At 42.0% G+C, this 576,716-nt stretch overlaps 3 protein-coding genes across 3 annotated transcripts; 2 read left to right on the top strand and 1 right to left on the bottom strand.

Moving 5' to 3' along the window:
- The first annotated feature begins 156,962 nt into the window (after positions 1-156,962).
- On the top strand, positions 156,963-473,055 carry KLHL29 (kelch like family member 29). Its single transcript, XM_088520134.1, has 14 exons — positions 156,963-157,143; positions 205,803-205,909; positions 272,572-272,877; positions 362,676-362,817; positions 363,617-364,159; positions 422,587-422,725; positions 434,243-434,442; positions 440,103-440,362; positions 445,010-445,208; positions 446,192-446,374; positions 448,287-448,467; positions 455,404-455,597; positions 464,057-464,201; positions 472,376-473,055. The coding sequence occupies exons 1-14, from the start codon at positions 157,119-157,121 to the stop codon at positions 472,557-472,559; spliced, it is 2,808 nt and encodes a 935-aa protein (XP_088376260.1). The 5' UTR covers positions 156,963-157,118; the 3' UTR covers positions 472,560-473,055.
- Positions 473,056-484,661: 11,606 nt separating this feature from the next.
- On the bottom strand, positions 484,662-553,970 carry ATAD2B (ATPase family AAA domain containing 2B). The gene is made up of 28 exons (XM_088520133.1): positions 553,812-553,970; positions 541,606-541,760; positions 539,684-539,730; positions 538,507-538,660; positions 536,290-536,392; positions 534,405-534,513; positions 532,995-533,111; positions 531,933-532,008; positions 530,616-530,714; positions 529,346-529,457; positions 528,513-528,628; positions 527,673-527,847; positions 526,764-526,852; positions 525,451-525,610; positions 524,480-524,570; positions 518,849-519,160; positions 515,871-516,003; positions 513,823-514,009; positions 512,987-513,172; positions 512,078-512,213; positions 511,564-511,760; positions 509,113-509,272; positions 505,694-505,816; positions 500,953-501,090; positions 490,155-490,850; positions 487,006-487,133; positions 486,041-486,169; positions 484,662-484,949 (listed from the first exon to the last, which is right to left on the bottom strand). The coding sequence occupies exons 1-28, from the start codon at positions 553,968-553,970 to the stop codon at positions 484,908-484,910; spliced, it is 4,329 nt and encodes a 1,442-aa protein (XP_088376259.1). The 3' UTR covers positions 484,662-484,907.
- A 7,102-nt stretch (positions 553,971-561,072) lies between these two features.
- Positions 561,073-575,744, top strand: UBXN2A (UBX domain protein 2A). Its single transcript, XM_088520130.1, is given in 8 exon segments — positions 561,073-561,107; positions 563,534-563,587; positions 565,199-565,334; positions 566,620-566,729; positions 568,288-568,428; positions 571,953-572,117; positions 574,694-574,874; positions 574,877-575,744. Coding segments are annotated over 7 exon segments (882 nt in total). The 5' UTR covers positions 561,073-561,107; positions 563,534-563,546; the 3' UTR covers positions 574,985-575,744.
- The last annotated feature ends 972 nt before the right edge of the window (positions 575,745-576,716 follow it).

The following is a 576,716-nucleotide window of genomic DNA, read 5'->3' as shown; positions in this document are numbered from 1 at the left end:
AGGAAACACATTAACGGATTCAGCCATTAATATTAAATAACAATGTACATGTGATAGATTAACTCTACCAGTCAATATATCAGTGTATTTTAAAAGCACTTTCACCATCTTCAAAGTAGACTCTCATGCTTATTCAAAAATACTCTCAATAAATTAAATATTCTATTATTTAATTTTCTCTTATTAGGCTCTCAGGAGTTCCCATGCCATCAGGGAGTGCACTAATTCATCAACATGACCTCAACACAGTTAGTTTTGTTCATTCTCCTGCTTATTAGATAGCTACATTTTGTCCTCTTTCAAATTAGTGGGGAAAATCTGCACCAGTATAACATCTTTTTCAGCTCCAGTCACTGCCAGAATCCTTACTAAGACCTTCAAACCAATATATTACTACCTCCTATATTATAAGGAAGATCCCAAGAAAACCAAGAGAGATAAAGACTATTATACAATTTTTTTTAGTGACTTTTATGGGCAGAAAGATTGGAGGGTGGAGAGAATGGAGGATCAGAAGAATGGGGAAAGACTGTGATTTCATTCTTGTGATTGTTGTTAGTTATTTTTGTTCACTCTCATCTTATACCATCTCAACAGCCCAGGGTCCAGGATCTACTGCACACACTCAGTGCATTTCCAGAGGCCAGTGCACAGCCTAATTTTACACCAAGCAGTAAAGGAGTACATGCCTTGCCTTTCATAAGCATTAACTGGAGTCTCTTTCTGCTGTATTGCCCTGCCATACTGTTACTCTAATGCAGTTATTTTCCAGCATCCCACAGAGACGGTATGGAGAATAGGACTACTTTCAGCAGTGTGGCACATTAAGTGATCTTTATATATATGAGAAGTGAGTGTAGGGTTTGTCCCTTTCCTGAAGGTGTATTTAAAAGGTACATTTTAAAGGCTACAGAAAGGATTTCTAGTCATTCCTAAGCTGTAGAGTTTCTGGCATAGGCATCCATCTCTCGGATAATATCCTGCTGATGGCTATTATGAAAGGAATACTGACGTCCAAAACACTGCCTTGTAGAACTGGGTCAGCAGTGCTGGCCAAAACAGAAATTGCCCCCATTTCTGGTACCAGACTGGATTTGACTGTTACTGCTCCCGGAAAGATCAAGGTAGATAGTAGATGCTATTCTGGAAAGCTCTAAGGGTCCCAACAGAGATTTTCTATTTATTTCTATAGCTGCTACAGCCTGTGGCCAAACCCTTTACTTCAGTGGCACTTGCAGGCAGCCTGGCTTTCCAGGACACCTAGGAGAGGCAGCGGAATCGTAGCCATCCTGCTGTCCTCCAAAGGTCCATCGTCCTATCAAGCTACACATCTTGGTGTTACCTAATGCCAACATGGCCATCCTGCTTTACACCACCACAGTATCGGGTAGCTGGGGGAGAGATTGTGGGACATGGTAAGTAAAGGCCATGTCTTTGATATTCCTATAAACATTTCATGGGGGTCAGAGAATTGAATTCATTATTTAGAAAAAAATACAGATTGAAAATCTAGTCTCAGAAAAAGAGTTTCCTCATTCATTCCAAAATCAGCAATCAAGAGGCACCACCTCCTAAGGTCTCACCTTCGCTTCTGGTCTCCAGCGCATATAGACTACTTATTGAACCATGACCATCATTCAGTTCTCTTATTTGTTTCACCCTTCTTCACCAATGCCAACTGCAACCTGTTATGACAGACTGTGAACTGGACACCCATCTGCCAGAAGATGTCTTGGTTTATTGCCCTGTTCAGTGGTCACACAGATTAGAGCTATTTAATTGGCATTAAAAACATCTTACACAGGGAATTTCATGCTCAGTCTAATTTTCCCCACAATGTTATTTCCAAAAAACACGTTATGATTCACCTTGACATAGGTTCAGTTTAACCCCTGACATCCCAAAGGTAAAGCACCAATGAAAAAACACAAAAGCAGCCACATATGTCCTTTGATGGGAACACAGAAACTTTTAATTGGGGGAAAATGCTGCTTGTTTGATTTTTTGTTAGTATTTTTGGTTGCACAATTAAAGATTTTTCTTGCTTCAGCAGTTTTCCCTGCTGATTTGTGGGTGCTCATAGAGACTTTGCTGCCTCAGCAGCACCTGAGATCAGAGGTAAATCTGTTTTAAACTATTTGGTCTATAGAAAAGCAATCTGAGCATTGAAGCTGAAATTGTACTAAATTTTCTCAGCTGTCCATAACCACACAGATTAGCTGTATGTGGACTATGCTGTGAAAAAAAAATAAAAAATAAAGAAATAAAGACAAGGGAGAGTGCATTTTGATAGGTTTCTGACTAGCGAGTGCACACGACTGACTTCAAAATGCTGTAACAAGTTATACACTGTTTAATCTTAGACTGATTTTTTGTTGTTGTTTTTCTTCTCTCAGCTCTCACCATACTGCCTAAGAACAGTCTGACACCTTTAAAACCCAATTATCAGTATCTTCCTTCATGATTACCCCCATCTAAACTATAAGACTGCTCTAGGACTCAGATGTTCTCTAGAATAAGTAGCACAGGTTGTCTCTGAGATATTCAGAAGTAAAGAGAAAAAGACAGATGTCTTCTTGTGCAGCAGAATGAGAATGATCTGTTTGACTATACATTTACTTCTGTCAATCTTCATTCTTTCTCTCTGCATTCGAGCCATATTTGTACTCCCTTGGGTGTCCCACATGAAAAATCTCATCTCTTCTGGGAGCACGAAAGAACAGCCTTTGAGTTCCTTCAAATGTGAGGAATCAGCAGCATCTAATCTGAGAAGCCATGGACACATCTCTCCTGGTGCTGGTCCTGCCTCTTGATCAGGACAGGGAGCTGCAGTGCTTCTTACACCAAATTACATTACTTCTTCTGTGGTCCTCAGGATCTAATGAAGGTTTTCAATAAATAACAGTAGGCTTTCAGACCACATAAAATATCTATCATAAATATCTAACCATTAAACAGAGGACTCAGAGAGACTGGGTATTTGGATTAGTTGTCTGAGATCAGAAAATGCCCAGTGCCATAAAAAAAACTACAAATGCTTAGTCATTCTCCAAGACCAACCTTGGTTTTGTTCCATATTCTCCATACCATCTCTGTGAGATGCTGGAAAATAACTGCAATAGAGTAACAATATGGCAGGGCAATACAGCAGAAACAGACTAGTTAATATGCATTTGATCAATAGGCAGTCTTACTAAATTTATACATGCTGCAATAAAGTGTTTCTTAATTTGAATATAACTTGTACAACCTCCCTAAAAAGGAAGGCTTTGAGCCTAAAAAAGGCTTATATGCACAAAATCAAAAATTGAAGTTGCACCTCCAATAGTTACCTTCCTCTTTGCCCTGACATATTTACTGGAGCATCAAATTATAGCAGCACCCACTATATACACAAAATGCAAACCATTAAATGCATTCATCTAAAATTACAAAATGTTCCATTTTGGAAAGATTACTGACTTCCCAGTTTTTAACTTTCAGTGTAGTTTTTAAAGAGAAAAAAATATCATTTCTATTTATGTTTACAAAATCATGACTGACCTCAACACGATGGTTTGGAATCGATTACCTGTTTTCAGTAAAAAAAAATACCGGTTAGAAGAACTAAGAGCCACCAAATGATAACGGTTGGAAACAGGTTCAAATCCAAAAAGCAGAAACACCTGTCTCACAGAATCACAAAATGGTTGAGCTTGGAAGGGACCTCTGGAGATCATCTAGTCCCTCTGAATGGCAGCACAGCCCTCTGGAGTGTGGGCCACTCCACCCAGTTTGGTGTCATCCGCAGACTTGCTCAAGGTGCACTCTGTCCCCTCATCCAAGTCATTGATGAGCAAATTGAACAGCACTGAGCCCAGTACTCATCCCTGGGGGACACCACTGCCACTGGTGTCTCCATTAGTAAAGATAAGATATAGACTAGATGGACCCTTGGTCAGAACCTGTGAGGTTGCCCCTACATTTTTAGGCAGGTTTCCAAGAAAAATTTGAGTACATATGAGTTACATATTACATTAATGCATATGACATATTATGCATATGACAAAATGCAGCTGACATTCTATGAAAAACCTGAATGTATTTCTTGAGTGCCAAGGATTGACTTTCTTGAGCATAAATGTATTGCATCTTCCCTCTATCTTCCCGCTAAGAAGAGCATTTCAGTAAATAGTTGCACCATTAAAAGCAAAAGAATCCTACCAAACCTTCCACATATGTTCTAAGCAAAGCTACCTTTCGCTTAGCATAGCATTAATATTTTTAGACAGTAATATAACCACTTCGCAAGGTAATAGTTGCCAAAATATAATGCATAAAATAAAACATATCCTCTCTGATACAAAATCAATAAAAAATACTTAATATATAAATTTGTATGATAAAAAAAAATTTTTTGATTGATTATGTGGACACACTGCATCCCAGAAGAATTATCCAAGCAAAGAAAAATATTGAACAATTATCTTTAATTAAGAACAAGAACCCTTTCAGCAAGAAGCTGATCCTGTAAAAACAAATAAATAAAAGAGTTTCTCTACTGAACTATGGGGCATTGCAGTTCTTTAGTCATTATTAAAGTTTTGAGGCTTACTTGAGGCCATAAAGATACAGGGTAAAACCCAAGAGCAATGTAGTTCTTCAGACATTGCTTTATTTATTTATTTAATCTTAAATCCATTAATTGAGTGGGTCCAGCTCACCTTTGAAAACATATTAAATCAGGTCAAGGAAAATAAGATCAGTCCCACTTTTCAAGAATATGGCTACTATTCTTTTCAGACTATATTTTGAAATCCTTACTCCACTGGTCTCCAGTTGCCCACAAGCAGTATCAATAGACTCCTTTGAGGTTGTAGGCAGCCTTCAGGAGGCAAATCCTGGAGGGAACAGATAATGTTGCAGACCTCTTGCAGACAAAGACAGCAGGGAATAAGACTCATACGTAAGGGGCCTCTTTCTGAATGTGTTATCATTATTACCTCCACTATTTCAAGGGAAACTTCCTTCTCACACAGCAGAATACACGTTCCTACTTCAAGACTACATGTACACCAAGCTTGATGTTTTTAAACAAGACTGAGTTACCCAAGCATGAAATAGCTGAAACAATTTTCTTAACAGCTGAAAAACACTTGGCTAACTCAAAAATAGCTGAACCAATTTTCTTCAAACTTTCCAATGCAGTACACCTTTGGACTAACACTATGCCTGCTAAATTTCTTCCCTTCACATGCTTCTTTGCTTTTACCTAGTGACTAACAAGAATATAAAATAAGAATTAAAGATCCAGTCTGGCACATACACAAGTACGTGATTAAAACTACTGGTACAATATTGAATCAATGTTGGTAGGATCACACCTAAGAATCTTAGCAACATTTCAGCTTCATAACAGTGCTGTATTGACCCTATAAATATGCAATAAGGTAAAGTACACTATATTTTATAAGACTGTAACTTTTCATGAGGTTCTCATATTACTCTAAATAATACTCTAGGGCAAACTAGTTGGCTGAATTCTCAGCGATTGCTTTCTAAATTTGCTCTTAGTTGCTATTCCACATACAGCTGTGCATGTAAATTGGAAATGGTTTTATGAGAACAAATCATGTGACAAGTACAACTCAAAATGGAACACATTTGTGCATGCAATCATTCTCTAAACTGAACAAAGAATGTTCACAAGTCAAAAAACACTTTTTTTTTTCCCAAATAAAAGGGAACATTTTAATTCACAACCTGTCAAGCTTTCTTCCAAATCAGCACAGGCATGAGACCCATTTTATGTTCATACCTGTGATAACTAAACTATGTATTATGGCTTTATCTTCCCTTTGCTGTTAAAAACAGTCATCTGCTTTGCACAGATCCAGTGACACAAAGTACGCATACACTGTGAAATCCTAATCACTCTATGCTACAGTTTTAAAAGCATCATTAAAAAAAAAGTAAAAATAATGATATTGGATAATTAGAATGAATTTTATTGTATAGACATTATTTTATTCTATGTTCCTTCTCAGTCCCTCTCAGTTTCTAAGACCAATGAAAGTGCATTCAATAATCATGTTAGTAAACCACATCTGGTGTTATAGGTGTAAGAGTGGAAAACTCTAATCAGGTATAGACACACAAATTAATCTTGACTTCCAATATTGTTCTTCCACTAGCTCTGCCAAGCAGGAGTGGCCACCATCCTGGATTACGTGATGTGCATCAGCAGAGCATACAATAAAATAGACATCAACAATAATTCCCAATCACATTGACTTTACTACTAAGTCTGTTTTAATAATTTGCATTAGCTCTCCCCTTGTGTTGTTTAAAGATGTAAACCATTGTGAGGCCATTTTATTCCACATGAATTTACCTTCTTGTGTAGACAGAACTAGACTATGCCTAATCCGGATGGTGAGAACTAATGTAAACCCTTTACTTCTAGGCAATATTCCTCCTTTGGCACTATCTTCCTTTATGCTACTGTGACTCCCATAACAATATGAATTCCTCCTAAGGATTTAACAACAGGGAAATATCCTAGAGATCCAAAAGGAGGCAAGAATTCCATTGATTCTTCTACAAAATAAAGTCAAAATTAAAAAGCCAAGTGAATGTTATATCAAGTATTACATTTTTTTTTTTACACACCTTCTGTAACCGATAAATGTCCCACATAGGCACAAGCATATTCCATTTCTCCCCCAAGCAAAGGTTTGTGCATAAAGTGCAAAGGAAGCTATCATATTTCTAAAATAAAACATATTCCATTGCAAACCTTTCTTGTTTGTCTGTTTGTTTGTTTTCAAATCAGGAAGTTAACATTTCATTTTGGTGCATTTGCTTAAAATGAGAAGTCTCATTTTGTGCCCTAAAAGCCCCATAGTCAGTTCAGGTGACTGTAACATTTATGGGATCTGTTTGGTACTATCTTTCTTTTTTTTTCCAACCTGCTCCTATGAGATAGTTACCCAGATTTATTAACCAAATTTGCATACATTTCTCTATAATCCAGCAAGTACTCCTCTTAAGAGACTGAGATTTAATCATTGCAAGGTCAAGATATACTATTTGTTATCCAATAAGCTGAAATTCAATCTATGATCAGCCACAACTGTTGCAACTATTTTCTTTTTTCAGCTATTGCAAAAATTTCTCAGTAAGCCCTTCACAATGTCATTGCACATAATTCCATATCAACTACTTTCTTTTATTGGCAGTTTCAATAAAATGACTGTTAAGCCTCAAAAAAAAACACCCCACTTACTATTTAGTCTAAAGCCCATTTTCTCTCAAGCACTGGGCCCATTAGAGAAACAGGTCACACTCACTCAAAAAAGTTTGTAGAGCTTATCAGAAATTTCAACAGCAATAGGTCTATTTCAAAGGCATCACAAATTTTGGAACACTGTTTTTTCACACTGATTTGAGATCTAATACCATCATCTTCATTTAACATTACCAGGTATTCCACAGTTTTCAACATTGTATGGAAAAAAATAATAAAAAAAGTTTCAAGCTAAAGTCATTCCTAGTGACATAGCTGTCTGGACATATTTGTAAACATAAATATTTGTAAACATAAATTTTGAAAGTATGCTTTTAATGAAAGCAATTCATAGCTTATCATCTACAGCTTGAACTTGAAGTCTTAGACTAATAAGGCTGGAAGGAACCTGAGTAGATCATGTAATCCTGCTCCCCTTCACAGAGAGGATCAATTAGGTCCATGACCTTACTATCACAAGTAAGTATAGGTTGTTCTATATACAGTGCTGGAAATGCCACAGTTCTCCTGTAATCTCTTTAGCACTCGTCTTTACCAATGGCAAGTCATACTTTCTAACTCAAATTGCCATTCCTGAAACTCAAGTCCATTACATTTCCCTAGTCTCTCTGCAGACTACTCTCTTCAACATCTCCCTGTGTATTTGAAGACTGTTATCAGGGTCTTGCCTCTGCCTGCTCATCTTCAGATGAATCACACCATATTCATTTCTTCTTTCTTCTTTGGTCATGTCCGGAGGCCTCTGATCTCTTCTGGAAGGTGTCCAGTTGCTGCCACTCTTTTTTTGAAAGTCAGTGTTCAGACTGGGCACAGTCTTTCATCTAAAGCTTTAACAAGCTTGAGGAGAGTGGAGAAATAACTTCACACTTTTTCTAGAATGTATTCCGGTTTACACATCTTTTTCATAACGACATGAAATAAACCAAAAATGCACCTTCACCCCTCGATCCTTTTATGCAGATCTGCTAGAAAGAACCTTTCTCTACCCAGACAGTCTACATCTGGTTTTGTGCAACTAATTATTCCTATGCGCAGCACATTTCATTTATTCAGCAAGATCCCATTTTTGAGGACTATGTCACAACTTGCCAGTGCCATTTTCATTTGCAGGCTTATACCATAACATACCAACAGCATGCTACCATCTGAAAATTTAACAAGCATATCTTCTATTCCATCATGTAATTTTTAATAAAGACTGGAGCCAAAGCAGACTCCTATTATTGCAGAAATAATTTGAAAAAACTCTAACTAATTTTTCTTGTGCAGCCCCAGCATTAAAAAGCATTAGCTTCTTTCAGCTAGTGAAGGATAGAAGAGAAAATTAGAGTAATCTAAGCATACACAGGTAGGCTTCTCATCAAACAAAGGTCCAATAATTTAAAGAATCACGAAGAAGCATAAGTTCACCATGTGATATGTTACTCGTCCCATTTTTTTCTCAGTATTCTGAATGCGTAGAAACAAAGCCTGATAAAGTATATCCCAAAGCAGATCTTGTATGACGGTGAGTCAGTCAGTGTTAGATTCATTATTGGACCGAAATTACTTGAAACAGAACGTGCTTTTGAAGAAAGCAAAAAGAATAAGAAAAGCAAATGAATGATTCAGTATATTATCTCCTCAGGCTGTAATATACAAAGCTGGCAGCTTCAGCTTTACAAGCACTTTAATTTCAAGAGACAAAGGTCTCATTTCTATTATTATTATTCCACTCACTAAAATTTACATTTTAACCAAGAAAGACCCTCTGTGCCAACTGATGTCAGAAGTGACCAATTTATATCCATTAAAAAAAAAAAAAAACGTATTAAGAATAACGGTTGAAATCCTGGCCAGTTCAAGTCAAAGGCAGCTTTAGTCTCAATTCCTGCAGAGTGCACACAGAGGATTTGGTATTCTGTGTTGCACAATTAGACCAATTAAATTCTGCTCCTCTGCTAACAGCAGTTAATCTTCTTGTGAATACATAAAGGTAGAGCTACACAAAAACCTATATATATACTGCTCATCCATTAACATGCAGTTCATAATTATTTTAATACCATTTCCCTTAACAAACTATATTCTTACCAGTTTTATCATATCAAGAAATATCTTTTAGAGAAAAAAAGAGAAAAAGAACTAGGTATCTAGTTTTTTTATTTTCATTTAAATAGGACCTCATTTAAATTGTGGCATCAGGCAAATATGAACACAGTATTTAGCATGACTGACAATATCAGACTGGTTTTGTTCCTCAGTTTTGCCGATAGCTAAGATGTAGAAAGTCAGAATACACAGAAGAACCCTTAGCAAAATCATAATACATATGAATTTCTGCAGTTTTGTTGAACCAGCAGATGCTGTCCGTACAATATAAGATAAGATAGAGCACTCCCAAGACAAAGTGCTGTAGGGTTCATATAGGTCCTAATACAATAATCTTGTCCAACTAAACATCAATAACTTACATAGGAAGGTGTTATGGAGCAAGCAGGAACATCTTGTGTCTTTGTGTCTAGCCATTAGCTGCTACATTTTCCATATCACATCACAGAAGCTCAGCTTTAATATTATCTATTGAAATTTTTGAAGATTTCCTTCGTTTTAGACACAAATTCTTCTCTCATATAAACCTGATATCACATCCCACTCCCACTCCAATCACCTACTACGACTGCATGAATGTTGTAACAAATTATGGAATAGCCTAAAGAGTTTGACTTTAGAGTAGTCCTTTGAAATACAGAAGTATTAATTTATATTTTACAATTGAAATACTGAGAACAAACCTGGAGACACTTATCTAGTATGCAGAATGAAAATGCTCCCTTGCCTTCTAGAGCAAACACAAAATTATGATGTTGATGTCATTCAACAGGGCCAAGTGCAAGGTCCTGCACCTGGTGAGGAATAACCTCAGACACCAGTACAGGCTGGGGACCGACCTTCTGGAGAGCAACTCTGCAGAGAGGGACCTGGGTGGACGACAAGTTGACCACGAGGCAGCAGTGTCCCCTCATGGCCAAGAAGGCCAATGGGATCCTGGGGTGCATTAAGAAGAGCGTCTCCAGCAGGTCGAGGGAGGTGATCCTGCCCCTCTACTCAGCCCTAGTGAGGCCACAGCTGGAGTATTGTGTCCAGTTCTGGGCCCCACAGTATAAGAGGGATGTGGAGCTGCTGGAGAGAGTCCAGCGCAGGGCTATGAGGATGATCAGGGGCCTGGAACATCTGCCCTATGAGGAGAGGCTGAGGGAGCTGGGCCTGTTCAGCCTGGAGAAGAGAAGGCTGGGAGGGGATCTAATCAGTGTTTAGAAGTACCTCAAGGGAGGCAGTGAGGAGGATGGTGCTGGCCTCTTTTCACTGGTGGCCACTGACAGAACTAGAGGTAATGGCCACAAACTGAAGCACCAAAAGTTCCGCATGAACTTAAGGAAAAATTTCTCAACAGTGAGGGTGACAGAGCTCTGGAACAGGCTGCCCAGAGAGGTTGTGGAGTCTCCTTCTCTGGAGATCTTCCAAACCCGCTTGGACGCAGTCCTGTGCCACGTGCTCTAGGTGACCCTGCGTGTGCAGGGGGATTGGACTAGATGACCTCTAGGGGTCCCTTCCAACCCTAAGCATTCTGTGATTCTGTGATTCTATGCCATGTAAATCTTCCTCCACTGGGCGTTTCTCACATAATTCAGAATAAAAATATGTTTGCTCATGTTTGCAATTCTACCATCTTTGGGGGAAACCATGATCTGCAAGTAGTATTTAGCCACTTAAATCTCTAAATCTGTCTCCCACTCAGCTGAAGGTAGAAAGTCATAGGGCTGCAAGTAAAGGACAGTATTTGGTATTTCAATTTTGGGATTCAAAAGTCATTCCAGAACTAAGAAACGAATATGAGTGTGAAGCCCACACTGAAACTACTATAGACATTGAGATCTTTCAAAATTTAGCTCCAGGTATAAGTAATACAGTTCAGGCCATACCAGTTTAATAATTCAATGCCTTAGGTATTTCTGTGGTGTAACTAATCATTCAGTTCCATCTGTGGCTCAAACAGAGCATGGTATTGGCATAATACAAACACTTGCGCTGTTACTCTAGATATCCACTCATTTTCAGTCCTGCTAGCACCTAACAAGGATCATAAGAGCCTGGCTAAATCAACTTCGATAAAAGTATTGCATTAAAAAAATAATAGGAAATAAAATCCTCACTGCTTATCCTAACCAAATTATAATACATCATGTTTACATTTTATGCATTTGTGATAACTGGCCAGAAGAGAGCAGAAGGAAAATGAGCTTTCTATGTACAGTATATTTATATTGAAGGAGTTTGCATTATTTATAACAATGGACCTACCAATACTATGAATACAAATCTGTTTGGGTTTGGGTTTCTTTCATAAGGAAAACTTGGATATTGTTTTAAAACACTTTTCCAGTAGCCCTATGAAAATTGTTGAGCATTTCCATTCACAGAATTACATTTGTAAACTTCATATATAGATTGAAAAAGCATTGCTGCTTAGGGCATATGCTATCTGAGGAAGAATCTGTCTTTTTATATCTATTTATACAGTGGTTAGAGCAATGTGGTGAGGAATTGGAGCTCCATAATAATAATAATCATACTTGTAATAACAGGTCAAGACTTTCATTAACTTCTGTGTGTGACTAATCAGTGTTCAGTGTCTTTGAAAGATAAGCCCACTTTTATATCAGCACATAGAAAAAAATGTAGGTCGCTACATTTTAAAATGATGTGTCCAGTCATACACAGCTTATGACTCAGTTATGGCCTGGATTTTCAAGACTCTAAAGAAGTCATGCTTCTTAATCCCATCAAATTTCAATAGATTGGGGTGCCTAATTCCTATGTGGAGACAAGGTAATACTGTGCACGTTTGAAGAGCATCATGTTAATGTGCTATAACTAATAACTAGTTGAGATGCACTCACACAGTCTGACAAACTTCTTAATTGCATATATGACTAAGCAGGCTACTCCACAAAAGATAGCAGGGTCTGACTAATATCGGGCAAAAAAAATGAAGAAAGTATTAGCTAAGAACCATCCAAATACAGATTTTAAAGTTACATGCCTAGTGTACGAACTGAATGCAGGAATTAAATGATGATTAGTTTCATGCTAATGAGTGCATGCTCAGCATTTAAATGAAGCAATTAATCATAGGATGCAGGACAGATGCATGATAAAAGGCTGATAACCAAAGGATTATCATGTGATGGAGTATGTAAAAACAGCAAAAAGTGCAAGGAATGCTGCAGCTTTAAACCACTGAACTTGGATTTCTGGACACTTGGACAAGTGATGTCTTACCACCAATTCATAGATCTCTGGACTGCTGCCTTTTATCCTTAAATCTTGTTTGACATACCAGTTTCTATGTCAAACTATCAGCTACATTTGTGGAATGACAGACAGGCCCATGCTACTGACTGGCATGCTCTAAGCAGGTCACTTTGGTGGACCTCCACTCTATAGTGATCCAAAGCCTTTGTGGAGTCAAGGCACCTTCATCCTGGTTCATACAATTCACTGCTGGATAGGTTTCACAGTGAAACAAATTAAAGAGTTATATGTTTAGATTTAAGGTAAATATGTCAAGATAGTAGCAGAAGTTAGAACCAAGAGATTGAAAATGCAAATATATATATATATATATATGTGTATATGTATATGTGTTTGTGTGTGTATGCATATATGTATGTATGTATGTATTCTAGCCCATTCATAACAGATGATATCTGGCTACCTGTACTAATATATCTCACCTGAGGTCCCTTTTTCAAGTTCGCTAGCCAGAAGGGCTCGGGATAGAGCTTTTCTGAAACAACCCTGCCAGAGCTCATAAATAACTGTTTTGTTCTCTTAATATACTAGTTAATATAGTCCTGCTCTAGTCCTGCTGTAGTGCAAAACAAATGACATGTCAAGGGCCTGCCAGGAGTGACTGCCTCCTTTGTTATTAAAAGACTTTCTGAGTTTCATACTCCTCTCCTTTGCATCACATATTTCTGGCAGAAAGTATTTTTATTTTAGCGCCAGCCAACTCATCCTGGCCCATGCTATGTGATAAACATTTTTAAAAGTGTTTGATTTTTATAATATTCCATATAGCATCCATCACAGAAGCATTACTTCGGCAGGCAGTGTGATGAACCCAAAGCCTCTCGATAGCGATTTGATCTAGATTTGATGGAAATCAGAGCTTTTTGGGACATATTACTAGAAAGACTGCATGCACAAGAATAAAGTATTTTTGCAAGTAGATATTAGAAGACAGGCACCCTTCCCTCATCTTCTTCCATACCTCGTGCTAACCTTGACTCCCAGATGAGTTCATCCGAGGTCTCTGAGGTACATTCAGCCTTTCCAAGGATCAATTTTCTAGAGCAAGTACTCCATTACCAACACCATCTGTCAACACTTTACCACCATCTCTTTTCAATATCTTTCCCTAATTATTTATTCTCCTGTCTTTCAAACTCCTTAAAGAGAGAGGAAACTGAAAGAATGAACTAAAATGGAATTTGGCTGTCTTTTTTTTACCTCCTTTAGCTTTAGGCAGAATGGCTAGGAAAAGCATGCTGACATGGAAAACCAGTGCGTTTTTCAGACAATCTATATAAAAGGTGACTTCTATCATCCTGTGCCACGAATTCTTTGGTCTAATCATATTGAAAGCAATTGACCATGAATACTCTACACAAATCTTATACTCAAAGAGAATTCATTGTTTTAGTAAGCCAACTATGCACAAAAAGATGTAGATCCTGTGGAAATTATATTAGTGTGAGATATGAGTTCATAACAAAATGTGAATAATGACTAGAGAAGTGAGAGTCTATTTTCACTGCTTTCCACAATTGAACTTCAGTAAATCAACTGGAGAAAAAGAGCTACTTCAACTTATTAAGAGTCTTTCAAAAAATTAATGTGAGAGCCCTTGTGTTCTTGTTTTCCACTTTGCATCTTACTTTTTGCATGAATCCTACTGGGGTTTGCCTTTGTGGAACCCCCAGCTCTCTATAGTCATATACATTAGACTTTGATTAAGCTAAAAAAAGGAAGCTATGCACTGGGAGACAATCATGTATTTTTCAAATAACACTGCCCATATACATTAGAGTGTGCAGCACAACTCTATCAAAAATTACCTAGCTATAGGGTGCAGAAGCTATTTGATGGGCTCAGTAAATTTTTATTTTTTATTTGAAGTTTTATGAGAAATTTTAATGGATAGATTTATCTGAAGTGGAATGCAGGAGGTTGGCAAGAGAATCATGGAAAAAAATGCGAGTGGGATCAATGGGAGAACCATGTACATTTCAGGCTCATTGGCTTCTAAGAGCATTGGATTCCAGTAAGTAAACTGCTTTTGGTATATAAAAATGTTTTTCAGTTTTATCTTCTAGAACATAAGGAGGTCTTCAGTATACCGTGTTTGTCTGGGCACAGCATGGTTTATGGACCTAAAGAGGGACAATGTAAAAGATGTTGTCTATGTCACACACCATGTCAGGACCAAAGAGGAAAATGTGTTTGCCAGCCCAAGGATAAGATCAAAAATCTTCAAGTATTAAAGATGTAGTAATTTGGAATCAAGAACAAGAAAACTGAGCTCAAGAATCAAGGCAGATGCTTACCTAGAAAGTTTTACTTGCATCATGTAGATCCGAACCATGCTTCTGCCAGCCTGGAACTGGTCTTGCTTTTCAGACTTGTAGCTGTCCGGAAGACAGGCCACCCAGGATCTAACAAAGGCACAAAACAATCACAGAGACAAAGATTTCAGTGAGCATCACCAGTTGATATAAACTGCATTTTTTGTTTTATTTGTTTATTTTTTGTTCACACTGTCACTTTCCTAGAATGCCTGACAAGCTAGCATGAGTGATAGCACTCTCCTTAATCAAGCAATGGCACCTCAGAGTCATGAAGCTCTTCAAGAGCACTCCTTCACTCACAGTGCCCCTCTTCAGAATTCCCTTTGAAGCAACATACCTTCCACATTCTTAATTAGATGGTGCCTGTGTCTTCATCTTTGTGTAGACGGAAGTCACATGCAATTACAATTTCTGCAACACTTCTCAAAATCTCTACCTACATAGCTGTGTTGTTGCCTGCTGAATGTCAGGAAGACCAGGAAACTGCAAGATTAGTGTTAAAAAAATCTGAAGACCTACAAGAAAGCCTATTATGACAATATGAGGCACGTAAGAAGGAAGTAAACCACACTTGCCTTACTGTTTCAAAAGTCATCACCAACTCCTGTTTTTACAGGAAAAGAAAAAAGAAAGAGACAAAAGAAATAAAAAATATCACAGTAGAAGACAATAGCAATCAACTCATTTTTTTGGTCACCACAAACATACAAGTCCAACAAGCACATCATTAGCTAGAGCCTTTTCCCCAATGTGCTTAGCATCATCACATGGCTTAGCAAGGAATATCCCTGAAAAGACAGGTCACCAGTCCCATCCTCACAGGAGTACTTTAACCTGGATGCTTTTAACAGACAAGCCAGAACATGCTCTGTGTTTACGTTCTCTCAGTTATTCCAGGAAACCTGACACAAACCATTGTATTTAATCTCATTGGATTCAGAGGGATTCCAGATGTCCCTGAGAAACAAGAAAGTCCTGTATGAAAATACATCTTTTTAATGTGGTCTGGGTCCTCTATGAACAGCTGTCCTTCCTGTACAAATTCTTTCCTGTTAATCTCCTAAAATAGTTGGCAGTCCTTGGGGTGCTGTTGGATATAGCCTAGGTTTCAGGGCTCACTTTTAGCCTGCATAACCTGCCTCAACATACAAGTACAACACAGCTTGCTTGCAGTTGCTATCAGTGAATAGTTTTCATGCTCAACAACAGAAAAAAAAATCTCTGCACTTAGGAGTGTGCATATTCTTCGGGCTTTGTATATTAGGAAGGCCCATAGCTCTATCACTCCTGGCTCTCTTTCACCCTTAACGCTGACGGGGTATAAATATCAAGCCATTGTATCTTATATATGCCAGGAAACACTGATCGACAAAAAAAAAAAAAAAAAAAAAAAAAAAAGTAATTTAAGTAATTTACTAGTGAGAGATTGCACATAGAATACAGGCAGAAGCACTGGAACCTGACTCTTGGGTGTAAGGAGCTATGAAGAAGTGGAAGTGTGATTTGGCTATGACAGCTGGTTGTAGTTCCACTTATCATATATTCTGAACAGAATAACACTGAATTCTGTTCTCCCTTTCCCCTCACTGGGAGAAGAGCTGCAGATGAAGCATGATCCCTGACAAGCTACGTAAGAGTGGGATGAAGATTTTGGCATTTACATCCTATGGAGATGTGATCTTACAAGGTAAGTATTCTTCCCACCAGCGGCTCAGGATATGACTAGGTGATTTGTGCATGCCCTTGGACAGCATGTTGTGGAAAGTGGTTTTTTTGAGAGAGGAAGAGGTGTACAGTGCATCTTTGTTTTTCATAGCCTGGAAGAAAAGAGGAAAATCATAAAGATGATCTTAACAGCCTTGAGCCCAAGCAAATTAAATATAAGTCTCAATACTTGGTCAGATGAAAGAAGAAGCTCACTGATACACAAATAAAAGACATTATAAAAAGATCATTTTGTCTGGCAGGTGCATCAGTTATGGAAATGCTATTCCGGATCTCTGTGTCCCTTGTCCTCTTGCAAATGAATTGCAAAACAGGTAATACTCAACTCTACTCTCCATACTAGAGTCAAATCAGTCAAATGAACAGTGTCAGGAGGTCTTAAGACATCTAAAGGCACATGCAGGAGAAACGTGGTTGTCAAAAAATGGTCACGGCATCAAGGCCAGCACCGGTAATAGTGGCAGGTACCTCATGCCATCCACATTCATATCATGCACAAGACTGACAGCAAGTCAGATATCAGAACTGTAAAGCAAGGGCATTTCATGATCATGATATTGCCATGTTATGAATCATTCCTAAAGGAGTAAAGAAACATAGTTCTTCTGGTTATAATGACCATCTTCTGTCCTGAATGTTCTAGTACACCCCTGGTTCTCTCGTGTGGCATAGATGATGATGTTCCAGCCAGTGTGCTTACATATCATGCAGGATTAAAATGACTTGTCATCAGCGACTTGTGCCACTACAGTGACTTGACAGCACACAGCTCAATATGAGGTTAACATAATTAACTCCCAGAAAGCAGTGTCTAGAGGCTGAGCTAAGCTGGGTCCAAAAAAAAAAAAGCTGCTATTCTAGCTACCAGGACTAGCTCCTAGCGTGGGCAATCTTGCATCCAAATAATGCTGAGCCACTGCTGATCACCCCTTGCTACAGACTTGCTAGCAATGGGCACAACAAAGGCAGCATTTGGTAGCAATATCTACCAACAAAATAATCATCTTGCCAATGTATTACAGAACAGGTCACCATATTACAGAGCTTGTGAGCTGTGGGGTGATGAATGGATAAGACTGAAGAACCCTTATATGGGCCTGGAAGCTACAGATGCTCTAGTTGAAGGAATTTACTCATTGAGACTACTGCATAACCAAGCATAAGCCAAGCATGTAATATACTAGGCAAGTTATAAAATTTTCATGTGTTTTCCAAGAAATTCTTCAGTAATCTGTATGTGAGACTTGACTGGAGAATACTATAAACAGGGAACCTTTTATGCTAGGTTTTGTATGTAATGGCCCCTGTGTTGATTCTTTAGTTTGTTGAAAAGACAGAAGGTCCTTTTAGTGTTTTTGTGCAGCCATAAACTGAAGACAGAAAACAACACTATGAGAGTATTATTGTGACATCTTCCCTAGTAGCACAGTCATAGCATAAGAAATCACAGCCAATTCCTGCCTCAGAGAACAGCAGCATATGCTCTGTGGAAAGAGCTAGCCAAAGGCCAACAGAAATGTTTGAGAAGGCAGAAAAGGAATTCCAGGTGTTTGCCTGAAATTTTAAGGTAGCCCCCTGCTACCAATCATTTGCAAGAGACCTTTTGTTGGTACCTGCTGGAGGGAACTCTTCCTTAAAATTCAGTACATAGGGCTGTCAGCTTCACTTCCAATGCTTGTAGCTGCTCAACAAGAGACATCCACCATCCTCTCAGTTCCTGCAGGTAGTGCTTTCATAAACTGCTTTATCGCTAAAGGTTTGCCACCTGGACCTAACAGTAGTGACAAGGTCAAAACGTATTCAGCAAAGCACTAAGATGGTCTTCTAAGGTTCCAGCTCCAGGGTTACACACAAACCACAATCCTTTCCACTTTTTTTTTCTTTTCTGTATCTATCTTTCTATTTTTATTCAATACAAATGCAATTTCCTTTGTATCATCATTTGTGCCTGCCTTGTCTTTGGGAATTGGACTTTGAGGTACAACTATAAATGGCATGTTATCCAAGAGTTCTTTGCTATTCAGGGAATTTTGGAGGTAATTAGAACATTGTTAAGGTTCTCATAATTGAAGTACAAGAAATATTAAGCATTCGTACATTTCACCATGCTTGTGACCTTCATAATGCTTAACATTTGCTGACACACAAAATCCCACTTCATTTTTAGTGTAGAAGGCCATCCCAGTACAAAATTCTTTATCTTTTTTTTTTTTTCATCTTACTATTAGGAACATTATCCTTTTTTTGCCTTTGAAATTTTCTCCTTTTCATCAATTTCAAATGTTTTATTTAATAACAAGTTTTAAAAAAAAGCAAGAGAAAGCAGTGAAAAATAAGCCTCATGTTGAGGAATTAGGATTAGAATTTGAACTTCTTAACATTAGAAAATAAAAGCTGATTTTGGCTTTTTTAGCTGGTTTGAAAAAGTTTGTACAACATAAATAATATTCTTGTTATACCAATAATCACACGATTACTGATGTTTTGCCTTTATATTTAGGGCATCAAGTCTGACTGAGAATATTTTGCAGTCTGCCTTCTAAACTACTTTCTTGTGGCTACTCCTTCATCTTGGTATGTACTTGGCATTATTTGTCTTAATTGTGATGTAGACTGTTTTGTTCAACATTCCTACATTTTTTGCCCAGTGCTGTCATCACTGTTGACATGCTTTACATGTAACTCTCAATTTTTCCTTTCCGCCCTCCAGTGTCAGAGGGAATGATGCCATCAGTATGACAGCTGTCCTTTCCCATCTGGAATTCATAAATGGATAATAGTCTATTTCCGCAAAATTAGTTCAGTGTTGCCTGATTGGTTGGGTTTGTGCAAAAGTCAGAGGGTTTTGCCCCAGTAGATGTTCCAGTGGGCCTTTGAGGAGTTCCATAGTGTCAGCCTTGTGAAATGCCCTTTCCTAGCCCTGTCTGCAGAAAACATTCAGTACAGTGATCTGCCACTTTGCTGGTGTTTTCTTGCTAGCTGGGATGGAGTGCCAATATTTTGACTTTATGGATGAATAAGTCCTAAATCTGAGTTTTCTTCTGCGTTAGTAATGGAGTGATGACGATGGCTGTGTGTTCGACTTTGTGCATGAGCAGCGTGCTTTGCTTTGCCTCTGGCACTCAGGTCTCTGGGAAGGACACAGCTTAGGAATAACGTGACAACTGCGCATTCTGTACCTGGCATTCTGTACCTTTATTTTAACTGCAAGGCCCCTTCTTTTATACAGAATCAGGTTTTGTTATATTTTAATGAGGTCAAGCCTGTTTGGGGGTAATTGTATCAACAGTTTGAATATTTTTTAGATTTATAATCTTTTCCCATAGTAATTACATTATTCACAATTTCTAAAGCAGATGTAGACACTTGGTTTAACAATTGGTGCCTATATTTGTCATATCTGAGACAACTGGAGTCTCTGAAGCTAAGCTCACAACAAGGATATACACATACTAGGCAATACTCTATTGCATTTCAGTGCTCTTTTCCTACTGGAAACAGGCAGGTCACAGAATCACCATGAAAAATGGAATTGTTTGCTTACCTCAGGAACATGAATTCAATAGGACAGAATTCAAGAGGAGACCGCATTAATATCTTTTCATGACTGGCCATCGTTCTAACATAGGTATAAGTCAGAATTGTAGAGCAAGGTGTGAGAAAACTTAGGCTGTCATTGCCTTTTGTCATTGCGTCTTTCAAAAAAAAAAAGTTAACAAAGAAAATTGTAGCGTACAGAAATAAAAATAGCAGTTCATATATATATATGTATATATAAATATATACATATATATATAAAATGTAAAAGAAATATAAGCTCTGGAATAAGACCACCCCCAAAAATATAGTGCATAGCACAACTATAACTTTAAACAAGTGAGGAAATGCTCACATTTTTAAGAGCTACATTGAACCAAAGCCTGAGTTATTATGTGAATTGGATGGAAATGCACTCCATATTTTGGAAGGCTTTGAACTTAGACACAGTTCATAAGCTGCCTCACTTAGGTGTTAAAAAATTGCTCTTCCACATCTGTGCTTCTCCCAAAGGAAACAGCAAAGTCAATAGCTTTCTTGTACTTTTTTCCCCCAAGTGATTGAGATAACAGACCAGGATTTTAATGGATATAGCACTTATTTCATTTTTCTATCTCCCTAAATGAGCAGCTGAAATTGGTATAAAATGACCTATCCCTTCTCTCTGTGTTTATAATGCTTGTTTATAAAATGATGCCAAATCGCCTGTCCTTGAACAGAACACTGTTTCCATACATGTAGAAAAAGTAAATCATAGGCAGCAGCAACGAAAGATTCCACAAATGTCTTCACCAAAATGCTATAATCTTGACATAAAGGAACAATTTACAAGGATGGGGACCTAATACATTATCCAGACCAGCTGCAACTACATTTTTGTTTTTGTTTTTTTTTCCGTTATGAAGTTTTTTCTGCTAATCATCAGGCAAATATCAAGAATTGCAAAAAATATTAGATCTTTACAAGTTTAGCTTACTTCTGACTTGAATAGCTGCAATTGAGACAATGTCTAGCCAAGGGTAATAACTTACATTTTTAAATGTTTCAGTACCAGTCCAGCTAATTGGAAATAAGACTTTGCATCGACAGGGGAAGCTGTGAGCACTGGCTGTGCTCAAGTCTAAATTTTAGCCTCATTATGTTTTGTAGTCCAGATTCATCCAAAGAGACAGAAGAAAAGTATCTAAAATATGTGGGACAAGCAGCACTTCTGTCTGGCTACTCAAAATTATTTTGACTGTCACCACAGGGGAAAAGGGAAAGCAAAGAGGAATTTTCCCTCTTTTGATATATTTAAAGAAATATAAATCTGAGATTTTTTGAATTGTACATTATGTGATTTTAAGTTTTTATTAGCTTCAAGAGAATATGGACATGTTGCATAACTACATAAACAAACATTGATATATGTCATATTAGCATGTATATTTAAAAGTTAATTTTTCCAATTTCTTTTCATACCATAACTTCCCTTGCTAACACCTGACCACTTAATCTTTCTAGTCTGTTTTTCACAATACACCCTAAAAGCATTACAGAGACCTGCTCCCAAGCAGATGGCACAAGTATTCCAGAAGAGCATACTTCTTTTTCTTTCCAATAAATTGATAACATGTTGAGCTTTATTTTGTTGTCACAGGAGAATTAAATATTTCCATTTTAAGCAGCTGCAGCACCTTCTCCATTTACAGTCCTATTTCACTAATGGTCTAAGGTAGCCTACCAGCTCAGCTCCAGCTACAAGGCTCTTTATAAATGTTAAGGAAACTAATTAAACCTAATGAAAGCAATCGGGTGGCAAGTGTGCGAATGTTCTCCTTTCCATTTGTGAATATAGGTTTAATGTTACTGACATTACTGGTGGTGGCAAGGCAGTCAAACATTGTGCTAATATATAAACTGAACAAGATGTGAGCTGTAGAAAAAAAACATTAAGTGCCAACTCCAAGTCAGCACCATAGACCTGCCAACTTTCTATTTCTGGCATAAAAGCTTACTATTTCCTCTTAAATTTTTATTTCAAGGTATGAAATCTATACTATGAAGAGGTTAAATCTTTTCACATGGCTATAGCCCCTCCGAGATTAATTATGTTAATTTAACACAAAAAGCCACAGAAAGCACTATATTCTTTTTTTTATCTTTAATAATTTAAGACTAGATTTTCAAATATTATATTTGAAATATATTACTAAGTAGTGTAGTATGGAAAATGCCTGTGTGGATCTTTGTATTCTGTTCCATATGATAGTATGACCCTTCCCTGTATGAATACAGCTGCTAGGTGATTTTTAGGAGGTCATATTGTTTCAGTTAGCAGAAATTATACAATCTATCTTTGTGAACTTGAAAATGTTATATACATGTGCAATAAGATATTTGTTGCATCAGTCACTTTGCCAAATGACCATTAATGGGCACTTTTCAAACAAAGAAAAAAAATATAATAAAAAGATTATGATGACATTTTGTTTGGTTTTAAATTATGGAAATTTTAGGTTTAAATTGAAAAGAAAAGACATGCCATGATTTTATTCACCATCTTTCATATAAAACAGGGGGTCCTTTCCATGTTTAAGCCCTTTGCCTCAAAAAATATTCACCCTCAGAATAATGAAAGTCTAGGCTGATTGCACTAATTGATTTTCTTGGAACAAGTGATTGCATAACATGGCTATCTGCTAAGAAAAAAAAATCAAAAAATACCAAAGCCATGTGCTTTAGTTACAAAAGCAGATTTATGGAAGCAAATATCCAAGTCCCTTATTGCCATGTAACATTCCAGGCATGTCAGGAAAATTCAGTGTCTGTGCTTCCTGATGTTTTCTGGCTGGTTCAACACATCCTAATGTGTACTGGTGACTGGGATGGAACACTGGAACATCAGAGGAACGTTGATCCAAGGAGCACCTCAGATTGGATTCTGTAGTAATAAAAACAGCAGGAGGACAGATAGAAATAAAACTGTGGAAATTTTAAGAAGTGACAATGGCTTAGCTCATACCTCCAGAGATCAGAGCACAATGGGACGGTTGCTGCATTATAAATATACATGTTGTCACTCCAGCCTTTCGTCACTTCAGTTTGATTCACTTCGATTTCATCACTCCAGTGTTCAAAAAAGACAAGACGGAGGACCAGGGAAACTACAGGCCGGTCAGCCTCATCTCCATCCCTGGAAAGGTGTTGGAGCAGCTCATCCTAGAGGCCATCTCTAGGTATGTCAAGGAAAAGAAGGTGAACAGGAGTAGTCAGCATGGATTCACCAAGGAAAAGTCATGTCTGATGAACCTGTTAGCCTTCTATGATGAGGTGACTGGCTGGATGGACAATGGGAGAGCTGTGGATGTTGTCTACCTTGACTTCAGGAACTTTCAACACAGTCTCCCATGACATCCTCATAGGGAAGCTCAGGAAGTGTGAACTGGATGAGTGGCCTGTGAAGTGCATTGAGGACTGACTGGATGGCAGAGCCCAGAGGGTTGTGATAATTGGGGCCAAGTCTGGTTGGAGACCTGTGGCCAGTGGTGTCATGCAGGGGTCAGTACTGGGCCCGGTGCTCTTCAACTTGTTCATCAATGACTTAGACGAGGGCACAGAGTACACCCTCAGCAAGTTTGCAAATGATTCCAAACTGGGTGGAGTGGTCGACACTTCCGAGGGCTGTGTTGCCATTGAGAGAGACCTAGAGAGGATGGAGAGCTGGGCAGAGAGGAACCTCAAGAGGTTCAACAAGGCAAAGTGCAGGGTCCTGCACCTGGGGAGGAATAAGCCCAGGGACCAATACAACTTAGGGGCTGACCTGCTGGAAAGCAGCTCCACGAGAAGGAGAAGGATTTGGGAGTCCTGATTGACAAGAGGTTAACCATGAGGTAGCACTGTGCCCTCATGGCCAAGAAGGCCAGTGGGATCCCAGCCTGCATCAGGAGGAGCGTTGCCAGCAGGGTGAGGGAGGGAATCCTGCTCCTCTGCTCAGCTCTAGAGAGGCCGCACCTGGAGTATTGGGTGCAGTTCTGGGCTCCCCAGGACAAGAAAGACATTGAGCTTCAGAGAGTGTCCAGCGGAGAGCCACGAAGATGATTAAGGAACTGGAGCGTTTGTCATACAAGGAAAGAATAAGCGAGCTGGGCCTGTTTAGTTTGGGGAAAAGAAGGCTGAGAGGAGATTTGATTAACATGTTCAAGTATCTGAGAGGTGACTGTAGGGAGGATGGGGCCAGCCTCTTCTCCGTGGTGGCCAGTGACGGGACAAGGGGTAACAGGTGTAAGTTGAAACACAGGCAGTTCCACCTCCAAATGAGGCAGAACTTGTTTACTGTGAGGGTGACAGACCCCTGGCACAGGCTTCCCAAAGAGGTTGTGGAGTCTCCTTCTCTGGAGATCTTCCAAACCCGCCTGGATGCCACCATGTGCCCCGTGCTCTAGGTGTCCCTGCTGGAGCAGGGGGTTGGACTAGATGATCTCTAGAGGTCCCTTCCAACCCTAAGCATTCTGTGATTCTGTGATTCTATGTGTGGTGTTGGCGTTGTCTGTGTTAGTCTGACTTTACCTCATGCGAGGCAGTATGAGAACTCAGGCCCTAGAGAAATGCTAATTCTAGTGCTGCTTGGTAAAGACTTTCCTTTAAATAGATTTTGTGCTTAATGTTCACACTCTCTTCAGAAATTTATTTACTGCCTTCAAAATCATTCTCGTTGCTCAGTCTAACAGGTTGTATCCTGCTGACCAAAAATGAAGTTCATTATAGAGTATAATGAATACAGAGTATAATATCCTTACAGAAAATAAAAATATCGCATTTTTTTAACTGCTGTCTGTGCAGCTCAACTCCTGAGGAAATGAGGAACTGACATAGGAAGTGCTGCAGGATACTTTCAGCATACTATGAGTTACTTCACTTTTGCTAAATGACCAAGATTGCAGGCCAGAATTATATAGTTTCACCTTACGTCTCTATCAGAAGTATTCTGTGATTTTATTTCAAAAGTAAATATCAGCCATCTCACTAATTTAGATTTTCTAGAGTTATATATGGAGGTCATCCACCTCTAGGTTATGCATTCTTGTGATGGCGAGTACTTCTTTGGTCACCAGGGAAATGCCAACAGCAGATATGTCACATCTTGTGCATAAGCGCAACATTACCGCATTTGGTTTCACAAAATTCAGTGAGCACACTTAATACTTAAAGTATTCCAGTTTAAACATTTTAAATATATGGTCCACTATTAAAGGCTCAACTTATCTGTAAAGGCTCTATTAAAAACCTCTAATGGCACAAGGACAATAATTGAAACTACTGGAAAACTGTAATGCTGACTTAACTGATTCTAGCTGAGTTATGTAGAAATAAGCTAAATATAAAAAGGGGGAAAAAAACTATAAAAGTGAATATTTTTAGTCTTCTTCAATGCTCTGAACATGACTATATACAAGAGTAGATTAAATTTTCCAATGAAAATTCCTGGGGTTTTTCTCAGAATTCTAGATAAAGAATAAATAAGAAATAAATGTACACAGTTCTAAATCTGTAGCTCCTGAAGCACAGAAAACACACTAAAAAGGACAGGCCTACTGGATCCATCCATCTGAGAAGAAGAAAGCTAGTGGAACTATTTTCACAATGAACACTTCAGGTCCTATGACTACTTGGTTCTTTCACACATATAGAGATAATTTGAGGGAGAAGGAAAAGAAGGGAATATTTTTAGACAGCAATTGTGCAATCAGTTGGTTATGGAGGCCAGAAAGCCCCCAGGTACGGGCAATCGCTTCACTGTACGCACCCAGCGTCACCCCATTAACATTAAGGCATGTAGCAGAGCTGGGGCGGTGGGATGCTGCTTCCTCTGGACTCTCTCTAAGGTCGATATAAAACGACTTCTCCAGAGAGCAATTTGGCTGATAGCTGACTCATACCTCACGTGACAGCTTCTCTTCCTTAACAGTCAAAAAGATAAGACAGGCATGACTAGTACATGCCTAAAGTTAAGTGGGTCAACAGTATCTAAAAAGACCTAATTCTAATCTTTCAATAGTTTTTCAGCTTTGTGACTGGCAGCAGAAGGCATGCAGAATTGATAGACATAAGAACAACATTCAGGACTTTATTTTACTGAGTAAAGCTAAATCTGTAAAACTGACTCTTCTAAGTAAATTTCACATATATTTTGGAGAAGTACCTTCAAGGAACACTTTTTGTTTATCATTAGAAAGAATCAAACATTTATTTCCTGTTAAGAATGATAGAATTTATAGTCACATTCATTTTAGTTTCATTCCTTGTCTTTAAAAAAAAATCAAAAACATCTGAAATGCTAGTAGCTTGTAAAAAAACATATCATTGTTTGGGTCACATATCCTGCTATCATTAAGCGTGGTGTCATAGGCAGAATACTTTGAAACCGTAATAAACCACTCCATAATCTTTAGGAAACTGAGAAGGAAAAAAAGTTTCAGGGCAAATGAGAATTCAAGATTATAATGGGTCTAATCCTTTCACATATAATTTGCAAAAATTCTCATCATAATGTTGCTAATTCAAATGCTTTGTAAATATCTTGACATCTGGAAGAGATGAACAACAAGAGGAAAGCAGCCTTTTCACTATAATGCTCAATAAAGTAATTATGATGGAGGAAAAGAAGATGAGTTCTCACTGGTAGATAAGTCAAATAATTATGGTGAGTATGACAGGTGAAAGAAGGTCACAGAAACAAAGAACAGAAAACTGCACAAACAAAAAAATTCAGATTAGAGGTTCAATGCGGAAGAAAAGACAATTCATTCATTTGGAATATGAACCCAGGAATCTTTTGAATTAAAAGTTCAGTCTGAGTTACAATTTATACCCTCCTATTAAAAAAAAAAAAAAAAGTGACTGAAGAATTTACTCTATCTATCTCAAACAAAATGGAATATCAAAGGCAGCATACTACAGTGTTGACTATAGTGAACATGATACTGTTAGCTTATTGACTCTATTAACTGATTTAGACACAGCAAAATATCGCAGAAATAAATACCAATACCTTGAAATGACATCAAGAAAGAAGTTTTTCTATTTGGTTATCTGTTCCAGGCATATTCTCTTGCAGAAACTAGACTGTGAAACAAAAATGCTATCATGAAACAACTTCACCTATTTGAAGGTCTGAGATAATACAATAGTGCTACGTGGTTTTAAGCCCTGGGACTTGGTTTAAATATTATTGCAATCAAAATTTTCGTCATTTACAACACCTGGTATTAATTCAGTCCCTGTGTGGTTTAAGAAAAATGTGGAAGTATTTGGATTGTTTTCCTTCAGATCGCTAGATCTGATTAACCATTGTTCATCCTTAGATCTGAACACTGATGAAATTTATTGCTCCAAATGTACAGGCATTCTACATAATCTAGAGGTTCATAGAAAAAAAAAAAGCCAATGGGAACCATTAGGTCATCGAATCTGACTTCAGGTCTATCCAATAAAATTATATTTCATCTTGATAACCTACATATTTAATCATAACACATTTCTATCCTCAAAAATCTAAAAATTGTGACCCTGCAGAGATCAAGGTGTTCGGTGTTCATATGAAGGAAGAAAACTGATTATATGAGAAAAAGAGACTTGCAACTGCAGAAGAAAGTGGAAAATAAAAGATCTTTTCAGTGTAATCTGGGAGAAAATTCCTTTTCAACTACATTATCTCAAAACAAATACGACTCTAAGTATGTGAGAGAATAAAACCCTCAGACACCTGTGAGAATTCTCTGTACCAAATCAGTGACCTGTCCAATATCCAGCTGCTGCTTATTTCTGATATTTCTGAGGAAAAAAAAAAAAGAAAAAGACACTAAAAACTTGGCAGCAGAGTAAAATTTCCTCTTTGACTCTTATAGATAATCACATAAAGTCCAAAAGTCATTAGCTTTGGTTGTAATCACTGGCTTAATACACTTCTACACAGACCTACAAATAAAAATATGATCAGGGAATGCATATCCTTCTCCAAAATGTCACTCACCCAAGACAAAGAACTTTTCCAAGCAGCTAGAACAAAACATATTTTTTCAGAAAGCCATTCAGTTTTGCTTAGCAACTCTTGAGAACTCTTCCCTGTTATTTTGTATATCATATGTATGTGCATAGCATATATTTCATGTTATATTCCATATAATGAATTAAAAGATACTCTTTTAGCAAAAGATGCATTTTGGAGCCATCCAACAAAATCAACTCTTTTCACAAATATCTCCCTATGAGTGAGATAGTGAGAGATGTCAGGGACAACAGCAAGGGCTTCTACAAATACATCAGCAGCAAGAGGAAGACTAGGGAAAATGTTAGTCCTCTGCCAAATGGGGTGGGTGCCTTAGTGATGGAGGATGCAGAGAAGGCAGAGTTGATCAACATGTTCAAGTACTCCCCTGGAGTAGGGGGTTGGACTAGATGATCTCTAGAGGTCCCTTCCAACCTTAACCATTCTGTGATTCTATGATTCTGTGAGTGATTGTATTGTTAGATTTCACTGATCCAGAGTTTAACCTAGCTCATGTATGCTAGCGCATTACTACCACATAATGTAAACTTTTGAATCAAAATATCATGAGGTTTATTCAAAAGCCTTAGAGAAGAAATATTACAGATATGATTGAAGAATATTTAAAAGCATTACCAGGGTTATTTCTGTATCTTTCTGCAGAACCGCATTGCCAAAACATTTAAATGTCTGGAAGAAATGTTTTGCAGGGGGAAGCTCAGTTTCTTCTCCCTCCATTATCCCACTGAAAAATATTTAGATTTTCCATTTTTGTTTTTACCAAGAAAGCTCATCTTGCGACAAAGTCTAGTCACCAGCCAGGTGTTCCTTACTCAGTCCTATAACCAACTAAACTAAAGAATATTGAAAGTAGTTGGGGAACTAGAGAGACCTCACAGTTCTTTATTTGGGGTGACAGGAGAGCAGAGGGACCTGCAGAGACCCCAGGGACCTTATAATTACACATCAGAGACTTCAATATTTGTATTTTACCCCATCGATACTGTCTCCAGCAGATGCATGTACGGACTGTGTGCATAAGTTATCTTTTCAGTCAATGGATCACCCCCCCCGTGGATTCTTTAATCTCTTACAAGCTATGAACTTTGACTGAAGCCTTTCTGCAAATGGGGCATTTACAGTGATTCCCACCTCTATGCATTTGCTCCTGTCTAATAAGAGTTGAGGCCATATTACAGGCCTTTTCTCAGAAGAGAGATGACCTTTTTATTCACACAAAATTTTCAGGAAGGTGAAAATCAGTCTAGACATCCACACTTGAACCAGACATCTAGTCGAATTCTCTATATAGCCAATGGAGAAAAGTAGACACTTCCAGTGCATGATTTGTCTCATCCTAAAATAAATATCTAAAATAGGTTACATAAATTGTAATTTGCAATAACTATTTTTTTTTTACATTGTTTATGAAGGAGAGGGAGCCTGCAGTGCTGAGTTCAAATAGACATCCACATTTTTAGTTGTCCAAAGTTATGTGGAATAATTCACATTCTTTGTAACTATGAGATTTCTTTCCACCCAAGTGTGGTTGAAATTGGCCAGTGATCTCAATTTAATACCTACACACACACACTCAGCATGACTGCATAAGCATTGATTTCTTAGGGAACTGGGTTAAAAATAGGAGGCAATAAATCAGTGCCAAATTGTGTTCTTTCCTTATACTAAGTCCCATTATTTCTTTATCTTCTCTGAGGCTACATGGACTAAAAATCAGTGTTGCATAGAATAAAAAGTTATCTTGGATACTGTTGAATATTATATTATTTAAAGATAATCATGAAAATATTTGGAACCTGCAAGCATTTGTTTGTGTATGTGGAGCACTTATAGGTTGAAATATTTGGCTAAACAAAAGATACGACACTGTAGTTTGATAAATGACTCGTTTGCATGTAATAACAAAAGACAACTGTAATTTGCTGAACATATTTGGACACTTATGAGTCTTGATATTCTCTTCACAGCTACTTGTTCATTCATAGTTTCAAGTAAGCCTATTATTTGGGAAGTAGAAAAGCCCAATGTCAAAAAAGCTAATTGACACCATCTTGGTAATTAATGGGAACTAGGTTGAATTACATCTACTATAAGGCTCCTCCACACTTCAAATGTGATATAAAGTATTTTTGTATAATAGAGAATCAGTCCTGAAGTGTTCCAGTTCTGGAGATTTTTTCTGGAGTTCTTCTAGGACACCATTCTTTTGGAATTTAAATCTCTTACTAATGTTAGATTTCCCAGAATAGAAAGCAGCTTCTCTTCTAGAAGCTGAATACTTATGACCTCTTCTTGAATATTTTCCCAGGTGGCAGCACTTATTTTTAATTATTTTTAGGTTTATTCTGGCATTTTCACATCATCTGCAATACAGCATCTTTTACACTTCCTTCTCTTTTCACTCTGTCACCAGCTACTTTCATTATTTGGGTTAAATGCAGCAGTTGGCAGAGCTTTACCTCACCCAAGACAGACAAAGAAAAATGTCTGAATAGAAGTCTTCAGAGACAGGCATCTCCAGAAGGTGATTCATCCACCCTATCTCAGATACCTCTCTTAGGAAAAGATGAATAGACTTTTGACTAGAATTCTGTCAGTGAGAAGTTTCATATAAATATCTTGCAGAAGTGGTTTGAACAGAAGACTTTTTATCTAAGGAATATAAATTGCTCCTCTTCTTACCAATGTATCTTTGCCTGGCTATGAAAAGTGAGTTTACTGATCTCGGTCCAGTAATCAATACATACAAATGCTACCGCTGTCATTGGTTCATAGTACACCTACCTCATTAACACATTCCATGAAAATGTAAAGGATGGAGGAATCGCCGTCTGGGACTGCATCCATGTCAAAGATGAAGAATTGCAAATGGAGAGTTAAGGAAAGCTATTGCATTCTATTCCTTTTTGTCACCTAAATGTTAGTGTTTCTGAACTTCCACCTCCACCAAGGTCTAATGATTTAATTAAAATCTGTTACCCAAGTTGTTTCAATGGTCACCAAAGTTAGATTTGCATCTTCATGATCATCTTCATCCATCGAAGGAACCTTTTTTTAAGACAACCTGAACTGGCATATAGAGTTAATTCTCCTTATTGACTAGGCAACAGCTTAGACATCTAAATTACAATAGATACCTCAGTTTTAAACAGTTAAAGTTAATTTAGGGCAGCCTGACATAAAATTCACTGTCCATTTTATGGAGTTAAAGAGAATCATGTGACAATAATTAAATCCTGATACCACTGAAGTTAATGGGAGTATTGAAGCAGATTTAAATGGTTCTGGCAGAACAGTCCCCAGTTTTTGGCCAGTTTCAGGTGACTGAGATGTCATATCACTTTATTCAGGTCTGCCAAGGATATGAAATTCAGTCCAAAATAAATTAACAAAATGAACTAGCAAAAATGCAAGCAACATTTTAGCTTTATTTCCAGCCACACCTAAAGTAAAAACGTCCTTTTGGCTAACCTGATCTATTATATGTTGAAGGGAGGAAGAGGCATGGAAATTTCTGGCAGGAATCCACACAGTCCAGGGGCTGCAGGTGCTAGGTGGGGCTCTTGCTCAGCATTCCTCACTCAAGGAACTATCAGCCTCAATGAGAGATTCAGGCTAACACTATTGAAAACTGCATTATACACTGCAGAATTAGACCAAATAGCCTATTCAATATACTTTGAGGGCACCTCTCAAATAGATGCTTTTACAATAAGAGTCTCCTCTCATGACCCAGGGGATATATCTATCAAGTTGGGTAACATGAAGGCCCTAGTTATAGAAAAGAGACACTCTAGATATTGATACACTCTTGTATTCGGGGACCACAGATAAAGCTCCAAGTGTGTACCCCCAAAAGGCATAATGCCATAGCCTCTCCCTGTCCTGATGCCTGTGGTGGACAATATGGAGCTGAGGAGTAGCAGAGGCAGGACACTGATGCATGAATCAGAGAGACTGATGCTGTGGGATATCCTGTAAGGTTCTCTGGTGAGTCCCTCTGCTTTACGGAATGGGGCTTTAGGGATTTTCTGTGAGAATGCTTGGAAGTAGGCAAGCAGCAAACGTGGTTGTTTTGTATCTGTTTATTTCACGTGCTCTTACTTTTTTAACTCTGCAAGCACACGTCCTTGTTTCACAAGCACATGCACACACACGAAAGATACTCTGTCCGTTTACTGAACTTCCAGCCCCACCAAGGCCTAATGATTTATACCAACAACTCTGTCTCCTCAAGGGCACTACTTAGACTTAAGCGCCAACATTAGTTTAAAAACAGTGTCAGACTCTGCATAATTATGAGAATATCTACTGACCCCAGTGTTAAGGATATTTATGAAAAACTAAAACCAGTGGGCTGAGGGAGGAGATAGCAGGAATTAAATGGTGAACTGTAAGGTCAGACTCACAGTATTTGTGTGGGCTGGGTGTGCTAAGTCTAGTGTTTGTCCATGAATAATCACAGTGTTTCCAGACCTACACAGCATAGGAAAGACTTGACAGATGTTGTGTGCATTCTCCCCAAATACCCTGACTGGTAAGCGCAAAGCAAGCAAGAAGAGGTAGATCTCCAATTAGCACAGCAGACTTCACCAGGGACTTGCTTCTGCTTCATGTTAGGAGCTCCTCTTTTTTTTTCTAACACTTGTATCTACTGCTTGAGGCTTTTCCCACCAGCACAGGCAGAGGGGTAAGGTCCTGTGAAGCCCATACAGCCCCTCAGCAGCCCGTCCTCCAACCTTGTCTCCCAAAGCTGAGCCACGCATCATGTGCTCTTGGGAGCAAAGGCTTGAAGGGAAGAAGGGTTGAGGGAAGAAGGTTGTTTCCCAGTTTATTCAAACTTGGTTCACAAGGAAACAAAGTAAAGAATACTACAAAGTGCTGACAAATTACCAGAGAGTAAAACCAGTTAATTTCACCTGCCCCTAAGTCTGATACCTCACAACAGCATGTTTCAGCTCTTTACATTTCTTTCCACATTATCTCATGCAAACGTCCTGAAAATGGCATAATATGGCATGACAGAGTGCAACATCCTATAATGTGTCACACCTGAGTACAGAGGAATATATTAAAATGATGTAAAATATCATCCCTACTAGCAAAAAGACACTGAATCATCAGCCACAATTTCTGATCTGTGGATAATTCCCAACCACAACTTAAGTTTAATCAGCCTCATAACTTCCCCAGTTTTCTTCCACAGAGACAACCCAATGCATAAACATAAAGTACCTCCTCCTGTTTTTCCTCCTCAAGGGTATCTTTACATGTGAGCAGACATTACATGCTCAGCTCCATGAAAAGTACTAGAATTAGATTTCTACAATATTTTTTTATGGCTGAATCTGCCCTTGCATTCTGAAAGTTTCTGGGCTTTTATTTTTATCAGTATAATAGAAGCTTTTTGTGTTGGCTGTGTTACTCTAATTTAATTCCCCATCATAGTCATTGCTCCATAGTGGCAATCATCATCTAACTGAAGGCAATGATTTTTAATTCATTACATGTGTTCTTTTAACTTGCGTGCATGTATTGCTAACTTTCCTTTTTGACTGTTTCTCAAGAGCAGAAATTAAATCATCAGTTAGATGCATAAAAATGCTCTTATATGGTTCTATGTTTCAGATTAATTTGCAAGTCAGAAGTTTCCAGTACATTGTGCTAAACAACAAACACGTATTTATCTTGACAAATCATGCAGGAAAAACTAATAATGATGAGGCATATAGAGATCTTTTCATCCAGAGATCCCAGGACACACGACAAACTTTACATGCTGATTATCTACAATCAGTATTGTGCAAGTTTCTCATTGGTTTTAACAGGCATAAGAATAAATAGAGAACTATGCACAGATAACTTCAGTCACTGATATGGAGCTATGTCTGGGGTAAGAAATGCAAACAAGAAAGCAGTTCTTCCCCAGAGTATGATGAAGAACACGGTGCACAGGTAAAAATGATGCTGTATCATTAATAAATCAGTGCAAACCATGAGTTGCTTTCTCACTTTCCACTCAACATCACTCTGAGTAACACCTGAGCAAAAAGTGGAGAGCTGGAAATACTTGGAAGGAAATCTAACTTCTGTTTTGTCCTTAAGATTCAAGCTTGTCTTTCTTTTATACTCTTGGCAGAGAAGGAAGGGAGGAGGTGGTTGCAAGAAGGAGAATAACTACCCTGCCCCAGCAGTGTCTTCAAAGAAGAGCTCTTTCAGTGTGAATGGGAGCCGTAACCAGATAGCGCATACCTGGGCATGGTACCATTGCAAACTCATGATGGTGATGCTGAGAGAAGCTGGCTTAAGCCTGTTATTTTTTTAATATATGAGCTTCAGCTGCACCTCTTTCTCACATTTCTTCCTGCTGCACTCCAAGTAATGGATTATCCCTCACCAGTTCTCAGTATAATAAAATGCAATATAATAAGTAAGTGGCTGGTTATATTGTATAATACCATATTATTAGATATATACAATGTATATATATAAAATTTAATATAATATATTAGATGAGTAGAACTCAGCTGACCTGAGTCTACCTGACTAGCACGTTTGATCTATTGCTTATTTAAACCATACAGAAATCATCCCCTGTCTTAACTATGTATAAACCAGCTACCTATTTCTTTAGCTGCAGAAAGAGTCTGTAGCAACTGTTTAAAATTCTCATATTTATTTACAGTTTGGTCACTTCTAGAGCAGGAACACTTTGAGAAGTCCCTGGGATGGCCAGATTCTTCACCCGTGTTGTGAACAGTCACACTTAAGCACAGGAACATCTCTAAGCCCAGCAAGAATTGCCAGGAGAAATCTTCAGGACATGCTGAAATGCACACCCAGAGACCTTCCACACCAGACAATCCCATGGTTTGTCGTGAAGGCAGCTTGGAGCTCAGCCAAACTTGTCTAAAGTCCCTCTGCAGCTTCAAATCACTCTATACTCATCTGTGCAGCTGAATGAGGATCCTGGCACACCCAGGGAACTCAGACGAAAGGATATCACAACTACAGCTATAGAACAAACTTGATTTTAACTCAAATTCTAGGTGCTCCTACCACACAGTGCTTTTAAAAAATGTTGAAAAAAAAAAAGCAAATTTATGTCTTTAAAAAAAAATTAAATATTTTTTTAAAAAAGGGGGAGGGGGGAATTTTCACAGGGTTTTATTTTCTCCATTTTATTTGAAGATACTCAACTAATTCTCTCTGATAGTTACCTAAATATTATATCCAAATATATATATTATATTATATATACCTGAATATTAATAATATACCTGAATTATCAGTCTCTCTCAAATATCATTTTTTCACCAAATTTACTATTCATTGAAAAAAAAAATTGCCCAGTTCTCTCCAGAATGACTTTTCTTTGTCATATCATCCAAATCATCCAAAACTGCCTGAGAAGTAGATCACGTACTGTTGGTCTAAGTTTTTCAAGTGTCAGGAAATACAGTGCTTTAAATAAACTGTTCATCTGTTATCGCTAGATCAAGAATTTATGGTGTGGAGTCTTTCTCTAACCACCTCATTTCTCTGCCCCAGACTTTCTAGAAACACATCTACAGCATATAACCACACTGCTTCCTGCAATTTGTACTACAGGGAGCTATTGAAACTACTCTACCAGTGCTGTGAGGATTCTGACACCAGAAAAGCCCTGTAATGATAGAGTATCTGTTAATATTGTATGTGCTTTCTGGCTTGAGTAACCCTCCATTTTGTTTATAGCCAGTGTACTTGCTGTATTACTCAACCTCTTTTTTCTTGTGTGTCTTTTTTTCCTTATTTTTTCTTTTCATTTACATGTTTCCATATTCCCATTTTATTAATTAGAGGATTTCAGTGTCCTCAAGAATTGCCTTAAGCTTTCAAGTCTTAAAATGAAATGATTCATATCTCCTCCACACTTTGCCCGTGTACAAAATATATATGACAAGGAAGAGAGATGCATGTTTCCCCTTTCCTGAGGCTTCAACTGCAGGCTACATCTTACTGCAACCTAGTTGTTCGTGCTGCAAGTGCCACTCAGCTAGGAGAGGAGGATAGGATGCTCTCCTGTTACCATGTGTGAGTTTTTTTCAAACGATATATGCAGATGCACACCCTGAAAACAGGCTTGTGCACAGGCTACCTCCCACTTCTCCTCCTTAGCTGCTCCCTTTGCAAAAGTTGTACTTTCCACAGCCAAGACCTATTCCTGCTACTTAAGCTAATCTGACTTAGTGTAAGTAAAATGGATGAAGAAGCACTCACACGATCAGTTCTGCTGGAAAATATGAGCAAGTCAGCACTGCTGCGCAGTAATCTTCTCATAAGTAGAGCCAGGCTGAGAAAAGCACATCTGTTCTCAGACTGAGTTATTCTGTGAGACAGGGTCCAAAACTGTGCAAAGCCACGTCTGCAAAATTAGCCATGCTCTGCTATACATTGCTATACAAGAGTCTGCGATTACTTTTGTATAATAATGAAACTAGGAATCATCATGAAAGCATGAATGTGGGAAATGCGGGACCATTGCAAATATACACACTCGAAATTGCAGCTCTGAGATTATGGCTTTTCCCTTACTCTCCAAAGAGAAGTTAAACCTGAATTTTAACTACCATCATTTCAAGGATGGCGTTGTTAGCTCTTTCATTGCTCAACCTTTTAGCAAATCCAGCTAACTCATGTGCTAAAATTCCAGAGATGCTCAGAATCAACTATGTCCTAACATGGTTGTTACGGTAAGACCAGCGGGGTATGAGAGTGTTGCATTATGTCCTTGGCTTTGCTAAAATGGGAAATGGGCCGAGCATAAAATAAATAGACTTCTTCAAGAAGGGAAGTGATACTTATTTGGAGTTGTGCCTATGAGTATTTGTCTTCCTACTTAAGTTATTGCAACCTGATCTTAAATGTAATTTCTGTTAAGTATCATAAAGTTTTATACCAGCAGAACCATATCCAAGTATCCTACTACAGATAGGGAGCCAGCTGGTCAAAGAGTACATAAAAAGTTGATCTGACGCCTGCACTTTTAGCAGTTACCTCCTCTTGCTCTGGGTACAATCTTCATCCAGCAAGATTTGCAAGAGCAACTAATTGAGGAAATAACTAATTCTACCATTTTGCATTATGTTTGTACCAGGAGGAATACAGAGGCCAGGGGCAGCCAAAGAATGGTCTCTTTGGGCCACATCCCAATTTGAGCTATCACTCTGCCTTGCAGCACCAGAAGGAGGATATGGAATAAAACAGATTTAGGACTTCAGATTTACCAGCTCTAAATACATTATTTATTGGGGATGTACTTTAGAAGGAGTTAATAATCACTTGCCTGTTAGATAGATGTTGCCTTGTGTTTGTGCTGCATAGGAATAGAGAAAGAGAAAATGGAAAAAGAGGTCTTTTTCCACACAGAAATGCAATCTAAAATGTTCTGATTGTAACAGCTTTTTCAATTAATGCTAGTTTCATACTGCCCATATTAGCACAAGCCATTTTACTTGTTCATTCTGCTAGCTTAATGAAACTAATGGGTACACCACAGTGGGAACACTCTCAAAAATTCAATTTCTAAGCAGTGAGTGAGTGCATAATGGAGTTACAGCTTAGAGGTTTTAGGGAGAACATGGAACATTGTGTTTTGGAGAAGTCACTGAGTAGGTAAAAATATGGCCCACGACCAGGGGTATTTTTCAGATAAGCCTACTCTTAACACATACTGCATTTTGAGTCCCTGAAAGGAAAAGGTCTGATTTTAAATGGGAAAAAGTGAGCAATCCAGTGAGCATAAGCTAAGTGGCTCTTCCTAGATGATTTTAAGACTTTTCTGAGTTATGACACTGGAAATGAGTCCTCATCAATACTCCATGAAAAAAGCTCATAGTCATTACGTCTTCTCTCCTTCCTTCTCCACATGTTATGTCGCTTAATGGAGACCTCAAAGCTCATTCTGTGTAGAGGAAATGACTTCCACATACAGTGCAAGAAGATACTTTCCCTAAATTTCTAAAACGGATGTAGGAACAAGCTGTACAGCTGCAAGCCCGTGTTAGACCAATGTGAGTGACTATAAACAGATTATCAATGACTTAATCTAAGCATTGGAAAATCTGTTCTATTTGCCTTTTATCAGCTTTGTATAACCCAGGCCATGTCTGGGAATGGAGTAGGATCAAAGGTAGAGAAACACATGCAGACAAAAGAAAACATGGACTTACTTAAAGAAAATCACAGGCTTGCTAACAAATCGCTTTGTAACCTGTTCTCTTCTTAGGCCAAATGAGAGCTAAATATCAGAACTGGCTTTGGACTTCTGCACATTTTCAATGGCTGTTTTATTTCATGTGCCTTGCCTGTGTGCCATTGTGAACCTCTGCAGATACATGTATGAAAAATTATTCAATGAAAATATGTTATATTTTTATAAGGGAAAAACCTCCATCAGTCAGTATGCTCTCTGGTGCTGCTTGGTATAAATGTTTTAGCAAACAGAAAATAAACAATTTACTGTTCATTCATTTTAAGAAACCTTAAAGTATGTGCTATAGCTTTCTACTAGTCTAAAAAGTATGTTTAGAAGACTGAAAATGTAAAACATGCATTTAGAAGACTAATTAACTTCCTTTAACTAAAAGCTAAGAAAATTACCAAATTTTCCACTAAGCAGGAAAGTTTTATATCATCTTAATAATGAAAACTTATCAATAGGAATATATATTGATATTTCTCTTTAAATCTTTCTTTCAGATTAACCTTCCTTACAAAAACAGCTCAGAGGATTGCAGTTCTCATCCCTGGGCTAAAACAGGTCTGATTTTGCTGTGCTGTGCACAAAGTGGGAGGGTTTTGAACAGGAGCCACCTATATTATTTCTGATATTTGCAAATCTTAGAAATAGTGAACTTAGATTATACTCTAAAAAAAAATCAAAATTCTCAGAATCTAATCACTGAGGCTTGAATCTGGTTGACAAAGTTACTGGAATTCATAGAAGAGTTCAATTAACATGGCTTAAAGATGAGGAAAAAGCAAGTTTTAATGTCAGAGAAGGAGGGCATTGAAGGGAACCTCACAGTCAACTGGTCCAGTGCCTTCCAACTTTTTTAGCTCACATTTATTTTATTCTATGCCTGGTTTCAAGTATGTGACTTCTGGGACAGCAAGGTGCTTCATGCCTCATTTGTTATTGTAGCACTTTCACCAAAGGGACCGTATCTCTTGCTGAAAATTCCCTCTAGCCCAACACTGGCCCACAGTCAGGATCAGCTGTATCTATATCATCACAGACACTTGTTCTATCATTAAAGTTAGATGTTTTTCTCTAATGTCTGGCTCAAATTGCCCAAGCTGCATTTTAGACTGTTATTTCTTCTTGTGGCTTTGGGCACAAGGAACAGATTTCCCTTTCCTTCCTCTGGCAACCTTTTTTAACTCTATTCCCATGTCCACCTCAGCCTTCTCGTCTTTAGGCTAAGTAAACCAAATTCCTCCAATCTTGCCTTAAAGGTCATGTTTCCTGCATCTTTGGATGATCTGCACTGTCTCTGCTGGACTCCTTCCAGTTGGCCCATCTGTTACTGTGCCCTGCCCAAAACTGGGAAGAGGACAAGGTCTGCTGAGTAAAACAGGAGGATTGCAACTTACAGCGCTTCTGCTATGTACCCTAGTATGGGGTTTACTTTTCACAGCATGGCTTTCTTCAGTTAGTGAATCAGTGGCGTCTGTTTAACTTCTGCCTTGCCAAGAGTGCTCTTTCTCTTACATGTATGCAATTAATTATTCCGCAGGGTAGTGTTCTGCATCTCTCTTTACTGAGTTGCCTCCCATTTTCCCCCAGGTCTTCTCTTCAACTTGTCAAGGTAACTGTGAATCTTTTTAACTCTTTTTAAATTGTTTTCAGTCTTCAAGGTTTTTCATATCAAGAGCTTGCAACCTCCTTCCAGGATGTTTTTGTCTGCAAATATTAAACCTGTACTCCCTATTCCATCTTCCAAGGTCATTAATGAAAATGTGCCATGCAGTCCTTGCCAGGATAATCCCTGCAGCAAGCACTCTCTCTTTCACTTTGAGAATGAGCCGTTAGTCCCCTTTGTAGATTTTTCCCAGTAGTTTTGCACTCACCTTATGATGGTTTTATATCTCCCCTGCTTCCCAAGTTTGCTAATAAGAACTTCTTAAGAGACAAGGTCAGTACTTTACATGAATCAAGATATGTGACATCTTCTGCTCTTTCACTGGTCACTGCTTCTTTGCTAGTTATAGGAGAAAAGTAGGCTGATTTGACAAAATTTTAGTGTAAGAAGCCATATAGATGCTCATTACCTTGTTATATCTTAGGTGCCTAGCTTTTTTATTTGCAATAGCATCTTTCTGGTAATGGAAGACGGTCTGACTGGCTTATATATCCCTTGGGCCCTTTTCTCCCCAGATCTAAGGACAGGCACCAGTTTATCACTTTTTTGCCTTTCAGAACCTCATCCACCCTTCAGCAGCTCTTGGAGGTCAAACTTTGTCACAGCCATTTCGTTAGACATTCATCAAGAAAAGCTGATTTGGAAATATCTAACTTAAATGGCCACTAACCAGTCCCTTTCCATGAGCACAGGGACTGTGGGCTTTAGACACTGTGTTAATTTATTTCTGATCACACTCAACCTTATTAATGAAGATTGATGGAAAAAAATGCGCAGAGCACCTACTAAGTCTTTTTAGCTCATATTGTTCTGTGTGTCTACATATTCATGAATAGATCAAAGCCTGTTGTCTTTAACTCTGCAGAAGTCTTGAAAATTCAAATCGCATCTGAGATTTCTATCCATGTTGAGAAGTTATACCTTGCCGGTATATAGAAGGGTCAATTAGAGAGCTTTGAAGACATTATAGGAGCATGCAAACTTGAAAGACTGCACAAGACCTCTTAAATGACATAAAGCCTGGAAATGGAAAGGAAAAATTTGGACTGTCTTTCAACAGGAACACCAGCAGTAACAGCTCTCTTGAAGAACATAGAGAGTTGGCTGGGAATCACCAGTGCAGATAAATGATACAGATTTATTACTTGGTTCATAATTCAAGTAGAATAAACTAAATTACAAAATTAATGCCTCAAAAGACTGTTCTCTACCCAGCCATTGTAAATGCAGAGCATGTACACCAAGGAATAAGCACATTTATGGTTGACAGAACATGGCTTACAGCTTTGAAGGTATGAGAAAATGGCTAATGTGGAAATGTAGTTCTTTGTGCTCTGACAAACTGCATAAATGGCCATAAATATTATAAATTCAGCTATCCCCTGAGATGAAAATACTGATCATTTTAAGAGGAACATTTAGAAGGCATAATGTAGAGGACAACAGAAGACAAATTAATCAGACCATTACTGTCATTGGTTGAGGAGCCAAAGAACTACTGTATGAAGAACATTAAGTTGTTGGCAAAATATCCTTTGATGGTATCTATCTGGAACTAATATCTGAGATAGCAGTAGAAGACAGGTCTTTAGAATGAAAAATCACATCCTATCAGACAAGTTTTCATTCTTTCTGGATCCAGATAAACATTTTTGCCAAATGGTTTGAACTATTAGGATAGCATCCAAACACTTAATTTTGGGCACCCTTATGTTATCTTTCCACCAATAAAACTTGATGTACTTCCCCCAGGGGCATAATTCTGATTAACTCCCAATGTAGCCAGACGTGAAGTAACTTTCAAAAAAAAAGGCTCAGAAGTGCCAAACAGAACTCTGAGTGAAAACTCCAGTTTTCAAGAGGAATACAGGCAAACAGGAGATTGTGCCTCACACATTCTCAGGGAAACTTCCATTCCAAAATTTCTACCATGAAACAGAAGCTCCAAGGTCACTGGAGTCTGCCTAGTAGTGAAGATGATTGTTCAGTGAGAGATTCTTCCCTTTTGGCTGAGTTGCGGCTGCCCAGTTTCTCGCTCCTAGAGCTGGATCCAGCCCCAGGGTGAGTCAGGATCCATCCTCATGCTCACACGAGCCCACTGCCTTCCTTTGTGCTCACACTGATCTGAGGAGAAAAATGACTGGCGTACGGGGGAGTCCCACAAGTAGCATTTGCTCACAAATTCTGAACGTTTGAGTGGTTCTGATTTCAAACCCCGAGACAAGCAACTCTAAGGAGAGGTAAATTGCACTCACCCAAATTAATTCAAATATAAGAAAATTATATTTCCCTAAGGGATTGTGTTCATAACAGCTACAGTAATTAAAATTCTTAAGAGCTGAGGTGATAACAACTGACCAAGCAAAGCAACCTGACATGCATCAAAAGTACTATTTTTAAGAAATCCCTCATCTCTGCCTTGATTAGATGTCAGCAAACACTTTTGACAGTAATTTTTCAGCAGCAGAGGAATGCAGTCAATGGCTGTTCTCAGCCCACCAGAGAATGAATCTATTTCGAGGAAAAAAACAAGACTGCAAAGATCTATAGACTTCCCTAGGAAGTTTGCTTAAGTGAATACATTAGAGTCATTGCATGCACCACAGAGCACTGCTGAACATAAGGCAAACAGACGAGATCTCGTCCTCTCCCCAGAATGAAGTGTGTCCCCTGGCTGCCAATAATGTGGCTGAGGAAAAGCGCAGACATAAATAGCCAAAAAGGCTAAATTGTTCCATCACTAAGTGAAAAGTAAAAACTGCTACCAAGACTCTGTGAAATGAAGCTGATATTCTGCTATTTAATGTCTCCACTTCAACTAAGAGGGTATTTCCAAATTTCCATACTTCACGTCCAAAATAGTACACCAGTTCAAATTCAGGGAACTCATTGACTGGAGTTGGTTTGCCCCAGCTCTACACCACCCTACTGAGTACAGCAATGTTAAATGTTTGAGGTTCTAGTCATTTCATACAGCACTTCAAGAAATTTTGATGAAGTGCCCCTAGGCAAAGACCGTAGTCGTGTTGAAAGAGAGAGATACAGAAAACACATCATAAGCTTTACACGTACATGAACTTTGGAAATAGCAACTTGCAAAGAGCCAAACAGCCAAACATCACTGTGCACTGAGGAACTAGGCAATCTGGTTTTTCATTTCAGAACTCAGAAGAATAAAAAGAGATATGAAATATAAAATGTTCAGCTTTGTCATCAAAATTAAAGAATCAATCTTTGTTTCAAACAATTTATATCCTTTGGTTTGGAGTAGGGCTTTATTTTTGATTTTATACAAATTTAAATAATAAAATGTTGCTACTTTTGGAACTAAAATGTCACTTCAAAATGAAAAATTGAAATTTTTTAAAGTATAAAATAATTTTACTCTTTCAAAAAGCACTTTTTCAGCTGGACTTAAGTTTGCAAATACTTCTGGGTGATCCACGCATCATTTACCACCAAATGGCACAATTTTGATAGAAGAAAATGGTCCATTTGCATTAGTTTGCCTTATGTGCACTCCAGGGACACAAAGAGGCAGTTTGTACAAGCACTAAGAGAGAAGACTCCCAGGTTGATGGGGTTATCCCATTACTCAAGCAAAGAACAGTTTATATAAACAGCAGATGCTGAGTTTTTCACTCAGCAAGAGGGAGATTCATCTCCATCTCAGCTGGTCACTCTGGCTCCATTTATACTCAATGGAGACAAATGGGCAGTTTTAGGACACAATTCACCTAATCTCTTTCAAACATCTACATTAGGGTGAGATGAACAGCATGCTAAAATAAGCTGCTTTTCCCCACTGTCTGTAAAAAGAAACTAGGATAAGCTACAACTCAGAAGTAGGCACCTACATTTAGATGTAGGAGTCCCTCCTGCAAAGCTGATCCCAAGCTCATTGAAATCAGTGGCTCTCCAATGGACTCCATGTCCCCCAAAAGAGAATCAGGTCACATTAGGGATTTATTTAACTGTTTTTGTTGCTCACAGATCACCAGTGCATTTATTTTATTTTGCTTTTAATTAATCAGGTCACTAGGTCTTATATATTGATAGTTGCATAGCATTACTTCTTAGCCGGATTTGCATAAATATAATACCGAAGCAGCAAGTAGAAAGAGATCACACATATTTTGTTACTGCTCTGAAGAACAAATAATTTCCATTAATAACTGCAAGGGGACGATGGACCTGATCCAGTACCCTGCAAATTCAATAGTATAATCCCTTATGATTTCAGCCAGTGTTGCAGTAGACTTTAAAACTTTGGGAGAAAAAAAAAACCCACAAATTTTCTGTTTTACAAAGTATCCTAGATAAAATTCACTACTTGCATTCAAATCTTATGTTTTCCCCGGAGTTCCGACATCCCTCCCACTCAGAAATAATTATTAGCTGGAAGCACATTCTGGCTTTTACCATTCCAAATGAACATGACAAGTAATTTCCAAAGGAATTTATGTGCTGGTGTATTTCCCAAAGCTGTGTTTTAAAAGTGTGATCCCCTTTATTGACATTAGAGAGAGATTAAGCAACTTTACCATTCCCCTTAGGGAATGTTGGAGGACACTGCGAAAAGAGCAAGAAGTGACACCACCTTTTCTGCAGGAATTCTCATGACTTTGCATTGCTTATTAGAGCAGTGAAAAAAAAAAAAGATTTTGTGAAAGTTCTTTTGAATAATCACTGAATTATCTTAGCAAGATTACATTTGCTTTCTGCTGAGAGATAAGATCTTATTTAAAATATTGGCATTGTGAGAGTAACATGAAGACTTGTGAAACATATATAACACAATTCAACACACTAAAAATACAGCCAAAATTCCTTGTATGACACTTTCTATTTTGTTTCTGTTTGATTCATGCAAATACAAAGTAGAAATAAAGGCATGTAACACAAGTGATAAGACTATCCAAATATCTAAATGCTGACTCTTATTCGAACAGTTCAGAAGGAAACATATAGGTGCATGTTTGTCCACATAAAACCTTCACTAAATATTTTCAGTTAAAGAAAAATATATCTTGGCCTCTTCAAAGATAAAACAAAAGTAGAGATAAAATGCTAAACTGATTGAATGAGTTCTCAAGTTATGCCTTGAGAACTATTCACCCCAGGTAGTGTGAATGACATTTGGTTCTATTCCACTGGCATCTCTACGTAACACAGAAAAGGGTGCTTAAAATAAGTGATTGGAGCACTGAGCTTGTATGTCTAGAGACAACACATTCCAGGCATTCTGTGTGCCTTCATCTGTGTGCTTCATTTATACCTGTGGTATAGTGGTATACATTAGTTATCAAAAATTTGCAAAAGAGGTCAACTGGTAAAGAGAGTTGAGGCGATCTGGCCAGAGCCAAATGCAACAAAAAGTTCAGTTAAAACGACAATTCAGACCCTATAGGTGAATTCTAAGCCCTAAATGAAATTCACCACAATATTTCTATCTATTTCAATGGCTATATATATTCTTACTAACCTCTATTAAAACAGGTGCTAGAGGCCAGCTGGTAAAGTCTGGCCATCTCTATACCATGCAACTCTCTTACTTACCAAAATACAATAGAAAAATCCATACCATTCAGACATTTATTGCTTGGCTTGTTCTCACAACTGAACTGTGTCCAAAATAACTGTTTGCAAAAGCCTGTTCAGGCCAAAGTAGTCCAGGGGCCATTTAACAGCATGGACAACCAAGTTTTAGTGCTCTGGTTTGTGCTTGACAGTGTTTAATTAGCTAGTAAAGAAATAATCAATAGGGCTAGGATACATCTCCATGAGTTCCAGCCTTGAACTCAGCCTCCAGCCATTCTGTTCTGCCTTTTTTTTTTTCTTTTTGTGTGTTATCTTCCATCCAGGAGATGTTATTTGTTTCTATTTGATCCACAGAACGTATTTTGTTCTACAGCTGCCTCCAGGAGGCTTAGTCCTTTAACTCAAGCAGCAGAAGTTCTGTCTCTCACATTTGACATCCTAGGCACAATCTCCAGTGATGACCTAGATAACGGGGTTACACAAAGATGAGGCTTCCGTGCTGGAGTTTGGCACCCTATGGAGACATGATTTGTTTCCCCAGGCAAGAATATAAGCCAAAAATGCCTTCAATTGAAAAGACATTACAGAGTTTTCCCAAGTGCATAAGGGACACAACTCACAGAAACATAATTTAACAGGGTTTTTTAATGAGTCCTATGATAAATGTTTTATGGCCAAAAGAGAAAGAGAAAGTGCATTGTACTTTCCAGTAAGGCCAAAGTACGTATGAGTTCCCAAATTAATTCATAGGTCTCCCTTGAAGAGCAGTTCTTAATGCCCTCTATTAAATTACATCTCTTTATTTTGAGAAAATGGATTTACTTATTCCATTGCAAGAAACCTGAGAATAGCATCACCAATCACTTTGTGTGACATCTACACGCAAGTGACTTCAGGTTATGTAGTGACTGACAAGTGAGACTTCTGCTATACCTAGGAAGAATTTAATAAAACTGACTTTAACTGTTTTTTTTTATTATTATTATTCCCAGGAACAGAGTTGATAATGAGATTTTTTAGTTAACCATATTTCTCTTGACAAATTATGAAGAGATCAATCTTTTTCCCATTAGCCTCACACTCATCAATGGCTTAGCTGAGGTCAACTAGCCCTTTGCTTGTAGTTAATGGTACACAACCTTTGTCTACTGATTTTTCTTTGTCAAAGAGTAACAGAACAAAAATCAATGGCCCTTATTTAAAGTCAAAAAGGAAATATTTTGCTTTAAATTAAAAAGTCCCTTCACTTAACGGACATAAAGAAGATTCTTGAGAGAGTGTGTACTAGTCTAGGATGATTCCAGCTCAATGTAAAGGCTGAAGGCCACAAATTGAGTGCTGCTGGACACAAGGATATCCCATAGCAGAAACTCTTAGAGAAGTCTCTGAGAATATTATTGTTAACTTGAATGAATCCTCCAAGTCTTTTACCAGGAGAAGTTTCTTTTAACTTATTGGAGTTTAGAAGAGACATTTCCAAAGGTAGAACATTTCAAATTATGATTACTTTGTTGTCTTTTTCTATTGGTTCATAAAGTACAGCAAGTGCATTTAATGTTCCCTGAACTGCCTGGAAGCTCGCCATCACAACAGTGTGGATTGTGATTTTTTTATAGAAATACATACATGCAAGCTAAGGGCAAGTCCTGCATACTGTTTACTGCTGCAAAGAAGCACATACTTAGCCACTCTCTTTCTATTATGTATAGGTAAGCCACCAATATAAGACACATTAGTATAAAAATAGGTTATAAAAATATTATAATGTTGTAATAATGATCTCCTTCTTCTGGGAAGGTAATCATGTAAATTTGCACTCTCTTTGGCTAATGAGATAATCTGACTGTCTCTTTGTAGAAAACTTTTAGCCACTAGTTCATCATGCCGATCATGATTCAGGACAGTCAAGCTTCCAAACTGCTGCCATACAGCTCAGGCATTCATGTTGTGGGCCCATCTGTAGTCCACAGCAACTTAAAAGACCAGTTTGAATCTCTGATGGGCTGGATCAGCCATACAGAGTTGTTCTTTCCATTGACCATAATTGACACCTAAGGCAACCCCTAAGGTTCCCAAATAGTCATCAAAGGTTAGATAAGATGGATGAATGCTGGATGGCTCTGACAGCAGCCTAGACTCATTTTGTCTGATTTAAGGTTAGGTGTCTACATTGCCAAATAAGGGTCATAGACCCCCTCCGCTACCAACAGAGGACTACAAGCATTTCCACCAGCCATTTAATGGACCCAAGTGTGCTCCTTGCATCTCTTTATGGCCTATACAAGGGCAGCAGTGAAAAAAACCTTCTATTCTTCCTAGCTGAGGCTATAGTCTCCTCTCTGCAACCCTTTTTTACCAAGCAAATAGGTCCTCATGCTGGGACAAATCCTAAAAAATGAAGGCGCTAATATAGGATTGCAAATTTATTTTTCTGAGATTGCAGTGTGATTTGTATGTTCAGTCTGAACATCTTTGCAGTTCTAGCCAAAGGGTGAATTCTTTTAATGCCACTATCTACTGGAATCAAATAAAACCAAGACCCAAGGGTTTCTTCTCTGGAGTTTTACTTAGCTCCATCCATTTAAGCTCACACTTTCTATCTGCAGGATTTTTTTCAGACTTTAAAAGGTGCAGAAACTTTAACTGATAATTTTTGTTATGTTAATGCACAACACAAGACAGCTGTAAAAGACCTGCATGTAATAAGGCCAATGCAGACATGAAACCCATAGCAAAAATGTTGGCAGCCAAATTAACAAATGGCGAAAATCTTCAAAAATGCCTAAGGCATTTTAGGACCTCAATTCCCTTTCCAAGGTTTGTCCTTTAAATTTCCTCCCTGCATCAAGACTAAAGAGGATAAATTATAGATAGAATTTAGCTAGTAATGCCCATACGCTCCTTTGGCCACAATGAAAAATAATCTCTTTTTTATCAATGGATGCCAGAAAGATATTTGTTTGGGCTAAATGAACGGATCTTTTTAGTTTCTTTGATTTGGGAAGCATGTTTTGGTTTGATTACAGTCTTTTGTGTTAATCTTCTTTCAAAGATACTTAAGACATTACAGCACCCATTCTTCTGAAAAGAAGCAGTGAGGACAGCTGACCATCAAGCCGGTTATTCCGGACAGTTTGCACTGAGTTGTTGGATCAGATTTCCCTTTTATTTCCAAACACAGGAAATGTGTTTGTCCTTCTTCAAAATAATTTAAAGTCTAAAGTTCATATCCAGAAAGTTATTTAGGTTATCTTGCTTTTGGTGAAATCATTAGGAGTTACAAACCTAAATGCCTTTGTAGATCAGTTCTCATGTAATTAAAATGCTCCATCAGGAATCAGGTGCAATGTAAATAGGAGACTATTAATTGTTGTCTAACAGATCTTACTCTATTTTACTTATTTTTTTTTTCTCAACTTAAAATTATCTTGAAATATTGCATTCATTATTCCTCATCCCAAATATTCCCAATATTAATACTTGATCTTTTCAGAAAGATCTGGATGGATGGATGTTACATCTCTTTTTAATGGACTACAATTACATTGAATGCTTAGGGATTTGTTTAACATCAGATGATCACTACATGCATAAAGCAAATTTTGTAGAGATAATTAATCAGCTTCAGAGAAACACTTGCAAATGGACACCTTTATTCATTAGCTGGCTGGAAAGAGCCAATGAAGCATGAATTGATTACCTGGAATACATTATCTTTTCTAGATGCTGCCAACTGTGGTTCCTTCTTCCTTTCTGCAGTACATTAAGTAGAATCATGACTTCTGTTATTTGGACTAAAAAGACATTGAGTTTGCATTCCAAATTCATGCATAAATCAATACAACCGAAGGACTGCCTAACTCCTTATTTCAAACTTATTATCATCTAGCTGTAGTTTGCAACAGAGAAATAGCCAGTACAAGAACAAGAATAAGGTAAAAAATCTTCAGTCTGGGAAATAAATCTTGGTGAATTATTGGAATTTCCTCTGCAATCCTGTATCCATGAAAAAAATACATAAAATCTAAGCCGAAGTTTCACACATGGATATGTCAGATATGCATTTCCCTGAACTGCAAATTTAAAATCTATAAAATAAAAACTTCATCCCCAGGCTGTGATGGATTAGTCTCACAGTGGAAGATGCCTGAGCTGTCAAGGCTTACAATTCTCTACAGACATGTTGCCTTTTGAAACCATTCTTCCTGGTCCAGATTCAAATCTCACTTTCCAATTGTTTCAGTATAATAGCCCCTATATTTTCACTCATCAACAACCTGTGTAAAACTTTTTTCTTCTTTTTTGCTAAAATAGCTGCAAAATGGAGGCACAGAGACATTACCAGGAAATAGAAGGAAGAACAAGGTGACATACCACGCCACAGCAAGCTGTGAAAGACCATGGCCAGCAGTCCCAGTAGCAAGAGAGACAGAATCAACCACCCATTCCCAAACTGGGGTGGCTTTTTGTCTTTCTTGGACCCAGAGAAAACCGTTGTAAATCACAGCACTGTAAAACAGTCATGGCTGCCAATACAATACCAGGGGAAAGCAAAGGGGCTAGTGGTAGAATTGAAACTATTGATCATCTTTCTTTCCTTGTTAAATCAGCATCTGTGGGTAAAAATTAATATGGGTGTATGCTGTGGGTGTACAAAAAACTAGTCATCTTACAAAATGGCTAAAACATTCATTCATTTAATGAAATGGCTATTTTAATCTTGGAAATAACTTAAATTTTCCATTATTTCAGAAAATGATCAGATATCATCCATAGGCACTATGGGAAATCACTAAATCTGGTTTATCTTAGATCACAAGGCAAGTGAAAAAAATGTTCCTATTACATTTATTTTTAAAATATATACTCATATTTATATCTAAAACTACATATCATTACACTTCACAAAGCTAACATTTCTCTACAAAACTGAGACTGTTTCACAAAATGAATAAAAATTTTTGTCCTTTCACAAAATGGCTGGTTCCAAAAAACAACCAAAAAAAAATTACAGGGACTCTGATAAGAGAGGAAGGGTGAGAACTGAATGTATATATCCCCAGGCAATATCACAGACAACATAATCTTTTCCTACTGTTTGAATTCCTGTCCGTCTATGCATTCAGGATTCAGTGCTCTCGTTCTGTTGGGCTCGGGCCTTTCTGCCGAATGAGGTCAGGTGCTTTTCTGCCAATGACTACTGGGACACTTACAGCCATGGGAAATAAACAGAGTTGTGCCCACATGCACTAGGCTTTTGCAGACAAGCACTGCTCATGGTTGGTAGGTGCCCTGGAATGAGGATGACCTCCTCATGCACCCGTTCATGTTGCTTGTTACACTCGGCATCCATCCCCACTACTGCTATAGAGGTCTGCAGGAATTCATACAGGAATTTCCCCCCAGAGATAATCAGATGGAGGAACTATTTCAGAAGTGCTAGGACTAGTGCTAGGATTCAGGACTCAAACTTACTTCTTCAGGGTAACTTACCTCCAATTTGGTCAATGTCAGAAGTACACAAGTGAAGGAACCACAGTAGCAGCTGACACTGTGGTAGATGATCAAGTGCCATTAGATAGAGATCGTGGTTCCAGACGATTAATCCCAGCTGCAAAAACTCTGATGTGTGCTAGTTCTCATGAGAAATTACCCTCTGCCTGCTGAATGGGAGCAGAGGAAAAGCAAAGTTGTGATAGGAGAGGGAACATCTGCCCTATGAGGAGAGACCGAGAGAGCTGGGCCTGTTCAGCCTGGAGAAGAGAAGGCTGAGAGGGGATCAAATCAGTGTCTATAAGTACCTCAAGGGAGGGAGTGCAGAGGATGGTGCTGGTCTCTTTTCACTGGTGGCCACCGACAGAACTAGAGCAAACGGCCGGAAACTGAAGCATCAAAAATTCCACAGGAACTTAAGGAAAAATTTCTTAACAGTGAAGGTGACAGAGCACTGCAACAGGCTGCCCAGAGAGGCTGTGGAGTCTCCTTCTCTGGAAATCTTCAAAACCCACTTGAATGCACCCTGTGCCACGTGCTTTAGGTGACCCTGTGTGTGCAGGGGGGTTGGACTAGATGACCTCTAGGGGTCCCTTCCAATTCTATGATTCTATGAAGGAAAACAGATGTAGATCCAGGACAGTACCATCAATGGCAGAGGCAAAACAGAAGATTGCTGGGGCTCTCCGGCCTTCTGATTACACTTTTTTGGGAGGTGGGAATTGGTTTTGCTTGGCCAGAAGATAGGACAAGCTTCAGATTTCAGATGTGCCTCAAGATCCTACTGCATGCTTGGAAAGCGAAGAGTGAACTAGTTTCACTCACTGAAAGAGTAAACTCTCTTCCAAATAACTAACTTGAAAGCAATATCTAGCATCCTGCTTCATTACCAGAACAGCAAAAGTCCTGGGTCCCTTAAATGCCAGCCCTCTCAGGAATTTTTGAATGTGCCTGGATAATTTGAACCTGAAAATGAAGCCTCTAACTTTCTGAAATACCACTGGAGATAAGTATGATTTAGGTGCTGTGCAGGGGCAAAACTGAAAAGGCTCCCACCCCAAGAACAACATTTTCTCCTTCACACTCTAGTGAACAAATTAAATGAAATAACCAAATAGGAATAAAAATGTTAAAAAGGAGACAACCTCCTTGGAAAATTCTGAGTGCAAGAGGGTTCCCAGAAGAAGGGTCAGCAAAAGGGCATGTTGTCCCAGGGCGAAGGCATTTCAGAAGGACTGCAGAATGCATGATTGGCCTTTTGCTTTGCAACAATGCTGCTGCTTAGTAATTCCCTGAATAGTAAGAAGTGGCTAGAGACATTATTTCCCGCATGTCCTCAGTGTGATAGCATGTGGATAATGCCAGGATTCACCTTCTGTCAGCTTATACAGGCAAGTGAAGTACACGTATCATTCACAACACATGTAGTGACAGTCAGTTGGCAAAAATGCCTGAAACCTCTAATTATTTCATGAAAGAACTGATTTCACAAGATCACTGTAATGAGCACAGACACAGAGACAAGCTTACATTTAAAATAAAATATTCCAGTATATGCTTATGTATATATATGCCTAACAAAATACCCAGTAGCCAGTTAAAGGAATTAGTTGATTTTTTCTCTTTGACACCAGCTGTCTGCTGCTTTTGCAATGATCACTTGATATCACTTGATAAAGAAAGGACTTTTGTCCTGTAAAGAGCAATTTGTCTTTCAAAATTTCATTTGCTAGTTAGAATATCACTTTAGCCTTTGCACTGTCCTCCTTTCTTTTCCTGTAGGGCTCCAGAGCAATGAATCAAAATCATCCAAATCCCACTGGCAGCACATTACGGAAATGATGTTTTGGCTGTTGTTATTTTTTTAAGTGTCATTTTAAACTAAAGAGAAAAAAAAAAGTTTCAGAAATTTTCAATTTATTTTTCCAATTCTTCCCTGAATGAAGTTGACAGCTCCAGATTCCTCATCTTGCACTTCACAATTTAAATACAACAAAATGATGTGAGCCTTTCAATTTAGGAAGAGCAGAATATCATTTACAGTTTTATTTGTTTATTTTATTTTCACTTGAGTCACAACTTCCTGCATTTCCTCTTGTTGCATTTTAGGCTAGAAGAGATGATCTAAGACGATTGTGCTGATCTCCCGAGCCATGGCATGTCAGACTGTTGAATTACCAGTATCTAGTCAAGCAGCACAGCAGAAACAGATCCCATAACCAATTGCTCCCACTTGGTGACCATTTTCCAGTCACTGAAGGAAAGTGTACAGACCAATCTCTCCTTTGCATGATGGAAGTGAGTTCAACTCTATAGTACAACAAATGTGCTTGGGCATCAGGTGGTCCAGTGATTTATATCAAAGAAACCAATCAGTTGTGTATTATTCTGGAGACTCCCAGCCATCTAACTTGTTAAAAGAATATCTTTCCTTTTTTCATTTCTTTTTTTTTCTTTCTTTAATGATTTTTTGTCAAGAGTCCAACTTACTTTTTTTTTTTTTTCAAAACTAAAAAAGTCCCTAAGAAAATACAGCAATAAAATTGCTTTATAATAATATTTAGAAATCTCACATCTCCTGATGATCCCTGGAAACAAAATGTGGGATTAAATATATATGGCAAATACCCTGCAGATAGTGAGAGCATTGATACCCCTTGATTTAAGCTATTTTGAACCGTAACTCTTCTGACTTACGGCAGCCAGAAATCCTCCTCAGTTTTTTCATGTCAACGCAAATGAGAGGGAAGCACAACCTGGACTGTCAAGGGCACTTAGAAAAATCCTAAAAACAACGACCATGAAAGTCACGTCACATAACTACGCAGAGCAGCCATAAATCCTAGATGCGTTGTCACTTTTTCTTTTTTTATCTATTGAGAAATGAAACAAATGTCAACCAATATTTTAGCCATATCTGCCTACTTCACAGTATAAACTATTATTCATATTCACTTCTATTTCAACCTCAGAGTACGTATTAACAATCATGCCTCCAGGCAGAAGTATTGTTTTATGTATAACGAAGTGAACTGGGAGTCAGAGCATTTCCATGATTTCCTGTTTCTCCAAGACTTTCTCTGTAGACTTAGCAAGTTTCCTATCTTCTGCGTGTCTCCGTTATCCCACATGCAAGATCAGGATAATAATCTTTCCTTCGCTCACTAGTACACTGAGCAGATTAATTTGTAAATGTTTACAGAGTGTTCTAAGGTGTTTTGATGGAAAGGAGTGTATATATAAATGATTCCCTATCCATACTGGGGTACCACTGATGCTGAGTAACATAATAATATGTACACAGCTGATATATATATATATATATGTGTGTATATATATATATATATCTTTTTTTTTTGATGTATGGCACTGTAGTGTCCAAATTGTAGAGTTGAGCTTAGTAAATTAATAGAAGAAAGAATGAGTGATCTGCATTTTCTTCTGTAAGGAAAAGTCTGTATATTACAGTCTACTTTAATCGATAGCAGCATCATGCTACTAAAAATGAGCTAGCAAGTGATTTAGGAAGGCAAAGAGATGGAGTCAACACTCTTCTTCCACAATATAACTTCTCTGTATTTTGGCTTTGGACATGCTTTAGATAAAAAGAGCAAAAAGGTTAAAAAAAAAAAAAAAACCTCTGGCTATTCAGATAGAATTAAGTCTATGGGTTCTAAGTGGAGTTTAGGGAGGATGGCAGTAGTTTTTTATATGGTAGCAGGTTTTTCAAATCTCATGATAGTTGGCTGTGATCTGCTGCAAAGAACAAACTGAAGTGCAGAAGTGCTTCCTCATCAGTTATTTTCCTGAGTACGTTCAGAGATTATTCATTTACTTGTTGGCAAAAGTAAGTTACTGCTTTTCAATCCTCTTAGTTTTGCAGAGCCAGTGCAGTAAAGGGAACGTGAATGAATCTATTAGCAGTTATACATCATCAATACATTTGTTTACGAAGTTGCTAATGCTTTTCAAGACAATGCTATTGCATGATTGAATGTAGAGGTAGCTCTGGGGAGGAGGAGAAGTCAGATACTCAATTGCATTGCTCTTTTCTCCTCCATTCCAGGAAAACTGTGCACAAAAAAACTCCTGAGTAAATATTTGCCATTCACAAACACAGGTCAGAGAAGAGTTTTACAGTCACTCTTCACATGAGTATAAATGGCTGCATAACATTTAAAGCAGTGGTGAGTGCATTGTGCTATCAGGTAATGTGTCCTCCAGCGCTGTTATTGCTTTCGATGATGCTCAAGAAACAAAGGAAGCGGCTTCATTCTGAGAACTCGAGCAGAATCTGCAGTGCTGGTACACAGTGGGGAAGAAGAAGGCAGGATGAACTTTGAGCCCTGGGATATTTCTGAAGAGCCATTTTCCTAGAATGGTTGCATTTTAAGGACTTAATTACAGTTGTTGAGCATCATCAGCACCCAAGAACCGTGTCTGGAGATGCCGTGCATGCAAAATGAAACACTCCCACGGCGCTGCATGTGCATGTTTCACCTGCCAAGTACGTACTGCTGGTGCTCCAACTCCGGAGTGTCCCCAAGGGCAAGGGAAAGGACAGATGCCCAGATGTGACCTTCATTTTGCCATTTTATCCACACCTGCTGCCGCTGGGGCCAAGCATGTTCACACTGGTTCATTTATAGCATGCACAGCAAGGCTATGAGATATTGACAGCTTGAAAAGACCACAGACCCCTGGGATTAAACCCTAGATGTTTCCTTGGATTGTAAGCATCTTTCTACATCTTTATGCCCTGTGTATAGAGCAGCCCACAGGGAAAGGTTTTGAAATATAGAGACTAAATTGAAGAGGTCATTCATGCCAGAGGGGGATTCCTTTCCATTTCAAGAGGCCACTCTGCCCTATGATGTTCGAGTGGAAATCTGGTTAGTAGCAGATGAGTCTCTGCCTTGAAATTATGAGTCTTATGGCTATTTTCCCTTTCTACTCAGCAGCACAGGAACTTTCTGTGAATTCTGAATTGGCTTTCAGAGCCAATTTCTGCTCATAGATCTACACACATGTAGCCTGGTATTTACTTCAGTCCAATGGGAGAATTATCAGCTCATATTTATGATCAAAATTTCAGCAAGTCCTCACCAAAAAAAAAAAAAACTTCACAGGGTCCCTGTGACCACAAAAATGTCTAAACACTTAGCTTGCATTGTCATCTTGAAGCATGAGGAACTGTGTTTTTCACCTTAATCATGGGTATTTTCTGACCTTAGAATCAATACTAAAAAAATCCTTGAATTCCCTAGAATCTGATTCAGAAACTGCTGCAAAACAATTCAAAGTGTTTTGGCTACCTCATCACAGATGTTCTAGATTGTCTGAGGGACTTTCAGAGAGTAGCAGGTATGACTGACACAGGACTAAAAGGAGAAGCTTTCAGGACCAGGTGTACAACCTTGCCGAGCAGCAAATGGAGGAGAAGTACAATGTCCCAGGTCATCTAAAACACACCTGGATTTAGGCAATTGAATTTCATTCAATCTTTGCACTGATTTCTTCAGTGAGAACTGGATTGGGTACCTGGGGCTTTATTTTGTGATGTATTTAGTAAATTTAAAATGCAGACAAGAGTCAAATGGCATTTTCAAAAACACAGAAGGACATTAGTGAAAATCCCACTCACTAGTTCTCATTTGCACCATTAGATACCCCCCACCTAAACCATAGATCTTACTCTGCAACCTCTTGCACAGAAAGCAAGAGTCTGTTTTTTATTTGATGAGAAAGCTGTTTCTTTTCTGTGGTTTTATACAGCAATAAAAATAATTAATAATTAGTGCTATCTCTACATCTATGTTTCCAATTCTATATCAATATTATCTTACTATAGATGAAAATACATTAGTAAAGACAACACAGGTTGTCTTAAAATGCTTTGCAATTCAAGGCAAGATGGTGTTGCTTTATTTCAAAGTAGATGGGCAGAAATTCTACAGTGGGAAATTTAAAGAGATACTTTTGGTTTATCATTTTCATCAAATGGTCTAACAAATGATCAAAACAAGAAGTTCTGAACAAAGAAAACTTTTAGTAAGCTACACCAAAGCTGAGGGGGAATGATAATGTGATATGCCATTGCAGTCACAGAATTGTATAGTTTTAGCAGAAAGATCCAAACTGAGTATTCAAAAGCATCAGAACAGTAGCACGAAGGGGACCAGAAAGTACCTGTTAAATTACCCTTACCCAAATGTGATCAGATTGCTGCAGAAAAGAAAATGGAGCTGAAGGTAGTTCAATTACAGCATTGAAAATACAGTAAATAGGGTTACTCGAGTTCTTGGCTTTTAAAGGCTATTAGAAATGTTCAACAGAGTTCTGAAATTCTACACTGCTGAAGGATGGATGAATGGATGTAAAACTAGATAAGTAAATTCGTACTCAGAGAAGAAGCATTATTTGGCCTAATAAAAGAGACAGAGTTTAGAACTGGGCTCAGTGCCCTGATTTTAAGACAGATTGATCTAGACTTCGAGATTTTCCACTATGTCAGAGAAAATAGAAAAGGCTATGACTCTCTAAAAATAAATGTGCTGCAGATAATATATATTGTTGGTACCTTTCTATAGAAAAAAAATCAGACAGTAGCATATTTCATGACTTAGGAAAGTCAGTGGAGCAATTATGTCTGCAATTATATAAGTCTGTTCTATTTTGACTTTAGCCCAGTTTCATTATATTTTAGGTTTTAACTCAAATCTTTATAGGTTTTAATGACTTTAACAGAGATCCTTCTAATTTAAACCAATGTCAGCAAAGCAAGAGCTAAATCAGGTGCTTTGTGCTCGTAGATTAAAAATAGATTTCTCAGAGCCAAGCAAGTATCTTACCTTTATAGCTGAGAAGGAATAGAATCAACAACTTATAGTAGACATGCAAGATAAATTAATTCACTGGGAAGATATTCTTATCTCATTTTGGATGATTATTCATAACAAAAATGTACATAAGCTTCTCACTTTCTAGCACTTCAGTTGCTACACGTGAGACAGCTCCCGAAAAGGCAAGGATAGTTGGACTGTTTATTATATCTTGAAGTCCAACCACATGACATGTATTGCCCATGAACTAAGATTACGGAAATTACATGCCTATCATATAAGTAAGTATGATAAAAAATCCACCAGCTGCATTAGTACCAGGATTACTATGTCCAGAGACATTTAATTAAATGACTTCTAGGCCATTAGCTTGTAAGTAGAATAATCACTAGGTTCAATTAAATGAGGAATGAATCTCTTATACCAGTGAGCTGCTGGATTTGCTCAGCCCTGTTCACACCCACTTCTGAGCTACTACTTTTGACATTCATCCAAAGAAAGCAGTTTCTGCAGCAGACATAGCTTTATTCTATATATATATTTAGCATCCAGCACACTGGTCCGTGGTGGAAGTCCCTGAACCTTATTATGATCATAATCTTCAAGTTTTCCAACAAGTCGGTGATTTTCAGGTGCAGCTTCCATAAGCATGTAATGCCACCATCAATTTTATGCAGTCATCATATATCCAAATATATGATATCCTATAATATAAAATCAGCAGGCAGCTGCAACAAAGGTCACCTGCAGCAGAACCACCTGCACCTGGATAACCTGTGGATGATTAGTGATCACAAGGCATACATCATCTCAATCTCATTTAATGGTGAGGATGTACCATATAACATATTTTGGCCAATGCAGAGTCCAAAAGTATTTGAAAATGGCTTGAAGTATGCAGACAGGAGCTAAGGCTATCTACATGCACTAAACAGAGCTGAAAAGTTAGAGGGAAACTAGATATTCAGCTTGGCAAGTGTTTAGACAGGTGAAACTACACCCGTGTGAATGAATATCAGTGTGCTAGCATTTCAGAAAAAAAAAATCCAATTTTTTTTTTTAAAACTCCTATAAATTTCCAAACATGAAGCTACTCCTAATCGATGATAAATGAACTAAGATCCAACTGTCCATGGGACAATTCAGTGAAGAAGTGAAGAATAGAAATGAGACATGGTTGAAAATGATGGTGCAAAGTAATTCTCTGGGACATCCCAGGATGACCCAGTGGTCCTCTGCCCTGGAAAACTGGAATTAGACTTGATAGTCTAATGGGGGAAGGAAGATGTCGCTATTCCCATTTAAAAAAAATCACTTAATAACTCTTCTGTGTCTCTGCAGTACATTTTGCAGATCTAATGCTATGATGTATTGAGGTAAAACACTTTATTGATTCATTTTTAAGCTTCCATTTTAAGCCCCTAGTTTCCATACTCAGTTAAGTTCACAGACTCTTACTGGTGCTTTTACATTCGTTTAATCTCTTACCCCTGTATCACATGCTAGGCCCATATTCTATGACTTTTCTCGCTTTGGTGTCCACACAAGACAAAGATTGGCACTAAAGACATATTTCAGCAGATATCATCCCCGTGCTCTAAGAACAACTTGCATTGCCCTTTCACTTGCCTATGCAATACCCATGGCAGGCCAAGATGAAAAGCAGAAAATGCTCTGTGTTCACCTCCTCCCTTCCCACTTTTCAGCTTTTTCTTCCCTGAGGCAAGCAGGAGTTAGCAGTGACCCTCAAAGTAGAGATGGTACCAAGACAACCATATCCAGCATAGGAAACAAAGCGTAATTTAGTCTGCGTAACAAGTAACAGGGCCATACCTACTTCATTCACAGGGCCCAGTGCTTAAAGTATTAACCAAAAATTTGCATGTTTTTGAACTGAGAGTGTTTGAATTGCCAATATTTCATAGTCATTCCGTGGCAACCTTTGTAAGTCCCTTAGGATGAGTTCTAATCTGCCTTAGACATACGACTCAGTAGGCACAGCTATCTAAAATGTCAGTAGTTGGTAGCAGCAGAAGGGTCCATGAGGGTGTCTGATCTCTGTGGAGCTCTTGCAGGGGAGCCTAGGAGCCTCAGCAGGGCTGTCCACTGGGACCAGAGCCCATTTCATTAGGTTTAGGCAGCAAAAACTTGTCTTCTGTGTTCAGGCTGGTCACCATAGACTCCTTGTTTACTGAATGCACCCAGAATGAGTGGTATCAACATTTGTCTTTGCAAAACATTGTCGAACATTTTTAAATACCAAACAAATGTTTAAACATCACCATCTGGTTGTAGATATATCAATACAAACAACCAAATATGATGCAACTAAGTGTGTTAATCAGTGCCTGATGATTAATTCCCACACCATTTCTGTGTTTCCCTACTGCCTTGTTGTTCTCGCATCTTTCAGAGAACAGCTTATCCATCCAGGCTCTGTTTCCATATACTCAAGTGCTTTCACACATGTATATACATACACACCCCTACTCAGCACTAGGTATAGCAGGATTCTAGTGCTGACCACAGCCTTTGATGCACTCATTCTAAATTATGAATGATGAAAATAATGGAAAATTCACACACAGAAGAAAAAAAGTTACCCAGATGCAGTTTTCCCCCAGCTCTGATTGGAAACTAGGAGCTCTGCTGCAGGTTTCATCCATCAGACTGTGCTACCTCTCACTGTAATTAAGATAAGACTGGATGAATACACAAGTTGGATGAATACACAAGACCATTTTGACTTTCCACAGTCCTGTTGATTGGCTTAGTCATGCTTTGCCAAATGCAGTAAACCTATGAATGACCAGGCCTTAAGAAAATAATAATAATAATAATAATATATTTCAGGGTGCCAAGAATCAGGTGACCCAAAGAAAAAAACCTCTTTCTGTGAGACTTTGTTATCCCTATTTCCTTCCATGACATGTTTTATAGGCAGCAGAGGGGCTAGATTTCAAAGGATGGGTTTCTCATTATCTCATCCCACCCTGAGAAATAAAGGGAGAAAGAAGTCAGCTACAGAAGTGTTTTTCTCATTTTCCTCAACTGCCCTTTTATGATTTTGTTTCTCCTCTTCCCACTTCTCTGTCGGCTGACACTTCTATTTTTGGCAGAAAAGTTGCCTATATGAGGATCCAGAACTCAAACCGAATCCCTCCCTAATTTTTTGTATTTCTTATTTGTAATAGGGACTAGGAAAGACATCCTTCTTGCATAAACCCGACAGTCACAGATTTTTTGGAATCTGTGGTTCTTTTTCTCCCCTTTTCCACAATCTTCCAAGTATCTTCCAGGTGAATTGTATGGGAAATGATAAAGAGCAAGGCTTTGATAATGGTGAAATGTTTCTATGCAGCGTATGTCTCAAATAAATATAAAGGCATAGACTCTTCCATAAATACTAATAAGAAAAGTATTCTATCTAATGCTAAGTGAATTTGCTAGGAACAACAGCAATAAAATATATATGCACCACTCTAATATCATCCTAACGATGAAAAAGTACTCATGTAAGAACAAAAGATATTTCTATGGTTTACAGCTATCATATTTGAATTTGGTTTTGAATAAGGATAATTATTTCAAACAAATTTAAAGGTGAGAATTGTCATTTAAATATCTAAGTTAAGTATCTTATGTAAGCTCATTTTCCAACTTTTCTCTATAGTCAGTAGAGAAAGATAGATGCCTTTACTGCAATTACCTTAGTCACCTATATTAGAACTCCACTCTTGAAAAACTTTATTTAAAATTCTAAAAAAAAAAAACTTCAAGAGCCTTTGTATATAAACTTTATTGTGCCAGCAAGACTGAAAAGATGATACAAAGTAGGTGAAATTTTTATTTTTATTTTTAAGAGAAGGCTTAGACTAGTGATCAAATTTTCCAGATACTCTGCCCTTAACTTCACCTCTAAAAATGGGAGAGTGTTTTCTGCAGTATCATTTCCAAGAAAAGTGAAGCAATTACATCTGAATTACTATCATACCCCTGGCATGTTTAGCTTATCCTCAGTTTTACAGCTCACTCTTCTCTTGAGGATCCATCAAGAGGAGGTGTTCTTCTGCCTTATAAATGTATGTGCTACATAATAGACTTCAATACTGAGTGATTGCACTGTCTAATTTAATGGATGACAGATGTTCTGAGGTGGCCAGGTTGTCTTCTCTGAACCTCCCTTTTGCACACAAAAAAGTAGTAGTATAACTACACCTGAAAAAGGAGGAATGACAAAGAAGCCAGACATATAGCATCTTTAAGTTGCCTTCCGTGGTGTCATCAAATAGCAAATGCAGGTGGAAAGTAAGAAGAAAAAGAAACCATCTTGAGAATCTGTTCAGATACAAAGAAGTCAAATATAAATAGAGTTAATCCGGAATCCTACACATGCACGCCATTACAAGAAATGGAAATCCATTACCTCTAAATGTAAATGTCAGCCCTGCAGGTGACAATGACAACACTCTAAGCTTCTCTTTTACTCATCAAAGCATTTTAAATATGTTAAGATATTTTCTCAACAAGCAATACTTGCATAGTGGAGCCTCATATCACTGCTACTTCAAAGCAGAGAGTCTTGAAGCGTGTTCCTGGCTCTCACTGGGAGAAATCACTCATGTAACAAGGATGCAAGGTGCAGTTGCAGCAGGTGTCTACACTGTGCCATATATATTCAAATGAATTCAACACCCGCTGAATTACCTTGCATATTAAGTGAATAAGGTTGTCAGTTTTATTTTCCTTTAGCTTTCCTTTGCAGATGATCTAGGGCATTTTCTATGACCCTTTTTACAAAAGCACAATATGGACCGATGCAGGGAGTCCAGAGCCTTCTGCATGCCTCAGGGATAAGGAGTGGGAGCATGCAGTGCCTATGCTTGAAGGCGTTTAAACCATGTTCCTTCCATGTGCCTCTTGGTCAGTGAAGAGGTTGCTTTCCTCTAAGCCACTCTGAAGAAGTTTCCATAGCTAAGAAGAAGCAATCTTCAGCTTCACTTAGGGCAGTACATCCAACACTACTTTCATACAGCTCCACGTCTCCAGAGCAGACACCTGGCATGTGGCTTCATCGAACCAATACATCTGTGCCGGACACACCACATCCAGTCAATGAGGATACCATTTGCTCAGTGGTCCTGACATCCTGCTGTTTATATGAGTGTGTGTGGAGTGGCTAATGGTTTCTCATGCTTTCAGCTACTTATTTTTGGAACACTTTATTACTCCATGTATGGAGTCTCTTCATCCATTGGGAAAACATGCACACACACACACACGCACACACACACGCACACACACACACACACAAAAAAAAAAAAAAAAAAAAAAAAACAGGTTTGGTTTCTGGCCTGACTCAAGAATCTAGGGGATCAGAGAATCAGAGAAATCAGGTCTTGAGAATATTACAAAAACTGCTAGCTGAAAGGCCTTCATTTTGTGAGCGAAGCCAACAAATGGATTTTTAATCCGATTTGACAAATCTATACACAAAAATGCGTTCTATGTGTAAACATTTTGTCTTTAAATGCTAGAAAATGAAAGGATGGTGCAGAGAATAGGATTTATTTTACAACCCAAGCTGCCTAAAGATCTGAATATCCTATCTAAACTATCCCTTTGGGTTGCCCCTTTGGCCAGTATAGAGACTGGCACTGCCAGAAGACATTTCACTTCTATCAAATGCCTCCTCCCTGTGAAGGTGTCTATCCCTCTCCAGTGGCTCCAAGGATAAGCTAGGGTAAGCCTAGGCAAAACTCCTTGGACAGTTGGTCCTAGGAGTCCTGGATCCTCGGTCCTAGGTCTTGAACAGTTGAAGGTAGGCAGGTGCCTGGATTCTTAACCGCACTTATGGAACATCATGGGAAACAATCTCTGAAAACAGAGGTCTAGTGCGGAAGTCATTCTGGAACTCTCATTACAGCAATTATCATCTCTGTTTCCACTGGGGAGACCAATTTTCAAATGATATATACATACCCAGCTCCCCCGGATCCAGTGGCACTTATCCAGTTAGCAGCAGCTGAGGATATGAGGCCTGTGGATTTTACGTGAGCACTAGTTAGTTAAAAAAAAAAAAAAGTATTATTTTTATAGAAAAAGCATTAACCTTTCTTTCAAATGAAATATTTTGAAGCATTAGAAGGAGCCTGTGGTTGCTGATTTTTGGCAGTGGAGCCTCTCTTGTGGATTTTGGAATAAAAGTCTCTTTGCCAAGTATACAAATGACCTTCAATTCTGTAAGAAAACACCTATGGATTTCACTGTAATGTTTGCCTTACTACCATAATTGGACTACGAATGTGATGACGCATACACACAAGAAAGGTACTCATCCGTGTATACATATTAACCCACTTCCTATATAATGGTATTATGTTGCACTTTCAGCTTTTGAACTAACAGAGAAATTGAGAACCTGTCTTTAAGCTGTATAGAAAAATAGACCAAACATCCTTTTGGAAATGAAGGATAAAAAGTGCACAGAATTCAAGGAAACTGTATATGATTAATGCATTCTGAGAAATTCATTGTTGATGTAGGTCAGGCAAGATGGTCTATGGATTCTGTAGGAAGAGTTTTGAATACACTATTAAATACAAATCAGATAACTTAAAAAATCAATTTTGTTCAGGAAAATAGTTCTCTCAAGCCAAAAGAGACTCAACTAATTATATCAAGAAAGTGCATGTAATACACTGTACATGCACTACTATAGATTTTTTGTCTGTTCACAGAAACAGGCAAGTGGAAAACTATGGGAGATGAACACAGCCCTGCTCACAAAAGTGAATTTTACTGCCTTTACTGCAGATATATGATGCTGAGCTAAACTGGGGTTTGATCAATTTCCATATTATCAGCTTTTTCCAAAAAATATGAGAGTAACTATAACCCATAAGCACAGCTCAAAGCAGAGAGGTATCCCATATCAGATGGAATGGGAACAGCTCAAAAGTGAAACCTCATCCTGGAATGAGAGAAATGATATGTACTTAAGCCTTTAATATTAGATCTGTTAATTTAAGACATAGCATATCACATTTTCTTAAATGTTGCAGTCTAATCTAAAGCACACTGTGCTGAGTTTGGGTCCACGTGAGCAAAATGGGAGGAAGAGGAATCATTTATAAGTAAACTCTCCTATCAGGATTTCTTTGTCACTAATGATCACCAAGGCCACTTTAGGGAAGTCACCTGTAGCTTTATATCATTAAATATTTACTAAGTATGATATCGGCAAATTGCAACCTAAAAGGTACAGCATTAGTTGCTGTTTCGTAGGATTGGTGCCTGTAAACTGCAGATGTTTCTGCAGTCTGCACTTTATCCCAATCATAAGTGTCCCACTGCATTCCTTAGTCCACATAGAAAACAGATGATCTTTTGAAATTGTGAGGACACTCACATTTCCACAAAATTCAAAATTTTCTGATGCTGCCTTGATTTTCAGTACCAAAGAGACTGAAATGCTGAAATGAAAATTCAGTTCTACATCTGGAACAAGAACGATGTCTTATCTTTTAATGTCTAAACTGCTTAAACGTCTAATGACTTCCCTTTAATGTCTAAACCATGTAAAATAGGAATAAGATTGGGATTTAACATTTCCTATGGATTTCAGAATTTAGAAATCTGAGGGTAAGGGCTCCAGAAATACTGTAATGAATAGTTATTTCATTTATTAAGATAAAAAGACTTGGGTTAAATCTCCTTGCCTCTCCTATGTCTTGGTATTAAAGTGACACTATGATTGAATGGAGTCTACTATGTATTCTGGATAGCAGACATATTGATCCATCAGAGACACCTTGCTATTGCAATGTAATAATATTTTAAATCTCTTTGTTTCCTTCTTAGGATTCAGCCCAACATATAAGAGAATATACCTCTAAGGACTGGACAACATCTGGTGTATATAGGGATGAATCACAAGATGGATATAAAGAAAGAAAGATCTTAAATCCCTTGACAAAGTAGCAGCTTCAATCCTTTTAGAAGCCTACTGAAAGTTTATCTTAAATGTGATTTCAGGAGCCAAAAAAAGTTTTCTACACAATTTATTTTCTTCACAAAAGAGTAATGTTTTTTAAAAACAGAGCTGCCATGTGGATCCCCACAGCAATGTAGCTATTTTCTTTCAAGTTATGGCTGCTTCTTAACATTGTAATTAAGTTTGAATAATGCTGCCAAAGTAAATCATGCACTTTACACAATTACTGTACAGAATGTAAGAGGGAAATAAAATATGATGTGAGCTTTGTTAAACTTAAAATACACTTGACAATCACTTAACTTAATTAGACACTCTCCTCCTCAAGAAGTTACTGCACAAAAGAGGATGCTCACCTTTCCAAAGAAAAATTATCCTCTTCCTGATCCAAAGATACATATCTCACATACATATCACGTTATTTAACTATTTTTTTCATGTTTCAGCAGCATTTTTGTATGAAGTGTAGCTACTCCTACAGCCAGGGAACATCCTCCTACTCCCAGCTCTGCCAGTGACCTACTCCATGTTCCTGGAGCTCCAAGTTCTCAGAGCCTCTCTTTCCAATTCCATTGTTTGCAAGTCTTTTCATTTGGGGAATTATTATAACACTATGTGCAGCACAATAGCTAATAATAATTACTGTAATATACGTTATTATGTGTACAACGTAGAGAAAAATAGCCATAGTAAGAAATCCCTAATACTTTAAGGAAATTAAGGCTTTGTGGTTATAAACTAATCTATTTTTGCTCTCTCTCCGGTTTCATGAGGTTCCTTTAATATTTTTAAATAGCATTTCTTTTAAAGGACACCCAAGTCTTAATTTTCTCTCTTTATGTACCTTTGCAAGCAGGTGGGAATATGCATAGGATTTAGAAAATATTTTCTTTTGGTAGAACTTGGCAAAGCTGCATTTATTTCCATGGTGTTGCATCAATTTACCTCAGATGAGGATCGAGCTTCTTTTCCTTTCAATCTGTTTTCCTCTACCTTTTACAGACTGATTTATTTAAACCATCTTTAGAGCTTAGTGATAAAACAGAAAGACTCATCCATTATGGCTTTATACCTGTTAAGCCTATTATTCATTGGGGGCAACCACTGAGAGGAGCTTGTGTCTTGGATATCTGCCAACGCAGTCGAAGGCTGACATGGGTTTGAACATGATGTAGGGTGCAATTGCCCACATTCTGCACAGCTAAGGAGAACCATGGAGAAAGATGCCTCTTGTCTATTTTTCTCTCCCACAAACCCAAGATCTACTGAATTTGAGGTGGCTCTGAATGTATATTTAAAGCGTATTTAAAGCAGTGTCCTGTGCTGGTGAGCACGTTCCTCATCTCTCTCCATAGGCCTCTCTGGCTGCTCATCTCAGGTCATCTTAGGATGGCCAAGGACTGAATTTCAGAAATATTTTCACTATTATTCATGCCTGTCATAGACCCCATTAATGTAAGCTGATCATAGTCATAAATAGGGGCCAGAAAAAAATAGCAAAAAAAAAAATTTGAACTTATATGTGGATTACAAACCAATGGAATTATCCATACTCTTAAGGTTAATTGCTCAAAAAGTTATTTTCAATTAAAGGGTCATCTGAAAAAAAATCATAAAAAACCCTAATGTTATTCTGCTTTACCCCATTTTTATCCAGATTTGTGACTTTGACAAATAGTTCCCTCAGGCTATGTAATCTATGTCTAACAATCTTCCATTAGCTATTGCCTCCAAGAAACACCATTTCATTACATTATTTATTATTTAATAATCTAATTTAATAATTAGCAATTGTCTTTAATGTTAGTTATTAATATTATGAGTACTAGAACTAATAAAGTCTATTTTCTTAAGGAATCATATCTTGTGGCTGGATCTGCTGATATGAAATAAATCAGTTTCAGTTAAGATCTTTCTTCTCTTTTAGAGCATAGAGGACAGTATGTGGCTTCTCCAGCATCTACAATAACAGCTGTACAAACTTTAGAGCTTTTCCATCATTCAAACATTAATCAAGTCTTGTCTTTTTTGAAATTCCCACCACGCTGTAAAATGTGTTTGACACAGGGCAGCTTGTTCAGAAATTGCAGAGGACACTCGCAGGCAGACACTCGCACAAATACAACAGAAAATCAGGATAAAGACAGACAAATAAATGACATATCGTAGTAACTGGGGGATCTCTTTTCCCAAGCAAGCCCGTTCCTCCCTGTGGAACGTCAGTGTGAAAAGGAAGGGAATGAAGAACCAGTTCAGTTCAGGTTAATACACAATTTTTCATACCAGAAGGTAAATCAATAAATGGTTGCCTAGATCAATTTTCTGTCATGTCTATTCAACATACTGAAGAAATGTAGCAAGGGAAGCATTTGAGGATGTGGCGGGTAGCTGTAGAACTGGCATTTTGATTATTATATCTGGAGAGTTTTGAATTACTAAATTTGGGGGGGTGATTTTTTGTCACATGAGACTGAGCTTGGTAATCAGTACACGTGCACACTGCTGCATCGCTTGTTTATGTTCACTGATTAACCGTAAAAAATGTTATACCATTTAAGTGTGAAGGTCCTGAGCTATATTATAGAAATGTATTTATGGGAGACGCAAAATGTACAGCAGTTGTTCATTAAGGTCACAGGTATAAAATATATGATTGATGCAATAACCATGCATCATTACAGCACCGATCATAAAAATACACCGAGGGCACCTTGCCAGATGCAGACGGGCTCTCCCAAACAGAGCCGGCCCCCGATGCTCTGGCATCCTGACGTGCCGCAGCCTCGTCCCAGGTGGTACCTTACTGGGAAGAGGAGATCACCAGAGCAGGGCTCTGCCTGCGCTGAATTCCCTGGGAGATGCCCCAGCATTGCCGAGGGCAGGCTGGGCTCATAAACCCGCCTGGTGCAAATCCAGCACACCCAGCAAACTTTATGCCAGTGCTTATTGGTGAGTGTGGGATGATGAATGCCCGACTGACAATAAGTTGGGAGCTACCAGACCGGGGTCACTGCCTGCTTCTGATCCCTGCTTCCCAGGGTAAGAAAAGAAAACAGGAGTGAGACTAAAAGAAGGTTTGTGTTTAGGCAGATTCAGGCTCAGTTTCCCTAGAACTCTCCATACTCTTTGATCAATTGGGGTGATGACTGTGGGTGCTTCTTAATAAATATAAGTTTACATTTAAAAAAGACGTTCTAATCAGCTTCTAAAGCAGCTGGTAGTAAAGCCGAAGAGAAAAGGGATCCTGGTTTTATTTGTGCGCTGTGTGGAGCAGCTGTTTCAAATTGCCGTTAAATCCATACGAAACAATCCTGCAATCTGAAATAAAAGCAGACATTCTTGGGTCTTTTTTTTTCCTCTAGAGTTAAGTAAGAGGAAAAGTCCATATGACCGTAGTCTAGGCAAGCTGTTGAAAGTTAAGAACTCCTGGAAAAAAAAAAAACACAATTCTACTTGCAATCCCATGCCAAATTTTGCAAGCATCCTGTTTACTGACTGGGACATTCAAGTGAAATCAGGCCAGCGGGCCATGACCAAAGCTAAAAATAAAATAATTGCAAGAAGATTCTCTATAGCTACAGTAGCTACAGCTCTAATCCCTCCAGCAGAAGGGATGGCACCTTTTTCAATTTCATAAGGATTTTAAGAACCCTTCCCTCCTTGCACAGCTCAGGACTTAAAAGAAAAGCACATCTGTAAGGAAACGGTCCCGCAGGAACTTGGGCCAGGTTCAGATGCAGAGCACAACCCCAACTTTCCCTGGCTTGTCACCAGAGAGAATGAGTTTACAGCAGCACGGAGAGGTTTGACAGACAGCTGGCCATCCGAGCACTCTGTTATTAAAGCCTCTGTTCAGCAGGATGCAGTGTTTGAAAGTCGTGTTTGCAAAAGCGGTCTCCTACCACTAGCGTCTGCATTAAGTATTAGTTTTACGAAGCACAAACCGCTTTGCAATGTCACTGACACAAAACAAGCTTAGCCCCATGCCTACTCGAAGGAGAAAGAAATAATGTCTCCTGGGGTTATTTAATTTTTTTTCCAAACATATGTCGTGAAAGGCCTCATGGCAGCTTAAAGGAACTCTTGGAGCTACAGCTAGAGGCATGCTGAGACCTTCTCTTTTGCAAAGAGAATATAGCAAGTAGGCTTTTCACTTTAATTAGGAGAAACAATGAGAATGGAGCAGGCTGAGGTACCGGTAAATCTTATTTTGTCTGTACTCCAGTGAAGGTAGGACCAAAGGTGGCCTTAATATCCTGATAGGAAATTGACTTGTAGTAGTAAATCCTGGTATGACAAACATGTAGCTGGGTTATTTTTAAAATTTATTTTATTTACACTTTCATTACCAGAGCTCTGGGAGTTTACTCTGCAATCCAACAGCTGGACTAATCCCCAGATGCTCTAGAGCTGTCAGGATGCAATAGAGCAGCTATGAAGGTAAGGGCCATTACAAAGAAGGGAGGAATACTAAAAAAAAAAAAAAAAGGTGATTTGGTAATTTCAACCAAAGCTTGTATTTCCTTATTTTCCAAATCTGTTGGTTGTTCTGTTTCCACAACGTAGACAGTCCTGAGCGTGCTAAGTTAGGGATCTCTTTTTTTTTTCCTTCTCTAAATAGATACATTTTGAAAAATCTTATTAGTTTTCTCATGCTTAAATCTAGAAATTTCTCTGATCCACAGGAAGACTTATAAATCGTTTGTAAAGCATTCCCAAATATCTTCATCCTCTTTGGAAAGGGTATGTTTACTTACCCCTATGCACCAATATACAGAGACACGCACACACTACATACAACAGGAGGACATAAACATGCACAGATACACTCATCGGATAAGATGGGTCTGAAAATACGTGGTTGTTTGGGAGAAAAGAGTCTGCACCACTTGGGAGCTACTCACTGTTAAGCAGAAACATGAAGCAGATGATGGACTGCCAGGAAAGAGCCACCAGGCTGGGGAGCTGGCACTGACACCACTGCTGCTGCTGCAGAGGAGCAAGATGTGGCCATCACAGCCTCATTCCCATCGGGGCATTTAGGCTCTCTTGTAGACTACGTTTACCACCCCTCTGGAGATAACGAAGAAACAGAAGCTCTAGTGAAACTGGAAGATCCACAAGTTCTTCACAGCTTGGTACATGCAACAGCTGTGCCATGACTGAAATCTGGGAATTTCCCTCTCCATCCTCTGGCTTCCACTGGAGAGAAACTTTTGCTGCAGGTTAGACACACCTGAGGGCACCTCGAGAGCCAAATCCATCTCATTTATCCTAGACATCTATTTTATGGGATGAAACACCCACCTGAATTTCTGTTGCCTAAAGATGACTCGCTCGGACAACTAAAATCAGATTAAATGAATTCCATCTGAAATGTTCAGTAGGATCAGACTCCATTTTATGATTATATGGGTAGGACTTTGAAGAGTTCTATTTAAAATAAAAAATAATAAAAAAACTCAAAGAACAAAAGCTGGAATTTATGCTTCTAAGCTCAACATCCTATACATACCAAAACTGTGATTGTTTTCAGTAATTCATTTTCTGCAGTGGTAGGAACTTGTTGATTTTCTCTATTAACCATTGTAATTGGTAAAAAAAAAAAAAATCTCAGAACAGAACACAGTCGTTAGCTGCTGCATTAGCTATCACCTCCAAGAATAATTTTGTTCTCGCAATTGTAATAGCCAATCTATTGCATAGAATTATATAAGACATTTTTGGCTGGTTTATGAGAGAAAAATCTTGGCTCTCTCATAAAACATCAATGTATGTGTCTTAAAAGTTATGTTTATAATTTACATAAACTAAACATGACAAATTGCAAATTCCAGCTCTCAGGCAAAAAGTGTGTCTAAAAGGCGATTTCAGGCTGAATTAAGTGCTAGAAGGATGGAAGTCTATTAAAATATTGGCCTTTTCCTCAAAACGATAATGCCCCACAACTGGGCTTGCAAGTGAACACATGTATGTACACAAACTCCCCTACCTGCTGGATCCTCTGGTTTGGATCCAGAGAATTTTGCGCCATCGTATTAGCCCTCCTGCAGCATAAGCACTTTGTTTATCCTAAAAGTGAGATCTCCTCACTTTTCCTCCACTCCATCTGAATTTCAGTACTACACATTGTCAAGCAGGCCTGTGTTGGAGAGTCACACTGCCCGGTCACAGCCAAAATGCTCCCAGCTCTGTCTCCCCTCTGGTGAGCACTCAACTGCATTGCTCTAATGTGGTCCAGCATCTTCTCTCAAGCCAAAACCAAAGGCAGTGATTTCTCATCCCCGGTCTCACATCCCACACGCAGAAGGCCATGTTACAGCAGTACTCATGTATGTAGAATTTCATACACATTTCACTTAGTTTAATTTGTGGGGGTTTTGTCAAACATCAAAATAAAAAGTCAAAGAGTAATGAATATTCTACATTAGGGAGTTAACAAAACATTACACGGTTTCTTTAAATTCAATCAGTTTTTCACTGCTGTGTTATTATTCTAAATATTATTGTCCATGATCATTAAAGGTTTGTGCATGTAAAACTCAGAATAAATTGTTTTGAACGTAATAATCCTGTGTCCAGGATTATCCTTGTACCTTGTCTGTGCATTTACAGACAGAAAAAAAATGCAGCCAAACTGGATCAAAAAGATGATTAAACCAAAAGAAATGTTTCACATCTAGCCTTCCATCTATTTGAAGGAACATAAATTAGCAGACAGAGGATTCAGTATTTGAGAACTGACAATTAAAGAACCAGTATTTAGGTTTCTCAGGTGCCCAAGCCAGTTCATATTTCACAAGGGAGAATTAGAGAAATTCACAAAGAAAGTCAAGATTTTTTAGGATCATCCATAGGATATTTTATTATGTATTTGTAACTCACACTGATTCCTGCAAAAATACATGGTCAGAAGTTAGAGGGTCTTTGCAGCTGTTCACACCAACAGAATAACCTCTGCCATAGCTGTTGCATCAGCAAAATATGCAAATGAAATATACAAGTATCTCCAAGAGGATATTTAGTATGTCGAAAATAATAAGTAAAAGTGGGTCATAATGGATCTTCTTTCCTTCATATCTCCATGCTTATAAAAGCATTTTTTAAAAAATGAGAGCAAAGGTGTGTTTTAAGACTATAAGTAGCTTAAAATAAAGCTGAACTTTGCTAGTTTCCTCAGAGGGGCACCATGAGACGGTTGCTTAGATCATCCACTCCATGCTAAGAAGCATAAAATCCCAAGTCTTAAAAAAAAAAAAAAAAAAAAAGCTTTTCATACAGTAAGAATCTTCCATGAATCAAATGCATTTCAAATTGAAGGTGAGCAAATGGCAGAAGGTTAAATTTTACATACGCTTTCAAACTTCCCCTATCAAGACCAAATATTGAGACATTGCATCCCAACAAACAGCTATTTGGAAAGAAAGGGAAAAAGAAACGATAACAAGATCTCTACAGTAGTCTCAGTCCTTGTGGTCTTTGTTCAATTGCTTATTTTTACCAGAGGTTTCCCATAAATAAAGCAGTACCTAATCCCATCTGATTTATGAGAGCTTTTGTGTTCATAAAACAGTTAGAAGGTCAATCAATCAGGAACGTTGTAGGAATGCCAGCCATTATTAGGGGGAACCTGAAGAATGAGTAGGGGAGGAAAAAAAAAAAAACAGCTTCTAAAGAAACTTGGGTTCTCTTTGGCTTCCACCAATTTTTGAAATTCAGAGTTAGTGGAAATAAGTCGTCCAGCTCAGTTAATAAAAATATTGCCTTTTTCCTGATTTCACTTCTAATATCATGAATGCCATTCAGGAAGGAATGAGACCAGCTGGGTAGGAACCAGCTTGCAGTACACAGAGGTCTCCTTGCAAAAGCAGATTCTGCCAGTCTCCACAGAAAAGAAGGGAGCAGAAAAGTGCTGAAGTTCTTGTGTTTAGGAAACATTGTCCCTTGACCAACCGTTTAAAATAAAATAAAACACCTACTTTTGAAGATATGTGGGGAAAACGCACACCTGTTTTAGAGATGGGAGACAGAATTTTCATATGGAAAATGAGAAAAAAAATGCTTAAGAGGTCTGATGGCAATTCCCCCAGGTGGCTGCGAACAACTGACTTGTGACAGGCAGCCGAATGCCCCACCACAGCTGCTCAGGATGAAACTTCTCACACAGCGTGGTGAGGAAGCTATAATGTTTTGAGAATTCAAGTCATAGGGGAATGCAAAAGATGTGGAACATTTGCGGAGAGAATAATGTATAGCATGTTCAATGCCAGCAACAAGAGAGTGCTAGGGAAAGGATAACCAAGTGGGACCTGCGTGCCTGGTGTGTTTTCTCCTTAGGGAACAGAAGTGGTGGGAGCAGATGTCTCAGCCAGTAAAAAATATATATATATATTATTATTATGAAAGGAAGTTCTTAAAGATTTCACCTTATAATGTGGAGAGAAACCTCTGCCAGAGCAACAAAAAGACTGGTGTTTCCTAAGACTTCCTGCAACCACAAGTCATTAATATAGTCACTTAGAAAAAATGTAAGTTTGGACACCTAGTGCCACTTGAGATATTCCTGGCTGTGCATGGCATGCCCAGGACCTACAGGACACTTGTATCTTCCAGACCATCAGCTGAAGGTGAGGACAGGTATATCAGGCATCTCAAATAGCACTAGATATTTACATTTAGGCAATGCCTTCATAGTGGACAAAGCAATTCGTGAAAAAATTGTGACTGAATAAAGTTAAAGAGTTACTGGAGAGAAAATACTAAGGTAATATCAATCATTTTAGGAGCTTGGTGCCTCAGTCCAAGTCCACCATAATTACCATTAGCAATTTCCATCAGACTAAGGGTCTTCTAAAGAATGTTTTTAAAGACTTTTTTCATGTTCCCAACCTAACTTCATGTGTAAATCTGCTTGATCCTAAGTTGAAGTTGAAACATACTCAAAATAGCTACCTAACTATGATATAATGATAAAAAAAACTTAATAATCATTTTTTTGTGGAATACTCATAGACAAGAAGAACATCATTGTGCTATATAATTTAAAAGAGAGAAAAAGACAGCTCATTTGTTAAAAAGCTTACAATCAAAATATAAAACAGGAAAGAGCAGGTGGGTATGTTCTGAGAGGAGATGAGGAGGTAAAAAGTGGCCTGTATAGGAGGGCATGGAGTCAGTTAATAAGTAGCTAAACCATCATCTCATTCTTTGAGGGTAACAAAAAAAAAAAAAAAATTGAAAGCAACAGTTCAATAATTTTAGAGGTGTTTCGGGAGGCTTCTGTTACTCTACATAAGGTAATGGGAAAAAGCATGAGTACACGTGAAAACTTATCAAGTAGAGGATGAAGATTAGGATGAAGGGCCAATTAAGAGTGGTATTTCAAATACCTGCGCTAATAGTAATAGTATCCCACCCACAGATGGGATAAGGATGAACACAACCAGTAAGATCTGCTAGCTTGTATTTGTTCTGACAAAGGGGTTCTAGTGGAAATCGTTTTAAACATGACACAGTTTTACATGTTAATGTAGAAATGAACATTCACTTTTAAATTATTGTTTACGGTAAACAAACTTTGGTCTCATATATGATCCTCTTCCTACAACTTCCTTTCTGTACCTAGGCAACAAAATGGACATATGTACTTATAGGCACTTGACTATTTTTAATATATTTAGGTCTAATGCTAATGAAGCCAAGAGAATCCTTTCTATTTATCCTTTCTCTTTATTCCAGGACTAGAGTTATGCTTTATTAAAGCATTTTAAAATCATTTTTATTCTATAAATTGCTTTACTTTATTTTTTATTTTTACAAAGGAAAGGACAACAGGGCATAAAAAAGTCAAGAAGGTAACTTTTTGCCTCAAAATTGCAGGGACTTCCAAAAAGAGCAAATATTTATATAATATTCTTTTTTTTTTTACAAAAAATATTATTTGCATTGTAATGTCAAACTACTTTGAAGCGTTGAATTCTTGTGGTAAAACAGTGGCCCTGATGGAAGTTGGCATGGATTTTGCACATAGAGTATAGCCTTTCTCCTTGCTTGTCTTTGTTCCTTAATATTCCGTAGTTGTCAAAGGAAAAATAAATCCCACAATTATACTCTATCCATTCTTGGAGTTCTTCCCAGAATGAAACTGTTGGGTAGATCTTGCAGTTTTCTTAGTCCTTTTAAGCAGATGTGAGGCTCTCTACAGAATCCACCTGATCCATCCAGTCTGTAAAGAGCTGGGAGGTTTGCAAGGACTGCAAAAGTGCAAGTCTGCAAAAATTGGATGCACCTGGTTTAAAAAGTGTTAAGCCTTGTATTTCAAAAGCTTGCAGTAAACTTCCCTGACACGTTAACAAAACTGGAGACTATCACAAATTCCCACATATCTTAAGGGAGTTGTTCTTCTGCCAAGTCAGCAGTGTGAATCCCAATGCTTGGGATAGCATTTCTTCTTTATTGCTATTATCACAACTATTAAAATCATCAGGGGCATATTAAAGTAGCGTCCAGAGAACAGTCCTGAGTATGAAATGTAAACTGAAAAAAAAAAGAAAAGAAAGAAAGAAACACCCTTAACCTGGATAGAAAAGATATCTAAATAGTGAGAAAGAGTGATTCTGAGGATGAGGAACTGACACAAGGAGAGATTAACTCTCTCACCCAAAGTGGCAGAGCTTGGAAGGCAAGACAAAATTCCTAATTCTCACTTGGCTTTAACCATATAGCTAATCCTCTGCAAAGGTCTAATTTTATGCTTTATAGCTTTCTAAAAAATGTTCCTATACAGCTGCATTTTCTCACTGTTTTGCCTTTGCACAAGGGTGAAATACTGCCAGAGAGGCAGGGAGATGAATAATACTTGAGCTACACTACAGTAGAAAAATATGTTTGTCCTTTAGCAACGAGAGATGCATTTTTCATTCAGGTACCTCAAAACCAAAATTATTTTTTATTGCATGCTGAATTTAGCTAAAAGTGAGCATATTTCCTTATACACCTGTACTCACAGAACACAAAGTAATATGCCTAGTCAATTCATCTTATGTAACCATGAGAAGCTGCAGCTTCTGGTGAGACAGATTTCTTCTAACCTGAGGGAGACACTCGTCCTCCTGGAGAAGAGAGGCCAGCCTGGAAATGCACTGCCTGGAAAGACAAGTTTGTACTGTGTCTTCCAAATGTAACAACACTGAAGTATTAAATATCCCTGAAATGCAGGGTTTCTCACAGCACATTATTAAAAGCAATTTTGTCATAAACTGACAAGCAAATGTTTTATTAAACTTGTTGGAATTCATTGTTAAATAACAACAATGTTCAACATTTATGTCCCTAAATCTCGGCACATCCATAAACCACCAAATTTTGCAACACAAGTGGATCAATTCTTCTTTTATTATTATTACTAAATCTGCTTTACGACATGCAGCACAGAGGCTCAATTTTCTACCATCCAGGTTTCTCTCATGTGTGCTCATTTACATCTGTGAAAATGAGTTTAAAATGAGTAAACATAGCAGTTTTCACCCACACTGAACTCACTATGCTGCAGTGTAAATGACACCATAAAGTAGTGAATTGTGATTTCCATTCCCGCAGGTTGGGAAGCCGGTAGAGGAGCGATGTTCAGAGCAGACTAACAAGACTGTGGGGTGACACAGTTGGGAGCAGTCTCTGAGGCCTCCGTGTGCTCGTCCTGCCAGGCCAACAGCTCTGCTTGTTCCTGCCGGCTGACTTTGCAAACAGGTGCAGATATATTGGATGAAACAAAATTAAAAGCACTTTAATTTAAACAGAAGGAGCCCCAAATGTCATGTATGTGCTCCTTTGTCACGTGTCAAGCACATAATTTACAGCTTCTCCCTTCTCCCCCAGGCTATTTCCCCACTGACAAAATCTACAAAACAGTGGGGACATTTGCTGTGAAGATAGAATTATTTTATTTCCTTCTCCCGTGCACATCTAGCACGCGCTGCTTGGTAAAGCTCAGATGACTTTGTTGGGGACAGGATGTGATCATCCCAGATAAAACTCAGGGGAGTGTTCAGCCAGTGCAGTGGTCGTATTTTTTGTGAGGATGATGCAAGAGGTGAATTTTAGGTGATACATTTCTGCAAGTCTGGCAAAAAAATAGCTAAGACCCAGGATATCATTAATTATGTGCTGCCACACTGTTTGGTTCATTCTGCTTTTGATCATGCCAGGAACAGAAGGAACCAGATTCTGTGAAAGCCTTGCAGCAAGGGAATGGGGAAAATTATTTTGTATCCAAGCAGTTCACATTTCAGGGCATATGGGCCAGTTCCTTGAGAAGAAAAGTGATGGTAAATCACGTATTGTTTATGCACTCACATTTTGTGTTTTTTTTTTTTTTCCAGAGCCTGCACACAACATCCTGCTTCCCTGAACAATTATGCTGCTCAAATTTCCAAATATTCTTCCAGATTCTGCCCACAAGGGCATAATTTCTTGTTGTTTTATTTTCTTTATTTTTATTTCAAGCCCTTGTTGCAAATTCTTTGCATAATGACTTTGGCTCTTCTTCAGTATCTTTTCTGGATTCGTCTTTACCCCTTCACATGAGCAATTTTGAGTTTGCCTAGAACTGTAAGCTAACTTCTGATTATTGGAAACTGCTGCTTTCCTCCTAGGTGGTCCCTGCTTTGAGTTCAATAATGAGAAATCTATTTCAAGGCAGCCTGAGGCAGAATTGGCCTCGCTGATCCTTACAGTTTGCAGAAGACATTCCCGTGTCCCTTAAAGTCATATTGGGCTTCAATGGCATAGGAGTTACTCAAATACTACTACATGTTTGAGTTTAGAACTCAAGAAAGACGCCCACACCTGGCTGGATTTCCTCCAGCACAAAGCAAGCATCTGGGTGTGGACATTACAGCTTTACCTTGCAAATTGGGAATTACAGTCGGATTAGAGTCTGGGTTGTTAAATGCTAGTGAGGTCCCTGGCGTGGTCCCAGCTCTCCGAGCAGTTTGGAGACACTGCACAGGAGATAGCCCCAGCCATGGAGCTTTTCTCCGAGGCTCTGTGTACATAACCATCCTCTTTTGGGGGAAGAGTCTGCAGAGGCTAAAGCACAATATGGACGTGGCCACAGGGGACAGCTGGCCGCAGGGCTCTGGCACTTGGGGGATAACTAGTAGAGATGTAGTTTGTGTATTTATTCTAGGAAAGCAAACAACAAAGCTCTCAGCAAAGCTGGGAGCAAGGTTACAAAATAAAATGAAGCATAAATATTAGCTGAGGTATCTTCTATGCCATCCCTGTGAGACTGCTCCTTTTTTATCTTCAATTTTCCTCTTTCTGCAAGATTTGTTCCATCATTCCTCTTCATTTTGCTCTTATCTTCCTGACAGGCTCCTTCCTTGCTGAATGCAGCCTCGAAGATTTACATACCTTTCTAGCAGGTATGGCCACCACCTTCCCTTTGGAAGTGACCCTTTCTTTCCTTTCACTGAGTGAAGCTTTCAGTGTTGCAGTGGGGTGGTATTAGAAGTGCCCTGTTAGAAAGCTGACTTAAACCAGTCTTTTCATTATTTCTTGGGGTTTTCTACATGAAAGCTAATTTAACTTCAGCTTTGGCTGTGCCATTCTTTTTCCCAACAGCTTAATATGTTATTAATATGCTATTTCAGCTTATATAAAGCCTTCTCTTGATTTTTGCAGTATTTTGTAAATATGATAAAAGTTTTCAATTATATAATACTCCTGTTAATCTCCCAGACCAGAATATGGACCTAGCATTTTGAGAACCACAGATTAACAGTGCATACAGAAAGCTCATCAGCAAAATACTTTTCTTTCCAAACCAGAATGTTGACCATTTAGGGAGGTCTTCATGAACAGAGCACTGTTAGCCCAGTTGCTCATCTCTAATATGTGAGCTGCTCCCCACTGATTCTGCACAGTGTCGGTTTGTGGGTTTCCTTTGTTTGTTTGTATTTTGAAGTGATTCTACTATGTATTTTGAGATAGGGCCAGTTATTCTTTCTAGCTTCAAAAGATTTATCCCAATCTTTCACATAATATCATCATTTTTTGTTATCATTATTGCTGTCCTAGAACAGGACTTACCTCATATGATCTGGCTTCTGAAAGTGTAAATCTGAGACAGTCGTCCCAAAAGTAGCTGAAGTGATACACCAGTAGAAAAAATATATATATGGCGAACACCCCCACAATGATTTATCCCAAGGGGAGATATGTTTCTAACGCAGGTGAGAGGGCTTGCCCTCTGTCCATGCATATCTCTCCTTTGAGCTATGACAAGAGCCTAGCATGGTGTTCCTATTTCACTGTTCAGTTTTCAGATAACTTTTTAAAGTTAGGTGAAATGAGCCAAAAGCTTATAGTGCAGGAGCCACAATAGCAGAGTAGGACTCTGCAATACAGTCCAAAAATATTCTAGCCAGCCCAGAAAATCCCTCATTTAAACCTCTGAATTTTGAGGCATCACTTCTCCTTTCCTGCTTGGTTTACCTGAGGTTTTTGTCTAACAGGAAAACAGCCTTGTTGGCTGCATAAATGGGGGCAATTAGGAACATAAAAACACTGGAGAATTAATTAACAAAAGAGCAGCCTTGTGGGGAGGATGGGAATACAATGAGAAACAACCTCGCTTTTAACCAACATGAAAAATGATGGGATACTCAGTGTGTCCCGAAGATGCAGGTTTGCTCACCAGAAGACTAGAGCCATTGACCCCAAAGAGAACCTTCGACCTTGAGAGCAAAGCTTTCCCTGTGGTAGAGTGTTTTTCATCATGATCCACCTGCACCCTTGCTGCAATTCATGCCTCAGGCTCTGAGGCTATGATTAGTATTCCCTTAATTTTGTTTATCTTAGGATAGATTGAGCTGTAAGTGCAAATGGCAAGAACAGAAGAGCAAGCAACGAGACACTACAGCCTTCTGAGAAAGAGATCAAAACCTAAGTGATAAGTGAAGAGACTAAGACTGTTGTTTAGGAAATAATCACAGAGAATGGAGGTGTCCTTCAGAGATACATATAGGTGGGTAGAAATAAATGGCCACTAAGCAGCAGTGGGGCAAGGATTGCAGAAGTAGCTCCCTACAAGAAGGAAAGAAGATGAGGAGACCTCAGAGTGTGCAGAGAAGCAAAAAGAAAGGCCTTTGGAGAAATAATGAGCTAGGAAGAGATCAGGGAGGCTAATTTTATATATATATATATACACATATACATACATATATATATATATATATATATAAAGAAACAGAAAAAGCAAAAGAAAAAGAAATTTCACACTACTGATCTATGTTAGTCTGATATATATTGCTCATTGTACCATAGCAGCTCTGTAGCTCTCTCTGGTCTGGAGCACAGCTGTCATAGAATAGAAAAGAACGGAATAGGAAAAAAAAATGTGCAGACTCAAACTAGTGTCTGGCCTGTACACGCTGCCATTGACGCCAGTCAATAGCTGGTCTGGGTACCACCTAGCATCTGCACAAGCAGACTTATATCAGATAGAAACGTGATGCTTCAACCCTGCGTGTGGAGGGGGGTTGGACTAGATGACCTCTAGAGGTCCCTTCCAACCTTAAGCATTCTGTGTTTTTACTAGTACGATTTCCTGATAAAGCCCTAGAATATGTCCTACCACCACAGTTTTTAGTGGCCTCTTGGAGCAAAACAGTCTTTAGCCCTGCCGGGCTGTGAACTGTCACGTTCAAGCTGAGGACAGGGGTCTCTGATGGCCCCTTTGCTCTCGGGTGGGAACGTCCCTGCCCGCGTGGCGGCTCGGCGGGAGGCAGTTGTCCTGTGCAGTCAGTCATTGCTAAGGCTGCTCCAGTCCATCGGTATGGAGAAACCCAAGCGGGGCTGCAGGTGGCCTGGCAGCAGGGATGGCTCCAGAGGGACTGCCTGGCAGAGGTCAAACAGAAGACATGGAGAAGATTACAGTGACCATGAGAAAACATTCCAAAGTCTTCTCCCATTTTCAAGAGTTTTATCTTCCTATTTCTCCTTCACAAGGGCAATTTTCTCAAGTTACCCATTTCTTCAAATTATTTACATCAATAAAAACAAGTGACAGCATCTGCATGGACACAACATGCACAAAACCAGTAAAAGCCCTTTTATCGCATTCCACATTGTAGGCAGCACTCTGAGATTGCTGGACTGGCCAGTAAGATTCGCTGTGTAGGATGGGATTTTAGAAAGACTATTTTTCAGAGGGAGCCTAGTCTAATGGTTTAGATACTATACAATACTATAGTATACCATACAATACTATACTATACCACAACATACTATATACTCACTAGAATACAATTAATTCCTATCTTGTCTCAGGTTTTCTGGCAATCTGAGGGGCTTCCCTCCCTCAGTTTCCTGTCTGTAAAGCAGGGATAAAAATACATCTTCCCTCTGATCAAGATATATCTTTTCTGCACTCCTTTTGTTTGAGGCACCTAGTACCATGGGACTACCAATTGCAAGAAGGGCCCTTTGCAAAGTTCACACAATAAAGATAATATGCCCTAGATGAAATTATTTGCGGAAAAGGGGTTTAATTGTGCCAAGATTTCAAAAAACTATGTATGCACAAAAGCCTTTTAAAAATAATTGTGTTTATTTTTAATCTTATTTGCCATTCTTATCTTTCAACCAGTCTGAGATAGCACCAATATAATCTGGAAAAAGCAACAGTAATTTAATGGAAGCAGTAGATAAAGTGTCCAGATGCATGTCCAGCATGTAAATTAAAGGAATTGCTTCATTGTACTTGCTGAATTTACTGGAGAAAAGTGTGAAATCTCTTAATGAGACAATTGTTAAAACTTAGAGACATAAGGTATATCTCCTGCATGGTTAGAAAAATCAAAAGACATGGAAAATAAAGGTCTATATTATTCTAAAGTAATATAGCGACAGGGAGACTCAGGCTCATAAACACTCTGAACTAAGAATGACATGAGCATCATAAATAAGTCATTGTCCAGAGAGTGCTCCCAAAGTTTGTAATACATATTCTAAATCAACAAGTTCATAAAAAAAGCTCTGAGAGACAATTCTACTGGGACAGAGAAATCATGAGGGGCCTGTGGAGCCATCATAAATACAACTGTTATGGATAGATCAGAAATAAACAGCCTCCATGTACAGTTCAAGAGCAAGTGCATTAAAAGAAAGACCTATTTGGGGTAGAAATCCAGAAGTAAGAGCAGACATATAGGAGCCAGTATTTATTTCCTGCTCTGCTGTCTGCTCATTCTGACCTTGGAAAAGTCATTTCAGGCTCAGTACTGAAAAGTGCAGACCATTCTTCTGAACTAAAAAAGCCTTCAGACAGATGCCTTGCTAACTCTATAGTTTCTCATGAGCTGGGGAGAAGGAGCTCCTCATCCATGGCACAGCCTGCCAAGTACTCCAGTGCAAACCGTAAGGGCAGTATCTGTTCTCCAAGTGGGATTTGCTGTGAATCACACCACCAGAATGGGTAGGTACCCACTGACCACGATCTCATCTCACCACACATGCAGCACTGAAGCCCTGGATGAAGAACAGGCTCCCACTGTATCTCTCCACCTGAGTAATTTCTACTTCTCTGCACTCAGCTTGTGGTTCTTCCATCCCAGCTCCTGCTACCTTCTGGAGAGCTGCAAGTCCATTTCCAGGATCATATTCCTCTCTGACTCATACCAATTCTGCTACAGGGTAATGCTACTGATTTGGGTGGAGGTACTGCTGATTCACACAAGGTTGAATAAGAGGGAAGCGTTTGCGACCCATGTAAGATGGGGATAATAATCTTCACCCATCACCCAGGGGAAATGTGAGACTTAATTAATTACTATTGTAAAACTCTGTGAGATCCTAGAAGTCTATAAATGAATTAAAATGGTGCCAGAGAGAGGGGACATAAAATTCATCTTCTGAAAGTCAAAATATACAGACTAAGGGGTACAAGTGGAGTATAGATTCAAACATTCAAACATTTAGCCGGGTGAGTGAGTTTGAACTCCCATTTCAGTAAAAAAGGGTTAAGAAAATTATAAAACATATGATGATTTTACTCCTGAAAGCAAGAATTTGTCATTTTCTTCTAAAGAAAGTGCTGTCAGTACAGCCCAAAGAAGTTCACAAAAGGGCCTGTTTTAAGTTTAGTCAATTAAAGATGCGAATAAAAGAACTTTAGACATCATTGACCCAGATATTCTGTGGCATTTATATTCATAAAAGAACAGAATATGGACACAATGAATTGCAAGAAAAATTCCCAGTACAGATGGTTAACTTGCCTTTCTGCCCTTCAATAGTGCAGAAGTCAGAAAGGTGATGGAATTAGATGTAGAGGGCTATTCCCTGATCAAGAGAGCAAAGTGTGCTATTTAATAATAATGAAAAAGGAAAGGAGGATTTTTTTTCTTTTAAGATGGTGATCATCAAAATGATGCTCCAACAGAGAAATATCTCTTCCAAAACTTGGGTTCTGTACAAAAAAAATTAATCCCATTTCCAAAACTTTAATAAGACACCCCCATGTATGTACTTCAAATGGAATGAGGCTCCATTTTTAATACACTTGAGACCTTTTAAATACAGACCAAATGGCAGGCAGAGACAAAAAGTTTGTACTGTCCTCTTTCCAAGAGAGACTCAGAGTGTGTTTGGTCACACTCTAGAGTCTGCTTCTCTCCATTGACTACAAAAAAAAAAAAAAGCCCTAGGATACTTGTTGAATGATCTTAGCATCCAAACGATGTCCCTGAAACTGGGTCCCTACCGACATCTTATTACAGAATCACAGAACAGTTGCAGTTGAAGGGGCCTCTGAACATCATTCCAACCCCACTCCTCAAAGCAGTGTCAGCTAGAGCAGGTTGTTCAGGTCCTATTCAGATGTGGAAGATCTCCAAAGATGGAGATTGTGCAACATCTCCAGAACCTGTACCAGCTCCCCTGGAGGACTAAATAATAAAAAGAGGCATGGCTAGCACATTTTACAGGATCAAGCTGATCCGCTAATGTTTTTGCAGCTGAACTGGAATGCATTTCCCACCTTGGGACATATGATTTTTCTTTGAAGTGATCTGTGCTTCCTTCACCCTGATTACTGCTTATTTGCAGCTAAGAGCTCAGTGAATTACACAATTACAAGTGTAAGGGTGTTACTTCTGTAGTCATCTACTCATCCTGTAATTGTAATTGTTTCTTTAACTTCACAAGTGACCTGGTCAATCTGATCATGGTCCCTTATACATATACAAAATCTTTGTTGCTGAGGTCTTTTAACTATGGTAAAGAATCATTCCTGGGTGTATGATACTCAGGCAGTGTTGAAAGAAAGCAGCAGCTGAAAGCAGCATTAGGTATAACCCTGGAGAAAAAACAAGCAAGCCATGTGATAGCTGGAATTTTTTCTCAAAAGTCTTTACAACAAATAAGCTCAAAAGATTTTTGCAACTGACAAAAAATACATTGAGAATAGAGCTGGATCCCAACACCAAAAGTCCAGGGATCTGTGGGTTCCTTCCACCTTAAGAAAGAAGTTCCTTTGCAAAGCAGCAGAAGGAAGCTTCTCAATCAGATATTGGTCTATCTGTGTAATTGTACAGACCAGACTGGACTCTGGACTGTGAATCAAGCAACCTTCTCTCTGTGCCCTGCCTGGGCATCTGAAGCCAAACATCTCTTGATACTAGTCTAGGTGGCAAAATAACAAAGGAATCTTTTTTTACACACTGGGCCCAGCATAACTGCAAAAACAAAAGACATTGATGCTGCTTGGTTTTAATGCGATTTACATATTAAAAATAGATTTTTCAGTTTCCCAGTTCAGTTTCAGTTTCCAAAGGTCCAAAGATCTTCCTGACAGAGGGCAAAGGACACTGATGAGTTAAAATAAATGAGAGACAGTTGTATGCAAAAGTTACATAGATGCTTGAAAGTAGTATAATGACCCAGGCTAAGAGAGTCCTTTTTTAGTTTATACACTGCTACTGCAGTAGAAAAAGTATACCATTAGATGTCAAATACTGTTTCTTCTCCTTATATGTGTCATATTTAAAGCTTAGAATTTGTGAAGACCCAGATTCGAAAATTTCCCCTGCTATCCAAGAGGTACCTCAGGTTCTTCCTCTGTAAACTATTGGCATGTTATTGTTTCTTATATAGCAATAGTGCCTAGAGGCCAACCAGCTCAGCATCCCATTGTGCTTTGGTAAGATATGGAAAATTACAGTCTCTGCCCCAGAGCGTAAAATTGTTTATCTTCATTATAGGCCTCTTATGGAGTTTAATGCTTCTGAAGTGCTTGAAGGCCTGCAGTGAAAGGTAGGTTATAAATGCAAAGTAGTAGTACCAATGATAATAGATTTTTGTGATTGAGGGAAAGTCACAAATGAATATACAGTGTGGTGCATTAACAATAAAGAAAAAAAGGGATTTTATAATCAGCTATCATCAAGCTAAAAAACTATCTTTGTCATCAGGATTGTGGCTAGAAAGTGATGGGTGGGCTTAAGTTCAAAAGTTCAATTATACAATTTTAGATTCAAAGGAAACTTCAACTCAGCTATTGCCTAGCGATACGATTACTGAAACCTTGAAGGAATGAAATTGAGTTTGAACTGAGTGCAGAAGTCATAATTTAGCAGGTAGTGTATTCGGGAAACATTAACAGTATAAATGCGATTGATAATGTACTATTGATTAAAGCAATAGTGACCTATCTCTGAAAATGATATCAGCTGATATGCACCTTCCAAAAAAAAAAGAAGTGTGGTTTTAACATAATCATCACTCAGAAGCAAGAGTGAATTCTGCTAAGATCAAAGGAAAATTTCTCTGTCTTGAATTTGGTAAAAGAATTGCTTTCCTGATTTATTCAGGGTTCTATCTAATCCTGGATCTGATCCCTGCTGACAGTAAACAATATCATCTGCTTAGAAGGAAATTTAAGAATCTGTGTAATAGATGTGATGCAATAACCTGCCCCAGTGAATTCTCTTCTTGGGTAGGTTATAGGTTGATTTATGCTTCAAAGCACCAAAATGTTAGCATTGTCAAAATGTCTTTTTTTTTTAATTATTGTTCAGGGGAGCTAATGTATGTGTTTTCTATTATACTCTATTATACTCATGGATAGTCTTCTTGTCTTTCTTGGTAATATCTTTCCTTAATATTTAACAGTGACTCTTGACATAAACACATGATTAAAATACTGATGGTTTCATTTTGCACTTACATGGAAGATTTCAACCCGCAATGTTAAAAAGCCCTATATTAGCATCAGTCCTGTCCTTGAAGAACTATTAAAGCTATAGCAGACAATTGCAATAATCTGGTCTGAAACCCCACTTAAGCTAATGCAGAGGATTTTAACCTGCAAGTCCTGCTCCCAGTCCAGTAACTTGTGGCTAAACCAAGGCATATATTTCAGAAAGAGATTCAGTCAAAAGTCATTCCTAATTTATGTATTTCAAGGACAAGAAAGATTCTCAACCCCAACAGTATCCTTTTCCAATGACTACAAACAACTCTGATACACAGCTCGCAGTTGACAGCTCTCCAGTTACAGTAGGGGAGAGCTGTTAGTGAGGTCACATTTTGGAGGACTCTGAGGCCAGGGTCCTGTGCAGGTACTGAAATTTCTTGGCTAAGTCCCACTTTTGAGTCTCCTCACTATAGTCTGTAGAAAAGAAATTACAGACATGATGCTGCTTTCCATGTGACTTGCAAGAGCCCCATGCTTCAGGAGGAACAGTTGGTAATCAGGCAGGACATGCTGTATTCTCCCAAAATGTCTTTAGATGCCCTGTTTAGGCAGCTGAACCACACTGCTACTAAGTTCAGTGTGAGGAGTCTAAAAAGATATTTAAATTCCAGTTTCTGGTCCAGGATTCATTGCCTAAACATGAATATCTTGAGCTGTTTAAGGCATTGTCAAGTGTCCTCGCCAGGGCCCAGCTACCACATCAGACAGGCACAGGTCTCCTGCAGGTTGCATCTGCGCAGCCTGCACAGTCACTGCAGATGCTCTGAGGTATCTGTGATGGCCCGAGGTGCCTCTTTTAAGGCAACTGAAGGTTGCCCAACTCCATAGGTCAAGATTCAAGCACATCGTGTGAAACATCTGCAAAGGTCAACAGACCTGCCTGGCCATTGACCTAGTCCCCGCTTTTGTGGGTGTTAGATCCCAACTGGAGCTGGATCCCAACTGAGCTCTCCCCAAACAACTCTTCCTATACTGAGGAGAAGGGGTTGTTCCCATGGGTAGCATCTGGGTGACCCCATGAGGATGACAGCTTGGAGCAATGACCGCACCCTCGATGCGAGAGGAGCTGCCATCGCAAATAAATCCCGGGCTGCTGGCAAGCATGGCACTCAAGGAGAAAAGCTCTTAATCTTGCTAGACAGCTGGGATAAACATTTATATAGGAAACATTTTCAAAAGACTAGGCAGATTATAAAGGCACCAGGAGTCACTGAAATCTTGTTAAACATTGTTCACCGCATTACTTTAGATTTTAGCTTGAACTTACACTGTCAGATAAATTCCATTTATCTCCTGAATGCTTTTCTCGCCGTGAGTGTTTGTTGCTATGAATTCACACCTTCAGTAAAGATTTACATTTTGTCCTTGATCGAGACAAAGATAATGCTCAGTTTCAATCATTCTGAGGCTTTTTTTTTTTTTTTTTCCACTGGGTCAGTGTTTCTTAGCGTGCCAAGGAAAACACAAGTTAGGGTGTTGCACCACCAGTGCAGGAGAGGATTGTATTACAGGTAAGGGGCTGAATTGACCCTGGGAGATAAAAAGTTATTCAAACACTGCCACAGACCTGCCCTGACGTTGGAAAAAAATGCCTTAGTCCCTCTATGCATCTGTAAAACGGGCAAATACATGCTTTCTCTTTTCCCTTTGCTGAACTTGCCTTTCACTGCACATGAGACCAAGCACACGGGCAACAAATTTAATTGACGTTCCTGGTCATTCTTTTAATACAGCTAAAGATGCAGCATCAACATCACAGCAAATTTGGTGATTTAACCAATATATTCATTCCACTGTAATTCAGAAATATAAAGACTTAAATGATATTTTTAGAAGAGCTGTACAAGAATTCCCATGAGCACTCCCACACTTCCATTTGCTATTCTATCTCACTTGTCATTAATTACAACCTAATGAGTGCCATTTTCTATTCTGCATCGATACTTTACTTTTTTCCTCCTGTGGGGCTATCAACCAGTGCTGAAGGACATGTCCAGAAAGCAAGCATTTATCTATCCTATCTCACAAAATTCAGCATTTCAGATAAAACGAGTCTTCTTTTGAAGACTTTAATATTAAACATTTCCCCTTTCCAAAAACTAATTTCACTGATAGTCCCTCCAGTTTGGCTCTGTTAGTACTCATTACAGTAGAAATTACTTTTTCCCATACTTTTACTTGGATGGCTGTAGAAATAAAAACATGTCCCTTGACAATTCCCACCTCCTCCTATACTCTGATTGGTTAATATCCCAGCATGACCCAGGGTGCAAAGCCTTAGCAACTCAGTTTTGTTCCTGCCCATTTCAATGTGCAGAAGAAGACACTTCTGAATTCCCTGTTATAAACTGTGCTCAAGGCAATGCAGTTATTCATGATTTATACTAATAAACCTGGATTGTTGTCTATGTACTTAAATGACTATATCTTTAATAATTAAATAACAGGACAGTGGATCATTCCAGGCATTGAATTTTTATCATCTATTATTGAAGTGTTATAATAGACACTGAAAAGATTTGTCTTGGAACAAGTAGCTCAAACTCGTAGGCACATTAGCAGAGTCTAAGAACCGCTCCTAGAAAGCTGTTTGGACACAGCCGTTTTATTATGGGTGGGGAGAGGATCTAACAGTGCAATGAAGGTCTGACCTGCGCTAGATGGCTCCTGTCTAGCCATCAGGCCAGAAAATGGTGCTGGGTATGTAACATAGACATAGCCAATAAAGACCATCAAAGAAGGAACTGAAAAGGTCTCTAGAAGGGCAGAATTACATAATTCTCATTAAACATGCCACAGAAGTAGGTTTAGACATTTCAGTATGACACTCAATGAAAGAGAAAGACCAAAGATGGCATCTTGCTAGCACCTGTAGTCAGGACTTTAAAAGGGAAATGAATGATCTCAAGTGCAATTCAAAATAGTTCCATGACTATCTGGGATGTCAAGTGCTCCTTGTAACCTACTTTGAAGCCCCAGGTCTTGATGACTGCCTGACATTATCGTCATCCTTGAGAAGGTGAGAAGCATAAGCACTTCCTGCTCTGACACTAGAAAAATTTCTCACTGCCCTTTTTGTGGCTTGCTGAAAGATGTCAAGCTATTTCTAGGGCTCAGACCACATTCTTTTCCTTACAGTCATTATGACAAAGCCAATCTTTAAAAAAGAGTTTTCTGTGTGTGTGTGGTTTTGTTTGTTTGTTTGTTTGTTTGTTTTCCTGTGGCTACAGAATCACAGAATGGTTTAGGTTGGAAGGAACATCTGGAGATCGCCTAGTCCAACTCCCCCTACTCAAGCATGGCCACCTAGAGTTTGTTGCCCAAGATTACATCTAGGCAGGATATTTCTAAGGATGGAGACTCTGGGCAGCCTGGTTACCCTCACAGTTAAAAAAAACTTTTTTCTTAAGAGTCATACAAAATTGCCTGTGTTTCAGTTTGTGTCCATTGCCTCTTGTCCCAACTGAGAAGAATCTGGCTCTGTCATCTTTACACTCTCCCTTCAGATATCTACACACTGATAGATATCTGAACCTTTTTTCTTCCCTAGACAACATCTTAATCATCTTTTTGACCCTTTTTACTTTCCTCACTCAATATGTCCACGTCTGTCTTGTATTGAGGAACTTGGCAATGGACTCAGCACTCCAGGTGTGGCTTCATCGGGGCTGAACAGAAGGATCAGCTCCCTCAACCTGCTGGCAATGGTCTTCCTAATGCACCCCAAGAGATGATTGGCTGCTTTAGCCTCAAGGGCACATTGCTGGCCCATGGTTAGCTTGTTGTCCACTAGGACCTCCAGGTTCTTCTCTGCAAAACTGCTCTCCAGCAGGTCAACTCTCAGCCTGTAGTGGTGCATGAGGCTATTCTTCCCCCAGTGCAAACTTAGTAGTTTGCTTTGCTGTGCTTCATGAGGTTCCCATCTCTTCATATTAAAAAAGGAAAAGGAGAAAATCCCTGTAGCTAATAGTGACTGAAAACTCAGAGTCATAATTTACCATCCCAGCAGTAGACATCCTGACGTTATTGGTAAAAACACTAATTAATCACCCAACTTTAAAGATCTGTGTCACTTACAGCAGCGAAATAAAAACAGGATAGTGCAGTCAGACTACTCCTACATATTGTATGTTATTACAATAATTAAGATGACTAGTGATTACCTGTCTTCCTTGCTGATATTTTCTTGGTCAGATAGCTATAGTGACATTAAACAACAATTTAAATATATGTTTGGATCGCCAGTCACTGGCACATTAACACCTTTTATGTGGCAGGCATAAGTTTTAGATATGGAGAGTTAAGGTGCAGTAATTCGTACTGGAGCTCAAAGGACTGGTAGTGAGAAGGAAATTGTTTGCAAACTATGGAGTGAAATTGAGTCAAACTGTATTGTGATACTTTTGTTACTTTTCTGTGAGCACAGGAGCTCACCCAAATTCTGAAATAGGAATTTGCTTTGTAAAAAAAACAGAGTATTGACAGACTGAATTTAGGCACCAGCAGGCTGCGTACAGTTAGTATCTGGCAATGCAAAAGATCAGACAAGAAGAAAAAATGAGCAATTTACATTTCCCCAAGGAAAGAGGGAAATTACTGTTGGAGCCAATTTTAACAAAAATGGACTTTAGTCCTTAACCTAGAGAACGAATACCTCAATTAACTATTCACAATTACCCAAGTCAAGTGGATCTTCCCATTATCAAACACTGCTTCAGAAAAATGGGAACTTGGTACCACACCAGATTCAGCTCCTGCTTCCCATTGCTGCAGGATATCAGCTTTGCCTCTGCATCTCCCATCCTGCTCCAGAGCTTCTCTGGCCTCTTCCTTCCTCCTGCAGCAACAACTCTCTGCATCAATAGTTCCCAAATATCTGCTGTTTTCCTGCATGGCTTTGTACTCCCCATCTAAAGAGAGGAATGAGCGTATGGCAATTCTTTCTCCTGATCCAGAGTTTTCAGCTCAGACTCTGGAGTAGCATCTTTCTGTGTTTTTAGACAGCCACTCCTTGCTATCCTAAAGGAATTTACAGTTTAGCACTGGGAGAAGAGAGAGATTAGATGAGACTGAGTTTGCAAATGTCCTAGTATCCCTTGGAAAGCAAATCATTATAAAAATACGAGGTACTGTATTATCATTAAAGTGATTAACAAACTGAGTTATCATTAAAATGCCAAAATAACTGACAGCTGGGAGATGGCATGTTTTTTTGCCAATTAGTAGCATCCCCATTTTATGGACACTGACTTTAGGCCAGTTTTTAAATGCACAGCTTTGAATGTCCAGCATACAACAATGAAGGGTGCAGATGTCCCTGCCCAGATCTAGTACAGCAGAAGCATGAAGGACCTAACTGCTTTCTGCGCTGGGAGGAGCACTTAGGTTATATCAATTTTTTATAACAGAGAGAAGTGGGATCCCAGAACATAAATGCTAAAGAGGGTAGGGCCAAGTGTGGAGAGTGGAGAACACCACAGTTTATCTCATTGGGCTCTAGCAGAACATTATCTAACAAGAGACTCTGAGCGTAGAGAGGAAAGGTTTAAACCACTCAAGTGGAGTAGCAGAAAACCCTATGTACACCTCAAGTTGCTCAAGATCATGATCTTGAGAGGCCAGAACAATTTAAACCATTAGCAATAAGAGCAGTGAGACAGCAGACTGCAGCAGGATAAGAATGGCAATGCATTGGAGACTCCTTCATAGCAGCTGTCAGCAGTGAGGACTTCGTATGGCACCGGGCACGATGGTACTAATGCAGGATATGGGCATTGGGAGAATCCTGCAGCATAGAAATTCCTGTATTTTTAGCAAGCAGAAACAAACTGAAGAAAGGCATATATCATACCATGTACTGCTAAATCAAGTTAACACAAAAGGGAGTAAGGACAGCTTTGTGGTTAAGGCAGAAGTGAAAACAAAACCAGAGAAAATATACGCCAGAGTGTATATTAAGAAAGCCCTGTGGGGTCAGGCCAGTCATTAGAGGGCTCGCTTGGGACTGCAGCTGGAGTTCATCATCCTGGTTGGCTTGTACATGACTTTGGGCAATGATTTTAGATCCTCCAAGGAACATGGCACCTAATTCCTGCTAATATAATTAGGAGGTGAGTACCTTAATATATATTTTTAAAAAAACAAAACAACTGTAATCTTTCTGAACTTCATTTCACCCTCTATAAAGCAGGGGTAACAGCACTCTACTCTGCCTGTTTTTGAGAGGACAAATATATTTAAGCCAACGAAAAGCTTGCCTGCCACTGTAACAAGGGACATAAAAGCAGCTAAGGTAAGGCAGGCAATCAGATATTAATTACTCATCTGTCTTTCTGTCTTAGTTGTTTGTAAGCACTATAGACTTTTGAGTCCAGTTCATTCTTGATACAATCTCATTAATGAGGCCACATTTTGCATTGTCTGTCTTTATCTTTCTGATGATCCCATGTGTGTGGCAAACTGAGGTAGAGAAAATGAGAAACTTTATTGTGCTTAATATCCAAAGTGACAAGTCTTCTGTAAGTGGTGAAATGAGATTCTTCTATATAGGATATAGTGATTAGGCTTGAAAGAAGCCACTTGCTGGATTAAATGGGGTAATTGCTGAACAATTAGGTACAAGCACTTAACTCCCCTCTTCCAAATTCTCGATTATAGTAATAAAAATGCTTTTGTTTTGCCTTTTGTGCTTCGTGGCTTACAAATGCTCCTGTCTTCTGCCACTTAGGAGAAAAAAGCGAGAGAGAGAAAGAGCTTTGACACATTTCCAATGCAAGTGGTACAGTGCTCTTCTTGATACATTTTTCTGATGCTTAAACCATGGCAGCCTTAGTCTAATGGCACAGATGAGTCTACCACTGTACTTCCCTGGCTTGTGAAAAGAGCTTGGGCTAAGATGCAAAGGGATGTTCCTGGAAAACCTTTCATTGGCTTTCCAGAACTATCCTTTGGACTCATCTGGTAAATTTTTCACCCTGAGCAGTGTAGGGATTCATGTCATGACCCTATCATCATTATTAACTTGAGCACACATTGCTTGTGCATCAGGAGATGACTGGTAACTGTAGTAAGCAAACAGAAAAAAAGTCTTACACTTGGGTTTTTTTTAAGAGTTAACCTAACCCCACAGTACTAATAGCTGAAATTCTTGCATAATTGTGGACATGCCCAGATAAAACTTTGCGCAGTTAAATAGATTGTTTCAGATTTTAAACAAATTCCATTTTAGATATGTTAACATCGGCATCTTTATTCTCTAAACACAGCCTTTGGGTCAGATGCTTAATTTGGTTTCCAAAATACTACACTAAATCTGAAACAATAATGTCAGTTAAATATACTGAGGCAAAGAAGTTTTATAAAGAAAAAGTTGGCCCTATGTATCCAGCTGACAATCACTTCAAGTGATCACCTAATCGTATCCATTCACAGTTTAACGTTGGGAATTCTGTAAATTCAAAACAGTATTAACTTCAATAACCAAAGCAACATCCTTCCTTCCCTTAAGTGTCCCACCATCTATGCCTATGTCAATTACTGTTGAAGGGTCAGTCTATCCTGCAACAAATATGCTGAATATAACCTAAAAAGGTGAGACCTTTTTTATCAAGAGACATAGGACCTGACTAGGTGTGGTCTGTGCACAAGGCAAATGATGGCAATGGAAGCAGGTACACATCAGTCTGGCCTCCTTTCCACCAGGCCACTTGCAAGCCATACCCCAGGAAAAACCAAGCACATAGTCATGCTGGTGTAGCACACAGCTGACCCTACAGGTCCAAGAATACCCCAGTTCAGGCACAGCATCAGGCTTGCAGCATCCAGGTACACCTGAAAGTGTGGCTAGGCTTGTGTCCACCCATATAAATCACATACATACAGAGTGCACTCTTCTAGAAGTCCTACTCTGGATAGACTCTAGCTCACTATTACTCACCTTTGCCTCTGTTCCATTATTGTCTGATCATATCTGTTCCATATCATACTAGAAATACATGTTAGAATCAGGTAGATTTGATACTCTGGGCCTCAATCCATCATTAAAACAAATGGAATACAAGCAAAGATTTAGTTCTGTTCTTGGTCTTGGAATTGTTGACAGTGAAATCGTGATCCATGACTTTTAATTAAATTGTAACCATAAGTCTATATTAAAGAAACCAACAGCTAGAATAAACTTCACTCTAACCATTCCCTTACTGCAAGGGAGATCAAGTACATTTAATCCTTACCTCAACCTAATTCTTCCCTGGCATAGCTTCCTTAGCCCTAAGGCAGTTTATTGATCTCTCTGGTCAGCCTAAAACTAACATGAGGATTCTATACCCTACTTACTTCTGAAGTTATGAACTAAGAGCAGAAATTGAATAAAATTCTATGGTCTGTGTTATGACAGTCAGATTAGACACTAACAGTCCTTTGCAATCTGATGACCTTCATAGTGTGCTGGACACAGCCTGTCCACAAACTAAGAACAGTATCTTCACTATTCAATGATTCAAGAGCAGCCTTCCTAACTCTGCAAATGATCCTGGATTCCTGCAACATACCCCTGACAAATATTCACTTAGTTATCTCCGCAAACAAAATTCCCCAAGATGGGAAAGCTGATTTAGCTCTTTCATTATTTCCAGTTCTTTCCTCAGAGGATTTGAACGGCACTTATGTCACTTGTGTCACTTGACACTGTTTCTTGACTGGATGACTTGACCTTGCTTAAAAAAATAATTAGACCAACAAAAAGAACCACTGGTGAATAGTAGGCATGTTTCTATGTGATTATCTTTCTTTGCATGTGGATGCCTCAGGGCTTTTTATGGTTTCCCTCTAATCTCTTTAGGAGTGGTGTATGGGGAAGATACGAAGCATAATATGGCAGATCTGTGTTTGTGCCTCAGACAAGCTCACCTTTCAGCTGCACCAAAGCCTCTGGTCTTACACAGGAGTGCTCCAAGTGCATGGTCATTCAAAAGCTGTTTGGAAACAGGTTTGGATAACCTGTTTAGTTATCAAGAATAAAATGGATTCCTTGCTCCTAAAGAAAAAGTATTTATCTTCCAAATGCTTTAGAAAACAAAATCCCCTTCCAACAAACAGTGATGCTATGCCCAAGCAGAGTAGATGCTCAATATCAAAACAAGCATTCATGTATATTAAGTTTGTACTATGGAAGCCTCAGTCTTGTATAACACTTAGATACTCAATTTTATTCATGTGAGTAGCCTTAATGACATTAATAAGCGTAAGGTTTAAATAATTGCTGGATAAGTGTCCCAAACTACAGAGAGAGAGAGAGAGAGAGAGAGAGAGAGAAAGAGAAGGAAGGAAGGAAGGAAGGAAGGAAGGAAGGAAGGAAGGAAGGAAGGAAGGAAGGAAGGAAAAGAAAAACAATAGAATTTAACTGGTTATGTATCATCTCATTGGAATTTTTCTTTTGTACATCATTATGCTAAAAAACCTACGCATGCATATGTATGCCTGAAGTTTCATTAGGACTTTTTAATCCTGCATTTTATTACCTAGCAAATTTCAGATAAGTAGGGGGAAAGATTTTTTTGACCCAAAGGAAAAATAATTTTGCTATAATTTATTGAAAGTTTTGGCATATCTCCTAGATACATCACAAGAGACGAAAAGATTTTAATTAATTTTAAAGTCTTCTCAAAAATGTTCACTCAGTTTATCTCTTAGGGAGTGAATTTCTAAGATTCTCCTGTTTGTGACCTTTCAGACATTCCCAAATTCTTATCTCTTCTACCCCCTACTAGAGACAAACTAGCATAATTTCAGCCCTTCCTCTCACTGGGCATTGTAGATTCCTTTCAGTTGTTCACAAATAGATACTTAATCCCACCGGAGATCCAGTCCCACTGGAGGTTTTCCAAGTGCAGTTCCAGAAGGCATGATCAGTGCTCTTACCTGCCAATGCCATTTGGATGTTTCAGATACTTTATTATAGGACACAACACACCTATATTTAGGCAACTAAATTGAGCATTCACCATCTATAATAATAGCATCTATGATGTTACTGTAGGCAATAGAAAACTATGTCAGCATTTCTTGCCTAAACATAATCATCTGGAGTAATGCTGGCGCTGTTATGAGTGCCAGCTCCAGAAGAATGCAAGTATCTTGTAAGTCCCATGCTATATCCTATGCCCGTGCTATATCTTATATTCTTAGAAATCCCAATCAGCAAGTAGTACATTTCTTTAGACACTTGCATTCCACCTTAGTCAATACCGACCGTGACACCTGGACAGTGAATCAGCGCACCCTGAAGTAGACACAGGTCCATCTGAGTTGTCTAAACAAAATGCCATGTGAGATGCCTGGAATGGATCCAATGCTTTCCCACACACCAGGGAGCAGCAATGGCTGGTGCTGTCTCAGGAACCAGGAGCAAGGGTGACAGCAGGACAGGCAGCACAGTCACCTCACTAGCACTTGATCACTGCACTGATCAAATGGGCACGGTCCCATCATACCCCTGCAGAGTGAGCAAAGTTGGTCCAGTGAAGCTAACCAGGTTTAGCCAAAACTCAAGATTGCCAGAGAAGGCTATAATGATGAGGCAGACCCAACAAGAACCAGGGGTCTGGGATACTCCACAATACCTGAGATGATTCTAAACACTGAGAGGACACTATCCTCAGTCATCTGAATGTACAAATATACATGAGCTACAGGAAAGGTCCTTATAGAGCTGGCAATGGACCCAAAGCACTACCATGACCGTCTTGCAAAGGCATACTACCTTTGGGCATTTTGGATGTCACTGCATGACTGTGTAGGACAACCAAATCCGTCTTCACCTGCTGGCTTGCTCGGTGGCTCTGTTGACTGCACTGACTCTATTGATTAGTTCTCCACTGATCATAAGGAATGGCCTAGTACCTGTAGTTATCTACCTACAGAGGCACAAATTTAGATTCTTAATCTGGAATTGAATCCTGCTTCAAATATTCAATGCAGTTTGAGGGATTTGTTGGGAGAGTGGCAGATAATTGGAGAAAATGGTCTGTAGTCAAAGTGGATCCTGTACTCTAACAGAGACATAAGGCTTTTGCTATTATCATTCTTGTGATCCTGGCTGTTATGAAACAGAGCCATCTGCATTGATCAAATTAAAATCAAAATTAAATTATATATTTCATATTTTAGATGTGTATATGCATGTATGTTTAAAAAGGCAGTTAACTATAAAGGCAAGAGTAGAAAAGCTTTACTGAATTGCTGGGAGGACTGAAAGCTGTTGTTCATGCAACTCCCATCTCATTTTACAATAATCCTTTCCAGAGTTCTGCTGCAAAAAAAATCTTTTGTGCATATGCACAGCCCCAACAGGCTCAGAAGCAGACTTGCTGTGTCCTTTCTGGTTTGAAGCTTAAAGGTACTGGGCTAAAGCTCTGTTTGAAAAATACAGATGACCTCCTAAGAGGGTTTTCTATTGTGCAAATCCTGCTATGGCTACATGAGAAAGTGTCGACACACTAAGAGGAGCACTAGGACCTCAAGAGGAGCATGAATGAGGAACAAGGGGAAAGAAATATCGGACACCCCATCTGAAGTCACTTGCAGAAAGTCACTTGCAGAAATAGGCTTTTCTGTCTCTGCACTTCCATCCTTCATCTACAGGGATGAGGACAAAAACGTTTCCCTGTTTTGAAAAGGAAACAAAATTTAGGATTATAAAATGCTAATATACTTTGGTAATGTGGGTTGTATAAGCCATAAACAGAAGCTTTCTCATCAGAAGTCATTTCAAACTGATACTTTCTCTGTTCTATAATATAATGTTATTGTTTTGAAGGACTGTATTTGCTGGAAGGAAGGAACCAAGCAGTCAAACACTTTTTTTTCTTCCAACATCACATATTCTTTCTTCCTTTAAGGTCACATATTATTTCTCCTCCATGCTCTCATCCCTCCCAGCTTCTAGCCATAAATCAGAAAGAGCTATGCTTGTTTTTCCTTAATATGCAAGCAAATAACCCTAGCATGTGGTTGTGCCAACTGCGATGCCTCCTCCTGTCCAGCACCTCAGTCCTTTTGGAGTCCATTGTTAAATTTTCTAGAAGATATAGAAAGCTCCTGTATTTTTCTGGCCCAAGTACACTATATAAAAACTTGTTCTCCCAGACACACAGTTAGTGCTGTGTATTGGATCATAAATATGTATTTACATGAGGCTGATGCTGATAACGGCTATGAAACTAATAGAAAATTTTGCATTCAACAAGAGAAAAGATTTTCCTTTTTCATCAGCCTGTAAGTCTTGCTCTCAAATTCATTTCTTTCCGCTGGATACAATCTAATATGGTTTGAGAGTATCATAGCAATCTTGATGCAGCACCTGTTGAAATATACATGGCCACCTCCTGGGGTGTGGATAAAACCTCAAAATGGAGAATAAATAACTTATTATAAAGAACTAGATTCCCAGTTGTTATTCACAGTAATATAAAAGAACTCCTGCTTTATAATTTAGAAACTCCATCAGGTTCATATCTTTATAGTATTTTGAAGGCATGTATCAGGTAGAAGGAAAGAATAAGCATTTACTTTTCCATTAGGAGGAGTGGAAGGAGGGGAATGCAGTGCTGCTTTAGATATAAAGCTACTAGCCATAGCTGAAAACCTCAAGGTGAAAAAACTACATACATTGCCATAAGAATAAATCAGGAATTCATTTCCCTCAGATCTGAAAGAAATATATTAAGGAAGGTTCCCCAGACATTAAAACTTTAAGAAAAAAAAAAAAGAAAGAAAAGAAAATGTACTAAGTCTTTGGGTCACAGAGCTAGAAGACATCAGTGTGAGAACAGATTTGTACTCATGGCCCCAAACCAAGTGGAGAATGAGTTCCTAGTGGGGGTTACAGGCCCCTATTGCAAGCAAGGTAGGACACTGGTCGCATCAATCATCCACAGCATCTCGGTGGCAAATCCACAGACCAATGAGACAGCTGACACTGAATTGAGCTTTTGGCTTCTTGTCCAGAACAAAATCAAATGCCATGATATTACAGCAAGTGGAAATGAAAAATACAATAAAGTGAACAATAGCACATTAAAAAAAATCAGAAAAGGGTTTGAAGATATCCATAGTAGACTGACATTTGGATGTTGTATTTCAGTTTCAAAAAAGATGGCTATTATGTGAAAGTTATGAAATGTGACATTTTTCACTAGCTAGCACTAGGATTCTTGTTATATCTGTTACATACCTTCTCTGCATGAATCCATGCCTGTGTATGAGCACAAGAGAATGTAGTTTTTCATTACAACTTTGCACTGCTTGAAGCAATCATAGTGCTTAAAGTATAAAATTATTTCATATTCTTCCTCTTTAGATTGTTTTTTTCTGTCCTAAGAATTGGGCTGGATTTTTCAAAGCCACCTAGGGAATATGGATGAATTTGAGCATTGACCCTTCAGCCATTATCTCTATCTAAAATAAAGAAATCCAACAGGAGTTGTCTGAGGACAGGTATGTGCAGGAAAAAAAATGAATCTAGATTTGAGATATTTAAACTTACTTTACCAGCTATGTAGGTACTTACAAATTAAGCAGTGCCAGGGAATAAACCCAGGAATGCGACTGCATTCCCTGTCAAATGGTTAGAACAGTGTGTGGCATGGTTTTACCCAAAGTTAACTTGTATTCGCCCCCCAGAAAACTTGTAGATACAATTTTGGATGTAGCATGAGCTTAGGGTGCATTCCCAACAGACATGCTGGATGCAAGCATCCTGTTTAGATAGCTGGTACAATCTGGCCACGTCCAGATTGCTCTATAGAGGCAGCTACTTCAGTGACTAAGGCATAACTATGGGCTACAGATACCCCAGACAAAAGAACCAGTAATATGCAGTGAAAAACAATGAACAATTATGCATTCTCTTCAAAACAGCTGGGAGCAATTGGAATTCAGCCTTTATTTATTTTCATTTTAATAAACTGAGATGGTACAGGTTGGATAGTTCTGTGCCTGACTGTGGTTCTGGCACAGAGGTGAAATGGATTCAAGCTCTTGCTGTGCAGCCTGGGAGTTAGCCTTCATATTTCGAACCCTCAGCTCATCAATAAACTGCAGTGACAAAAACATCCTCAAATCTTTGCTTGTATAGGAAGCTTATCAGGGTAGTGGGTGCATACTTTAATATCATTTTGGACAGCGTGAAGCTCTATGGGGCCTTGCTCTCAATTTGGGCCTCTCGGCTTCTGGAACATACCACAGAATAAAGCTGCATATTTTAAATAACCTTAAAAATAATCTATAAAAAAAGTTTGCACTGAGCTCACAGTGTACCACCTCATCACTGCCAAAGTCGTAACAATTATCTGTCTATCTTAGGTAGCTCTGTGGCTCCCAGAACCACAGTATATCATCATTTGACAAACTTTAATGGATTTATCCTCCCCATATAGCTATGAGACAGAGAGGAAGGTGCTTGCTTCCCCCTTTTGCAGCAGCTGATACCCAGTGTCTGTACTGAGGCACCTGCCTTAGACAGCAGCCACGCTCAGGACATAGGAAGTCCCTTTGCCACTGCTCTTTCCTTGTCACACTAAGGAAATTCCAGACTGGAAGCTGGAAGGGTTAGGGCGTGCCCTAGGGCGTAGGACAGAGGTGGATTTTGGGGGATCAGAATTTCAGGATGCACTGCAGAGCAGGTTTCTCCCCTGGCTTGGGCTCGCCAAGGGGCAATGCTGTTTGGAAATCTGAATCCCACCATTTTTACTTAGGCTGATTTTAAATTCACGTATGAATCCAGGCCTACTGACACATCTGGCATCTTTGAGTACAGTCAGATCTGTTGTAGGTAGATGATATGCTCAAGATAGCTACAAATTGTGCAAGTTTAAGTAAAATTGTCTGCATGAGTTGCAAGGTGGACAAAGTCTACAGGAGTTGACCAAGGCTACAGAGGACACTGTTGACTGGAAAGTCCCTTTTTCCTATACAAAATATAAAGCCCAAGGCAGCCACTGCAACCTCTATGCCACTTTTCCTTTTTGATGTAATTTCCTTGTGGTGGGGTGCTGGATTTAATTTTCAAAATATGCACTTTTCATCTTGAACATAATTGACCAGATAGATCATCTTGCAGATTCCAGAAATGAAGTGGTTATCACAGATCAGGTGGTTATCCAAGCCAGGAATGTGTCTTATTCAACTCTCTTTTGAACCTAGTCCTGTAAGTGTTGCCTCAGTTGCACAGAGGCAGGAGATTGGAGGGGAATCCTCTCCGGGTAGTGCATCTGCCAGGAAAAAAGAAACATGGTCAATAATTTCTTACCACTAGAACTTGAAACTCTCGGCAAGATCTTTGAGCAGCTACTGGTCATGGAGAGGGCAAGCAGCAACTAATGTTTTCAAACTTGTTTTGGATTTAAATAAAGATGCAAAAGTAATCTGCATTTTGAAAGAGAATTAAAGATCAATTGAGAGATAGGTATTTTGTTTTTAAGCAGTATACACAAAGAAAAACATTGCAAACTTAGTTGCTGCGCAAGGACTGTAGCTTTCCTGGTTATTTTGGGACATATGTCATTGCTGTCATTATTTTGCTAAGGGGATGCACTTGGTGAGCAAGGCAGAGGTTGAAGCAAAGAAAATAGGTGGCTGGTTGAACAAAAGCATTCTTTCTTTTTCTGCTGTTAGGCAACGCTTAAAAGAAACTGAGGTGGAAGTTAGTTTTCTTTTCAGCATGAGGCTGGAGAATACCCAAGATCTTTAAATGCAGGTCAGCACCTTAGCCAGTGAGGAAGAAGTAATTAAATTACATTTGTCCAGGCTGGTTGTTAAGTTGTCCTGGGTGGCTGAACAATAGGCTTTTCTGAGCTTGGAGAAAATACATGTTTTTCCAATTAGATGAAGTGACAACAAGACAAAGAGAAATAGGAAGGATGCTCTAAATGACAGGAGCTACAGAGACAGAAAATCTCATGTTTGCCTTGCCCAGATAGCACGAAAGGAGTTTGAGAAGTCTGTGAAGAAGGACACAAGAAAGGCAGAAAATCAGATATTAATGCATAGCAGTATGTAAGAAAGTTCACACTTTTGTTATTATCTTAATATAATATTTTCCCCAGTCTGTGACGAAGTTATAGAAATCTAACAACAGTAATTGTAATATCAATTCAAAGAGAAACTGCAAACATTTTCTACTCCATCTGCATCTAGTCCATGCATTCCACAAGTTTTAGCTTCTCAGGCTACTTGTAGAGCTCAGTGTGATAATCTGGAGGAACTGCTCTGAGAGGACAGAATCTGAGATATTGACTTCTCTCACCACAGAACATGGTTTTCTTTTTTTTTGGCTCTGCTGTACCTTTTGGGAACACACACTTCAGAAAGTGTGTTATATTTTCAACAAAAATTGAAAAACAAGCTATTTAATTTTCTAAAAATGGGTTTATGTGATCATTTCAGACACTGAGATACGAACGTTTTTAAAGAAGGTATTGTTTAGCAATAGTAACTCCAATGACCACTGCCTTTTATTTTGGATGTTCAAAGCTTGCATTCCACTGTCTTTAAAATGAGCATTGCTTTAACTTGGGATAGGAAGATTCACAATTTATGTTGTTGCAAAACAGCTTTCACAATATGTTCTGCAAACCTTATGTTGCTGTTTGTGGTGTTAGTGATTTTTCTAAGCGTCTTTTTCAGCATCCCATCGCTGGTAGCCGGTGACACTGTGAGGGATCATTTGTGTGCTGGCGTGTCTGTGTGGGTTAAGGTCTGTGTAAAAGGGAGAAGCAATCCCCTAGCACACATACTTCATACAGAAGGTTTGCTATTTTTATATAATCTTTTGTTCCACTCTTTTACTTCAGGTCCCCCCTCTTCAAGTCAGGAACAACTGTTTGCTTCAATAGCATTTAGGGTCCAAAAGGACAAATAAGTGTCTGTAATGGATGTTCTTTTTCACATAGGATGACCTAATCAAGTGAGAAAGACTCTTTTCGTACACATAAGGGTGCCCTTTGGACTGAAAGCAGTATTATTTGTGCCAAAATAAATCATCAGAAGAACAAAACAAAACTCCAAGAAAATAAACAGTGTGACATATTTAAAACACATCTGTATCATTTTTTTACAGCTGGAGAAAGTCATGATTAGTTAGTTTAATTTGGCTATGGAACGAGCACAGAATAGGGGTGTTCTGCATTTTTGAATAAGATTAACAGAGTTTCAAAATAAATTTGAAATTGGGCATAGACTTAGCACTCTTATATATGATAGGAGAAAGCCAAGAAGAGTGTGATATATTTCAGTCCTTATGCTTCTGATTTATTTCCTGTCTTCTCCCGTAGTTTTTTTATTACTATTAATTTCAATTTAATTGGAAGGGCCTGGCCTCCTTAGCTCTAGGCACCGTATACATTAATTAAAATGCAGAAAGAAAGATTAAAAAGTCATGCAACAATTTTTTCTTTTATTAGGCCAGATATCTGTGTCCAGTAGGCCATCAAAAAGCACTCCTCAAAAACACCATTTATAACAACTCAGATTTAGGTTTTCAGCATCTCCATGAGAAAAAAAAAATAGCAGGTCCAACAGATTAGGATATTGGATCTGAAGAGATCAGGGTTCCTCTGACAAGAACCATCCTGCACATCACCCCATCAGATATCAAATGGTGAGGTCCAGGTGGAATATGACCACTAACCTCCATCGCCCCTGCTTAGGCGCAGGTGAGTGGAGAACAGTCTCCCAAGGAAACAGGTTAGAGCTTCGCTGTTACAACTGGCTTTTGGAATTCACCTCGGCAGTTAGTAGGTAGCCTTGGCAGATTGCAGGGCAGCAACATTACATGCTTTCAGCTCAGGGTGTTGCTTAATAAGTGGATGGCTGCATCCCAGCCAGTCTCTCGCTTCCCAACACTCCCACGGGAGATGTTACAATAGCTCATTCTTTAGGTGACTAAGGCACAGGACATATCAGAGAAATGATCACCTTGATCTCATCAGGAAGAGATTTTATTATCTTGGGCTCTGCACAAGGACTCGGCTTTATTGTAGGTGCACTTTGCTTTTGGGGGACTAGTGTTGTAAACTCGTTTTTGTACTGACTCTCTCTTTGTACTGATTGACTTCTCGGACAAAGCAGGTTATAGTTCAAGTCTTCCAAAGGATTTTAAGAATAAAGTAGCTGAGCTGATAGCAAAATATACAATCTCTTTTTCAAGGCAGCTAGTCCATTACTGCTTTGGAGGACTGCAGACACTGCCCCTATACTTTTAAAAAGGCTAAGGACTGGAACTTACATGCTAGGAGGTGTGATATCTTTACTTGATAAATGGTTTGAAATACTCATTACATATAGAATAGTAGGCTACCTGATAAATCATTATAGGATAGTGTCTAATTAGCATAGCTTCTCCAAAGAGAAACCGTGCCTCACTACTCCATTAATATTCTTTGAATGTGTCGATAAATTAGCAGATAAAGGAGAATAGATTCCTTTGATTACTCAAAGTTTTTGACAAGGTTGCTAACAACAGGTTACTAGAAAAATTAAAAAGTCATACAGAGGTAAAGGGCTGGTGTGAACTGAGAAACGACTAAGAGAGAAAACAAAGCAAGGATTAATGGTCAAGTTAAAAAATTAACAGCAGAATGCCTTCAGATTTTACATTGTGTCTGCCATTGTTTAACATACCTATTAAAATTTGGAAGATCAACAGCGAAGCATCTCAGTTTTCAGATGGCAACATGTTATTTACATTACTGAGGACCAGGAACCATTGCTAGGAATGTCAAAGAAATGTAACCTACACAAATCTTAGCTTAATGAGTCCGGTGGTAGATAAAAGCTCAGTGCTGAAAAATGGAAAGCAATACACATTAGACTGAAAGCAACTGAGCAACACATACAACTCACAATGCTTTCAGCTATCTCAGGAAAGACATTGGGTACAATTGTGACCATGTAACAAAGACAGAAATTGCAATTAAACAAATAGACACATTTTATGAATACAAAAAAAATACCAAAGAAACTCATATGGCAAAACATGAAATAATGATGTGCCATTATAATATTGTATCCAAATCAGATCCCGACATCTCAAAAAGTTATTAAAAATTACATGTTCAGAGACAGGTTGAAAATCATTAAGAGTAAGAGGTCAGTTACGTAAAACCAAAATGAAAAGACTGGGATTGTTGACTTTGTAAATTAGAAGACCCAGACAGTGTACATAAAAGTGTATAAAATAATGAATTGCTCAAAAAGGCAGATTGCTGGTTCTGTTCTCCTTTGTCAAGGAGACATTCAATGAAAATGAAAGATAATCAATTCAAAGCTGATAGAAAGTAATCATTTTTCATCTAGTACATGATAAGGCTGTGGAACTCAGTGCAGCAAAGCTGTCTTGAGATCAATAGTTTAGTGAAATCCAAAGAGAGACCTGCTTTTTTATTGACAGCAAAAATATCTTACCTTTTAACAAAAATGTAAAAAAAGTATACTGGAAGGAATAAATACTCTAAGGTTTAAGTCAAAATCTAGTGATTCTGAACTTCCTTGGGCATTTTGCCTCCTATCAGTCTCCCAGGGAAATTCTGCATATTCATTTGGACATTGATTTGAGAATCCTGGTTGACACCAGGTTAACCATGAGGCAGCAATGTGCCCTCGTGGCCAAGGCGGCCAATGGGATCCTGGCAGCATCAGGAGGAGCGTTGCCAGCAGGGCGAGGGAGGGGATCCTGCCCCTCTGCTCAGCTCTGGTGAGGCCGCACCTGGAGTATTGGGTGCAGTTCTGGGCTCCCCAGTGCAAGAGGGACGTGGAGCTTCTAGAGAGGGTCCAGCATAGAGCAACAAAGATGGTTAAGGGACTGGAGCATCTATCGTATGAGGAAAAGACTAAGTGAGCTGGGCCTGTTTAGCCTGGAGAAGAGAAGATTGAGAGGGGAGCTGATCAATATGTGTGAGTACCTAAGGGGTGAATGTAGGCAGGATGGGGCCAAACTCTTCTCCGTGGTGGCCAGTGACAGGACAAGGGGTAGTGGGTATAAATTAAAACACAGGAAGTTCCATCTCCATGTCAGAAAGAACTTCTTTCCTGTGAGGATCTTCTTTCCAGAGAGGCTGTGGAGTCTCCTTCTCTGGAGATCTTCGAAACCCACCTGGATGCCACCCTGTGCCACGTGCTCTAGGTGTCCCTGCTGGAGCAGGGGGCTGGACCAGATGATCTCTAGAGGTCCCTTCTAACCTCAACCATTCTGTGATTTTTTGATCTGCTTCTGGCTCTTGCAAAACACAGGTAAACAGGCCTGAATGGACCACAGGTCTGATCCAATATGGCAAGTCCTTATATTTCTATTATTTTATATACAAGTTTCAAGGTCAGGCATGTAGATATAACCCTCAACAGGTGTGACCGACCGAATGAATATTTTCTATTGTGTAGACTCTGACATCAGCGTTTCATGAAGGATTCACTTTGGTTACTTCCCAAGGCAGCATGTCTGCCTAGTACTTTAGCAATAGCAACAACTGAGTTAATCTGGGGGGAGTTTCCATTAAATGGCTGCTCAAATAGCTCTTCTTGTATGCATCTTTCTTTACGTATAACGCTACAGAACCTAATGATGGCAGAAGCTTATGTATTGTCAAATAGTCCATAAAGTGGATTTTCTATCTATTTTTTCCCACTGTGATAGATAGCACAACTCTCTTTCCTCTCATTTACAAAGATTTTTCTCAAATGAACTATGAATAATTAAAATCTAACTCCATTTGTTCTTTTTTTTCTTAATTGAAGAAATTAAAGATGTATGCAGTGTGACTTCAAGGACTGCATATGAAAAGATATACATTATTTTATTCAAGTATAGCACTTTAAATAGTGCAGTGCATTTTTTTACTAATTCATGCCTCATTCAAGTTACATATTTTCTCTATATGTGGAAGATTAAGCTAATAAAAGCAATTTTATTAGATCCTGGTGTTTTTGTCACATCTGCAAACTCTGATTTTTCCATCTTTGTGCTCATTGAGCAGTAACAGTTTCTCTCCTGCACTTTCTTCTCCTTTTAAAAAAAAAACAAAAAAACAAAAAAAAAGAGTTATTGCAATTATATTATTAATAAGAGTGTCCACTGCTAAATGACTAGAATATGGATTTATCAGGGACACTAGCCCTTTTGCTGCTTGGCATGAGCATGCCACTGAATGGGCTTAAGAAGAAATCTCCCGAAGGTCCAGTTGTTAGAGTAGATTGGTTGCTTAGTCTTTAAATGTATCTCCTTATGATGACTATTGGATACTGAATACTGGATCCTGGAATAAACTCACAATTTGACCAGTTCTGTGCTACAGTTCCTCTGATCCTTATGTCATTGTTATAAAACTTAGAAGATTATTGCTAAAGGCTAGAGAATAAGTAAACCTAATGGAGAATATTTTCTGTCTAAAACATTAACTAATCAATTGCATCTATGGCTAATGTGAAGATAGCAAACCAGTAGATCACCATATTTATTCATTCACCATGAATGACCTTTTTTTTTTTTACAAAAAATGGTGGTGTTAGTTTTTTGCCTCAAGAGATTTATTATACCTTCAAATGTCAAAAAGACAAAACATAGAAGAATGGGAGAAAGTTTATTCTATCAATCAAGGAATCACGGATTTCTTTATATTTTGTTTGCAAAATCCTTCTTATCAAATTCTTGCAGTTCCCCACCATGGTCTGATTCATACGATTATTGTAACTCCCCACGGTCTTCTCTCTGGCACAAAATCCTTCTCAAGTTCTTAAAGCCACCTCCAGACCCTTGTTCTCCAGAAGACTTGTGTTGTGGTCGGTTCATCACTACTTACTGCTTACTGACTGGCTGGCATATGCGTACAGAATGGCAGGTTGACCATTGCCAAGCAGAGTAAATAAGGACTGTCCTTCACTTGATTTTAGCAGGAGCAATGATATATTCGCTCATCTACCAAGTTGTTGATTTTCACAAAACTTGTAGGAATGCAATATCTTTTAAACTTTTACTCCTCTGCCAAATAGATCTGAAATTGTCCCCCAGGTTCAGAAGTTATAAGGAGCGAGCTGATGGACAGCATGACTGTGAAAGCTTTGTTTCCTTAGGAAACCTGGCTAAAAATACCTAACCTTAAAAACAAGAAAATGAAGAATAAAAAACATCATAAATTCTACAGTACTCCCATGGTAGGCAAAAGTACATTATCTTTGCCAAGTACAATGGAATGATATTTCACAAACACATAATAGCCTGTGAAATGCTGACTGCTTGTTGAAGTCAATGGTGCAACAAGAAAACTGACATACCGTGGTATTAGCAACACGTAACTCTATTCATTTCTCTCAATTAGAAGTTGTGGAATAGCATGTCATAAATTAGTATCTATGCTATCTGACAGGAATTATTGTCCTGTTATTCCACTATCTACTCTCTCAAATGGGAAATGTGAGCTCATAGTTCTTCTCTGGTCTGGGCCCTAAACAGCTGAAGTCCTCAGTGATATTCACGTGGTGTGACATTAGGAACCTCGCCTGAGGTGTCCAAACTGAAAGGGTGGTCTTCTTAGCTACTCGCTGAAAACACTGGAGAAAGACAGGCTCTTCTGAGGAGAATGATCTGCTGTTCTGATCTATCCTCTAAAGTTCTGAGCTTTCTGTTGATCAAAGATATCAGTCTCTAACGGACTCAAAAGATTGATCTCTAGATCTACAAAAAAAAAAAAATAGTCTCATCTCCCCTTAAAATTCTTGCAAAAACATTTTCCAGATTCACATTCCATTTCTTCCTCTTTTTAATGGCACAAAAAAATCAAACCAAAAAAATCTTTTCCAACCATACTGATTCTAACAGCCACAACATCCCCCACAGCAAGCTTAGGAAATGTGAGCTAAATGAGCATACTGTGAAATGTCTTGAGACACGGCAAAAAGGCAGGGCTCAGAGTTTTGCTCAGCACACAGTTCTGTGCAATATGTTGTAGGTGACCCTGCTTGAGCAATGGGGGACCGCATCTCCAGAGATCCCTTCCAACCTCAACCATTCTCTGATTCAGTGATTCTGTGAACATGCTCACTCTAATTATTGGGCTAGGGAGGATCAGGTGGATATTGGGCCCATCGTTCTCCTGCCCAAATCTCCTTCCTTAGATGGAGTCTCCACACATGTACTTGGGCTAATTGGCATGGGACCTTTTTGGGAAAGAAAGCATTTGGGGACACAACCCTTGTGGCCTTCCCTACACGGCCCAGGGTTGTTGCCATATCACCATCGCATCACAATCCCGGTTCTGGGGTGTCACAAAGCCCAGGGATGTCATCATGGTGTCACCATCGCATCACAATCCCGGTTCCGGGGTGTCACAAAGCCCAGAGATGTCATCATGGTGTCGCCATCGCATCACAATCCTGGTTCTGGGGTGTCACAAAGCCAAGGGATGTCATCACAGTGTCGCCATCGCATCACAAACCCAGGCCCGTTATAAAGGTGGCAGTGGCGGAGCCTCGGGCGTCACTTTGTCCGTGAGCAAGCCAGTGTGCAAGCGAGCGGACAAAGAGCCTGACCGCCAAACGAAGGAGCGAGGCCGCGGGGTAAGAGCAGGCTCCTGAGCTCTCTCCCCAGCCTCTCTCCCTTCGTGGCTCTCCCTGTCCTCAGTGGCCTCCCGAGAGCCACCAACTGCTGCTCACTGCTCCGGAGCAGCACCTGCCCCAGTAGCGAGAGCAGGAGCCAGAGGATGCACTAGCACTTGGACTGCAGCCATGCATCATGGGCTGTCCCTGCCTCGAGATGTCCCGGGCAAGGGCCAGAGTCACGGGAAGGTCCCCACAGCAAAGACCCACAGCCTTGGGGTCAAGTCTGGTACTTGGAGTGAGTGTGCACGGCGCCCTTCTCTTTCCAGATTTCTTCTCGTCAGCCTTCAGCTCCTTTCTTGGTGTGGCAGATTGCCGGGTTTCTCTTCCGGCGCGGACGCTAGTGCAAAGGGTGAGCCCCAGAGCAGAGCAGAGGGGCCAGGAGTGGGGTTCAGCGAGTGGGAAGGGAGCTGAGCAAGATTGTGACTGCTGCTGCCCAGCATGGGGCTGGCAGGGTGAGGGTCGCTGTCAGGGAGTCACTAACATGAGCTGGGGGCTGTGTTTGCTCTCTACAAACAGGACTCGGGCACAGAGCTCGCACACGGCTGCGTGCCGAGGGCCCATCGCCTCGGCGACATGGACCCTCGTGTGCGAGCCGTGTGCGAGCTCATGGCGGTATTTATTGTCACCTGCTGCCTGCTCGATGTCCCTGCAGCACTCAGCGTCCTCACGACCTTTTATATGGTCGTGGTGCTCGTGCCGGGGATGAGGCTGCGCTGGCCCCAGGTAGGCATGCGGGACGTGCGGGCTGCCTCCTGCCCACGCTCTTCCTCCCTGTGCAGCCCTGCCCAGCGCAGGCCCTGGCTGTCCTGGGGCTGCTCCCCACTAACTCCCTGGTCCTCCGCAGGATCCCTCGGGCTCTTCTGGTGGCCAGGGCAGCAGTGGCGCCATGGAGCAGCCCCGAGGTGAGCAGCCCCATCCCCAAGCGCAGCCGCAGCAGCGGCTCCCTGCCAGCACCCCCGCCGCCAGCGCCCACCTCACTGCCGGCCGGGGCTGCACAGGGGCTGCTGCAGGGCACTCACGGCCTCTCGCCTCCTCTCCCGCAGCCTTCTTGCTCCCCACGGTGCCGGAGGAGCCTGCAGGGAGGGAGCCGGCAGGGTAAGTGGAGCCCAGTCCTGAAAGGGGCTGTCCAAGGGAGCTGGTTTGGCCCTAGGGGCAGGAGCAGGATGAGCTGGGAGGCCGAGAGCTGGACCAGGTCCCCTTGGGCCTGCCAGCACCAAGGTCTCCTGCTGGGGACACCGGGCAGCCCCAGGCTCCTTCCTAACCTCCCTTCTCCCTCCCAGGTGCCCAGGCACGGACGGCGAGGTGGCTGGAGAGCCTCACGGCGCATCCCCACCTCGCCGTCGCGTGCGGTTCGGGGCCAACCAGGTGGTGCTCCTGGGGGAAGGCGAGGAGCACGAGCTCCTCGACTGCCTCCCTAAGCAGCCCCACCTGGACTGGCCCCCGAACCTGGTGCGCAGATCCATCTTGCAGCGCACCCGGGCACCCGCGCTGCTGGCCGCTCGGGCCCCGTCATCGCCTGAGCTGACCAGCAGCACCGGCAGCGAGGAGCCCTCCAGCGCCCCGGGCCTGCAGAGCCAGGGTACCATCGGGCTCTGCTCCGGGGACGCTGAGTCTCCTCCACCTCCCGCACCCGGCACCGTCACCGGCTGGAGAGCGGCGCTGGGCTCCCTGCTCCGCCCCGGCTGCGCCTGCGGGGGCTGGCGGGCGCTGCGCAGGGGGCTCCGGCGATGCGTGGCTGGGCTCCAGAGGAGGCGGCGGCGCCTGGAACGCCGGGCCAGGAGAGTCGCCCGCGGGACACTGTGAAGCGCAGCCCCTGCATAGAGGCTGCGCTGAGCAGTGTCCCGCTGACCCGGCGCCCCTGTCCCCTTGGGGTGGTGCAAAAAACATCTGTACCACCAGGATGGAGGATGTGAGGCCACCGTCACTGGGCAGAGGCACAGGACATCAGTGCCTCCCCCTGGGCGTTTTGGTCTCCTGTCCCCTGGCAGTGCAATAGACATCTGTGCATTGCACTGGGGGACTTGAGGCCACTGTCATCGGGTGCAGGACATCAGCGCCTCTCCCTGGGCCTCTCCTCTGCCCACAAAAACTCTCACCTTCACCAGACAGCCAGGCAGGCAGGGACAAACAGGATGGAGCTGCAGGCAGCCCTGCTTCTGGCCCTGTTCCTGGTAGACACTTTCCTGAGCACTGTCTACCATAACAAAATCCTTGGCCAACTCGGGAAGTGCGGGTGAGACGAGCAGCCAGAAGGTGGCCTGAGAAGTGGCAGAACGGCAGAGTTCAGAGTTGTGCTCAGGCTGCAGAGACTCAAGGGGAGGCCTGGAGCTACTGGGGCCTCCCACGCTCCTCTTGGCCTTAGTCTAATTGAACTCAATGGAGCTGCCTGGCCAAGAGGAGCTGCAGGAAACCGGAGAGCTCGGCGCCAGGACAGAGTCTCCGCTAACCAGCACCCTGCTGAGCCTTGTGTATTGGTGCAATAAATCTCTGTGCAAGATGCAGTGGGAGTTGAGTGATTCTTCTTCCCCAGTCTCACCCTCCCCTTGATCACAGCCATTCCCACCAGCACTGGACACCAGTGCCTCTCCCTGGACCTCTCCTCTCAACTTCACCAAACAGCCAGGCAGGCAGGGACCGCCAGCATGGAGCCACAGGAATCCTGGCTAATGGCACTGTTCCTAACAACAGTGACGTCTCCCTGGCCATTTTCCCCAGCTCACTAGATGATGCCAGGCACCTTAGTCATGGCCAGGCTCCTCCAGTGGTTCTGGGCCACAGGAAGAGTCTCCTTTGCATCTGTGTGAAGCTGCCAGGACCCTGGGCTGGATGGAGAGACAGGCCCTGTCCCTGGAGGTCGCCAGATGTCTGGAGAGGCAGCAGTGTGCATAGGGCTAAGATCTCTCCTCAGCCTTCTCTTCGCCTGCTCTCTCTACCTTTCCGCATATCAGAGATCATCTCAGTCACCTCTGTAGCCCTTTGCTGGGCTCTCTCCAGGAGCCCCATTTCTGGGATTCCCTGGAGAACTGGGAACAGGAGAGGAGCAGGTTCAGCACCTTCAACCTGCTGGCAATGCTCTGACTAATGCACCCCAGGAAACCACTGGCTTCCTTGGCCACAAGGGCATCTTGCTGGCTCATGGTCACCTTGTTGGCCACCAGGATGGCCCAGGTCCTTCTCTGCAGAGCTGCTCTCCAGCAAGTCAGCCCCCAGCCTGCCCTGGTGCTGGACTCTGCAGTTCCCTTCCTTGAACTTGATGAGGTTCTTCTGAAGGGCAGGACACACCTCTAGGGTATGGGCCACTCCTCCTAGTTTTGGATCATAGCAAGCTTGTTGAAAAAGCTGCAGGACAAAGTCCTGGAGAACCTTCCCATCCCTCAGAGAAACCTGAGGTGGGAGAATTGGAATCTGGACAGAAGCGAGGAAGCAGCCCCATGGTGCACATGAATGTGTGGTGCAGGGAGGAGAAGCCAGCTGGGCATACAAGGTGGTAGCAGGTCCTGCTTGATGCAATATGATTGCAATATGCAATATGTCAATATGAAGACAGAAGTATCTCCTTCTTGCCACAGGGTCTGTATAGTGCTCATGCAATCAAAGTGCTCTGTGGAAACAAGGGCAAGAGCAGGACAGGTAGGCATGGGCTGCAAGTCCTCAGTCGTCCTTCCTGGGCTGTTTCTGTCAGCACCTAGCAGCTACCAGCCCAGCAAATCCCCCGTCTGCTGCATGCAGGAGTTTTGCTATGGATGGGACTGTGCTGGAGACTTCTGGCATTGCCACTGTGGCAGTGAGGAAGGACACTCCTTTTCTGCCTCAGCTTCCCTCACTGTATGAAGGAGAGTCAGGGTACAACCCCTACCCATGTCATCTCAACCAGTGCCAGCGGTGCCTTCCAGCAGTGATCCAAATGAGTGGCTGGGTAGATGAAGGGAGAGCAGAGCACGTAGTCTACCTCAACTTCAGCAAGGCTTTGGACTCTGTCTCCTTGGCCTGCGAAGTGGCAAAAGGCAGAGCTCTGGGTTGTGCTGGAGGGCACTAAGTCTATCTGGAGGCCTGTGTCCCATCGGGTCACTCCTGGTTTTTTTCTTATTCAAATTATTCCTCAAGGAGCTGGATGAAGGGACAAAGAGCCCCCTCAGCAAGTTTGCTGATGATCCCAAACTGGGAGCAGTGGATCAGACCCCAGAGGGCTGTGCTGCCCTTCAGCAGGACCTGGACAAGCTTGAGAGGTTGGCTGAGAGGACTCCCACAGCGTTCAAAGAAGGGACGTGCTGGGTCCTGCGCCAGGGGGAAACAACCCCATGCACCAGGGCAGGCTGGGAGCCGACCTGCTGAATTGTAGCTCTGTACAAGAGGAAGAGGAGCTGGGGGTCCTTCTGGAGAACAACTTGTAGCCAGAACTAGAGGACCTCCCTCAGCCTTGCACAAACTCCAAAGCCAGGGTGATGCGGAAGGAAAGGCCGAATTGCGCATCCAGGGAGGAATAACTCCATGCACCTGCAAAGTCTGAGACCAGCTGGCTTGAAAACTGAAAAGTTGAACCGCATCACGAGAGGCATTAGGAAGGGTGTCACTAGCAGGTCGAGGAGCTGATCCTGGCCCTTGACACAGCCCTGGTGAGGCCACAGCTGGAATACTGTGTCCAGCTCTGAGCTCCCCTGTACAAAGAGACATGGAGTTACTGGAGCAAATCCAGTGCAAGGCTACTAAGATGATTGACTGGAGCATCCATGATACAAAGAGAACTGTCTGTCCAAGTGAATCCTCTGGCTCGCTGCAGCCTGTTCTCACCTTGACACAGTCCTGCCTTTTCTCTTACAAGCCCAGGTGGCAATGGAGGGAATCCTGATGTCCTCCCCCGGACTTCCCTTTGTGGAATGAGAGCCTGAGCTTGAGGATCAGGAAGCTTTCCAAGAGAAGCCAGCAGATTTTGTGCCAGAAAGAGCCATGCAGGTACTTGAGGGGGTCTACTTATATAGCATACTCTTGCATATCATATGGATGTAGTTTGTTCTACAGGATTTATTCACAAATCACAGAAACCCAGAATGGTTAAGACTGGAAGAGACCTCTAGAGATTATCTGGTCCAACCCCTCTGCTCAAGCAGGCCACCTAAATCATAGGCAGATCATTTCTTTTTCTTGTATGTTGTAATGTTCACAAGACAATTTAGTCTGGGGACTGGAAAACATCCTCATATGCAAATCTGCATGTAAAGAATACTTTTTAATTTATTGTTTGGATATTAGGTGCTGCGACAAGATAAGTCATATGATGTGTAATTGGCCCAGTGAGGATTTATTGGTGTGTATAATGTATACACTTTTATTAAAGTACAAGAAGAAAATTAGTTTGTCAATCATTTCTATGAAAAAAAAAAAGCCTGGAGAAAGCATTACTTCTCCTGCTGTCACTTTTGGCACTGTAGTCCTCTATGCAAAGCTACACTTTTAAAAACATTGCTACTCTAGTTCAGTCATAAATGCAGAAGTTGCATTTATGAGTTAATGCAAAAAAGTGGTCAGGTGTGCTCACACATGCATGTGCATGCACACACACACACACACACACATCAGGCAACTAACACAGGAGTTAATCGTTTATGACTAAAAAATCCAAATAGATTAAAATAAAAAAGATAGGAATTACATTGTTGTCCCTGATTTATCAAAGGAGAGGTAAATCCCCTGCAGAGGTATACATTAATCTGAGGCAATTCTAGCAGATAGGTGTTATGAGTATGCAGCCCTTTCTATATATATATTGATCTTTTCCCACCTTGTCAGAAATTAGTAGCCTTTACAGAATCATCATAGGACATAAGTGTTTTCTTACCTTTGTATTTTGGCTTGATCCACAACAGTGTTAACTGAGTGGACAGACATCTGAGGGAAGCATGGAAAAAGTGAGGTCTTTCTTCCTGGAGAGCACATTGGCCGTCCAAACCCTTGCAGTTCCCCCCATTGCTGCAAGCCACAGGGTCAAGGCTCCCTGTGCTCCTGTCTTTGTTGTTTCAGCTCTGTGTCAGCTCTCATTTCATCGGACACTGTTCTTGGGATAGCAGGTTTTGTCACAGACCATCCACAAGATAGGCTTATGCAGCAGAATGAAATAGGGTCTGTGTTTGGCTTGCCAAAAACAGATTTTCCCAGGACTTGACTGGAGTATTTGTGGCTTTTTAAAGGAAACGACGAGTAACTTGCACCTAAGCAGAGCTGTACTTCATGTCTAGCTTCACAAGCACTTTATAGTTAGGGAGGCTAACAAAATACTGATTAACAGGACCCCATCCATAACCTATTTGGGACTCAGAGCTAGTTCTCTTTAATCTTTAATCTAAATCCATTTGGACTGTTCAGAGGATTTTAAATGTAGTATTCCTCCTCAGAGTCTGCATTTCAGGTATATACCCCAGGAGATCCCTGGGACACATATATGCTATTGGTTACAAATGGTTTTGAGGCTAGGCTCGCTTCCCATCCCATGCATTCGCATGTATGTGCCTATTCAGTTGTGCATTCAAGTCAAGTCTGGAAGAGGAAAGCTTCTCAGAGAAGGAGATGACATCATTTAGCATACATATACAACCCACTCTTTTATTTATCGTAAAATATTTATTATATTTTACAAGTCATGCCCCTGATTTGCAGTTGATCCATTGGGCCACCTGGGCCCAGCTTTGCACCCACATCTCCACTTCATAAGGTAGGTGTTGAATTGGGATGCAGTGGCAGATCCTCCCTACCCAACTATCTCCCCAGGCCAGCAACTTGCAAAAATTCAAGCATAGGCTGAATTAACACAGGAGGACAATTTTCTCCTCTTTCTTCAAACCACACACCCATTTCTGAGCCCCTCTCCCCAACCCTTATGGTCTTATCCATAGGAGTGAGGAGTAGCAGGAGCAGAGGAGAAGGTCCCCATTGTTAGTCCCCGTGATTTGCACTACAGTAGTCGCCAGCTCTTTCTACCTCCTCAGCCTAGGAGGGAACATGCCTGCTGGATGCAAAACCCTTAGGAGCTGGAATAAGTCTCTGGTGACAAAAACACACACAAAGATATTTCAGAAACTAACAATTTGGCTGAATGGCAGTAGCTGTTTGCAAGGACAGTAGGTCCCTGATGCACAGACAAGCTATCTGCCAAATTTCAAGCCTGAAATAACAGTTAAAAGCAGAATGAGCAAAAACTTGTTAATAAAACATTTGTAAGATTTTTTTTTTAATATTGGCATAAAAACACATTTTCGCTGACCTACTGGTCAAAACCTGACCCAGGTTTGAAAAGTGCTGACTCCTTCCTCCTGAGAACTTCCTAAAGTATTCAACAAAATGCAGACACTTTTCGTGTTTTGGAAAGTTTTAATATAAATTCTTACAGGCTGGCAAAGTTATAACCCACTGAAAAGAGAGTTCGGCAATGATAAGGGCTGGTAACCTTAATCATGGGCTTTACTACTGCAGCTGATCCCCGAAGTGGGTTATTACACCAATAATAATTTCAAAAAAATATGGAATTGCCTAATTTTTGATTACTTGACTTGGAGAGATTTCTAATCTAAACTTTTTTTGATGTCCAATTATGATAGGGGAATACAGCTCTAGTAAAATCACAGGAGCACACACATCGCTTAGACTGCTAGAGTTTGCTAACATAAAAAGTTTTGTGTTATGACACAACACAAAGTGTGACAAAGGGGACAACAGAATGGTTAAAGGGACCTTGGAGCTTTTCCTAAGCTTGGATTTTATTCCACGGGATACTACAGTCAAAACTGGGTTGGGAATATATTCAGTCTCCTGAAAATGCATGTTATTATGCATTCTTTATATAAGATAGATAGTGAAAATTTAGAAAAATATGTACCTATACATTAATTTTATTGATTTTTAGGTACCATAGTATTGCGAGCATCATCCCTAAATTGGCAGAAAGATGGATCTCCCTGTACTATTTCTAAAGAACACACATTTCAGATTAGAATGCAAAAAAAAAAGTGGTAAATCTCCCTCTTTAACATCAGTCACTGTTTTTAGCATCACTTCATCAGGCAAATGATTTTTTTATAGCTTCAAATTATCAACTAGGAACAGTCACTTTTTACTTTGCTTAAAAGCTGCCTGATATTGTATTTGCTTATTTAAGCTTCATTTAATTTGGGTCCCCATCTGCCCTTCTTCTATAACATTTGCAAATCCTAAATAAAAGCATTAGTCCTCCCTGATATTTCTAACAAACCATTCTTGTCAGTTATTGCTGTCCTGGATAAAAAGCCTTAGAAACTTAGCTGATAGCTCTATATGAAAAGCTACACCACGACCAAAACCAAAAGAAAAGCCAAAAACTCCTGGCCTTTCAAAATGGGCCGATATATTTGTAACAACCTCTTTACCGAGTTCATGTATCTTCTTTATTGTTCCTCATAAACAGGCTATTGGATCTTTCGAACTTCCAACGTGAAAAATGAAAGAATTTCCTCCCATTCTTGCCTCTCTTATCTCATAATTGTTTTGTTCAGAGCAGTAGGAGAGACCAATATAAATGTCTCTGCTGTTTTATTTGTCCTTTTCAAGCTCATTCATACTTTTCTCCAGGGCATTTTTTTTCCTTGCCTTTCCTTTTGAATCTGTATCTGTTTACTGTTCTGTATATCAAGCAAGCTAAATTGTTTGAGATTTTATTCCACAGCATTATGTAACATAGATAACAACACAAAAAAAAATTAAAAGCGAGATTTTGCAGTGCCTTGTAATGATGGCAAGAGGTAAAAACATTTAGGATACATTGTGCCCCGAGTAATACCCCTACAACTGGAACTTAATAGGTATGAACATGCCTAGACCTGTTAATCTTCTGAGCATGCAACCTCAGCCATCCTTTCTCCTAGACATTTCAGGCTAGGTTGTTACAGCCCTTGTTCTGTGCTCGTAAGTTAAGGGATACAGGAAACAGCTGGATATAAACAGCTGAAAGCTCTATTCCTGCATAATAGGGTTCACAGCTAGTGCACGTTTTGAAGTATGGCAAGTACGACTGGAGAAAGGAAGCGCAGGTTTCAGGAAAGATTTTATTTCTCATGACTGTAGCATCCAGGAATATAAATTGCAGTGAGGAGCTTCAGAGAAATCCCAGGATGTGATCCAGGCTTTCTGGAGCACTCCGTAAAGATCCACTCCCTGCAATTGAGCCTTTTTGCCGTGTAACTGCTAATCAAACAGGGAGGATATGTGCTGCTCCTGCCTTCCTCTACCTTCTTACCTGCAGCTTAGGGGAAGAGGAAGGTGCACTGCCCTTCGACTGGCTCTAGCGGGCAAAGCTTAGGGAGGGCTACGGGCCAATTTAATCCGTGCCTATACATGCAGGTGAACAGGCTGGAATTAAAAGTTTTATAACCAACTTTGTTATTACATTTTTTCCCAAAAGCTTTTGCTAGCTGAAATCTGGCACAGCACAATCTATGCCTGTGATTTTTTTTTTTTTCTGTTTCTTTTTTTCATGACAGCCTGTGAGGCTTAAGACTGGTATGGGAATAAAGGTGATATGTTATTAATTATGCAACAGAACCTGTATTGCGAATCTAGACAAGGAACTGCAGAAACGATCTCTTAAGGGAAACTGTCATTTGGTGTTTTTTTCCTGTCCCCTTCTTTCCTCTGCAGGTTCTTGTACCAAGCTCACATCTGTAGCATCCAGTAGAGCATTAAGTGATGTGACTAACATCTGTCAAATGTGTGGTGTCTGCATATGCGAATTCTTACTTGGAGAGTTCCCGAGACTTGGCAGCTGGGTATCTTTTATGATCGGGAAATCAATCGAGGAGGACTTCTGCCAAATCAGGGAGATTTCTCCACTTTTCTCCCTACTAATTGGAACAGACAATCCCTTTGCTGAGGTAAAGGCCAGTAAGTTGTGTGACTGGCAAATGGAAGCGCACACAGACACACAGATAAGCCTTGTCCTAGATGGCTGGGCAAGCTACATGCTCTGGTGATGGGTGGAGCTTCCTCATATGCTCCTCCTGTGCTTCCTCATGAGTTGGGGTAGACCTTCAGCTTCAGTGCTGGTCAGCCACAATGCAAGGGTCTAAGGGCGCTTTATGCAGCATCTGGGAAGGACTTTTGAAACACTTTACTGCAGAAATCATCCAAAGCTGACGGCTCTGCCAGTGTGTGAGGTGGGTGAAAGCTCTCTTCTCCATGGGCAGATCTTCTCCTATGACTCCCAGGCTGCTGGGAAAGGCAGACTACTGCCCTCCTTGCTGTAGCTATAAGATCCTGGAGCTACGAAATGGTGGAATAAAGCCAGGATATGACCCAGCACTACAAGGTGCAGGTCACTGAGGTGCTTATGAAGATGATGGCAGAGTTGCGGAAGGAAGCAGGGGATTTGGCAGTTGTGTGTACCTGCCACCCCAGAGCACAGGAACTACTTCTAGCCCCTTTACTCCTTCATGATCTACTTCTCAAGCACTTCTTGAGTTACAGATCAGCTCCCATTACTCCAGACCTGCCTCATGCCATTGACAGCATCAGGATACCTAACTCCTCCTTTAAGTCACACAATATCCTTCTTTCTGGTGTACAAACAACCTCATCCTGACAACATGATCTTGTCAGCATTTCAGGAGATCATTCAAATAGTGCCTTGTTTCTGCATTTACCACAGCCTGATAGGGGCCACTATTTGTGCTCAGTGACCTCTTTGCTCCCCGTGTTCCATATTACTCAGCAGAAGTAGAGCCACTAGCTACAAGTTCAAGGTCTTTTTGTAAAGAGATTTCGGCCTCCCCAGTTAGGGTAAAAGGAAGTTGAACTACGCAGGATGAGGACAGCCATGTCAGGTGCTTCTCCTCACATCTCCAGGGAAAAGGCCATATTTATTAGGGGAAAGGCTACATGTCTTAACCTAAGTAGATCCCTAAATTCTACCGACTTCCCGGTATTGAGCCAAACTGTACACAAAGGGGATCTGTGCGGGATTCTACTGGTGAGAGGTCTCCTGAGGGCCGTGCTGCTTCCTGTCACTGCCTGCTGCAACTACACCTTGGAGCAGGTCTCACACCATTTAAGATCGTTACCCTGGAGCTCACTACCTTCCTGAGACAAGAAAACATAGCTTGTGGCCAGCAATGTCAAACATGACAGAGCGATCCGAGGGTATGGGAACAGATGTTTGCCCTCTGTGATGTCTGAGAAATTTATTTCAAATGCTCAGCTAAACATTATATCAAATAAACTTTGTTCTATCATCTATAAAAAAGTAGTTACTGAAGTACAGTTATTTAATACAATACTGAAATAAAATACCTAATAAAAAATTAGCTCAATTAGCAGAAACATTTTTCTTTCTACCACTAACCTAAGACATATGTAAAATTTTATTATGGTTAATGGCTGTCTGGGCTGCTAGTGTAATGACTTCAAGCAGCTTACTGAGCTATGATGTTTTGGCCATGTGAAGTTTAAATAGAGGGCAAGACATTCAGAAGGAAATTTCAGAGAGAGACAAGACAAGCTGCTGGTCTTGATGGAGACAAAGAGGTCAGAAGTGAACAGGTAGATTTGTAAGTCGTTGATGCAAAGCAGATAGCTGAAGCCATGTGAGGCAGCAAGCTCACCGAGAAGGCTTAAAATGAGAAAAGTGAGCCAAGGACAGTATCAATAATCTGCAAGTAATTGCCTGGTTCTGCACAGAATGTCAGAGATTGCAGGAAGTGGTTTCCAAGATTCACCTTAAATATGGTACAGGAGTCAAGCCTGGAAGGAGACAGTGGGTGTCTCCATTAGTGCTTTATAGTTCCGGGCAGGACTGTGCTTTGGAAGCAAGTCTGATAGGTTCCTATAACTGTACTGAGATTCATACCACGAGTGGAATAAAAATGAGACTCCTTTGAGTTAAATTAAACCAAAGGATGTGTGCCCAGGCACACCTAATGCACTCCAGCTATTATGGGGTGCTCAGTTCACCAGACAAGGCTAAAGCCAGTCCAAAGACCCCAGGATGGCCCTAGGGCAGGTGACTGGTCCTCATCACCACCCGGGTTGCTCGGCAGCTCCCCTCCCTGCACTGAAACACTATCTGCTAGCGTGAACACAGCCGTGGTGTCATTTTTTTCAGCTTTGCTGCAGACCTGCTGTATGCTTTTGCATAAATCACTTCATTTCTCTATATCTGTCCTTCATGTATGAAATAGACTTAACACCACATCCTGAGCACACCAGGACATGGGAAGAATAAATTTGTCAGCGTATATCAGGCACTCAGATACCAGAGTGATAAGCACCCCTCTACAGAGAAAGGGAAAACATCTGTTCAAAACAAGATTTGACTGGGTTTCATTGCATGAGATGTGGACATATCCTGAGCACAGAGGATAAATGTATGGAGTAGATTTCATAGTTCAGGGAGTCGTGTCCATTCCTGTACATCCCAAAAATGGGTCCTGCACTCCCAGCACGGAGCTGTGGGTCCCTCACCTTGCTGTCTTAGTGTGCTTTTTGATAGCCTGGGATGTTACTTCGGTATGAAATTGCCTGATATTGTGGCATTGTTTCATTCAGATATATAGATAGCAATACAAAGAAACTCACAGTGCCACAACAGCAAGGGAAGTCTCTCAACACGTTTGTCAGGTGTCTCATAACTGATCTCTTTGCTTGAAAATTAGTCATCATTTTTGGTAATGTTCTTCAGCTTGATTCATTCCTACATTTAACCCAACTGGGCTCACTTGCAGAATCTGTTGAATTCACACTGTACCGATACCTCCTAACCTTGAAAGCTTTTGCTAATTAATTCTATCTTTAGCATAACCACTACATCTAACTATGTTGTGTTGTAATCATCAGTGTGATGGTTGCTGACTTAAATCTAAATCAGCTTTTTCACAAAGGGAATGCTGTTCCCTCTTACTCTTGGTGTAGTTCTTCCTCAAAACCCCAAATCATATAAACCCTCTAATACTATTTCTTCTTCTTGCTGTGCGTAACTCACTCAAAGCTGCAAATGCCTGCAAAACATCATGTAGAAAACTGCGAAAGTCTCATATTAAAAGTCCATGTTCTACCTGTATAGATGGATCAATGGAGTTCCTGAATTAAGTGTAATAGGACAGTTAGATTTTTGGAGCAGTCACTTTTCAGGGAAAACAGTAAAACAGCCATAGCATTCCAAAGATTTCCTCAGCTGTTGAATTTGTGTTTGTTTGTTCATTTCTGTTATTTGCACACAAATCTCTTTCCACTGCACTTGAATCCCTGAGAAGGGAAGATCCATGCTCCCAACACCAGGCTGTAAACACATAAAGCATTTTTCTGCTTTGCTGGCACATCACATTATAGAGGCTGTCCGTAATCTTAGTAGAACAGACAATGTAAAAAGCCTTTCTGCTTATATCAGAGTTGTTATTAAATTTATATCCATTTCTCATAATAACCTACATTTCTCTTTATCGGAACTCTGAAAAATAACTCCTCGTGCGGGACTTCAGCGCGGCGCTCGATACATTCGCTGGAGGAATCCTGATGTCCCGTCTCGGAGACACAGCAGGGGATTAGCGGGATTGCAAGTAGATGGCTTCAATCATTCCTCACAGACAATACTCAGTGAGTCATGAAGACTTTCTGCTAGCAGGGCTATCACCCATGAAGTTTTGAAAGAGTCCGTCTAATTCACTGTTTATAAGAGAATCCTCAGCGTGAAACAGGCTGGACTAAAACACAGCCCATCCGCAGTCGGCCTCCAGGGTTATCTGGAATTATCTCCGCGCTCCAGCTGCCTGAGGCCCTGCACAGCTGGCGACAGTGCCCATGCCCAAGGGAGTCAGCCTGGCCACAAAGACCACTGCAGGTCCCGAAGGGGCCGGGACAGCCGGCCTTTGCGTGGCTCTCGGGCCCACAGGCTGGCCACAATGACAAATAGAGCCTGCACTTACTCCAGAACCATGGCTGGAGGTGAATGGTAGGTGATAACAACAAATCTCCAACTAAAACTGCAACTGTGACCTGAAGATGCCTCCTGCAAGCAAACTACCCTTTCCCGACATGCTACCTTCTTTGTGTACCACGTGCGGGGCGCACAAGGTGTCCTCTGCCTCATGACCGTGAAATGTCATAAATGCAATTAATTATAAATAACATAACTGAAATAAAGATCTGTTCTGCCAGGATCAGATGCATCAATGTCGGAGAGAGAGAAAAAGAAATTTCATTGCGTCTGCCTAGGGAAAGGTGGCCAGACTATCTGCAGTCTGTGTTATTGACCCTTTTTTTATCCAGTTGTCCAGTCTATTGACAAATTAAATCTGGGATGACATTTCTCTTCTGATGTGGCTCTAAGATAAATGTTTTGAAATATTTTTTCTTTGCCTAGACCTCATTATTCATCCCTCTCACCTTTTTATCTAGCGCGGCTATTTTAGAAACCGTTATTAGGAGTGCCACATATAATGTTAAATCTACCAACACTAGAAAAATAAAAAAGAATTCTTTCCTTCAAACAATTTGCATCAGGGATAATACATTTGTGTATTTCACAGAGATCACACAGAAGTACTCATTTTGGAAAGCTGGGCAGTAAAGTGCAGAGTCAAGGTTAAATACCAAAGGGACACAAAGCACTTATTTCACATTATTTTAACAAAGCTATTTTTATATATATATATATATGTATATGTATATATTAAGGAAATGTTCCAAGAAATAACATACTAGGCTAGTCTTTCCCATCAGCCTTCAGAGTACATTCTTGCAGAAGCTCTCTGGTGGCATAGAAATTATTTTTATTAGAGAACTCCTTGAGAGGAAAAAGAAGAATGAATGCTCCAGCATTCAGCTTGGCTTTCTGCAACACTTTTAGCCATCCTGAATGCCAGACAGAGTCCACCTGCCTTTTGGTTTTTCCCATGTGGCTAAGATCTGAACCTTGAGCTCCTGGTTCATGTTCTGCCTCTATCTATAAGCTGAAGGCATCTTATTCCTTCAGAAGCCTGAGCCTAAGCAAGCCATCTGGAATCCTTCTGGAGGATATTCCTGATGTTTAATATCAGTCCTGCCAGGCAGCTCCAAAACAGGATAATGGGTTGTGTCCCTCTGACTTAACCTTGTCACAATACGTATTGAGTAAAAGCTTATTTCTCCACCTATCTCCCCATTCACATCTACTAAGGCTTTCATTAATCTCCAGCTACTCCATTTCTAGATGAATCAGAGCAATTGAGACACATCCCCTCTCCACTTCCCACTAGGCTTAAGGTTTTAAAGTGGGAATCTGCTCTGTAGGATCAGGATATTGAGTCAGGTGTAAGATGATGTCACTGGCATCAGGGTGGCTAAACCAACATTTGCACGCTGAGGATCTGCAGAGGGCCTCAGTAAGCCTAAATAAACCATTATCTTTACTACTCTAGTTAACACCTTCATTAATTTAAAGGTAGCAACATAAATAGCTCCCAAGACTCTAATAAAACTGCAGTCCATTGACAAAGAAGGTTTTACAGATAATGTCAGAAGCAGCAACTAATTTACAATGTCATCTCATTTGCCTTTCTGACTGTCCAGTGCAGACCTCTAAACGATTCAGGCAAAGTGATTATCACATCCTAAAATTGTTTATGGTTGGCATGATTTTTCAAGAAAGGGTCCCTTGCAGTTAGGACTGGCTTCAGCTCAGGCAGATGCAAAGAGGTGATCTCTGTTCTTTGCATTTCCAATCTAAGTAGGCCAGATGGGCAAGAAAAGTGTTATTCTCTGCTATTCACCAAACAGGAAACTAAGTCCTGGCTAGACAAGCTGACATACTCACAGGGACAGGAAGGATTTTTCAGAGCCAGGAATTTAATAAGAACTTGCAAGGTCCAGCTCGGCATCATAATTACTGGATCATCTTTCTTTACCTTTCCTTCGAAGCAAAGGTTTTCCCATAACATTAAATTCTTCCTATAGGTTTCAAAGGTTAAGGCATTTCAGAAATTTGACTTGTTCAGCCGGATAAGATTTGCCCAAATAACAAAAATAACAGTAATAAAACATAAGTAGTTTCTTTGTGTCTTCAAAGCCAGGCACAAATATTAGCTAATTCAACCTTGCAAGACCCCTACGAGTTAAGTACAGACTTCGCTCCGCAAACACACTCTCTTCCCCTCCCTCTCTCCTTCTCCAAGCATGTAACCAAAATAACAACAAAGGTGCATAACATTTCTGTGTGGTAACCATGGTAATCAGCTGTATCAACTACTGTAAATGGCAATATATCCACTAAGTCTCCTCAAAGCAGACCGATTGCACTTTCACGTAAAAAACCCATGTGCCGGCCACGATGATCTAAAACAGACTTGAATATTTTTGCTGTGCTGCCAGTTCGGGCAATACTCAGGCACAGCCCCTTGTAAACCTGTTTTAAGGCTGGACATGCAAACACAAATGACTCTGGAAAAATTCTAGCCCAATGCCTACCCCTTCTTGACAAACTCTCTGGCCAAAATAGTCCTTGTCTCTATTATTCTGTATTCTGCCCACCGCATAGTCACTCTGTTCCAGGACAACTCCCGTCCTGATAAAGCTGGCATCTGGGCTGCTAATAAAGATTGTGGCACGGGGAAGGGAGCATATTCTTCAAAAGATTTAAGTGAATGGGCCCAGATGCGCAATATTCTGGCTTTATTTACCAAACAATATTTTGCCTTTAATTGCTTTAAGCAAATATGGTTGCAGCATTGCGCGGGAAGTTGCGACCCAAACGTGAGCAAGACGAGAGCCTCCTCCAGCTGTAAGTGAGACTGCGTGAATGCAGACAGAGGTGCCTGGTGCTTTCTGGTCACTTCAGTGGAAGAAACCAGAAAGCTCTACTCCTGAGTAAAGCAGAAATACTTTACGCTGAAAACACTGAGATTACAGCCACTGCTAACTAGCACAGCTGGTAATCTCCCATATGCACCACCTCAGCCATTGCTTTTATTAACCTTATTTTGCTTCAAAACTTTATTGCTTTGACTTCTGTGCTGCTACCTGACTCCTGAGGCTGCTTGTTTAGCACAGCCGAGTTCAATACTCTCTGCATCCTTTCAGCCCAACGAGGCTCAAGCTCCTTTTACCCGGGGATGTGATTTTTCACCCTCGCATCCAGCTAAAATGGGGACACCAGCAGGTTGAGGAGGGAAGGGAGCAAGCTAAAAAGGAATCTGCAGACAAAGCAAGACCTGTTGGGATAGACAGGATGTGCTGACAATTTGTTCTGCCAAAATTGTACCTTTTGGTCTCCAAACGCTTGCGCAACTAAATGCAGCTTATCTATCTGCCTGACTCTGCAAAATGTTATTATGTTATTAGCTGTTATGCAGACGAACTCGTTCAGAAAATAAATGCACTAACTGGCCCAGGAATCCTGAAAGGTTCAAAACCTGAATTAAAGCTATTAAATTAATACCTGCGATGCTAACGATTATTTGCACCTGGATTCTTCAAACCTTCCCCAGCATCTCCCCCAGCTGGATACTGTCCTCTAAAGAAAGACAGGCAAATCCACACATTTTAATCCTGTTCCATTCAGTGTGTTTTTCAGTCCCTCTTTCTCACCAGCAGTGCTATCGGGGACACGGTGAACACCTCTCAGGTATCACTCGTTTTCCCCTTCTTGTTATCACAGTGAGCTGTAATAACAGTGCGGGTCTGATGTACGTGTGAAAGAAGTCGCGGGTCTGGGATGACAGAGAAAATAAAGTGCATCTCCCTCTGGTGGCCAAAACTCTGAATTGAAAACGAGCAGCACTGACCTCCCGACCTGCCAGAAAATTCCGATTTACACAGGCAAAAAAAAAAGAAAAAAAAAAAAAAAAGGCAAAAAAAGACGAGTATCACTGAGAGACATTTTATCATTTTTTAAGCTAAAATATTAGCTGGAAAGGCATTATAAAAAGACACTTGAATTTGTAAAAAAAAAGAAAAAAAGAAAAACACTCTAACACTCTCATTTTCATGTTTCTGTACGACTGCAAGACTTTACTGATGCGCTTAAGTTAGGCCAAACAATGTTCAATGTTTGGCCAAAAAAATGATTACTGGATGTTTAGTGTTTTGAATATGAAGTCTTTGGCTGGACTGGGTCTTAAAACGAACAGGTACTATGTGAAATAGCAGGGAATGTGCCAAGGCAAAGCAGGCAAAGCTAAGAGGCTGACAGGAGTGATCGTGGCACAAAACCAGGCAGCTGCAAAGGAGAGGGAAAGGGTGAGCACTGTGTTCCACACAGGCAAGCAGCCAGGAAGCCTCTCAAGAGTAGTGTATGGAAAGATCTTGGGTGGTTTCATCCCAAAACACAGTAACATTTAATTGTTTATAAAAAGGAACTGATAACTGATTCCCTAATTTTTCTTCTATGTTGAGAAATGTTTGAAACCTGAAGATCATGTTTATGAAACTGGAGGGTGGAACTTAGTTATGGAACTAAATCAGAAGCACCATTTTATAAGGAATACCCTCTTCTAGAGAGAATGTAAATTACCCAAAACAAAATTACTCACAATAAATAATGAGTAGTTACCAGACAAGCATGTGAACCATACTGTAATATTTTGCGTTGCTTTCTGCAATTCAAATAGGAAGTATTTATAAATACATCATAAAATCAGTCATGTTTTGTTGAACATCAAGACCAGTTCTGTGCCAGCCCTTTGCTGACCTTTAAAAATTTAGAGATGGAGAAATAACAATAAATAAATAAATAAATAAACAGCAAAAATATAGTCCCTTAACTTCAATTTACTCGCATCCTGTTCCTGCATCTGCACACATGTATACAAGAAAGTTTTCATTTCAGGGCTGTAAATATTCCAGTGCGTCTCCTGCAGCAACCACATCTCAAAAGTAAATAAGGAAAGTTCTTAAAAATTTCAAAGCCCAGGAGACAATGGGCAAAACCATGTCATAGATTGTGCATACAAAAAAGGTTGCATGTTAATGCACAATTAAGGAGCATTTCTAATAAAAGGACAGTTTTCCCCATCACACTCCTTTGTACAGCATGTGCCCATTAGAAATCTTGGATTCTTTCAAATTGAATCTTTCCCATCTTCAGCCCTTGCTTCATCCTCCCACCTTTCAACCAACGGCATCTGGTGTTAGAACATAATTGCTGTCCTCTTTAAGAGCACAAAAGAATAATCCCACTATTGACATTTGCAACTTTACATAAAAGCATCCAAATCAAGGCATATGGGCAAAGCATGACAGGTAAATAAAGGCGGCAACGTAACAAAGATGCACACACCGTTTAAAGGAAAAGCTGGAAAAAGAGCTTCCCACTGTCTGTTGATCAGATTAAATGTCCTCCTCTTAAGGGAGGAAGCGAACCATAACTGATGGGCGCTCGATTCGGCGGGGAGGTGCGTGGCTCTGGAAGAGGGCCACTCTATTTCTTTTGGAAATCGACTGCATCCTCCAGCTCCCTACTGCTATATTGCACGGGGATATTAGTGCACAGCCCAGCTACTGAGTCCTCTGTTAGCCAGCAGCTCTGTCGGCATGTCAATGCTCAACAACGGCCAGAAATGCCACCGAGTTTTCAATTAGAGAAAACTCAACATGAAAATGAAAAAGAAATTAGGGTTGGGTTGAAAGTTTCCATCAAAGTTGTTTATGGCTGACTGTTATTCTCTCTCTCCTCTTCTCTGCCTATAAATATTAGAAAGTGTCTATGAGCGTCCTTAGAAAGAACAGAAATGGCATTGCCATACTGGGGTAGCAATAAATAAAAGGAAGATACACTTACCCACTTGGTGTAAACCTAATAACACCAAGTTCAAGGGGGGCAAATGCCATTTATTTGTATTCGCCCTTGGCTGCATCACTGCAGAATGCTACTAGGACATATCAAAAGTTGTTATGCAGTCTTTAACAAATAGTAATTGCTATTTTTCCCTACCCCTAGTCTGGTTAAAACACCCTAGTCTCATCAAAACATAGGCACGTGGTGATTCCCTGTACCGTGCCCTAACATAAACATCATTTACCCATCACTTTGCACATAAAAAGCCACAAAACGCGATGTTTGCACCCATTAAGCTCCGATTTTAAAAATGTTTTATATTTGGTCTGAATGGTCTGAGCAAATTGAGTTAATTGTTTTGCTGGCTATAACAAGACCCTATATTTGAATTATAGATTTATGTAGCAGCCAGTTTCTAAGGTAATGACCATTTAATCATTGTATATGTAGAACTGATTAATGAAATGCCAAAAAAAAAAAAAAAAGAAAGGAAAAAAGTCTAGTTAAAACCTCAAAACAAGTGGGGCCTGCAAAAGGTAAACATAAGCCTAAAAAATATTTGGAGAAAATGGGAGCTCCTATCCAGAATTTGCTTTAACTCCCTGACATAATTTTATGCCAAGAATATGATATTTCCAATGAGTTTACAAATCTTTAGTGTATTTTTGCTGTTCAGCTGTAGTCCGTAAAACTTTGCCCAAGATCCATCTAGAATGAGAAGGTGTCGCTGAGGGCAGCATCATTTCGGAGAGGGTTTTATACATGTAGGTCTTTTGCTAATCCTTATTTTTACATCTTGATTGCATTTCACAATAGCAACCAGGCACTCCAGGCAGTGTTTTTAGGGCAATTACCACAATTCTCGGTGGTCACTCTGCATTAGATTTCATGCCTTATAAAACAACATGAGGTGTACTATAATCACTCAGAAATACACAGCCTTTCATGTCCTATTGCTTAATTAAGGAGGGTGTTTTGCCGCACAGATATTATTGCTAGTCTGTGGTTTTTAATTTTACTATACAGTAAAAGCACCCTAATTCATATTAGTAACGGGCAGACCTGCAAATTAGTGCATTTTCTGAATTAGAAAATAAGTGAATATACTGCGGGAAGAAAATCCAAATGTGAACGCCACACTATTAAAGCAAATGCACTCATTTATCCTGGGAAATACAACGGCGTTTCATTCAGGGGATATTTGATAGCATAACACCTTGGATTTTTTTAAATAGAATGAGTCTTCAGACCCCAGCCCTACAATGAGCTCCCTGTGCATGGAGCCCTGGGCAAACACAGCTTCCAACGGGGCATCCCGTGGGACCCCCTGAGTAACACTCAGAGCAGTGTTGAGACCAGGGTAACAAGATACCCGAGCGACTTGTTGAGACAGCAGCATTTTCGGGAGGATTATCGTTTTGGGGAGTTAGTGGAATAGAAGCCCATGATCTTCTAATGACTTTTACATTATCATAAATTATCATACCGTAACTTTTAAAGCTATGCTTGATTTTTTCGGGAGACACTGAGAAGTAGAGAAGTCACAAAATTTGACCTACTTGGATAAAATAACTATAATCTGACCAAATGTGCCACAATTTCCACCTCTCTCTCTATATATGCACATATATATATATGAATCCACTGTTTTTTGCTAGGATATGCAAAATGGGTATCCTCACTGACAAATGCTGGTTTACAGAGAGTGCCCATCTCTGCCATCACCCTTCCTTCCTGCACAAATGAACCAAGCCTGCTGCCCCTACCCCTCACCCCAACCATTTTGATGTTATGAATTCTCCACACACAGAGGATCAGATTTTTCCAGACCACACAAGTGCTCCATTACATTTATTGCAGTCATCGCTTCCAGCAATACCCTGTGCCTCGAGCCTGTAGTTGAAAGCTTTAGGACATCCAGCAATGGCTGTCCCTGACAATGTAGATTTGCTAGGAGAACTAAGGAAGCAGTAGGCTGTATCCATACCCATAAACCAAAAACAAAATACAAAAACAAAGCAAAAAAAAAAAAAACAACAAGGAACAGCCTTGACTTTTGCAACTTTATTGACAGTTCTGTCGAACTGTTGGAAGAAGCCCTCAAGTGGTTTCCAGCTGAGCCGAATAATACCCCACTGGGGAGAGGCTGGACAGTTTTTAACAAATCCTGACCATGCTGATGCTCCAGGTTCAAAGTCTGGTCGTTCCAGAGTGTGGGGCAGTATATAACACACACGGGCTTTGACAGGAGCATCAGACTGGTGGGCTTGATTCAAACATCCTCTTCCAGTTGCTGCAGTCCCTACTGCAGAGCTTATTGCCTCCAGCTTGCTGCATCTCTCTGCTCTCCACCTGCCTCACCAGGGACTATACACCCTCGGATCTGCCCCAGACCACAGCAACCATGAGCTAAATGAGCAAGGACTACGGCTAAGCCACCTTTTGCATCAAGACTATGGGCATCTCTTGTTGACCTACTCCAGCAGCTAAGCCAGAACAGCAGTTTTCATCCTGTGTTTGTAGATTTTCTGCTCTCCAAAATCCCATCTGCACCTGTCTGGCAGTCATTAAGGTTTAACAGTTACTGTTACCAGCCTGGTGAAGGTGTGTGTAGTCAGCAAACAGCTAATTGCCCATTTACTGGGGCCATCCGTGAGGTCCTCTGCATAGCTTCAGATGGAAATCATATATCATCTGTAGCCAGACTCCCCAAACTTTTGCAGTGGTAAGTCCGTAACTGCCTATCTTATGGTGTTCTGATGCTTCTTTCCAGGCAGTTGGTGCAAGTCATGTTATTGGTGCTCTCTGCCCCATATGGCAACTCCTGGACGTGGAAGCATGGAGATGGAGAAAAGGTCTGACTGGCACCGGACATGGGTTTCACCTCAGGTTCCCAGGAGAAAAATGTATAGCATCCTTCCCAAATGTGAGGAAACGCTGTGCTTCTATCACAGGATTTAGCCAGTGCTCAGCAGCCGGAGACCTGACTATTTGTTATCATAAACCACAAAATTATTGAGTCCATTTGAAATTCTTCTGGGGCCATGACCCACCGCAGCACTGATCTCACAGATTGCCTACAGGATGGGGGCAGAAATTTTTTTCTCCTGTTGACTTATACGCAGCCTACTTCAGTGAAGCACTCCTCTTTCCATTTTCCTTTGCGAAAACAGGAGGGAAAAAAGAATAGTTTTATCTATGTTCTCTGCAATCTCTGCAAAGTATCTGCATTTAGTCTTCCTTTCACAAGCAAAACAATCCAATGTTGCAGTTTCTTCTGCCTGTGCTCCTTGTAGTCACTGGCCAAAATCCATATGGATGTCACAGGAAACAAGAGGAGACTCTATATACAAGCTCTCCCTATACTTCTCACCATCTGTGCTGAAGTAAACAAAAAAAGCCATATTAAAATCAAGCTCAGCTGGAAACAGAAGGAAAGGAGGAAATACCAGCAATTGCTAAGTACGAAGCAATAAACAGTTTTAAAAGGTGTTACAAATAATGGAGGACTTTAAAAAAAAATCAATTGCATTATATGTGATTTTCTTAAACATGACCATCTTGATGACCTTTCTTGTATTCAGTGCTCATTTCACTACTTGTATAATACAGAAAATAATCTACAGTCCTCGTTAACAGTGTACACAGTAATACAGAATGTTCTAAGCTATCAATTGCTACTCAGTCCTGCAAGGAGGGAGATTTCGTCGTGATGACCCCAGGTCTGGCACATGCTGTGTGTTTGCTCAGACTTGCCCTGTTGCGTTTAGCAGAGCACCCAGAGTCCATCCCCAAAGATGATGCTCAGGAGCCACGAGGTGAGAGTCCCGTCCGACAAAATGTGCTGGCAGGGCACAGCCTTCAAATCAGTAGAGCATCCCGGGTTAGGAAAATATCCCTAAGTCTTAGTGCTTATGTGCTTCTTTGAGCCAGTCTGATTGCTCCAAGTCCTCTCCCTGAGGCAGACATAAGGTTTACAGAGCCGGGTCCCAAATTTGGCCAGCCCAAGGATCATTTAAATGTATCTCTCTCCTCTCCGTCCTTTCTCTGCTGAAAGAGCTGGGTTGGCTGCACATCTTATTCCTATCGGCCTTTATTAAGTTTCTTATAAAAGGTGCAAAGAAAAAAAAAAATCAGCATCCCAGACGTCTTCTTGGATTTAAGATCTTAACAAATGAGGACACAGCTGGGCTACTTGGTCTGTGGATTTGCTAGCTGCAGGATTAAGTTCAGCTGAGCTGAAGTTCATAAACCAAGTTATTGACTTTAAAAATTCTCATACCGCTTATCTAAACATAGCACATTGAAAGAGCACCCTCCCCAGAAGCAAATGCAGTAAAGCTTTCTCAATTATAGGCAGCCTCCTCCTATACAGCAGCCCTTACCATCACCCAACTAGACTGCTACATCTACTTTATTTCAGGACTCAACCTCAAGTTGCTCTAAAAATATAAAAAATATAGCCTTTTCTACTTTCTGTTCCACATAAGCATGATTTAGACAGCAAAAGGTTGGCTTCATATAGCCCAGTGCCAGCATGGGAAACAAATAGTGACACACCAGGCATCGCTGTCCCTCCACAAAGCCCCGGCTTCCATTAGGCACCGCGCGCCTAAAAGGATTTGTTTCTGGTCTGAAGTTAGCAAGGTGCCTTTGTACGCTGCCTTTCACTAAAGGTCTGAGCCAGCTGCCATTAAAATCAATGAAAAGACTCCCATTGACTTCAAAGGAATCAAGATACGCCATATAGTGCAGCAGGCAAAAAAAAAAAAAAACAAAGGGAAAGAAAACCTCCGTCTCCTAGTCTACACTTTAGAGTTTTCTATAGTCTTCATCAGAACAATGTTCTAAAAGAAAGGGCTGGAAAATTGTCTAAAAAGCAAATAAGTCAATGCTGAAAACTGTGAAAAGTGAAAGTTTGTGGGAAAAACAGGCACTTTCCCATTTTAGTCAAAACATGCTCTTTTTTTTTCTGTCAAAAAAATGTTTTCAATATCAAATATATGACTAGTTTAAATTCAGAACAACCAATACATCCAAAAGAGTGTTTTAACATATATAACCCTTTAAGGCATACGCACTCTTGCTTGTCAGTCACCAGACTTCCAGCTCTGCATTTCTGTGACATTGGAGCCCTAAAAAAGCTGTTGGATATTAATGCTTTTATTGTCTATGTTTGCAGGGGGGACCCCAGCGCCTGCCTCTCAGCCCTGGGCTCTGTGACAGACATGAGATGGGATAACGCAGATAAGAAAGAAAAGGATTTATTGAGTAGAAAAGAAGGCTAGGCTAGAAATCCAGGCATGCAGCTTTGTAAATGCATATATTTAAAACACCTTTCAGCAGCTTTATATACCATTACAGTTATTGGATTTTTCATCTTTGCCTTAGACATGAATTATTTAATTAGAAATTTCAATACCTATATAACTGTGAAACCCTTCTGCTATTATCCCTTTTTGAAAAAAGTATTTGCACCTGGGCGAATTGCCCAGCAGAGAGAATTCTTATTGAAATCAGGACAACTACTGAGGTAGGCTTGGTTATTCAGGTAGAGTGGATCAGGGCACATTTGGGTTCATATTCCTTTGAATGTAGTGACTCAAGTTTTGGTTACTGCCTGAGGAATGCCATTTGCTACCAAATTATTCCTTTTGCATTCCGCGGAATTCAACAGAACAAATCTTGAAAGCATCCAGATGTCTCTATTTTTTTTAAAAAAAACATCAATTTTAATTAATTCTCAGGTCTTAAAATATTTTATAATTTCATATCCCCATCAGGTTTTTCTTCCCCCAGTAGACTACTTTGAAGGAATCGCAAGCTGCAGACACTTTATGCAAAGCACTTGTTCTTTATGCAAAAGAAGATCACATAGGCAGTTCACATCCTGCTATTTACAGTAAGAACAAGTGTGTTTTTACCTCCTGTGGCAGGGTCAAGTGTGTGGTATGTTCAAGGAAGGAAAGGAAAGGTACTTTGTACATTGTATGCAATTATACAATATGTAAAATTGACTCTAAATACTTAATTTATCTAATGGATCCTTGCTGATCCATCTGTGGAGTGGCTCCATGCAAGGAATTCCCATGGGCTTTCCCTGTGGTTCTGCACATGAACATTGCAGCCCGAGGGTCTGGTCTGTCCTCTCCATTTGACTCACTCCACACGTTGGAAATACAGATTCAAAGCACACACCCCCCAAGGGACCCAGGCACAATCCCGGGGGTCTGTGCTATAAATCTTAATGTGCCATTAAGAGGAATGACTTAGTCCTTAAATAAAAGTAAAGGTCATCCAAATTAGCAACAAAAATGAAGCAGCATGTGTTTCCCAGCAGGTTATGTGCATTGCATCACTCCACCAGCCAGAGGTTTTGCCATCCATTCTCCTGCACCATCCCTGGTGTTGCAGGGCATAGGCAGCTTTCACAAATGAAAGAGCAGAAGTTGATATGTTTTTTTGAGGAGTATTTAGATTATTACAGGGTGGACAGGCTGGTTCATAAACCAAAGAGCTATGCTGAAAGCACTGTGCAAAGAGGGTGTTTGTCTTTTTATTTCCTGGTGCCTTCTCCTTCTCCCATGTAGACAGCACCATTGTGTAGGAGTGCTGGTAGAATAGCAACCATGCCAATGTACAGGAAGAAATTATTGCAAATAAATGGTCTTCTTGCAACCATCATCTCATAGTTCTGTGTCAGAAATCCACTTGGAGCAAAGGGACCAGATACAGCAGAATCACAGATCTGTTGAGGTTGGAAGGGATCTCTGGAGACCATCTAGTCCTACCACCTGCTCAAGGGACACCTAGAACACTTTGTCCAGGACCATGCCCAGACCTTCTCACTATGCTCCTCATGTGAGCACAGGACTGGCGTGAAATCACAGTGCAAATGTTCTGCACTTGTTTGGAAAACATTCCTGTTGGTATCTATGAACGTATTATTGTGACCTGGAGAATATTCTGGAGTTTGGGGATTTGGTATCATGAGTCAGGGGCTGATTTTGATGGTGAGGAACCCCCATATTACCTGGAAATGCACTAGTTCATATACCCAAGTGAAAGCTGGGCTTTCAGGTACTCAACAGCTCAGGGTTCCAGCTCACGCATTTCGCCTGGCAATAACTGCTGATACCAGGCAGGGAGCAAAGTACTGCATCAAAAGGAAAGATGATTCGATTTTGAGTTGCAATAAATAGTGAATATGAATCCCAAGGGTGGACAGCAGTAATTTTTGCTGACCCTAATGTCACAATGTTTCCTATTCCCTTTGATCCATGTTCAAGAGAGCTCTGCCACTATCTTGCTCTTGAGCCCTGCATGATGCCTTGACTCCATGAATGGTAGCTCCGATGTTTGGAGATTTCTGCCCAGAATGCCCTAACCCAAGGGTCTGACTTTGCACGAGCAGCTGAGGACAAAGGGATTCCTCGGGGGAGCAAAGTTAAGCACAGACACGTCTCTGGCTGGTGATTTCTGAAACAAAGCAGTCCAGTTCCCCACGACACGAGGATTAGTTTTTATCCCCAGCGCCTAACAAGATACTGCTCTTTAAAACAGTCATTGGTACGCTGGAACAGGAAATATAAATGCCATTTCCAAGAGAGAGGAAAATGTTTTCAGTGTAATAACAAATATCCTGGAACAGCCTGCGCTGGTGAGTGAGCAGAGGATTACATTTGAATTCAACATTCTTAATGTACATTTCTAATCTTAAATTTCTAAATAGATTAGCCATTTACAGGATGAATAACAGCTTCTGCAGTCATTCCAGCTAGTATAAAAATCATAAAGGTTAGCAAACTGCGTGCATCAGAATATAAACTAATCGGCATCTGGGATTAAGAAGAAATCTCCTCCGATTCATTGGAAGAGGCTTACTCAAATACGAAACGGAGCCCATTATTCTGTTTTGCTGTTAATAACTCAGGTGATATTTGCCATATGACATCAAAGAGCCTAGGGTCAATATGAATTTTATCTCTGTTAAGGCCTGCAGGTTCAGCCTCAAATTGTGAGTCCACAATTCAATGTCAAGTTGGGCTTTCCAGTCTTTAAATAATTTTTTGAAAGCAAATTATTTAGGAATTGAGTGATGTAAAGTGAAGGGGAGCAAAAATAGGAGAGGTAGAAAATAATGGAAATAAGATTTTAACAAAGAACAAATATTAAAGTAGGTTTTTTTTGCTTTTTTTGTTTACTGTGCTAAAGCTATCGCTTTAAATTGGAATCACTGTGTACCTCCGATCAAAGCACATTCAAAAAATTTATTCTAGTATGTCCCTAGCCACATCTACACAGTAATTTAGGAACATTATTCATATGCTGAGTTTCTTCCAGAAAGGGAAATAAACAAAACAAAACAAAAAAAGTCACACTTAAAACATAGCTAAGGATGGCATTAAAACAAGGATAAGAATGAACATTGTCCTCTCTGTCTTTTTTCTACAGCAAAGTTTGACAGCCTTATGTAGGAGGAATTACAATTCACTTCTTTGCCCTACAAAACCTCTAGAAAAGTTGCTCCATAGACTTGGTGCAAGATCTGGAAGATCATTTCAAGGTCTCTTTTTTCTAGGGTCACTTTAACTAGGTTTCTGGTCACACGAGAGGTTTGCACCCTGAACGCATAACGCCAAGTGAAGGTCTACAAGCCAGGAACACGTTCCCGAGTGTGCTGAGGGACCAGTGTGTCCGGGGCTGTTGTTCACTTCACAAACTATATATTTACTTTGCTCACGTGTCTCTGGGAAAACTGTAAAGCAATGGCTGAGGATGGAAATTACAAGGAATTTTAACCACTATCAATGAGTGATAATTCATGGCACTTTGAATATCTTATATGCTTCTAAATTGAAGTTCAAATTAAAGGTAACTTACACTAGTGTGATTTCTTGTCCTCTGAGTACTTTCCAGATCTATCCTCTGAGCAAGGAAGATTTTTAGCTGCAATAAATAATAACATAAGACACTAAAATAATGCCATAAGACACTAAAACCACTGAACTGTCGTAACCAACTGATGTTGAGGCTTCTCTGCCTTGGTTTTATATCTACATGCACTCACTGCCTGAAATTAAGGTGGGTGTTCACAGGTAAGTGATTTCTGAAAAATCATTAAGTTAAGTAGCATAAAAAGCAAAGCCCTCATTGAAAATGACAGATGATTAGAGAAGTGAAAAGACAGCTCTATATTAAACACTCTCTCTGAAATAGTTAAACTGGTAGCAAACTGTCTTTTGGAGAAACTGCTACAGAGGGAAACTTGGCACCTCCCAAAGTACCCAGGCATAGCGCAAGACATGAAGAAATTTAGTCTGCAGACCTGTAACTGCTTCTCCTATGAAAAAAAATGATGGGGAATTTGCTATTTTCAAATAGCAGAGGAAGAATATTCTTCTCTTCCCCTTGAAAAGCCTACGGGGTTTCTTGCGTTGCTTTGTTTCAGATCAAAATCATTGCAAAAGTTTGACGTCAAGTATAAAAACCGCCCACTCACTTTGCAGCAGCACACCAGCGAATGGCCTCTTGATGTCCTTTAAAATGCAATGACCTGTTGCCAGCAGGAGGAATTTGGCAGCCTTTCCCTTGCTACGCAGATGGGGCCATCCCACCACCCTCCTGCCATCTCCGAGGTCAGTACACAGCGTCTTCAAGGCAATGCAGCTGCTTATGAAAAACCAAATCAACAACTGGGATCAACTTCAAGAAAGAAGCCTTGGGCTAGCAAATAATAAATAAATATTTTTTAAAAAAAACTTTTTTCCCCCCACAGTGAACAAAATCTATACAGTCACCACGTAAGGACTTTCCTTGCCTTGGGCACAGAAGGCACCAGCATTTAGAGAGCGCAGCCTAAACAGTTTCACTCCAGCATCTCCTCATTTAGCTCAGGGTCAAGCTTCCCTACATGAGATAACCTCAGATGCAATGCGAGGGGTGTCTGGACTCCTACTCGTGCAAGGCAGAGGTACCAATATGCCCCAAATTGACAATCTAGCCATTCCTCAAAGGAAGGGAATTTAGAACATCCCACTTCCCAAATCCTGCAGCCTGGGTGCAATGGTTCAGAAATTGGCATTGGCCATGAGGAAGGCTGAGATTGAGGCTGAATTATTCAGGGAATTAAGTGGCAAGTACAACCATGCAAATTATTACCCTAGGGTGGAGGGAAAGGGGAGCAAAAGGAGAGAAACCCAGGAAACCTCAGGAAAAACTGTACACATGGCAGCCCAGCCATAACCCTGCCTCTTCCCATTTTTTGCAGCTGACAGTCACAGAAAAGTACTTTCCTCCACGAGAACGCTCCAGAAAGCACAACACATACTTGCTTGAACACACATCTGTGTGGGTTTTCATTCCTAGTGCTTACCAGGGCTTTGGTTACCTTCAACAGCCAATTTGCTCATCTAATATGTTTTTTTTCCCCTCTGGCTACCACAAAACAAAGCTTCAAAGGAGACGGGCAGGAAAAAGAAAAAAAAAAGAAATAAAAGACAATTCTTTTCCCTAATGTTTTTCTCTCCTATATATCCTAATATATACTCACCTATACATTTCTAAGTCTGCTTCCCCAGAAGAGTTCTCACTATTTATGTGTGTGCAACTGCACACATACCCAAGCTCCCTAAGCCCTGTGCGTGGCGCAGAGCAGGGTTATTTGCACCAAACCTTTATGTAGTGTGGGCAGTGCTTGGATATTAGTCTGTGCTCACAGCACTTTGATTACTCTTAGGAAACATTATGAAAATCAATTGGGATAATTACTAATTCAAATCACCAAGAAGGAATGCAATTCTTTTGCTAGCAAGGGAATCAAGATTTGGGGGGTTTGCATTTGTTTTGTTGATGGGTTTTTTTGTATATATTCCCATCAGCTCATGCATAAGATCTGTGCTCCGTACAGGATTTACCGGATGAAATCCTAAGGACCATTCAATCAAAGAAGTCAGATAGATTGGCACTGTGCTCCTTTTGAGTAAAAAAGCATCTATATTTCCAAATACAACAATTTTGTTTGGAATATTCATCACGGCTTTGTTAATCAGATCCTTATCTATTTCATAAACAAATTTCAGAAATTTTCACAGAATTCAAAAACAGAGCAGAGAGTCTGGTTTATCACAAAGCAACATGTTTTATCCCTATTAAGGGAAATTAAAATTAATGAAAATTAAGTTGCAGCATTTTTGTCCACAGGAGAGCAGATTTGTGTGCAAGGGGAAAAGGGGCCCTGTCCTCAAGCCCAGGACCTCTGCAGAAGAATGAATGCATGGAGCAAGAAACATTGTGATGATCCCAGGATGGAAATCATCCCCAATGCTGTGATGCTTTTGTGCAGGAAAAAGAACTTGCTGTTCGCTCCCAGGTATCTTTTCCCTGGGTCGGTACCTCCATGTGGTGACCAAGTCACTTCTCAGCTGCTTCCTTGATGAGCTAAGTAGGCTGAGCTGCTTATGCCTCGTGTTGTCACGCTTGCCTTCCGAATCCTTTTTCATAGCTTTCCTTTGAACTAACCTTTGCATGGCCCGTGTTGCTTTTGAACCGTGAACACCCAAACCGGACACGGTGCCTAACAGCGGTCTTACCACCGCTGCGCACGCAGGCGACATCAAATCCTCTTATCTGCTCCACGTTGCTCCTTTTTTTTTTTTTTTTTCTTATTCACATCTCAGGTCTGCACTGGCCTTTTAGACACAGAGCTACAGCAAGATTTCGTTTTGAGGCGTTTATCCAAAAAGGAATCCTAAATCTTTCTCAAAGTCCCTGCTTTCCAAGAAATCCTCCTGCTCCTTGTATCTTTTATTCACCCTTACATTGCCTTGCACCTAGCTATGCTCAAACTCTGTATTATTATTTTTGGCCTCTCAATTAAGCAATACAGGTCATACAGCAATAATAATTTGCCTCTCATCACTTACTCTTCCACTTCCCACTGCTAATCTGTGCCAACTGTAAACCTTACCAGCAAAGATGCTGCAGTGCTTCTTAGAGCGGCAATAAAACTATCTGGCCTTTAGCCAAAAATGAATTCCTAGAGGAATCCAAAAGAAAAAAAAAAGTTTTATGTAACATTCAGGATGTGTGCAAAGCATTAGCCGAATCAAATCCAGGAGCACCAGCACCATTTTCATCCTGTTACCAGGCATCAGGTAGACAGGAGAAGTTACACAGCTCTGGAATTCAGAAGGTTTGAGGCTGAATCTGCTATGGGATTCCTGGAAGACATCAGGCAGGTAACTAAATCCCTCCTTTGTCTCTCTGTGCAGTAAGAAAAGCAATACCACTGCATCCCGTGGTGTTGCAATGCTGAACTCTCCAATGCCTCTTAACACTGGTGGAGCAGTCACCTACACCTTCATGAATCATCTTTAGGCATCAGCCTCATGCGCAGGCTTTGGGATAAACTAGTCCTCCTAGGCTGGATGCCTCCAGGGGATGCTTACTTAGGTGGATCAGCTCTCTCTGGGGGCACCCGCTTGTCTCCAGCTCCTTGCTGTGATCCTAATCCTGTTTTCTTCCAGCAGCCCAACTCAACAGATACTTAACATTTACACAAAAACGATGTTGAACTAGAATTAATTAAAGTGAATTAGATTCCGGTATTGATGGAGATCATTTTTGGAGGCCATCTAAATATATAGAAAAATGATGTGTAGCTGCTTAGCCAAAATATTATAGCATAAATGGGGATCTCTACTGAATGACAGGATGGCATCATGTCATCTCCATGCCCAGGGTGTCACAACACTGTCACTCCAAGATGAAGTGAATTGTTTGACAAGAATGGGGTGCATGATGTGTCTCCTAAAGTAACTGTGACTGAGTCATTTATATTTCTTGTTCTCGCTCTCTCTTCTAGTCACAGATGGCAGGAAATAGAAGTCAAACTAATTTAATAGAGGCAGTCAGTTCACAGTGGCACGTATTTTTGTTTTCTCCGTATCACCATGAGGAATAGGTGAAAACATATTGTTACTCTTTCAGACAAACAAACCAAACAAGATAACTTCCTCCAAAATAACCCTGAAAGCCCAATTCTTCCCACTCTCCATCCAAAAGAAATGGCATATTGGAGTTAATTCACCCAAACTCATAAAGTGAGGCAATTACTTCAGTGACAGTGCAAATGCTTCTCCATGTGGTCAAGCGGGGCTTGAGGTGACTTGAAATGACTTGAAAATAAAGCTGTTAAACAGACTCTTCATAAGCTTTTGGAAAAAGGTCTAGCAAACTCCTGATTTTTCTACTGCCTCCAACCATTGGAGCTTTTCCTATAACTCAGGAGGAAACTCTGGACTTTGCCAACACAGTAAAAGAGATTTTACTGGTACCACTGCCCATCAGAAGCCAAAATCATGACTTGAGCAGAACCCATGTCTGTCTTTTGGGGGAAGTATTATCAAAAAGTTCTGCCATATCTAAAAGAAATCAACTAAATATACTGCTGTTCTTATAGATCAAACTCTCTTCTTCCCTCAGTAAGTCAGGGACAGGTATTTTCTTGACTTCCACCTACTTTCAGAACTCTGAAACCCCAAATATCTATTGCCACGATTTCAGGCAGCAGCAAATTAAACCATTGACATTAGTAGCCAAGATGTAAACACGTAATTAAGGAGATTTGCTCAAAGTAGGACTTGCTGAAAGCAGGAGTCAAATCATATAGCCAGAGCTTGGAGAGGAGACATTCCCCTTTGGCTAAGAAAGACCTCACAGAGATCTCATACAACGCAAAAAAAGAGCTCGAAAAGTTCTCACACAACAGTTTTGGAGATGAACGTTCATTACCTTTGAAGTGGCTTGATCTGCATCAGAAGACAGGAATTTTCAGCACCAAACTAAAGAACTGTATGTTTTAATCCCTTCAAATAAACATAGATCTGTCTCTGTGAAGCATATCTGAGCCTAGGAACATGGTGTCTTGCGTAGTAAATGGAAAATGTTCATAGGAAACTCTTCATAAAATCTCGGTACCTGATTACTACCCAGATGCCTCCCATGTGCCAATAGCTCAAGAAATTCTCAATCTATCAAATACAAGTCTGCAACTCATTCTATTAGAAATAACACTCTAACCAAACAACAACAAAAATCCAAACCAGAACATTTATTTTTCTGAAAATACACCACTTGTTCAATGAACATCTTGAATATCCTAATTTTCACAGCTATCGTGTAGACTTTAGTTAGCCTCCCTTCAAACAGATGCTACATGAGGGGACAGCATTTCCTGAGTTCTGAGGAAGGACGTTGGTGGCCGTGCATCATTCCCAGTGTCAGGAATAGCATGCCAAGCTCTGAGCAATGTCTCCACACTCAGATATTAACCTTAATTTTTAAACTACTTTTGCTTGGTGACTTCATTGAACCATAAGTGGGATGCCCAAAATCATGTTTCATCCACTGGCCCCTATCTACAAAGCTCAGGTACTTCCATTTCATGGTGAAACTGAGAAGAAAACAAGGAATGCCAAATATTAATGAACCAAGTGAAGCGCTTCCAACAGACATTATTCAAGTTACTAAAAAAAGGAAATCCAAGCATGAAAATTTATTTAAAATATTGCATTTAATGTAAATAATCTCTTTTCATGAAAACTATGGCTCAAATTTCTGAGTTTAGATCTGGAATAAAGTTGCTGAGGATCAATAAATTCTTTGAAATTTATAGCTATACATAAAATCTGACCCTATGTCAGCATTTGTAAACCAGGTATTTAATAAAATCTGAGGGAAAGATTTAAACTCTGTCTCCTGAAGTGAAAGAATCTGAAAGCACATCCCTAAAATGAAGAACTCAGGAAAAAAAATGGTCAGTATAATAGACCTATAGAGCTTTATAGCTTAAAAGTGCTGTCCAAATATTAGCTAAATCCTTACTATAAACCTGCAAGGCAGATAAGATGGAAGCACTTATGCTAAAAATAAATAAAACCGAGAACTGTCTCATATAACTGTAAGATTTTATTAAAAATAAACAGGGCTGGTTGGTCTCCTTAACCTCAAGGTCACAAAACAAAGTGCCAGGCTCTGGAGGAGAGCAGCAGCAAGGAGCCCTCCGAAATCACTGTGTCTAATTAGGGATTGCAGTGAATCTCCCTCCACGTTGCACTCGCCCCTGCCTTGGGGCAGTGGTGACAAGAACCTCGAAATGCCACCGGGAGAATGACATGCTACTTGTTAGGTCAACAGTCCCATCGAGGCTTCTTCTCATCGGCTTCATCACATTCGGGTCAAGCTATATATGCTGGGCAAATAACAGCACAGCAGGGCAAATAACACCGAGCAAGGCTCTCGTGTTTGAGAAGGAGAAAACTTTAAAAAAAAAAAGAAAAAAAAAAAAAGATGAAATTTGGGTGGAAATCAGAAGAGCGCGTCATGTGGGTGCTTGCGAAATAATTCAGATCGAAGCCGGGCTGACCTCCTGAGCCTCCCATCACACCGCAGCAAAACGCATGTGGTTTTGGTGTTAATACGGGCGATATCAGGAACGTACGGAGCCTTTGCGGTTCCAAGCGAGGCCACATTCTGCTAAAAGGCTTCTAACATTAACACCGACGACGGCCGTTTTGCTGCAAGCGCCTTAGTCCTTTGCAAGGCGGGTTGTTTTTTCCTGTGGTTTAGGGATGCTGGGGAGGGAAGAAGGGGGATCGCTCTGAACTTAGGGAGCAGAGAGCAGGAGCGGGCGGGCGGCTGCAGCCCATTCCTGGCGCTCGCAGGAAGCGCAGGAGACAAAGTGCTCAGTGTTGGAACGGGCGGCCTGTGCCCAGGAGGAGCCGCCGAGGCGGCCGCGCAGCGCGGAGCGCCGGGCTGCCATGCGGAGGGTCTGGCGCTGGCGCCCACATGGTGGCTGAACACATACACACACCTATAGACATACAGACGGACGGACGGAATACGTACATAGAACGTGCGCATAAAACAAGTGCGTAGAACGTATGTATAACACATATAATGTATGTATAGAACAAGTACATATAACGTGCATATAAACAAGTATGTATAACGAATGTACCAAAAAAGTATGTATATATAAATGCATAGTATGTTATTTTAGTAGTTGCGTGGAGAGAAATGTGCCGGCCGATTCCGACTCCTGGTGACTCCCAGCGGCCCCCAGGGGAGGTATTATTTAATAAACCTTTTTTTTTTTTTTTGGAGGGGGGTGATGTCTATTTAAGCGCAGGCTGCGCGGTGGGGGGTGACCTTCGGCGGAGGGAAGCGGCGCGGCTCGGCTCGGCGCGGATCGGCTCGGCGCGGCTCGCGGATCGGCGCGGCTCGCGGCTCGGCTCGGCTCGGCTCGGCTCGGCTCGGATCGGCGCGGCTCGCGGCGCGGAGCGCGGAGCGCGGGGGCGGCCCCGCGGGGGCGGAGCGGCGCGGGCCCCGCCGCCCCCCCCCGTCCCCCCTCCCGCGCCGCCGCCGCCGCGGCCGTTGGCTCCGCCCGCCGCCGGCCCCGGCGCCGCGGCCGCCTCCCGCGGGCGCCGTCTAAAGCGGGCGGGAGGCGCCGGGCGCGCAGACGGGCAGCGCGCGCGCGGCTCCGCCGCAGCCTCCGCGCCCCCCGCCCCCCGTTTCCCCCCGCCTCCGGTCCGCGCGGGGCGGCTCTGCCCGAGGCGGGGAGGCTGCGATGCACGAGCCGCCGCCCGACGCGCATCCCCATCCTCCTCCTCCTCCTCCTCCTCCTGCTGCTGCTGCCCGCGCCTGAGCGAGCGGCCGCGCAGCGCAGCGCAGCAAGGTAAGCGGCGGCTCCGCGCAGCGCCCGCGGGCAGCGCGCTGCGCCTGCGCCCGCGTTGAAAACTTCCTGCGCGTCTCTCCGCGGCAGGAGGGTGCGGGCGCCGGGCGGGGGGAGCGGGAAGGGGTTATTTTTATTACTATTTCCCCCATCTGTCCCTGTTTTTATTTATCTTAAAAGGTGGCGCGGCCGGTGCCCTCCGCAACTTCTTCCTGCGCTCGCCGCGGAGCAGCCCCGCGGCCGCGTGTCCCCCCGCTGCCCTCCCCGGGGGCACCTGCCGCCCCCCCGGGGCGCTGGAGGCAGCGGCGAGCGCGGCCCGGCCGCCCCCTCCGCGGGAGCGGATCCCGCGCGCCCCGCTGCCCCCGCGCCCTGCACGGAGAACTTGTGTCCGAGACCATCTATATGTACGCATATATATATATATATGTTTAAAAAAAAAGCTCTTGCAGAGCCTTTCCCACTCCGTGCCTTATGACATTCCCCACTGGAGTGAGGTTTGGTTAAGCTGCTGCTATTTTTCTCTTTTTGCTTTATTTTTTTCTCCCCTTTTATATTTTTCCTCTACCCTGTTTCCCCTTAACTTATCTCTCAGCCCAAGTGCTGCCTGGTGCCGCGGCGAGCACGGAGAGACGCATCCCCCGGGTCCCTTAATTTATTTTTATTTATATATCATATGTATATATTTCCTCCCTGTCCCCTCGGAAGGGCTTGCTCAGCATGGGGAGGCTCAAGCGACTTTCCTGGCTGCTGTACTGGGGATTTCTGCTTCCCCACGAAGGTGGGGAAAGGGCTGGAGGAGACGAGAGCTGGTGATGGATGGTGGTGGTTTTCAGGCACTTTGCAAATTCTTCCTGTTTATAATCCTTTTTTTTTTTTTTTTTTCCTCTCCCTTCTCTGGCTTCATTTATGAAGCTAAAAACAGTGCTAGGATATTTAGGATTTTTTAAGCTGTTTTTTCCCCCTCCCCATCATAAACCGCGGCACCCTGGCTGTGTAGCCGCCTGCATTTGTTTATCATACGTGAAAACCGCTCGGAGAAACGCAGCGTTCTGGTGGCTGGACTGAGGGGATTTTAATCACTTTTCCATCAATGAAGGAAATGACTGTGTATGTTTGCTCTAGGCTCATAATTTTTTTTTAACAGATGCTTGCAGGGCTCTCTCTGCTGCATGAAGAAACTTTTATTTCCCCCCCTCCCCTTGCCATATTTCTTTAAAACAACAGAGTGAGTGTGTGTACGTGCAGGCACGTGCGAGCCCTTTACCAATGATTTAAACACATTTATTGGGCTGTCCTTTTGAGGTCAATTTTGAGGTGCTTAAAAACCAAACTCCTGTAGCTTTAAGGTGACTGCAGATAACAGTATTACTGTCTCTTATAATTAGCAATCTGCTGAAACTTTAAATCCCCCTTGATAGATGTTATGATCAGTGTGAGAGAAGGAATAGTACTGTAGCAAGTGTAAGGTTTCTTTTTTTATTTTCTTTCCTCCCATTGAAGCAAAGCAACAGTGTGGCTTTCCCCTATTATTGTTATATTCTAGATTAAACTGCTAATGGCTTTATTTTTTCCTCTGTGGGGGGGAGGGGGAATAATAAAGTACAGCCATATTTTACCCTGACATTTATCTGCGTCAAACTTTAGTTATGCTTAGTCGGTTGTTTAATCTTCGAGGCAGAGCATAGAGGGTTTTTGTTCTCCTAACCTGTCCTCGCCGTGGGTATTTATGGAAGTTGTCTTCAATTGAGGATGAAATATGGAAGCTATGCGAGTAATTTAGTGACCTATCCAGAATAATACTTAGGCGGCGTATGTAAACGGCATCTCTCTCTGCCTCTCTTCATATGGATCTCCTATAGCATCTATTTTGATACCTCTTAACAGGAGCTAAATAATGCACGCGACGTTTTAGTTGAAAACTGAAGTTCAGGGTTTAGGTTGCGATGCACAGAAGTATCGTTGCGGGTTAATCACAAGCCCCAAACCCACCCAGCCGTACGGGGTAGCCGCCCTGCACGTGATGCCCGTTAACACTTGATTTTGGTAGGCAATCATCCACGTTCGCTCGCTGTCCTGCCGCGGGTCTGAAACGCGCCTTCGCTTCCCGATCTTCTTGTGAGCAGCCCGAGTTTCCTGCGTTTGCTGTCCCCAGGAGCGTGTGAGACACGTGCGCGCCGTGTCAGCCCCTTCCCTTAACAACAAAACCTCGGAGCGAGCGTTCGCGGTGAATTATATTACTGAAATAAAATATTCTATAGTTGTCATGGTTACAAATAGAGGCCGGGTTACTGGTTTTCATCTGCATGCTTGGGGGGGAGGGGGGGAAGAGGAAAAAAAAAATCTAGTTTTGTCACTTTTTAATTACATTTCTAATGAGCGACGGTCCCGCTCCAGGCACCCAATGTGCCGGGTGTGTGGAGCAGCACGCGAGCTTGGGCAGAAGCGGTGTTGAACGAAGGGGTAGCATGATGGAGCGGCCCCGTCCCTGCTCGCTTGGGGTTTTTAGGAGCAGAAATCCTGTGTGAGGAATTCCTGTGTTTTTCCAGATCAGTGTTCTCGGAGCGCTGCTGCTCTTGCTCTCCCGACAATAATAAAAAGTGCATCGGGAGGACGTGTCGCCTGGAAAGCTGCTTGCAGAAGGGAGAGGGTCGCTCGCTCCAGCCTTGCGTGTCTAGAAACGGGATGCGATTTTGGGGGTTTGCTGCAGACTGTGTCGCTTCTAACATCCAATTCATCCTTTGTGGTTCCCCAGGTTGGCTGTGCTGGTCCTGCCAGTGATACTGCTCTCACTCACGCGTAGCTCTTTGCCCCTGTTTCAGTCAATTGCTGCCCTTGGAGTCGCTCCGGCTCAGCACCATTCTATCCACATGCAAAATTGGGGCCGTAACTACTTTATTTTTTCCTTTTTCAGCTATCAGGGTTGATGCTGTTCCCTCGTGCTGGTCCTGATGCTGTTTCTCTTCCCTGCTGTGTGCTGCACATCTGCAGTTCAGTCCTGGATGTGCTTACTTGCTTCCCGGACCTTTTAATTGAGTTCCCAAACTCCCAAACCAGTGTCCACAGCTCTTCTCAAGCACAGTAAAACTGAAGGGGGATTCAAACCCCTCTCCTTCTTGCACATGCAGAGACTTTGTGCCCTACGAGGGACATTCACAACCTATTTTGGGGGAGCTGATATCACTAGATATGTACATGGAGAGAGAAATTCTCATCTCTCATGCCTTGTCTAACTGCTGTGCTTACCATCATAACATATTGTAGGGTGATTTTATTTTTTATTTATTTTTAACCTGAATCAAAACAGTTGTGCAGGATTTTTTTTTCCCATTCTCTTAATGCTGAAAATGGCCAAAGACTTAGTTGCTTTAAATTATTTAGCATCCCAGCCCTGATCTTCGGTCTGCAAGTGCAGCCTTACGGAAGCTCTTGCAAGAGCGCCCACTAAGTGCGCCAGTCCCCTTGGATTTGCTGCCGTGCGGTGCCGGAGCCGGGAATCGGGAAAGCCGGAGGCCTGATCCTGGAGCTTCTCCATTTGCAGACTCATCAGCTCCATGGCACACCACCGAGGTCTGCGCAGTGCTCTGATAATTGCTGCTTTGTGCTGTAATCAAGGCTCGCGAAAAATTCAGCTTGGGTTAGCAAATTATTTGGCCCTTCAGGTTTGGGATTTCTTTTTTTTAATTCTTCCAGTTGCAGTGTTTAGTAGTCAGCACAGTGCCCTGAGTTGAAAACCTTTGATATGACACAGTACTTTTAGATTTTTACCATTCCTTTATGAACTTAATGACACAGTTGCCTCTCCATGGAAGTAACATGATATTAGAACGTTTCCCACTTATTTCCCAAAGCCAATAAGCATGCAAAATGCTGGCCTTTGCAGATAACACAATTTGTCTTAAATAAACACTGAGGAAAAAATACTCAAAACTGCTTTATTGACCCCATATCTTATGTGTTTTATTCCCTTTCTGGTTTTGTGGTAGTTTACCCCGCTTGGGGCAAGAGGAGGGCCAGCTTCTCCTAAGGATGCTTTAAGATGATGACTGGTCATGGTCTTCTCCAAGCAATGTGGCACCAGCAGCTCCGTGTACGAGTGGTAAACAGCTCTGACGTGCTGCTGTCACTTCTCTTGCTGCTGTTATTACGAGTACAAAGCATCCTTCCTCTGCTATAAGAAAAGAGATTAAAAGAAAAGAGATTGGGAATCTCTTCGAGGATTACCTTTCTCTTATTTTTCAATTTATTATTATTATTTTTTTAAGACTTAATGTATGTCACAGCCTTCAAATATGCACAGTTTTTCTGTTCCGGTTAAAACAGATATGGTTAAAATCCCTGCCAGAGGTACCCCGAGCAGGCTTTGCAGTGTGCTGTTATTATGCAGCCGGTTACCTCTGTGCTGTCTTGACCACCTGATAAATGACAGTAACTAAATTCCAAGTCACACTCTTCCATAAATAATTTTATGTTGTGGATTAGACTACCTGGAGCATGGGACTATTTTCCTTACTTTTCTGTTTTTTTTTTTTTTTAAATCTGTGTTGCTTAGGTCTAGGTTTTTCATGTAGTCTAAACTTGGATTTTTGCTGTAATCAGCATTAATGTCAAATAAACCACAGCTCTTTGGTAGTCTTAAACTTCAGGTAACTTGTAATGCTTGCTCACAAATAGTAATATCAATTCACCAAAGCCGTCTGCTTGAATACGGGCAGAGACAGACTTTGTCTTTAGGATGAATTCAACATTGCTTCTGCGACAGCGCTGTATGTTTTGGAATAAAGTCCTTGCCCTCCGATACAGTATAGCACAGGTGACTTGAAACACTAGAGCTTTTGTTCAGCTTTTTGTTTCGGGTGCTTTTGCTTACTGGAAGGTGGAAGCATAAATGTGGCTGAAATGCAATTTTGAAAATTCTGACTGTTTCTGGGACTGTGTTTGGGGGCTTTCTTGGCAAGGAGATCTCCCCCATACGAGTACTGTCATGGGGAAGCTGTCAAACAGGCACGGCATGGGAGTGTTTCATGAGCTGCATGGGTAGCCAAGAAACACTCTAAAAAATAATAAAAAAAAACCCTATAAAACCAAAATCCCTCAAGTTTGTGCACAGCTATCTGAGGTGACACTACTCTCCTGTAGTTGATTTCTTAAATTCAAGATGCTCCTAATATGTTGAGCTAGACTTTAATCATACCTCTATTGATATTTTTGAACTGTGAGAGAGACTCATTATGTGTGTTCATTCTTTTAAAAGAAAAAATAAATAAAGAGAAAGAAAAGAGAAAAGGGACGGAAAAAAAGGCAGCATGGTTTGCATCACAATGCAGACAGGAGAAATCCGGGACTTAAAGTGTGATTTAAGAGCTTTTGCTTCAGACGCTTCTTAAAGTCCATGCTGATGAGTAATTAATATTTAAATCAGATAATTCTGCTCTGAGATGTGCTTTGTCAGACCTTGTTAGAGGTTTTGATTTTGTTTTTGGCCTGTGAACGCTCTACCAGTGGCTTTGCAGATCACAGCATTCACTAACTACTCAAAGAAAAGTTTCTTGTCTCAGGCAGTCTTAAAGATACTGATTTCCTTAATTAGAGAGAAGGGAATTTAAATATCATTAGATTTTTTTTTTTTCCAGCCACAGGTAAACTGGAAGAAGGGAGGGCAGAGTCTTCAGAAGTTTATAAAGCAACTTCAAAGTGGGTGCAAGTGTGGTTACCTATGCTTAGAAATATGTGTGTGTATATACATACACACATATATACATATATAGCACATATATATATACACACACACATATATACATATAAAATTATCATTTTTTTGACTTGTCACTTGCTAACACACGATTTCCTTAAATGGTTCCTAACATTTGTTAAAAACAAAAACTTTGTTTTTAACTTTCCATCAACTCTCTTGCGTCTTTCTTCCAAAAGTGAAAAATGCCAAGTTGCATCACTTTGTACGGCAGTGTCGCCGGGTGTGTAAGTGGTTGTAAAACGCTGCAGAAAAACCTTGCACTTGGATGTCATCCTACCAAGCCTTCTCCTTAACCCTCGTAAGGTCTAGGCAAGAAAGGAAAGAAGTTGCTAACTCAAGATGAAACTTCTTATGTTTTGGAACAAATGGCAGAACGTAATGGCGTGTGCGAGTGCGTAATATATACACTTGAGTCTGCTGTCTCAGCCGATCTACTATGAAGCAGCCCCTTGGCTGCACTTGTATTCTTATCTATAGGCTTAATATAGTGGTAGAGGGATAGATTAGCAGAGCTGTTGAGTGTGATGCTGTTGCTGCTTGGTGTATCAAGACTAGGCGCTCCGATGGTAATGTAGGTTGGTTCTTTGGGTTTTTTTGCATTGCTTTGCTTGAATGGCTTGTGTTAATAAAATATGCTGGAGACTATAAGGGCTGTCTCCAAATGATGCTATGAAGGACAGAAGAACCTGTTCTCCTTAAAACCATGCAGATGCTCGGTGCTGCTGAGGTAGATCAGAGATTTCTGGGAGGTGGGATTAAGGGGGGTTGTCATGTGCGTGTACCCTCAGCATAAAAGCAAGGAGCTTGACTGTAAATGTATCTCAACTGTATGACACTGATTGTATTTTGAGGGATTTGTTTAAGGAATGGAAGATTCATATAAATCGTAACTGCTACAAAAATACCACTATTTCTTCTTTCTCTTCCATCTTCAGTGCCTCCTACCTGGAGACAGGAGTAGAACAACAAAGCCCATCCTAATGTTCTCCCCCAGGGCTGTGGACTGCTCCTCTTCCCTCCAGACCAGTCCCTCACTGTAGGAAACATTATGCTGAAGTTCATACTGCTCCCTTAGGTATCTCTACAGCAGTTTTAAGGCTTACTGCTCTTTGACTGTGGCTATGGCTGGGAGGTGATGCCCGGCTTTCCAACATGCCCTTTGTGCCTAGACATATGCAAAGCCCTCCAACATAACTGATGTGTTTGCTGAAGGAAAACAGAACCTGCCATATGTTTTTCCTCCGTTTTAAACTGATCTGCATAACTTAAAGAGCTCCCCTCTCCCCCAAACATTGTTTCCCTTCCTCCCAGCTTCATAAACAGCTTGACATATTGCGTCTCAAAAGCTCAGATACTACCAAGGACACTTTGTAATCTGTCCTCTTGGGAGCAGAGAGATACCAGAATACCAATACATGTTGTATATCGAGGAGCTATAAAAAATGCTGTACTTTGCTTCTTTAGGAGAAGGGTGAAGGAAGTGTGTGGTTAATATATCCAGGTCATCTTTGGCAGATTTGCTAATATAATGCAAGGCAAAATGTTAACTGCACTGCCCTCTTTCTTATGCTATTTTTGGCTGATTATGAGGAAAGTATTTAAACCAAGAAAAAAAAAAAAGCTCTTAGTGTCTCTGCCTCCTCCTTTCCCCCTGATTATTTCACATTTCTAAACACTGAGCATACCAATCAATATTCCATTAAGAGGAGAATTAACTTGGGAGAAGCTTGCATGTATTTGCATGTAGTAGTTTATTTCTTGGTTTGTGGGTTTGTGTCCCCTTTCCCCCATGTCATCTGTTTAAATATATATATATATATATATATACACATATATATGTATATATATATATTTGGACAATTGCATCCAATATCCAGGCTTGTCCTGCCTCATCTCTGTCTATATGAGTTACTGGGGCAGCCTTCTGGAAGGTCCTGCTTGCAGGCAGCATTGATGGATCAGGCAAATGTTGATAGCCACTATTTTTTGTAGTAGTTGAACTTCGAGATATTTGTCTTCAGATCAAGTGTTGCTCATTGTTACACACGTGCAGTTCACAGAAATCAATGTTGCATACGTATGAGAGTTGAATTTGAGCTTTAGTGAGTTAACTCTCATCTTATTTACACTAACGCTAGGCTGGATGTTCTGCAGGCTGGATTGGCACATTGAGTCTGGAAAAGCCAGGAATCATGAGATTTCTTTGCTTTCCAAGCCAGTGTTTCCCTTCTCATGGGGTCTGTGTGAGCCAAAGCGTGGAGAACAGGAGAAGACCCTCTTGCTTTCTGAAGTCTAAGCCTTGAGACAACAAACAAGTGTAATAAAGTTTGATTAAAAACTGCATGTAGCACATGGAAGGGTGGAACATGACGCTATGGGACCTTCAGGAGAACCTCGCAGTTGATTTTGATGGTTGAATTGTCAGAAGAGCCACTGAACAAACCCTAACCTGGTTGACACATGTGGAGCTGCCATGTTGTCATGTCCACATGATGCTGCCTAAGGCTGCTGTACCCTGAGAAGCAAATCACTTGGGAAGATCTTGAGGTCAAAGTAACAACTAGCAAACCTCCATAGACTCCCAAGAGAAGGGGAGCCCAGATGAAGGCAGGCTGCATTTTCTGGCTTCTTTGGCTGGTATGGTCCAGGTTCTTCAGCACATTCCCTCTCTCTGTAGTTCTGTATAATGTAGTGGGCAACGGTGGGCAACAAATCAGTTGAGTTAAATGAAGTTACATTTGGTACCAGGAAAATCTTAGGCAAATATTCAGCCTGTTCTTTTAAACTATCAAATACCCACAGTAAAGTTTATTTTCTAGTATATTTTCTTTTTTGGAGTGAAAAGAAGAAATTGTAATTTTATGATTAAACTTATGGGCCGTTCTGGCCCTGCAGTGTTGCAACTTTATCTCTCTGGGGACTAAATGGCAAAGGGAGGTTGTGGCTGATATTTGAGTTGTTATTTATAGGACGAAAAACAGAGGGTATAGGAATGGCATAGCAAGTAAAGAGGCAAAAAGGCCTGCCTGAAATGCGCTAAATATGGGGCTGGCTTTAAAAGTGGTAGATACAGAAACAGAAATTTAGTTAAAGATGAAGAAAATTGTGGTTCACCCTAATACCCTTTATTTTGGATTGTTTTTTTACCTTGGAGAGATGAAAGTTTTGAAAGTGCATGTGGGGAGGGGAGGGAGCGATCTTGCTAAAAGAGAAATTGCAGCGAGTTTTCCTGGAACTCACTGTTTCAATATCACACTTGAACAGTTCACAGCAGCATCCTTCAAGCCTTCTAAAAAACTGTTCTTAGACAAATCTTGTGGCTGCAATAGCTAAGTTACTGAAGTATTGTGTTTCAAGAATAATAGAAATTAAAAAAAAATCCACTCTGTGCAACGCTGCCTCCTTTATTTGGAGAACTTTTTTTGGCTGCGGTTCTTCAGAGGCACAACTAGGGTGGTCTTGGTTGGAGATCAAGAATGACACTCAGTTGGATCAGCTGGAGAAGCTTAACAAACCAGAATTTATGATAGAAAAGTGGGTACAGCCTCAAATATGAGGCACTGACTGCTTCTCCTTAATGCTCATGTGGTAAGGGCCAGGATTCACCCCTGAACTTGCTTTCAGCATCTCTGCATCATTTTGCAGCAGCTTCTCATAGGTCTTAGTGCCAGGAGGGAGGGGAGGTTGGTCAATGCGTCCGCAGGTGTCCTCTCCTTTTACTGTGACAGTCAGAGGCGCCAAGGTAAAAGGTTAATCAGCACATTAGTTATCTTTGTATTTTTGATCTTAAAAGCTAGTAGGCTGGGCGAACTGCTTGAACTTTTGCTGCACGTGATCTAAATAGTATTTCTGGCTAACTCTTTCCTTCCTCTTCTTTTCAGGCCTCACTGTTTATCCTGCAGTTACTCATCTCTATCAAACCATGAACGGGCTCAGATTTCCTCAAGGTACTTATAAAAATGACTTTGCAGTAGATTATAGAAACCGTCCCACTTTCTGAACATCACATTGTAAAATTAAGAACATACCAGTTTTTGAGTATGTTTTTAACCTCCTGGATTTGGCTGTAGCCTGTCCTAAATTTGCTTACACAAATGTACAGCTTTGGGCTCTTACTCTTGTGTTGTTTAGAAAAATTAACAGATACAAAAAAAACAACCAAACAAATCTAAACCCAAATAACAACAACAATAAATAAATAAAAAAAAAAGGTGGGACGGTTGTGTGTGTTTCTTCTTTCTTTCTTGCTGTCTTTTCTGTGATTTTCCCCTGTGCTTGCTAGACATGCTAGCATGTATATCTAAGATATGTTACTGTTTTTAAAGGTTGAGGGGAGGTGAGGAAGGAAAATTAGCAAAACTTACACTTGTAGTTGCTACTCTAAAGCAAAACTTATTTGAGGAAAAAAACTAACCATTAGGAGCTCATTAGGATTCAAGAAATGCTGATATTAATCTTGCCTAGATAATCTCATTATTTTTAATTTTAGACAAAATTTAGGAGTGCGGTCATCGCACATGCATAGTCATTACGTGCACAAATGCAGTATTTAATTTTGGCTTGTTGTCTCTAATAAGTGGATATGATGGACTGCGGTTATGATCAGTGCAGAACGTCAAGAGGGGGCTGCAAGAGTGCTGGTCACAGAGCTCATGCAGTGCAACGAGCGGGAGCTTTGCTCTGCAAAAACGGTAGCTTCCATCTTCACAGAGAAAACTGAAAATACGATTCTGGGCCTCTGGGTGGGCTGTTGACAAAGAGAAATAAATGTGTGATCTTTGATTTTTCCAGTAAAAGTCTCCTAGCTAAAAAACATCTCTTAGCCAAGCCTGCTTGCTTATCAATTGGTATGTGACCTGGCTGCCACTAGAGAGGGACGGAGCTCTGTACTGAGCAGGGGTGCGTTACTTATAGAAAGGGCAGTTTTCATATAAATCAAATTGACTGTTTTGCTTTTGCTTTTTGAGAGTAGAAAAGGTGAATTCTAACTCTTGCTATTATTTATACCTAAGAACATCCTTGCAAGAGAAATTATGTTGATGAGAAACGTTTAAAAGGACGGAGATGCTTCACCTCTTCCATATGTATCATGCTGGCAAATATTGCCAGTGCAAAGCAACTGCAAGTTTTGTTGTGGAACCTTTAAACCAGTTTTCTAACTGCAGAGTGGCTGGCAGAGGTGTTGTATCCAGTATGAAATGGAAGTGCGACCGTTCTGCAAGGAGCGCGACAAAGTAGTAAGCATTTTCTTGCCTGGGACACAAGTATATTATGCTGCTTGGCCTTATTTAGCAGCAGCTCTGGAGCTTCACTGTGGCAACAAATGAAAAATTGAGGAAAAAATCCCAGGAAACTTTGGGGGATCAACTGTTACAGTTCTGAGTCCTGTTGCAATTTGTTTTGGCCATTCCCCGGGTGGTTGGACATTGAGGCTAGACCAGCCTGGTGGCTCTCCAGCTCCAGGTCAGGCATTCATCCCCAGCGTTTCTTTTTCTCAATGTCTTTGACATCTTTGTCCTCAGATTGTTGCCTTTACCTTCTTCAGTCAGTATATGCTAAGCCTTCAGTTCTTTTCTTTCTAAATGTTTTGGGCAATTTAATGGTGGAACGCATTCTGTTAAGGTCAGTTTAATTTTGAGAGGTCTCCTTCCTCGTCCTTTCCTTCTCTGTCCTTAGACAGTATATTCTTCTGGAGGTTTTTTTTTTGTGTGTGTGTGTGTGTGCATGCACAATTTGGCCTCTTTCCTAAGCGAGCCTTGTGCTCTGTCAGGGCAAGCACGATACATGCACTGTAGAAAAACGCGAATCTTCTGCAGGTTGCTCTGCAAACACTCTGCTAATTTTTCCTTTTGCCTCAGCATAACAGAACTTTCCTCTTGAGTTCCTTCTGGGGGGGAAAAAGTATCCTCGAGAAGGCGAAATGAACATTACATATTAATTCCAGGAACCATGGATTTATTTTTTTAATTTATTATTATTTTACTTCTCTGGGTGAGCAGCCTAACATGCATATGGGTTAGGGATTTAGCAGGAAAACACAGGCTTGCTAGGCAGTGGAGTATCTGCTTCTTCTGGAAAGCAAGCCTGGGCTTTGTCTCACTCCATTAAAAATAGCAATCCTGGGAATATGCTGAAGCCTCTGAACTATTTAGGAGGTGGTTGTTGCTGTAGAGGTCCACAGTCACGCCCACCAGAGGGCATTTTATCACCAATTTCTTGGGGAGAATGTTGTTTTTTTTTATTTTTTCCTAAAGTGCTGGTTAAAGTAATAAATATTGGGGGGGAAAGCAGCATCTGAAACACTACACATATAGCTTTGTTGTTGTTGTTGTTGTTTATATGTAAATACATATGCTTATTTGCTGGCTGTATTTATATGTAAATAAGTGATGATGTCAGCTCGACTAGTTGGGTTTCCCCTCTATTTGTTCGGAAAATCATTTCAGGTTTTACTTAGGGATAAATGTGAGGAAAAGGATGATTCTTTTAAGGATCTCCTCCGCTGGCCTCGCTGCCGGGCCTCAGGACACTCGCTGCGAGCACGGGCAGCGGGTCAGGGCCGTGCAGCCCCGCTCGCGGAAGGGAAGGCGTCTCCTCGGCCCGCAGTCCCGCTAGCAAAGCCCTCGGATCTCACGGAGACGTTTGGCAGCCCGGGAAGCGCGTGTCTGCCGGGTGGACCTGGCGTCTGGCGCTTGGCAGCAGCCAACCAAAGGCCTGATATCATGTGTGCCCTGAGAGCGGCGGCTAGGGAGGGAGCTCCTGGGGTTTTTTTGAGAACTGTACTTTGTTTGCATTTTATTTTCTCTTTTGTCACCCTTTTTTGTCTTTATGGAAAGAGGGTGTGCGTAGAAAACACACTGCTGAAAATGGCTCATCCCTCCTGCGGATGGTGGCCTTGCTGAGGGCCAGGCCACTTGGTGACCTCTGCCAGGTGCACGTAAGGGGAACTCCTCCATGGACACTTGTCCCGAGAGGGGATGTGCAGGTGAATGCCATGTGGTGTGAGGGATCCTTTGAGAAGAGGTGAGAATACCCCAAAGCCACGTCAAAGGAAGCATCACTTTTCCTGCTCTCCACGTTGTCTTGACATATGCTCGTGCAGGCCTACACACACCTCCAGCAAAATACAGGCAGAGGTTTTGTGATTCCTTAAGGATTTGGTCCTCGCCTACAGGAATTAGGGGGATCTTGGTAGGAAGCAGAAGCGCATGCCAGCGCTAGAGGACTTCCTCGTGGAGAGGAGCTCCTTGTGGAGGGGGCCTCCCCATGGATGGACGCTCCGGGCAGTGTCGGTGGTGGGGGACAGAAGGTGTCATAGCCCCCTCCATTCAGGACTATTCCCCCAGCGAGGAAAAACGAGCGTGGGAGCCATGCTAGGTGTGGAGAGCTCCTCTCCAAAGCAGAGCTCACCCCTCTGCAAGTGGGTGTTGGGGAGCTGCATGGAAACCAGCGCTCACACCCTAAAAATAAGTGTGTGCGGGAAAGAAGTGAGGTGGAGAATTACTCAAGGCTCACTCCTGCACGCTCTGCAGCGGGCAGTCCCCTGGTAAAATGTCTGAATATTTTTCAACCTCTTTATTCGGATGATAGATGCTTTGGCCAGGAAACATTTTTCCAGACGTATTAGTGGCTGTGCAAAATAAACGACTTGTAAAAGAATCTTATTAACCCTGAGGGACAAAAACATTGAATAAAACTTTCGAGCGAGAGAGAGTTGCTCTCAGGGACTGTGCTACAGATTTGATACGTCCTGTGTCTTTGCCACCTTGTCATCTCTGTCTTTACTACCTTAATGTCAGCGAGAGCTGTGAAAGATGTTGTGGTAAAGAGTTGAGAGTAAGCTTTTTATTTTTATTTTTTTCTAACCTTTGCTCGTCTTTGAGGGCTGAAATGCAAATCGGCATTAAAAGAATATAGGTGCCTATATGTTTTTGGATCCAATTCTGCGTGTCACCCTCTTTCCCTTTAGCTTTACCTGTGGCAACTCATTGTAAGCAGTGAGCCTCTGCTGTGGCCAGGGCTGCATCAGTCTGCTAGGAACTTCGCTGGGATTAAAAAGAAGTAGATGGCAGCACTAAGCTATAGCGAGAGAAAGAGGATGAGAAGGTGAGAAGGATGAAAAAGTCCTGTTAAATCTGCGATTATTGCAATGGTGCAAAGTTCCAGCAATATTACAGTAACTCATATTAGTGGAAGAACCTTGTGTTTCGGCTTCCCTGCTGCTACACTGGGAAGAGACGCTACTGCTGCCTCTCATTTCATTAGTAAGGACCATATGCGGTTCTCCGTGCAAATCAGAGCTAAAGCAGGCTCACACCTGGGTTTCCTACAGAGTGACTTAAGGATTTGACCTGACTGCTCTATGCATCTCGGTTTGGACTTATTAGCACTGTAGCTAGCATGTCAGAAGTAATTCTGTGGTTTCCAAAATGCATGTAAGAAGAAACACACCTCATTTCAGGGGATTCTCATTCTGGAGTGTAACAATACCCGAGTGCTGGTAGTTCCTGGCAAAAGTAACTGAGGGCCTTTCCAGACAAGGCAGAACTCCTTTTACAAACCTGTTGATTACCCGATGTCTGAATCTGTGTCTCAGTTTGCTTCAGCAGAAGCTTTACATATTGAAAACAAGTACTTAGCACCTTTTGCTACCTTCCTTACTTCACTTCAGGCTGGTATGGAGCCGCAAGTGATTTAAGGAATGTTTCTAATCTCCCTCTGGAGGGAGGAGAAAAATTTCCCCACTACGGCTGCATTGGAGCCAGGTGATGGACTTGCTTGTAAAATATTTTGGAGTAGAAAATGCTGGTGTTCCCATACTTTGAGCTCAAAAATAAAACAAAGGCATTGGTGATTTTGCTGTTTTCCTGCCCTTTGGGGCGATTTGACCAGCGATATTCAGAGGAATTGGCTGAAGGGATAAGGCAACGCTCAGGTACCTTAATGATGGGCATAACATCTGCTTTTGAGCAGAATAGGACAGAGGAAAATCCACTTGGTTTCATTCTGATAAAAGCACCAAGCCTGGGGCACGAAGCTGTGTTTGACTTCTTGTCCTACCCATGCTCTCATTAGCTAACAGGAATGCCCACTGAAGACCCCAAAAGGCACCTTCCCCAACCACGTCTGTGGGGTGCTTAGAGTTTAGGGGAATTGCCCTTTTTCTCCCAGCTGGAAGGGCAGATGGAAAGGGCATCGTGCAGCTCAAAGTCCCCGTTGTACTGATAAATCGAGTAACTTGGTGTGGCATGTAGTCTGCAAAACAAAATAAAAGCTTTGCATTTTGCATGCATTTTTGCCATGTTCTCAGTGTTAATGTTGTTCTCCAATTTGATAATTGTGTCCTGCCAGTTTGTTTTGCATCTGTTCTTAGTACATAAACAGCAACAGCCGCTAGCAAGAACCGTTGCTTAAAGGGCATCAGCTCTGCCGCGGGGTGCAGCTCTCATGGCAATCAGGCGCAAAATAATTATGTGTCTTTGATTAATCAATTGCAGATATAGATTGTATGGTTGGATATTTGATTAATTAAAGCAAGTGACTTAAAAAAAAATCTGAAAAACAACACCCAGCAACTTTATATGTAAGGTGTGCCAGCAGCCTGCAGTTTTTCCTTCGGGACTGCAGGTTAAGAAAGGTAACTAACTTCATGTGATGCTAATTGCATGCAGTGTTATTATACTCACTGCAGGAATTTGGAGTGTTTTAACTGATGGAAAAAGTCTATGCTAAAACAAAATAGCCATTGAGACAGCAAGATGATGTGACTTCTGGAAAACTGGGCATGTTTTGAAAAAATGTGGGTTTTAATATTCTCTGTTTTTATGCTCTCTTGAAAAGCTGAGGTTGTTAACTGCTAGACATTGAAAAAGGAGGTCCTGGTTGCTGTTGTTATATTGCCCTTTCAGAGAGAAGATGAGATATGACTCAAACAAAACAAAAAATTGCATATGTGAAGGATTATATTGTTCCTCTTAAAATGAGCATTCATTGAATTTGATGGTGGTTTTCAGGAAAAAAAATGCTCATTCATGAGTTAGATCCTTACTGCAATGTATCCAAATGAAGTTTAAAAAGAGTTAGGCTGACTGCAGAGCTGTCAGAGTTTTGCTTCATTTGGTCAAGCATCTCCTGCCAGCAGCAGTGCTTTGCTTTGGACAACGCAACCACCTCTGTCTCTCACAAAATTTTAGAGATTATTTTGAAGTTAAGTAAGTACTTTGCTCCACGATTGTCATGGATCTTTGAAGCTCTAGGAACTTTGAAACTCTTAACCATGTAAAGATGTCTAGTTTCTTTGGGGCAATTCTTGTTTTTTTGGTCTCGACAGTTTCTTTTGGCTTCAAGTTCTGCCGTCTAGTCAGGCATTTTGAAACTCTCTTATTTTTATCTGTTCTATAACTTACTGCTTTTATTGAATTCCTCTTTGTTACAAGACCAAGAGGAGAGAAACTCAAGTTATGACTTTTCTGTGCTAGTCATGATTTTACATTTTTATTTTGTCTCAAGTCAGCTATTGTGTCTTCAGTCTGCCTTCAAATAAGAGTCTTCACATCCAAAATACTGCTGTTATGGTCCTCTGAGCCCCCTCTCGGTTTGCAGTATCTCCCCTGAATTTGGGTGTCTCGTGTGAGGAGCAAGGAAGTAATGCTATTGATTTGATGGTGGCACTTCAGAACTGCTTTTATTGTTCAAGCTAACTCAGTGAGGGTTTTTTGGTTTTATTTTCCCTGTCTCGGTGACGGTTGAGTTGCAATCCTTTTGCTGTTGCTTCAGGATTTTCCATGACCTCTCCAGAATGATGCCCATGTGTAGCTATTTAGCTTGCTCTCCCTGGTATATGAACGGTGTCAATCTATTCTGCATATTTCAATACAGATGTTCCTAGATATTTTTAAAGATGGGAGTTTCCCTTTTGCTTAGATCAATGCCTTCCCCGAGTGTGTCCCTGAAACTGCTAACCTAAAGAAAATTGTGTATGGATGCTGATTTCTTGTGTGGATTATATATTAATCAAGGCTCCAGCTCTGTGGGTGCATAGGTTTAGATTTTTTGCAAGTGTTACATTAGTAGAAGGAAGTGATTTGCTAAAAGTTTACCCATTCTTTTCATTCTCAGAGTTAGATCATATTCTCCTTTCTTTCTTGCGGTGCTCCTCTCAAGATGAATTTATTCTATTTTTTTTTTAAAAAAGGTTGCACAACCTTCCTCAACAAATGTGGTTTTAACACCTACTTGTCACTGCTCATGAGTCTTCTGCTTTTCTCTTTGATTGTGCTGAGTTAGACTGAACAGCACCAATTATGAAATGCATCCTAAACGAAGTTGGATAACTAGGAAGGTTTTCAGTTTGTGGAAACTTAATTACAGGGAAGTAGGAAGTATTTGGGTAGTTAACGTTGCTCTGTTTTTATTCACTTTGATGAAAACTAGATCCAAACATAAGTACCGGAAACATTTCTTCACGCTTCAAATTCTTGGAAAATGTCATTTATAAATATGGAAACAAATAAAATGTATCATTTATTTGTTTGCTTGGAAATAGTACTTGGATGTAATCAAATGACTCGAAGCTGGTAAACCACTCTAAGAAAAACATCAAATATGATTAAAGAAAACACCAAGTTGGCAACCGTTGGACGTTTATGGTGGTTAAGGCTTCTCAGTGCTCCTGAAATAATGTGAGAATAAATAACGACTGACTCATTTTCTTGCGAAAACCGAGGGCATCTGCATTGGAGCTGCAACCCTTCCCCTCTGCTCAGTGACTTCCTTTGGTGACTTCAGCTCTCAACGCGTGTCCGTTTCCCGCAGGCTCCTGCGGATGAAGAGAGGAGACGGGAGGTTTGCCCGGGGCGGCTGGGTCAATCGTATCCCTGCTCTGGCAGCAGCGTCGCGGGCAGCGCGTTGCTCTCAACGTTCACATGATCTCCTGTCCTGCAGGTGCCCGGGAGGTCTCCAAAGTGACCTGCCTTCAGAGGTGGATTGGTGGCTGCAGGGAAGGGGCACCTGATTAAAAACAAACCACATCTACCCAGCTGCAAAGGGCTCGATTGGTCTTTTAAAAATCCCATTCTGCTCTGAGTCCCAACCCAGTCCTTATATGGGAGAAAGAGACAAGATATTTGGAGATTCTTTTTTCTTTCCCTGAAGGTTAAGTGCTCCTTCACCTCCAAAAGATTGAGAAATCTTCTTCATGTGCTGCCTAAGCGGTGCGTGTGGCTTTCAGTGCTCTGATTTTTTTTTTCCACTTTATTTCATGAAATATCTGTTCTCCTCCTTTTCACATGGACATGGAAGCACAGCTAGGCCGGGGATATTGCGTAGCCTCCTCAACAGACCCCCGAGTGCATCAGCTCAGCATCTGCCGATGGCCCAGAGGCCTCAACAGGGAGCTGAGGTCCATGTGTGAGCAGAGGTGTGACTGGGAGATGCAGTGGGCAGAAGGATGCACTTTTGGGGCTGGGACTGACAGGCTGAGTGCAGCTTCTTGAGCCTAGCAGAGGTGGCCAGCAGTGATGGGAGCCTCGGGAGCAAAGCTGGAGGAGAAAAACAAAACTGTCCATGACTTAAAACAGCCTTCTTGGAGTTTCAAGGTCTGTAGGGTGGCGTGAGGTCCTCAGGCAATGCCAAAAAAAAAGCCATTGCCCCGGAAGGAAATACTCGTTTAGTGACTGTGGGATGCTCAGACTGGAAGCCCAGCATCCTAAGCAGCAGGGTAATCCACGCTGCATTCTGCTGAGGGGACCTCATCGAATCAAGGCAGCTCATCCTAACTGAGATGAGGTCTCCCTTGCAAGTGTGGGTAATAGGGGTGAGCAGTTTGATGTTGCCCAGAGGAACCTATGTTCTTCTAGCCTGTAATGCTCTCCAAAGTCGTCCCTGCTGTCAGATGTTGTGCAGTAAAGCTCTGCATTGATGTAGCAACAAGCAGGGTGAGCAGGCTTCTCTTTAAGGCTGAGATGTGGGCAGACGGACCATCCCCTAGAGCTGCAGGATGCTCTGGGGCTCACTCTACCATGAACTGCGTGTGGGTAGTTTTTACAGCTTTCCGAAAAGATGAGTAAGGAGGTAGGAAGGCCATCTTAAGGGCTTCTTCCCCCTTTCTGGGGGTGGAAGCCCAGTCACACGCAGTGGCAGTCGAGTTATCTCTTTCCTCGTAGCAACGGGAAGCCAGAGCAATGGGCTGCAGAACCTGAGAAGAGGGTAGGAGAGAAGCTCTTCAGCAGGAGGGTGTCCTGGGAGCACAGAGCCAGCATCAGAGCAGCAGCAGCAGCGATGACGAGTGGTGTAAGCGGCAGGTATCAGAGCATGAAGGGTGTCGGAAATCCGAAGCACCCTCCAGAAGGGAGGTGTCCATGCCGGGGGAAAAAATTGTGAGATGTGCAGGCAGGAGACGATGAGAGCTGTTCTTACTTGAGCTTAAAGGAGAATTAGGAGGAGGATAATCTGCTGTGACAGCTGGCAGGTAGCTGCTGTGCTGCTGTGTCAGCAATGCAGGAGTCCTCTCCCAGCACCGGTGGCTGCTGGCTGCTGATAGAGGAACGCAGCCACGGATGGGCTAAGCAGGGACCTTCCCTTCATGCAGCACAAAGGAGGATGTTGGCTTGTGGGGATGGAGAGAGAAAAACACCTCCTTTCTCCTTGGAGCAGAAGACCAGTTAAAGTGACTGCGTAGGATGGAGAGCTTGAGAGGGATAAGCTTTGCTGCCGCTTACATGATTCTGGAGACTTTCAGTTACTTTTTGCTTTTTTTTCATGAAGATACAGGAGTTTCGCTGCTGAAAGCTGCTAGGTGCTCAAGTCATTGGATTATTCAAATTTTTCCCAGTGGCTTGTTTCCATGTTTGAAAACTATTTGAGAAGGAAATTACTTATCTAATTATCTGTCGCTCAACTGTGTTCACATAGAGATTGGCCACATATCCAGCCTGAGAACGTGCTGCCAGATACCTCCCTTCTTTAAAATTATTTTTAATTGCCTTAATTGCCTTTTTCCTTAATTTTTGTCTCCATGGGGTTTCTTCCCATCAGTCATTAACGTACCAACGTGGATGATAGGACAAATCTTTAAGTTTTAAATGACGGTTGTGGCAGAAGCCTTCAGCGCTCTGAGGAGCATGCTGCTCCCTAGCCAAGTGGCTGGCCACATGCTTTTCCTTTTCTGAAAGCAAACCAGCTCTGCTGTGGTCTCAGGGGACCTACTCTGACCTGAAGATCAGGAGGCCATGAGTTTCCATTTCACTTTTTGGCTCTTTGTAGCATTCCTATTTTAGGGGAGCGTCTGCTGCTTTAGGTATCTGCCTGCGACTCGAGAAATAAGCTGAGAGGCCTCACACGGTCCTGGGGCAGCTTTTTGTGAAGTGACCCATTTCTTTCATCTGGCATCTTGGTAGCTCCAGAGTCTAGAGCAAAATCCCCATGCAAGGTGAGGAGTTTGCTTGAAGGAACTGATCACTTCAACTAGTCAAATCCAGGATAGGTACAAAGCATCTAAATTATACCTTAGAATGAATAAAAGAATGCATCAGAATAAAATGTCAAAATGCTTTAGTTTGTAGATGTTCTGTAGAAGGAGATATTCTTTTAACCCATCTGGCTGTCTTTACCTAGCAAAGCAAACCTGCACGGAGGACTGAATCTGAATCCGTTAACATAGTCCATCCCCCTGGAGTGCTCCCTGCCCCACAGGCTCTTGTTGGGCACCTCTGGCAGCTCCAGGAAGGCTCAGGAGCAGAAAACACAGATCATCTATCACACAAGCCTCTTGAGCGCTCTTTACTGCTTTTCCCTCATTTCTAGGGACAGAGGACAGGTAGTGCCTGCTATCTTGTTTGTTTAAAAGCTTTTTTTTTTTTTTTCCCTAAAACAAAAAGTAGCATTGGGAAGAGTTTAGTACTTCTGCAAAATAGGACAGCAAGCTAGTCTGCTAGGAAGCATCATAATTAGAAGCAAACTACAGTTGTCAAAATAAATGAGCAAAGCACAGTTTATGATGCATTACCTTGTTTGCTCGCTTGCACATTACCAAGATTTTTGGATTAGCAATTGGTATCCTGCTCGTTAGTGAGCATTAATTGGATCCTATTGTGATACTTATTGGCAAATTGAAGGCTAGGGAGAGAAGAACAAATGTTGAGATCTCCGATATCCTTGGCCGGATCTAGGCGTAGAGGCATAATTAAAATCCACTGTCCAGCACTGCAGCCCACATGCCGTTGTGTCTTCAGTCACCTGGGATTCAAGAGTGAGTTTTGGAAAATGCCAGAGGTGCCGCCGAGCCCAGGCCACTTTTGCCTGTGACAAAGCCCTGCTCTGGTCTTGCCTCTTCCACCCGCGAGCAGCTGCCTCTGCGGTTCCTCCAGCCTTCCCAGAAGGGACGTGCTAGGATCAGCGGGACTCCTGCCAGCTCCTCTGCTGCCCCGAGGCTGCGAGTAACAAACTGATCCTAGGGCAGATTGTTTGAGCAAATGCATCAGTTATTGGAGAACAGTCGTAGGGGAGTGGTTCCTGCCCCTTTCAAACCAAAGAAGGACCGATTTTTTATTATTATTATTACATATACATATACATACATATACATATATATATATATATATATATATATAACAGTTAGAAGTACGTAAAAGTTAGGAAATAAAGTATTAAATTCCTTGACCTGCGCTTTAATTGGATTTCAAGCACTTTGTGGTCCTATACCTGTGCCCTTCTTACTAAGTGTTCTGGATAACAGTCAACTCCAGTGGGTCTTGCCTTGCAAGGCAGTTGTGGCAATGCAGAGCCATCGAGCCATGGAGCATTTTAGCAGGGAAAAGTGGTGTTGCAGGAGCAGCAGATAAGGATGTCCCAACAACGTGAGGTAGACAGACAAGCTGCCAGGGTTTCTAGTAGCCAAGAAGCCAAGGAAAAAGTCGTGTTTTTCAGTATCCGAATGTTACTCCTCAATCTTGGTAATACCTGTGATAGCTGCATCTGACCTGCAGCTCAAGGGCCCTCCATGGGGCTTGTCCGTGCTTGATGCAGGTGTTTGCAAAACCCATGCTTGGAGCTATGTTCCTCTGCATTGCCTGGTGAGCTTGGCCGAAGGTGGTGCTTCCTTGCTTCTATTGCTCTGGGCCACATCTTGGCTGGCATTTGCTTCCAATAAGTTTGTTCTGAGTTTTGTCCCCATACTCTTTTGGTTCTATTAGGAATGCCATTGCCATATACATTTAGCAGTCTTATTTCTTTTTTTTGTTTTAAAGTTTCTTTATCCCAAGCAATACAGTAAGCAAAGCCAGACTGAATGAGCTGGTTGTGCTAAGTCCCTTGTGCTCCATTAGGTACATATTGCTGGCAAGTTATAGGGCTTACAAATAGCTCTCTTTCATGCTGAACTTTTTATTTGCAGGGTATTACAACTTCACTCTAAAATGCTGAAGTCCTTCCAGTATTTTTAGGAGAAGCACAAGTTAATTTTAGAAGCTGTGGTAAAGCAGATTGATTAGCGACTGGGGATGGCTCGAGCACAGAGAGCAATGGGGTGTCATAACTCTCTGAAAGAGTCATGGGTGTCTCGCTGAGCCCCGGAGGATGCAGTGTCGCTCAAGTCGCTGAAGGCTACGGAGATGGATGTCCCCGTTGTTGTGGAGGGGGAGGCATCTGGACCGGCTCCAGGGTGGGACATGCTCTGCCCTCTTGGTCTCTGGCTGAGATTCCTTGAGGCATGCTGGAAAAACAGTTCATTTAACAAGGTTTCTCAGGAAAGCCAAGGGCTGCATTATGGTTAATATCGCTGCGTAAGAGGAGCTTTTTCCACATTATTTCCAGGTGTGCGTTTTCGTTGTGTCTCGCTGCGATGGGTGGTCAGCAAGACACCACATGCGGAATTGCCAGCTCAGCTAAGCCAGGCTTGAGAAGCCTCCTTGCTTGGGGACTGCCACATGCGCCCCCACTGAGCTGGCAGGGGGACTGCCAGCCCCTAAAATACAGAGATCCAAATTAGACACCTTGGTCGCACATAAAGTTCACTCAGAGGGAGAATTTAATGTGAAGTTTCTCACATTGAACTGTGAAAATACTAAATGGGAAATGGCAGCTTCCCGTTTTTGTCCAATGCGTAAGGGAAAGAGTAGTGCAGTTTTAGATTAACCTTTTGGTGATATCTGGACCCAGCTGTGCTCTTAATTTTATGCCTATCACTGGAAACTTAAATAACATACAAGGACATAGTCATGAGAAAATTAGATTCGGATTTTTTATGAATGTCACTGTGTCTGAATTACTAAAACTTCTTCCCTAAGGTGTCTCTGTTCATATCTTGATCTAGTCTTTAGATTTTTATTTTATTTTATTCTATTTTTGATGAGCTGTATTTATTCTGCATAAATTAAAATCTGCAGAAATCAAACCAGTCTGGAAATGGTTTGATCTGTAGAATTGAGCACAGTTCTGCTCTTCTAAAATGGTCCTTTTCAGCCTCTTTCCCAGTATTAGGAAGGTAGGGGCTTTTCCATAGTGATGGGGAGCTTGCTGCGCGCATGTGGCACGTTCTTCTCCTGCTACCCTTCTCCCACAACTTCTTATTTCCATGTGATTGTGCCCTATTGGATAGAAAATAAACGTACTTGTTCCAGAAGAGTCTGCAATGGAAAGAAAAATAGAGTTCTGCCTTCCCCGTGGGGCCAGAATGCCTAAATAGATAGTTACCAGTGTGAGCAAAGAAGTTACAGAAATAGCAGTTTAACTACTAGAAAATATATTCTAAGAGCTATTTGTATTCGAAGAAAATGGGCTAAAAATAAGCCCATCCCTTATTAATGTTGCATGGCAGTAGAAGGGAAATATTTATCATTTTCCACTTGGATTTTTTTTTCCTTTCTTCAGTTTTTCAATTCCTATTGGAAGGTATATAGGGATTTTCGGCAGCTGGGATATGCAGCTATTTTTTTTTCCACCCGCTTTTATAATTGTCTGTCCTAAGACTTTCTGGTACTGAAAACAGCCTTTTCCTGCAGAGGGGTGGAAAGGAGAGCGCTGCGATATGAGATCCAGCTTGTCGAAAATGTGTGCCCTTTGTTTTCAAGACAGCAGTAAAAGGATTTGTTTTGGGTGCTAAATGTGTCAGCATCGTAAAAAGCCAGCATCCCACTTTGATTTAAAGCGTTTAAATAAATTGTTCATATGCTCTGCCTGCTTGAATTACGATTAATTATATAAGTCACAACTGGGTAAGAAGCGGCACTGGAATGAAATACTGTATTTAGGGGGTGCTTTGCTTAAATTTGTGTTTAAAGAAAGAAAAAGCAATAGGAAAAAAAAAAAAAAAAAAAAAAGGAAAGAAAAGGCCTGGCTAGGAAGGGCCAGCTGGCTTTAGTGCGGCGTACCGGGAGCATCGCGGAGGCACAGCCGGCAGGATTAAGGTATCTGAGAACTTCTTTGCCGCAGGCTTAGGCTGGTGGCGGAGGGAACACGTAATTCCCCTCCTCGCTTAGTCATTTCATCAGCAGTGAGACCTTTTGTGGGACGGGGTTAAAGCAGGAGGGCTGGTTTGCGGGGGATCTTTGGTTTGAAGAGCATGCGCTGCCCGCACCTCGCACTGGCTTGGCAGGACTCTGCAAGTATTTTATTGTATTTTCATTGGACCTTATGGGATCACTGTTGCCTCATATTTTAGACAAACGTCCCATTTAAGCTATAATTAAGCCATAATGCATTTTGTTAGATGCCTTTTTTTAAATATAAAATAATTACAATATGATGTTCATAATGCATTCATTTTGAAGTTGTTTTCGTGGAAATTCTGCAAGGACTAACTTGTTCTGGTTGAGAATCAAACCCCAGTAATGTCGCTCTGCTTCAGGACTTGGCTTCACGTTGCTGACATCAGTGCAATTAACTTGTGTGGGTGTATGTATTTATATACTTAAAACACTTCACAAAATTAAAAAAAAAAAAAGGAAATACTCTTTAGCCCAAAGGTTTTCAGTCTTACTCTAACGCAAGGTTGACAGTATCTCTTCAATACTTGCACTGACAGTATCTCCTAACTACTTCCATTATTCAGGTTTAAGACATAAGTACTTGTGCCTCTTATCTTCTGCGACCACTGTTCTAGGAGAGAAAATCAACATTCGCTGGGGCTTTTTTAACTCTCAAGGTATTGAGCCCTGGTGCCCTAATCTTTCCTGGAAAGGATTGTGAGGAGCGAAGCTCTGACTCACTGTCTGTATTTAAATCCTCTTTAAGAACTTTTCTCCCTTTTTTTTTTCTTTTTTTTTTTCCTTTTTCTTTTCCTTTTTTCTATTCTTTTTTTCCTTTTTTTTTTTTTTTTTGGATTTACAACTTAGAAGTCTCCCTTCATCCAAGCGCTGCTGAATTGCTGGTGTTTTGAGGTGGCAACTGCAACCGGCTTCCTGATGATTGACCCTGCATGCTGGCATCTTTAGGAAGCCCTAGGGTCCCAGGTTGGCTGGATCTTCGGAACAGCCCTTAAATACACATAGCCCCTTGGCTAAAGCCTGCTCATGCTTCTGGAAATACCTCCTTCACCGAGGGTACGCCCAAAGGCTCAATGTGGGTGTTGCATGCAGCAGTGTTGACTAACGCCTCAGCTGGGCCAAGGTGCACTAAGCTCAGTGCTGCCCGACCCTTCTGGCACTATTTGCAGAAGTAATTTGAGAAAACTTGTCAGAGAGCGAGCAGGCGCTGGGCACATCTCACATCGGTGGCAGGCCACTATGGTCACGGGCAGAGGGGTCAGTTCTTCGCATTTCTGACTTCTGTGGGCCACTATTTTTCACCTCACTAGAATTATGCTCGTCTAAGATGTTCTTTCGCTTCTCCCATGTTTCTGGGATGTGTTTTATTAAGCATGCATATACTTAGCCGCTACGTCAGATTGAGGAATTTGCGTTGCCAGGTACTTTTTGTGCTTTCAATCATTTTAATCATATGTCATTACCGCATGTTAAAGCCCTGGCCCAAAGCAGCAGTGGGGAAGGCACCGCCTATGTGGCTCGTCACGTCCGCATTGCTGAGCGCTTCCGTGGCCCTGTGGTGCTCCCAGCGCTGCCATAGATTAGATTAGCCGCACACTGCATCAAATAGACAGCGTGCGAGGACCCAAGTGTCAAATGATACAGCCAGTAAAAAAAAAAAAGATTGAAAAATGCATCTCCCTCTCTCTTTCCTCTCTGGTTTACCCACATCTATAGCCTGTCTCCAAGGGGACATTTAAACTCAGTAGGGTCAACAGCTCAGTAGGGACGATCAAAAAAGCTGGTCTGAAAATATGTTTTCTCTGCAGTGGTGAAGAAGGTCTGATTTGCTTATAGAGCAATATTAATGTCCAAAACGGCCACATGCCAAACTTTGCCTTTTATGATGGGAGCACTTTGTCATCACTGCGTTGCGCAGCAGTGCACAGCCCTGCCTGAGTCTAAAATATGCAAGCAGTTTACCAGCAGAACTGCTTTTCTTGCATCCATGCCAAGGTCCTAATTAGTGTTTGTAGGTTTTGTTTGCTTGTTTTATAAATAATAGCTGGAAGGAAGGTGGTGCAATGTTGACAAGTTAACCATGAAGCAGCAATGTGCCCTCGTGGCCAAGAAGGTCAGTGGGATTCTGGCTGCATCAGGAGGAGCGTTGCCAGCAGGTCGAGGGAGGGGATCCTGCCCCTCTGCTCAGCTCTGGTGAGGCCGCACCTGGAGTATTGGGTGCAGTTCTGGGCTCCCCAGTGCAAGAGGGAGGTGGAGCTTCTTGAGAGGGTCCAGCGTAGAGCAACAAAGATGATTAAGGGACTGGAGCATCTATCGTATGAGGAAAGACTAAGCGAGCTGGGCCTGTTTAGCCTGGAGAAGAGAAGGCTGAGAGGGATCTTATCGACATGTACAAATATCCAAAGGAAGAAGATAAAGAGGATGAGGCTAAACTCTTCTTGGTGGTGGCTAGTGACGTGACAAGGGATTTTGGGTACAAATTGAAACACAGGCAGTTCCATCTTCATGTGAGAAAGAACTTCTCTCCTGTGAGGGTGACAGAGCCCTGGCACAGGCTGCCCAGAGAGGTTGTGGAGTCTCCTTCTCTGGAGATCTTCCAAACCCACCTGGATGCCACCCTGTGCCACGTGCTCTAGGTGTCCCTGCTGGAGCAGGGGGTTGGACTAGATGATCTGTAGAAGCCCCTTCCAACCTCAACCATTCTGTGAGTCTCTGATGTGAGCAGAAGGTGCCCTGTCTGTTCACACAGCAGTGGGACCTGCTCCTGCAGGTCTGGTTTTCCTATATGAGAGACACTGGAATGTCACTTCTTTTGCAAATGAAGTTAGCAGTCTTCGGAGTACATCTGATATCTCTGAGGGTTGTCAGTAGCTGTTCAGAGGCAAAGACAAATACCTAGTTGCGTTTGTGTGTGTTGTTACACCACTCATGTTCGTTTGAAAACACAAGGGTCATGCACTTCTTATTTCCCTCCACCAAAAAACGCTAAAATTGTGGTTTGGAGGAACCAATATCTTGTGGGCAATAGCTTTTCTGTAATTGCTCTTCCGAGATGGATGGCCGCCACAGTTTTTTTTGCACGTTCTTCTTAGTAGGTTTACAGTGTCGTGACTCAGACAAGCAAATGCTCAATTATTAATGACTTATCTACAAAGAAAAATAATTAAAAAGAAAACAAACAAAGCAATAGAGCACTTAATTAGGAGTTGGTGGTGGAATTTCTGCCGTCTGATGGAAAGCTTCCAAGAGCAATTATACCTTTCCAAAGGAGTACCTGCTTCAGCCTGCCTGATTAGGAATGCTTCTCACATAAATACAAGTTGGATAATACTTTAAGGCATGCAAATAAACTTATTGATTAGATGTTAATTGGAGTTATGCAAACTGGAAAGGACCATGTACATATTTGAGAGGCTTCAGGTATAAACCTGCATTAGTGTTGTGTTGTCGAAGATCCCACGGGCTGCTTATAGGAAAGCTAAAGAAGCTTTGTCCTAGAAACAAGTTACGACAGTTTGGTCCTCTATCTGTTTTGGCATCTCTTGGTATCCTGTTGACTCAGGAGCTCCCACAAGCACTTTGGCATCAGCCGTGTTGCCATCCTTGCTGTAGGACCCTGGAGTTTGCTGTAGCTTGTCAGAAGTCCCTTTTCCAAGTCTCCAGAAAGGATGTGTAGCAGCTGTCTTCAAAAAGAGAAGAGGAAGCCAAGTGGATTTGGTGAAAACGAGGATTTGTTTGAGAACTGGGAGGTAGGTTAACGGTCAGTACTTCTAAGGTAGGGTCTGAAGGGTTGGCCATGTGTGCGGTACCTACCTGGTCTGCTGGGTCTGCTCTTCCCGTGCTTGACCTCCCCAGCTCTTTGCATCAGGTTTCTCTGTGCACTAGCAGGTCTCTGACATTCCTCTGGAGCAGACTGCCTGGTCATACCAGGTCTTGTCACTGAACCTCCATGAAGAAAAAGATGGCTGGGTCTCTGGAGTTAACTTGTCTCTGTTCATGTGCTCAGGGGACATGGTCAGCTTCTTAAAACGAAACAAAACAAAAGAGCACAAACCCAAAAATAATCAACAGCTGAACGGGAATTCCAGAGCTGATGATTTTCTAGCTCACGCCTCTTGCTTGCTGATTTTGTGAGTTTCTGTAAGCTCTCTTCTTCCTTCCTGTCTTATGTTTCTGTAGTTATTTTTTTCTTCATTTTTTCCCCCTTCCAATCTAGTGCACATTGCAGACTAAGCTCCCTTAGCTCTGTTCGCTTTTGCTGTCATTTTATTCTATTTGTCTTTCATCCATGAATATGTATCTGTAGTTATTAGAGATGCTTAAACAGAAAGCTCGCTAAGTAAATGCCTAAATGCAATTTGGTGGCTTGAAAGCAGGAACAGAAGCAGCACTATGTGACCAACGAGTGCTTTGCACACCAAAGTGAGGATTGCTGGAGTAGACAAAGTCGTTCTCTTTTAGTCTCGGCTTTGAAATGTTGGTAGTTTCAGTACTTATATTTTTCCCACGCAATCCCTTGTCTGCTCCATTAGCCATCAATAACTAGACCATCAGATAAGTGATCTTGGGTCCTGTGCTCCTGTCACTACTATGTGTTTTTTTTTTTTTTTTTAACTCAAGAAATAATGCACAGGAGGAGGGCTTTAATTTAATTTCTGGAAAGGGCTGTCTAAGAGTGATCACTTCAGATCCTGCAGTGGGTTTTAATCCCCAACCCGTTATCGTGGTCTGTGACTGAGTGATCAGTGAAAACCAAGCAGACTGCATTTTACAATCAGTGCAATCATCTTCTTTAATTGTGTTACTTTATGTTCCCTATACAGAAGTAAGTAGCCAAAATTAAATTTTATAAGGAAGTTGTTAATGAATCTTAAGTCACTCAGTCTTTTCAGCTAAATTAGAGATAATAAATAGGCTAAACCTTGGCAGTGCCTGCTCTGAAACTCATCTCTGGCTGAACTGTGCTATCTGGGGGAATAAATCTGCAGAAAAATTATTCAGGATGCACGTTTTCTCTTCTAGTTTAAGCCTTAGGGGCTAAACAGTGGCATGACTCCCCTTTTGACAGACAGATAGAGAGAAGGCTGTTTTTCCTAGATGTTGGGCTCCTAACGGATTGTATCAGTGATAGGGCCATGATCAGCAACAGAGAGAAGAAAACTTGCAAAAGAGTGTTTGAAGAGTGAGTAACTAAAAGTATGCTTGAAGTTGTGTCCTTACCCAAAAAGGTAATTTTTGACAGATTTTGATGTATGGTTCATGCCTGTGTTGTCTTTCTGATTCCCAAGTCTGCATAGTTCATAATGATCTTGGCTTTTCCTCATGCACCTCTCTGGAAACAGCAGCTCATGCTCATTTTTTGGCACATCTGGACAATGCCATCAAAAGCTATTGATTGCCAAAGATGGTGAAGAAAAGCCCATGTTTCACTGGCTTTCAGAAGGCAAAGATATCTTGATTTTTGCTTTTTGTGCTAACTGTTCTTTGAAACTTCATGTATTGATCTATCAAGACCTATATGCTCTAACCTCTTAGTTTCTATAAACTGCCTTTGATAGTGAAGTTGAGCAGGTTGGCTGTTGCCAGTACATCCATCTTGTCAGCTAAAATGTGGCCTGCTATTGAGAGCAGCATTTACATAAATGTCTTTTTGAGAGTTAACTTTTAATTGTGCATTTGTGCCTTGTCCTGTAAACTTCTCCTGTGTTAACTTGGACAAAACCATTTTGTTGCTGTCTTGATTTCTAAGAATGCGGCATTTTGGAGATGTTTCTGAGCAAACACATTGCCTGACTGTAGCTGTATGGTTTGTAATCTCCCTGGAGGGGTTTGCTGGTTATATTACCTAAAAGCTGCACGACAAATTTTGGCCCATTTAAGAAACGTGGCATACACAGAAAGCTGTCCAGCTGAAGCTGTGCCGTGTGCCTGCTCCTTTTCCTACCTAGTGCATTTATTGGCACGGTCGGGGCTTCCGCTGGGGCTTCCTTATTTTTGTATGCGTCTCAGTGCTTCTGCTACCGAATGCGATGAAGCTTAAGGGAAATATCACCTGCATTTTTAACCTCGCTGAGCAGTCAGGCTGCCTGTATGTTTTTCTTTTTCTTTTTTTTTCTTTTTGTGTATTTTTTTTTCCTAAGCTCCTGGTTATTGCTGAATTTGATCAAAAAGCGTGATTGAAAGGAGCAGCTTGGCACTGCACGTGCTTAATGACAGTCCCACCTGCTACCAAGCTCCCTGTGTGGCAGCAGTTCCACCCTCCAGCCGTCCCGAGCCAAAAGAAATGGTCAGAAATACCCGTAAATATTTAGCTGGTGGGGTGAAGTGCGCTGGCAGAGAGAGCGGTGCAGATTTATTTGTGCTTTGGTTGCATGCAGGTAGAATATATAAGTACGAGAGGGCCTTGCTACTCCCCAAACAGGTCCTTTACAGTCAGATACTGCATGCAGTTTCTTCGAGGCAGGTGGTCACCTGGGCTTTCCAGGCTGCTCTGACTGGATGGTCTCTTCTCAGCCATTTTTCGGTCTAGGTTTGGCCTAGTCCTCAATGAGAGCTCTTATTCTCTCTCTATATATATATGTTTTTTTTTTTTAATCTGCTTTTCAATTCTGAGGTCAAAATTCAACAGCCGAGTGTCCTGCTGAGCTCCTGCTTGCCTTACACTGACCAAAACCAGACAAGAAGTAGCAGCAAGCCTCTATGCCCTCCTTGGAGCTTTAGAGCCAACCAGCCTGGCCCTTTATCTGAAGAAATAAAGGCACAGAACAACATGTCCCTTAGTGGGAGGTGGTTTCTCCATGAGTGAAGCCTTGCAGACTCATGGTCTCCTGCCGCTCTGGAGGTCCAGCCATGAAGAATCATTTCTTGTGGTGGCCGGGTCAGGAGGGTTACTTGAGCACATGCTAGCATTGATCGCCTTTCCTAAAATAAAAGCTATTTGCATCTGTGGCAGCGAGGGTGGGATTCCTGTCTCCTGACTTCAAACATCTGCTTAAGCTCCTTGCCCCAGGGCGCCTGCATAATCAGGAGAGAGAAATAGATTGATCTGTGCATGGGCTGATTTCAAATATTGCGGGTGCTAAATTCTGCCTGCGGTTAGCTTTTCTCTTGGCCTGTTTACACTCAAGACCTGCTGCTGGACACCAGAGTTTGGTGGAATGAAGTTCTCCAGTTGCTGCTGTGATGCTGATTCCTAGCAAGCTTCCCCAGCATGTTGAGCCCTCAGCGCTCGCCGCTTCATTTTAAGCAAACGCAGGACTTTCCAGTGCTTCTCTCCTAAATGTTGACGGAGAGACTCTAAAAATATCTTCTGCAGCTTGTGCCTCTGTCTGCAGCGTGGATTAACATCGGTGTCTTCAAAAGGCATGGCCAGCCTCACAGGGCCACTGCATCCAGCTCCATTCCTGCAGGAAATGCTCTCAATTTAGCTAATGAGGAAAGCAAACGCAGGAGCTCGTGGGTAGTCTTATTCAGGCAGGCTGGCGTCTCTAATATGTCTCTCCTGCTCCACCGTTTTAAGGAGGTGACACGCTAGTTATTTCCATTTCCCATCCTTACCGGAGTCTGAAGAGCCTTTTAAAGGCACGACGTAACGTCTGGAGAAATACTCAATCTGCTCTTGCCTTCCAGATTTACGTTTCTGAGGAAAGGAAGGCTCGATAATGTTTGGGTGATGGGGACTTCTGTGGTGCTTTTATGTGTGGGTTGACATTACTAAGTATATGAGCCCGTTAGCCTGTGCTTTGTTAACTGGAGGTGTTAAGGAAGGATTTCTGTCCCTGATTCAGTTTGGGGTCTGCGATGAGGTTGTGACGTGGCCCCAGATCACCTCAAACTTGGCCAAAGAAGCAGTGAGAACCCAGCCCTGCTGCATCCCAGTCTTGGTCCCTCGCACGCTCTTTGTTTGGAAGTGTGGCTTATGGATTTCTCCAGTCTGCAGAAGGGCAGGAATTCAGGAATCTGAAACCCAGAACACAGCGTGCAGCTCATGCTTGCAGCGAATACAAGGGAGTTAAGCTCAGATAAAAGCAGTTTAAAGAATTCCCTTTCCCCCAGACTTAAGACCGTACACCTGGTTACTTGGTCTTGCTGACACATAGGTCATACTCGGTGTGCGGTCATAACTTGCTCGTGAATCTGAGCATTTGGAGAAATTACGGCATTTATACCGCAAGACTAATAATACATTTTTACAAGTGTTGTAAAGATGCTGGTTGTGGGTTTTTTATTCCTTTTTGAGTACTTCTGTTTGAGCAGTTGTATAAAATGAATGGTATTTATTTAGTGATATTGAAATATATGTTCTTGGTCTGTAGTTATGAAAAATCTCTCTTTTCATACATAAATCTGTTACTGCCTCAAATGGAGCATGAGCTTAAAGTGTAGTCTCATATTCTTCTCTGGGAGCAGAATTTTACCTGCTGACCTCTGAACGTCTCCTTAAGATAAACCCATTTTTGCCGTGCATAAAATGCCGCTAAACATAGATAAGTCCAAACAAAATAAATCTGTAGGTTGTGAAACACAAGTGATGTGCAGAAAACATAGCATAAGCGTATACTTAATTTGCAAAATAACAAATAAAAGATCTTAGTAAAGTTATGTAACCTTCAATTTAGTAGCTGTGTCCTTAAGTTGTTTATAAGCTAAAGCTAACACTGGTTTCTAGAGAGCGGAAAATCGGTATTAGCCTAAGCCCACTTCAGAAAAGCAACTGCAGAAAGATGTCATCTTGCTCAGCAGAGCCTGTGTGTGTTTCGGGGTCTATCTTGCCTTTTTTCCCCCTTTTTTTTTTTAATCCCTGCCTGACTGGCTGGATGCTGGCAGAACTACGCACACCAATGCCAACAAAATGTGCCATAAATCACAGCACCTCTTAAAGTCTTCCCCCTCCATGTCCTCCCCAGTTTAAGTTCTCCTAGAGGAGAGCTGCTTGTGGAGACTATGAGAAGGAACAAATCAACAGGAAAGTGAAAGCTCTGTTTTCCTCTATATGGAATGTTTCACTTTGTGAGAATCACCATAAAGCGGTAAGGTTGTGAAATGAGTACCCTATGAGTTCCAGCTAGTTTGTGTCTTAAAGGCTTCTCCCTTGAGAAGCAAAGAATAAAAAACGCCCAAACCTCCAGCCATCCAATTAAATATTGTAGTTTTGAAAACTTAAGAAGAGCAATTAAGCAGAGTCCCTTCCTCTTTTTATTTTATTTTTTATTTTTCCACCTCTTCTAAGGAAGCCCAGAGCACTTTGTAAGCGCAGATGGAGGTCGCAGCGCGCAATCCGGTCCCCATGGTCATTATCCAGAAAACCGAAACGCAGCTGTCTCTGGGGCAAAACAAAGTAGCTTTTTAAATAGGACACAATTGGAGGACAAGGAAAGGATGTCATCAAGCTGAGCTGAGATTTTTTTTCCTAAACTCGCTGAGGAAGTTGAGTCCTTAGGTGGCAATTGGAAGGGTCCGCATGGGCTGCTGAAACAGGCGTGGGGTTGGTGGCATCTCCCATTCTTGGCCCCTTTCCCTCTCCCACTTGGTATAAGACTTCAAGTTGCAGCAACCCACTTCAAGTTTGTTATTCAGAAAGGTGCTTTTTTTCTGTAAAAATGTCAGGGGAACGTGGGAAGGACATTCTCTGCAGTCAAAAGCCTAGGAAACTCTTTTTTTTTCCCTAACCTTGAATGCTTTCACTCCTTGGGTAACTGGGGAAATAGAATAACCCCACAGAACTTGTCAAGACGGAGGCATAAACAGCAGCTTCGAGAGCCTGCTCTTCAGGCGGAAAAGAAAGCATTTTCTCAAGCAGTGGCAGGTGATGAGTTTTTAGAGCATTTTGACAACTAATGCTGAAAATTGTATAGAAATACTACAGCAATAGGTTGAATATTTTTCATTTTTTTTTAACAAAAATGCTAACTACTTTGCTACATTCCACCATCTTTCATGTGGTTCTATATAATTGTCAATGTTCAGTTGTAGCTGTTGCAAAGAGTTTTCATTTTATTAGTTTTCACCCATGGGAATGGTGGCCTCCAAGCTGCAGAACGGCCCTGAATACGTGATGGGGCTGTTTCTAGTTGGAGATTCAGGCAAGGGAGAGCCATTGCCTTGCTGCAAATATGGAATTTCCAACCATCTACTGCTTAAGTTATGGGGTTGTTAGTGCTGTTGATTATCCCACCAGCTTGGGAAATGCAATAATTTTAGAAGAGAGCATGAGGCTGTGACGTTAGTTCACAAGCGTTAACCCACTGCTGTCTTTACCAATTCGTTGAGTTTTTCAGTCTGTTTGTCTGTCTGTCTGCCTTGGATGCCTGAGAAGGGTCAATTCCTAATCCCTTCCTCAGGAAATTCTGGGGAGGGTTGCAGGTTATCCAGTGCCACCTCTGTGAAGGTCACAGATAAGGAACTGCTTTTTGCAGGGAAGTTATGGAAATCCTGTTTTTTCCCCAAGCACTGGGAATTGCTGCCTTTTTAGGGGAGGGAAAAAAAGGGACCAAGAGCAATGTGAGATTGACGGTCTACTAAAGAAGGTTGGAAGTTGTGGGAAAAGAGATATCCCGGGGGAATATCCCAGCTGGAGCAGACGGGCACGTGTCGGGGCTCCATGGGGGACAGGGACATTGGCCGCCGCTCCCGCCGAGCGGGCCGGGAGTCCTTTCTCCTCGCACAATATCCATCCCTGGTCTTACCACAGCTTTGAGGCCTGCCCTCGTCCCTCCTGCTGGGCCATTTTGTCCCCTTCTTTTATCCAACCCTGAAAAAAACAAAATAAAATTAAGCAGGGAAATAACCCTTAAGGGAGCAGCGTGGGGCTTGCTGCCATTTCACTGTGCTGGGTCCCTTTTCCCCATGCTGGGACATATCTGTTATTTTGCTGGCTTTTTAGAGAGGGAAGCATTGTGAGCTGTGTATAGACCAGAGACGGCGGTTGGTCCCAAGCGATTAACATAAAAATAATAAGTGCGGGCTGCTAGCGAAAATCTGAATTTCCCGAGGATTAAAAAGCTACCACCTTTTGTCCAAAAGCAGAGCTGTTCCCCTTGTTCCGTTTTGTCACTGCTCTCTCCAACCTCTCCAAACCACCCATCAGTCCTTAAGGGGGTGCTGCAATTCCTAGGCTCCATTTGATGCTTTAACTTTATCCGGATGTTTCTGCTTTGGGTGGTGGTGCTGCTGCCGAGAGTCATCCCGGTGTGTCCTTGAGCTCCCCGTCTGCCTGGAATAGGATCTGAATAGGAACGTAGGGGGAAAATGTACTGTAATTCCAGTTGATCGCTGGATACATGTTGCTTTTTTGCCATTGTTTTATGCACAATTATATTGCGGCAAAATTGCTGGGGCTCCGGAAGGCCCTTGTTCTTGGACAGTGTTTTTTTTGACAAGTGCTATTTTATGGGTGTTTTCTTGCTGATATTCTTGCTGTTGTTGATACAAATTGTGCTAATTTAAATAAATGATAGATTGTATATATTTTATATACATATAAATATATGCACATATAAAATGTATGATATGAAAAGATATAAACTTCTTACCAGAATAGCAAATTGAAATGATTGCGTTACACTGGAAAAATATGCAGGTTAATTTCGTTTCTTAAGATATTTTCAAATCTCACTTTCACAGACAGAGTCTGGGTAATGTAATGTCTGGACTTCTTTATTTTCTCTTTTTTTTTGTTTTTTTTTTTTTAATTGGGAGACTATTCTTTCCTCCAGCTATTTTCAGTGAGCTAGTTCCTACAGTTTTATAGAGAAAGGATAATATTTAGGTCACATGAAGTAGGCTGTTGGAGGCTTACTTCAAATATACTGTAAATATCATAGCAACAGTTACAAAAGAGGGAAAACAGTCCCCTCTTGCAGTATTAAACATGAAGTGGCTGAGCTAAGCTAGTAATTAAAACTATATGAGATGTCGTGCAGTGCCTCATTAGGCTGTGTGAACCAATAGGATGTTCTGCCAAACTCTTTCTAAAAATTAGTGTTTACTGGGATCCTTTGATGGGCCAGAAAAAAAAAAGAGCTGATGGTTGACTGGTTTTGTTTATATTTTTCCCCATTTGCTGTGTTGAGGAAGAGGTAGTGACTATTCACAAAAAAAAATGTGGGAAGGTTATTCCATTTATAAATATACAGGTTTTAACCTGAAGAGGAAAAACAGTTGTCCCTTGTCCATCAGAAGAGTCTCTATAGCACTTTGATGGCGAAAATTTGGGGGTAAGTAGAGACATGGCAGTTCTATATATACAATCCTATACATACAGCCTGACCATAGCCACTTCTCAATACAGTGAAAGATACAGTGACTAGTAAAAATTCAGGATCTGTGGCCATGAAAATCTTCCTAAATGTAATATTTTTCCCATAGCTGAAAAGAAATGCAGTAATTTTCTTAGAAGCCTGTAGAATGATTTGACAGAAACAGGTAAAATTAATAAGTAGCTTTTGCATTTAAAGTGGAATACGGTGAAAACATGTGAAATAACAGAAAATGCAGAAAAATACCGTGGGAAAGATAAGATGGTATGAAAATCCGTGTCACCACCAGGTGTGCAGCTGGGGCTCACCTTTCCATTCGCACCCTAAAAACACTGCCGTGTTTTACAGGCACTTTTATAGTGCCTTTTACAGAGGCAGTGTAAGTGCCTCTCCGCTACATGTATGCAGAGCAGATCGTGCACAGCCGTGATTTGAACAACAGCAGTCCTACCTCTTTGGAGAAACCAGCAAATATTGTCAAACCTAAATTGTCTGGAAGAAGTGGTTTGTCTTTCGATGTGTTCTCCAGCTGAAATGTATAAATGCACTTCATTCTGCCTTTTTGAGCCTTGCTTTAATGAGATGCTCAGAGGGAAATGTTTGGCCTGGCTTACATACGTTGTAGAAATGGACAACTGTACTGTCGCAGAGGGCTGTTTTTCTACTTGAGATCCATTTGGTAAGTAATCATTTTATCAGCCGACACCTGGGCCTGCTCTTTACCTGTCCTTTTGCAAATAATTTTGCACGGTAACGTATAATCATTGGATGGAAATGTTCTATCATCACCAATGCTCCTAAATAGCAGTTGATGAGCATCGAGCTGCGTGAACCAGCAGGATGCAGGATCCAACCATCCTCCTTCAGTGCTTCCTTCAGCTCGGAGATGAGGGACATTATCCCATTGCAGCATCTTCCATTTAGATAAGAAATGAATGGGGGCGTGCTTAAAAAGAAAGGCTTTCCTGCACTAATGTGGGGGCAAAAATGTCTTTTGGCAACGATAGCCTCATATAAAGTAAAACAACCATTTATTTGAGTTGCATCAGATCTTCAAAAGTTGTTCAATTTGATCTGTCATCCACTTAATAATTTGGATCTGAAATGACAGGAAGGAAAGGAATGATCTGTAAGTGTGCCCTGTTGTTAAGAGCCTAAAATACATTATTCTAAAATGTTTGCGCCCTTGATTGTTTCTCTAGCGTGATGGTGAGCTACAGGTCACTGGAGGCTTCAGCTCTTTGGCAAGTGGCTAATGTTCCAATGCATATTACAAGAGCAATTTGGAAACAGCAAATATGGATTTCAGTTTTGTTTCAGATGTTGTTCAAGCTCCCGAAGACAGTCCTTCTGAATGACCAAATTAAATGCACAGAAAAGGAAACAGAGATGGACCTAAAATTCCAGAATCGTCTTTTCAACCTGAAGCTAAAGCCATGCTTACTAGGTTAGATAACCTAGTCTTCTTGTCTGTACCATCAAAATGACAGTCCTTGGTGTCGTCTAGGTTGTGTTGTCTGAATCTGGAGCAGTCCGCTCTGCGTGAATCTCCTCACTTCTCAAGTACCACAGGATTATTTTTTTTTGTCATGCTTTTCTGCATATTTCTCCAATGGTTTAACTATGGGAATAGATGTTGGCGGATGTTTTGGCTTTGTCAATATGACAGATTTCACATATTTTCATCTTTCTTTTTTTCATCTGGAAAACCTTAAAAAGAATAAATTGTTCAATTTTGATTTCTTTTGGTGTTTATTCAGTGAATTCACTTATTTCCCAGAAAATTTGTTTTGAAGGCATTCAGATGTCTAACAGTGGTTTCAGATTTTAATTTTTTTATTGCCAAACACTAAGCTAAAAATATTCTTGAGTCATCACCTGTACCCTATCTTCTATGACCAAATCTTGCCAACATGTGTCCCTTCTGTGTCAATTGGTTTGGTTTTACTGAAAAAAAAAGTTTGTTTTTTTTCACATCTTTGTATTCCTGTCCCTTTTTATGAAATGTTCTAACTTGGGACTGTTGAGCTTTGGATTTTATAGCCACTCTGAGAAGATAGATATATCAACAAACTGCACTCGTTTGATGTCCACTTATATTGTTCAGCAACAGTAGATTATTCTTCATGTAGCTCACAGAGGAGTCCTTTCTAGTGTCTTCGGAGGCCAAAAAGTGCCTCCCTGTTGGGCAGGGGTACTAGTTTTAAGATCAGTTGCTCAAATCTGTTTAGCTTAGTTTAACTAAACTTTTTAGTTTAATTTTGATGTTTTATTTTGGTTGCTGCTGCAACATTTCAGAAGGCTCCAGTGGGAGCAGTACTGCAGGTTATCCCACTAGAATGGCTAAGGAAGAGAGATTGAGAGAGCGTTTTCTGTTAGATCTGGTAGATTTTGCTATGGTTGGATGTTGACCTGGAAAACCATGGGTTAACTCTAGGTTTGCTGCTTCCTTTTTCCATGGTAAAGCTGATGCTAGAGAAGACTTTTTGTTTACCATTGAAAGGAGATGATGTCTTCTTAAATCATCCTTATCTGCTATTTTTAGCCTAAGCTAATTTTTCTTTTGTACTGTATGCTTTTGTTGGCCTGGGAAGAATTTGGGGATTTTTATCAGTCATCTCTTTGTTCCCAAGTTGCAACATTTTCTCTGAGATGGTTTTTGCTGGCAGTGTTCCCTCGAGCTGCATCTTTCAGGCCACTGTCTGCGATGCAAGATGTTAATAAGCTGAGCTCGGACTGTTTAATTTCTCTGCTAAAGGCAACATTTTTCAATAGCGTTGGTCCACTTAGCACCTCTGAAAGTTTGGGATGTTCCTGTATCTGTCTTCCCATACAGGCTTTTCCTTCATCATTATAGTGCGCAGCAGCTTTCTGAGCAGGGCCTATGAGCTTGGAAGGTATTTTACTTCAGCTTTTTTCAAAAACTACATATTTCATATCATTAACTGCTTAATTTCCTTTTTCACACCGCTTTTTTCTCCTTTATATTTTATTTCTGATGCCAGTTGCTTATCTCCTGGAAGATGCTTATGGGAAGTTCATATATATATATATATGTAATATATATATATTTTTTCCTTTTTCCCCCTTCAGAGAATCTCCCCCACCTCCAGTTTTGGCTCCTCTAGTTAACTTGCCCATGGGAAGCAGCTGTTAGATAGTCAGCCAGCCTATAACATGTCAATTGTGAATTGCTGGATAGGCATCTCGGCGTCCATGAAATCTATTATTGATATTGATCTGAAATTGCCACCACAATTGTGTTTAGTCTCCGACATGGATTTTTCTCGGTACCCTTTGTTTTGCCTGTTTTTTTTTTCCCTAAATTTGCTCTTTGTTCCCGACGCACGTGAGGAGTGATCAAATCAGGCATCAGCCGCACTACATGCTTTAATATCCTGCGTAAGCTGAGCTCGGTTTTCATTCCAAGGGACAGGATTTTAATCTGATCGATGGATTGATATCTTACTAGGGGAATGAATATTCCACCTGGAGCGATTCTGTCAGGCTTTCGCCACCCCAATATTTTCATTTTATCTTTTCTGCACTGGGCTGACCAGTTGCCTCCCCTCTCTAGCTGCTGCCCCTGGGCACCAGGGCTGCAGGCAGGTGTCAGGGCTGAGGATACTGTCACGGTCTGGAGCAAGCGGCGAGTTCGTCATCGCATCTGTCTGCTGGGATGCGCTCCTATAATTGTCATTCCCCAGGATCACACTGGAAACGCAGCTCGGAGAAATTGCCTGTTAATTGGCTCCCGGTCCTTCAGCGGGTTTGCAGCATTAGGAATCCTAATTTAATGTCGCTCTTTGTGCAGGGAGGGAGAACCAGTTTCCCTCCTTGGTTCAGTGTGCCTGCGATGAATTTTTATGTTTGGTTATGTATTTTAACCCACCCCTCAATATAGCTTATCGGCATAAGCTATAGATTTGGGGAACATACTCATCTGCTGCTTGCATAGTTTTTGACCTTTCTGTTTGCTCATATCCCAGAGATCTGTAGCATGTGGCATTTAACATGTAACATAGCAAATGGATTGCTTTTCAAGTGGCTCTCTTTGGTGTGCCTGTCTTGGGATAACCCTGGTTGCAAGTTGCATCTCTTAGGGTAGCCCACAAGGTTTCCCATCGTGCTCCTAAGCCACTTCACCTATTTCATGGTGTGGAGCCTAAAGAAGATACCACTGTCCAGACTACCTGAAATGTTAAATCATATCTCCCCTTACTTAATATTTTAGAAATGGATGTCTTACAATTCCCAGTTCTAGTGCCCAGTTCTAGTACACAATATCTACTTTTGCTTGCAAGAGTTGCAATGATGATGAATGGTTGTGGTTCCTTTTTTGTTGTTTTTTTTTTACTGTCTCCTAGATGCAGCTTTCTGTGCATGGTGGGGAAGTATCCTTTCCCATCGAGATGATGAACTGCTTCTGTGTGGAAAATCCCTAATGATAGTGACTTGCTATCCTATAGTATGGCATACTGATCTGTAATTTTCAGTCTGGTACCACATGTAGTTTCTTGCTTTTCCTATAGTCTGATTCCCCCCTGCCATTGAATATTTTTTCTTTTCTTTATCTTTTTTCACTTAAGGGTGTGTTCTGAGTGTAGCATGTACTGTTTGAGCCTCCCCTTCACTTATGTGGCATAGTATTACTGTAAAAAAATGTACCAGCATCTCCAGCTTTGTCTGGGATCTTGGGCAGTGTTACTCATTGCTGCCAAAGCATATAATCACAGGTGGAAAAGGTGCTTCAAGGGATAATCTCTTGCTGTCTGCTATGTTGAGTGCTTTTCCTTTTCTTCTCCGGTGTTTAAATGAGTCTCTTTCTGAAGCAGGCTAAACCTAGTCGTCCTTTTATCAAATCCCAGTTGGTGTTTGCTATTAGCGACAAGATAACACATTTTCACAAGCTTGTATCTGTTTTTTTTTTTATTTATTTATTAAAAAAAAAAGGTGAGTGTGTGCTGCTTTGCACATTAGCTTTGTCTCTTAGGCTGTAAGCGTTCAGTTTGAATAGCTGATTTGGGTTATGCACTTAAGTATCTATTTGTGAGAAGCTGCATTGTGTTTTTTGGCCTTGCACTTAACAAAACTGAGTTGCCTGGAGAAGTTTTAAATGCAGATTTTTTCTTCTCTGCTAAAAACAGTAATCATTCACAACCAGAAGAAACAAATGGAGGGCAGAGGTTCTGTTCCCATTGCAGGTGTGAACTGAGGAGTCTTTTCTTAAAAAAATGAAGCATACTCAGTGGAGGATGTTTTGAACCTTAATCAGTCAATAGCTTGCTTTGAACTTGAATTATTAGATAACTGTGCGAATATCCATAAAGCAGTTACTGAGGTGTGTTCAGGTTCTCCCAATACCTGTTCCTCTACTTGGTTTGAACCATCTTCATGTTATTAATAGGAACTGTTGTCTTTATGTGCAGTCATGGCTTAATAACAAAGTGTATCCGTGGTAGTATCCCCACGATGTTTTAAGGGTGCAGGGGACTCTCTCATGCTGCTAACTGATATAATGAGGAGAAAACATTTACTTTCTGACGCACAATCCCTGAAATTGCAATGTCATCAGCAGAACACCTAGATCTCCAATGTTTACATCCTTGGTTTTGTGCTTCGTCCTCCCATGGACAATAAATTACATCTCCCTATACCAGCACAGTTCCATGTAAATACATTTTTAGGAAGCCAAGTGTATCGGTTCTGCCTGAGGAATATGCAGATGTGGTTGTGCTATGTGAGTTGTTCAGATTAAGCTGTTTTTACCAGCTCTGTGAAGAACACACCTCAATAGTTAAGCACATAAAGATATGAAGGGTCAATATCCTTCATGTGATAGGCAACATCTTTTAACAGTTACCTGCATTAAATTATGGATGAACCATTCAGCAAAAGGAACACAACAGGCTTTTTCTGTTTTCCACTCGTTTTTTTTTTCCCCCAGCATTGTGTGCCTCAGTTGCATTCCTCTGTAGATACCGCTCTGATTTTATCACGGGACAAGCAAAACTATACCCTGGTTCAGCCAAGCACTTGACATTGTTTGAATTTCCACGAAGCGAGTGGGAGTGAAGCGCTCTGAATCAGAGCTTTGGGCCGCAGCCCTCCACGCAACCTTGCGAAAGACTTCCGAGCACCTCCTCGGCTTCCTGAAAGCTTCGGTGTGGGAATTAACTCCCCGATTTGTCTCCATGCACGATCCAGCTGGGAGCCTGCTGTGGGCACACCTTGCTCCCTCAGGGCCACCCTTTTGCAGCTTGGTGGCCATGCCAAGAAGAAAACAAGACCAGCGCTAAGTAGTTCCCCAAGGAGCTCGCGTGGTTCCCTGCGTTGAGTCAGTGGCTGCCATGAAACCAAGTCTTCTGGGGGCAGAAGGAGCAAGCCCTGAGGTCTGCAGGAGCAAGCCCTGAGGTCTGCACGCGCTGAGAGCTCCTCACTCGAGGGCTCTTCAACTTCAAAGCAGAAATGTCATTTGGTAGTTAACTAGCAAAGTAGTTTCTCTTCCTTGATACAGGTCACAAGAAGTGGAAATGTCTCATTTGTAACAGAGCAGCTGACTGGGACAAATGCAGCTTGTCGAGGGTCTTTTTTTTGTCCCCCCACTAGTGCATTGAGTTATATGTTGAAGCACTACAGTCTGAAGTCATCACTGTGGATGAGACCATTGCAGCCCTTCCTGCTTACTGAAGTCCCTTTTAGCCTCTGTGTAACTGCAGTTGTTTGAAATGCTATAAAGATGTCTTTAAGGACTTAACATTTAAATTTAGACAGTTCAATCTTGTAGATTACACCTGGAGCAGTAAACTAAGTAGGACTATGGCATGGACTTGAGCGTGACTCTGCTAGCATAATCTTAGCAGGTTCGTGAATGTGGTTTTTGGCCAAGAGCTTTCCCTTGTCTTGGTTTGGGCTGCTGTAGCACGGACCAGGGACTGTCTCTGCTAGGCAGTGTAGATCAAAATCCATCCGGGATGGAGGACAATTTGGCCATGCAAATGGCAGCCGAGACAGTGTTTAAATGATGTAGTATAACTGCCTGTCCATGAGATATTTTGATGTACTCTTTACGAAGTTAGCATTAATTTCTCCTTCATACACATGAATTTGAGGCTGAACAGATTCTGTCACTTGGTCAGGTCTAGTGCAGGAGGCTTAGAGGCACTTTTTGATAATGTTTGTGGGTTTTCTGCCCTTTTTGGGGTACTGTATTTATCTCTGAAACTTTTAGTTCCATGAAATATAGCCTTGAATTGACTAAATTAACTTTTCTTGATCCAAGAGATTAAACGTGGCTGTAAATTTTTAAGTAGAACCAGTTGCTGCAATTCCCCATCAAAGAAAATCTTGTGAACTTGAACGAGTAAGATTTAAAGAAAGCGTTCTCCTGGGGAAACTGATTAGTTAATACTTAAGTAATATCCTTCTCTCTCCTCTCCCTCTGCATCTCCAGACCCGAAACAACACAAACGATTCCTAGATCAAAAGAATGCTCGGGTCCTTTTTACTAACAAATACTGCAAAACGGTAGACTCTTATTTTTGGCTTAAGTAATGGTCCAAGCTTTCACGATTCCTTTAATAAACGTAAAGTAGGTCATAATCCCCACCACTGCATCCTTAAAGTGGCATAAATCTGGGTTTCCCGAGTTTTAATTACAGTGGCTGCTCCCATTAGGTGGTCTTGTTTCATGGCAGGATGCTAGACAGCTCTCTTGCTCGAAGTCATTGCTGTGGACTGCGGCTACGTCTGTCAAACCATAATGAGCAATGAAAGAATGAAGAATGTTAATTTAACCGATGCTGCTTTTGCTGTTAACGTAAGTACCACCAGCTGCACCTCATAAACATTGCTGTTTGCTTGCCGGAGCTTTGCTATTCTGCGAGGCCCAGCTTGATTGATAGAGGCAGAATTAGAATGATGGGTTGCGTGCAGCAACTTTTCTGTAATGCTACTTCAGTGAATGCTTTTTTTGTTGCAAGAGACAGCTCCGAAATTTTAATTGCTTTTCAAACTAGCAAGTGCTGCTCGTGTCAAATGCTGATAATTGGTTTATGACATAGAGGTATTATAAATTAAGGAGAGGTCAGCATAGATAATGCGCGTATTACCTTCCGGAGGAAAAATGGTTCTGTAGAAGTGACACTTCGGAGAACCTCACTTTCACGTGCTGGAGTTCTCATTGCTTATACACGGTTTCTTAAACAATGCTCCTCTTAGGAAAGGACTGTCTCGAACAATAGCGATGTTCAAAGTCACTTTATAATTAGTGAAATTACTGAATAATGCAAAACTCCGTGAATGGCTTTTTTTTTTCCAGCCCATTAAGTGTGTTCCTGTAAATCTTCAAAAATAAAGCTGCATAACTGCCTTTCATCCATCAGCCGTCATGTGCACTGAGCAAAAGCATATTTTCTTCTTCTTGCATGTGTCATTGGGAAGGGGATTAGCCCTGAGAACTTGACATGGCCACATCTGCTCCAGAAGCATCTCTCTATATATATTGCTTTCCTTCTTGCCCTTGGTCCACTGATTAAGATGCTCCTGTATCTCTTAGAATGAAGCTTCACGTCATTAACATCCACTCCAGTGTCTTTTTTCTTTGCCTTGACTATTTTGTGAAGTGTTTCTCATTTCTCATATAGCTCCAGTCTCAATCTGTCTCACTATATCGTGTTATCTTTGAGGGTGATTTACTACAAGCTTGTGTTCTTATCCTGAATGTGTGACAGGATGAAATGCTATAAAGCCTAATAATATAGGTCATTTTGCTTTAAATCATTTAGAAATCAAAGCAAGGAATAATTATTTAAATAACTGATTCACTCTTGCCCTTTATTGTCTCTGCTTTACTCATTTCCATAATACTCTTTTGGTTACTAATAATTCAAGCATTATGACTTGCAACTAAATAGCTTAAATCTATACCAGTTTTTGCCAATCATAATGACATACTTCATCTCTGACCATTATTAGGCTTTAGAGCTTTTTATGCTTTGTTAAGTAATAAAGATTGTAAATTTATTAATTTTTAAGATAGATTACTTGTGGTTCAGGATAAGCCATACTTGCATAATTTTTCTGAACAGTAAGAGTGAATGAACTTGCTTGGATTGAGGGGGTAGTTATGAAAAGGAGCAGAAGTAGTGGTTACCACTAGCAAAACGTAGTGGTTCTAGCACCAAGCTGCAAATGTGGGGTCTGGTCCATGCTCTGTGGTCACGGTGCAAGGCAGTGATGACCACCTGGAGCGCTTCTCATTTTCTGCTATGTGCCCTGTCAATGGGCAATAGCTTGGACTATCCCTTTTGTGAGTTTTTTGGGTTTTGTTCAGAGCAAAGTGAATTGAATTTGCAGAATTGGGGTGTTGCTGTGTTTAGTTTCTGGGTTACAAAACACAGGATCCTAGCAGCTCCGAGGAACGGGATTTTGGTATGTATAGAAAGACAGATGTCTTGGAAGCTTTCAGGCCGAATACAACCAGCCCAGAGAGAAATGGCTCTTAAGTCATACCAATACCAGTGGTGTCAATTCATAAAGCTTGCTGAAGCCCTGCGTTAGATACTGGGTCCTCCTTTTGCCGCAGCCTCTACCCATAGCCCGTGTGTCTCTGAGGGAGTTGGCTTCTTTGGTTTTATTGGTTTCAAAGATAATCATGTACATCTAAATTTTGACTGTCCCTGCACTTAGGTGCTCTAATGGGATTTTTCAAGAACAGTTATAGATACCTGGGGACGTAAACTGGTTATAATATGGCCTCATGCCTTTAGGACTCTCTGTATGTTATATATCTTCCTCTCCCACTCGTTTCTCTTCTCCTAGTCCATGGCTAATAAATTAAATTTTCCTGGCCTTATTTTCAGTGGACTAATCCCAGTAAAGAGAATCTCTGAGGAACTGCTGACTGTATTGAAACTGAAAAACCAAAAACGTTTAAGTAGTGCTGTACAACCAAAATGGAAAGATGTGACTTCCTAGGAAAGGTTACAGAAGGCAAAGAAAGCATTTATGCATTATAGAGATTGGCAATAGTATAGGTATGTACTTAAGCTTTGCTGTGTTGAAACACAGACATGCTTGAATTCACAGCAGATGGCAGGGATATGTTCCATGGAATATTGTGTTATCCTTTTACTCACTAAATCTTGAAGAAAATTAACAGATAACATTTAACAAGATTAAGTTTTAGTATAAATTGTTAGGTTTTTCAAAATTAAATTTGAACTTAATATATTTTACAGTTGAACCATTTAAAAAAACTCCCATAGCTAAAAAATATTTATTTTAATACAATTTGGTTATGCCTGCTTTTTCGTGAAATACTTTGGCTGGAATGTTTCTTAAGGAAATGGAAAAAAAAAAGTGCTTTTGTCTCTTGCAAGAGTATTTCCATTTTAATGGGTATCTAGAACTATTTCACTTACAACCACTAAAAGCAAAAGAATTTATTCCATAAATCAAAGAACCATTTTAATGGGCCAACATTAGCAAACAAAATTCCATTAGGATTTCATATAATCTTTATGAAATTTCCATTTGCTATCTAGTTCTTTTTTTCTTTGGTTCCTTTTTTTTTTCCCCCCTTTTGAATATGCTATGAGCAAACTGAAGTAAAGACAATAAAGAAGTGGTTCAGATGATAGTGCCATCATCTGTCACTTCCACAGAAGTCCCATCATTCCCTAAATTTGACATTCACTTCCTTTGGCTGACATGAGCTTTTAGACAGATCCAGTGAAGCAAATCAGCTCCTTGGCACGCAGGAGCTTTGCCTGAAGAGCAGGACCTCTTCTTTTGGTCAGTGGGGCTGAAGGCACCTCGGCCAAGGCCTGCTTTGTGGTCTCAAAGTGTCACCCACAGCCAAAGGACGATGTGGTCAATAATGTGACACAATCCAAGTTTACCTTTAGGAAGTAAATCTGAAACTGAATACAGTTTTGGAGAAAGAAAAAGGGATAGGAGGTGTGTTATGGAGAGCCTTATCACCAGGAGTTTGTTCTGCTCAGTTTCAGAAGAAACTCCTTCTGTATTCAGAAGCACTGAGGTTACGGGGGTAAAGGACTACAAGTCGTGTTTTATTCCATTTCCAGAACAGGAAAGACTTTCCTTGCGTACTTTAGGTCAAGGAAGACCTTAGGGCTCGATGTCTCTCTGGGTTTTTTTCATTTCAATGTGTAGCCCAGAGACTAGAAAATGAACATGGAGATACGACAGCATGTCCACTCTTTGTGGACAGGTATCCCGATAAAGGGTAGCAGAAGTGTCCACCTGGACATCCACAGTGAGGACTGAACGAGGGGAAGCCCTGGCTTCTGGGCCTCTCCTGTGAGTTGGCAACACACCCTGTTCTCTGTTGTTTCTGGCAGATATTGCCAAATTTTGCCTTGAACAGATTACTGCAAGAGGAGTGTCCCCGTGCTTTCAATATTCCACTCTTAAAAAGGAATGGGTGGAAAGAGGTAGTATTTTTCTTTTTAAACAAACAAACAACAACAAAAAAGCAACAAATTCTGATATCTCCCCGGAAGCAGCTTTTAAGTCAAGGCAGGCTGCATTAGGCAATCAACAAATCACACTTCTGTTTTCAACAGCTCCAATTGCCTTGTGTTAATTTTCTTCTGGATTCCGCGTAGATTCCTTAATGTACTACTAACCATTATTTTCTCACCTAGTTTGCTCAGTACTGACAGATAATAGATGATCCTATTACAAATAAATTTGACACTGCATCCATGAAGATGTGAAAATTGGAGTCGCTCATCATTATTTAAAATGTGTGCTCACTCACTCAAATGAGGTATAAGAGTCTACTTTGGAGATAAAGGAGACCAGATTGCTGCAAAGGCTGCCTCAGTGTCACACAGGTTAATGTAGATGTATTATGTATTTATATAGCCTATAGGAGGATAACTTTTTAGCGAATGATTTAGGCTGAATGTGCACTTGATCAGGACCCTCATTAATAACCCATGGCCACATGAGTCTCATGGTATGACGTTACACTTGCAATCATAAAGATTAATTCTAGAGCTGACTCTTGGAGTTTGGGAGAAGGAGTCTGAAGAAATGGATGAGCTTTGTCAGAAGATGCTGAGCAGAGATCCAGGTAGACTGAGATTCAGACTGAGATTCTGTGCTGTCACTGACATTTTGATTAAAATCGTGTCAGTCTTTGCAGCCATAGTCCCTAAGATGGGGACAAGGCTGCTTTTCTCTGAAGCTGAGGGTGTGTGTTGCTTTTTGCTTTGGTGGTGTGTTTTTCATTAAAGACTGTCAGCTATGCAGAAAATGAGCTTTCTGCAATGCGTGCTCACTAGGTACAGCTCGGCAGGGACCCAATGCCAGGCTGAGACCTCCAGGCAGCAGAAACTACAAATAAGTAATTTTTTTCCCACTAGCCTTTACCTCATGCACACGTTTCCATGTGAATTGCAGTAATCTACTTAGAGATAGTAACTAATCCCATGAGACACACGGTGGGATTCACGACAGAGGAGGTTGGTTAACACATGAAAACAGGCATATTCTTCTACACTGAAAATATAATTTCCGTGTTTGATGGGCCATCGGAGACAGATGCACAGGAAACTCTTCAGAACATGGATCTCTGTCCCATTTGTCCAACTATTTCAACTGAGGCCTGTAAAATTCGCACAGGTCTTACGTCTCTGAGTCTCAGCAGTTGCAAACACCTTGCGCTCCAGTAAGGGCCCAAATCAACACTGGGTGCCAGTTGTGTGGTGTGCAAGTTGTGTTGCTCCTCATGGAAATGAAAGCAGTGTGGGACCAAACACTTGCCCAGGCAGTCATGTGAGTGCAGATGGTGCTTTGAGAACCTTTGAATTTCACACATGGCCAAAGGGGAGCAGCGACACTGAATGAGGAGAACCTGAATGAAAGTTTTAATTGAGATGCAGCGTGTTGCGCTGAGATGTCGTTCCCAGACAGCTGGAACTATGGAGGCTCATTTCCTTCTACTGGCATTGCTATTAGGGTTTGAAATGAAAACAAAGGACATAACTAGCAGCATCCTTTCCACTGGAGCATGTCCCTCGTTGCAGCGTGTTTGTTGTATTTACAACATATCCTCAATGTCAAGAAATGGGTGCATGATAGGTTTATTAAAAGCCTTTGATGACAGCATGCAGGTCGTTGCCTGGGGCTATAAAACAAATAACAGTAGTCTTCTCCATGGGTGCTATCAGCCTTCCTTTAAAAATGAATACATTCTTGACTATACCAGTGCTGGTTTGTTAGACACGAGAGCTCTCCCCCCTTGATGGGGCTGCCGAACCTGGTCATGTTTTAGCTGTGAACAAGTCTGTCAAGGGAAACCTTGTCATTCTTCAAGGGGAGGGTTAGTGGCTCGCCAGATAAGCAATGCACTGAGATAACCTGCTTTAAAACTACGTTTGGAAGAGTTATGAAGACTCCACCAAGCTTAAGGAGAAGCTTGCCCACCAAGGGGAGAGTGAGAGGCAGCACTGGTGCAGCACCACCAAGCCTGTGTCTGAAAACATCGTCCTGAAATATGAAATCTCTAGGAAAATCCACGTATTTCATGTGCAGGACATCTAGACTATTGCCAGTTGATACTGGGAATTGTGAGCTCTCACATTACCCACTGCGGAAAGTTTCTTGGCACTGCGTGAAAAGGGCCTGTAACCTATGCTTTTGTATAACCTAATTCTTAAATTAAATCTAGCAGTTCAATTTTAACAGCACGATCTCCTCAGCTCCATTGAACGAATCTCACACTAGTCATACATGCTAAAATCAACAATTTACATCAGGAGAAGAAATTCTGGCTGTGAAGAAATTATTCTGTTTCTAATTATTCTCGTGGAATCAAAAGTTTGATTGACTCTAACCTGCTCACCTCCCACACTTACTCTTCTGTCTTCACTTGCTTTTTTCCCTTTCACCAAGGGGGATCTTTTGTAATGTATCTGTTTATTCGGCTATTTCTTTAGGGCTGACAAATTAAGCTACAGTTTTTTGGTTTTTTTAGTGTTGTAATTGGGAGGTGGAGAGAGGAGATTAAGAGCTCCATTAACATGCCAGTATGCTGCAGGCAGGCAGCTTTGGAAATTTGGTCATTGCTTTGGAAAGCCAGCCAAGATCTGTGCCTCAAAGGTGTGAGTTTTTGAGTCTTGTCATTCTAATATTGATTTGTGGTATAATAAATGGGATGGTTGATAAAGAATTGAGTGGGAGAAATATAATTAGTGCCAATCAACATGAGCTTATAGAAAATAGATCCTGTCAAGCCAGCCTGGCATCTATGAAGTGTTTTTAATGCAACTGCAAGCTTAGATGATAAAGTTAAGATAAGAGGTTAGGTAGTTAGGGCTTCTGCACGGCATTTGAATTAGTTAACACCATTCTGATGAAAAAATAGAGCAAAATAAATCAGTATGGCATTATGTGAGGGACAGTACTGAGCTTGCCTGACTTCAGCCATTTATGAGCTGGTGATCTACTCCAAACTAGTTGTCCTCAGCTCCCTGCAAAGTCATTGGAGAGGAGGGGGGACAATGCTTGCTCTCCTTGTTTGACACAAGGGGACATGAGCTGGTAGGATAGAGCTGTGGCCTGGCCTGTACCTGCAGGAGACCTTCATCAGCGTCGAGCTAGATCCGGGTCTGACTCTACTGTACCCTCTCCCAGAATATTCTGCTCCCGTGTGCCTGCAAGAAAGAGATTAACTAGAATGGGTGAGATGGTAGGAGAGCAATGAGACCCACTAACGGGCAGAAGAACACGTCTTGGAGCTTCTTCCTCTTGTCTACTACCCTAATCTGAGAGAAGGCAAAGCTTCATTAGCCTTTGTATACAGGAAATAAATTTTTTATAAAAGAAGGTTCTTCAGTCTGTTGAGCAAAAGTGTAACACGATTTATTGCCTGAAAATGAAAGCCAAGAAAATCTACAACAGAAAAAAAAAACAAATAGTTTCTGACACCAGGAATAATTAAACACTTAAAACCTTTTTGCCAGCACCTCCAAGACATCACTAGAAATTTGGTAATCATGATGGCATATTCTTCTTTTTTTACCCCTCAAGGAGTCACAAAATTGGGTCCTATGGTGTGTGGTGTACAAGAGAATTGGACTGTAAGGCCAGGAAGGGACTGTTAGGGTTATTGAGACTATAAATAGTTCTCTTGTGGGGGAAAAAAATAGCTTCTCACTCTGTTATCAACTTGTCAGCCCCAAGTATGTCTGTCAGGAAGAACATGGAGACTGTGCTGGGGAATGGAGGTGGAGGTGACCTCTGCCAGCCCGACACCTCCAGGTAGACACTCGGAGCTTTGAACACCTTCTCGGGTGACTAGACTAGTACAAGCCATAACATGCTGGAGTGGTGCCATCACCCTGGACGTAGTTTTCTTCCCTTTCGTACTATTTTGCTCTTAGATGTCACGTAAGGATGTTGCCTTCTCCTGGGGTTTGTTGTCGTTTGTTCAGTTTGTAAGAAAAGCGGTTGCTGTCACCCCTTGGAGCACAGACTCTTCTTTCCAAAGGGGCTATATTGTATCTTCCCTTTCCATTTTGTCGTATTAATCCAACAGAATGAGCTGTTAGGTTTTTCCTTGGTCCCTGCTGTCCTTGGTACCTTGTGAACCAGGTGTGGTTTTTGGTGTCTGCTCAGCCAGGCTTTGCTTGGTGCCAGGTTTCAGGTAGGAGCAGGATCTTCTGCAGCCCTCCTTGCTGGGTGCAAGTGTTTTGCCTCCTCCTCCAGGTTCTTCACAGCATTCTTGTACTGTTAAAAAATGTGACCATTGTCACATCACCTGGAACGGGTTATGTTATTGGGTTACCCCCGATAGTACCTGACAATCATAGTCAGAGGGTAGCACTTTCTGTTTAAAAAGAAGGAAAACTGGTGGTTTTTTTTTAAGTGTTTTCTCTTTGTTTTTTGATAAGAATCTAGAAAAGATCTTGCAGCACAGAAAGTCTCTTCATGATGTCTGCCAAAGAAAATTGAGGTTTCTTCAGCCGTAAATGCTTCAGCAACGGAACTGAGACATATTTGGTAGTTAAACTGTCCAAAACCACTCTAATCTTTTAAATCCAGAGCTTAAAACCATCGTAGAAAAAAAGATACCTTTGCTAGTCTTTCTTCTGGGTAAAGACACAAAAGACATTTCTGTGCAAGTAGTTGTCTGTTGTCTTCAACAACTTCTCCAGCAAGGGGAAGTTAATGGACTTTGACCACTTTTGTTTGTTTGTTTGTTTTGACATGTATGTGTGTCTTCAAAGAAACCTCACAGTTTCGGTGAATATTTTTGAACTGAAGGCTGTGGATCCTCTGCCTCCGTTTGAATAAGCAGTCTTGTTTTATGCAGTCTTATACATGCAAGGATTCTGCACATCCCTTTTGAACTCCACATGTCTCATTTAGCTTTTTCTTGAGCTTTCCCTGCGGAATAAAAATTAAATAAACTTAGAATGAGTAAGAAATTCCTATTTGCATCATCGCAGTCATCTGGTTATGCTTCTTGCTACAGAATATCACATAAATTAATGTTGTCTGGATAATGTAATCTATGTATAATGTGGTTCAGGAGAAGGATAATCAGATATATTCTTCAAGGATGGGCTTCGAAAGTGTCTACACTGCAGCTTTGTTCAGCTAAGCAAGAATATGCATTTTAACTTCTCTTAAAGTATCAACGAAAGACTACTTGAAGGAAAAGATGAGACTTTACAGGCTACTAATGCTATTCAACTTATTCTACTAATGATCTTCTATGGCTATAAATGCATTTACCAGTTACTTATCTGTAATCTCTGTACATCTTGCGGCATGGTTTAAAATATTCTTTGAAAAAAAAAAGGGTAGAAGATCATGGCAAACTTTGCCATAGTTGCTCATTGCGTTTGGGTTTTCAAAAAATAGCTTTGTTTATGATCTGATGTTTTTAATAGCATATTTCTCTGTTTCCATTTAAACTTCAAGTGACATCTTTGTTTTTCCCTTTTAAAGAGCAGCATAATCCAGATGCCTGTCAAAAGAGTTGTTGATGTAGCATTTTATGAGTAATCCTTCTGTTTGAGTTTTTGTTTTGTCAGAAACGTTTGCCAAGCTCTTATAAACTCACCATGAATATTATTGATGTATACTTCCTTTTAAAGAAGTGATTATCCATGCAGGAATACAAACTAAACAGTCAGTTCTAAACCGCAACCGTCTTCTCAAAAGCTGCGTAATGCCATAGGAGGAGGTCAATTCCTCTATGCTATGAAATAAAGGGGTGCTGAGCTAAAATTATATTCCCCTTCGTTTTTCCTCTCAGCTTAACTCTGCTGAAGTACAGGCCAGCATTCTGGTTTGAGAACTTTGGAAAAAGCACTGCACGGAATAACTGCAGGGTTACTGTCAGTCTGTCTAAATCTTTGATGAGGAAATGTTAATAGTTCCCAGCCTGCTTTCAGCGAGATGAGCACAACTGCAAGAAACATTATAAATAGAGCAAAACCTACCGAGTAGTCTTAGGAATTCAGCAATTATATTTCACACCCGGAGCTGTTAGGCACTGAATGGAGTGATGTTCTCATTTGTTGCTCTTAAAATATTTATATATTTTAGGCAACACAGACATGCTCTTCAGTGGACATCTTTCTCGGGTGACTTCTCGGCCTCAGTGGCCATTACCTAAATTCTTCCCGTTACCCTAAATTCTTGACAAGAAGGCAGCATTGGTGGGCTTTTCCCAAGCATTTCAGAAACCCCTTGGCAAGCAAAATGTGCCCTGGCCTGATGACCTATCAGCATTTTAGCCTGCAGGTTTGCAGCTTGCTTGTCATAGGTTGGGGAAATGGAGATCTGTGGATTAAATAATAGAGTTTAGGGTCAACATATGAAATAGCCTTGTCTGGCTGGCACTGCACAGAGTAGTTGCATTTTTTTTTTAAATCTGCTTTGCTTTGCCTTATTTATTTGCAAAGGGAGTCTGTTCCAGCTGTGTCTCTGCCCACTGTTTCTTCCTTTCTTTGCCCCTTGCCCCAAACTGTGGTGTGTGACATGAAGGAGGTTGTATTTGCAGTGCATAGCAGCTTATGAAGGGCATTTTTAAAGCGCTTTCTGTTTCACAGTTGATTTATAGCTTGTCTGCATGGGGAGGCTTTTGCAGAATATTTTTGCATAAAACTTTTTTTTCCCCCAATTAGTTAATCTAAAATAGCTGTCTCCATGCCTCCTTGGTTTTATCATCATTCCTTTCTGAATACTCCTAAAAACACAGGCAGGCCCCGCTGGGCCGGCGCTGCGTGCTGCGTTGCGTCCTTGCACTCACTGCCCTGCAGACTCGCTTGAACTCCGCCGCGGGAAGGCAGAACCGCAGAGCTCGGAAACAGGCTGCAAAACATGGGCCCCTTTCTCATCTTCCAGAAGTTTGCACAATGCAGAAGAACAACCACTAGCCATTCCCATAGGCAGTGTCCAACACAGAGGTTTAGTCTCTTTTCTTTCCTCCTCCCCGCACTTCTCACATTCTGGGTAGCTCTGGTAGCTCTTGGTAGAGGAGCTGGTCAGGCTAATTGATTCTGGGAGCTTCATCTATAACAGACAAGCTCTGAAAGACAATCTTGCTGCATAAGTGGATTATGGTTTTGACTTGACATCATATGAAATGATTCTTTCCCCTGCCTTTGGGAGACCTCTCTTCTAATTCACTTCTTGGAGCTGAAGCATGGTGAGCACCATGACGCACCATCTGAGGTAGATGCTTTTTTCCCAGTGGGTTCATTGAAGTCATTTAAGTTAGAAGCTTAGATGGTATATAGAATACCTGACCTGCCTTTATTGAAGCTGGTAGAGGAGAGAACTGGCTGTTGCTGTGAACCTCTGCAACGTACCTCCAGTTTCGTAAAGCTTTGGTGTTGGAGAGAACTCAGGCTTTTCTTTGGGCAACACAGGGCTTCCTCCATAACCTCATGGAGGAGCTGCACAAGCTTGTCAGTGGGGAAACCATAAGCAAAATTCTTCTGATTTTATGTTTTAAAGGGAAGGAACATCACCCCTGGGAGCGTTCGCATGAAACACTATTTTGTGGCATTGCCATGGGACACATCCAGGGGCCAGAGTGTTTAATTTGAAGTGATGTGTCCAAGCTGACCTTGCTCTTGACTGTCTTTTCTTGAGTCTGCTGTTACCTTGGACTACATGGATTGCAGAAAGGGGCAAGAAAACCTGAAAAACCTTCCCCATAATAAAAATTATAGTTAAATTTTGCTAAGATCAAAATCATTTCCTATAAAATTTGTGTGTTCCTTTTCTTTGGTTTTATTAAGCAAAGGAACTCCTCCTTGAAAATAATCTAAATAGCAGTAAGTTAAACAGTAAAGGCTATTAACACTATCATTGTGTTGCCCCACATAGTAATTTTGACTCTTCTTTAGGACTCCAAGTGCTGGAAAGAGGAAGCAAGCAAACTTTGAACTTGAGCCCCTTTTTTGTGTGCCATTTTCATGGTGAAGGATTATTGCTTTTCTGGCTCCCTTTTTCCTTCTTATCCCCCTTTCTGCAAATGTCCTGTATCCAGCCGTGATGTCTATTTTGCCTTTCCCTCTGGCGCTGCCATCTAGAGTCTGAAATAATAGTTTGCAAATATGCTTCATATTTTTTCATATTTGAGGTAGGGAAGAAAAAGATTTCCTTCATGTGAAAGTGTCACCTTTTTATTATTATTATTATTGTTGCTGTCAAAGACTCCTTTTCCATTCTGCAAGGTCTCTATTTGCCCTGGAACAAGAGTCCTGAGATGATTTTGAAAAATGTATGTGTCCCAAGGGCAGATTTCCAGTGCAGCTTTGGCCTAGTGTTGCCCTTGGAGATCATGGGGTAACTATGATATGATGATTCGCTATACATAGGAGAAATGGCTCCCTTGAGTTTTTTTTTTCTCTTTGCATAAACTCCTCCATGAAAATAGAGTGCTTTCTGAAAGAACTAAAAAAGAAAAAAGAGGCTTTCTATTTTTGTTTGAGCTTTTTCATACACACCACGCTAAATTCTTTAGATGTCGCAAAAGTCAGAAATGCTCAGTTGAAATATCTCAATAGCACATTCGAGAAGCATTCGATAGATAAATAGACCATCTATTCCAAAACGCTCGACTACAAAACGAGTCACATTCTGTAAACAAAGCAGGATACGGAGGAGAATATGGTTCCAAATCACAGAGAAAACAGGCGTGATGGGGCATAGACAAGATGTTTATTTACATGTACATGCACCATTCCCCAGACATTTCGTTTGCTCATTACTTGTATTATCTTCCCTTAAATTTTCAAGAAATTAACCTCCAGCTGGCTAGTGCTTGGAGGTGGATCTGATTTTCTGCATGAAATGAGGATTAAAACTTATAAATGTTTTGTCTGTCTTCTTAATGGTATTCCTTTTGGGATGTCAACTCTCCTTAATCCCATCCCTTCAAACCACTTTTTTAATGGTGTGATCTCTCTTTTTTCTTTCCCCGTGGGTAACGGCACCTCTTGCCTTGCAGTCAGCTCTTATTAGCGATCATTCACTGCAGCATGAGCCATTTGATCAGCTCATCAAGCTAAAGTTGCTGTATGCTTCATTTGCAGAATAATAGCAAGAATTTATCAGTTTCATTAAACTGTCTTAAAGGAATATAGTACGGCTCAGTGGAGCTCATGGCAGGACAGACCTGTTGGCTGACCTTGGAAACATTATTTAGATCTTCTGTGGGCTGCTGTTTCTCTTCCTTTCTGTTGCCATCCTGACCTTCAGAACGCATCAAACCATTCCCATGTGGCCTGAGAGCTCTCCAGCACCTTATCGGTTTTGTGCTTTCACAGCAGAAGGGATTTTTATATTTGGTCAGGCTCCTCAAACACAGCAAACATCCTACAAATAATTGCTGACACTGAGCTCATGGTGCACAGAGATACCTTCCACCAAGATGCTTTGCTTTGTAAAATTTCTACAGCTTATAGGTAGAACTAGCAAACTTATTCTACCAGTTCAAAATATTATAATTAAAATAAAGTATATTTTAGATAAAATGAAAGACTAGGTTGAAGCAAAGACAGAGAAGTCTTGGTTGCGTTATTCAAGAGAAGTGCCCTATAAATTTTGAGTTAATTTATATCAGCTCTCTTATTCAACTGAAGCTCTCTTGTTGTTGTAAGAATCTCCTTTGTAGAGCCTCAAAGTCCCATGCTGAAAATGTGAAATCAATAGGTACTGTTACAGGCACTTTAAAAAAAATGGTATTGATTCTCAGATAATGACAGCAGTTCATTCTTGCAGGATTACATGCCACTTCCTGTCATAAAGATTACTTTCATATATATTAAATCTGAGATGGAGAACATAGGTATAAAACTGCTTTGCTTTAATGAATAGTCACTTTACTCTGGGCATTAAAATGAGATATATTTCCTTAAATTTATCTCCAGGGATTATTTTTATTTCATGGGAAAACCCTGTGCTACCAATGACTTCTATAACACTATTAAACTTTCAAATAATCTTGGATTGCTTCTTTTTGTGCAAATACTTGAACTAGTCCTCTCATTGTTAGCAACTAATTAAGCAAAATATGCTTTTTTGGTCTCCTCCACATCCTTGATTAGAGGGCTAACACCGTGTTATCTTGGGTATTAGATGTTCTTTGCCAAACCCTAAGAGTCTACCAGTGTCTAACTGTACATACTTCGTCGCAAAATTTTGTCTCCTTCAGTGGATTAAATTCGTCATGCTGATCATGGTGATATATAGCATCTCCCATCATGGAATTATTTTCCTTGTGCCATGGCATTTGGAGGCTATTTTTATTAAGTATAGGTGACTCTGTCTTCACCTACCAAAATAATTCTTTTCAACTCTTTCTAGGTAATCTGGCTTCCCAGAAACCCCCTGCTAAATGCAAGGGTTTGCTGTCCTGTTTGCTGACTGTTACACCTGAGCCTGGTTTTAATACAGACTCTGGACATCATAAGGTAAGTTTGCGGATATCTGTTCCGGTTGTGTTTTCATTTTCCTTTTATGACCTCTTGTCCACTTACACAAACGCAATTTGGGTTACGCTTTCCCTTTCAGTGACTGCGGTAAATCCATATCAGAGCACATGTTACTGAGCCTCGGAGTTGCAATACAAAGATAAGGTAGCCATGCTAGTGCTGTAAATCAGCAGTAGCCTCTGCATTTGGTGGTACAGCTCCAGGACAGAGCAAAGGTTGTATCTCAACAGCCTCACTGGAGGCTCGTGGGTATATATTCTATAAACCTGTAAAAGGCTGTAAGCTGGTTGTTCTGGTATAGTCATTTTTTGAGTTTTAAACTGAGAAAAGAGTGCATGTTTTTGTATCAAAAATGAGAATATTCTGTAAGAAAATAATCCTTTTCCCCCCACAACCCAAATTCTTTTATGTGGTATCAGAGTGGAAACTTGATTTAAATACTTGATTTCATCTCTGAAGGAATCACGTGGATTTTCAGCTTCCAGGTATTGAAGGAAAATGCAATTTGGTGGACACAGATTTGATTTTTGGGTCTTTTCTTCCCCCCCTGTTTCTCACAACCTTGATCTCTGTTGCCCTCTTTTCTTTCAGCTGGTTGTTATTTTACTTCCCTCATCCCCATTCATTGCTTTTTACTCAGTCCGCTTCTTTTTTTTTTCCCTTGTGGGGCATTCTTCTCCTCTGACCAGCTTTCTTGCTTATCCCAACCAATTATTTAGAATCATAGCATAATTCAGGTTGGAAAGGACCACTGGAAATTCTTGATTCCAGCCTCTTGCTCAAAGCAGAGCCAACTAAATCGGGTTGTTCAGGACTGCGTCCAGGCAGGTTCTGAATATCCCCAAGAACAGAAACTCCACGATCTCTCCGGGACCCAGTTCCCTTGTCTGACCGCCTTCCTGAGGAACCTTTTCCCCTTCTCTAATCTGAATTTCCATTGCTGCAGCTTGTGTCCTCTTGTACAGCCACTGTGCAGGTCTGAGGATAGACTCACACCCACTAGGTAGCTGGAAACCAACTGAGGCCTCCCCTGGGCCTTCGCTTCATCAGGCTGAGCTCACCCACCTCCCTCATCTTCTCCTTGTACATCCTGTGCCCCAGCCTTCAGTGGCCTCCTCTACACTGCTCCTATATGTCCGTGTCTTGTTTTCCTGGAGAGGACAAGTACCAAGGGAGGGGAAGAATCTCTTCCCTCTGCCAGCTGACTTTGCCCTTGCTGATGCAACCCAGGGTGGATGCGTTGACCTTCTTTGCAAGAGCACAGTGTTGGCTCAGGTTCATCTTACTCGACGTACCCTCTGCCAAGACCATTAAGTCTTTTTAGTCTTCTCTTTTTTCTCTCTATTTGCTGTTTCTCCACACTGTTACACGATCTACAAGCATGCTCAGATTGATTTCCAGTGCTCCCTCGTTGGACACCTTGGTATCCCCAACAAATCCTCCTCATAATCTTCCTGGCAGTCTCTTCCCGTATTTGCAAATGTAAGTAAAAATACTATGCTTTGGGAATGATCTCCACGGGTGCATTTCCCTGAGCAACTAGCTTACAGCTTTCCGTGTACCTTGGTAATTTAAAAACCTTTATTCAATTCCTATCATTAGAATGTTCATGATAAAACAGGAAAATGTGTGTATGCACAAGGGTAGATAGGAAGGTGTATGTAATCTTTTTCTCTATGCTGCCAATATAAAAATCATAAATAGCATGTATAATAACGCATATATGAAACCATTGCTGGAAATGGAGTCTAAATTTTGAATAAGGCTTTTATTTTACATTTTTCTTTTATGTTTGTTCCCGCATGTGTATATAATGTTGTAAATTGCAGATACCAACAACTGTAATTGTACTGTGGTGTAGTGAAATTAAATATTCACCAATATATTTTTTTTAAGTAGCTCTCCCAGTGAATAACATGTCTGTTTTTCCTATGCTGGAACAGAATATATATGGTAGGAGGCATTCCCCAGGATGGGTGCTTGGGAAAACCGTCTCAGCCTTAGCTTGCCAAGCTGGTGGGGTGGCCCTTGGGCAGAGGAGACACCCTGCTCTGTGCCTTGCTGCCTTCCTCATGTGTAGGTTGGATATAAGGAAAGGACCCATGGCATCAGCATTTCAGTGCTCACACCAAAATTAGTGGCTTGGCCAGGATGGCTGAAATTCAGGTGCAAGTTCCTTGCTTTGGTATCTATCACCTCATATGTGGGTGTGGAAGGGAGAGCTGTGGCCACGTTGCAGTTATTGCAATAGCAGCAGTGCTCGGGGCCTGGTGGACTGATTGCTTTTTGGAGTGTTTTTTGCGGGGAGAAGGGGTTGAGGCGTGTGTGTAAACCCAAAGCGAGACCTCAAATGACCACCCGCACTGAGGTGCTTGAAGAGAATGATTGAGTTTTGCTTTTCATTTCAGTGCTTTTTTACGTGCATTAAAGCAAAGATTTGGGCTTGCTCCATTTCATTCTCCTGAGGAGAAGGAGCGGGTAAAATGAAGCAGAACATGTTAGTCACAGACGTCGGGGGTCATGGTTTCTGTATGAATCTGTGATGAGCTTTGGGATGCGGCAGGGAAACCACCGCGTGACCTTGCTCGTGTTTGGCAGGAAAGCCGCTGGCTCCGGCCGCTCGGGAAGGACCTCAGGAGGTCACCTTGTGGGCTGGAGCAGGCGGTGGCCGTGTCCCACCGAACCTTTGAGCATCTCCAAGGATGGTGCTTAAGGTCATTGAATCCCATGTGTCTGAGTCCCTCCAAGAGCCTCCGCGTTGGCGAGTCCCTTCAAATGAGATGTGCTATCGCTTACCACCGGTGGAGCAGGGAGTGGGGTCCAGTGAGACACAGGCGACGTTAATGCTAACGTCTCCATGGGTGTAAAACTACCCGTTTTGCTTTCTTGCTGTAGATAACCCATCTTATCTCGGATTGAGTCCCTGAGCTCAGAGCTGTGCGTGGAGCCTCGCTCCTAACGCTGCCCCAGCCGCCTTGGCAGTCGCTGCGCCGTGGCTCCCGTGCCATTAAAGTGCAGGTTATATACTCGTATTCACAGAGTGCTGCGAGCCCTACGGTAGCTGTTAAATGCTTTCAGTTCCTCGGGAGAAAACAGCTATATTAAAAGAAAAAAAAAAAAAGGGCAAAATATGTATGTTGATAGTATAAAATGCCTGCTTGCAGTCGTGCAGTGATATGTTAACTCCCTACCCTTACGGGGTTGCTTTTAAGGCAGGGAAGTATACTTTGGAGCGTTTTGTGTTGCTGTACAAATTAGATGCTTTTATCCAAATTACTCGCTGGAAATCAGAGGAGAGGCACGCGAGGGTTGCTAGGATGCCCTTATTTTTCGCATTCAAGATTTGGAAGCAGAACTAAAGCTTTGGAGCATCTGATTCTTCTAAAAATTAAGTCCTTTCACGGAAGCAGTTAAATATTTTTTTGTCAGCTCTAATAATAATGAGTTTTCGGTGCTGGGATGAGCAATAATTGCAAATGGCAAAAAGTCATCAGAACATTGTTACTCAGATTGCAGATTTTATTAATCGTAAAAGAAATTATTCACCTAGAAAGGCTATTTTATAAGTGCTCATTTACATGGAGACTTGCTGCCTAATTTATTTTGTTTCAAAAGCAAAAACAAAAAATAACAAGTCTGCCCTCTCCTTCAAAGCCTTTGATTATTGTGACCTTCCATCTGGTTTGTTGTAATGTCATGTACGTCCTGCTTATTCAGGGGACCCATCTCTTTTTTGCTCCTTCCGTCTCACACATGTATCGTCTTATTCCTGGGTTTATTCCATCAGGGGACCCGTCTGTTTTTTGCTCCTTCCCTCTCACAAATGCATGGTCTTGTTCCTGGATTTATTCCATAGACTGATATTACTTCGTATCTCTCCACTGCTTGCATTTCTTCTGCAATTAAGCGGATTGTCGGCCTCACTATGAATGACTTCTCAGGTAGAGCTGCTGTTTGGCCTTTTCCTTTACATGTTTCTGACCTAATGAGGTGCTGGAAATGGCAGCCATAAATTAAATTTTCATCTTTTTCTCCCATTTCTTTCATATTGTTTTGAACCCGAGTCCTGATTAAGTAAGGAAGCAGAGCACATTCCTCACTTGAGGAATGCAATTAGTCAACGCGACTGCCCCGCATGCTCCAAACAGGGTACATACTTAAGTACCTCTTTAATTGAGGCTTTGGCTGGTAAACTCTTCAGGGTATGGGTACAGACTTTGCATGTTTCTGCTAAAGAATTCACATAGAGAGCATTGCAACAGCAATGAACAGCATGAATATTCAACAACCGTGTGGCCCTTAGTCTTTATGCTGAAATATTAATACAGGCAGTGATTCTGCACCTAATCCTGAAGAGATCGGCTGCATCTAAGTAATCCTATTGACAACATCCCTCATGCTTCCAGGTCTTTTTGCAGGATCATGCCCTCCTGGGCAATGCTGCATACCAATTTCTTTCAGTGATGCAGTAGATCTACAGCTGCTGTTGCTAAAATGATGATGGGCTATCGAGCTGAAGGCAGGAAGGACGAGCTCCGCTCCTTGCTGTGCCACCGGGTCACCATTTCAGCCCGCAGAACGACACGAACGCCGAGGGGGGAATAAAGCCACTACTCATCTCCACAGAAGTAATTTCAGGCGCGGGGATGGAGACGTGCTTTTCTGTAATGCCCATTGTGGCAAAGCTTGCTTTGAACTTTGTCGGTGCCAAATTGAGACCCTTCAGCTGGCGGTTTTGTCACAGCGCAGCTTTCAGCATCACATTGCAGATGACTCGGTGGCAAAACAGCTTCAGGGGGCAGGATGCCTGATCTCAGCTCTGCCCCAGACTATAACTTTAAAATACGTGTTTCAAAATTGGTCCTGGAGGCTCACAAGTCCATTTTCTAAACTGATCCGCAAAGCATGCCCCACCAATTCCGGTCTCAGCATTAGTTGTTTAAACTCTAATGTATTTCAACACAAAGTTATACAGGCTAAAGTGAAGACGGGTATGGCACTGGAGCAGATTCTTCTGTTTCATGTATATTTGAAAGCTGAGAAAGCTTCTGCTGAAGTCAGACGCCACAGGCTTGTCAGAGTGTTCACGAAAGGAAAGATCGCTCTTGGATGGAATTAATTTGCAGTATCTCATTTACCATCTTGAGTTTTGTCATGAATTTCCCCTACTAGGCAGTCTGAAATGCCAAGTGAAAAAGTGTTTCAGTGAGAGATAATATAATATATTAAGAAAATGTTATTGATCACATTATGCTTTTACTGGAAGATGACTTTTTCTGACCGGAACACAAGGGACTTTGCCTTGTTAAGATAGGAAAATATATTGTAATATGCAAACAGGATTATTGTTAAGGTCATAGCATCTGTTTTTACATCCCATTTCCCCTGGAAGTGAGCTTCTGCACAACCGACACTGTCAGCCAGGCTGCGATAAGAACAATTTCAGTTTTAAACTTTAAAAGCAGTTGCAGAAAGTATTTGTTTCACGAAGGAAGAAAGTAAATGCTGTCTTCCACATCAGCAAAGGTCAGACCGTGCCATTCGATAGGCATTGCCATAAGCACGATGGGGACTCTGTGGGGTTCTCATTTGTGTGTTGTTGGTTTTGTCTTTTTTTATTTTAACAGCGCTTGCTTGGAATCAGTTGGCTTGTGTTTTCTCATTGTACATGCATTTATATGTATGCATTGTAGGCAGAAAAAATTGTACGTTTTGGGTTAGAATGGCTTCCACACATGAGGACTAAGGCACTTACTTAACTTTTATGTGGGAAGATCATCCAAGTGGAAGAGTCTGTGTTGCTCACAGCAAGCTGATGTGAGTAAATGAACATCATTATTCAACAAAGTGCGGGGACATAAATTTGTGATGGGATGCCCGGTACATTCAGGACATTTTTAGACATGTTTGATTTAAAGAGGGCTCCCACTGCATAAGCAACAGCAACTTTCTGCTTGCTCAGATTTATCCTTAAGGGTAAACATATCATTAGTATGATGCTTCATAAAGGTATTTTCACCTTTATCTAATGAAACTCACCCAAAACACTGTGCCTGAAACTGAAATCTTCCCCAAATCTCTTGTTTGTATGTTTTAGATACTAGTATTAGCAGCCACATTAATTTAGACTGAAACATAGACTCATTTTACATAAGCCAGTGAGGGCTGTGCTGTGAATCCAACAAAATGATATTTTTTCTGTTTGTTTTTCTTTTGTCCCGCTCCACTTCCAACACATCCCTCCAGTGGTTTTCTCTGTCTTTGTTGCAATAAATCTCCACTTCAGTGAATTTGAAGAATAAACCCGACTTCAAAAATTCATCTCTAGTACTGTAGTGAGTTACTAACCCACTGAAGGTTTCCACATTGCAGAATGTTTTCTTCACTTCAGCAAGCCAGTTCCTACATAGACAAAACAGCTAAAATTGTTGTCAATTCTCATGTCTCCTCTAATTTAATTATTCCTTCTTTGCTGCTTGTCCAGTTCAAGGAAAGGTGGTGGTGGTTTTGGCTTTGAGATATTAAAAAAAAAAAAAAATCAAGGAACAGATCTAAATTGCATGAAGGAAAGACCTATTTTCCTTGCTGCTTTTGTAGACTGCTCCTCCAGCACGTTGCTAGCCATGTGCAGGAGAGAGACCATTTGTGTTCTTACAGTGAGCATTCAACATTAAGAATTAAAAGTTTTAGATTCTGGCTTTTAAAGGAGTCCAAAAAAAAAAAGCCAAGTTCATAGATTTATTTTCCTCTTTAACTGCATGAATTTGTTCTTCCTTAGCTTACTTAGTGTAATAAACATGACCCGAAGTGCAAGTATAGCAAACGTTATGCAGGAATATTGCTGCAAGGCATTTTCCATCCTCTTTGTTTCTCAGGATGTTCAAAACAAAGCAAGGCTCTAACAAATAAAAAAAAAAAAACAACCAAAATCCTCCACTCTTAACTGATTTAAACTTGATTACACCAAAGACACTATACTCTATCATGAATGTGAGTTTTGTAGAGGTCTGTGCTCTGTCATCTTTCTACTTTAAGAAGCTTATACGGAGGAGTTGGAGATTAAACTGAAAGGGAGTAGCAGTCAGTAGTTGTTGCTGGCATTAATATATAGGAATTTTTTTCTTATGGATCCCTCTTGGTTGCTTTCAGAGAATGAGGGTCACTACCATTGCTACACTCCAGAATCCCCATGAGATCATGGTTCAGGGTGCCCTGTCTCGTAGGATCTGCATGTCTGTTTGGGTTTCTACCATGGAGGACTCGCTCTCCTAAAGACACGTTATGTCGCTGCCTATTTTCCTACCACTCGACAGGAAAAAGATCCTCAGCCTGTATAGTTGTCTGAGCCTTCCCTGTTCCATGGTTCACCTCTGTCATGGAGCATCTTTTGGGCAAGTCTGCGTGTTTGGATGAAGAGAGCGGGTAGGTCTGGCCAGGAGCAGGTCCCCTTCTCTTCTCCAAGACTAAGCACAGTTATGTCGCACGTCACAGCTCCATCAACACAGCTGTTCGGCGTTTCCTCTCAACCTTTTGTGACTAGCTCCCCAGACTGCTGTTTAAAATACCATTTGAATCAGCTAAATCTGGCTAGCCCTGTGGATGAACTTTAGTACTTAGTTTGATGCGAGTGAAAAGATGAATTATTTAAGCGTAAATCCATTTAGTTTTCATGTTCCTGTCCTCATGAACCGAAAAACTGGGGGAAGGGGAGAGAAGGAAGAAAACCCACGGGAGAACAGATTGCACTGCTTAAATCATAGCTAAGTTGGTTTATTTGTTTTTGAAATAGCACTTGGTGGGTACTGTAAACACAGGGAAGGTATCTCTCACTCTTACTGTTATTTTGCACTGAACGTGAAAATTTGTTGATAAGCCGAAAAGACAGTCTATAAAATCCCCATGTATATGTGTAGAAGAGTTGGGTGCAATGACATGAAAAATACCTCTTTATTTATATACTTAGTTGGAGTGCAGCAAAGAACAGTACGTCTCCTTACCAGTATGTGGGCAAAAACATTTCCCTAAGCAATTACAGTGACACGAAGATCCAGCCCTTCAAGAATGCAAAAGGCTTGATTATATTCTTTTAATGCTTATAAGACTCTCTTAGAAAGCCTTTGGCAGAGATCACCTAAATTGCAAGATGCAGAACATCTAATCTCCGACGGCGGCGAAAATTGCAGTTGGGAGATGGGGGCAAGAGGAGAATTTCCCCTTGCTTAGTCATAACCTGCCCGTGTGCTGTTTTACATCCCCGTGCAAGGCAAATCCGCGCAGGCTGGCCTTGAATAACGGAGCTGCCATTAATATGTAGCGTGGCAAGAAGATTGGTTGTGTACGCTTGATTTAGGGGGGAGCCAGGACTGGTGAGCTCTGCCGTGCACCAGGGGATATTTATGCTGCTAATGTTTAAAACACAGCTGAGTGTGCCATGCGCTGCAGACGTTTGCAGTGGCGAAAGCAAAGGTGTGTGTCGCAGTAAATCCAGTTATCCCGATGCTGGAATGGCCCCGGCTCCATATATAACCGTGCGGGCTCTTCAACATGCACAGTAAGCCTGGCAAGCCACTATTTAGTTGCTGCCTGTTACAGGATTATCAGCTTTGAATCAAAGAAAATAATTTCAAATATGTTAGGATTTAGGGTATATTGTTTCTCCTTCATCAGTTTCTAATGCCAGAATTGTTTTTTTTCCAATTTATGTGCAAATAGGCTTCCAAAATCTGTTGCTGTGAACAGAAATTTTGTCAGTTTTTTTTTCCTCATCAAATTACTCCTGTTTTGCTAATAACTGTCAAATTGCACCTCAACTCAGCATTTTCTTGATTTATCTTGCCTGCAGTAGCTAGCAGTAACTCTCTGAGGTGTATCACTTGGCTGCTCTGCAAACAGGGTGCTCTTCAGATATTCAGCTGCGCATTTAGTTTTTTTGAAATGTTATGGCAATTATATTTGATTTTTAGGAGAATAATTCATTGTCAATTCAAACTGGATGAATTTTTCAAAAGTGTAGAGGGGCTTTTTCTCATATGTTCATAAGCTGAGCAGATACATCCCATTCATCATTCTGCAGTATCTATCTAAAACATATATTAGCTCCATGTTTTTTATGGTGTGGTTATTTTACAAATAAAATCCTCACTGGATTTTTGTGGTAAATAGTCTTCTCTTGCATTTGCACAAGTCTGTCTTTTTCCACATTTCTCCATCAAAATACTTTACAGGAATGAGTTACTGGAGAGTCCTCAGATTGGGACTGGTTAGTAGCTAACCCTGGTTAGTTGTTCCCATCATCTAATATTGTTAATGGTAATTCCTTCTGGCTGGTTCCTTTCTGGGGCAGAACCATGTTATTAATTAAAGGGCAGTTTTGGTGCGTTAGAGATGTATTTTGTCCGATACAGAAGACTTTCCTGCATTCCCTAAAATACCTTTTCTAATCCACGCTCTGCATGTGGTGCAGTTTATTTCTCTCAACCTGCCATTTGGGAAAAACAACAACAAATAAGCCTACTTGGCTGCTAAACCTTTCCAAGCAAAGCATATGTTAGTCAAACTTAACTCACTAAACAACTTTTGTATCATTTGAGAGAAGATTTTAATATTAAGAAAATGTAGATGAATACCTGTCCCGGTGTGCTGTGTAGGCTTGAGCCAACAAGATTGATGCATCCAAATTACAGCTGCTTTATCTGGTGTGAATGAGATGCTACTTACATTTTCAGGTAAAAGAAATCAACAACTATTAATTTGGCGGAATTATTTATTTCTTACTGATGATATTTTTGGTGTATCTAATCAGAGGACTCATGAATAGAAATGAAACAATTTAAATAGAGGCGCTGTACATTGTATGATCTTGTTTTCTCAAACTGTTCCATAATGCAGTGAATAAATTTATCTGTTCTTCTGAAAAGAGTTCTGCAGAAATCATACACACTGCTTTCACCTCTATTATTTAATACGACTGTTTTATAACTCTTGGAAGATGGTGATTTCTGCTTCTACTACAAGCGTCTGGAGAAAATGTTCATTTTGGGGAACAAAAGGAAAGTGAAATCTTACAGATTCTAAAAAATCCAGGCTTGAGTGAAGAAAAGTACTACAAAATGATGAAATGGTCTTATTCCAAACCATTTTTTAACCCCCCAAGTAACAATACTCAGATTAATTTATAGGAGGTAAATTAATAAGTGAAAAGAGATGGGATTGAATCAATATTTGGACTTGTTGGAGATCCAGTAGGAAAAGGAGCTGTGATCAGCTACTTCAATCAGTCACCCCTTCCTTTTATTCTGAAGCTTCAAATAAATTTAGGATGGTCATTGGAGGACTGAGGCAACTTGTGGATGGCATTTTTGCTAAACAACCACTGACCTCCCTTCAGGTACAGGGGAACCATCGCACCATGTCCTTCCTTGTTGTTCTTGAGGTGGTCTAGTGCTGTGCTGGGGTTGGTGCTGCCCAAGGTCTCCATCCTCGCCGACCAACACATCCCTGTCCTAGCCAAAGTGAGCCAGGGAGCCCAAACGTCTGGTGTCATCTCATCGTGCATAAAGATGGGCATAAAGATAGAGAAGTCACCGTATTATTGCTGCCACAAAACGCAGACACGATGCAGACAGGAGGTGCCATCGTGCTTCATGTTACGATGCCTTTTCAAAGCTGTGATCCCAGCTGTGCAGGCTGTGTTAAGGCAGGCAGTAAGGAACCAGAATCTCTTTCCTCACTGTTTTTTTTTTAAAAAAAAAAGGTTACAGTTGTTAATTCCTAGGTTCTATAAAAGCAAATATTTACATCCTTTCACAAAAACTCTGGTAGGTGACTTCAGTGTAAGATATGACATATGTTTTGCTTCTGAAATCTGTGTAGGTCTGTGATCCTTGAGCATCACTTGTGGACAGTGCAAGGTAAACTGCTGATGTTTATGTTCTGTGTTTTTTCTTTGTTTCTTTCTCCCTTCCCTCCCCTTTTCTTTTGACTTGAGGAATTTTAATCCCAAAATGAATTTCAGCACTTAAATGCTCTTAAAAACCTTACTGGCAGCCATCGCTTCCTAATCTTTTACATTTCTTGTGATTAGCAGTGCTTTCTAATCCTAATACCAGACCCAACACCAACTGTTAACTGTTCTCCTTGTTTTACTGCTAAATGTAATCCTTGCAGCAGTCTGAGACCAGCATTATATTTATCACTCTGAAATTACCAGTTGTAAAATGTTGTGGCAGTCCTTGACTTGTGTTTTATTTCCCCCCCCCCACTTTCTCTTTTCTTGTCATGGATTGATAAATGCAGCGATTAGTATAAGGTTATTTTTTGTATGATGAGTTCTAGAAAAAGATGAAAATAGGTGCTTTTTTCAGTGCTTATTTCCTTTTCTCTCTCTCTCTTCTTTTCTGCTCTGGTCCAGGAGAAGTAATTTGCTTTCTACCTGAGTTTATGATTAGTAGCGAGGTGTGTAGGTGGAATGTGCTTTCGTTGCCTGTTCTTTGCTTTCCCTCCCCGCACACCCATTAATCTGTTAGTAAGCTAATGCTCTGAGGTTACACAGGCTCCGCTGCACGCACAAAGATGCGACAGCCACCAAATCCTGGCAGTGCCCCCCAAACCTGGCCCTTCTGCCAGGAGCTCCGTGTGTGTCCGTCCGTGAAGCCGCAGCAAATTTTGTATCCACTCACTTAGCAAAGACAAGGGTAGAGGCGTTGCTTTCGTATATTTACTTTCTTCTTTTTTCCACCTGGAGAGTTGTGTGGGTGGGTACGTTCTATACGGGAATTGCTCTGCATTAGGAAAGGGGGAGAGGAAGCAATGAACAACTGCAAACTTGTTTCTTTGTTGCTGCTTGATTTTTTTTTTTTAATATTTATTTTTCCTCCTCAGGAAGGGGCCCCAAATGCCCCTGTTTGCCTCAAATTAAGGTGGATGCAAAGAATGTCAGAGAGCAGCCGGCACAGAATAAGAAATCGCACTTGTGTGTAGTCACAGGAGGTAGTAGCTGCTGTGTCTTCTGCCGCTCTGGTCTTTCCACCACCCCTTTTCCCAGCTGTGATCCCCCTCAGCAAAAAGATAAAACTAATAATAATCTAATAATAATAATAATAATAATAATCATAAGGTATTTTTTTACAGGAAGTACAAGCTTGAGAAAATCTTTCTGATTTTAAAGCAAGATTGGAAGTGTTTGTTTTTATGCATATATGTGTGTGTTTGTATATATATGTATATATGTATATTTAAAGAGCAATGGTATTCACCTTGTGAAGATGTCTACAGACATCAGTATGTGAAAGCTTGTTTGTTTTGCTTCCTCACAGTTGGATTAACAGAAGGTGGTAGCGCTCCCTCCCTTATATTCTTAGGCCAGGTCATATATAGCAAAAAGGCTCCTTTCCTGTTTAAAGTAGAAAAAAAAATGCAAAACTCTATGGAATTAAAACAGTGAAAATTTAATTATGTCCTTGCCCTTCTGGATGTATTAAATGTTTTGCTGCTTAAACACAAACACTCCAACTCCTACAAGGAAGATGAGCAGGGCAGGCTGGAGCAAGACCCTGAATTTCCTCCCTGCTCCTACAGAGCAGCTCCCCTCCTGCCCTTCATCGCTCCCTCCTCCTCCTCCGTAACTTGCTTCTCTATATTTTTCTCTCTTTGCCTGAATTCAGGGTCCTGGGCGAGCTGCTACAAGCTCATAACACCTTTTCACCAACACAGGCTGCGATTATGTAGAGCTGACTTTCCAAAGCGGGAAGAAGAGTCTGTAAAGTGGGATAAAATGGGAACACTGCCCTTTTTAGTTATTTCCCTGCCAGGCACCATTGAGGTCTGTCCTCTGGATAACTTTAAAAACTCTTGATGGGGGAAAGAATTAAAAAAAAAAAAAAAGGAAGAACCTGCAGGAGTTGATAGGAAGCTTTGGATCCTCTCCTCTTGCTGGATTGCTAAAACACAGGAATTTCCTGAGCCCAGCCCAGCATCTCTGTAATGCTTCGTGACTGCTTCCTTTCCTTGTAGCAGGCAGCTGTTTCTTGCACAGCATCATACCTGCGTACAGTAAGGAAATCACTTGAGATGATAAAGATAAAAAGGAAAACATATTTATCAGGCATTTCTCTACTTGAGCAAAGTGGGAGTATCTGTTCCTTTGAAGTCTCGTGGCTGAAAACCATGCTGAGAGTTGATTAATATAAAAGAAGTCGGATCTTCCACCACTTCTTCCTTTTAGTGCCGGCTTTGAGCTGCAACTACAGCACACGCATACTGGGTGGCAGGTGATCCCATTACCATGCTTTTCCTTTAGGATACCTGTTGAAAACGTTTTCACGGTGCGCGCTGTAAAAAAATCAATATTCCAGTGTCTGGGAAGGAAGAAGCAATATGCAGGTTGATATGGAGGGATCTGCAAACTGTTGGGCATGAGATTGCTTTATCTCTGTGATGGTTACGTTCTTGCTCATGTAGACTGCCTACAGATGTTGGTTTTATAGACATAGGGAATGACACACTTGCTCTTTGTGGCAAATTTCCAAGGGACAGGATTGATCAAGGCTGACACTGTGAATAGCTGATGCTCGCTCCCATAAAAAATTGCTCGTATGAGTAAATAGTGTTCCAGAAAGTGACACTCCTAATCCCTTCATTTCTTCTGTTCATTTTGGACTTCTATTCATTCGTGTGCCTCTGTAAATGTAATATCCTGAGTAGTTTTGAAGCTTGGGAAGTGCCAGCCTTCAGGCTACTCTGTACCTTAGAAACCTCTTCACGTCCCTCAAAATAGCATCAGTAGTGACCAGTGAAGCTGAAAGAGAAGCTACTGATTAAAAACTTAATATAAACGTGTGGGAAACACGGAAAGAATCTCAAGTTCAAAAGACACTAACGTTCAGGAATAAGAAATTTTAACACTGATATAGCCCTGAATCCTAGCCAGGTAGCAGTAATTTTCAGTCATTACAGACACCAGCAATTTTGAACTTAGAAATGCATTTCCTTACCAATTCCGTGTGCGATTTGTTGATGGCAGTTCGGGTATTTGTCTGACTGCAGGAAGGGGTTGGCTGCTGAGCAGCAGCTCATCGGGCCTGTCCGTAGTACCAGGAATAGAGCTGTGAGCCACGTTTTAGTGTTTGAAACCCTGGAACATATAGTACCGGATCACAGTCTATTTCAAGGTCCATCAGCCTTGAGGATTGAGCAAGCTGGCACTGTTTCTTTTGGAAGATGCCTGTGAAAATAATTGTAAATGATTAATTTTAATTACTCCTGGCTCCGTGCAGGTCTTTGGCTGTGTGGATGGGTTTCTGTTACGGCAGGTCTAAGACTTGTCCAGAGCGGGAAACTCTCAAACATCTGCAATATGATGGGTGCAGTCAGGAAAGAGCAGGAGGGTCTCTGCCAACATCCATGAGCACTTCATAATGTCATAGCAGCAACAGCAGCTGCCTCACTGTGGGTGCATTAATGCAGAAATCACTCAAAATTTGGGGGGAGAGCAGGGCTAGAGGTGAGGAAGGTGGTCACCTCCATTGTCTCTTTTTCACTTGTCACCTTCTTCTAAACTGGAAATGAGTTGAGAGTGTGAGCGTGTCCAAATGGTGTTTCTAATCTACAGTGGTTGTCCTTCTATTTTAGCTTTAAAATGCATTCATTCTGCTTTACACTATAATAACTGTGTGGTGCTGTTCTTAACTTCCAGCTGCCCTCCAAAACAATCATGTTGGACTTGCTCATATACCTTCAGTAAAACCTAATCCATGGGTAGCGGGCTATTATCTCTGTTTTAGAGAAATCTCTTGGATACCTAACTTCCTATAATTTGCCTAGTGTCCCAGAGGCTGTTGGAAAAAGACTAGTTTTGAGCCTCATCTTACTTACAGTAAGCTGATTTTCTACTTATTGGGCCACTTCCCTCCTCAGAGATTGAACTTGAATGTCTTCGATTCTAATTTAGAAAGATTTGTTTGTTTTAAGGAATGGAGTGTCTATACGGAAAGGTAAATACCCAAGAGATAGAAATCGTACGAGTCATGGGCTTCCAACTCTGGAATGCACAGGTGAAACCATGTGCTTGACTTTACTCCTGACTTTACCACTGGTTTGCTGTTTTGACCTTGGTCAAATCATTTGCTCTCTTCACTTTTTTTTTTTTTTTTTTTTCCTGTTAAGAACATTTATCTGCTGGACAGAAGCTCAATTTGTTTGTTTATTCTCTTTCTTTCTGTATTCTTCCATGGTACTATTACAAAAACTTTTCTGGCTGTGTAGAATCAGGCCTCAAATTGCATGAGAAAATACCTTTCAATCATAAAAATAAAATGATAAAAAAATCATCCTAGTTTAGAAACATCTGCTTATGGAAATACTTGTTCTCAACCAGTGAAATTCAGTTAGTAGCGTTCATACTATGAAGAATGTACAGATCAGCAGCATAGATTTATGTTCCTACAGAGTTTTAAGAAATATTCTTAATCCAACAGTGGCTTTCAGGCAGGTTCCTGCTTCTGATTTGAGAGTGAAGCTTCGCAGGGAGCTGAACTTCAAGCCCTGAACTGCTTTTTCAGTATAGTCCTTAAAACTGTATCATTTTATTCTACCTAGATATTTATATACTCCCTATCAAGTTGGTATGACAGTGTGGCAAGCACTATATTTCCCTAGGACATTTTATGTTGGTGTTAGGGATGGAGCTGAGACCTCCTGAGCCCCAGCCTGGTGTTTGGATCGTAAAACAATTCATCCTTCAGTAGCTAGGGAAGGTCTAAGCTGTCCCTATAGCACACTGTGGTGGTAAATTTTCTCGCTCTGACTCACGTGTGACTCACGTTCACAGAACTGAGTTGATACTGCCAAAAGTTGCAGACATGTGTCTCATAACTAGCCAGTAAAAATGGTTGGAAGAAGTCAACTTTTTTCATGGTCAGTTTAGGGGGTTTAAGTATGTTTTTTAGTTTAGAGGTAATCAGAGGAGAAGAGGCAGAAAAGTCTGCCTTTATAGCTGTCAATACAAACTAGTTTTGCCCCACTAATAATATGTGGACCCTCTTTCAGTGCAATTAGCCCAAACAACAAACCTTCACAGTACTGCTTTGGGACTGATACAACTGATGCAGTCTTTGGCGTAGACTTTTGTTGTATTATGTTTGGTTTGGAGTCTAATGAAGAGCAGGGAATTGTTGGGGCTGGGGAGTGAGAGAGATTTCTTTATAGGTTTTTTTTTTTTTAAGACCAACATCTTAAAATTGGCAATGTGAACAGGAGTAGGCCTTTAAATCAACTACCTGTTTTTAGAGTTTCTAGAAGGAAATATAGCTTGAACAAAATGTGCTTTCATTTGAACATTTTTTCTGCTATTTTTCTGCCCTTGTTTTATCTTCTTTTTCTTCTTATATATGTAAAAAGAATGAATAAAATTGCTTGTTATTACCATAATTGCTTAGGACATAACTGGTCAGCGGGAAATCTTCTATTAATTACTGACTTCTTTGCTGATCTTCTTTAAAGTTTTTCTTAGCTCACTTTTTTTTTTTTTTTTTTTTGCAGTGGTTAGTACATGTTTTATCTTTTCTCTCCACCAGTCTATCGTAGCACCCTGCGCTTATCATATATCTTATAGTTAAAATAAAGATCAAAATACACGCTTACAGCATACAAGCTAACACACAGGAGGAATCACAGAAGAGAAAAAGGTCCCAGGTAGGCTCAGAGTGTGTGATCTTCTCCTGCTTTTCTCTAGACCGTCCTGATGTGACCTATGGAATCTCCTGTGATTGCAAAAAACAGCGTTCCTTTTTCGAGTGTTCTCGTGAATGGAAGTTAAGTAAATAATAGTCTTTGGAGTGTCAAACAGGCTGAAAGGTCCTTCCATGCAGAGGGAGCGTGTTCCTGTGCTTGCACTGCTGGGAGCTGGCTGGACGGGAATGTGGGGGCCAACCATGGTAGATGGACTGAGAAGGTCTTCCCTGGCACGCTATGAGGGAAATATTTGTCCCCAGAGAATCTAAGCACTTTCGCAGCTACCAAGAACCCCTCCTGGGTTGGCAAGACATTTACAGAGGCAGTTTCCCAATAAGTTGCCAGCCTTGGCAGGAGGTGGTAGAGAAGATGTGGGAGGATCTTTCCTTGTGCATAGACTATGCTGAAGCCCCATTTGCTGGTTGATTTTTGTCCACGTGCATTTTATGTGGATGCGTGAGTCAGAAGATACTGCATAGACCAATCTTGTCTGAAGGATTTTCCGAGACAGCAAATCCTGTTTTCTCTGTAGCTATGGATTGTTAAGGGCATTGGTGGCTTGGAATATGCAGAGGACAGTGTTGCTGGCCCATGCTCAGGCAATAGCAGCATCTCCATGCAATGAGTTGCCTCAGTCACCATGGCCATGAGGCTGTAGCTCGGCTCCGAGGCGCAGTGAGCATGGCCTGTTATTCCTCATCTCTAGCCATTCCCTGACTCTTTCTGAGCAAGCTATGTGGTAGCACTTGGGATTTTTTTTTTTTCTTTTCTTTGGCTAATTTAAATTACTCACCTTTTCCCTGTTGTTGGATTTTGCAAACTACTGGGTGCATATCAATGTGAAAATTATGCAGGTTTTGTACAGTTCCCGTCCATCTCTTTATTGTGCCATTTTCTTTTAATTAATCTGCAACAGAGTCAAACTAGAACAGATAATTCGATGCTCATCAGAGCAGGGGAAGGTAGTTTGGCACACAAGGCACTTCAGCAACATGTGGAAAAGCTTGTTTGTTAATTGGATTTCAGTACGTGTGCTGCTGCCCACTCTAACCTGACAGGATCTTTTAAATCTGATTTTCTCTCTGGTACTTTACACCTTTTTTGTAAGAAATAAATATTATTAAATTATTACAGAGCCACAGAATGGCTGAGTTTGGAAGGCACCTCTGGAGACTGCCTAGTGCAACCCCCCTGCTCCAGGTCAGGAGGAGACATGGAGATGTCCCTCAGCCTCTGCTTGATCTGATACTCAGGTTGTTAAGCAGTTGGGAAAATCCAGAATTCAGAGTTCTTAGTGGGAGAGCATTACTTAAGGTTAAGAAAACAAAACAAAACACCCAAGCTGCTGGTTTATGTACACAAGTGCTCCTGCTGAGTTTAATGAAAGTGTGTGTTTATTCCTCTGACCTAGGACTCCGTTTAGTCACCGTCTTTGTACATCTATAAATGTAGAGTGTGTCTTGACTTAAATAGAACTATTTATGTTGCCTTTTTCTCTTTCTCATTGCTGATGCCTTTTCTGCTCCGAAGAGAAATTACATTTCCTACCTGTGAACTCTGCTGCTGCTGGAAGTTGGGAGGCAGAATGCTAAATGTGTTTGTTGTTGCTTGTTGAGAATGTCTACGTTGTAGTCGCAGAAATAATTGCAGTATAATGCAAATATACCCAATTGAGCTTCTTAAACCACTAGTTGTTCACATTCTAATGATACTCCAGCCGAAGTCTGATGGGGTTCATAATAAGCTAGTTTATCCTTGTGCTTCTTGAACTAATTTATGGTGCTTATGTCTACATTGCAATCAAAGGACTATTGTCCTTTACTCCTGCTTGACATGCTTGTAGATCCGTTTTTTATTACTTCCTTGAAAAAAAAAAGGCCATCTTAATACTCTGCACTTCAGAAGCCCTCCTCTCCAAGGAACTTCAGTCAGGTTGCAGGAAAGTGAGTTGAAATGGTGACCTCATCCACTCTTGGCTGCAGGCACTTGGGCATGGTTCTCATCACCCCACTGGTGCCAAGCAGAAGGTGACTGTCTTTCAGGAGAGCCTCGTCCTTTATTTCAGTTTACTCTGCGTAACCCAGAAGGACTTAGGTGTGTGTCTGAGGTCAGGGAAAGCACAGCCACTTTTTTGAGCCATAACCACAGCGATGCACGGATGTCATGTGGAGGAAATGAGAAAAAGAGGTGCTTGGTCTAGAATTATCCAGGAATTTAACTACACAGAAGTGCCAACTTACATTGTAGGTGATATTTGGACTTATGCGTGCAGCAAAAGAATGTGCTTTCAGCAGCCTCATAACAGCAGACTCGGGAAGTGGCTTCTGTATTTTCTGATTAAGCAAACTGCGACACAAAATGCCGTGAGTGGTGGCTCTCATAGCTGGTAAGCAGTTAGTGCTTCTTAAAAACGACTTCATGCACAGGATTTGATGGCCTCACAATCTGCTGTAGTATTTGTGCAAACCAGGATTTCTTCTTATGCAGCACAATGCACTCTTTACATGCCACATCACGAGGACTTGTAGCTGTTGTTTCAATTAATATTACACTTGTAAGTAAATACACAGTGCAGCATCTTTTGTCTTGTGCAAAAATAGCGGCTGCTGTGTGGTGAATTGTTTTGACGGTTGGCTTTCCATTAGCAGCGGGGAGGACGGTGAAGAGCTACCGTCTAGACCTACTTGCAGAACTATTATGGTGAGAAGAATAATCTTACAGGAGAAGTTCCTATTTCCAAGACCTATTTGTACATTCTGACTCCTCTCCATATAATAGGATTACACATTTCTTATCACAACCGCAAACTGGATGTGTGCCAGCCATAAACTGTGCACGGTGTAACAATGTGATTGCAGGCAATTTCTTCCCCTTCTCTTCTTCTTTCTCTCATTCCTTCCTATTTTTGTTAAGAAAAAAAAAACATATTAGACTGTATAGGATGAATCATAGAGCATCTCTTAAAACACTGCTGTAGCCTGGTATATAGAAGCAAAACCACTTGACCAATGGAAATTAATTACAGACAAGAAGTGTGCCATAGGAGAGCAGACTTGGGTGTTTGAAGTGTTCCCTTAACGCGTATGTTTGAAATCGGGAGCGGGGATTGGGGTTCAGTTGCTTGGAGGGAATGTTCATCTCTTCATGTGGTCAACGTGGAGTGACACCTATGGCTGAAGGACTGGGGCAGGACACGCATTGCATCGGGTCACTGTTCTGCTTAACGTGGGGTTCGATTTGCACAGTGCTGTTTGCTCTGCAGTGCCCTGGTCTGCAATGCGTTAAACAGGTAAAACATTTCTGGCCTGAGGTAGCACAAAACTAAGCATATGCAGGATGGCGGAAGTCTAAGCATCTGACTACCTTTAGATAGGTTAAAAAAGAAAAATAAAAGTCAGATGGTCTCCCCACCCTCAAAATATTGATAATAGGCATGATCAGAAGCGAGTCTTTATTGCTCCTACCACTAATGTTCATGCAGCCACCTGCAGTCACGCGTGCTCCTGAAATGTGGCAAAGTTTCAGCATGGTTTAGTGAGAAGACCCAGATTGCCCTTCTGTGTCTTCCATACTGGGTGAATTCCCGACAGCTATTCCATGATTTTTGACGTCTGGGGAAGTGCAGTGCAGCTGCCAGGGGACCTGCCACGGCTTCTTGGAAGCATCAGCCGTACTGAGCATGGTCTGGGCTGTGGAGGCATGTGGCAATGCTAATGGCATTTGAGATCTGCTCTGCATCTGCATGCTGAAAAAATAAAAATATCTTTGTGGTTTGCTAGCTTCCATTTCTGAAATAAGTTCTTACGGTGTAAGAGGTGAGACGGTCTTCTTCCTCTTGCTGTTTGGTCTGGCTTATAAATTACAGGCAGAAAAAGAGAGTATTTCTAAATAGGTCTGTTCCTCCATCCAATTACGGACGTTTTGGAATGCGAAGGCTTTGAAAATGACTGCTGCATTACGTCAGCGATGAGGCAGCGTGTTTGTCCTGGATCCCTCTTGCCTTGCGTCTCTTCCTGAAGCGAACGGGAGCTCGGGAGACACGTGTGCAGGACTGCTGCCTGCTGCAGGGCTGCTCTGCTCTCCTGCCTCGTGCTGCAATAGCCGAATCCGTCTAAAACGTCTGAATCCGGGAATGCTTTCTGCGTAGAAATGCCTTCGTAGGTGGGTCAGGGAAAGCTCCGGTCACAGCTCTGCTCACTACAGGCATAGGGCACTTCTTGGCTGGGCCTTCTCTCCATTCTTGAGCATATTAACGTTGGTTAAGGGAGGGATGGGGAATGCCTCAGAGACTCAAATACCCCCTTCCCCATCCAAGCTTTAACCACATTTTATCTTTTTGAGCTATTTGAGTCTGCATGTAGTTGAAATTCTAGTCACGCGCACATAAGGTTTCTCCAAACTTTTAATGTGCTAGGCTCCAATTATATATGCTGTTGAGTTCTGCACACTAAATATGCTTATTTCAGTAATTGATTCTAAAGGTATAGGTGTGAGATGGATAGATATATTTAGTCCGTAAATTGTATGTAGAAATTGGCAAAAGTCATCTGCATTTATTTCAGTATTCAAATGCTGTTTCATTCATTTATTTTTAAAGCATGGGAGATGAGTGTTTAAAACCCACCACCACCAGCAGAAAACAGTTAATACAAAATTATATTGTGAATTGAATGTACAAGTTAGGAAATTAAAAGTCCCTGCAACAAATGCAACTCTTTTCGTGTTATAGGTATACTGCAGCATAAATTTTTCAGCCTGTACAACAATATTGAATTCTGCATAAGCGCAAGATGGTTGGCTTAGTGTGGCTATGAGAATTACAGCCTTGTTTTTCATGACTAGTTCATTTGAATTCTCAGCCTTAATGTTCTGTGAACCTTCCACTTTCTTGCTAATCTACATTTAGAAAATAAACAAATTACAAACCTGAGGTATTTTATAACTTGAAGTTAATGTATGCCTGAAAAGGGAGGACAGAACCTAAAATTGTGTCTTTTTTAAATACATATATATATATATATACACACATATAGGTGTTTCATTGCTGCCAAATCCTTGGCTGCTGGTATTAATGTGAAGCCAGTCCTTGCCTTCATGGAAGCCAGCAATGAACCTGCTGGATCTGTTCTCCTGGAGATGGCAAAGGGAATCTTTTTGAAGCTCTCTGTGAAGAGGTTGCTCCTTGGGGGGCGGGAGTCTAGAAGAAGCTGGATGGATGGAGAAGATGAGTCTGTAGCATCCTTGGGAGGTGAATCCATGCAGGGTCCCATATGGGAGGCCAAGGTGCTTTTGGTCTGAATCTTTGCTGCAGATAGATACCCTCGTGTCTCATTTAAACCAAACATCTGCTGGAATAGCTGTCTGTGCCACTGCAGGTTTTCCCAGCTGTGGTACTCACTCCAAATAGGATGTGAACATTTCCGATGACTTCTTCCCTAGTGCCCAGAGCTTCAGTAGATCAATCCACTGTGAATATCGTTGCAGCAAAGGTAGCCCCTCTTTCTGGGCACGTGTCTGGAAGTAGTGCTTGCTTTGGTGATCGTATCAAAGCCTGCAAGCAGAACTGAGGTAGGGCAAGGCTTGGAAATGGTTCTGAACATTGCTTTTCTTTTGTGTGGTATCAAGCTGTGGGCAGCTTAGGAGCAAAGGAAGAGAAAATATTGCAAGCAGCTGCTGCAACTAATAGTTGTAGATACTGGGAAGTGGAAAAATGATCTTGCAAAGTACTTTTTAGCTGTATTTTGTATGCAATGTAACCTCGGTGCCTCTTCTAAAAATTCTTTTGGCTCTTCTGGTTAAATACTTTCATCCTGACTTAGCCAACTGCTGGAAAGCCTACGTAAAAACAAAACAAAACAAAATAATAACCAAATCTTAAGTTGTAGCAGCTGAACCTGTTTCAAATCACAAAAAACTATTGTTTACTGTAAGTGTTATCTGATTGCTGGCAGAACCTATGTTTACTACTTTTGTGTATTACAGTCTCTGTAATTTGGACAGCCAAAAATTGCATTCCTTTTTCTATTGTATGGAGAGGTATGTAAGTAGTCAGGCATCTGTAATTACACTGAGTGGGATTGGAGAGCATGCAAAGCAAAAAATAAAATTGCTTGTTTTTAATCTGAAGTACCATTGCATCAAATTCCACCCCCCCGCCTTTTTTTTTTCATTTATTGGAACAAATACTTTTCCCTTTCTTTGACTAATAGTGGAGGCCATTTAGGGATCGCCACAAAGGTACTCTTTGTGCGGGCAGACTGTTCTCAGGTACCAGATGTTTTGAAAGTCATTGGGTACCTATTGTACTGGTGATCATGAAGGGAAGCTATTGAGCACACTCTGACACGTGTCAATGAGTGTCTGGAGTGACTTTCATTTCAGTACAGTAATTGGGTCCTTTTTGTGCTCCCATTAAAAACTCAACACGCTAACTGTGTGTGGATCTTTCTTACACTTAATTTTCCTGATTTCTGTCACTGTTCCTTAGAGCCAATTCACAGAATCACAGAATGGTTAAGGTTGGAAGGGACCTCTAGAGATCATCTAGTCCAATCCCCCTGCATAAGCAGGGACACCCAGAGCACGTGGCACAGGGTAGTGTCCAGGCGGGTTCCATTCTTTTCAATATACTTTCAATATTCAATATTCTTTCAAAAATTCCAATTCCATTCTTTCCATATGTGTAAAGAAAAACAGAAAACCTCAAATTTTGTCAAAAGTTGTGAACTGCAGCTATATTCCTCCATATATTTTGGCTCTTGACTTCATGCCTTTATTGCTTATTTATATGTTATAATTCACCATTTCTCTGCAGTTAGAGTAATATTTTAGGTGCATTATATTAGTATATTTATATATATAATTTATTATATTAAAATATTATTCATATCTTCTGATTTGTCAAGTAATATCATGTTTATGCTGTCTAGGCCCAGTGGAGTGAAACCAGGAGAATTTGAGATGAAACTCAGAAATGAGACTTCCCTGGTATTGGCTGGTTAAAATCACTTTAGATCTCGGCAGTCCTCTCCGTGTTGCAATTCCTGCAATACCAGGAAGCAGGGAGCAGCTGCTCAGGGTTACTAACCAGAAGAGGTTTTCATTTGTGATTTTCATGTTTTAAAGCCATATCTGCACTGGAGATATTTCCAAGAGTCAAGATCTTCCTCTTTGTACGTTCAGGACCCATTTTTGACTCCAAATACTTCACTGCAGCATGAGCTTTGTGCCATTGTCACTGCAGCTCTTCAAAGGACGGATTTTTATGGAACTTTATCTGATTGCATACTGTTTTATGGATGTTGATGTAGAAGGAGAGTGTCTGATAAGAGTTGACTGAATGCTGCATCCGTGAAAAGTTTTTTTCTGATGTTCTACAGACTCACCCTTTCCTTGTAGTAACAAAGATAATATTCAATAAATGGAACAACTCTGCAGAATCACACAAAATGTCCTAGGATGTCCATGGACAAAAGGAGTAAGCTGAGACTCTTAACTAACAAGGAATACTAGCCTACTTATGTCTTTAGAAATTGCAACTGCTTCTCTTCCAACCCAAAATGATGGTCTAGGATAGATACATGATACAATGATATTATCCCTTCAACTGGAGGGAATTCACTTTACAGATGCTTATACAGCTTGTCATGCCACAAAAGTGAGACAGTGTTTGGCAGATAAGATTTAGAAAATGACACACTTCTCTAAAGGGAAGCCAAGAAATGTAGTCTTGCAAGGGACGATGTATATTCAGAATCTTACAGATGTGGTCCAGAAAAGCCCCCACATCCACTGTATTCCTCTCTCCACACCACACTCTACTGGGTACCTCCATGTGCTCTGTATGAATATGAAGCCTGGAAGCTGAATTCCAGTGTGCTCTAGGGGAAGACAAGCAGGATTCATGGGCATTTTGCATTGCCGGGTCTTGGGGGTCCTGTAGTGGCAGGGAGCTGAGCAGAGGTTCCCCAGGGAATACCTGGGCTGCTGTAAGCTGCTTTACTTTTTGTCTTCTGGTGAACTGAAGAGCAGGCTGCCACCTCTACTCTGCTTTAAGTATTAAGAACAGATATTCCTTCGCTTTTCAATTTATATTAGAAGCCTTGCATAATTTCTGAGGATTTAAGAAAATGTCTGTTTTCCACTTTGAAAGGCTAGATGAAAAAAGTCGTTTAAAAACTCCTCCTATGTCACGTTGCCTAAAATAGTTCTTCCACCATTTGTTTGCTCCAGGACTTCTGCATCTGTGCTTCTACTTCTGATTTGTGTAACTGAGCTGCAAGGGTGCAATTCAGCCATAGCTTTAAGTGTCTCACCATGCCAGGGTGCTTAACACTGACAGTTCCCTGTGTGAAACCTGTAGCAGCAATTCCTCACTCTGTAGACAAAGAGTAAACAACTGAAAAGCCAATAGAGTAGCAAAACACAGTGAAAGAAACTCTAATTTCGTCTGTCTGAAATCTCATCATCATTCCCTCTTCACAGATAAGGGAGAACAGATGCTCACTGTCTGTAGAAAACACAACCATCTATTTAATTGTCTTACTGTTGGGAGCTTTGGAAATGTTGGCCATTTGTGACGTATTTCAGAGGCCAAAGAAGGACTTGTTTCATAGATGGCCACGGATCAGCAACTCCCTGATGCTTTAGTGCCTTGCAGAGTCCTGCTGGTTGAGCCTAGTAAGATCTACCTGCTGGGCTATTCTGGAGCTAGTCCATGATGCACTTGTTGACTAGTCTGAAATCTAGGCATTGGTAAAAATATAAATATTCCTGGGATTCTACATGGCCTTTTAGACTGCACTGTGTATTAGACCATTTTTCTAAGCTATTTCCATTACTTATGTATTCCTCAGTCACCAAAGTTATGACGTTTTTTGAGCTGAAAAAAGAAAGTTCACCCAATGCATATGGTTGCTCTATGCATGTATACTTGGGAAAAACAAAACAAAACAAAACAAAACACTCTGCTTTTACTGCTAGGACAGCTGGAAGTTTAGAAAAGGCAGACGTGTAAAAGTCATGACGAATGGGATACCAGGTTATGTGGCACGCCTAGAATCCTTGTCCGACACATGGAGAGATTTAGGTTTCATGGAATGAGATCCAGGCAGCCGGCGTGTGGAGCGGAGGAAGTCAGCGTGCAGGATAAGCAGCTGCCTTTCACAAGCTGATAGGAAAGTCTGAATATAGCATTAAGTCTACTCATCCTGTCCTGCCCACACCTCAGCTCAAGGCTTCAGGGCCTCACCTCCATCTAAACCTTATTTTAGCTCCTCTTCCTCTTAGGTTTCTGTGCTCCCTTGATCAAAACTCTGAACTGGGGCATGATTTTGTTTTTTATTGTTAGAACAGCAACAGTTGAAGTGAAGAAGCTGACTGATAGATTGATGAATAAAGGAGGCGGCAGTGGAGTCTGGTCCAGAAAAGTTCTGTTTTGTGGTACCTGTTGGGGTTACAGATGGAGAGTGGAGAACCTCCACTCTTTCCAAGCCCAGCATTAAAGATTGACCGTGAGTCAAGGAAAACTCAGAGCAGGGCTGGGAATGCCAAGGTGACCTGGCCCATCCCCTCCGGGTGGGCAGAGGGAAGCTCTGCGTGTGCCGCAGCCACTGGCGTCCAGGCAAGGCTGGGGTGTCCCCAGATCCCCCGCGCTGCTCCCAGCCCCGTCGCCGACTGCCAGGCATCCAGAACAGCCCTTTGAGTGTTTTTCATGATCTGAGGCAGCATTTTCCCTAGGCCCGTGTGTTTTCCCTTTTGCACGGGTCTGTGCTTCCTTGCCTGAGGAGCAATCGCAGACATCTCTTTTCCTCATCCTTTCTGAGCCCTCTTCTAAGCTTCCTTCCCTTCGCAAGTCTTTGATATATTCCCTTCCCTTCCGCTCCGGAGCTGGGCGAGCACAGCGGGTGAGGAGAGTCAGCGCTGCCTCTGCTGCTAATTGGGCTCTCAGGCTCATCCGCAGAGCGCTGGCAAGGGATGCACGGAGCTAATCAGGAGCCGGGCTTTGCCGAGGCGCATCGGATGATGAAGGGTAAGCAGAGATTTGCATGTTGGCTTCTCAAGGTGCAGCTGGCCAAAATGAGCCTTTCTGTGGCCAGGCTCCCTGTGGCCCTGGTTTACCCAGGGTGTCTTGGTGACTCCATCCGGCCTTGCAGCGCCGTATGAGCTGCGACACGGCGGCTGTGTGTCCTGTTGGAGCGGGCAGCAGTGCTGGCTTAAGTGGATTCCCGGCCGTAGGTTGCCCCGATCAGCAGCAGGTGAAGTGCTGACATATGTTTCCTTCTGCTCCTCCTGCTATGAGGACTGTAATCCCTGCAAAAAGGAGGCTGGAGAGGGAGCTGGAAAGGGAAGTGGCATCTTAAATAGCGTTGTCTCACTCTTGCGGAGCTCAGCTCTTGAAGCTGCTCTTCCACGTGGCTTTGACGGCAATGTTGGCTTTGAAACCTTGCACCCAGCCCCTGTGCCACCACAGCCCTCCTGGTCCTCCCCTTGCTCCATCATTTTTGCTGCTGGAGTTGGTTATGGATCCTTTAAGCAAGCCATGGTAAAAAAGAACCCCCTCACACACACAACTTGCTGTTAACCCCTTTCAGTTCAGTAATTCACTTTATAACATGGTGCCAGGGGCTGCCAGGGCCACCAAGTGTGGAGCAGCCAGCGGCAGGCAGGGGGAAGGCAAGAACTTCCCAGGCCAGCCTTGCTCCGGAGGCATCGCGTCAGTGTCGGGTGACTCCGGCTCAAGTGTTTTCGACTAAGGTCATGCGAGAACACGTGGCAAAGTGAAGAGCTGAGCTGGGTCTCCCCTGATCCAGGTTGCCACTCTAACCCCAACTCTGGTTTCCTTCCAGCACTTGAAAATGGTGCGAATCTCCCCCGAGGTACCTTGAGAGAGCTTTTTAGGCAAAGGTTTAGCTCTACAAAAGTGCAGCTGCTTTGTAAGGGAAAGCTCTTGTTCCTTTTGCCTTTCTGATGTCTCCGGTCTGTTCTTGGCTTGCTGTCTTGATGATATCACTCCCCATGCATCGGGCGAAAGCTGCTTTCCCTGTGCTCCGGGAGCCAGGAGGAGCAGCTGCTGCACTGACACTGATCTCCCGTTCTTCCCACACTCCTGGGGCACGCGGCTGGCAGCGAGGACCGGGCGCACCCGCGGAGAACGCGCCCTAAAAAGCAACTTTGCTGTGTCATTCTTGGGTCCTGCAAGCCAAGAAGTGGCTCACGGGTGTTTATTGAGAAAGAGTCCAGAGTTTGTACGGCGTCTCCTGGGAATTGATGGTAATTGGGTATCGAGTACACCTAGGCTATTTGTCAAAACCACCTGCTCCAGAGAAGATGGAAGTCTTTGCTAGCTGGTGACTTGCCTGTGACATGGTACAGGAATGAGTTGTTAATACGTCCTACCTTCTACCACACAACATGCTCGTATTGTAAGTACGGCAATGACTGCACTGTAGTGGTTATCTTCATGCAATGCATGCAAGAGCACTTCATTTCCAGTGCCTTCCCTATAGGCAGGTACCTTCAGTCAGGTATGAACTAGGAGGAACCTCTGTCTGTTTGTGTCTTCTCTGCTTAACTCTTAAATTGTGTGTGGAGGTGCATAGGCTTGCTCATCTCCCCCTCTTTTATGATCTCTTCCAGCGATGATATCTCATTCCTGTAAAAAGTATCGTAATTGCTTCTGCACTGTCCACAACTCAATCGTGCAGGCGCCTTGGTAATTTATCCCATGCATGCATCTAGTATTCACTCCAGCGGTCTTCCATAATTGACAATTAATTTGTGAATCCTTTTCCATGCTGTTCTTTCACCTTGAGTGCTAGCTGTACTGGATCTCTGCCATCTCATATTTCTTGCAGAAAGTGACTGTGCCTTCTTGTCTACAATATCTGACTTGAAATCAGTGCAACTTGTTGAAAATACCTGAAAAAACCCACCCTGTATGCACTGGAGATTCATTTAAAAAAAAAAAAAAAAAGTGGAATAATTGTTGGAGGATGGTCTCTTTAAAACAAAGAGAAAGTAAAAAATCTTAATCTTTCTAGGGAAATTCTGAAGGGAGGTACTTGAATGACATAATTAGTCATTGCCTTTGTCACAGCCACACCATTCGTCATTCTTTCACTGCATAAAATGGGAATGATATAAACCATTTTCAGGGGTGCCTTTATGTCCATCCCATTCACATGTATGAAATTCCATTCCAGTGGTGCTTTGATTTCTAACCTTTAAAAGTTATGAGCTGTGACAGAGAAAATCATAAACTCCCATTTGTTTTGTATGCTTGTATGGGGAAATTCTGTCTCAGTCTAAGCACTGTCAAGCCTACTGTGCCTTAAACTGATTTATGAAGCCTTTTCTTTGATTTGCTAGCAGCTGGTATGTGTAAGTCCAAATTCAGTTACCACACCTGCAGTAAATCAGGAATATATAAATATTTCCTAACTTGGGAGAAAGTCCATTAGTGGTTGAATTAAACCTTTAAAAGACTCTTATTTCCTGAGTGTTATAACTCTTAGGTGTGATTTTAACATGTCCTGAAGTGTTAGGCCAACTACAAAGAGCCAGTGAGTGTGCAGGCGACAGTTGTTAATGTATTTTAAGAACAGTTTGCTCCTAATAAAAAGGGCTCTGTCATGTAAATGTTGATATATCAGCTCTAATGAGAGATTTTAAAGGAGTAAGAAGTCAGTGACTTGGTATGTTTAGTTGTTTTCTTCACGTAAGAGACCGTCTCTACTTTTGCAATACCATTTAGACTGTATTTCATCAGGAACAAGGAAGAAAAAAAGAACTTGGAGAATGACAGGAGAAATGAGCGTGTATATGTTAATAAATGTTCACCTCCTTGGTTTCTTACTCCAAGGCTATCAGGGATCATACCAGGGGCTATAGGATGATCTATAGGTCATGAGGTTTGCCCAGCCTCAAGCTGGGTTGATGCTCACGTGCAGGGCCAGATGCTGATCCAGATCACCCAGGCGCTCCGCAGCCTCTCACCGCAGCAGAGGACACCGTCCCGTTAGATCTGCCACCTCAGCTGCTCATTCAGGCATTGACTTTGATTAAAATGAGCCAGTCGGCTTAAAGAGTTGGAGCTCAGGAAGCCTTGGGCAGCCTGTGTGGTTTTGCAGTTTGGGCCATATGGATACAGTTTGGGTAACCCCTGGGGCCATGGTCAGATTAGGAGAGTTTTGTCTTCTTTATGCTCCTGTAACACCCTCTTTCTTTCTCACCCTCTCTCCTGCATTTCCCAAAATACCTTTCAGCCATCAGATTGGAGCGGTATGGAGAGCTAAACACGTTGCATCACGGCACTGAATTGCTTTGGCTCCCCTTTCCTCCCCGAAAGCTCAGGAGGGAATAGCAAGGGCAGATCAGTTGTGCTGGAGCTCTGTCCTGGTGCCATCCCCATGCCGGGTATTGCTCCGAGCTGAGCAGGTACCCTGTGTCTGGGGTAAATGAGAGGGAAACTCTGTCTCGGTTTGCTCTGGAGTTTCTCCCATTTGCATTCGTCTTAAAAAATCATTTTTCACTTTCATTTCTGGGAGGTTGGCTGTTCAGTGCCCAGGAGAGTCAGGAAAACACTTTTAATTACTTTTGGTTTGGTTCCACCTTCAACTTTTTCTTGTCTTCAAGTTTGTTTTATTCTGTTTTGCAGTGACTTTAGGAGAGTGGATGGGGAGGGGAGAGGCCACGGGACATTTTTACCATGTGTGAAACTCCTTCAAATGTAAATCCATCTTCTTCAGCTTTAGGCTCATGATTATTCCACTGCAAAGCCACAATGTTTTGTGCTTGCTCTCTTCACTTCTAGTTTTATCCTGCATCTCAAAATCATTTAAATGGAAAGAAGCATACTAAGGGTTGCAAAAGTTTCTGAAATTTGGCAAAATTTATTACTTGGCAATTCGAGGACATCAATCAAGCCAAAGACTCTAGAAGCAGTAGTAGCTTAAAGACCCTGACCGTTTTCCTTTGCTTTCGCCATCCCTGCAGCCATAGCAGAAGGCAGTTTTCGGTTGTGCTCATACTGTAGTTCGAGGGATGTACCATGAGCCAAATTATCCACTGATCTGTGCTAAAAATAATCCTACAATCCTAAACAACGGAGGGAGGAGTGATGGGTTATTCTTCTAACTGTCTTTGTTCACCGCTTTGTGAGGTGGCTCCACCAAGGGCCACAGCAAGGGCTCAGGGCCATGGACAAAGTGCTGATGGGCAAGGACGGCCCATCAAACAGGAGCAGAAGAAATGACCTCCAACCTTGCGGGTGAGTCCTGAGACATCTTGCCACAGAGGTCTTCAGATGTGTTCACCATTGCTTGTAGGGTGATTTCTGATCTCGTAGCAGTGCCTGTCGTGGTATCTCGGTGCCTGCACGCTCCTGGCTGGTACGTTAACATAAGCCCATCCTTTCTTGCACAAGCAGTCCACCCTTGAGTGGTGGTGGCTGTGGCTTGGGCACACGTCCCATCCCACCTTATCACCGCCGAGCCGAGCGCGGTGACCTTCGCAGAAGGGCAGAGCAGGAATGTACTAAACCGCAGCCATTAAATCAGCAAGAGCACATCTGTCAAAACACCCAAACGGCACAGGCAATATAGTTTCCCCTTGTGCAATGTTACTCAGAAGGCACATTGAGTACTACAGACGGCACATGGTGCCTTTCAAGCCCGTAACTAAAAGGGGATGGGTAAGGAGAAGATGAGTTTGCAGAAGAGGCTCATGAAAGCGAGATGCAGCCATGGGCAAAACAGATGCCCAGGGTTAGGAGACCACTGGACGGTCTAAACACTCTAAGGGGCAAAGTTCAATCAGCTTTCCCTCCAAAGAGCATTATCAGTATATAATACTAATCCTGTGTAACGTTACTCCAGCCTGACACAGGTACTGGGAAGGAGATTCTAGTGCCTTGGGTTGCCCGTGCCAGTTTAGCAAAGCCAGTGAGATGCTGTTAAAGCAGACAGGCCAAAATACTTCCCCAAAATCATACCCGTTGCAATTGTGTTTCTCTTCTGATTCATAGAAAGTCCTTTCGCTCTCTGCGGGTATCAATAGTCAACATGCAGTGAGGTCTGATAAAGTCAAGCCTGGCCATTTTTGGACCTATTGACCCTTTTAAGTATTTGATTTTTGCATTTCAGATAGGGTGGGGTGTTTTAGACGTGACCATTGTGCTTTGAACTTGCAAGTACTCTTCTTAGCCCTGGCTAGTTTGTGCCTTTTTGTGTTTGGTGCCAGACTCAGCTGTAGGGGATGATATATAAGCATGCAGTCAAACCACAGTAAGCCAAATTTCAGCTCTTCCAGCCTCTGCAGTGTCATTTTATTTTTAATTTTAAAGCACATGGGAGAGGAGGGAGGAACTCCTCTTAAAATATTCACAGATACTTAGACGCACAGTAGGGTGGTAGCAGAGATTTGCCTTATTGCTCCCTTTCTAAGCGAAGGAATAGAAAGATTCTGCGGGTCTCTCAAATCCTCACTCGGAAAACAGCAGATTGACGGTGGCTGCAGACATCCTGCTGTTGGGGTTGCTTGCAAGTCAGAGGCCCGCAGTTCTATTCATACACGGTCTTTTCTTCTATTTTTCTCCTTCTTCTTTTCCTCCCTTTTATATTTTATATTCTTTTATATGCCGCGTTCTTGGCCCTGCTCCCACGTGGGTTTTCCCCCGCTGTGCTACTCTGTGCAGCGGCCAAGAGGAACGACCGAAATGCTGCTCTGTGCAGCCTGGGCACGTGGTGCTTTAGGGATTAGGATTTGAGTGCATTATCCTCGGCCGCGAGCGGAACGAGCCGTGTGACGGGGCAGCCCAACGCGGGAGTCCGGGCTTGCGGCTCCAGCCCCCGTCCCTCTGGGATGAGCACTTGACACTTCTCTTTCTGCAGACAATTTATTATTATTATTATTATTTTTATTGCAAGACTTTTCTAACCTATCCTCCTTTTATGTGCATCCTCAGCCTTTCTTTCCCCTGGCTGTATTTAGCATTTTTATTTTTTATAAACATTTTTATTTTATTTTATTTTCGCTCTTCCCCGAATAGACTGGCAGTCACCTTTCTTTTGCACATTGCTGCTGCAACGTGCAATTTGCCTGAGATCCTAGGCCCTTCTCAGGTTTGTGGCCGATGCGTTTTGGGATGCGCATTCCCAGAACAGCCTTCCCGCCTGTGCAGTTTCCCGGCGAGCCTGATGGGCTTTGCCGCGTGTTTGCCGATTGCCGCTGGAGTTACCGCGGGTGTGCGGATGAGCGTGCCGGTCCCCGCAGCCCGTTTGCTAAGGTTGGGGGGATTTTTTTATACTTCAAATAAAGCAATGCTAATTAAAGCCCTCAGCTAGTGTCTCCTCTTCATTGATTTTCAAAGGATCATTACTTAACAACTTGATGTCCTTTTAAAAACTTGGTAACCTCTAATATCTTTATCAAATATGAGATAATCACTTTTTTTTTTTTCCACTGTATAGTTTTCCCGTTGGCTTAAGGCCACTTAGCTATATAAATATTAACATTTCCTATTACTGGGTTTAAATCCTATTTAAAAATGTTTCTCTTCTATATTCAGTAGGGAAAGAAATAATATCAGGTACTAGAATAAATCCTCTCTTCCGGAACAATGAAATATTTCTCCAGCACAGCTGAGGTTTGTGCTGCATGCAGATGTCAGTGAGCATCTGTCTCTCTCTAGGTCTTGCTCTGTTTGGAGGAAAGTCTTACTGCTGTTTTGTCCCTGCATCCCATTTTTTGTCCTCCTCAGCGCTATTCTTGGTTCTTCCTCACTCTCATTTTCTTGTAACTACGTCTGTTAGCACTGCTTCCCTTTCTGACTTTCTTATTTTTCGCTATGTCCTTTCTCCCTGTAGGCCTTCTGTTTTATTCTTTGGCCTTGACCTGACCTTGAAGACAGAAAGAGTTTTCTTGCCTTTGAAAATGGCCACTTCTCGGACCCGGCTGTTTTAGCATGGATTCTTCTCTGACCTTTCTTTCATAAGACATTCTCTGATCACTGTTTTGCTGAGGATTGTGCGTTCTTTTCCTGCATATTTTGTTATTTCAACTTCCCTTGCATCTTCTGTTCCATTTTTCTCCTTTTTGCTTGACATACCTTCCCCTTCACAGTCATCTCTAACCTGGTTTATGTCTTTTTTCTTTCCTTCTACTGTACTGCTGAAGCCACAAGACACAAACCTCAGATCCCTCATTAGGTTCTTGCTCTTCATATTCCTTGAATCTACTCAGTGTCCCCTAAAAACTAACTTCTCTGTGGCTGAGAGCTTCCAGTGGTCTCTGGTCACCTCTCTCAAATTCAAGATCTAACCTGCTTCACTGATGGATCCAGACAGGATTTACCCAACTCTCCACCATCGTCTCTCAGGGCTTTTTCCTTCTCTCTCCACTTCTGAATTTCACAGAATCACAGGAAGGTTGATGTTGGAAGGGACCTCTAGAGATCATCTAGTCCAACCCCCCTGCTCCAGCAGGGACACCCAGAGCACGTGGCACAGGGTGGCATCCAGGCAGGGTCTTTTGTCTCAGAAATCCATCTCATAATTTGACAGCTTTCATGTATTGCCCTCTTTGAGCCTCTGTCTTCTTTCTGTATTCTGCCTATATAAATGCTGTCTGTTGGTTTTGCAGCATCCCACACATTCGTACCTCGGTTGTTCCTTCGCTGTCTCTTAAATGCGAAATGTCAGCAGCCAGCAAGAGCCAAATTAACTTTGTCACTGGAGATTTGCCTTTGGGTGCACGCTGGGTGGCATTTCTGCCCAACTAGAGCCTTCCTCACCAAAATCCTCTGGGGGGGGAGAAAGCCAGATCTCTGAGAGATTCCTGAAGAGCCACGTGACCCGTTGCATCCCCCGTGCATGAGGGGGGGATGCTCCACACATCCCCTCTTCAACGATTTGGAGCCTGGGAGCCAACCTGCTTCACGTAGGGCTGCTCCCAAGCTGCTGTCACTGTCCCTGATCTGCTCTCGGTCCCCTCCCGCCTGCTGGACTCTGGCTATGCATGGCCTCATCTCCTCTGCTTGAGGACGTACTGAAAGAGCCGTCATAGGAGGGAAAGCAAGGCAAGTGAGAGCAAAATACCAGCTGTTCTAGGTAAGGAGGAGCCATGGTAGAGGTTGGGAGATGGTTGCTCCCTGCAATGTGCACAGAGGCATGGAGAAGATAGAGCACCAGCTCACCTGCCCTCCGATGCAGGTTCCCCTTAGGCTTTTGCTCTGTGTCGGATTTTTCCAGCCAGGCTAGAAAGCACCAGACCACAAGCATGTGCTGTGCTGGTGTGAGCATCCCGGGAGACCTTCTCCTTACTCGGGAGCTGACGGGCCAGCCGAGCTCTGGAGCGAGGCGACTGCAGATCATATCTGCAAGCTGTCGTTTGTGTTTATTCACATACATGGAGTCATCCTTTTTATTGACCTTCCTTTTTTTTTTCTTTTATTTTCCTCCCCGAAAACAAAGTCTCTGCTCTGCATCTGATACTGTCACCATGTAGCAGCACTGGTTTGATGGAGGGAAGCTGTCAGGTCCCAGGTGATGCCTTACTGCAGGATTCTATAGCCCTAGGCAGTGGTCATGCACGTGAAGGTGTTAATATACCCCCATGAAGCAAATTTATGTTTTTTCATAACTGATTCCACTTGTATGAATAACTATTTTTATTATTTTTAGCTTGATTCATGTCATATATATATACACACTTGCACATGTACAGGGAAATCATCTCTGCCTGGAAAATTGCATTGCAGAGAGCGTCTCCAGTGTTTAAATGGTTATTTTTCTTCTGCATCTTAAAAAAACGCTTTAGGCTGCCAGCCCTTGTTGGAAAACCCCATGAACATCGAGTGCAGATTAAGGTATCCCGTCTCCACTAAGTCACTGTCTTCACTTGCTTTAGCTGTGGGGGCCGCAGTTGTGGCAGCTTCTGGTCTCACCACTTGTTTTCTCACATATTGGTGCTTCGAAGTTACAGATATGTATTTTTTTTTCTTTTGGAAGAGACTGTTTTGCTGCTGTTAAGGACTTATTGCAGTGGATGATGAGCACAAGCGTGTTAAATAATGAAATACGAGATTCCCTATCAGGTAACCTCGCACTGCTAATTCTGGGGCGAGTGAGACGGTGAGGTCAGGAGCGTGGATTATAAGAAGATGCCAGGGTATATGCAGGGAGGCAGCTTCGGGCAGCCCTGGGGTTTGCTCTCGAACAAAATGTACAGACAGAAACTAACATTTTTTCGGGACTGCTATAAAATTAAGAGAAAACAAAAAGGAAAAATAGCTACAAGGTGGAAAGCTGGCTACCCGCAAGCCTCCCAATACAGCCTGGAGGGAATCAAATCCAGGCGACGTGGATGGGGTCAGAGCTGCTCTTAATGTCATTTTTTCCCTTCGTAGCTTCTGAGAGTTGGACATTTTTTAAAACTGTTTTTTATGTTTCTGTGCAGACACTACATTACATTGGCATTGATTCACTGAGTTTATTTGTCAGCAGTAAAATGAATGAAATTCTAGAGGTACAATTTCAACCAGCTGCTGCTGTTTACTGGTGAGACTACCAGTGACCCTTAACATCTATAAATACTTTACAGTGAATTAAAAGCAGTGAACTGTCCAGTAGTTTTTCTCTTATTTAGATTCTTTTTGCTCTTTGTTTTTTAATTTTTCTTTTTTTTTTTCTTAATTTTCATGGTTTCTCCTCCACAGCTTTAAATACAGCCAAACATTAAGAGGGAAATATAATTTCTAGTGCACTGTAGACCTGGCTCTTTGTTAAAGGACTCGCCAAGTTGCTGGACCATATCATGATTTTTGTGTGTGGGTCGTGCTGCCTTTTGGCAGTAGCCTTGCAAAATGAAAATTGAGATTTACAAATATCTGATCATTATTTCTAGCTCCCCCCTGTTACCAAAATAATAGTTGTTTGTCATTATCAAATAGCTACAATTGTAACTGAGGTTTGGTATGGACCAATAAGTGTGGTTTTTTTTGTTTTTGTTGTGGCTGTTTTATCACAAGACATGAGCACCAATGATCTTTGTTTCCAAGGCTAGTTCCACATTACAAACCACCATGAAGGGATTTGGCCCTCTCTATTCATGCCTGTCGCCAACTACAATTCACCCAGACGCTCTCTGATGTTGAGCATCTCATTGAGTGTCTACCTCCCATATCTACCATATCGTTGCCGCCACATCCTTCAGGATCACTCGGGGCCCAACTATTCTCATTAAAGATTTGTGCTTGGTTTAACATTCAGCTTTTTTGCCCATTCCTCGGCTACGTGGAGCTCAGGTCTCCAAGGCCTTGCTGCGAGCGGCCAGGTGGCAAATGTCACCTTCTCACTGCGGAGAACCGTGACAGCTCGTCCAGCCCCGCACTGCTAAAAAATGGTTTCTGGTGCTAGAAGTGTTGTGGGGTGGAGGGAAATCTCTGGCAAAAAGACAGTCGTGTTGCCGTTCCTGAAAAACAAAAGCACCTGTATGGAGGCGGTTGCTCTGCATGGAAGGGGATTAGAAGGGAGAGATGTCCTACCTCTTGGGTAGGACAACTGAAAGCACCAGCCTCTGTCCATCTCTCCTTGAAAACATGGATGTTTCAGGCTTTTCCAGCTCCGAGACCCCCCTGCCCAGCCATCAGAAGCAGCCACGTTGGGGCTTCAGCCAGTTTTTGTTCCTCAGCAGCGGAGCTGGTATCACCAAGCTGATTCCTGTTTTTCCAGGTGGTGATGCTTTTGTTTTTCTCTCCTTACCTTCCTCGAGGGAGATTTACCCAGCTTCAGCTTTTCTTTCCCCAAAACACACGTGCTTGGCCAGGTGGGAATCTTGTTTCTGCAGCTGGATGTTGGTGGGCGCTGAACTTGAGCTTGGCATCTGCAGGCAGCCGCATGGAGCTGTGAAACTGCTGGATTTTTAGCTTTGCTTTACAGCCACTCTTCCTAGTTGCATGTGTTAAGAAATATCAAAATGACTTCCAAAGTTCACCTTAAGTCTCACAACCGTGTCCTCAGTGCCATGAAAAGATTTTGCTTTTGAGGATGATTTTAACAGTGTTGCAGAGAGCACAACGACACGGTGGCTCCCGCTACCTTGGTGAAGACGCTTATTGCTGTTTGCGGATGTTGTTTTAAAATAGGAAATTAATTCTGAGTTATTTTGCCTAAATGGCTGAGCTTTGTCTTTTTACCTGCAATTAAAAAAAAAAATCAACATTTGTTGAAGGGAAAGAAGATAATTGCATAGTAAAATTGTTGCTATTCTCTTCTTTTAAAGACAAAGAAAAATCCAGCCGAACAGATGTGAATCTGCAGACCTGTAGTATTTAAGAATAATTGCTGTACTCAGTAAAAGCTATTTTTTTTTCTCCCTGTAATTTCAGTGTAGTTTTGCTTGCGCTTTCCCAGGGCTGCAGTGCTTTTTCATAGCCTAGGCCTTGTTTACCGGGCTCGATTAATCCTTTTTTTTGGGGGGGGGGGAGGAAGTGGCACGCTTTTATTCCCTGTGTTGTTATCGCAGCAGGAGGACGAGGAAATGTGCGATGATTGAGGAATTTGAGCGTTTATGTATGCCACACGTGAAGTTAGGGATCCCGTGGGATTTGTTTGTGTTCTTGTATACGTGTGGATGAACATCTGTGGAATGACAGCCTAACAACTTCCTTCTGACATTATAAAGGGGCTGTAATGGTGCTTATACGATCTTTGTTTTTTGGTTTTTGGTTTTTGTTTGTTAGCTTTTTTGCATTAACTCTTTCGTTTCCCTGTTGATGTCAAGCCCCATTCTGGCCGTTGCTCAACAAGAAGGCTGCACAACGTCCAGCCCTTTAATGAACTGCTCAAATTCCATTTTGCAGCTTCATTTGTTCTTCAGCTCGTCTAGTTTTCTGCCATGTGAATAAAGAGTGTGTTAGTTGTACTCTAGTTGTACTCAGACGGGCATGAATGTATCGTGTATAAGTCTCAAAGAGGGAATGTGAAGTAGGGATGTAAGCCAGCAGGTAGCAGGTCTCTGCACTAATTTCCCAATAGGAACAGCAAAGACCAAAAAAATCACAATAAACCCAACAACAAAAACCCCAGCAACCACAGCAAAGAACCTCACAAACTACGATTGAGGCCTGATACAAATCCCAGGCAAGAAACCTAATGATTAACCAACTTCCTAATGATTAGGAAGTCTAATGGACCTGGTAATTTTGACCTTAAGCCTTTAATTTATCTCTGGACTATAGCAGATCTCTTTCAACGTTAACTAATGTGGATTTATAAATTCAGAGTGATCAAAACTCCGCACCATCCTTATGCTTTTTTTAATTATTATTATTATTTTTCCAGTGGTTAATTACCCTTGGAAACCAACCAGTGGTTAACGTGCTTTTCTGAGCAATGTTGTATTGATTTCATTAGCCTGTTCTAAGGGGAAAAAAAGAAAAAGTAGCTTAAATATTAGAAATCTGCTACCATGATAGCTCTGTTTAATATTGATTAGCATAATGAATAAGCTCTTAAGATCTGTCTGATAAAAAGTTGGTAGAAACTTTGAAAAACACATAATAGCTTCCAAGTAAATAGCAGAATCCACAGAACTGTTCCTTCTTAGATTAGGCAGTTTGGCTCCTGCATTTGAGAAATATGTGTTTATACTAAAAATCCTACCGTGATTTTCTGCTTGGGGAATTGAGACTTGCTAACAAAGTTTAATATGCAAAGCCGAAAATCTACATTTAAAAGCCCCTTTTTATGCTAAGACACAAAAAAAAATCAGCAATTCTTGATCAGTGGGTGTATAATTTTAACTAAACAAAAAATAGCACAGACTGTATAAATGCTATATGCAGTAATCATTCTCCTTAACTGTACAACAGACAATCCGAGGGTCTCTTTGAGGATGGACATAGCTGTCCCTGGAAGGTCACCCATCAAGCCAATGTGACCCATGGGACGGGCGCTGCAGGCAGCTTACCTAACTAACTGAAACACTCTGGGGAATAAAGGTGGGCAATGTGCTGTTATGTACATCAAAATTTGGCCAGGATGCCCAGGGGACCTGCTGCTGCTGGGGTAGGTGGTGAGGATGGATCTCTGCGTGGCCGCTCATTTGACAGCAGTCGGTAGCCAAGCGCTTGCTAGGTCGAAGTGCCGTGGTGGGACCCTGCATGCTCCTCCTTAAAGCTTCCCCTGGGAAGCTCTTCTCTTGTCTCGTAGTACCACCAAACTCCACATTTACATATTTGCACCAATGTTTGGCAAAGTTATTTTTCAGTATTGCTTGTAAATTAGTGCTGTTTGTACTCCATCCTATTATTTGCCTCAGTTATGAAGTAAAATATTTGCTCTTAGGCAGAAAATAGAGCCTAATCCTCAGTTTAATAATGAAAACCTTGAGTTTTTGTTAGTGGAAGTGGCTACAGCTTTAGGTAACAGTGGTGGCATCACAAATGCAATAGTATCTTTTCAGTAAAATAAACCAGGTGTTCAACACTTAACCCTGAAAATATGTGCATCAAAGCATCCTATGGGGTAGACACTCATCTTTTTTTGTGATTAACACAAATGCTGACCTAGCCCAGTTAGGATTGGATTCAACCTTGAAATTTGGTGCTGGGTGCTAGTTTCACATGTATTTTTTTCCCCTTGAAATTCAGTGCTAGGTGCAAGTTTCACCTTTTTTTTTTTTTTTTTCCCCAGAATTTTGGCTTTGCCCTTCCCTGCTCAGTGCTATCCCAGAAGTTTTTATTGTGCAATTACACCAGAATATTATTTAAGGATAGTCCTGGCCTCAGCTGATTTCCTTAGCCACTAATTTTGTGTGCTTTGCTGTGCTCCAGCAATTTCCATAGGCTCTCAGATGAAATACTAAAAAGGATCGCATCAGCTCTGCCCCTCCTGGTAACATTTAGCCTGCCTATTCCATTATAGCAAAATATTGCATTTGGCGTGCCAAGCCTTAAAACCTTCTTTCTAAAAATGGTAACTGTATTTAATAACTAATTACTCTAATGATCCTACAGAAAGTGCTCAAGACCTGTTTTAGTCGTGGTGTCAATTGCAACCATCTGCACGCTGAATAAAGGCACCGCGGCCCAGCTGTAGAGTTGAAGCATGTTGGCATTTTCCTATGGGTGGCCATATGGTACTTAACGCAAGCGAATTGTTCACACTGCAAACAGCTCTGCTCCTGATGAATGGTAACGTTTTGTTCTGCAAAATAGTCCCGCAAACACGGGGAATATTTTTAAATGCTGGAAGTGTGTCTCCAAGTGACGGGCTATAAATGGGAAGGTCTTTGAAAGGAGGAGAAGGGGGGATGAGGCAGTCGCTGCTTCGCTTCAGGGCATTCCAGCACTGCCTTCCTGTCTCTTCATAGCATTATCCTTTTTGGAGCATACATAGCTCCCAATCTGTAGATTTTATTTATTTTGGTAAGGAAGAAGATAATTAGAAATGCAACTCTGAATTGCCATCAGCATGCCCAAGCTTGAAGCTGATGTGAGCTTTGCAACAGTGAAGTTGAAGCTGTTGAGAATTAATAACTCTTTGCCTTGCATGTGTCCTGCCTTGTTTTCTTGCAGGCTACCAAAGACAGCTTTGGCATTGAGCAGTAGCCGCCGTAAGGATGTGAACAGACACAAGTGATGGTTGGAAGCAGGTCTTGGCTTCCCGGCTCTTCGCCTTAGACAGGGTGGAATGAGGCTTAGATCAAATCAACTCCAGAAAATGTCTTCTAGACTTTTTTACTAGAAAACAGATTTTTTTTTTCTCCTCAACACATGCCTATCAGGGTGGCTCAATGGACTCATCGGGAGATTGATATCGCTGCACACCCAAGCCATTAGCCCCAGCTCTGAACTGGATCAACAGTAGCCTGCTGCTGTTTCATGGTTGATGAGCACCCATTTGGATAATGAGTTTGGTCTCAGTTCAATTCCTAATGTCTGTCTTAAAGAAACAACTGTTGCTAATGACCCGAATTGATCATTTTATTAATCTCCAAAATCAGCTTTTTCCATATGGCTTATTGCTTCTGTACAGGAACGGTAATCAGAAATCTTGCATAGTCTGAATTCCTGTGTGGCTGATTAGTAAATACCCTTGTTTGGAGAATTTTTCATGTTGCATGTTTCAGGTTTCGATGACTATTTTTGTTTTTTGGGGGTACAGATCTCAGTGCTCCTTGTACAAGGTGCCTTCTGCCTTTTGCCCGCTGCGGGCTCCTTGCCCCTGGCCATGCTCCTCTATATTTGCAGGCACTGGAGTAACCCAATAATTGTGTGGCTCAAAAACACCATCGTGCCTGTGTAATACATAGGGCTGTGATTTAAGAGGCATTAGGCAGCTAATTACAGCACACTATACTCTGTATCCTTCTTGATACTTGATCTGTTACCACAGTATAGTCTGATGCCATAAATCTTCCTCACTTTTAATTAATAGCAGTTCATCTGTACTGCAATAATTTCAACTAATGTTTACATTAAAATGAAAGCACAGGGCGGGAGGGAAAAATATCTCCAGGCAAGAACATAGTAAAAGGCATTTTTTAATCCAACTGAGAAGCAAATACTGAAGTGTTGGGAGCGAAGCGTTTTTGTGCATGTGTGCAGAGCTCCGACATCCGTGCGCTGTGTCTTACAGAAGAATTGCAAGAGGAACATGGCATTTTTATTTTCTAGGAGCAGTGCTGGTTTAAGAGGTAACTGCTGTTCCTGCCTTGCTGTGTACAGTCTGCCCTGCGCCCTCCTCTGCCCTCCTCTCCCTCCGAGCATCTTTATCCCTTTGGTAGCACTGGTATCAGCGAGATAGCAAAATCAATTTGAATTAAAACATAAAAACCCAAAGCAAGCAAAGGTAGACCCATGCTTTCTAAAAGCAGAGACATGAATTATCTGGAAGGTGGGGTCATGATGCTTAGAAATATTACTTACCGGGCATGTAGCACGCTCATCATATTACAGAATGCCATGATGTTTGCTCCTGAGAAGAATGGGGGAAAAAATCATAAACCAATGACTCTTACAGTCTGGGCTACTGAGCTGGGCTGCTACTGGCAGCCCACGGTGCTTGCTTGAAAGGCAACCTGAAGAAAGGGGAATGTAGCAGTTATGAAATGGAGTCAGCAATTGCATTAAAGTAAAAGATATCACAGGACTCAGCTCATGATTCCATGAGCTCCAAATACGCTCAGGATTTGGTGTATTTGTTGTTGTTGCCGTTCATTCTCCTAGATTCCTGGGACCTGGTGCTAAAAATACATTTGTGAAAGCTGAGCCTTGGTTTGTAGCCCACATGGTCATGGAGTGGAACTTAAAAATGTAACCCCCGGGGCACTATAAGTAAGGAGGGCTCTTGAAATACATATGTGAGTATGAAGTTTCTGAATCTGAATCCATAAATCTCAATTTCATTGCCTAAAGCATCTAGGGCCATATAAGATACCTGACGGTATCTTTAGTGTCTTGTCATGCTGGGTGGGTAGGGGTCTCCTGTAGGTCTTTGACATGTTTGTGAGCTTCATGAAGATGTCCCATATATCCTAGGGCATCTCAAATTGTGCTTGATGCCTGTATTTAGGTGTCTGAATTGGGCCCTCATATTGGACAGCCTCTGCTATTTGGAGAAACCAAACTCCAAAGAAATTTCCAATTCTAGTCTCCCATCAGCATTACTAGCAGCTTGAATCTTTTCCAGTGAAATGTTCTCTGTTTTGGAGGATTTCCATTGGGAGGAATGGCCAAGCCATGGCCAGTCAGCAGTGGCTACATCTGTACAGAAAGCTGAGCCATGCCAGGACCTGGGCTTAAGCCCTGTCCTACAATCATCCACGCTGCTTAAACACTGGCATGGCTCTGCTCGTGGTTTTGGCCCATGTCCTGATCACTTTTCCAGACAACACCTGTGTAGCTTGGATCAGCACAGCCCGAGGACCAGTCTCAGCAGGCCGCAAGCTGGAGTAACCCCACGTGTGTAGCAGTTTTCTGCTTCCCACCACGGCAAAGGAATGCAGAAAATGGGGTTTAGACATAGGAAGAAACTTTCTTTTTACTTTGAGGGTGACTGAGCATTTGAATAGCTTGCCCACAGAAGTTGTGGAGTCTCCAAACTTGCAGATATTCAGAAGCCATCTGGATTTGGCCTTTGGGCAAAGTGTTCTAGGTAGCCCTGTTTGAGCAGGCGGGTTGGACGAGGCAATCCCCTGAGGCCCCTTCCAGGCCCAGTGACTAAAAGGTCTCGGCCAAACGAAGAACTTGGAGTTGTAGAGCCGCTGCTGGTGGCAGAGTTTGGTTTAGTGACTGGCAGCAGCTCCAGCTTTTCCACATCCAAGTGCATGGAGTTGGGTTCCTGTCAGCGATGCCGTGATCTTTGGTGCAGTTCTTTAGTTCTTTCCCAGCGTCTGCTCTGTGCGTCAGGGTCTGTGATGGTCCTCCCAACCTCTGCAAGCTTCTCCGGAAAGGCATTCTAGGTCTCATGTTCAGGAGTGATTCCTTAACATGTAACACTCCAAAGGCTCCCTTCGTATTTAGTTAGAAGGACTATAATTGCAGGAAAAAAAAAATGCCTACACTGCGGTGCTGAAGAAGTCCTGTTCAGTATTTTGGCCTCCAAATTTAGATTTAGTCACTGAAAGTTCCTCTTCGCACCCACACTTTAAAACCCTCAATGTTTAACAAAACGGAAAAAAAAATACCAATGGAAAGTGTTTTATTTGGACTTAAATATTGTTTTCCACATACTGAAGAAATGTCTTCTCTAATTACAAGCCAGTTCCTCCATTTTCCTTTAGGAAAATCTTTACAAGTGTTGTTTTCTTTGAAAACTTCTTTTGTGTTATGGCACTTCAGTTGTATTAAATATTTTAAAATTTTATGACTCTCTATCTATTCCATGCCACAGCATGGAAGACAGAAATGGAAAGCACGTATGAGTAGAACTGAAGCAGTCTAGTTTACCTAGTTTACTTTCCAAGCAGAGTAAAACGCAGAAATAAATCACCTAATCAGTAATTATCTTAAATTCATGCTTGTTTTTAATAGCCTTTGTGTGTGTATACACATCTAGCATTGTACAACGGGAAAGAAATAGATGATTAAATTTACATGATTAAATCAGAGAGTTTATTTGAAATGCCATGGTATATTACTAAAATGGACAGCCTTCCACTAACTTCATATGAGTTTCTGGTCCTTTTTTTTATTATTTTTTAACTTCATTTCAACAACAGAAGCTTAGATACTTTCATCACTTGACAGTGCAATAAATGATTCCTGATTTTGCGATGTTCTCCTGGAAGCTGGGCGCCACCTTCACTGCAGGAAGCCTCAGAAGTGGCGCACGGTCACGTTCTTCTTGGGAGCCCGTCACTGAGAAGCGCCTCCACTGCAGCATCATCCCCGATGTGACAGAATTGAATTTAGCATGTGGCAGGTGATAGTCAGTGTTCTGAACGTTTCATAGGCTCAGTCCTTACTCTGCTTTAATCTGGCATGCTAGACATGGATGAAAGTGGAGTTGTCCCCGTGTTGCTGATGGGGGATGGCCATTCTTCATCACAAGATACTTAGATAGGTTTAGAAAGCCAGGACCTCTGTGTTGTTAGGGCAAAGCTGTGTAGGATTTGCTGCCATTACTCAGCAATGTAAAGATGAGTGTATATATATATTTGCAGCAGCATAAAACACAGCTTTTACTGAAGAAGGCAGCAATGCGTGGTTGCCTTCAAGTTTCAGTGCTGGTGATAGCCGCTGGCACTGGAGCTGACTTCTCACAGCGCCCATAGACAGCGTCACGATGACTCTTCACTGAGCTCTTTAGGCACCACGCTGTCACATCCCAAAGGACCCCACTTCCCATGTGTTTTAGAGGCTGGAGCTGCCCATGGAGGCGGCCCATGGGCTGTCAGCTCCTGGGTTGTCCCACACCAACACACTTGGGGTTCACCACTCTCCCCACTCCCCAGCTTTTCTCCTATGCCAGGTTTCACCAGTGTTAGCTGAGAAATCAGGGTAAAATTACTTGGAAGAGAAGAAATCAAAAATCACTTTCAGCAGATCAGAAATAACAGCGTCGCTTTCACAACCTGAGGACAAAATGTGTGTGATCAGCGTGGTGCAGAGGTGGAATTTTCCCCTTTCTCGTTTTTACTGCACTTACGGGAAGAACCGTGAGATACCCTGCTTTATTATGGAAAGATAAGTAGGCTTGTCGTAACTAAAGCTGCATCCAGCTTCCACAGACCAAGTCTAATCCTCTCCCAATGCCACTTCGCAGAATTTTTACTAAGAAAAATTGATTATTCTGAAAACTATTCTGCTCCCTTTGAAAATTACTGGGACTCTCCTTCTGATTTCAAAGAAAATTAATCAAATTGGTTTTTATATGCTGGTTATCAAGAGAGGCCTGGGAGAAGGATAGAAGGGGATCTGTGTTATATTTTTGCATCTCTATTTGCGTATTATTTAGCTTTCAGTCTCATGCAGGTGTCACGGCAAAATTGCCATCCCAAAGGTCCACGTGTCCTTGATAGATATGGTAATATGTGGGAATATCATAGATATAGAGTAAAACCGGGTGGTTTCACAAAAATCCTGCGAAAAGACTCAGGAGCCTATAAGAATTATTTGGGGGAAGTTATATTTTTGTTTAAAGCAGATTTTTTTAGGTCTTTTAACAGCAGAAACTGAGAGCTAACCCATACTGGAAGAGCCTGATGTAGATGCAAACTACTTCAAAGAAAGAGCTTTTTTAAAGCTTATATTTTTCATTTTTTAAGTGGTTATAAAACTAAAAGCTGATGTGAATTTATTGGCACCAGTGTAATTAAACTGGACTTCAAAAATGAGTTCAGTTGTTGTCTGGCAAGTTTGTGTGTAGACAGTCTTAATTCCAGAATAAAAAGAGTTTATATCGAGGCAGCAAAAACCTATTGTCCAAGCAAGGAAATGTAAACAGTTTTGTTTGGAAATCTCATCATCAAAATGTGTTTGTACTGAATTAATAAGGGAAAGGCTTTTTAAATTTATTTATTTTCAAACAAGTCTGTTTCTAGGCTAGTTCTAATATATTAACTGAAAAAAAAAAAAAGCTGTCTCAAAGATTTGCAGTTTCGCTCCCTCAGGTAAATTGTTAGAAATGCATAAGAAACATCCTTGGACCTCTTAGACATTTTCCCATGGTAATAATTTTCCTCTGCTTGTCACAATAAAAAAGGGGAAAAAAAAACAGAGGCAAGGGAAGTTACTAAAATTTAAAGAGAAGTTGACTTCAGTGTAAGACACAGGTCCAATTTTGATCAAATCTCAAGCTTCTGTTCAGCAAAAATATCATTAGCAGCCCATGAATGTGTCTGCTGACTCTGCAGGTTTTGCCAGCGTCTCTTCTTTCCAGACCCGGAGGATCTTTTCCCACCGCCCCCGTGCACGAAGGTTTCTGCCTCTCGTTGGTCATGTCAAGAACTTCATAACACTCGAACACGGCTGGTTTGATTTCTTTTTTTCCCCTGGAGATGGAAAGTATCCTCTGCTTGCTGTGAACCTCCTGAAACCTCTGAAAATGATATTATTTGGTCTGGCTGCCTGTATTGTAATTCATCGCAGTATTTAGCCATAACCATCCCTATGGATGGTGCTTTGAAAAAGTAGCCAAGTAATTCAAGTTAAAGCTCTGTTTTAAAATAGACCATTTACTTTAGTACACTGGGTTTGCAGGGTTATAGAATATGACTAGGAGTTTATGCTTGCAAGCTGCTTTATTTTTTCATCAAAATAATTCCTCAAATATTCATGTTCACTATAAATACTTCGCAGTTCAGTTTTTCTCCTTGCTGGTGGGAGACGTTTTGGGGCCGGCAAAAAAGCCTAAGCTGTGTGAAATGTGCTACCATGCGATTTACCATTGAGTTACACTGGATTTCTTGGCTGCATCTGAACATTGGATAGGAGATGAAAAATTATTGCCTGCTTTTTAAAATAATAAAATAATCTTATTTATTTTAATTTCATTTATTTTTTATTTTAATATTACTGCCTGATAAAATACTACTACTACTACTAATAAAAGCTATCTTAGATAAGAGCTGGAGAAGCAACATCACTCGGTGGTGAGAGCACAGACCTGCTGCACTGGCACCTTTGACGTTTCTTTCACTCTGCGACTTAGTGGTGTTGGGCAGGTCACTTGCTGATTTCTCCATCTGACCAAAGGTATAATTTACTCTGCTTTTGTGTAAAATCTCCATCTCTCGAGCAGAAACGCTTGCATTTGTACTTTTACTTGGAAGAAACGTGGAAAGGGAGTGGAGTGACCGTATTTATTTTCAAAGAATTGATAGAGAACTGCAATAGAGATAGCTGGGAGTGGAAACGTCCTGGTTTCTGTGCCTCTTCCGTGAGATGGCATCGCTTGTGGAGGAATGTTTGTATAATAAAATACTGCGAAATGACACTATTGCCAAATGAGATTGTGATGAATACAGCATTTGTAGTATTAAATCCACGGTACTTCAGAGTGTTATGACAATAATAGTTTGCATTGTTGTAGTAAGCTGCACTTCTTCTTCTTCTTTAAAAAAATAAATTTAGTTATACCGTAATGCATCATGGAAAACATATCCTCCCCTGAAATCATCTGTGCATCTCTTGGAATAAAATGGCTTTAAACATATGTAAAGGCACCTTGTAAGGCATATCCTAGGTAATTGCAAGATAAGAAAATGATGTTTTTCAGTGTGCCTTATGTAAAAGTACTGGAAACGATGTGGTCCTCTGTATATTTTGGTTTGATGTAATCATTGCCATAACTCTTCTGCTTTTAATAAACAAAATTATGTTGCTATGGAACCTCAAACACTTGCACTGGAGAGACCCAGAGACAAGGCCTGGTGGGGGGGGTTTAAACCTTGTGACTTTTTATTCCCTTGTCCCTAATTAAAGATACAGGGGTGCTCTAGTTAAAGATTTAGGGGTCCCTTCACTGTTGGGCCTCAGAGACCCGTGAAGGCTTTTATGGCCCTGCAATCCCCACTGCAGTTGGTTTAAAAACTCCCATAACAGGAGCTGAGTTAAGGCTGCATCCCAGAAGTGGCAGGAAGAAGGTGCTTTAACAGGTGCTATCCATGTTAAAAGGATGATTTTGAAGGTTATTAGCTTGCATGGCTAAGATTTATGATGTATTTTTTTTGTCTTCCTTTTCCTTACAGATAAGAGGCTTTATTATTGTTAGCAGAAATACCTATTAAAATAAAGCATTTTTCAAGGAGTTGAAAAAAATGAATATAACATTGAAGCTCTCACCTTATCTTTAATGATGTGAGTGATTTTCATAGGGCTATAACTCTTCTGGTGGGGCATGAGGAAGCAGACTCTTTATAACTTTTTTTTTTCTATGTTATATAGAGAAAATATATAGAGAAAAACAGAATAAACTTTGTATTTCATTTATTGCCACATTGCTGCTCTAATTTGTCTAATGGTGTTGAGACACTTGGTCCTATCAGTAGTTTTAAGCCAAGGATGAGTTGTTCCAGCCAGGGGTGGATTGCAGTGAGCCTGTGTCTGGGATTCCCAATCTGCTCTTCCTACTTTTTGCTGCCTTCTGGCCTCTCCAGACTGCATCAAGTGGAAATTTTGACAAGTCTGTGTGATTTTGTCTTTCTTGGCAAGTGTGCGCCCATCTATCCCAGGCAGGATGCAGCTGAATGAGGCTGAACAATAAAATTAGTTCTTTTTCCCCTTTCTTTTTCTTGTTTACCCCTATATTTTGGGGTCTTCTTCTTTTAAATTACAAAGCCATACAAGAAACTTTTCATATTGCCTTTTTTTTTCTTTTTTTTTTTTTTTTTTTGGTGTTGGTGTTGTTTTGGTTGGCTTTGCTGTTGCTAAATTTGTGTCACTCATAACTCTGTATTCTGGAAGTTTTGCACTATTACATTTTGCATTATGTTTAACTAAAAGCCAAAAATTAATTAGAGAACATGGGAAAAAGATATCACAGTTGAATATTAAGGGAATTGATGCTTATTATTTGTGGGTTTAAGAAATTTCCTTCCTCATTTAGTACCTACATTTGTTTACTTTTTTAAATTAGATCTTTTAAATTTGTGGGACTTTGAGGAATTTTTCTTGTTGTGTTTTTGTGGAGCGATTTGTGGAACCTTTTTGTGCCATCTTTGCAACCCAGGTTTTAAATGCTACCGGCTTGGACAATTGCATTAGTTTTGGTTTGAGTTGTAGTGTTCTGCAGACTCCAGGAGCATCCCCCCCGCTTCCTGTTCACAGGATTTAACCAATACGATTTTATTTGACAATATGTGTTTTGTTTAGTAGGGGATTTCATCTCGAGCCTTCAGTGTTGAGTGCGCTGCTCTCCCTCAACTGTGTGAGGTGAACAAGCTGCTGTTCTTCCGAGGAACAGGAGATTTTGCATTAGCAGGGCAGCGCAGAGGTCACCCCTCAGCAAGTTCAAATACTCGCTGAGAGAGAAGGGAATGTTATTAAAATTGTAATTTTAGGTGGTGTTCCCATCCAGATGGACCTCCGGGAGCTTGGGAAAAGGAAGCACTGAAGCCCTTGCTGGAGTTGCTTCTCAAAAGCCTTCCTGGGCTTTAGGAATTGCTAGCTTAGCTCCAGGTGTTTGGTTTGAGACTGGTTTCTGCTGGGAAGTTTGTGGTCTCAAGCAGCCGAATACCGAGACGTTTCCATTCTCGCTTCCCTCATGTTCATAAAAGAAAATGTTCCAATCTTTTGTCTCTGATATACGTCGTATCTATTATGGTATCAGGTGCCTAAGAAAAAAGTAACTGGCTAATGAGTCCTAATTGTAACAAAACATCAAATCATTGTCATATCCGCTGTTCATTAAATTAATCCACTCCATCGCAGAAGTATTTTGCAGCGAACACCATGACCCTGCCGCTTCCGTAGGAGTGACAGGCTGAGCGTTTCAGCACGGCCCTGGGAGGTGCATGGAGGTAGTTTGAAGCGCGTTGCATGACCTGAAGCAACATCAGCGGGTCTCAGGTAGCACGTTTCGAAAAATAAATTGCCCTAATTAGAGACGGGACTGATGCCGACCCTCGATCTGAACGCTCCTCTCGCTTAGACCTGCATGAAATGAAAATCAGGATCAAGGAGTGTTTGTGGCTCCATCAGCAGAGCGGCTCAAGCCAAAGCAAAATGTGCAATTTGACACAGGATGGGGAATTCTGAGATCTGGATATTGCTTTCTTTCAGCTGTTGTTCCAGCTTTACAATTCTCTTTTAATGTCAGAACTATGAACCACATTTACCCTACCACATTCCTCCTTCCTTTTCCCCCTCAGCGCTTCCCAACAGCACCGTCGTCACAAATTTCCCGTCGGGATTCGATGTGACTTTCAGCGGTGTCGCGTTTCATGCCATATGTGCCTATATGGCAAGCGATGCTATCCTGCAGCTGGGGAATGGCCTGCTCTGTTAAACACCCCTCTTGCAACAGGCGAAGTGACAGGCGCGGTGAGGGACGAACAGTCGTTGCCGCACGTTGTACCGACATCCGCAGCCGTCACCCTAATTGGCTCTGATGGGAGCTCATCTCCGCAGCAAAGCCAGCTGCCAAAAGCACCTTGTCCTGGTGCTCCGTGCTGCATCCCGGGGAAATCCAGGCAATCGGGAGGCTTCAGCCTTCCTTCCCCTCCCGAAGTCTCCAGCCAAAAGCTGCCTCCGGGAGAGCCTCGCTGCCTGGAATAGAACCCTCCTGAGGACGCAGTCCCACCGGGACCTCCTCAGCACCTGGGCTCTTCCCAGCTCTGCTCCAGCCGGGAAGCAAACTGCAGGAGGACGGCTGGGTTTGGGTGGGAGGGGGATTTCTTTTTCTTTTCTTCTTTTTCCCTCTTTTTAAACACTTTCAGGGCCAGGCAGGAGCAGCAAAATGGAAACGTGTCTCGTGGCTCTTAAGCCGCTAAGTGGGGAAATTCAGCGCTCAGACGCTGCCATGTTGCCAGCCGTGGGTGTGTGGAGGCAGCATAGAAAAGAAGAAATTAATGTATGCCGTCCTCCAAAATACCCTATGGAGAGCCAGTGCTTTGTTGTTCCTTACAAAAGGGTAATCACTGCTTTTGGCCCAACTTTTGCCCCCGAGGGCTCAGCCGTGGCGGGGAATGAATTGGACTGTGGCAGCCCAGCACCGTGAGCCCCGTAGCACATGGTAATGGTTAGTTGCTGGTTGGTTTCCTGCTGGTCACCGAAATGTTCTCTTGTAAGCCAATAAAATAAAGTGTGCGAAGCTGAAACTCCCCACAGGTGGATAGCAGCGCCAGGAGAGGAAGTTGCTGGGGGTTGTTATTGAGGTTTCTGCCAAATCACTTCTTTGGAAGGGAGCGTCTCTTTTTTCATTGTTGTTTTTTGTGGACTGTGGGATAAAACGAGACTTAGCAGCTTAACAAATTATGAATTTATCCCTCTGGGGACAAATCGGGTTGGGATCTGCGTCATGAACAGGGAAGGAGGTGGAGTGTGATCAGGTGTTTTGGGGAAGGAGCACATGGAGACAAAAAAAACCACTTGCAAGGACAGGCTGAGCTTCGTGCTTTCCAGGAAAGCGCTTCGGAGCAGCGCTGGTGGGGATTTCCGGGGCTGTGGCACACCTGCATTGTCATATTTCTCCTTTTCTATTTTTTTTAATAGGGTTTGGCTCCCCTGCAGCTAAAGGAATTTAATTTTGGCTATTTTGCTAAGTGTATTAAAATCCACAGGGAAATTGATGTTTTTTACTCCCTCTTCCCCCAGCCATATGCATATTACTGGCACACCATGAGTTGTGCAGGTTTTACTGTAACCTGTACTTTAGCTGGTCAATGTAATTTATAGCCAAGAAGCTGCGTATTATAATGACACAGCTTCCATAACGCTGGTGTGTTGCCTCCACTCCGCTGTTTTACGGCACTGCTACAAAATATTTTACCAGCGTCTGTGTAAATGCTGTAATTTCTGAAACTGAAAAAGGGGAAAAGAAAAAGAAAAGAAACATCTGAGCAGGAACATTGTGCAGTAGTGAGTGTGTCAGCGCCTAGGGAAGCTATTGGCTTGGTTGCTCAGTGATCCTGCTGGGGGGGACCTGGCGTCTCTGGTGGCTTCGTTGCTAAAAGCAGCAGTGGTGGGAACAGCCAGGTCGTCCCTTGCAGGTTTGGCAGCTCGATGTCCACCCGCAATCTCTTGGCAGAGTGGGAGCAGCCAAGTCCTCGGTGGGCACAAGTCCTTGCTGCTTTTCCTGGCTATCCCCCTTGAGCACCAGCACGTTGCAAACTCCTGAGCTGAGCTGAGCCAAAGGGATTTGCCCAAACTCACAAGAGACGTCCTGGAGGGAGCAGAAGTGTCAGTCTATCCCTTGTCTTTTGACCAAGAGGGTTAAAAAGTTTGTACCACTTAAAAGCCAATATCGTGTTCGTGTGGGCACCCAGCATCTTGGCACGCCAAAATGATGTCCCCTTTGGCTTGTGTAAAGCAGAACTTTAAGCACGTATAAATAATGTACTAGCCAAAGGGTCATGTCCTACAGACTCTTAAGGACATGAGCCTTGCAGGTGTTTGTACCTTTTTGAGGTGATTTTGCACCTGGGTTCAGCTTTTCCTACTGAAGGGCTTCTTGTAGCCGTGGTCCATCTTCTCTCCATCCTCACTTCATCAGCTGTGAAGCACGGACGATCACAGCTCTTGACCTCAGAAGCTTTTGTTCAGGTTAAACAGCTCTCTGAGGAGTTCGGATATGGTGGAGCCACAGTAGCACAAGTATAATTTATATTTAGTCTTTAAGTGGGTTGTCATTGTGCTCGTCTTAGACATTTGCAGATCCCAGGAGAAATCTTTTTACACCTGACCCGGCCGTAATCCCACACTAACACTCACACGGGTGACCTGCTCCTGGGTTATAGCCGGGTTCAGCCAGAGGGTGATGTTTCCAAAGAGAAGCTTCTATAAAACAAGGAGCCTTTGGAAGATAACAAGGTGGTTGTGTAAATAGGGAAGTTGGGCTAGATACTGTGCTCTGCTTGTATGATTGTAGACATGGGGAGAAGAGACGAGCTTTCTCCTGGGGCAGGAGCCCTCCCTCAGCTCAGTTACATGGATGTCTAGGACCAGCCTGACACGCAGCATTTGTTCCCAGAAGGGAAATGCAGTTAATGCCGCATGCAGTCTCTGTTTAGGCCGTCCGCTTGGATTATGAAAAATGGTAAAGCTAAAAAACCCACTCGTTATTTGAGTTACGGAATGGGCCCAGCTCCTGCCCGCTCTCGGCAGCAGGACGCACCTTTTGCGCGGGCCGATTAGCTCCTTGTTATCGTGATGCAAATGCCTGACTTTGGGATTCCTGTGCTTTATTTTAAAAGGCTTTTGCTGTGAGCAATTGAATATATTGTAATCTTCTTATCAAACACTAAAGCTCTTTAGCGATGCCATTTTGGAACGTACTTCAGTTTTTAAATTGAAAATTCCTCTCCGTTTGGAAGGTCTCTGCTCTCAACTTAGATGGTGGTTGAACATATATACATGTATGTGTACACATATATGTGTGTGCATGCTGTCAAGTAATAACATAGATTATAAAGCTGGTAGATGTCCCCCTGGACCAGTTTGGGGTGTTTTTTCTTTTCTGTGTGTGGTAGGGGGCGGGGAGGGTTGTTGTTTTGTTTTGTTTTGAGCTGTTTCTGGAACTCTGTTTTTCTTTAGTTCCAGAACTTCCAAACAGAAGGAATTCTCCCTGAACAAGAGTAAGGCTTTTCATTATTATTGCTGTTATTATTGTTTAAGTGAAAGGACAAGGCTGGTCTAGTTTTGAGAGCAGAAGTGAAAATCCAGAGCTCATGTTTTTGTGTCTTGCATCTGTCCGTATTTTGTGATGTGACTTGAGACAAAACCACTTAACCCATGATTCTGTTTCCCTGCCTGTAAAATGGGGCTGTGAGTAAGAAGGATACTCTGAGCATTAAATATTTAATGTTTGTAAAGGGCTCTGAAGACCAGGAGTGCTACATACATGCTTAGCATTGTATTAAAATGCAAAGAACTGGATACCCTCGTGTAGGGTTGCTAGAAACTGTGACTGTAAGGATGAAGACCAAAGCAACAGAAGAAAACACATCTGACCAAATTATGTGTATGGAGAGTTTTGAATGAAACTTGTCACTTGAGCATCCATCTCTAAAAAATTAGTAATATGTGACCTCTGAAATTAACCTTCAGAAAATGATAGGATTCAGTAAAATGAAAAACTAAGGACCATCTGCTAAAAGAATATCAGTGAAAAACAAGGAAACTTTCTAAATCAATTAATCCGTTTAGGCTGGCCATGTTCCTCAAGCATGTCATGGGGCCATCCTGGCAATGCTGGGAAATGAGAGGGCTAGACACAGGCAGGAGTTATTTCCAAATGCATGTCTAATGAAGGGGATGTTACTGTTTACTCACAAGCTCCGGAAAATCCAGTGGATTCAGGAAAATTATGGATTGATACTGCACTCCATGTGAATGAGGGCTGTTTCACCACACAGCTTATACACTTACAGCAGCCCAGAAAGTGTTTAGAAGTGGAGACACAAAAGTACATGGAGCAAAAAAAAATGACAATAAACTGAGAATAAAGTGTCTTTAAAGTGAGTAATTAAACAAAAGAAGAGCCTTTGTAATAGGAGGTTTCCCTTATGGTGTCTATCATAAATGATTCATCCTTTCTGTCCCTCTTCTGGACTATGGCAGAGGAGCAGAGTGCACAGACTACCTTGGGAGCCTGATTGTAGACTTTCAAGGATCTGTAGGATTTCAAGGAGAGATATTCCTTCTTTTTCTCAGAAGGTTCTTGCTCACTCCTGGTTTCCCAAGCTGCTGTGGAATCTAGTCCTAGAGAAAGGCATCAGGGAGGAACCGTTCTGGGAGTGAGTGGGTTATTTTGTGTCCAGAGGCTTGGACACTGAGTGGTTTCAAGATGAAGGAAGATTGATTTTGATAAAATATTGAGGAAAAAAAGGTGATGAAATCAGTTTGGAGGTCCATGGCAATAACCAGGGTTTGTTTTGAGGGAGAAACCCTTTGGGTGTGTAGATTAGGCCCCTTCAGGCCCCCCTTGTGTGATAATTTTGTGTGTAATCCATCTTGGTCGCGCGCACGGTCTCCTGTCAGACACGCGGGTTTCTGGCCACGGGGGCTGTGTTATTTGCAGCGTCGCAGCGGGATGATCACAGCAGCCTCCTGTGCATTTTACCCTTAAAAATCCATAAATTCGTAAAGCGGAGAGAAACGGTGCTGTGAGTCATCTGCGCAGCAATCAAGGTGTCACAGCAAATCAGAAGTTTTCGCTATTTCTTTGAGACCGAGATTCAAAGGAAACATTGACAATAATTAAAAGAATTGCTCCTGCTGACTCCTGTTGATGCCCAAGAATTGCTCAGATTGTGCTAATTCACAACATCTGCCTTTGACCATTGATTCTGCATCCCCAGAGATCTGGCGTTTCAGCCGGAACTGATTACATAAGCCACAACTACACCATTACTGCTGTATGGATAGATGTTCTCTTAAGAACAGTCAGATTTATATATAAGAAATAGCCTTAGAAGCTCTGTTTCTGTGCCCAAGTGCCAAGTCTTCGGAGTAAATGTATTTATTTAGTTCTGGAAATTTTTTAGCTCTCGGTGGAAGTGAACTGCTTAGTAAGCTGGGTAGCAATAATGAAGTAGCTTGTTTTAATGTGTCACTGGTAGATGTCACAACATACTTTTGGTTTTCATCCTAATGTTTATGGGGGAAGGAAGAGAAAATGGCAACGCGAGGAAAGATTAATCAATCAGGAAAATGATCCATTATTTCCTTCTCTTTTTGTCTATCCAGAAATAAAAAAAAATCCTGATGGGCTCTGGTGTAAAGTGTCTCTAAGCAGTGCATATAATGTATGTGATTACTGCACGCTCAGCAGCCAAGTGCAAACACTGCAGAGTAGAAACACAAGGTTTATCTAAAAATAAACAAAAAGGAAACAGAAATCTGCGCTTCAGATTCTGCGCGCAAGCTGTGCAAACAGTCGGATCTTAATAGTAGATGTAAAAGTGTCAACAGCGGTGGCCTTGGGTTTATTTATTTTATTTTATTTTTTTTTTTGCGTGGTTAAAAGTTGTCAGCAAATTCAGCCGTTTGAGTGATAACAACACGGAAAGGCCTAGGGCCCCCTGTCCTTGGTGCGTTACAGCACAGAGAAAACCTTGCAGTAACAACAAGTGTCTGCTGGCCCGAGGTCAGCATGGCAAGCGCCGCTCACCGGAGATGCCCCTGGAAGAATGAGCAAAATCCATGCGATCGCCATGCAGGGAGAGGTCAAAAGGGGACAGGTCTCCTCACATGTTGTGTAGGAGCTAGGAAGATCTTGGCTTGGAGGACCCGCTTTGCAGCACGTGTTTTCCCCACCCTTGCTGCTCCCCAGAAAAATTTGCTCCTATCTCCTGTGATCAGCTGCTGCTTTTACTTTTTTCCAGAAAAAAAATTCAAAAAGAAAGAAATATGTTATTTCAGGTCGTGTGTGCTTTTTGACAGGTGGGTCAGGTCAGATGTGCGTCGGGATGGGGCAGCAGCCCAGCAGTACGTGCTGCTTCCAGATATTAAGCTCTCTGACGCACTCCTGTAAGCGGCAGGCGCTGCTGCTGCTGCGCAGGGCGGATTTACACATATTTTTTGCCAGTGTTGACATCTACTGGATAAATTTGCTACTGGCAGGATGAATGGAGCGAGGCTCTTCCCCTCCTGTTGGGAAGCCGCTGCTCGGCGCGGCTCCGTACTGCAGAATCACAGACCCTCCGCATCTCCTCTTCTGTTGTTGCCCTTTTGTTTTGCTTCCAGAATTGTCCTGTGAGCAAAAATGGCATTTAGAGAGAGCAGATTGCAAGCGGGTTTTGATGAGGCATCTGCTGTCTTGCTTTCCTGAGACTTGAATGTCTCTCTCCTTGCCCAAGGCAGCAAAGTGAAATGAGTTTCTTAGTTTCACTTTGGTCACGGGTGAATATCTTGTCCCCCCCTCCCTCACCTTAGCAGTGCATTAATTCACCTCAATTTGCAGTAATTTGGCTGATGAGGAAGGGGCAGGTGGAGAGGAGCCACTGCTGCCACGTTACAGCGAATTCAAAATACGGGAGCAGCAGTTTTTTTTTTTTTTAATGTTAATACACTTTGCATTGATATTGAAGATGCTGGAGTAGACGGAGCTTCTCATTTATAGAACAGCATATCTGCGCTTTGCTAGATGTAGGGTTTTTTTTCTTTTTTCTTTTTTTTTTCTTTCCTTTTTCCCCTGCTTTTCTCCTTCCTTTTTTCAATAACTCTCCTAATGATTGACTAGTCGCGGCAGCACAAATTCTTAGCAACATCAGTCCCACTGGAAAATTACTCAGAGGCTCCATCGCTTCCTCTTACTCCTCCTTCCTCCGCTCCTTCTCCCCGTTTTAATGATTTCATTTTAAGGAAAACAACCTGAGGCACAGCAGAGAGGGGGGAAAAAGAAAAAAGAAAAAGCAACAACACGGAAACCTGTCAGACTCGCTTTTTGGCAAATCCATGGAACAGAAGCGAGGCCAGATGTTTGCTATAGTGGCGCTTGGCGGGGGTTTAAGGCTCTCGCTACATGGCTGCGTGGAGAGTTTTTGACAGCTTTGGTTGAACGGAAATGAATGACGGTTACACGGGATAAAATCAAACACTCCGGCCAGTGCTTGCAAATCTGGAAGTCTCCAAGTTACGTTCGTACCTCGGTCTGTGGTGTTCTTAAATCCGTGTTTAAGCAGGTGCTTAGCAAACGTGATTTGCTTCCTCCCCCTGAGTTTTAAAGGCTTTCAGGCACCTAACTTATCTTGAGGGTTTCTTGGAGTGGCCTCTGCCTTTGAGAAATTAACTCTTTCTATTTAATTACATTATCCCTGAAGCAGCTGATTAAAAGCTTCAGACCTCTAGCTTAGAAAAGGTCGGTGGCTGATTTACTCCGTTCAGCAAGCGGCCGTCCTCCGGCAGCTGAAAAGATAAAACGTGAGTCACTAGTGGCAATTTTAAGCAAGAAAGAGCAAGAAGGGATGGTGGAAGAAGTGATGCCGTGATAGCTTGCAAGAGGCACAGGAGCGAGGTGAAAGGAGTTAATTTTGATACTGGGAGTGGTATTAATTCACTCTTGATACTGCAAGTGGTAACAGGCACTGTCCTTGTTCTTCAAGCATCATCTTTCAAAAAACAAAATAAAATAAAATAAAATAAAATAAAATAAAATAAAATAAACCAAGAAGATGTAAATTATGCTAGTTAGTCTGTGAAGAGGTGATGAGCTGTGACTGTAACTCCACTTTGGACATGCTAACGTGGTGTGCACCAGGAAGGGAACCCACAGCATTTAGACGTGATGGCCCCAATCATCCGCTTGATGATGAGAAAAACCCAGCGCCTCCAGCCACGGAAAAGGCCACCCAGTCCTCACGTGTGTCCCCAGAGCAAGCAAACATCTCATGGGAATGCACAGAGAACATATACGGGCCGGGTACTTCGTGACTCGTGCTGATGTGTCCGTGTGGGTTTCATTGGGAGGGGTGATCAATGTCTCCTTGGAAGAGGACGGGTCAGAAAGCTGCGTGTGGTCATAGGGCAGCTGGCCTGAAAGAGAAAATTTTCTACTCTACCCTGGTGCTAGCTGAACCTTTTTAAATGTGAACTCTTCATTATACAGGTTTGCAGCAATATTATCCTGGTATTTCGCCTGGCTTTTGCTGTGAATACGCTATATTTAACCCCTTCCATGATGGAGAGCTGGCCTTGTGGCTCTCACTGTTGTACCAATCGAGCAGCCGTCCCCGAGGGCTGGAAAATTGAGGATGACAGTAAATCAAAGGGAATTTCTCCTGCCTTGTCCAAATGTAATCTGAAGATGTAGCTCCCCCGTCCCTCTTCCTCCCCAGGAAACCGTCTCCAAAAGAGCCAAGATCTTGTTAATTAAATTTTGCGAGATTTAATTTGTGACATTTGGCAACACTGACAGTAGCTTATTCTACATTTCTGCTTTATTAACTATGAAGTCTGAGGCAAGATTCTGTATGTCAGGTGCTGGCAGCCACTTCATGCATCCTGCGAGCGTGGCCTGTTTGCCCAGGAGGAACGTAGCCGTGTCCCAGTCTTGCCTCCTCTGCCGGTCCCCAACGGGAGCCGTCGTGAGGCCGTGGGTCAGACAGTGCTGGATGTCCAGGAGCCTCTCTACACATTGGTGGAAGATAAAATTACTTCGGGTAAAGGTCTGGGGAATTTCCATTTTGGTAATTATTGTGCAAAATTCCAGTCGTGTCACTCCAGAAGGACTTTGCAAAGCCCCAGGATCTGCAACAAGTGGCTGCTAAAATGGGTTTTTCGAAACAGAGAGGCTGCTTGGAGCTTTCTGGGGGGAATTCTGTGACAGTAGGGGACAGCCAGATCCAATGAGAGGAAACCCCTGGGACTGATAATTTATAATAACCCAATAATTTTGTGTGCCCCTGATTTGGCACATTGCACTGCTTAGGGTAGGAGGTGCCTTCATCTTCTGTTCCATCAGCATGAGCACGAAGGGTGCAGATGGCTCCAGACCACTGTGAATTGTTGTCACCCTGCCGCTGCTCCGGATCAGTAAATTGCAGGATTTAGTGGTGTTATCTCCCCTGCTCAGGTTGTAAAGGAATTGGCATCTGACAGCAAATGATGGAATATGGGAAATGATCATATTAATGATAAATTTCCACTTGCAGTTTCCAAGAACCTTAGTAAGAAAACATATACATGCACATATATATAGATTTTAAGTAAGACATTAAATGAATTCAATAATGCATTTTAAATTATATTTTGGAAGGCCACACTCACCAAACTTGGGGGGGAAGAAACCCAAACTGGAAAAGTAGGGATGCACTCGCAATGTGGCTGGCTTTGCTCATTTGGATAGTCAAGTTTCTCTGTGTTTTCGCTTATCTAAAGGGAAAATTTCCGTAGTTAAAAGTATTTGCACTTTTCTACAATGTTTGCAATCAGAATATCTATTTTATGGTTCTTACATAGTGAACTCTATCCTGAGAAGACTGTTGTGTTGCTGCTTCGGTTCTCCTTTTAATATGTCCCAAAGCATTGCCTCCTCCTGCATATATTTGGAAAATTAAATCCTATATAATCTCTTAAATCTTGTGCTCTGTTATCACTTACAGGGTTGGGATTTGGGCATTTCCCCCCACACACACTTTTTTTTTTTTTTTTTATTCAGAGATCTGATTTTAGCAAAGCAGCTCAAGTCCCTCTGCCTTGTCTTGGATTTTACAAGAGCTTTACAACTGTTTACAAGACTAAATCAGGGGTTTACAAAAGTAGACCTTGTTGGATAATCAAGTTGTTTCCTTGCCCCTCAAATATTTCTTGGTCTTATCTTTCTACACAGCTGCTTGTGAGTTCGGCTTTACGGAATCTCTTGATTGGATTCCTACTGCCTTCATCTAACAAAGAAGCCTTTCAATGAAGTTACCCAAATGGAAAAAAAAAGGAACTTCAGTCAAAATTGTGAAAATGGATTAGTCAGATCCATGTAGGCTTATAACAACGATGCTACATGTTTCTAAGAAAGACTTCATAGGCTATAAAGAACATTGAGCTCGAATAAAACATTCATGTTAGTCACATTTCTAAAGCAAGAACTGGCTCCTAGAGGTGCCAGGTCTACCCACACGCTATATTATTGTAACATTTTTAGGTCGCATTTACATGTGTGTAATTTATGTCAATCTGCAACCTTACCATGAAATTTTGTCCAGAATTCATTGCAGCATTGATATTTTTTCATGTCTTATACGTGAATGGGTGTCTCCGGCCGTGTGCCTCAGGAAGAGGCTCCTGTGTTGGCATGCTCTGATAAAACTGCATCCCCGAACATTCCCCCTGCAGCATATATCTGAAATCATTCAAGCTTAGGCACTTAGACCTCTTCTTCTTTATCAGTTACAGTTCTTCATGCTAGATCTGATTACGGCAAATCTCTCCCTTCTTACTCATCCCTGTGTTTTTTTTGTGTGGATCTCATAAAATACTTATGCTTTGCATGCACTTAACTGATTGTGAAGCTTTCTAATAAGCTGTTTTATCTGGGCTTCTGTTCATCCAGTCTGGAAATGCATAAGGCTATTTAGCTGCTTATTTTAATGTTTCAGGCTCTTTCTCGCTTATTTTCTTCCATTTCCCTAATGACTGTGTATCTACTTCCGTAGCTATGTCTCTCAGCCTCTCTTACCGATCATATTTCTCTAATGTTATTATTTAAAAAGGTAAATTTAGAAACAAATGCTTACCCAGGAAAAATTTAAATTAAAAGCTTGACCTTTATTTTTGAAGTCACTTAATGAAGTTGACTATAGTCTAAGAAATCTGATTCTCTAGCTCTCAGACTGGCTGAAAGCCTGTTTTTCCTTGTATTTATATCTGCGAGGACAGACATTTTAAGGAGACCTTGACTAGATAAGCGTGGAGAGCCAGGGAAGAGCTGCTCCAAGGCTCAAGACGGGCTCTCATTTAGGGGAACGTAAATAGGAATATTTTTTTCTGCGAAACAGTGAGTGCTTTGGGCTTGGGGGAGGAAGGGCTGCGTTAAATGTATTGGGCATAAAATGAAATGGTAATCACTTAAGCTTAATAATTTGGCAGCCGTGATCTGTTTGAACCCGGTAAGAGGCTCGTAGTTAGCACACTGCTATCTCAAATGCCTCTAGACCTCTTCTCGTGTCGGTGTGTATGTGTGGAAACAGGGAGCAAATGGCTGTGCAGAAGAGAGGTGGTACAAAATGAGTACCATGGGAAGGCGAGGACGGGAGGAAAATTTCAATATTGTCAAAGTGCTTTAGGGAAATTTGGAGAATTAGTCACACCTATATATAGGTGTCCCTTAGTGTAGTCCCCAAGATGCTTACATTCTGCAGAAGCTGTTTGCTGATTTCATCATTGAAAAGTTATTTATATGAGAATTTCTAAAGCTCCGGGTTGTAGAAAAAGTTATTTTCACTAGCAAGAGAACTCCCACATTTCAGTTTTCGTCAAGAGTAACGGTTATGGTCTTTCTCACCTTCTGCATTGCATGTTATATTCTTGGAGGGCCAGGAAAGACAACCCCTCAGAAGGGCTCTCAGAATTGCATCATTCCCCTGTTAGTCTCTCCCAAGCCCATCCTGCTGTGAAAGTAAATTATGGAGGAAAGGGTCACATTTTGGTATAATCATCATACCGGGCTCCTGAGAGCCTTGTGTGACCTTTCTCTGAAACCCTGAGGGCTCTCTCAGCTTGGTGCGATCTTTCCAAACCATACTCAGTGATGCATTTTTTCAGGGACTGAGAGAGGCATTTGGTTGCTTTGCCATATCCCTAAACCTCATTTCAGATTTTTCATTGGATTTTATTTTCCTCTGGTTGCTCAGTGACAGTTCTTTAGTGTATAGCTTTTCCACAGCTCTCCCATAATACCAATTTGATCATTTTGCTTTGAGTTTATCAGCTCATCCAGTAACAGCTGTGGGTTTCTCTCTTCTCTCCTCCTCTGGTAAGTGGTGTCCCTCCCCAAGAGAATTTTTGTTCTTTTTGGTTGCACACTAAAATCCTTTGATTCTATGTGACATTTCCTTTCCAGTCAAGATTAAAGACGCCCAGCTATTCGAGTGATTACATCTTGAGTAGAGAGTGGGGAAAGCCTGTCTCATTGACTTTACCACCTTCGCTAGATAGTATGTCAGCTGAATTAGCTGCACGGAGATTTTCAGCAGTAACCACATGTAGCATCCCCTCCCATGGACTGTTGTACTGAGATGCGCAAAGCAGATGTTCTTTTTATTGCTGGCTCTGTCTACATTGCGATTTTATGGCTCTGAGGTAGCACAGACATATCTGAGATAGCTTGAAGCTGATCTGATGGGGAACTAACTTCCAGATATGGTAGTGTGCAGCTTAGTGCTAGCTGAAAAATCGGCCCCAAAACTGAGGTCAGTGGATTTATGATCAGCCAAGGCCTGACCCGAGGCAGTGACTGCAGTGTTGGTTCTCCAAAACTGAAAAACAAGGTAACAAACTTCTCTTCCACAGCGGTGTTTGGGGACCTCGAGCTATTTGAAGGACCTAGAAGAGAAAAACATGCATACACAGTTGGAGTGTTGAGATAAGCATGCTTTATAAAGGGGAAACTAGAGGAGAGATTTGTAGATTATTGGTCTTTCTCCTTTCTCCCTTTCTCCCTAGCCAGAGGGCTTGCTCTTAAGAAAAATAAAATAAATCTTCTAAACAAACCCATGCTTGGAAAATTGTAGCCTAAAATTGGTTGTTTTGGAACCACTCAAAACTGCATTGGGATGAAAATGCTTGTACATCCTTGCTGCAGGATTTCTGTCCTCCCTGTTCTTGCTGCACATGTTTTTATGGACCTCCTTAGGATGGTTTCTTGGGATGTGCTGTGCTGTCCTGTGTCAAATCCTGTGTGGAAGAAAACGATGCTTGTGCTTGGCTCAGGAAAGTTTGTTGGATAAGCTTGTCTTGTGAGTACCAAGTACATTTTCGGCATTGTTATTATTATTCTGATCCCTGACAAAAATAGCCTAGACAAAGCATAAACTCTGGATCCAAAAATATATTTTAAAAATTAGCCAGCCTGCTCACAAACTGTTTCTTACCTCAGCCAGCAGCTATTTATGAGAACATTTTATATTGTTTCTAATTTTAAACAATTAATAACAAGCACTAGCAATTGAATACTCATTTATTAGCTAGTTATACCCCCAGGTTTTTCTGCACATCTTGTTGCTGTCAAAAATCTCTGTACCCAGCCAGAAATGACACGTTAAAGCGAGGAGCATATACTTAATGGCGCACACAGAGAAAATAGGATTTTAAGCTGTCGCTTTTCTTTTTTTTTTTTTTATTGGGAACATCATAAAATATGCTAGCTGGACAAAGAAGTGGATTTTCCACTGCTCTCTGCTGAACTAAATGTAAATGTTTAAATATTATCTCACTATCTTGAGATCCCGGGTTTATTCTCAGATAGTGGCCACTAGAAGGAAAACATTTTACTTTTTTTTTTTTTTTCACACTCTACTAAATCAAAAGTGTCTGTTATCAGTGAGGCATCTGGACACCTCTGTGCCCCAGGGTCTTGCTGTGGTCCGTGTGTATCTGTGGCTTTGCCATGAGATCCTCCAGGAAGTGCAGATACAGGATTCTGAACATAAGCATCAGAAGAATACAAAAAAAAATAAAAGAAAGAAAAAATCTTAAGTGAGCAACAATGACCGCTGTTCCTTGTAGTCATCAAATCAAATCTTGTATCAGGTTCCCAAGGACAAAAACAAGACAAACCAAAGGTTCTTTTGCATTGAGAGGAATGTTAGTTTGCTAGTTTGTTGTTGGCATCTTCTTGAGCCCCAGCACGAGATCCGGCCTGCGAAGCAGAGCAAGGCCCTTTGCAAGTGCAGGTCTGGGGGAGAGCTTTATTTTGGTTGAAGATTGTGGGAACCACATGAGCCTTTAATAGGACAGATTTGGTCATAACAGGGGGGTTATTTGCCTTTTAGAAATACTGACATTGTTGGTAGGACCATTATTTTATACCACTGCTAAGTAATACCTCTCTGAAGTAGCTTGTTATCTTTAAGTTTCTGGGTGAGCTTAGTGCCAGCTCCCCTCCTCAGCCATTATAAACAGACACTTTTATTATCCAGTTTTGTGTTAAAGAATCTGTGAAGCAAAACTGCTTCAACTGACCTGATGTTATTATTACAAATAATTTATTAGGTTGTGTGATGCAAATAAAATAATTGAGATGCTGCAGTGACCTAGATATTCATTATTTATTCATGTGAATAAATATATTTAGTGTTTTTTTTTCCAGTCCTGTTCTTCAATTCTAAATGCTGCAAACTCCTCAGAACTAGGAAAACTGCATTATTCCAACTGCTTTGCAGGTTAGGAAACTGCCAGAAGGAACTGCATAGTGGCTTCAGGTGATGCGACATCACCGAAATGAGGGGTAGAAGTTGAGAGTCTCAACTCACAGGGGTTCAGACGTCTTGATCGTGGCCGATAAAAGACAATAGCGAGACTGGCAGGAGGCGATAAGGACAGGGCGATCACACAAGATGATTTGGTCATTTGATCGTCTTGGGTGCATTAAGTACTTTAAATCTAGCCAAAAGCAGAGGAGAAGGCGGGTTTTGTTAGCTTGTCCGGGCAACCAGTGACTCCAGGAGTGGCCCCAGATGCTTTGGAGCGAAGTCTTCCAGGAGGGGTTTCCAAAGAGGTGGTCTAGCAGGAAGGAGCATGGGGGGAAGGTGAAGTGGCATTTGACTTTGAAAAATAGAAAAGGAATGAATAGATTTAGCAGGTAGATTTAGCTCTGTCTGAGCTTTAGGATTAATATTTGCTGACATATCAGGAGCTGCAGAAATGATCTAAGGGCTATTGAGAGACCTGCCAGAGTACGCTGCTGAGAATATTTTCCTGCTCTCAGAGGGCTTGACAGATGATTGTTTCTGGCTTGATTTTTCTTTATTTGGGTGCTATTGCTTGCTACTCAGCAGCAATATTTGGGCAAATGATGTTGGGCAGCCTCAGGGTAGGCCCTGAGTGATGGTCTCTCCACCACATGCTTGTGGTTGTCCACAGGTGCTTGTGTGAGTTCTTGAGGAAATCTTGAGGAATTTTTGAGGAAGATTTACTTCCACTCTGCTCTCTTCCCCCAGAAGTTTAGCTCAGTGAAGGGGAAGGAAACTCCAGTGCCTCTTAGTGCAGGCTGGGCTTGTCAGGGACTTGCCATGATGGGAATGGGGCAAGAGCGTCGCAGCGGGGCCTCCCTGCTGACGTTTGCAACATGGTCTCTTTGCTTTCCGTCTTGCAGGCGAGCTCTCGACTGCCCTTCGAGAAGCAGCCGCCCTCCAGTGAGATGTCCCGGCACCACAGTCGCTTCGAAAGAGACTATCGCGCCGGCTGGGACCGCCGGGAATGGAGCGCCAACGGCAACCACGTGGGCAGCGGGAGCTGCAGCGGCGGCGCCGGCGGCACCGGCAGCGCCCGGCCCGGCCTGCTGCCCCTGCCCATCGTGCCCTCCCGGCTGCCCACACCGGCCACGGCGCCGGGCACCACCGGCAGCAGCGAGGCCATCACCAGCCTGGTGGCCAACTCTTCCGCGGCAGCCACTACCAAAGTAAGGATTTATCTTTTATTTTATTTGCGGTGACACCAGGCGCAGGGAAGGCAGTGGCACCCGTCCCCTCGTGAAAGCCATGTTTGCCATGTACGAAAAGCAAGTGTCCGCAAATATTTTGTCTTTTGCTCTTTCCGGTGTTATGTGCGTGTCCAAGCAGATGGTTCTTCCTCCGTGACAGAGGTTTCCCATGTCTGTGTCCCTGAGTGGCTGAGCAGAGTGGAGGCTTCTCTCCCATCAGCCCTGCCCATGTCCAGGCTGTCTGTGCCAGCCTGAGGAACCCAGTGTCCTTCTGCTTGGCCATCTTGGGGATGGTCTTCTCATCTGTTGAACAAGTTCACAACAGGTTCACCTCAGGTGACTGCAGTCTTCACCCGGAGGGCTGGAGTCTTCTCCCCAAAGGGTGTCTTTTTTAAGTCCGCAAAGTACAAATTGTTATTGCAGCAGAAATTTGAAGGAAGTTAGGATAGGGGGGTTCTGCATACAAATGCAGGTAGGATATCCGGGGAACTCCAACCTCTGGCAAACTGTGAAGGTGGCCATAGCATTATCAGCTTGAGCCAGAAGCACTGCTGGGTTTCCTTTTGAGATGCTTAATGTTTTCTTTCAACTTAGTTTCATTTTAATAACTGCAAGCACCCGATACAGCAGGCACAAACAGGGGGAAAGGAGACAGTGAAGTTATTTAAAGTCAAGAGCAAGCTGGATTCTTACTGCAGTGCCATTATTATATTGATTCTTTTTTCACACTGTAGCAAAACAAGGTCAGTGCTGCAGAAAGAAGCATTAGGCTGCAGTTTGCAGTGTAACTGATATAAAAAATTTGCCATGGTGCTTTCAAATTATTTTCATTTAAATGAAGCCAGTCAGATCCTGATCAAAACATATTTAGGGTTCTCCAGATGTTAGGCCCAGAGAGATACATTTCAATCATGCCTTGTCAGGAGAAGATTGGCACAAATTTGGAGCCAACACAGTTGTTTCATTTGTCATGACCTTCGTTCCTGGGTCTACACCTTAGGGACCAACTGTTGTCTGCAGTTGATCAGCCCTTCTCCCAGATGTTCAAAAGCCTGTGGAGGCAGAGCAGTGCCATTAAGCCATGTGTTTACTAGGGAAAGGAGGCAGGAACAGCGAGTTAAATGCCTTTTGATCATATGTTCAGTGTGAATTGTTTTCTAAATTACCTTATTAGGCAATTTTCTGATGGCTTTCATTAGTAACAATGTTTTGGCATGAATAGATCAAAAGCAATAAATAGGCAAGAGTAGGGGTGGCATGAGACAGTTTTTACTCAGAGAGCTGTTAATCAGCTCTGTAATCTCCCATAAAGTTCATGTGCAAAAATCCTTACAGTCTTTGCCCCTGCCTTTTCTGCTGTGGTTCAGCTAAACAGCTCTAAATATTCCAAATTCCATGTGCTGGAGAAGAAAAAAAACTTTGAAAGAGAAGTGAGGTAGGATGAACAGAGATGTAAAGGTATGGTGGCAAACTTCAACTAATGATGTGGAACGGTGTCAGAGAAAAACATCAGGTGCTCATACAAACTCCTGTTCACCCTGCCTGGCTCTGTGTCTCTGCCTAGCACACAGTGGATTTACACTTGTGGTTTTAATTCAGATGGTTAGCAATTTCCCTAGCTGGTGACTTTCGCTTGTAGAATTGAGATAATGATTAACTATAAAAAATTAAACCTATATAATGGGAAATCTCGAGTCAGAAGGATATGCAATTACAGGAATATGCTAAGTTGCCTTGAGCTGCGGAGAGGTCACAGTCTACCTTCTAGTGCCTTTTGTGAGCATGTTTATGGAGTAGCAGCTTGTGGGAGGCGAGTATCATCTTAAGCTGAATTTGTTGGCACTGTGTTGTGGTTGGGAACAGGATTTGATTCATTAGTTCCTTTTCTAAAACCTGAACCTTCCTCAACATTAGAACACTTGTCATTGATCTAGGTGACAAGGGGGTACCCCAAACAGGTAGCGACATTGTGCACAAATAAATTAAATTCTGGTGTTTTGGAGAAAGACATTTAGAACCCCTTTCTCCTTGTTTGATAGTCCTAAGTTAAGAGTGGTTCTGAAAGCTGAGGATAGAAAGGACCCACATCATTAGATCATGTCACCTAAGTTCTTGTCTGTTCAGTTGTTTTAGCTTCACCCAGCAATCAGTTTTAACTTTAGCGTATCTTCTTAAACAGATTTGAAGATGTCCAAACATGGAGGCCAGCCAGCCATTTCCCGTGATTGTATGTTCCCACTGATTAATTATCCTCCCAGTTAGAAATGTCTTTTCCTTTTTTGTTGTTGTTGTTTGGAAATTCTTTAGTCTGGCTTTACACTTCTGCTCCTTGGTTCCTGTGGTTCCCTGCTGCATACCAGTTTTGGTGGCTTCCCAATAATTGTGTATCGTTTGCAGGTCTTCATTTCTTCATCTTCCTTTTTAAAAGATGCAGTTGTTCAGCATCAGCCCCACCATTTGCATATGCAGAGATACAACTGCTTCCTTCTTCCATTCCTATTCAGCTAATAATTGCTTCAAAGCTTCTGCCAGAGTGCTAGAAGTACACATGGCATTTCTCACTTGGATCCTTATGTTGCTTCCAGGTTAATTGCTTTCCTGGATAGTTACCTGTCTGTTAGGGATGTCCTTTTTTTCCTTTTCCTAAATGTGTTACTTTGCTGTTCATTGTGCAAAAGCTCATCATTTTGCACAAAAGCCCGATTCTCCTTACTCACTGCTCATTTTAATGTTTATTTTATCCACAAATGTTGCAGTGTTTTTCATGGTTGCTTCAAAATCTCAGTTGAAAAGTTGTATAACATTTGCTTCCTATCAATTCTTGTCACATGTGTTGAATGGCTTCCCGTTAGCAGCTATTTTTAGAAGAAAATTGTCAGTTGACTAGTTCTTAATCCTTTGACACCACCATTGCAAAGTGCAAAGTTCTTAATCCAAAACGTTGTGCAGTGCTAAGTCTATGGTTTTTAAAAATACCTGCCATCTTCCACCATTACATATTATCAAACCAAGTTACAATTTTGTGAAAGACTGAAATGAATTTTTCTAGCAGTATTGACTCTCACTGATCATATTCCTGTCCTTCAGCTTTTGAGTAATTGAATGCTAACATAACAAATGCATTAAGGGGGAAAAAAATCTTAATGGGACTGTGAAACCCTCTGTTTTGGTGATGGAACTGGTCAAGGAATTTAGAGATAAAAGGATTTTAGGACCACTGGACTATCTACTTTGGCTGGACCGTTTGGTCTTTTCCAAACAAGATTATACAAGACTGTATATCCCAAGTTGTAATACTTGTATGAAGAGAAAAAGCATGGGAAGGGAAAGAGAAAGGGATGATCTAATGAACTGTTAAAGAAAGAGAGGTGAAACACTCATCAGAGGGAAGTTTAACATATATAATACCACCTGTGAGGGGCCTGGGTTCGCTCTGTGCTTTTATGTTTTGGGAGGAGGTTTTTACACCTTTCTGTGGAGGACTTTAGGAGGAATTTATGACTAATTATTAATGTGAAGGAGAACTCGAGAACTAATTATACTTTGCAGATCTTTGAAATTTATTCTCAAAGCATCTCTGTAACCTTCTTACTGCAGATGCTTTTGTACAAATCACACTTACTAGATCTGGCACATTTAAGTACTTAAAGATGCTTAGTCTGGATTATTTAAACAGGCAAACAAATAAAAAAGCCATATTTTCCATAGCTGTATTTTTGCTAACCAAAATAACTATGATATTTCATGCTGCTGTAAATCCATCTCACCTGAGGCAATCAGAACACATCAGGAATATTATTTAAATCTCAACAACCAATAAAAAATAGTTTCATGTGCTCCCAGGATGCCAACAGGGAAACCCAAGCGGCCGCAGGGTCGAGATTATTGGGTTTTCTGCCCGGCCCGTGCAGCTGTGAGCAGAGACCCCCAGATTTTTCACTCAAATTGGCTCCAAATTTCAGGGCCACAGAGCAAATTCCCACAGCTGGCTCAGTTTGAAGGAAAGGGTTGGAGACCTTCCCTGCAGACGCTTCCTGAAGCACCAGGATGCCCATGGTGGTCAACAGGAGAGATGAAGAGGACAATTCCTGCCATTGAGCTCCACGTGACTCCCGAATTTGTTTCTTCTTGGAATGCAACCACATATGATGACTGAGTCCAGCTTCGTCTTTGTGTGTATGTGGTAGATTCTTACTTTTTTTTTTCCTGCAATGAGATTATCTGTTGGTAAAAGGAAGCTGTCAAAGAAATCCATATAAGACTGCAGCGCCACTTAAGCTATTGGCAACAAAACACTCTCAAATTCATTTAAGGATGCGGCACAACATTCCAGCTATGTTTGCTGTTCACTGCAGCAGCACCTTCATTCTTTGTTGCTTTTCCGAATTACTTTGCGAGTTACTTGTACAATTTTCTCCATCAAAGCTCCTGTATCACAGCTTCAATTTAGAAGTGTTGTCATGGGCTGTAATTTGAAATTTTATTACCAAGAGATTTTTTGGTTATAGAACATTTACTTTTATCATCTCTATATTATTTTTAAATGCCTGAAAAGATTGATACATCAACAGAATCTGTGCAAAACCAGGCAAGATCTAATTTTTTTTTTTACCCTTAATTTTAAAAGCCCTTTGCTTGGAACACAAATTGATTCTTAAGCCCCCACACACTTAATGATTTGTTATTCTCAAGGTTAAACCTATGACAAATCTTATAAAAAAGCCAGCCTTCGGTTTTGATAGGATTTTCTCCAGCCGAGCTCAGGGATAACTATATAGTCTCCAGTCTTTAAATAGCATAACTGAGATGTGATCCTGGCCTCCTGCTATACTTATTGCCCTGCCTATAACGTTTCAGATTGGAGTGCTCGTGCTGCCAAAGCACTGATCCCACTGTGGTCAGCCACAGTGAAGATGTGGGAGAGGAGATGAAGATTGGGAAACTTCTGTTTGCCTTTCTGGAAAGCCAAGCAAGGAAAAAGCAGCCCTCACTGTCATTGCCTCCATGCATCACTCCAGGTCCCATTAAAAAAAAAAAGAAAGTGTTGGGATGGAAGAAATTTTTATTTTAAAGCAAGAAATGGTATGCGTAGGCGTGCAAAGAGATAAACTGGACTGCATGGAAGTAAAATTCTGCGTGTTTTCTGTCCTTCAAGGCTCAAAACAATTCAGCTGCCCCCACAGCTGCCTGCTGCCAGTTTGCAGCACGTGGCAGCACTGGGGTTGCCTGCTCCCTTCCTCTCCCTTCTGCGGAGAGGATTTGCTAAGCTGCTGCACGGCTTCCACAAATATTTAAAATATTGATTAAGCAGAGGAAAAATAAACACAAATTGTTTCTCCAAGTTACGCCTTATGTTGTACATGATTAATTACATGCAACAATTTGCGCTGCGACGGTAACTGAAATTTATGTACTCTTTTTATTATAAAACATAAGAGGCTTGCATAAAGAGAGAGATTATAAATATTGGAATACACGGTTGCTAGAAAACACTCAGAACATGCAGGGATGAAGTGCATAGGGTTTGCTGTTCCACTGGCTCTGTGCAAAAAGTCCCCCGAAGGCTTGTTTTGGTAGTTGACATATTTTGGTCACCCTTTCAGGGGGTAGCTGGTCAATGCTTTGATCTGGGCGCCGTGTGACAGCGCAGACCAAGCGCAATCACAGGGCAAAAGGCCCTGTTACAGATCCTCCCGATTTCCTCTGGCAAATTGCTGTGATTAGATGTCAGACCTCCGAGGCTGGATGTCAAAAAGCGCGAGTCGGTTGTTCCGGGGGAATGTGTCTACCTGTGGATAACCGTGGAAAATTGAGCGGCGTCCAGTTTTCCTAGTCTGTGAGATGCGAGACCTTTCCCAGCTGTGCAGGGACTTCTGCTGTAGGTGAAGCTCTGATGATAGCAGGATATTAAATTGATTGTATGGGAAATAGAGCAATGTCCCCAAGCGCATGACATGCAGTGATTTGTAACAGCAGGTAAGGACAGGATCTTGCTGGCCCCAGGCCACATCCTCCTGGCTCCCAGGTCTGAACGTTCATTAGGCTTTGCACAATTTACCTTGGGATTGACCCAACGTGGACCTGGACCCCAGTAGCCGAACTGGGCCACCTGTATGGGGTCCATGCAAGGAGGTGTCCTGTAACCCTGGGGAGGGCTTAAACTGTGCTGATGATATATCATTTTTTTCTTCTCATCTATATTTTTATACATGCTTGATAGCATAGAAATCAAAACCGACAAAACGTGCGTTTAGTTTGTCAACTTCCATGGACAGTTGATTGGACTGGAATGGGTCTGAAAGTCCTGGCATCCTAATTAAGCTGCCAAGTCATAAAAATCTGCTTGGATTTTTCTTTTTTTTTTTTTGACTTGCAATGTGTTTATCATGTGTTGAAAGAGCTAAGAGGTCTGGCCGGTTTCTAGTCCCAGCTCCATTTGAAGATGAAAGGCGGCACGTTTGAAGCACTAATTGACACAGCCAAGTACTTACAAGGTCACAAACATGACAGCTTTGGATTAAAAAAAAAGGGGGGCTATTTCTGGGCTTTGCCACTTTGATCAAAAAGTATCTTGACTTCCAAAAGGGATAAGTATCAGTAATATCCAATAACCTAAGTAAAATTTCTTACTTAGGAATTGGCCGAGATGTAACTGTTTCAGAATTCTTTTTATTTTTGCTTCTCCTCTCATCATTATTGTGTTTCCTTATGTATTAATTGCAGGTCATCCATTAAAATGCAACAGGATAGGTGCCTGCCAGCATGTGTGCTTCATAAGAAAATTTTCAACCATACACTTATCTACAGAAAATAATTTTACGACTAATGACTTTGCAGTTTCCTGTAATTTTTGCTGTCAGTGCCTACTTTACCAGCAGAAATAACTTTCAAACAAGCTGGTCTTTTCTCAACAAGGTGATTTTTTATTTTGATGTTGTATGAAGTGGATAATGTCAGAGAAAATCACTGAGGGAAGGGACAAGTAGATTAAGTTGCACATTGGGTACAAAGGAGCCTGATGCAAACAGAGTTTGTGCAAAGCTGAACAAGTGGTTGGGTGGGGTGTCCAAATACTATAATTTCTGTTAGAAGTAACAGCAAAAACGCTGCTCATTTTTCAAAGCACAAGTTTAATGCATATCAGAAAGCAAATAAACTGTTTGCTGAACAGGTAATATTTTCTTGATGGCATTGGTTTCCTGAAATTGCTGATTGATTTGCAGTCTTGGGCTTAGAAATTGTTGCAAAACAAATGAACCAAATGAAAAGAAAAGAAGAAACAGAAGTGCACAGGGCTTCGCTGCTCCTTGTTATTTCTAGGGAGCTCGAGTATCTGCTTGATACCGCAGTAGTCGATGAAGCTGGCAGACATAAAAATTAATTTGGCCCAGAGAGTGATAAACAGAATATTAAGCTCTGCTGCTCGAGGTCCTGCTGAACGTTGCACCTGCAAATGCTGGCGCGGGCAGAGGCGCCGTCGGCGTCGCGGGGCGCTCGGCTCTGTCACTGCCCGCTGTCGTGAACGTGGCACCACCTCCCTGCCCGCCGTGCCAGCGCTTCTCTTGAAACGGGGCCCTGAAGAGCAGCACCGGGAGCTTGTGACTCCATGGGTGACTCTCGTGCTCTCTGAGGATGCCACATCCCGTGGGTAGCCCTTGGTCCCACGTGAGCAGCTCGCAGAAGGTGCAAATACCTTGTGGGCCTGTGGAAACGCAGCCACTCGCTGTTTTGAGAGTGTGGCAAAACTTATTGTAAGGGAAGCAATGGCAGGAATTCCTCACCCTGGTTCCCGACGCCGGTTTCACTCTCTAGAGGCAGCTCTGTTGTGGATTTAAGATCAGCCACTAGCTTTCAAAGTGGAAACCAGAGTAGGGAGCAACTTGCTGGGACCCAAGTTGCTTTGTTGAGTTTTCTCTGCTCTTGAAATGTTAAGCCTTGCTAAACATCCAAGTGTTGGGTTAAGGGCTGAAACACTCTATTCTTGGACAGGACAGGCACTTTTCAGCAAATAAAATGCACGTTTTCCTTTGGTTTGGAGGAACTGTCTGTTCTGAGTTCTCCCACAAGTCTGCCTGCCTTTCTTGTTGCCTGCTGCTGTCAAGCTGGAATATATGTGGTTGATCTGCGCTACAATTTAGCGTCTCCAAACCGCTTCGCTTTGGAAAACAAAGCTTGTAGGAGTTCTGCTGAGAAATATAGGCTGTCTGTAAAGTGGTGTTTGTGTGCAGAGTGAGATGCACCCGCTGTATAAATAATGAATAATAACTAGTAATAAATTCTTCATATCGCAGGGTTATTTCTTAGTGTTTATGATCCCAGGTCTTTTATGGTAATCCTGAAACAAAGCACAGAGAAGTATGTGAATAACATTTACTCCTGCTAAGTTGTTGCACAAACATGTCAAGAAAGAGAAGCCTTTTTGGCTGTATAATCTGAATGTTGAAGACTATATACTGTTTATATGATAATATTCTATATAATTAAAGTTACCCTTTCATCCCAGGGGAACTCAATGTGTTATACAAAGTATGTGCATCCCAAACCACTGAAATCATGCTCTGAGATGCATTTGTCTTCATGCATGACCAAAGAGCAATGTGGGGCGTAATTGGCCTATGTGTTCTCCTGCAAATGCATTTTCTTTTCATGCGATGCCCTGGGACACGGCCTTGTAGAACAAGCCCCAGCGGTGCCCCCCCAGCGGCAGAAGGGTCCAATAACTCAGCCATGAAAACGTCCTCAGGGCACAGGAGTCGCTCAGAGGTGTAAGGGAAGTCAAGCAGGACTGGCTGGAGGCCATCCAGGCTGAACAGGGAAATCCTGGCGGAGCCCGAATGCAGAAAGGAGGTGTGCGGGAGCAGGGACAGGCTGCCCTGGAGGCACAAGGAAGAAGCTGAACTATACGATGCCTTCTCTGTCTTGGCCTTGCTGGCAAGATCTGCTGCTGCTGCCAGAGTCCTCCACATCCCCTTGCCTGGTGGCACAACCTGGGAGAGTGAAGCACAACCCATAAGAGAGAAAGAGTCACTTACAGACCATTTCAGCCAACTGGGAATGTACAAGTCTATAGGACCAAACTGGATGTACCCAAGGATCTCGAAGGAGACAGCTAATGTCTTTTTGAAGCCACTCTCTATCATCCTTGAAAGGCCATGGTGACCAGGAGAGGGTCCTCATAATGACAAAAAGACACGTGTCATGCCTGTCTTCCAGAAAGACAAGAAGAATCCAGGAGTTGGTCAGCCTAACCACGGTGTCTAGGAAGCTTGTAGAGCAAATCTTGCTAGAAGGTGCGTCCAGGCACATGAAGGACCAGAAAGTCCTGTGAGCAACCACACCAGTCCAATCTACTTGCCTTGTGATGAGATGATTGACTTGGTGGCCAAAGGAGACCTCTGAGGCTTTTATTTACTTTAACTTTAGCAATTCTTTGGACATGGTCCCATAGCACCCTTTGGAGTAAACTGGAGGGCTGTGTTATTATAGGTCAGCTGCAAAATGGATGGAAATGTGGCTCATGGAGAGTAGCAGGCAACAGTTCAAAGTCCAACTGGCAGCCAGTTAGTTACTTTTCATCGATACTGGGATTGTTAGCATTTAATACCTTTATTAGTCATATGGAAAATGGGAAGAATGCAGAAATAACAACCAAATAAGTGGCAGGGAGCTGCCAGGATGCTAAAGAGGAGGGTGACTGTTTGAAGGGACCTAGATAGACTGGAAAAAATGGTCTGATAGGAGCCCAGGAACTTCAGTGAAGGCAAATACAGAGTCCTGCACTTGACTTGAAATAATCCCATGCAGCTGGAGAGTAGCCAGCAGTTCAAGGGCCAGGATCGTTCCCCTCTGCGTGTCACTGCTCCTCAAGTGCCTCGTCCCGTTGGAGATCTTTAGTGCAAGAAAGACACTGAGCTACAGGAGCAGGAGCAGCAGAGAGCCACCAAGATGAATATACCCAGAGTCCTCATGGGCTGGTAAATACTAGAATTTCAGATTTATTTTACATTTTCTGAGCCCAACTCCTGTCTTGGCATAATCATCACAGTTTTGTTTTTGAACAGCTTGTTTCCTTTAGAATTCCTACCTCATGCTGGGACGGCGTAAGACTGAATAATTTATCTTCCTTTTCCTCAAAAGCTGAGCAGTAGCGATATCCCACATAGGTTGGATGCTGTTATTCTGTTTCTAAGCTTCCTTTAATTATCATTATCCCTTCTGCTTTTAAAGGTCTAGTAGTTATCTTTGTAAGGCTCTTCAAGCTAGATGCTACAGGAAAAAATGAGTGTATTTAATCGCATTCTTGCTCATGAAGTTTTTAACTCCATCACATTTATTTTTCTGCTATTTGTGATAATTCTTCCGGTAGGTTTTGTGTGATCAGAGCCCTTCGTGTGTAAAACTGAAGGCTTTTAAGGTCATATGCATTCATAATTCTCTCAAAAACGTAGCCACTTTAATTAAGGAAGACAAACGTGCAGGTCCAATTGCTGAAGACAAGGGTCACACGCCCTTTTTGCCACATACAAAGCTGCGCTCACCTGCTTCTCTCAGCCTGCTTAGAAATACCAAGTGATTTGCAATAACATTTAACTCTAGGGGGAAAATGTTCTTTCAAGATATTTTAGAATTCATCTAAGTTCTGACTTTTACAACCAACGTCGAAGAAAATTTGTCTCCATTTCTATCTTTATGGTATGTAGGTAATTCCTGAGTTTTCCCATAAATTGCCTTTGGTTTCATCACTGCTAAAGGGGCAGGTCAGCTAAGCTAAGCTTGAGTGCTCAAAAAAACGGAGCCTGCTCTTCTGTGAAATGATCTGTGTGGACAGGGGGGATCCTTTCAAAACAGCCAAAATTAGAAGCATACATCAAGACCCCTAGAAATTCAATTATCTTTAATTATTTTGAATAATCAATCTTTAATTTGTCCTCACTAACCTTCCAGACTCAAGCGGACAAGTCTCCACACCATCTCGTACAACATTAGCTGCTAGAAAACGGAGTGGTGGCTTCTGCAGTTTGGAGGTGGTCATGGAAGGTACCTTGTCCCCAGGAAGAGCTCTGCAAAAGCCATCTTGCTTAGGTCACCTCAGCAGGCTTTGGCAAGGAGATGGCTTCGCTCTGTGCTGATGACCCTTTGGGTCCTTCTTCTGTGTCCCTCCTTTGGGGACACAGAAGATATTTCCAAAGCTGAGCGAGACGCAGCAGTTGTGGAGCTGTGTGCAGTTCTGCATCCAGCTCTTTGAGCCAGGAGATGAAACACAGAAATTAAGCAATGCTGCAAAGCTCTCATTCGTTTTACTTTTTGCCTTTCTACTCTTCTCCTGACTTCTTTGACCTTCTCCCCATGTTCCATCAGACATTTGATTTAAATTCTTCTGACATTTCCCAAAGCTTATCTGGCTTTACTGGAATCACCATAGCTTGCTGGCAACTGCCATTGATTCATGGGGAAAAAATGAAATACAACTGGCACCCACCACAGCCACTCTGACCTTCTGTTGTTTCAATCGATACAACACTGCCATGGAAATAAGGCTGATTGGAAAATAAAATTTTGAAAAAGAAATAAAAAAGAAATGAGGAAGGGAATCGTGAAAATGCACACCAAATTTAATTTTAATTTTGGTCAGATATGCTTATTTCTGTTTTGTGTCCATTTTGCAGCCAGCTCTGCTCGCGGTACAACTGCATTTGGCTAAGTCTCTCCTAGTAGCTTAAGCAGTGCCAGGCAGAGGCCCAAGAGCTGGAACGGGACCATCTATACCATTAAATTGTTAGCACAGCTCTGCCTGCAGTCTGGTCTCCACCAGCAAGCACTGTCATAAACAATTCTCAGGCACGGACTGGGGATTAGCAAGGGCCAGGAGCCATTCCCAATCGGCTCTTTGGATACAGCTACCCTATTTTGGAGGATAAGCAGGTATAATATGTGAATGTGGCCAGGTCGTACCATTTGGCCTCAGAGCCATAGAACAGGTCCTGGCCCGGTTTAGTTCCCTAGCTCCTTGGAAGCCTTTGCGTTGAGGCAAGTCTGGATGTGCTCATTGCACTCCCCAGTTTCCGACCTCGCTGAGTTGTTCCTGAACACTAAGGATCACAATCATCTCATTTATCCACGTTATCCATTCCTTTTCCTGGGGACCTGTGCTGTAAGACGGTGTGGTCCACACTGTTGCAGTTGTCATAGGATGGTTGCTGAACTCCTTCTCCTATTGCAGAAAGAAGTACATATTCTAAGGGAGTCTAGAAATACATAATTTAGGAAGCTGTTGCATAGAACCCACCTATTGCTAGTGAATTTAGCTCCTGCATCAGAATGAAAAGCATGGTCTGTAGATGTTCCTAATGGCAGAGAGTTTTTATCCTTTTTTGGGATCTGGAAATAAGAGATTGTGTTAGACACTGGCTGGACGTTGGCATATAGCTGGTATGAAAGATCATGTTATCCATTAAGCGTTGAAGTAGAAATGCCTCTCGCTACCTGCACAATTGATTTTTCACTAAGTAGGCTGTCTGCTCTCTCTGTCTTGCACTGCATCATTGAATAGAAAATAATACTGCTTTCTGCCAATGAAGGCCCAATAAACCCGTGACAGTTGCCAGGCCTGGGGGAAGTCCAAGGCTGTGGTTATATCCTCTTGCCCGGCCCCATTTTCACCTGCACACTTCCATTTCCAGCCCTCCACGGAACGCTTATCCATACACCTTGTTTTTTGGAAATAGTTTGCAAATGCCTTCTATGACCAGAAATGGCCCAGTTCTGTGAGCAAAGAGCATTGAAGAGCCCCACACGGGGCTGCAAGGAAACACCCCCTTTCACGTGGAGCAGCCAGTGCAAAAACCACTGAAGAAGCGGAGTTAACATCGCGGTGTGCGGGGGATTTGGCCTCGATTGCCGGCCAGAGCTGATAAACTGTGAAATGCCCGGGAGACTTTGCAGGGCCAGATAGTGTATCTGAAGCATTTGTCACCACACGTGTCCAGTGGCCGGTTTGTGACAGAGCCTAGACGGAAAAGCAGGAGCATGTTTTGGTTGACCTCTCTTCCAAGGGGGATGTGGGAGCAGCGCTTTGCTTTGCTTGCCTGGGGTGTTACCTCTGGTGCCTCGCTTTCCTCAACCTGTTAACCCCAAATATCTGCCAAATTTGCCACAGATTTGCAGAAACACAGTTTATGAGTCTATCTGATGAGCAGCTTAGGCCTTAATAGACCCGAGTTTCATATTTTGTGCCCTGACCTTTGCTTTGGAGATGACTGCTCTTGGAGAGAAGAACAGAGATGGGTAGTGTCAGTGCCCATGACGGTTCCGTCCTGTCTCTTCGCACTCGGCATGAGCACAGAGGAGGCGGTGTCAGCATGGAAACCTTCCTGCGAGAGCTCAGCTGACCTGGAGAAATAAATAAAGAAATGCCTTTGCAGGCAGGGAATCAAAATGAGCTCCCACTCTACCTTTTTCAATTTACGGGAGGAAATATGTTTCTTCATATCATTTGACTTTTTGATTGTTAGATCAAATTGAGTCAGTGGGAATGAGACTTGGTGATCGGAATAGGAGTCTTGAAAACCTCTGTTTAGCTGCTGTCTGGTGTTGGTGCAATTGGTTCACTTAAATTTGCTGTAATAACCTTTGAAGAGTCCTGTACCCATTCTTCATGGAGGACCCTGCTGTGCATTGTGATTATGTTATCTGCTGAATGCTTAACACGATCCAAGCGTTGCCGAGTTGGGTATATATATTTTTGGCTAGGTCTTTTTCTTTTCCTCCCGATTGCAAGCATTTACTTTCAAAATATAAACTTACACTGATTGATTGCTCTTTGTGTCGGTCCTCTATTTTTCTTTCTTTATTCCTTTTTTCTTTTTCTTTTCCCTCCTCTTTAAACTTTCTCCTGAGCTAGTATTGATCAAGCAAGCTGAGGAGCCCCGGATTCGAACTTGGGGATGGATGGGAGACGTTGAGTCGTGGATTGGAGGCCGGTGGGATGGCAAAGCAGCGGGTGCCATCTCGGGTGGCAGAGAGAGACGTGCCCTGCAGAGCATCACGGCCCGGGGCGCACGAGGACATAAATGCAGTCGCTTGGTCCCGCTCACCCTCCCGTGCAGGGAAAGCAGCACATGTTGACAGTGAACATAGTGCAGCACGAACGGGCAAAATCATGACCCGCCGTGGCAGCCTGATGGAATTATTGATGGGGTTTGTGTTCAAATTGCGAAGAAGGGCTGATCTCTATTAAAACAGGTCTTACACATGGGAAGTTCTGCAGAAGTCTATCCCGCTCTCTCCTTGCTCTGCTGAAGAGTATATCGAGGTGTGCAGAGTTCCCCAACTTCCTTAAATATCCTCCTTTCTCCCAGGGATCGTGTGGTGCTGGTGGGGGGTGCCATGGTGGGCGACACCTAAACCCAAGTGAGGCACCAAGGATTCAACTGCATGGAAGAAACCTTGAAATCAAAGCCCAAGCAGGAGGTGTTTGGTGGGGGCTGGCGTTTGCTTACTCCTTCTCGTCAGAATAGGATGTGAGAACTTGATGGATAATCCCAAACGCTGGAAGTGGCTGTGTGTGCACACTGCATCCTCCGCTGGAGGTGGCCGGGCCCCGCGCAGCCGCCACGAGATGTCAGAGTGACAAACTGGCATTTAAAGCAATGTCAGGAGTGCTCAGACAAACCCCGCGCGCCTTCCGCCCGTGGCTCTCTTCGTGTCCCTGCTCTCCTGCCATCCCTCATCCCAAGGACTGTGGTTTAGAGTACCATTTTGCTTGCTTTTCTGGCAAATATTTTGCCATTTGACAAGTGGTTTGCGAGCCCCTCGCCCCCCGTTGCATGTGGATTGCTCATGAAGAGCAAAGCTTCACTGGTACTTGCTGGCAGAACCTCTTCCTCTGCCTGTGGGTGGGCAGCAAGCGTCTCTCCATGCATCAGGATTCGGCCAAAAACCCGTGCTGAGCCTGTGCACAAGAGGACCACACTTGTTCTTATTCAACATTGCTACCTGTCATCCACCTTCCCAACTCGTTGCTGGTGTAATTTTCTTCACATGTTGTTTCCTTGTCATTTTTGAGTGTGCGCTCTTGGGGGCAGGGGCCGTGTCGTTGCTGACATTTGGGCAGCTCGTCTTCCATTTAGCAGATTTCTTCGCTACATATCGACGACCAGAGAGAAATGTCGTATCGGCTTTCTTGCCAGCTGCCCCAGGGTCAATGCAAAGTTCATTGGGGACCATGAAAAATAAATGTTTTCCAGGGCAGCTGCTGCATTACTACTATTAGCAACAACATAAACGTGTTTGATGCTGCTAATCCTCGCTCAGTCCATAAAACGTAAGAACAGGCCTAGCAGGCTGCGCTGCGTTCATAAAACTCAATATTTATGGCTCTGTTGGGAGGCTACATGGCAAGCACGCTATAAGGAGGCTTCTCCAGCAAACACTTGCATCAACCTGCAGCTTGGGAATGTCCTCAGCCACCTTCATCTTTTAAGAGTCTTGCAAAATGCAAAGCATATCGTAGCTCCAGGCATACAAGTAGCCCCATTGACCTCAGGAAGACTGTTTTCATGTCTGCCGTTGAGTATGCAGATGGTCAGAGATGTTATTATGGGGCAGGTAGCTACAGGTGAGTGAAACCAAAGAGATAAAGTCTGCTCAAGTCTCCCTGGTCCTTCAGAGCCTGTGACAGCAGTCGGCTCCCCTCCATCCATCTCGTGCTCCCAGCCAACATCACCGAGCAGCTCACAGCCAGCCAGGAGTAGTTAGGCACTTATCTAAGCATTGGCATTTAATGACTGGAAAAGTGCATGGAAACTGTTGCTGGTTCTGTGGAGTCAGAAAAGCATAAGGTCATGGTGAGAAGCTAATCAGGTCAAGGCTAATTTCCAATGACTCTTAGAGCTTTCTATTTATGAGAAAATTGCTGACCATGTGGTTTCTTTCTGTAGAGTCACGTTAGTCCTGGGGTAGAAAATATTGGGCAAAATATATTGTACCCATAATTCATATTAATGGAAATTCAATAATGGCAACCTGTCATCCACCGAGATTAGAAATGAGTCCAAATGTTGTGCTATAAAAGCATTAAAAAGGCATTACGAATTAGAATCTATTGCACCGTGTTTTGCTCCTTATAAATAATGAAGGGAAAAACTAGACCTTGAAGTTTTTGGATTGTCCATTTTGAGAGAAGCCAGCAATTACTTTGCAGAGCTGACTGTGCACCATTGATCTGACTTATGGATTTCATAAATGCAGTGGTCTGCTAATTTAATAAACTTACTCAATCTGTTTTTAAACAGAGTACAGAACTTTGAAAAATGATTTCCTTTCAAACTAAAATTAACTCCTATGGCTTTTAAACGTTAGATTGTGATATTTGCTTCCAGTTTTTCATTAAAATACCTTCTGGTTTCACATTTTTCCTGGGATGGACTAGACGCTTGCAGTTCATGTTTTATTATATTAAATACTCATATTTCATTTATGCTAATTTGGAATCGAGCTGTGAATTGGAGTTCTTAGACAAACCTTTATTTGTCTCTATATTGTCAATAAAATTTACAGCTGCCTACGAAGCTTACCACTGCCAAGAGCTTAGATAAAATTGTTCAGTAAACTAGGACTTGTCATATCCTGGACAGAACTATTGACACAGTAAATGTATTATCTTGTCTCGGTAGCCTGTGTGTGAGGCTGCACATTTGGGGGGAAAATCCCACTGCGTTTTCAATAAATTTGCAGCACACTGACTGAAGGAATAATTTCTTTTCAACTTACTTTGTACTCTCAAGCAAGAGATTCAATTATTTCTCCCTTAGTCCATTTTATCTTTTGTAACCACAGTAAATCATAAAACTATTCAGCTGCTCTTCAAATCTGGCTGCATGTGTAAATCTATAACCTAGGTGTTGAACTTTCCGCTTTTGGGGACCAGGGAAAATGTTGTCAACTGGATTTCAAGATTCAGTGTTAAAATATCCGTTAATCTCCAGGGATTTACTCACTGGATTCTTGCCCCCACCGTCTGAAAACATAAGCATATATAACTGATCACGATGCCTTTTGGACCACGTAAGGTATTTTGGGACCAAAGTTTGCTATCGTGAACAAATTCTGAACTTTATACAGTATAGATTCCTCCTTCCTCCCCGAATCTATGTATTGTATCATGAATCAACATTGACAGGGCAGTGGTAGGATCTTTGGTCAGATGCCAGGTTTAATTCATTTGTTATCAAGACTTATAAATGACTGTGACAGTGACAGTAATAATTACGTTCTTCCATGAAGAAATGGAGTATGAGCTTATACTTTTTGGATAAAGGTGAAGATAAAGGATAGTCAGGTAATTATACATATCATATACTTCTGACCTGTGTTTTTATCATTTTTGACAAGCTTTGAAGGCATGATGGTATATCCTGGTAAAAGAAAAAAAAAATAATTTCAAGTAAAGTAATATGAAACTGCTGCCATATTTGTACTGCAGGTTGATAAACTGCTTTTTCAGACATCAGCTCTGCTGCGTTTTTTACTAAAGTTAATGGACTGGGACAGACAATAGTGAGTTGCTGCCTGCTTAGCGTATTCTGAATGCAAAATAAAATTCCCTCAATCATATTTAATAATACAGGTTTGAGTTTTCAGATGAAAAAAAAAATGAAAAATCAATGACATTTGCAACACAGCACGGTATTGGAGCAGCAGGATACAGAAAATCTATCTGGGGACAGGCCTTGAGGACTCCTGAGCTGTTCTTAGTTTCAGAACCTCACGCTATTTTTTTTCTCTTCCACCTCCTGCAAATATGGGACTGATATTTCTTATTTCCCTTTATTCTGAGTCTGTTATGTGAATTCCTTGAACAGTTTTTATGAAGTACTTGAAGACAGACACCTTTGACATTCCTGCCTACACAGAGGCCTCTTCTTGCTGTTGTTCAGACAAGTTTGAGGTGTTTCCATCATGGATGGTCCTTTGAAAGAACCTCATTCTAGAGAGGAGTAAGCACAAACACGAGTGTTTTGAGAAATAGACTTGAGGAAGAAGCAACCTTCAGCTTCACACAGAGCAGGACCGTGGTCACAGAATTTTGGATATTTGGCTGAGTATTTAGGTACAGTTCCAGGCTCTGGAGATGACCTTTGAAAAAATATTATCCAAAATTAAGTGGAGATGCTTCAGGGAGAGGTACTGTGAAAGTGCAAGTTGCAGCAAGCCTTGGATTTGTCCCTAAACGGGGACAAACACTGATGTCAGGCCGGTGGCAAAGCAGCAGGCCTCTGTGCTGTTAGCTGCTTCGAGAGCTGAGCTTGTCAGCCCTTGGCCACGCTGAGGAGCTGACAGTGTCATGAAGAGATGGCCCTGCCGCTGGGCCTAGAAGCTGCGGCCGTCTCCTGAATGTCCATCCCATGGACTGTAGCTAGCGGTGAGAGCCATAGGTCAGACCTAATAAATGCTGCCCTTGGCAGAGTGGTCTTCCGAGGACAGTGATCTTCCTCAGTGGGCTGCTCTGCAGCTCTTGTCCTCTCTCCCACATCAATAAAATGTTCCTTTGCTTCTGCTGATTTTTTTTCCTGACTCATCAAGGCCTTCAACTTTATTTGCTCTATTCCTAATGACAAAGAAAAACTGAGTTTCTTTTTAATGAGATTTCTTTTATGAAAACAAAAGAAATCTCCAATTATCTCATTGATTTCTTTGTTTTGCTTTATTACTTATGCATTACAAATGAAATAGATGAGACATAAAGGAGCCTGCTCATCTTTTGCTTCTCAGCTGTTCTTGGGTGGCCTAATTTCTTTTGCCTCTATACAGTTTGGTCTTACATACTATACTTTCTTTGTTCCATATCTATTTCTTATCCATTTTAATACACTTTTGTTTAGTTCTGCCATCACTGGTGCTGCAGCCGTGATGAAAGAAGAAGTGCAAGGAAACCTAGGAGCTGTTACTATTTTGCTTGGCAGCTTCTGATGAATCATTGTAGCTTGAATTCACCTCTTTTTTTTAATCTGTAGTCATCCAAATTTTAGGCACCTATTTAAAGGGAGCTTGTAGCTGGCTTTTCATTCAGCAAGGAGAAATAGCACTCTCCAAATATGACTTATCTCCTCCCCGAAAGAGTTGGTTGAAGCACTCCTTTGGCATGCTTGTCTATTCCCATGCTGTTGAGGGATCCTCAGCAGATCACTTTTGGATGTAGGATATTCAAGAAAAACCTGTGCTCACGCTGTGTGTCATTTGCTCCATCTGCATCAGCAAAAGCTAGACGAGTGCTTAAAGATCTAAATGTGAAAAAATACCTGTTCTGCAAATGGTTATTGATATTGTAAGTACTATTATTATTATTATTATGCACCTGCTGAGGGAAAACAGTCACATCTTGCTTCGACTGTATAGTTCTAGTGGCAGAAACTTTGCCCAATGTTTCACTGCATATGTTTATTTCCCCTTTTTATCTTGCTTTCCATTTTGCTGCTCTTCATTAATGCAAATGTTTCTCATTTCTGACACTAGTAGGAAGTGCTTGGCCCATTACCCATAACGTAGTCATAAACAAGATATTTTCTCTTTCTCATGAACAGAAAAGTATCAGGAAAATTTGTTCTGGATTGTCAGCAATTTTATCACACTGGAATTTACTGTTACTGAAAATTATTTTCTTTGAAGAGACTACACTCAAGTTTTAGATTTTCAGGTAAATCGCACAAATAAAGCAGCTTACCCTCTCCAATCAAATTGTTAATTTTCAATTATGTGGGAAGAGTATAACAGAGTGTGGTGGAGTATTTGTGTATGCCATAGAGAGACGGAAAATGAAGGTTTTGAGCTTACTGTGGAGACAGGGCACCATGTTCAACCCAAGAAAGTCCTGATTTGGCTCCAGCTTCAAGGGTCAACACGGGTAAGGAAGGGCTCATTCCTTGTAGACCTTTTGGAGATGGGTGCCCTACTGTTGCATTGTCCATACTTGCATTTATTAATGCAAACATGATCCAAAATACTGGAGTAAGGGGAGTTTAAAGCATACAAGGTCTAAAAGAAAAATAATGGAATAGAAGGAAGGAGTTTAATAGTCTCCATAAAAGAGAAAATGATCTGAATATTTGAGAGGAGAAAATGATCTGAATATTTTTTCGTGTTCTTTCATAACTTACGTGTTTGGGAAGGGTTCTCTGCAGTTGTGAGTTGAAACCATCTCACCTCCACAAGCTGTTACCTGGAAGGTAAAATCTAAGAAACCTTTTATGTCTAGGACTTTATACTTAACTCTGTTTTATAGACTCAGTGGAGCTGTATTTCCAAACAGCCATGGTAAGCCACATTTTAAAATTCCTGGACTGATCTAACAGCAAATTGCACTGGGCAACATAAAGGTAAATTGCTTTAAAATCTACTGAAACGTTATCAAATGAGAGTATATCATCACTGCTAGTAAAATTTACAGCTGACTAAAGGGATTGGAGGTGGGGATAAATAATGGGGATTTGGAAAACTAGCCATAGGCCAGGAAAATGCAGAATAAGACAGCAAGAAACCAAGACAACTGTGGCATGCCTACAGGATGGATTCTGGTTTGGAAAGCCGTGTGTCCAGCCTGTAGAGACTTTGGAAAGAGTTTCTAAAAATCGGGAAGAATGAAAAGCATTGCTTTAAAATGTTACCGCATCAGCTGGCTACCCTTTGCCACAGATTTGTTCATAGCAAAGTCAGCCAGAGGAAGATGTGTATCTGCACCTCACTTGACCAAGCGATTGGTTTAGGTTTATTAATAGAAATCTGACTCTCTGCATAAAGCTGATATGCTGCTGATGTCCAATGGAGGCTTGGATGCATCTTCTCTTCTTCTGCCCCATGGGATGGGCTTCTGGAGCCAGCAATGGTCTCACAGCTTAAGCCATCAGCACTTATTTCTTAAGACCTCAGGAAAGGCATCAGAATATCCTAGTTAATCACCTCAACCTTCATTGAATGTATTACATTCTCTGTATAATAGTGTAATTAAAAGGACCAGTATAGTCCTTGGTTGTATAAAAGGAGAAATGACCAATAGAAGTCAAGAAAGTATCTTGATTTTGTCTATTCTATTAGTAGGTTTTTTGATAGAATGCTCTGCCCAGTTCTAAAATCCATGGTTCAAGAATATGAAGAAATGATAAAGAGGATCTTAAGCAGGATCATAAAAATCATCCAGCCTGGAGAATAAGACATAAAATGTAGATCAGTCTATTGAATTTGTTGAAGGTGGAAGGTGATTGCTTAGGTATTGATATATTGAAAAGCAGCTGAAGCAGAGAACATCTAAATCTCACAAAGGTGTAACAATGCTGAGTGACAGGCAGCATCAGGACATCAGTCCAAAGCCAAAAGATCCTGAGTTTCTTTCCGCTTTAGATTCTCTGAATTGAAATGAACCAGAACTCTAGATAAAAAGAAAGGACCATAATCTTCCTGTTAGGTATTGTGGTGTATTGCAATACCCTCTTGAAAGACTTGTGCTTGAGTAGGTCTTGACTCTCAACTTTACTTTGCAGTTGCCGTAACCATTTACCTGATTCATTTGGAATACTCCCCTTACTTGCAGAAATGGGGGAAAACCAGGCAACAAGCATTTTTCTTTCATGAGGATTCTTGATTTTAAACATGTTACTTCTAGTGATTTCAGCATATTCATTATCTGTCCTTCTGATGCAAAATAATTGGATGGATGTACTACAGAAAAGTTTTTGTGAGGGAAATGACTGGAAACAAAACTCCTGAGGCTACAATACTGTTTTGGATCTAAAAAAAATGGTTAGAGGAGATGCTAGATACGTCAATCCTGCTTATGACTTCACCTCAGATTTTATCAGATCTACTACAAATCTCAGATCCTCAGCTGGGTTTGTCCTTAGTGGCCCCTCCTCTCCTCTCCTCTCCTCTCCTCTCCTCTCCTCTCCTCTCCTCTCCTCTCCTCTCCTCTCCTCTCCTCTCCTCTCCTCTCCTCTCCTCTCCTCTCCTCTCCTCTCCTCTCCCCTCCCCTCCCCTCCCCTCCCTTTTCCCCTTCCCCTTCCCCTTCTTCTCCTTGTTCCACAATTTTTATTTTAATAATACCACTTTCTGCTCAGGACAAGATTTGTTTCTTCCTTCATAGTTCTTAAATTCTCCTTTAATCATATGACGGGAATGACATGGTCATTTGCATTACCCTGAACTGTTGCCGTAATATAGAGTTGAATCAGTTTGCACTGAGTAGTTTTGGATTGTTCAATAACGGGGCATCAGGAAGACCATTCTGGTCTTCACAGCAATCTGTAACCCCACATAGGTGTTTCTGTAAGTCTTGGGCACAGAAACAAACTGTGCGTGACAGATGTTGGCCACTTGTCACATCGCTGAGGGCTGCAGTTCAAGGCGTTCCGTGACGTTGCTGAGCTGCTGATGAGCAGGATGTAGTAATCTGTACCACATAGTCCAGCTTGGGGCTTGTGCACTTGGTTCAGTTTTTTGTTCTTTACCTTATTGCCTCTCTGGTTTTGGGCTGGCATTTCTCAAGCCCTAGGTTTTGAGAGCTTGCTGGGTAGGTATGCACTGGTGGTATTAAAATTATGTACTTTAAATCCATGACAAATTCAAATTAGTCTCATAACGAAATCTTTATATAGTTCTGAAATATTCTAGCATCTGTCTTATTGTAGTACAAGTTGCTTATCTATTTTATCAGATTTTTTATCCAGTTAATATTACTGACTCCCAGTGTTACCATCCCCAGATGTTCAACCGTCATGACTCAGTCCCTGAAATCATGAGACTTTTATTACACGATAAATTAGAGATTGCTCGGGTTTCTTTGCCTGAGCTTTTGGAGCATGGTCAGGTGGCATTTCACATCATTTCCCAAAGCTGGCCCACGTGAATCATTTGTCTCTTGTAGATGGAGCCAAGTGACTTTGAGTCAGACCTAAAACAGAGTGCTCCCAAGGGGCGAAGGAAATAAGCAAAATTCAAGCATCTACATCCAGAGTTGTAAACCTTAAAAAAAAGCCCCTGACATCTAACTCTGGGGGCGCCTAAAAGCTCCACGGGGTCCTGATGTTTTGACCCTTGAGAATACCCCGGGCGTTTCAAGCTGTGTCCCTGCGCATGCCAGAGCCGTCCCTTACTTACAGGGGTTGTAACCTGGCAGGGCTGCAGAAGCCAACTATTCCTTAGCTAGCTACACCAAGGGGCATTTTGTATTTTTATTTAATAGCCACAAAACATGGCTTCTTAAAAGTTTTCGTACAAGCCCGCTGGATTCTTCAGCCCTCTTTCCTTCTGATGTGGCCACTACCATGAAATGAATTGAATAATAAGTACTAATGAATTACCTGTTGACTGATAGGAAATCACTGTTGACTAGTAGAAAAACACGCTCTAACCCCTCCCTGACTTTCCATTTGTGTTGTAAAGGATAATGTAAAAGTGAAGTCCTGACTATTCCTTTCTACTGCCTTCTCGCAATTTTAGTACTTGTCTCTCCTGAGAGAAGTATTAAACTGAAGCAACCATCAGTCCTTTTCTAACAGGAGATGAACACACAGATTGGCAAAGCAACCCGTATACAGCAGGCTGTCAGGTAGTAAAATTCTGATGCAAACTGGTAGCAGCATCACATGGGACAAGCATCTTGTCTAGAGTACGTATCGCAGCTAGTACGGTTGAGGGAGGTGGGCAGGATTTGGTGGTGGCCAGTGACAGGACAAGGGGTAATGGGTACAAGTTGAAACACAGGAATTTCCCTCTCCATGTGAGGAAGAACTTCTCTCCTGTGAGGGTGACAGAGCCCTGGCACAGGCTGCCCAGAGAGGCTGTGGAGTCTCCTTTTCTGAAGATCTTCCAAACCCCCCTGGATGCCACCCTGTGCCACGTGCTCTGGGTGTCCCTGCTGGAGCAGGGGGGTTGGACTAGATGATCTCTAGAGGTCCCTTCCAACCTCAACCATTCTGGGATTCTCTGATTTCATAAATGGAATATTCTCCAAGTAGCATGTAGCTAGACAAAAGATTTTACTGCAGCTGAAATAAAGGAACATTTAGTGGAGGGAAGGGCAAAGCTCAGAGGAAGCCTTGGGTGTCTTGCTGAGATAAAAGTCCACACTGTAAGAACATGAAACTGGGTTTGATGCATCCCGCTCTGGCTGTGCTATATGTTACGGGATAGCAATGGGGGAGTGCTGTTTTATTTAGGCAATAAAATCTGATTTCAGGTTCTTTATGGATCCAGGTATTAATTATTGTAAATTAACAACTCACTGTGGTCTTCATTGAGTCACCAGTGCCAAAGGCACCCAAGCAGTGAGACCTGCATGACGTTTCAGATGGTGGCACCGAAGGAGCTGATAACACAAATCCATCAAATAATTCGAAATATTCCAGGACAGAGCAGAAAGTGCATGGAAACACAAGGGTCTTTAAATGCATGTGAATATAGAAAAAGCCCCACAAACCACATGAAAGGAAAGCGTGTACAGCTGTGAGGAGTATCCGACCCGAAAACGGCCCTCGCTGAGGAGGAGGAGGCTCTCCCCGCAGGCGAAGGGATTTGAAGGACTCAAGACCACTCAAAAGCAGAGCACGAGCAGAGAAGCAGCAAGCGTCAGACTGGGGGAAAGCTGCTAATAATGAGGTTTACTGTCTTGCTAAGTGAGGTGGAGGAAGCCCTATTACTCTTGACTGCATAATTGGATGGGATATAGCCGGAGAAACCGTATTAGGGAGCAATCCTGCGCTATCAGCAGGAACTGGGTGAGCTAATGGCTGTTTTTCCTATGCGGTGCCTGTGATCAAATCAGAGTGGCAATCTAGCTGCAATGTGCAAAAAGAAATTACACAGTGGATTTCATGGAAAATAAAGGCTTTGAGTTGCAGTATATGGCTTGAGTGTTGAGTAAATCTAAACCTGTGTAAACTTCCCAGCATTTTTTTTTGCTTGCTCTTAATCTCCAGCCCATTGTAGTTTCTTCAGTGATTAGATACACTTTTTTTAGATGCACTTTTTTTTTATTTCATTTTTATTGTACAGTTGAGGCAAATATTTAAGGAAAAGAAGTGGGGGGTTGGGAGAGGACCAAAAGCTAATGTTATAGCTTTTTAATTAGAACTCTTTTAAATTACAGTAATTTTATACTGTAGTAAGTTTTCAGGGCCATTTAGATTTTAAAATACCTGCCAACTGGGGAAGCCAGTAGTTCAGTTGTTTTATTTTTCTTCCATTACTTTTCAGGCAGAATGCGGCTTTTATAGACACTTGCTTTTCCCCCAGTGCTTCCTGCTGATGTGTTTGTTTGTGCCGTTGCTGTCTTCAAAGATTCCTGTGCAATCCTGGCTTTTCTTTAATTGCCTTTCTTGGTGTATAAGTAGGGAGTTGGTTATTCTTCTGGGTGATGCTGTTTAAGGTGAACTGTTGCTCACCCATCGGAGGAGACATCCATTAAGAAGGAAGAGTCATCTGGACCTGATGAGTCACCTGGAAGCGATGACTTTGCTATCAGAACACTGTAGCGGAGTGGGAAATGAGAGGCAAGTGATGTTAGTCTTGCTCAACCCAACGTTTCAGGGGTAGTTTAATTTACCAGAAGAATATAATTGGTGAATGGAGAGCAAAACGGTGTTTTGTATTTGGAGTTTTGTATTATTCTCCACAATTTCCCTGGCAAATTAATGTTGCATTGACAGGGAAATCCAAGGGGACAGTTTCCCAGTAGGCGAGATTTGTAGAGCACCAAGTAGGGTTTGATATTCGAGTAGGTCAGCTCTGCAGTGAGATATCAAATAGCCAAAACAAATCAAAGAGTGGGAAACATTAAAAATCAGAGCGAGCTCTTCCCGTCCTTCCATTTGATGAAGAAAAGCATGTTCAAAAGCAAACAAGTAGAAAGCGTCCTCAACAATTTGCTGTGTGAGTTTTTTTCTCCTTAAGCTTCGCAATAGTGCAAGAATCTGTTCTCTTGAGGGGCAGGGGTGTTTGTTTGCTTTTTCTCCTTAATCTTCATAAAGTGCAGGCGAGACAACGCAAAGTAATAACCGGAGCGCAGAACGCTGATCTAAGTAGACTAGACGTTCCAAAAAGCCTCTCATTGCATTCGGCAAATGCCTACACTATCTGTCAGTACCGTTTTATATGAAACCCCTGGCTGACGTGGCTGGGATGGGACGTCAGAGAAGGTTTGCAGGACTTCAGATGATGTGTGGGAGGCCACCTGATGAACATGGACAAAATAAGATATGGCTTGCAAGATGGCTAGAGGCATTCCTGTTATTTTCTGAGACTTCAATATCGTTCTTTTAATGTGGTCATATTTTCCTATAAATGTGTGTGTGTGTATCTACATATACACATATGTGTATCTATATACATAGACAGAGAAATAAGATAGAGAGGGAGAGAGAGATTCAGGTGTTGCCTTAGCATTTTCTTTCCCAAGTGACTTGCATGTGCATGTGCATGTGAGCAAGCCCCATATTCTTCATTTCATTCTTTTATTTGTAGCTTGCTGGCTTAGCGTTGTTGCCGTTGATTATTCATAAAGACTTATTTTATCCCACAGTTTTCACAACAGCTAGGTAAAACTGGAGAGGGGGATATCTATATTTAATTATTAATGCGCCCAGTGTGATAGGTAGTAGATGCTGTTGATGTATTTTACAGCACACAGAGGGAAAAAAAGAAAGAAAACTATATTTCAGTTCTTTTTATTCAGTTCCTTAGATGTGTTCTCAAAATAGGTCCTTTTTTGGGTGTCTTACTTCTGGGGTAAGTGTGAGAACCCAGCTCAAAGGGTAGCTGTGTAGCTCAGCCACATCTAACAGGTGGGAATGTTTGGGAAGCAAGACCCTAACAGGGTCTTTAGGGAAGAAGGCCCCACAGATGCTCCATGCACCATCCCAAAACCTTTTACTTGGTCCATGAATGTCTGCCCGAAGCCTCAGCTGGTGGCTTGGCCCAAGGCTCTCCTACCGCACTGCTGTTTTCCCGGGAATGCACCTGAATCGCTGACGGTGCGAAAACTCGAGTCCTGCAGTCCTGGTAGGTATAAAGTTTCTTCCATGCTAAAAAATCAGTCAGAATTCCTGCTAAGAAGAACCAAAGAGCACTGCATGAGTGCAAGAGCAGAAGGATTTCATTTGAACACGGTAGAGAGGAATATTTGTTGCTTGAAAATAAACACTGGACAAAGGCAAAGCTAATTTTGATGCTTTGTGGGTCAGCAAACCAGAGATTTATTTGCCCCAGATCAAAGAACTGTTCTCAACTGTAGCTGGTCAATTACTGCATTACACGTTTCTGTGTATGTGCCAATTTGGTAACGATTACAATTTTTTGCACAGGAAAATGAAAATGGGCCAGGTGAGCATAGCAGGACCAATCCCATTAGGCACTGCTGAATTCATGTGCATGAAAATCTTTATTATAGCGAGCAGGAGTCACATCTGGTATCCTAAGATTCATCATCTTTAGCTGGCGGAGAAAGATAGGAAGTGTAAAGAGCAGAGAGAGGTTTCCCCTCCAACCAGGGCTATGTGTCTGCAGTAACCACAGCCAAGTCCTTGAGTGTTCCCAGGTGCTCAGGTGAGTTTTGTGGCCTCGGGAGAGCCGGGTTCTAGAGAGCATCCAGGTTGTGCGTTGGCTGTGCAGTCACACCAGGCAGTGAATCCCAGAATCCCAGAATGGCTGAGGTTGGCAGGGACCTCTAGAGATCATCTAGTCCAACCTCCCCTGCCCCAGCAGGGACACCCAGAGCACGTGGCACAGGGTCCTTCCTTGGGCAACGGGTCCTTCTCCATCATGTTGATTGAGAGAGGCCGGGCTGCTCCCAGAACCAAGCGAACTGATTTAAAGACTCAACAGCTGCATCGGAGCCGTGGCTTTCGTTTGCCCCAGCAGATCATCGGACATTAAATATCAGAGAGGCAGTTGCTAGCCTGAGCGGAGGCTGTAGCGGGCGCGTGAGTCAGCGAGCTGACACATAATCATTTTTAATCGCTGCCGCTGTTCCTTTTGGAAAGAAGATGCATTTTTCTGCCTGCCTTGTGTATTATAAACAATGCCACATGTTATCCCGGTGAAACAAAAGTAATATATCTGCCAGACAAAGTGTCTCGAAATTGAAGCTTGACAAATGCAGACAAATTCAGAAATTAAGCCGGGCTTTTGAACAGGGAGGGCAGTTAACCAGGAGGTCAGTTCGGTGGGAGATTCTCGCATTAAATCACCACTACTGTTGATTTTTATATGAAGATTAGATGCTTCTTTACAAGATACGCTATAGATCAAATTATAATCAATTCAAGGAAGTTCTGTGGCTTCTATTATTCAAGAGGTCAGGCTGGATAATTTCAAAAGGTCCCTTCTGGCCTTATCTATGAGAAAAGAGCATTACACAAAAATCACAGTTATAAAATAATAGTTATAGCAAATGAATTGCAAAAGCACGTTTGAAAAGAAGGGATTTGACAGATTGTTTGGAGCTCTGATAAGAAATTCCGCTAGTCTGGAGACTGGAACACGCTGCATTTAAAGGTTAAGCAAATAACATTTGATACTAGTAGCACAAATACATTTTTGTGGATAGAATTTATACCCTTCCTCCATCTACATCTCTGAGAACTGAGTTTTAGAACAGGGAGTCTAGGTCTGGAGTCACTTAATCTGTGTGTGTGTTGCTCTTTGCTGTGCTACACTGAGCCCGTGATTGCGCAGCGTGTGCAGCAGACTAGGGCATTGGAGACCATGTACCGTGCAATGCTGTGGGTTTTGTTGGGTTTCTTTTACTTTGGCATTTTTGGTGTCCTCTCCGTTGGCTCTAGCAAGACCAACATCATTTGCTTTCCATTTGGAGCACCCAGCAGGGCTGGCCATGGCAAGAGAATCGCCTTGTTGGCCATGATCTTCACTGAAAGCAACTTTTCCAACACCCAGGACCACAGATCCGCAGAAGTGAGACAGAGGCCAAGAGCACGAGTTAGAAGCAGAGTGAATAGGAACAAGAAATGGGAAGCAGAGGAAGGAGAAGGCACCTCTGCTCCGTACATCGCGTGACACACGTCTCAGCATCTCTCCCCTTCCTCCAGCCTCCTTCCATCGTCTGTCCTTTTCCATCACTTTTCTGGAGATGGAGGCTCTCTCCTGAGGCAGGTGCTCCTTCGTATGCATTCCTGCCATGCCTAGCCCCAGCTGGAATGGTAAGATGCCGTGGCAATGCAAACAAACAAATAATAGCTGGAGATAAGAGGGAAGAGAGTATCCCGCTTGGAACACAGACCCCAGGGCGCCCGGCGGAGAGGAAGCTCAGCAAGGCTTACGCAGAGGTCGCGGGAGGAAAACAAACAAGAACACTCTGCTCTCGGATTTACAGGCTCCTGGGAGAGCAGCAATTAATAAAATGCATTAATTGAGGAGCGCGGAGAAAGTCTTGCAGCTTAACACATGGGAGACATGGGGACGTCCCACGAATAAACATCACCTTGAAAACGGGCAGAGTTCATATCGTGGAGCACAGCGGGGCGAGCAGAGGGGTGCAGCTTCTTGTATTTGCACCCATGGACATTCTGAAAATGGGCATTTTACTTTCTCGTTATTTCTAATAGCTGCGGGATTTTGTTTTCTGCTTTTTTTCCCAGCAAGCATAGGTGTCTTGCTGCAGAGGAGCATTTAAATTGTAGCTTTCCCTGCATTTCCGACAGAAGGAGAGAAGAGGTGTTGGTGTGACCTGAACTTTGCATTTTCTTTCAGTCAGTCACAATTTCTTTATGTTTCCTTGACTTAAAAGGGCAAAAAAAAGGTATTTTATGCTTGCCACAGTTCTGTTTATCACTAGGTCGATTGCTCCTTGTGGCGTTATCTTGCAAGGGCCTTGCAGTGGTTCAGGCTTGTGATTGAAGACTTTTTAATTAAGTAGATTTTTTTTTGCCCATTTATTTCCTCAGCTACATAAATTAGGCTTCTTGGAGTGATTTTCATAGATTCTGCTCTTTAATCCCGAAAGCACCTTTGTTCTCCACCACACCGCAGCTTTGGATGCAACATTTCCAGGAGGCAGAAGAGTGAAGTTTCCGCCTGAAAACAAGGCTAGAATTTAGTAGGCAGAGGATGATACCCGACTGGGAGGTCTTGTCTTGATACCGTAACATTGCAGGAGACAGATGCCCTCCTTAGAAAAATAAATAAATCAGCGATAGAAACTATTAGGTCATACAGATAAGGTGTCCATCAGCGTTGCCACCATGGAACTCGCTTCTCGGGGCTATATATCTTACCTCTTCTTGTCCACAAACTACTGGCTTAAGAAGTAAGGCACAGAGCTGATTAGGGAGCAAGAATATCAGCCGTAACTCTGAACTTCTTGCATTTTATATCCACCCTGCAGTGTGACATAGATGAGCCTTTTTTTTGTGATACAGCAGTTCCTACCCTTTTATTTTGCTGTTGACTTTGCTGCCCAAGCTCCTCACTCTGCTGTGTGACTGCTCCCTAACATTGCTGGGGCATTTTTAAGAGCGAATTCCATCATTAACTCCATGTGTTTTTCAAAATCCTCTTTGTGGTCAAGCTCAATCCCATTTATTTTTGACATGTATTTCCTACTTCAGAGACCACAGTGCATTGCTTTATGTTTCTGTCAAACTTTCTTTGACATATTTCAGTCCATCAGTCCACAAAGACTTTCTGGACCTTCATCATGGTCTCTCTTTCTGCTGCCAAGCACCACAGATTCTAATTCTGTTTCATATGGGATCTGTCAAAGACTTAGGATACAGAGCCAGGTTGAAAAGCCACCATCCCATGTTATCCTGGTGATAAGTAATTGTTTCTGTTTTATTTTTTATTCTTTGTCTAGATTCATAGCATATTGCAATGTGAATTTCTATACTGCAATATGCTAAAAGAACCCAGATTTGCACCATCCAACTTTAGACTCTTAAGTGAGACAGTGAAGTTAGGGTGGTCACCTCTGGGTCGCTGTATAGCCAGTGGAGCAGAGAGGAGGGTGCTCCTAGGGCATTTTGGTGCCCTGAAGGTCTGACACATCTCTCTCTACTGACAGCAGAAGAAGTTGGATCAGCAAAGTCCCTGAGATACCTTATTTAAGGTCCTGAAAGAAAAATCTAGGCCAAAGGTCCCCATTTCCAAATGCTGGAATACGTGAAGTTGTTGGGAGGCTGTTGATCCTCCACGTCAGCACCTCTAGGGCCTTTTAAATTACTGTGTCTCAGCTTAACTCCACACGAGTTTTGCTGTTGGCTTCCATGAGTGAAGCAAGTGCATCTTTCCTCCCACTAGAACTGTGAGTGCTCTGTGTTGTTCAAGAGTTTGCCCTTATTGGAAAAATAATTGGTCTATACCAGATACCATGGAAGGTCATGAGTGGAAGGAGATGAACCCAGGAAAGAAAGAGAGAAAGCCAGCAGGGAAAAGAGAAATAAGCAGATTTATTGGAATGGACTATTTTGCAAGGGAAAAAAAAAGGGGGAATCTTCCATCTCATCCATGTAGGACAGAAGGTCACGGGAGCAGAGCTGCTTTCTATAGCATTGACCACTGCCCGGCACAGTTGTCCTCTTGTTTGCACCCCTAGATGTATTAAAAGCAATAATACTTTAATATGCTGCCAGCCTTGGAGGGGAGATCGGGAACTGCTGTGCGAAAAGTCTGAGCAAAATCACAGCTTTTCTCCCAGCAAACCACCTGGGATATTTGTTTTGTTTTGCTTTGATAGCTCCTGACACCACGTCTTACGTTGCGACTTGTCACATTGTGTCAAAATTGTGATAGGCTGCCACGTTGCAAATGGTATTTATTGCTAATTTCACACTAAAAATGTTATTTCCTATCACGTCGTAATCTGGTGCCATATTTACTGATTCCTGTATTCCATCTGGAACTTATCAGCCTTTCCATGATGTCTGCCAGTAGCCCGAAAGTTTCTTTCTTGATCTTCTCTAATACCCAGGGATAACTTCCATCTGGTCCTAGAGATTTGTTACTTTTAAGTTTCTCTAGATTATTTTCTTGTCTCGCCAGCACTGAAATCAGCTAGGATTGTGGTTATGACATGGGCATTTTCCCTCTTTTTAGAAATGTCTTTAGAATATACAAATTTATTTTTAGCTTTCTGGGTATCCTGCAGTTTTCTTCAATTTTCTCTCTCATTCCTTCCCATGATTCCAATTTATGTGATTGAAATTCTTTTGTAATTCTCCATTAGGAATTAGTAAAACAGCAAAAGCAAGAAATTAATGTCCCTAGCCCATGGGGCTTTTCACAAAGTTAGATGAAATTAAAGCAAAATAATGAGTAGAGATACGACTGAGTTTTTTGCATTCTTTGATTTTCCTTTCATAATTTATGTAGTAAATATTTTCCTCTTTCTCTGTTTTCCTTTTTTCTTTTCTTTCTTCAGATATGTGACTCGTTATCATTTGAGCAAATTTACATACCAAATGGATTTTAATGTTGTTTTGCTGCTTAGGGTCATGACACGTATTTATTATTTTTGAAACACAAGTAGTTTTAATTATTTTGGTGCTACTCGTGTAATTCTGGATAGCTGCTAGCAACTGAACCCTTCCATTTATTGCCTGTGTTTATTAACAAAGTATTGTTTTGAATTCTGCGAAGATTTACTGCTCGTCCATGTAAATTAAAGCAATCATTTACCGCGGGAGTGAGACCCTCAGGGATGCTCAGGGAGAATCTGCTCCATGTTTGCTCCGGGTGAGGTGTCCCTCCTCCACTTTGGCCACCCCTTGTATCTACCACAGCAAGGTTACCTGTTCCCATGTGTCACGAGGTAGCAGGACAAGATTTGCATTGCCTAACCATTAGCAGTCTTGATAGACCCCACTTGTCTTTTTACTGATGATGCCAGAAGAATCTCCAGTCCACATCATAAGCTAGAGGGGATTTTCAGGTAATATGAGGCTGAGTCTAGTGGTGTCCCGCAGGGATCAGTACTGGGCCCGGTGCTCTTCAACTTGTTCATCAGTGCCTTGGAGGAGGGCACAGAGTGCACCCTCAGCCGGTTTGTGGACCATACCAAACTGGGTGGAGTGGCTGACACTCCGGAGGGCTGTGCTGCCATTCAGAGAGACCTAGACAGGATGAAGAGTTGGGCAGAGTGAAACCTCCTGAGCTTCAGCAGGGACAAGTGCAGGGTCCTGCACCTGGGGAGGAATAACCCCAGGCACCAGTACAGATTAGGGGATGACCTGCTGGAAAGCAGCTCCACGGAGAGGGATTTGGCTAACCTGGTTGACAACAGGTTACCCATGAGGCAGCACTGTGCCCTCGTGGCCAAGAAGGCCAATGGGATCCTGGCGGCATCAGGAGGAGCGTTGCCAGCAGGGCGAGGGAGGGGATCCTGCCCCTCTGCTCAGCTCTGGTGAGGCCGCATCTGGAGTATTGGGTGCAGTTCTGGGCTCCCCAGTAGAAGAGGGACATTGAGCTTCTAGAGAGGGTCCAGCGTAGAGCGACAAAGATGATTAAGGGACTAGAGCATCTATCTTACAAGGAAAGACTAAGCGAGCTGGGCCTGTTTAGCCTGGAGAAGAGAAGACTGGGAGGGGATCTGATCAATATGTATAAATACCTGAGGGAAGAACGTAGAGAAGATGGGGCCAAACTCTTCTCGGTGGTGGCCAGTGGCAGAATGAGGAGTAATGGGTACAAGTTGAAACACAAGCAGTTCCATCTCCATGTGAGGAAGAACTTCTTTCCCATGAGGGTGTCAGAGCCCTGGAACAGGCTGCCCAGAGAGGCTGTGGAGTCTCCTTCTCTGGAGATCTTCCAAACCCGCCTGGATGCCACCCTGTGCCACGTGCTCTGGGTGTCCCTGCTGGAGCAGGGGGTTGGACTAGGTGATCTCTAGAGGTCCCTTCCAACCTCAGCCATTCTGTGTGATTCTGTGTGTGTGAATATTCAGTCCCCTCAACCCCGAGGGCCAACCTGGTGCTCTGCCTCTTCAGAAATGCACGTTTAGCATAATGTATCGACTCTATTGCGTTCACCAAGGAGTAGCCCTTGCAGCCATCTCTCTTCAGGCACGACGGCCGAGGCACCAATGTTCTCTTTGAAAACTGTATTTTTGCTATTGATCGCGAAGCTGCTCCAGCTAATGTCCCCTCTGCTCTTTTCCCTCTAGAGGGAGAGTGGAGTGAGGCATTAAGAGCTGCTCCGGTGTTGAGTGCTCCATAATTGTATCCCTCCAATTACCGCGCATTTGTAGTCCAGAGGCAGAGTCATAGTCCGCTCAGTGCTAATAATTATCTCGATTAATGCCAATTAAGAGATGCGATTCATACTGTTTGTCACTCACACTTCTCTTTATCCTTCGGGGACTCGCTGACCGAGGACGACAAATTGATCACGGCAGAAACTGCGGCTCTTTATTATTAAAAGAGAAAAGAAAGTACATTTTAGAAGCAAGATCAGATGGCTACTTCATTATAGCCAGTTCCTGGCAGTCACTTCTCTATGTATCTTTACAGAAATTTGCCAACACAAATTGCACCTTAAACACAGTCTATCTTAAATTGAAGTATGTCATTTCCAAAAACCAGTAGGCTTTTAGTACCATCTCAGAAAAGTTAGTGTTGCTGAGTCTTAAGAACGCCTTCGCTATGTTTTCTCTTTGGGGAAATATTTTCTAAATTGAATTTGGTTTAATCCGGATTGGTTTCATCTGGGATCATTTCTTTTAAACAAGTTATATACGTACAGATTTAATCTAAAGAAACTGAAGACATTTTTTCAAGCAAAAGGTTATGTGAAGCCTTTGAGAGAGTCTCTGTGTGAACACCAGTAATTTGGTGTTTCCAATAGGTCCTGGTCTTTCTTTCTGAGAACCAACAGTCTGTATCCTGGTGTTTGGCAGAGAACCCCCTTCCATAACATCATCTTTCTAGGAGGCTGTTGGATTGAGGCACCTGCCGTGTGCCTTCCTGGTGTGCTGTGACTCTCTGGGTCGCTTTTCTTGGCGTCTTCCTCTCCTGAATGTGAATTTTGATTTTGCAGAGTGGGTGTGCGGCAGGGCTGGATTTCTTTGTGTTGAGATGATGGAAAACTTCCCAAGTTTGCTTTGCCTCAACCTGGGTCATTTCAGTTCTACCAGGGCTAGCTAAAAACATAAGCCATTCCTTTTTTCTTTTTTTTTTCTAGAATTAAGGAACTGATCCTGAAAGTCAGTTTTTATATTTTCCAAATTCTTTAAAGGAGTTGCCTGGAAAAGCATATCACTATAATGTGGAAAGCCCATATTTTAATCAAAAATATTTGCAAATATGCATCTCAGAGAGGACTTGTATAATCCTAAGAAGTGTAGGCACTTGAGAAGTAGTTGGGATCATCTGAGAAGTATTTTACACATGTAAATGTTTCTCCTAATAATTGTGGAAACACTTCTGAGTGCTTATAGTGGATATTTCAGCCTTTTTTTCTGCAAGGTTTTAAGTTTTAAGAGTTTTTTTTTTCTTTCTGAAAGAACAGACAAAAACAACCAAAAAGCAGTTTGTATTTTTAATAGTGTATCTATCTTGTGCATTACCGCAGTCTGGAATCATTTTGAATAAAGAAGATTCTTGGAGAGCACCAGCCGTTTTCCAGGGATGCAGCTGCCTTACAAGGAATGTGTTTTTATGCTCATCCCCACCAAGCTGGGGTGCTGCACACAGCAGAAGTTGCCCCTCCTTGTAGCTTCGGTTGCCTGTTGACCAAAGGAGCTCTGAGTCGGCTGTGGAGCGCAGTGAGTAATGAGAGCTGCCTCCTGTGAAGCACTCCATGCAAAGCACCACGGTAACTGAGAAGACAAAGAGGAGTTTTAAGGTCAGGTGTAAAAAGATACAGCCTATTAACTATTAATTCCAAACTGGCATTTTGGATTCTCTGTGATCGCATGTTGTAGTAAGAAACCTGTTTTATGGCTAAGGGGATTTTATCCCCTTAGACACTTACGGCCTTGCTCTTACTTGGGAGATTGCTTAATTAATTGCTTAACAGTTAAAGAGAGCCAGTGTGCATGAGTCCAGCTACGTGCAAGAATGGAAAACACCCAATATTATATATTTGTGGTGGGTATATCTTGAAACTCAGTGGAAGTGCTAATGCAGTGTCATTTATCTTAGAATGTAAGAATATATTAAAATAATTTTCTTAAGAAGTATATTTGTTTGAACGCCACATATTTCCACCAGCTTAGAGATAGAGGGGTTTAATGCATGTGCATTGTCCTTGTGGAATTTTTGGTTTCCTTTGTGAGTATTTAGCTTTTTTGCTCACAGAATGATCAGTATTTAAGCAAATACCTTTCTGTCCTGGAGTACAAGTTTATGCTCTCTGCTGCTTTCTATTTTGCCAAAATACAGTGTGAACAGAAATGTTAGAAAGAAAGATGCCCCACAAGCTTGGCGTTTGTGCCAAAATCTCAATGATTAGTGTAGCCATTTGCCCGGCCTTTTTGGAAAAGCTCTTGCATAGCAATATCAGCATCCTGTGAACCCCTGTAAAGGGTATACGCTTGTTTGGGCCTATCTTCTCAAATGCAAAAAGCAAACAGATAAAGAAGATATTCCTTGTTTACCAGAATCATATTGGGCACATTGTACCACAAATGTGCAGAAAACTTTTGCCTTGCATATTTAGCAGTGCTTTGCCTTCCCTTTGGTACTAGTCAAAGTTAAAGGTCATCAGATGTGGATTTAGCAGGGCAGGAGGGAGATTTGGATACGCATTTGCAGACTTAATCCACCTGTGAGTCTCCTCAGGCTCTAAAGTCCTCCTGACATGCATGGAGTTAAAAGTTTAAGGTAGCCCTAAAGGCTGTTTCTTCTAATGAGTCATTAAGGATCCTTTGGTGGTTTTGGTGGCACTAATAGGGGAAAGATCTCTCCCCAGTATATGTCACACAGAGATGTTAAGCCATTGTGACTTTAAGTGCAGGTGCTTCTTCTTGCATTTTCTAACATGGCAATGAAAATAATTCTCTCATCCCAACCAAAAAATCCCAAACCAAATAAATTCCTCTCACAAATCTTTCACCCAAGTAAAAGATTTTACCCGAGATGGGAACAGCCAACTGGTAACAAATCATGAGTCACTTCATGTGCTACCAGGAGGCGCTCAGATGTGGTACAGATAGGCACAGTCTGAGAATTATTAGTGAATATTCAGGATGGCATTTAGTTGGATTGCAAAGTGCAAAATGTTGTTTGGTCATTTTTGTCATGCCTTGTTTAGACTACCACAAAAGGAGACAAATAGGAGTAAAATCCCAGCCGAAGTCCATGGCAGGATGCCCATTTGATTCGGTACAAGTCAGAATTTGCTCCCACATCTCTGGGTGAGCAGAGATCCCTCAATGTGTGAGTGGGAAGCAACCTTCCTGTTATGCCTCATGTCCCCACTGCACAAAACAGATCTGTTCAGAGACGTACAAGAGGTACATTTACATGGTCTTTAGCAAGGTTCTTGAAGAGCATTTCTACAATAACAACACTGTAGCATCCACTGCGGAGAATGAAAGTTGGGATTGTGTCGGGTAAAAAACAGTAACTCAGCAAATCATTTAATTCTTTGAATGTGAACATTTTTCTTCCAACTTCAGGCTACAAAGAGTTCTTTTTAGAGGAATTCTGTAAGCGGCAGCAAAATGACTTCAAACAATAGGAAAAATGTTGATATTTATACCGTCAGCTTCAGATGATTCACTTTTGGGGAACTGCAGAAAGTAGTAACTCAGCAGCTATTGTCTGTTCCACCTGTCTTATTTTCTTCCTCATTTGCTATTGTTCTTACCCAGATAATCCTCCAGCTTGATCGATGTCCTCATACACGCTTTGTTTGATTGCACCTACTTAGAATACTTAAAAAATCTCCGTGATACTGAAAGGATAGAAAGGGAGTTAATTTGATTAGAGTGTTTTTAACATGTCGCAATTAAGTGCAATCATTTTTTAACTATTATTATTTTATAAACATTGTATAAACATAATGTAATCTGTAGATTTCTACCACCTCTGTATAGTAAATAGTTTCATTCTAAGTCTTCACAAACAAGACATACAAGCTTCTGGGAGCTTGAAGTATTAATTTAGATTTTTATAGAATTCATTGCTCATAGCCATGAGTGCTTCATGCTTGTTTAAGAGTATATGTTTAAGGCAACAGAGTGAGTGTTTTGAGGAAGCTTTAGCTTCAGGATTCTTAAGCACAGTCTAGCAGCTCAGCTATGGGTGAAATTTTGTGGCTTCATAAAGAAATGAAAAAATGTTCAAGACTGACCATAAACAGTCGTCTCAGTAACAGAACCTTAAAAATAAATGCACTCTCCAAAGAGTTTTTAAGGAGACTTGCTGCCTGTAGTTAGATTCAAGGAGGAGGGCCTGGTTCTTCAAGGGGATAGAAAGAAATCATCAGTTTGGCACTTAGAGCAAGTGGGAAAGGAGCTCCTGCATTACGGAGGCCCTGTTTTAATTATTTGGCCTGTACGTTTTGTTTACTTGAGACCATTTTTTTTAGCTATCCTTGTCCCAGCTGGAAAGACCCTTCCATTCAAAGACAAGCAGATCCTTTGCTAGGGACACTCGTCTCCATTGGTTTCATGCCGTAAGTCCATGCTAACATATCAAAAAATCACAGTTCCTCTAAGGCAAAGAGCTTCTGAATCAAAGAGTACAAATAAATGATTTTTTTTTAATAAATATATTGTGCAATACCAAAGCTTCCTAACTCAGCAGTTAAGTGGCCTTAAGTCCAGGTTAGTTTAACCCCCTTTGGAATGTAAAGCCTCGAGTTCTGCATAACACTGGGGATCAGTGACTGCAAACGACACGTTTTCACGGCGTAAGGAGTTATTTTCTGGCTGTTCAGCTGCAGTAGCAAACTGTGTGTTTTCTTCTAACCTATCCCACTTATGAAGAAAAACATGTTAGCTTAAGTCCCAGAATGTACACATGTGGCTTAAGCTTGTGCATTTTATTTCTCCGTAGGGGCGCACTGAGAGTAAACACACAGTCCGTTACCGCAGCCCTGTTATTGCTTGTTATTTTGCAGTGACTCAATTGTGTGTGGTCATCTGTTCGTAACCTTACTCCCATGTACAAGAATTTAATACAGTTCTAAAAATCTCCTTTAAACTCTCGTTTCTGCTCAGTCTTTGTAGATCTGGTTATGATTCTGGTTTGCTTGTGTTTGGTGTCACTCGAAAGGTTTTCCCCTTAGTAGATTTTAGTGTACTCCTCTGTTGCCAGTAGCATAAGAAACCGGAGGACTGATGTGGAAAATTACACCGGAATGACAAGTGCTGGTTAATGTATATCAAGCATAACTCAAATAATTGTTATAAGGGTAAAAAATCCTTGTTATTGGAAGTTGAGTGCCATAAAATCTACATTACATGTCATAAAAGATATGTTAACCAAAAACTTAATGCACAATTTAATAAATAAAAAAAGTTATAACAGCCTACAGCTATCAAACAGAGGGATGCTTTCATTTCATGTCACTGACTCTTTAAATCCTCTTCAGCTTAACCCGTGTTGCGAGCAAATAAACAAGCCTCCCTGAACGAGGTGCAGTAGAAGGCTAGTAGCAAGAGGCTCTTTTTACTTCTGACATGGATTTCTCTGTAGGTTTGAAGTGCTAATCCCAGGTATAGAATTCAGAAAACTATGTTGAATAACTCTTTATCAAATGAAGCAGTGATATTCTATATCACCGTTATATCAGAGGGCTTTTGAAGGCAGCATCTCCATGTGCTGGTTGGCCTATCTTGCCCTCGGTTCCCCAAGGACACTGTCCTGTGAATGCCTTGACTACCTGCGTAAAGGCATAAGCAAAAAGGGGCCTCAGGGCTCAGTTTCCTTTCCATCATATATAACAAGACTAAATTTTGACTTCTGCAGATCACCTTCACAGTATAAATGAAAAATCAAATTTGTTTTCCCCTTTTATTTCTCTGGTTTCCTTGCAATGGGTCATTGAAAGAAAGCCTGAAGGGAGATTTGGGAAAGCATTTTTCCTCCTCCTGTCTTATTTTGAACATTAGAACTACTTCAGCAATTTCTCTCTTTTTGCTGGACAACTCCTTGGAGAAATTAAAGAATTATTTATTTATGATTATTAGTTTCCTTTCAGCATTTTAAAAAATGTCTTCAATGTCTGAAGCACCCAGCAGGCATTGCAAGCAGAAATCTGTAGCAGAGAAAACAACAATAAAGCAAAAGCAATGACAAATTCCATCCAAATGGGAGAAGGGAAGAGAGTTGTTCAGCAGGAATAATTAACAAAGTTTCAACACGCCTAAGATGCCTGTGGAATCTACCTGAAAAATTGATGGGCTTTATGGTGTGCCTGAAAATGTGAGCTGTTTCAGGCAGAACTGGAGAAGGAGAGCGGTTAGCTTGTTGTAGATCTCAGTGGAAAGTATTTCTTTTCATAAATGCCTCTATAGTAGTAAAAATACTGATAATCATGTTTATTACATGATTCTCCTGGGAAGTTTCTTGCGAGAGGGAAGGAAGGAATGCATCTGCTCTGAAAATGCAGGATATGTTCCCATTTCAAAGAAGTTTCTACTGGACAATTTGGGGGTTTTTGGTTCAGATGTTTTTTGATTTCAGTACAGAGTGGGATGCTCTGGTGTTCTGCCATCGAGTAGATGAAGGTTTGAATTATACCAAAGCCTCCTTGGTATAACCTAACCCTTTGAGCAGGAAAATGGGAAAAGAGGTACCCAAGTTACTTCTGCTTTTTGGGGAAAAAGACAAGGGAAATCTGCCCTTACTCTGAAGGTGTCAAACATTTGTATCAACTTGGGAATCTCTTCCCAAGCTGTCTGACACATTTACTATCTGACTATTGTTATCCTACTGCTCCACCTCACAGAATTTCACTTTGAGTGTCTTTCAAGCCTCCTTTGAACTAGATGAAATTTGCAGCTAGCTCTTGCCAGATTCCCAAAACCACTCTGCTCCTGTCTCCTAATTAAATCTTGTAGCTTTTTCCCTTGCATGAGAATGAAGTGGGGTTATGCTTAATCATGAGAGATTTTCAAGCAGAAGGTTTACCTTCTGGACTCCCTCTGCAGTTAATGCATCCTGATCCAATTGGCTGGAAGCAGCCGATTTCAGCTACCTGACTGCAATGGGGATTGCAAAGGACTGGATTGAAACACAGGGCAACGAAGGACGATGGATGCTGGCAAAGCCCAGGTATTTCATCATATTCTATTCTGCAATCTTAATCAAGAAAAAATAAAAGGTTAGATTTTTGGTCATTGAAGTTGCTGCTTCCTATAAGCCTTGCTTACCCTGATCTTACTCAAATCCAAAGGGTTTTTGACATATTCTGACTGTCAAAGGATCTTAGTCGTCTCCAGCCTTCATCAGCCACTAAAGACAAGATCCAAGGAAAAAAAAACTGCAACTAATGTTCTCTTAAAACATTCAGCTGTAGCAAGAAACCAGTGCTATTAATACTGCAATTCATCCCCTTTAATTCAGCAGTCATATCTCCTAACATCCACCATACTTGTGAGAACCAGAGCTGTAGCTGGTAGTTGTAGAGTTCACTGAGGACCCTCTCAAACCAAGTGCCCAAGAAAACCATCCATTTTATTACAGACCCTTCATGTTTTACAGACCACCTGAATTGCCAGGAGAGTGGGAATCGCTTTCGGCAGCAGCAGAAGCTCCCACTGCAGCTCCCAGCCTTCCACGTGGTCCTCCTGAAGGATCTCACTGCTTCTGGTCTTCCCGTTATTGTGGCAGGAGAAAATAATTCTTCAAATCTTTCTATTTTACTCTCCTGTGAAGATGTCCTTAGTTATTCAACATAATCATGTGTGTTTGGAGATAAGATTGCTCTGCTGAGCCTGCTGTGGGTGGTGGCTTCCTCACACTTTGAGGTCTTGATCTTTTTGCCTTTTTTAAGTTAGTTTCTCAGAAAGGCTCTTCCCACTGAGAGCAAATGTACCTTCTCTGTTGGGCTTTTTTTCTTTATATTCTTGTAAAAAGTCTGCATATCCTTTAGAAACCTGTGGGTTTTGTGGTCGCAGAACATCGGTTACCCTAATTAAAAGATTCTTGTAAAGTCCTTTTATTTTAAATCATGCAAAAATTCTTGTGGAGCAAGAAAAGCCTGGAGGACTCATCTGAGGAGACTTGAGTCACCAGCCCACAGCCCCGTTGCTCCCAACCGGAGGCCCCAGGCAGCAAGGCGGCTGAGAGGAGTGACACCTCCATGTCACACCTGCCGTTATTTATACAGAAAGGGGTCTAAACGTCTTGTAAAAGATGAGCTTTTTATCCCCCTGTGAGATACAGACCTGGAAAGGCCCCTTTAGCCCCTTGAGTCTAAACTCTTGACCTTGCATGTAGTCACATGATTTGCGTTGTGTTCATGAACATATGAAGCACCGCCCGAAACGCAGCCAGACCTTAGATGCTCCTCACTTCTTGGGGAGGCTCTTTTTCTGCTGGTTAGGAGTCTTCTAAAAGGGTTCAGCAAGGCGTCGTGGCCCCTCGTTATCGAGCGGAGCTTGTTTTGTGTTTACCCCCTGTATTAACAGGCAGCAATTATGCGGCTCCCGCTGCTGCCTCCGTAGCGCCGCCTCTCCCGCCGCCATCCCCCTTCCATGGTGCCAGGCCGAACCCTGAATTACCTGCGGCTGAGAACACAGTTTGCAGCTTTTAAATTGGAATCATACCTGTTACAAAACACTGCTATTTCCGACCTGGTGAGCTCACCGGGAGGATATTAAAGAGATGATCTGATCTGTTTGTTTCTCTTCCTCCCGTCGGCCTCCTCTCACATTTGTTGTTAGGGAGGGTTATTAAAAACGGCCCTGAGAGGAGCCCCTGGTATGCGGCGTGTCAAGGAGAAGGGAGGAAAACTGCTCAGAAGATCCTCCACAGAGATACCTCTACATTAAGACAGAAGAAGAACAATTTTACTTGTGCCACTTTGTTCTCTGTCTGAAATACAGTATGACTAAAAGGAGAATGGATTTTTAGGATTAAAGTAGGAGCCGTTCAGTCCCAACAACAGGGCTCGGGAGGATGAGCTATCAGGATAACTGATTTTTTCTCCTTTCCCTATTCCTGCTCCTTTTGATGCAGAAACCCAGCAGACCTGTGGCACATGAGGTGCCAGCATCTAAAGCACACAGGGAGACCGTGGCCAGCTGGAGATGTGTTGGGAGGCCAGAAGGTGTACGTGCACGTTGGCAGTACGCGCACGATTAAAAGGACAATCCCACTTTGTTTTTCCATAGCTGAATTAATCCTTGAAGCGGGAGCTCGAGGTTCTGCATTTCAAGCTGTTCCAAAAACAAGGCAATTAAGCCCGAGTCAGCCTGTGGTGCAAGGCTGTTCAGCATGAAGTCAACGCCATGGCAAGCGCAGGATGCTGTTAGCTCTGATTTAAGGAGCTCCGTTCCCATTTTGGTAAAATGAAGCTCTTTGGCGTTGGTGTGGAATGGTTTTAATAACATGAGAATCATTGGGTTTTAGTCTTTTCATTGCAGCCTTGCACAGCTGCAGAGCTGTTGGAGAAGGCAATGCCATTAAAAGCCTCCCTCCCTTTCCATTCCAGCTCATGGCTAGGACACACTGCAGCCTTCTCGTGGTGGATCTGTGTAGGACTGTGCACCGAGACCTCACCCCAGAGCTTGCAAGGCAGTGGTACAGCTCCAAACTGCCATGCTCCAGCAGGAAACTACAGTATTACAGCATGAAACTGCACTCAGATAGTCTCAGGAACATAAAACCCGTCAGCAAGTGCCTTTACTCCATCTGTCTCCTCTCCCCACCCAAACATGCATGCTTCTACCAAAGCAATAAAACCTTAAATTACTTGTATGGTCTGCAGTCGAGCCACCAGCAGAACATACATCCCCAGCACGTGCCAAGCGCTGCTGCTGCTGCTCAGCTCAGCTTCTCTCCTTAATTTCAATTAGGCATTTTGCGTTGGGGGAGATGAGTCAGGCTCGTGCGTTTTGGCCCCGCTCTGCTTCAGCGCTCAGGCGTCGTGCTGTATTTTGCTGCTTGCCAGATACACCATATTGGAGCCGAGCGGATCCGCGTAGCTTCCCAAACTGACACTTCCTTTTCCAGTCCTGCCTTTGAAACGGTTGCAGTTGGACAGCACTGAGCTTTTTAAAAGTGCTGATGCTTTATTCTCCCTTTTCAAGTAGTGCTTTAATTCAAGGGTGCAGCCAAAGCTGTAATTTTACTGATCCAACTGTGCCAGTTCTGGTTGCGGTTTTTATTGCTTTAACAACGTATTTGTGCTGGTATAAAGCCATAAAAATGCAGATACACCCCTGGCTAATTTTGTGATAGAATGACAGGCAAAAAACTATATTCTAGCCATCATCTCTCTTTCTGTGTTGTTTATGCCTTTTGGGTGTTAGCATTCTGGCCTTCACTGTGGAATGAGTCGTGGTCACATCAGTATCGCTTATGCCACTACAACCCTCTAGAAGGGACACGGACTATAATCTTCTGCAAAGCCCTGATGCAAGGTCAGGAGAAGGTGGTCTGGAGGACTTGGTAGGCTTTTGGGAGCATGGCCATGTCCTAATCCCCAAGATCTCAGGCTGAAGGCGCTCCAGCTCCTTTCAGGTTGGCCAGAATTAGGATGGTTTTGATTCCTTGCGTAGTTGGTTTTTTAATCTCCTTTTACATATCAGGTGGGTCTGGTAGAGGATGGAGTTTTGGAAGGAAAGCACTTCTGTCTATAAATTACAGCTTGAGACAAATGGCACAGCAGCTGCTGTTAGTCTTTGACCTTGCTAGCTGTTTCTTTTGCTGTATCTGCCACTTGGACTATGTGGAATTTGCACGGGTATATGCCTTTTTCCATTAAAACAAAATGCTGAAAAGCCCGTTTTTTTTTTTTTTTTCTCATTGAGAAAGCTGCTATTTTACAAGCCCTCTTTCTTTCTAATGTAGGCTGTTGCATTTATTTATGATTGTTTCATTTTGGGGGGGTTGGAATCAATAAATGTCACTGGTTTGGGGGTCCACTGAGATGTCTGCATGAAACTCTGCCTCACCCTGTGCAGCTCTTGTTAAGAAACAACGCCGTGTTTATTTTCAGCGGGAACACAGGCTGAGGGACAGGTTTATCCCAGTGTATTTTCTAAATGCTGCATTACCTAAAGGCCGATGATACAGAAATAATTGAAAGTAAGTACTGCAAAATTGTTGAGATAAATTTTGACATAAAAATGTAGGTTGGTTCATAAAAAGTTGCGGTGACAATAGGTTATGCTGACAGCTTTTCAACAACTGCATAAGCCTCCAGATGGAAGGGGATTTGGCTTAATGAATTATAGGCAGTCTGTGTAACACAAGCTCCTTTTATAGGAGCAGATCAGAAGAAAGAATAAACTTATTCATACTGGCATGTGTTAAATAACATCATTGTTACAAACACGGGTTTGAAAAGAGAGGTAAAAAATGCGGGAATTAAAAAAGAGAAAAAAATCAGCTGTTAATATCTAAAGACCCTTGAGTTCCTGGTCAGGACACTACCCAGGCTCCGTTCTCGCTCCCTCCCCATGGATTCACTGGCGCTAACGGAGGCTGTGCTGGTCTTAGGGCCGGAGACGCAGGGCTCCCGGGAGCACATTTGCTCCTCACTGTGACACAGCCGGGTGGCGTGACCTTGGTAAATTACTTAATATCTGCTTTCCCATCCAGAAAATGATGATGATACTTACCTGCCTCCCAGGAGAAGCGTTTTGACTTCATTAAAGGCTAGAACATGCCCTTAGTTTAGTTTAGTTGTGCCGAAACGTGCTTGGTCAGCAGAAGCTATTATTAAAAGGCGAGCAAGGGAAAACGCTGTCAAAGTAATATAGAGGGTTGAAGTGATGCTAAGAGCAATAGCAAAACACAGGTCACATGTGCCGTGACGTCAGGACGGAGCAGGATGACTGAAGACCAAGAATAAGCAGCAGATGTCGGTGACTCATTAAAATAACAAACTTGCATTTCTAATTTTGTCAGCGGCCCTTTTGATAGGGCAGATTAAGCACTGATGCACTCGTGGGATCTCTGATGCGCGCGGAGGTGAGGTAAGGACACAGCCTCCCAACAGCGTTTCTGCGTCCCTGCCTGTTGTTTGACTAGGCAGTATTAAAATCTGCAGATTTTAGATACATACGTCCGACAAATTCCTGTGAAACTGTTGCTCATGGACTAGTAATACAGTAAGTCATTTTGGTTGGCATTTTTTTCCCTTGATAGGGAATGTTTTTCCAGTAAGTCTGTGGCCTAGGACATTTTCAGATGCCTGCCTTTACCAAGGCTGTGGTACCCAAACGGAGTGATGGGGATTTCGTAGGGATTTACTCATAGAAGTAGCTGGAGAGAGGAAGAGCCAAGACCTTCTCGCTGTTGCCTGTTCCATGAGCGGCGGCGTCTTCATTGTACGGGCAACACGGCGTGGGTAACTTCTCTCTTCCAAGACAGTGAAGGTTTTGGTCTTCTCCTTAGTACATCACACTTAACAGCACCTGGATTTTTACCCCCATGGTCCATACACCCCTTTTTCTTACTCATTTTCCTACTTGGGGCTTGCCCAAGCGAGCGCGGTCCCAGCAACCACGGCCACCTTCCCTCGCTCCTCAGGCCTCCGGCGCGCACAGAGCAAAGACATCTTGTATGGCACCAAGAGGCGAGCTGGTCTATATTAAGAAAAACATGAAAATGCAGCTTATTAGAAGCCACGGGATGGATGGGAAGCAGAGTAAATGGCAGCCTCCCAACACAGATTGTTGCTCCGGGTAGATAATCTGATTAGTAAATATTTAGTGCATTACAAAGTTGTTTTTTATGGTTTGATCCAAGTTCAGCCACCAATTTCTAGGTGACCTCTGCAGTGTTTTAATTTGGATGCAGAGATTCTGCCATTTGAACCAGGGATACCATAAACAAATAAGAGATTCAGAGCGATGGGAGCAGGAGGAATGAAATGCAATAGTTATTTATTTAGTGAGTCCTCATGGGGCACTTGCTGTTTGATAAGGCAGTTTGCTTGCTTTGAGCTCCTAACTCATTTAATCTTAAACTTCTAAAAGATGCAGAAATATTGCACCTATTCTGTGGCACCTAAAAAGAAATATATATATATATTAACTCTTTCCTTTCTACTCCAATCCAAGTGCCCATTTCTCTAGGGCATCTCACCAACATATTTCATAAATTAATGGGCAGTAATTAAACTGTGTATGGATTTGTCAGGGCAATCAGCAAACGCTTTTGCCCAGGCTTAGCTGGTACAATCAGCTACTCAGAAGAAAGAGAAATCATATGATTTATATCCTCTTTGCAGGTGTGCAAGAACTGACAGAGTGGAGCAAACAAATTGGAACACCTTAACGGTTGCATTATAAATATATATTGCACCGTCACCGCTGCCAGCCTCTGTGAACCCGTCAGTGTAACGTTCAAGGTCTACGGAAATAAGAGAAGCATTTTTACTTTGTCCGGTGGCAATGTTTCAGATAAATGAATGCAGATTTAAGGCGGGAGAGTACAGTACCTTCTCCCACTGGAGGCTGTGGTTTTAGCTTTAAATTCAGAAAATGCTTGAGAACCTTATGAAATGTAATAAAGTTCTCCATCCCTGAGCTCACGCTCTCCGTCTGAAATTGTATTGAGGGAATTTGAGTTTCAATAGTGTCCTTACAGAGCAGCTATACTTATTACTTAGATATTAGAGGTGCCCTGTTGATGTACAAGCATTTGAATTCCAAAGGGAAATAAAGTCTGTATTTTCAGCTTATTATTGTACAATATTGCCAATGCTCGGCAGTAAGCTGTCTGGTAAAGAGAAAAAAAATATATTGCTCTTTTTCCCTTCTAACTTTCAGTGCATAACGTGCTGCCTTGGCTGCATACCTGAGCCGTGTGAGAGCATCAGCTTCAATTCCCAGCCCCCTGTGAGAAGTTGCGTGTGGTCAAGCACCACGGTGTGGTTTACAAACCCTATTCTTTGTGGTGGTTCAAAGTTCTCAGGCCACTTGAGGCGCTCGAGGAAGGTAGGGAAGGCCTCAAAGGGCAAGTGACAGAGGGTCCTCTCCAGCCTGGTCTCCTCAACAAACGTTCATTGAATGCTGCCTTTTGCCTTCCTGCAGAATTGCCCTGTGAACCTGAATTTGGAGCTCCTGGCTCATTGGGTTCCCTGCAGGAAATGTGGGCGAGCGCTCCAGGCTCCTCTTCCAACCTCCCTCCAAAAAGTGTGGCTATCTCGATGCCAAATAAAAAGTGGGGGCAGAATTTCCTTCTTTTGGGAGCTCAAATTTTCGTTGGCAATCAGACAGCTCTGGCACTGGCTCTGGTGGGGTCGGGAAGGGTTGAACATGATGGTGGGTCTTGTTTCATGCCTCCTAAGGCCAGTGTTGGCACCTTACTACTACCTACCTAGGTTCTTACCTACCTAGCCTGCTTGGCGTTTCAACACATCTGTTTAAGTTCAATTTTAACTGTATTTTCTAAGCAGGTTTAGCCCTGAGGATTGTTTAAGAGGTTTTGACAAAAGCCATTCTATTTGCACTTTTTTTTTCTCTAAAAGTGGTGATGTTGGCCCAGTTACACGACTTGCGGCAAATCTTAAAATAGGCATTTTCCCTCCATCTTCTGAAGGTTTAACAAAAGCAAAAAGAGTCCCTCTTGAGGAAAAACAGAGTCTAAACAACGTGTAGGAACCATACATTAATTCTTAGCAAAAATCAGTAAGAAAGTTCTAACAAATGCCACGTTCTTCCCTAGTCCTGGTAACACCAGGAGCCAGGGCTCGCTGGAAATAACAAACTGTCACAAGACGGGAGATGCGCAGGAGATTATTACAGTTAGCAATATGATGATTTCATATTTTTTTTTGGACCTCATATTTGACCAATCTTTTGAGAGTATGAAAAAGCACTGCATTTTTTTTTTATTATTTAAAAGAGTTTTTTTTTTTTAGCAAACGTAAAGCTGGCAGGACAGTAGAAGTCCAATTTTATCACTGCCGTACCAGCTGTGCAATGTTGGGATTCAGCGATTGCATTTTGAGGAAGGGAGGAGGTTTTATGGATTTGGGGCAGGCTACTCCTTGCAGACGTCCCCCCACGAGGTGACCTGCGCTCCCTGCAATGTCTTTGCCATTTCCTTCAAATTAATGTTGCACTCTGGGAAGAGGGAAGGACGTGTCCAACCTTGTCTTGGGTGGAATTAAAAACACAAGCAGCTCTTGTGTGACCCCTTCAGAAAGATGCCTCACCTGAGCCCTTCTTGTTTTAGCATGTGTGCATAGTCTAGGGTTCACTTTTTTAGCTGTTTTTTTTTGTTGTTGTTGTTGTTTTAGCTGATGGAAGGCCCTGTTGAATGTATTGAATAGTATGTTTGAATCTGCTTGTCAAAGGAAATGTAGGATCCTGCCTGTATCTTCATTTTTGTTCTTTCTCTGCTTTGCCCTCCGCTACGGAGATTTTTTAACCCGGAAGGTGCAATTTTTACAGCTCAGTTTTACCAACTTGCAGTTTCCTGGAAGAAGCTGCAAACAGATCCAGGCCTCCTCCTTGCTTCCTGCCCTCCCAAAGGATATGCATGTCTCCTGCCCTTTCCAGAAGCTTTCCTCTCCTCCTGCCTCCAGTCCTGCCTCCACCGGGACAGGAGAATCACTCCCAAGCTGTGAGGCCTCATGCATCTCCCCATAATAATTTCTCTCCGTGATGAATATTGATTTATTGCTCCCCACGTCACGTTTATTCAAAGCTTTGCACAGCCAGGTTTGCACCCCCGCTCGGGGTGCCTATGTCGATACTCATGAATATGGGATGTCCTGCGAGGTGGCCGCATCCGCACACAAGTGGGCCCTGCGTTTGAGGTTGTATATCGACAGTTAGGAATCGCCCGTATCAACCGTCAAAGATTTCTCCTCTCATACAGAAAGGAAAAGCCCAGCCAAATAAATGAAAAGTCCCTTGTGTAGCCAGAGCTGTTGAAACAGACAGGAAAGAACATACACTTCTTTTTCTTCTTCTTTTTTTTTTTTTAACCCTAAATAGCAGTTCCTTTAGCAAGGCTTGCAGTATACAAATCACTGAGATGGACTGATGGCTGGAGGTCAGGTTTTTCCTGCTTGATTTCATGGATCGTTTAAAAGAAACCAAGCCCAGTTCCCTGGGCTGAAATCTTCAGAGCCCCGGGGATGCTTGGGCAGGTTGGAGGAGGCAGCAGCGCGGGCAGAGCAGGGCTGCAGGGAAAGACCTGGTGCCGTTGACACCAACTCGGAGCCTCTCAGGCATCCGAGTCGTTCTGGGAGCTGCTTTCGAGGGGGCTGGCATGCAGTTTGCTGAAAAGAAGCAATTGCACAAGGAGCTTCTTTGGGGAAGAAGTGGGTGTCTGACCATGGGCCAAGGAGCCAGGAAGCGATTTCTAGTGGGGAGCACTGCTGACCCGCTCTGCGGCCCCGGCAGGATAGAGCAACCCCGCACGGTGTTCGCTTCTGCTTTCACAATGTCACGTGCTTTGCTGTCTTCATACGGACCTGATCCCGGCATGACCATCAGGAGTCGAGGTCTCCATCTCCCTCTAAGGCTGATGGCCATGCTGGCCATGCCTGTTTTAGCATCCAGTGCAGATCAGGAGTTGTGCTGAGGCTTTTCATTTTTTTGTGAATTCTTGCTTTGTTTTGGGCTGTGTTTTGTAGCACTTCCTTGGAGTCCTTGCCACTGTGCTTGCTTTGCCCACAGTTCATCAGAAGTTGTGGGCTTGGGCACAAGCCCAAGCAGGTGGACCTGCATCTCAGCTGGGACATGGGGTGGCCAGCAGTTGACACAGAGCCAAGCGGTGATGGAGGCCTCTCAAACCCTGCTTAAATAGGCACGATTTTGGTGAAAACCCAGTCTCCAGGGATTCCTGGACTGTCCTGGGTTTCTTAAACTCACATTCCCATGTGGTGCCAAGGCCATGGCAGTTACAGCCTCACAAATAGCAAAGCCTCCAGCCGGTTGTTGGGGTGTTTTTCACATACCCCACACTCAGCTCGCGGGTGGCAGTGGATATGAATCAAGTTCCATGGTCAACATTGGCTGCCTCCTCAGTCCTGTCACGCCGGCTTCCCCAGTGTCCCCTTCAACTCTGCCCTCTGCAGAGAGTTTAATTTAGAGTTGCTTTCCTGTTTTCCCTCTGTTAATAATTCATATTCACCCTCTACTTTCTTTTCCCCAAATCTACCTTCTCCCTGCCCATTGTGTGTCCTGTTTATTGTTGAAGCTCCTTTACGTTATGTATTCAGGAAGAAATGCTTCTCTCTATGAAACGCCTCCTGCCTGCAAAGACCCTGTTTCCCTTAAGACTTCCAGCAATGATCTCTCAAAATATCCACACCACTTCACGGAGAGTTCGTCTCCGGTGTATTCAGATGTCAAACTGTTTGCGTCTCGGCTTGGAGCAGGCACGGTCTCGTTTGTGTGCAAAGCCCTGCCGTGCACATGGGACACTTCTCAATAAATAATAGACCTGCATTCATCTGCTGCATGCTATAGGAAAAATGGAAAATAACCCCAAACTTTGCACAGTGGAGGACTTTCTCTCCTAGTCATCTTCCCTGCATTTTAAATTGTTTTTTTCCCTGAGTTCCCATTAAGGTTTGGTGACCAGCTTTCCAGTCCCTGAAAGCTCCCCCCTTGCAGAAAAAGGTGCTCAAATCGGCTAACAATTTCTTGTGGAGCATCTTCCTGGGAAAAGTGGGATTTCTTTGGACAGAGATGGCGTTATGGTGGCTAATGTCAGTGTCTTCCTCGCATCCTGAGCCTCAAGAGAAGGGAGAGCTCAGGAGCATCTTCTCCAGACCTGAGCCGCCATGGACCCCAGTGGATTTTAGGAGCTGGGAATTTAGCAAGGCGTCCGTGTTTGTAAGGAAGGAGGGAAGCAGGGAGGGAGGTTTGGGGTGTTCAGAGCAGGGCTGCTGCAAACCCCCGCAGCATTTTGCCATCCCCTTCTGCCGGTCGGCCCCATTTTTCTTGAATGTGCTGGATATTTGGATGCACAAAAATTCATCTGTCCTAGACACATCAAACAGGTGATCGGAGCCTGTGTCCCATCCCTCTCCAGACGGCTGTACTCAAGTTGGCTTCTTTTAATCTGTCCTGGTTCACCTCGGTCCCGCTATGCATCAAATACTCTGCCCGGGTATATACAGCAAATAGAAATGAATACAAGCCTGTATTGCAGCAGATATTCTAGTGAGTCACCGGAATGGAACAGGGGGACATTAATGAAGAAGGAAAATTAGAGTAGTTGGGAATAGCCTGGCCAGCCTGATCTTATCCTGAAGGGTTGAAGGAGTGGGAAGCCGGGAAGCGCTGCCGGGAACCTTGAAGCGAGGAGACCTGAGCTCAATCAGAATGAAACCGCGGGCCAGCAGGCATGGGCAACCCGCTCGCCTTGGCAGGATGTAAAATGAGAGATGGCCAGTGAGGTATCTTGGGCATAAATTGTAGTTGGCACTTTAATAATCTTGCAGCCCTCGCTTTGGCAGCCTGATAGATTTTTTCAGAATCAGGAGGACATTTGAAAAATGTATTTTCTCGAGTGGATTTTAATTTGGGGGCCTGTCAACCTTGGCATTGTCCTTTCCTTTAAAGTAAGGTCACTGTGGCTCCGCTAGCCTGTCGGACGTGTGCGTCTCGCAGGGATTTAGATCCATGGGATGCAGCAGGATGCAGGACGCTGTGAGGAGCCCCAGGTCTGGTGGGACATGTGGGCTTGGTGCAAGTTCTGCAGCACGGTGGGATTTGGGAGCGCTTGCTGTCTACCCCCGGTGTTTCAGCCACGTATTTTCCCCGTTTCATCTCAGCGCTGCAGCTGTACATGGTGAGGAGACCAGACAGGGTGTCTGGTGTCCATGTGGGATGCAGGGTCCTTTCCTTGAACCTTTTTCCCAGGCAATAAGTAGGATCCTGCCTTGGCTGTGCATGGAGCTCCCTTTGCCCAGGAGTTTGATTCATCTCCATCCTGCAGCGCCTATAATTCCCTCTGCATCTCACATAGCGTCCCCGGCAAAATTAGAGCACTCCATACTAATAAAAACGGCTCGCAGCAATAATAAAAATAGCACCAATGGTAAGTGTTGGTGCTTCTGCTGATGTTCTGCAAGGGCTTTTCCTCCCTGGGTAAGTATCCACTTGAGACTGCCCTTTGTCTTTTACCTTTCGGCTTTTATAGAAGCCTGTCGATTTGCTTCCTCTCCTAGACATTAACCTTTAGTGAGGAGCAAGGGCACGGGGTTTTGGAAATCCAGATAGCTAATCTTTGCTGTTCTTCCCTTGTCAAACAAGGCTGTAATATCCTCCAAGAAATCCGGCGCGCGGAGCGCGAGCTCTCCTGCGCTTTCTCGCCTTTGTCTCTTTTGTCTCTGCCTGAAGTCAGATTAAAAAAATAAATTAATAAATAGGCCCTGCTTGGCGGGCTGCGCGCAGCATCTTTACATTTCGTCTTGTAATCATTTCTTTCTTCCCATCCCCTCATCTGCTGTTTTGGTCTTTTATTGGGGAAAATTGTCGCCATCGTGTCTTACAAAGCCGTTTTAGCAGCTGCTTTTTTTTTTCTTTCTCTCTCTCTCTTTTTTTTTCACTGACTCCTGTGAGCAGAACAAAAGAGGTTAATGCTGTTAACTTCTGCTTTATCTCAGATTTTATGTATAGTTCACAGTGGAATATTTATGCATTTCTGCAAAACGGAATAATTTCCCATTCCAGGCGCGTATGGATTTCTTAAAGGCACATGAATGCTATAGGGCTCTGCAAGGTACCAAGTGCTCTGCCAGGGCAGTTCCATAAAATGGGTTTCTTCTTTTATGCCAATTCTAAAATCCCACCAGTTCAACAAACTCGCCATGCTATAAATATTACCTGGTCATTTTTCAAATAATATCCGATCTAATAGATGCTATTTAAAGTTACTCAACATTAGGCAGTGTGGTATTCAACTGATCTTCTGAAAATACATTCTTCTTTTCTTGTAATTAATCTCATTAAAAAGTCTTTAGTCGGTATGGCGAAATAATGGCTCTTTAATGTTTTGTTTGATATTGAAAGCGAGTTTTATAGCGAGACATTAAAAAGTAGTTCTAATGTGTACTCAGCATGCCTGGGTACTCACAATTGGTGATTCCTGATGGAAATAACGATCAAAACAGCAGCTTAAGCCAGAAAACTGCACAAGGAACGTGCTGAGGGGAGACACGGGAACTTGCCCCCTAGTAATGCACATCCTGCTCTGTGCAGAACTGCCCCCGGGGAAGAACAGGGCTTTTAATTTTAGTAGTTGTTAGTTCAAGAGGCCACCTGCCTCATGCTACCAACGTGTGATCTTTCCCTGTGAAAAGACTCTATAGCCCCGGCCTTTCTTTTCTCCAGCGTTTCTTAGACTTCAACAATGCTCTAAAAATGCAGGTGGTCTTAACTCTTCCTGTTTAAAAAGCAGAAGTTGAGCCACAAGCCGGATAAAAGTGGCCACTGAATGTCCCTGAGATACCTTCCAACCGCTTGAAACAGCTCTGCTGGACCTCGGCCTGGCTCTTCTATCCATCTGCTCCCCTACGGATCTTGTTCACACAGTTTCCTTTTCTATCCCCATGGTGAGAACCACCCATGATGGGTATGTAGAGGTTCACGGCATCCTTGTAGGCAAACGGTTGGCCATCGGTTCCCTGAAGAGGTGACATTAGCAAGTAATAAATTTGCATGCAGGCAAATTAAGCTGAAAAATGCAGCTATTCAGTGTGGTAGGAAAGCTTTCATGGGACGCATTTAGACTTACTCCATTGGTATTCATATTGTCATGGGCTTTACAAAATAAAACATTAGTTTTGCTTGCATGTAGCAGAGCATCCCAAACAGAGACAGTCCAACTGTGGAAGGAAACGGTGAAACGGAAACGGTGGCGCGGAAGGAAACGGTGCCATCTTGCGAACCGAACATGGTTTGTGATCCCTAATGTTATCCAAAGGAGGGATGCTGCTGAATTCACAGTTTTTACAATACCAAGGCGAGAGGGCCGCTTGCTTCATCCCGTGCCCAGGGCTGTTCCCGGCTTTCCTAATGGCAGGTGCAAGGTCTGTGTCCTGAGAACACCCGAGCAGGGACAACTTGACTAGAGCTGAGGCTGCTTTCACACCCATGTTGGCTTGGGTTGATTTGCTTTAGCAGTGCAATGCAATTCTGTAGGAAGGAAAACAAAACCCAAACCCAACTGCACAAATGTGAGGGGAGCAAGCTGTGTGGAAAGCGATTTTGAAAGAGGAGCTTGAAGTCAGCTGGTAGGAAAATCCTAGTGACAGATACAGCTAAGCACTGGATTGGGCTCTTTGGCAGCGCTCTGAACCTTCTTCTCAGGAGACTTGTAAGAACTAATGAGACGTACGCACAACACGGACAGGCTCTGTTGTATGCGCTGCCTTCGGGGGGACTTGTACAGTTCCTCCCAGCTTTGTATTTTTTCAGCCTCCTGATAAGGCTTTAGAATCCTCGTATCTTCCCGAATCAATATCCTGTAATGGAGGAGCGGTGGCATTGTGCGGGCGCCGTCCTCCTCCTCCTCATTTCCTGCTGGATACGTCGGCTCGCGATGCCGAGCAGCGGGCTCGGCAAACGCTCTCTGAACGCTGAATAAAGAAATCTACCTGGCAATTATTCGGAGGGGATTTTTATACTTGTAGAACTGCTCTGACAATGTCTGCTTTTTTGAACCTTTTAAATTCCCTTACACAAAAAAAAAAAGAAAGAAAAAAAAACACTCTGGGCTTTCATTTCTAATAGCTGGGAGTTCAGGATGGATGACCTGGTATCTTCTGTGCCCGTGACTGAAAACACAAAGAGGGTTTGGCAGGGCAGGAATACGTTTAATATTAAGAAATAGATCTTAACGTCCACGTGTTCTTCACTGTGCTATGACAGTCACTCAGCTCTCTTCCCTCCACTTTCCTTTAGCCGTGTGGAGGCTCAAGTTGTTCTGTTTCAACAAATCTTGGAGTAATATTAAGGGAAGGAATGATCTAAGTGCTAAATATTACTGTTACAGTCGTTTTCTTCTGTGAACAGCTTTTTATTACAATCCTAACATTTTTGTATCTCTGTCAAGAGGATTTCAGAGAGGATTTCATTCATTTTTTTCCCTTTAGTTCAGGGCAGAAGTTCATCAAAGTAGTTTGTTGGTACAAACTGGAACTTCACAGATTTCCAGTTGCCGATAGATAAATTGCTACTTTACATTGCCTACATGCTTCTAAAAAGAACTTTGGTGTATAAAACATGCAGATAAAACATGTGGGGCCAGGAAAATGCCCTAGTCTGTGTGGTTAGACAGCAGGCGGTGGTCTAAAAAAATATTAACGTGCTGCCAAGTTGCTGAACAGAAAGGGATAACTTCCTCCTTTTTTTTTATTATTTTTATTTTTGTGGCAGAAAATCAATGTATAGCGTCAAGGCTGTATATTGACAACTTGATTATAAAGGATGGTGAATAGGCTTGACCCTGGAGTAGCACCAGAATGCTACAGAACAAGACATTTATACGGCATCAACGAGCCTCGCATGCATCAGATCCTTCTTGCTCTTCTCAGTTACATGCGATATTTTTATATCAGCGTGCTATTATTATTATTGTGTCTTTTTTTGATCTCTTTGCCCTGTTAGCCTGCCTTTAGTTCTTTGGCATCCATGCTTCATAGTGGATGTGCTGCTTACCCTGCTCACTCCCAGATGGAATGTAAGGCAGAGAAGGGATGTGGAAGACCCTAGTAAAGAGCAGGATTCATTTCATCCAAGAGGACAAAATGCTAAGAAAAGTTAAAAAAAAAAAAGGGGGGGGGGGGGCAAACAAAAAAAAAATCCTCTTCTTTTTTTTACTATTTTAAATCAGGGATGTCTGAATTTACTAAAGGCACACAAGGCCGTTGCAAGGAAGGAGCCTGCAGGCTAATTGCTGGAAGCCTCTTCAACATCACTAAATTGCTGTTTGTTTGCTTGTTTTCACGGGACCATATGATCTCCTTGGCCGTGAGTCACTCCTGCTGCTTTGCTTCCTACCCCACGGCACAGCCTGCTCCTGAGCGCCAAGCCTGGTCCCTCCTAGGTCACCAAACCGCTCCAGTGGCTTCAAGTTTTGGTCCTTCTTGCCTTTCTCCCCCTCCCAGAGCTGATTTCTCTTGGATTTTTCCCCCTCTACTTCCATTCTTCCAAGCTCCAGTCATTACTCCTGGGCAAAGTTAAGCAGGAAGTTAGATGACTTTTTTATGCTCTTGCAGGAATCTCAGGTAAATTTGACCGCACTTCTGTCGTGCACTTTTTTTGGTCCGTTTTCTTTATTTTTAAAGAAGAGAGCATCAGTGACTTTGCTATGGCAAGTCACTCGAGGGGGCAAAAAATTCAGTGTGCTTGGAGTCTGCTTACCAGGTCACCCTCCCCCTGAGAGCAGCTGGTGTCCTAGAGAAGTCTGCAGTCCTAGGATGTTCCTAGGAAACAGCTATATAAATTAGGACACTGAAAAGTGCTTCTTGGGTGTATGTTCCTGTACCGTGCACTGTAAAACGTGTGGTCTTACCATCTGCCTAACAGCTCCTAAGTGTTTTGTGGTCAAAATCTTGCACCATTTGGGGTTAAAACACCCCAAATTTGGGGAACAGTACCATCAAGTCTTTACCAATCACAGGGAATCAGGCTTTTGCATTCTGTTCCTAGAGGCATGATAGAAAGTGGCTTTTTGAAATAATTTAACCATGGTTTGGGTCTAGAAATACTCCCGCCTGTGCTGATGGGTGCACGCAGTTATTAGAGCTTATTTTTGCACTCTTGCTTGATGTTGTAATTTGTGGAGAAAGGCCATAAATTAAATCTCTAATTCATAACAAGTTTTAATGTAAATCATATCCCATTACAGTACATCATGGTGATATAATACAATATGTTAGTTTGCCCTAAGTGGATGTATTTGTCTCTATTTTCTGGCTCAGATAATAGTTACCATCTGGGTGTGTGTTTATTTTTTGTTGTTGTTGTTTCTTTTAATCATTTGTGGCACTTGTTGTTTTAAAGCTGGAAATGAGTAAAATTTGAAGCTGATTTAGGAAATTGCCTGGAGAATATCAAAGAGAATATCAGACACTTTAAATGTTTTACATTTTTAACCTATTACCAAGAATACTTCAGTAGCCTTGAGGCATGTTCCTCCTTCCTACTCTCGTATCCATCTTTGGAGATCTTGTAAAATCAGCGGCACTTGGATTGAGCATCAGAGAGCAGGACGGAGTCCCAAACTTCAAATCCTTCTCTTTTATCTGGACTTAGCAAATATCAGATAGCACTGGGAAGGATTTGGGTTTTACCCATCCACATGTGCCAGGGTGTAAAAAGATACATCCATCTGAGCATTCATATTTCTGGCTACCGGGAGCATTAGAGTTATAGCCAGTTCTGTCATAACACTCATATCTGTATGTTTTTATCTGTAGATTTTATATGTAGATTTTTATATGTCTATGTCCTTACATTCTTTGGGCTGTTTTAATCAAAGCCTTGCAAGTCTTCTCATTCTGAACAAGTCACCACTACAGTATGTAGGAAAGTAGGCACCTAATTTGCACCTAAATTTGAGGTGCCTGGTGAAGCTGCCCTCTTAAGTGCATAAATTCTCCATGGAATCACCAGGGAGAAACCCTTTGAAGCCTCCCCGAGAGAGATCCTGTCTACTTTGTCTACTTGATTTTGACAGTGAAGTTGCTCTCAGGAACTTGGCAATTTTTGTCTTTCTGCTGAAATCTCATGGGTTTGAAGTATGATACCTTTTTTTTTTTTTTTTCGTGCCATTTTGGTGCAAGACTTCTGTGGCATTCAGTGGTTTTCTCCAGGAAGAACAGAGCAGACCTTCATTCTAGTGCACGAGTATCCGTCGGAAATGCGTTAGCTGTTCCAGATACCCGGCCCTAGGTGTGCGTTTAGAACAGAGGTCCTCCTGCCTCCCATCTGCTACTGGGCTTTGCAGCACCTGAGGATGCCAAAGGAATCCCTGTTCACTCCATAATGAACCCGGATCAACTCCTTGGCATCCAGATGCAAAGGCATCTATACCTGTCAGCATTTTGGATGGGGCCCTTTCTCTGCTTGTCTTCTGCCATACCCAAAAATCTTATCTTTCCATGCCCCAAGTCCATGTACAATTTTGGGGAGAGCGAACTGCTTTTGAACCCTTTATCCAATTTAATTTTCCTCACCTCATGCAGAGAAAGGCCCAATTTATCCCAGCATCTTCTCCTGACAAAAAACACTTTAATCATATTTCCTAATTATTTCAATCAGACATGGAAATCAAAATCTCACAGGCCCTAATGTTATACACGATGAAAGGAAGTGTCTTTGTCTCAAATACTTGACTTTTTTTGTGTCTTGATTAGAGGCAGCGAGTAAATGAGAGGAAGCAAGGTTTTAGTTGAACAAAACATCCATGGCTATTTTCTTTGTTCACACTGTTTTTATATCATAAACTAGGGAAAAATAAATTACACATGAAAAAACACTTGAAATTATCATTGATATAGTTAAAAAGTACCCTTTGCTTGAAAATATCTGACATTCTCTTCTTCAGAAGCCGTGTTGAGACGAAATCCTCTGGGGTTGGCTTGAAATGCGTTTGAGCAGCATCTTCCTCTGCTCTGTAATTCCGTTAGTGCTAATTATGCCTCTCATGAAGGTTTTCAGGTGCAGCAGGATTTATCTAGGCCAAATGTATGGCCACATGATAGATGCTTATTCTGCACCACCGCCACAGATTAGCATCCTAACAGGGAAAAAAAAAGGAAAATAAATTGAAAACCAAATGACTGGGTTTTCTGTATACACAAGTCCAATATTTGTTTGTTTGTTGTACACCCTAGAATTAAGCATGCCTTTTTGCATGCTTTAGGCTCCATCTTTTTTTATATTTTTTTTCTGAATGCGACTGTATGAAATATATCAGATAGCATAGTCTTGTTTATTCAGAGAATTCAAAGGTGGGGCACAGAAGCTTCATATTTCCGCATAGAGAAACTTTTATTAAGTGGAACGAGCTCTACTCCAACGGAAAAAAACGGCCAAAGGCCTTAAAGGAAATTAAAATGAGGCATAACAATTGGAATTCACACAGGAGCATAAAGGACCTTCCTAAGATAAATAATACATGCATTAAAAAACATTGAACAGGAAAGAATGTGATAATGGAGATTATCTCTCAAACACAAAAAGTAAATAAAAAATACCTTTGGATGAACAACAAAACTCTGTGTCACCATGCCTACAAGGACTTCAAAGAGCGTGTGCAGCCTGCAGCTCCTGCAGCCTTTTCTCACAGGTAGTTGCAATGAAATGGAGCTGTGCAGCCCTTGCAAAGGAAAAGGGGGTTCAAGAGCCAGGCAAAGATTTCCTAGTAACTGGGGCCTGAAAGCTGAATCTGGAGTGAATTTGTCTAGAAATTCCATGTATTTCATTTGCACAAGCCATTAGTATGTGGGGGAGAATTTACCAAGAGTTGTGGCAGATTCATGGCATTGGAAGACAGCAAGAATTGGGAAGGTTTGTGTTAAAATAAATGCTACTCTTGCCACCGTTGAGGAAAGGCCTCTTAGCTGTGTTGCACAGGACATCGGAGCAGATAAGGTAGTGCTCTCTCTGCCTCCATAGTCACTGCAATAGTCTAAAAGCCCAATGACTTGGAGAAGGCAATGTCCAGCAGTTGAATTCCTGGCATTACAGATTGAAAATCAGTGCCAGAGGGATCAGGCTTGCCTGTCAGAAAGCAAATGGCTGGAAGGAATGCAGAGAAAGGAGAGGACAGCAGGGTGGCTTGGGAAGTCTTTGAGTTGTTCTTGCTCTCACCTTCCATGTCAGCTCCTGCAGCTCTGCCCTTCCTGCCCTTTCCATGGACACGAGTGCAATTTGGGCCCGCTGCCAACACGGCCATGTTTACTCCATAGGCAATACCCTATACAAATTCTATGTAACTCTATACAAACTAACGTCTTTTCTGCACAGGAACCAAAACCATAAAGCTTTGATGCAGGAGCACATCATCAGTGTCCTGGGTTTTTGCAGCAGCAGGACATTTGATAGGTGCAAATGTGTTGTATTCCTGCAATAGACTTTGTGCTGTGCTAGCAAGAACGGGAAAAACCATCCCTGACATTCTGCCTGGAGGAAAGTTGTTTTCTAATGGATCATACTCCATAAACGGAGCTCAGGTCTGCGTTCCAATCCCCCTTCCAGTACCCCCACCTGGAAGATTATCTAAGTGATGTTGCAAAAGCTCTAACTCATTAGTACTAAAAGTCTTTGAGGACTTAGCCACAGCTCATTTGAAGTCAAAGGGCATGTTTACATTGACTTGATGAGTTTGGGATCAGACACCTCTGCTCCTCACACATGTGACATCCAGCTCTCTAATTGTGTGACACATGAAAAGGGAGAACATGAAAGCTGTCGAGTTTGCCTGCCCTGTGCTTGTCCTCAGTGATGCTTGGTGCTCTTTTCCAGAAGGCTTCTACTACCTTCTCACTCCAGGCTGTTTTGATGACTTAATAAGGAAAAGCTCTTGCCATCAAACAAATCTCATCCAAATACACATCTTTCTTTGATGCATCCCAGGTCTTGGACTGAATTTCCTCAGAAGCAATAAGCAGAAGAAAACAATTATCAACTTAGTGTTTAGGCATCTGAGCTTCTAAAACAAAGCTGGCTTTCATGTCTTCCAAGTGTTAAAGGCCAGAGGTGGGTTTTTGACCCGATTCTCAGGGGAAATGCCTTTATAAAATAACTTCTTCTTTGATTGCTTGTCAAGGTTTTATTTCATGCCAGTCTTACTGCACTAACGTTATAAAAGGGACAATTCAAGGAAACAGACTTGAAGCCATAGAGAGGATACTAAAAAAATGAGTAAGCAAGATGTAGGAAGACTGGAAATGCAGAATTAGTTGTAAAGTTGCACATCACCAACATTAATCCAACATTTCTCCAGCTCAAAGCACTTGGAGATGAGTCCTCTTCAAGACAGTCATTGCGCTTTCTTAGTCTGGTCCTTTCCTTTTACTGTTTCTTTATGTGACACATCTCCTTTTATTTCTTCATAACCACTTTGGCCACATAAAAGGGATTTTTTTTTTCTCCATATAATCACAGAGCATAAAGCCAGAAATGATGCCTCCCATTACCTTCAAGGCCATCAAATTTCACCCTGCAATCATGGAAGAGATCCCGTGCTTCATGATTGAGCAAGAGCAGGGAGCAAAGACCGCTTTCAACCTTCAGCTCGATTCACGATGGGAAATCCTCCTTCCTCCTTGGCAGTATTTTTTGAGTGGTTAATTAACAAAAAACATGAAAAACCTTCACCGTATTTCTCATCTGAATGTGTACTGCTCCACCCGTGAGCAATTGGAGGCCTTATTTCTTTATAATGTTAAAGAATGAGGAATCTTCTCCCTTTGTAGAGTAGAGATAGATGCTCATGAAGTCACCTCTTTGCCTTTGGCTTTTCAGTGGTGGGCATGAAAGAGAAATGATTTAAAGGGTCAGGAACCAAAGTGTAGCCTCTGCAAACAGCAGTGTTGCAGTCTGATCAGCTGAAGGACTGAAGTCCCTCCTTGAGCAGATGGATAGTTACAAGGAACTGGTTCTGCGATGCCATTGCAGGGATACAGCAGCCCTAGGAACGTCACACTAAAGATTCTTACTATATCTTGGAGTAAGGCCTTGCAAAAATAATTTTAAAAGTAGAAGGAAGTTATTAGGAACAAATCTGTTTGTTCATTTGTTTTTCATTTGGAGAAGAAAATCATGTAAAAAAAAAAAAGCAATAAAACAGTGTTAGTTCTGTGTTCCTTAGGGAAGCAGCTCTGCTGCAAACCGCATTATCCCTGCAAGTCGTACGTACTTTTGTTGCAGGATGTCCCTTTTTCGGCAAATTGAAATAGGGCATCAGATGGAGCACATCTGATTATCATAGGTAATCCTGCCATTTCTAATCACAAGTCCATTTAAAAAGGTGAGTCTTTCCTTTATATTATGCAGCACAACTAGAAATGTTTGTAAGCAGAGCAAAGTAAATCCCAGGAAGCTTTATAACTGAAGGAAAGCTTTAATTCAATTACTTGATTAAGCGGCTCTAGAAGTATACACTTCAAATCTCAATGTCATTTAACTTCCAATTTGTTTAAAGAATAATTTGAGACAGAAAGTTTAATGAAAATTAAGCATCTTAAATTCAAGTTAAATCCCTCGCAGACTCTGTGTCCTGCCTTAGTCGGCTTACATTGCCTAGCTGTTTGGAGTTTAATGGGATGAGCTTTGAATAAAACGAAGGCTGCAACAACATTTCAAAGTTCAAATAAAAGCAGCATCAATAACAAGTAAACTTCTGCAGGAGCCTGCTGAGGAACTTCTCTCACCTGGTTGTGTTTGAGGCTTGGTGAGAACTTCCTCTCCAAATGCTACAGGATTTCTTTGGGGCTCCTGGGGATCCTCCTTTTGCTCTTGTTTTTACAATTGGTGGGGAGCTCCTCAGCTTGCAGTGAGGTTTCTGAGTTGGTGCTTTCCGTGCTTAATGCGGCAGGTTCTGTATTTGAAATTTTACCTGGAAACCTTGCATGTGGTCTGTTTGCAATGTCGTTGCTGCCCTGCAAATTCATACCCTTTCACATCCTTAAATGTGCTTAAACGTTATTGCAGTTGCATTATAGATTTGTGTATATTAAAGTCTGCTGCCTCTATAGACAAAAAGTGCTTTGAAAGTTCTTGATAGGAGTATAGCACACTGGCTTGAAGTATCAAAACAGTCTCTCCAAATGTAGTTTCTTCCATTAAATACTTCTGTAGGCATCTTGCAACTTAAAATTGTAATTAACCTGTTTCATAGGCCTGCCAAATAATTAATTTCTCAGTCATCTATTCAAGCAATTTCCTAGTTATTAAACAAAATATTGATTACTTGTAACAGAACCTTTGTTCTTTCATAAAAGCAAGTACATGTCATCATTCAGTTCAAAATAACATTGGGAAGAACAGTGAGCAAGGCTTGGAGCTAAATAAATTGCTTTCTGTTGTTTGCATTTCTTCATAAACTTTAAAGGAAAGCATAAGTCTTACAGTGTCTAAATGCAGATAAATAAGCAGGTTTTCGCCTTGAAAAGAAGTAACAAATTGACAGCTATCCAGAGAGCTTTTCTTGAAGTTCCTCAGATGTAATGTTCTTTTGACATTGAAGTCTTACTTTTAACTCCTTATATGTTTGCATGAGACACCAGCGGTTAACATGACCATTTATAATAAGACCTGTCCCAAGACGAAAAACTTTGGTACGGTTTAAAATTACATTATCCAGTAATGTGGTGGTTTATTTTTATGGCTAGACCTATGGCTTGCAATAACTGAGACTGCTGCATCCTTAGAGCATTCATGTGAGGAGTTAATTTGTCAGGGTGCTTTAGGAGAATCTTTTTTTTTGGAATAGGAGAGGCAAAATTTGTCTTCACAGATTCACTATGATCACACACTCCTCTAAGGGAAGCTCTTTGTTTATTTGACTTTGAAAACAAGCTCTTTAATTATTAAATCCAAGCTTACAGTTAAAAATCTCATCATATATATCCTATATACAGCAAGAAAATTCTTAATATACTCAGAGTGACGGGGAGTTTCACGGGACGTCTGTGGCAGATGGGCACGTGCGATCCAGGCTTCAAGGACTCCAACTCATCTGTTTCTCTATTTTACTCCTCTTTCGCTTTTGTTCGCTGGAGGTTCTAATTCTTCCCAAATTGCTGTATTGGAATCTAATTCCCTCATATTGCTGTGCTTTGAGACTCTTTATGTTGATGAACAGAATTAGTCTTTTTAGCAAGTAATTACTTAAATTACCTTAATTATATAATAATGTAAGGTCAGCAACAAAATTATATATGCTCTAGCTGAATCATTATGATGCTGATGACATTAAGAGCCAAGCACTAACTTCCATCCTGTCTCTCCCAAAGCCAAGGTTTTGTACAATCCCGCTGCAGTTTACTCAGTATAATTTAGTTTGAGGTGTTTATCGTAGTGGAGATGGCCAAAAAGGTGTTTGAGATAATTAGTTAAGTGATTTTGTAATTGCTAAAACATCTGTCAGAATTAATTCTAGCAAGGTAGCCATTTTATCCGAATAAAAATATTCTCATAATACCTTTGGCAAAATCGCTCCCTTGAAGTCATTGAAATGGCAACAGGGAGGGATTTGCCCGTTGAATTGGTCTTCAGCTGCGTTCTGCATAAACTCAACGCCCTTCTGTCGTTTCAGCTTGAGAAGACATTGTCAGGCTCAGTTCAATAAGTCTTTAGCTGCTTATAATAAAACTCTTTTAGCTTCTTCAGCGCTGCGGTTGTTCTGAAGGGCCTGAGCAGCTCCTGTGCTCGCTGGATGTTTCCTTTGTGCATTCCCTACCTAAGATGTTCCTCCGTTACAGCCTTTTCACTCGTTAGGGCTCTAATGAGAATCCACGGATGTGTTTGTTTCAGGATTTTATCTGATTTTTTCCCATTTCAGAGAGCAATAAGCCCACACTTCATGTTTTCAGAGCCCAGAAATGAAGCTGAATTTCTATAAACAGAGATATTATTTAAAGCACTTTTTGGAATTTAACAGCAGCTAACATTTTGAGAGCTAACGTTTTGGAAAATGGCAGTGATTCTGCAATTGAAATTTGCAGCACAAAAATCAGTCTTATGCTAAAGCTGTGCATAGAGACTAAAACTGCTCCTTTATAATGGCACTCCATTAAGTGCAGGCTCCATTTACACCCTTAAATTAAGTGGGGTCTGTGCATGGACACAAGCAGGGGCTCTAGGCCTTATGCTCACTTGTGAGGAAGGGTTTTGGCACAATTTTGCCTTGACCCAATTAACTGTCCCCCAAATAGTTCCCAGTCACACTGCAGAAGTTGGCATGGGCCAAGGACTGTTCCAGATATCAATCCAAATGCAGCCACCGCATTACGGGCAATAACAGATTTATGATATGAACATGTGAGATGATGGCAAAGTGGCCTCAGAGCTTCAAATCCCTGCTGTAAATTTTGCTTAACGGTGTGACTTTGCTATTCTGATGAGCAGAGGGTTAGTAACTGTCATCCATGACTTTTTTGCATTAAGTGGACTAGTGATCTTCATCTTCTGCATGCTGATAAGGGACATCATCATGACATGGAGTTATCAAACGTTGACATGAAGCTTGGTGCTGCTGTGATGCAGGGAATTTGCACTGCCAGGGTTGAATCTGGTTTATGCACAAAATGAGCCCTAATGTGGCAAAGCAGCAGTATGATGCTGAGTACAGCATGCGAGTAAAGGATCAAAAAACAGTAATGGAATATATTGTCCATAATTCCTTCATAAATATATTGACAAGATGTGGCAATCAATGGGAACCAATGCCAAGAGTAGGGAACCGAAAGAACTCAAGCGAGAAACGAAGAATATCCAGAGAGGTCAGGTGAGTATCCGTGGTGATGGGAAGGATGAAGAGTGGAAGTGGTAAAGGAGAAAGTAGATCAGAGGAAGTTTGTGCTTACAGTCATGGAGATCAAAAATAACTGCTCTTCCTCACTAGTTCAGAGTATGTGTCCCCGTGATGAGCTTTTAGTCCAGACAGATTAAATAAAAACTGCTTTCTTCAAAGGTAGCTTCAAGTCATTCATGAACAAATGCTTCTGCTGTATCTGAAGTTTGCTCACTTCCATGGGAAAAAAAAAAAAAAGAGAGAGAGAAGATGCAGCTCCGGGTCATTTTGCACTGCGATTCCCAGTCAGGTTGGCTGGGAAGGGATGATGATCATGGCTCATCATCAGTGCAGCTCAAGAACACGTGTCTCAGGAGAGACCACAGGACCTGGGCTACTGTTGGCTCCCTGCTTTGAACCCGAGCCTCTCTGCTGGGCCTGAGGGCTCCAAGCCTGTTTGGAGAGAGAGAGCCTCACTTTGGTGTAGGGTTAGGACTCCCAAAATGGCTTAATCGGCAAATATGTCCCACTGCACCTTTTTTCCAAACAAATCAGAACAATAAAATGACCTTCATGCACACATGTAAATCCCCCTGCTCTCTGCCAGGCTTCAGCAGCGTGAGGAAAAGAGGAGAGGGGTGGTGGGATGTTTGTGTGCAGTGAGCAAGACCTGGTCTAAGGCAACTTACTGGGTCCGGTGGGACGAAATGTGTTTGATGGAACTGGTGTGAAAGGCATTCAAAGAAAAATCACAGGGTATTTTGGCATAAGTGCTGGGTGCTTTCTCTCTCTTCCTACATCACAGGCATCGCCGCTGAGCAAGACATCCGTGTTCCTGGATAGCTTTCTTTAGAAAAAGGGATAATATACGAAAATACATTGGATATAAGGACCTTTCTTTCCTTTTTCAAAGAGCACTAAGGTTTCTTTTTCTTTGTATGTGTAGCTGATCTTATTTCAAAGCCACTTTGAAATTTTTGGGGGGTTGTGGTGGATGAAAAGTTCTTGGGAAGGAAGAGAGGCTTTAAGTTTTTAAAGAACGGAAAGAAATGCTGAGTGGCACTGCAACCACAAGTTTATTCCTCAGCATTTTCATTTATATTACTGTTAAAATAGAGATGCTTTTGTGGTGGCAAATGTTGCAGTTTATGACATAACTAAAAACCATTTAGGAATTTAGGCATCTTTAGCTAAACTTTTTTTGGTAATAATGTGTGTCAAAACACTAATGTCTGAAAAGCTGAAGCTTTCCCCTGTGTAAATTTTTGGTGTTTAACAGGTGGTAAAGCACACGCTTAAACCTGGTGCATCATCCTCCAGCAACAATCAGCATTGCCTTCCTTTCTGGAAGAAGTCAAGTTATTTCCTGGTGACATATTCAGAAAAAGAAAGACAAGAAAATACTAAGTGCAATAAGACTTTACGGGAATTGACTGTGTTTTTGACTTCTCTGTTTCTTACATTTCCAAAGAAAGATTAGGCGGTTGATAAATACGGTACAGTCAGCACAAACGTTGTGTTGCACGAGCAGAAATTGGTAAGGAGTGGATGCTTCGGTAGCTGCAAGTTTGTCATTGGGAAAGACAGAATGTGTGCTGAATAGAAGCAGTTTTATCAAGGTTCATCTACATGTATAAAAAGAGATGTGTGAGCATAAACACAGTAACAAATGGCGCAGAGAACTAAATCAGATGTCCTTTTAAAAGCAGCCGGGGGACCTTCGGTGAAATTGCGGAATAGCTAAAACTCGTAAGAGATCAGGTAGGTTCACCTAACACATAACTCATCTGTGAAATTCATAACCACAAGTTATCTCAGCTTTAAGAGCCTATTACACGGCTTCTCCTTCTCAGGTTTACTAGCAGGTTTTTTTTCCACATTCCCCTACAGTGTAGACATAGTCGAGCGACCAGGAGCTTTCATGTCAAGTAGTTAAATGGAAGAACGGAGGTGATATGGGTCACAAAGTGCCTATTTCTCTTCAGCACCCAGTGCTGACTTCCGTAGCTGTAAACACCCGTATTTTCCGTCTGTATAGCCAGGTCATAGGAAGCCATGTCCTTAAAAGTCAAGGAACTTTTCTGTGATGAGATACAGCCTCTGTAGACAAGGAGAGACCACTGGATGTTCTTCTGTCCATTGAACATGAAGGAAACTCCATAGTGGCTGTATTAATTCATTGGAGCGTGGCCAGCAGGTCTAGGGAAATGACGTTTCCTCTCTTGTTTTGCATCCTTGGAGATACTCCAGGCTCCACTGGAGAAATTCCCAGGCAACTCAATCTAACTTTGAAGCTGATTCGACTTTGAGCAAAGTCTTAGGCCAAATGATCCTTCCAACTTAAATTATCCTGTGATTTTATAGCTGTGGAACAAAAAACTATTTGGAAAAGGCTGCAGTAGCTCCAGACCATCATTTCCATAGAATCATAGAATCATTATGGTTGGAAAAGACCTTCAAGATCATTAAGTCCAACCGTAAACCCATGACCGCCATGGCATGTAATGCCCTACTACTTTTTGAGCAATGCAGGTAAAATATAGCATCTTCTGGGCTTTTTCGTGTGTGTCTGCTGGGCCAGAGTGCCCGCAGATTCTGTCTTGCAGGAAACTGGGCTATTTTAGTGGTGTTTCCAGCAGTTTGGGGGATCAATGGCTAATCATTGCCTGTAGGGTAGACGGGGAAAATAGTATTGCAGGAAAGTTTGTTAAATGTCATTTCCTTAGGGCTAATTGAGTCGTTAGCTCCTTCTATTTGCAAATGAGGTCTAAGATCTTTACTTTGTTCGTGTTTCTCTCTGCTGTGCACTGAATTTGGCACGGAAGAAGATGCTAAATGAGCCAGTAGTCCCAGTGTGATGATATCCATCCAACGGAAGAACAGTAGCAGGATGCTGATGGAAAAGGTATCTTTCTCGCTTTCCCCTGATATAGAAACTCACATTTAATTGTTGCAACTGCTGTTGCCGCAGGCCCTGATGTTGGGCAATTATCTGTGAGGTTATCATTTTTTAACCTTGCATCCAAACTCTGAGGATCAGATCTATATTCAGTAGAGCTGCTGCTTCTCACTGGGTTGACAGGGATCAGTTTGACCTGAGCTAAGCTCCACTGTCATCCAGGAGCAGAGTCTGAAATTTTGGAAATAGCTTAAACGTGTAACTATTGCAAAAGATTTGTAATGATTCTGGTGTATTTTGCTTTGCTGAGGGCCACATCTAAGCAGGCTAAGTGACAGTTTAATCACAAAGCTGATTTTAAATGTTTGCTTTTCCCTTCAAGCTGTGACTTTATACTTGTCCTGGAAGCTTGCTGGAGAGAGGGAGGATGTGGCAAAGATTTTTAGGGACTTCAGAGAACCCCCTGAGATCTAGACCAAAAAGTGCTCTCAAAATTATTCCAGGCACTAGACTATTTGACGTCAGGGTGATTCATGCAAGGTCGTTGCAATTTATCCTTGTATCTGAGAAGCAAGTGGGAACAGGATGCTGGGGAAAAAATGCTAAATGTCTGATTTTGGTATAAAGTGCAGTCAAAGAGAATAATAAATAAATGACTAGATGCCTTCTTGAAGAAGAATGGGGGTGAAATAAGGTGGAAGGCACATTTAGAAGAAGGAAAAAAAACACACACTTGTAAGACATTCAAGAGCCCTTTAAAAGATGCGGGGAGTAAAACTACCATATGATGATAACCAGCACAATAGCAAAACCACGTAATAAATACGAAACAAGGTATGTCAAGTTTAGTACAGTTGAAATATGCAATCATTTTGCAGCCTAAAATGTTGTTAATGCTTCTCCATCTCCTAAAAGGGGTAGTGAGGGTTGCTGCTTAGTTCTAAATCCCAGTATTTTGCAAAGTGCTTCTGAATCTCAATATTTTGCAAAGTGATTTCTTTTTGCTTGCTCCCCCTGCAAGCACTTCTGATGCAGTCTCTTATCCCTCCTGAATTACTGTTTTGCATTTTGATCAAGAAACAGCATTTGAGTATATATTTATAATGGTCACGATTGGTATTAAAAATTAAATAAAATATTACTTTTTCTCCTTTTTTTTGTAATTGCTCCAATGGTGTCAAATTAACAGTAAATTGACAGAGAAAGGTAAGCAGAGATCCTTTAAATCATAGCGAAGTTTTTTGGCATTCAAGCTAGAAGTGTCTCAATTTAACACATCATTGGTTTGTATTATTAGAAATTTCATTGGTTTGTGGAGCGTATGATGGTTATGCTCTAAAATTGAAAGTACATAGACGCAGGACTTCTCCAGGAGACTGAGCTGCTCTGCGGTTGCTGATCAGTGTGCAGCAGCTGACACGGCTTGTTAATAAGCACAGGCAAACCACCAGTCAAACCCTACTTGCCACTGCATAGAAAGATTTTTAACAGTACTTATTTTCTTGTTTATAGTTCTATATCAATCACGAAATGGGAACTGAGAGACCAGTAAATGTCATTTGCTCCTGTTCGGGTGGCATGAATTTATCATCCGCGTTGCATTTCGTCACATTCATCTATTTCCTTCCAAACAGGAGAAGGGATTAGTGTAGAAAGTGTGTCTTGAATCATTAAAAAAAAAAAAAAAAAAAGCTTAAAGCAGTAACGTATATTAAGCTAGCAAAGTAGTTTCAGTTCATACTTAGTCAATGTGGTCCAACTTCTTTTTTGCTGTTTTGAACTTTATTGCCTGGAAATAAACTTAGAATTCCCTCAAAAGAAGGGAAAAGGATTTTGCTTAAATAATAACATTTTTAAAAAGCTTGCTCAACTTTACGGGGATCTTTGTCTGCTAGCCATTTTGGCTGCCGTTCCCACAGTACTTGACAGTAACATAACGTGTGTTTATGATATCTGTAAAGCCCTAGCATGATATTTATTCTCTGTTGTGTGCGGGCTGTGCTAACTGTGCCTTCTGCCGCCGGGCTTTATTGGGATGGTGCTTCCCGTGCTGGGGGGACAGTGGCTGTGACACGGCCTGGTAACGAGCACGGCTCGATTCTGCGTGCTGCTAGAAGGTTGCTTAAGAAGAAGGTTATTTGAGAAATGGTCTTTGCCTTTTCCTAGGTGGGCCAGACTTTCCTATTATCAACCTCTTGCTTTTAAAGCCTGGTGTTCCTCGTAAAGTCCTTACTAAGTAAAAAAAATAAATAAATAATAAGGGAAAACTTTTGCACTAAAGTAGCATATTAGATGTTGGAAGTGGCTATTTCTGGAAGCCGGGTTCTTTCTCCAGGTGGTGCCAGGGGTGGCTAAGGAAGCACTTGCACTTTTGTCACGGAAGGATGGTTTGAATGAGGGGCTGGATGGAAGCAGAGGCAAAAGGGCTTGGGAAGCAGAGGAGCAGCAAAGATGCTCGGTGAGTCTTGCTGGGGGCAGTTAGGAAATTGGAACCACCTTGAAAATTATAAACTAAATACATATCCTAAACATATGATATAAACTATTGATGTAAATTAACAGTACAAACTATTGATATAAATTAAACATACCCGTTCAATCCATTCCATACACCAAACACCCTTTCTGTTGAAAATGCTGCAGTCCAGCCCCAGTAGCAGGGGGTAGCACAGTGCAGTACGTTGCAGCTCATTAAAACCCTACCACCATCACACAGATGCACTTGGTTGAGAAAATTATTGTGCAGAATAGGCCCCTTAATTCAGAGAATATGCAATGTGGGTATCATCTCCACTTGTGCTGAGACAAACATCTAGGCTGCTTTCTTAATGGAGCCAAAACTGGGATCGGAGTGAACTGTGCATGAAAGCAGTTGCTCCTCTGCTTTTAATTAGTACTGGTTGAATACTATTAGTTGAATAATGTAGTTGATGAATAATGCTGTTGTCCATCAAATAAATTATTCAATTAATCTCTTTTTTTTTCATTATCCAAACAGCTCTATAGATGGCTGCAAATATCCATTGAATAATCTATTAGAATGATGCATGGCTTTTCAAATGTACTGTACAACAAATAATTTTATCTAGGATTCAGCCAAGTTTTCTCTTAATTAAAATTTGCATGTATGTAACAACTGTGTCAGAAGAATCACAAAGAATTTAGGTAGCAGCAGGGGCGAGGCGGAAAGTAGTGTTTCTGTTATTACGGATGATTTATGTTTTCCAACTGCCGTAGTCTTGTGTCAGAAGAGTATGTCAGGGATGCCAGAAGCCTTGAAGAATCTATTTTCTTCTTTTTTTTTTTCTAAAAAATAAAGAGTTGCTTTTAGAGTGATCTCCAAATAAATCATTTCCATCGCTGCTATTATTTGCACTGGGAAGGGATCGCATCCTCACTTTCCCAAACAATTCGGAGGTGCCTCAATGCCCCTGAACCAGGTGTTCAAAAGGAGACACAAGTCCTTCACTCTTGCCATTGCATTGCTCTTTAGCTGGCAGTTAGTAGAATTTTAAAGGTTAATTTAGATGTTCAAAGGGTCTTCATGAGGTATGAATTAAGGCGGACACCTTGGAAGGGTGGGAGCTTGGAAGACAGTCGGAGAAGTGGGATTGAGACCTACTAAGGTCATCTGGTTTTGTCTCACCAAAATCAAGTGTCATTGAGGCCAGGTTATTCAGTCAAAATCATTTTTTAAAAGAAGCAAAGGAAGAGACTATCTTCACTTATTCAGGAATTTAAGTCCTGGCTTTTTTTTATGACCTCATAGAAATATTTTGGCAACGACTGACTATTCCCTTCGTTTGGAGTATTTATCTCAAAATAACAGAGGCTCCTGATCTAGCTAACTCGGCTATATCTTTTTATAAAAATCACACTTCCTGTGACGGCGGATTTAATTTAATGCAAACAAAATTGTGTCTAGGTGATACAATCAGACTCTGTTATGGGAACTCGTATATAATGGCATTCCTTTCCCAGTAACAAAAAGCTTTGCTGCAATGTATTAATATAGAAAAGATTATTTGTTTCACGAATCATTCAGGCCATCTATTTGCTGTTTAGACCTAGTAAGAGGGCTGACACAACCCTGGGGAGAAGGATACTTTATTTATTTATTTTTGAAGAGTTAAAAAATTAAAAATGCATTTTGCATATCTTAAGTGAGAAGGAGAGGACATATCAATCCCATCAAATACCATTAGCATAATCAGGGGCTGGATAAGAGCAGCAAGCATCGTACCGGGGGAAAAAAATAGTTCCCGAGGTCTTGATACATTGCCTGAAGCTGAGCAGGATACAAAGCGGCACGAACTACTTTTACCCGTGGGCAATTTTTACTGAGACTGCCCTTGCGAGCAGCTCTTATTTTATTATTTTTACAGATTCTTTTTCCTGCTTGAATTGTTTATACTGAATTATCTGTGAGGATAAATGTCAGAGTGGATTAAGATTGAATTTGGAATTACAAACTCAAAAAAAAATCTTCCTTTGCACTCCCTTTTTTTTGAGGATTTTTTTTTTTTTTTGCTTTTGACCTATTAGATGCATGAGGGTACAGCTCCATAGACTGTATTTTCTTTTCAATCTCTTATCATTGCATTTTCTGCACAGGTAATTTAACTGCCAGTATTGGATCTTCTTCAGTTTCAGTCATCACTCTCTTTGTGGAGTTCCCGAGTTCCTCTTTTCTGCTCGTAATACAGCTGGATGATGTTCTTCATCTTTTTGTCCCTCATTTTTTCATTCTGGTTCTCCTACCTTCCAGAGAGCAATGAGTAATTTAGGCCACTTGTTATCCAAGGCTGGATAACTCCAGACTCCAGCTGCGAACGCAGCCCATGGAGAGAAGCAGGTAGGACACCTAAATTAGGTGCCTGCCTTACACTCCTTAACTGCTGCCTCTACATCTTATTGTGTTAGTTATTACAGCCCCACTGATGTTAGTAAGTAAAAATAGAGCATGTAAAAATCCCCCACCACCCCCAAGTTAGATGCAGCTTCTTTGCTTATCTGCAAGATAGTCTTTTCCCTGCCTGCTTCTTTTATTTCCTGAACTGGGGCTTTTTGCTGTCATTTTCTGTCTCATCTCCTATTTTCTCATCTTGCTCTCACCTCCCTTCCACCCCCTCTGACATATGCAAATCCTCCGAGTACTTCCCTGCTCTCGCGTTTTATTAAGTCTGTCGTATACACGTGTTTTTCTGCTGCCGTTTCTCGCTGGCCTTGTTCTCTTTCTTAATCCCTTTGCACTGTGATTTAACATAGGCTTAATGGGGTCTGTTTAAAATGGCAAAGTTGTTTAAACACTGAAAATGGTCCCTTGGGAGAGCGGGAAGGATTCAGGGAGTCTGGCCAGAGATGTCTCGTGATGATTTGTATTTCACACATTTTTCTCTCCCCACAAAACCATCTTTATGTAGCTTATTTGAGCAGATCCTATATCCAAGCAGCTTCCAGCAGAAAAAAATAAAAATAAGAACCTCAAACTTTAAAGGTTTTTACTGTGTTTTAGTTCTATGCTGCTTTCTTGGAGATCCTGTCAGTGGGGCTGATGCTGCTAAGGCCGACGGGCTTTTGGCTGCCCTGTGCTGGGCAAGTGACAGCTTTTCTAGGTGTGGAAATGTCACAGGTTTAAAACCTCCTATTTTCCTGTCCTATCCAGCTGTAAACAGCAGGTTTATTCCACTGAGAAGGGGAGATTTTTAGTCTCCCAGCAGACTTAGCACTCAGAGATGGATCGGAAGGGCCTTAAGCTCTGTGAAGCTGTGTATTGAAAAGCTATATATATATATTTATACACACACACACACACACACATATATATATTTAAAGGTTTTTTATAGATGTTTTAATGTTATTAATGAAATAGAAAACGTCAAACTGAGCCTGACTTAGCTCAACCTTTAGTGAAGAGTTTAAATGTATACATTGGCTCATGAAAGAAGGATACTAAAGGATAGCTCAAGAAAACTGGTTCCAGAGGCAGATAAATCCTGTTTTCCCAACCACATCCTATACTTCTCAGCTCTAAGAACCGCAGAGCTTTGTACATATTAGCTGCCATGCAAATTGTATCCAGGGAAAGCTGTGCCCGTGCTGACGCGCGGCTGGGTTTGCGCTGCGGCCTCCCATGATGGAGCACGATGAACAACACGGGATGGGTCGGGAGGGCCCTGGCGTGTCTGCCGAGCCACAGGGAGGGTGTGGGGCAGGCAAAAATGTAATTACTGCCATTGAAACCAGGCCAAGCAAACAGGACTGAGGGCGTCTTCTCACAAAAGGTGTCTTTTGATCCTAAATATCCATAAAGCAACCTTGCCAGCGGTGTTGATTTTGGCGAGGATTCTCGCCTGCAGCCCGGCTCTGCTGCCCTCCTGCTGTCACAGTGATCCGCTAGGTTTCTCGGCGTGTGTACAGAGCAGCTCTCCGGGGTGTGCTTGGCACATCAGAGGTCCCCGAATTCATCAAACTAGCTGCACATTCAATACCTTGACATGATCGGTACGGGGCCTGGGGTGCTCGGGGCCTACCAGCCTTGCTGCGGCTGAGCAGACCAGTTGCAGCTGTCCCATATCCAACCCAACAACGCTGGTGGGTCTGGGAAAGTGCTGTGGATTTGACCACTGTGTTTTGCTCTAAGGAGAAGGAAGTGTTTCTGCCAGCTCCATCATGAACTGCTTTCTCTTTGCTAGCCCAAAGTAGAAGGGCCACATCCTCAGCAACCTCTCCCAGGCCTTTCTCAGGAGTTTCCCATCCCTACACTGAGTCTGGTCTTGATTGAGCCCCAGATCATGAGGTTTGACTAAAGCAAAGCACCAGCAAAGTTAACCTTCATGAAAGCTTTTTTTTCATTCCAAATCTACACCTGTTGGCTTAGCAAATTGAAGAGCTAGGTTTCAATGGCAGACACACCATGCTGGCTAGCTGGTGGCACTTTTATTTTACTTTTATTTTAAAGTGAAGTTGAGCAAAACTGAGGAGGATGTTGGTTAAAAAAAATGAGAAAAAACTTGAGAAAGTGCAAAATAGTCCCTGCGTATCAGCCAAGTGATCTCTGTCTTTTGTGTGCAAAGTGTGTAATGCACTGAAATTGTGCCGTGATCCTCACTGGCAATTCTAAGTCTTACTGTAATACAAATAATAACTGGATATTTAGAGTAGATTAGAATTTACTTTTGGATCCATTAGCATTTCTGTTAAACCTGACAAATGATTTAGAGAATCTATATGAATACAAAGTGCCTGCTCATCATATTTTGTGACAGCTGGGTGAATACTTGACATCTTTGTGCTCTTAAAAGAACATATGCAAAGACTCAATTTAATTTGTAGGGTTGAAGGAATTTATTTGCCTAATTTTGAGCCCACTAGCACATGATGGATTTGAAAGTTCAGTTGTAACAGGAATATAATTGGGTTCTCATTCCGCTTAGGAGGAAGTGTGATAGAAAGGATGAGGAGAAAGACAGAGACATGGGGAAAATGAGGTAAGAAAATGAAACTGAGAATACTCATAGAAAAAAAAAACTCAGTAAGACTGAAAAATCTTAGCAGAGAGCACAATGAAAGTATTGCACATACAAAAAGAATACTCTTTTCAGAACAGGAAGGGGGAAGACAGAAAAAATAATGTATTATTCTTCTTAATGCCAAATGTCTCTTGGCTAGAAAGACTTGAGGCTTTAAAATATACTCACCATGGTAGCTGAAACCAGAGATAAAATATTTAGGCTTCAGTTGTGGGAGGGGAAAGAAAGCAATATTTCTCAAAATAGTTTTTCAAGCTTGGTATGTAAAGGAGCTTGTCAAATGCTAAATCCCACAAGGGTCCTTTGCTATTAATGTCTGCATTGCAAACCACAAGCTGTCACGATAGGATGCGCAGACATGGGCTACCAGCTAGGTCCCATGGGGGAACCTGGTCAAGTTAGTGTCTCTGTCTCCAGTAGTGTCACTGGGGACAGATCTATAACCCATAGAACAGGTACCACATGGCCTATGTGCTAGAGAAGTCCCGGGGTGACCCAAAGGACCAGGTCCTGCCAAATGGCAGATACCTGGTCACAGGACAGACATACACATCTGATTACAGTTGCTGGACAAAGTATATCCTTATGTTCAGGTTACACTCCTGGACTTGGAGAGAGCTGAGAGAAATCTTCTGCTTCTGCATCTTTCAAGTTTATCTTCTGAAGACTTCTGTTAGTAGAGGGAAAAAATAATAAAAAGGCAGGAATCTGGGTTTCCTTTCTACCTCTCAGAATTTATATTTTCCTGATTTCTTCTAAACGAGCGAATTTCTGTTGTCCCTGGCTCTTCTATGCCTGGAGTTTTTGACAAGTCCCTTTGCAGCAGCCCCTTAATGAGTTCAGCTGAACCTGATCTTGGCTTCCAGGCAGCTCTCCTGCTCAGTGCTGAAGGACTCTGTTGACTTGCCAAGGTGTAGGTCAGTGCACAGCACAAGGAAGTACTTTCAGTGTGATACTTGCATTTACTTTGATTTATAGGTAAGAACTGCGTTTGCAGCTGTGTCACTGGCAAGTTGCATTAATGCTTCTTGTTGAACGGTAGCTTTTTCATCTTTGAGCTTTGCTAACATTGTTGAATTAAATGGGGTTTTCGGTGCTTTCAGTTGTATCCTGATACTGTGTCACCTTTGATCTCTCTGTCCTGTTCATATGCTGTAAGCTCCTTGAGGGACAGACTCTCCTCTGTGTGTGTGTGTGTGTGTGTACATGCATATTTTTTTCCTTTATATGACACCTACTACCTCCTGGATATGGTGGTATTGTGGAATACAGAAGATAAAACTAATTTCCATGTTCTCCTCATGACATTTAGGAAACCATATTAAGAATTTTTGAAAGAAAAGCAATTTAGTTTAAAGTTTGTTTAAAACACACTAACCTTACAGATAGAGCAAATCGCCCGAAGTACTGATACGTTTCATACCTTATACAACAACTTTTGCTTAATCCGATCACTGGTTAATTTAATCCTGTTTTATTTGATTGGATCCCCTGGAACCAAATAATTTGTATTGTGTTTTCTCTGGTATTTCTGATCATTGTCATTGTTAATTTGATCAGGATTGATTGAACCAGTCATTGAAAATAAATCACATAATTAATCACATGCAGCATTAGAAAAAAACAGCTGGTTTGTTGGTTTTTACCTGTTGTCTTTCTTCTTCAGTACATGCTGTTTGGACTTTCTTTGGAAAGAAGAAATGATGAACATTTCAATGCCGTCCATGTTTTAGTTGTCCGTGGAGGGGAGATTTATTTGCTTTATATACACATATACATCCATTTAAAGTGTCTTCATCTTGCAAATGCTGTGGTCTCTTCAGAGGCAGGAGGGTTGGAGCTGGTAGGGTAGCCTGGACTGAGTCTTTCTTTGGCTGGACCTAATGACTCAATGAATTTAAGGGCTTCAGCCTGTCATCCACCTCTGGGTTTGGTACAGAATCATCACTACATATAAAAACTAGTCTCTATTTGTTGTTCTAGTCAGATCTGGATATTCTGGTGTACAGTTAGCACTTGCCTGAAGCTAGCAGTTACCCCAACAACTGTCTCGGTGTGTGGAGGTGGGACAGGAGCTCTCATATTGCAACAAAAATTATTTTGATCACTATCTGGTGTGTGGAAATTAAATTATTTGGCTTTTAATTAAAAAAAGGAAGTAGGTATTTATTTCTGTTTTGACTGTCCTTTCATTCCGCTCAATCCTATGACCACAGATGGTCATTCTGACAGGCAGGGTTAGATATTTATAGTCCCGGGCTCCAATCCGGGCTGCACTGCAGCAAACCAAGGCTCCTCCTGCCTTCCGGAGCTGATGGTTGCACAAAGCACACCTAAAACTACCTTTAGATCTCCTGAAAGCCACAGCAAGTTCAGAGGGGGACATGTTGCCTCTTAAGTGGCATTATGTGCCCCGGGCACGGGACGCCGCTGGCCGCGCTCATCCCGGCGCGTCGCGAGGCCACTGCCCGCCCTGCACCCGGCGCTGCAGACGCGGCAGCTCCTGCTCCACCTCCTGCACACGCGGAGGAGGAGAATTAGGGAGATCAGGCTGTAACTTGCTCTTAAAGGTTAGGTATCCCTGCTGAAGGTTATTTAATTATAACTCATCCCTCCCTCCATGGCTTGCAGAACCGAGCAAGGCTCAGGCTCACGATAACCAGTCTCTTTTTCTTGAGTTTTCTTGAGAGTTATCTTCTTTTTCTTGAGAGTTTTCTTGAGCAAATGGGAGGTATTTTTAGAGGTGTTTTTTCTTTCTGTCAACTTCCTTGGAGGACAGAGAAAGAAGCCTTTATGCCTTTACTACTGTGGTAAATTTTTATTAAAAAGATATAAAACAGGATTTTCAGAAGTACTGCGTCTCTAGTCAGACTCCTTTGCTGGTCGTTCTACCCCTATGGAGTCATAGAATCATAGAATGCTTAGGGTTGGCAGGGACCTCTAGAGATCATCTAGTCCAAACCCCCCTCACATGCAGCGTCACCTACAGCACGTGGCACAGGGTGGCATCCAGGCGGGTTTGGAAGATCTCCAGAGAAGGAGACTCCACAGCCTCTCTGGGCAGCCTGTTCCAGGGCTCTGTCACCCTCACAGGAAAGAAATTTTTCCTTCAGTTCCTGTGGAACTTTTGGTGTTTCAGTTTGTGGCCATTACCTCTAGTTCTGTCGGTGGCCACCACTGAAAAGAGACCAGCACCATCCTCCTCACTGCCTCCCTTGAGGTACTTATAGACACTGCTCAGGTCCCCTCTCAGCCTTCTCCAGGCTGAACAGGCCCAGCTCCCTCAGCCTCTCCTCATAGGGCAGATGTTCCAGGCCCCTGATCATCCTTGTGGCCCTTGTGGCCATTTTGGTCAATGGCCAAAACTGGACACCAAGCAAAAAATTCATCCCTAAAGGAATAAACACTAAAGTAATGTAGAACAATTTGTCACTGGAAAAAATTTAAGTAGAACCAATTATTAAAGGTACTGATTTATCTTTGCATGACCAAGGTCTTTAAGGCATCACAAGTTGCCATAATAAACATGGTATTGAAGGTTTGAGTGAGGTACTGGGAAAAAAGTGTGTGTCAATATAATAAAATTTTGGCAGGCTGGCCAGTAACACTAGCCACAGCTGAACCATTATCTGTTTTGGTATAAATTGTGTGGCTGTGGACAGCAAAATATGTCTAATAGCTGTTTGCTAGATTTACGGCATGGTGTGCGGTGTGTTTGCCGTAAATCTTTTAGAAGGATGGTAGTTGAGGCAGCTGTAGCATTCGTGTCAATCTGCAGATCAGTCCTGCCAAAGGAAAACAGAAGAACCAGGCAACTTCCAATCCATAGCTCAGAGATAGGGAAGCAAAAATAAGCAGGAGTGCCTGGATGTAAAAAAAAAAAAAAAAAAAAAAAAGGAAAAAACAGTGCTGGCCATCCATCTGCCTGATCCTGCACTGAACTTCATGTGCTCGTCAAGCCATGGATCTGAATGTAAGCGAGGTCGTGCCAGGAGACCTGCTCCCAGAGAGGACCTCACAGCCACGTCAGGGCAAGCAACATGACGAGGCTTTAGCTTCCTTTAAGAACCACCTGGGAAATCGAGCTGGGTTCGAGCTGTTTTGCACAGACTTGTTGGAATCTTAAAATATATTTTCATCTATCTGGTCAGAAAAAAAAAGAATAATTTTTAACAAGAAACTTGAGATTTCAGATTAAAAAGAAATCAAGGTTACTATTCTAGGGTTTTGGCTGTGCAACATGTTTATGTTTCTCCTGCATTGCCCAAATTTTTAGTGTGACCTGACCAATTACAGGAAGAGGCAGATTTTAGATGTTGTCTTGCATGTGAGAAAATGGATGGATTATTAAAATGTTTATCGTCTATGAGAGATGCCGCTCTCTACTCCTGTTTTTCACATCTTAATTTTAGTGACTACATAGCTTACCTTTATAAGATGCTTTTATTTGAACACTTGAATAAAATTTGAATAAAGTTTAGTATATTTGGGATTCCTCCCCCACTCCCTCAAAATAGGATGTGAAATTTATTAAGCTTAATGTACATATCCCAAAGCTAATTGCTTTATCTTGTATATCAGTTTCTCTTCATCTTTCATATGGCTTTTACTTTCAGATTTGAAGAATAAATAAATTCTTGAAAGGAAAGTCTGTGTTGCATTACAGTGGGAAGGGGGGCAGCTTTATAAACGTAAAAGCTTTTTTACTTCGTTTTGAATTATTTACAAATGCTGAGTTAAAGGACAGTGGAGTTTAAATTATGCATTAAATTAGTATCTTACTGATGGACGACTCTCAAAGAAAGCTGACATTTTTAAATTGCTATGAGCCAAATTCAGCCACGATTAAACATCTCAACTGATGCTGATGAACTTAAGGCAGTGATAAATTTGGACCTATAGGCTTATTTCTCTTTCTGCTGTGAAAGGTAAGCATGCTGTTTCTACAGTGCTGCCTCTCCTTTTGTTTGAGAGTTGACTGAATATACTTTGATCCTTTTTATAGAAAAAGATTTCTCTGTTCTCTCTTAAAGAAAGCTTCCCGAGACCTGGATCAGATTATGGAAACTAAAGTGAACACACAAAAGTGCTTGTTAGGAAGTGAAATTTATGTGCAAGCTAAATGTGCCCTTGATAATAGCGGTATTGATCAAGCCAAGTTAATAAATCAGCAATATCATGCAGTACTATTCAACAGTCACACTCTTTTTTCTTTTTTTTATTTTTTTAATGTGCCTGCTGTGTAGGCAGAGAACATGCACTCTTCTGCCAAGGAGTGTATTCTGCAACTGAAACATTGAATTCAGAGGGTTTTAATGTAAAATGTCGACACCCAGTACAACAAAAAGGAACTTCTGTAGACGTAACTTAAAGCAAACTTTGGAATTTGAAGTGACATAGCTTTTAGTTTTTAAATCATTTCTTATTTTATTTCTGATGTTTGAGACCCTGATCCAGAAAGAAACGGAAAGTCCTGTTTAACTATCTAAATAAAATTCATGGAAGACTGGGAGTTCCATCTCCATGTGAGGAAGAACTTCTTTCCCATGAGGGTGACAGAGCCCTGGCACAGGCTGCCCAGAGAGGCTGTGGAGTCTCCTTCTCTGGAGATCTTCCAAACCCTCCTGGATGCCACCCTGTGCCACGTGCTCTAGGTGTCCCTGCTGGAGCAGGGGGGTTGGACTAGATGATCTCTAGAGGTCCCTTCCAACCTTGACCATTCTGTGATTCTGTGAGTGAGTCTGTGAACTGGATATTGGTGCCTCTGCTGTAAGATCCCTGCAGAACCTCCACTGAACCTGCGCCCAGCAGTGCTCATTCTCCATTGCCTCCTTGGCACTTCTGCACTGATTGGGAGTTGATTTGGGGACACAAATGAGAATGAAGGGGTTGAGTGAAGACTGGGTTGATGTTGGTGGGGAGAAGACAGTCCGGATGGCATCACCCCCATGCACAGCAGCAGGGATCGGGGCAGCGTACAGGCCATGTGCCTCTCTGGGAGATGGGCCTGGCTGCACTCATCAGTTCCTTCAGGGCTGCACTATTAAATTCAAAGTGAGGGGTGTCTTTAAGTCATCAGGAATACTGGAATTGATGCAGACGGCACCCCACTGCTAAGTGATGTGTCTTGCCGGAGGCTACACCTCGCGCTCCAGAGCCTGCGCTGCCTGGTTGGCTCCTTGCTGGATGGAGTTTAAGACGCCAGTATTGAATTATTCTCTCAACTCGAGAGGGAACTAAGACTTCTTTTGTCTGCTGTGCTGGCCTTCAACATTTTTCCTATGAGTTAACTATATTATTCTCTTTCTTGCTGCTCCCACATTAGCTTTGGAAGGAGAAAAACAACGCTGTGTCATAGCAGAATTGCCTGGTAATGGGAACTGTAAGGTAGATGAGTTCTTCTCTCCACCCATGAGCAAGTTCTTGAATGAGGTTTTACTGCAGGACAGCTCCCTCTGTTTCTCTGGCACGCAGGCCTGTCCATATCTTTTAGGTTTTTAATACATTACGTTACCTTCCTCCCTTAAAACAACAGTATTTCCTTTCTGCAGCTCAGCCCAGCAAGCCGGCGCTAGGGACATATTTCTGTCATCATTGTATCTTGAAAAGCGGTTCATCTATCTTCACCAGCTTGTTTGGCCACTGACCTACATTCTGAAATAAACTTGGGATCATGGCCAACATAGTAGGGGAATTTACTCCACTTCTGAGGACCTATCCCTGTGTGGTTTTGATTTCACGTGCATGCCTCGTGCATACACATACCTGCTTCATATAATATTTTGCTGTGTGTGAAATCCGGGGTCTCCTTGGGGCAGAGACCATTTGGCTTTTTAGACCCATTCTCACTGAAATCCTCACCGGAGCAAACAGCAATGACCTGGTAGAGCGAGTCATACCTACGAGTTTTAAAAGGAATTCCCTCATTAAATTGAAGTTGCTTTTACCCATGACAAGCTGCAAAACCTGAAGCTGTGGGAGGGAGTATTTCCCTCTATGCATGCATACGCCTCAGCCTTTTTATTTTCAATGGGGAAAGAAAATAGAGTGGGCTGCATATTGGATACATTATCTTAGTATTAAGCTGCCATTCCCAATCTCTTTTGGATAATTGGAACAGAGAATCGCTACTTCTCATCCATCACTTTAAATGAAGGCCTTAGTAAAATAATTTTGGTTGCCGGGAACCACAAATAGGATCCCTCTATCCAGATTAGTTCTTTTTTGTTCATGAAACTGTTTGAAGAGGCTTTAGCTCTCTGAGCTTACCAGGATATATGTCAGGACTTTTACAAGCCTCCTGGGAAATGGCTCAAATGGGTTTGTAAGGACCTCCCAGGAAGTGTTGTGTGTTACACAGTCTGGGGAAATTTTTTTTGGAATTTTTGTTGTTGTATTTTGTTAGTGGTGGGCATTTTTTTAATTCCATCGACATTACTTGTAGTGCTTGTAGTAGCATGGTTAATTATATGTTTCTATTCATGTGGAGGTCTTACTTAAATATTAGGTCTTATTTTATCCATGATTCAGAAAACTTGAATTTAAAGGCAGACTTAGTTGCAACTATGCTCCCAAGCAACTAGTAGTAACCATCTTACCTTCTGCAGTGTGGACTAAATCATTGATTCGGTCTCTAGTACCAGCTGATTGCTGTGAACTCACAAAGTTTGAGCATATTTTGCATAGCCCCATGAACCTGAAGGCTTTGAGTGCTTTAATTTAATAAGGTTCAGCCTACCACCTGTACGCCAATTACTGCTGACTTTGGGACATTGTTTATGACTCTCTGAGCAAAAATAAAAAATTGTCAACCCCACGACTTGTCTCTGCTAGCCTTGCACGACTCAAAAATGGTTCCACCTTGCTCTGTTCAGCCCTTACATCTGCATTTCAGCTAATTTCTTTAGGACTGGGAGACTGCTACCATCAGCGTCTGCTTGTTGTTGTTTAAAAGAGCTTGATGAAAGGACACTCAGTTTTGCTTCAGAGGATCAGGCTAGTCCCAGCTTTCTGTATGTCTTTGAGGGAAGTAACAGAGTTCCTGTGGAAAGTAGAAAGGAAGAACAGTCAGGTCTGAGCCGGTGGTGTGGAGAGGTCCAAGCAGAAGGGTGGTCTGTGTCCTCCAAGGGCTTGAAGTGTTCCCAGCTAGTTCCACAATAGAGCAAGGAGCCCATGAGGAGGCTTTGAAGTTCATCACCAATGACCTGGGGTCTTCAAGTACTGCAGATGTGCCTGGCACGTGCTCATTTATAAGCTCTACAAGTTATTTTGATGGTGGAAGGTCTAAGATGTAGTTGACACAAGAGCTCCCAAGTGATGGTTAACACACGGGGTTTAGCACTAGGCTACTCATCACCTATTGCTTCTGTGTTGACCACAGAAGCCTAAATTGGCTGATTTGTAGAAAACAATAAACATGAAGAAAAAAGCCTTTTGATGAGGGCTTCGGTGCACTTATAAAATCTGAGCACCCGTTTAGTGTTCTGCATCAATCGTCCTTCATAAATATGGGATGCTTTGCCCCATGCAAAATGGCTTTTTTAGTTCAAGATGTACTCTCCCATGGTGAAGGGCCTTTTGAATTATTTTGAATTGCTATGGTGGTGTTTAGTAGTTGATTAATAACTTCAAGGTGTTAACCTCAGGTAAATTAATTATGTTCTCAAGTGGATAGGAAAAAATCTACTCTTGTTGGCGGATGCAGTTTTTATTTATATTTGTTCTGTCAATCAGTTGCATTGTGGCTACGTGTGTCTGCCTTTTGTTAGTCACCTCTCTGCCTGCTTGTCAGGGGGTCTTCTTTAGAGAGCTGTGATGAAGAGGCAAAACGGACCGGTGAGAAAGAGGAACGAGGTCAAAATGAGAATTATTAATTTTAAAAAGTAAAGTGATTTTGCTTTTCTTAAACCATATCAACTAGAAATGAGAGAACCAAGCACTACTGCAGGAAAATCTTAATTTTAATAGTTGTTTTAACTGAGTATCAAACACATTAACTATTAAGAAATTCAAAACATAAGCTAGGACAGCTTCCAAAACTCTCTTCTGTTGAGGGAATTTCTGCTTATTACCACAATTCGAAGTTGCAGGCATGTCATGAAATGTAAGCTACAGCTGAAAATTAAGATTTCCTTCTAACGGTTATTTCAAATAAAGGGGAGAAATCCTCAAATTTGAATTTTGTACGCTTTATCTGCAACCCAAAATACAGATTAAACACTTTAGGGTCACTAAAAAGACTCACATAATTGATTTTGTAATCTTTGTAGTCTTTGTAGTTGTGAATTTTGAGCACTGAAGTAGCCAGTGCTGCTATTGACTAGGTAGGCTTCAAAAGACCTTTCAGAAACCTTCTTGTCTTATCATGTAAATAGACATTTGGCAGTATTTTAAAATGTATACCCAGTAGATCTTTTTAATGTTTTTCCTTTTTCATGTGTTTCTTGTTTAATTCAAACAAGCATCTGACATGAAAGCTGAAGATAAAAGTGTAACAGTACAATTAGTTTGTGTGAAGTCTGCTGATCACTAATGGAGCACATCTCTTCGTCTTACACAACTAGCATAATACAGGCCATTTTTTGGTCATTTGTGTGGTACGTTAAAAGCATCAAATAGACTGCTATCACGTGCCAGGGCTCGTGGACATGAAGTTCTCCTGTTTGATAATGCTGGAAATAATTTTACTTTCCAAATACGCAAATCAGTAATTGCTGCAATCGGATCAGAGGCATGCAACACTTGCAGTGTTACTCTTTATATATTAAGAAAAATAATGCAAAAATAGATCAGAGTGAATAGATATAAAAATACAAGGGGTTTAGTAAGATGATTTTCTGTTTCTTTCACATCGTAGTCTAGATTTTGCTTTATTAATCAGCATTGTGATTTCGTACCAACTGATCGATAGCTCTTCTTGATCAAATAAACACAAGTTACAGTTTGAAAGCAATGGGCTGGACTTCTGCATTTAAATCCAATGATATAAATTTCCAGTTAAGAAACAGGATTTGTGAGTATTTTTGGTGAAAATGTTCTCACAGAAAAACTAGTACATTGTGGACGCAGGCTAAAAGTATCTATTTACTGATAGCAAATCATTTATATATTTTTATATTATTATTATTAGTTTTTTATTTTTAAGTGATCAATATTACATTGTTTCATATTATTTTTATTTTTCTTTATTATTGCTCAGAGTACAGAATTGAGGGTGCAATCTGGGTGCGAACTCCACCAGTTTTATATGCATCTGATGTGTTGTTCCAGTCTGTTGGAAAGGTAGTTTTAAGTTGCAAAAAAGGAAACTGTATTTTTGTAGGATTTCGGAGAGCTGTAAGTCATACTCCCTTTCTTACCCGTTCTGTGCAGAACATATGGGCTGTTTTAAAATGATAGCGTGTGCATGGTTCTATATTATTTAAGCTGCAGGAATAATGTTTTCTTATTTTAGACTGACACCACTTTGGGGATGTAACAAAGTTATACAAGATGCTGCACGTCTTGACAGTGCCGCACAGTAGTGTGAAATGCATATTCCAAGCCCACTTGTAAGGTTCAGTTCATACAGCAAAGAAATGCAACATGCAGATGCTGCACATGGATCGTGGTGTGTTGGGGGGTATGACTGGAGTTAGGCATCCTCTTGTCCTTGGATGATTGAGAAAAAGTGTCCAGTTCAACATGTTACACTGGGATAAATTAAAGGGTTTCTGAGGAAAGTATCATAGCTGATTTATAGGCAGAGAGTGATGGAGCTGCTTTTCCTTCCTTTCTTGTATGTCTTGACTTTCAGCCATGTAGAAGGGAGAAGATGCCTGAGAGGAGGCAGTGGCTTTGGCCACTGTTGAGCAGTTTAACTACACTCAAAGTAATATTGCTACCATAGACCAGTAAACAAACAACAGCAATATTTCCTCCTCTGTCAAAGACTCTGTGCGATGTTAAAGTGAAAAGTGTTCAGTCTTTGCACAGGACAATTTATAAGCATAAAGCATTTCAAAATTGAGATTTATTTCTTCTGCTTCTGCCTTTCTTCGCCACTGAGCGCAGCAGAAGGAATCTTAAAGCTCTTGCTTGTTGGTGTGTGCTCTCATTTTTCCTTTCCCAAGTGTTGTTCTTGCTTCTGTTGAACATGCTGTAGAAGGTTTGAAAAGCTAAAAGTGGAATGGAAAAGGGGAGGGGAGAAGGAAATGTGAATATAAAACCTGGTATCATTTTCCTTGGTATCAGCAGAGAAAAAAAAAGAAAGAAAAAGAAAAAAGAAGTAAAAGTTTTTTTAAAAAAAAAATGGAAATGGTTAATGACTTTTTTTTTGAAAAAGATTTTTTTTTAAAAAGCAGCGAATCCACTTGGATATGAATGGAAAATTCATACTTCAAGATTCCCTAGTAGGAAGTAGTGAAGAGCTACCTCTTGTTGCACACATCCGTATAGTGTAGAGCATTTTGATGGGGAGAGCATTGCAGTGCTGGGTAAATCTCATCCATCGATGGAGTTTGGGCTCAAGACCCCCGGCTCCCACCACCTAAGGGCATAATCTCAGGAGGAAAAGGGGATTATCTCCGGGGAAAAAGCGATATCAGAGAACCTTGGATGAGGGGAGAGGGAGAAAATGAAAGAGGAACTTTGGAAATTGGGTTCAGTGAGCATTGAAGCAGGTAAAGCAGGGCAGGGATACCCACCAGGGTGTTAATGGGGACAATTCATGGGTGACTGTGGTACCCACAATGGGGAAGATGCCCGTGGTGTTGACAGAGCTGCCGCCGGTACAGCCTGACCCCACGTGTTTATGGAGTCAGGCTCTGTGTCCACCTTGGACCTAAATTACTCCCAAGCAGCAGCTGAGGCCGGTCGCTTCCTTATGGCTTTAATCCTCAGGCCTCACTCAGTAACAGGCAGCTGGTTTTGTTTTCTCATTTTAAAGGTTCTGACACCAGTAAAAAGAAAGCAAAAAAAAAGAAAAGAAAAAAAATTAAAAAAAAAAACAGCTTTTAATCTTCCAGCAATGAAATCGGTTATGGAGTTAACTAAACGAGAGCTGGTGGAGCACCTGCACTTGCTACAAGCTTCTTCTCAGCAAAGACACACGTGACTCTTTGGAACGAATATACAAAACAGCAGAGGTGCCTGGCTTAGCAGTGACACCCCTGCAATCCAGTATTTATCTGGAAATCCTCAGCTCGCATCTCCCTGGGTGATTAGTCAACCCCAATCCTTCCCCTACTTTGCGGTTATTTTAACGTGCCTGAGGAGGGGCCAGCATAGCTACTTTAGCAGCCAATGACTGTTATGCTGCCTTTTTTTATTGGCATTCGATTTTAAGGGCTGACAGACAGTAAATAGTAAGACTTCTCTTTACTGTTCTACAATAATTTGTCCTACAGTTGTAAATAAGTGTCTCTTCCTGCCTTGTGCTAAACAATACTCACCGTTTTGGAAGAGACTGAGTAAACAGAAAATTGTCCCATTTTTTTATAAGCTGTGCCTGAACAGAACTGAACAGATATTACTGTAATTGTTTATTATTTTCACATTGAGAGAAGCAACTTACTTTCTGAAAAGGCTAGGTTTTTTTAATGATGACTTTATTAAATTTCCAGAAGTATATTCCAGTGTATTCTCCATGCAGACGTTTTGTGCCAGTCTGGAGAAAAGTGGCACCTTCCGATATCCTTTTGGAGCGAGCAACAGGCCATCAAGCAAAAAGGATCTGTGAAGAAGGTTTAATTATTCCATCCACTCTTAACATTTTTATTCTGTGTTTTCCTCCCTCTCTGGCAGACCCCATGCATTGCCAAGACTGAGAACCAGCCTCAAGGACTCGCCACTAGCGTTCGGTGGGGACAGACCCCCATCAATCAGTCGACCCCCTGGGACACCGATGAGCCGCCCTCCAAGCAGATGAGGGAGAACGAAAACCCAGGTATGTTGTTCAACCCATTTGTAATTCTGTGGGGGGAAAATCCTTCGGGACAAATTCAATGCTCCATTGACCTCTCTAAATTAGGCATCATTATGGGCCCTTTCTCATTCTTTAGCTGTTTTTTCCTTTTTTCCTCCCATTGTAAAGACCCCTCAAGTTGCTTCTGTGCTGGGCCTAATATAAATCTATTGAGAGGCCGGCAAGTTCATTAAAGGATTTTTCTCCTTTTTTTCCTCCCCTTCTCTACCCTCACTAAAGGAAAAAGGCCCCTGGTGATACTTAAGACCTCTTTTATGCCCAGAACTGCCTAAAATGGTTTCCAGCTCCCAGACGCGCACTGTACATTGTGCCGCTCCGTCGGGGTCCTCATTACAAAAAAAAATATATAAAATTGTGTAAACATGCTGCATGTCACCCCGTGGGGGTTTTAACAACAGTGGTGGCATCGCAGTGGTGCTTTGCAGTGGGTTGGAGGGGCTTTTGAGCAGTTTTGGTGGTGGGGAGGAAGCAGCAGCCGCTGGGGCTGCCGTGAGGCGGCGCGGGGCGTTTGGCGGCTGTTTGCGGGGCGTTTGGTGGCTGTTTGCAGGGCACTTCGGGGGCTGTTTGCGGGGCGTTTCGGGGGCTGTTTGCGGGGCGTTTCGGGGGCTGTTGCGGGGCATTTCAGGGGCTGTTTGCGGGGCATTTGGCGGCTGTTTGCGGGGCGTTTCGGGGGCTGTTGCGGGGCGTTTCAGGGGCTGTTGCGGGGCGTTTCGGGGGCTGTTTGTGCCTCGCCTGACGCCAGCCTCCCTCCGCGCGGCAGGTGCAGCGCCCTGGGTGACGCCGGTGGCGGCGGGCAGCCAGCCGCCCCTCATCCCGCACTCGTACGGCATGACGCAGCCGCCCAGCTTCAGCCCGGCCGCCAGCGCCCAGGCGCCCGTCATCGGCGTGACGCCCTCGCTGCCGCCGCACGTGGGGCCCCAGCTGCCGCTGCTGCCCGCGCACTACCAGCTGCCGCAGCAGCCCTCGCAGCCCCTCAGCAACATGGTGGTGAACCTGCAGAGCCAGCCCCTCTACACCAACAGCCAGCCGCTCAGCATGGCCTCCCTGCCCGGCGCCGTGGGCCCCGCCGCGCACCCGGCCCACGGCGCCGTGGCCAACGGCCACCTGGCCTGCCCGCTGCTGCCGCCGCCGCCGCTGCCCTCGGCCGCGCTGCCCAGCGCCGGGCCGGCCGCCACCAACGGGCAGGCCGCGCCGCCGCTGCCGCCGGCGCCCGCCGCCGCGCAGGAGGCCGCCGCCGGGCTGCAGATGCTGCGCACCATCGGCGTGGGCAAGTACGAGTTCACCGACCCCTGGCACCCCAAAGGTAAGCGGGGCCCGCGCCGGCGCGCGGCGCCTCCTCCTGCGCCGGGACCGGGGCGCGAAGCGGCTCTGGGGAGGGTGGCAAGCGGCCGACATCCTTTACCGCCGGCATCTGTCAAGCCGGTGGTCCCTTTGGAAATCCATGTTCTCCTCCTTGGCTTTCCTCTTGGAGCCCTCCCTCTCGTTCAGCTAGTTTCCGGCTTCATTGGTGGAGTTTTCCCTCAAAAAAAGCAGGAACACGCCACGTGCTGCAAGGGCAGAGCGAAAGGCGGCTCCCAAGAATATAAATGCAGACCTATCAGCAAAATCAATTGCATTGATTTAAAAGAAAAAGGAAAAAAAACAACTCGATGGCTTCATTAAGTCAGTGATATTTTACGTGTACATCTGTATTCAGGCACAGCCCACGTGTAAATTATTTACTTGCCACAAGCTATTAAGTCTATAGCTCTGTACAGAGACGAGGAATCTCTATTAAAAATGATTAGGCCAATAAGTCTCCCTGCTTGTTACATAAATTGTGCCTCGGTATTTGCCAGACATCTCTCTTCAAAAGGACTTAAGGCACAAGCTCAGCTGAGCGTTCGGGCTGCTTTTACTTTACTAAGTCCAAACTCTTATATCAGATGCCATTGCTTGCAGCATGGTGCTCCTCTGAATTTGTCTTTCCTTTGCAATCTAGATGGACTTTAAGTGATACAAACCTGGGCAGGTAGCTGAAAATTCAGGCAGCTGCTCTGTAAGGTTTTTGTTATTTTTCCCTTCAGAAAAAAAAACAAAATCTCTGCTCCTTGCAGCCACCCATCCCCGTTCCCAGCGCTGGATGCTCAGACATATGATCAAGTTAACGCAATTTAAAGGCTTATGTGGTGCCATGTGCAAATATACAATACAAGGGAAAACGCATAAGCTTAAACCACTTTCGCTGTGGTAATTTGATCACAAATCTGAGCCCTACTGACACTAACCTAGTGAGACAAATGAGCGTGTCAGTGACTGCACACTGGAGGTTAGGAAGACTCTTCAGTGCCTCGCATGCTCAGGGCCGGTAGCATCAGCTGTTATTTACTCTTCCTCCGTCAATTAACCTTGAGCATATCTCAGGCTACCAGGTGAAGCAGACTTCAAATCGGCGCCTGAGCAAAAAGAGCGTAAAATCAGCCTGTGAATATTTGATTTGCAAAGTCTTAATCAGCGCTGTGGCGTAAACCGCTGCGAACCGTGCTCTAATTGTCCAAGCTCTGCCGAGCGTTCAGGAGATCCAAGTTTGCTTGACAGCTTAAGAGGCAGCAAGTTCTTCATTAAGGTGAGGGAGAGAGTTCCTGGAATATGCCAGGCACATCAAAGCAGGCTCCGGTCTGGTGCTTGGAGACCTTTGTACCTAGGAAAGGCTCATCAGCAGAATATTGAAACAAGCAGTATTTCTAACTGCTGACACATTAACCATGTCAAACCTTCCATGTTGCAGCTCGAGAGCTGTTTTTGCCAGGGAATAGCTAGCTTCTCTATTTATGATCATCAGGTTTTGACTTTTTCAAGTTCCTGCAAGGGTGAAAAAACAAACACATATGAGATAATGAAATGTGGGTGTACAAGTGTCTCATCAGCAGGACTTGTTTTACAGGGAAAAAAAGTCATCTCTTCCTCCATCTCTTCCTACTCTTAAAAGCTCTTACTTCCAAAGCTATAAGTCTTCTTGTCAAAGCTAATGTCAGACAGGATATGCATTATTAACTGTTGGGTTTGCTTGTGTTTAGTTTGTTTTTTGAAGGAGAGAGGAAAAATCAGGAAAGAGAAAGCAACTGAGTTTGGAAACCAGATCTTAAAACCTAGCTAGAATAAGATTCGTTATGTAAAACTTACGGATTTCAGTGTGGCTCAATTTCCAAATTATTTTTTGGTTTAATTTCTGCCCTTAGGGATGTCAGTCTCTAAAGGCTAGCTCATTTCACAGTCTTACATGACAGACATATTTCTCCAGGAACGAATAGGAACTCTGAGACAATACTGAGCTCTTCAAATATACAAGTTGAAACTAGTTCTCTACTAGTTTTATTTAAATTTTCTCTCTCTCTCAGGGAACTGTGACCAGTATTAGAATAAGAGCCACTGCTAATGGCCTTAAGATCTATCTCATTATCCTGAGATACTCTGTATTATTATTTCACTTGACAATCCAGTCTTGTACAGGTTTGAATAATTACCCAGCTATCCCCTAAGTGAAAGAGCACTTCTTGATGGTTAATATGATAGGGTTTCGTATATTTTTAGACTTTATTAGTGAGCTGATTTGAAATGTCATGTTTTATTTCCCATAATTATGTTTCATTTGGCTGTGTATATGCTGGGGCGATATTCTAATGTGTTCATTCAGTACTCGGTTTCTTATCTGGCTGCTTCCAAATAAAAGTAAACAAGCAAGTCACCAAAAGGTAAAGAAACTGCTGCTATGTGGTTTCACTTGCAACAGGTCAAGAGATCTCACTTACATGACTGAAGGAGTCTTTGCAAATTTTTGCATGGATTAGAGATATTCTTTGTGTGGATGGGTAATATTCTATGAAGGGACTTTTAATTGTTTCTGTAATATATTAACTATGAGGGTTAAGTTTAGCTTCACAATCCATTTACTTAGTGAATTTATAAAGCAGTCACATTATGGGAGACATAAATAACATTTCAAAGTAATTATTGCTTTTAGCAATGTGTGAAGACTTGTAGAGCTGCATTATGAAATGGATGGGATTTCTTACCTTACACAATCAACAGTAGGTTTGAAATACTTCTGGTTTGAGCTGTAGTTGCCCTTTGGATAGTTTTTACAGCAAATATCCCTAGTTATCATCAAAAGCCATGACACTTTAACACAAAAATATCAAATTAATATTTTAGAATAGAATCACCCATTGTTTTCTATCCGTATCCTAAGTCTTGCTCTGCAATGTACAGATAAGCGCCACAGGAATCAACACAGCTGCATATTCAGGGCAATGAAATCCAATTCAGTTAAGGCAACGTGGAGAAAATTTGATCTGGGTGATGAAGGGCTGGAAGAGATTGGTTCCCTTGCAGAAATAATTGTGTAACTGAGATTTAGCCCTTGGTTTTTTCACAGGGCACTGTGCTTCTGTATGTTCAAGGCTCATAGTGAATACAAAACTGAACCCTTGGTGGATAGCCCTACCATACATAGGGCATAAGAACTCCATCCTGAACTTTGAGATCTGGTGCACATTTAAAAAGAAGCTTTCTTCATAAATCCAGTCTGCCTTCAAGCATGGGCGCTAACCTAAAAGAATGAGGAAAGCCGAGTTCTTTATTGTAGTACTTTCTCCTGCAACATAAAATTAGCTATGGAAGTTAAGGGTTTTAATTTGTGAATGTTGATGGATAACACTGATGTTTGTTTCCGTAGTATTTTTGTTCTATAATTTTTCGGTTTGCAATCTCTAACTAGTGAGAAAAGAAATCGGATGCTAATTAGTGTTCCGAATGTAATGACTGTGGCATCATAACAGTATCAGAAATAAAATCTGAATGTTAATCCTTGTAACACTAATTTCTTAACACTTCATTTTCAAGCATCACCAAATACCATGAACTAAACAATAAGAAAACTACAAATGAATACTCTTGCATCATCACTTATTGATTGTACCTTTCACACTTGACTTTATTGCATTGGAATTCTCATTAGGCCTCAGACAATATTTACTTTCCTTAATCATGAATTGTAACAAGGTAGACTACAGCATTTTGTCAATAATCATCAACTTTTTCTTTTCAAAAGTGATGCTCACTTATTTAAGGCAGAAATTTCAAAGGGACTTCAACTTGACCTGGATTCTGTGCGTGTGCTTGGCTTTAAACAGTATTTTGAGGCAGAAAGGGATAAATTCCAAGTTTAAACTAGTATTTGGAATTCTAATAACGTTAATGAAAGGACACTGTGTGATAAAGACTCTAGAAATCTCTGCTCTTTACCTTGCACCAAAGTGCCTGGGTAACCCTGGGAATATTTCTTCTATTTTTATATCCACATGCATGTGTGTATGTATATATATTTATATATTTATGTATATATATTTACATATATAAAGAGAACTTGCAAGTGATCGTGGGTCTAGAAGTCTACAGTAGAAATAATAATGCATTCTAGCTTCTTTTTCTTGTAGAAGAGTTAGGTTAGCACGTAAACCTGTCAACATGGTACATGTTCCTTCCTCTGTTTCCTTAAGACAGTCTTGATCTTATATCTATGCCAATAACCAGTGATGCTTCATAGGCTCCTCATCACCCAATGCTGAACTTAAACTGAACTGCCTGAACAGGTCTTCTAAAATCAAATCTTTTCCAAAATTAATTACAGTTTTCTGTTATCAGAGTAAACGCGGGGGAATTGCAAAGTCGATGAGGTTAGCTAAGACATCAGCTGAGCGGGATTGAAATACGCTTCATCTTTCGGTGTTCCAGCTGGAGTGTTCTCAGGAATTCCCGCCCTGTCTTTTAATGCCACCGTTGGTCGGGTCACGACAAAAAGAGATTTAGTGCATTGAAGAGTCAAAAGAGAGCTTGTAATAGCCCGAGAACATTACCTCGCTCAACGCACAGTGTAAGGAAGGTCACCGAATTCTCCTTTGACTGACAGCTCTCAGTATGCGAGTGACTTACGATTTCGTAGCTGCGGCTGGAACAGGAGCTTCTCGTATCTACCAATATTTTATGTGTGATATTGTAGAAAAATTATGGGGTTGCTAAAATGCATTAAAACACTATGAACCAGCTCTGAAAACTCATCTACTCCCTGCTATTTATTTTAGTAGCTTTTTTTAAAAAATAAGCACCAGATTTGCAACTTTAGTTAATCTGCTCCTGAAAGCACAGAGCTAATAATTTTGATTTTATTCAAGGAAGTGATACTCTGTCATCACTTTCCTGTCCCCTGAGGTAGTTAGACAATGATACAATTAAAAATGTTTTAAACATCTCATATAGTTCCTTCCCACCCTAGTTCTAAGACCTAGCTCCCTTACAATGTGGTTTCTTAACAAATTTTGTCCGTTTTAGTGGCTGCTAAATGCACTTAAATAAGTCTCAGAGGAGACATATCTGAGTTCTGCTTAATTACTGTTTATTCTCCCTTCCCTGCAGCACTACATGCACAGAGAGCAAAATGTTTCGGGGCCAGATGATACCCTAAATCTAGGCTCCCCTTTGGCTCTGAATGCATAAGCAGGTAATTTTCATAAATATGAACCAAACAGTTGCTGAACTGATGTAACCCGTGGCATCGTTAAAGCAACTTCTTTCTCTCACATTTTCCGGACAACTTCATACTGGGCTGCCTATCCATCCAGGCAAAGCCTGTTCCAAAAATCCCTTACGGAGAGCTGGAACGTGTTGGCTGTTCATGGTATATCCTTCCAAAACACTCCAGAGTCTCTGCTCTCCTTTCAGGACTCCTTATGTTTGATTTCTGCCTTCTCTGACCTTGTCTTCCCTTGGTCCTCTGCCTTGTGCATTTTTTGATGCGTATTTGGATGCATCCCCAGTGTGTTCTCCCAGGCTCACACACCCGTTTCCTTTCAAGCTGTCCTCACATGGGCTGCATTTCCTGAGCACCCAGATTTCTCCCCGAGTTTGGCCTTCCCTTGACTTTCCCATGAAGACTTCCCCCCTCCTTGCACTGGGATATTTCCACTTCTTTCGCTTAAAAAGTAGAGAGTCAAGTTACAGCTGCTGCAAAGAGTCAGCAGGGGTTGAAGGCTTCATGCTAGGTTAGAAAAAGTCTAAATAGATTTGTGAAACAGGAGCGTTCCCAAATAGTAACTTTTCTTACCCTGCTGTGCTTTGAGGTTGCAGATGAGAAGCTCTTCTATCCCACAGCGAGGCCGGACCTTGAGCCGCAGTCAATAATAATAATAATAACATGAGCCTTACATTACACCTCATATCCTAAAAGTGCCAAACCATTTTGTGCAAACTGTTTGTCTTGAAATCTTGAAAATAATTTGTAATACAGAAGACAAAAGGACTTTGGCTGAAGCAAAAGCTGGAATGCTTGCCATGAAATGAGGTTTGGAGTAATGTCCAACACAACTGCTTATTTCAGCCGTCTTGTATGTTCACAGGACAAACAGTATGAGGAAATGAAATATTTTCATTTTCTGTGTTCACAAACATTTGTTATAATGTTTTTTGCTTCCCTCCTTTTTTTTTTTTTCTTTTTTTTAAGTACGAAAAAATTTGGAGAGTAATGTGGAGATCTTCCAAACCCGCTTGGACACAGTGCTGTGCCACGTGCTCTAGGTGACCCTGTGTGTGCAGGGGGGTTGGACTAGATGATCTCTAGAGGTCCCTTCCAACCTTAACAATTCTGTGATTCAAGGAGAAAGACTCTTCCAGCAATGGACCTAGCTGTGTATTTCTGTACATAGTCACAACAATTTGCTACTTAGTTCTCTCTGCACAGTAGGTTGCTGAAGCTTCTTTTATTCAGTCTGAGTTTTGTTCCATGCGTATTCAGGTTTCTAGTAGCAAGGATTTGGTATGTAACTCCCATCTGAACATTTACAAATCATGGCATTTGATTTCCTGACTAGATATCCTGGAAAGTGTCACCCAATGCAGTCATGATTAGGCAAACGTAAGTTTGCAGGAATAATCACTTATGGACAAAATTCCATGATTTAGATATGCAAACAAAGGCAGCCTAATGTTTTGTCAGTAGTTCAGAAAATTGCAACATAACAAAAGTATTTACTCTTTAAAACCCTCCATTGGAAAAATCCCTGGAATATGAACAGAATGAGGAGATTCAAGATTTGTCCAGGAGTACAGACAATGTCACAGACACGTGTACACATGATTAAGTGTGAATTTCACTACCAAGATACAAAATACCTAGCGAAATTTGCACAGTATGACAGGATAATACTTTCCAAGGAGCTACATTTGAGATTTGCAGGTTTAATTAAAGATTTTAGACAGATCTGCTTATTGGTATTGCAACACTAAGGCACAAGAATGTAGGATTCAACAAATATTATATTTCATTTGATGTTCCTCTGATTTTTTAGATGAAAGCAAAATGTGTTTTGTCCATCAGTTGGCACACTGAAGTATTTGGGTAAGGAGAGGACGATGGTATGAAAACTACAGAATTGGCTAAAATAGAAAGGATCTTAGGAGAATTTTGGACCGATACTCTTGTTAGACTTGACTGATTGACAGAAGATCAATACGCAACGTCAGGCTCAGTCCTTCTGCATGCTCCTTTTCTTGTGGCAAAAAATGAAACGTGCCTCGTGTTCCTGAGCTGAAGATGCTTTTTAAAACCAGGAACATTTTGCACAAAACACTACCATCCTGTGGAAAGCAGGCTGAGGAGCAGTGGCAGCAGCTTCCTATTGCTGGTAACCCAGGAAATAGGTGATGCTGCTCTCTGCCTTTTCCTACATTCTGTGTGGACTTGGTTAGAGATGTGAATTTTCTATAGATGATTGAATTTGCTGGAATTTAGATGCTTTTCCACTACAAGTACTCTTCCCATAGCCAAACCATGCTATTTTAGGAACCGTCAGCTTTGTGGGGTTTTTTTGATATTTTTGTAGAATGGTTAGAGCTCTGATTTGGGAGCCACATGGAACGTCCAAATACAAAGGCACTTGTAGGAGTATTTCAGAAAAACTTGGATAGCAGTTACCTTTGGTAAGAATCACTCGAATAATTTAAGTTTCAGACAGATCCAGATTTTCAGCCATCAGTGGGTATAGAATCCGTGTGCTATGCATGTGATAAGAAATACAGAAATACTTCTTGGATAATTGCAGTAGGAACAGGGTTTGATGTTTCTTCAGCGTCAGAATAACCAGGTTCCACGTGGATTTTATTTGCTAGCATAGGGGAAAGGCAAATTTGACATTCTGTGCAAAGATCAGTTATTCAAGGACAGTCAAATTTACTTATGGACAGAAACAGAGTACATGACAAGAACAGTCCGTAGGTTAAAGCTTTACACCAACAAGACTTCCTTCTGTGAGAACGGCAATGAGTTCCACAGCCCTTCCCTGGAAGCACCATTTAGCTTTGTATAACCAATCATTATTTTACTATTTTTCTTTCTCTCAAGACTGCCATGTAGACATACATAAATGGCTGGAAATAATGTGTTAACCTATTAGAAAGTGTGTTATAAATATCAAGCTATATTTTAATGGACTGTTAAGGGAGGGAGCCTATTTCAGAAATACAAAGAGTTTTTGCACTTATTCGGTGAGCTAATAACATGGGCTGGTTTTTATCCCTTTTTCATTGAGAGTTTTACTGAGTTTTTGAGATTGCTTCACACTGCAGGAGAAGGCGCCCATCCCTGCAGCAGACTGGGACCATATTGTGTGTTTATGACAGCAAAGATATAGCCATTTTGCATCCAAAAGAAATAAGAGAGATGTTGTAAAGGTTATAAATCTAATTAACCAGTTTGGAACTAGATTATAATTATGTAGTCTGGAAGTAGGCCAAGACACTGAGATTAATATTTTAATTTTGGAGGGAAGAAAAATTAGATAGTGTTTGGTTGGGTTGATAGATATCTATCAATCAGACATGAACTCAGAATCAAGATAGTTTAAGGAACTTACCTCCCAAAAACCTATAAAAACAGCTTTACTTAAAAGCCAAAATGCACAATAGAATAATTAAAAAAGAACATAGTGATAAGGAAGAGACATGATGACATTTTTGAATGTTATTATGTGGGTTGTAAATGAGAAAGAACCATTTATATTCAAAGCTGAACCTCATTTTAAAGACTCTTATTTTAAAGAATCCCAGCTGGTGGTCAGGTCTGTCAGGTAAGACTTTTTTTCCGAGTTTGCCTAAATTTAGAAAGTAAGGGTGAAGTAAGGGTAAAGTAAGGGTAGCAAGTATGTAAGTAATATAGAAAGTAATTTGCTTACTTGCACATGGGCAGCTAGGGCCATGTTTATCTTAGGGTTGTATCTGTATGGCCCCTAGCTACTGGCAGGGCAGAGGCCTCCCGTAAGTGCTGGCTAAATGCAGATGTCTTGGATAACCCAAAACATCTCAGCTGGCATCAGACCCCAGCATGTGAGTGACTGAATCAAGCTCCCGTGACTGCTCAGTTGAATCACTCCTGGCTCCATTTGCTCTGTTGATTAAAATTCCATTAACATTATAGGAGCTTAGGCCCTAACGCACTTAATACATTTAAATTTAGCTATCTTAAGCACAAACTGAGTCTCATCTTAAGTTTCAGAAACAAGGTCAAGAGTCTCAGCAGATGGACACGTGAGGATGAGCACAGATTCCCCGTCAGAAATGCAGGATCACAAAGGACCGTCGGCAGTTGTGATTCATGGTTTGTTAAACTGCTACGAATACGTTATCTCATATTATTTCCATTGCCACCTTACAGCATTTAATGTATTAAGACCTACAAGGCAGGTTAAGATGAAGGGAGAGGTTTCCATGCATCATTCCAGAGAGATCACTTGCAGCAGAGCAGTGTCCCGCAGGATACCTGAGGTTTGGTTCAATAGTGGTTAGACTCAGAGGAGCGCCGTGTGTTGAAGAGCTATTTCCACCAGTGCTTGGTCTTTTCTCACAGGTTTCCTCACTAATTCCCAGCTCATCATGGTCCTCATCAGCCTGGGTAATGTGCTCATCACACACTCATTTTCAGCTTTTGATTTGTCCAGGCTGTCTGCTGGGGAAGGTTTCCTCTGGTAGAAGTCTCCAGGTACCTGATCAAGTGAGCTGGAAGTGTTACTAATAAAAAATCCTTTAATCCACTTTAACAATGATAAATTGGAGCTGAGAACTCCTCCTTACTTCACAGATAAATTTAGTTCAGAATTTAGCCTAAGTCAGGAAGTCATTTTACTGGCAGGAGAGAAAGTCCTTAAGCACCCTGATGTGGCTAGTGGCCAGATATTCCCTGGCTCTTACTGGCTCCCTGGGGCACCTACTGATGACTGAAACAGCAGCTGACAAGGCTAGTTAAGAGTAAATTCACTCATCGTTGCCATTGTTTTTATTTTTATTTTCCACATGCCATCATATAAGCATAAGGAAAAAAATGGCTGAAAGGTACCTGTCGGGATTTAAACATATTTGCTATATTGCCCTGGTAGTCAGTGCATCAAAAATCTTTATTATAATCTACCTACTATCCTACATTTTATTTCTACTTTATGTTCAAGAAGGTAGGGTGGTTAATTCCAGAAAAATATATAGTCACACATTCTCGAACCTGGTTTCCTGCTCTCTATCATTAAGCAGAACCAAATCACACTGATATGGATGGCAATGACCCTGCACCAATTTCCAAATGGATGATGGGGCTCTTGGTAAATTAGATAGTTGGGGAAATTCTCAGACTCACTTCCTTTTCGTGATATACCAGTGCATAAAATTGAGAGGAACGCAGAAAACAAACTAATGGGAATGTAATTCCCAAATTTCAGTCTTCTATATATTATGGGTCATTACCCGTTAATTTGCTAAATGGCAGTTTTCTATGAAAGGAAAGTTATGTTTAGCTGTGTAATGATGACAGATGATGTAATTAGTATCATCCTCACATTGAAAATGATAAAAGCATTTCTTTTGTATGTCACTGCTCTTAGACAGTATAATATCAAAAATGATAACAGTATGAAAATTGCACCGGCCACTTTCAGATCGCAGATGTAGAATATCTCAGGGACATGATACAAGTAATGACAGGTACTTTGCCATGTATTCATTTTCTCCACTCGCTGGCCTTTGTATTCCAGTGAAATTAAAGCAGGGCGCTAAGCCAGCCAAACGTGACATCTTTTGAGACTGTGAATGGCTGGAGCCCCTTTGCTATTGCTGCTTATGATAATTAAGTGATTATAAACAGCATTTTTGAGGGGAACACTGCATCATTTTTCAGCTAAAGAAGTTGGGGGGATTTTAATTTCAGGCCACATTTGTTGCTTGAATTACTTTTAATTATATTCTGTATCAGTATTTGCCCCATATCCTGGTCTCGATAGTGGTAGATATTCTCATTTAAATATAAATAAATGCCAAACTTATTTAACATGGAAAAGTGACTGCTGTGACTGTGTAGTAACAATTTTCTTTGTTGCCATGGTTTGAAGTTTTATATAAGCTTTGCAAATATAATAAAGCTAATGGAGCTCTTCATCCAAGGAAATGGGTATATTCAAGAAAATAAATTACATTTTGCAAGCTAATGAGCTCTACTAATTGTGTTTATCCTTGTGAATTAATACAATTTAGGCAAATCTACCCCCAAAATCAAGCATTTGATTGCATTTTAGCTGCGTGGAAATCAGAACATCCGAATCAAATCTGGGTTTACTGGATATCCAAGAGGTGGGGGGGAAGGTTAATTTTCATTGACTTGTACAGCTGGTGCTAGCTCCTAATAAAGCAGCAAAAGTTAGACCTTGAGATTTGAGACTATTTTACTTTTTTTATTCAACGCCTTCCCTCACAGACAGAATTTTCACCAGAGTTGTGTGTAACAAATCCTGTGTAATGCTATGGCAAGCATGTATGAGTCATGCCAATTAGCCCACGTGCCCAGAGGACAGGATAAGTATGGAAAGAAAAGGGAATAACAGTTGTACTTTTGAAAAGACAAGTTGTCTTCATGCAGTTCCCTCTCCTCCCTCCCTTTTCTCACTCTGCCCTTTGCCAATATTTGTTTTTTTAATTCTTATTAGCAGGTTTTCCATTCAGTGAGGCATCTGGGGAGACGTGGGACCGATACGAATCCTCTGTCTGTATTTTGGCAGGTTGGGGATTGTTTCCCACTTCAGCTTTCTGGAATTGGAGAGAAAATGAGCAGCTTTTCCAAAATGCTTGGGTGACCACAGGGGAGATCCTAGACCAGAAAGCAATATGAAAAACTCTCATCATTCCCTTCTCCTTCGAGCCCTCTTTTTGCCTCTGGTCAGACACAAGGTACAATACATGGTTGAGCTGAAGTCTCAGGCTAAACGACTGTTTTTTGCTGGTCCTGACCGCACATTTTATCCTGCCAGCTCATTTTCAGTGCCAGCACAGGAGTCCCAGCCGTTAAAAGCAGGCAGATTCCTTGGACAGAGCAGGCACCGGATCAGAGAGCTCCTGTTTCGGAGCTACGGGCCCTTCTTCATGTAAAACAGAAGGTTGGGAAGCAGAGCCAAGCAGCTTTTGCTGAAAAGGGAGCATCTTAAAGATGGGTGTCAGACAGACAAAAAGGGAAGAAACTGGACACAGAACTGAAATTTAGAGGATTTTTTTTTTCCTGTAATTTAAGAGCTTCCATAATCTTTCCCATCATCTCCACTCAGAACACTGCATTCCCTGCCTTTCCAGTGCTTCCAAGGGCTGTTAGGACTTGCCACATAGACACAGTTGTTTTAACTGAGTTTGTGCAGCGAGAAGAATACAGCTTCGCAGTAACATTTAGAATGGTGTTTATAGCCACACAGCGGCTTCTGGAAGGAGTAAAGAAGTAAAATAAAGCGCAATAATGCGCTTAAACCTGTAAGCGGTATCATCATGTCCAAACTAGGAATTGTATTGAAATAATTAATTTTTTTATTTAAAATATCAATCTTGAAACTGAAATATTTGTGGAAGGAGAGGTCTTAATGCAGGCACCGACACGTCTGACTAGAAGCACTTGTGCCACGGATGTGTCTGTTGAGGCTCCCAAAGTACCCACCAGTGAAATCACTATCCCGGCAGCAATACGCAGCTTAGAGCCGTCTTTGGCAGGCGCTGCTGTGATTTTCCATAGCAGAACACACAGAATTTCAGTGACCACGTTATTATTTAATATCGCACCACCATTAAAAAGTAAAAAAGAAGAAGCCAGTGAAGATAAAGAGCAAAAAAAAAATCCATTAATAACGATGCTCCCACCTGAACGAAGCTATTGGCAGCTGGGAGAAAAGCATGTGGGGTCTGTTCGGTCCTTGATGTTGGGTGACTTTGATAAGAGCAGTTATCAGTTGGCCGGAGCGAGCCTGGATCCCAGGACTCCTTCATTCTGGCCATGTCCGTGTGGCAGTTTTGGGCTGCTGAGTTCCTGCACAAACCCACAAGAGTTAAAATCAAAGCAGAGCCTCGGGTTTGAAGTTCCTTCTTTCACAGTGTCTGAGTCAGATGTTCAGGTTTTCATGTTTCACCACGAGGGGTTGCAGGGGTCACTTCTCAGGCCCCGCTGACCCCATGCAGATTTATTGTAGAATTGTATCAGTGAAAACACAGCTTTGATATGTCAAGCAGGTTGCTTAGTGACTCCTGCAAAGCGCTGACCACCCCAAGTCTGAGAGAGCTGAGCTCTATAACGGGTTCTAAAGCTGGGACTAGTCTGAGCGGTAGCAAGAACTGGCAGACCGCTCGCCCTCATCAGCGGGAAAATGGAAATGTTTATTAATAAGAACCTCTGATATAAAATGCACGATATGTCCCCCCTGCATGAGGCCCATGATTGATAGCATTAATTACAGGGGGGTTCGTTATAGTCTCAGGGGGATATGATGTGCAATTCAGCCAGCATTTCATTGTAAATTAGCATTAATGTCCACCTTAAGTGCCTCGCTATCTATGGCAGCATGCAAGGAGAGCTACAGCCAGTCTGTGCAGTAACATCATCTTCCCATTAAAGGGAGATATTCTTTTACCTGAAAATAATATGGACTTATTAGCATCCCCCCTACATTAAATCTTTCCTGTGGCTGGCATTGTAGTATCTCTTGCGACTCATTTACTGGTGCTATAAAAACTTTCCTCAGTGGCGTTATGAGAGATTCAAGCTCCTTGCTGATTTTAAACAGGAGCTAGATCATTTCAAAATTTGGTTGAGAGTAGTTGTGATTGCTGTTTCATTAGCAATTAAAAGAGCATGTAACCTAATGGCTTTTTCACCCCGGCCCAGAGGAATTAAGCTCAGTGGGCAGCTCTTCAGCTGGTGCAACCATCAGCGATGCAGTGAGAGCAATGAACCCTCCCCGATTTGCGCTGAGAATCTCGCCTGCTCCAAATTGTTCAAACACGCGCTCTCCTAAGGCTATGCTTTATTATAAACTTGTTTAACAGCAACAAAATATTTAGCTTTACGTGAAATTCTTTCTCCGTAGCTTAGCTTCCAGGAATCCCTCATGAAACCTGCTCCATCTCTGATCTGAATTTCTTCTGACTCACGTATGCTGATTCAGTTGCCTTCATACAAATGACCCTTCTTTGCATCCTCACCTTGGGATGCAGGGATCTGAGGGATGAAGAAGAAATCCAAGGCGCTGCCTTCCTGTTGTGGATCCTGGAAATCACAGAATCCCAGAATGGCTGAGGTTGAAAGGGACCTCTAGACATCATCTAGTCCAACCCCCTGCTCCAGCAGGGACACCCAGAGCACGTGGCACAGGGTGGCATCCAGGTGGGTTTGGAAGATCTCCAGAGAAGGAGACTCCACAACCTCTCTGGGCAGCCTGTTCCAGGGCTCTGTCACCCTCACAGGAAGGAAGTTCTTCCTCACATACAGATGGAACTGCCTGTGTTTTAATTTATACCCATTACCCGTCACCCTGTCACTGGCCACCACTGAGAAGACTTTGGCCTCATCCTCTTTACGTTCTCCCCTCAGGTACTTAAATATATTCATCACAAATATCATATTATACATATTGATCAGAAATGGCCATGAGGAACATACCCATGGTAGCCCCAAATAAACATGCTTTAAAACAGTTTGGGAAGCAGCTGGTGACACTGCCACGAATATCATGCAAGTGCTGGAGATCAGCTTCCATTAAAAACACTATGTTGCTTGTGTGCATAGAGTAAAGCAGTAGTGGGAGCGTGAGGGTGCAAGAACCAGATATATTTTTATATTTTGAAGGCAGCTGCAAGACTCCCAAGTTACTCTATACGTTTATTTGTTTGAATTGCAGCAGGGTTTAGAATTGTAGTGGGTTTTAGAGGCCTCCTCGGTCACTGTGCTCCATCCTCTGCAACCAAGTGCCAGACGTCTAGGTCAGAGGCGTCCAAGGAGCGCTCGCCTGGCGCTCCACCGCATCCCGGGGCCACCCGACACTTACTGGCGCTCTGCAAAATTTATGGGCTGTAGCAAAAGCCCGAAAGTCAGAGATCCAGCACCTGTTGGGCCCTAAACACTTTTCTGAGCATTCACTCAGCTGCCCGGCTCCGGGGGTAACACGCTGCAGCTGTCGGGTACCAGCAGCTAAATTTAGGAAATAGAGAATGCCTCGTGCTACTGGAAATGGAAAGCGGGGGATAGGAATTCAGCTGTAATGAAAATTCTTCTTAGGGAAAAGGGCTTTTACACCCTTTGCTTTCCCTCTTAGCCCTGATGGCACCTCCAGTCACAAGCCTCAGCCCTGGCTATTGCAGGACACTTGGCTGCTGGTGGCACTAGTGAGTGTCACTTCGGTGCGTCTCGCTGCAGGTCATGTGTAGCTGCTGAGATGTGTGGCCCTTCGTTTGGCTTGATTTTTTGGGTTCATTTTAATAATGAAAATGCTGGGAAGTGTTTAAAAATGAAGCAGTACGGCCACAGCGCAGCTAGAGCTGAGAAGGACATTCGACCTGCAATCTTCTACTGAGATCAACGAGTAAAGCTACAGGAAGGGCAACCTAAGGGAGAGTATTTGCCTTCTGCTAATTTGCAGTACCTTAATTTCACTCAGGCATTTACATGGTCCCTTTACTGCAGGATCTGAGTATTCCTTTAGCTTTAGCTGGAGGACTCCTTAAAAGCAACAAAAAGCCCTTTGCTTCAGCACCTTTCAGGCAGTGCCAGACATGGTCAGGAGGGAGAAAAATGCCAGACTGAGGAGACTCAGCTGCAGATGGTAAAATGGTTCCTGTCCTTTAGGCAAAAACACAACGAAAGAAGGCAAGGTGAGAAGCGGGGGGGAAGAAAGAAACTCCCGTTTCACTGCTGATGCCGGCATTCCCATGCTGCACGCGTGCAGACGGAGCCGGGCTCGTGGCACCGGGGTGTGCGGCAGCCTCGGGACCTCGCGTGGCCTCCCCGTGCAGGGAGGCCGTGTGGGCCGCGCGCTCGGAGCTCGTCCCAGCCCTTCTCCTTCACGCGGGGCCGCGGCAGCTCCCGCTGTCGGAGCCTGTCGTGCTCGTCACGGCGATGAGATCACGCAGTTAAATTAATTCCAAAGCTGGTCGAGCTTGGAATCAATTAGACAGGAGGAGAGAAAAAAAAAAAAAAAGGAAGCTGGGAAGGAAAACACACCAGGTGCAGAACAGTGTAGGAGGAGAGGGAACAGCGGAGATGGTCCCAAGGGTGGCTTGAGGTTGAGGTCTGCGGGGAGCCGCGGGTGCTGGAGCATCTCAGCGCCAGACCTGAATCTCCCATCTCCAGGCCGTCCAAGTGACATGAACCTCATGGTCCCTCTATCCTGGCAGCCAGGACAGCATCCCATGCTCAAAAGGGGGCTGTTCCTTTTGGTTTCAAGGACAGCGCTCGCTCTGACAGATGTACGGAGGACACCTCGGGTTAATAAGCAGCAGGCGCCTCGCTTTGCCTCTGCCTTATTCTGCATGTCTTGACCTTGCTGTTGTGCAGAACCCGGGCCCTGGAACAGGCAGCGCTTCGCTCTCGGTTGACAACCTCAGCATCTGCTCCAAGTTCGGGCCAATAAATCACAAACGTTGGGAGGAAAGGACGGCCTTCCAAATGCATGTCCTGACAGCAGGGCCCGCAGTGGGCATCTGATCCTTGAGTGAAACTCAAGGCACTCCATATGCAAGCAGGAGTAATCTCTGGTTTGTTGTTTCTCCAAAGTCGTACGTGCCTGCGTGTGTCCACTTGGAAGCTTAAATAAACCCAGACTTATTTGCTTTTTTAATTCATCAGCTTGATTTCCAGAGTATCTAAAATGCATGCTAACCGGTCAGAATGGTTGGCTATCTCATACCAAGTCTGCTTTTTAAAAATATGTGTGTTAAATCTTTTGATACCTGGGATGCTGACCTGTAGGCCTGTAAAACACCTGCCTTTTAACTCCGAGATTTGTACCATTTCCCATTTTCTCCAGCGTAATCAACACGGAGAGCCCATGAACAACTTTAGAAAGAGTTAGGTTATAATTTTACTTTTCAAGCCAGGCATGAGGAAAGGAGTAAAGACTTTAGTGAAGCTTAGCATTTTAGGAGCTTGTTTCTGAAGTCACTCAGACATGTTTCTGCATCATAATCCCTAGAAGGACCATCAGAATTGCAGCCACTACCAACTCTCACACCTTGACTACACATTACTTTGGTTTATTTTGTACAGCGGCTGCATTGCACTGTTGCTGTTACACTATTTTATTTACATACAGGTACTTTACAGATAACAGTTGCAACAAGCTAAAAAGTAAAAAGCAGTCAGCATTTTCCCACTCTTGCAGCCAAGAACAGCGCTTTTCACTAAAATCAGTGGGACTAGATCTTTCCTAAAGTGCCATGCTTGATCAAAAGCTTTTGCAGAGCAAGGCCCCACACTGTTATGTGAGACTTCAACTACTTCAGCTGCAGCAGGGAAAATCATGATTAGGTTCTTGAATCTCTTTGAGTGCTGGTCCACGCTTTTCCACATATACTCCAAGCCCTTGAAGAGCTCAGCAGCCAGTCTCCAACTATCATCAGTGGAGAAGGAGGCATTTCTAGGGGGTTGGCCTTCTTTTCTGCTGATTTTATTTCAAACATTAGCAGCTGGCTTGGGATAGGTGTCTGACTTCTGGAGGCTGAGCTATTACCCTGGTGCTTCTTGCTGATTGCCTTGTGGATCTCTGTTTCTTCATACATCTTATTCATGATTAAAGGGAAGAGGTGGTTTATGGTTATTTCTGATCTCAAGTTCTTCTTCCAAAATGCAAGGCCTGGGCTTCTATATTTCTGTTAGAAGTTATTCGAACAGTCCAGAGGTCCCTTCCAACCTAAATTATTCTATGATCCTATGATTCTAAATTTTTGAACAGTTCCTTAAAATTAAAATCAGGTGGGGAAAAGCGTAACTTTTAACTAGTAGCAGAGCTACTTAGAATCTCTTCTTTGAAAGTTTCCCTTTGGCTGCTGTCTGAATTGTGTGCAGCTCGGCATCCAGGACCCATTTGCTCTCAGTTTTCAAATCGGATCTTAGAAAGATGGGGAAAAAATGCTAGGGATAATTTTTCTTGTGTCTCATGTCCAGAAAACAATCTAATAGAGGCCCTCGTCCGGTACAAATGCAAGCTAGTTAAGTATCCTGTATATTGCCTTGCATTTGGTATTTGCCATGTATCTGGTATTTTTGATGCTGAATTCAGTTCTATGGGAATACATAGGGGGAATTGAGCCTCTTGGACCATGTCTACGCTTAATAAAGTGCAGATGAGGCTGCTCCAAGGCAGAGAGTCCAACGGGCACACAACAACCTGCCTCCTTCTTGTTAAGCCCTCTTGCTCATGGATGCATGGGTCTGAACTGACTGCTGGGAGCAGTTCCTGTCCGGTCAGGATGACACTAGTTGGCCTGGGCCAAACCTGCTTGGGTGACAATTTAGTAGCAGAGACAGTGGTGTCCATGTGCACCTTGGCAGTGGCTAAATTACAAGTGTTATAATGTATCCTCTGGGAACGTTGGCATGCAGAGGTGCTCTATATGAGCTCCAAAATAAATGCAGAGCCTTGTGCATTTATTTATCTTCCTGTTCTATCTAGATTTTTTGTTGTTGTTGTTTTCTCCTATACTCTTCAAATGATTCATTTTTCACTTCAGGACAAAGTCTGATGATTGCCCTCCCTTCATGGGTTCCCTGTGATGCTTCCCATCCAATCTTTCGGATCCATGAGCACTAGCACCAGCAGCATCCTGGCTCTTCAGGCCACATACAGACAGCATCAGGAGACAAGATACTCGGTAGTATCATCCGCCAGGGAGAAGTTGAACCGTCAACTTCCAATCCTGGCTCTTTTCCCAATGTCAGTCGCTGGACTGGCTGCCATGGTCTCAGGGAATTACCCGCCAGAGGGAGACATGGCAGACTTAGCTTATCTTATTTTTACAGCCCTTGGACTTTACATGATTTTCTATGCTTTGTACGTCCATTTTTTCAAGTCCTTCTCTTTTCCATAAGGTCAAGCCGGTTTGGGTGCAACCCTCACTTGTTGCATTCCTATTTTGGGGTTGTTTACAGGCCCTTCAACACGGGCACTGCCTCATTGCTTTTTTTTTATGAGGTACCTAGTGAACTGCTTGCAAAATACATCCCACTATTCCTGTAGTCTAAAAATAGTGGTTTCTGTTGTTCATTTTAGTATCCAGAATTCTCCAAACGTTTCCCTGTGGTTTAAGTGCAACAGAAGCAGGCAGTCAAACACTGCAATGGCATGTTATTTCATGTAAGAATATCTTTTTTTTTTTCCTACTTTCGAGACTAAAAAGCCAGCGCCAGCAGTGGGAATTGATCAAACCGGAACATCGGTGTGTGACGCCCTAATAGATCCTATAATGCAGTTAGCCTGGCTTACAACATGGCAGCTAGACAGGCACATTAGCCCCATCCTTTTACATGCAGACCTTGCTGTTAAATCGCGTTTGGCTAATCTGCCCTCAGGGGAAATTGGATTTTGGTCCCTCTCCCACCCCGAAACCCTCTGTAAGATATAAAATTGGTTTTTGGAAGTCTTTTTTTTTTTTTTTTTTTTTTTTTTTTTTGCTCTGAGGCTCTTTAATTGGCATAAGGTAGTTGCTCCTATACAGAGTCTATTGATTAGCATTTTTATTTTGCTATACTTTTAAAAACACTGCTTTCAAAAGCATTTCATGAAATACCAAGGCGATAAACCCGACTATAAAAGGGCAGAACGTGGACTCATTGACTTGCTACCTGCCCTATTTCTCTTTTCTTAGATATATACGCATATATTTTTTATATAGTCAAAGCGCTGCGGCTGTTTCTCCCTCTCCTCCCCATCCCTTGACGTGGCCGGAGGTGTCTGGTGCAGCAGATGTTGGTTTACCCGCGGGACGGAGGCCTGTGCTGGCCTGGCCTCGCGGAGCGGAGCCGCACGGCCCGCGTGGAGCCTTCCCCTCCTTCCCCAGCGCTGGGGCCGCTCGCGGCATCGTCCTTGGGGAAGTAGGACAGCGTCATTAGAGAAAATAGGTCGGGGGGATTTTTTTTTGCGAGAAAGTTTGGATCTTAGGATGTCATTTGCTATTTTACAGCATGCTTTGTCAGACTTCTTAAAAAGTCTTTGACGCATCGCTTTGTCTTTGAAAAGATGTTGAAGCTCCTCTTTGAGACTTCAACACCTATTTTCAGCGTGAATACGTTGGTGGCCACACTCAGGGCTTTGTTCCTTTGGGCCTTCTTTCCTTCCAGGAATTAAAAAAGTTACGGTTACAGTTTTGAATGTGACAGTCCCTGGAGTGCAGTCCATCTTACGCTTGTGTCAGGTTCAGTTTTCTTGTAGTTAATGGGTGACTGACAGCCCGAAGTTAGGAAGTCATATATGTTCTCGCTATAGAGCATCTCCTGAATGCAACGTTCTTTCAATATATCTGCTGTCTTCTCCTCCTGGTTGTATTCGAAAAGCAAAAATGACACCCTGGCCTCTTTCTGTCTGCCAGCGCTAGTGAAAAATGAAATTGTTTGTTTACAGTATGTAGATGGCAACGCTAGGTGTCTGGAAACTTGTATATTTAATAAAGTAAACACTCAAGTTGCCAGACCTTTGTCGCAGTGGAATACATGAGTACTCAAGAGCAAAAATGTTGCGTGAAAACAACTTAGTGATCCCAGTCCAATCTCGTTACATTACTTATCATCAAAATCCAGTGCTTAGAGGCAGAATAATTTTGACCTAAGGCCAACCATTTGCGCATTTGCTCTCCACTTTCTTTTATAGAAAGCATTATAGGGGTGCACTGCTATGCCTGGATCTTGTGCTTAATGGTGCTTTGCATCCATCTAGGCCACTGTGACATATTTAATTTTAGGATGTCACAGAAGCGTCTTTTTGCCAATCAGGCATTAGCTGTAAGAAATCACCATGAACTGCTTTGCTTTCTCAGCATGGCTCGGCTTTATCCTCAGTCAATAGACATCTTATCAATCCTTGTTCAAAGACATTCCCCTGCTTCCCCAGGGCTGGTGCTGGTGCTAGATAAAAAGTCTGCAAGCTTGGGTTGTGATGTGTCAGTCCCCAGTTATTTGAGGCAAATGGATAATAAACAAATTTTGAAAGTCCACCCAGTTCATTAAACCTCGAAGCAGTCATTTGAAAGTGTGGTGTGGTTTCAGAGGGCTCTCTCCTTCACAGCATGGCCCATGACGATGCATGTACAAACCAAAATGCAATAGAAAGAACACTTCTTTCATCTTCACAAAGAGGTTTTGCAGCCTTAAAGAACTTCAGATCTTTCCACATTGAAAGGAAGATCCAGCATCTCTTGGAATTTCTCAGTATAAATTTAAAAGCCCTTTAGTGAATATTTCTTTGAATCTCTGGGTTAAAACTCATTTTTATTTTGTATGAACGTTTCTTTTCTTTTATTACCTTTATACTTACAAGGGTCATTAGAGGATTATCTCTAAAATTCTGAATATTAGCAGTTTCTGACAGCTCCCGCTATTCTCCCTCGTATGGTTAACTTGACTTTTCACTTGAACCAAAAAAAAATAATTCTTACCATTGCTTTATCTTAATTCTAAAAATTTCCCTGAAGAACAGCTTCAATTTTCTTCGGTGTCAGTGTGATAGTCTTCCACCTCATATCAAACAAATGAAAGGTTTCATAAGAACAATTTTCCCCTGTTAATGTTAAGAACATTCTGTGACTACGGATCAAGACTACTGTTTTAGAACCAAATTTCTTGATACCTCTGTAGCAATTAGAGGTTATTAAAGAATAACTTTATTTCTTACTGATGTATCCTTGGATACATGGGAAAAAAACATATGCAAAGCTTCTACTTTAATGTCCATTCAATAAAATATCCTGTAGTCAAAGCATACTCTGCGAATAACTAATCATAAACCCTGCATCTGTCCTGCCAGATTGCTTACCCCATCCAATTGCTTACCCTTCAACATGGCCATTAGTCTAAAATAAACAGCCTTTCTGACTGGGAAAGAAACTTTGAGAAGGCTGAGCCATCTGAGCACATTCTAGTAAGAGAAGGCCACCCTAAAGGCATTTAAAAGACACAAAGATTTACTCTGATGGGCCACATGCTAGGGACTTGAGAGAAAACGAAGGGACAACAGTAATGGTATCCATTAAGGCTCATTATAGCAATATAATGAGTGAGAAAGTACAGGAAAATGGTAAAATTGGGTACATCTGCCATCCATATTTGTCTATCTGATTCTTAGAAATCTCAATACTCTGTTGCTGCTACTGCTGGAGACAGACATCTCAAATCAGCTTCTTACTGTGAGGGTGGCTGAGCACTAAAACAGATTCCCCAAAGAAGTGAAGTCTCCTTTGTTGGAGATACTCAAAAGACATCTGGATCCGATCCAGGACAACGTGCTCTAGGTGACCCTCGCTTGCTCTAGATGATCCCTAGAAATGTTCTCCAACCTCAAACACGCTGTTTGTGTGAGAGGTCATCATACAGCCCTAGATGCCTTATGCAGGGTTTGGGAAAAGAAAATTCACCCCAAAGTTCCTGAAGAACAGCAGCGGAGGAGCACCAGGATTTTCCCTGAATTAACTGGGAAGGTTCTGACAGTGGATTCCCTTGCCTTGTTTCGCATTCACTTCCTTTGCCTTCCCTTCTCCTTCTTTACCTCACTCTTGCTTTGGTAAACAAATCATGGACCCTCGAAGAGATCTGGAAGAGAACCAGAGCTCTCGGACTAGAGTTTCCATCCAGATCCATCCTCTCCAGACTAGGGTGTTGCTGTTTATCAAGGCTTGCAATAAAAAGCTGTGGAAGTGGATTAATAGGGACAGGTTTCTGGAGGGACCTGAGTTCACCATCCAGAGGCTTAGGAATGCCAGTAGGATATAAGCAGGTCACAACAACATGATGGAAACTAGACATGAAACACTGGCCTTTTAGCTGAGTGAGTAAGATACTGTCTTTCTGCCAAATTATTTATGGTTATTGAAACAAAGGGATCAGTTACCATGGATAAATTACTTTAAAAGGTTTAGTATTATTATAGCCCTATCTAATTGTGCAGGTGAACACATTTATGACTGTGAGAGGGAGAGAGAAACTACAGCCACAAAAACACTTTATTTATGGTTTTAGCTGAAGAAAGCAAGGTATATATGGGTATGGGTTTCAGAAACAGATGTGCGCAAAAACTTATGCATGATTTAGAGCAATTATGGAGATAAACTTGATCATAATGCATGCGGCAGATGACTAAAGACCTTAAGGGGGTCGCTTGCATATGCAAAATTATCCACTGATCCTTTGGACCTTGTTCTCACACTGTTGTGTGACCAGATGAATTCCCAGCCCTGTGGAGTTAAGTTGCTTATAGGAAACTCTAAGGTTTTTCTCCCATCTCTTTAAGCAGCATTCTGTTTCATCAACCCATTTTACAAAAAAAAATGTGACGGAAAATAATATGGATATACTGGAGCAATCCTCTGAGCCGCCTGCCTTGCCAGCATGGATTGCACAACAGCTAGATATGATTTTCAGAAGGAAATTCTGGAGGAAATTCTGCAGGATACAGTTGCAAGACCTAAGCTTCTACGGCCCATGATTTTGATCTGAAATCTGCTATTTTCATTGCATAGTTTCAGTGTAGGAAGAAAGGCGATTCTATCCACACAGTAGAAAGATGGGAATAACAGGATTTTATCTTTGTTTGTTTACATGTAATGTAGCTGAACAGGTAGGCAGAATTTCTTTGGCAGGAGGGAGGGCCTGGTTGCTTTTTCTCACAGGTTTTCTGTGTTGCTGTCACTTCAGTGTATTCACTTTCACCCAAAATCAGTTCAGCTTGCCAAAGAAGATGGGAAGAGATTTCTAAGATTCCTCTAAGAACCTGAAGCTTATATGATCGTAATATTTTGTGAGATTTGTAATTTTGTTTTAATTTGATTTGCACATCCAAGCCAAATTTCACAAAGTGCTCCTGGTCTCAGTAGTTTTCTCCACTGGAGAAGTGTGGAACATCCCAAAATACTAGGCATGCCCCACCGTCCCTACCAGAGCTCGCCCTTGCTGAGCACCAGTAAATGCAGCCATCAAACTCCCTTGGAAACCATCCTCGGCTGCGCACAGAATTGCCTGTTTTTCTTGGACAAGTGTCCGCTACAAATGTTGCTGCCCTGTCCATTTTACTGCTGTGACTGAGTGAGGTTTTTGGGCTCATTGCTTAATAAGTCTAAAATATGATTAATTAAAAGGTTCAAAGAAATCTCAGCTAAGGAAGCTCTTAGAGCCGTGCAGCTACTTACAGCTAAGCACCTGTGGAGGAAATGTTTGCTCACCGCGTGGGCCATCAGGCTCTCAGGTGGCACGTGGTTAGACAGGGCTGACACTGCACATGGTGCCGCCACGTTCGCTGCCTGGAACGGAGCCCTCTCCTCATCCCCAGCCTTTGGAGGAGGAGCCGGGACGCGGGGTGGCGGTGACATGCTGGGGTTCACACGGCGTGTCTGTCACGCAGCGCTGAATCCCAGCGCCTGGCTTCAGTAATCTGCTCCCCTTTGGAAGTGAGAGTAACACATGCCAGCAGGCACTTTCATTCAGACTCCTTTTAGATCCCAGCCGCCAATGTTCATTTACCAAGATGACACTAACAGGGTTAGTGTCTCCTGCCCATTATTCCACCCATACACACACTTTTTCCCCCCATATTCTATATTATCACAGAATCACAGAATGGGTGAGGTTGGAAGGGACTTCTAGAGAACATCTGGTCCAACTCCCATGCTCAAGTAGACCTAGAGCACGTGGCACAGGGTGGCATCCAGGCGGGTTTGGAAGATCTCCGGAGAAGGAGACTCCACAACCTCCCTGGACAGCCTGTGCCAGGGCCCTGTCACCCTCACAGGAAAGATTACCCCTTGTCCTGTCACTGGCTACCACCAAGAGTTTTGCCTCATCCTCCCTGCGTTCTCCCCTCAGGTACTTATATATATTGATCAGATCTCCTCTCAGTCTTCTCTTCTCCAGACTAAACAGTCCCAACTTGCTTAGTATTTCCTCATACGATAGATGCTCTAGTCCCTTAATCATCTTTGTTGCTCTATGCTGGACCCTCTCTAGAAGCTCCATGTCCCTCTTGTACTGGGGAGCCCAGAACTGCACCCAATACTCCAGGTGCGGCCTCACCAGAGCTGAGCAGAGGGGCAGGATCCCCTACCTCACCCTACTGGCAACGCTCCTCCTGATGCAGCCAGGATCCCATTGACCTTCTGGGCCACGAGGGCACATTGCTGCCTCATGGTTAACCTGTTGTCAGCTAGGACTCCCAAATCCCTCTCTGCAGAGTTGCTTTCCAGCAGGTCAACCCCTAATCTGTACTGGTGCCTGGGGTTATTCCTCCCCAGGTGCAGGACCCTGCACTTGTCCTTGTAAAGGACAGTCAATTATAGGACAGTCACACGCCAGCCCAGCCCTGCATCGCACCCTGCATAGCTCTACTCGTGCCTGGCTTGGTATGTGAGTCCTACAGTGAATGTATTTTTATGTAAGATTAGAGACTTGGAGTAAATATAAAGCTCTTCCACTGGCCAAATGATGCCAGCCACTGTGCAGGGTATCTATGGGGACTGCACTTGTCTGGAGGTTGCACTGGTCCTGAATGTGGAATGAGCTCTTGTTATCCTGACTCGCGATCGTTTTTCCAAGGTTTCATATAGCAATTTCAGCTGGCGTGTGATGCTAGTGTATTATGCTGTTAGCATGTGCTTGTATTCTTAAAACCATATTAAAGAAAAAAAAAAACCTCAGTGTAGAGAAAGAGGAAGAGCTGAACAAGTCTGCCCACTAAATTACTTTCCATTCCTGTGCTGGTTTCCCTGTTATTGGATTAAAAGAGTTTGTCAGTGCGTGCTCATCCTGTAACTGCCTCCCCTGTCCCCTGGCTAAGTATAAATAAAGATGTGGCAGGTTCTAGTAGAGCATGTTGTTTAACCTCGACAAGCACCAATATTTACTCAGAAATTTAAAGCAATGCATTGAGCCTTCTCTTACTGCAGAGCAACGCAAAGTGGCCGGACGTGTCCATGGCGCATCTGCTGTCCCCATTGGGTTTCCCTCTCCTTATCTAAATCCAAATTTAAACAAAAGGCCATCTCCTTTTTTTTAAATCTGAATTATTAACTGAATTGTGGACTGAATTATAAATTCCCAAATTCCAGACCCATTGCCAGCGTGTGGTTTTGCAGGGAGGTTGCTGTTCGTTATGCAGCATTTGCCTGGCTTTTACCCAGCAGAATAGGACTGGAAATGAGAGGTTTGCTGTGCTGTATTTTGCAGCACAGGAATTGAATGAATATCGTGATGGCCACACTGGCAAAGCTGCAGTCAAAGTTGTATCCAGACTTGCATTATGGAAAGCCTTTTCCCTGCTTCCTCTCGCTTCTGTTGTTGAGAACACAAAGGTTTAATAATATGTATGGGCAAAAGAACATAGAAGGAAAAGCTTGAAAGTGCTACATTTTCAAAACCCAGTGTATGCAGTATTGAATTAAAAATCATAAGAACGAAAATAATAACAAAACAATAATAAGAAAATAATGTTGCACTATATTTCCACCACATTTTCCTGTTAGAGCCAGGGATTCAAATTCTCTCTAAAAAATGCATTTTTTTCCCAAATAAAAAAGAAATCTTCACGTTTGCAAGGGTCTTCATCAGACATGCCACCTGGAATGGAAATACCTAATTTTGACAAAGCCAATGAATTTGCAGCAGCAAGAAACAAACTGTAATTCCTCTGCAGGGTCTGCAGGTGTAATTCCTCCGCGCTAGAAGTGAACCCCTCTGCCCAGCCCTTTCTTCTTCTGGGCCCTCGAGCAATCCCACCCCTTTCTCCATGACATTTCAGTCAGCTCTGTCTTGGCGATGGTCACAGCTCGGGCACTGTCCTCCGATGCTGGAGTTGGCAGTTTAGGACTGAGTATTTCACAATAGAGCTCAAGGGGAGCAGCCAACCTTGTGGGTCATCACCCACAAGGATAGATAACAGAAGAAAGCAAAGAGCTTGATATGTCTAAAATCCTACCTCTCTTTGGGACTTATGTTCCCTTTGGAAACTTGGATTCCCTCCCTCAGACTCCATCATTTAGACCGTTAATTTTTGTATGACTATGCAAAAATGGAGTGGCAAGGGAGAATGGTCTCCAAGTAGGAAACCCAAATTCAGTTCCTTCCTCCATGTTAAGGGCCCAAACTTGCGTCTCCCGCCTTTCAGGAGAGCACCCGACCTTCATGACTGTGTTGTGGACACACCTGGTGAGCTAGATTGTTCAACATGGCAGCCATGGAGGTAGAGAAAACCAAGCAATGCTAGTAAGTCATCTGAGAGGATGGGAAGGGGTCTGAATTTCCATTCTGCTTTGGAGCCGTTGCACAACAAATACCCGCTTTACAACAAGCAGGTGCTAAAAGGCAGCTTGAACGCTGGGTCATCCCTTATGGGGAGGTCAGCAAGGCAATGGCAAGGGTGTGCTCCTAGGGATCACGATTCGCGACACGTTGTGGGGCCTTCGGTGGCATTTCAGCTCTTCCACCTCCCTAGTGACTCGCGGCCTCGGCACGCGCCTGCCCCCAGCTGGGCTGTCCTTGAGTCCGGGTCTCGCTGGGGCCCCTCGCCACAAGATGGAGGCGGTTGGCACGGCCATGTCCGTGAAGGGCCTAGATATCGCTCTCCGGTTCTCTCAGCTGAATTTCTCAGATCGGTGATGGTCTCAGCATGCGCTTAAGGAGGATTTGACGCAAAGGCTGTGGATATCTTGAAGATGAAACAGGCTCCTGGGTGACTGGCTGCAATCCTGGAGGACTGGCAGTTTTGAGGCTGCCAAGATTTACTTTAATTGTATATGTTGTATAATTAATATAATGTGAGATATGTGTATATAATTAATAATGCTAGGGTGCCTGGAGTCTCGCATAAGATAATAAATAATCCAAATTAATAAATAAAGCAAACACATGGGGCTACTCGTAAACAGAACAGAGAAGCAGCACAAGGAGGGATATGCAGCTGCCTGCACTTGCAGTTGGAAGAATCAGATTTTATAAGTTCCCTGAAAAATTCCATGGCTTTCCCTTTGCTGCTGGAGGCAAGTTCAGGCTTTCGTTTTGCTCTGTAACGCCCTGCCGGGGTTGGGTTCTACATGTCTAAAGGAGGCTTTTCTTTTATGTGTGGGCACAGCAGCTGAAATTAGCTGAAATGCTTCTGAGGGAGGATTTAGGAGGCAGCAGATTTGGACGTTGCCTCAGCCAGTGAATTCTGGAATGTGTCAGCGGGACATGAGATGCCAAAGTCACTGCTCTGTGTCATGGGCTGCTGGCCATAGGTGCCAGACAGGGTCTAGGACAGCACTTTCTGGACAACTGCATGGCAATCAGAGAGCACATATAAATTAATTTGTGAAAAACAATCTGACTTGCATACTGTCTGTAAAATACTCAGAAGTCTTTTTTTTTTTAACATAATTTAATCTTTTTTTTTAAGGCTAGATTCAGGATAGATTAATGACAAATAATGAACAGCCTACCTGAATGAGCTAATCCACAATATTGCTCTCTTTATTCCACAAATTCTCAGTCCTGACTGGCTGCTTTTAAATATCCCTTTAGTTTTTGTGCTGGAAAACTGTAACTTTAAATTGTATCATTGTTATTGAGAAGTTATTCTACTCAGGCTGGCAAAGCCAGGAGCAAAAAAAAAGTTATGCAGAGATTGCTAGACCCTTTTGAATATTTGCGTGTCCTCAGGTCATGGAATAAGACTGAATCAGTGTAGATTCAAAGGGAATTTTCAGTATCATCAATAAATAGTCATAGGCAGCTTTGCATAATTAAGATTCTGGAGGGATGGCTGCAGAGCAGTGAGGGGAGGTCCTCCAGATCCACCTTCATGCCTAAGGAAAGAGAGATTGACCCCAGTGCCCCTAAACCAGAAAGAGGGTGACAGGAGCAAGCGAGCAGAAATACATTTTAAAAACAAAGGAGAGATTTAGATAGAAGAGGGGGGGAAAAAAGGAGACCACGGGGTTACAAAAGACCTTCGCTAAGTGGAGCAAGAAAAGAACAAAAATAGATATATTCTTTTAAATCCGCAATGAGTCACCACAGGTCATGTTTTATGGGGATTTTATTGCGTGTCTTATGTGTACCTTGGAGAATAAAACCATATGCATCTGATTAGATTACTTAGTGCTGGGAGTGTAAGGTAGGAGCATAAAGCGAATGCAATTATTTCTCAAGGAAATGCTGTTCCTGCTCCCTTCTGTCTGCTGTCTTCTCTCCTTTTATTGTCCCCTTTGTCGTGGTCTGCGGTGGCTTTCACGCCAGATCCCCCTCGCAACCCTCCTGTTTGCATGAAGCCAGTTCGCAGCTCAGCGCGTTGCCTGTCGTCCCTGGTCGCCTACAACTGCTTTATTACCCAGGCTTTGTCTTGTGCTATCTTTGCTGCGTCGGGAAGCAGGGGGAGCAGAGCTCTTTTTGCATTAAGCACGTGTGCTGATGTGGAAATGGCTCGCCATACCCCTCAGCGCAGATAGCTGTGTTCAAATGAAACCAAATTTTATGGAGAAAAAATTAATTTATTACCAATGCAAGGTTATTACTTGGACCATATAATCCCGTGTAAGTATGTGATATTGCATCCACCTAAGAGTCCTGTATTCCTGATTAAAAAGTGCCAGAGGGGAGTATATGCCTTGCAACCACTTATCTGTCCCGTTTTCAATTTCACCTGCTACAATATTCCATTTGAACTCTTTCTTAGAATTTTCCAGCTGAAGTGAAATATTTGACTTTCACTTTGGGCTGCAATTTTGGGGTGAGAGGGCAGGGGCTTGAGAATTTTTTTCCCTTTCCATGCTGCCTTCCTAGTCCCTTCCCCTAGAAATATGTTGCTGTAAGTGCCTTTGGCAAAATAGTGATTAGCTATAATGAAGATCTGTCTGAGAGAGATTACTGCCTTTATGAGGTGGCATTTTTCAATGTGACTGCCTGTACCTTCCAGGCAGTTAGCTTTCTATGTCCACAGTTATATTTATTTATTTTGCTTTATAGTTTTAAATATCTGGGTTCGGCAAGCCTGATTTATTCCTATTATTTAAGTAGACACAACATGTAATGTATTGAATCACATCTAACAGTGTATTATCGTCTTTGCCCTCTACAGTAATGAACCCATGTATAACCATCCACTTGCTCCCCAGATTCCTAAGAACAGATTTGCTCTTTGCAGCAAAGCTGAAAAACTATGGAGAGAGACATATTTATTCTAATACTTTGGGGTCTTTCCTGTGCTCCAGACCCGTCTTCTGGGTAAGATTTATCTCACCTTACTGTAGGCAGTCTGCAGCATAGGTATCAACATCTCAGGGTAGTAGAGGTCTAAACTACAGTCAAAGGAATCTGGGGGTAATTTATGTGATCCCCAAAATACAAATTGTGCCTTTCTTGACTCCTTGCCGTTCCAGCTCTTATTTCCTACAAAAACTGCAGCCTTTACTTGCTTTTCATGGATGTCTTATCGTCATCTCAAGCTTCTCTTACTCAAACCTGTTGACTCACTGCTTCCTTTGCTCGCTTGCTGTGAGCAGCGCCCTTCTCTGAGCTGCCCTCACCAGGGATCGTATTCAACATGAACATCTCTGTTGTCACAGCCGGATTGTGTGCAGGTTGTGCAGATTTTTTTCTGTCTTTCCAACATTTCCAGGCTTTCCAGGCCATTCTCACAGCCAAAAGTCTTTTCCCATCTCTCTCTATCTCATCTCTCAATCATTACAGCTTTGCTTTCTTTGGCTTTGATGCATGTAGTCTTGTTCCTCACAAAGCCCTTTAGGAAGCTGCTGGAAAGATTACAGACCAACTCCAGGTTGCCCAAGTCTGTCCCATGGCAAGGGGAATGCCTTGGTGATCTCCCCGCATGCGCTACCTCGCATTTTGCTTGTAGGCAGTGGTCCTCATCCGTGGTCCTCATCCATTTCCATTTGGACTGATGTCCTGTAGGAACCTTCTACAGGCCCAGCGTTCAAGTTTCCTCTTGCTCAGATGACCTTTCATCCATCTGGGTTGGGCTGGCTTTTCCCTTCCCTGTGCTCACCCATTCCTCATGCATACACTGCAAAATCAAGGAAAAACAAGGGGAAAAAAATCGATTTTTCCTTTAAAACATGGGATTGATGACTTCTTCACAGTTTCATGCCTTTAGAGAGTATTGCTTTGTTAACATCTTCTTCAGTAGGAGTCTTTTCCTGCGCTTTTATAGGACTAGCCTTTTTCACCTTCTGCAGTATATTCCCAGACTTTACAATTTTAACGGGATCCGTTATTATCTAAATACCGGGGAAGCAGGCAGGGGAGGGGAGAGAGGCTGACAAGCGCGCCCTCAAAGTGCTGCTCTCGCCAGCTCTTCACAATATACATTAGTAACAGCAGGGAGAACAGCTTTCATGGTAAGATCTGAGCCGCAGGAAAAAAAAAATGCGGTGCATAGTGTGAAAAATAAAATAAAATAAAAATGGGGGGTTGTTCAAATCCATCCTGGCATGTGGTGTTTGCGCGCGGCGGTCTGACGGCCTAGACAGAGCGGTGTCACAGTCGCGCCGGCTGTAGTTGCTCCCAAACAGAATCTCTTTAGGTGTTTCGGGATGCAGGAGGCTGACAGTCGGAAAATGCTGCTCTCTGGAGTGTGCGCTCCCATTAATGGGCCCATAAAGATCCTCTTATTTATTATGGTTTAATTATATGCAACCTGTTGCTGCGAAATAGCTGTGCGTAATTGGTGTTTATTTGTGGGCTGGGTGGTATGTAAACTTATTTAAAAGATACATCTTGGTTTTAGTAAATTCTGTGGCACTGATTGTTCAAAGTGGCGTTATTTTACGTTGTCTTTTCCCTAAATGCTCCTTTGATATTTAAAGTGTTAGTGATGATATTATTACATTGCTGTTAGCTATTGAATGAATGATTGCTGTTGTATTCTGAATGTGCTGATGCTGAAAATCTGCGATATAAATAAACTTCCTCTGGTAACATCATTATAATAGCACAAGCAGCAGAAATTTATGGAAAGAACAGATTAAATGCTTAGACTTAAATTCTTCAGTGTGCAACTCTGCTTAAACTGCTGTGTCTGAATTTTGGGTTGCTGAATCAGGTGGAAAAAATCAAACTGACACATCGCTTGTCTGTGCATTTTTACTATGATATATTATGTTACTAAAAGAAAAAGCTCAAAAGCTACCATTGATAATCCTGGTTAAAACTTGGAACATAAATTATTAAGATCTGTAGTTTCTTTTCAAAGTGGCCTGGGACTTAATGCATATATCACAGCTAGGAAATGTAACATCAATATGTACTTATGCATTATAACATGAGACATTTTTATGTATGGAATAAAGCATTCACCATACAACTGTGTTTATCTAAGCAACAGTTAGGAAGGTTGAGGAATTCACACAGTTAATCATATTTATTTAGCTAATTAACAGCTAATAGCATTAATCATAACATGCATGAGCATTTGGAAACTAATTTATTATAGAATATGAAAACTATTATCAAACTTGGTTTGCAAAGTATATTTTGTTTGTTTAAATTCATAAAACTTCCCAAGATACCCAGGCTCAATATTTCACATTCTTATCCTGTAAATTGAAGAGGTGGGATGCAAAGTGCCATGTCAAGGCTTTACCAGAGATAAATAGACCTCCACTAAACATCTCCAATTATCCTGTGTAATCACTTCCAGGCCAGGCAAGTGAGATTCCCCAGGTCAGCACTGCTTATCTATGGGTGTCTTATAGTCCCCTCCGCTTTGTCCAGAGCTTCGGGATTTCCCAGGAATAGGCGGAAAGGTAATATTATAAACATGCAATAACATTAGCGCATTGGTCCCTGGCCTTTCCTGCCCCTTGCCAACAAACCTGAGGCTCTAGTGTTGTACAAGGGGATCGTAATTTGTTCTCCCAGTCGGCCTTAAGCATTAACTCCTTAATTCCTTGTAGCCAGGAGCAATGCTGTCCATTCACCAGCTGTTGGGAACGACTGCAAAAGCCGAAGACATCTCCAACGTCTGCTTTTCTACTTCAGTAGGTTTGTTCTCTTCCTTTCGGTAACTTTCTTACCACAAATCTAATAGTGCCCAGTGAGACTCACTAATAAATGAATGAGGATTCATTTCCTGCACAGGTTTTGTCAAATTTGCCCTATTATCTCGCAGGTTCAGAGTGAGAGTAATAGAGCGACCCAGCTCGTCTTTAAAAATTGAGGAGACCAAGATGTGTCTCCCCAGGGAAAGAGGAGAAAGAAGGGAAGACCTGCAAGCTTAAAGCACGGGCTTAAGAAATAAAATAAAATCACAAAAATACCTGTATTTTTCTACGGCTTATTTGCAAGTCAGTTTGAATTAATGGAAGTCAATGGCTGAACTCGGTGGGTATGTGAGAGCTACGTGTGTAATCAGTGGCAGAAGGCAGTACAGCTACACATTAGCAGTTCTGGGGAGATGCTTCTGTGTGGGAGGCTTTTTCATACCAAATCCTTTTTTCTTTAGATATTTAAAATTGTTTCAGGGAAAACCAAAACCAACAAAAAATCATCCCTTTAGGGCTTTACGGCAGTGCATTTTAAAATTAGCAATGTTCTCTATGGCCGTTTTGGGGTTACCATACTGTGGTACAGCTGTTTTTCAGCGGCTGAATTGGTTCAAAATGTGCTTTTGTCTGTTTGGGGGTTCATTTACTTTGAGCTGAGTTTGGTTTATTGGATAAAGTAAAGCGTTCTGTTTCAGTCAGTAACGCCAGACTGACTTGGACCTTTATACTGCAATGATTTATGCACATTTTTAATGTGTCCCGAAGAGCAGCCAGCGGGCCTGGAATCTGTTTTTTTTAATAGCACTGCCTTCCTTTGGAAATTGGAGTGAGATCTGCTGATCTCACTAGCAAAGAGTAGCCACAATTATTGTTATTAACCTAAAATGCTCAGTTAAAGTGGGCCTGCAATCCACTAATTTAAATAGATGCGTGAGTCTTGTCCTGTTAGGACATTATTTCCAGTTATTTAGCACTTACCTGGCAATATTTAGCAAATAAACCTCAGACTTATAGATGCTTTTAAATATGAAGAAATTAAAGCTAAATATAATGAAGCCGCATATATTAGTTTGCATGTGTGCATATGTAGTATTTGGTTATTTCAACATTGCACTCACATTTGAACGTAAGATACATAAATCTTTTAATCTTGATGTGCATATGTTATATGCACCCCAAAAGCAACTGCTGTTCAGGCATTTGCCAAGCTGGTCATATACAAATACATTGTAATCTGGGAGCTCCAAATGGTTATTTTAACTTCAGACTATTTGTGCTTTTAAAATTATGCATAGGCTATTATAGGTAGAACCTGTAAAACTCTAAATGATTGTAGAGCTATTGAATTGTAAGAATAAAATTATTCTCAAAATTTGTATGATTTTGTGAACTAATCTAGATATCTAATTTAATATATAATAGCATCCTTTTGTTGATTTTGGGGGCGGGAAGAGAAAAGGGGGGAGGTTTTGATCCTTCCTATAGAATTCCGTAGAGGGATTTTAAAGAAAGGGGAGTTAGTTATTATGTAAAGGAATTCAAACTATATAGAAAGGCTATAATTTTCTCTGAAGTCCTAAGGAACGTAGCACATCGTGCTGATGACTTATTTTCATGTAAATTCTTCATCTTGAGGTAATTCATATGTCATCAGCGCTGATAAGTAATCAGACCCTCGTGATAAAATCTAAAGAACAGAAGAATAAATGAATGTGGTGCCATTAACTCTTAGCTGTGAGGCCCTAACGTAGCTTTCGACTGCATCCTCCATCCCAAATGGACGTTGTGGTTGTGCGTGTCCGTGTTTCCTGCTAGACAGGGACAAGGACATATTGACACTTATTCAGTCTTTTGTAATATCCAGGGTGATCTTAAAATTAAGGTGCCATGTAAGCATGTCGCCGTGTTGTCGGCTGTTCTTGTTATTAATCCTGAAATAATAAAATGTGTATTAGATAGAATCAGGGCAGCTCAACGGTATATTGCAGGCTATAAGCTTTCATTAACAGCTACGGGAAGTTTTTTGTTAGCTCAGTGTGTGGAGAGGCGGGGAGGGAGAAGAACTAGAGTGTGATTTGGGCTTGATAAGGAGAGATGGACAAAACGGGGTAGGATTTCGATTCTGGATGCCCTTCTGCTTTGTCCATCAGTTGTTTTCTGGCAACATATTGTGCTACATATTAAAACATAGTAGAAATCCTTCATAATGGTCATTTAAATACATATTTTCTGGATCAGGTAGGTTATTATGGAGTAGTTTTTATGTTCTTGCTATTTTTTGCATTGCCCCCAGAAAACAGGGGAACACAGAGTGCTACAGAACATAGCAACTTCAGGGAGGCTTTTCCCTATGATTAAGGAATAGTTCATCTATACCCAGAGCAGATCTCCGTCACCAGGAGGCTGCGGTGACAAGAAGGGGATATTTAATCATTTGGCTAGGACAGGACCAGAAAAAGAAAGCGTGTTGTCATTGCTGCAGCCCAATTACAGGGGAGAAGCAGCCAGAGGAGAGCCACCAGCTTCCACTTCCATCCATCTGCTCCCTCCCTTCCCCAGTTTTCTGATTTTTTCCTTTTTTTTTTTTTTTCCCATGCCGCTGTAATTACGAGAAGCAGAGGCGCTTGACAGGAGCTCTTTGTTCTGACAGGCGAGGTGGGTCCCTCGGTTTGGAATTCGTGCTCGATTCCAGCGCTGCTGTAACGGAGAGGGGATGGATCCTCTCCGGAGCTTGGACACGCTCGCGCTTGGAAGCGCAGGCGTGTGTTTATTCTCAGCTGGAATACTGCGGAGCGGAGCGCTGCAAGGCGGCTCACGTGTTAATACGCCACGTCTGCTGCTTTCATGTTCCTCAAAGGCATCTGATGCTGCTGGAGCATCGTGACAACTCGGCTGTCTTCGGGATCAGAGGGTCGGCATCTCTTGGGCCCGCCGCATCTGCCGGTTCGTTTGGCAAGAAAAGCCCCCTGGTTCGTAGTCCTGCCTTCCACCTCCCAAGTTAAGCAGAAGAATATATTAATTGCAGAGTGTGTGTTGTCATCTGCACACTCGGGAAACAATTAGGGAAAACTTTCCTAATTTTCTGTGCAAGCTGAGCCTCGGGTGCTCTGCGATAAACCAGCAAGCTGTGACTCCGGCGCTCGCCTGCGTTTGAACCTTGAAAGGCAGCTGAGCTAAAATCGAAGCAGTGTTTTTTTTCTCATCCTCGCTTCAGATCTTAATGCATTACTGGCATAGTTTTTGGGATTTCCATTTTCTTTTCCGAAAGTGGCTTTGTTATATGATTTTATGCAATCTTGTGTGGGTGATTATAGGTGTATCAGGAGTCGGCTAATTCCCATACCTGAATAGTCCTGCATTTCTTCACCAGCCTTTCCTTCAGGTTCCATCATTTTTCTCCCCAGATTGCGAAGAGAAATTGAGTCCAAAAAGACCTAACCAGTGCAATGCATCGAAACAGGGTAAGGCTTGAGATACAAAGTGAGAGCTCGGTGTCTTCTGCTTTGCCACGTCCCTTTTCTGGATCAAGGGAGTCTGCGGGGGGTTGTGCCAGCACCCGGCAGGGTACAGAGAAGAGCTTGTTAATGCCCTAGAGAGAGTAGTAAAGAGGAGTTAAGCTCTGCCAGTTTAAGCAATCAATCAAACCAATCTGCCTCCTTCATCAGTTAATGCAATGAATGAGACTCATAATGCGCCATGAAATGAGAAGCTTTTCTGCGGAGGTTTAAAAACAGAAATATGACTGCTCGGATGAACAGCACGCAATGGCTCTCAGTTCCTCCTCATGTGCTATCCAGTTCCATTAGCCCAAAAACTGTCGTGGGAAGTGACCCCCGCGTCGGGGCAGCCTCTTCATTTGGGGTGTTGGTCACAGGTAAATACAATCTGACCACTGAAAACGGAAGGAAAAAAAACAGTAAGAGACTCTATGGACATGGCAGCATCCTGGAGCTGTAAGTTCGTCATGTTCTTGTAAATCAACTTCTGCAACATATTTTAGGCATTAGAAAATCTTAGCACACAGCTCTAGTTCAAAACTGTGCTGCAAATGGCAACTGCAGCGTGTTTGAGGTCTCAAACGCTGATGTTTCCCTGGTTTAAGTGTTAATATAACCCAGAGAGTATTAATTAAAATGGGCCATCCAACAGATGAAGTGGCTTATCTAAGCGTATCATCCAGTTGTCATATGCTCACTAGAGAAGTACAGTGTCTTATTTTCCAAAAAGTTGATGATTTTAGTGCCAGCATGGTATAAAAGGAGGTGCCATAGAGGAAAAATTACCTAATACCTTTATTTTTTCTTGATGAGTTTAAACTCATCTGTCAACACTCTTGGTAATAATAGAAGTCTTTGTGTAGAGAGGACTATAATTTAATTTACTACAGTGAATATTGATTCCTGGATAGCACAGTTGTTATCCTGTAGATGACCTAGATCTTTCGTTCCCTAAAGATTTGGAGTAATAACAGTAGCAAAAAGGTCTGGATTACATAAGAGACCTGGTGGAGGTTAGTTACTTTCTCTGGTGACATTTTAATTTTATTCATTTAATTTATTCCTTGAATTCCATGTCTTTCTTTGTGAGCCAGAAATTGTCGATTGGGTTGATGTTGATGAGCATGGAAGGTTTTGAAAATCACTTCCCAGTCATGATAAACCTTAAGTTCAAAGGGATCTTCCAAACCTGCCTGGATGCCACCCTGTGCCACGTGCTCTGGGTGTCCCTGCTGGGGCAGGGGGTTTGATCTCTAGAGGTCCCTTCCAACCTCAACCATTCTGGGATTCTGTGTAAATATTTATCCCTTCCCACTCCCCCAAAAAAGAAAAAATGTTCAGTGAGGCACCTGATTCTGCTGCTCACTAATGGAAATGATTCTCACTGAGAGGTTTCAGTCCAAGCGTCTCAGCTAGGAGGCCAGGAGACATTGGTTTCCTTGCAGAACCTCCTTGTCGAGGTCATCATGATCTTTGTTGTAGGTTCCTTATAACAAACAGGGAGTATTCCAAAAATTTTCCCCAAAAATATTCACGGAATTCTCCATAGGAATCCACAGAATCCGCTACTGACAATGCTGCTCACATAATGAATGTATAGGCCCTCCAAAACGGATATGGCATCCTTGCAAAAACAGCAAATGGCAAGAAAGGGAGGAGAGGAGGGAGGGAGGAAAGAAGGAAAGACGTTATCATCACCTGTGGTTTTCCACTGCTTTCTGAATTCCAAGTATTGTGGATGCCCGTGGACCAAAGAGGTTTTTGAAGGCTCTGTAGCCATAACGACCGGCAATTTGTCAGGGTAGTGGGAGCTAAAGGAAATTACTGCATCCCTGCAAATGCTCCGTGCCCCCGGTGCAGGATTGCGCCTGGAAAGCCGCGGCACAGAATGACAAAACAGCAGCGTTTCGGTGCAAAACACAGGGCGACTCCAGCAATCCTTTTGAGGAGCATTTCCTCTGCCCGGTTATTTCGAGCCGCTCTAAGGCGATTAGGACGGCTCATTACCGGAGCTGCCGAGCTGAGCAGGCAACTCGTGTTCCCTTTTGAGAAAACTGTCACTGTCTCTGCGTGAGCTCCGCTGGAAGTGAATAACAGTCCGTTTCATGCTCGGGAATACGGAGCGAGTCCTCTCCGTGCTTCGGGGGGCTGCAAGTTAATACGGGCGGGTTGCGCATCGGCTGCCGGCTCCCTCCGCCTTGCCGCCGGGGGCTCTATCTCTGCAGAAAATATTGTGCTTATATATTAGAGACATTGTCTTTCCTGCCCCCTAAGCACTTCTACGCTCCCCTCTCACCCCCCCAAAATTTACCAAATTTAATAAACTTTTTTTTTTCTCTCAGTCTAGGCAAGGACTTAAGCAACTCGTACTTCTAAACTTAATGAAAATCGTTCACTATCCTTATTAGGAAGATGGAGAAAAGAGGTAATTACCCGTTGCCGATAAACGGTGGCAGGCACATTTGTTAGCATAGATAATTTCCTAAATATAATAGATGCATAAAATTGCTTTTATATGAAAAAAGAATTCTCAAAATATCATTAAGGACCTAAAAAATATATGCTTTAAGATGAAGCAACAAATCTGACAGAAAACCTCTGTATCTGTCATGGACATAAAAGGAGAAAATTATTGTATGTGGGAAGTGATAAAGCCTCTCAACCCATCTCTGTCTAGCATCAGCAAGGAAATATGAGATTCTTTGAATAACTGGATGATATTTTTGTTGAAAATAAAAGTCTTAAGTTTTTAATAACAGACTGATGGAGCAGAAGGTTATGTGGTTAGTCAGCTTGTTTATGTACCAGGAAAACCAGTGTACTTGACCACGGGTTCAGTTTCCAACAGGATAATGATCCCAAGCATTCTTACAAACAGCGTAAACATTGAAGAAATGGTATAATGAAATCAGAAGAGAAAAGCAGGATGGAGCAGCCTAGTTTTGAGTCATAACCTTAGCAATCTGGACCAAATGCAGTTTTTATTTCACTCAATACAGTAGCTGCTGTTCATTAAAGATTTCTAGGGCTTCTATTTGCAGAGTGTATCCATAAAATCTTCTGGACATGGAGACAGCAAGCCGAGTGCTTTTGAGCTTTTAGATAGGTGTGGTTTGTTATGCAATTTGCTGTTGCCCTTCGAATCATCAATTATATTTAAATATCAGTCTTGACAGTACTGATGTTACTGTTGGAGTCAAAATCTAGGTCAACCTCTTTAAAAGACTGTGGGACAGGGGACATGTCATCTCTGAGCAAAAACATTATCAGGTCAGGCTGCCTGTGAATATGCAGAGCTTCATATGGATTTTTATTGCATGAAAGAAAAGGGTTAAGGGAAGAGCCAGAACGGCTTGGAAGGGAAAAAAAAAACACATTTTTAAGTAACAGAGTTCTGTTAATTTAGCCCATATGTTAATGGCAAAATGAGCACTTAAAAGTATTCTTTTCTGCAGTGCTTCATTAACGGTTGCTGGTTAAGAAGGCTACTCTGATTTCAATAGTTGCCTTAATTTAAAAGGCTACCTTGATTTTCACAGGAATGGCCCTTATTCCATGAATAAATTATTACTTTGTCACTGTTTTTGTCAGCACTATTAACTATGGAATATATTCTAGCTGGTCATTTTAAGTGTCTTCCTTATCAGTATTGTGCCTGGCATTCATTATCCTCTTATCTCGCTGCCATTTCTCTCACTAGAGAGGTAATGGATTGATTACTTTCACTGCTATATTGGCCAGGATGTACAACAAATTCTCTTCAGCTTTACAGCTCATTCATCATGGATATCCTTTAATCCCCCATCCCTGAGTTTAAACGTTTCATTCTCTTCGTATATATTGGAAATTATTAGCAAAGCCCAGAGTCCAAGCAGTGCATCTTTTATCACTCATTTATTGTAAAACACGGTCGCTGGAAATGCTGGTGGGGATCCGCTCAGTGGTGCTGCCAGGAGGAATTTGGGTACTGCAGAATCGTTAACACCGCTGGCGTTTTCTGAGCCACGGGCTGCTTTATTGCAACAAAAAATTACCAAAAAGTAAAACCAAATGCTCTCAGTGCTGAACTGCTCACCTGTTTGCTGCAGCTGGGTATGGAGATAAACAGGATCTCTGCCGGATGAGTGGGTATTCGCTCTTGAACTCGTAGATGGCATTTGAAAATAAAGACATTTTTGTGATGAAAAAATTAGGTGCGGTCCATAGTACATACATATCATATGGAAAATTGTTAGAGTGGGTTGAGTGGGAATCAGAAACTAGATTTCTTCATCTGGCAGCCCTCTAGCAAGCAGCAAATGTAGAGTAGGAAAATCGCCCTTGTGGGTTTGTGTTTTTTCCTGACAAACTTGTTTTTGGCAATGCAGAAGAGTCCAACAGACATCAACATTTTCTCTGGAAGGGCAAGGGCAGCAGAAACTCTATAGGACAAGCTGAAATCAAAAATTATACAAAAAGACCCTTTTAGAGATAGGGGGAAGGACAGAGAATTCCTGCATTAGGTGTATCAAGGACACTCAAAGGAGCTGTATTTCAAAGGGAGTCCCATTAAATATAGCCTTGCAGAAGATGTAGCTCTATATCACTGAGTGCTCATCCTACAGCAGGTACATTTGCTTCCCTTGTCATTGGCACTGTTTCTGATCCTGATGCTTATCACTCCAGGCTTCAGACAAATGCTGATGCGACGTCTCCGCGGTTATATTAGCACCTCTTGTGCAGAAAGTGCTTAAACGGGAGCTTTTTGAGGCCCGCTACATGCATCAGCATCATCCAGAGAACAGATACACCACAGAAACCTGACCCCAGAACCAACACACCGAAGCAATATTCCAAGCAAGTATTAATCAAATATGCAGAAAGGAACTAGTTACTATAAAGCACTTGGCTCTAAGGAGCAAAAGCAGAAATCTCCGGTAGTCCCGTGGCTCGGTCTCCACTTCAGTCAAGCCCTTGGTGAGTCTCTTGGTTAATTTGTTGATAATCTTGATAATCTGAGATCCACAGAAGGTCTCCCTAGCATTTTGCCTACATGACCATGCCCTGGCTTCTCTGTCCTGGCTGTGGGACAGTCCTCCAGATGAAGATCCTTTCAGAGCCCATGGTGCTATCAAGCATATGATTTCAAATGGAAGAGACAATTAATTGATTAATTAGAATGATGAGCCACCAAAAGGCCATCAGGATTCAAGTGACAACAGCCCTGATGTCTCTGAGTAGGAAAGAATAGAGAAGGAACTCGCTCACTCTTGAGGGCTATTAAAGACCTGTGTTTGGGCAGGTATCATACAGGGATTGAATGGACTGCAAGTGCATCCAGGGAAAAGCCCAAGCATGCCTGACCACAGCATCTAAGTATATGAAGAAGACAGAAACTGACCTTTTTGATTTAAGGCATTAATAATAAAGTAAATAATTTCCACCAATGCCTCTTCCCACTGTAAAACATAAAACTGCTGCAAAGAGAAGTGGGAGAAGTGGTTGCTTCTAATGGCAGCCTACTTCCTAAAATGGGCTTTTACAACAAAAAATGTATTCTAGATCAAAATCTGTTAAAAGTGTCTTGTCTTCTCAATGAAAAAAGATAAAAATGGTATCGTTATATTTGTATTCAGTACCCAGTCAGTCGGGGACAAAGTCCAGAAGGAAGGTTGTATCACTTAAGCCAGATCCCAAAATCTCTGTAAACAAGAGAGTCCAATGGAGAGAGAAAAAGAAAAAAAAAGAAAAAAGAAGGAATATTTCTCTCTACACTTTTTTAATTTATACTGAAACTATTATTAAGCAGTATGTTCTCCTTTCCTGCACTTTTCACAGTGCCCTGTCCCTTTTGCTTCGGCTGGCCCGGGATAAGGAGTTAGTCACCTGTTTTCTTTGGGAATGTCGCTGGTCCTACACCAGGGCGTTGATCCCGGGCTCACCGTGCGGGTCCCTCGTCCCGCCGCGGGACACTGCAATCCCTGCAGCTCCGCGGGCCCGAGGGAGAGTCCAGCGCTGCTCTCCCCCCTCCAAGAGTGCTAAGGGTGTCGGACAACCATTTATTTAACGTCTGACAGCCTCGGAAAGCAAGGGTGGGTTTCCGTGGCACATCCAGCCTTTATTACTGTCAGGCAATCTCAGCGCACATCTCGTTCGGCCGAGTTCTGCTCCCGCTTTAAAGCCGTTTCCGAAGCAGCCCCTGTAGAAGTTCCCCTTTCGGCCGCCCTGCCTTTGAAGGCAGCTCTCAGGCTGCATCTTTCAGGCAGAAATTAATAATTTACAGTCCTTAGAGAAGGTCACCTCCATGCTGGGCTGCTCTGGACATTATCAGTCCCTCGCTCGGGGCTCTGAGCAGTTTGACGTGGGCTGGGGTAGCTGGAGCTGGGCTTGGACCCGCGGGGTCAAATTGGACAAATTTACTGGACAAATTTTATCCCAGATACATAATACTGAAACAGATTATTTTATGAAAGATTTCTTTATCGGCATTTGCATTAAAATATATGATTTCATTTCTGATTGTTTTAATTGGTATTGGAAATATTTATTCAAATAAATTCAAGCCCAGAAAACATTTGGGGAAATCTGCAATTGAAGAGAGATCTGCAGCCTTCTAACAGGAGGCGGGAGAATAAAAGCAATCCTTCGGAAAGCACATGGAAAATGCAAAGCTGCACCTAGCAGCACCCAGAATTAGCCCTGCTCTCTAAAACATTGCAATTCATTAGTCACTAACTAGGTTTTTGGTCATATGTTTTACAATTGTGGTTTTGTTTTCTCTTTTTTTTCCTTTTTTTAATCAACGGGTTTTGCTATTGTGGGAATTTAAGTGGGAAGGGATTTCTTGTGCTCTCTGCGCAGGCTGGTGTTTCCTTTGAGACGCTGACCCCTTAACTTAGGAGCTTAGCTTTGAGATTTGGGTTTGGGGGAGCAGTCTGGGCACCCACATTCCCCGGAACAAGAGCCGCACGGAGCGTGGCCGCGCGCGGAGCCGGCTCTCATCAGACCAGGCCAGGAATGTGAACTCCTGCTTTATAACAACTCCCTAATACACCATCAGTACGATGCAAAAGATCTTCCCGGAGACTCACGTTGTGCTTTTGTGCTCCTTTAATTCAAGTGACAGCTCCTGCGGGCGGGCCAGGGCGAGGTGCAGAATCCCCTTATTCCAAGTTGTCAGCACTTTGGTTTAATTAACTCCGGTTCCGTGCAGCCTCCCCGTAGCTGCACGGTCTCCCTGCCGCCTGCTCCCTGTCTTTTCCTCCTGCAGCCCTGGAAAGGCTCGGCAGCGCCTGTCAGGAGGACGGAGTGATTCCCGAAGCCTCCGAGCCCGTAGCAAGGAGATGGCAGAGCAGCACCTACCTCTATGTCTGCTCTCCTATGTATGGGATATATGGGGATAGAGGGATGTATGAATTGTTACCGTGTTGCATCAGTGTGATTTTGGGTGGCAAATATTCCCGGGCTCTGAATGATGAGGCTGTATCGAAAGCTGTGCTAGCATAGGCCTGTTATATGTCCAATTTTAAAGTGCAAATAGCAGGAGTGCCAATTAAGGCTTGCTTTTATGTTTTATTAAACCCTAAACTTCCATTGCTTTCGATTCACATTTCCTTTTCCTCTTTACAGTCCATTCATGCACTTTCTCTCATAGTCTCCAGAGCTTTTAAAGCTCCAGAAGCTTCTTCATTCCTCCCCGTGACTTCTCCCGTAGGCACAAAGTCTTGGGAAGATCCATTTCCTGGGTGCTGGGGTGGCCCTGAGTGATCTCTAATGGAGACATGGGCAATCCAGATGAGAATCCAGCTGTGCTGAAGCAGGTGTCCAGCAAGTTGGAAGAATCACCCACTGGAGGTGCCTGTTGAACTATGGAAAGAGCCTGGATAACTAAGTTCAAACTTGACTCTTTTTACGCAGCTGGATGTAGGTTTGATGATTGATCCCAGCCAAAAATAAGCATCCTGCATAAAAGGATGCGAGTGTGTTTGCTCCAATGCAATTTTAATAAGTGATATTTGGAGCAGTCTTCTGCAGTCCTCTCCAAGGGACCAGCAGGAAGGACAAGCCGAGCCTCTGCTGTCGGCTGTAACGCTAACGGAGCTGGACTGAGACAACTGCCAGAGCTGACACATCAAAGGTCTTCACAGGCATTTCTCAACTTTGAGGGGAAAAAAGGCAAGAAAAACAACCTGCTCAGATGTTTCCCTTAAATATTTTGTAGGTTTTCCAAGAGTGCCCCACTTCTGGATTAAAAAAAATAATAAAGGTTGTAATTAAGATAGCTGAGTTCTTTCTCAGTCAGTTAAGGACAGCGGTGGTTCCACTTACTAAAATGTCGATCCACATATGTGATACCATTAACACTGGAAAATAAGATTAAATTAGCAGTATGTATTTCCAGTATATATTTATATTCAGTATTACATATGTAAAGGTATATATGTAAATGGACAAACAGGCATACAAAATAAATACTTCTAGAAATTGGTACCAAGGGCAAGAGCTGTGTAGCAAAAATAAATAGATATGCAGAGTGTGGTGCTTCCCTTTGCTAGTTTTTAAGGCATGAAAAGCAATTTGAAATGCCACTTTCACTTCCCAGCACCTGTGTGCGTGTCCGAGTGCCTACGTAAGTCTGTGTTTATCAAAAGAAACTTAATTTCCAGCAAAAGAAGTTTTGTAGTCATAGAATCATAGAATGCTAAAGGTTGGAAGGGAGCTCTAGAGATCATCTAGTCCAACCCCCCTGCACACGCAGGGTCACCTAGAGCACGTGGCACAGGGTGGCATCCAAGCGGGTTTTGAAGATCTCCAGAGAAGGAGACTCCACAACCTCTCTGGGCAGCCTGTGCCAGGGCTCTGTCACCCTCACTGTGAAGAAATTTTTCCTTAACTTCCTGTGGAACTTATGATGCTTCAGTTTGTGGCCATTTTCTCTAGTTATGTTGGTGGCCACCACTGAAAAGAGGCCAGCACCATCCTCCTCACTGCCTCCCTTGAGGAGCTTATAGACACTGCTCAGGTCCCCTCTCAGCCTTCTCTTCTCCAGGCTGAACAGGCCCAGCTCCCTCAGCCTCTCCTCATAGGGCAGATGTTCCAGGCCCCTGATCATCCTTGTAGCCCTGCGCTGGACTCTCTCCAGCAGCTCCACATCCCTCTGGTACTGGGGGACCCAGAGCTGGACACAATACTCCAGATGTGGCCTCACCAGGGCTGAGTGCAGGAGCAGTGTTACTGTTCATGCCAACCCCACGCTCGGTTTCGTGGCGGGGACGAGACGGTGCCAGCACCGAACGCGTTTGGTGCTGGATGCAGCAAGAGGAGCCGGTTCGGACTCCGGACCTGACCCGCTCTGTGAGGAGCTGAGGGGGCAGCTTGTCCCTGCTGCGTGAACGCAGCACTTTGATTAATCTAGTCAAATATTAACATTCCTGGTGAGGTGGCCCAAAATATCCTCCGGATGTATAAATATTCATATCCTAACATCTGCCACAGCTGCAGAGTTGTGAGTCCCATTTAATGGGAGGAAAAAAGTCTCTTTGAGGAAGGTCCAACGCAGCAGAGGGTTTCTCTCTCCATACCTGTCATGTAGGAAGTTGTGCAACTTTTTTTTTCCATATACTCCCATTATTTCAACTGAGGATTTAACCCCAGCATAACCACTAGCAACATTTCTGTGTCACTTTTAGTATGTGCGAGTGAGGTAGTATATTTTTCCACTAAAAACAACCTCTTTGATCGTTTGCACTCTGCTTTCTGTCACTGACCCAGTCTGACAGCAAACCTGCTTTGCACAGGGAAGAGCTTCAGCGTTTCCTTAAGCCCCTGCCCTCTACATTTGACACTTAAGAGGACACCTTCCATCTCCCATGGCTTGGCACAGCCCCTTGCAGCTCCAGGTCCTTGCTCATACCTTATTTATGGCTGCACGATGCACGTCCTGCTGCACGATGTCTTCTCACTGGGTTCGCTCCTAGCCTCTCATCTCTGGATTTGGCATGTGAGCCTCCTTGTCCCCCTCCTTCCAGGCAAATAAATAAATAATAACCCAACGATGCAATCAGCAGCCTTGTTTCTTGCTTGGCCCCATATAAATCTACACATTTAATGCCAGCAAGCTGATTACTCCAGCCTAGCACCTTGTCGGTTGTTGCATTTATTTTTTCATATTTGACACACTAGAAATTCTTGTGTATTTGTATTTTTTGGCATAGGGGAGGCATTTTTTGTGGTGCATCACCAGACGTGTGAGTGAACAGCAAATCTATTCTCTAATTTCAAAAAGACCTTGAGAAGGATTGCTTTGCGTGTAAAGTCCAGCCTAGTCTTGGTGACAGCATCACTTTGGTACTGTCAGGTCTTTCCTCTGCTTGGATAGAGCACCGCAAATTGCTTGACATTATTTTGGGCATTTTGCACAATTTCATCTCAATCTTCTGGATTTTTTTTGTTTTGTTGGTTTTTTTTTTTTTCACTTATTGGAGTTCTTGCAGGTAGGGACCTCAAAGCAGCTACTTAATTTTCAGTTTTATTTAGCACTCACAGCATTATATATGTATTTTTAAAAGAGTTGCAGCCGACCCAAATTACACTTCAGTCTAGTAACTTAATGCCCTTACGAATGCACCAAATTATCTTAATCACATTCTGCAACAATCTATTACTACCTTTAAAAATTACTGCCAGGAGAAAATCGCAAGTATACCACAGGGAGCTGAAGAATAAAGATGTAATACATAAGGGGAAAAAAGGGAAAGCTAAACAAAACCCAGACATAAGCTAAGCTGACTAGAAAATTATCATTAAAAACTGTCAGGAAATCAAGAAACAATGCTTCTTTGGTAGTATTTTAAGTGTGTATCAGTGTAATTATTCATTTTTCAATTCAGTAGCAGGAACAAATTCCATTCTCAATTAAATTGGCTCATTTAAATGTATAAATCTTAAGATCGACTAAGAGGCTATTGCATCAGTTTAACTATACTTATTACTCCACAGATACAATCAAAGCAACCTCTAATTATAGGTAAATGGCTACTGCCTGATGTAATATTTGACAGTGGCATCAGTGACACAAATTTTCATTGCAGCTATTTTCTATTGTAAGACATCATTTCAACGAGGCACTTTTTTTTCCATATGGCACTTTTAAAAGACACTTAATCACTTTCAGTGAAAAGATACATATTTTCAGAATTTTGTTACCAGAGATGCTTTTGTTCTAAAATACATTTTATATGTACTATCTATCTTTGATAAAATTTCAATGACAAGAGACCTGTTCGTTCACTAAGATGTAAAATGATCTCATTGTCTCTTTTCGTTTTACAATGTCAGGCTTTTAATTGTGCTTTTCCTATTTAGTACCAGAGCAACGTCTTATTTTCTAGGTCAACATTTCTTATTAGTGTTGTGATTAAAAGAGTTTGACATTTTGAATAGAAATATAGTAATTCGTTGTATTAATTAAAAATAATGACCTAGAAAAATGCTTCCAAACTAACCTAAAGACATCAGTGTAGAGCGACATGACAATTGTACTACATTACTGTACTTAATGAAATGCCAGTAAGAGCAATAAAAATATGCATGCAAAATGAAAAAAAAAAAAAAAAGATTAAGAGTGATAAAATTAAGAATGATTTTCACTGTTAAAACACTGCAAATTGAATCTTCAGTCCACAGGAACGTTCACATATATTTGGGGAAACAAAAGCAATTTTTGAAATAATGGCATTTCTTATGAAATGTGAAAAGCGGCTTTTGCTCAGGTTGGTATTTGTTCCTTTTAACTGCATGATAGTTTTCAGAGAGCGGAGAGGGAAGGATGTGAGAGGTGAAATCCTGAAGCCTTTGAAGTTTAGCCGTGGATTTTTAATGAGTCTGTTCCCAGGGTTGTTCATTTGTACGTATAAACTGCTAATACCATATAGTTAATTAAAAGCACAATAATTTTTATAAATATGTATATAAAATGTGAAAATTAATAGTCCAGAGAAGAAAGGAATATTAAACTAAATTATAATAATTATCTCGCTTGAAACCAGCTCAGGCACACAACTCCCACTGTTCAGTGACACCAGCTTCCACTCGAAGCCATAGGGTAAAATAGCATTGAAGACAAAGTAAATAATTATCAAGTATTCTATTCCTAAATAATGCAAAAGACAAATTTAAAAACAGAAAGCACTGGCAATAGATAGTGCTTATTTCACATACAGCTCGATATGTTCATTCCCCTTTGGAGAGCTCATCACTGAGATTAAGACCTCAAGAAAGAGCCTGCCCTTGGAGAGGACCTCAAAGGAGCTTTCTTCTCCAAATTAGTAGTAAACCCTGCCTTACTGTGTCACAGGTCATTAAAATAGCTTATAGGTGGACCCTGAGTTCTGTTTTAAGTTTGGCATCCTAGCTCATATCCTGGTTTAATCAGCAAATAGCAATCAATGGGAATACTGACGTGCCTTGCCCCAAGTCCCGCGTGCCCAGGACGGGTATGGACACCAGCTGCATGAGGACCTTCATGGTTTTCAGCGTAAGGCAGGTAAAGCCACACACAGCAAGGCTTTTGGGCAGCTCAGTCTAAATTAAGCCCTGGTATTTTCAATGTACCCAAAGCTGTAGGATGTTTCTTCTGCTGAACCCTGTTTTTTCAACAGTGTCTTCCAAAGAGGTCTCTTGGCCCTCACAAGCTCTTTAACAGTCCATTTCAACTGGAAACAGTGAATGCTTTACTTTTAAAGCATTTTTAAGCATTTTTAAGCATTTTAAAGTCTTTTCAGAGCACTGCAAGTGGCTCTATGGACCACGTCTGCAGCAGCTCTCACCAGCCTCCTCCATTCCTTGAAAGCCGTCAGCTTTCCAACGGGCTGTGCCAGCTTGCTTAGTTCTTAGAGCGTCTATACATTTAAGGAGTCATTAAATAACTCGTTGTCCTTTAATCTGCAGGAACTTCTGCAAAGTGTCCTTCTCTGTGCAGAATTTGGTGAGGCGGCTACACAGACACTTCCTGATAACTTCTTCCTCTGTGAATATAAACAGCATTTGCAGCTAAATGCTTTCTGGCATTATCAGCCAGTCACAGCCCATATTATCTCTCCATACGGCACAAATGACAATTCATGCAACACAGATACCAGGGAGTGTCACGCTTTATATTAAAACATTTCATACTTACAAGAATACCTTCAAAAAGAAGTTTGTTTCTTTTTTTTTAACTGAGAGCGAGGTTTAAAAAATTAGGTTTTCCCTATTGAGGGGAAACATGTGCAATGTGCAAGCGAGGAGCACATTTTACAAAACCTTTCAAGCAGCTACAGCACTGCCAAACACTGAAAACTTTCTAGTGCTTGTGGAAGAATTTTTTTTTGGATTATAAAATCCTTCACATCTCTAAGACGGTTCTAGCCAAGACACAAGAAAATGCAGTAAGTAGGGAGATATTCAAACAAATGTGACACAAACTGTGGCTTTTTTAACACGGAATATCATGTTCCTGAAGTTAAAAACATAATAAAAATGTTTCTTTTACATAGAGCCCCTCCCCGAGGACTCATTCCAGCTCTGTCCTGCCACTCTCTCCTACTACCATTCCCAAGTTTTCTGAGACACAAAATGGGGCAAAAAAATAATATTTCCTCCAAACCTGTTGTCATTTATGATTATGAGGGAACAATAGCCTTGCATTTGATTATTGTTATTACTTCTGTAGCCATGGGTGGCTGTGAGTGCTGTCACTTCGCACATGCCGAAGTTGTGGAGCAGCAAAGCAGCCGTTGCAGAGCTGTGCGGTTGCAGAATACCCCGAGGGAGGTCCTGGAGGTGCTGGGCAGTGTTTTCCTTTTGCCTTTTGCCTCCTTTGATTGCAGTGTCCCTTCCGACAGCGTATTGAGTCACCAGGACTCCCAGCAGAGACGCTGTGTGCGCTAACAGACCAGGCACGTGCACTGCCCGCTAGGTCAGGAGATGCTGCCACGCGCATTCAAGCCAATACATAACGTATGCAGGGTACTAAGCTGGCTATATAAGCCTAAATATTTGGGTCTAATGCTTTACGTGGTGGATAATACCTTCTCAAAGTGTGAGGTTGCAAGGCCAAAGCTTTAAATTGTTTTTATTTGCCTTCATTGAGCATCGTATGCTGCAGTAGCGTGAAATGGTAGGAGACGGTTGTGTTACTGCTGGTCAGTAAAGACGGGCTCATCTCAGGGAGCTGCTTTACTTGCATTTACCTACAGATTAAGGAAAAACTAAGTCCTGTCCCTGGGGGGTTTGGGTAGAGTGCTTTCATTTAAAAGGATCATGTGGGACGCTTTGAAAACCTTGACTGGCAGGTATTAACGCCTTTCAACCGTATTATGTTATTTACTTCACTTTATTCATTACTAATACATTAATACATAATTATATACATAATTAGTGGCAATATATTAATATATTACCACCAATACCTGCAATTTGTGTTGGATGCATCACCACATTGTTCTACCAAATCTATCTTTCGTTCTTTCCATATTTTGGGGAGCAAGGCTGCAATGTGTGTGCACATCCGCATGCCTGCTTGCCCTTAATTCACATTTTTTTGTTCTTATCCCACCAAAACTGGTCCGTGCCTGACTGCTGCTGCCTGTTGATTGCACTGTCAGTCTCTCAGATGGGTGCTTCTTGTTCAAAGCTTTCAAAACTGGGAAACGTTTAGCTAATGCCTTGCACTACATAAAGAGATCAAAAAGGTCTAAAAGCTATCTGCGAGGCTTCTGCTACAAGCAATTAGGATAATACAGAATCCATCCCAAATCACATAGTAATAAATATTTTAGCCATCCCTAAAGCGTGTATTGACATTTAGGGCTGTCTGCTGGTAAATAAAACAATCAGAACTAAATTTCTGCTTGAATCTGGGCTATTCAGAGTCTCCAGTGAGCAAAGATTTTTTTTTCTTTCTCCTCTTTTCTTTCGCTCTCTCTTTCTTTGTCTCCTGAGAAAATTACTGCCTGTCTGGAAACCAAGTTACAGTGCTAACTGAAATAGTGACATGTTGGTATGGAGCAGGGGCCACGCTAGCAATTTTGCAGGGTCCCCCGGGGTGTCTTTGCCTTGTCCGATACGGAGCAGAGCGCAGGTAACTGTACATTTGATCAGAGGTGAATCCTGAAAAAGAAAAAAAAGGCCAGTCCGCATATAGGAAGCTCCAACTTCATCTGGACACCTCAGCTGTTATCTGGTCTTGCTGGTTCACTGGGTCACGATCACAGTTTGTGTTGGAAAAGTCAAGAGATCAAATTGTCTCTATGGTGGGTTTTTTGGTTTTTTTTTTTTCATTTTTCCTGTCCTTCCATATAGAATCTAATTGCAGTTCACTTTCAAAGCCAGTCAGATGTGTCCTCTGTGCAATTATAAATAAGCAAGCCTGGACACCAGAGAGGGCTTTACAAATCAAAGCACCTGGGTCATCCCAGCTTCCAAACTCCCTTTTTAAAACAATTTTCCATGCATGAATTGTGACACTAATGTCTCTCCAAGTTACGTTTAAAATAGATTTTCTAGAAATGAGGTGTGTGGTTCACCTCTGAATGCAAATGGAAGAGGTATCGGATCAGCTCTACGGCATAACATGGGGAAATATCAAGCGTGCAAGGTGTGAAGAGGCCCTTCAGGTACCTCCCAATGTCAGTCCTAGTGATGACTGCGGCATGGAAGTTGGTTTCAGAACATGCTACCGCGGCTTCTCTGAGTTTTTAACATACTTGGGAAAAGCTCCGTTTCCATGTGCAGTTGTACTCGTGTCCCTCGAGTGGGTAATCACTGCAGCCGGCCCTTTCTCACCATACTCAGGTGAGAAGGGTTTGTCTGCCGAACAACGAAGATTTGTTTTGCACGATGGGGCGTCTCACTGCCAGCAGTCCTTCGAGCAGACTGATCATACCCCGTCACATACGCGCTGTTCAGTGTGGGATTTCAAAATATTTTCCCACTCTTCAGCATCTGTTACTGTTTTCTGTAGCAGCACAGGTGCGTAACAGTGTCAGTGAGATGAAGCAGATCTAGACAGGTTGGTCTACACCCCAAAGTCCTACTGCCATGGTCGTATCAGCTCAGAGTATGAAAAATTCACACCCGCTCGCGTCTCACGTTGCTGTGCTGACAAAACCCAGCAGACATCCATGCCAGCAGACATGACTCCTGTTGGCTTTTGTTCAGAGCGCTCGGTGAGGCCGCCCCAGCAGCGCTACCTCTCCGTCAGCATATGCTGCATCCTCTCCGCGGAGCCAAGCTGTGGTAGCAGCAGCTCGGCGGTGCTCGGCCTCGCTGAGCCCACAGCCGGTGCTGAGCTTTTGTCAGCCCATCATTCTAGGGGCTTGTGAGAGCAAAACGTTCAAGAGAGCGGCCAGAAGCTACAGGGGCCTTTGGAGCCGGCTGGTCTCCTGCACAGTCACAGAATCACAGAATGCTTAGGATTGGAAGGGACCTCTAGAGAGCATCTAGTCCAACTCCCCAGCTCCAGCAGGGACACCCAGAGCACATGGCACAGGGTGGCATCCAGGCGGGTTTGGAAGATCTCCAGAGAAGGAGACTCCACAACCTCTCTGGGCAGCCTGTGCCAGGGCTCTGTCACCCTCACAGGAAAGAGTCCATAATCAATAATCTTCTTAGCGGGCACAAGTGGATGGGTTGTGTGTGAGGCTGGCCTATGACTCTCTTTTGACTACAGAGGCAGCCTGAACAACTGGACATATCATTTTTAGGGTCCAGGAAGGAAACTCGAGGTACCAGGATAGTATCTGAGACATCCTCCAATTGTTAATGATTGCCACCAACTCTCACTCTTTCTGTTCCATTTTCATTAATGTTTCATTTCAGGACAAAAGAGAGTAAGGGACCTATTTCTTTTCCTCTGTCACGAGTAGGAAGCTGCTCTGCAGAGGTACGTGCTTTCTCCACACCACGTGGAAGCTGCTATAGCCAACAGTCTATTTGTCAACTGGGACATAATTAACCTGCTGCTTGATGATCATGGGAAACCCTCAGGGATCTTGCTCAGTGATGGCTGGGTCTGCAGTGTGAGAAGGTCCCCATGGAACAAACAACATCAGCATCTGCACAGCCAAGTGTGTCTAGGTAGACTGCCCAAATAATGTGACTAGGCACTGAGTTGCTAACTCCCTGGGCAGCTACATCAAACTATAGATCAACAGCAGGAGGGTAGATAGAGCAACTTATTATGACCTTCCCTAGATGTAAGAGGAAAACACTCTTCTTTCCCTTCTTCTTCTTCCTCTTCTTCTTCTTCTTCTTCTTCTTCTTCTTCTTCTTCTTCTTCTTCTTCTTCTTCTTCTTCTTCTTCTCTTTGGAACCACGTAAATGACATACAGGTTCACCACAGCACAGACTTCCCTGACACCTTTACCTTCTTAGTTGACCATTAGCTCTTGTGCTTCATAACTTAACTTCTTGTGGCTACGTAAAAGCTACTACTTTCTGTCCATAAGGGCAATTGTGCATGCTGACACTGAAGGGTTAAAAAGCTTGTTGTGCATAACTGCAACATAACCTTGAGAATTAATCTTCTCATTAAGGCAAAAAAAATAGTAATTGGATTTTTCCTTCTTATAACATTTCTTGGCTTTCCCGCATTCTTTTACCTAATCATGAAAGAATTAAGCTATCTGGGCTAGCACTGGTCTCTTGCATGTCCTTCACAGTAATAATTAGTGAAGTTTCACCAATTACCCTTTGCGGTTTTATAACAGTTTAGTTATTCCAAACAATTCTCAAGAAACTTGAGAATTTCTGTTGTGCCACTGGAACTTGCATTAGAAAGGATCTTTGACTGGGTACCCGATATCCACCACACTTGAAATACAAAATAAATGATGTCAGGCAATGTTACTTGTTCTTTTTATAGTCAGATCATGGGTAATTAAAAAAAAATCGATTTACTGTATCACTTCCCTTTACTTGATCTACAATATTGTACAGTTGCTCTTGGTCCATTATTTGACCCAAGGCTTATGGGCTCTTTGGTTTAATTTGAAATTTGTCCATTAATTAAGAGGAAGATAATGCAGCATAACGGGCAGAGCTGGGGACCGGGAATCAAAGCTTCTGAGTTCTTCCGGGCTCTGTTACTGGCTGAGGAAAGTCATTTATATCTTCTGTCCCATGTTGTCCCTGGGACTCACAATATAATTATGCTGAAATACCCCCAAGCAATACTGGGAAGGCTGATAATGGTGAAAAAGAAAGTGCTAGCTCCTAAACCTCCGTAAAGATGTTTGGTTGTGGGTTTCAGGTCAAGTCCTTTTAGCTTCTACTGCTGTGCAGCTCATGTGATTATGGAAGAAGATGTCTGTTATTTGCATCTTTTTGAAGAAAATGTTCAATCAGTCTTTCAGAATGATATAACATCAATATTGATGGAAAAGACCAAAAGGAACGGCTTGATTCCTGGGATCCCAAAGTAGGGGGGTCCCTAAGAGGGGGAAGGCAAATGCTTTGCACCGTGGAAGTGAGTAGAGTCCCTGAAACCTCCAGACAACTTCGTTTTAACAGGATTTCTTTCAAAAAAAGAAATCAAATAAGCAAAAAAAAAATACCCTGTTTAAGAGCAAAGAAAGCAGGGGAATAAATAAGTAATAAGGAATACTCAGCTCATCCCTGTCAGAGTCTTTCAGGGAACTCCAGCTGTTGGAGGAAAAGCTGCAAATCAGGAGTACCCCCAGAAACGGGCGCTGGTGGCAGAGGGGCGGCATCGTTTCTCCCTGCCAGGCTGGCGCGGTGCCGCCGCTGCTGTTCCAGCCCGTCGGCGGGCGTTATTACCTGGTGAAAAAATCTGGTTTGCAGCTGATCCGGAGGCCTCATAAATCATTAATGTCTGCCTAGGCACAGTGTGAGCCCCGCGAGCACCGCGAGGACGGGAGCCTGCTCTGACGTAACCTTGGGCCCGATGCTAATGCCTGCCAATTATTTAGGAATACAAAGGGGATCGGCTACGGAGATCGATGGATCGGTGCAGCTTCCCGACTTCCTTCTCTTCTCCACCTGCCTCTTTGATTTATGATTCAAAAACTGAGCTAAATATGCAAATAAATATACATATATATATATAGGGCTGGTCGTAGTCATGTTTCTGTGGAGGGGAGAATACAACTTGGAGGATGAGGAGGGAATTACCTCCTCCAGACGGCTGTGGGAGAAGAAGCTTCAGTTCAGAAGAGTAGGACTCACTCTAGTTTCTTCGTGCTGTGCATCCCTTAATGCATGTATGTAGCATAAAGTACATTGAGGTGTGCAAAGACCAGAAGCAGAAACTGCCCCCCGGGAGCTGCAGGATCGGGTGCAATTAAAGGTTGGTCCGTGATGTCCAAATAATGGAGGAAAGCAAGTGGGAAAATCTGAGCACAGGATTGTCAGAAAACAGGGAGGTGGGGAGGAAAAAAAGTGAAATTAAATAGAGGATAACAGAGAGCATCCAAAATTTTAGAGGAAAGAGTAGCTGTCTTTAAGGCATGAAATGATAGAAAATTGGTCTGAAGGAAAATGTAGTTGCTGTAAGCGAAAGTGGAAAAGTGGGCCAAGACAGATAAAAAATAAGCAGCACATATGTGGAAAGGGAGAGAAAAATATTTCCTGCTCAGTCTCCTCCAGAAGATGCATCTAGGAGAGATCCAGTGCTGTGCCCGCGAAGCCCAAGGTGTTGGGAATCTCACCCTAAACACCCGCTGCCTCCGAATTTCCCTTGCCCTTAGCTGAGGCCTGAAACGTTCCCGGCCGAGCCAGGCGGCCGCGCAGGCTCGACGCTCTTCTCAAGCGGAGGGAACATTTAGATCCCATTTTAAGGTCTGTATTTGCTGGAGGTCTGTCACTGTATTTCAGCTCAAACAGGTGCTTGAAAAGCAGCCCGGGCAATAGCACCCACAGGACAGCGTGGCTTGTTTTCCTCCACTACAGATCTGACACGAGCCCTGACCCGTTTCGGCACAGAATAATTAGCCTTTCCGACACCACTGTGTTTCCATTAAATAGACATAAATGTGCAAGGTGACATTTATTTACTTAGGCCTGAAAAATGTGCTACGGGGATGTCGGGCTTTGGGTGAACTTCCGTGTCTTTCAGTGCAGCGTGGTGTTTTTGCAAGGTTTCTTGCTGTTTAACCACCAGGTCTTCACTGAACTGATTCTTGCCAAGCTTCACTGGAGGAGCAGGGGGAGTAAAAAGAGCTTATTTGGGTCTAATTCGATTTTACCAGCAGGCCCTTTGGCCCTGCTTTGGCAATACAGTGCCGAAGCCCGGCAGTGCCTTTAAATGCAGTTATAGGTGCACACTCTGCAGCTCCTTTTACTTTGTGTAAAAAGGGCCTGCACCTAAAGAAATGCTGCTGATTTACAGATCTGTCTGAGGAGGAATGTGTTCAGGGTGTTTTATGGAGAAAATGAGAACCTTGACCTATTGCAAGCATAAAATAAAACCAAAATCCTTTAGTATTTAAAATCAGCTCTTTCATCATCTTGATTCCTGACTTCGGAGCCGCCAGACTATTGCCCAGGTGAAAAGTATATTATTCATCTTGATAGCCACTTTGGTCTGCAAACCTGGAGAGAAGGCTTACCCTTAAAAGTCCAGCCAGTATATAAAACATATAGGTTGCCTAGTAGTACACATCCAGACATGAGGACGTGGCACACTCTTATTTCACTCAGTACCTATAGGCTGTGTAACAGGAGGCATCGCGCAAGGTAGGTGCTTTATTGCAGGATGGAAACACTTTCATAGGTTATTTTAATCATTATGATTCTTTCATGGTGTGTGAAAGTTGATTGTTGCTGTAAATGAAGCCATTGAAGGCTGAAAAATAAGAATGCTGTGATAGTAAAAATCCTCAGAGTGCAAAAAATGGGAGCTGCTGCAAAGGGCAGAAATTTATTCTCGGTATGAGATTATTTTGTATCATGACGATGCTTTTAAGCTAATTCTGGGAAATTCACAGTTGTAGTCTGTACAGCTAAAGTATATTGGAAGGTGCATTGATAATTTGGTTATTTTTTGTTCACTATAATATGTTATGTATGGAGTACTTTTGCATTCTTTTAACTGAGAGTACTTTAGTTCTTTTAACTATTAACACTTCTTCACTATGTATAAGTTAGGATGTTATTTTTGCAGGTCTTGTGGTTTTATTATTTTGACCCATATCCAGTTCATATTGCATCATAGTACCATATTTTCACTAATATTATTCCAGTATGTTCAAAACTTATTTGCATTTGGATAGAAGTTCATTAGCTCTTGATTTTCTTATAACAAATTATTTTCAATTTTTCTGTGATAATGCATTCTCTGTGGTTCTAATTTGCTGATGCTGATTTTTTTTGGTTTTGTTTTTAACCCTTCCAAATTTAGGATTTTTTTTTGCCTTTTTTTTCTGTATATATATTTCTGTTGTTTAGACCTACTGGTTCCTGCTTTTTCGTTGTTTTTTCTTTTCTTTTCTTTTCTTTTTAATGTGTTATGTTTGTAACTTCTGACTGTCTGTGTTGAGCCAATCTTACCAACAAAAGTATCAGTTGTTTCCTGTTTCTCTACTTCTTTACAAAAAAAAAAAAAAAAGTAAAAAGTTAAAAACTCTTAATGGGAACCCTGGCACTGTCTGTCTTCTCTGTTCTGCAGAAATGTTGAAGGAGTTGAACCAGCAACGCAGAGCGAAAGAGTTTACAGACCTGAAAATTATTGTTGAAGGCAAAGAGTTTGAAGTCCACCAAAATGTTCTAGCTTCCTGCAGCTTGTATTTCAAGGACCTGATTAAAAGGTTTGCCTTCCTTCCAGCTGTGATCTGCTCTGTTCTTTTGTAGGGCGCATTTGTGTCGCTTTTTTTTCCTCCCCTCTCTTGCAGGTTTATGAAGATTGAATCTCCTGTCACAGAGCCAGTAGCCATTCTTTCCACCTCCTCTGAATGTATTTCCAAACCGAGCCTCAGATCCATTCGTTACACATCTGACTCGTACAACGTAATTATTTCTGACCGGTAGCGGCCTGTTTTGGCCGAAGAAACTGTTCCACCACTGAGAGATTTAAGATTAAAACAAAACTGCGGAAAGTGGTTCAGGCCACAGCCGAGAATTACGGCTGCCCCTGTTTCCAAGGGGCTTGTCACGTAGCACAAAAGTTTGTCCTTTGGGCCACAATAAGCCATCGTGGTGATGGTGGACGATGCTGGGCCCTCATGCTGAGGAAATATTCCGAGTATGTTAATCCCTTCAGCCTGAACTCTTTGTTACATGCTATGTGTGGCTTTTATGGGCAAAGGGATTGATATTTTTATTATTTGGGGACTTTTAAATGACGAAAAGGCCATGGGTGAATTTGTCTAGGGAATACTGGAAATAAGACAATTTGGGGGAAATATGTAGCTCAGTCTGCCTGTTAGAAGAACAGTTATCTCCTACAAACACTTTGCTTTAGCTCAGGGTAGGTGTAATATGTACATTTTCTGAACGTCGTGTCTCTGCCTTCGCATTTTGCCCCCTCTGTTTCTAGCCGATTGATTCTAAACAGTGCATGATAATCTTTTCTTTCCATTACATTGATTTTTCAATTTGTATGCTTCATATACCCGCATAGGAATAAATTGGTACTCTCGTATTATTAGTAAGTTAGAGTAGCAAGTAGGGAGAAAAAAAAAAAAACATGAGGATAACTTTCATTTTTCTCTCAATCATCAGCAAATTAATGCAGCTGCTGATTTTGCCTTGCAGTATTTTCCTGAGCAGACTGAGCCTGGACTGTGCTAAAAAATGGGATTAAAGAACATTTTGCTTGCTTCAAATCCTGTATTTAAATTTTGCCAACTAACACAATAGTGACTGTATTTTATTTCAGGATGGCATATTGGCTGGTATCTCCTTTCAGTGTATTATGTCCTTTTGCACAAAGCTGTTTTTATAATTATGGATATATATTACATTTCTATGATATAACTGTGCTGACTGCCTTATCAATTATTCATAAAAAATATGTTGGCTTAGGAAGCATGTCTTTTCCCCTCTGTAAATCTAATGATTGCTAGCTGTAGCTATGCCAGATCTCTCCTGTCCCTTCTCTTCTGTCTGCTCATTATTATTTAATAGTTAAGGCTACAGTATAGGCTTTTTAGAGTGATAAGGTAAAGAGTCTGTGGGGAAAGGAGCTCTTAGAGTCAATTTATAGAAATCCAATAACTGACTGGCCAAAGACTGTCATTTGGCTACAAAGACATCTGTGTGTGTGCAGAAGCCACCAGGCAGCATCTATTTTGAGATGCACACTGAGAGGATTATTGCTGCTTGATTATTTAATTATTGAATGGAAATGTGCTTCAAATTGAGCACTTTAGTTTGAGAACCCCAAGAAAACTTTTAAAATGCACTGAAAAGGGGCTCTATGAAATCATATCCCTTTATTTCAGCATTTATTTTCTTTCAGTAGCTCACATTCATGCGCGGTGCAAGAAAAAAGTAGGGGGAGGGTTTTCTCATTTGCCGACTCCACCACTTTTTGCCTTCTCTCACATCATCATCAGCAATAAATATTGCAGAGGTCAATTTGTGTCCACAATCGGATCTCGTCATCCCAGTTGTCCTCCATGCACAGCCTCCGTGGCGCACATGTAACCTTGATGAAGGCTAATGGAGTTGCACAGGTGTATTCGAGGCAAAAACACCTTTATTGCTGCTGATGATGCTTGAATAGGGAAAAATCCAGCATGATGTCTAGTTGAGTTTGCAAAGCTGTCAGGTGGGAAAAATAAATATTCATCTATAAACTAAGCAAATGTGTTCTAGTGTCATTGCAAGATGATAAGCGTGGGGCCATGGGGTGGAATTTCTAAAGTCTTGCTTTTTAGAGGATACTGGTCATTTTAGAAACCCCATCAAGTCAATGACAGTCAAGGTGCTTAACTTGCAGTGGGCACTCAGTTTGGTAGGATCGTGCCCTTAATAAGGCAAAGTCATTATAGTTCACATATAGTTCATATTATATATATAACATATCAAGAATCCTCCTCAGGTATTTGTTAATAGCTCTTTTGAGAGAGTGCTTAAGTTAAATGTGATTTACATTGCACTCTGCATTAGCATAGAAATCAAAACAAGAAATAGCATTCTTTCAGCTGAAGAATAAAGGAGATGTCTCTATGTTAGATGCAGTATAAATGACATTTTAACCAGTATATTCTAGGGTTAAACTCTAATGTCATTACAACTGAAAGCAGAAATCATTTGTCCATCAATGGGAAGACTGTCTAGTCATAAAGATGCTATATGCATCCATATAACATGCAGAAGAACTGTATGTTTTCAGTGCGTTAGCCTCATCTGTTCTTTGCTATAGGCTAATTATCCTTAGCTCATGTTCTGCCATTGATTCCTCTGCATGTGGCACTTGGTACTGGAAGCAGAATAGCAAGTGGTGTCTCAAAAGGACGGAAATTAAATGCTCAAAAACAAGTGAGATCAATTATCCCCTCCTCAAAGAACAAAATATAGACAAAAAGCATAAGAGAAATAGAGTTATTACCCATCATGAGTGAGGCTATTTGAAGACAATTACTCCTTGCATTAGCAGGGAGAAAAAAAAAAAAAACATGTTCCTATTGCTCTGTAGTGAAAAGGTAATTGGTTTTGACTGACCAAAACAATTTCAAAATTACTTCTTGTTTAGGAAGGGCAAGGAGAGAGCACTCTGGGACCCCTTGGTTTCTCAGAAAGAGGTTAATCCTACAGCGTGCTGGTCCAGATCCAGGAAAACTCTTGGGCCATGTGCTTTATCCTAAACTTCAAGGGCCCGGCCCTGCTGAGGTCAGACCAGCCCAAGCCCGAGATCTCAAACATGTTTGAGGAGCCTTCCTAAAGCAAGGGCCTGTCTTCTGGAGCCACCAAAGACAAGGCTTCCAGGAAGAGATCTATTCCCCAAAGTCAACTAACATAACGCTCTCAAGTTTGGCAGCTAAGGCAAGTCCAAACTAGCCATGTAGACTCCTGCTGTGTTCAGCAGAGAGAAAGGCAGACGTCCTCCAGGAGGCAAGCCAGCTCCCCAGAGCCCAAGTGCCTAAGATGGAGGTGGAGAAGGGGTTCTTGGGCCATTTACCCTGCGTAGGCTGGGCGCTGCTTTGCTTACTGCAGGTGTCCAGCCTCAGGTGGCACCCGAGCTTCCTCGGCAGGCGTGGAGGGAGGTGGGAGCATCCCGAGGATGATGCATCCCACCATAAAATGAGGAGCAGGAACTGCCCACTGGATGTGCTCACCGTGCATTGCCCACAGAGGGTGGTCACCCTGCCTCAACTGGACACCTAAACCGTAGCCAGCTAAAACTACTGGAACAATTCCTTCCTAAAACTAGTGTTTGTCTGAACATCACATGCTCGCGATGTTCAGAAGTAGGTCAAGATTTGTCTGAAACCCAGTGTCCCACATGAGTTCTCTCAGAACTCCGGTTTCCCAGTTTAGGCCAGTCGTGTAGCTACAGCTCCAGTTTGGGAAGGAGAGCAATGAGCTCCATGGATCGTATCTGCCCTGGAAGGAAGGGCTGGAATTTGTGCGCGTTCAGGAAGGAAGGGAGCAGTGGGAAATCCCATGAGGAGGCATCATTTTCCTCATGCATTTGGGATAGACAAGCACAGCTGCTGGCAAAAGGGAATGCCAGATATTCCTGTAACAGTATGAGTCGCACCGGAACATTTTAACTCAGTGCTTTCTCCTTCTTAATCCAGTCCAAAGTGCTGGAAACTGTACCAAAAATGTCATTAATAATAGGAAGCACTTGACATTAAAGTCTCTTCTTGGCCCAAATGCTGACTCTTTTAAGCAGGCCCCAGCTTGCTTTCTCCGTGGCCAGTTCCTGAAGTCACTCAAACCCCATCCTGTAACCTTTCTCAAGACTGGCTTTTCATGATGCTTTCCAACCTTGGAGCCCCAGTGGGCAGCTTATTCCAGCCGTGCCGAGCTGTAGGACACATCCACGGAGAGATTCGGTCGCAAAGCAAACAGTCTCCATGCAGGGCAATCCGGCCTTCTTTCCTTATGGAGCAGAGCCAGTGAGTTCCTGGCCAAATTGCTTTTCCAGGATAGCTTGCCTCTTTTTGCAAGTGTTCAGGCATTTGTTTTTTCCCTGTAAAATGAAAAAGAGGATGCAGTCCTTTCTTAGGGCTTGAAGGCAGGACAAGGAGGTAGGAGGAGAGGGCCGCATTTCTTTTGCTTCACACCCACGCCGAAGCCAGAGATGTCACCCTGCATTTTACACCGCTGTGAAGAGAGGGAGCATTTGGATGCGAGACAGAGAAACCTGCCTCTATCCATCTGAAACAGCCTGACAAAACTGCGAAAGCATTTAGGTGTCTGGAAAACAGACTGTCTGGTTTGTGTTTACGTTGTAAAAAGCCCAAAATGAGAAATAGCAGATGAAAGAAAAAGCTACTCTTAGTGACCCCTTCGTGTTTTCCTGCTTATTAAGAACCTCTCTTTTAACTCCAGTGGAGACGGAGGCATCGTTTCTCCATCTGCATTCCCCAGTGCCAGGGTAAAACCAGAATAAATCGGGAAACAAATTAATATATTTCTCTAAAAAACAGAGGAAAAGGGAAGTAAAAATGCAGCGTTTGTTCCAAGTACCAGGAGAGGTAGATTGTACACAGGCAGCGGCAGCGGTTTCTGCTACAGTGTTTAAAGGGGTCTAGGAGGCTGCATTGGGACATAAAATACTCTGTTCCCTTTGCCGCTGTGGCAGGGGTGTAAATTACGCCGGGGTGACATTTTTCTCTTAAGCAAGGGACTGCAAATTGCCAGGCATGAAAGGCTGGCATGGGCAGCAGCGTGCCGCTCTCGCTCGCTCGAGCGCAGGCCGCTGGCGCTCACGCTTTGCCGCTGGACAGCAGGTTTCCATCGAGCAGGAACGTCGTTCCTCTTCCCCACGCACCGTTCCTAGGTCCAACCGTGGAGCTTGCGGCGTCCAGGCGGCCTGCGGGGCAATCCCACCGCCGACATGGCCGCCGTCATCACGCGTGTCCGTGGTAACCGCCCCGTGGGGCCGCTTCCAAAACCGGAGTTGCCCTGAAGTGAGAGTAGTCAAATCTGGGCGTCCCAGGCTGCCCCAGGGGTCAGCAGCTCGTCCTCTTGCATTCACATCTCCGAGGAGTAGCCAGGTTGGGGTGATGGATGGGAACTCATAGGCCCGGGTTGGTGTCCTGGCCCAAGAACCTGGACGGCTGTACTCATGTTAGAGAAATATCAACACCCCATAAAGGAGACACACAGAACCAACGCCTTAAAAATTAATTCTATTTACCAAGATGCTGACTGGGATCTTTGGGCGCTACCATCATCATAATAGTAGTAATAAATAATAATGGGGTTATCATTATTTTAGTATTGTTTCCCTGTAGACATTGCAGTGGTGAGAAGGAGCCTTGGACAGACTTATCTAGATAATTACTTGTATAAATTCCACCACATTCCCAATAAACAGATTTATTATCTGCCTAATACCAGCTCACTGCTAAGCCGGTTTTTGAGGACGTAATAATATCATTAAAACAAGTCAGATGGGGGTGGTTAAGGGGGTGATCTTTCAGTTTGATGAGAGAAGAATTTTGTTTATTCTGTCTTTTTTTTTAAAGCTCCCATCCCTTCTAATCCACCAGAGCCTGTTTGCATCTTTTATTTACTTTTATCAAATATTTCCCACCTCAGGCTATTTTCCCACTTTCGTTTTGGCTGAAACAGGCTGCTGGAGACACCTGTGAATGAGCAAGCTCCCACGCTCTTCATAGGGCGGCCCCTGTTTTCTGCTTCTCCAGCTGCATCTCATGAGCTTCACTTCATCCCCCATCACCTCTTTGCTGGCTTGGCTTTACTCTGCCCTGGTTTGTTAACCAGGGCTTTTTCTGCCAATCCCCAGGCTTACGTGGTGGCAAATGAGCCCAAAGTGCTAATAATTACCCCTGTAAATGCAAGTGGTCCTGCCAAATTTGGCTTGCCTGGGACAGGGGATGTTGCTTGTATCAGCATCCCGGTATAAAAGTGAGCAGATGGATTTGTTGGTCAGGTAAATTGTTGTGGCAAATTTGCAGGGCTGTGTTTAAACAATGTAATTTATTTAATCTTGTGATTTTTACTAGTCCTTTACCATAATCGTACAATAGCATCATTACACTACATGTTTTCTTCTCTCATGAGACAGATGGATAGTGGCTGAGGCTCAAAGATAATATTTATCTACAAGATAGTAAAACGAAGGCAGAGATTTGCAAGTTAATACATTCAGAGCCGATAAAATAATTCCAAAAGGAAAAGCAATGCTAGGATATAATTTATTTTTTTTTAAATCCTGTTTAATAGAACATTCAGTGCCTTATGACATACGTATTGCGATGATGGTGCTCTATAAATGTCCCCTGCTGTCACCATTTACATGATTGATCACCTTGCAGCTGCAGGAACGCGAATAACCCGGTAAATAATGTGCTGCCAGGGCCTGGGCAGGCAGTGTGGGGTGCGTGTTGTGGAAGCGCGTGCGGGTGTTTGTGCCTCGCTGCGTTTCGACCCTCGGGGCCTGCAATTACGCAGGGTGATAGATCAGGTTTGTAGGTACGAAAAGGCCCTTTCCCCACGGAGCGCGGTGGCTCTGCTGCAGGTTGGCCGTGATGCAACCAGGTTTCTCGGTTGCTTCTCCCAAGATAAACACACGTGTGGTTTCCGAGCCGTTTAATAACTTTGATGACGATGAAAAATCAAATAGTGGCCGGTTGCGCCGCAGCGACACTGTGCTCTGCTCTTTGCCTGGGGTTTCACTGCCTTGAGGATTATGTTCCACAGTAAACAAGATATTCGGTCCAAATTGTACAGGCTTGAGCAGCAGTTTTTAATGAATCCACAGCTAACAGACTCTTAGACCTCATGGGAAGCTGCCAATTCCAGCCTGGAGTCCCAATCAGAGTAATCTGAGGGAGGTAAAAAGTAGCTTCCTTTCATTTAAGTGCTCCATCTTACATAAAACTCTCGGCTTCCCTGTTTTCCATAGACCAAGCGCTGCTCAGGAGGCAAAGCCATTTAGTTTGGACCGAAGCCTGCAGAGAGGCTTTGCTCCACGTGGGAAGGGAGCAGCACCAAAACACGGCTCGGGATGTTCTGCATGGGGCATCCAGCATCGGTTTTGATGTGGAGGCCCCAAAATGGGGGGGAAGGTCTGAGGCAGAGCTGGTGGCAACGTCCCTAAAGTCTTGCAGGCGAGGCACATTTCACCTCTTTTTCTGTATATTACCTTAAAAAAGGGACATTACTTTTGTTTTTGTCGTTGCTTTAAGAGGCTCCCTGTGCCTTTGTCTTCTCTAGTTTAAGCAATTAAGCTGAAGGCTAAGTAGGCAGAACAGGCTCGGAGGCCTTGCCTTTAATTTATCAGCCCTAATTATGCTGGAAAATACACAAGTATTTTTGAGGAATCCCACCGTATCCATCCAGAGTGCCCGCGTGCTTCCGGCTTATCTGGCGGTTCAGCTCTGCACGTTGCCCAGGTCTATCACCTTGCCAGGGAAAGGCAGGATTTGTAAATCTGAAAGAATTCCCCAACAGCTACCATAAAATTAAGCTGTTAAAGAGCTCTTGTACCTTGTTCCGATGCAGACCTAAACAAACCCCTTTGCTGTTCAGCCCAAGATAAATCTTTTAAAACTCCTGCTCTAAATCACTCCCTAATTTTAATGAGTTTATATATATCAGCCTTTGCCAGATTTTTGCTGTAGCCATTCTCTAAGATTACAGCAATGATAAAGTAAGGGCGAAAATTGTTTATTACATGTTATTCTTTGGAAGCAAACTTTCCCCCCCAGAGGCTGTTGGGAGAGTTATCGATTTTCTGCCACCGAGTGAAACGTGTGACCTTTATAATATGAGCAATGATTAGAAGGCCAATAAAATGACATCATTCCGTTTAAACCTGGGGAGTTCACACAGCAAATAACAAAATGTGCCACATTTCATGGTGTCCATGGACAGGAAGGGAACGTTGCCTGGATTCAAGAGCAGCGGAAGCACCAGGGCTACCAGCTCCCCAAAATACCTGTTCAAATATTTGGGGCATACATGTCTTCATCATGCCTGTTTTCCCCTAATCGACAGCAGGTCCCTTCCTAAATCGAATGGAATATTCAATTCTAAATAGAATAATTTAGAGTTTAGGTCTTATTGTAAGACAGCCTTGGCCAATGTGCTGCAGTTGCTCCAGAGCAACTGAGACAGATATATTTAAATATGTGAAGTATAACTGCACAGAGGATATTGATTTTATCATGCACATTAAAATAAGGAGTGCAGAAAACTGCTTTAGTGAGGCTGAGAAGGGGCTTCTGCAACCTGATTTACTGAAATCATTTCAGGGAAGAAATTTGTGGAATTTCTCTATTTCCCTGTTCAGTCACATAAGTGTGTTCCCACACGTATCTTCTTTTCCCTCTGTTCCATCCAAATCTCATCTTTTGCCCCGTTACGACCTGCTGCACCAGGTCTCCAGCCCTTAAGCGTTTGCTGCTTAGAAAGCTCAAGCGAAACAGCTCTCACAGCACCACCGAGGGCGACAATTCTCTCTCCTATTTCTGGCTCATTGCGTAATATCAATAATCTCAGTGGCTTTGTATTATACTTGCCATAAGTGGCTCTCGTGATTGATTAAACGCCTTAGCTTTTCTTTGGCGTTTAATCAATTGCAGCAGCAGTTTATTGCTTGGCGCATTACAGAGTAAAAGAGATTATTACTTAATTATTCTGAAAAAAACAGCAGCTCGCCGGCGTTGCTGACAGCGGAGCGTGGCCAGGGGGCCCAGGCATCCTGGCATGGGCGGCCACCAGTGCGAAGGAATTAGTGCCATAAATAAGGAATTTCATGCCCTGCAATGATCCCAGGTCCATCACTTGCCGGGTGCCTCCAAATTTGCCTTAAATTATTGCCTTTATTGCTCAGCCCCATGTGCACGTGGACTCGCTGTCAGGTGCTCCGGCAGCCCTGGGTGCAGCGCCAGATGTGCGCACGGCTGGAGATGATCAACCAACCACCGGGAAAAGCTGCAGAAACACCAGGGTGAGGGGGAGAAAACAGCATTTGGTGACATCCTCTGGGAGATGTAGTGACTCCTGTCGTCACACCTGAGCTCCTCTGCCTGGAGCACTCGGTCAAATCTGTGTGCAAGGAAAGCGCAGCAGGACGGGGGTTTGGGGTGACATACACATGTATGCATGCTGGGGCACCACAATATTCAATATTCAGAATATATCGGCGTATATTCACAGAATCACAGAATGGCTGAAATTGGAAGGGACCTCTAGAGATCATCCAGTCCAACCCCGCTGCTGCAGCAGGGACATTTTTATTTCTGCTTTTATGCTTTTATTTCTGCTTGTAGAATAGGATCTAACCCAAGGGCATGCCCATGCAAAGGGACAGGCCAAAATTTAGGATAAAAAAAAAATGGGTTTTGGTTTCTTGCTTTGCCACTGACTTTCTGTACGATCGTAGGCAAGTGTTTTGGTCGCCCCATGCCTCAGTTTCCCTTTGGGAAATGGGAGCCGCAGTTGTTCTCTCCCTTAGGGAAGCACATGAAATTAAGGATTGCTAGCCGCTCCTTCATTGTGGTAACGGAGATCATATCGATCCTTTAAAGAGCAAAATTAAACCTCTTTAAGGTCTTTATCCACCAAAGGTTCATTTTAACTAAAAACAGAGCCCTTGGGGGCTAAACAGGGCTAATGCATGGAAGATCAGTGCCAAAGCATCCACTGGGAAATGAGGGAAATATAAGTATTTCCCCAAATGATGTTGTTAGAGAGGTGGGCGATTCATCCCCCATTTTCATACGGGCACAACCCCGAGCCTCGCGCGCTGTTTCCCCTTGCTCCGTTGCAGCCGTCGAGGTCCCAGCACGTCCTTTCTAGGCAGCTCCGCGCACCCGGGCGCTCGGGAACGGCTCTTGCTCCCGTGCGGCCGCGCGCAGGGCCGCGCGGGCCGGCCCCGGCCGTCGTGCCGACGCTGCGGGGCCGGCGCGTCCGTCGCGCGCTGGCTCTTACGCGTGCTCCAGCAGAACCGCGGCGATGCCCCGGGGCGTAGGAGAAGCTCATGTATCTTTGAGAAGCTGCTGGATGGTCCTAACCATTAAAAGAGTTTGTTTTCTTGCTCCAACAGATCTCCCCTCCCTTCCTTGACATTACCAAATTTCTTATCGTTTTTGTCTTTCAGGTGTAACCTGCCTTTAGTGTTGCAGACACATCAGCCAACCATGCTTTAGGAACGGGGCCCTTTTTATTTACTTATTTATTTTTAACTCAGTATGATTTTTTTTTGTCCAATATTTCACAAGCACTAATCCACACTTCAAATGCAGGAGATACTTTGATTCCCCAAATTGTTCAGCACGTCATGCAGGAAAAACCGTAGGCCACAGTCATGAAACTCCTAGAGGATGGCTGCTGGCTTCCTGTGGCAGAGCTGGTTGTTGTCTTCCCCCTCTCCCTTCTCCGCTCTAACCATTTTGTCTGTCTATCTTGTCTTGTATTCAGTTCTCAAAGCAATTGCCATGAGGGGCTTCCTTTTTTTAGTGCCTAAAAGGGAACAATAGATTTTGAGAATAAGTATATATATTTTATATGGCTGTGTGTACACCTATATCATATATATCATATATATACTTCAATGTAACATGTCGAGAAAACCAAGCCAAACAGAAATTAATACTTATTATTGTTATTTCTGATGAAAAGGTCTTAAAATGTATCCTTAAAGGCATATGACATTTAAAATTATTCTCATGCTGGATTCCTGAAAAACTAGATGACCTTTTCTCTTGAAATTGAAGGGTTTTTTTTCCTTAACAGTTATATTATGCACAGAAGATGAGATGTTAACCAAGGTGTTAAAATGTATTGTTTCCCTTTGAAAGCTAATCCTGTTTCTCATTTTCATTAATGTTGGCTCATTCTTTTTTCTTTTTTCTTTCTTTCCTTTCCTTTTCTTTTGCAACTGTTTTTGCATGAAAATGCAGAGTAGCAATAAACAGATTTTTCGTAAAACTTCCTTTAAGACTCTTCTCTTTCAGATCCAGTAAAAGTCTTTAAATTCAGTTAATTTAAAATTCATATTCTTCAGTCCCATAATCAAAACCAAAAAAGAAAACTAAAAACAAACAAACAAAACAAAAATAAAAAGGAGAAATGTAATGAGGCAAAGCGATTTCCTAGCCCTCACTAATCAGTAAGTGCCAACAAGCTGGGGATGGCGTAATGTCCGTAATTTCACTGTCTGCTGTTGCCAGGTCGCCTCGAGATGGTAGCCGAAGCGGGGAGAAGCTGGAACTGGCCATGTCAAACCTCACTGCGGATGTCCTGGAGCTGCTCCTGGAGTTCGTTTATACAGGTTCTCTGATCATCGATTCGGCCAATGCAAAAACTCTACTGGAAGCTGCCAGCAAGTTCCAGTTTCACACCTTTTGTAAAGTCTGCGTTTCGTTTCTAGGTAAGAACCCTTGCATCTCGTCAGAGTTTGAGGTCACATGCTAAGGTTTTTAAAGCTTTATTATAATGCCTATTAAAAGGGAATGAGGAAATGGAATATTAAATATAATGCAAAGCATGATTTCTTTGGGTTGAGAGTTGAGTTTGAAATGCTGGCATGGGGGCTGTTGGAAAGGGATCTAAAGAAGTGGAGCCTGTTATTTGAGCAGCAGCTGCATTCACATCTCAGCTAGACTGTTGTGGTATTTTTATACTTCGGATCACGGTGACATTTCATTTCACAGAGGTTGATCAGGCTGGAAAGCACAGGCTGCTTCTGACATGACATCCAGCGCTGGGTGCTCTGGCAGATGGATGGGCCACGCGCTGAAGGAGGTGGAGGTGGCCTCCCCCGGAGGAATCATGTTCTGCGATTTTCTTCCATCCCTGAGAAATTCCTTCCACGCACTGTATTCCCTTAGACACAATCTGCTTTGTCTGCCACAGACTGAGTGGTCACAGGGTTCGTTTTTACACAGAGCAAGAGGCCTTCTCCTCATGGCCACATGTCTGATCTCCCAACCCACAGCATGGTGTAGTCTTGCTCCATGCAGCTTCCACCACAAAAGCCATGTCTGTGGTTTTCAAACCATGTCTGTGGTTAACAGCTTAGTTAACTAAGCGTTTCTGGTCTGACCTGGAACCAACCTGCCCCATTTTTGTCGTGAGAGAAGAGGAACCAGAACTGGAACTCAGCTGGAAAACGTGTTAGTCCCAATTCCTGTCTGTGTCACCTGCCACTTCTTCACTGGCAGCTGTGAATTATTGATTAACCTAATCTTATTAATACAAAAAATGTGAGCTTGACTTTGTATGAATTACTCAAGTTTGAAATATTTTTGAACACCTGATTTCTAGTCAGGCTTTAAAATATCTCCCTCAATTCCTAGCTTTTTGTCGGCAGTGTTACCACCACGTTTCTCAGGGTAACTTCTCATTTTACATCAACATTTAAAAATGCAGTGAGTAGAAGATGAGAGTGAAGAAAATGCTGCAGTCATTAAAAAAAAGGGGAAAAAAAATCAAGTGAGTCTGATTTACTAGTGTTAATTCCCACTACAAGGCAGGCCTGCGAGTGAGATTAGTGATGTAACTAGGCTGGTGCAACTGCAGTAGATCAGTAAAGGATCTGTAGTATTACATCCATCAATTCTTTCCAATTTTATATGTTTCACTTGTTTACAAGTCTTTTCTTGAATGTGTGGGCAGTGGCAAAGCACAAACTATTCCTTGCGGTCCCAGTCTGTTGGTTGTGCAACTTGAATGAGGGCTCTTGCTCTGGCATTGCTTTTCCCCAGCTTCCCTTCACCACCTTTTAAAAATGATTAGATCTTATGGCCTTTCCAGGAACAGAAGATGTATTTAAGTTGCACTATCTCTAAAGATTCAGCCACAGAAACAAAATACATTTATTTCACTAAATCAATGTGAGATTTCCCTTTTCCGATATTTAATATTTGAATTCAGTGAACCATGTTATGGTATGAAATAGCAGAGTTGGCTATAAGTTAAGTGATATATGGGGAGCCACTGGAATTTTGTATTCTCATTTGGAGAATTCATGGAGTGTAATTGCTTATTTTTATTTATAGCTGCGACTGGATTGCTCTACAGAGATAGTAGAGCATTTGCCATCTAAAAAGTTCAGGAAAAGGTATTTTGTCTTCTTTTGGGCTGTTTTTTTAATTATTTTTTTTTCTTTTCAATGCAGCCCCCAAAGCAAAAACCAAGGATATTGTAAAAATACTTTTTGTTTTATTCCTCTGGGGTTTGTGGAGGATTCACCAATATGAGCAGTGCTTCCCTCCCATCAATGGGCATGTACAAATTGTAAGAGAAACAGAAGGAAGTGAAAAGAGGCCAGAACAAGTGAAAGCCCAAAATATAATAGGTCTGTTGAGCACAGGAGGGCACCACCTCAGATCTAATGCAGACGATGCCTGTTAGCTGTGAAGCTCCACGTGGCTGGTGTCCAGCCAGCCCAGGTGTCTCTGCCCAGGCCCTCTCCAGTGGGGTGGCCATGGGCAGGGGCATCAGGACCTACCTGCCCTTTCTGGTGAAGACCTGCCAAAAACGTGTTGGGAAAATTGTTCCCCTTCAAAGGGAGATTTCCAAGCCAACGTCACTGGGGTGTCTATAGCCACGTTCTCTCTTCCCCACATGCTGTCTGAGCTGCTTTTGTCTGGAGCGTGACAAATGACAACAGTTTCCTGCTGGCTGGTGCAGCAATGCTGACAAGTTAGTTTAGGTGCCATATGATAACCAGGGAAATGTTTGCAAACGGGTCAGGATTTCATAGGTATTTCCTCCATCCAGATGGCTTAAGCATTGTGGGGTTTTTTTTCCTCTTTTTCGTGTTTGTTTTCCAAAGAAGCTACAGTACCGACACAGTCATGCCTTAAATCACAACTCAGGAGATTCATCAGTGTCACGGTTTGGGCTACCACAGGAATGAGCAAACTGTGAGCTCATACTTCAGCCTGCTGCTGAAAAGATAAAAGTATGCTTCCTGCAGCCTAAAGGATTTGGTGCCTGGTACATTCATAGGGGAGAATAGGAAAGGGCAGGAGCGCCGATTTTTATTTTTTTATTTTCTAGTCCTGAGAGGAAGGAGAGGAAGCTGAACTAAGGACCAGTGATGAGATCTCCATAAATTGGCCTTTGAGGGAGGAAGAGGAGGCTTTTGAGGTCTTTATGAACTCAAAAAAATGTAGTTTAGGCAATTGTTATTCAGCCAAGGTGGAGTATTTTGAATCAGAGGGAGAACCACGTTGCCCAGCAGGAGAGAAATTGAATCAACCAAATCTGGAGATAGGAGAAACAAAGATCACTCCCACAGAGGAACTGAACTCTGTGGAAGGTGAATGCATCCAGCCATCCTAAACCCATCATCACCCATCTTCACCTGCTCTTCACAGAAGCATGAGTGACTGAGGAATATAGCTAATATAGCTAATATAGCTATATATATCTAATATATATACATATAGATATCTATCTATGTATCTATATCTAACCAAAACTATATCTAAAGAGATGCAAAGCATGATGAGGCAGTGCAGGTTTCATGATAATTTTAGTGATAGTCAAGTCATCATCTACAAACCATCTAGCGTATTACTTAATGCCTATGGAGAGGGCTTATGCCAGCCCCAGGTCTTCCATGATACTGTTCCTGCAGCCTCGCTGGGTAATCCTTCGTACGAACCATCTAGCTCTGACTTTATCTCAGCTCTTCCCTTCATCCTGCTCCCAGAAGCTCAGTCAGAGCAATTTGTCTGGCTGATTAACACACACTGGCTCCTCACAGGATCCCAGACCAAAGTCATGAACCACAAGTGGAGAACACCCGTGGTTTTATGACATGCATAGAAACCATATGATACCCAACCGTGTTCCAAACCAGTGAGAATCCGCTAGATTAGATCTGATATCCTTAAAGCCCCCTCCTAATTCAGTTATTAACTGTCCTTGAGTGTTGAGAATAGCTTAGCAGTCAGCAGCTGTGTTCTGGATGGGCTCGGGATGAAGTGCCACCAAAATGTACTGTTTCGAGACTGGGGCCGATGTGACAGAAACATCAATTCTGTAACCACATGGGCGTCCGAAGGAGAATGGAACGGGAGCACATGGGGCAGACCTGGTCCTTAGCTGCCTCTGCCACGTCGGCCTCCAGAAGGGCCCACGATTGCAGCCTGGAGGAGGGCTACATTGTCCAGTAGGAACACCTAAGCAGTCGTTTGGACCCAAGGAAAGTAGTCATCTAGACCCAAGGAGATGGGCCAGGACCAGCCCTTCTTCTGCCCCGTGACGGAGCCCCTGTTTCCCCTATGGGGATCTTTCCCCATAAAAGCAGATGAAGTCCCGTGGGTGAAGACTCATTTTCAAGCTTTTTGCTTGTTTGTTTTTCATCACGCACTAATAAATAACTGCATACAGAGTAAAACATGCTCAGTACCTTTATGACAAACCTTACATGTATCCACAGTGGGACAATGTCAGATTTCCTCGGGTTTGGGAGTTTGCCAAGTGACAATGAGAATTTTGCTCTCTGTTGTGGGGTATTTTTATCCTCTAAATAGGATATAGATAGGTAGGATATATACCTAGCTATAGGTATATGTGAAACTGCAAAAGCAACACTGAAGACTGACAGACCCAAGGCATCTGTGAGACATCTTTTTATTGTTATTTTTATTTTTGAAAAACAGAAATTTGGGAGCTTTGGGAGCTTTCCTAGCTTCAGTTTGCAGCCTGTCTCGGGGCAAGCTCTGAGTGACGGATGTAGTGGCAGAAGCCGGTGCCGCTGCTTCATCCCGAGGAAACGGGATGAAGCCCGAGGAAACAGGGCTCATCAGGGTCCCTGCAATCAGTTGATGCCAAATGAGGTACCCGAGTCTCTAGATTGGTGAATCTGTAGAGAAAAAAAAAAAAAAAAAAAGCATTAGAGAAAAAAAAGGGCAAAAACCAGAAAACCCCTAATCTACTGCCAAGTAAAAAAGAAAAGAAAAAAAAAAAGTAGGTCATAATCCTATTTTAATAAAAAGCACATATAGATAGTGCACGGTGGCATTTTGAATCTGATGAAGGCAGAAGTGGCGTGTGGGGAAAAGCTGCGGAGCGTTTCCAGCGGAGCTCATCTGCTGGGAGCTGCAGCTGGAGAGGTTTGGGCCTTTCCCACATTTCCGTGCTCCGAAGCAGCGTGGTGGGAGATGGCTCTGCCCAAACGGATTGGATTTTTCCCCCAGCAGCGCAGACGCCTGCCCACAATACCAGCACTGATGTGATCCATTGCAGCCTCTTTCTTTCTCCCTCTTTTTTAAATTTTTGTTTTTCCTTGCTCCTCTATCTTAAAATACCCTCTTGGCAGCAGCTTGGTTGACAAAAGCTGGGAGGAAGCTGCGAGCTCCTCTCAGCACTGCTGGAAATTGCAGCCAGGGAGGAGAAAGCGGCGTCGAACGCGCAGCCGGGGAGGGGACCTGCTTCGAAACCCTCTGCACAGCATTGAGCAGACCCCACTGCCATAATCTGGGCTTTGCACGGGGGACATCTCTGTGCTCAGCAGCAACAAAGTTCCTTTGGGAAAAAAAATAAACGGGGGGGAGAGGGATTTTTATTTTGTTTTTAATCCTTATTTGAAGTGGCTTAGTCGCTGAATAGGGCAGAAATGATCATAATGTGACTGCAGCCTCCTCCGAAATGTCCTCGGTGCTGTTTGCATTTCTCCTAAGTGTCTGCGCTGGTGTTGACGTCCCTGCTGCTTCCCGAGGCGGCATCGGGGGCGGTGGAAGCGGCGGCGGGTTCCTGGCTGGATTCCTTCCCACGGGAAGCCCCGGCTGCTATTCCTGCTCTCTCCAGCCTTCTAGGAAGGCTCCCACCCAAAGCAAACACCCCCAAAAATGCATCTTCTCCCTGTCTCCAGCTCAGCCGCCAGACGAACGCGGATGTTTTGTTTTAAACCCCCATCCTAGAGCAACCCAGGGAGCGGCAGCTCATGAACAACTTGAGATTCACTGGGGCTGGAGCTGCATCTGAGCGGCCCTTGGTATTTTCTTTCCCAAGCACAAGGAAAACGTGGCCTCTCGCTTCTAATAATTCTCACTTTTTATGTGCTCCTTGTAGAGAAACAGCTGACTGCAAGCAACTGCTTAGGAATATTAGCCATGGCCGAAGCCATGCAGTGCACGGAGCTCTACAACATGGCCAAAGCTTATGCCCTGCAGATCTTCCCCGAGGTGGCAAACCAAGAGGAGATCCTCAACATCTCGAAAGACGACTTCATTTCCTACATGTCCAATGACAGCCTGAACACCAAGGCGGAGGAGCTGGTGTACGAAACAGTGATAAAGTGGATTAAGAAGGATGCTGCAATCAGAGCGCAGGTAAAAATAATCTCAGTGGCCTCACTCTGCTGGGTGCCCATAAAGGCTCCTTTAAAACAGGAACTGTCCTCATGTGGTTTTAAACGTGAGGATGAGTAGGAGATAGGGCGGAAAGTCGAGATAAACGGGGAAAAAAAGAATGTATATGTGCCAAATTTTTGTAATTTCAAGATCTGATTCCCATATCTGATCATTTAGAATCAAAATCGTATTTGTGGTGAGCATTGTACAAAGCTGGAGCTGCTGGCTGCAGGTTTGGTCACGGATAAACTGGGAAGGATTAGAGCAGTGCAAGTCATTACTTTAGGAAGGGGATGCATTTTAGTAACAGTAGGGAAAAAATCTATCAGAAAAATCAGTATTTCTTTTGATGCCACATACTAAAAGTACAAGTTCAGTACACAACAAGGTTCTGTATCTTTACTGGCCACGAAGCTAACCCCATGGGTATTATATATGTAGTAGAGTTAGGCTCTCCCAACCCTCAGGCAGGTCTCCCCCAGCTCAGGAAACGCGTGCGGGACTTGGCCAGAGCCGGAGCACAGACAAGGGTCTCCAGGTGACAGCAGGCACCGTTCTGAGGACAGTGGTGACAAAATGTGAGTCTCGGGACCAGGAAACTGCCTGGACGTGTCTAAAAACCTGCCGCTTGCCTTCGTGGCAGCTTGCACAGCATTTGGCTTACACAGGTAGGGCTTCTTGCTGATGCAGAGGCTGATCCTCCCCCGGAGGGGAAGGTTATTTTCCCCCTCTTCCCTCAGTGCTGGAGAGAGGCCAGAGGTGTTGGTTGATCATTCCTGGTAGGGCCAACATCTGCCTTGGGTATTTGCACATTTATTTTTTATTTGGTGTTTTTTAGTCCCCTCTCTTTGCTGCCACCACCACCATCATCTGCTCCTCTCCCCCTTTCCTACCACTTGGCTTCTTTCCCTCCCCTTCCCTTCCCTTCCCTTCCCTTCCCTTCCCTTCCCTTCCCTTCCCTTCCCTTCCCTTCCTTTCCCTCCAAAGTGCCGCCTAGTTGACAGCAGCAGTTTTATTTGCTTCTCCAAATTTCTCCGTGATGCTCTGGTTTCATGCATTGCTTTACAAGGACTTTAAATTTTTAATTTGCATTTATCCAGCAATGAGGGTCCTGAATAAATCAATATTAAAGATACCGAGTTGCTAAATATTTTCATGTCCAATCCTACCACTAAAGCAGGTAGCTCTCACTACCTTTTTTTTTCTCTGTGCACAGCTTGTCCTATTGCAAAGCTCTTAGTTAAATAGCTACTTATTTTCTAAAAGCAGGAACTCATTCTTGCCATGAAAAAATGCCGTCTTTACAGTAATAACTTTCTGCCTTTTCAGAACCTGGGAACTCTGAGGGTGGATAGGAAGAGGGAGAGGCCTAAGTAATCTTGTTTCTCATAAGGATGATGAGTGAAAAATCTCACATCTGAGCTGAAATAAAGCCCACTTTACTGCCCAAATTCCCATTAAATCACCCAGGGCAGTCGGTGCTCTGAGCTCTGCAGAGCTGGGTGACCATGGCCACAGCGAATGCAAACTCTTCCAAGAGCTGTGACAGAGATTTTGGCTTCATGCCCACTTCGGTGGGGGGATTCGCTCAGCTCCTTGTCTTCCAGCCCTTTGGATGGGGAGCCAGCACGTGAAGGCCACCAAAGCAGCAAGGACGGCTCCTCCTGCACCGCGCAGAGGGGACCTGCCGGGTTTGGAGACTTGCAGTCAGCAATTCCAGCAGCCACAGAGCCAGCCGGGTAACACAGCACTGCCGGGGGCAGCTCCAGCAGATGAATCTCTCTGGGTCTGGACTTCCTGGGGCCGTTTCTTTGTATTTCCCCCTTCCCTTTAGCTGACAGGCCCAACTCTACCATTGCATTAGAGCAGCTTTGCTCCAGGAGCTCAGGTGATTGAAGTGCCCCCATGGCCACTTCTTCTAAGCAGAGCGTTAGTCTTTCTCCCAGGCACAGAGAGCGAAATGCACGTGCCCTTCTTGGTTTTGCATCCATCGTTCTTGGCCAAGGTTGCATGACATTTGCTCAGCAGTGGGGTGGGAGAAGCTGCCATCTCTCTACATCAGCATCTTCTGCCCCCGGAGCAGCCTTGGTGGCCCTTCTTCTGCCTTTCAAAAAGCTCTTTTGGGTTTCGAGTTCTGCTGGAAGGCAGTGGCAGGAAAGGGCTCAGGATTCACTTGCAAGGCAAGAGGAAAGACTTTGCCCCTGGCTTTTAATTCTGCAGATTGTGCTCCCGCGAAGTCTTACGGTGCTGATAAAAGGGCTCGGTGGCTTTACAAAAAGCAGCACCCGAGACCTGTCACAGAGAGAGAATAGCAGTGCTGTAAAAGGTGCTGATCCACCTACCTCAGACAAATAGGCAGCTTGGGTCGGACACATGTGTTAAGCTAAGATTTGGTAAATATGTCTATCATCTATTGCACTGGGATAGCGTGTTGGCTGCATATGGCAACCTCTCTGGAATGATGTTAGTGCTGCTGGTAGCAAAGTCACATGAAATGAGCCTGACCCAAAGAAACAGGTTGTGATGGGAAGTTCTTGAATACTTGGGTAGCTTTCCGTGCAGCAAACACAGAGTTCTGGTTCTCGGGAATCCTCTTGATCACTTGTCACGCGATGGAAGGCTGGCAGACGACTGACACCTCCGGAAAAGCTGAATTTTCTTCCTTTTGTTCTTTCCTATTTATTCCTCTTCCTGACTGATGGAAAAGATTGTAGGGTTTATCCTAACAGCTATCCCCTTGATAAGCTTATTACAACTTTGGTGAACTCATGCAAAAAAAAAATACATTGTATAATAGAGGCTTTTCTGTGTGAAACCCAGCATAGTCTGACGGGTCCAAACACAGGCAGAGATTACTGCAGGCCCCCACAGTCTTACCCTGACCTTATTCCCCACTCTCTGTGTGGCCTTGGGCAGCTTATTTTGCCTCTCTGTCTCCGTTTCATCTGCGTAAGCTGTAAGGAAATGATACCTGCCACATGGGCCATTGGGAGGATCTGCTGGGTAATGAGCAGTATTTCTCCACTAATGACTGATGGAGCTGTGCAGAGTGGAAAACCAGCCCAGCACCAGGGTGGGATGTGATAAATAATACGTAATAGTAAGTAGTAAATAGTAAATAGTAGATAGTGATAAGTAATAGTGGGAATAAGTAATAGCTCCGTCTAAAGGTGTCAGCAAGTCTCCTGTGAACTCTGGGATGCTGGGGAGGTAGCGCTCTCCTGATTTCAGTGCTCATGTTCAAGTGCTCACACCTAATACCAGCGTACACTGATTACTCAAGTTCATCACAACAGGAAATTCACTGGTCAGGTAACGTAGAAGGGCATTAAGCTTTGGGAAAGCAGCACTGGAATGAGTAGAGAAGACACAGCCTGAAGTTCCTTATATCCCTCCTGGATTCAACAATTAACTTCTATTATAGGGGTCCCTTTGACTGGAAATCTGCTGAGTTGTCGCCAAGGGGCTTGGGGTACTTTGTGCCATACCCGTGGGCTGGGAGCATGACAGCAAGTACCTAATAACCAAATAGTACAGCAGCACCATGGAAATAGAGCCTAAACGGGTGTATTTCCTAGGAAGCAGCACACTGATTGAGCAGGGTTCGAGCCCCTTTCCAAACGCTTTTAAAACCTTCGTGGGATTAGGCTGAAGCAGCAGCTTGTTGGAGCAAAACCTTTCCTTCCCGTGGAGCATGTAACAACTCCTGCGTTTGCATCTCGAGCTCAAATACGTTTCTTTTGGCCAAAAGCACAAAGGGTCCTTTGTAAGGAAGAGCTGAGACAGATGAGTTACAACACAGAGGGGAAACGTATCTTTTTTCTAACCACTCCAGGCATTGCTTCAAAAATGCTAAAAATCTTGAGAGCTTTCCAGTATAATATATAAGGAGCAGGAAGTTTGACTCTGCAGCAGTAAAATTATTTCCTTTTAAAACTAACTTCTACAGCCCAAGCCTAGGCAGGAGCCCTTCTAGAGAACGCCAGTTTTAATGGAGAAGAGATTTGAGAGTAGCAAAAATTATTTTTAATACGATATTGAAGTGAGAAGAAGATGTACCCAGAGTTACGGGTAATAAATGCAATGCCAAGAATGCAAAAAAAAAAAAAAAAAAAAAAAAAAAGGAAAACAGATAGAAACCAGCAATGGCTGTAGCTCTGGTAGACATTTCTTAGCTGCATAAGGAAGGAGGGAAAGAAAAGGATGCGCAACCCACAGTCTTTCACAAGACTGAAACGCTTTGCTGTGCTTATTTCAGTCTTGGGCAGAAAGGATAACAGTAACAGGACATTTAATACAATCCTGGGTAATGGAGAGGGGGAGCCATCGTATGGGGAAGTCACAAAGAGAAAGGGGGCTAATTGCCTAAATCGCTTGGCTGTTCTTAATCTGCAAGGGCAAAACGAAATTCACCCCGAGCTCTAGGCCGGGTGGAAAAAGCCACTAATTCGTGCAAGCCTCTTGTGTCTTCTTGAGCCGTTGGGGTTACACACGCTCTGCAGAAAGACAGCATGGTGCATATACACATGTCAGTTTGCATTTACTAAATGCATTAACGGATTTTTTTTCCTTTTTTCCCCCTTCTCCCCGCCACGTCCCCGTGTTTTCCGCCCGCGCTGTGCGCAGTACGCGGCGGAGCTGCTGGCGGTCGTGCGGCTCCCCTTCATCCACCCCAGCTACCTGCTCAACGTGGTGGACAACGAGGAGCTCATCAAGTCGTCGGAGGCCTGCCGCGACCTGGTCAACGAGGCCAAGCGCTACCACATGCTGCCGCACGCGCGCCAGGAGATGCAGACACCGCGCACGCGGCCCCGGCTCTCCGCAGGTGGGGACGCCGCGGCGGGAAGCGGCCGCGCCATGGCGGGAAGCGGCCGCGTCATGGCGGGAAGCGGCCGCGCCGTGGCGGGAAGCAACCACGTCATGGTGGGAAGCGGCCGCGCCATGGTGGGAAGCGGCCGTGCCGTGGCGGGAAGCGACCGCGTCGTGGCGGGAAGCGGCCGCGCCATGGTGGGAAGCGACCGCGTCATGGCGGGAAGCGGCCGCGCCATGGCGGGAAGCGACCGCGTCATGGCGGGAAGCGACTGTGCCATGGTGGGAAGTGGCCGTGCCATGGCGGGAAGCGGCCGTGCCATAGCGGGAAGCGGCCGCGTCATGGTGGGAAGCGGCCGCGCCATGGTGGGAAGCGGCCGTGCCATAGCGGGAAGCGGCCACGCCACGCTCGTCACCACACGCAGAGGCCCTGCGCACGCCAGGCTGCGCCCTGCCCGCCGGGCAGCTCCGGAGAGGAAATCCCTGGGGGAAACACCTCTTAGCAGGGGAGAGAGGAAAAATAAGGAGGCGGAAACGCAGCCGTGGCCCAAATCTCCTCCAGATATTAGCTGGGGAAATACCTTTTTCGGGTGGAGGTGCAGGCTTTCCCTGGATATCCTAGTGCTCTCCAAATCCCTAGCAAAATTCCCATTTTCATCAGCAGAGCAAGAATTCAGCACTTCAGGGCTTCACCCACAAAGCCTATTGAAGTCAAAAACACTTTTACATAGAAAAAGCTTTTTACTTTATTTTCCCTCAACTCATTTTAGCCCACAGAGCACCCTCCTTCCCAAGTTATCCCTGGGACCCTCGCTATGATGCTCCTCAACCCTGCTCACCTCCCTCCCACATGCTCACTTTTCCCACCCTTCCTGCTTGGGTTGCAGAGCCCAAGCCACATTTTTATGCCACTCGTCACAACTGCTTTGCCCTCAGTGTGCTTTGCTTTTTGCCTGAACGGCGTCACTTCTTTTGGCCGTCACTTTGCTTGAATCCTAGGGGTGGCCGAGGTGATCGTCCTCGTGGGCGGCCGCCAGATGATCGGCATGAACCAGCGCGCCTTAACGGCAGTCACCTGCCTAAACCCCCAGAACAACAAGTGGTACCCGCTGGCCAGCCTGCCCTTCTACGACCGGGAGTTTTTCAGCGTGGTCAGCGCCGGAGACAACATCTATCTCTCAGGTATGCAGCAAAGCATGAGGTTTCCACCTTGAGCTGCGAGCCAAGGCAGGGCACGGAAAAAATACACCCCCAATTTCCTTAAAAAAAAAAAAAAGGGTAGAAGGGTTTCCCTGGTTTCAGCCTTCCCCATGTCTCTGCGGCCGTTGCGCTCTCGCAAAGCAGCCGTTTTGGGAAAATAGGTCTGACAACCGCCAGGCATGCAAAGAGGTTTCACTGCCATAGTAACACAATTTAAGATATTGGCTGCAGTTGAGTCTAAATGGTGGGTTATGGGATTTGAGACAGGCAGGCTGAACTGCTGAATATGTGACCTGCACTTACGGTATTTGCTTACAAGAGCGTTCACGTTTTGTGCTTGTTGTTGAAACCTCTCTTTTGACAGTAGTCACTAGCCCTATAATCTTCTTAGTTGCAATGAAAGTGAGACCACGCTCCTTAAAAAAGGCTTTAACGACCAAAGTAGCTGCCTACGGCTTGTGCCGGTGGGATGAAAGCGTCTGCGGATTTGCAGTCTTGTGGTACCTCCTTGGCTGGAGGGAGAGGAGCAGATTCTCACCAGGCAGCATGAGGATGCTCTGGGGAGAGGTTTGGGATGGAAGAGGAGTCAGCATGGGGTGGACAGACATGTCTGGACAAGGATGTGGCCAGGGAATGTGTCCCGTGGTGCTAAATCCCACTAACACAGCGTAGAGGCCCTAAGGATCACGTCAAAATTATTTTGTGGTGTTTTTCCCCATCATCGTTTTTCTCCTGGAGCAAAGGTCTTCCGCGAGCCTTGGGTGAGATGCTGACTTTTAGTTATTCTTAGCTGAGGCCCTTCCCAATATGAAAAACCATTCTGGACTCTGCCTGACCTGCTAGCGAAAACCAAGGGAATCACAAATGCAAAACTTATGATGTCAGCTCTTTACTCTGATTTCCCCTGGATGAGGAAGCTTTGGTGCTGGGTGCTAGAACATGGGAGCTGGAGGTCCTGCGAGTTCACCGGAAGACTAGCAGGGTATCAATGGATGTTTTGCTTTCCTTAAACTTTTGTGACACAGAAAAGAAAGAAAGAAAAAAAAAAGAGAAACAAACAAACAAAAAAAGAGACGGGGGATGAACAAAAGTGGGAATGAACTGAAACAACTGCAAAATTCTGAAGAGAAAGCCTGGTTTTGTCATTAGAGCACAGAACCGAGACTGGTTTCTCTTGGCTCAACCGTGACTCCTTGTGTGGCCTCAGATAAATTACTTCACCTTTTTGGGCTCCAGAACGAGGACTATAAGACACCCACCAAGCAGCTATGCTGGAGGTTTCAGTCAGACACACAAAAATGCCCAGTGTAAATGTTTTACTTGAGCATCTTAAATGCTTTTACAGGAGCTCTACAGCTGCTTCTTCCTTTTATCAGCAAATCAAAAGACATAAGGAATTCAACCCTGCAAATTAGGAGCTAAACCTGCAATCCAAGCACTTGCTTTATTCTACCCATGTACATGCAGTTTCAATCCATCACTGCACTGAGCTTTCGAGATTCAGGCTGGACTGATCTCGCAAGCCAAGATGGGCTCTGCCTTCTAGCACGTGCTGCGGTAATTTAATAGACTGGAGGTTATTTATGAGCATTCGAAAGGGTCTGTCCCCTCCTATACATGTCCCTCTTAGTCTGACATCTTGATTTCCTTGTGTTATCTTGTTTAAAAAAAGAAAAAAGAAAAAAAAAGAGGCCTTTGGGAGGCAGGAATAAGTGACACAGTTATGCATCATCGGAACAGATGCTCCGTATTGAGGGTGATTTATTTTAATTAGTCAAATGTCATTGGAAGAGTTTGTGCTTTGTAACTGGCTGTGCTCGCCACGCGCAGAGCTGCTCTGCTTCCCAGACCTCACCTGCTTCTTCTCCCCCTTTCCGTGCCCGCTCCGCTGCAGGTGGCATGGAGTCGGGGGTCACGCTCGCCGACGTCTGGTGCTACATGTCCCTGCTCGACAACTGGAACCTCGTGTCCCGCATGACAGTGCCCAGGTGTCGACACAACAGCCTGGTGTACGACGGGAAGATCTACACCATCGGCGGCGTCGGCGTGGCCGGCAACGTTGACCACGTGGAAAGGTAGCGACAAAATCCAGCCGTGTGCTGGGGCTTGGCCTTCACGCCCTCTTAATGGACACTGGTGCTTTTAAATGTCAAGTGGAATGTGGTGCGGGTGTTAGAATCAGCTTGTAAAACCACAAAGGAAGGGAAATATGCAGGATTAGATTTCTTTGAAAGCGTCGGTGGAAAGCGTTGCTTCAAAACGGAAGCAGAAAGCTGCCAGTTTGCTTGGTGGTTTGCTCAGGAGAGGGAGGAGAGAAATTCAGCTTCTTCGGATCCGTCATGCAGGTTACAGAACAGATAAACAAAACTGATGAGAGTCTTCACCAACCACAAATTTGTGTTGATTTTGTTGTTGCTGTTGTTTTTCTTTCCTTTTTAACCAAGAAGAGCAACAGCAAAGCAGGTTTCTCCCAGGTACTCGCTCGGTGAAGTGCCTGGCTGCAAGGCAGCTCTTACCCTGGCACTGGGACCTGCCAAGCTCACACCGAGACATGGAAACAGTTTTGAATTCCAGGCTGACAGGGGCTGAATAGAGACGGGAGAGAATGGAAATTTTTCATTTCAAAAAGAGCTCCAAATAATGAAAAAAAAAGAGAAGCCATTCTCAAATTTAACTTAAGGAAGGAACAAAAATACAAAAGAAACATTTCACAAAAAAGAATTCCAAAACCAACTCATTTTATGTCAACCATAACATTCAGTGAAGGCTATAATATTTTATGTGCTTATCAATGTTTTCATTAAAAAAATAGAAACCACTTTGAAATGGAATATAAAAAATATTCCCTTCCAAAAAGATAAATACAATCCTAACCTTACCCAAACACTTATAGAAGTATTGTGACAATAGATTAGTGATACATTTTTGTGACATTTTTTTTTTTCTTTTAGTGAATCTGGCAGACAAAAATGTGAGGATTTTTTTCTTATTGTGAGTTTTAATTGCTGACTTCCTCAGGAAGATTTTGAAGCAGGCAGTTCTCAGTAAAAGTTGCCTTAAACGGGGAATCCAAAAGCAATATAGAATTATGAAAGGCCTGCAAAAAAAAACAAAGCATTTTTGCAAAAAGGTAGGGTTGATGATGCCTTCATTCCATCATCCCTGGATTTTGGCTTTGCGACTTTTATGTTCCATTTATGCAGCATTTATCAAGTAAGAACTTACACACAAATACTGAGCAGCAAGGGACTCACTTTGGGGAAAATCTCACCATTTTTATGAAATGATTTCTTTTTATTTATTCTTGGAGTCCTCATTTCTTCCTCTGCTCCCATTCTCACCTTCTCTCTTCACCAAAGCATCCGGAGCCCCAGTGAGCTGCTTGAGCTGGCTAGAGTGGCCAGTAACACTTCATTTTATCAAGCCCACCAAGCGACTTTTTGGAGGGTGACTGGTAGACTTCTTGCCTATCTTGCCAGCACACGCTCTCTCTGCCACAATAAGGACATCTCGTTGTGGGGATTTGTTAAAACCATGGTTATAATTAACCTGCTCAGGTCTACGAAGTGGCTCATGAGACGCAGCAATGGAAAAACTGCGAAATGGGTCATGCCAAGAAGCAAGAGAGATTCTTTGGGATGTTTTCTTGTCTGTTGCTCCTATTAAGATGACAGTGGGGAACTGCAGAGGTAAAATGTGTCAGTGCTTAGGCTGCACGTGCTTTGGGAAGGGTGTTTCAGACTCTGCTCTTAGAAAGGCAGGTGGGAGAAAGGTAACTTTCTGAGCTGTGCTGGGCAAATTTGCACTTTGTCAAGCTAAAGTATTTCCCAATTAGACCGCCCAGGTCGTTCAGGCCGTGCATTTCTATTTGAATATTGTGCAGTAGTTTGGGATGAGACAGTATCTCACTTCCCACCGATGTGCAGGCCCAGAGCATGGAGGCTGCAGTCTCTCACCACAGGAAGTCTTCGAAGGCATGGAAGATTTCTCCTATTTTCTCCCATTTTTTTTCTTGTTCCCCTCTTGTTTTTACTAGAGTTTTTGGAATATTTCATCCTAAATGGCGAAAATGTGACAAAGATGTTTTTGTTGCGGCTTTTTGCTGAACAGATAATGTCAGGCTGTCTTAGCTCTACCTGCCATTACCTGACTGCACCTAATACATCTGCTGCACTATTAGAAAGCATTAAAGCAAATAGGAACCACTGGATTTCTAATAATTTATGGGATTAGCTCCGTGCTCCATCGTTTGGGCTTTCGGTTGCGTCATTGCTCCTCAAGGGTGCTGCCTCCACAAGAATCCCACCTAATTCAGTAGATGTTTTCCCATCAACTTCAGTGGAATTGAGATTTTTTACCCTTTATCTGCCATTTGGCGACAAAGAGACAGTAAAACTCTATTTTGACAGCGAATATTACGGGGCTATAACAAACAGACAGGTAGGAGTCATTCATTCCTCGGGTTAAAGCAATGTGGAGTGCCAGGCGGGCTGAGTTATAAGTCCATTCTCATGCATATACGCGGGTCTGCATCTGAGGAGAGTTATGTTGTTGGAATGAATATTTAGGGAAATAACGGAGCGGCGGCAGCTCTCGATCAAGCCCCTCTGGCAAGTTGCTGTGTGACAAGAAGCGAGTCATTAGGTACGAGGCGAGAGCGAGTTACACTCTGCGTCTCCTCCTGAGATAGGAGTGGAGTGGGGAGGCGGGGAAATGAAGTGGATCAAGGAACCAGGGTTTTAGATAATGGATGGGCCTCGTAATATATGCAATTTGAGAGCCGGAGAGACCGCATAGGCTGACAAGTGAATATATGTGCCTGAAAGTGTGGAAATGTGGGCGCTTTGTGGTTATTATCTGTCTGAAGGACAGAGGGAGATGAATCCCCTTGACCTGACAGCACTTCTACAATAGGGTTGTCTTAAAATTGGGAGATTACTTCAGCTGGCAGCGTGTGCTGGGAAGGCATTCGGGAAAAAAAAAAAAAAAAGAAATGTAAAAGTAAGCTTTATAGGCTTTATAAACTGCTTCAGAACCTACTGTTTTATTGATGGCTTAAGAAAATTAAATATATAGCCTTGTCCAAGAATAGTTTATTAAGCTCCTCAGAAGAGTCAGAAGAAAATAAAAAAGGCAAAACCCAGTAATCCGTAATATGATTTTAAACATCATGTGAATCATCTGCAGAGCAGATCAATATGACTCCGTACAGCTTTATTTTAAATAGTAGATTTCCTGCAAACAGGATTAAATAATATATAAGGAACCGGAAGGTGGTTGGCTGTAAGATACTGACCACGATGCAAGGATTTTCTAAGTGTGAATAAATGAAGATACTTGTGAGGCTCCCTAATGTGGAAGGAGATAAATTCAGAGGCTGCACTGAGGGGAGTAGTAGTGTTTTCAGGCATTTAAAGAGCTCAAAAGTGAACAAGGCAGAGAAGCAAATGACACAGCGTGACGTGAAGAGTGTTTCTGCTGTAGCCATTGGGGTCGTAGCCAAAGAATGAGAAAGTGGGCGCTAAACAAAGTGAAGCCAGAGGAGGTCGTGCCCGTAGACGTAATCCTTTGGAAAGGGGATTTTTGAGTGCGCTCTCCTCCACCCCAGGCTGGATTTTCAGAGCACTTGCAGGCCCTTCAGTGTCTAAATAGCACCCAAACCAGATCACAGCCACTGTATGGGGACAGGTGACATCCCCATGGCCTCGCACGGTGACAGGACAGGGAGGGACACCCGGGTCCCACATGTGATGAAAGGGGGAGCCTTGCAGGGCCACAGGGACTGATCCCAGAGCACGGGCCAACGTGCGAGGGCCTTGTGTGAACATGGGCTCGACCCATCACTGCAGAGCCAGCCCGGCACGTCCCCGGGAGACGTCCTTGAAGCTCCGCAGACGAAAGGCCTCGTGGATGCAGCAGAGCCGGAGGGAGCCGTGGAGGAGAGGGAAGAAAAACCTTTGCTTGGATTGAAGCCAGCTCCCATTAAGTGTCCGTCCACGGCTTCAAACAGGGAAATCAAATGCAAAGCTTGACTAATAGGAAGAGATCAAAATGATTAGTTTTTCAAATCAGTCCCCTCCGTGCTGGCCCCAGGGTAGAGCTGGGTGTTAACGGTGGCAGAAGATCCTCCTCGCGCTGGTGGCCGTGGGGCTGAGGCATCTCCAGCCCTGACGTGACAAATGGAAAGGCCGGGGGGCTGGAGAGGGGAGGCAGTTGCCATCATTTCCTACCCTGCAAGGTTAGGAAGGCTCCACTTCATTCATTTTTGAACCAATTTAGTTAATCTGGTGCAAATCCCTGTGTGAACACATTACGAGCTGAGTTGAGATAAACCAAAATGATGGAAACCTGCCTTGCAGTGGGAGACTTAAGAAGCTTAGACTACTTAGTTTATCCCATAGAAGGTTAAGAGGCGACTTTATTATTTTCTGCAGGTCTGTACGTGGAGGAGAGAGATTTGATAGCAGACAACTTTATAATTTAACAGGAAAAAAATTTGCTATCCAGTGGGTGGGAGCTGAAGCTAAACAAAAATGAGACAAGAAATCAGCTGTACAGTTTTACAAGGAGGTAATGAACCAGAGGAACAAACTCGAAGGGATTGAAGGACTTGATGGATGGAGGGAAATTAGGTATCAGGAGGCCTTAAAGGCACCTATGTCTTATCTTCAACCCCAAGGAGAATTCAGACACTTGGTTAAGAGGATTGCTTTACTGGGCCTATCCAAAATCCAAGCTAGATGCCCGTGTTAGGTGGACAAGGAATGGTTTCCATCTGCTTAATGGCTCAGAGAAGATTTTTTGAAACCAAAGGGTGCTCAAGACAAGTACACGTGCCTTAAGCTGCCCCGTGTGCACCTGCATCCTGTAGATTTGCAGCCTTTGGCTCTCAGTGGATAAGGTGAAACTGGTCATTTTTGGTTCCCCATGGCAGGGACAGAAGAGCAAGAGGCAAAAAGGCCAATTCTGTCATTGCAAGAACATAAACAGAGCAGCCAAGGTGGGGGAAAAACTGGGTACAGAGAGCCTGGGATCCCAACTGTGAAATTCATCCAGAAAAGGAACTATTTATAATTAGAATCTTTCTCCAACATTCCTGGACAACATTGTCCTCACCCTCACACAACCCACAACAGATTTAGAAGCTGTAACCCTTCCTTCTCCTGAAAGCACATTAGAAAGACCAGCAAGTCAGCTGCTGTAATATCCTGGAAGTTGAGGAATTACTAAACCAGTATCTATCTTCCTCAAATTTCTGTTTCTTTGACTGATTTTGAATGAATTATAACCCATTTCTTAATCATTTTTTTTCATTCAATAATAAAACAAATCAACATCAACAATAAGTTACCAAGCCCAAAATAACTGAAATAAATAGGTGTGTTAGCAAAGCGTAACCCAACAGCAGTGTATGAAGCTGTTCATATTATGTGACATTTTTGCATATCTGCTAGGATGGGAGTGCCACGAGCGTTGTGGGCAAATACAAGAGATCCAGCATATGGTGCCTTACATTTAAGAGCTCTTTATGTAGCCAAACATGAATCTGCCGTCATCTTTTCAGTGTCAAACTTTAAAAATTACCCAACATAGGTGGGCCCCTTACTGTGTTCCATATTGTTTAAGCTTGTTATATTTCACCACTTTGATCGCTTTATTGTAGGTGAATTTAATATCTCAATAGCTAATTTAGAACATTGTAAATAGCTGTTGTCTGTGCTCATTTTAAGGGACTTTTGCTCATTTTGTTAGTTAAAATTCACCTCCCTTGTACTTTTCCTTCATTTTTATGGGCTTATTAATTATTTACAGTTATAGTACTTGAAAAGTTATTAATGCATTTTTCGTGAAGCATTTTATTTTGTGCCACCTCCATCATTTCCATCTTTTATCCCGTTTATTTTCCTCAAGTCTGGGCATGGGGAATTTGAGAGATGTTACAGAAGGAGATTCCCCAGTCAGTAAATCACTTGTTACTGATGGATTCGTGGACACAGATTCATTTAATGTTTGCATGTTGCATATCACTAATATCAAGAGCAAAAGCCCTGAGTGGGTGATGAGGGCTTCTCTTCTTGCAGTCAACAATCCTGAATAATCGCTACCCAGGAAACTCTCATTTGACTGACTGTGCCATTACATGGAAATATTGAAGCCTAAAACTCATATCCCTTTCCACTGTCTCCAAGACTCATTTTAGAGCAGCTATTTGGATCCCTGCCACATTATCTTTAACAAAAAAAAAATGACATCTGTACTTGTGACATTGTCTAAAATGAGTCTTCATCCATGGATTATTAACTGCACATCCCTTATGGTCAATGGCTTAATTAAATCAGATACTGATGACCTTAAAACCAATTTAGCAGTTTAATGAGTACTCTTTTCTATTTGCTTCATGTCAAATCTGGATGCAATGGTGAAATCTTATTCCAGCATTAGCATTTGCAGCAGTTTGCAGCGGAGTGCAGTAGCTTGCTTTGCACAAAGGAAATTAGATGGAAGCAACTTACTCTAGCACAAAATGTGCGTCGCTGGTCGGGTAGGGGGAGTGAAAAGAGCTATGGGGTTGGTTATGTGGCAGGTGAGACGTGTTCCAGCAGCCGAGCAGCTGAAGTGCATTAACAGTTGCCTGCCTGCGGTTGCTATTGGATATCGCTGCGCTGATTTGCAAGAATAATCTCATTGTATACTCATTAATAGAAATTAATTAGTGGAAGACATCTCGACAAAGATGTCCTACGTTTCTTTAGCTTGGGCTATAATGGGATTTGAGAGGCATACACGGAGAACGGCACTAGCTTTCTCTGGGCTTTTACTGAGGCTTTAAAGGCTCAGAAAAGGCATTAATGACAGTGTTTACCAAGTGCTTGCATTGGTGTGACGGCAGAAGATACATGTGCACCTTTCTGCCTGTCAAACGGCCTCCCCGTCACCCGCGGCTGCCTGTCTGTCTGTCCTGCCCCGCCGTTTCCGCGTGGCCCAGCTCACTGTGGTCGCTGCCGCCGCAGGTACGACACGATCACGAACCAGTGGGAGACCATCGCTCCGCTGCCCAAGGCCGTGCACTCGGCCGCCGCCACCGTCTGCGGCGGCAAGATCTACGTCTTCGGCGGCGTCAACGAAGCCGGCCGCGCCGCGGGCGTCCTGCAGTCCTACGTGCCGCAGACCAACGCCTGGAGCTTCATAGAGTCGCCCATGATCGGTAAGGCGCGCGCGGCGGCGGCCCGCATCGTGACCCAGCTCTCTGCGCTCCAGGTGTTTTAGGGCCTCCGTGGAAAGCGGATGAGTCGGCGAGGGGGAGCCGTTGGTGGCAGATTGGCAGGAAGACAGGGTGTATTAAACCATAGAGGCAATTATCTGGATTTGCTACTGGAGGCAATTGTCACTCATTAATAGAGCTAGTTATCAGCTACAAGTGAGGAGTTCAAAGTAGAGGAGAAAGGAAAGCAGTTATTAGACATGGACAACTAGTAATTTTAGATCCAAAAAATCACAAAGTGCAGTGAAACTTGGTTCTCGCGTCATGTGTTGCTTCGTGCTTAAAACAACCCCAGTCACTTAATGGATTATTAGGCGAGTGTTTGTTAAAGTGCCGCCTGTCCTGGGGGATGGGGAGGTCACTCGTAACTGGGATTTATCGGTGGCGTTCAAAGTCACGCGCGCTTCACAGCCTGCAATCCCCGAGACAGGTGGATTATTAAAACCGCCTTTATTAGTCATGTTTATGATGCCCCAGGGCTCCCTTTGCGTTTTACAGAATAAAGAGCAAGACAGGAGCGCAAGTTCTCCCAAGCAGCAGCACTGAGGAGGTGCAGACTCCCCTCAGAACTTGCCGTAGTGCTTAGCAGGTCACGACCTATCTGCTCTCTTGCTCCCCGAGGTCTTCAGGCCATTGGGAAGTGGGGCGAGAAGTTCAGCCTCACAAAGTCACTGCTGTCCCCATGCTCAGTGCAAGAGGGTGGAGAAGGAAGGAAGGACGGAAGGATAAGGTCCGAGGTGACTTGTTTAAAAACTGTGTAGTTGCGATATTCATCCTGGTAGGGTGAGTACGAGGAGCAAGACACGAACTATGGGACGAGAGCGACGTGGTTCCAGGTGAGAGTGTATCCTAGGGGCTGGAATAAGCTGTCCTTTCGTTTTAGCTTGCTACAGTTATTCCACATCTCTTCTTGGGGTTGGAAATGGTCCCGAGGAGGCCCACACGGCCCTGGCTTCCCCTGCGAAGGCAGCGTGGCTGCTTTCCTAGTCCCTGGCTGCTGTTTGTGTCCAGCCTAACATAACATGACATGCATATGATGCAGCATGAAGCGCCCAGCGGGAGGGCGTTAACCAGAAAAAGTCATGTTTATGTAATACAGCAGGGCAAACAAACCTATTTCCCGGCTTTTTCCATCACATGGGCTCCAGCTGCTGCTGTTCATTTAATCCGCTGACTGACAGTGTGAGGTTTTCCTGTACGCAGAGCATATTGCAAAAAATGAATGCATTATGCAAAGAGGTTCTCCTTTCCCTTACCGAACTAGTGTGAGTGCCACAGGAGCTAAGAATTCATTCCCTGGGCTTATTATACTGTCTAGCAGGCATCAACACCAGGCGTGCTTGGAAAAATCATCCTAACCATCCAGAGATGGGTTCATCATCCCTTGTTGAAATAGACATGTACCATTTCCTAACAAAATTACATGAAGGGCAACGGGTGCAGTTAAAAGATAGCATTGGTAGGGGTTTGGGGGTAAACAAAGTTAATTAGTTAAGCTGAAAGCATAAAATATATGATGAAATACTGAGTTCTCGGGTGGATTTGTTAGGAAATAAATAACGCCACTTTGTTTGCAAATAAAGCAAAATAACACAAAGCCTGAAAAATTGCACCCCAGCGGAGAATGTCTGGGAGACTGAAGTGATGCGATCCTTGATCTTCACTAAAAGGCTGTGAGAATACTGGAAATGTACTTTTATTTCTGCAACTCCGGAAGAACCACAGCATCATCTGTATTTCTACGATATACCCCAAGAACGGAATGATATTCCAAGTGCAGTAGAGTCAACCTTCATTTAAAACAAAGAGGGAGTAGGAGGGAGTCTTGGAGTGCTTTTTATAAAATGGAGATGAGCTGAACTCTGATACGATCATTCCTGGGGTGCTGTTGACAGCCCTAAGGCATTTTTTGTGAGTATTTGTGAATTCTTCAGCTGTCCCTCTGAGCTAAGTAAACTGAGACATCTGACAGCGAGTTCTGTTGTTTAAGGTCACTCCAGAGATCAATGAAACCTGTTTACCTCCAAAAGGATAATGGATTATTTAAAAACACCTCGAGCATGCTCAAGCACTCAGCAGTAGATGCAGGTATGGACAAGGTCCCAGGCGTCTGGAGGGTTTTAGAGCAGCTTCAAGTCCCTGTGGTGTTTCCCAGTGCCCGTAGCCTGCAGCCTGGCACACGCGTGGCCCAGAGCCCCAGCCCAGCCAGCACCGGCACCCACTGTGGAAAGGGAAGGGGCCTTTTTAGGCCAAGCAGAGCCCTGCTGAAACCAGCTGGGAGCTGAAATCCTGCCCGTGCAGAACAGAGAGGAGGTGGGGAGCGACAGCGCTTCCAGGAGCCCAGCCTCTGCTCCGCTTGGATTGCTTGTAAGAAGCAGCAGCAGCCTCAGCCTCTATTTATTCTTAAGCCACAACCTGCCGTAAGGTGTTGGATGTGGATTCCTGTGCAGTAGGATGAAACTAGGGCCCCCGACACGTTGCACACGGCTGCAGTAGTAGCCTTTGGGCAGGAGAGGAGTTTGATTGCACACACATGTTCGGAGAGGAGCTGTTTTTTTCCCTCACTTCCCCATCTTTCACCACACTCTCTATACCCCGTTTTTGGAGCTGGCAGATGCTCTTGCAGCAGCCAAGCCCACAGCTTGATATTAGGGAGGTAATGAAGCCTCCCAGGACCTTCATACTGCACGTGGTTGGGAAACCCATGTCCCCTGCTTGTGTTCCTAGCTGTAGGAAATTTGTTGCTCTGGTCCTACCACAGCAAATGAACCTAGCCCACATACCTGCAGTGCCTGCTGCCCCTTGTTAATTAAGTCCTATATAGCTCTGCTAAAAATGTATTCCATGCCCAGCCTCCTAAGGTTTGCCTACTTAATAAGATGGCCATAGACAAGCCAAAGTCAGGCCACTAAAATATACTTCCTTTTTTTATTTTTGCTGCTTGGAACAGTCAGCGTCTGCACTTGCGGAATTACAAATTTTGATTAGTGTTTCTGGTTTGCAAGAAGAACAAGTTATGATTATTCGTCTCTGTGGCTTGTCAGAAGAACGAATTATATTTATTCATCGCTATTACTAAATTTTAAAATCTGGTGAGAACTAGGGTCAAGGAGGTCAAAGATCTATGGGCCTTTCTGGTTTCTAATACAAAATCTTAATTCCTTACCATGCCATTTACCTATGGAGGGAACTGTGGAGTTTGTAGGTTTCAGGAGGTTTTCTCAATCCTTGTGAGATCACCAGGACAGACAAGTAAGAATTCCCTTAGAGCACAAGTCCACTGTCCATTTTTACCTGCTGTGTGGCCCTACACTGCCATATGGACTGAATCCTTCCCACAAAGGAGAGCAGACAGGCAGCCATGAGAAATGGATGGGGAGCAGTGGCATGACCAGCCTTTGGACCAGGGTCTTGCCTCCTTTATGCTCCTGAAAGCACAAAAAGTTGAGGGAAGACAACCCATCATGATGCCAATCTGTGTAGGGCTGGCAAGGGAAGCTGCTGATGGCCCTAGAAGAGCACAAGCATAGGGTAAGTTTGGCTTCTTCCTCGCCTTCCCTTTCTCAGGAGGGCTCCAAGTGTTAAATAAGGTGATGCCAGGCACATTTGGGCCTCAAAAAGAGCAGATGAGCTGCCTAAGAGAGGCATCTTGTGCATGGCATCCTTGCCCTCCAGGATCATTTTCAGTGTTTTTAAAAACTCGACAAGACAGTGCAGGGTGCAGGGCAAGCCAGGCTTCAGCCCCAAGGTCCGTTACACATCTCAGGACAGGCCCTGAGGTTTTTGTTGTTTCATACAACAGTCTGAAAGGACAAAGTGCTCAGTGATGTGCCCAACCTCAGCAGGAGGTGCATGTAAGAAATACCTGGAAAATAATTTTAGCAGAGTTTGTGTGCTTCTACCACAGTGTTATATGGCTTATATACTTAGAATGCACAGTCATTCCCATGAATTTATTTTTGGACTTTACAAGGGAAGTCAGATGTACATCTTGGCTTGTCCATCTCCGCAAGACAGACAGCTCTGCGCCTGTGCCATGCATTTAGCCAGCTGTCCCTTAAAAGTGTTAAAGCAGCAAGTGTTCCTCTCTTTCATCAATGTTTTTCCATAGTTCTCAAGATTTTTCGGTGTTCAACTCGATTTTTTCTTTCCTTTGCCTCCATTTCTTCTCCACATATGCCGTATTCTTCATCAAAAATGACTTCTCCTTGATGCTCCCCCTGCAGTCTGCCCATTTTTCAGCAAAGTCACTTTTTTTGTATTTGTTTATCACATATCCTGCCCCTCACCTCTTGCTTCTCTGTTATTGGCACATTCTGGTGAACTCTTCATTTCATTAACATTTTCCTGGTAAATGCAGTGCTGAGAACTGAACCATCATTGCAGGTGGGGCCTACTCCTCCATTTCTCAAATGCAGCAAAACAAAATACAGCATTTTCAGCTGAAAGCAGTGGACTTCTGGGCCTCTGAAGATGGTTCATTCAAGAGTGACTGGGGGAATTATTGGGTATCGTGACCAGTTGGACAGTTAGGAGAGCCCAGCCAGCGTGAGAGGGAGTTCTGTGTTTGCCTAACCTGGTGGAACAGGCTGCCCAGAGAGGTTGTGGAGTCTCCTTCTCTGGAGATCTTCCAAACCCGCCTGGATGCCACCCTGTGCCACGTGCTCTAGGTGACCCTGCTGGAGCAGGGGGGTTGGACTAGATGATCTCTAGAGGTCCCTTCAAACCTCAGCCATTCTGGGATTCTGTTTCACCTTCCATCTGGTCACTTGTGGCCCGGCTGCCTCCTCTTGCCGAGTGCTGCCCGGCCGGTGCCGCGGCGCATCCCGTTGGGCCCGTTCCTGGGGTGGCCCCCAGCGAGCTGCTCGTCCCGCCGGCTCCTCCTTCCTTGGGCCTCGCGCCGCCCTGCCCGCGCGGCCGCAATCCCGGAGCGGCTGCTCCTTGCAGGAACTGCTGCCCGGCCTCGCCAGCAATGCGGGGATCAGCCCGCAGGCTCCGGAATGTCCTCTTATCCACTGCCATGCCAGCCTGGAGCTGGTCTGCTGCTATTCAGGGGGAGGAAGAGGCACGTACTATTAAAAGCAACTCAGTTCCTACTGACTAGTCGTCTTTCACCGGCCTGTTCCATCACGTGCATCTATCTGCCCTAGCCTGCTGGAGTCCTTTGTGATGGAGCTTGACTGCTGGCGTGGCCCTGATCAAGATCTTCCAATTGGTTTTGTTTTTAATAGCCGTTTTCCAACATGAAGGGCTGACACCATTCACTTCAATGTCACTTCAGCCTCCAACCCAATGCTGTACTGGGAGGTGACATAAGATATTTAAGTAACCATGAGAGGGACAGCAGGATGCTGATGCTTGGCTGTATCACACTCACAGAATCCCAGAATGGTTGAGGTTGGAAGGGACCTCTAGAGATCATCTAGTCCAACCCCCCTGCTCCAGCAGAAACACCCAGAGCACGTGGCACAGGGTGACATCCAGGTGGGTTTGGAAGATCTCCAGAGAAGGAGACTCCACAACCTCTCTGGGCAGCCTGTCCCAGGGCTCTGTCACCCTCACAGGAAAGAAGTTCTTCCTCACATGGAGATGGACCTTCCTGTGTATATAGTAATATAAGAACCAAAAAACCACATCACAGGCAACGTGGCAGTTGCTGCGTTAGGAGCACACGGGTCAGCTAAGTTATCAATGGCACATGAAGTGCACCTCCAGCTCAAGGAGTCTGCTCAGCACCCCTTCCTGGAATGACTGGTAGCCAGAAGAACAGAAATACTTGTGCATTTTCCTTTGCCAAGACTAAAATATAGTGATGCCATGATGTTATCCACATGGAGAGAAGAGTACTTTTACCTATTATCTCCTTTACATTTACTCTGCCTTTTAGTCTCATATGCACTTGCAATCTTGGACAAATCCCACCTAATCTTTTCCAACTTGAACTGCACTTCAGTAGGTGACAACCTCAGTGCTTGCATTTCATTCTGGGGGAGCATTGGTAATCCCCTGCCCTGCATGAGCTCGCATGCATGCCCAGTGGTGTTGACCAAAATGCCCAAGCAGCTTTTGCAGAATTAGGCTCCCCAACCATCCTGTCCTCCTGTGAAAGACTTTCAGCAGTGACAGAAGTTGGTGTCTGTTTTGTGTCTACATGAGGCTGCCGAGCCTTGGAAGGGCTAATAGCAAGGGGAGGGTGTGGAGAAGAAAGGCTGAAGGTGACCATGGCCCTCCATGCTTAGGCAGCAGGAAAGCCAGCTTGAGTTTTCCAAGCTCACCGGTGCCAGTGAATAATTTCTGCCTCATAGTAACAAAGCAAAAATAAAACATCTTCTTTTCTCTCTACCTGTCTCTGGAGTGGTCTCCCTCATGCCTCTCTGTCTTATCTTCATCGGGATGAGGAGATTTTTTGCTTCACACTTCTCCCTTCTTGAAAGAAGCAGCAGAGATTTCCCTGTTTTGCTATCTCAGACCTGCTTTATATCAATTTATGAAATTGTAGCTAAAGCCAAAAGCAGTCAAAAGACAACAGATAGGTGATGTATTGAAAAATTGATGAGACTCAAACATGATTGCCTCTTAGAAAATAAAAAGAAAGAAAATCAGACTGCTTGCTTTAAAAGAAGGGGGAAAAAGTCACTATAAAAATAACCAAGGGGTTTCCCTCTTCTTCTTTGACAAAAAGGAACGTTAAGTCAGTGATTCAGTCTCTTGAGAAGCCGCTTTCTGCCTTGAGGGAGCCCCATATAATTTCCCTGTGAGATTTGGGAGTTGAATTCCGAGCTCTTTTTTTATGGGAGAGTTTCTTTCTTTTGTAAGATAGTGTCAGTCAAAGGAAAAAAAAAAAACAGGAAAGCATGGTAATTAAAAATGGAAAACTCCTGATGCGTTCTTTAGCTGGAAAAAATGTCACATATGCAAGTCTGATTTGGAAAGGGATGTGAGCCGCGTTGTTAGGACAGATAAGTCCTTCTGATGAATTGCAGTGGCTTAGTGGCACTGAGAAGAAACTGAATACGCCTTGTTCTATTTTCTGGATGAATTAGTTTCTTCCCATCTGTTCCCAAGGATCAGTGACGTTTTCCTAATGCATCCATGTTTTCTGACATATGCCTGGAGATACTCAGCCTAACAGGAGCCCGGCTTTAACCCGTGACACATTTTGCCCCTTCTGCCGCCCCACACATCCCCTAGACCCAGCCCTCAGGCCACATCATCGCCCTGTTGATCTGAAGCACAAAACCAAAACATTCTGCTCCTAGTTAAACCAGCTCAAAGGCCAGTTAAGGAAATTGAGAGGCCAACCTTTTCCTGAGCATCTAACAGCACTGATTTCGGAGAGGCTTGAACATATAGTTGCTTTGGGAGAATGTTTTCTTTAGGAATTGCAAAAGATGCTTCCCGAGACACCCGGGAAGTGTCCGCTTCATGCTCCGAAGAGCTTTGGCACCGATGCTGCTCAGAGCCCTAGTTGTGAGAATTATTTTAACTACAGCAAAGCAATGAATTTACCCTTCTTTTGTTCCCCAGGACTCCTGAATTACTGATTAAAATACTGCACTGCCTTAATACAGACACCATCCTGAGACATTTCAACTCAGCTGGCTAGCATTTAATAAGGTGCAAATGTGCTTATGGTGAGGTGGCAGCATCCAGGACGAGTCAGCTCATTAAATTAGGACTTGCTTTGTTCAATGATTTTATGGTTAGCTTTACCAGATATGTTTTAGTAAATCTGCGGCTTGCCCAATAGTTTTTAAGTGTGGTTTTAACTGAGAAGGAATTTGCTTAATAGAAACCCCAACCTCACACTGTTTGCTGCTGGAGTGCAGGACTGTTCAAGGGCCTTCCCACATCGGAGAGTAAAAATGCAGCTGAACTTAAGTGACAAATGAAGCAGGGAGGTAGGGGGGGGATATCAGGTGTCTCCTGGGTTGTGTGAGTGACCCTCCCACCAGCAGAAGTGACACAGGAAAGACAAGAACCTACCTGGGGACATCACTGAGTGGGACTTGGCACCGTGGGCTCCCCTGCTCTGGGCCCCGAGACAGGGAAGGATCTGAGTGAAAATTTGCAGAGATGCAAAATCCTGTAACAGTTGTCCTGTTAACTGGGGATGGAAGAGCCGCCCTTCCCAGGCAGCTCCAGGAGATCTGGTGAGAGGAAAACCGTGATTCCCGGCTTGGAGGGAGGTGCATCCAGGGGAGGGCTTGCACTGGCCACCTTTAAAAGTGCCTTTGCGAACTTGAACGAGCAGAAACAAGGAATCGTCCCTCATTTTTCTTCCCCTAGCCTTGGAGGTTTAGAGAAACGTGACTTATCTGTAAATAAGGGGAATGTATAAGTAAAAACCGGTCTCCAAACTGGAGCCTAAAACTGATCTCAGTGTTGCTTTCCGTTGACAGATAACAAATACGCTCCCGCAGTCACTCTCAATGGGTTCATCTTTATTCTCGGAGGAGCTTATGCGCGAGCAACCACCATCTATGACCCAGAGAAAGGCAATATTAAAGCAGGTCCCAACATGAACCACTCCAGGCAGTTCTGCAGGTGAGAAAAAAAAAAACATTCAAATGGAATTACCGCTGCCTTCGTATTCTTTTTTTTCCACTGAAAAATGACCTTGTGCTGCCTTGTAGCGAGAGGGGCAGGGGAAGGGATGCCTGTGCCATAGGGGTGTTTTCCATATGGATTTCTGCATGTCTGGGGACGCGGCGTTTCCAGGAGGCGCTTGCAGGGTCCTGCTGTGGCTCGTTTGTCTCCTTGTGCTGCAGGGAGGGAGGGATGTACACGGGGTTCTGCTTCCAGCAAACCCCCTAACGCTGTTTTCCACACTTGGACGATAAGTGCCTGCAGTCTGTGAGCCTGCCAGGGTGCAGAACAGGTTTGGCTTTTTACTAAACAGCTAGAAGAGCTTTGAAAGAAGAGTGCCCACCAAGCGCCGCGTGCCGACGTTCGTTATTATTTCTTTATTCTGCTTGTGTTTCGGGCTCGTTTCCCCGACGGGTTGAACAGACTTCCCGAGCTGGACAGCAAAAGTAAAACCTGGAGCCCGCCACAGCTCCCGGTGGGACTCGAAGGCCTTTGGGAAGGAGCACGGGAGCATCATCCACAGCGCGAAGTGGCCGGGTGCCAAAACTAGACCTGTCACCCAGGATGTCCCCAGCGCCTGTCACCAGACAGAAAAAAACATCCCTTCACTTTGCTTTCGTGTATTTAATCCAACCCGTTGATGGAGAAGAGCAGATTCCTTCTTAGTGCTGCACAGTTAGCTCTGGGTGGCTTTTTTTTTGCTCAGCTTTTCCACGTTTTCTGCTTTTTTTCCTTTTTCCAATTTGAGGAGCGCCCTCTCTTGGCTGCTGAGGCAAATCAGCAGTGTTACCAAGAGAGATCAGGAACCCCTCTCTAAATATCCTTCCTGCAGCTAATTAAGCATCGGTTTGGCACTACAAGAAGTGGTGTGTGCCCCGCCTCCACCTTCCAAAGATAGCTTAGTGCATCCCAACCGCTTTCCAAAAAGCACAATTTCAGAAGTTCTTAGGATCTGGGAAGTGTTCAAGGAGATGTGGAAGCTGTGGTCAAAAATATATGAATCAATATGTATGGAAAGAGGGAAAAGGGGAGCTTTAACAGGACTGAATAGGAGGTGTAGGATAAAAACTGGCTGCTGCTAAAGGGAGCTAAGGCAACCAGAGAAGCGTTAGTAGCCAATGGGAGTTAAAAGAAAAAAGGTCATTTTAAACATGTTAGGATTAAATTTGCAACCTTAATCAGTGATAAATCCATTGCAGCTGAGGCTGATGAAGTAGTAAAGTGTGATATAGAACCATTTCATGGATGTTTCTCTTCTGTATTTGGAAGGAGGCATGAAGTTTTGACTCCATATTAATCCGTGGGTGGACCAAAAATGACCATTTACCTTTTTGTAGCAAAAAAAAAGAGATGCAAAAAGAAGCAGAAATTAAATTCTCAAATGAGGCAAACTAGCTATCTTAGACACAGGAGTCTTCGGAGATGCAGCTGAGGGGCTGTTTGATCCACCCTTGTTGATTTTTAATAACTCTTGCAGTTCAGGGGGATTCAGGCAGCTCAGGGCCCTGCCAAGGTGTTTCCCGTATTTTGGAAGGGCGAAAGGCAGGATTTGAGTACAGCAGTAATTAGTTTTGCAGAGGATCAACATCAGGCTAATTGGCCTCATTTGGCTTCATGTTGGTCCTCTGCAAAATAGCGTTAGTTAGTTTGAGATTCCATCAACAAATAACTGAATACTGTTGATATAATGAACAGCAATCCGTGCGGCTTCCTGGAAGATGAGTCTGGTCAAACAAACCTGATGTCTTCTGGTTTTGGGGGGAGTGGAGTTGCTTTTTTGTTTGTTTTGTTTTGTTTTGCAGGAGATTTTTTTTTAGTAAAACATGTCTGGCTGCTAAGACAACTGTGTTGCTATAATATACTGTGATTTCTCCAAGGCATTTGGCTGGTATTATATGGAATTAACAAGGCACACATTAGAGAGATTAAATCTGCTTCATTGACAGATCTCAAAATGTAGTTGTTAATGAGACACTATCACTGAGCAAGGCCATCACTAGCAGCACTGAGTCATTCCTCAGTGCTATTTAATATTTTTACCAGCAATCCCAGCAGCACAGAAGGGTTGAGGTTGGAAGGGAGCTCTGGATCATGTCATCCAACAAGAAGGGTCACCTGGAGCACCTTGCACAAGATCACGTCCAGGTGGGTTTGGAAGATCTCCAGAGAAGGAGACTCCACAGCCTCTCTGGGCAGCTCTGTCGCCCAATCTCAGCAACAGAAAACCTGCTCTCATAGGGACTGCAGGTGACAGCACTGACTGGGTGCATCGTATGAGCACGACCGGGAGATGAAACACGGTGGGAGGCGTTGGTGCTGTTGCCTAGGGCAGTGCTAAGTGGGTCTTGGGTCCACGCACTGACGTGTGCAAATGCCAAGTGAAGGTCGGAGGAGAGCAGCAAGAAGGACCCAGCACTGCGAATCACATCGTTGGCATGAAATATAAGGAGTTTATCAAAGAAATGAGGTGACAGAGGTGACGTGATCGCAGGGACCAGGCGGGATTCTCCCTGTCCTGCAGGCGATGGCGCAGCAGGTTACGGAGGCAGCAAAGCCAAGTTCCACATCCCGGAGCGAGGCCACTTCCCACAGCAGGGACAATTAAACCATGAGCCTTCAAGGGAGAGGGTGAAGTCATGAACACTTGGTGTTTTTAAGATAAGATTAGAGATGTTGCTGAGAGAGATGCTGCCTGGGGAAGAGGCTGCGGCCTGTGTATACAGAGACTCAGATGAACTCAACGCACAGATCCCTTCTGACCTTCGTCTGTGCATCTCCAGATTCCTTGCTCTGCTCATTAGTGTGGATCACATAAACAGGGTTCAAAAGCAGCAACATAAACAGCTTCCTAAAAACTAACTGCATGCTCTTGATCTCCCCTCAGCTGGAGTCATCCAGCACCAAGTTCACTGGGAAAATCTTGACTGCGTTGCTTTTATTCTTATTTGCGCTGTTTTTTAACATGCCAGGAGCTAGTGAGTGTGATCATCTAGAGTATGAAGGACAGAAATGCCTCTCTGCAGACAGGCAAACATCCCTACCCCGGATGCCCTTCAAGGCTTTCTTTTTCCACGAGCAAAAAGAATACGGAATGGGTTTCTATGTATGATTAAAAGCTCCGTACTGGGCCTGCTTCGGGTCCCGTCAACATGCAAATGCAAGCGGGCAGCCGAGACCCTCCACGGGTAACGGCAGCAGCTCCATGGGCCCGGCAGTCATTCCACAGATGCTAATTTAGCACCAGCAATTCCCTGGCGGGCACCAGAAAAGCATTTTCTTCCTCCGCCTCTGACTGTTAACCAGGGAGATTTATTAGTTGGTGCTGCTGAATGGAAATCTTTAATACAACGTAGATGTGAGCACAACAAAAACAGGGTCAGGCTGAGGACTTTAACCCCTCTCCTGGATCCATTTCCTCACTGTGAAGTTAGTGGCAAATCCGGGCATTGGAAGGGGTCGGAACACGGCTCGTTTGGGCTGCTACTCCCAAACGGAGCTGTTGCAGAGCAGGGATCCTCCTGGAGCCCACGGATGGCAAGGCTCAAACCTCCCGGCATATCTGGAAGGGGACATGGGGCTGTGACTACGGCAGACAGCTGGCAAGGACGACAGCAGTGGGCTAATAGCAATAACTTCAGTAGCACTTCGTAACGAGGAAGATTTCTCTGAGCACAAGGGGTAACCGATCCGTGCGGAGTGTGCGGGACGTCGCTGACGTGCAGCGAGCGCCGCTGGTTTCAGCACCGAGTAACGTTGCTGCTCGAGGGGGTGTCGTTAGCAAGGGGAAGAGCTCACACGATACGGGAGAGCCCAGCTGGAAGGTGGCCAGAACACCCACACTAACAGCCCTGCTCCAAGAAGGGCCATGGTATCCTCCTAATTGAGCATGACTAATCCGGACCCTCGTTTATCCATCCCTTGGTAAAGATGACACCTCCGGCAGCTCAGCTCCAACATGTAACACCAGCTGCCAGTGGCAAACACCTCGGGAGACACGCCGGTGTCCGGGCCACCACCATCCATGGGGAGGCCGTTTCGTGTCCACGCTGCAAACCACCACCCAGGTTTCATCAGGAGAGCCCTGCTTAAAGCCACAGCTCGCGGGGTGCTCACGGGGCGCTGACAGCCATCATGGCATTGCCATGACCAGCATGCCCACAAGGTCCTGCCTGTCCCAGGACTTGCTACACTCCATTTGTGAGGATCTCCCACCCGCACTTTTGTCCTCACCAACTCCACTTGACATCTTGTGACAAAGATGAAATTCATGTGCTAATAAACATGGGAAATTTTCTTCTGAGCAGATTCTTTGTAAATCTAACTGATAATATTTAACAGTGTGTTTTGGAGCAGCTCCAACTAAATTACTGGCATGGCACAGAATACCCAAGTGAGGCAGGAGAGAAACTTTGTTTGTAACCTCCAAACATACTAAGTGTCAGTGAATCAAAAGAAGGCACTAATTCAGCCATTTCAAATCACTTGTACAACCCTAGACTTTACAAAATTTCTATTTTTTCTTCTTCTTCAACACTATCACCTAAGATAGGTGAGATCTTTAGGACTAAGCAGGAATTTTTTGGCTTCCAAACCTCTGCCCATTCTGCTATGAGGTGCTTCCAAGGGGAAGGCCCACGATGCTCTGCAGGGGAAGGTGACCAAGCGGAGAAGCTGCTGTGTGGCTGGAGAGCCCCAGATCACAGTGCTAAGCCCTAGGCCTCCACGATGGATGCAGAGAGCTGCTCAGTAGGTTTGCAGGTGTCTAGCTGTTGAGCAGACAGCAAGGCTGCTGTTCACATGTGATTTCGCTGCTTAAAAAGCAACTCAAAGTCAATGACTCCTCTCTGTCCATCAAGTTGCTCAATGGCCGGCTGCCAGAGAATGTCATCTCCACCATCCTCGGTTAGAGAAGAAGTCAAAGGGGTTTCAGATGAAAGCAGCACTCCAAAATTGAGGCAGACAGACATGCACCAAGCTTACATGTCCTCAGCTTCACTGAGATTGCCTTTCAGGGTGTGCTGCAGAGCTTTGGAGGGGGCAGTGGGCGGATTGGAGGGGACCATGTTGCAAGGGGACAGTCACCATGATACTACTGCTCATAGTTTGGGCAGTCAAGGACATCCAGGCAAATAAACTGTGGCTAAGGCTGGAGATGAAGCCTCTCTAAGGAACGGGGAGCAGAAAGCCCGGTCATTAACCTGCTGGCTAATGAATTTGCAAAATGCTGGAACATCATCAAATGGAGGTAATTTTATCCACTCCTTCCAGGAAGACGTTAGATTTGATGAAGATCATCCTCCTCTGGGCACGTTGCTTGATACGTGCGAGTTCGGCTGTTCTTCAGCCACTGCCCTCGGAGCCACCATTGGGTTGTCTTCCATAGTGAGGTCTTATGGCACGCAGCTCCTTCCTCGTCAGCTTCTGGCAGCCTGTAATCATTTCATCTCCCACTATTAGTGGCACCGAGCAATAAACTTGCCTCTTAATTATTGTAATTATTTCTTTCTTTGTATGCCAGCCTTGGTAATGATGTTTCTACAGCAGATGGGATGGAAGACAGGGGAGAAAAGAAATATTGTCACAGTAATGAAGAGAAAGCAATGAATGTGCTACTTTCCACTCACTTTTCTTTGGGTTTTAGGGTCCACTTGAGCTTTCCGTTCCCTAAGGTCTCAGAAATTAACAGTGATTGGCCTAATACTGAAAAGAAATAGCAATCTAAGACTACATTCATAATGGATCTTAAGTACCTACCTGGCACTTAAGTCCTGGAGATGCCCAAGTATCTCTAAAGTCCCCTGCACACGTAAGTATTTGCTGCGTGTCTAGAATTGCCCATTTCTTGAGAGCATCTCACTGGTTTTCTTAGCCTAAGGGAAGCTAAGTGCAACATCAGCCTTAGCTCTGTGTGTGGAGGGGGCAGGTGCTCCTCTAACCACATTGAAAATTCATATGTGGACTTCAAAAGAGAGGATGCAACGCAAGCATCCAGCCAATGCGTTAGGACTACAATAGGAGGCCACAATATTGAATTTCTCAGCCGTGGGTCGAGAGTTTCCTTCAGTACTTGAGCCTGGCTGTTGGAGAACAGGAGGAACATTGGCATCTGTGGCCACACTTGGCTACGCAGGCAGCTTGTAAGGGTTGGAGGTGGCTTAGCTCTTGTTCCAGGGCAAGGGCCCCTTCCCTTCCTTCCCTGCAGGCCAAACACTCCTTCCAGAATGATTTTCTTGGGTGAGGGATAGTGTTGGATAGATCCTGGTATGGGAACTGGTACAACCACGAAGGTCCCTTTCTGTGTGAGGGTGAGGTTGTCCCTGCCAGTAGAGTAAAACTTTTCTGTGGCCATTAACAGGGACAAGATCTGGGTCAGCAGCACTGGGGGGCTGTGGAACCAGGCTCTGAACCCATATCTTATGATTTTTAATTTGATTTTTAGTTCTTTTTTAATAAAATATCTTTCTGGGGGGAGAGGGGAGGGCAGGATTTTATTTGTTTTTCCCCCCTTCACGTGGTGATGTTGTCACTCTAACCCCTCTGCACAGATTTTTCCCCATGCCCAGGTTTTGCCATGGGGCCATCTCTGCATTAGCAAAGCCGGGCGGCCCTGTGCCAGAGAGCAGGCCCTGCTCCCCCGGGCACGTCCCAGCGCCCATCGCTTATTTACAGCACAGCACACGGAGGCACCCTTGGGCCCCGGAGGCTCCACCACAGGAAAAGCAGCATCCAGGGCGCACAAGCGGCGCTGGCAGAGGGCAGGGAGGGCGGTAGCACTAGTGAACGCGTGTGGCGGATTCATCGGGCAGCGAGAGCGCCGAGCTCCCCCTCAGCGCCACACGAGCCCTGGCGCGCGGAGCCGCCCTGCAGGACGGCGCGCGCTTCGCTCCAATCCTCCTCCTCCTCCCTTTCTCCCCAGCATTTCAAAAATAATTATCAGCGGTTCAGTAAGTTCATTAGCAAACTCCCTGAAGAGCCTGGGCTCTGTATCACCCAGCCCCGCTGATTTGTGGATGGGCTCTAATCGAGGGGTTCGAGGCTCTCACTCCCTCCTCCTCCTCTCAGATTAACGGTTATTTTGAAAAGATTCTCATTATTTCCTAGTTCCTGATGGTATCCTGGGAGTGGGCTTGTTTGAACCTCACCACTGTCATGGGAGGTTTAATTTTAATCTAAGTCTTTGATTCTTCCCAAGGACATCAGAGTTTCATGTTCTTCCAAACCACACATTTTGGGTTTTTTCTGGCCATGCTCTTTCGGTCCCCATTTGTTTGGAGGTCATTCGGGGCTCTCTTCTGCGTATGTCACATCTTCCCCCTGTTCCAAAATTAGCTTGAAGAAATAAAAGCTTGCCTCTGCCAAGCTCACGGGTTACTGCCATTCTCTGACAGGGTAGATCCGGGCCACCATCTTTTCTGCAGTTACCTTTGCTGTTACCTCACCCTTCTTAGCCTGACCTCCCCTGTACCCATCCTATCAAACTCTCCTCCTTCCACCTGCAGCCATCCACGCTGCCTCTTCTTCGCAACAGACTTGCATCCAAACACCAGCAAACAACAACCAAAGCCCTATCCAGCTCAACCACTTCTCTGTTTTTTATGGGCCATTTCCCATAGAAGCTCTAGAGCCCTGTTCCACCCAAGAGTCTTGTTCCCTGCGCTTCTGGCCAAACGTGAATTCCTCTGCTCTCCTACTGCCCAGCAAACTCCAGCTCCTTGGAAAACAAAAAGCTGAGCTGCTTGTGGCGTCCTCGCTGCGGGAGGGAAGGGCCCAGAAGAGCAGCTCTAATTACTTTTTCTTTTTTTCTTTTAAGCGTGCATGGTGCTATGGGCAGGCGTAACCCTGGCACATTCGCTGCAGATTTCACGTGTGGGTTGGACAAACTACATCTTTTTTAGCTTAATTGCTGTTGTTTAAGTTCCAGGCAACACTTACCTAGCTGGCAGGAGCACGAAAAGGAGTAATTTGGGAGAGAAACAGAAAAGGAAGAGAAATGCCCACACAGCTTTCTAAAGATAAGAACAAAAAGTGTTTTCACAGTTTACCCTCTTGCTGTAAAAGATTTGTTCTTTTTAAGCATAAAACAGGAACTGCTTGATAAGACGACTAACCAAAACTTTCTTTTTTTAATGTAGCGCTGTGGTTCTCGACGGAAAAATTTACGCCACAGGTGGGATTGTGAGCAGCGAAGGACCCGCGCTGGGAAACATGGAAGCCTACGAGCCCAAGACAAACACTTGGACACTTCTCCCAAACATGCCGTGCCCCGTTTTCCGGCACGGCTGCGTAGTAATCAAGAAGTACATCCAGAGCGGCTGAGGGGAGCGCGGAGCGGGGCCGAGAACTGCCTGTCCCTGCCCCAAGCGGGCGAGGAGGACACTGCTCCTGAACCAACAAACACAGCAGAGACAGACGACCAGTGAACACATCGCTCTAAAGTCTTGAATCGAGTCTACATTGAATGTAGAGAAATCATCCTCACCTTTTGGTGAACCAGGAGCAGAGAGCTCCGTGCTATGTATGATAGTGTAACTTAATAATACAAGTGTGTCACTAGATGTTATAGTGGCACTTGTTCTGGACGTCGGCTTTTGGTCAACCCAGGTGCAATAGAATTTCACATATTTTTTAAGCTGGGGAAGCGAGGAAGAAAATCTGCATTTTACTTCTACAGCTCAAGCTTGATTCTTAAAATAACCATGCAGATTAGTTCTACTGCTACACTTTAGGCATCAGGCTCTTTGGAAGGTCAAAGTGTCCTTACCACTTTGATTCCTACATTTGTTTTTAACAAATACATCCTTTTCAATACCAATGACTGAGATGAAGCTTGTGTGACAGATGGCTCACGTTGATGTCAGTCTTCCATCGGATCAAATGGATAGTTCCGTTCTCTAGAGCAGAGCCCAAAATGGGGGTGAGGTGGGGGCTGGGGGAGCCATTGGAAATGCAATTCCACATAATATGATGAGAAAAAAAAGAAAAAGTAAAAAAGGTCTGTTGGGTTGTATGAGTTTCTGCTGCCTGTGCGTGCACTTGTGGGCAAGGGGTTGGGGGTGAAGGTCTAGTGTTTTACTCCTGTTTCCTGCTGATGAGCAAACTTGGCAGTAGTTGAGTCCCTAATGCAAACCAAAATTGGCTTAGACGCCAGAGGCCTTCTCCTGATTAAACTACATTTTAGTTGCGATTGGAGTCATTTTGACATAAATATGTTGTAATGGGGGGTTTCCACATTTTCGAGAAGTTGAGAAGATGCCTCCAGCTGCGGCTACACACTCACTTTTGGCTATCATCCAAATTCCTTACGTTGGGTTATACACCACTACCTTTGCCTCTTCTGTAAAGTCTGAGGGGTTGCTGTGGGTGTCGCTCCTGTTGTTTGCAAAGTTTCCCCTTCGGTGTGGGAATCTTACCTTATACTTTTCTTATTTACAGATTTTAAGCACACAAGTTTAAATTCCATGGTAGAAAAACGCATAGATTAAGCCCAGTATAACAGACTTAAAATGATTACTATGTAGAGTTGTAAGTATATACACAGCACAGGGGTTATATTTTTATATATATTAAAATATTGTCTATCCAGAGAAGCATTGTGATGTGGAAATTCTTTATAAATTTATACATCAGAAGATCACATGGGAGATGGTTGGGGTAATATAGAGGGGGCAGGGAAAAGACTCTTCAAAACAACAGCTGGAAAATAACCCCAAGCTAAGGATTGTCCAAGGGTTGTCCGATTTCTTTTCAAGCAGAAGGAAAAAATGTTACCATACTTGCCTTTGCAGACTCAAATTCCAAATGCCATGATGGTTTTCAAGGTCTTTTACAAGGTGTGGGTGAGGCGTTGCAGTCAATATCTAGTTGAATTTCATACCAAATATGTTAGCCTTTTTATACTGAGGGAGGTCTGCCTACAGCTTTGGGGAAAATCAATGCAGATGGTTAGCTAATCATCTTATTTTATTAATAATCGTTTATAAAAATAAAAGAAAAAGAAATTTGTATCTTGCAGTATTTAAAAAATGTGCTCAAGTCAGCTGAGTCAAGCTATAGGGTGACTCAAGTCTCTCATTTGACAGTGAGGTTCCAGCCTTTGTTATGCAGTTGTTTTATTTATTCTTTAAAGAAAAAAAAATAAGCACAACAAAAATATATACTAGTATGTCATTTAAAGTATTTATGTCGAACAGGGTGCAAGTGTGAACCTAAAGATTGGAGCACAAGTTTCTAACTGCCTGGGGCAGGACTAATTTTAGTGTTGGTGTGTGTCTACCTCCAAAGGAGGTGCTACCTGTCAACAAGACCTAAACACATTCAACATTTCCAATTTAGCTTATTTCTTCATTTCTCACACTGGAACAAAACTGGCTATTTCTGTGAATAATATTAAAAACAGGGTTATCTGTAATGGTATTGTATATAGTTTATGTTTACTGTTAAGTTCTTGTTATATTATAATAAATATATTTATAGATCTAGATCCAGCATCCAGATTGGATTAATTTTGTCATGAGTGAACAAGAGACGATGTCACCTTAGTTTTTATCCTGGTCATGGATGAAAGTTGTTTTGTTACAGTTAGTTTCCTTAATATATACACAGATATATTTTTGGATTGGATATATATATAAATAATATACACACACACACACACACACAGATATAGCCAAGATTTAAATGGTACCTTGCAAAGTTCCCACACATTCTCATTGCAGGAAATTTCGTAGAAGTGATTTTTGGATTCTGCTCAGTAAGACTTTCTTCATTTTTTGTTTGTTTTTTAATGAAAGTTAGGATTTCTACTGCATGCTGCTGTGATGTCTAAGAGATGGAAGCCGCTTTTGTCCTGTGGTCCAAACACTTTTGTATCTAACTCACAGCACACACTTTTCAGAGCACTCAAGAGCAGCTGTTCAGGGTTTCTTTGAAGTTTCACCAGAACTCAGATCCCTTAAAAAAAATGCTCTGTATCCCCTTCGACATTTTTACAACTTTTCTTGCTAATACAAGCTTCTTCGGTTGGATGAGACCCTTACCCTGAGCCCTTAATGCCTTCCTCCTCCTTCAAAAGTCTGCTAAAAAACATGAGCCTAAAGATGCTTTGAGCTGGTAGGAGATGCCAACATGCACAGGGAGGAGCTTCTGACCATGGGCGAGTGTTTTGGGTTGATAACTTGAAAAGCCAGAAAGAAAATGGTCTTGAGAGGCAGACGGCTGCATCTCAGGCACTGCATTTCCCCCACTCATTACATTGAGCTGGACAGCGATACCAGAGCAGAAACATCATTTTTCCTCTGGAAAGCCAAGCGGTTTGAGGCATGATTAAACACTCGCCGAGGGTTGAATTTAAGCCATCGTGGCCAGAAGCGACACGGAGCCGGATTCCTGCGCGGAGCCTCCCCAGGAGCCCCAAGAGCTGCCCACGGAGCTGCCAACCCCGGCGATACGAAACCCAGAAAGTGGCCGGGCTACCTCGGAGAAACGGCTGCCCCGTGGCACTGAGCTAGTCCTGGGCGTTCTTCTGGTAGCACACGCTGCCTCTAGTAATTCCTGTTTAGCAAATGGATTTCTTGAAGAGTAAGAAATCAGTTTTCAAGCAAATTCTGCTTCCATCCAGTAGGACTTTACACACGGAATTAAACATTTTGGCTCACTTAGCACCTCGGAGGAGGAGGAGGCTCCAGTGCTGTAATCAAGCCAAAATCAAACTCTGATTTTTTGTTGTCATTGTCATTAGGGGCAGTCTATAAGGGAAGGGCTGGAAAGGCTACCTGCTGTTTTTACTCTCACCACCTGTTCCTTCTACCCAGCCTTCTCCTTGCCTTCAGAGCTGCCACCCCAGATCCCACCCCACATGTGTCACCCTGGTGAAGACACCAAGCCCTGTCACAGCCTGTCCAGAGAACAGGGCTGGTAACTGGGTTTTTTAAGCAGCAACGTAATTAACACAGGGCCAGCAACTGTCCTGACAGCTCCAGCTAAGAGACAGTCTGCTTGGTGTCATGCAAGGCACGTGCTCTCCCTTGTCCAGCACTGGTGGTCCTTTCTCATGTGATTATGGCTCAGGAGCACAGATAAAGCCACCAGGAACACTCCTACCAAAGCTTCAGGTCATCCCTTCTTCTCACCCCATTAAAAAATAAAGGTTTGTAAAAAGTATGTATTTTGCAGATAGAAAGGAACCAGTATTTCACTAGGTTTGGGGAACTCGGTCAAACGTGGCAGTCCTTAATTTGCAGTACAAAGTCTACCAGAAAAGCTGCCCTCTGTGCGGGTAAGACTCAGCAGCCCTGGCGAAGCCAGGCAAGTTTTTAAAGCCCCCTGGAATTTCAGCAGCCACTCAGTTTCCATTTAAAAAAAAATGTCTTTTAATAAGTTATTTACCTTGGTGTCCACCAAACGCAGCCTTCTGTTACTGCTTGACACCAAGTTCAATTCCACCTACTTCAGTGTAGTTGCAAGCTCCCTGTTTCCATATCAGAATACGTAAATGCCACATGCCACCTTTCAGGAGAGGGGAAATGTGGCAGGGACTAATGCTTTGGCAACAGCTCCCATTTCTGTTTGGAAGGAAATATCCTGCGGGGATTAAGACATAATTCCCAGGCCACTCGCTGCCTGAACAGGGTATGAGACTTCCCCTAATGGATGAGGAGTTTGAAATTCAGGCATTAACTACACTCAGCATCTCAAGCAAGCGCACAACACTCTGCCCTGATGACACCCGTTTTTAATAGCATTTGGCATACCTGGGTGCTTGGGGAGGAGCGCTGATAACGCGACGATTACCAGAAGGGCAAGGGAGATGACGAGGTAATTGCGAGCACTCACCCGACATCAATCCCAAGCAAAAAGAGTGGGAAGATGCTATCTACCTAAACTGATCGGGAATCAAAAAGATAAGAATAAATACCGTGATATTCTAGAAAATGGGCTGTATCTCACAAACCCGATTTCCCTCTCTGACAGGATTACATATGTGATTGATAAGGTAATAGATTTTCAACAGCTTGTGACAAAATACTTCAACTTTCTCACTGTACAGCATTCACAGTGCAAATATTAAACAGGCTAAGAGGAGGAAGGTTAATTGAGAAATACCTAACCTAGTCAAGTAATCCCCACCTTGGTATTACCAGAGTATTTCCAGGGGGGGCTTTGAGAGGATCCTCTCCTTCCAACATGCCAAAAGGAAAACGCTGACATAAACCATGACTACTAAACTCGTAGAAAATAAAGATTAATAGAGCAGAATAACTAGCACAATTCATACATATCATGTTGGCCTCTTTGCTACCTATTTGGGACTATTAGAACAAAGTTTCTTTTAATAAAAGGAAAGGGACCCTCGGAGTTGGGAACAAGGAATGCTGATGTTCAGGATGGAGAACCGCTCCGTGAAAAACTGCAAGTCTGAAGTTGAGCAACAAGAGCTCCCTGTCCAGTATCACAGCACCAAAGGGCTAAATTGATCCTTGGATGTGTAAAAAGGAGAACAGCGAGCAGGAGTCAGTGATTTTTAGCTCTATATATGGCACTGGTGGGACCAATGCTGGAATATCACATCAATTTCCACTGTGAACAAATGTTTTAAGAGATGGTGAAAAATTGACCTACTACAGAAAAGAGCCACAAAATTGACTTAAAGGCTGGAGAAAATGCAGTGAAAGCCATGAAGAGCTCATTTTGCTCAACAAAAAGAAGACTGAGAGGCTACTTGATCACAGTGCATTAGTGTCTTGGAGGGGAGGGGGCAACCCACGTATGAGAAGTCTCTTCAATCTAGACCAGAAAGACAAAGCAAGAAGCGGCATCTGGAAGTAGAAGCTGGACAAGAAAAAAAACAATGAGGAATAAGTCACTGCCAGCGAGCTTAACTGCTCCATCAGTAGCTCAAATAGGGTAGACGTGCTCTCCTCCACGTCAAGACTACCTGCCGTTCTTGAAGACTGGCCAGCCAAGGTAGTAGCCTCTGGATGTGCATGAGATTCAGTCCTGTGTCCCACAGCATCAGTTTGAACAAGACCATGTTTCTCTTCTGGCGCTGAACTCTGGGAATAAACCTGACTTAGTGACTTAGTTAACAGAAAAGTCTCCATATCCAAAATTTATTCTCATGTACTGGAAAGATGAATGTTGTAACATTTATGCTCAGTGTGTGCTTTCCTGGTTTTCTACATTTTGTGAAAATGAAGCATTTAGAATAAATAACTCTCTGCCATCCAGCTAAACTAAACATGGAACTAAATTTGAGAGCAAGGTCTGAAACACCCTAAGTCTGGTATAGGGCTAGCCATTAATTTTAAACCTCCAATACTCCATGAAAACATAGCCCTATTGATGAACATGCAGTCCAAGAAAATGTAGCCCTATGCTTTTATTTCTGATACTTAAAACGTCTACACAAGATAGCTATTTATTACTCAACTGATGATCTTCAATAATCAGGGACAATATGTGGCTATTCATGTCACGTTCTCTTCACCTTGCTGAACTTTTTATGCTGGCAGAGAGAACAGACAAGGCATTACTTAAAGCATTATTTACAACTCTATTCAATAATAAAAAAAGAAAAACCCTAGAGCTGACTGGCGATTTGCCCTTCCCCATCACCAAAATCAGATCTCACCATTTTTCAAGGTGGATATCCACGTACACGAAGTATCCTCCAGGCCACAACCTAGTCTGCAAGAGAACACAAGATCTTTATGACCAAAATAGAGCTACTATTTGTCATCTTTCAATAGCAGAGCAACTCCACGTCTTAGCAAACTGCCTTAAGCCCTTTGCTAGAGGAATGTTTCATAGGAGCCCTCTCGAAACTTCTCCAAATGTTTCTTTCCTTCAGATGGGAGATTCCCAAAGCTCAAAAGTCGCCTGGTTCTGTACAGACTCGGACTTCCATACTGACACCCAGTCAAACGTCTTCAGATTAATCACAGTGCAAGTTTCAATTCACACTGAAGGGAAAGGCTTTCACACCAGTCACCACAGTATAATCCAGCTCCACAAAAAGCAGATGACACCAAGTCTGAGCATTATCACTGATGCCACAGCTTCAAGTGAAGTAGAGAAGTGTTCTTCTATACTCCACCTGCCCCAGACCACCTTCCACCCTGCTAACATAGGTCTATATATGGCCACTGACCAATAGACCTTCATGGTTTGGTCAACCTTCTCCTGGCAAAGGAGGAAAATGGGCTCCCACAGCCTGAATGCTGCTCGTTAATGAAATATCACCTCTCTGCCTAAAGGCTTGTTAATGCACCAAGTATTACCTTTTCTTGAGTAACTAAATGCGAGCAGAACTCAGAATTCAAAGAGTTTTATCCCAAATTAGCAGCCAAGCATACGCAAGTCTTAGCAGGACGGCCAGTTTTACACTGGCATCCCCCTGGAGGCAGTAAAGCCATTTTAAATCTTAATTATCACATTAAAAAAAAAAAAAAAAAGAAAGAAAAAACTCAAGGATTTTTCCTACTACTAAAGTAGGGCTCAATATAGCCTAAGTCAAATATATTCTTAAGATAAGCAAAATTTAGTAGCTGTCACAGCCTTTTATTGGCACTGAGTTAAACTGAAATATATTCCCCATGCAAACGATGACACTGTACAAAAAATAACTAAAAATGGAATGAGGCCGAATTAATTAAAAATTGGGGATTATAAACTTTAACACTACTTGACAGTTAGATGACAACTGATACATAAAAAGGGAAGACAAATGAAGTACTTGGCTTCATTGCCTGGTTTTTTGGTTTACTGATTCGGCTTTCAGAATTTTCTTCTCATGTTGTGCTAATTTAAACCCCAAATACGACAAGTCCTGATCCAAAATTTTCCAAGTAGAAACCAAGAGCAGGAGAAAACGGTCTCAACCCAGCCTGCCACACAGAACAAAATGATCTCGTTTTTATTTAAATAAATTATCTGAAGGCCTTAAGGGAGGAAGCAGGGGATGGGCAGTACCTCAAAGTCAAGGAAGAGCAGGAAGCTCCATGGAAAGTTTTGTTCAAGGGAAGCAACAGCAGGAGAACGCGGCCTTGGGCAGTGATCACCTGAACCTGGGCACTGCACAAGCGTTTCCTGAAGCTCTCTGAACACCCCGATGCAACCAAACCAACGCCAACTCATCCTGTTCACCTAGCCTTCCATCAAGCATGTTCACACATGACTTGCAAAGCCCACTCAAGATCCAGTGGAGAACAGTCCTCATGACTGATTATTTTTACAGCCAGTGAGAGAAGTTAGGTCTAACCTCCCAGTTCCATCCCCATTCTTGAAGGATGGGCATGGACCCAACAAACCTCATGTCCTGCCCTCTTTCCTCTACCCTCTCGGACGCGGTCAGGCCTGCCATTTGGATGAGAACAACCAGAAGCGAGATGACAACACGAGCTCCTTTATCCCAACTGTTTTTTGGCGTATAGATTTTTATTGAACATCTAACTGTGCTTTTAGAGCTGCCATTGCCAAAGGAGAACGGCAACAGGACCTGAAACAAGCTACTTAACTACCCTTTTGCCCACGAGCGCTCTAGTTTAGAAAACACAGGGAGGAAAAGAGGAAAAGGACCAAGAGCACCATATGTCCTCCACCTCAGCAGAGACCAGCCAGATCTCTGGAACAGCTTGCCACACTCTGCTCCACGTTACAGAAATTACGTGCCATTTGCTAGCTCGACGAGTTGCCAAAAGCGCTCTCACAGGAGGAAGATGGGGGCTGATGATCTCAGCTTGCATAACCTATAGCAGCTTGTCCTCCTATGCATACGTTAGAGAAGAAAAAAATCCCACAAAACTAGCAAAAAAAGCAAGTCCTAGATATATTAGAAATTTATCTTTAAAGAATCCACCAAAAAAAGTAGGAAAAAAAACATACAAGATCAGAAGGTTTTCTTAAAAACCTTTTCTTGAAAGGTTTTATCTTAAAAATACTGAAATGAAAGAATCCGATACTGGATGCTGACATCCCACAAGCAGTCCTGGTGGTCCAGTTAAACAGGAAACATTTCCTAAGCAGAGAGCATAAATGTTATTAAGTTATTTACTTGATAATGCACAATGCAAATTTCACTCCAGCCAAAATTAATCAGAGATGTATTTTTCTTTAAGGGCCAGACACGGAAAGCAAACACAGATTAAAACTGCTCAGGAGCAAGATCCCAGACTAAAACGTGTCAGCTGCAAAAATCGAAGAAATCTGGTTAGCAAGAGACTGAAATTGGCTACAAGGTAGCATTTCATTTAAATACAACAATGTCTTTAAAGGAGCTAAGGCTGTGTTTTCTTGTCATCTTTATTCAAGTATTTCACAGCAGTTATATTACAAATTACAGTAAAATGTTCAAAATTTCCAGAAGTTCAAAAAAATTAAATAACTTACTCCAAACTAGTGTAAAATGAAGTCAAAATGCAAAACATCAATTTAAACACAGTTCTGAATAAAACTATAGAATCCAAAATATACCATAGTCGATGAAGGAAGTCTACTTAACCCACAAAGTAGACACACATTAATGAAACCAAACAGGACTCCCCAATGTCTAAATAACCCAATGTACAAGATACAAAAGATGCAAGTACAAGCCCAAATTCAAGCTTATATTGTGATTGCCAACAAAATAAAAACAAAACAAACAAACAAAAAAACCCAAATGACTTATCAGCTGCAGGACCTGCCATTCAAAAGACTGAAGGTAAAACCAGAGCTGACAACCAACTTAATAAAAAAAAATAAGGAAGACAGGATATTAAAAAAAAAAAAAAAAAAATCAACAACAGAAAAACAGTAATCCTATAAATACATTGGCATATGAAGAAATCAAGTAACAATACAGAGGACACGAAACAAAAAATCACAGGTGAGATTCAAGCTTGCAAATACAATCAACCAACTCCACAGCCACCGTCCCCAGCCGGGAGCAGCTCCGGCGTCTCCGAAGCGCCCGGAGCCCCGCGGAGGCTCCTGCTCCCGGCGGGCGCCCTCCAGCAGCCCCAGCATCCAGGACTCACCCCCCGCTTTATTTGCAATTTTTTTCACAACAAGAAACAAGGGAGAGAGGTCAATTTGTACAGACTCTTGCCAGTGCTATATGGCAAACAAAAATCCAAAACGTACAAAGAGTAAACAAGTTTTTAGACCACGTGGATAGATTAACAGCTGCTTTGACTCTATAACCACCAGACATCTGCAAAGGAAAATAAAACTGAACTGTGGTTATTTGGACTAGGAAGGCGCATATATTGTTTTATGCAAGTTGTCCACTAAAACATTTGAAACTGGCTACTTTTCTCTAAGAACGACATGGTAGCTCCTCAATTAGTAAAGTTGCCTAAGATTTTTTCCAATCATCAACCGACAGTAAAAATTTTTCTTTAGAAAGGTGACCTTTCAGAATCATTTTTTAATGCTAGGCATTAGCTTTGTTTTTCAAACTCACTGGTGACTAGAATTCTCAACTGTTTTATTTAATATAAATTTATTATCTTCTTAAAAACGTATGCAGTTTTATCTTCCACAAGTGCTGCTGTTACTTGAACAAAAACTTCTTTGAGTAAGTGAAACTGGAATAAATATTTTTAAAAAATTCTGCAGCAAGAACCTGAGACTTGCAAAAAACCCTTTTATCAGAAACTTGCTACAAAAAATCTGCTACATTTTATTTAATCAAATCTTAAAGTTTGTAACAATTTCCATCAAAATACAAAATGCTGTTAATGTACCAGCCACAAAAATATCTCGAACAGGTATGATGCTAATAAATACTAAATGAAACATGGAAAAAAAAATCCCACAATCAAATCCGAGATCAAAGAATCTCATTTAAAAATGTGTTTTCTGCTTGTTTTTGTTCGTTTTAATCGCACTTTCCCACCTAAAAAATACAGCGTTTCTGCACGGGTTGCATTTAGAAGGTGTAACTAGATGTACATGAACACTTGAAACCTTTTTCTGTCATTAGGGATAAAAAAAAAAGTGGCATTCAGGAGACAGGATCAAGGGGAGAGTTATGTTTCCAACATAAATACAAAGCACTTTGGATTACTGCAGTAGCCCAAGGCCCGTGGATGTGTCTCTGCAGCAGCATACGACTATATCGAGGTGGAGACAAGTACCTTAGCTTCAGCTTGCAAGGGGGAGCAGAGTGATTCCAAGTCCTCCATGAACACTGTTGGTAACTGAAATACAAAAAGCTGAGGTAGCGCAGTATCTCTGCAGTAGTCCAAGCCTGTCTGCTCCAATTAAAACCCAATCACGCTGTGTTGCATATTTTTGGAAGGCCGTTTCCGCAGCTACATAGGGACAGTTACAATGAATGGTTCAAGATGGTAACACCAGGCAACTTTCTACAACATCTTCCACTAAGACTGAAAAAAAAAAAGAAAGAAAAACAACCCAAAGGATCAGCCTAGGGCACGTGTCAACATTGAGTTTGTGCTGAAGCTTACTGCGACGGGTCTTGTTCTTGAGACTGCCTAGACCGCGTTCTCCCCAGTTCCCAGAAAGGAGAGGTCTGAACTACAGTGCTCAGCCCCGCTGGGATCTGAACGGATCGATTCAGAAGTGTCTTCCAGTCCCTGCCACGTTAGCCATGCTGTGCACGGACTGCGTTGCGAAGCCTCGTGCAAGTTGTGTTTTCAAGTGAGCTTGGGCTCCAGGATTTTGCCCCACTCGAGCAGCTTCTCACTTGCATTGCACAGTCCAAGCTAGACTATGAACATGAAACTTTAGAAAGAAACCTGCCAGTAGCAAACTTCCTTTTTTTTCCCCCACTGAAGAACTCATAATGGACGACAAATTGAGTGATGGGAAAAGGCTTCATTTTTCACAACACAGAAGAGTTTCACTGTGTAACTTGTTTCTAAAACAAACACATACCAATGAAATAAAATAATTTCACCATTTTGGTAAAGTATGTGGCTTTTTCAGGGTGTCTTAGTTTAGTTCTGTAGAGTAAGACAGGCCTTATATAACCATAATACTGGTTGCCATCCAGTGAAGAGAACACAAATCATCCTTTTGGGGATCTTCATTCTGAAGACAGCTTTCTAACATTGCCATTTGCTATAATCCAAACCAAATGATTAGCCTTATCTTTCTCAAATGACTAAAAGGCACATTAAAGGCAGTTCTAGAAAGCCTCATCTTCAAATTATTGTACATCCAGTTACTCAAGGTTCCTACCACAATGCATCACTCATCTTTAGAACATTTTTTTTTGTCCATAACCCCAGAGAAGAGAAAAACTGGAAAGAAAATTAAAAAAAATTGCCTGTTCAAAAATATTCAACTTAGATCTGCTCTTTCCAGTTCTCTCGTGTTGGTCTCCACTTTGCCCGAAGTTTCCCAAAAGATAACACACGAAGAGCAAACAAGAGCAGAAATGAGGACAGTTTCTGTGTAGCACCAAAAATCTCCAAGCTGTGGCATTGTATTCTTTATTTATACCAGATACAACTATATGAAGTTCCGTTTGGTTCTTGTAGGCTGGTTGGTTTCAGGTACCTGAGACAATAGCACCAAATTCAACAGAAAGAAAAAGAGAGAGCACTTAAGACCAAGGCTCTGCACATACTTGGTGCAAATGGGAACTGAATGGCTCAGAGGACTGCTCTCCCATGAGCAGTTTGAGAGAGGATAAACCCACCCATCTTGACGAGTTCACAGGAATGTTTCAAACACATGAACTGTTCTTTCCATCTCCTGCAAGAGAGACAGAGCAGCAGTTATACACAAATATATAAAGACATAAATGTTACGTTAGGAAATCATATTTACTCTGATTCTGGGGGGAAATCTGAACAAATAACTCAAAGGAAAATAGACATTTCTGTTTATTGGTTGCCATCTGCTAGCAAAATATGCTAAAAGAAGAAACTAATTAAACAAGTATTAATGCCGAACAGTGCTCCAACATGACAGTCCACGAAAAAATGGAAGGGTATTAAGGTCACTTTTATAATTAATGCACTCAATCCGTATTAAGAAAGCATTGCAATGACACTCTACATGAATTCAAGTCTTACTGCACACATATGCTACGGGTGACCCATCTGTAAACAAATACCTGCACATTTTGGAGAATTACAGGTAAAGATCAGTCCTGTGCACGCCTGCTAGACTAAAGTCTTAATTATCTACATTTGGCAGAGGTTTTTAATATTTTCAACATATTTTAGATGAGGCTGGCAAGGAAAAGGATGAAAATGTTTTGAAAAATATTGTGCAGAACTTGGAAAATTTCAAAAATACAAACCCATTAAAAGGGCTTTCAGATTCTGTATTAAAATATTCATACAGAAAAACTGTTAGCATCTAGTGATCCAACTAAAAATGCCAATGGATGCTGCTTTTCCAGAGTTGGCTATTGGTAGGATCAATAAACTGATCCAGAGTACAGCTAGAGCAGAGATGCTGGGGGGAATGCACGTCCAGAGCTATTATCAGCCCAAACCAGTGCTGAAACGACTTGCTGGTGATGCAGACAGGAGACCTTGGAAATGCAAACAGGACGACAGCAATGCACATAAATGTATGTCTTGCAACTAAAGACTTTTCCAAGACCAAGCAGGTTTTTTTTTTTTTTTTTTTGCTTAGTTAAGCCAAAGGGAAAAGCAGCAGTTGTTCCTAATATCAGCAGTTCCTAACATCTGTAGTATCTTTTCTCAAAGTCTATTTAAAGCTTCTGCCTGCTAATACACTAAGAATTCTGCCAATTAACACAGTTCTTGAAAAACAATTCTAATCCGTTTCACAAAATTAATGTAACAAATAAGGAAGTTGTAGTGCATCACCTCTATAAGTCGTGATTTGTCATAATCTCTACGATGTCTGTAGATGCACTGACTGAGGAGCGAATACAATCTCTCAAGTTGGTCAACACTCAGGTTGTTACTTTTCTTGACCACCAAGTCAAGAAGTTTCTGTGGGAACAAAAACATGGGATAAAGTTAAGAAGATTATTTTGTAACTGCTTTTATTATTCTTTAAGGAAAAAATCAGAAATTTTACCAACTTCTAAAATCCCATTTTAGAGGGATACAAAGGACATGGACTACTGCTGTCAGGTAACTGCTTCCATGTTGATCCAAGGTACCACAACGTTTCCTTTTACTTACTTTACCAACACATTTTTTTTTTCTTGTCTTAAACCTCATGCTAATATGAAACATTTCTTCCTATCACAATATTTGTTGCTTCCAAACAAGATCATAGGCATTTTCCAGTAAATTAGATCTAAATTTTATAATAAAACAAGCTAGTTTCTATGACAGAATACAGCAATTTCATTCTATCTTTGTTCAGAGATAAAAGTGAAACAAAATTACGTGGCAGGGGGTTCAACCTATGACCCCAAAACATCCAGACAACTTCCAGTTTGCTTTCCAATTCACCAGCAGTTCATTTTAACGAGTGCTTGTACATGGGAGAGAGAAGATGATGTTAACTGCTAATTACCAGGCACTCAGCAGTTTCTCAGCAACTGTCATGTCCAATTAACACATAAGGGTATCTACATAAACCACAATTAGAACAGTGGACTGCTGTGCCATTAATGTATTTGTAAAGATCATAGTATTGTTGGGACAATAAGGATTCAGTAATTGTAACATTTTTTTCTCAAACACACACTGATCAACAAATAATACTGAAAAGTTACTGCAGCCAAAACTGCTTTTTAAAAAAAAATTTCATTGCAAAAAGCTTCTTAATAGAAAAGCATTTTTTCACAGGCTCTTAACAGCTGACTATTTATTACCTTTAATCTGTCGTGGTCAACAACTACAGAGGGCAAGGGATCTGATGGTTCCTCTGGGACCTGCTCCAAACTTGTAGGTTTTGACTGTTCCATAGTGACTTTTCGAGTTTTCTTACTTTTGCATATACCTGCAGTTTGGGCAGAGGGGGGAAAACAACACACACCTATTACCAGCATCTCAATAATAACTAGCAAAATCCAAAGTACAAATCATAAAAAAAAAAAAAAGAAAAAAAGAAAAAAAAAACCACCACACACGCAAGAACTGAAACACTCTATAAATTGAGGTTTTTTTTTTTTTTTTTTTTTTTTTTTTTTTTTTTTAAAGCTCACAAGAAACATCCTATAAGGAAACTATTCCACCAAAACACCTACAGAGGCTTCCCAAAACTATTCAATCAGATGATAAAACTGAGAACTGATCACAACAAGTCAATATGACTTGAATCTGTTCTTAACTCGCTTAGTCTTGAGACTCACCCTGAGAATCCACAATTCCCACCTAAACTCGCAGACTGGGAACACGAATGTCCATATGTGACTGCACCTGATATAGGAAAACCATTCCTCTAAGAACAAAATTCCCAGGTGGCATAGCATTTAAATAGCATAAGGAAATGTATGTCCCACCTTTCAACTCTTTTAGTAGCTAAACTTGATGCTATTTTCCTGAAGGGACTTTGAGACTTGCACAAGCATCCCTATCTCGCGTAGGAACGCAGAGCTCCTCCATGAGCTCCCCCTTCACCTGAACGGGCCAGACCAAAGCGCAAAGTCCTCACAGCTTCATTTATCTGTAACTTCTCTCTAAAAATGCCGCAGTAAGTTTAATACCATATTTTCCTCTAGGATTAGAGGACACTAAGGATGAGGCCAAGACTCCAAACATCCTTGTAAGCAATTTACTTCCTGACCTTTTGCTACAGCCAATCCTTTCTGTTCCCCATTAAAATGAAGTTAATTTGGTCCCAAACTTACACTTAGCCTGCAACAGCCTCCTCTTTTACATTTTATGTCTTCACTGAAATAGAAACAAGGAAAAATGAAAGTCTTTGAAGGACTAAGGAAGCTGGACCTGTTTAGCCTGGAGAAGACTGAGAGGAGACCTGATCAATATGTATAAATACCTGAGGGGGGAATGTAGGGGGGATAGGGCCGAGGTCTTCCTCATGGTGGCCAGTGACAGGACAAGGGGTCATGGGTACAAATTAAAATACAGGCAGTTCCATCTCCATGTGAGGAATAACCTCTTTCCTGTGAGGGTGACAGAGCCCTGGAACAGGCTGCCCAGAGAGGCTGTGGAGTCTCCTTCTCTGGAGATCTTCCAAACCTGCCTGGATGCCACCCTGTGCCACGTGCTCTGGGTGTCCCTGCTGGAGCAGGAGGGTTGGACTAGATGATCTCTAGAGGTCCCTTCCAACCTCAGCCATTCTGGGATTCTGTGAGAAATGACAGTTACTCTACTGAAAGATCATCCTCCGCAGGCAGTGGAAGCAGCAAGCTGCCTGCAATTTGTTTTACAGGCACGATTCTCTCGTGGGTCATCTCTTTCCAAAGATTTACAAATGTTGGCTTAGATACTGAGGATGACGGTATTCTCATGATGCTAGTTTAAATCCTGGAAGTAATTAATTTAATTTTTATAAAACACCCCAAAGAAAGAATTCCCAATTTCAGTATTTGCCAGGGAATTTCATTGTAGGTTCCCCCCTTTCCTCTCCCCAGCAAAGGCATAAAGATAAATTTTTTCTTTGGATTATTACAAATAAGATATTTAAAAGCAACTGTATTGAAATTGTATTCATTAAAGAAAGGAACTGGTTAAGCTTAAAACTGAATTCTGAAGTGCCAGTAGGAAACTAAAAATGTCTTCCCGTTACACCATTTCTATTTAGCTACATCAGATTACATGGCTTCTAAAGGAAATTCAGATAACTTCCAAATTGTTTTTCCTAAGTGAAACAGAAATCTCATCTCTCCTCCTAAAGCACCCCCTATCTTCATCACTACAGTCAATCCAGCATCTATTCTGCCAGTGAAACTTCATGCTTTGGTGACACATCTCCGTATTTCCACCTCTCTATTAAGGCTGCTATCCAAACCTGTTGTGGAGAACAAAGTATTTTTTAAAATCACCTGCTTCCATCTCTACACTTATCCACACTCTTCCTCAAGTTAAAATGTCTTTCTGTGCATCTCTTGTTGCTATAATCCAAAATATCCAAAATTAAACTGCTACATTTAAATACAGAAACATATATCATACTCATTCTCTGTTATTCCTAGGGTGTTTTTTTCTGTGCACCTTATCCTTAAGGAAAACAAGCATGTACACATACAGTCAAGATGTATATGCAACAGTGATGCTCTCATAATTCAGATCTCTCATTAAAGCCCATTTATTTTGTAAATCTCAGTGCTAATTTTTGAAGTGAAGATTTCATTCTTTTACATAATTCTGAAAAGCTAATTAAAAAAGCAATCATGCAGAAAGCTTTTCCTTTCTTCCCAGAGGAAACAATATCTCTTTCTTCAAAGGACATGGCCCCTTCCTTTATGCACCACCAGGATTTTCCTTCCCCTTATCTTTTGGCTGCACTGTTAGCACGGTGACTGTAAACTCCAAAGTCACAGAGCTACCCCATTAGACAAACAACGTTTTTTGCTATGAGTAAAACTAGATTTTAACAAAACATTACAAACTTTCCTATAAAAAGTATTAAATGAAAACATTCTGTATTTCTATGGTTTCTGATCCAATGTCAGTAATACTTTTATCATTAAACCCTATATCTATATATATATATATTTATCATTCAGGTATGCAGCTGTACTGATAATAATATTATTTAGACAGTAATTGAAGGTTCTAAACTTATCTCAGTATGCACAGTATTTTCCATACAGCATACAAAAATAAACAGAATATGGTATGGTGGTAAACTTATTTGCCTAAGATAACATTAGAGCAAGGACAGAGTGTATTTTATCTATGGGGAATTAAATGCATAGCTATAATAAAGATCCAAATAAATAGACTGCAGTTCAAAAAATATTCTCAGATGTTATAATTTAAAAAGTAGGTAAATAATTATTTATTTGGGCAATAAAGTAATAACTGGAAGACTGGAGACACAAGCTGTATGTACCTTCCTTATCCGGTTCAGCATCTTTAGCCTCAGCATCTGTGCTCTGTAGTGCTTTTTCATTATTGCTGCAGTGTGGGACCTCAGCTTTCACTAAATCAGCTCCTTGGCTTTCACTGGAAGCTTCCGATTTCTCCTTTGGCTGATCTTCAGATGAAGCTTTTTGCTTGTTACTAGATCCATCACTGTTGTCACAGGGCAAAGCAACATCAATTGATTCCATTTTACTGTTGTGACATGCTGGAACAGTTATACCCTCTACGCTGTGCACAGATGTCTCTCCATTTACACAGTCTCCTTTGGATGTAGAGTCCTTCCTTAATTCCTTTTCCACATTCAGGGTAACGCTGTCGGTTATTAACAGCGATTCATTCGAGCTCTCCTCTTCCGTGGATGCAAAATTGTTTTCCTTGGATGATGTCCCGTTGTTAAGTCTCTGCTCTGCATCAATATCCATAATATCACAAGAGGATTCATCGTTTGTCATAGAGAGATCACCTGTTTCCTCCCCGTTCTCCTCAATGCAGTCAGTGCTGATTTCCAGTTCTCCATTTTCCAGCAATTTGCTGTCCTCGCCATGATTTTCATCATCAGCAAACTTGGCATCATCTTCATCTTTCTTTAAGTTATTGACTTTCCTCTTCTTAATAATTCCTTTGCCCCACTGTGAACGCCGTCTTGATTTTCTCCTTATTCGAACTATATTATAAAGGAAAGAAGCCACTTTTAAATGCATAGGTAACCCTCAGTAAATAGATACCAGAATATGCTCTAACCTGAAGCAAATATGTTCACATGTAACAAAGTAAAACGCTCACTGACTTCAGTGTGAGCACTGAAGTCCAGTAAGAGACATGCAATTTTGCATAGCTCTCCTACTTCAGATTACAGAAAATAAACCACTTCAAAAGGCTTGCACACAGCAAAACTTCCCCATCCTCTGCAGCTTGACTCGAAGCAACAAGACCCTGAGATTATTTTGTTGCCTTTTCCCTATTACTTCATCTTTTCCTATTTCTTATGCATCCTTCCCATGCTTTCTTTCTACAAATCAGAATAACAACTATTTTTTCAGAAAGGATAGTGATTTCACAAATCTGTTTGTGGTGAGACACAACACAGCACCAATGTGAAAGAGGTTTAAAAGCACATTTACAATATAATCTACAACGAAGAAGGAAAGAGCATTAGATTTGAGTGGTCTTTTCCACACCCTTTCAAAGGGTACCAAGGAGAACTCAAAAGACCAATGAAAAGGTTGGGAAAAATGGGAATTGTATATTCGAATTAAAGCTATGACGCTGCTTTGATTGATGGGTTTTAAGTCCTAAATCCGTCCTTGCCCGTCTCACCCTGGGTTACAAATATCAGTGCTCCTGAGAGCCCTCTGAAGACACACGCAGTTTGTGGGTCCAGGTGTTGAGAATGAAACCACAGGAGCTCCCACGGGAATGACTGCACTTCACAGTTCCCTCCCTGCAGATGCCCTTTGTGAGCAGGTAGTTTAACCACCACACTGAGAATACATTTGCCATTAACCTTTTAGTTTTAAGAGCTATTTAAAGATATAGTCAAATTATCGTAAAAAAATGGTAGTATCACTTGGAGTGTGTATTTATTGTTACATATAATCCTGACTGAAAACTATAAGATTTGAGGGGGGCAAAAAAAAAACCCCAAAAAACAAAAACCACCACTTTCTCCAGCTACTTTGTAGATTTGATGGCAGCTTCTACAGGCAGTTTCACTGTTTTATTGATGCATCACAACCCATTCCTGCAACTTTTCAGGAACTCAATATAACCTTTCCCCAGATTTTGCAAGAGCTGCTTCTGTTGTTAGTGAATATCAAATCTGAAATGAACAGGGAGATGTAAACTTACATAGAGAATTAATTCCTCTGTTAAGAAAGGGGTTTACTCCGAGGTCAACTCCAAGGATGGATATAGAAAACACAGAAAGGGAATAAAAAGTATAGGAAATACAGAAGGAGAATTAAAGTAAATGTTAATTAACATGTCCTGAATTGTTTAAGTGAAAGGGAAAGTTGATTTTTCAAAAAAGATTGTCTAATTTTGCCTTTTTTTAAGCCTGCCTTTGCTATAAGATGTCATTTAGCATCCCCGTGACTTGTACTTAATTACACTCATTTTCGCCATCCTGTAGGCTCAAGCTGGGATGAAAGCACATAAGTTTGGCAAAATACTCGGGCACGTTCTTGAAATGATAGAAATCACATTAAAGTAAAATGGAATTAGGCCTATATTACACACTTCAAGTCTTCCTTTCAAGTCTTCCTAAACCACAGCCAAGAAGCCTAGCTAAAGTCCATCCCATGCAGTACTACTCTAATATAAATTTAGATCTTTCCTTAGTTGTCCATGTTGGGTTTCACTGCCATGCCCCCAAGTACAGCAGATGATCTCCCAGGATCTCTGCTCCTGCACGGCACCAAAAACTGTAAATGCTGCCTGTAAAAGCTGTTGATTGCCTCATCCCAAGTATGTGAACAAGTAGAAGTTTGGCTGAAACATTATAGCTTTACTTTAAAAAGTCTTCTGTCACAATATTAAAAAAAAAAAAATTAAACAATGATGCTTCCAACCAACCAGTGAGACTTAGGAAGGAACAGCAGTATTTCATTATCCGATAGTGCAGAATAGACCCTACAAGAACATAACTGACAGTACTTATATTTACAAAAAAAAAATAGCCTGGCTACTTTTGTTTTTCACTCATATTTAGGCAATAAAATTAAGTTAACTTACTTTCTTCCCAGACTCTTACTACTTTGTGTTTTAAGAAATTATCATCATCATTACCCAAGTCATCCAGGCCTGCAACACAGGTATCAATACCTTATGGGCCAATATTTAAAAGCGTTGATTTTATTTTGGTCCATGCACTTCTGAGAAGCAATTTTTAATTTTTTTCATCATTCAGATAGAAGCTTTCCTGCTTTCGCCCCCTTCTCTCCAGCTGCTGATCCCTTTCCTCCCCACGCTTTCACAAATCCACCCAAACCTAATTTCCATTCATTTAACACAACCACTAATATCATCTTCATGACCACAGTGAGATTCTTAATCCTCTACCCAATATATCTTTGGGCCCATGCACCAGCTTCTGCTTTCACGACCGTGTCAAAAGCAGACTTCTAGTCCTTACATCTAAGTACCATTCAAAAAATCCCATTTTTTTTAATCTAGGCTATGTTATTGCTCTGTGTAAACCACTGTCTTTGGGGATATGTGAAGAAATTCTGGTTCAGATCCTTTGCACCTTTAACCTCATACCAATTTTCTTTTATACAGAGAGTGAGACCTCTAGGAAAAGTGAGAAGCTGTGCAATAAATAACAGTATTTTTTTTATAAAAGACAACATCTACCTTGTTAGATGGGGGTAGGGGAAGTAGGAGGTGTTTAATTCATGAAACTCTGCACCAGAGTTCATCATCAATGTTTAAAAACAAAAGTGTTACTGACCTGACCACACTGACCTGAAAAGGTGGCACAGGAGGCAGGAAAAAGAAGCTATCCTGGATAAAACTGATGTATAACTAAGGGGCAAATGTTCGTGCAACTGCTACAAAATCAACCTAATTGGACTCCCTCTTTTCTTCTCTTTAATGCTGATCTGCTATAAACACTGTAAACCATTAGTAATAAAAATATTTTACAATCAATATGGTGTAGCACATATTAAATTTTTAGTAATTAACAGAATAAGATAGCTATTTACAGGAGAACCGCTAAGAGTTAAATTTCTTAAAAGAACACCGGGCACATACAATTATAAGTTAACGCATTAACATCCTTTCAATTATTCCTTTAAAAAACTACTCATCTGAAATCTACCCACTGATACCCAATCTTTCAGCACTATTTGTGCCAGAGGCAGTGGAAATACAATTACCAGAGGAATCCTGCTTTTCAGAACTGAGTTTCTATAACTCAAGCCATTATAATACCAATTATTCACACATGAATACGTTCATTTGCCTTCTGAATTGCTACACTCTTCTCTCCATAATCCTCATGTAACCTCTATAGATTTGCCAAGGGGATCCCCACTTCAGTTTGCCTTTTTGTAAATCCTTACCCTAGTTCATATGGATTTTTTTTAAACAATAAGTAACTGTTTGAATAAATGAATGACACAGAACATTTTACTTGGGTTCACATGGAGTTGGAATCAAAAATGACCTTTCATCGCTCATTTATTTGGGCTAAGCTGCATAGTTGATGCAGATGGAATTTAAAATTACAATGTAATACAATGTAATTAATCACCAAAGACAAATCTACCCTACATTTCCTTAAGCAATAACTGAAGCTTCCCAATTCTTCCATTTTTATCTTGAAACACTCTAGGAGTCTGCTGAAAGATCACTAAAAGTAAAGCAGACAGCATTTACCCTGGAGGTGGCCTCCCATGATTAAAAAAGAAATTACACATGTACTTCAGAAGATTTAGCACTCTAGAAACAAGTTAGGTAAAATGAAACATGTAGCAAACTCTCAGAAATTCTAAATTCTTACCCATTTGTAGGTTCTTCTTTAAAAGTTTCAAGACAGACACAGCAAGTAATGACAACATCTTGTGGTGAAACCGAGTACTATGAAAACCCAGTATTACCAGATATGTTAACACCAACATGTGAAATTTTGGCACTCAGCTTTAGGTAAGCACTCATGACAAAAGTTTTAGCAAATGTTTGAAGAAACTTGCTACTGAAAAATCATATTCCTGAAGTATTTCTACAAGATATAAAGGAAACTACCATGTTTCCTCATGGTAGTACACAGAAACTACCACGTTTCTCTCAGGAAAACATGAGGGTGACTGAGCATTGCAGCAGGTTTTCCCAGGAGGTTGTGGGGTCTCCATCCTTGGAGACACTCACAGGCCACCTGGACACAGTCTGGGGCAATGTGCTCTAGGTGCTTGAGCAGGGGTTGGACTAGATGATCTCCAGAGGTCCCTTTTAGCCTCAACTATGATCCTGTGAAAACAGACCTCAAAAATGGGTGAGAAGCTTCAGAGTTGGGGTAGACACCCTTGTAGTCACCCAAACTGAGCAGTGCCATGACAAAACTGCAGACTCTACAGAAATAAAATTAACAGTTGAAAGAAAAAAAAAAGTGAGAGCAAATATAATTAAAAGATTTAAAGACTGTAAACCATTAGCAAGCACACCTGCTGCTTTAATGTGGATGAACTCTAATGAGGAGATGCAGCAGTGGAAGCAGATCAGCTTCTTTTTTGAAGAGCCTGACAACTACATTGAGTGCAGCCCGTATTAGAGGATGACTGACAAGTTTGCTTTATGCTGCAGAAAAGTAGACTCTTCCATGCCTCAGTATTGCTTAAAAGACTATCAGAGAATGTAAATCTTCTGCCATTAAAAGATTCACATCCATCAAATAGTAGCTTCTCTGTTGGTAGAGGTATCTCAAAGAATTCCTGACGATTAAATGCCCTAAAATCTCTTTACAACCAAGATCACCACAGATCTAGATTCTGTGCCTGGCGTATCAAGAACCACTTGAAGCAACACACCCATTTCAAGGTTTTCTTCCATGATCAAAACCCTAAACTTCTTTCTGATGTCCTGTGTGTAAAGCACCTCAAAGCCTTGAGAAAGCAATTTGCTCTCTCTTATGCTGTATCTGGGGTGTGTGTATATATATATAGATAGATATAGATCCATCTATACCTGCCCCAGTAATTTAGCAGCTTCCAGTAGCTCCTCTTTTCTTGCCAATGGCCACTGCAAGTCCCATTGAGAGCCCACTTGAAAGTCTCTGGAGTTTTTAGTCAAAGACCCAAAGGGCAGTCAGAGATGCAGAGCCAGAAAGAACAGAGCTCCACAAGGGCTTGAAAAGCAGAACGCAGGGCTGCCTTCCACTAACACACAAAGCCACTTCTCCCTTCAAAGCTAGCGGCAGCAATTCCACCACCTCAATTGTGGCGGCTCTGCAGTAAGCCAGGGAAGTCGGAAACCTGCCAGTGGTTTTTCCTACACGGATTTTCAACACTTTCTGCTACCCAACCGGGTTTCCTACCTCATGAAGCACCAGCACAAGGGAGATGGTGGAAACGAGCAACCTGTGAGCAGGAAAGACAGCAGCTTCGTTAGCTGCCTGTTGTTAAGATCAACTGAAGGTGACCGTGGAACTGCCCTCTAAAGGACACGCTGTTTCCTTCACACGAACAGAAGACACGCGGGTACTCAAGCAGAGACCTCATCAGTATAAAATAATTGCAGCAATTTCAGGCATATGCTCATCAACAGCAGAATAAAGACTCAAAGAACCCGGACACTTCTACTCAACCTGGAAGAGTCAGACTCTGTAAGAATCCAATGAAACATCCAATTCAAGAACTGCAGGATCCCAAATATCCCAGTCAACTGCTGTCCCCTACCATCTCCTGTAATACTCGCTACATCTTTCCGGTGTTTCTCAAACATCTCCCAGTATCTTCTGCTCCTCTCTATCCCTCCCCAAACAAGTAGGGTCTAAGATAACCTAGCTGTAATTCCAAGCCATGGGAATGCTGCCCAACCACAACGCTGCTGCAGAGGCCAGCGAGCAAGGCTGGGCAGAACAGGGAGCTGCCATTTGCAGTCCATAGGCCTTTCCTCTAGCAGGGGCATGGGTTGATCCAGCCACCACTTTTCATAAAACCTGCAGGAATTTAATCTTTGAGACCTTGGCCTTTGCCAGATTTGTCTGAGCCTGGCTAAACAATTCCAAAATCATTAGAGATGGACAGATGGCATACATATTATTTCCTTAGGAACCAAACTAAAAATACAATTTACATGGAATCACCAGTGTAACTATGACAGTTAAGGACATGACAGGAACATGTGAAAATCAGAAATAAAGCCAAAAGTGGACAGTTCATTTAATAACACCAGGACAGGCATGTTTAAGACTGTCCAGTTCTATAGATCTGCTCATTTTTCCTCTCCAGAGCAGGTTTCTGCATTACAGCCATTTACACCTGTTTACATCTTTGGTGCATGCAGGTTGTTTTCAAGGGGAAAAAACACTCCCTGCTGCAAGACAGCCGTGAGGAAACACAAGTTTTTCTTGAAACTCCATAGGTAGAGGACAGAGACCCACTTTATATTAATTAAAATGACATTGATGAAGTTTACAACATGCTTTTCCACCACAGGTCTCAAAGGCTTTGGGTTGCTAGACAGATTGGGTCTCTCTGTTGGGAAGGCAAAATAAAATAAAGAAAAACAAAAACCACACAAAGAAAATGACTGAAAAGAGGAAAAAATATTCAAGAATTACAAAGAATCAGCTTCTAATATAGATAAACTTTAGTTCAATTCTTTAAACAATCTGAAGCAAACATTACCACAGTTTTCAAAACGGAGGAGTAAGATAATCTAAGTGTCCTGAAAATAGCTTTTTATTGCATCCCTTCTTTTTCACTTCTTGAAGTTATTAATATGCAGCACTTCATGGTAAATAAATAAATAAATAAAACTCAAATCATGTTTACAAATAGTACAAAGTCTCTCTTCTTACCATATTTGCAATAAAAGTGGCCATGATAAGGAGGTTTTCTTATAGGGATCAGGAGAGGCTGAACAACCTCGGATTATTGACTTAGGAGGAGGATGTAAAATGGCATAGGCAAGACAAAACCAAAACCACCACCACCACAGATCAGGTCAGTTGTAGGGTTGTATCTACCCTTAGTCAGAGGGGAAAAAGATACTCCATTAATTCAAGAGGCAGCATGTCTAATAGTTATCAGAAACCACTTCTCTACCACTAGATATCACTGACTCCAGAAATTTGATGAGATTCCAAAGAAGAAACTCAGGATTTACAAGAACATCTATAGATTCACTAAGTGGGGTTTTACATTAGACGAGTTATAGAGCCTATGGGTTTAAAACAACTATTAACTAACTCAAAAACAGCTCAGATGTTTCCATAAAAAATAGGCAGATTTTTTTAACTCCCTTTTCAAGTATCTCACTGAGACCAGTGTCAGAAATCAGACCAGCTGGCAAACTGCTGTCATCAAGGCTGTCAACATGTACGCTAGCACGAAAGAAATAATTAAGAAATGAAAATAAAATCGTCTGAGCTCCGAGTAAAGACATCCTTGAATTCCAGGAAAATCTTTTTAATGGTCTTTTTTAAGTTACAGCACTTGCTTCCAGCTCAAGTGTGTTGAAAGAATTAATCCAACTCAAATACCTTCACTGGAGAAGAGAAGGAGAAAAGAAAATCATAGTGCAAGATTCACGGCTTCAACAAGATGTGAATGGATACCAATATTTTAATGTTAGTGCCTTGGTGACTAATAAAAAGTCAGTATCAAGAGTCCTGGATAACTGGTAGAGACCTAAGGTCATAAATGCAGGAAGTGTTAAAAAAAAAAAAAAAAAAAAAAAAAAAAAATCAAAGGACATGGCAGACCACACAAGACAATCATGCAGTCAGGTGCACGCTCTAAGCACAGTGAGCACTGGCATCACTATTTCCTGTAACAGCCAAGACTGCTATTTAGCTAAAGATACAAAAGGATGCACCAAATACTGTTTATTTGGAAACAGGTTTTCTGCAGCTGTCTGATTTTCCTGCATTGTTTGTATAGAAACCACTAATCATTTCAATAGCTGGGAAAAGTCAGCAGTGTGTTTACTTTGGTTTTCATAAAATTTATCTAAAACTTAGATTTTAATACTTCACATGACAAAATATTTGAACTTTTTCTGGCTCCAAATGTCATTTTCACATGTGACAACTATCACTTTTATCATTGCACATAAAAGAAGTCTTTTCTGTGGAAAAAAATATACAATCTGTAGTCTATCACTACGCTACATTATTGTTGAATACTGAAAAAAAAAGATAAGAAAGAAAAAACAGATCTTCCTCATACAGTTTATTTATGCATAGCATTTAAAGAACTAACCGTAAGGCAATAAAATAATATGCTACATACTCCATCTACTGGCAAGATACAGGAGTAGGACAGATTTTTACTATACAGTATCATAGTAGTTAAGGACACTAAACGCTTTGTGTGCCAAATCATCTACACCACTTAGTGATGACTAATATAGAGGATAAACAAAATTGCACATTGCAATTTTTGTTTCCTTTTCCATGCACATACACCCAAAGACGGAGCCACATTCTCCTCAGGGGTGCCCAGGACAGGAAGCACCTACTGAAATGCAAGAGATGCAAGTCAATGCAAGAAAGAATATTTTTATATACTGTCAGGGTGGCTGCATGGTGGAACTTTTTGCCTGGAGAAGCCATGGAGTCTCCATCCTTGGAGATTTTCAAAATCCAAACGCACTCAAGTCCTGAGCAGGTCTGGCTGACCCTGCTGTGAGGATTAGAGGTTGGATTTGAAGTTCTCCAGCCGTCCCTTCCCACCTCAACTATTGTGTAACCCCACAGCTCTTACCACCTCTAGCAGCTTTCAACCTACCTGCTGCTCCACATCCCCACCACAGCATCCGCACTTCACAAATACACAGTTAATCCTGATTTTAAACCATCTGTGATAGAACTTTCCTGAATGAATCTTCATTAAGTGCGAGTAACAATTATTTTTTTAAAAAATAATAAAAGTATCTATACTGTGACACACAACCCACCCCTGGTGCACATTCAGCTAGGGACAGTAACGCGGGAGATGTCGACTGCACCTAACTCAGGAACTTCTACTGACACATCTTCCAATAGAGGAGTTCCTTTCAGATAGCCCCTCTGGGCTAATCAAATGGAAGGAAAAAACTCTAAAATACATTAGCAAAGTGATACAAAGTAACTAAATATCCAAATAATTTATTTCATACAAAATGTACTGTCTTGGAATGTAACCAATACACATTAAACTCTTATTTTTTGTTCTCTATTGTATTAGCCCTGAAGATTGAAGCATCCCAGCTTAGAATCAGGCAGAGCTGCTGCATCACCTGCAGCCCAGTGTGCTTAGTCCAAGAAAGATGCCTGGGAATTTCCTTTAGGATTCTCATTAAGTGTTTCATCTGAATTGATCTTTTTGTGGATATTTGCTAAAACATTGTCAGTAAAGCTCCCAAAAATACATAATTTAATCAGGAAAGTAATGTTATTGGTGATAAAAAAAATCATATCCAGTGCAGAACAAACATTATCTAAGGAAACAAAACAAATTCAAGTTCAAAGAGCAAAACAAAAAAGGAAATTCTCAGAATTAATTGGAAAGTACAGTTTTTAACCCACTTAAGAGAAATGTAATTGGGTTAACCTGGTAGGCTGCATCATATTCTTCAATAATGGACATAGACTATTCAAGAAAAACACACAACATGCCAATTTGTAATTTATAATATAAGTTTTAGTGTTAATACCACACACCTTGAACATAGGAAGGGAATAACTAGTGTGAGAGTATATAATGCAGCATCCAGCTATGCATCTGCCAATATATACATAGAGAAAACAAAACTTGCACTTCACACAGATAAACATGATCTTCCCATTGGATCCGAGTGGTCTTACATTGAAGAAAGAAAAATTAACACTTGTTACATTGCAAAAAACTTTCAAATCCTGCTTCTTTACACCTACTTGCGCAAAGATTTAACGTAGCTGGAGAAAGGGCATGTCTTGAAGTTGCAAGTTTCATGCCTAAAATTACACTTGCAAAAAATCATGTTACTAAAATGGATAACACAAGTATTACTGCAAACACACCAAACTTTTGCCACTGGAGATGCCTCTGTTTTTGCACAGTATCACCCAAGGTACTCACATGCACATTTATTTGCAGAGTTGGGCCACACGGCCACTGTGGGCTTCTGTTTGCTCCGAAAAGCCTCTTCGACTCTCGCTTCGGTTTTCCGCACGCTGGAACCGTGAGGATTTACTTGTTCTGCTGGCACTGATAAGCCTGTGTGCAGAAGATAACCATTGCTATTCAAATAAACCAAGCTGCAGAAACCTACTGAATTCAAAAGAAACTGGGAATACCGTGCTCCAGGAACATATCAATTAGTATTTAGTTAGGCATTCCAAACAAAAACTAGAATCTGGAATACTTGTTTTCTACTAACAAAATAACTTGCTGATACCATGGGCCTTGAAACCACCTGCTCTGGCATTCTATAAAAATACCACCATCTCCCATATTTGGTCCCCAAATTCTTCTATCCATATTTACCTATCTAGCATTATTTCTCAATTTTAAAAGGAGGATATAAAATAACTGCCGATTCATAACAGCACTGTATGCTATGTGAAAATGAGTAAATGAATAAAAATTTACAGTTACCATAATTTATGATACTGCAAAATGGATCCATTTCAGAGTCACTGAGTACTCTGATAGAGAAAATGCAATTCTGTTTTTATCAAGAATCACATTTGATCTGTAGGTTCAGCTCATAGCTTCTACCATTTTACTGTCTTTTTAATGAAATTCCAAAAATGCAAGTTTTCATATTGGCTTCACACATTTTAAGGAAACAAATGCATCTTTGAAGTATCTCACTGATAAACTAGATTAGCTGGCTGTCCACTACTGTCGTCTAAGTGTTATAGTAGTAGCCAGAATCAAGTGATCAAAAAGCTGCAAAACTGAGGGATATAAAAATGTAGAGATTCATAAAAGAACTTTCACCTAACAGCTAACAGCAAATAAAAATGAAATTGTGGAAGCCTCACAAAACATAGAAGATTAAAACATTTACAAATATTTTAAACTAGATATTGGGCTTACTACCTAAACACTTCAGAACTTCTATCTGGAGTATTGTGTCCAGTTCTGGGCTCCACAGTATAAGAGGGATGTGGAGCTGCTGAAGGGAGTCCAGCGCAGGGCTACAAGGATGATCAGGGGCCTCGAACATCTGCCCTATGAGGAGAGGCTGAGGGAGCTGGGCCTGTTCAGCCTGGAGAAAAGAAGGCTGAGAGGGGACCTGAGCAGTGTCTATAAGTACCTCAAGGGAGGGAGTGAAGAGGATGGTGCTGGCCTCTCTTCACTGGTGGCCACTGACAGAACTAGAGGAAACGGCCACAAACTGAAGCACCAGAAGTTCCACAGGAAGTTAAGGAAAAATTTCTCAATAGTGAGGGTGACAGAGCACTGGAACAGGCTGCCCAGAGAGGTTGTGGAGTCTCCTTCTCTGGAGATCTTCCAAACCCGCCTGGATGCCACCCTGTGCCACGTGCTCTAGGTGTCCCTGCATGTGCAGGGGGGTTGGACTAGATGATCCCTAGAGGTCCCTTCCAACCTTGAGCATTCTATGATTCTATGATTCTCTAGAGGTTTCAGCAACAAAAAACAGTGAATTCCGAATTCTGGAATTTACCAGGCTTAGAAGGTGCTATCCTTAGATTTTCATTCTTTCAGCACCAACATTCCTGTAGGATAGGGTATAGGATGAAGAAACTTTACTTCAATATTTTAATTTTGTTATAGTTTATCGTTCCGTTACTGTGTGCTACCTTTTTGAAATTGGTCACCACACTCAGTACATAAATAAATAAATAAACTGACAGAAGTACAGAAAAGGCACATTTATTCAATAGGCAAATTTGTTTTTCCTCAACTATAAAAACAAAGTGATGTAGAAAGGATCTTCTATGTTAGTATTGTGCAAGGTTGCCAAATAACTTGTCCAGAGAACTGTAAAGGATATGGAGCCTTAGTTGTCAGCAATTCTTGGAAAGAAATTAAGAGCTAATGAAGAGGACAACCCAGAAAATTAGTGGCTTTGTAAATGGCTAAAGACTAAAAAAAAAAAAAAAACTGCAGTGTGCTGCCACTTGCCTTCCAGCTCCTCTATGATTTGAGGTCAGCAATATTTAATAAAAGTTTCCAGAGAATCAATTAGGAGCCTTGTACAAACTAATTGGCTCAATTCCATCAGTTTTTCCAAGTGTAGCCCATGAAAAAACACACGGTTAAGATCTGACCGAAGCTGGTTAGACCTGTGTTCATTGTCAAGACCCTGGCAGGACTTCTCCTGTGGATGTTAAAAATCCTTGAAGGTTTCACAGAATCACAGAATGGCTGAGGTTGGAAGGGACCTCTAGAGATCATGTAGTTCAACCCCCTGCTCAAGCAGGGACACCTAGATCACATGGCATCCAAGCGGGTTTGGAAGATCTCCAGAGAAGGAGACTCCACAGCCTCTCTGGGCAGCCTGTGCCAGGGCTCTGTCACCCTCACAGGAAAGAAGTTCTTCCTCACATGGAGGTGGAACTGCCTGTGTTTCAATTTGTACCCGTTAATCCCCCACACCGTGTGTCTTGCAGCAACAGGTATTAACGACAGGGCTGACTGCTTTTACTGGGCACCTACACTTAGGCAAAAAGGGTGGAGGTTTTGGAAAGCAAGTGTTTTCACTACTACAAGTTTTCCTTAAATATTTCCACCACAATATTATTTTCAAGGAGGTGGCGCTGCTGAAAGAATGGAAACATGAGGATAAGAACCTAGCCAGATCTGGTTAAAAACAAAACCAAAACCATAAGAAGGAAATACTCTAGACTATTGGAGTTTGCTGTTTCTTACTGTTGAAACCAGCAGGTAACACAGCCAGGGAAGGAGAGGCTTTGGAGGATCAATTCTTTATCTGACCATCTGACAATCCAAAAACCAAAACTGAATTCCCTTAAGGTCCTTGCAGACATCCAATCAAGAGAAGAACGGGTAGACACATGTTTTTGTTTTCTCTTATCCAAAGTGTTCCAAAGAGGCCACGTGCCAGAAGTCCAGACTAGGAGATGCACTGGGATTCTGCTGGTCTTGCTCAGCCTAACGCGTAGGGTCAAGTGTGAGGAACAGCGAGGCTTCTCAGCAGGCACATCCTTCCCTTCCTTACAGCAAGCTGTGCCAAAACCACATGACTGAAGGACCACCCTCATGCTGGCCACAAGCCTGGACACTGCTCCTGCCCCAGGACAGGGCACACTCTTGCGCTTGCCTTGATCACCCAGCAGGTGATCTAGGGCTCCATGAACTGTAGCTGGATTAGAGCTAATCTGGTCATGAAACCACCAGGATGCAATCCAAAAGCACAGACATCTCCCAGATGTTACCAGTGGGTGTCTGTGACAGTGGAGTTTCCAAGATGATGTCTGCAAGGCACTTGGAGCCACTAGTGAATCACCCACTCCCACCACACGTGAGATTCTGTTGGTGCTCAACCAGGGCTGCTCATCATATATCCAAATTTGAAGTGTCCCCTAGCCAGCCCCTGAAACCAGCAGTATCCTCATTTTCTGATGGAAGAAGTCACAGCATGACACCATAATGCTTATGTGCTTCTGAAAACCCCACTCCTGTTCCAGGGTCAACAGGTTTTATCCCCCAGAACATATATTATCTGGACACTGTTGTAAAAAAAAAAAAGTGGCAGGCCTGAGGCAAGAATGCAAACACCCCTGTATTTCTAATAGAAAAGTACATAAGAGAAACAAACACACTATACCACCTCTTTACATCCATAGTTAATTATAAGCTACGGATAAGAGAAACTATTAATACACATATTGGAAGCTTGAACATGATTAGACAACAAGACACACGATGGCATGACAAAGGGAAAAAAGGAAATGCATGTTTTAATAAAAAGAGACTGAAAAAGTAAGACAGGTCTACATGTAGTAATAAAAGCTCTTCAGTCCACTGAAGAAAGTATTTCAAGAACTAATAGCTAAAATTTAAGACCAGCCAAATTCAACTTAGAAGTAATGCAGACACTAAGCTGGAATTACTGAAGTCACGAAGACTTAAATGGACAAGAAATTTTGCTCTAATGTTACAGTTCAGTGGTTTTCAACCTTTCCCAGTTTTCAGAACTTGAATAATTTTACCAGAATAGATTTTCATGTCAACTGAAGCCCACTGGCAGTATGTTTGGCTTTTTGGTTATCTTTTTATGGACACCTTAGATAGAAGCAGTCCACACGCTTGAGTATGAACTATGAGTTGAAAACAACTTCTGCAATTAAAACAAAAAGACAGTGATTGCCTCCAGTGTCAGTATCAGGCTCAACTCAATGAGGATTTAATAGATTCCTCTTGATCCAAAAAGTAAATAGATTATCACCAAAATTAAACATGCCAGGGTGAACTGAAAATACACCCTCTCAATACCATTCTCTCATTTATAATCACTATTCCACCACATTACTTGGCATTTTTGAAAATACAGTTCTGGCTTCACCACTCTTTCAACTATTAGCCAGTTGTTTTAGCACTCTGAATATTTATCCATTCACCACATCCAATAGTATTTTTTGTATTGATGGGCAATGTAAGCATTACAAAGGATAGTTCATTATCAGATTAAATTTATATAGGGAGGGAGAATGTCAAAATCAGTCATCTTTTAATCTATATCCCTGCCTGGGCTTGACACATTTCCATTTTTTCAGTTTAAATTTAAATTTTTTATGGGCATTTGTAAATTTTGTTTTTATCCCACACATTCACGGTAATTCCCTAACCTGGTATTCTACATGAAAAATGAATTTTAACATACCTCTTTTTCTTCTTGCTTCCTTGATTTCTTCACACATTTTATTAAATTCTGGATCCAGCTCCGCAGCAATTATAGCATGAGCAGTGTCCTTCAAAGTACAAGCTCTATGTCTAATTATTTTATCTAGAACACAGGAAAAATATTTGTTAGTTCTGTCACATTTATTTAAATACTCTATCATTTATCTGTAGTTCTGTATTGTATATTACCACACCAAATATGCATGGAAGTAACCAGAAAATCTATACTGGCATAAAATATAGATGGATCAATACCATAGCATGCTTCATAATCACAATCCAGCTATTCAAGAGATAAAGCAGTTTTCTGATGTACGAACTATTGCTTGAATTAATGGTGGCTTTTCTAAACAAATGCAAACAGTGAATATACCCAAATCAACTTGCACTTCTTAGGAACTTGCTGGAATCAACATTACTGGCCAGTTTGCACTGGCAGAGCTATATTGTGTTATGGAGTTCAGTGCAGAGTCCCAGGTAATATCAGAATTACCCAGCAATTAATTTACAGCTTAAGTTGGGAACATTCATACAACTATTCTGCCAGTTAAAAAAAAAAAAAAAAAAAAAAAAAAAAAAAAAAAGCATACTGGGGTCAGCCTCTGAATGTGCAAAGTAGACCTGGCTTAGGTTGTTTTTTTTGTTGTTTTCTTTTAATCTTCAATTATGTTGACTTTTCATTTAACAAACAACCTAGATGATTCAAAAATGTGCTTAAGTAAATTATTTGATTGCTGATATTAAGCAGCTGTTTCAGATTTTTAATCTGTTGAGAGAAACTGGCAAGAAATAAGCCTCAAAATTTTCTAAATTTTCTTCTCTGTCTGGAGAACAGTACAGAAAATATTGCTCACTGAAAGCCAAAGTATGACAGAAAACATGTTTTCGGAGAAGAATAGTTCCCACAAAACACATAAAAGAAATTCTTCCAATGCTTGTTAAGTGTTTGAAATTCTAAAAGTAATTTTAACTAAAGAGGTAATCTCACATATGGAAAAAAACTAACATCTATAATGTTGCTTTTTAACCAAATCTACACCACTCATTGTTTGTTTTTAGCAGAAACATGTTTAATTTGTCAATTTATCCATACTGAATTGCTTTTTACAGCTGATGCAGGTACTTCAATGGCAAACATCAACATTAATGTCTACAGTATATTAAACAATTAGCAGATTTAATCTGTTTTAACAGTCACTAAAGACAACAATTAAGGGTAACAGGGAATATTTACTAAACAAGGTTTCCAAATCTAAAAAGAGCAAGTTTTACAGCTGGAAAAACAAAATCAAAAAGAATACTCAGTACCCAGCTCAGCTGAGCCCTAGCTACACTTTCATAGAAAGTGTATCACAGTTAATTGATTACCTGAAAGCTGCAAATTTTTACCTGTATGTATTTGTGATTTTTGTCTTATGCTGTCCAGAGTGTCCATAAAAATACACCTGCATTATCTGTGCAATATTAGACTTTTAAAAAGCTGGTCAAAGAAAAAGCTTAACGGGGTCTCCTCAGAAAAATAGTAACAATTAAAAAAAGACCTCAATCAAAGTATTTTTTGAGGACAACTTTTTTTTTTTTTTTTAAAGTTTCTGATCTTGCTTAGGAGCTTATTGTTGAAATAATCATATTTATAGCCTGGTTCACTTTCCAGAATAATATCAATTCATCGCACACATGTACGTATTTTGGTAGTGGTAATAATGGTGGCTTACTTGTTTGTTTTTAATCAAAACAGGCTGGAAAAAAATAGATACAGCTACATAGTCTTGTAGACCTATTTGCTATGTCATTTCCCTTTAATATAGACACTTATACTATCCTACTATTCCCAAACATCAGCATAAAGGCTAAAAGAGGAAGAATGGAAGTTTATCCTCATGATGCAGTGGCACTTTGTGACAATGCAGAGCACAGACCTATCCTTAAGTTTCCACTTCATGGCAAGAAACACCAGTTGACCAAGAAATAGCTAGGACCATTTCTGCCAGCTCTGTCCCAAGGGGAGGAGGAAGTACCCCCTGTTTCTCTTTCCCTAAATGTACTTCCCATGACTGTTTCTCTTTGGCCAAGCTCAACAAACAGTTCTGACTCCAAATATGCCACAAACTGTCTCTGCTATATGACATTTCACACTCAACTGTTCTACAACTGCAAGGATTTCTTCAGACTATATTTCCTAAAATTAGATAATGAAACCCATAGATCCAGATGGCCTAATAAGAGTAGAGCTCATTTGATTTCTCATCTTTCACCCAGACCATGAATAAGTCACAAGCATGCGTCAAGTCACGTACAACAGGTTTGCCTGATAGTCACCACCATCTAAACACGTGCTCCCAGAGATGGGGTCCCAAATTTTCAACAAAACTTTAATCAGTTTATATCAATTACACATCAGACGTCCTTAGATGGTGTCATTGAGAAACAAGAAAAAAAAATTAGTGAAGTTTATCGATAATTTTTTAGTTGAGATACAAAATGCATCATACATACATCAAGGGAAAAAAATAAGCTTTGTTTTCTATAGATGAAAACTAGCATTGGGTTCAAAAAACCATCTCCAGATTGCACCCTGTCCAAAACACATATGCAGCACTGAGCTTCAGGCACCACAACCTCAAAACAGCAAGTCACAGCACACAAGATGCATTTGCTGGACTGCATAACTAGGTGTCCAGAAGTGACAACAACAGGATCTGATGAGAGCTAAACTTCTCACTTTACACTCAACTACACCCGCAGATTCTTGTCCAGATTTCCAAGTATCACGTATATCAAATACAATTACACAAAAAAGCATTGCTTAGAAGCATTGCTTAGCGTTTTAAATAATTGATTGATGACGAAGCTGCCAACTGAAACACCTTATTTTGCCAATGCCCACCACCCCAACACACTACGTGGAATTAATAGTAAGTACACGATATATTTTTTGCATTGCTTTGAGTGTGAACAGCTTTATTACGCATTTCAGTCTGCTTTTTTATTTATTTTTTCAATCTGAAAACATGCTATCATGCTCAGTCAACATAACCTACTAATAAACTGCAACAGACCTCCTTGCTTGGTGATCTATCTTGTTTTATTTCTATTCCAAACACCCAGCTCTTACTTTCTCCTGGGAGAATTTCATACTCTTAGCCAATGTGCAAACAGAAGTAGGATATTGCCAGATTTTGTGCAGAAATACCTACAGAGCTTTCCCAAAATATGCTTTCTGCTGTTGCTGTGTGTATGTAGTAGTTCTACCTACTGAGAAGGAGCTCCCATATTTCAGAGTTACAAGACCTAATACACAAGAAAACAACCTTAGGTGCTTTTGTTCTTCTGTTCTTGTGATGTCCCATGAGCTTTGGAATATTAGTATAGGCTGGTCAGAACTAAGTAGGTTCTTACCTCCAGGATCTTTGTCTGGATTATACTCCAACGCGTTGCTGCAGATCAGATCAATATCTGTTAGGAAGTCCTTAGCAGTTAAGTAGTTGTGTTTATCAATTTTGGTTATTACTGTTGATAGGTCCATTGGCTCTTTAATAACTTCAAGGTAATCTGAAACCTACAATCAAACAGCATATAGAAATGACACAAGACCATACATTTCATTTAAATATCACCTATTTCTTACCTTTACTCACATTTGTGCCACGTGCGTAACTCTAATGTACTAGCTAAACATGTTAATTGCTAAATAAATTGCTAAATAAATTTAATTTGAAAAAGTTCTACCAGATAAAAATAATATACAGTGCTTTTAAAATTATTATTTTTTCAGCAATTTGCTAATTTATCTTTCAAAATGACGCTAATGGTATTTCTGAAGCAAAACAGAACCTAACATAAAACCTCAGAGAGAAGAGGAAAAAAAAAAAAAAACAAAAAACAAACACACCTCTTTAGAAGTCTTTACTGTCTAAAGAAAAAGCCTTATAGGCCAAGTTCACAGCTTGGCTCACACGGGGTGCCTTAGCATCCACCAGGGCACACTGCAAAGTATTTAACAGACACAGTGACACTATACGGAGCTCAAGCCTGACAGTCAACACATCAGCACAGCTGCTGTAACAAAATTCACCAGGAGATCTATGAATTTATTATCTCCTTCAAGCACAGGTTTATTATTTATTTATTTTTTCCTGAATGTTTCAGTATGATTAAGATCACAATCAATTAAAATACTGGCAGCTTCTGCAACAGAGCTGCTTTTTCTATTTTGAAATCACCCATATATAACACTGGCTGCCAAAATACTGAGGAGTAATTTGGATAACGAATGCATATTCTGATCAAGCCATACTGATGCCTTTTTTTTAATACAAAGTATCTGCAGATATTCAAATGAAAATATACTACAGCAAATTAATGTTTTACTTGAGAGCAGTGTCTAATTTCTTAAGCATACAATGAATTTTATGATGAAAAATAAAATGACAAGAAATATTTATTTTCCCCTACAGAAACATATCTATAAATGAAATTAGGTATTTCTAAAAGATTTTTTTTTAATACATATATATTCCCCCCTCTCCTCTCTCCTTTTCACATCAGAAAGAAATCCTTACTGTAAACTGTGAACACTGCTGCTGAATTAGACAGGAAAACCCCTGGCCTGTCACACAGCAGCATTCTCTCTGCAACACCAGTAGGAGTGTAACAAACTTGACACGTTTTCTCAGAAGGCCAAGCAGATAGACTTCTCGTACAGAAAGACAGCCCTCTGCTTAATGCACCAGGTGGGACTAAGAAGATTACATTTAATTTCTCCTGCTGTCCTATATTAGTGGAATTTTGGCAAGCCCTTGAATCATGCTATATTTCAATTCCCCATTTGCAAAACAGGGATGGTTAATTAATTCTTTCTTTACATGCCCTTAGTCAAGTCTGTTTAGGCTGCAAGTTCTCTAGGGGAAGAAACTGTCTTTACTCTGAGCATGAGGTTTCCTACAGCAAGGGACCTCCAGCAGCTTAATAATAATAATTAAGCAGCTGCTCCTCTGACCACACTTACATTATAAGTTGCTCTATTAATGACCACTTGTCAGTCTACCAAAAACAGGGAGTCAGAGAACGCTACCAAAAATCTACACTGAATGAGACCACAGATATGTACTTGTTTAGTCCTACATGGAATGTATACTGCAAATCTGCTTTTCACAGGGCTGAATTTGCATCACACATTCGTCTCTTCATGTCTTTTAAGAGAGGCGTTTCTATTCAGAAGCAAAATCTGGTTCTCTAATTAGTGCAAAGTTTGCAATGGGTCAGCACGTGATCTCAAAGTCAGGCTGAACCCTACACTTCTCCTATGCCAGCACCTAAACAGGTCTGCAAGCCAACAGATCTTGTCAGTTAGGTGTGCACACTGCATGGTCAACCAGCTAATGCTCTGCAGTGCGTTACCATCTGAGATAAAGGGCATCCACAGGAATTAGGGACAAAATCATTTAACAACACTATTAGTGATCCATTCATATTTTTTTCCCCAATACTATCAATCCCTGTAGGCTTACAATATTGTATTTTGCTTTTATTACTTAAAAATTGTATTTATGCCTTCAAACATTTTAAGAGCACTAAAAGGGGTGGAAAGTGGAATCCTTAAATGCTGATTTCAGCTGGACAACTGAGGGGAATGGCTTCATCGGGACATCACTGGTGCAGCCAAAGAACAGGATCCTGACTTCTTGCACCACAGCTCACGATAACTTTCTCACCAGCAGAAATTAATATTCCAGATAGGAAAGATCACAGATCAAATGTGAATATTGCTTATTAACTCATCAACTTTTTTATAAAAAAAGATATTCTAATAGATTCAACTTAATTGTTTGCACATTACTGAAACAAGACCTCTTCAATATCCACCGGTTTGCTGAAGATGTTAAAGCGCTTGTCTGTGGCCAGCCTCTTGGTAACGTCCCTGAGAAACAGCCGCAGCTCCCGCAGCGTGTTCTCCTCCTGGTCCTCCATGCGCTGCTTCTCCGCTTCCGACAGCTCGCGGGCAGCGCACGGCAGCGCCAGAGGAAGAACTTCCAGAGCGCGAAGGGCTGGGGAAAAAGCCACGAGCAAAACAAAGGGAATGTTAACAATACTGCACCTTGGGATTGTGCCATTCTGCATTTCGCTAAATACTTAATATCAGGCCTCTGAGTATTTTTAGCCCCTAGGCTATCCTGTTTGACAAAATTGGCAATCTCAACTCTTCCAATCCTCCTACCAAGCGACGCACGAGAAATTTACTTGGCATCAATACACTGTTAATTATGCTAACTGTAATTAACCCAAACCTTTCGGAAAAATAAAAATATCACAGACCAAAACATTCTGATAAAATTAGTAGTAGCATTATTGTAAATTAGTTTACCAGCCTGTTTCCTTCTCGGTGGGGGCATTGCTGCCTCATCAAGGATTAATCCTTTGAAAAATCGAAGTCTGTCTTCTTCACTTGGTTTTTGAATATAAAAAACCTCTTCATATTGGATCCTGAAGATACATTTTACCTAAAAAAAGAAAATAACGTTGTATTAAAATTGGACGTTCTCTCAAAACTACCTGATTAATGGCCATATGAAAACATCCATCACAAACTTCAAATTTAGCCACAGGACAAGAGGCTCAAAGCTGTACACTGCACACAAAAAAAAGAGTATGTGTAATTCTCACTGATTTTATTGTAATAGCCAAACCTGCAGCATCCCATGACCCTAGTAAAGGCCTCTGCAGTGAAAAGAAGAGAAAGAACACACTAAAGAAAATAATAAAATGAAATGTTCAAAAAATATATATAAAAAACACAAACATTTTAAATTTCAGATGATGTAAAACTAAGCTTATGTTTTTAAACTAAATCCACATCTATTTACACTGGAGGATATATCCAGACAAATTTCATCAGTTTCAACAGGCTCTTATGTCTCGTTACAGATGTGTAAGTTCACATTACTGGAATTTCAGCATGACCTTCAGCAGTAGGTCAGAGACAAACCCCTTGACGGCTTCCCTACAGAAACACTGTCTTTTCAGAGGAGTAAATGTCATCCCCCCAAAATTGTGTTTTTTTTGCAGAAGAATAGTAGTGGAGATTATGAAACTCTGCATTATGAAATTGTATTTTTCATTAAAGTACAAACACTAAAATTAATTTTTCATCTGTTTAAAATGTTTAAAGTTTAGAAATAAAAAGGGCAAAATAGTGCTTTTTGGTTTCAAAGGATCAAAACATTCTGAAGTGCACAGGCATCTCTAACAATGCTTTCTTTCACAATCAACTTACCTCTTCAGGCAATTCACTGTACATGGACTCAGAGGTAGACAGCAGGAATATAGGGGAAAAAGATGGTATATCTTGCAGCAAAGTTAGGAAAGTAGCTCTCACAGTTTCACTGACAGCTTCCCACCAATCACCAATATGAGGCATGTAAACAACACTTGGTGCTGTTCTTCGAGCTTCACGAAAGATCTAGTCAAAAGAAACATTCGTATTTTAACTGAGAAACTCATTTTTAACTCGTGTGAAAAATAAAACTCTTGGGGACTAGAAAATGACCTCTGATTGTTGCACTTTGTATAGAAATGCTCCAGTAAAATAAAATTATTTCGTGATATATAAACAAGCACTAGTGACTGTTAGCTGCATCATCCAATTTTAGGTCAATGTGCTAGGGACTACAAAACCTCCTCTTGTCACATGCTTTAAAAACTTGCTAAGACTGAACAATCAAGCTGCAAATTAAGCTTTTCTGTGATCAGTGCAAAATCCTCCACAATCCTTTCTGAAATTTACAGTCAAAACAAAAGCATTAAGCTGCATCACAGCAATTCATAGCTGAGCTAGTAAACCTGAAAGTCAAGAAGCACATACTCAGATTCACCTTACTTGACATTACCTGACTGAGGAGTCAAGTCAAAAATTTAATTACTCTCACAAGCCAACTGAGAGATCTGAATCACCCTCTGGAGATACCTTTCTTTTAACCATACATTACAGAAGGAGTCTAGACAAAGCTAGTTTTACGTTTCATGTCAGCTAACTGCCTTGATTTACAGATACCTAATCTGGTTCCAAATTATAAAATTTGAGCCATATTGAGAGATAACCTGAGCTGTTACCTGTGCACACGATTCCTCAGGCGTTTTGGCACTGACTGAATAAAGTGCTGGCAGATCTAGCCGGTGTACAGAGAATTTCTCCAGAGTGTGCAACAGGGCTGGAGCGAGGTGCGACGTCTGACCCGAGCCCCTCTCTCCAGAGAGCAGTAACCTGGGTCTGAACGAGGTTGGCTGGTGGTAAGATGACCTGTAACAGAATAACATTTAATAAACAGAATTAACATGTGTTATCAATGTAGGCATGTGTGATTGTATTAAGCTACATTTTTTCCCCCTCTCCAGAAAACTAATAGCAAATAATAGTTTCCCACTGGGCAGCCAAAAAACACCATTTTGCTGACTCTAATACACCTCAGCACTATTATTGCAGGTCATCTTTGCAGAAATATGCACATAATATTAATCAATGCAACCTTTGATTATAATCAGTTTATTTATAATGGATTCCTTGCTATCATGAGCAGGCTTAAATGTGCTCCAAATCATTTTCCAATGGAAAATATCCATTCAATTATGCCTAGTTCAGGCCTAACTACAAAAATAGCTCTTCAGTAACCTCAGGAATACCAGGTCAATCTACTCACCCCTTAAAAAGACTGCCCAACGTTTCCCAAGATAACTTAACATTTCAATACTTTGCTGAATTAAGAAATAGGACCCTGCTCAGTATTAATAAAACTCTTTAGAGAATATATTCTATGCTTCTATATAGTAGATTTCCCGATAGGAGAGAGATGCTTACAACTTTAAAAGGAAGAATTGCAAATGTAAATACACAAGCATTTATTTTTGCTGTCAAAAAGAAATCTTAAGGATTTCATACAAAGTTGTTTGCCTACTTTGGGGGTAGACAGTGGAATGACAAAGGAAGAAAGATGTGTTAGGCTTTCTATTAAAAGCCATTCCCATTAATAGTAAGTTGATTATAAAGCAATAAAGAATTAAAGTTAAATTATATTTTCTCTTATTAGTCTATTTTTCTCTCTACATCATTCAGTTTTGGCTGTGAAACAAAACTGGTTGCTTTCATTATTCATTAAACATTTAGTAAGGACTATGCTGACCTTTCTGGTAGTGGAACTTACAGGCAGCAGTGAAAAATGCTTAATAAAATACACTGAGCTTTAGGTATACTGCAAAAAGAAACATATTCTTCCAGATTACTTCCTTTAGACACACAACCACACAAATGCACATCATAGTATTGAATTGAAGCACTACCATGTTTGACCATGTACCTCCCAGGGTACCTAAACTATTTGAACTAAATTAAATCCATTATTTTTTAGCTATCTGTAAATGCTGTTTTGGCCTCCTTCTTGAACACCAAAAATTTTACACTTTTCCACAAGATGGCTCTACAAAACTTTACTACTACTCAGATTTTCTATCTCTGTCCACATTACTAAACAGACTCCCAGCAGAAACTACAAAAAATATTTTAAAGCTATTCTTAATGAAAAAAAAAAACTCTAACACCATACACAAAGAACTGTTAGCTTATTACTGTAGCCAACTGAATTTACAGAGGGAAGATTCATCCAGATTTAACACATACTTTCTAAATTCCATTTCCCCTAAAACTTTCCATGAAAAACAAAAGGAAAAAATATTGTTCAAAGGGCTGATTAAATATATAATGCACCCAAGCAGCTGCATACACTGAAGCCCAACAGGTTTTCATTGGGCCAAGAAAAAGCCAACAGATCCACACTGTTACTGTAACACTTCCTACAAAGCAAGCCTCTCAATTTCTCCCTCCAAAATATTCCCAATTATCTTAATTTTTTTTCTTGCAAATCAACGTGAAATTTATAACAACTCAGAACTGCTGTTATGATCCTTTCTTCTGAAATTCATCCATCTGTTGCAAACTTTCTGATGCCCAAAATGTGGCCCTTCCTAAGCCCTTTCTCACAGCTAACGCTCTTGCTCATGCACTTAGGTGTTCCCATTACAGAAAAAACAGATTATCCTCGTTACCTCTCCTGAACTAATGACTTCCTAGAGTTAGCTATCCAGTTAAACACACTTAGAGAGATACTCACATTGTAAAATGAAGGAAGGGTTTATGTACAGCAGCTGATGACTGTTTCTTTGGTGATCCTGAGTGACAGCTCGTTTCAAAAATGGATGAAGTATTCTCGTCTTCACTATCATCTAATATTAGACTTAGTACATCTGTTCCAGGAGATTAATTAATTAGTCTTGCCATTTCCAAGTACACTTGCAACAAACAAGATTACACACTAGGATTTTCTTCATATAAACTGTAATACGTACTTTAAAGTAGTAAAAATAAGGGTCAAAGATGTTCAAAAAAAACATACAGGATGATCAATAGTTGTTACTCCAAAAACCAAACACAAACAGGTATTGCAGAAGTCCAAGCATAAATGCAGTTTACTTTTGTAATCCATCAATCAGATAAACAATTTCACTAATAAAATCACTGATGTCATTTTACTGTGATTAAAATAAGTTATACTATTTTATGCAGTGCTTCCTTAGTTTTATTTCACTGCTAGATATTTTCAAGGTTAAAGTTATAAAATCTGTAATCTCTCTGACAATATATAAAATTTTGTAACTCTAAGTGCCCAAGGCCTCGAAGATGCACTATATCCAAAATGATGCTCAGCGTGCATTAGGCAACACACGTTTGCAAGCAAGAATTGCTTTCTATATTCTATATATTTTTTCTGTCAAAAAATAGCAGATTCCTTTTAATCACTACCAGTTCAATAAACTTTGTGCTCAAACCATGCACCTTAATCTATTTTAATTCCCTGGCCCATTCATTAACATGATTAAGTATTTTCTTTTAGCTTTTAGAAACTAAAAGTTGAAAGACTGATTACATGCAAAAGACAGTCAATAGAAGCAAAGAACCACAAAAAAAAAATACAAATATGGCTTTTAACAACAACAAAAGCAGTTGCCAGAAGACCCACACAGCTGAAAACTACATTACTAAATATTGCAATATGTGGCCAGAAAAGGAATTCAAGCCAGACTTGGTCCCCCCTTGACTCTTTTGCGAGAGCTTAAGTGAACACCTGATGAAATTCAGAGGATTAAAAAAATAAAAAATAAAAAAATAAAAAAAGAAATCAAGTGCATAAGGCAGAATCATCCTTGGAAGATGCACCGGTCACAGCTTTTACTTCCTAAAATATACAATTATTAATAAAATAGTAGCCCATCTTTAAATGCCAAACATCAAGCCCCTGTGGCAAGAATCCTTTGCTTCCGGGTCTGAATTTCACTGAATTCCAGGAAACAGAATCAGTGAACTGCAAAGTCAAGGAGAAAATGACATTTTCTGATTGTACTTACACGTGTAAGCCTGCGTCATTTACCTGTCTTTGAAACCAAGGAATAAACCAAAGTGTTAAGCTTTCCTTTTTATTGTCTGCAGTTAACTGGAATGTAATCTGCATTCACATTTAAAGTCATTATGCATGAAAGCGGATTTTGGTGCTTTAACAGAGGCTGAACTTAGCATTTAAAGTTTTCTTTGGTTTAAGTAGATAAGATGCCAAACTCACTCAGGCATAAAAGAAACTTTTGAAGATACTTGACTTTGAATATTTAAGAGTCAAAGTATCTGCAAACAAACTTCTACTTATCACAAATTCATAACTGCTTGTAACTTAACAGCAGCAGAATTCTCTCTTCAAACTAATATTTAACTCACTGAAAGTCACCAAACTCTGGCAAAGATAGGAAAGAATTAAAATATCCACGAAAATACTCTAACTAGAAGTTTACTACAGATACAGGATTCAACTCAACTTGCTATAGTTAACAACAACCTTCAAACTGGGCATTACTAATGGGTTAAAAATATATGTGGAGATTTCAGCATCTTAATTTTCCGTTCCAACACGGCCTAACATAACGCAGCTGCAGGCCAGCTTACCAGCTCACCTTCTCCTGCCCTCCAGTGCATATTCCCAGGCCCCTTCTCGTGCCAACTCTAACGCTCATTGAAACCTCAGCTATCCCACAGTCAGCAGAAAACCAGTCCAACAAAAACGCATCGTTTACTGGAGGAGTTTGCCTGCCGAGATGGTTTAACCAAGGGCCAGACACATACTAAAGTAAGTGCGAAGGAGAGAGCAAAAATGCACAGCTGGGCTGGTGGAAACCAGCAGGAAGATGAGCCTCAACTGCCTGGCCTGCAGTCTGAAGGGCCCTGGAACAGGGAGAAAAAGTCAGAGCTGTCACCAGTTTGCTTTATGACTCTTGGCTATTCACTCACAACCACAAACACCATTTATAGAGTGGGGGTGGGTGGCAGAAACAGCTTGTCCAAATAAGTAGGTATCAAAACCAGAGTATCCTTTGCAATACCTCCAAGAAATGGCCAGAGTAACTATTAAAGCACGTCTTGGAGAGCAGCTGGGCAAGGAAAGCTGAGCCTATTGACCGCTGCCAGTCCAAACAGCGACGCTTCCCTCACGGCCTGCCTCGCCGCCGCACGCGCGTCGCTCCCGTTGCGGCCGGGCCCTGGCGCGCGCCTGACCCCTCGCCGAGCTCGTTCCACTCGCCAGTTTGGCAGGGAACTGCCCTGACCAAACAGCTCCTGACTCGCTAAGGCAGCACAAGCCACTGCCAGGACCCGAGGTGCAGCAGGAGGGGAGGGAGCACCACGACGTGCTCTGGCATCGTGAGGTGAAGTGTGGAAGCGGAGGTGTCCCGTCTAACTGCTGTCAGCCTGTTGTTTCTCCTATTTTCACTGTAAATTCCTTGGGGTGTGGGTGTGTGGGAGAGGGGTCTTCCTTTTTCTTCAAATGGCAGACCAAGATCCCATGGGATACTGGTCTATATAAGTGAGTTTATTAAATTCTACAGCAATACAAAGTCAGCAAAAATCAAATACAATTTCTTTGGATGTTACTTATGTTCTAACATAACATGCCAACAAATACACATGAGGTAGAACAACAAGAAGAGAAAGCTGATATAAATTTTCCTCCTTTTAAGGAGGGCTTGCAAAACAAACACCAAAGCCACATACCTTCATTTTTGTCACTCTGGCTCAGTTCAGCATGGGGAAACACCTTGTGTAAGACCTCAAGAAGGTCAGCGAAGGTACGTTCCAACAACGGTCTGATCACAGGAGATAACGCGTGTCCTGAAGATGTCACGGCACGTTGGGAAGCAGGCACGATGTTCTGCATTGCATGATAAAAATCTTGCGCGCTGAGAACTACCGAAGAAACGTCCAGCTGGAGTTTCTGACTGCTCACGTAAATCTGGGGATAGCGTCGTCTCAGAGCAGTCAAGGCGGCCTCAGTGCAAAGTGCTTTTATGTCAGCTCCACAGTACCCTAGAGCACAAAAAAAGAAGAAAAAAAAAAATCTTTCATGAAATGGCACCGGTGTGATGCACGTGTTTCAAGCACACCTAAAGCTAAGCACAACCAGCAAAACCTCCTCGTCAGCGTCCACACAGCATCTGTGAAAAGGTCTAGTACAAATCATGACACAGCGACAATGCTACTATCAAGAAATTTTCTGTAGTTACATTTAAATAAGGCAAGAAATGCACCCCTTACAAAAGTCAGAATGACCTACACTTTCACTATAAAAAGTGTTATCTATTTTCCCCACGCACACGGTTTAGGATTCGCTCTTTTTCCTTAATAGCTTCTAAAATATGGGAGCTTTTTGTTAAACATTAGCCCCTCTCGTCCTCTATTTTAATACCTCTACACAAATCAATGTTTTTAAAAAAGCAAGGTAATTTTGTTAAACTGGATGAGCCTCATTGACTTGACATTTTTACAAACTGATAAGATGAACAATATAAAGAAAGACTGGTTAATGAGAAGAACGCAGTCAAGAGGAAAACTCTTTTTAAGGAAAAGCATACCAGGACTTTTGGAAAAGTCTTAACTTTTACTATCAAGAAAATCTTCCAGACTTCTTACAGTTTCCCAATTTTATTAGTATAGCCAAAAGATTAGCAAGACTACAAAAAGCATCAAAATTTTCATTTGGTCTGCCTTCTAAATATTTAGAAGTGGGTGCCTGATATTTGCCTAATCATTGCTATTTACAACCACATATCTGATAATTACAACAATATTGGAGGCTTAATATCCTGTCTCTTTTGCAGCACTAATGGCTTGGTGTTTTTTCTCCTCATAGCTACAAATTAGATTTCAAACAGTGATACTTGGGAAATCTCTCCCAGAGAATTTTAAAGACATGGATTTGCAAAGAAGCGTTTGCAGCAGCCCTTCATCAATTATTTAGTTAAAATATTCTTGATTTTTTTTAATCAGTTTTTTTTTTTCCTTTTTTTGGTCTTACACTGTTTGCACTTTCCTCTACTGTTACCATTTGTCTTTTGCCACAAGTCCCATAACTGAAGCCTGACTTGTTTCTCTCTGTCCTCTCATGATCTTTCAGTACTGCTGGCACACACATTTTTACAAGGACCATACGGACACAAGAAGCAAAGATGACTGCATACATGAAATGGGAATTAAGTAAATAAGGGAGAGAGATCTAAAGTGAAAGAGCAGGATGAAAATTTGTCAGTTTTGAGGATAAGAGATACCAACTTTTTAGTTATGAAAAACATTTTTAAATTGGACTCAGGACTTAAAATTTCACTCAAGCTTCTCATACACACCTGAACATAATTTAAAAAACATAGCCAGAAGATCATCATAATACTAGACAACTTCTAAACTAAGTCTTGCATTTTTATAAAAAGGTTAGTAGCTATAATTGTGTATAACTGACACGTACAAACTGTGACTGTTATTTAAAAGGAATCTAGAAGTCTACATTCACAAGCCACCTTAACATGAAATAGATACATGCAACAGTTTTGAAATAGGTTTGTGTATGTCCATCTTTATTAGTCACTAGACAACTAATCATTTTTGGCTCTTAGGTATTCTATATATATTTATTTTAAATTAATCCCATATCACGAAATCCAAACCATGCAGGCACACTCCAGCAACCATGTGCGAGTACACTACCCACTACAGACAGTACCTACAGGCACAGCAGAGAAAATATAAACCATTTTTTATTCTAAATTCTGCCTTTTTTATTTTTCCTCCTCTCTCCTCTCTTCTTCTTCCCTATCAGACATTAATTTCCCATTTAAATTGATCTACTTTTCACATAACAAGCATACTGAATTCTACAAATCAGTTTGGAGATTAAATCAAGGTTGTTATATCAAAGGTCTACTGGAGTTATATAGTGGCCCCAAAGCCTATCACCATAAAACCTAGTTTAGCATTTTTTGTCACAAAAGATCCAGCAGCTCTAGAGCCTGTCCTTTTCTTTTTTTTTTCTATTAATAAATGCTGTAATACCACCTTCTAACAGTCTTTTTAATCACAGCTTGTACCTCTCTGTGGAATTGCAAAATTAGGAAATAATAGCCTGTAGCCTATTTTTGAAATTAAATTCTCAGGTGATCAGATACACAATTAGTCTCCAGTTCTCCTTCCCATTTCTCAGGAGCAATTACATTTGAAGAGTAATAATTGGTGTCTTTTTTCAGAGGGGCTCTTGTGCCCACTGTACATTTACTGCAGCGACAAGAAAACTGCAAGAATCTTGTATCTTGTGAAATTTTAAGAGACTTTTGTTTCCAAAGTATAAACGCACACTAATTAAGAGGAAGAGGAACACAAGTAAAACACTGTCAAAGTAAAATAAAACGTATCATGCCAACAGCCAAGGAAACTACTTTTGCCCAGACCAACACTATCATAGAAAACGAAGCTGCATTTGCTTCCCTTTTGCAAGGATCTCAGAAAGGATATTCAGTTTGGTAGACAAAGGGTACTGGCACACCTTACCGTGGACAGAACTAGATATTCTTGCCAAGCAGCACATGATGCTCCACCTACCACCACCACAGTGGCAAGTATTTGTGAAGTATAATTTGCAATAAGCTCTTCCACAACACTAAAGAACCCATCGTGATCACCAAAATTAAGCCATATTCTTGCACTTCAACTGTGGAGAAATTAGTCTCTGAACTCTCTTCTGCCCAATGTCCATCCTAAAACCTACTACTGAGACAGGTCAACCATCAAGTCTAATAGTCTTAACCATTTCCAGTTTCTGCAGCACAGCCCCAAATGCACAGCATGGGAAGCAGTTAGCTAACAACACAGTGTAACAGCAGAAATGAAACCTAACTTCCATGTTTTTCATACATTTTGGGGAAAAAAAAAAAAAAAAAAAAAAAAAAAGCATGAACACTAATGTCAAAAATTTCCCTTCCATCATTATTACCAGGACAGGAAAGAAACCTCTAACCATGTATCATTTTGTCACAAAATGCTCCCCTAAAAATAAGTATTGAATATTTTTCACAAGCATCTTGAGCATGATGGCCTGCTTCTTTATAGCTCCACTTAATGTCATTTAAATAACCCTCATTACATTGTGAAAAGATTCACCTCCAAGAAGACAGATGGAGGAGTTCACACTATTTCTGTTGCTAATACGTTTCATTTCCTACAGGACTGAATTAATATTAGTAGCAGTCTCTCCACCTAGAGAAAGTTAATATTCATAAAGAAATAAGCAAGGATAGAGGGGGCCCATTCTCCAGCACACACTCACATGTGTGCATGTGCATGACTAGCAACACCGATGTCAATGAGGTCTTCTGAGGAATTCCATGTTCTCTCCAAGCTGCTTCACTTGGTTCCACAGTCATTGCAGTTATAGGGTTATTCAGTGAAATAGGTTCTTTAATTCTCACATAACTACATATATGCATAAGTTTCCTACAATCCCTAGCACCTGAGGAAAAATCCACCCTCAAGAAGGAACCTATTTGGTTTTGCAAGTCCTGGAGCTTTTTCCTTGCAGTTCCTTATAACTGGGCCCACTGAACATACACCTGCTTCCTCATTTATTTTGGTAGGTGTTTCAGCTTTTTCTTCATCAGGATCCACTTGCTTGTAACCGTTGCCAACTTTGCAGAGCAGGAGAGGTATAAACCATGCTGTACCAAAAGCCTGCGAGTCTGGGCAGCCTCTCCTCTAATTAAGGAAAACCAGCACATGAGTAAAACAGCAGGCTAGCAGCTACTGTACTGACATGACGAATGGGCCATTGGGTCTTGTTTGCATGAGCACAAAGTATTTGGAAAGCTTGCGTAAACAATTAGGTGTTGCAGATTTCACTTACAAGAAACATTGAGGCAATCTCAAGCTGAAGACAGACTAGCCTTCCTTCACCAGCGTCAAAAAGTCCTTGTAATAACCCAAAGGTTTTAATTTTGGATGTCCCGAAACATTTCAATTCCAAGATACGCAATGGAGAAAGTCAAGTGCATAGTAGTTGGACAACAGGAAAGCCAAGGAAAACAGAAAAGGGCCTTTATTTTTATTAGTTCTGTGGAAAAATCAGCTAAAGGGCTTTACTCAGCATATAGACTGTCTTCCAATAAAATCTACAAATGGCTTTCCCTATGGTCTGAAATTTTCTAATACGTAAATAGTAAACTTTAAAAAAAAAATAGTGTTTTTTTGTTTTGTTTTGTTTTAATCCCAACTACTCCCCTTTCACCCACTAAGCAGCATCAGGTCTTTGCACAAATCAAGCAGAATTTACACGGAATTGGTTTGGCACATGCTGTCTTATACCCGGCAAGGCTTAAACTGGAGTTTGCTGGATAGTTATGTTTTCTCCTCACCAGAAGATGTGGAGGTCTTTGTGCATCAAAAGCGGAGCGATGCTGCTTCCATGATAGATGTCCCTGTGGATGAAGAGGATAATTCGGATGTACTGCAGCTGACTGAATGGACTGATGTTCAATTCAAAGTTCCTATTTCTTTGCTGATGGATTCCAAAGTACAGATATTTGAGATTGTCCTTTTTTCTGAGAACTTCAGTGCTTGTCCAAGCAGATGGCTGACAGAATGTATCTTTGCATGACAAATTGCTGAGAGGAGATTATGATGGGTATTTAAAGGGTTTTGAGAGTCATTTCCTCTGTTAAATTCACTATAAGAATATTTAGGCTTATTTCTGATTCGCTTTTCTGTAGCAGCTTTACCTTGAACAACCATCCTCCATTCAGTACAGCAGGTCTTTGCTTCAAAAAGTTTAAGATAATCAAGGTGTGCTGCCTTTTTTCCCCTGTGCACTTGTCATGTGCTAACAATCTGGGGCAAAAATTGCCTTTAGGAAAGCTTGGTTACTTCGGGAGACTTCTGTCAGAGAACAACATGCCAGTTTCAGTAAAAACTGATGAAAAAACACCGATTGCTTTTCTTCCACACGAAGATGAAGAAACACCTTTCCCCATCTCATCTGCAGAACACTAATTTAATGAGAAGCCTACCCAAAGATTCTAATTTGCACTTCATTTTCCTTCTCTCTGTGGGTAACATATCCTCTAAATGGACAGCAGGTTCTACAGAAAGGAAACATGACTGCATTTTACCGTCAAACAACTACTAGCTGGTAATTTTCCTTAGCAAGGCAGAAGGATATTTTGTTGCTACAAAAATAATGTGGTTTAAAACACATAAATCTTTAAAAGGTAAAAATATATATATTCTGAAAACATTTAAAATACTTCCAAAGTTTTCAACAAAATAAAGAGAAAGCATCTACAGTAAAATTATCAGTATCATAATACTCACCAACACATTTTTCAGCCAGTTCTCCTAAGAAAGGATCTGACAGTTTGGGGTTCCAATCCCTGGTATGAATTTGTAAAATGTGCTTTCGTGCCTAATTAAAAAAATAATCATGATAATCTTGAAATGATTTCAGCTTTAGACACTCACATGAAATTATTTTACACATTTACTGACATTTTGTTGAAGTACATAAAGAACTTGGTCCTCAAGCTCTCACAAAAGCAAAGGGGTTTCTTTTTGCCTTTTTAAAATTTCATGAATAACTTTCCAGTAACTTTTCAGTATGCCTATTACATATTTTAAACTTCTGTAAAATAAACATAATTATTACATATGAACTGGTCACAATTTATGTTCTAAGAATTGTGATGGTTTTATAATTGAATTTTTAATTGCTGTACATGGAATTAACAGCTTCAACTGCTATATGCCTCACCAATTATTTACTGACTAGCTTAGTATGTACACAAAATCCAAAAGTATTCATTAAAAAAATTCTACTGGAATCAAATACTATCAATTCACATACCACATTTAGCTTCATCTATAAATTCATTAAAAATATATATGGAATTGCAAGTTTCATATTGCCAATAAAACAACTACTAGTTTTCATGTAATTTTCTATACTTTCTACATGGTAATACAGAAATCTGTGCTACTGCAGAGATTACTGCAGCCCTGCAACATTCAGGGCTCATTATACAAGTCCATACAAAGACTCAGTCTTTAGATAAACTATTTAATGCAAACAATTTATCCCTGTTTTTAGTTTTTGCGATGTTCTGAAGATTTAAACTTTGACAAATTTATATATATTAGCAATGTGTTTTTACTAAAAATGTCTTCACAAAATGAAACATCCTTACAGGCAAGTATATAAATTGTTCTTTCATGAGATGGGCTGCAAAGCATTCGAATGTTTAATATACTAGAAAGGTCTATTAATAAATCTCCTTTATAAGTTTTACCTTTTGATCAGGCAGGTTGAAAAGAAATTCCCTGTCAAAACGACCAGGTCTCCTGAGTGCAGGATCTATAGAATCCAGTCTATTTGTAGCACCAATTACAACTATTTCACCTCTATTATCCAGTCCATCCATGAGCGCAAGGAGAGTAGACACTATAGAACTAAAAGGAAGTTTTCAAAAATAATTTATACTGAACATCACAAGAATTTTTATTCTTCTAAGTGCAACATTTATAATTTAATAAAATGCTGACCTAAAAAAAGGCAATCTAATTATTTCAAATCTAAAAGCAAGACTGAGCCTTTTGCTGTCATCTATATAACACAAGGGATTATCACATCCAAAGCTTCACCTCAAATTCAAACTTTCTTCTTTAAATGTTTAAGTGTTTTCGGGAACAGGAGCTCAGGAAGACATTTATTGTGGCCCCAGAAAGTCTGTTTCTACTACCCAGTGACCACATCGTGCTGTTTAGAGCAACAGTAGTAGCACCAGCAGGAGAAAGGCCACATCAGGACAAAGCCACATCCTTTCTGCAGCCCAGTCTGCTCTCCCCACAAGCCCCCTTCCACTCCTCCTCTGAGCAGGATGAAATGTGCGTGCAACTACTGTCTGTAAAAGCAGAGCCTGTACAAGTGTGTTGCCATAAGATGGGCAGCAAAACTGAGATTAAATGTTTTCTTGGTGACTTCAATCTAATCCTAAAATGCTGTAAGAAACAAGTCAAAATTATATAGTAACTCAAGATCGCTCCACTCAGAATCAGAAGTGTAAACATATGTAAATAATTCTCAGGACATTAAGATTTACCCCTTTGAAATAAACTCTTCGGCAGCTGCTTATCATTGGGCTGGCAGCAATAGCACAGTACAAAGCCAGCAATGAAAGGGCAGGCTATGGAAATCTGTAGGTCAAGGCATCTCTCCAAGCTTGTGCTGTAGGGTACTCTCCACTACAGTTCCATTTCTGACATATCCCGTTCCACCTAGGAAAAATCCTAAAGATCTTTCTTAGAATTCCATCTCCATGTGAGGAAGAACTTCTTTCCTGTGAGGGTGACAGAGCCCTGGCACAGGCTGCCCAGAGAGGTTGTGGAGTCTCCTTCTCTGGAGATCTTCCAAACCCGCCTGGATGCCACCCTGTGCCACGTGCTGTAGGTGTCCCTGCTGGAGCTGGGACTTTTGACTAGATGATCTCTAGAGGTCCCTGCCAACCTCAACCATTCTGTGGTTCTATGTAATTCACTGAAAAATGCCTCTCTGCGTTTATCGTAACAATGTACATCTTTAATAGCATAGAATTAGGAGAATTACCTGTGAATTTGATCCTGTCTACTAGAACGAACTGGGGCCAACCCATCTATTTCATCAAAAAATATTATAGAAGGTCTCATCAAGTATGCCTGGTATGCAGAGGAAAAAATTGAATGAACTGTTAATTTGCAATTTCCCCATCAACACTGAAAACATTTTACTATAAAACTTTCACATGCTTAACAGTAACACAAAAAAGGCTTTTGTTGAAAGCTCTGAAAATAAATCTGAACTTTCAGCTACGGTTCTATTTCAAAGCTGAAGAAACTGCATTCTCTCCTGAATAAGCAAGATGGCACCAGTGCATAACTTTTAAAGTTTGCACTGCATTTGAGAGACTTAAGACAGCAAAATATATACAAACTGAAGACACCTTAAACTGAGTTGCAGAAAAGAGCATCTGCGCTTAAGAGCATCTCTTGCTATCTGCTCATAATCAGTTTTAGACATTTATCTCTGAAAACTGCTTGTTTGAGCAACTATTTTTGATTGCTTTATACAACTGTCTTCTCTCCATCAGTTTCAAACCCAAATATGGATTCTAAACTACATATACAGCAGAGGCAAACCTGCATTTTCCTTTACACAGTATTTATCTTGATCATGCCAATCAAATTCACACTGATGAGTTCTGTTTTGTTCCTCCCCTCAATTCTTAACTAAAGAATTCTGATTGTTCATTTAATTACTGATCAAGTCTGGAGTTTTCTCTCTGGTCAATTTTCAAAACAAACAAAAAAATAGTCATCATTCCTCTACTTGCATCGCTTAGACATGACATTTTGACGCTGTCTCCCCTCTATGAACATGCGTAAATTTTAGTAGGAGTTTTGCCTGGCTAGAACAGATTGCAGCAACAGCAAAACAATATACAGGGAGATGAATGAAGAGTGCATCTTTTCTTCTAACCTGATCAAAAAGGAGTCGCAGTTGACGTTCGGATTCACCAACCCACTTACTGAGGCAGTCCGCTCCTTTCCGCATGAAGAAAGCCACCTTTTTGTCTCCTTGACTGCATTCGTTAGCTAGAGCTCTAGCTACCAAGGTTTTACCTGTTCCAGGAGGACCATAGAATAAACAGCCCCTGAAGATAAATGGATCAACACAGTCACAAACTTATTTTATGTCTCCTGAAAAACTCCAAGTCAAATTTTATAACGAAGACAGGGAGCCTGGAGAAGAAAGACTTAAGTTCTACTTAATTACTGTATCCAACTTAATAAAAATCTCCACGTTCAAATCACTAAATCTTTGCTTTGAGTACATTAACAAAAGGCATTTTTTTTTAATTAAATACTTTAAATATTACATAATACCTGAGTTAGTTCTTTCCTACTCTTTGGAGATGATTGATTTCCTTAAATGACAAAATTTTACACAAATTCTCAATTTACTTAAATTATGTGCATCCATTTCAGCCACACCCTAAAGTGCCTGATTAATAAACACTGAAACCAAAATATAAAAGTCACTGAGATTACTTCTATGGAAGAAATAACAGCATTTAATTTGATTTAGTCAAACACTTTATAACATAAAGGGGAAAATCAGCAAAGTACTAAGACTGCCCTTAATTAAAAACTGATAATGCTTTTAACTCAATGAAATTTAACCTTCCTACCACCACAAAAATAAACTTGATCTTGTTTATTAAATTCTGATAGATAAGTCAGATAGCACACATGTAAGTCTGCTTAAACTACAAACACTTCAGGGTATAAAAACACATCATCAAGCAAATTCACCTACCTTGGTGGCTGAATTTTGAATTTTTCAAATATTTCTGGGTAGAGAAGAGGAAACACTACCATTTCCTTAAGTGCAAGTATATGATGGCTCAATCCCCCTATACTATCAAAACGCACCTAAAGAAAACAACATATTTGAAAATAAATTACTAGTAATATCGTATCCACGAAAAACATTAACATGTGTTCATTAAGTCTGGAAAATGTTAAAAAAAAAAAAAAGTTGGGAGTTGGGAAAGTCAACTCTCATTACTTATAAGAGGTTTATCAGGCCGCATATTAAGAGTGTCAGTTAATTCCTACAGGAATCCAGCCCGAGTTTGAGAGCATTTTTAAAGCCCAGACCCAGTATAACAAACACAGCTCAAGTACTTTTGGAGAGCAGCTGAGCTCTACAAGTAATTTAGCAGCTTCTTCACATCACAGAGTCTAAAATAATAGGCACCTTGCCTCCAAATAGGCTGTTTACTGAGCTAAGATGGGTGTTCTGGACTATATTCTATTATATTGGTGGTCAGAACCATCATTTTCTTGATTTTTCCACTGCTCAGAATATCGTAGTTTTTACTGTAATATTTAACGGAACACAAACTGAAGAAATATAGTTGGGAATTTGAAATTTGGGCTTATTTATATATATGCAACTTGATGAATTACCCAGAGGCCACAAGCAACTGGTCTGTGGCCCAGAGCAAAAAACAGACAACAGCTTTGGAACAAATCAAACAGATTTATGAATTTCCTATAGATTTATTTCAACTTTAATGAAGGTCTGTGGTAAACTCTCCTTATTTATAAATAGATGAAGGAAAAATAAGTCTTAGCAGAACCTACTGATTTGTCAACAATCATAGGGTCAACATCTGCCAAACTTGCGCCAACTTTTACACGTTCTCGCAGGATTCCACTAGCTAAGTCTTCTGCTCTAAAATTTAAAGGCAAGCACCTGGTAAAAGAAAAATAAGTACACTGTTATGTTTCAGTTGTTTTAATTTTGAAAAAAAAGAAATCAACAACTGCTGGAGAGTTGAGAACCAAGACAGCTTCTTAAATGCATTCTTCCATTAAAGTGTTTATCATGTCAGCCAATTTTCATCCCCCTGCTTTTATTTAATCATTCAATTTCAAATCTATCAAACAACAAAAAGAAAATCGAAGAATAAAATTCAGTCTGAGTTAAAAGAATGAAAAACAAAGAATTCATATTTTCCTATGGATCATTATGAACTGAGAGTTGCTACAAAGTTGACCTTATTGAATTGACAAGGTAATCATAACTAATCTTTTGATAATATTCATCTATACCTGGAAGCTCCTAAAATTAACAGATTACGCTCTGCTTGCAGACGAAGATTTCAGTCTGGACAGCTACACAGATTATATTATTTTGAACAAGCACAGAAGAAAAAAAATATGGACCAAAAGAACAAGAGTTTTCCTGGTGGCAGCGATGACTGCATAAATTCAGCAGGTAAGTAAAGGATTAATAAAATGCATCAATACAAGTAAAACTTTTTTTTTTTTTTTTTAAATAAAATTCATTAGAGTCCACCGTTAAGATGAGTATTGAATTGCAAGAAATGTTTTTAAATTATACATACCTGTTTCAGCTTCTCAGGGTATATAAAGAAGCCATAAGCCTTTATACAGATACTACATCAGATGAAACAGAGAAAAGGAAGAAGAAAGGTACCAGGAAAACACAGGCTGAACTTGCACTATTCCTTTGGTAGCCATTCATGGCTTTGGCATGCTTGGCAACAGAGAATGGAATGGTGTGGCAGATGGAAAAAGGAAGAGACGAAAACACTTTTCTTCATTCAGTTTCTGTATCTGATTGACCTAGGGTTTTTGGTTTTTTGTTTTTTAATCTTTTGTTTTAATCTCTCTACTGTTAGTTATCTACTCACAAGACTTCAGAAATTCTTGTTAATATAGAACTAGCGACTATCCTACATTGTGGTTGCAGGTCATCACTGGCAGAATCTAAACTCTAGAATTACTAGAACCTTATATAACAGTTCTGCTTAATTTTCAGCTGGCATTTTTTGAAAAGCAACAACAAAAATCAAGCTCTCCTGAGGACAAAAAGATGTTCTCATACCTATTTCTTGCTCTGGCCATGCTTTTAGATTTTCTTCTTTCGAAACGTTCTTCATCTGAAGAGGTTGTGTCACTGCTGTGGATGGCATGCTTCTTTCTCCTATTTGGAGATCAAAATAAACACAAAACTCAAGGGTGCTTTTCGCAGTGAAACAGCCTATTTTGACTTTCTCTTAAAAGGAAACTAAAAGGACAAGTAGAGCACCCTTCAGGTTTACATCATGCAGGCACATCTTATTTTTTTATTAAAAAGCATCAGATTAGTCTGCAGGGGAAGCCTCTATATTCTCACACTAATCCAGAAATACCCAATTGCAATGTAAAGCTCACTGAAACTGCAGATCCATGCAAGCCATGACCTAGCCCATGTTACCTCAGCAAGTGCATTCAAGTATTCAACTATAAAAGTTCAGAGGTTATGCAACAAAACAACAGTAAAACCCACGCAATAAAACAACAACCAAGTTCTGAAGAGTGTTTTACAGTCAAATATATTTAAAAATAAAATCACAAGATTCTAATAATATTTTATGTATTTCATATTCACTCTTTACTATTTCATGAAATTGGGCAACAGGAACTTCAGCCAAGATTGTAGCATGCTTTTACATAGCCATGTCTACAGTAGGTAATAGGATCATAGCATCGTATCTGAGCAAGAGGGTATTTATAAAGAAAGGATAACATTTATTGCAATGTTTATATTTGTAAGAAAGTCTATTGTTAGAAAAGTGTATCACTATTTAACATAAGATCAGAAGTTATTTCCATAGTTTTCCGAGAAAATTTGACTGGTCTACTTCTGCACGGAAGAGCAAGTCAAGAAATATTTAAGGTTATGAATTAATATTATTAAGTTTTATATTTAATATTTAGAATGTTAATATTCATTAATATGGTCAAAACTACTCGAATAAAATTCGAACTGGAAGAATACAAAAAAATCCCCACTACTGCAAATTACTTTTAACTTTATTCCCCAAAAGTTAAAGTTCATGAAGTGCTGCTTTGAGCGGACATCTAATCTAAGTCCCTACAGAAAAAGCTACAGGGTGCAGAACAACTCTTGTCCAGCACTTGCAGCATGCTCATGTCCAGTCTTTCTTGAGGAGATTACTTACCATGAAGTTTCTAGTGGTTTTATCAAGTGCTATGAAATTTATTTTGCATGCTGATCAGGTTCTGACCTTAAAATCAGGACCCACACATGTGTGTGAATAAACTATGCAACTCATTCAAGAATGTGTTAAAGTACAACCTAACAGAAATGTGCTGAGGGAAAGCAAACAACTCTACCTACAAAGAGATTGACATTTACCTGATATGGCTTCTTCGCGCAGGAGATCTGTGAATATCAAACAGTGTATTCTCCCTCTTTTTTTGATGAGCTGGCCCTGAAGGAGAGAAGTTACAGGCTTCTAGCTTCAATTACTAAGGTACAAAAATAGGCCAAATGCAGCTGCAAATGCACTGGATCATTGTCTTACCAATAATTTTTATCACTAGTTTCTTTATAAACCTCAAACTAAGAAAAGACTCTAACAGGAGAAAAAACTAAAAAAGTCGAATCCCTTGTGAAATTCACCCTCTCCAAACTTACCTTGTCCAGGGAATTCCACCTTAGCCTCCTAAAATAATTACAGCTACAGCTAGCACAACACAGATTATAGAATTCAACCAAGGCACTAACATTTTTAATTTGCAGGGCAGGAAGAGCCACACAGAAGCAACTAGACAGACAGTAGTACGGGATGCCTTGCAACTTCACAAGTAAACCACAGCATTCCTCTACTGCAGTCTTAATTTTCAAGTTGCCTTAAAGTGCAGCACACTGCATATACCCATCACACTCCAAAACAGATATGCTCATTATATAAACAGATTATTAGAAACATTACATAAAGAATCATAATTTCTTTACCTAGGCAAAACAAGGTGACTGGTGTTATGCAGTTCTAGAAGCTATGAACCAGTCTTACTACTCAGTAAGAGAAGCTGGCATAAGAATCATCCTATTTTATAGCTAGTTATCCGATTTTTTTTTTTAAAGCACAACTACCTTGCCCTGTGAATTCAACTTCTGCCAACTCTTTCTTGGCCCGTTCACCTCCAACAACGAGCCCTGTACATCACGGTACTTGCCAAGTTGAATGAGATGGCAGGAGCTAGCAATATCACCACAACTCACTTCAAGATTACCAAGACCACAATATTACCAAGACCACAAGGAACATATGATGACCAAAAGCAAGAAGGAACTAAGCTCTGCGTGTCCAGGATGAAGAGCAGCCATCCCACTTCCCTTCCCTCACCCATAGTATTCTGGAAAGTCAGGGAAATCCACAGAGCAGAATGGAATGGGAAAGCTCTAGTTCCTCACCTATTGGAGGGGCCTGATATCTTTCCACAGTTTTTCTCTGTCTTAGATTATAAGGTCGATCATTTTCTTCTCCCTCGGCTTCTTCTACTTCTATATCTCCATCTTCCTCCTGAGATTCTATGGGGGGGAAAAAGATTCTCAAAACACATCTACTTCTTGAATTCAGAGCTAACTTCACCACAAACAAACAAGAAAGAATAATAATAATAATGTCCACCAAGAGTTATTCGCCTCCTATGAGTTACCACTAATCAATAAGTCACTAGAAATTTGATAAACCTACAGTACACTGTCACACTTCTTCCAGTTTCCCACAGAAGGCTCTGGAATAGCAATACAAATAAATATGGTCAAATTCATTTGGGTAGTAAAGTAGCTAATGTTCATTGTACACCATCATTTTCCTTGAGTAATTGTTTCTCAAATTAAGAAATGTCTTTTTCTCCTCTCTTCCTATAGGAGCCTGGGGTAAAAAAAAAAAAAAAAAAAAAAAAAAAAAATTGACCCAGCTTGGCAATAAGTACAGCTTTGAGATTTATAATCTGGTTTTTACACAAAGCTTTTTCAAGCAAATACACTCTGTAAAGGTATTGTAGATTCACCTTATTAATAAGATCAATACTTCTTCCCCTGGATTTCAGAATTAGGACAATATTCTTATTAGCTGGGGCAGATCATACTCCCTACAGTAATTTCTCCATTTAGAATCAAAAGACATTTTTAGCTGCACTCTGTTTTCATCTCTGAAACTCCATCTACGTCTGATTTCTTAAGCAAAACCAAGCATGGCATTGATCACACAAGGCAAGTTGGCCATCAACCTCCCTCTTTCTCCAAGAGTTTTTGGAGCCACTGATCTAGTTCACAGAGGTTCATCCAGATGAAAAAGGAAGGTGAAATTTCAGACAGTCGTGTCCCTACAAGCTTTCTAAAACTCAGTAAATGGAGAAGTAAAAAGGAAAGATGAAGAATTCACTATCGTATGTCTTTTTGGGAACAGCCAGCCAGAATATGAGGAATAGCCAGGCAACAAGAATATGCACAGCTGGGGACAACACGCAACACATCCTTATTTCCACACAGAAGTTTGTTACAGGGAATATATGTAAGGGAATAAGCAGTACATAGATATTTAGATACCTAGCTTTGTTCTGCTACTTTCAAATAAATATGGGTTACTGTTGCTTAAAGAACACTCTTTGGAGAGATCCCCAAAATTCTGCTAAAGAGATTTCCTAAAATGTGTATTTTTCAATAGGCTTTTTAATTTGCTTAATGAATAAATCCAAATCCAGATCCCAAACAAGGTTACTTTCCACAGCATAGCATGTTGCTCTCGATTTTATTTTCAGGAGAATTTTGCTGTATAAGTATTCTGGACAAGCCCTTGCAACTCTGTACAATCCATACCTTCCTCTTCCCCTTCAGTGGACACTTCGTGGTGGTTCTGAATACCATAACTATTTCTCCGCAGTGATTTCCTTCTCCTTTTTACTCGAGAATACATGTCCATGTTTTCCTGGAATTAAATTAATTTACACCTTAATCAGTCCATCACTTAGAGTGCTAACCCACATTTAAATAAGAAACACACAGAATCGTTAAGGTTCGAAGGGACCTCCAGAGATCACCTAGTCCAACCCCCCTGCTCCAGTAGGGACACCTAGAGCACGTGGTACAGGGTGGCATCCAGGCAGGCTTGGAAGATCTCCAGAGGAGACTCCACAACCTCTCTGGGCAGCCTGTGCCAGGGCTCTGTCACCCTCACAGGAAAGAAGTTCTGCCTCATATGGAGATGGAACTGCCTGTGTTTCAACTTACACCCATTATCCCCCATCCTGTCACCAGCCACCACGGAGGAGAGCCTGGCCCCATCCTCCCTACAATCACTCCTCAAGTGCTTGAACATGTTGATCAGATCCCCTCTCAGTCTTCTCTTCTCCAGGCAGGACAGGCCCAGCTCACTCAGTCTTTTCTCATAAGATAGATGCTCCAATTCCTTAATCATCTTTGTTGCTCTATGCTGGACCCTCTCTAGAAGCTCCATGTCCCTCTTGTCCTGGGGAGCCCAGAACTGCACCCAGTACTCCAGGTGCGGCCTCACCAGAGCTGAGCAGAGGGGCAGGATTCCCTCCCTCATCCTGCTGGCAACGCTCCTCCTGCTGCAGCCAGGATCCCATTGGCCTTCTTGGCCAGGAGGACACATTGCTGCCTCATGGTTAACCTGGTGTCAATCAGGACTCCCAAAACCCTCTCTGTGAAGCTGCTTTCCAGCAGGTCAACCCTAATCTTTACTGGTGCCTGGGGTTATTCCTCCCCAGGTGCAGGACCCTGCACTTTGCCTTGTTGAACCTCTTGAGGTTCCTCTCTGCCCAGCTCTTCACCCTGTCTAGGTCTCTCTGAATGGCAGCACCACCCTTGGGAGTGTCGGCCACTCCTCCCAGTTTGGTGTCATTTGCAAACTTGCTGAGGGTGCACTCTGTGCCCTCATCCAAGTCACCGATGAATAAATTGAAGAGCACCGGGCCCAGTACTGACCCCTGCGTGACACCACTGGCCACAGCTCTCCAACCAAACTTGACCCCATTTATCACAACCCTCTGGGTTCTGCCATCCAGCCAGTCCTCAATCTACCTCACTGTCCACTCATCCAGTCCACACTTCCTGAGCTTCCCTATGAGGATGTTATGGAAGATGGTGTCAAAAGCCTTGCTGAAGTCAAGGTATACAACATCCACAGCTCTCCTGTCGTCCATCCAGCCAGTCACCTCATCACAGAAGGCTATCAGGTTTGTCAAACAACTTCTCCTTGGTGAATCCATGCTGACTACTCCTGACCACCTTCTTTTCCTTCACACACCTACAGATGGTCTCTAGGATGAACTGCTCAAGCACTACATACAATTATTATTCCCCAAGCGATTTTCCAATAGAGCCCTCCACATGTGGACTGCAAAAGCAGCCTCACTTAACAGTCAGTGAATAAGTCCCCCAGATAGCATATGGTCCGACACACAGTTAAATATTAATATCAAGTTCTATTAAAGAATAATAGAGATGACAATTGCTTGGTCTGTCTGCAGATTATCAACCACCACAACATATCACAAGCATATGGTAATCAATACATCAATAAAGAAAACCTGATCCAGTATTTTTATACAATACATATATGATCTGTGGATTTTATGTTATCCAGGTCTGAAATGTTTCAATAAAGACAGATGTATACAGCCACACAAAACCCAAGCCATGCTGTTACTTTTATCAAACACCTGAGACACTTTGCGCTTACAAATTCTGTGTCTGTCCACATTCGTAGCCGTTCCACTTCGCCAGAGCGCCTGTTTCTCCTGCTGTTAATGTTATCCATTTCCTGCAGGACAGCTTCAGCAGTACTAAAACACATGTAACAGGTCGAGATTTCAGTCTTGAAACAGTAGATTTGCAGAAGGCTTTACATAGCATACAATAATTCAAGCATCTAATTTTACGGTCTTTTAAGGTCATCCAAAGAGCTACAGGTTGAATTCAAGTCTGGAAGTTTTAGGGTAACTTTCTGAATCTATTAACTAACTACAAATCCAAGCATGATAAAGAAAATTGAAAGATGAACCTACAAAATAGGAACTAAAGAGTATGCAGAAGAAGAAATAACAACTCTCTGTGTTCAAATTAGGTTGCAAAGTATTAAAAATGTTTTCCAGAGTATAGTATATAATTTATAAATTTGTGAATAGTACTGCTCTGGGAAGATGCCAGAATGTCAAAATAAGGAAGTTTTTTTTTAATCCACATAGCTAATATTGCAAGAGCAACCTAATGCCTCCATCCTATAAGCTTTAATTTCTTACCCTGGCCTCAGAATGATACAATGTTTTTTGGTTTGTTGTTGTTTGTTTGTTTTTAAGTTAGTATAACCTAAAACTCCACCATTCATTATGAGCTTACTATTGCACTATTTCTCACCTATTATTTAATTATACTCAAATTTCTTCAGAAAGAGCTGGTAAAACAACGGAGGTGTATAAATAACAATCTTGGCCAAAGTACATTATTGCCAAGGAAGAAAACAACAGATTATTAACCAGCCCAAGTCAATTATTCAGCTACTTGCCATAACCACCTATTTATGGTGGTGATTGTGGTAGATTATGGCAGACTTTCCCCAGAATTTCACTATATTTGTATAGCAGAAGTAGAAAGGAAGCGAGAGTCACTGCCTTCTTACCAGCTCTTCAAGTGTAACTTAAACAGTGAAATGCTGGCCAGAAATAAGTCAATGAAAGCTCTGCAAGCAAGTTCAATACGGTCGAGAATTCATTATAAGTGTTCCCTGAATTTATAATCAATTCTTCCAATATATTTGTGATAGGTGACATATCTCCTATAAATAAAAATCAAGCTATAGCTTCTAATCAATACCAATATTTTGGAGGGGACCTGGAAAAGTCCACCCCCTCTGCCAGGTAAGAACAAACTACTTAACTAAAGGATTCCTGACAGATGTTTTTCTAACCTGTTGTTAAAAATCTCCAATAATTGGACCCACTGTATCAATATAAGTTCATGTGTAGGCTTCAGTACCCTGATCTTATCAAATTACAGTCTTCACGGTAGACTTTTTTCTATTGTTGATGAAGAGAGGGAGATTCAACTGCAACTAGAAAAATAAACTAACTCAATATAAATTTGTATACTGATACCGACTAGTAACTGAGTAAAATAAAATTAAAAAAAAAATAGAAAGATTCAAGAGTATACATTTAGCAATAAATATCACATTTGGCAATGTTTATGTTTAAGTCATTTTCCAAACAGACTACTAAGCAGTCTCTCAAGTGAGAGTATCAGAACCCATTAATCAGAACCTATTTTACTACAGGTGTGATAACTGAAACACTAAGTGACCTACCAAAGGCCACACATACACACAAAACAGCATTTCAATAAGTTTTTTTTCTGGCTCCCATTCCTACTTTGTCTGCACCGTAAATGTCAAAAAGTGACACCCATTCTATGTGAATTACTAGCAAACAGTAAATAAACACGTAAATGTTCTGATATTGTATGATTCAAATCATACAAGTGAGATCCATAAAGTTTCCACTTTTTTTTTCCCTGTACCTAGATCATTATAGACGGCCAATTCACATCACACTTAGGGTATAGTTACAGAAACAGGTTATTGAGGGACAAACTAGGGTGGGGGTTTGCAGCATGTCAGCCACTCTGCATTAACTGCCAACATGCACTTTTTCCCCCCAGGGGAAACATAAAGCAGCTTATTCCTCCATGAAAGTCAGGTAAAGCTGCTTTGCATGGAGAGCACAGATGATGTAGGCAGTAACAGCACAGGAGGCAGCACTTTTAATTCAAACTACAACCTAGTTTGTTTCCACATAATATGTTCCTGTAGTCAAAAACTTAGATGGCACTAGAAGACAGGGTTTTCTAACTTTAAAAAAATAAATGAAATGTTTGTGATAGCAACTGAAGTATCCCCACATACCTGTTTACTAGCTGATCAAACAATAAACTCTGATTCAAAGTTTCAAATCTGTTTTTCCTGGACCGACAACTTTTTCTGACTTCTATATCTCCGTTTATGCAAGCATGGTCCCCATCTCCCTTTTTATCCCCTCGAAGGGAATGGCTTTTGAGAGCTAAGAGAAATTGGTATTACTACTTCAAAATGCAGGAAACAACATTTTCACAAACAAGAATTAATAAGCAGAACACTTAACAAGAACAATAAATCAAAACTTATTATGGAGTACAGTATGAGCATCTTTATATTCACTAGGGGGAGGAAAAAAAAAATCATAATTCCATCAATGACATTGTACAAGCTTTTTCAGATTTAAGTTTGTTTCCTTATACAACAGAACATATTTTATGATGAAAGTTTGGCATACAAACATCCATTACTTAAAATTAAGTTAACATCAAGACTAAAATCAACTAAAAAGGACAGCTGGCCCCCAGTTTCAATAGGTTTCATGGATCACATACAACACACTTGATTTTGCAAGTAAATGTGTATCAGCTACTCTGTAAAGTGCCAAACAAAAAGGGATCCCACTCCTGATTGTTCCTTAGGCACTATAATAAATAATGAAAACAACAAAAATCTTGAATGGAGCAATATTTACGTAGAGTCAACACAGAACTACAGGAGACCAAATTTATGAGAAAGGGACATGAAAGAAAGATGTGGGTTTTAGCTGAGATATGAAATAAGATGGCAAGTTTACAAGGTAGAAATATACAGGAAAACTGTTCCAAGGGAGCAGGAGCTGCAGACAAGGCAGGTCCCTAAGCAGCAGTAGAATAATGTTAAGAGCCAAAAAGGCCAAATTTAAATAAACAAAAAGAGTACATTATAGAGACCAGCTGGGAGAGAAAGGCCAGAACTGGTCCATAACAATAAATCTGGGAATCAAGGAAAACACTGAAATCATGGCGAAAAGATCTGAATTGAGAAATGAAATTTTATCCGAGAGCGTTCCCCATACCCATAGAGAACATCCAAGATACTGATGGAAGAAAACTGAGTCAAGAGTAACTTCTCATCAAAATGTTCACAGCAATCAGTAAAGTTACCAAAGATACGCACAACTGAAAATCACTGGCATGAAATTATTAAACATAAAAGGAAATACGCGGGGTTCACAGGATACACTTACACAAGCTACGTCCATTTGGTAATGTAGCACCAGGCTGAGAAGTTAACCTAGAAAACAGAACATTACATGCAGTGTTAACACTCTTTTGCCAAAAAATAGCTAATAAAAAAAAATAGCTAACAAAAACAAAACTTTAAAAGTTAAACTCTTAAAATGTTGCACAATCAACGATGACTTCAAAATGTTTGTGAAACCTACTCCCTGCAGTGTCTCTCATGCTTCCTGTCCAGCACTAGAGTAGGAACAAAACTGCCAAATAGCAATTAGATGAATTCCCCCCACTTAAATGAGCTAAAAATGTCCTGTATTAATCCCTGTCCTACTATTAACTTTCCCATAAGTTCCAGAACAGGATCTTGATGTAGCTCTTCAATGAAGGTTTTGTTTGCAAACCCTCCAACACACTAAAATACTTCATAGAAAAGTGAACATATATTGCACACCAGTACTGGATAAGGAGGAGCTGCTTGAGAACAAGTGAGGAAGTTAAAATGCAAGTTTGATAAAGAAAGGAGAAGACAGGGAAATCTTTAAATAAATAAATAATAAATGCAGTCTGAACTTGAACATGACCTGAAGTTCAACAGCTTTGCAAAAAGCTCAGTTTGACAGAAGAGGAGAAGATAGGGGCTTCCACTCTTATTTTTCTAGAAAACATGTAATAAGAATCCTGTAAAACAAGGGATTTTTGCAAAGGTTGGGTAGCACCACCAAAAGCCATATTTACACATCCAGTTTACACCTACCTGTCCAAATAACGTTTTCTCTGTTCAGATGAGTAAAGAAGTGCCATTTGGTTATAATAAAATATTTAGCAACAACTGCTGAGTAAATCTTTAAGAGACAAGGTCATCATTTGGCACAGGGCTTTAGATTTTGGCAGTAAATAACAAAAAACTCAGATACACAGACATCTCGCAGGAGGTTCTAAGCACGTCACAGCACCAGCTTGGTGTCCTCATCTACTTTCAGCTTAGGCAATGGTCTCAATTCTCCCAGCCTTATTCAGGCTAAATATTTTTTCTGTTTCTAATTATTTCTATAATGCACAAATCCACAAGTAAAAGAAATTAGGGCGTATGAGCTTCCATACTTTGCTAAATGGCCATGCCACATAGAATGCTACAGTCAAATTATTCTGTTTCTTTTTTTTCTTTTAAGATTTATATAGATTTTAAATATAGTTCATCCATGAGGACAACAGTCCAGCAATGAATTACAGTCACACTTACCTACAAAGCATTGCAATAAATATGAAATATGTATCTACAAAGCTATCAGTAATAACAGAAGGGCTATGGCCACAGGTAGGTAACGTCTACACTGTCTCATTCACCTATAATCAGGTGAAGAATCATACCCAGACAAGGTTGTTGACTACTACTAATCAGGAGTAGGAAAATGAAACATTACTTCTCTTTTCAAATACATAAATGACTTACTCTGTGTTTAATAAAATGCTGTAATTTGCCTGGTCCTTATAATAATAAATAATTTGGTCCTTAAATCCAATAGGAAACAGGAGTGACAACAGTGTAAATGAAGATTTGACCATTATCCATTCCCTAAAAATGTGGAAAATACTATTTTACCTAATTAAAATGTAAAGTCTTCTTACGGATGGAATACTTAAAAACACCAATTAAGTCACTAAACCTGGATGTACCAGAAATGTAGAATTCAGAGAGCATTTCAAGTAAAATCACTTTCCATTTTAGCACATAAATTAGCATAGGAAAGAAGTACACAGATGAGAGGATTGATGGAATCCACATTTCTGCAGTCTTGAACTAGAAGTTGCATGAAAATTATATGCTTCAAAAAAAATACACATTATGCATGAGTTGGACCTCACTACATAACTAGAACGAGCAGGTTAATATTAAAAATTGGTAAAACCTAATTTCTCCATCTCCAGTTACCTGGACTGTCCCGTTGAGATGCCCCATTCCTCTCGCTGCCCAGAACTGCGTGATTTGGATTTGTCTTTGCACACAGGATCAGCATGTTTTGAGGTACGTTTGGCGGGAGGAGATACGTGGCTATCGCTCAAACTAGCATCACTACCTTCATCTTTCTGGAAAAAAGAGAAAAAAAAAAAAAGCATCAGACCATATTTAATCGACTCTTATGCCTGTCTTAGAAAAAGATTGCCTATGCAACTAAAAGTGAAGTTTAATTATAGAAAGGCAGGCAAATGTTTCTGATAAATAAAAACAACCATTGAGGGTTAACTCACATACTCCTCTATCAAAGATTCAGGAATTTGCTTGAAGGAAATGTTAAAATTATTTATTGTCAACACATTACAGGAAATTAAAGTATGTATTTTGAATTATTAACGTTTTGTACAGTATTTTACATTTATTTCTAAACAACCACTATGGTTCTATAACCATAATTGTATTTTGCTTATGTGTAACATTGCTACCCTTGCTCTACCTGCAAGACAAGAAAAAATCAAAAGAGCAAAATTAAGATACTCAAAATCGTCGCATGGATTTACTCTGCTGGCAGTATCTCTCTATTAGGGATGTTGAAACAGTCGCCTTATGGTCTTCCTTCTTGCTGCAAGAGTTTTGCAATATCTTGTTCTCTACACAGTCGAATGCATGGCTGAGGAGTAACTGGAAGCAGATTTCATAATCTTATAGCACTTTTCCGCCAATGTCCTCATTAGCAGCATGATACACTCCGTGAATGAAAGATCTAGGAACTTTTAGACACTCTTTGAGATGTCCTGAAGACTGATGTTGTCAATGTGTATCAGAGGTGACAGAGACCAACTCAGGGATAGTAGCAAAGGATTATTTCCAAGCTCTGCATAAGCAGCAGACTGCCAGGGACCTTTTGAGGCTCTGCTACTCTTAACGTGGACAACAAGAGAAAAAGTTACAGCCTTTAAATCATAAATTTCAGCTCATGGAAACAACCTTCACAACAAGATCCACCCGTCCCCTCTTACCACAACAGGGCAACCGATTTCAAGATACTGAGTGTCCAGGAATTGCCAACAAGTATTTATGGAATCCCAGAATGGGTCAGGTTGGAAGGGACCTCTAGAGATCATCTAGTCCAACCCCCCTGCTCCAGCAGGGTCACCCAGAGCACGTGGCACAGGATGGCATCCAGGTGGGTTTGGAAGATCTCCAGAGAAGGAGACTCCACAACCTCTCTGGGCAGCCTGTTCCAGGGCTCTGTCACCCTCACAGGAAAGTAGTATTTCATCTAGGAACAAAATATAGTTTTATTCATGGCCACAGAGATAACGACGCAAGTCTGGTTTGTTCATCGGGCTTGTCACCACCACCGTGCTCTGCACTCGAGAGCGCTCAAGGTTACGCTCCCTCCAGCGCCACATAACAAACTGCAAAAAAAAAACTCGCTCCGGAAAGAAAGACAGACTGTCAGAGCAGAGGATTTAGAAAAGTGGCCAAGAAAAAGCCTAAAGCAACCTGGCTGCAAGGGTGCCGGGTGCCACGAGAGCCGATCGGAGGAGCTCACGGGGCTGGAAGGGCGGCTGGGCCTGGTGTGAGCGGCACGGGCTGCCCCTTCCTACAGCAAACCCTAGTGTTTTGCCTCTCTAGAAAGAGTCTAACAAGTCCGACACTAACCTAGTCATTTACTTTAATCATAAATTATAAATTTAATTCATCATACCTATTTATTTTTAACTAGGATTAAATGATTGTAACTACACTTTCTTCTCCCTAGTTATTCCAATTAGTGAGAAAATACATAATTTTTAACTCAAATCTTTGCAAAGCCTATATTGGAGAATCATATTAAAATTAGAAGAAGTTCTTGATTCCAAATGCTGCTATATTTGGGCAAAGAAAGATAACTTCCTAACTGCAATACAATTATATGCAAGGTGGAAGCGTAAAGACAAGGACCAGCAAGCCAGCTGTTTTCAATGACAGACTGCAGCTACAAAACACAAACTTTCTCAAAACTCCAACATCACACATATTCACCTCTGAATACTTCATATATTTGTGTTCACACTGTATTTATTTTCTTTTAACCGGACACAGGCTGATTTGGGGGCTTACAGAAACCCGCTGTCTGCAGAGACGTTATTTTATTAAGTGCTTCCTCGCTGCAGTTCCAGGAGCTGCTCTGCACAGACACAGCTTCAAGGGGAGCCACAGAACCAGTTTGGAACCGGCTGGGGCAGCTGGAGAAAATTAAGCTCAGGAGGAGGCACAAACACACACTGCGCCTTCGCGAGGGGCAGCATTAAAGATGTTTTGCAAGCAAGGGAATTAAGAATGCATAGTTTTTAAACCTCATTCCTGCCCCTTCCCATGTGAAAATCCTACTCTTTGCTATTCCTAGGAGGATATTTTCATTCGAGCCTCATTTGCCTGTATATAACTCTGCACAGCAATTTAACAAATGAGATAGGAAGGAGTCGAAACTTTAAGACAGTCGAGCCCAAATCCTACTGCCTTAAATTAGAACAACTGCCATAAAAGATGCACAAAAACACAAAATACTTTTACCATGAAGAAATAACAAAGCGAATACAATCTCCGAGAAGTCACTGATGTTTTAAACATATTAAAAAGCAACTGGATCCCGTTTTCCAGGTAGCACTACCAAACTCTAGGAAATCTAGGCAAGTAATTCACACCTACATCACCATCCAGACCTTTCACCTGCCTGCACTGAGATACGGGGATGAGTTTTCATCGCACTCAAGAGATTAGCCAGTCTGGGATCCGACAGAACAAGAAAATAAATTAAGTTTAAATTGAGAAGCTTTTCGAGAGAGTGTTCTGCCCACTGCTTCCTCCCGTTTGAAGCAAAACGGGTCTATTGCAGTCAACTTGCTCCCTCAAGGAACTGGGTCACAAACCATTTATACTTTCAATGATTAAAAATAGTACTTCAGTTTCAAACCAGAAGCTTATTATTTAACAGAAGACACCACAAAAGCACTCTGGGACCAGAAAGGAAAATGCACAGTATAAGCATCTAACTTATATTAAGAAATTAATAAGGCAACTGCAGAATTAGGAACAAATGCGCTGAACTCACAGGTCCTTCTGAACCTCTGGCACTGCTGCAGACTCACTCATGCTGAGAGCGGTGCCGTCAACAGAATGCGGAGAACACAAGTGCGCAAAAAAAAAAAATTAAAACCTTAATAGTGTCATAAATTGCCTAAAAGCACACCAAAAGCACACAAGACCAGGATCAAAAACCAGGCATGTCAAAGGGCTGAGACAGGTGCGAGGCACAAATTAAAAGCAAGCACAAACAAATCAAAACCACAGGCTGCGTAATGTCATGAATTATATCCAGCTAAACCAAATTTAGTGCATTTTTAGGCAATCCAACAAAAATGTAACACAGCAAACACCCACTGTAACCCCAGACAGCAAAAACCATGCCCAGAGTGTCTCACAGAAAGCTCTCTCACCAGTAATAAACCGGGAAGGGAAGTTAAAGGACACCACTAGACTGGAGGAACACACTGTTCATTCTCATCTTTGGAGTCAAGAGCAAAATTAAATCTGACAGCTGAAGAAATACTTCAAATTGGCTGTTAAGGAGCTACAAATCAACAGCGGGAGCCCTGCAGAGGTAGTGGAGGAAACTCTCTGGAAACCTAACTTTGCTGAAAGCAGTCAAATGAGAGCAGCAATAAACCCAGTAACCAAATCTAAAGAGAATAAATAAGCAAATAAAGCATTAAAACAAACACAGCTGCATACTGATAATCTACGTTCTCTTCACCTTGTATGAAAGGAAAAGAGATGGAAAAGGTTGTTCATGATCCTCTAATATCCACTTTCAAGAACATACTACAACAATGCTGCATATCAGGGTTTTGTTGCATCTTTCATATCCATCTCTATAAATTTCAAAATACTCCTACAAGTTATAGCATTAGAGAAAAAAGTTTAAGTCTTTAAAGATCACAGACTAAAAAGCAGAGAAAAAATGCATTTTCCCCTCTTAGTCTATCCCATTAGGAAAGACGTGCCTGAAGAAATGCAGCCGTCGAGCATGACTCTAGGCCAAACACACCAAGGAGGTCCTCGCTGCTAAGTGCTGGCCTAATTTCCAAGTTCAAATACCAAGACTAGTTTTAGCATATTAAGAACACGAAAAAAAGCAGTCTTGAAAACTTCTTTAATAGGTCATTTCCCCCAAGATACCCCGAAGCTCCCCACTCCATTGCTATCAGACCATGCGAGTATAACCGTGATCCAGCAGGCCGAGCGGCGCAGGCCGAGCACGAGCCACGTCCATCGCCGCTGTCTCAAAGGGCACACGTACGAGCGGAGCCAGTTTTCCCAGTACAAACCACAACCACACCTCGCAGCTCCAGGAAGACACGCCGGCTGCTTTGCCGCAGCTCAGCCTTGGTAAAACAAGGGTACGTACGGGCACGCTGATACGGCGGAGCTTTCCGCCAGGGCACGACGCGCTCTCCGGGCTGGGCACTCCGTGGGCTGCACCCTTCCCGGGACTCGCTTTCCACCACACCTCGAAAGTCAGCGTGGTTGGTCGCTCGTGCTGCTTTGCAAGCCAGGGGCGAGAGTGCCGAACCCAGCACGTTCGTGCCCTGGACTTGCTTTCTGTTTCTGTGACTCCTTCTTGTGTCTCGGACAGCAAATCAAGACCAACCAACATTCACTTTTAACTGATCTGTCCTATTCCACTGCATTTTGTACATTTAATTTAGTTTCTCCCTGCCCCACTGAACAAATACCCAACTGCCTGAAATGTACTTTTGTCTTCAATGAAGACAACATAAACATAATTAAGAAATCTGTTTCAGCTACAGGCTTTCACAACTGTTTACTTCTAATTTTAGTTAATTCTCCATTAGCTATGGATAGTTAAAAAGAGCTTTTTCCTCATTTGACTCGTGGAAAGGACAAAAATGTTGGCATTTATAACACCACTCCAAACATATCAGTAAAATATATGGAAAACACCATTTGTCTATGCAACAATTCTGGAGACGCCTCCTGTTCCCCTGGGTATCAGCTTGGGTACAGGTAAACAAGGCAGGTTAAAGCACCAACTCCCACACAGCACTGCAAGGTCTATGGAGAAGAGCAAGGATGAGCTGGGAATCCTCCAGTATTCCAGTGTCAGGGGCTACACTTACTAAGCACATAGCAAATGAAAAGGGTTCACAAGCTTTGAGCTATTCTTAGTTTTGCTCGTGGTTGGTTCCAGCTTTGGTTAACTAGATCAAACACAATTTCTACCAGGACCGCAATAATGTCATCTGACCATAATCTAGCAAATCCCTTCAAATCCCTTTGCAATTGCTTTTTCTTACATTCGCTCTTTTGCTTTCGTAGCATCTTTTGCTCCGAAAGACTAAGAGCGTCTTTACACTGAGCACACACGTGAGGCAGCTGAAACTCTCTCAGCGCAGCGCTGCGCCGGGGCGGCCCCCGGGCCTCACCCTTGGCACCACGTCCTCATTTCGGGAGGAGGGATCTCACCACGGGCTCCCCAGCGCTGCCAAGCCTGGGCTCGCCTGCCAAGGGCCCCCTCCTCGCTGCTCCCTAGGAGAGGCAGGACCAGATACACTTGTCCGGGGCGAGAAGCCCTCGTGACGCCACGTCCCAGCGTGGCACGATGCAGCCTCTGTATTCCCATCGTGTGGCCACGCATCCCTGTGTGCTAAACGTGACCACAAGCCTGTATGGATTGGAGCACATAAACCATCTTCCTGTGAACTTCATCTAAGATCTTCCGCCGTAACCTTCTTGGCATAATGAAAAGTGGCCAAGTTGACTAAAAAGAAGCGTCTGGGAGACGCAGCTCTCTAACTTGCCCTTGTTTGCAGGCAATCATCATTTAGCAGGCACTGCCTTGCCCCAGCTGTTAGGGAAGAAGAGGAAATGTTAACGTTTAGGAACAGCTTGATGATCTTGGAATAACAGCTACAAAGGCTGCATTTCACGGGTGATAATGGCATTACAGGACTCCTTAATTGCAGGGGGATCAATACTCTTAATATTCACTTGCACTATTTGCTTCCTTCAGTAAACACTGCTCATATCAGTATCACCCATTAAAGAATATAAAGATTTCCTATGTATTTTCCCAAACTTTTCAACTGTAGAATTGTAGAAAAACAAAAGCTTTTTGCAAAAAGTTAGAGTTTACAAGTTAAAAGCAAAACTGCTGCCTGCCATGCTGTTTATTGTGACACTACCAACCACTAACACCATCTGCATTAGAAAAGGCACCGTTTACCTCCAGGCTGGGTGCCCTTCAATGGCTTTTGAGCTGTAAATCCGAAGACTTATTGGAATCAAAAGAAAGTGAGAGTCAGACTCAGGGCAGACCGAGAGCTGGGGTTTCTGCTCTGCACATCAGCACTGTCCTCCCTCCAAGCGCTTCCCTGTGCCTCTTCCTCTGCCACCCCTTAAAATTAGGGGGACTTTCTGAATTTATAGCTGAAAAGTCACATCTATTGAGGGAGCAGGAGGAAAGGGGGAGGAGGTCTAGTTTCAGCTGGACCTGTAGCCTCAACCTGATCCAGCTGATCAAATGGCCAGGCCAGCATTCACATTGGCAAGTCTGCTCTTTTCTTGCACCTGCAGTTTTGAGGCATCTGCATCACACGCGAAACCCCTTCATGGTGAAAACACCTTCGGAAAAGCAGGATGCTGAGGAGAGCTCCTGACTCGCTGCGCAGCTGTCTGCAATGCTAGAAGATCCCAAGAAGATCCACAGATCTAGTTTATAAAACCACTGATCTTGATAGCTTAACACTGAAGATTACTTCGGCCCATTTTTATCCAGAACTTTATCAACCATACCAGCCATTTCTGTGAGTTTCTATATCGTTACCAAAAACCTCTGCAGCCAAAATTTATGCAAGTATTCAGAAAGGATTACAGTTCAGACATGGAAAAAGTAATGAAACTTTCAAGCAAATTTTTTTCCCCTGCCCTTATTCCTCAAGAAAAAAAAAAATCATAATTTCTCCTGCATAACACAGCTCAGAGACAGCCTAGCAAATAGCATCTCCTTTCACTACTGCCATTCCAGTACCACCTAAATTAATAAGCAGAATGATTCAAGGGCAGACAGCAAGAGGCGAGTAGTTGGACGCGGCTTTCCCAAGCTCTGCACACATCAAAGCACTGGAGCCATTAAAAAAAAAGCAAAGAAACACATGCAGCATCCTGTTTACTTACAGGAAGGTGCCCTAAAAAACAGGTGAGAAAAACTTGTGTATTTTTGTACTTACAATGCACTTAAAAGGGCATTTCAGAAGTGAAGCCAAATTAAAATTGTGCAAAATTGTGTGAAAACTTGAGATAAAACATACTGAGCTTTAAATTTTATTGAAAATAACATTCAGGTTCTGAAAGACATACCAGAGAAATAATAGAAAGTTATCAATAGGTGGAATCAAGGTTTGCTAAAGCATGGCAAAAATCTAGATGCAAGAGGTTTCTTCTAAGGGCACAGGAAGAACAGCCTCTTCTCATCAGTTTATATTATAGCTCAGTTCAACTACTTGTTCTTTTAAAGCTGGAAATAGAAAAGGAGGCAAAAAGCTCCTTTCTAAACTAAGAAAATGCTCAAATGGGAACTGCTCTGAATGCAATTAGACAGAAACCTTCCAGCAAAGTTTTAAATTAGTTAGCTCATGCATTACTAGCAGCATGAAGAAAAACATGAAATTCAGACTAGGCTACAAAAACAACACAGAACTAGACAAACCCTGAAGTCCCACATGGGGGACTTTAGGAATCCATAGGGTAGGAATACTGGAGCTACATCTTTTACCATAAATTCTAATATATCAATGTTAGTGGAAGATACTATACCGCATACAAGCTCAGCAGTACAACAAGGTGAGAGAAGATAACATATCAAACTTACAAATGGTTGAAAACTGGCCTGTTTTAATAGCTACCAGGCAAGAAGAAATTACATTTCTTTAGGAAAAGAACTCAAGAAAGTACAAACACAAAACAATACTCGAGCAGTTTAAAGCAAAGTTAATGGTTAAAATTAACTATGGAAAAAAACACCAAAGGTAATGAAGATAATATTTCAAGAGTAATCTCAGAGGCAGTAAAAATTGTTTAGGAAAACAAGCAAAGCATGGAGAGTACAAGAATAAAATAAAAAGATAGGATGGAAGAGGCTGAAAAATATTGTCAGTTCTCTCTGCAATAATCGGATTCGCAAGTGAAACACCCAAAATGCTCACAGCTCTGAAAGAGCAGGGAAAGCTCCAGGTCACCGATGCCCACTTACTGGGTCCTTCACTTTGAAGGGAATTACCCAAGTTTCACACAGCATTCATTTAAAACCTCATTACGAACAAAACAGAAGCTGTTTTGCACTGTAGAGCAACCACTCAACAATTTAGGGCAGGAGATGCCAACCCAAACCGCGTCTAACCGAACCTGCAGGGGGATGGAGGCCATCGGGGCGTAATTACCTGCACTAATTATCTTACATAACCCCAAGCCGTATCCCGCTCTCGCAAAACTGTCATGGGATCTTCAGCGGCAGCCAGTTAAACCTTTTGCTCGAGGATTTAACTGAGGGAAAGTAGTCCAAAAAGCAGTTTTATTAATATGACTAAATACTGTTAGGAGGCGACACGAATTCACTGTAAACCACCACAGTAAGACAATTCAGTTCTTTTAAAATACAGGTATTTGAGAAGAGCTTTTTCTTTCAAGTGCTTCACAGGCAAGTAGTCAAAATTTTCAATTTCTTCCTATAGTAGGAAAACTCTAACTTTTATCCAAGAGTTTTATTCCAACCCATGAAACACCCAGAAGACTCTAAGACGCTTTGCAAAGGCGGCAACAAAAGAAACACATTAATCCAAACCAGGCTCTTTTTTAAGGAGAAAATAATAATTTTTAGAAATAACTAAAGCATATGTCTAAAGCTAGGATTTTAAGAGAAACAATATTTTAGAAGTCCATCTTATACATTTTCGAGAGGTGACCAGTAAAGACTACTTTTACAGACCAAGATGCAGCACTGAACTAAAACGCCATGAAACAGTAGAACAAGCTCCATTATCACACTTTTAAAGCAAGAAAAACATTCATTCTTGCACACTGATAAACCACGACATGAGATACTGCACTCTATTCTTCGTGCAGAGCCAGGAGGGTGTTGCTCAGCCTTACACGCCAGCACTTCACGACAGTCCACAAGCCCGTGGTTGTTCCTATTAGCAATTAAGCACAATGGAGAGCTCTACGCTGCTCCCCAGCCGCTGAACCACGTTGGCAGCACCACTTCTAGCTGGGACGGCGCGTTACAATTATCACACTGCCCTCAAGTAGCTCTTAGGGCACTGCTGATGCTGTCCTGGCTAATTAAGTTAAGCTCATCTGGTGCACGTTTCCAAAATGTCTAAGCAGTACACCGACATGCTTAAAAAGGGTTTATTTCCACAATAAGCTCATTATTTGTCACAATCAGCACTTTTTTGGCTCGTGTTTTAAGAGGACTGAGAAAAATCATTTCAGTTGCCAAATAAATATCATCAACAATCACAACTCAGTTTCTGAAAAATATATATACATCAGAAAACCCGTGACAGATTTAACCACTTACACTCGCAATTACCCCCTGTCTTTTGTAGCTTGAATGTAATACACTGAATTTGTGTATTTGTAAGAAAAATATCCCACTTTTTCCTGTCCATGTCCATATCCTCTGTATGTCACTCTGCTATGACATCATTTCAGAGAATAAATCTCTCTGCTCCTTGATCCAATTAGCGAGGGATTTTGTTAATTTTAATCTGGCTTCTGGTAAGTGGACACAACTGCATTCATCTCAATTACTGAACTGCAGTCACCATTCAATGATTCAACATAGTTTATCTTTCAAATACTGGACACAGCCCCAACAAATCTCTTGGGAAATAGCAAGACGCTCACTGCTTTTTCTAAGATGGGAATCGGAAATTACTATAGTGTTTCCTGATTCTCATCTTATGGAAAGCAACATTTGAGAGAATATCAAGAATAAGGTTAAGGTATTTAGACTATTATGGTCCATTTTCACCGAGTATCTGCTGCCTTCGAATTCAGATCAAACAAAAAAGGATGCTACTAACATATAACTCGACATAAAATCAAACCTGAAGACCAGAAGATGGGGTTTTAAAGGCTTTTACCCTGAGCTTGGGAGAGAGGAGGTTCATGGCTATCCTTGCAAACATGTAAAAACAAACAAGTTGCAGGAAAACACAAGAGGGGAAAAAATCTGAAATGGAAATGGGTAGAGGAGAAGGAGGGCAGCTTCTTGCCCCTCACCTGTTTAATCAGGCCTAATCAACACCACACAGGATGCCACTGGATTACTAACTCAGTCCATGTTGCTAATAGGGAACAAACCCACAATCATTCAGAATACATTCTGGAAGGTAATCACAAGCACTGCCCTAACGAGCATTTCCCTGCGAGCCCACGAGAGAAGCTCTCTGCAAGAAAATTAGGTCTCACGGTGCAGCGCGGAGCGCGACGCCCGTCAGGGCTGCGAACGGCCGCGGCACCGGGTAACCCGCCCGACAGCCACCGCTCCGGCCAGCTTTGGGAAACGCACACAGCTCCACGCAGACGGCCCCGGTACTTCGGCTGTTTCTGTGCAAGGTGTTCCTGCCTCCCGACGGTCGCTTCCGAAGGCAAAGGCTCCGTCCTCCCACTGCTCTATCTATTCACCTCTCAGCGCCGAAATCCTCCTTTGAAGCTACTTTGCTGAGACCCAGGAGCTCAGGAAGAGACTCTGTCAACTTACAAATTCTTAGGCCTAAGGGTAAGAACACTCATCCAAAGATAACTTCAATGTATGGTGGGAAATACATTTGACAATATATGCCCAGAAGGAAATAAATAAATAAATAAAGCTTTCTAAGAACTTCTGTTCATCTTTGGCAATTATGTCTAAAAAAAAAAAATGAAAACAAAAATTCCTTGCCTGGAAAACATGAAATTTGATGCGCGGTGGAACAAGTCCATTCCATTATACCAAAAATATACACTTATATTTAGAAAAAAAAATGCTTTGGGAGAATTATCCTTGCCTGCATTCATTGAATTTATGACAGTATTTTGTGCACTCTCCTCGCACCATGACAGCAACTTACACGCTAACTTTGCAGTACAAAACTAATACATAGAGATGAAAAATATTTGGAAGGAAGCCCAACTTGATATTTTTTGAGCAGCGGAAAACTCACGACGCAGCAAGGGCTACACCAGGCTTGGCCTCACTAACCACACCAAGAGCCGCGCGCGAATAAATAGGAACTGCGCCCAGAACAAGAGTTTATTAGAGCTGTGGTACAACATCCCCGCGCGCCTAGTGAAATTAAAGCAGGAAGGAATAAGGAGGAAGGAAGGAATGGGGCACATTGAGGAGAGAGTAAGAGGGGACGGAAGAAAAAGGAGAAAAGGGGGCTCATAAGGGAAGTGAAAGGGCAGCTTGGGGGAGCTCCCCTGAACGCTCCCCCGCTCCAATTCCCCAAAGGGAATTCCGCTTCCCAAGGGAGGCTGCGGGATTCCCGTGCCGTTAGCCGGCACGAACCGAGCCTTTATAGTAACTTGTGTCGGGAAAGCGTTTAATTAAGCGTATCCAGCGCGGGCGAGGGGGACGGAGAGGGGACACGTGCGACCGCCCCCTTCCACCCCCCAGGCGCGGTGGGCGTTAATAATAATAATAATTACTAAAGAAACGCGGAGCGATACGTAAATAAGCGCGGAGGGGAGCGCGCGGCGGGGCGGCCGCGGCTCCCAACTTTTGTCTGGCGGCGGGCGCAGTGCCGGCCGCGGCCGCGGGGGGAGCTGCGCCCCGCGCCCCGCACCGGCGCCGGCCGCGGCCCCGGCCCCCGCCGCGGCTCCGTCCCGCGCCCGCACGGACCCCCGCGGCCTCCCCGCTACCCGTTTCCCACCCGCCGGTCTCCCGTGTTCCCCTTTCCCCCCGCGCCGGCTCAAGGGCCGCTGCCGGCTCCGCGCCCCCCTCACCCCGCCTGACCCCGCGGGGCCGCCTCACCTCCGCTCACCCCGCCCGCCCCCCTCCCCGCCGCAGCCCGGCAGCCGCCCCGGCGCCCCCCGCTGTCTCCAGCGGCTCCCCCGGCCCTTACCCGCGCCGCCGCCGCCGCCTCGTCCAGCGCGGCCGCATCTGCCTTGGTGCCCCTTTTGGACGAGCGGGTGCGGGACGAGATGAAATGGCTGCCGGCTCCGGGCGCAGCGGCCGCCGCTTTGCCCAGGGGGCGCAAGGAGCTCTTCCTGGTGTTCACCATGGCCCCGGGAGGGGGGACACGGGGGCGCCGCTGCCGCCGCTGCCGCCGGCGCGGAGGGAGGGAGCGAGGAGGAGAAGGAGGAGGAAGGGAGGGCGGACAAGCGGGGAGGGGACGGGCAGGGCGAGGGGGGAGGAAGGGGAAGGCGCAGCGCTGCTGGCGGGGCCGCCGCTCCGCGCCGGGCACCGCCGCGCCGGCTCCTGCCGCCGCCGCCTCGGCCGGGTCGCGCTCTAAGTGGCCGCCATTACGGCGCCGTCTCCCTTTCTCTGCCCGCCGCGCCGCGAGGCCGCGCGCGGCCGCCGGGGGGCGCCGCGAAGCCGCCGCCGCTCTAGCCGCGCGCCCGCGAGCTCTATGGGCCTGGCGCGGGCGGGGGCGGCGGCGGCCGCCGCGTCCCCCGGGAGCGGCGACGGGACGGGGGAGAGGGGGGGCCGAGGCCGCTGCGGAGGCGCCGGGTGCCCCGCGGGCCCCGCCGGTAACGGACCGCGCAGGTGAGGGGCGAGCGGCCGCCTCGGGGAGCGGCGCCGCTGCGCAGCGGTTCGAGCCGGTGACGGCGCCTCGGGGCGCGGGTGGATCCAAACGCAGCGTTCCCGCTGGTTTTTTCTTTGTTTATTTCGTTATTGTGTGTGTGTGTTTGGAGAACTGCGTCGCAGCCCGCTGGGCTTCGCTGCTGGGGGCCGTGTCGGTCACTGGGCTCGTCCGGCGCCCTGGGCGCCGCTTGTGGGGGTGGTTTCGTTGCTCAGGACTTGGGCAGCTTCTCCCGATCCTTCCCCATCCGCTAACGGGCCCCTCTGGGGGAGATGCTCGGGGCGCTGGAGGCCCGGGAGCTTTTTGGACTGTGCGTGGACAAGAACCCGGCCCGTGTTCACGGCTGGGCGTCGGGAGCGGCGAGGATCACTCCGCTCCCACCACAACCTGCCGCCTTTTTAAGTTTAATAATGTGCCTAAGTTATTTTAAATGAAACACAGCTTAATAATGTGAGTATAAAGCCGTGAGCAGTGAAGCCTCTGCCTTTGATTCTATTTTTTGCACTTGTTTGGCTTTCCTGGGCAAGTTATATCCATGCTTTCTTCTTCTCCAACAACAAAAATAGCATAAGAAAATTACTGATTACAAGGCTCTTAAGCAAGGTTTATCAAAGTGTTTTTGTTCTTTAAAGACAGAAATTGAAAGAACAGTGGTAAAGAACAATACATGGAGAAACTTGTTACTTTCTTTTACCTCCCACACCTTCCTTTTCAGCAATAGAATCTGGAAAGGCATGGTAGAGCATATAAAAATATGTATAAATGCAACTATGCTATTAGGATATTTAATAAGAAAAGGGCCTACTCAAATTTCCAAGCAAACATTTTCTTACTGAGTACACAGATAAACTTTCATTTTTATGAGATAATCCAAAATACATGGTGTTTTGGGCATGGAAATTAGGAACTTTTTCCTCGTCTTGCACTCTTTATGTAGAGCTATTAGTCCTTATTAGCAGCATTACATTATATCCTGTTTAAGAATCCACAGGGTCTCTTGAAACTATGAATGGTTCTGATCAGTGAGATTGGTTTTGTTATGTTTTATATCCTTTTATTTATTCATTTATTTGTTTATGCTTGATGGTTATGAAAGGGCATCACCATTTCACAGGCTTGTAGGCTAAGGGAATAGTTTCATTAAAAACTTACAGGTTTTGAAAATGATAGTTGGAAACCATTTTCCTTTTATCTTGAAGAGCTGGGATGGAAGGAACTGCAGGAGATTGTCCCTTACGTTGAGGGGAAAGAACCAGGAGAGAAGCTCGCTGGGAAGAGTCAGTCTTACACAATCATGATGACAAATAAGGTACCCTTTTTAGTCCTATTCCATTATACTGATAAGCAATATAAGTCAGATATTGAGTCCAAATCTTGTTGTCTGAAAACAAAAATTAATGCCTTGATCTTCACCCCTTTTTTTTTGTCTGCATCACAAAAATCTTATCCCCATTGTGGAAGGGCAGCAGATCAATCCGTGGCCTAAGCCAGGGCCCCGATTGCGGTTGTACTGAATGCCATAGCTCTGGATTAGAGCGCGCTGGCAGGGCTGGGTGGGGGAGCTTGCATAACATCTGTTTGCAACATGCCTGATTCGAACCAGCACTCCCCCTTTCATGAACACCGATGACTTTTTATAAGCAAAATAAACTTCATCGTTATGCAAGCAAATTGGTTTACTTGGGTGCCTATCTAGATCTGCCCAAAGACAACCCACAACTTAAAAGCTATTTATTTTATATTTACTAAATATTTTGACCATACTTGTGTCCTTTTTCCCTCATGTTCTGATCTCGCTCCTGTGAACCCTGCTCTTTCTGACGCCAGAGGGATTACCCTTGTAGTGGGACTGATGTAGCTAAAAATCCCTGCTCGCTGCTTTGAACATTTTTCATGCTTTATTCCCATTATGTTAGCATAGCAGGGAACATGTGAAGACATGTTTCATTTTGGATGTTTACTCCCTTGTTTGGTTTTGGCAGATGGTTTTATTTTCAGGTTTCTTGGTTGTCTTGTTACTCTTGTAAAACATGACTAGTTATTTTGACTGAAACAGCTTTCAGCTTCATAGAGGCCACGTAAGCTCCATCTCCATTTTTAGTACTGACAAAATAAATAAATCATAAATAACAAGGTTTGCGTGATAGTTTTGTTTGTTATTTGTTTGAAATATAAAGGACAAGTTAACATACAATTAATATTTTATATTGTATCACACATACTAAGAGAGTTAAATGTGGTTTAAGAATAAAAGATGAAGTACTGTAGAAATGGATTTAGAGTAATTTCCCTAATCCAAGAATTAACTTGTTGCCATTTGCCGTTTTTTTTTATATCTGTTGCTTGTTTCAAGTGTCATAAAAAAAAAGAGAACAGGATTAAAAACCCATTTAGACCCTCTTCAACAGTATATACACAATTCTATTAAAAATAAATAAATAAAGAACTTTCTGAGTTGAGAAAGACAAGAGAACAATGAAAGGAGAGGGAAAAGGGTTGGAGCCACACTGCACTAAACATTACATAAAAGTTCTGTAGGGCTTATTTCCAGTTAAGATTCATTTTGAAGATCTGTAGTTTGGTCTTACAGACAGATGTCTAAATGCTTCTGAAAATAAATGCCATTGGGAAGAACCAAGTTTCAAAGGAAGCCAATTTATAACAAATGTGGGAGCTTACCCTTAAAAGGGTTTTCAACATCCTTTTATCTCCAGTTATTCAGAAAAGAAGCTGAAAATATCTGAAACATATATTAAGAAAAAGCTAGAACATCTGTCATGGCACGTACAGCACTAGGTAATTGGAAAAGTGTGGAAAAGTACTTGAGCAAAAGATTCCTTTCCCATCAAGCATGAATTAGATATTATTAGGACTTAGCATAAGAAACAAATCAGAAATTACCTAGGATAAGGAGGGATGGAGAGCCTTACTTACACCACAAGTAATATTTGGTAATATTGGCACAAAAAATATTTGGAAGTGGAAGATTTTTTGCCACCCATCCCTCTTTTACAAGCAAATCAGGAGCAGATTATCACAGAACAAAACACCTTGCATCCTTTATTGGGGATGTGAATAGTTTCACTGTAGCAAGAACCAAAGGACTTTATTCAGTGAGTTCCCACTTGCTTTAATCGTGGGCAATTTGCCAGAGATTACTTCGTAATATCTCCAAATAGCTGTAACATTCCAAAGAAGGAAATGAAATAATCTTTTCGGGGCTCTATTTATAAGCTCTTGTGTGTTCCCCTCTGTCATGCTGTCAACTCATCTTGGTTTCAGCTGAATCTTGAAATAAAGAGGATTCACAAAGTTCTTGTAAACCTGCTTGAAGTCCCTTCCTGACAGGATCTTAGGAAATTCAGATTGTGTGTTTTCCCCTTGAAGAACATAGGTGCATAGGATACAAGTTTGGAAACATCAAGCAAGCAGTGTCCAATAGTCAGAATTGGTATCACCTGAACATACAGACACTCTCCCAGTCATTTTGCTATGTTATTAAAGATGCCACATTATTTGAAGACTATCATTATCATTTAGAAATGCAGAATGGTATTCTAGAATTAAATAGTCAATGTTTAGTCCTGCTATCAACCCTCAAATCTCACGCTTTTTTTCCACACTACAACAGATAATGGAAGCGGTATCAGGGAGGAGATGACATTAAATGGGAGTGGTGAGATTTACCTCCTAACGTTTCAAAATTAGCTTCATACCACATCTGGCCACTAGCTTCCACAACATTTTTTCTCTTGAGGAAAGGTTACAGTAAATAGTCTTTTCTAATACTAAGAACTGTGTGAAATTCACTGGCTAATGATATTGCAGGCCAGGAAATCCGTTTGGGCTGTTCTTCACTATCATTCAGTGCTGTAAATTGCTTCCATCCTGGACAAAAGTGGCAAATCAGCTCACTTTGCTGTTTATGATCATTAATCATAGGAAAGTCATACCACCAGCCTGTTACTGTGCTGGACGGTGTGTGGCTTCATAGCAAAGTGGACCATGTCCTAAAATGGCTGGAGTATAAATGAGCCTTTGTGAAACACATCAGTATATATAGACATGGTAGGCACAGGAGTGCAGAATGACTTGATTAAGGTCACATGCGAGGTCTGTGTCAAAAACATTATTGCTCATCTATCTCCCTAGTCCTTGTACACAGTCATAGCTTTAGAGTGTGCCTTCTTGCTACAAATCCAAGCACTGAATTTGTAGTCAGTCATACATCTCATAAGCTATGGCATTGTCTCATAATTTCATTTCAAAGTATGTCTTTGTTTTGGGAAATCACATCATATGTTATTTCTAAACATGTTTGTTATCTGGTTCTAACAGCTCAGTCTCTCTTGAGTTTTTCATGGTTTCATGCATTCTGTGTTACTTTTTAAAAATAAGTTGTGTACCTTTTTTTTTTTTTTTTTTTTTTTGCACTGCAAGACAGATTTGCAGTGCAGTTTCCAATAGCATGTGTGGACATGTCCTTGATTGCATGAGGGTAATTAATACCCTGTCATGAATGCTGATTCACCCAACATGGCCCATAAAAACAATGACTCACTTTTCCAATGGGCACCAGCTTTCCCGAAACATTCATTCCTCAAGCTATTTCTCCCTGTGTGTCAGCCTACAAGGTTCAACATTCCTGCAAGGAGTATGTGGGAAGGGGACATTGTGCAGAGGAATGTGCTGACTTTGTCACTGGGATTTCTCCATATGGAGCAACTACTCTGTATCCCAGTCTGTTATACAATTCTCATTCCCCCCAGTTCTGTCAGGGCTGTATGCATACCCATGCATTACTGCAAAGGCTTCAGGCAATAACTGCTGTCTCAAGTTAAGGTCAATCAATACAGCTGAACTGTTGATGTTTAATTAGAGGTAACTGATGCTTTTGTCTGGAATGGGTTTGGTTGAATATATAGTTTTAAAATACCCCTTCAGAATTATTGTTCCGCTAGTTTTCAGTTCACTGTTGTGCACCGGGCCTTCTGTCCTCTTGACAGGATGGGTGGTGACAGCTAAAACACTGCTTTACTTTGTCAACACTGCGATTCCCCCCCCCCACATTATATAAGAAGTTCAGAGGTTGTTATTATTTTCCACGCCAGTGCATCTCATCCCTCATGACAAAGGGCCACGAGACACCGTATTCATCTTATGAATACCCTGCTATAGCTCTTTTTTTTTTTTCTCCTCTCTCCCCTGAACTCATTCTCGGCTGTTTGCTTCTGCTCACCACACAGTAATAAAAGGCCCATTTGCTTCTGTGTTCATCCTGTGTAGTACTTTTTTACCAGAAAATACGCTGTATGAAATGCACTGAGTCTAAAAGAATTTTAGCAAAGATTGTGACAACACTCTAACTTGAAAATTTTCAGCTTTTAAGAAAAACTGAGTTTGTACATTATACTAAAATTTAAGAAGCAGGAATATTTTCCTTAGATTTTCTTACCCCTATGCTTGTTGATAGCTTTGCTAAAGAAGAGTAGTACTTGAAAGAGGCGTTAAGGAACTAGTAAACTCACTAGCACACTGATTTCCATTGTAGTAGGTCAGTTGTAGTCTGATTTTCAGTAACAGGCAGCATCTAAATCCATACACAACTGCATCATTACACCAGGTACGTCCAGTCTTGATGCCTTCAGTGCTTACTCTGGGGTCCATAAATCCTTGCAGAAAGAGCTCAAAAGCAGATTGTTGTACTTCTGTGTTTAATAAAAGGGGTCCAATGTAATTTTACACAGAGCCCCATAAATTCTTTTCAATGGTGACATGATATGTTTGTGATAGTTACACAGCACACTTACTGGGATCGAGAAGTAACACCTGTAACTAACAAGTGACTCTTATCTAACAAAGTTGTTTACATGCTGAAAAAAATAGAGTAAGAATGTAATCTTAGAAATCTGTATTTTGAAGTGAGACTCATATTTGTACTAAAATAAAAGACAAGTATCTCTTGTCTTCAGAGACAATTCAGAAGCATAAGCTCTACTTGGATCTCATCCAGCTTCACAATTACTAAAAATTATCCTTCAGGAAGTTGTGTGTTGTGGCATACACCCCACAAAGAAAAGTAAGTTGTAGCTGCCAAATTAAGGAGCAGATTTCACTCCTTTTACTCACCTTCACTGACCTGCTATCCAAGATCTTTCTTCAGTCATATTTTCGAAGAACATAATTTTAGTTGGTACAACGAAGGGGCTGCAGAAAGAGGATCGAGCAAAGAAAACCTTCAGCCCAATCTTACCCTTTTACCGTTACTTCAGAGCGCTCTGCTCACACTTGCCAATTCACAGCGGATCTCCTATTAATTACCGCGAATTAGCTAGTTGTGGCTGCTCAATTTCGGCTCATTCTAAATGTTTTTACAGTTTACATCGCTAATTATTGAGAAGCCTCATTAGAAGGCAGCAGGTGCGACAGGGAGCGCAGCTCCTGTCACCACGGTGCGGCGGGGGGCGGGCGCGGGACGCGACATGGCGGCCGCCGCGGAGGGCGGGGCCGGCACCGCCCCCTTCCCGCGCTGCCGGGGGGGGGCGTTGCGCGCATGCGCGGAGCGGCGCGGGACGTTGGAGCGCGTTGGCGGCGCGGGGGTCGCGGCGGCGCCCGGTGAGTGGCCGCGGGGACGCGGGGGGACCGAGGCAGCCCGCGGCGCCGAGCGTGGGGCCTGCGGGGGCAAACGGCCGCGGCGGGACGCGGGGCTGCCCCCGACGGGGTCTCGGGCTGCTACCGCAGCGTCTCCTGAGAAACCGCGCTCTTTTTCTTTCTTTCTTTCTTTCTTCTTCTTCTTCTTTTTTTTTTTTTTTTAATTTAATTTTTTATTTCCGCGAGCCGAGCCGGCCTCGCCCCGGCAGGGAGGCCGAGCTGGGTAAGGCCGGGGCCGCCCTCAGCGGAGGCCGCTGCGCCAGCGTCTTCGGCTTCTCCCTCTAGTTGATTTAATTTCCAGAGGCGGAAAGTTCGCGGTTCTGTGATGCTGTTTAGCTCAGAAAGAAAAAGAGAAAAATCTCCCCGCGCTTTTAACGGTTTGTTTGATACCAAGGGGTGTCCGTCAGGAGTGGGCGGGAGGATCCAGCAGGGTCTGTCCGCGCAAGTCGCCCTCTCCCCGTGTGGGGCTTCGGAGGCCTTTTTGGCCCCAGTAGACACCAACGTGCCACATAATCTGTGTTCTTTGCCTTGACACGCGAATGCAAACACTACTTTTAAGCGTAATTGCTGTTGTGCTGTGGAAGGGGAAGGGGCTTTCACAGCTCACCAGTTCTGAATAGCGCTCCTGCACAATCGGGCCGGCCTAAGCAGCAAAAGGATTAGTCTGAAGAGCTGTTTCGCTGCCTCTCTGCTTCATTTAACAGCCGTGGTGACAAGTTGCAAAGAAATCAACAGCAGCAGGTGGCTGGAGGTGCCTCTCGCGCCATGGGGGCGTTTAAACAGTGAAACATGCAGAGAAATGCGCGTTAATGCGAAACGCTTTGTGCTGCAGTGCTAAAACTGAAGTGGGAGAAGTTTAAAGAAATATTTCTTCTTGAGTACTTTTGAATTCATTTTACATCTTGATATCAAAAAGCAACGTTTTCAAAGTTCAAGTGCGGAGTCCTAAGCGTAGAAAGCTGATATGGTTACAAGATCACCATGTACCCAAATATAATGTTCTGGCAGAACACTTGTAAAAGCAGGAGGGGAAAAAAAAAAAAAAGAATCTCTACCACGTCTGTGTGATATGTCAAAGATAAGCTAAGCAGAGCTTTGATTTATGTGTAACAGAGCCTCGTAAATTGAAGACTGCCTAAGCTTTAAAACTTGCAATGGTTATATGGCACGAATGAGTCTTACTGGTTCTTAGGGGGTGGTTTCTGAAGACTTCCCTACGTTTCTGATGAAAGCGTCTCATAAGGATTTGACTTTCAAACATGGGAAGACATCAAAGGCAGCCTCCTGAGGAACTGAGGAACATAAGTTAATACTGAGTAACTGAATGTCCATATCTTTCTCTCTTTCTTTATTTTTTTTTTCTTCAAGTGTTACAGTGAATGTTGTGTAATTTCTCCATTATCTGTTAAGTCAGATGGCAAGGCAATTTTTTATTTATTTTAGCTTTGCTACACATGCTTCTTTTTTAAGGAGCATGATGGGTGACACTTATTAATAGCTATGCATAATATGGCTTCATCCCCAACCCACCAGGAGCAGAACATCTTCTGTGTAGCTTGTGCCAAGCAAGCCTTAGGAATAGCTGTTTAAACACAGTTGCAACTTAAAATATCTTTTCTCCTGCAGCCTTCTCAAATTTTAGGGTGATGTTTGTTTTGTGGGTCTCTAGTTTTTATGACTTTCTGTAGCTCTTTTCTGTAGCTCAGAAAAGTGACTGTAACAAGATCAATATGCCATTCTTTGTCCATTTTGACTCAGCGGGCTAATCTTGAGGTATATTTAGTACTTGCAAATCCAGGATTTTCTCTGTATCTAAATGACAGAGCAGCATAATGCGCAGTGTGCTGCTTCAGAGAGGCTGAGGCGATGTGTTGAGGTAGGGTAGGGAGAGGGAAAATGAGCCTGACGGATCTTGCAGCTTTGGGTAGCACACATTGAAGGTCATTAGACGTCCTGCCTGCAGTGGCAATGCAGTTTTTCTGCAACCGCCTGATAGAGAGGGTTGCCAAAAATCGGAGGAGTTTAATATCCCTCAAAACAAAGATTTTTTTTCCTCACCTAGCATGAACGTGAAGATATATCTTATATTTTCATTTTAATGGTTCGCTATGGCTTTTATTTTGTTCATTTAGGAAAAAGAAATCTGCTTTATGAGTGTCTGAAACTAGTGCTTGGTTCATGTGTCATCAAATTGGAAACTGCAGGAAAGCAAAGAACCATCTGGAGTCTTTGGGTGTTTGGAGGCGAGGGGGTCAGGTTTGTGCTCAAGAGTGCTATCAACCCAGGAAAAGCTGTGAACAGTGTTTCAGCTTCCAAAATATATCAAGTGTGCTAGACATTTTGTCCATTTCCTGTTTTTATTTTTTTAACCATCTTCTTTCCATAATTAGGAAAAATACCAAAATGAAAGAAGTGGACAGTATAAAAACTGTGAAGGATGAATGGTAAGTGCTGATCCTCCCACCACGCACACATTTCTTTTCTCTTGCTTTCTCCTATTACTGTCTGTGTGTCTTGTCATGACCTTTAACCTTGTATATACTTGAAACAGGAAAACTTTTAACACTATGAAGAATATAAGGGGAGTTACTGGCGATGAGATTTGAATGAAATATCCAAAAGTACAAGCTGAAATAGAACTAGTGAAGTGTTAACGAAAGACCTGATTTCAAACTGGCATGTCTTCTGTTTGCTAGTTCCTCACTACTTAAATAATAGTTACAGTAACTAATAGATCTGTTAGAGCAAATGTTTTTGTTGCTATTATCCTCCATAACAGAATTTTTCTGTGATTAAACTGTAAAGGACATCTGTAATTAAAGAATAAAGGGTTCTTTGTTTGCTTTATGCATCTGCTGCACATAAATTGGAGTTTTCAAGAGGCAGATTGTTGTGCTTAAAGATTTTTTGCATACCTAGAATGTTTCCTGGATGCAAGAAGCCTCACCAACATTTTTACTTAAAATAGAAAGACAGGCTTACAAACTGCTGGCCCACTGTGGGCCTCCACATTCAGTGTGAAGGTGACGAGTTTTCAGTTATGTTTTTGAGGTAAGCTTATTATGTCGAAACTTAGTTCATGATGTCACTGAGATTTTCTTTTGTTTAAGGTCGCTAATCTTACTGTTACATAAAGGCAGTGCTAACAATAGTCGTTTCTTTTTTCTGTGCACACATGTCTAATTGCTATTCCAGTAAACATTGTTCTTTTCAAATTTAATGTAGGCTTTCATGTAAAACTGTTTTTCTTCAAGAGCTAGGGTAGACTTTTCTGAATTTCCAATAGAAATAGCTTCTGCAATATTTATCAAAAGTTGCATAATCCCCTTACTACTATGCAAAGAACGTAAACTGAAAGACTGTCATTCAGGTTGCATATTTCCTGTTTTGTTTGGTCACATATCCAGTGCTCTATAAAAGACATGGGTGATGCAGCTTTTTTAATACTCTTTCCATCTCCAAGATATGTAATCTTCTATTGTATTTCTTCAACATGCTCAAGTGGTGTTGAGTGAGTTGTTTTCAGGTTTCTGTAAGATACTTTCAAAGGCAGGAAAGGTGCTTCTATGCTGGTGCTGGGATTGGGAGGGCTTGGATGGAGGGAAGTAAATGCTAGGGCAATTTTCTTGGATGTGTGTTTTAAAAAATTATGGTAAAGGAAGTTATTCATTCTGACAGGAAAAAGCTTTAAGAAAAGGAAAGCTTTTTGAAGGTGTTTGATTAAATGTTTGATGGCTTGAATTAGAAGTACAAATTGCTTAATTTTCATTCTCTGCTCTGATGCCTACTTTAGAAGCTTCGTCTCACCTTTTCTATTGTCATTCTTTATATTGTGCTTCTGAAGTGCCAGTAATAGACACCAGTTAGAGATTTGTATGCCTTTTTCTGAAAAAGCACAATGCAGAGCTGTACCAGAGCTTTTCAACACCAGCTAAGTTGGGTGCAGGGGAACAAATGCTTTGTATCTGCAGGTGTTGAATTTCTGGGTTAGCTACTTCTGTTTTCTATTGTGTTTTCTGAGAAAACAAACTAATTTCTGAGTCTTTGTTTTGCAGGAGGTGTAAATCTGGAACTGATGATCAGATTCTGAATGGCACAGATCAAAACTGTGACTATTTTGTAGATAAGCTTTTTGAAGAAGCTCAGAAGGTTGGTGCTATGTGCATGCCCCCAGCTACAGTCAAGAATCAGGTAGGTGATGGCTGACAGCACACTGGAAAACCAATGCAAGAATTCTATCAGTCTTATCCAGTCCACCTGTAAAGACACGTGGATGTCATGCAAAGATTGGAAAAATCTCTATGCTCTATCATCTGTGTAACTTGCATTGGTTCATGTACTTTTGCTTTATTGGTAAAGAGAGTGGTTTGATCATAGTGTGCAAGAATGCGAGAAGTAACCACAAAAGAAATTGCCATATGGAATTCTCTCTCTCTAAAGTTGTTTAAACAGTTGCAACCTTTTACAGGCTGTATGCCTTTTCAACAGATTACCCAAGCAAAAGAGAAGGGATTCTGTTCACAGTTTGCACATGCTGTGTGTTTATGTAGCAATCATCTTCTAACAAGCCAAACTGTGCATAAATAGAAGGAGGAGAAAAAAAAATACTGTCAAGTACTACGAAGCCACGTTCAAACTAATTTCCAGCTGAGGTGAATTCTGTATTTGTGCGTGTTTCATATGCCATACATGTGGCCATGTACCTGTCAAGGCTGTGTAATTTCTGGAGTCAGACCTCAATGACCCTATGCTTCTTCAAATGGCACAATGTAGAAATGGGAAAAAACGATTCCAGATTTATTATCCCTGTTGAGGTTGGAGACATTTCAGTGAACAGTGTGAAGGCTGCATGTTGAAGAACTAAATGTCTCTCTGACAAGGGGAGTGAATTACTGAGAATTTATTTTTTCATCCTCCAAAGACTTGTTGGTTTTTTCATAGACCCAGGTTTTCCACGGTAACATTAAAATATGGCTATCTAAAAGTTACGTTTTTAGGTAACTGTTCCTGCCTTTCCTGAGTAAAAGGCTTCTGCATCAATGCTTTAAATGCTCCATCTTCAGAATATCCTCCTGAATGGTCAAAGCAAGGCAGCAACAAACCCAGCTGGACTCTGCTGGCAGTTGGTATTGCAGGCACCAGATGTACAGGCTCTCAAATTAGTGCTCTTGAAGAATTGCAGCAGGTTGACATCTTCAATCTTCTCTATTTCCTGCTGGGAGAAAGCAGTATTCCTGGCCTGGGAAAGCATGGGGATGAGGTTTTTGTCATCTCTTATTGAGAGATGATACTTAGGAATGTCACTTACCCCTTGCAGTTGGTCCAGCACCAACAGACAGAGCAAAATAGATTATAAGTGAGCATTCTGTCAGCTTTTTTTTGCCACTCAGTGGATGGATATAAAAACACAGGGGACTCGGTATGTCAAACAGTGCTTACATCAGTGACATGATGAGAATTTGTTCTTATTTTACAGGTTGATATAATTATTAAACTTTGGAAAAATGGATTTACAGTAAATGATGGTGAACTCAGGAGTTACGCTGATGTTGCAAACCAGCAGTTCTTGGACTCCATTAAAAAAGGGTATGTGAGCTTCTGTGTATTGAGTCAGCCTGCGTTAATATGCTTTGGAGAGCAGCTTGCTCACGCTTTAAAGCTAGATGGGTTTTGACATAGCTGCTTGGCTTTGCTCTGTGGTGGCACTGCAGGAGTGTGGGCTCTTGCCTCTCAAGTTCTTGCAGCGTTAATGGCTGTTTTAACATCCGTGGGTTTCGCAGCCTTGTGTTGCGGTAGCGGTGCGCTTGCTGATGAAATGGATAAAAGCAAGTGTTGGTAGGAGGCACAGCAGGTGCAGGATGAAATACAGGGCAAGTGAGAATGTCTGGTAATATCTACCACTCAAATGATGCTTTAAGTAACAAACTCGATCCACAAGTGGTTGATCATTTTGTTTTTTGTGGCTTTTGTGTGTTTTCCTATTATTGATAAAGCCTCCATTAAATGAGCAGAGTTGCTGCATGTTACAGAAGTTCTGATCAGCCTTTGGTTTCTTTCTCTAGTTCAAACTGGTGATTTCCATCACTTGAGTGTATTCTGCAATCTTTCCTTAATCCTGCTGTTAATGACTGGCAGACTGCTGTAATCTCTAGTATTCGATGCAGCATGCTTTAAAATAGTAGATTGAATGTAGAAACTAATATTTTTTGATCCTTTCATTTGTGGTGTTATGTTGCCCCATATGAGTGGACTTCTACGGAGAGTATAATTTGGTAATTCCTCTACATTTATGTGAAGCAATTAAGCTAATTTTTGGTCTTCTCCATGCTTTACCAGGTCTTGAAAAAATGCATTTTTACACTGTGTTTTTCTCTGTGGATGTAAACCACATGGGTTTCGCTAGCAATTTTACTGCATTGTTTGAAGTCCCCTACTCTGTTTGCATGAATCAGAGACCAGCTTGCACCTCCCTTCCACTGTTTGCTTGTAGAGATGCTAAGTAATCACAAGATGGTTCCCAAATAACTTGCTGGTGGAGAAGCCCTCAGTACAGTCCATGTACCAGCTAGGTACCCCAGCCCAAAAATGTGGTATCTGCAGCAGAGCTCTAAGTGATGGCACTGCTGTGTTCTCCTTAAAGCAAGTAACCCATCACCAAGGCAATACTATTTCCATGAATAGTGGAGCTGTTAGGGATTTAATTTTTTGAAAAGCTGAAATTCATGTTTATCTGTAATTAAACATATGTTTCTAAGCTCAGCCTTTCTCTAAAAGACGAGTGTGTTTTATTTTATTTTACTCTGGCAATTACAAAAAAAAACCTACTGCAGCTGTGTCTGTTAATACTATTTTTTTACACATTCTGTGGGCTTTTTTTGGTGTGATAGCTGCTGAGTAAATTTGAACATCATCCAGTAATTCTCATGCTGTCTGTTTTTCTGTTTTTTTTTCTTCTTTCTAGTTAATGTGCAGATCAGGAATTTGAAGTTTTCTATGATGTGCACTTAATACACAGCTCTTAGTAAATGCTTTCACTAATGAATTTAAAAACACATTAATAATTAATACCTATGTTTATCCTCATAATTTACTTTGTGTACTGAAAACAGTATCATTTCTTTTTGTGATATTTTTTTTCCTTAAGGGAACTGCCTTTTGAGCTACGAAAAATTTTTGATAAGGAGGAGGTAGATGTGAAAGTGGAAGACAAGAAAGATGAATTGTATTTATCGTCGAAAAAGCCACTGTTCCATCCCTTTTCTGGACATGGTTACAGATTAGGAAGGTAAGTAGTGTGGCATGATCTGTGACATGAAGCAAGCTATACCTACACTAAAGGATTATATGATAACTCAGGTTGAGAGGGACGTCAGGGGTCTCCTGCCAGCCTCCTGCTTAAAGCAGGGTCTGTTGAGGCTGCTCAGGGTTTTATCCAGTCAGGTCTTAAAACCTTGCAGATCAGTGCTGAATAGAGGGGGTCGTCTGTTCCCAAAAACCTGCTGCCTGTGCTTTTGTTAATATGGCTGGGATGCTCTTGGTCCTGTCTGCTCAAGATCTGAACATTGGCAGTGCTTTCTGCAAGGGCTGTTTCCCATTGAAAGGCTTTTCACTCTTCTATTCCGTAAGGTAACTGAAAAGCACCTTTAAAGCTGTATGCACGTTTTTTTTTGTGTGAGAAAAGGGGAATATGACATTCTCATAGAATGCAAAATATCCTCTTACTCGGTTCCTTTTATGAGAATTTTTTAGTATTCTACCATATGTTTATTGGATTAGCTTTTTAGCATATTACACTGATTCCTCCTACATTATTCCATGCTTCTCGTATGAGTGGGGAAGAACAACCACTGCTGCCAGTGCTAAAACTGGGCTTGATTTATTACCAAACAGCACTGTATTTTGGAAGAATGTTGTAGAGGGACAAGCCAAGAGTTCACGTGTCAACCTCTGTGATGTTGCTTATTTCGGCCAAATCATCTTCACATATCTGTGCCGCATAAGATTTGTGTGCTTTTAAAAACAGACTTTGGCTTAGGAAACATATATATAGCAAAGACTGAGTGGTTCCAGGCTGGCTTAGAGAAATCAGTATATGTTTCCTCAGAAATCCGTGTGTCGTACAGTCCATTCAGTGGCTGTATGTCTGGGTAGGTGAGGTCGGTACAGGAAAGCTTCCCAAGAGGAGCAGATAAGGGGAGATGAGATGTTGCAAGTCTTGCTTCTGGTAGCAGCAAAGTTCGGAGCAAACAAGGGTCAAGAATTTAATACTGTTTAATCCACAAGTAGACAGGGATATAGGAAAAGGAAAAAGTGATCTATAAATATGCTGGGTTTTGCTGCTGACATCAGTACTAAATGTCAGCTTGTTCACTTGCTTGTCTTGCTCTGTCATGCCTACAGCAAGGAATGATCTTGCTTCCCAGTAGATTCTAGAAACCTGCTATTTTATGCATTTCAGCTGGCCGGTTTTATGCACTGAGATGTCTTACAACTTGCTCAGCATATTTGTTCATTACAGACTAGATAAAATACCTTTTTTCCCCCCATTAAACTTTTTTTTTTTTAAATAGTCCTCATGGTTTTCCTCCTGGTGTTTCTAGGATGGATGGATTATATAGGTGAATGAACTTTGTAGTCCTTATCTGCCACTGGCTCACTGTAAGCTCTGCTGGAGGAAAGGAACTAGGACTGTTTTTTATACATGTAAAACTCATCTGAGTTTGATCCTTTTCCCTATGTTATAGGGAGACTTATAAGGTATGTTAGAAGAGTCTAATGAATCCGTGCAAGTAAAGGGTTTCTCTCTTCTGTTTTATCCATCTCTGCGTAGCTGCATTTAATGGTTTGTGTAAGATTCACAACCACGTTTCTTTGTTCAGCTTAACTATACATTTTATATACCTCCAAAGCATGTTAATGAAAATATTGACTGAAAACGCTTGTAGCAAAGTGGACTTGCTTCATAACCTCATTAGAGTAAAACGTTGTGTGTCAAGCTTCTTAACCCTTAGTCTGGATAAGGTACAATTCCCTTAGGGGTTTTTTTCTGTAAAATGACTAGAGGGTCTCATGCCTCTTCCATGTTTAGTTTATAAGATTATTAAAAGAAGATGCAACAGGAATAAGGAAGCCTTTGAAAGAGATGATGCTTTGAAATCAGGTTAATAAGCCTTTAGTTCTTGGTTTGCGGCTTTAGTCAAAGCTGCTACCGCTACATGGCTTCATCTGCCAGCTCTAAAAGGGCAAAGCTACTAAGTATGGACACACTTTAAACCCTGGTGAGCATCCTCCTAACTTTTCCTTGCAGCTCAGCTTTTACTTGGCTTCAGTTTTATTCCACATACACTTGTTATTGGGAGGATCATCTCCGACACCTAGTAAAAATTCTTGAGATATGAACACAAAAGAGGAGCTTTGGCTCAAGAATTGCACCAGAGTTTGTATCTGCTTGAGAGACCTGTGTCTGAATGACCACTGTGGTTGATGGGTTTGTTCTGGAACCGAACCCCACTGGGCAGAACTGATCATTGCTGGGCTGACTTGGACACTTCATTCCATTCTGCTTCCCATATTTGACATCACCTTGCTGGTCCTCAAGCCTTCTCTCCAGCTCTGGAGGACCACCAGACTTTATGAGAGGTTAAACACGAACAGAAACAAAGAAGTATGGATGGGAGCCTAATGCGTTACCTATCACTGGAGCACCAGGATCTTTTGCAGATGTTTCTCCTGGCGTCTGTTCATTTCTACTTCTTGCTCCCCAGTTGATTTTGGTATAATGCAGAGCAGTGAAGTCTGTGCCCCTCTGGTGCCTCCAGTCCCACTGAACATCCCTTATCCCTCGCTTGGGAGTGAGATTCCCTGCTTCTCATTCTTTTCATGCAGTTTCAATGGGAGAAATTAGAAGCACCTCTATTCTTGGCTGGCAGCCTAGAAATTAGGATGCTTACTTAGACAGTGGAAGATTCTGAAATAGATTTTTTTAATATCTCAGCATGAGAAGGACATGAGTTCCAGAGTCCAACTACTTTTTATTTATTTATTTTTAGGCATAGTCTTCAACAAATACTTTTTTTATTATTTTTTTAATGAAAAAGTGGCTTTGTCTTCGTTTTGATTAAACTATCAAACCTACAGGAACAAAATGATGTAAAGCTGGGGCTTGTTTGTGAAGCAGATGCAATAGTTTTAAGAAGTGCTATGCATGGCCATTTGTTACTGACACCTCACTTAAGAAACAGTAATGGATATTTTTTCCAGTGCAAAGATAAAACTTTCCCTGCAACGTCTGTGAAGCACTTGTGTAGTCAGTGACCATGGCTGAGCTGAGAGAAACAGTAACTCCTTACATCACTGCTGTTATTTTGCAAGGAAACAGCTGGTTGTACTTACAGACATTGAGGCTATTCCCGTTGGATCGGACCCTATTGGTGATTTAAGCAGTGCATGCACACCTGATGCACACCTGAAAGTTTCACCTGTGTGGTTGGAGTACAAAAATGAATGAAAAATCTTCAAACTCTCTCACTTCTCTTGTGTGTTTGTGTTTAATCCTTGCTTTTTTCCCCTCCACCATTTTCTGTGAACAAGCTAAGACTCTTTTAACATTGTAGTCTTCAAGAGAAGATACTGACATGTAAAAATTTGTTTAAAATCCAACATCCATGTTAGTATTCCTCTATTTCTTAAAAAAAAGGAAATCCTCAATGCACATCGACTGAGGGTAGAAACCTCCAGAAGCAGCGGTGTGAATGGAGGTTCAAACTCCCAGGTGACCTCAAGTGACATAACCTTGTGTTGCCTTTTCAGTGCAACTCCAAGGATCATTTCTACAGCAGCAGATGACCACCAAGAAGCTGACAGCAAAAGACCTCTTCCGTTAGTACCCTTAAATGACTTGGAGCCCATCACGAGCATCCAGATCTGGTTAGCTGATGGAAAAAGGATAGTGCAGAAATTCAATGCTTCTCACAGGTAAGATATCTTCTAGCACTGTGCTATGCATCTGCATCAGAACTATTTATCCTATAAGTGTATGTGCAATAGGTCTCTACATTCTGTGAGTAATAATTATGGCACCCCCATTATGTTTACTTAACAACGGAGAACTATTCAGCTGAATCTAGAGTACTTGTTTTTTTTGAGAAACTAATCAATTTTTAGTTGACAAGATGGGAGTGTAAGAGGAATGTGCAGTGACATTAACTAGTTAGTGCAGAACAGTAAAAATGTGCCCAAGAAATTTTAGGGCTTCCTTGTAGCTTATTGCAAGTAAAGGTAGATACGTTGCTCATTACTGGAGGAGGGAGTTGAGCAGGATTTTTGCACAGCTTTTGGGATGACAGATATTTCACAAAATGAGTACATCTGGAGCAACTCAAAAAATAAAAACAAAGGTAGTCACTGAGCAGAGACTGTACTACAGATGTTGAGTTTTAGCACATCCACTTGTATCCCTTCCAGCATGCAGAGGGAGCTGGAGGATGTGACTTAGATTTGAGCCAAAGGAGCCTCTAGGGAGGGACAGAGTCAGTGCATTAAGCAGGAGGGGTTATTCACCTACGTCAGCTCTGTCAGCAAAGCCAGACTAGAATGCATCTGGTATATTTAATTCTCATCACTAAAACTTGCAGTTCCCCAAAGAGACTTATTAATGGTAACATCAGAAGTGTCAGCCCAGCATGTGTGTGCTGGGACTTTGAGAAAGAAGGTGGAATTAACTATTTAAATTGTAGAACTACTCTCTTAACACTTTTCTCAAATTTGTAGTTTGCTGCTCAGTACTGCACAGTCATGTAATACTGAAATGACGTGTTGTCTGTGCTGTGCTCTGATGCAATTTGAAGTGATGATAGGCTGAGCACAATCTAGGCTGCTGTTAAGGTAAGCTCATAAGGCGTTGTGTCTGGGCACATGGAAAGCTTAGCAGTTACAAGCTAATGATTATAACTCTTTCTGCCTTAAGTAGTACTACTTTGTTACTGTTAACTCTAGAAGCCTGAGGTATGAACTGAAACACTGTTGTGATGTACTGAGGAGTCAGTTGCTATTTTGATTATAAATCTGTAAGTCATTATTCGAAGTTTGCTTTCATCTTTAGGTAAATAAAAGTGTGAAAAGCTGCTAGGTGCTTTTGGAGAAAACAAGTCTGATATAAGGAAGAACATGACATGAGGAAGAACTTTTTCCGTGAGGGTGACGGAGCCCTGGCACAGGCTGCCCAGAGAGGTTGTGGAGTCTCCTTCTCTGGAGATCTTCCAAACCCGCCTGGATGCCACCCTGTGCCACGTGCTCTGGGTGTCCCTACTGGAGTGGGGGAGTTGGACTAGGTGACCTACAGAAGTCCCTTCCAACCTCAACCATTCTCGAATTCTGTGATAAGCTGCCCTGCTGGTGTGATGCTCTTCTTAGGACAAGCTTACAGTGAATATTCCATAATGACATATGTTCTTACCATGTGGCCGTCATGTTTCTGGGCTATATGTATAGTATGTGCCTATGGTCTAACAAGGAATGGGGAAGTCCTTGTTGGGGGGTAGAACCTAAAGGTTAGGACTGCAAGTAGGGCACTTGCATCAGAACAGAATACTCCCCTTTTCAGTGGGAGGAGCAGACCAAAATCCCCTATTTGTAAACCAAGCTATAGCCTGTAGGACAAAAATGAACAGTGACCAGGAATTAATAGGACAGATATAGTCACTATCTACGTGTGGCAGAGGAGCTTGGTCATCCGTGCTACTAATTATTGGATTTGGTTTCACTCAGGCCACGTAGCATTCTCCCAAACTCAGATCAGGAGATACATCAGGTCAGGGACCATTCTGTGTAGCCAGAAAACCCTGGAAGCTTCCTGACTCGTGGGGGAAGGAAGGGTGAGCTTAAAAATTTGCCTCTGGGCAGAGTCTGCCCAGAGGCACCATTTATTTTTCGGGTATGGATGTATCCTGTCATCTTCCTTTTCTAATCAAACTGCTCAGTCCAGACTCTTCCTTGTTATTACAAAGCTGTCTTGCTCCTTGTTCTTTAGAGATTCAGGCTGGCTATTAAGGGGTCATGAATTCACCCCTTCCCCTGCTTTGGTAGGAGGAGACTATGTTTAGACTTAATTAATATTTGGGGAAGTTTTGCAAGACTTCTTAAATTTTTATTATAGTGCTGCTATACACATTACACCATAGAGACTTGCTTATTCCAGCTCATGGTTGTAGAGACCACAGCTCAGAGAGCTGCCAGCTGTGAAGAAATGTGTGAGCTGCAGTGAAACATCTGGGTTTCTGGAGCAATATGCTCCAGCATCTTTGCCCTTTGGGATTGCCCTAAGAATGTTGGAGGAACCTTGGTCCTTCCTCTCAAGTGTCCAGGCCCTGCAAGTGGTCCAGCCCTTCTCTATTCCTCCACAACCATCTCCTTGGGGGTTTATCTGAAACCTGGGCCATCAGGTTCTCCTGTGTGAAACAGGAGTCTCAGAGGTAGCTCTGTGTATTGTGTGTATATTCTGCATTGGGATTTGAGTACTTAATGCCCAATTTTCTTTTTTTCCCTCTTCTCAGAATAAGCCACATCAGAGATTTCATCACAAAATACCAAGGATCACAGGGAAGGGTTCCCTTCACACTGACTACTTCTCTGCCCTTTCAAGAGCTGCAGGATGAGACGCTCACGCTAGAGGAAGCCAAGTTGCAAAACGCTGTCGTCGTTCAGAGACTTCAGAAAACAACTGAGCCGTTCAGACACTCGTAGTGGAAAAAGCACCTGAGAGTGACTGTAGAACTGCTGCTACATCTGAAGGACCTCTCAAGAATGAGCAAAACAGCGCAATCGAAAGCATGAGCGCAAATTAGATTTTAACTTGCCAAAAGCTACACACAGACAAAACTAGACAAAACCAAAAATGTAACCAGCAATATCTGGATGCACTATGATCCTCACTTAGCTGCACTCTTAGCAAAAAGTGTGCTGTGCTATCATCTGCTATAATAGAAGTATCTTCTACACATTTTTGTGGTGAGAACCTGGCTATAATGTAGCAGAGATAACTGTACAACAGGGCCGTCTTTAGAACTTCTTAGGTAGATAAGCTTTGCCAGCCTATTCTTTAAGGAGTGTCTAGGCGAAATGGTACTACTCTAAGACTTTACTACTACTAATAGCACCTTGTAAGGAAAACATTATTTTTGCACTTTGGACTGAAATGAAACTTAACTGTCTGGCTTCACCTATTTTTCAGTGTAAGCTGCTTCAGTTTGCATTGTTCTTACAGTAATGTTTAGGCAACAGACGCTGCAGGGAAGCTCACATTTGAACTCTAAATAACTTGAAAATATTCTATAGTATCAGTATCTTTAGGATTTAACTTCTGCATATCGGTATCTTTAGGATTAAACTTCTACAGTGTGAATGTTCCATAAAGTTTTCATGTGGTAGGTGCATGTGTGAGAAGATTAAAAACGAGGTAGTCTGGTGCATGCTGCATATGAAGTGCCTCAAAATTAGGCATTATTGCTGATGGCTGAAGTGGTTTCTGCCTCCCTCACGTTCCGCCACAGGTGTTTTACAGGGTGATGTTAAACTACCTATTTCACTAGAAGAAGCAGAGAACCACTGCTAGCCTTTCTCATCTAAGCTTTTTTTTTTTTTTTTTTTTCTGGAGTTTACAGGCATAGTGGCTTAGAGGAATATAGCTGTTTCGTTATTATTTTGTCCTCAAACAACCAGCTGCAGGGTGCACTAAGTGCATGTGCCCATATTTCTGAGATGTTCAAAATCCTTATTTGAAAGTCAGGGTTTCTCCCACCCTATCACCTTCCCTTTTCATCCAAGTCTTATTTTGCTGTTTGTATTTTGGGGGCATAAGATTTGGAGGCAACCACTCCAAATTTTGCTGAAGGAGAAATCAGCATAAAAGCTTAATATCCTGGGAATTGTACTTGCTAAGTAGCATGTGGGTTTGTGAATGGAACTGAAGTCTCTGGATAAGACTCTGCCTGGGGCCTTCAATGAATGGTCACTGGTTTAGGCTACCTGCACAAATATTTCTTCTGCGTGGCTGACTGGAAGATGGGTTTACGGTTTCCTGGTTTTGTTTTAAATAGAAGATGACTTACTGGAGTGACTCGAATTCTTCCTAAAACTCCTATTACCTCAAACAACGCCTGCACTTAATTTATTCATAGGGTTGTAAAAGTGTATTTTGCTTTAGCATCTCTCCAGGTCCACGTTAGAGCAGTTGATGGAATTCAACTGCACAAGTGTCTATTGAGTGTATTCAAAATGCAAATCTCTGAAAACTAGGCAGTTCTTTACAGATAGTTTATAGCAGTTGCTGTGTCATTCAACTTAATATAGCAAATAACACAACTAAATTTTGTTTGCTCTTACACTGTCTCCTGTTACATAAAAAGTCTACCAGATCTCTAGTAGTAGGACCAGTCAAATACAATATTAAAATTGAAGAGACAAATCATGTAGAGAGCTTCAGTTCTTAGTTTGCAGAGCTTTCTGAACAGGGAATTTTATTATCTAAAGCCTTTGAATTTGTTTTAATATAAAACTAAGTATAAGAACACCACACAT

Source organism: Tinamus guttatus, unplaced genomic scaffold, assembly GCF_059628265.1.
Source record: "Tinamus guttatus ecotype Peru unplaced genomic scaffold, ASM5962826v1 Tinamus_guttatus_pri_ptg000080l, whole genome shotgun sequence".
In the NCBI taxonomy this organism is placed as follows: domain Eukaryota; kingdom Metazoa; phylum Chordata; class Aves; order Tinamiformes; family Tinamidae; genus Tinamus; species Tinamus guttatus.
The sequence above is the reverse complement of the archived record's forward strand: the minus strand, read 5'-3'. Positions and strand labels throughout refer to the sequence as shown.

Bases quoted from the DNA above. Each gene is read 5' to 3' on its own strand.
- KLHL29 (XM_088520134.1), top strand. From the start codon at position 157,119: ATGAACGGGCTCAGATTTCCTCAAG. The intron at 422,726-434,242 runs GTTTGCCTTCCT...TGCTGTTGCCAG, and splicing joins TTCAAGGACCTGATTAAAAG to GTCGCCTCGAGATGGTAGCC. The intron at 446,375-448,286 runs GTATGCAGCAAA...GCTCCGCTGCAG, and splicing joins AGACAACATCTATCTCTCAG to GTGGCATGGAGTCGGGGGTC.
- ATAD2B (XM_088520133.1), bottom strand. From the start codon at position 553,970: ATGGTGAACACCAGGAAGAGCTCCTTGCGCCCCCTGGGCAAAGCGGCG. The intron at 514,010-515,870 runs GTGAGTATCTCT...ATTCTGTTACAG, and splicing joins CCCTTCCTTCATTTTACAAT to GTCATCTTACCACCAGCCAA. The intron at 487,134-490,154 runs GTACATACAGCT...CCCAAACTGCAG, and splicing joins TGCTGAACCGGATAAGGAAG to GTATATGCAAAAGTAAGAAA.